Below are 552179 nucleotides of genomic sequence, written 5' to 3'. Positions count from 1 at the left end.
GGGAGCTGCTGAGACCACTGGGCGGCTGATAGGTCAGGAGGCTGCAGACTGGCTCCTCTCTGCTCCTGGGCCACCCCGTGCCCTTCTCCGCTCCGATGCACTGCCTGGAGCCTCTCAGGCTCTCACCAGTGTCTTTATTGTGAGCTAAGAAGAGGGCTGTCCCCTCTGCCTGAAACCTGTCCTCCAGCCTGCGGCTGGGCTCAGTAAACCTTTACCAAAGCACATGACACTAACCCGCTACTTCCGGTCATGTTTCTGTGTTTACATCTAGCCTACCTCTTCCAGCTCTTGGAAGACTTTCCTCAAGTTCAGGTCCATCCTTTTTCTGTTTTTCTGTTCAGCATCCTCCATGTTTCCTGGAATAGAGTAAGTTAAAATTGTATGTGTGTTCACCTGAGCCTAAGGGCATGTGCTCATCAAGACACCCTACGTGTTGTGGGAAATCACATGAAAGAAGGGGCTTGAGATTAGAGCACGGGACCTAAAAGGTTTAACTGTGTCTCGACTTTCCTGGTAGCTTAGTGGTAGAGGGTCCGCCTGCAGTGCCGGAAAGGCAGGAGACACAGGGTTCAGTCCCTGGGTCAGGAAGATCCCCTGGAGAAGGAAATAGCAATCCACTCCAGTATTCTTGCCTGGGAAATCCCACAGGCAGAGAAGCCTGGTAGGCTACAGTCCATGGGGTTGCGAGGAGAGTCAGATATGCCTGAGTGTGCACATGAACAAACATACACACACACACAAACACACACACACACACACTGCTTATTGAAATACAGACCCTTCAACGCCCAGGGTTGAAAGTAGGTACAAAGCTTTCTCCCTTTGTCCAACCAGAGGAGAGCTCATCTTTATTCTCTGGAAAGTTCTCCAGCCTTTACTCAGACCTTCACATGGTGCTGACACCTGTCAGTGGCCACCATCCTTGTGAACTGTTTGTCTCACATGCCAGATGATAACCATCCTAAGAGCGAGGTCACACACATTTGATTTTAATCTTCAACATGGATTCTTAGACCAAGTAGGGACTCAGCTAGTTGTGAAAACAAAAGGAAGGAGGGAGGGAGTGGCAGGAAGAGAGGGAGGAACTAATAAAAAGCACAGTGGCATCCCAGGTTGGAAGAAACCTCACAGGTCACCTAATGAGTCCCCTCTGTAACATCCTCGGATATGTCAATAAAAATCGTTTATGTATTCGTTTGCTTTCAAACTAGTTCAGCCCATGTTTTTGTTGTTCAGTCTCTCAACCATGTCCGACTCTGCGACCCCATGGAATGCAGAACCCCAGGTTTCTCTGTTCTTCACTATCTCCCAGAGTTTGCTCAGATTCATGTCCATTGAGTCAGTGGTGGCATTCAGCCATCTCATGCCCTGTTGCCCCCTTCTCCTCCTACCCTCAATCTTTCCCAGCATCAGGGTCTTTTCCAATGAGTTAGCTCTTTGTATCAGGTGACCAAAGTATTGGAGCTTCAACTTCAGCATCAGTCTTTCCAATGAATATTCAGGGTTGATTTCTTTTAGGATTGACTGGTTTGATCTCCTTGCAGAAGGGACTCTCAAGAGTCTTCTCCAGCACCACAGTTCAAAAGCATCAATTTTTCAGTGCTCAGCCCATGCGCAAATGGTTTTATTTTCCCTTTCTGGAAAAGAGGGGGGAATGATGAATAACATGGATAAGAAAGGAGGTTAAAATTTTGATAGGGTACAGAAATATAAAATACTATTTTTATAGGGGAGAGAAAATATTAAAAATTATCATGAGACAGTGAGCAATCATTTAACTCTACTGATTTTTTTTTTCCCCAAACGAGGCCACTGTTAATCATTTCTTGCTATTCTGAGCATGTATTTGTGCTGCTGCTGGCTCCCAGGCTCTCTTTGTCAGTTTGAGCCAGTCCTTGGTACAAAAGTGACAAGTGGTGATGGTGGAAGCTGACAGAATGAGGCACAGGCAGAAGTTCTGCTCATCTCTCAGACTGGCGTGGAGACAGCCTTCTTACAAGCATTTATGTTCCTTCTGCCATTTTCAGTGTGAATGAGTGGTTGCCATATCCAAAATGTATCTCAGACAATATATAATCTCTGCCACCTCTCACACTCCCTCCCTACCCAAAACAGCCCACGTGTCTTAGGGCAAGATCATGCAGATTTCCATGGCTGTTGACTTGAATCATAAAAGGCGAGAAAAATTTTGTTCCTGTGTTTTTGTGTCTCCTAGTTGTCCCAGTGAAAGGGAGTTCCCTGGTGATGGGAGCAGTGTTGAAGTGAGCTTCTGCTGTGGCTGCGTAATGGGTATGGTGTGCTTGGGCAAGCAAGCAACTGCTGTTTGTTTTTAGTTCCACACCTTTGACATCACAGTGCTCCCCTCCACACTCACTGCTTCAATACTCCCGTCTGTTCACTGGCTTCAGGGGGATGTTCGAGTCCTGATGTGAAATGTGGTTCTCAGTCCTTAACAACTGGCCTTGGCTAAATTGCTTAGCTCCTTCTGCAGGACTTGATGGGGTAGAAACTGAAGGATGGGCGTGGACAGGTGCCCAGGCAGGTAGATAGAGGCACATGCAGAAGGGAACACTCATGTCCTGCAAACAATTCTCCAGTGACTAAAATCTGTCCTGTTCTGTTCACTAGAAATGATACATGAGGAAAGAGCTGATGTCTCTTTGTAAAAATACAACTATTTTTTAAAAAATTTCATAGAAATGGTGGCCACTGAAGGGAATTAAGAGTTAACACTTTTGGGCTTCCCTGGTGGCTCAGTGGTGAAGAATCTGCCTGCTAATGCAGGAGGCACAGGTTCCTCACATGCCACAGAGCATCTAAGCCTGTGCACCACAACTACTGAGCCTGTGGTCTGGAGCCCATGAGCTAGAACTACTGAAGCCCATGCACCCGAGACTCCGTGCTCCGCAACAAGAGAAGGTACCACAATGAGAAGCTTGTGCACTGCTATTAGTGAGTAGCCCTTGCTTGCCGCAACTAGAGAAAAACCAGCAACGAAGACCCAGCACAGCCAAAAATAAATAAACACTAAAAAAAAGCTAACAGTTTTGGTGATTACAAGCATCTAAGAACCTAAACTTGGAGCCGGCTAAGGGAGTTATTTTTAGTAGGCATCTAATGCTCAGAGGTCTCTGTGGCTTTCAGAGTCAGAGTTTGTTTTCTATCTAAGAACTAACCAGGTCCGACCCTGCTTAGGTTCAGAGCTTGTTTTAGTCCAGTAGTTTCTGAAGGAAAAAAAAAAAAATCACAGTAGAGACTTCCCATAAGTGGACTGAACACAAGACTAGAGTATGATTTTTTAAAATGTTAATTGGTCAGTCAGTAAACTCAGGTTTGGTTGCAAGGATGAGAACTTCATTAAAGCTCATTTTAGAAATGGCAATTTTGAAGGTACCTTTCATGAAACCCAGAGGAAATAAAGCTGGACTTGGTAAGCTGAACAGTCAGCAGACAGCCAGTCATGCTCTTTGGATTGTCAAGGTGTCACTTCACTGAAAAACTGCTGTCTTGTCTCTGGAGATGAGCTGCTTCTGGAATGTTCTTCTCACCCATCTCTTTGGGTTGCAGCCAACTTGGGTTCCGGAGCACCAACTGGCCTTAACAGTACAGGCACCATGATGCCTCCTGGGGTGGCATTCTCAGATCACCATTTCTGTAACTCTCAGGTCAAAATATTTAGAGCGAATATCTGATTAACTAATCTTTCCTCCAATTGACTAGGATGAAAGGCAGGTTATTTGGTACAAACCTTGCTCTCCAAGGGTTGTTTCTTCTGAAAAGAGGGGCCTGGGTGGGAGAGGGCCATGGCCTGAATTACATTGGCTTCATCACCAGCTATGTACAAGGTACTGTATTTGGCAATGAGAGAGTATAATAGTATAATATACTTTAATAGTGTATATATGGTATAAGTATATATATTTATAATACAATGTATTATATATATATGTATAATGTATATAATGTATATATGTAATATGTATATATATGTAAAATATAATATATACATAATGTATAATATAATATATACAGTGCAAAACTTTTATGGGGCTTCTCAGGTGGCTCTAATGGTAAAGATCCCACCTACAAACACAAGAGATGGTAGGTTTGATTCCTGGGTTGGGGAGATCCCCTGGAGGAGAGCATGGCAACCCATTCCAGTGTTCTTGCCTGGAAAATTCCATGGGCAGAGGAGCCTGAAGGGCTACAGTCCATGGGGTAACAAAGAGTTGGACACCACTGAAGTTACTGAGCGAGTGCGTGAGTTCATTTAGTGTATATAATATATACTATAGTAGATATTATAATATAGCATATATAGTATAAGAATATAACAGTAACTGGCATTTACTGACCATTTATCACATGTTGGCACAAGTCAGATGGTAAATTTGAATATGTTTGTTTAATTCTGCATCCTTAATGATATAGGTACGATCATTATCTATAATTTACAAATGGAGAAACTGAGGCTTAGAGGTCAAGAACATGGTTAACCTGTTGGTGTGGGAGCCAGGCGGTCTGACTCCAGGTAGTATCCCAATGCACATGAAGCTGGCCTGGTCCTGGCCTTATGAAGGAAGCTGTGGAGACAGTCATCTGGCTGCAAAGGTGGATTCTCTCTGATGCTATGTATGCATGCTCGGTCATGTCCAACTCTTTGCAACCCCCGAGACTGTAGCCTCACCAGGCTCCTCTGTCCTTGGGATTCTCCAAGCAAGAATACTGGATGGATACATAAACCAAAACAAGAAAGATAGCAGAACTAAAGGCTCAATAAATTCGTAAAGTAAATGATATGTTGTTAGATTTTAGAGGAGGAAGAGAAAGAATGGTGTGAGCTGAGGGTCAGAAGGAAAGAGGCCTCTCCCTGCTTTTGAAGGTGCAGAGAGGAGCAGTGCTGACAGCTGGATAGCAGGTGTGTGCCCACAGGTCCCCTTCAGCCCCACCTGTTAGCATCTTCCAGTGATTTCAAGGCCACTCTGGTTGAGTCAGTCCCACAGCTTGGCCTCTGAGTTCCTTGGCATTCTCAGATCCAAGGACTCCCCGACCCCACCTCAGTGACCCCCACCCCCGTCCACCCCGCCGTGTCTTTCCCAGCAGTGCCCTGTGCCCAGCCCTGTGGCATCTGCTCTGTATGTCTCGGCCACTACTGCTCTCTCTCCCGGTGGTGTCCTCCCAACCTCTTGCTCTCCGTCAGGTGTCTGCTCACCGACCAACTGTCAGCCCAGTCAGCACTTCTTTGCTGAAAGGTTTTTGTTCTTCATTCTTTGTACTTGCCAATTCTGGCCACTCAGAGTCAGTCAGTCTCCCTTCCGGCTCCTGTAACACCTGTAAGCATCTCTCACATCACCTATGACTTTGCACAGTTACACCTTTGCACATTGGTTTCTTCTTTGACACTGGGAACTCCTTCAGCTCAGGTGCCCCATCTCTCCTGTCCTTCTTGTATCTGCAGCACTCAGCAAGGAGCCTGGCACACAGAAGACTCTTTCTGAGTGTCTGCTGCCTGGGAAGATGGATGGAAGGAGAGTGGCATAACTGGAACAGTGATTCTTACAGGATAATAGTAACGTTTATGTACCGCTTAGTAAGACATCAGTGTTTCCACCTCCCCACACCTCTGAGGCAGGTGATCTAGTCAAGGAAACTGAGCTCACAAGGCCAGGAAATGGTGAAACTGGGTCTCTGAGCCTAGCCTTCTTCTGCACAAACTTCTCCGAGTTTCTAACTCGGAGGCTGGGCTGGTTTAGAGGAACGTGGCCAGGACCAGCTGCTACTCCCCACAGGCACATTTCCCAAGGTGGGATATTAGCCCTGAATTTTAAGGTAATGTGATTCTTTTTGGAGATGCTGAGGGAAAACTACTAAAGGAAGCTACATGAAAGCAAGACAGAGGCCCACTCTCAGGATGTACTGAAATGGTGGCGCCTACCTTTCTGAGCCAGATTCCCTTGGACCACAGGGCGGCCACCCTCTGGCCCTGCCAGGCATCAGGCTCAGGGTTTGGGGCCACCTTTGGCCCGATCACAGCCCGTCCTTAGCAGTGACTGCAGGAGGCGGTGGGCAGGACGGAGCCGCAGGCCTAGTGGTGCTTCATTATTCAAGCCACAGGGATGGTGTCATTCCCCACGGGTATGAGTAAGTGGTAGATTGAACTGTGCTTGAGTTTATAAAAAGCTCTTTCTATAGTTACCTTTTAGCATTCAACATCAATGCAGAATCAAACTCATTGTAAACATAGAGAAAAAATAATAATTTTCTCTCCTTTCTGTTCTCTCTCTTTTCTTTCCCTCAGATGGCTTCCACTTATGTCGCAGGGCATAACCCATGAATAGGTCGACTTGGTCTTCGAGGTGAGGATCAATGACAGTGCAGTAGAAGAAAGTGTGAGCTGACTTTGGTACAGTGGGCATCAGGAACACTCCCAAGTGTCCCCAGAGCGCCCCCTTCCGCAGCTTACATCTCACGTCAGATTATGCACAGAAGAGTGTGTAAGGTGTGTCTGGGCAATGCCCAGGCCCTCCTGTAAGTTAACAATCAACCCAAGGATTTGCTTCCATTTAAGAGTTAAAGTCACACTTTTTTTTTTCTATCACTTATAATGTCATCAGACAGATCTATTATTAACTGCACTTCACTTTTATTTTGGCAGAAATGCAAATAAATCATCAACCTAAAATACAAGAAGCAAATGGCAAATGCTGTTGCCACTTTTTGTCTATTTAATCATCTGGAAATAATTTATTTCTGTTCCAAGATTACCTACCTCAAACAGTTTTTAGTATATTCTAACTGAGTTTAAACTATTGACTAAAAAACACTTAAAATGATTGTAGGAACAGGTATTAAATAATGGTCTGATTTATAAAGAAACTAACAAAAGCCACTTTAGCCACAGATGCTTTTTCCCTTCAATAATTTAAATGTATGGGAAAATAAATTATTTTTCAAAGGGTTAATTTCTATTAATTATACTCTTTCTTTTTTTTTACCACTAACTTTGAATATTGATTTCTCAGTTTTATTTTTAAGTCTTTTGAGTTTAGCTTTTTCTTTTTTTGTGTGTGTGTAATAGAGTTTATTAAAGTATAAAAGGGATAGAGAAAGCTTCTGACATAGGCCTCAGAAGAGGGCAGAAAGAGTACCCCCTTGTTAGTGTTAGCAGTGGAGTTATATATTCTAAGATAACAGGATTAGCCAGGTTTAATCCAGAGACTGTCCTCAGACAGTATATATTATTGTTGTATAATCTTTGTAAAGACAGACCTACTCCCATAATTTACATTTTAAGATAACAGAATTAGCCAGAAAGTTTAATCCAGAGACTGTCTTCAGGCAGGATACATTGTTGTTATATAATCCTAAGGAATGTAGAGAGAAAAGAAAAAAAAAGTTTGTACTTTCTTCCTCCTTGAGAATTCCAGACCCCTCTTTCCTTGGGGACCTCTAGACTTCTTATCAACCTGCCTAGGAAAGGACTCTCTCATTCCCCCCTTTTCTTTTAGGAGAATTATGTTGCCAAGGGAAAGGGGCGTCGTTTTCATTCCATAACTACTTTCTGCTGTTTAGGGGCATAGTCCCTAAATTGTTGAGGCAACATATTCTCCTAACCCTCATATTGAGGGTCTCTGATCCAGGGGCCCCAAGTAATAATTGGAGGAGGCTGTGGCACTCGTAAGAGCTTGGACAACCATTTGTAACTTAAAAGCTTTAGATGGTTAGAAAACCCCATTATACAGTTACAGATGTAAGGCAAAATAGTCATTTAACCAAGTTAAAATCAAAATGAAAAGTCACATTATGTCCATAGTTACATCAGTCCATCTTAAAGTTGTTAGATGTCATCAGTTGAAGAAGAGGCATCACACATAATTGTTGTTGAAGTTATTCGCAGACTTGGAGAAAGTCTTTTTCTTGAAGTGGAGATGTCCACCACGGGAAGCCTTCCACTGATGAAGAGGGGAGTGCTCCACAGACCCAGCAGTTAGACCGATTATGAAATGCTGCGTAGGAGTAAGCCCAAGATAGGAAGGTATTGTCTTGAGGATCAAACGGCAGACTCAGAATCTTTGGCGTCAGCAGAAGTAGGTTCACATAGATTATCAGGCCCATCTTGTCCTGAAGAATCCTGGACGAGCCCCCAAGATGAAAGGTTGTTTGCTGAATCACGAAAAGACACCGGATTTCTTGGCCTCCGGAGGAGAAGAATTCAATCCGCGGCCAGAGACGAGGCTTGATAGCTCAGAGCTTTTGTGTAATAGAGTTTATTAAAGTATAAAAGCGATAGAGAAAGCTTCTGACATAGGCATCAGAAGGGGGCAGAAAGAGTACCTTAGCTTTTTCTATTAGATCTTCTTCAAAGCAACCCGTGACTGTGTTATTAACATGTTTACATTTTAAAGCTGATCCAAGTGGGGTCGGTAAGTACAGATTCCTTAATATGCATGTCAAGTCATCAAACCTGTATGTTTTCAAAAGTGTTTGTACTGTGTATAATTTGAAACTAGACAGGGTTTAATGCTGACATTGTTGTATTCATGAAACCCTATATTGACCAGGATGGCCACTGAGATGAAGACATCACATTCAAGCTGATAATTAGCACTGGTCTTTATTAATATTAGAAACTGCATTTTGGCTTATATTTTACTTTTTGTTTTTTAGTTATTTATAGAGGAAAGGCTGTATGTGTATTAAAATAAACAAAATTTTACCAATGTACTGAAATCTCTTACTAATTTTAAGGAGTCTTAAAAGGTTTGTGTCTTACAATAAACCTTTAAGTAATAAAGCTTGAAATGGCATTCTAAGTGAAAGATTACACATTAATTCCAGAACTTGGCAAGGCATATAAGAATAATAAAAGCTAATAGTTTTAAGCTGAAGACCCCAATTAAGGATGAAAATGTTGGAATTCTTTTATTAATAATATTAGCCATGTAACCAATATTGTTGTTATTGTTCAGTTGCTAAATCATGTCTGACTCTTTGTGACCCCATGGATTGCAACATGCCAGACTCCTCTGTCCTCCACCATCTCCTGGAGTGTGCTCAAACTCATGTCCATTGAGTTGGTGATGCAGTCTAACCGTCTCATCCTCTGCTGCCTGCTTCTCCTCTTGCCCTCAATCTTTCCCAACATCAGTATCTTTTCCAATGCGTTGACTCTTCACATCAGGTGTCCAAAGTATCAATATAAGTGATACCAAATATAGTGAAGTTACATTATATAGTAGTGGTGGTTACCTGGGAGTTTGGTAGATAGAATTTATCAGTGTAATTTTGATTAAAGTAAACTATTGTAAGATTTTTATGGTTATTATTTCAGTGGTTTCAGTTTATTCTTATGGCCTCATTAAAATGTCTGTTTTTTTATAGCACAAATGTGGATTAATCACAGACCTTAGTTAATGAGACACCTCAATTATTTGTGAATGATCCTCTTTTATTTTATTTCATTTTTAAATTCTGAATAATATTAAAGAATTTGATCTTTAATATGTCTTGGGTTACCTAAAGTGGGGTCCCTGCTCCATTTCAATATAATTCTTAGAAATTCATTAATAGACTTAGAGTTATATGAATAAGCTAATTTATGGTGTGAAAAGACCTTGAGAAGTTAAGTAGCCTAATCTGACGAGGCAGGGCTACGTTGTGGTTAAGTGTTGAGGAGCAAACTCAACATTGAGTCTTAGATTTTGAAAGCATGTGAGGCACATGTATGTAATTCATGCGTTTTTATGCTGCTGCGATAGGAAGAAAGTAGGCCAAGAAGCTATTTCAGTGTGATGGTAGCAGGAAAGAAAAAGGAGGGATCAGCTGAGTTAACTTCATTTTGGGGTGATTAATAATAAATATGATGATGTACCATCACTAACTCTGTGCCACATTTAGTAAACTCCCACAATTACCTAAAGACATGTCTCCCAAGCCTAGACAGCTTATAAATGCAAATATTTATAATTCTATAGGTGAAATTGTTGCCATGGTAAAAGTGCATTTCTGAGTTAGGCTGGACTAGGTCATGAGACAATATCTTTAATGCACTTTGCTGGATTGAGTTTTCTAACTTGTCAATGCCTTCTGGATACCTCTTATAGCTAACCACTATACAAACCCGCTTGTTAATGCCAATAAATTTATATCTATTCTGTAATAATAAATACATTTGGTGGTGATGGTCTAGTCACTAAATTGTGTCTGACTCTTTGTGACCCCATGGGCTGTAGCCTGCCAGGCTCCTCTATCCAGGGGATTCTCCAGGCAAGAATACTGGAGTGGGTTGCCATTTCCTCTTCCAGGGGCTCTTCCCAACCCAGGGATCGAACCCGTGTCTCCTGCATTGCAGGCAGTGTCTTTACCGACTGAGCCACCAGGGAAGCTCATAAATATATTTAAATTATTAATAATTCTAGTTCTAATAAATCTTCTCAAGATACTATTTAATGATCTGAAAAAACAGCCATATCACATGTGAATAGTCATCACCTTTTCTTGCCCTAACATGCTATCTAGGTCTCTGGTACGATGTGGAGAAGCAGTAAAGGTAGCATTAGTAGTGAACATGTGTAGGATGTGCTGTGCTGGGGCTATGTGATTCAATCTACATTTATGTAATCCTCACAATAATGCGCGGGATCCATGGTATCACTGTTCCATTTTACAGGTGATGAAGCTAAAGGGTAGAGAAGTGTTTGTTTGTTTTTAACTTGCCTAAAGTCACACAAATGGCAAGTAGCAAATTTAGGATTTGAATCCAAATGATTTGACCCCATAGTCTATACTGTTCTTATTTAATGAAACTTCTTCTGACATCCCTTAGACACTAAGAATGTGTGTGTTTGTGTGTATATATATCATCTGTATCTTTGGATTTATTTTGTTGTATTATTTTTCTAACTTATTAGGCCATATTTTCAGATCTTTAGCTTTCAACCTTATTTCAGACCTAAGTGAAAGGATGTTTTTAACTGTCAGAGAAGATTATTATTTTTGCTGTTATTATCTGTAGTAATCTCTTTCCACCTAGAACTTTTGTAGAGACAAATTGTGTTTCTGCTGAGCTTCCTTTGCTGACGGTTATTTGCTGGCCAACATTTCACTGAGGGTGCAGCCCCTTTTCCCTCATTTCCAACAGTCTCAAGCCTAGCTCCCACCCCTTGGCAGCCCAACCCTTGGCCCAGGGGTGTTGGCACCCCCACAACAACTCAGCTGTCTTGAGCGTGACCGCTTAGCACTCAGTTTCTGCTGATGACTCCTTTTATTGTTACTATTATCTGGCATTAGGGAATTTTTTTTCTTAACTTTCTTGGGAATGAAATAAGGTACTAAAAAGTTTGGAGTTTTGAGCTTTTTGTGTATTCATTTTTGTCTTTGCAATTTATTTGGAATCTAGAGGTGTTAGGGTTCCCAGGTGGCTTAGTCGTAAAGAACCCACCTGCCATTGCAGGAGACGCAGGTTTGATCCCTGTGTTGGGAAGATACCCTGCAGAAAGGCATGGCAACCCACTCCAGTATTCTTGCCTGGGAAATCCCATGGACAGAGGAGCCTGTTCTGATGAGGCAGAAATGCCACTGATGAGAAGCTGGAATCCAGGCTGAGGTTGGTCACAAGAAACCTGGGCACCTGGCACGAGCATGCGTTTACCTGTGATGCCATCTTCTCTCCCAGTGACCCAGGTACGAAGTGGAGCTGAACACTCAGAGAGGACAGGGGACTCATGATCACCTGCACCAGAGAACAGTTGTCCTGCCTGAACAGGGACCTGTAACAGGTTCTGGCACACAGAGAAGCTGCTGAGCATCTCGGCTAATAGTGCAGATTCTACATCTTGATGACACCACTTACCTGCTGCATGGCTTGGGGAAATCAGTATATTTCTCTGTGCCTGGTTCTTTCTTATAAAATGGAGATGATAATAAAAACGATGGGGTCCTGTGAGGATTAGGTCAAATCATATCCATAAAACACCTACATAGACCCTGCTGCATCTTATGTACCCAGTAGATGCTGTTTTTTTTAATCATTCTTTTTTAAAATGGTTTTTATTTATTTGTGGCTGTGCTGGGTGTTTGTTTCTGTATGTGGGCTTTCTCTAGTTGCAGTGAGTAGGGGCTACTCCTTTGTTGCAGAGCTTGGGCTCTAGAGCGTTGGCTCAGTAGTTGTGGCCCCTGGACTTCATTGCCCCATGGCATGTGGAATCTTCCCAGACCAGGAATCAAAACTATGTCCCTTGTATTGGCAGGTGGATTATTAACCACTGGACCACCAGAGAAGTCCTAGATGCTCATTTTTAAACTCTCCTTTCCCTGGTGATGAGATGCATCACGGGTCTAGAGCATCTGGCAGCAGCCTCCCTGGACCAGCAGTGGGGCTGGAGCTGAAGTGGGCTGCACTGCGGTCCCCTGCCTCCAGGGCTGTGTGAACCGGGGTGCCCGTCACCACAGCAATACACAGCGAGCAGAAGGAGACAAATGACAAAAGGTACACACCAAACCAATATCAGTACGAAATGCATAATAGATTCCTTGCTGATAATGTTCTATGGTTGTTTTCCGGACTTAAAGTGGAGAAAACGAAGCATTGTTTGAAACCATTTTATTCTAGAAAGCATAACTGTTTCTAATTCAGAATCAAATTTATCTGAACTCCTGTGCTAGTCAGCACGGAATTTCTCCATTGCTCTACGTGTATAATAGGATTAATGATATTTGTCTCTTGGAAGAATAAAAATATTTGTAAAGTACTTAAAAATTTCAAAAAAACCCTCATGATCCTCTTATGAGGTTGTATTTTGAAGGATTTGTGAGCTTGTATGCACAGAATTATTTGGAGATAAAATTAATCAAAATTAGAATAAAGTAATACTTTGTCTTGTTTACAGTATCTCTGCCAATCTCATTGAAATATATTTACACACCCTTCAAAATTTGGGTCATACAAGGTCAGAATTGTTTCTATTATCTTTGTGCTAACAACAAGACCAATTATGAGGTAAATAACAATGTCCTTGTCCTTTGTACAAAAAACGACACTAATGACATATCATCAGAAGGACTTGTTCTTTGTTAATTGAGAAATATTATTATATTGTGCTGAAGCATTCTTAATAATACCTTGAATGTCCTTCCTCATCTATGAGGGCTTTACTTTTCAAAATACTTCTTAATGGATCCCCAAATATTGTATGAATCTTTCACTCTTTTTTTTTTTTTCTGAGAGGCTGATCTGTGCCACGTGTTGTACTAGACTTTGGGTACACAGGTCATTTAAGATAGGACTGTGCCCTTCAGGGGTCCAGAGGTCCAGAGAGGTGGCTTAATTTACACGTCTAAGGGCTGAAGTGTGCCCAGAGTCCAGGAGAGGCAGAGGGAGAAGGTTCATTCTAGTGACAGGCAAGGGCGTCTGGAAATGCCCCTTAGAGGGGGCAACCTCTGAGCTGAGCCCGGAGTCAAAGATGTTCACCAGGTAGGGGAGGAGAAAAGGTGAAGCAGGGACATCGTGCCCGAGCCTGGAGGTGGAAAGTGCCCTATGGACAGCTGCGGGGTGGAGCAAAGAGAAGTGGTCCTGTGAGAGGGGCCATGGAGGTCCGGAGCTGCTTTGCGGGGGTGCAGCAGGCCTGGGTGTCAGTGTCACGAACAGAGTTAAGTCAAGAATTTGACAGTCTGCTGATCTATAAAAGTAAGGTTAAAACACGGCCGTGGAAGTAAAGATGGAGAGAGTCTGATTTATTCTGGCTTCTCTGAAGGAGCCAAGGGATTGTGGGTGAAAGGAATTCTTGGATTCACCAACTCGAATCTGGGGGACCCTCCTGTGGGGGCTTTACGAGAGGGTAAATTTGGTTAACTTTAGGGCCTGCAGTTCCCTGTATCCCTCCTACTTGACGCCCGCCCTCCACCAGATAGCTCAGCACGCGTCTCCTACGTGGTAGCACCTGTCTTCCTAGACTGACCCGCCTTCCGCGGACCATAACCAGGCTCGTGGAGGTGCATCTGCGCAGGCCCACTGGGTTTTGTTCTGCTCACCGCATTTCCTGTGATGCTTGGGGACCAGTCAGGGGCATGTGCTGCTGTGTGTGTGTCATCAGGCCTAGCATGCAGGTCCCACAGTTTCTACTGTGCTTTGTGTGACTCTACAGCAGGCAGCTTGAAGAGTTTTTCTCTCAATATGTGAACAAACAAGTACTTGGTAAGAGCTTAATTTACATGCATCCTCCCCACCTTTCTCTGAGTATTCATTCAGTGAATAGTTGCCAAGTAACTGCTAACGTGTCTAGACAAAGATGTTTCTATATTCCACCACAGCGGCAATTTTCTGAGCCACAAAGTCAAGTGCATGAACCCCTGTAGCAGAATGCATAGAAGAAGGTAAAGATGAAAGGCTCAGATCTAAGGAGAGGCCTTGAACTCTACCAGCTCCAGGAGCTTTGTTCACCAAAATAACTCACTCATGCCTTCCTGAAAATACATCTCCAATTAGTAAGAAAATTTGGAAAGGAGAAAGTTAACAGCAGGCCTGCAATCTACTTTTTTTCCCCTTAACCTGGAAAATGAAAGAGATGCCCCAGTCAAACCCCTCGCCTCCATGCTAACAATTAGACTTCTTGGAAAAAAACACATAAAATCGTGTTTATAAGTATAAGCAGATAATCAAGAGCTCTTGTCTGTGAAATGCTCTCAATAGCTCTTCCAGGTTTCTGTGTGCAAGAAACCACCCTGAAGCTTAGTGGCTCAAAACAGAGATTTACTGTTACTTTTTACCTTTCAGTAGGTTCACATGGCTCAGCCAGGTGAACTTCTGAACCTCTCCTGAGACTGTAGTCTGAAAGTTCTGCAGGGCATGTGTCTGAAGGGGCAGCAAGCTGACTTCCCCAGTGACTCACCCATGCTGCCAACTCCTGGGACTGCGTGCTTACTTGGGGTTACCTACCTACCTGTGGCCTCGCTGTGTACCTCCTGAGGGCCCCGAAGGAGTGTTCTAATAGACCCAGGCTGTCTTAGACTCGGAAGTCCTAGAATGTCACTCTTGCTGCACTATATTGACCAAGGGGAACCCAGCCTCAAGCCTTCCCTGGTGGCTCAGTAGTAAAGAACCTCCCTGCCCATGCGGGAGATGCAGTTTCGATCCCTGGGTAGGGAAGATCCCCTGGAGAAGGGAATGGCAACCCACTCCAGTATTCTTGCCTGGGTAATCCCATGGACAGAGGAGTCTGGCAAGCTACAGTCCATGGGGTCCAAAGAGTCGGACACAACTTAGTGAATAAACAACAACAACAACCCAGACTCAAGGGGAGGGGGAGATAGACTTCACCTTTTTATAGAGCAGTACACAGTCACACTGCAAAAGAGCAAGTGTCAGGAGTCATCAGCGAGGACTTCTCTAACTAATGCAGCCTGATGCAGCAACACAGTCTGGTTTGTCCAGGCTGCCTATGGTAAGTACACCTGGGATTTTGGATCGGGGCATGATTCAAACTACTACTCAAGCTGAGAAATCAGTGGGGTGTAATAGCTCTGCATGCCTTGTTTATAACTTACCTGTTCAATCCGAACCAGCACACGTTCTAATGCAGTTGGAGAGGACATTTTTGGGTTGTATTGGTCATTTAGGCAGGGGCCAGCAAACTTCTATGATAAAGGGCCAAATAATATGCATCTTGGGTTTTTCAAATGGTGTGGTCTCCATGGCAACTACTCTACCATTGTAATACAAGAGCACCCAGTGGACAATCCATAAAGAAATGAGGTGCTGTGTTCCAGGGGCATGTTAATTACAAAAAACAGGTGTCAGCCTGGATCATAATTAGCAAATCCTGGTCTATGATCTCTCCAAAGGAAGAACACTTGGCTTGTGGTTTGCTGGTGAATCACGAGTACTCTGACATTAGATGAGATCTATAGAGGATGAGATGGTTGGATGGCATCATTGACTCAATGGATATGTCCTACTCTTTGCAACACCATGGACTGCAGCACACCAGGCTTCCCTGTCCATCACCAACTCCTGGAGCTTGCTCAAACTCATGTCTGTTGAGTCGGTGATGCCAACCAAACATCTCATCCTCTGTAGTCTGCTTCTCTTCCTGCCTTCAATCTTTCCCAGCATCAGGGTCTTTTCAAATGAGTCAGCTCTTCGCACCAGGTGGCCAAAGTATTGGAGGTTCAGCTTCAACATCAGTCCTACCAATGAATATTCATGATTGATTTCCTTTAGGATTGACTCGTTTGATCTCCTTGCAGTTCAAGGGACTCTCAAGAGTGTTCTCCAACACCACAGTTCAAAAAGCATCAATTCTGCAGCGCTCAATTTTCTTTATGGTCCAATGCTCATCCATACATGACTACTGGAAAAACAATAGATTTGATTAGGTGGACCTTTGTTGACAAAGTAATGTCTCTGCTTTTTAATATGCTGTCTAGGTTAGTCATAGCTTTTCTTCCAAGGAGCAAGTGTCTTTTAGTTTCATGGCTGCAGTCACCATCTGCAGTGATTTTGGAGCCCCCCAAAATAAAGTCTGTCACTGTTTCGATTGTTTCCCCATCTATTTGCCATGAAGTGATGGGACCAGATACCATCATGCCTTGGTCTTTTGAATGTTGAGTTTTAAGCCAGCCTTTTCACTTTCCTCTTTCATTTCATCAAGAGGCTCTTCAATTCCTCTTTTCTTTCTGCCATAAGGATGGTGCCATGTGAATATCTGAGGTGATTGATATTTCTCCTGGCAATCTTGATTCCAGCTTGTGCTTCATCCAGCCTAGTATTTCACATGGTGTACTCTGCATATAAGTTAGATAAGCAGGATGGCAATATACAGTATTGATGTACTTCTTTCCCAATTTGGAACCAGTCTGTTGTTCCAGCCCTGTCTAACTCAATGAAACTATGAGCCATGCCATGTAGGTGCCACCCAAGATGGATGGGTCATGGTGGAGAGTTCTGACAAAATGTGGTTCACTGGAGAAGGGAATTGCAAACCACTTCAGTATTCTTGCCTTGAGAACCCCATGAACAGTATGAAAAAGCAAAAAGATAGAACACTGAAGGATGAACTCCCCAGGTCAGTAGGTGCCCAATATGCTACTGAAGAAGAGTGGAGAAATAACTCCAGAAAGAATGGAGAGATATAGCCAAAGCAAGAATAGTGCCCAGTTGTGGATGTGACTGGTAATGGAAGTAAGACCCGATACTATAAGAACAATATTGAATAGGAACCTGAAATGTTAGGTCCATGAATCAAGGTAAATTGGAAGTAGCAAGTATTACTTAATTCCAGTTGTTGACATAGCATCCTATCCTGAAGTTCAAGATTTTCTAGTTCAGTCATATCTCTACTTGTTGCCTTTAGCTGCATAAGAATGGCAAACAACAGAGCATCTACTTCTCATTGTTAAAGTAAAAGATCCTTTTAAACTTTACATTCTTATTGACAACAAATCTAAGTTTATTGTGGGTGACTGAGAGATCATAGAGTATGTCTAGACCACTTTAAAAATTTATTTTTAATATTTTATTTATTTATTTATTTTTGGTTACGCTGAGTCTTCGTTGCTGCACAAGGGCTGTCTCTGCTTGCGGGGAGCTACTCTCCAGCTGTGGTAGGTGGGCTTCTCATCATGGTGACTTCTCCTGTTGCTAAATATTTTTAACATGAAAGAAAAATAAGCCTCCTAGGTTGTAGACTCTAAGAAAATTTTCTTTTTTTCTGTAGTAGGATTTTGTATCCTCCCAAATTTAAGGTTGAAAGCTAAGGGGAGAGAAAGAATAAAATGGGACAGTCTGAGGTAGATTATCAGCAATTGCATTTTTTAAAGCCTCTCATAACACTAGTAAATATAAGATAAATATTTAGATTTCAATTACATGAAAGTCTCTTTCTTTCTCTGAGTTGACAGAAATGATTTCTAAAGGGGCTAACGGATGATAGTATTTTATTGGTATGATTCCTTGGTTGAATAAATAGCAGCTATAAGGAAAAAAAAAAAGAGAAACTTGTATAAACAGAATATCTGAACTCATGTTATTTTGATTATTTTTTTTTTTTGGTGAAAAAAGTTTCACAAATTACAGAAAAGAAACTTGTAACTGTGACACATATTATAAGCAACACAAAAACTATAAACATTTTTTTAGATCTGGTAAAAATAAACTGTTTCTCAGGTTAGTGGAACATTTCAATATAGACTTAAAGTGTTCCTCTAAGTTGTTTTCTACGAAATTTCCAATTTTGTATTTTAGCTACTGAGACATTCTTAGAGAAGTTAAGCAATCATAGTTTAGAAGTATGCTATGGAAATATTGGAAAATACTTTTATCCAGTGGTAGAAAAGAAAATTAAGCCCAGGAAAACTTTGAAATCAATGAAAATCACCATATTAGACATTTCATTAGTAACTCTCCCTTTAAAGCTCCCATCCTGGAGACAGACTAATTCCAAAAAGGGAGAGCATAAGAGAATTATATAAATCTGTGGCTCTTTGTTGTTTATCTCTATTTTAGTAAACAAGATGTCCCAGCCGATGTGAACACCCATCCCTGACCTTCTCCCGTGAGCACGATGCTAAGACACAGGGCAGGTCTAGGAGGCAGAGAAGGAGATGAGAATGAGGTGGGAAAGATACAAAAACAGGGAAGAGTTTCTTTAACTTCAAAGCTCAAGTGGAAACCTTTCTATAACAATTGATATCAGGACTTCCTGGTGGTCCAGTGCTTAAGACTCTGCCTTCCAATGCACAAGGTGTGGGTTCGATCCCTGCTTGGAAAGCTAGGATCCCAATGCCTCGGGGCCAAGAAAGCAAAACATAAAACAGAAGCAATATAGTGACAAGTTTAATAAAAACTTCAAAAATAGCCCACATTAAAAAAATTAGAAAGAATTAATATTGTGATAGGATCCTCAATGGAATTACAGTTTGAAATGTGCGTATTTTCTGTTTTCCCACATGAAGTGCAGCTCCTCAGAGCCTACTTGCCACAGAAGAAATGGGGCCGAGGGCTCCTCTCTCACTTTTGCACTCCTTGGCATTTTGGCACCAAAGCTTAAGCTCTATCTTTGTCATCAAAGATAACAACAAAGATGTTGCTAATAACTCAGGTGTCCAGAATGGTGATGGCTCTTAATTCCATCTTGAAAATGTGAAAAATACCCACAAGGCAGGGTGTGTTTATGGAGCCTTTGGAGATAGCAGCAAAGACATCTTTAAATCGCCCCTGCGATGCTGGGATGGCTGTTGATGATCTGAGTTACAGACTCCCAGCCCACAGGACCTTATCCTCTGTTACGCTTGACTGCCTGGTGTGGGCTCGGCATCAGAGAGCTTCACTGCTGCAGGGTTGATGGTGCAGTTGTCCACAGTGCACAAAATGATCCAATAAACCATTTTGGTTTGTCTTTCCAACTAAGCAATCCCAGAACAAGCTGCAGATCTTTTAAAAAGTTGTTCTCTGTCATGCTCCGCTCGCTCAGCTCTCCTGTGCTCCCAGCATAAGGGCGGGGAGCTCACTCACCCACTCTGCTCACATGATGCGTTGTCTATTGCAAATGTACCTTCTTGTCATCTCCCTATCCCAAGCCCAGCTTCTTTTGCTAGGTCCTACAAATAACATTCCAACCCTTAGGGGACTCCAGGATTCTTTCTTGAAAACATTTTAGCTCTTTTGGCTTTGTTTTTCATCTTCTGCATTCTCACTATGATTCTGCTAGGATCTCCAAACTGTGTCACTAGTCCTGACTTGACAGGGTGACTCCTAGTGCAGAAAAGCCTTCAACTTGAGTTGTCAGTATGTCTGTCATCCATTCCCACCCAAAGATTTGATAATGATGCCTAACTATTTAGGCCCTCCTCAGTCTTCCAGCCAAGCACCTGGTATTAAGTCCCTCCAAAATATCTTTTGGCTTGAAAAGCCCACTGCATGTTTGCTTTGTTATTAAAATGCTATGCTGTGCTGTGCATGCTTGCTCAGTTGTGTCTGGCTGTTTGTGACCACATGGACTGTAGCCCGCCAGGCTCCTCTGTCCACGGCATTCTCCAGGCAAGAATACTGGAGTGGGTTGCCATGCCTCTTCCAGGGGATCTTCCCTACCCAGGGATTGAAGCTACATCTCTTGCATCTCCCACACTGGCAGGTAGATTTTTTACCGCTGAGCCACCTAGGAAGCTCATTAAAATGCTATAATTGTGCCAAAACTTTTCCATGCGCTACCTTCTAAAAAGGAGTCCATGATCAGTAATGATTTTAACACTTGATTTCACAAATGACTCATTTCAGAACTATTATGTAGAATTCCTCATTTCCTAACATCAGTATGGCCTTCCTCTACAATTTCATATGATTTCCTTTTTCCTTTGCAGAAGGAGATTTGAAGGTGACTGTTGTCACCAGGGATCTTGAGAATGCCGGTGCTAAGGCAATAGTATCCCTTTATGTCTTTGCAGAAACGAGATGCTCAGGCCCTATTATTTTGGGATCTGGGAAACACCAGCTGTTTAACCCCAACAGTGCAGATCAAGGTAAAATTGATAAAACTTTCTTACAAAGACACATTACAATATGCGTTCTCTAAGATGGATTAGAGAAGATTTTTGCTTGTTTTGGTGTTGCATTTGCATTTTATTTACTTGGTAAATGTGAAATATTTTATCTTGAGGGAGCTGTGAAGCAAGAATAATGACAGGAATATAAGATTTTTGTTTCTACCTGACTTTTATCTGTATAAAGCCAACAAAGTATAGCCTTCCAGTCCCCTTTATGCATGGAATTCTCCAGGCAAGAATACTGGAGTGGGTAGCCATTCCCTTCTCCAGGGAATCTTCCCAACTCAGGAATTCAACCTGAGTCTCCTGCATTTCAGGCAGATTCTTTACTGTCTGAGCCACCAGGGAAACCCATATGAACCTTCACTTCAGTTCAGTCGCTCAGTTGTGTCTGACTCTTTGCGACCCCATGGACTGCAGCACACCAGGCTTCCCTGTCCATAACCAACTCTTGTAGCTTGCTCAAACTCATGTCCATCGAGTGGGTGATGCCAACCAACCATCTCATCCTCTTTCATTCCCTTCTCCTGCCTTCAATCTTTCCCAGCATCAGGATCTTTTCTAATGAGTCAGTTCTTTGCATCAGGTGGCCAAAGTATTGGAGGTTCAGCTTCAGCATCAGTCCTTCCAATGAATATTCAGGACTGATTTCTTTTAGGATTGACTGGTTTGATCTAAGATATGAACCTTAGAAAGTTTAAATATTAGAGTGAAAAAATTTATTCCTTATCCTGCCATCAAGTTAGGTATTTCCATTTGGAATATCTTTTCCAGTCCTTGTCTGTATCCATGGAGATGATACTGTGCCGGAAAGGTAGTCCAGCCACATAGCTAGGACATGGTCTGAGGTGTTCTATGGCCAAGATTCAAATGCTGATATTCCTCTTACTAACATGGTGATGTCTACAAGTCTACAAGTTACTTAACTGCTATGTGTGTGAACATCCATTACCTCAAAAGATTACCATGAGGATTAAATGAATTAATCTATGAAAAGTGTTTAATACAATACCAGAAATACTGAATAAATGTTTGCTATTAATAGTGTAACACACTGGCAATTTTGTAGCCCCTTATTTAAATAAGGGGCCAGCTTTCTGAATTATAATTTTTATTGATTAAATACTATGTATATAAAATTTACCATTGCATTTACCATAGACAGATGAGGCACTTTGCTATTGTTAGACATTTAAATAGCTTCTAAGCTTTTACTATTATAAGGAATGCTGTAACAAACACATTTTTACCTTTGTTTCTTCTTTTTTCCAACCAAAGCTATCTTACATCCTTATGACAAATTCTGAGAAATGGGATTCTCTTGATCCATGCTGACAAAGGACTTTGTAAAACTGTCTAATTTATAGCTCAGTGCCCTGTAGGACATAGTAATCAGTAAATTTCAGTTGTTATCAAATCACTATTACACACCCCAAATCATGGATATCTATGTCTGCCATGTAGTGTTTAATATCTTTTAATTAAAATTTCTTAGCATCTTGTTGCAAGCTACTGTAGAGACTGTGGATCTATGTAAATTATCTTCACTTCCTTTTTGTTAAAAGAGCTCTTTGAAGATGAATTCACAGACTGTACAATTCACTTGTTGTAAGTATACAATTTGTGGTGTTCAGTGTATTCTCAGAGTTGTACAACCATCCCCACACTCTGATTTGAGAACAGTTTCATAACCCCAAGAGAAAACCCATAAGCAACCACAGTCACTCACCAGCTCGCTATTCTCCGGCCTCTGAAATTGAAAGCAATTGACTTTCTACCTCCACAGATTTTCCTGTTTTAGAGAATTCATAGAAATGCGATCATACATGAAGTCTTCTCATACAGATGGCTAACAAACACATGAAAAGATGCTCAACATCACTCATTATTAGAGAAATGCAAATCAAAACCACAATGAGGTACCATCTCACACCGGTCAGAATGGCTGCTATCAAGAAGTCTACAAACAATAAATGCTGGAGAGGGTGCGGAGAAAAGGGAACCCTCTTACACTGTTGGTGGAAATGCAAACTAGTACAGCCACTATGGAGAACAGTGTGGAGATTCCTTAAAAAACTGGGAATAGAACTGCCATATGACCCAGCAATCCCACTGCTGGGCATACACACCAAGGAAACCAGAATTGAAAGAGACACGTGTACCCCAATGTTCATCACAGCACTATTTACAATAGCCAGGACTTGGAAGCAACCTAGATGTCCATTGGCAGATCAATGGGTAAGAAAGCTGTGGTCAGCTATTAAAAAGAATGTATTTGAATCAGTTCTAATGTGGTGGATGAAACTGAAGCCTATTATACAGAGCGAAGTAAGTCAGAAAGAAAAACACCAATACAGTATATTAATGCATATATATGGAATTTAGAAAGATGGTAATGATGACCATATATGTGAGACAGCAAATGAGATACAGATGTAAAGAACAGACTTTTGGATTCTGTGGGAGATGGCGAGGGTAGGATGATTTGAGAGAATAGCATTGAAACATGTATATTATCATGTGTGAAATAGATTGCTAGTCCAGGTTCGATGCATGAGACAGGGTGCTCAGGACTGGTGCACTGGGACCCTACTGCTTTCTGATGATTTCTGATGGAAAGTCAGCTGCTAACTTTATTGAGGACCTCTTGTATGTGATGAGCTCTTTTCTTTTGTTGCTTTCAATGTTCTATCATTATTTTTGGTTTTCAGTAGTTTAATGGTGTTGTGCCTGTGTATGCACTGCCTTCCTGTTGGTTTTCTTAGCTTCTGTGGTTGCAGGGTTGCTAGTTTTTAAGTATATTGTGGAACTTGTGAGGGAGAAGTAGAAGTAGGTCAACTTACAGAGGCTGCATTGACAGAAGAATGGATAAAAAAGAGGAGGTAAGTGTATACAATGGAATATTACTCATCCATAAAAAGGAACGAATTTGAGTCAGTTCTAGTGAGGTGATGAACCTAGAGCCTGTTGTTCAGAGTGAAGTAAATCAGAAAGAGAAAGATATTGCATGTTAATGCATATATATAGAATCTAGAAAAATGGTACTGATGGACCTATTTGCAGGGAACGAATGGAGACACAGACATAGATAACCAACTTGTGGACCCAGTGGGGGAAGGAGAGAGTAGGACGAATAGAGAAAGTGGTATTAACATAGATACACCACTACGTGTAAAACAGATAGCTAGTGGGAAGTTGCTGTATAACACAGGGAGCCCAGCCTGGTGCTTGTGATGACCTTGAGGAGTGGAATGAGGGGAGGGGAAGGAGGCTCAAGAGGAAGGTGATCTGTGTATAATTATGGCTGATTTACTGGTTTCCCATGTGGCTCAGCAGTAAAGAATCCTCCTGCAATGCAGGAGACACAGGTTCGATCCCTGGGTCAGGAAAGTCTCCTGGAGAAGGGAATGGATATCCACTCCAGTATTCTTGCCTAGGAAATCCCACAGAGAGAGGAGCCTGGTGGGCTACAGTCCATGTGGTCGTAAGAGTCAGACACAACTTAGCAACTAAACTATCCCCAAGGTAGAAACCAACACAACATTGAAAATAATTATTCTCCCTTAAAAAAGTTTAAAAAAATTACAGTGGACAAACCTGTTCTTACTGAGGTTTAGAGTTTTAATTGAATAAGTCCTCCTTATTCAAGTTTGTTGAATCTTGGAATCAATAAGATTGTTGCAAGCCTTTTGTTAGTTTCCAGAGTTCTTGGAATTTTGAGTTCCAATCATTTTTGCTCTTGATTTATGGAGGAATGAATTTATGGAGGGCTTCAGGATGTCATTCCAGAAGTCACGCTCTTCCCTTTTAACCTCGATCATATTTTGTTCTGTTTTATTGAAACTTCTGTTCCTCTCTGAAATCTTCTATTTACAGCTGTGATTTCTATAATCTGCTGAATATCAGTAAGAATTGGCCCAATGTAAATGTGACTCTGTGCCTATAGTATGTCATGTGACCACATCTATGAAATTCAAAAGCTACCAGCCACGTGGTGTTGAAACACTATCTCATTATTATCAGGACAGTGAGAAATTTCCTTTGTATAACTGGTTCAGGTTGTAGGTAGCAGTTGGGCGACTGTAATGTTCTCCTGACCCAATCAGATTTCTTGAAGGGGAACTCGATTGTAAGGATGGTATAGACAGTAGAGAATGATTCTTCTTTCAAAAAAAGACTTGCACCGGGAGGGATGGGATGAGGAGGGAGGTGGGAGGGGGGTTCTGGAAGGGGAAAACATGTACACCCATGGTGGATTCATGTCAATGTATGGTGAAACAAATACAATATTGTAAAGTTAAAAAAAAATAAAAAATAAAAAAAAGAAATTGAACTTAAAAAAAAAAAAAGACTTGCAAAACCAGCAGGGATGGATCTAGAGATTGTCATACTGTGTAAAGTAATTCAGACAGAGAAGGAGAAATATCATATGACATCCCTTATATGTAGAATCTGAAAAGACATGATACAAATGAACTTACTTACAAAACAGAAAGAGACTCACAGACTTAAAGAACAAACTTATGGCTGCTGGGGGAAGGGACAGTTAGGGAGTTTGGGATGGACATGTACACTCGGCTGTATTTAAAATGGATAAGCAACAAGGTCCTGCTGTACAGCACATGGAACTCTGATCAATGTTATGTGGCAGTCTGGATGGGAGAGGAGTTTGGGGAAGAATGGATACATATGAATATGTATGGCTGAGTCTCTCTGCTGTTCACCTGAAATTATCACAACATTGTTAATCGGCTATACTCCTACAAAATAAAATGTTTTTTAAAAAGGCTTGCAAAATAACAAATGTCAGGCTTTGCAGCAGTCTTGACAGCCACCCTCTCTAGACTACAGAGTCAGTCCTATAGGAACACCTGAAATGTGAGAGAGCCAGGCTGGAAAAAATGAGACATCTTCAGAAAAATGACCAAGACAAAGTCAGAGCAAATTGTCCGTGAGGGCAGAAAGTTGAAAGGGAGCAGGCAGAGAGGTGTTCCTAGGCTGTAGGGACTGGACCTTATTTAGTTGCTACATCCTGAATCCTGTCAATTGACTGACACAGACAAGACCCTCATGAATATCTGTTGAAAGCATGAAAGTTTAATGAAAAGGACTTGGCTGAAATTTGTTTAATATTTGCTAGCTTCTCTTGGGGCATTCATTGTTAAATTTCTCTTGTGATCATTCTCACCTTGAGGGCATCGTAAAGGAATCTCATGTATCTTAAATGCTTATTATTTACTTATAAACCTGCCCAGAGATTTAGCAGAGCTTTTTATTGCATTTTTGCAAATTGAAACACTAAATAGTACTCTCTGTTGCTTGGGAAAAGTTAGTGGCTCCGTCATTCACTCCTAGAAAGCTGTTTCCTACTCTGGTTTACTACTGTGTCAGCACAATTAATTTTGTAGATGAATAGGTTTAATATTTATTATGAGCTCATGGGGCACTTGCACAATCATTTGAATATCCCTTATGTTCCCAGAATAGAGTGCGTAATACATTTTTGCCTTTTAAAAAACAATTTGTTGTTGCTTAGTCGCTAAGTTGTGTCCACCTCTTGCGACCCCATGGACTGTAGCCCACCAGGCTCTCCCGTCCATGGGATTTTCCAGGCAAAAATACTGAGGTGGGTTGCCATTTCCTTCTCCAGGGTATCTTCCCTACCTAGGGATCGAACTTGCATCTCCTTCATTGGCAGGCCGATTCTTTCCCACTGAGCTACCTAGAAAGCCCCAAAACAATTTAAACCAGCAAAAATTAGAAGGCCTGTATTTGAGTTCCAACTCTGACCTCTACTATCTAGGAAATGTGGACAAATACTTATGTTTCTAAGCTTTAATTTCCTCCTTTGTAAAAATAGGTACAATAATACCTTATAATGCTATTGTACAGATTGCGAGAGTTCGAATTAAAACTCTTCATATAAAGTATAAAACATCCTTGTCTTTGGCCAATTCTTAAAATCCTACCCACAAATTGGGGTAGTCTTCCTGATGGAGTGGGATTGAACATACTTTTTCAGATGAATGAGGGCAGGAAGGCAGCTTGGCAGATGGCTGGTAGGTGGCTCTGCTGGCACGGGGGTCTGTGCAGAAACACGAGTGGGGGCTGGAGTGGGAGGAAGCAGCAGACTGAGCCAAGACTCAGCTGGCCAGGCTGGCACGAGGCCGTGAGTGTGCAATAGAGCAGGAATGTTTATCTTGGGCCTTTTCAGTGTTTACAGGTTGGATGTCTATGTGGACCTACAAATTATCAGCCATCAGCTAAATGGATGCCAGCATGTCATTTTGATTTCAGGACAAGTTTGTATGACTTTCTTCTTTATATTTTTATCTTCTCTCTTCTTCTCCTACATCCTTCTTTATCTTCTTCTCCTCCTTGTGTTTGTGTATTTGTTTGTTGATCTATCTTTCGGTGGACTTGAAACTTGGAGTCTGGTGATATTTCACACTGACTCCATCGGGCATATGTAGGAATTGCAGTGCTAAGTGGCACCCCCGCTGACACACCTGACCCTCCAGGGGATGGTGGATCTTAGGGACCATTTAACTTGATCTTCTTTGTCAGTCACGAAAGTTGAAGTCTTTTTGAATGATATCCACATTTCAACTGCCAAATTTTCTTTTTTTATGATAAAAGTAATTTTATTTTTAAACTTAAATTGAAGTATAATTGGCATACAAAATTATATTAAGATGTACAACATAGTGATTAAATTTTTGTATACCTTGTGGAATGGTCACCAAAATAAGTCTAGTTTCCATTTATCATCTTAACAAAGTTAATACAATACCCCCTGACTTTATTTCCTATGCTGTACATTACATACCCATGGCTTATTTATTTTCTGACATTTTGTGCCCTTTGACTAACATACTAACATCTCTACATTTCCCCCACTCCCCTGCCTCTAATAACCATGAATCCATGTCCTTGGCAGTGAAAGTACCAACCACCAAATTTTCACGTGAATTCTCACGAGAAGAGCCAGCAGTGTCTCTCTGCTTAAGTACAGAATTAAGTTAGAAAACAAAACCCAGTACAGAATAAATTAGAGAAAGGAGTTAATCACTTTTCAAAGGAATACATTTTCTCCAAACGGCTACTTATTCAGCAAAAAGATTATTGGCTGCAGGTAGTAATCAATTTTTATATATTGGAGGAATGTCAGAAAAGAATGACATGGCCCTCTCCTTAAGAAGTCAGAAACTCTTCTGGGGAGAGAAGAAACAGGGTATTTGCTGAGGTCTGCTCTCAGACAGACATTATATGTTTGGTACAGTTGAGGTGTGAGAGAACAAAACCTTTCTCTAGCCCCTCTCTGTGACCTGGTGAAAAGATATCTTTTCAAAACCAGCACCTCTACTTGCGGTCCTCATCATGTTCTCCTCTGTCTTTTAAGAGAACACATGTAAACCCATGGCTGATTCATGTCAATGTATGGCAAAAACTATTACAATATTGTAAAGTAATTAGCCCCCAACTAAAATAAATAAATTTATAAAAAAAAAAGAGTGTGTCTCATCAGCCGTCCTTATCTTCTTGTCTCTCCAGGATGCTTCTATGTAACCCCTGCCTTCAACCTACCAACACGCTCGTGCCTTTCCTGTTCCCTCGTCCTACTCTTCAGTGACAGACCTTTCCCCTCCCCCTCTTGGCAAAACCTTTTGAAATGCTAACTTACCTTTGTTGCTTTAAATCTCTGTCCTAACTCTTTGCAGTTTGGGATTTTCTGTAATCACTTTATTGCAGCCATGTTTTCTAGGCTCAGCAGTGAATGTCCCCAGGACTTGTGCTCCTGAGTTGCTGGTCAAAGAATTGTGATAGATGTGGGTCCTGAGATCAGATCTCTTAGATTTCAGATTCGAGCTGCGTGACCAGCTGTGTATTTGTGAGCAGTTATTTAATATTTTATGCTGTAAAATGGGCAAAAATAATTGCAACTAAGTAAGTTATGAAGATTATGTGGAATATAGAAATTAATGTAAAATGTATAGAGGAGGGCTGAGTAAGCATGCAAAAATTTAAAAATATTTTTATTGCATTTGGAAAGCAAACGAACGAGAGAGTTTCAAGAAAGAATAGGTGATTGTTATGGTGATAACATCCCCTCCAAGATGTTGACATCTTGACCCTTGGTATCTGTGAATGTGACCTCATTGAGAAATAGAGCCTTTACAGATGTCATAAAGATGTAAATTAACAAGAGGTCACACTTGTTAGAACCTGTAGAGCAGGTGCTTGATCCAGTATGCCTGGTATCCTGGTGAGAGAGACGAGAGAGACACGTGGAGAGATGCCTGTGGTGACAGAAACTGGGGGGAGGCTGTGAGCCAAGGACACAGAGAGTAGTGGCTGCGACCAGAAGCTGGAAAGAGGCAGGATGACTCTATCCAGAGTGTGAGAGGGAGCACGCCTCTGCCAAAACCTGGATTCAGGCTTCCAGCCTCCACGAAGGCAAGTGAATGTATTTCTGCAGTTTTCAGCCCCCCAGTCTGTGGTGCTATGCTATGGGAGCCCCAGGAAAATGAAACAGCCATCAGCAGTCAGAGACTTTACAGAAATGGGGGATGAACGTGGAAAGACAGTGGATGAATCTGCCAACACTGAGGCTGTTGCCAAGAGAGCTGATGGGGAATTAAAGAGTCTGTCGGGGTGTGAAGAGAAATGGTGGCTCTAGACATGGAGCCTTCATCTTATGTTTATTAGTTGAAAGGAGAAACTGGAGATTAGACTCAGGACACAGTGGGGTAAAGAGTGGGACTTTGACAGAAAAAGAAAAATTGTCCATTTTTGAGCAGAAGGAGAAACTGTGAGATGAGAGACATTTTTTTCCCATCCAGTTGCTGAAGAGAGCAGGAGTAAGTGTTGGGGTCAGACCCCTTGAAAGACAGGGACCCACTGGCTTAACTACCATGAAAACACAGTTGGAATAATAAGTTCCATGTAGGAGGAGGGCACTTCTTAAGACTCAAAATTGGGAGAAGAAATAGATGTAATGACAAATGTTAAGATGGGAATAAAGTATAATTAGTTTGGCTACAACACTTGTTTTGAAAATGTGAATTTGTTCCAACATGATTGATATATTAGGGAACAATTTGAGCATAACTGGAATTTTCCATGTGCTTATTATGCACCAGACATTCACAGGAAATACTAGGTGAACACAGAAAAGTCCACCCAGGTGGCCTGGGTAACACACAAACACCTGCACTCATACACATGCATCTTGAACTGATACCATTGTATCAGTTCACTATTCATGTTTTAAGTCACATCTGTCCATGTCTGGTGTTAAAAATTTCCTTCCCATTTCTGATAACCCTCCTTCCACCACTTGACTGTAAATCACAAGCTGAAGTTCTTTCCACACAAGTAAATCTCATGTCGTCACAATATAAAATGAAATATTTGTTGTAGTACTTATGTGTTTCTTAAGCATTAACATGTATAACACTAAAATTTTGATTAGGTTCCTATCATTTCTTTTTTTTTTTTTTTGAAAAGGAAATGGCAACCCACTCCAATATTCTTGCCTGAGAAATCCCATGGACAGAGGAGCCTGGTAGGCTATAGTCCATAGGGTCATGAAAGAGTCGGACACAACTGACAACTAAACAACAACATATTTTGGGCTTCCCAGGTGGCTTAGTGGTAAAGAATCCTCCCACCAATGCAGGAGATGTGGGTTCTATCCCTGGGTCAGGAAGATCCCCTGGAGGAGGAACTGGCAATCCACTCCAATATTCTATTCTTGCCTGGAGAATCTCCTGGACAGTGGAGCCTGGTGGGCTACAGTCCATGGAGTTGCAAAGTCGGACACGATTGAGCATACATACATTTATGCTTCTTCTCTGACAATATTAAATGAGCTGGGGCATTTTTACTATGTCTTAATTTAGATGAAGCCAACATTTAAGTGTAAGACAATTTACTTTTAAACTTATAAACAGACTATTTAATCATAATGTCCCATGGGAAGTATTAGACATTTTAGAATATAGGCTTTTAAATGAGAAAAATAAACAAAATGAGAAATACCTTCACATACCAATTTGGAGTCAGGAGATGAGAAAAATCCCTATCAAACTTAGGAAAGATAGGACAAAACCCAAACAAAACGTTTCACACAGTTTCTTGAAAAGCATTTTAGGAAGACCAAATTGTTTCTTTTTTCTAAAGACAGGGTCTTCAAAGGATATTATATATGTAAATGGTTCAGCAAGTACTTATAGAGTTGCTATATATACATACATACACCGTGTATGGAGCTTCCCAGGTGGCGCTAGTGGTAAAGAACCCACTTTTCAATGCCGGAGACCTAAGAGACACGGGTTTGATCCCTGAGATGGGAAGATCCCCTGGAGGAGGAAATGGCAACTCATTCTAGTATTTTTGCCTGGGAAATCCCATGGTCAGAGGAGCCAGGTGGGCTGCAGTCCACAGGGTCACAAAGAGTTGGACATGGCTGATCGACTAAGCACACACATACACACCAGGTACATAACATATACAATTATATATACACAATCTTGTATTATATACATGATATTTTTGATACTGTGCTAAGGAACAGAACAGAACCTCTGAAAGGAACAGAACTATAAATAAGAAACATTCACATTGAAGAGAAAGGACGTTTACACATGAAGCAGGTAAGAAGCCAAAAATGTCATGACTTAGTGCCCCATTAAGCAGTATAGATAAAATGTGCTTTAGGTGCTCAGTGCAAGGATTCACAGCTCTCTCCTGGGACTGGCTAAAGCAAAATCTCTTACAGCTGCTGATCCATGGACCTTTCCGTGGGGATCAGGGTGGCTGGAAGTGTCTTCCTATAAGAGCAGGGAGCTTCCTGACCTCGGGGGATAAAAGAACTCTGCTTCTCTTTAGATTCACAGCTCAGTTTTCTCTGTGCTTCTTTGTGCTTCCAAAACATAAAGTTATCAACAACAGACTCAGCCACAGTTATCCTTTTGCTGAGCAGACCCTACATCTCCTGTAACATGCTAGACAGCCTGAACTACAAAACATTATTTTAAAAAAATCTCACTGAAAACTTCTACTTATTTTTTAGTATAATCAGAGTTCAGTTTTCAAATTAATTTTCATAGACCTTGAGGGTCTATTTAATACATGGATTAGACTCTACCTATTACGCTCCTATCTGTCTTATGAAGAGGATCAGAGAGACACGTGGACAAAATCTTGAAACTATTGGTAAGATGGTGAGATATGAGTGGACACAGGAAAAGTGATGACGTGTGTGTGTTGTGTGTATGCTCAGTCGGCTCAATTGTCTGACTCTTTGTGGCCCCATGGACCGTAGCCCACCAGGCCTCTCTGTCCATGGGATCCCCAGGCAAGAACACTGAAGTAGGTTGCCTTTTTCTACTCCAGGGGATCTTCCTGACCCAAGGATTGAAACCGCGTTTCCTATTAGGCAGGTGTGTTCTTTACCACTAGTGCCACCTGAGAAGCCCAAGATGATGAATGTTACCCAGTAATGCCGGGGTTTATGAGGGGTCTCCTAAGGACTGTGAATATTATTTCTGGCTCTAATAACAGCCAATGGATTTTGTATGATTATGAGGACTTGCTTAAGAAAACTAGGGTCTCAGAAAAAATGTGTGATAAATAATGGAATTACACAGTCTCATTCCCAAATGCTATTCAGGAAAGGATGTCGTTGAATAAGTTTTTAAAGAGATTTGCTTATTTTATTAAGGACTGAGGTATGTTTCCATACAACACTGTGAAATGATTTCCAGAATATATCATATAGTGAAAAAAGTGTGAAAAACATGCATTTTGCCATTTATTTCAGAAAAAGAATGTTTATATATATATATATATATATATATATATATATATATATATATATATATAGTGAAAGTTGCTCAGTCATGTCTGACTCTTTGTGACACCATGGACTGTAGCCTGCCAGGCTGTTCTGTCCATGGAATTCTCCAGGCAGGAATACTGGAGTGGGTTGACATGCCCTCCTCAGGGGATCTTCCCAAGCCAGGGATCGAACCCAGGTCTCCTGCATTGCAGGTGATTCTTTACCGTCTGAGCCACCAGGGAAGCCTACATATATATATATATATGCTATGCTGCTGCTGCTAAGTCGCTTCAGTCATGTCCGACTCTGTGCGACCCCATAGACGGCAGCCCACCAGGCTCCGCCGTCCCTGGGATTCTCCAGACAAGAATACTGGAGTGGGTTGCCATTTCCTTCTCCAGTGGACGAAAGGGAAAAGTGAAAGTGAAGTCGCTCAGCCATGTCCGACTCTTAGCGACCCCATGGACTGTAGCCTACCAGTCTCCTCCGTCCATGGGATTTTCCAGGCAAGAGTACTGGAGTGGGGTGCCATTGCCTTCTCTGATATATGCTATATATATATACATATAAATACACATACATATATCCCTGGAGTGGGAGATAGCAACCTACTCCAGTATTCTTGCCTGAAAAATCCTAAGGACAAAAGAGCCCATCGGGCTACAGTCTACAGGGCTGCAAAGAGCCGGACATGACTGAGTGACGATGCATGCACAGACATATATGCACACGTATACATATTCTTAAGTTAAAAGTAATCCTTTGAAGAATTCTCTGGTGACTTAGTAGTAAAGACCCTGCCTGCCAATGCAGGAGATGCAAGTTCCAACCCTGGGTTGGGAAAACCCCCTAGAGAAGGAAATAGCAACCTGTTCTAGTATTCTTGCCTGGAAATTCCCATGGACAGAGGAGCCTAGCGAGCTACTGTCCATAGAGTTGCAAAGAGTCAGACATGACTTAGTGACTAAACAGCAACAACAGCAATCTTTTGAAAGAGAAATTATATGATAATGACTACACATGTGGGATGGAGGACCTAGGTCAGAGGAGTCTAGAAAAGAAACTATACTTATATTTTATGTATTGACAACTAAAAGCAGTTAATTAAAAAATAATTCCTAAAAGTGAAGAAAAAAAATGAATGAACCTTTGTGTCTACATGGGTTTCCCAGGTGACTCTAGTGGTAAAGAACTCGCCCGCCAATGCAAGTAGACTTAAGAGATGCAGGTAGACATAAGAGATGCAGGTTCAATCCCTGGGTCAGGAAGATACCATGGAGGGAGACATGGCAACCCACTTCAGTATTCTTGCCTGGAGAACCCCATCGACAGAGGAGCCTCGGGCTACAGTCCATGGGGTCACAAAGAGTTAGACATGACTGAAGCAACTTAACACGCACATGTGTCTACACACTGTAACCACACAGTGAGCAACTATCCCAAGTGACTTTAAAGCCTAGAGGGGTATGAAATATTCCTCTAGTAGATGGTGGTTTCGATGCTGATCATCTGAGTCTGTGGTATGTGTCACATGGAGAGGTTGTATGTGATTGTGGGGGGTGTTCTGTATGTCACGTGAGGAGGTTGTATGTGATCATGGGGGAGGTTGTGTGTGTATGTGGGGGGGTCAGTAGGAGTATGGGAAATCTATGTTCTACCCCTCAATTTCTGTGAACCTTAAAATGCTTTGAAAAAGATGCAATCTTAAAAGAAAAAAAGGAAAACCAAGGAAAAAAAATCCGGTGACACTTTTCATGCTCATGAGTTGAGTCATCTTAAGCTGGATGGCTTTACCTGTGAATCTCCGTCAAGTCAACTGAACTTGTTTTGAAAGTCACTGAGTTTGTATAACTGGAAACCACAAGCAACCTGGTCAGACCCTCAGTGTAATGTCAGTACATTAGTTTTGACATCGTTGGTAATGATACCAGGTGCATGCTCATGTACTGGAAATGGTTTTCATTTCCCTAGATATGTCTGCAGGTACCACAGAAAGCAGATGAACACTGTCAGTGATTTCTAGACTGTTAGAAGACCCAGCTGTTATATAGGGCACCTGAAACTTTGTGTATAATGGATCCTATGGTCCCTCAAAAAGTGTTTCCCGGAAGCTCCAGGATACACAAGTGCTAAAAGGCAAACATGAATTCTTCTGAGTGGAGACCACCCTGCTCTTGTATAAATGGTTGTGTCTCATACTAAGATTGAAGAAGGTAGTGAATGTATTTTGTTTTATTTTTCTTAACATAGCATCAACTGGAGAGTTTAAAGATGGACATCTTCTTGATGTGAAATCATAGACATTTATCTTAGGTGTGGCTGGTTAAAAACTACTAAAACCCATCTCTCTTTACAAGATTTTCTTGGCTGATATGCAGAACTGGAAGTGGAACTGCCTTTTTGGCAAGCAGTATGGCTCTGGCTTTTAGGTTTAAAATTTCAAACATGGTTCTAATGTTTCACCCCCGTTGTTTGTTTCATGAACACAATCCCTAAATTTCTACATCTTGCTATATGTGAACATATGTGCTCTAAGAGCTCATGACTTATATAATCAGGCTGACACTTGATTGGCTAATAGTTTTGAAGATGTAGTTTGAATATGAGCCATCATAGATAGTTAAGGGCAGGCTCATATATTCTCCCTCCATTTCCCTCCTGTATTTATACTAAAAATATTCCTTGTTTTAAAAAATTGTTGCCAGTTATTGGTGAGGAAGGATATTTAGTTTCTCAAGGGGAGATGGAGAGTTCCCCCTCTCAGACTGTTTTAAGGCTACCGAATGCTGGTTATATGGACCCCCCCCAAAACTGGGATGTATCTTTATGTTACCTTTGTCTTTGAAATGTGCTTTGCCACAAAATTAGGTTTGTGAGAGAAAACTGAACCAAACAAGCAGGTTCTCAATGGCAGAGGTGTCTCATCCTTGTTTGCGTGATAGAGTCTCAAAATTAATACTTATTGACCACCTGAAAAGAGCTAGGTTTGTGTGAAATATTCTACATGTGACATTTAAATTTTCTCCACCAGCTAGGATGCAGGCTAAAAAATAACAGGTAACTTGGAGAGAGCAATCAGCACACACCTTTGTGAGTCTAGGTCTGCAAACTCTATCAGTCTTTCATTGTTTCACGTTGCCTGTAAGTTTAGAGACTGAGGTATTCCAACAGATCTCCAAGAACAGGGCAGGGAGTATCATTCATCCTTCAAAGAGAAAACTCTTCTAAAATGGGAATAATCTTGTCCTCCTTTTAGTTGGAAGTAATCATGGTAGTTACTGGTTAGAGATGCCCCTTGCTAAAACGTGCCATAACCTAGAGCATCATGTCACTAATCCATTCACTCCTTCCACTGCAGGAGTATAAACTATGATGTGTTTTAAGTCATGGAGATGTAGTATGCACTGTGGCGACCGTACGTGATAATAATGTATTGTGTATTTCAAAGTTGCTAAGTGAATAAATCTTACAAATTTTCAACACAGGTGAAAGGGTGAGCAGAAGGGATAGTTAGGGAGCTTGGGATGAACATGTACACACTGCTCTATTTAAAATGGATAACCAATAAGGACCTACTGTATAGCACAGGGAACTCTGCTTAATGTTTTGTGGCAGCCTGGATGAGAGAGGGGTATGGAGGAGGATGGATACTGAGTCCCTTCACTGTTCACCTGAAGTTCTCACAACATTGTTAATTGTCTATACCCCAATACAAAATAAAAAGTTAAAAAATATAAAAATAAAATAATCATTATGGTGTAACTTTGTAACAGCCTTGTTGTAAGTTAGAATAAAGGAAATCCATTTTATCTAAAAAAAAAATATATTGTTCTCTCTGCTCAGTGTTATATGGCAGCCTGGATGGGAGGGGAGTTTGGGAGAGAATGGATACATGTGTAGTTATGGCTCAGTCCCTTTGCTGTCCACCCGAAATTATCCCAACATTGTTAATCAGCTATACCTCAATACAAAATTAAAATTTTTTAAAAATATTTTCAATACAAGAAGAAAATCTGTAGTTATATATGGTGATAAATACTAGACTTATTATGTTGATCATTTTGCAATATATGCAAATATGAAATCATTATGTTGTACACCTGAAACATGTTATATGTTAATCATACCTCAGTTAAAAAAAAATTAACCATCACAGTCCTGTAACTTCATCAACCAAATGAAGAGGAGGTTATAGAATACGGAATTCACTGAGATACAATAAAACTCTCTTCTCCCAGAATCAGGAATAGCCAAAATTTGGCCACTTGGTGATCCCTCAGTAAACTGAGGTCCACTGTATGGAGATTACACTGTCCCACTAACTAGGCTGACCACCTCCCAAGCCACGGCTGTCCACAAGGTGGTCTTAGGATGCTTGGTGTGAATGGTCGGAGACAGTCTTGCTTCTAGGTCTTTCCCAGGATCCCTCAGCTGCATCCTCCACATCCTGCCCAGATTTGACATCAGCCTAACTTTTGGCTGGTTTCAGTTTAATACCGAAATCGATAACTTGAGTGAGGGTCAGAAACCTAATCTTCTGAGATCACTTGGTTATGTCACAGATTAAGATACCTGGTTGGCCATTATAGATCCTATTTCCAGCTTTAATAAATCTTAATAAATCAAGGAGATATGAGCAGGTCTCTCTTTTCTATTCTGTTTCTTACTGGGATTCATTCTTTTACCATTTCTTTCTTAAAACTCTTACTCCTGCATGGGTGTACCCCATGGGACTTGGGAGTGTCTGGTGCACAGACCCTGACATACATTTGTTCATCTCTCTGAAACTCCATCCTATGTGGTTTGGAGCTGGGCACACTGCGTTCAACCTAGATCAACTTCACAGAGTCCACCAAAGCTTCCAGTCTTTTCTGTGCCAGTATTATCTGTCCCATCGCATAAATAATTAATACTTCTCATTTTATAATGCTAATGAAGATGAGCTCGCCGGGAAGCCAAAGGCTCTAGTTCCAGCAAATATTTGAATAGTTTTTAATTTATCCAAGGGATTTCACTTGCCCCTTCAACCTTCTTTACTTAAGATCTTACCCATATCTTCCTGTCTTTATTTCTGAACTCTGGGCAATAACATTTTCCTCCTTCATGGCCTTTCCTAGGAAAGAATGTGGGTCTATATAAGGTCTAACTTGTTAACTTGGAGATCTTTCCCAGGTGGCACTTGCGGTAAAGAACCCGCCTGACAATGCATGAGACATAAGAGATGTGGATTTGATCCCTGGGTGGGGAAGATCCCCTGGAGGAGGGCATGGCAACCCACTCCAGTGTTCTTGCCTGGAAAATCCCATGGACAGAGGAGCCTGGAAGGCTATGGTCTATATGGTCACAAAGTGTTGAACACGACTGATGTGACTTTGAGCGTGCGCATGCACACACAAAGACACACACAGACACACACACACATGGCTTGCTAATACCTTATGCAATCATAAATAAACAACTCCTCTTCTTATGCATACATTCTCTTTCTTCATTCTGCAATGCAAAACTTGGATCACGATCAGTGGGAGTTATATAGATTCTTCCAAAAAGGACTAATTCTCACAAGACATCAACATAACCTGCTGAGATAGTTCCAGCAACAGGGGTTCAGGGGAAAAGATGAAGTCTGGGGCTGCATTTGAATGATGTCAAAGACAGATTCATGCAGTCTGTAAGTAGTTGCTGACTGTGTTGTTCATAAAAACCTTAAATTCAAGCATACTCTCTGTGTTTATTTCAACTTTAGGCCAGAAAGACATGCTGTATAGAAGATGACTGCTTCTTTCACAGCCATTGTGCTGTAAAATAAATAAAAATCTATTTTGTTTGTTGGCTATGCTGGGGGAAAAACAGCCCTCTCTCCTAGAGCAAATTGTGCAACCTGCTTTGATGCTGAGAACTGCATGCCTGACATTTGCAGTGACATTTGCGGTGGTTAGGTGGATGTTGGAATTAAGTAGCAGCTTCAGCTCGATTACTTCAGGTGGGAATAAGACAGTCACTCGTGATATGTGGTGAAAGTGAAAGCATTTCCCCCTACTTGAAGTGTGAAAGGGAATGATGAACCACACTTGACAGTGTTCCGAGTTGGCAAACGCTCACATTTTAATAAGTCCACACTGCTGTGAGCTTGATGTAACAGCTCATCTAAAAGTGAAATCAACTAGCAAAAACTCAGACCAGTGGCCACTATTGCCATCCTCAACACAGTGTGCAGGCGAATTTGGAGCACACGTATGAGTGACCTCTCAAAAGAACGCACATGTCTGGCCATATACTCTAGTGGCCATATACTTCTAGGCCATGGAAATCCCTCCCATGGTTTTCAGAGAGAAATAGACATAATTTATGTTTGGCACCAGCATGAACTTGTAATTATCCTGGGATAAAAAATATTCAGCCATATTTTAAAATTGCTGGCGTGCTGGGGGGATGCTGCTTTCCGTAAAGCACTCAGTGAGAGGAGATGGGAACTGAAGTGACTGTTTAGGGCTCAGTGGGAGAAGGAGAGGGTGGGATGATTTGAGAGAGTAGCATTGAAACATATACATCACCATATGTAAAATAGATAGCCAGTGGGAGTTTGATGTGTGACGCATGGCACGCAAAGCCAGTGCTCTGTGACAACCTGAAGGGATGAGTTGGGGAGGGAGGTAGGAGGGAGGGTTCAGGAGGGAAAGGACATACATATGCCTATGGCTGATTCATGTTGCTGTATGGCAGAAGCCATCACAATATTGTAAAGTACTTATCCTCCAGTTAAAAATGTTAAAAAGAACAAAATAAAAAAATAATAAATTAAAGATTTCTAGGAGGAATGTTTTCTGAACATTTGTGTTACTGAATCCTATTTGCTTATTTGAGGACAGTTTTGCCCTTAAATCTAGCCACTGATCACTTTTTAAATAGATTTCTAAAAGTTCCACCATTCTATCTTTTGCCTTTTGCCATTATTTATTATTATTATTATTAGGGCTTTCCAGGTAGCTCAGTGGTTAAGAATCTGCCTGCCAATGTAGGAGACACTAGTTCAATGCCTGGGTTGGGAAGATTTCCTGGAGGAGGAAATGGCAACCCACTCCAAGTATTCTTGCCTGGGAAATCTCATGGACAGAGGAGCCTGGTGGTCTACAGTCCATGGAGTCTCAAAGAGTCAGACATGACTGAGCAGCTGAGCACATTATTATTATTAAATTTGATTGTCCAAGTGTTGTTTCCAGGAAAATTCAAATCCCCTTCAAAGGCATGAAGCCTCTTAAAACTAACCATATATTGAATTATTTTTTTCCCTGTTGGAAAACAATTGGAAATAAATTGACTGTTAACTATTGTTCCCAAGTAAGTCCCACCAATATCCCTGTGTTCCTTTCTCAGAAAGATAAATTTTGCATTATTACAACAAATGACATGTGTAATGCCTGCACTGTTGCTGTGGAAATCCCTGTGCAGACACTGAGCTGGTTACTGCTTAATGTTGCTCCTGGAGAGAGAAGAGGGACCCGTCCAATGTGATGTGGAGGAGTCACTCTGTGTGTCAGCACTACCAGTCTCAGAGAAGGATCTGAAAGGTGCCCCCACCCCAGCTTTAAAGCAGGACCTGTTATCCACTTCCAGTGGCCAGTGTATTAAAAAGCAGGTCCATAGAGTCAAAGCTATGATTTTTTCCAATAGTCATGTACAGATGTGAGAGATGGACTATAAAGAAGGCTGAGTGCCAAGTATTGATTCTTTAGTACTGTGGTGCTGGAGAAGACTCTTGAGAGCCCCTTGGATAGCAAAAAGACCAAACCAGTCAATCCTAAAGGAAATCAACCCTGAATATCTATTAGAAGGACTGATGCTGCAGCTGAAGTTCCAGCACTTTGGCCACCTGATGCAAAGAGCTGACTCACTGGAAAAAACCCTGATGCTGGGGAAAGTTGAGGGCAGGAGGAGAAGGGGACGACAGAGGATGAGATGGTTGGATGGCATCATAGACTCAGTGGACATGAGTTTGAGCAAACTCTGGGAAATGGTGAAGGACAGGAAAGCCTGATGTGTTGCAGTCCATGGGGTCTCAAAGAGTTGGACATGACTGAGTGACTGAACAACAACAACCCAGTGGTAAGGGGTTCATATTTGTGCAGAAGCATGGAAAAAGGATAAAACGCACATGTGAAAGGCCAAACCCAGATGGTGGTCTGTCCACATGGACTGTTATAGCAAAGTACCCCAGACTGGGCGGCTTATGAACCACAGAAGTTACCATCTCACAGTTCTGAAGGTAGGAAGCCTGAGACAAGGGAGAGACAAGGGCACAAGTATGGCCAGCCTCTGCAGAGTCCTCTTCCAGGTTGCTGGCTGCCAGCTTCCCACTGTATCCTTGTGGCCCTAAAGAGGACGAGAGAGCTCTCTGGGGAGTTGTCTATAATGGCACTAATCCCACTCGTGATCCTCCACCCTCATGACCCTGTGACCTCCCACTGTCCTCTCAGTGACCTCACACTGGAGGGGTAGGGTTATAACACTCAAACTGGGGGATGTACAGTGCTTGTCTTTGAATGCTGCAAAATGTGATTTTGTGTGGAGGCTGAAGGAAGAGAAGAATAAGCCCTGCAGAATGGTCTAGGTCCCTTGCTACCATGAGATGCCCTCCTCCTTGCTTATTTATGTGTTTAAAAATTATTTTTGGCTATGCCAGTTCTTTGTTGTGGCAAGTGCTCTTTCTATAGTTGTGACATGTAGGACCTTAGTTCCCCAACTAGGGATGGAACCTGTGTCCCCTGCATTGCAAGGCGGATTCTTAACCACTGGACTACCAGGGAAGTCCCCTCTTTGCTTATTTTAAAAGAGCCACAGTGAAGCCAGACTAAGAGTGAGAGAAGCCCCTAAGTGTAACAGCCTGTCCTGTGAGGGTCAGGGCATTTTGCTTTGTGTGATGTGTGATGTGTAGCTTTTCTTATAACTCTTGCTTCTTCCACCTAAGCCAGCCTTGTCCTTATTATAGCGCCCCCTCCTCCACCCTACTCCCAACATCATTTCCAAACACACCTTCAGCATAGTCTCATTAACACTATCTGTAATTTTAATAATAAAACATGACATTCCTTAAACCCTAGACGTGCTTAAGTCAACACCTTGTGTTTCTCCACAGCCCCTCTTGCAGAGTCACTGAAGTCACGTCTGAGTTGTGCATTCCTTCGGAGATGGGGTGGCCTGTCTCACACATACTGTTGCTTCCTCGTCCTCAGCTCTTGCCAGATTCAAGTCCTCAAATATCTGTGACATGGGTACACTTGAGAGTGATAGTGAGTGTAAACACATAGTTCAAACTTTAGATTTATTTTTATTGGTAGAATCCACAGATTCAAAAGTTTGGGGTGGGGAACACTGAGGTTTCTGTTTTCATTGATTCCAGTTTATGGCTTGATCTTGCTGTCTATGAAAGAGACATAGACATACTCTATGAAGGAGCCCAGGATTGTATGTGCTTAGTCGCTCAGTCATGTCTGACTCTGCAATGCCATGGATTTAGCCTGCCAGGTTCCTCTCTCCCTGGGATTCTCCAGGCAAGAATACTGGAGTGGGTTGCCATGCCCTCTTCCAGGGGATCTTCCTAACCCAGGGATCAAACCCAGGTTTCCTGCATTGCAGGTGGATTCTTTACAGTCTGAGCCACCAGCAATTGTATAGGAAAGTCCAAAAGGGATACCCACTGACAATCTGTTTCCTTTCATCATGGTATCCAGTGAGGTTCCACTTCTGCTATTTCTCACCAAAGATCTGACCTGGAGCCTTGGGGAAGGAGCTCAGCTATAATCGAATCAAAGCATTTTATATGAAAAAATTACTTGCAGAGTCAGTTTCAGAAACAGTTTTTATCCTTTTTATCCTGTTCTCTAAAACTGGTCTGTAAATTACAGAGTGAGCACAATTACATGAGAGCAAGACCAAGAAACCTACAGACCTCATCAACCACAAGAAACATGGGAATTTACTAGATCCTTATTTCCTTATGAATTGCACATATTGGCTCCAGTCATATGATATCACACAGATTAATGTTCAAAACATCTCAGGTCTGGCTTCTCAGTAAACACCTACAAGGTTATTTAAGTCTTTACTTCCATTTGTTTTCCTTTGTTTCATAAATACATGTTAATTTTATGCTTTAAGCATAAGAGTAGATTGTAGAATATTTTACATGAGTCCAATTCTTTATCTCTCCTTCCCTTCCTCCTTCCCTCTGTCTCTTTCTTTTTTATATCTATCTACCTATTTAAATCCCCTGGAAGGGGAAATGAAAACCCACTCCAGTATTCTTGCCTGGAGAATTCCGTGGACAGAGGAGCCTGGTGGACTACAGTCCATAGGGTTGCCAAAAGTCGGACAAGACTGAGGGACTGAGCATGTATGCACATTTCTATCTGAAGCTCCAATACTTTGGCCACCTGATGTGAATAGCTGATTCATTAGAAAAGACCCTGATGCTGGGAAAGGTTGAAGACAGGAGGAGAAGGGGATGACAGAGGACAAGGTGGTTGGATGGCATCACTGACTCAATGGCCTTGAGTTCGAGCAAGCTCTGGGAGATGGTGAAGGACAGGGAAGCCTGGTGTGCTGCAGTCCATGGGGTCGCCAAGAGTCGGACATGACTGAGTGGCTGAACAACATCAACAATCAATCATCATCCATTTATCTATTTAAGTTTATCTTGAATTAGAAGGTCATGGGCGTAGGGACGATATTCTCAGTAATCCTCCAAACAGTCGGGCTATAGTTATTTCAGTTTCTTAAATGCCTGTGGTAACTCGTTCTTACTAATCCATCTGGTCAACAGATTTTATTGGTATCAACACTTCTGTGCCACAAGTCAAAATTTAGTTTTAGCTTTCATTTTCCATGAGAATCATTTTGTGGGTAACGGTGAGGAGGTGTTGAGGGAAACCCAGTCCAATTTGATAGCGCAAAGGCCAGGAAAATGAGTCACATTTCAAGCATTAAAGTGGCGCCTCAGGCCCTGAGCTCTAATTACTCCTAAATTGTCTCTAGCAGTGCCCCAAGTCTACGAACAGTGGGCATCAAACAAATATCTCATGGTTCCTGTAGAATATTCTTCATTGTCCTTTAACTAGACTCAGATGTGGAGTTCACTGCCAGCAACCTGTACCCCTCAGGGTTGTGACACTGTGGGAGGGACTGAGTTTCATGAACAGCCCTCCCAGACACCCTGATCTGCATCCACCAAGAGCATCCCCAGGCCCTTTACCTTGTAGACTTCTCTGCTGTCAGCTCCCCCACAAGCTGGTGCTCCCCCACAGGCTTTGTGCTTCCTTGGTTCATCTGTTCTGGGCTTGCTATTTAACTATGCCTCAGGGTAGTGCCAGCATTTACAACAATGGTTAACCTTTGCCCTGAAAGCGAACAGAAATAAACTAGCCTTGCACTCTCAGAGCACAGGAGAGGTAGACAGCCAGTTTATACTTTGAGCAAAATGGAAACCTTCCCCACTTGGCAGATACAAAGGCATTTTAACTGAATCAGCTTTAACAGTGTTTAAGCATTTGCTCTTGCAAACGAGCTAGCTATTCCTTAATCTCCTGGAGAATACCATGAACATGGGGAGCTGGTTGTCACCATGCAGTCATGCACACATACTCACTTCAGAGCACAGCTGTTGTCCACACAGGGGTGACTGTGTAGACAGGAAGGGTTGGGAAGGGAGAAGCATTTGATTTGAGGCATGAAACCTGAATTGAGATGGCTGTGACAGTTTTATTTTGTATTCCTCCTTGGACGGTTCACCTCTTGGGTTGGAATCTTCCAACTGTGTCTGTGTGCCCTGGAGTGGAAAGGCCTCGCACTGTGACATCCAGTCACTTTGAATTAAACCCCTGCTATGAAACTTAGAGGCCTGGGGCTTTGGGAAAATGACACAACTTCTCTGAAGCTCCATTTTTTCTTCTGCAAAATGGAGAGAATTTGTACCTTGAAGTTGCTGAAGGATTTAAAATAACATGTGAGTGTTTGGCAGCGAATCCCCTTCTCTCAGCAAAATACAGTCCTTGTCCTCGTCACTATTGTTCCTACACCAAAGAAACATCTAGGATCTTGACCTGATTTTTGCTGTGAGACTGGGTTAGTTCTCAGTGAAAAACCCCAAATTCTTACTGTAATTCTGAACATGAATGGACTTATGAAAGTCACCAAGATGCTCTTGGAACACAAGAGAGCCTTCAAGGGGTATTAGCTTGGGAGGAATGAGCCCACAAAGGAACTGAAGAGTGAAAACAAAACAGAATTTAAGTGAACAGAACTCAAAGTCACTCAGAGTCACAGCTCTGCCCCTGGAGTTGCTTCAGGGAGCACGGGGTGGACACGTTTTTTTTCTGCCTATCGAGAGCAAGGTGTATGACTGGTGATCATTATAACCTGCGGAACCTGGTGTATGTTCTCAGAGTTCACCCAGCAGGTCCTGCAGCGAACAGAACCTGCAGGCGGCCTCTGCATGTCGGTAGGTGGCACAGGACACGCAGTTTCATCTCCCAACTTGCCCCATGAAGCAAGGGCCCCCTGGGTGTCTTCATCTCTCTCTCTCACGTCTGCTGCTTCCTGAATGCTCTCTCATTTGGTAAAATTTTGACTTTGTTAAGCTGACATTTGATGCAGCTCAAAGTGCTTCAAGCTATTTTGTTTCTCTCTTTAGAGAGGGTTGGCCATTGGTCATTGATAATGACCATAACCTCTTGGAAAACCGGAAATTCTGCCTTAAAAAATAACCTCAGAATACAGTCTAGCATTTTTTTTAGCTTGGGTAATTTGACTGACACACACTGCTCTCCTCTCCTCTGGGTACTACCACAGAATTCTGTTCTGTGTGACTGAATTGTTCTTTTAAAAGTCAGACAGGTGGTTTGTGGAAGAGCTATTTTCAAAATACTTCATAACATGTTTGTTGAATGACCCTAAGGCTTAGAAAACTTGTCTAATTCTCCAGCTAAAACCAAGCATTAAAACTCTTTTCTTTAAGATGTGGTATATATATATATACAATGGAATACTACTCAGTTATATAAAAGAAAGAAGTAATGCCATTTTCAGTAACTTGAATGAACCTAGAGATGATCATACTAAGTGCAATAAGCCAGACAAAGACAAATATCTTATGATATCACTTACATGTGGAATCTAAAAAATGATACAAATGAACTTATTTACAAAAACAAAAACAGACTCATAAACATAAAAAAACAGTTTATAATTACCAAAGGGGAAAGTACATGGGGGAGGGATAAATTACGAGTTTGGGATTAGCAGATACAAACAACTGTATATAAAATGGATACACGACAAGGTCCTACTGTATAAAACAGGGAACTATAGTCAGTGTCTTGTAATACACTATAGTGGAAAAGAATATTTGTATCCACAATATATATTAAATATATTATTTATGCATATATAACTGAATCACTTTGCTGTACCCAAGAAACCAAAACAACATTGTAAATCAACTATACTTCAATAAAAGAAATTTAAAGAACCTCTCTTCTTCAAAGGGGAGCAGAGATACTTTTTAAGTTGATAGGCTTATTACCTCGATTTTGGTAATAGTTTCATGGGTATATGTGTGTGTCACTGAATTGTGTACATTAAATATGTACAGTTTTTGTGTATCAATTACATCTCAATAAAGCTGTCAAAAATAAATTAATTTGAAACTCTCTTCTTAAATTTCTATTATGTGAAATAAAGTAATAATCTGGTAACCATTACTTAATATTTTCCTCAACTTGAGGAAAAAGTTTAATTTTAATAGTCTAGCCTATTAGCATGTCCATTATTGATTTTTTATACTCCAGACAATGTAGTTTGATAATAATATTCCTAGCATGAGGTGTGAATATTGAGGCAGATTACCAAGGAAGTCTATAATTTTCTTCATAGTCCGAGATGGTTCATTTGTAGCTCAGAGAGGGAGATTCAATAGCATTGTAAACTACTTCTAGTCCTTTAATTCTTGGAGCACTTTTACAACAACAAAAACAGGTGTGTCTGTGTGTATGTGAGAGAGAGAAAGAAGAGGACCAGGTCTAATATTTTAAACGTAAAAAATAGTTGCCTGCCTTGAAGTTCTGTTTGCTAACGTTAACATTTTTCAGAGAGATAATTCATATTGTGTGCAGTTATAGCTGATTATGAAAGCGGAATGAACTTATGTCTAGACATGAACATTTTGCCTTTGTCTCTGCTTCTAGTGGTGCTATTTCTTCAGAAATTTTAATACAACGTGAATATAAGCCTGCAGCTTACTCGTGTATCCCAGTTTGACCATAACACTGTCTGACTGCTACTGTGTCCTGACTCCTAGCTCTGGAGTGACTGCTGGCTCTCAATTCTGTCTTTAACAGGTGTAAATGTGACTCTTTGGGGGGTTTGGCTTGCAAGGAAAGGTAGAGTCTGAAAGATGAAAACCAATCTGCCTGACAATGAGGGGGCACAGGAGCTGCTGGTTCAATCCCTGGTCAAGAAGATCCCCTGGAGTAGGAAAGGGCAACCCACTCCAGTATTCTTGCCTAGAGAATTCCATGGACAGAGGAGCTTGGTGAGCTACAGTCCATGGCGTCACAAACAGTTCACAAACAGTCAGACATGACTGAGCACTGCTTTCATTCCATTTAGATCACCACAGAGCACTGAATGGAGTTCCCTGAGATACACAGGAGGTTCTCATTGGTTATCTATTTTATACATACTGTCAATAGTATAGATGTGTCAATCCCAATCTCCCAATTCATCCCTTCCCCGAACATCCTCCTTGGTGTCCATACATTTGTTATTTACATCTGTTGTCTCTATTTCTGCTTTGCAAGTAAGATCATCTACACTATCTTTTAAAAACATAAACCAGATCCTGTTACCTTCTGCTGACCATCCCATCCTGCATGGACACTACCCCTCTGCTTCTCTGTCCTTCCATCCTGGCTTCTCCCAGTAAAACAGCTCAGGGTCTTCTTTTTGCTCTACACTTGAACCAACCAATCTCATTCAAAGATTACAGTAGCTGTTGCCTCTGCTGGCAGGGCTTTCTCCATGCACATCCTCCAGCTCAATATCTCTATCTCATTAAGATCTTGGCCTGAACATCACCTTCTCTGAGAGTCCCTTCCTGGACATCCCCTGTAGGATGGCAGCTTCAGTAGAGAGTTGAGCCCATCATTGCATCTCTCCTGTGTGTTTATCAGATGGTTGGATGACATCACTGACTCAATGGACATGAGTTTGAGTAAACTCTGGGAGTTGGTGATGGACAGGGAGGCCTAGCATACTGCAGTCTATGAGTCGCAAAAAGTCGGACACGACTGAGCAACTGAACTGAACTGGACTGAACTTACCCCATTAGGAACTTGTGCTTCATCTAGCCAGGCATTTCAAATGATGTGCTCTGCATATAAATTAAATAGCAGGATGACAATATACAGCCTTGACCTACTCCTTTCCCAGTTTGGAACCAGTCTGTTGTTCCATGTCTAGTTTAACTATTGCTTCTTGACCAGCATACAGATTTCTCAGGAGGCAGGTAAGGTGGTCTGGTATTCCCATCTCTTGAGGAATTTTCCATAGTTTGTTGTGGTCAACACAGTCAAAGGATTTGGCATACTCAATAAAGCAGAAGTAGATGTTTTTCTGAAACTCTCTTGCTTTTTTGATGATCCGACAGATGTTGGCAATTTGATCTCTGGTTCCTCTGCCTTTTCCAAATCCAGCTTGAATATCTGCAAGTTCTTAGTTCACATACTGTTGAAGCCTGGCTTGGGAATTTTGAGCATTACATTGCTAACGTGTGAGATGAGTACAATTGTGTGTTAGTTTGAACATTCTTTGGCATTGCCTTTCTTTGGGATTGGAATGAAAACTGACCTTTTCCAGTCCTTTGGCCACTGTTGAGTTTTCCAAATTTGCTGGAATATTGATTGCATCATCTTTTAAGATTTGAAATAGCTCAACTGGAATTCCGTCACCTCCACTAGCTTTGTTCGTAGTGATGCTTCCTAAGATCCACTTGACTTTGCCTTCCAGCATGCCTGGCTCTAGGTGAGTGATCACACCATCGTGGTTATCTGGTTCATTAACATCTTTTTTGTATAGTTCTTCTGTGTATTCTTGCCACCTCTTCTTAATATCTTCTGGTTCTGTTAGGTCCATACCATTTCTGTCCTTGATTGTGCCCATCTTTGCATGAAATCTTTCCTTGGTATCTCTAATTTTCTTGAAGAGATCTCTAGTCTTTCCCATTCTATTGTTTTCCTCTTTTTCTTTGCATTGATCATTTAGGAAGGCTTTTTTATCTCTCCTTGCTATTCTTTGGAACTCTGCATTCAGATGGATATATCTTTCCTTTTCTCCTTTGCCTTTAGCTTCTTTTCTTTTCTCAGCTATTTGTAAGGCCTCCTCAGACAACCATTTTGCCTTTTTGCATTTCTTCTTCTTGGGGATGGCTTTGATCACTGCCTCCTGTACAGTGTCACAAACCTCTGTCCTTCTTGAGGCACTCTGTCTATCAGATCTAATCCCTTGAATCTATTTGTCACTCCCACTGTATAATTGTAAGGAATTTGATTTAGGTCATACCTGAATGGTCTAGTGGTTTTCTCCACTTTCTTCAATTTAAGTCTGAATTTGGCAATAAGGAGTTCATGATATGAGCTACAGTCAGCTCCTGGTCTTATTTTTGCTGACTGAATAGAGCTTCTCCATCTTCAGCTGCAAAGAATATAATCAATCTGATTTCGGTGTTGACCATCTGGTGATGTCCATGTGTAGAGTCTTCTCTTCTGTTGTTCGAAGAGGATGTTTGCTATGACCAGTGCGTTCTCTTGGCAAAACTCTGTTAGCCTTTGCCCTGCTTCATTTTGTACCCCAAAGTCAAACTTGCCTGTTACTCCAGGTATCTCTTGACTTCCTACTTTTAGCATTCCAGTCGCCTATGGTGAAAACGACATCTTTTTTTTTTGGTGTTAGTTCTTAAAGATCTTGTAGGTCATCATAGAACCATTCAACTCAGCTTCTTCAACATTAGTGGTTGGGGCATAGATTTGGATTACCCTGATATTGAATTGTTTGCCTTCAAAATGAACAAAGATCATTCTTTTTTTTGTTGTTGTTAAATGACTCTAAAAAACACTTCATTATTCCATCAGTTAATTCTACTGATGTTTACACAGATACAAAGTAAAACCTTTTCTTTAAAAATAAAATACACTCTTCATTTTAATTTTTTAGACTTGGGTTGTAGCATTCCAAAATCCCACTTACAGAGAAAGCCATAATTAATATGTGGCCTATTCCATTTTGTTTTCACATAAGAACAGTGCAAGCCTTTTCATAATTGGGAAATGTGAGTGACATTTCCTTATAGAGCTTGTTTTTCCTATTATGAAGCTTGACTAACTTAAATGCTCATAACCACAGTTTGTCTATAAAATAAGAAGAAACCAAAAATGTACAAACAAACCTCTCAATCCTTTGTAACACTGCAAAGATGGGCTGTTAACAGCCACAGCTTAGCTCATGTTCTCACACCAAGGTCGTCTTCAGCTGCCTTGGTTAAGAATAAACTTGATTGACAGTTCTGAACCAAATACACTGGAGGCCCGTGTTCTGAATTTGCATATGCTTGCTGTGCAGCCTTGGACTAGCTGCTCTAGCTCAATTTCCTCAACTGTGAAATGGATTCAATAAACAGTGTCTTCACAAAGATAAAACTGTGGCTGAAATAATCCTTATGCTAATGATGGCCTGTCCTGACAGATTTCCTGTCCTCTAACTTCTACCAGCCCTAAGAAATGCTATTTTGTGGGAAAAAAAAAAAAATCCATCAGATTTATTTCAGTTCAGTTCAGTCGCTCAGTTGTGTCCGACTCTTTGTGACCCCACGGACTGCAGCACGCCAGGCCTCCCTGTCCATCACCAACCCCCGGAGTTTATTCAAACTCCTGTCCATTGAGTCGGTGATGCCATTCAACCATCTCATCCTCTGTCGTCCCCTTCTCCTCTGGCCTTCAGTCTTTCCCAGCATCAGGGTCTTTTCAAATGAGTCAGCTCTTCGCATCAGGTGGCCAAATTATTGGAGTTTCAGCTTCAGCATCTGTCTTTCCAGTGAGTATTCAGGACTGATTTCCTTTAGGATGGACTGGTTGGATCTCCTTGCAGTCCAAGGGACTCTCAAGAGTCTTCTCCAACACCACAGTTCAAATTTATTTAGGTTGAGACTTTTTGTTCAGAATAGCATCGATCCCAATGAACACATGAAGGTGCAGTAATGGTGAAAATCTCAACATGGAAAACCTAAGAGCTGCAGAAGGACATCTAAGTGGTGCTGAGGCAAAACCTGGGGCTCAGTTTTATGTAAGGAGGGCGCCTGCCTCAGGAAAGGTGGTGATGGACTTCCCTGATGCTACAGTAGTTAAGACTCCACGATTCCAATGCAGGGGGCACCAGTTCGATTCTTGGTTTGGGAAGATCCTACATGCTGATTGGTGTGGCCAAAATGTGAAGGAAAAAAAAAGAAAGAAGAGAAGGAAGAAAGTAAATGAAAAGTGGTGAGATGCCTGGGTAACATCCTTGCCTGTTCCTCTGAACTCCTCAGGGTCTGTGCCTGCTGGAAAAGCCGGCCTCCTGTCCTCACCTCTGTGGAACCACTGTTGGTGGATTACCATTTGCTTTGCTTTTTCTTCAAGCAGAAGGACCTTTATTGCCAAGATCTCAGAACAAGGCGGATACGGCAAATCTCAGAAACAAGTGACCCCAAAGTGGGAGGAAATAGGAGATGACAGAGTGCATTTGTGAGGTGGCATCTTTGTGAGCAAAGCACCAGAGATGGGGAAGAGGGAGCAGTGATGTTGAAGTGTATTACAGAGATGGGTTAGAGCAGGGATTCGAGGATGGGCCAGGTTGGCCACACCACTGCGGGACCCAGACACGTTCAGGACAGCGGCATCCTCACAGGAGAGCAAGAAGCCTTGTCCCCAGGACTCCACGAAGAAGACCTGTAAGGAGAGGTCCTGAGGCAACAGTGAGCTGAGGGATGAAGCTGGAGGTGGCTTGGAAACAACAATCCAACAGCATAACGAAAACTCATGCTTAAATCTGGGAGTGAGAAATAGTATGACCAAGATTGAATCAGGATGTGGGACATGCCAGAAATGATCTCCCCAGGGGGTGGAGGGAAAAAGAGAAAAATAGAGAAAGTAAGTAGGGCTTCCCAGGTGGCTCAGTGGAAAAGAACCCACCTGCCAATACAGGAGACACAAGAGATGCAGATTTGATCCTGGGGTCAGGAAGATCGAGGGAATGGCAACCCACTCCAGTATTCTTGCCTGGAGAATCCCATGAACAGAGGAGCCTGGTGGGCTGTGGTCCATGGGGTTGCAAAGAGTCAGACACGACTGAAGTGACTGAGCACGCAGCACGCAAGGCAGGGGTAGAGGATCAGGACAAAAAGTAAACCAAGGTGTTTTGGAAAGAGAAACAAGAGAATATAATAACAGACTTAAAAAACAGAGTGGAACAAAAGTTTTAGATTTATGGAAAGACCATCACATATAAACAAAAGGGACCACTATGTTCTACACAAAACCAGTGGAAGGAGACGCAGTGGTAGCTTTGGGGAATGCCAAGGGTAATCCTCTAGGTGCTTGTTAAAAAAACAAGGTCTTGCTAAACCACATGAATAATTTACTAAACACATTTACACCAATTTTAATAGGTTTATATTTTCGTAAAGAAATTATCGTATTTATGGGTTTGATTCCACTTTCTGCTTTTCTAACAACAATGGCCAATTCAGTACTTTCTAAAACTCTGCCTTCTGATCTGTAGTTGTTGTTCAGTTGCTCAGTTGTGTCTCTTTGTGACACGATAGACTGTAGCCCACCAGGCTCCTCTGTCCATGGGATTTCCCAGGCACGAATACTGGAGAGGGTTGCCATGCCCTCCTCCAGGGAACCTTTCCTTCCCAACCCAGGGATCAAAGCCTCATCTCTTGTACTGGCCAGCATATTCTTTACCTTTGAGCTACTAGAGAAGCCCTCCGATCTGTAGAAAGAGGTATGAATATTTACCTCTTGTGTTGGTTGTGAGCATCAAACCGTCAGCGTAGGTGGCCTCAGTGGTTGATGAAATCTCTACATTAGGAAAAGTATAAAAAGCAACTTAATGTGTTAAACTGGAAAAATTAGCATGAACTCATGATGTTAAAAAGATGAAGATTTTTTTTTTAATCTGTCACCTCTAATTGTCCCCACAGCAGCAACACTGTCACCCACCCACTCTCAGGCCCCTAGAGCCCATGTTTCGTACCTGATATTGCAGACCATGAAAAAGAATCTGGATTCCTGGGTAAGAAACTGCTTCCATGTTTTCCAGTGGGAAAAACCAGAATTGATCTGGAATATCCTTCTGTTGTCAAGGGCGGTGCTGAAGGACAGAAGGGAAAATTTAAAGTGGTTTACACTGTCTAAGCTGGAGGAACCGTCTTCATAACAGTGATGTTAATCATAATAGTTAATTGAAACAAGTGGAGATTGTGAAAAGCCATGAATTAGTGATTGTATTCAAAAGAGAAAAGTGAATATAAAATGTAAGAAATGTAATTGTAATACAAAGAAGGGTACATATAATAGTATATGTTTAATTATTTATTGATTTTAATAAATAAAGGAGTGTTAATAAATGGGATTCCTATAAAGCCTTATTCCACTTGAAATTTTAATAAATTCACTTCTATAAAGATGTAGACAATCTGCAAAATGCAATAGAAAAAACTACCCACAGAGTAGAATATTTGATTGCAGAGCATATCCACCATGATTTTGAACAATTTTGATATCATTCAGCATCACATAGTTTTTATTACTTGGGATGTGAAAGAAGGAAATTAGAAAAAATGAATTACTAGCAGTTTACTTTAAATGATGAGTAAATTCCATCTCTCCTACATTTTGTGAATTGTTTCTATCTTCTATAGATGCAAATGTATTAAAATTAAATACTTCACATTTATGGATATTTTGAATCTATAAGTACTTTGTTTCTTATTTTAATTATGTATATCTTTATAAGTACAAAAGTATATATTTTTTTCTATGTGTGTGGGAGGGAAAGAAGAAACACAGAGAATAGTGAGTAATTCAAGTAATCCAGGAAAAAGTACTAATAGTTGTTACACCAAGGCTACACCAAGATGAGGAAGGACTGCCTCAGCCCTGGACACCCAACAGCCAATTGAAGATGGGGGTCAGCTTGTGCTTTAAAAGGCTGAATTAGTTGGATGCCTAGATGAGAGCTCACAACACAGACAGAAATTGCTCATCTCTTCAGAGATGAGACCTCTGGTTGGCCTTGCCAGTCATAACAAAATGCTGGTTTGAAAGATGCTGCTTTTTTTTTTTTAACAAAAAACAAAAACCTTTTATTTTTAAATAATTGTAGGTTCATAGGAGGTTGCAAGAATATTATAGAGAGATCTGATATACCAGGGGTCCCCAACTTCCAGGATCTAATGCCTGATAATCTGAGGTGGAGCTGATGTAGTAATAATAGAAATTAAGTGCTCAATAAATGTAATGTGCTTGAATCATCCGAAACCATCCCCTCACCCCCAGTGGAAAAAATTGTCTTTAATGAATTCATGGACACTGAAATTGGAATTTCATATAACTTTGGTTTGTCAAGAAATAGTATTCTGACAGACTCACAGACATAGCGCTCAGACTTGTGTTTGCCAAGAGAGTTTGGGGGAGGGATGGACTGGGTTTAGCAGATGTAAACTATTACATATAGGATGGATACACAACAAAGTCCCACTGTAGAGCACAGGGAACTATATTCAATATCCTGGGATAAACCATAGTGGAAAAGAATATAAAAAAGAATGCATACAGTTAAAGAAAATAGCATTGTGCTTTGATTTTTTTTTTTTTTTTTTGAACCATTCAGAACAGTAACAGGTGTTTTTAGCTACTGGACTGTATGAACACAGGTGCTGGCAGATTTAGCCCAGAGGCCATAGTTTGCCTCCACCTAACTTAGAGCGTTAGGGCTTCGGGACTGACACTTGTCTGGCTGCTCAGAAGGAAATATTTCCCTAAATAGAGATGTGCATCAGTTCATCTCTCTATGAACTCTTTCGCTAGCCATTTAATCGTAACTTTCTTCTTGGTTATACTGTGCTAACAAATGTCAGCAAATGTGGACTTAGGGGCATTTGAATTCATTTACTGAGCTTTTGCTTTTATTTTTGACTGAAAGTGAGCTCACATGTTGCTGTAATTTTCTCTTTATCCATTTCTTATATCTCTGATAGTGAGTGAGTGAGTGAAGTCAGTCAGTCGTGTCCGACTCTTTGCGACCCCATGGACTGTAGCCTACCAGGCTTCTCTGTCCATGGGATTTTCCAGGCAAGAGTACTGGAGTGGGTTGCCATTTCCTTCTCCAGGGGATTTTCCTGACCCAAGGATCAAACCCAGCTCTCCTGCATTGCAAGCAGACACTTTACCCTCGGAGCCACCAGGGAAGAGTAAACTGCCTTGTTATTGTCACTGCATGCCTGCTAAGTCGCTTCAGTCTGACTCTTTGTGACTCCATGGACTCTAGTCCACCAGGCTCTTCTGTCCGTGGGATTTTCCAGGTAAGAATACTGGAGTGGGTTGCCATTTCCTCCTCCAGGGGATCTTCCTGACCCAGGGGGATTCAACCCGATTGTCTTATGTCTTCTGCATTGCCACTACTAAGGTAGTAAAAATACTCTCTCAGTGGATATCGATGACCTCTATTTCAAATTATATGTGTGTATGTGTGTGTGTGCACACACACACATTTTCTCAGTGTCCCGACCCCTCTACTGTGCCCAACACTGTCGACCCTTTATTGGAGGGGCAGAGGTTTCTGGAGGCAGGCACTCTGGGTGAGTCTGGACTCAGTGATGTGTCTATAGCTGCATCTCTCTGGACAAGCTTCTTAGCCTCCTTGGCCAACACTACCTCCTCTATAAAACAGGGGTAAAAATAGTGCCTGTGTCAGAGGATTGTTCTAAGCACATGAGCTAATGCACTTGGTCTTCAGCATAATATACTGAGGGTACTTAGTTCCTGGCACGTCGTAATCATGCAGTAAACACTCACTATTACCATCACTCCCATTAAATCTCTCCAGCTCTGACCTCTGTCACATGATACCAACCTAGTTCTTCAGTGTCTCCTCTGATTTTTTTTTTTTCGTGTTTTTATCACTGGCTCCACCTGGACTTATCTGTTGAGCATGTGGGTTGAGCCTCTCCCCTACTTCTGTGGTCCACCGTGCACAGAGGAAAACCAGCTTTATCTTTGGCCTCTCTTCTTTCCTTCCCAGAGTCCCAGGAATCCCGTTAGGCAACTCACCATCTCATCATTGATACCCACTCATGATCCATCCAACTACTCTACACGCAGAGGCAAACGCATATGCCAGCGTGTGCCTAGCGTGTGCCAGGGGTGATGAGCACCATACTCCCAGGGCTCCTGGTCCCCACAGTAGTTCAGTTTTCACGGCTCTTGTTAGCATCTTCAGTCTAACAACTCCCCTCCGCTCCCCTCTACCACCAGCGTCTTCTCTTCTCTTTCTCTCAGAAGGCTTGGCTCCAGGACTCACTGGTACTTGGAACCCATCACATCCTCGCCTGTCAGCCTGTTTCCTCCTCATGTACAAGGAGCATCTACCCTCCCCATGGGCTTCCTATGGTGTTGCTGCATCTTCCAGTGGGCCCTCTAGGTGTTAGAATGACGCGTGGGCTCTGTGCCATAGAAATACTTGGTTAATTCAGATACGGTGAGAAAGATTTAGGAAAAGACCAGGTTAATGAATGGAGAAATGTTTTATAATACCAATTCTTTATATTTGTATTGATGTTGACAGTTTGCAAAAGCACTTTTTCATATAAAATCTCATTCAATACATACAGCTCTGGATCCTAATGGTTATAGTTGTCCTACAGTCATGTGAGGGTGGAGGGGGTGTTCATGGATGTCCGGAAGATTGCACTGGAAAAGACAAAGGGGCCCTAAGAAATTTAGAATACTGGTTTTCACCCTTTGTCACTCTAAGACCTCTCTAAACTATTCACCCAGTTGCTAATATTTGTCAAGAACCCATTCTGCTTTTTAAAAATGATGTATAGAAGAATTTTAGAATCTATAGTACCAAAAAGAAAGAGAAGAAATCTTACTGGCTTGTTTTATTCATTATTTCTCAACCTGTAATGTTTTAAAAGGTTGCATTATTTTAAAATGAAATTTATTTAAACTTTATTAGGCACCTATTCTGTATTTCTCCCAGTTGCCTCCTAGCTGAAATATCTGCACAATTTGTTACCTGCAGAAAAATGTGGAAGGCAGTTGTATGGGTTGCCTTTTTTTTAAATCCAAGATACAAAAGAAATTCCATTGTGCTTTAAGTGAACTATTGATTTTGGATTCATTTAATTTGAGCAGCAATAAAGGCTCTGCAGGCCTTCCCTTTCATCTCTCCGCTCATCCTTTTACCAAACTAGCTAGTGAAACTTTACCATTAGCATCTCCTGCTTAGAGGGGTAATTTCTTAGCTGAAACACAACAACCACTTCTTAAGACATTTTCTGTTACAAAATAATATAATGTAATACACCACACCTGGAACTAATCTTATTCAGTCTTCTAATTTTTCTACGGTTCTGACAAGTAAATCCAGGTACTCCTTTTACAGACTATTTGCTCATCTAGGAGAAAATCATTAAAACAAGAAAGCTGAAAAATAATGACATCTCAGTGTTGAGGTGTTAAGTGAAGATCCAAATGTCCTAGTGAGCACGAAGCCATTTCCTCTTTGGAAAATCAATTTGTGTCATCGAGAGGCTCAGTTGTTCTTCCTGTGACATCACAGAAGCCATGGCCGATCTAAACTACCGAATTGATGCTTCTCTGGTTTGGGTTTGGAAGGAGGAGGAAGGAGGGAATGACCTTCAATATTTTAAGATTATCCGTCTGTCAAAACATCTTGAAGCCGGCTTAGGGAAGAACATAAAGAGGGATGTGGAGGAATTGTTTTTTTTAAAATTAAGCTATTAATATGTCAGGTTGCCAGGCTGCATAAAGTCCTAGGAACCCACTGGAGGTTTATATATATTTTTAATTTGATAGCACAAAAGGAGTGTTTTTCCTTGCAGTTGGCACTTACACTTTGAGCCAATTAATATTGTGACTTCACCTCTTCTTTTCAAAAGATTACTGGAATGTTTTCAAAAGAAAAGGATTCTGAAACGATTGGTCTCTAAGTCATCGGTGTTTGAAGCTGAACTGGATGGCTGCTGGGGTCAGAACCCTGTCCTCCTGGACACGAGTGAGGAAGGGGCCTGAGAGTTGCTGCTGGCCCTTGGCTGGTCACCCTGTGGCTCTGTAGTCGGTGGCCTGGAATGCCTAGAGCAGATAAAAAATGCCATCTCAGCTATCAGTGGCCTCTTCACATTCTGACTCCAGGCTTTCTGCTTGAGAGAGGGATGGTAACAGGAGGTGAAGTCTGGGGCCACCTCTAGGGGTGAATAAATGTTTGATGCTAGGTTTTGACAAGTGCACACAAGGTGTGCTCAGTGGTTTTCTTCAAATCAAGAAAAAACAGTGAAAAAATATAAGAAATTACCATCCTATTAATGTGTCTGCTTCCAAATATTTATGTCTATTAGATTTTAAATAGTGAGAAAATAAGTGTCTTTCTGAAAAGCTTACTGACAACTTATAGCAAGTTTTAGATGGGAGCAGCTGTGAATGTGCTGCATGCTAAGTCACTTCAGTCATGTCTGACTCTTTGAAACCCCATGGACTGTAACCCATCAGGCTTCTCTGTCCATGGATTTTCCAGGCAAGAATGCTATGGTGAGTTGCCATGCCCTTCTCCAGGGGTTCATCCTGATCCAGAAATCGAACTGGCATCTCTTACACCACCTGCATTGTCGGGAGGATTCTTTACCACTGGTGCTACCTGAGCTAAGCTTAAAAAATAAGCAAGGTTTCTTTGACGTTTTAGCCTTTACCCCAGTACCTATGTTCAAGGAGAGAATGTGGGCTTCAGAGTGAGTCAGATTCTTTCCTTGATGAGACAACTGAAGCTTAGAGAAGCAGAGTCTGTCCTCATATGCTGCTATCAACCACTGGCTTTGTGAAGAGGGGCAAATTATACAGGCTTTCTGAGCCTCAGTTGCTCTGTCTGTGCAATGGGGTGATGACACCTATACTAGAGTGATCTCTATGGCGTTGGCCATCCCAACCAGGTCATGCTTGCAAGAGCAGAAGGACTCCATTAATGGTTATGCCCGGGCAGCATATATCAGTTATGACCATTCCAGACAAACCAGGGAGTGGTCATCGCGAGGGCATCCATTGGAGGAGTGAGAGGGTGTGACCGCAGGGCTGGCACTGAGCACTGAGTCTATCCCCCCATGCTCTACTTAGATTTGTCTCCCCGTTTCACTTCCCTACCAGCACTTAGCTGAGCACATGATGGAGGGACAGATGCAGAGACTCCTCTCAGCCACACAGCCAGCGCCTCCCGCCTGCAATGTCAGTCAGATTCTGTCACTCCTGTGTTTGAAAGAAAAAGTCAAAGTGTTAGTCGCTCAGTCGTGTCTGACTCTTTGTGACACCATGGACTGTAGCCCATCAGGCTCCTCTGTCCATGGAATTCTCCAAGCAAGAATACTTGAGTGGGTAGCCATGCTCTTCTCCAGGAGATCTTCCTGACCCAAGGATTGAACCTGGGTCTCCCACATCGTGGGCAGATTCTTTATCATCTGAGCCACCAGGGAAGCCCGATTAGTAATACTTGCCTTTGAATATGTTCAGGTAAAATGGTCTTTTCCATTCCCTATAGTGTTATCTAGAGACCTATAGGGCTTCCCTGATAGCTCAGCTGGTAAAGAATGGCCTGCAATGTAGGAGACCCTGGTTTGATTCCTGGGTTGGGAAGATCCCCTGGAGAAGGGATAGGCTACCCACTTCAGTATTCTTGGGCTTCCCTGGTGGCTCAGCTGGTAAAGAATCTGCCTGCAGTGCGGGAGACCTGGGTTCCATCCCTGGGTCGGGAAGATTCTCTGAAGAAGGGAAAGCCTACCCACTCCTGTATTCTTGCCTGTATAGTCCATGGGGTCGCAAAGAGTTGGATAGACTGAGGGACTTTTACATTCTTTCATCCTTATTGTTTTTCAAGTAGTTGAACTAACTGTAAGTTCTCTTTTAACTCACAGTTTGGACTTATCACTAGGATCCCTCAGGAGTCCACTCTTGTGTGTAGGGTGTCCTTCTTTTAAAGTTAATTTGCCAGGGACATCCCTGGTAGTCCTGTGGTTAAGACTTTGCCTTCCAATGCAGGGAGTATGGGTTCATTCTCTGGTCAGAGAACTAAGATCCCAGATGCTTCATGGCCAAAAAACCAGAACATAAACAAAAAAAGCAATATTGTAACAAACTCAATAATGACTTTAAAAATGGTCCACATTAAAAAAAAATCTTAGAAAGATAATTTGCCAGCCTCAACATGTTTGTAAGAGAAGGTGTGTCTTTTAGCTAGAACGTACAGCTCTGCCTTTAAACCAACAATACTGTGCCCTGGCTTTCTTGCCCAAGGACAGACACTGAAAAAGGAATCCCTGTGGTCTTCACAGGCTGTTTTAGCGCAGGGTATTTTAAGCTGTGTCTAAGCAATGTAGTAACTTTAAATGTTCCCTTTCCATCGTTAGATAAGGAGGAATTTTCTACTGCCTTATGGATCATGAAAAAATCTGGAGTTTTTAGAATCTACTGTGATGCATTTAGCATGTTTAAAAAGAAATCTACACACTTTTGTTGCAGAAGCAAATGCTTGATGAATTATGTTATCTAATAGCTTCCCAGGTCGCTCAATGGCAAAGAATCTGCCCGCCAATGCAGGAGACACATTCAATCCCTGTGCTGGGAAGATCCCCTGGAGAAGGAAATGGCAATCCACTTCAGTACCCCTGTCTGGAATGGCCAGAGGAGCCTGATGGGCTGCAGTCCGTGGGGTCATAAAGAGTCAGCCACGACTTAGCGACTAAACAACAAAAACAAAACGGTAGAGGAGTTACTGTTATAGATTTCAGCAACTGTTTCTCCTATGTTTTTGTTTAACTTCCAGTTTAAACTAGGTGACTCTTCTTGATATAATTTGAGAATTAACTTTAGTGTTCATCTGTGATAATCACTTTTTATGAAATTTCTAGTATATGTATTAAATATTTCTCTTTCTTTGATGGTAGATGAGAAGTTAAGTTTTACCTTCTCTTTTTGGTGTATGTGTATTACATTTAATTTATAGCGGCTTCTAGAAATACAGTGTTGAGAAGTATTTGAGGTGTGTGCAGGTAGCAATCAAGGTACAGGATGTGCTCAAAGGCATATACAATGATTGAAGGATAGCTAAGCATTATTCTTGCTGTAAACATGTGTCTCTATTCTAAATAATTTTTGATATGTACTTTTAAACCGCTATTAATTCATTTTTGTTATGTACATTTTATTTATTGAAATGTCTTTTTTTTTTTTAATTTTATTGCGGCATGGTTGGTTTACAATGTATTACTTTCAGGTGTATAGCAAAGTGAATCAGTTATACATATACACATATCCACTCTTTTGTAGAATCTTTTCTCATATAGATTATTACAGAGTACTGAGCAGAGTTCCTTGTGCTATACAAGAGGTCTTTATTAGGTATCTCTCTTTTTTTAAAATTTATTTTAGTTGGGGGCTAATTACTTTACAATATTGTAATAGTTTTTGCCATACATTGACATGAATCAGCCATGGGTTTACATGTGTTCCCCTTCCTGGACCCCCCACCCACCTCCCTCCTCATCCCATCCCTCTGGGTCATCCCATTGCCCCGGCCCTGAGCCCTTGTCTCATGCATCGAACATGGAATGGTGTTCTGTTTCACATATGATAATATACATGTTTCAATGCTATTCTCCCAGAACGTCCCACCCTCACCTTCTCCCTCAGAGTCCATAAAATTGTTCTATGCATCTGTGTCTCTTATTCTGTCTCGCATATTGTTACCATCTTTCAAATTCCATATATATGCATTAGTATACTGTATTGTTGTTTTTCTTTCTGGCTTCATACTTATCAATAATTACCTTAAATGTAAATGGGTTGAATGCCCCAACCAAAAGACAAAGGCTTGCTGAATGGATACAAAAACAAGACCCCTATATATGCTGTCTACAAGAGACCCACCTCAAAACTAGGGACACACACAGGCTGAAAGTGAAGGGATGGAAAAACATATTTCATGCAAACAGAGACCAAAAGAAAGCAGGAGTCGCAATACTCATTTCAGATAAAATAGACTTTAAAATAAAGGATGTGAAAAGGGACAAAGAAGGACACTACATAAAGATCAAAGGATCAATCCAAGAAGAAGACGTAACAATCATAAATATATATGCACCCAACATAGGAGCACCACAATATATAAGGCAAATACTAACAAGTATGAAAGGGGAAATTAACAATAACACAATAATAGTGGGAGACTTTAATACTCCACTCACGCATATGGATAGATCAACTAAACAGAAAATTAACAAGGAAACACAAACTTTAAATGATACAATAGACAAATAGATTTAATTGATATTTACAGGACTTTCCACCCCAAAACAATCAATTTTACCTTTTTCTCAAGTGCACATGGAACTTTCTCCAGGATAGATCACATCCTGGGCCATAAATCTAGCCTTGGTGAATTCAAAAAAATTGAAATCATCCCAGCCATCTTCTCTGACCACAATGCAGTAAGATTAGACCTCAATTACAGGAAAAAAACTATTAAAAATTCCAACATATGGAGGCTAAACAACATGCTTCTGAATAACCAACAAATCACAGAAGAAATCAAAAAAGAAATAAAATTATGCATAGAAACGAATGAAAATGAAAACACAACAACCCAAAACCTATGGGACACTGTAAAAACAATACTAAGGGGAAGGTTCATAGCAATACAGGCGTACCTCAAGAAACAAGAAAAAAATCAAATAAATCAACTAACTCTACACCTAAAGCAACTAGAGAAGGAAGAAATGAAGAACCCCAGGGTCAGTAGAAGGAAAGAAATCTTAAAAATTAGGGCAGAAATAAATGCAAAAGAAACAAAAGAGACCATAGCAAAAATCAACAAAACTAAAAGCTGGTTTTTCAAGAAGATAAACAAAATTGACAAGCCATTAGCCAGACTCATCAAGAAACAAAGGGAGAAGAATCAGATCATCAAAATTAGAAATGAAAATGGAGAGATCACAACAGACTCCACAGAAATACAAAGGATCATAAGAGACTACTACCAACAGCTATATGCCAATAAAATGGACAACTTGGAAGAAATGGACAAATTCTTAGAAAAGTATAACTTTCCAAAACTGAACCAGGAAGAAATAGAAGATCTTAACAGACCCATCACAAGCACGGAAATCGAAACTGTAATCAGAAATCTTCCAGCAAACAAAAGCCCAGGACCAGACGGCTTCACAGCGGAATTCTACCAAAAATTTAGAGAAGAGCTAACACCTATCCTACTCAAACTCTTCCAGAAAATTGCAGAAGATGGTAAACTTCCAAACTCATTCTATGAGGCCACCATCACCCTAATTCCAAAACCAGACAAAGATGTCACAAAAAAGGAAAACTACAGGCCAATATCACTGATGAACATAGATGCAAAAATCCTTAATAAAAAATTCTAGCAAACAGAATCCAACATCATATTAAAAAGATCATACATCATGACCAAGTGGGCTTTATCCCAGGAATGCAAGGTTTTTTTAACATCCGCAAATCAATCAATGTAATACACCACATTAACAAATTGAAAGAAAAAAACCATATGGTTATCTCAGTAGATGCAGAAAAAGCCTTTGACAAAATTCAGCATCCATTTATGATAAAAACCCTCCAGAAAGCAGGAATAGAAGGAACATATCTCAACATAATAAAAGCTATATATGACAAACCCACAGCAAACATTATCCTCAATGGTGAAAAATTGAAAGCATTTCCCCTAAAGCCAGGAACAAGGCAAGGATGCCCACTTTCACCACTACTATTCAACATAGTTTTGGAAGTTTTGGCCACAGCAATCAGAGCGGAAAAAGAAATAAAAGGAATACAGATAGGAAAAGAAGAAGTAAAACTCTCACTGTTTGCAGATGACATGATCCTCTACATAGAAAACCCTAAAGACTCTACTAGAAAACTACTAGAGTTAATCAATGAATATAGTAAAGTTGCAGGATATAATATTAACACACAGAAATCCCTTGCATTCCTATACTCCAATAATGAGAAAACAGAAAGAGAAATTAAGGAAACAATACCATTCACCATTGCAACAAAAAGAATAAAATACTTAGGAATATATCTACCTCAAGAAACAAAAGACTTATATATAGAAAACTATAAAACACTGATGAAAGAAATCAAAGAGGACACAAACAGATGGAGAAATATACCGTGTTCATGGATTGGGTATCTCTTTTATATATAGTATCTTTTCTCTTTTTTTTTAGTTGTGAACAAATGCCCTCTTTGTCTGAAATGAAAACATTCTGACAAACAGAAACACTATTTTCTCTATAAAGACTTCTGTTCATGCCCATCTATACACTTGTCTTAATGAAGAGTTTTACCATAAATTTTGGCTTCCTTCAGTTTGTGCAGCTACACAGGTGGGAAAGCCAGGTTGTCTTAATAAGTAGTTTTTAAGATTTCTGTGGTTGTCCTAAATTCATCAGGGTTCTAATTTTCTGCTTAGACTCAGCTGAGTTTCACTGTGGGGCATTTTAGAATATGTAAGACAGCACAAAGAAACTGATTTATCTTCTCTGCTTACACCATTTCCCAGAATACCACATTTGTCTTTTTAAAGGTCAGGCATGATTGGACCAGGCACTGCTTCTCACTTACCTTGTTTTCTTACTTGTTGCATTTTCTTGTCTGAGTCCTTTGGAAAATGTTAATGTGAATTTCTATAAATGCAACTGTTCAGTGGCAGAGAGGATGGTTTAGAAAGAGTTCGAGGAACTTAGAATAAGAAGTATTCATTGTATCCAAGATATTATTCATATTAGTAGTATTAGCAAAAGCAATCTCTTTCCTAATTAGTGACTTCTACCAGTGTCTCAGAAATTACTTTAATCCTAAAGTCAAATATAATGGATTGAAATTTGCTGGTACCTCACTGAGCTCTTTTTAAAAAATTGTATTTAAATCTGCATCTCTCTAGGATCTTTGTATTTTCTTCCCTCTCAAGAGGGCTATTAAAAATCTCCATTACTGGAATGATAATCTCCATGAAGAAGGAGCATGAGTGACCAGCTGTGATTAGAACAGCCAAACTTCTGAGGAAAATTTGCCACTTCTATCTAATTAAGAGAGGGGAGAGTTGTTTTTTTTTTTTTTTAATACAGCTTCTCATAATAACTGTGAAAGTGCAGTGGTTGATGAAAGTGCATAATTGCTAATGAAAACTATTTTGAAACAGTAGTTCTAGGAATCACTGAGAGTCTGTATGAATGGGATAAACATGAAATAGCCAAGAGTGTGTTTGAGTAGGGGTGCATGTAAGGAAAAGGGCCAAGGCCAAGTACCATGGAAAAACTCACATTACCTAGATTCAAGAACATTCTGAGTCCTTTCCAGGTTATCTAACTACATTCAAAGAGAAAGTAAATATAAGAAAGATAATACCAGATTTCTGACATTTCAGTGGTGTTTTATGAGACCTCCATGCACACTGGCAGGAGGCCAGGTGCAGAGACAGTTTTGAACACATTCATCAACCTCATCAGCACCAGAGGAGATTCAGGGAATCGAAGCCTTCATTAATTCAAAAGTAACAAAGTCAAGTTTCGGTGTGGATAGGTAATAAAAAGATTCTTATAAATGTGTGCCCACAATTTTCCCTCTAATTTCTCTTAACTAAAAACACACACAAACAGAAAATGCCTGAGATGATCATTTGATATTAGTTATCATAGTATACTAGATACTCAGATGGTAAAGAATCTGCCTGTAATGCAGGAGACCCAGGTTCAGTCCCTGGATCAGGAAGATCCCCTGGAGAAGGGCATGGCTACTCACTCCAGTATTCTTGCCTGGAGAATCCCCATGGACAGAGGAGCCTGGTGGGCTACAGTCCACGGGGTCCCAAAGAGTCCGACATGACTGAGCGACTAATACTTTCACTTTCAAGAAGTACAGTAGGTGTGGTCGTTTCTTTGTGTGCATCTTGGCCTTCTGGAGTTGAGTCAAGATGGGATTTAGCCAGGAACAAGGCCACCATGAGTAAATCCCAGTATCTTCTTCTGTTAAAAACAAGAAACAATCCTCTCCTCCCCTCCAAAAGACAACCAGGATTCTACCTACAGGTTCAAATTGTGGTGTTGGAGAAGACTCTTGAGTGTCCCTTGGCCTGCAAGGAGATCAAACCAGTCAATCCTAAAGGAAATCAACCATGAATATTCATTGGAAGGACTGATGCTGAAGCTGAAGCTCCAGTAATTTGGCCACCTGATGCAAACAGTTGACTCATTGGAAAAGACCCCGACGCTGGGAAAGACTGAAGGCAAAAAGAGAAGCTGGCAGTAGATGATGACATGGTTAGAAAGTATCACCAACTCAATGGACATGAATTTGAGCAAACTCCTGGAGATAGTGAAGGACAAGGAAGCCTGGCCTGCTGCCGTCAATGAGGTTATGAAGAGTTGGGCATGACTTAGTAACTGAACAACAACAGGGCAGTCTAGCTCATAGCAAAATGATCATCCTGCTGACAGCTAAAAATGTTTCTTTTTAAGCTGGTTTTGAAGGCAATGGAGAGCTGCAGAGGCAGTTAGGGTTTGAGAGTACCAGGTCCTAGAGATGAAGGAAGTTGGAGGAAAACCTGATATTCAGCAGAGCTTTTTGTTCTGTCATTCGTAAGTGGAAGTTTAGATCAGAAGGTGAGATCAGAGAGTCTGAGATGCTGTGCAGAGATTTAGACCATTCAGGTATGACCTAAATCAAATCCCTTATCACTACACAGTGGAAGTGAGAAATAGATTTAAGGGACTAGATCTGATAGACAGAGTGCCTGATGAACTACGGATGGAGGTTCGTGACATTGTACAGGAGACAGGAATCAAGACGATCCCCAAGAAAAAGAAATGCAAAAAAGCAAAATGGCTGTCTGAGGAGGCCTTACCAATAGCTGTGAAAAGACGGGAAGCAAAAAGCAAAGGAGAAAAGGAAAGATATACCCATTTGAATGCAGAGTTCCAAAGAATAGCAAGGAGAGATAAGAAAGCCTTCCTCAGTGAGCAATGCAAAGAAATAGAGGAAAACAATAGAATGGGAAAGACTAGAGATCTCTTCCAGAAAATTAGAGATACCAAGGGAACATTTAATGCAAAGATGGGCTCAATAAAGGACAGAAATGGTAGGGACCTAACAGAAGCAGAAGATATTAAGAAGAGGTGGCAAGAATACACAGAAGAACTGTACAAAAAAGACCTTCACAACCCAGATAATCACAATGGTGTGATCACTCACCTAGAGCCAGACATCCTGGAATGTGAAGTCAAGTGAGCCTTAGGAAGCATCACTACGAACAAAGCTAGTGGAGGTGATGGAATTCCAGTTGAGCTATTTCAAATCCTGAAAGATGATGCTGTGAAAGTGCTGCACTCAATATGCCAGCAAATCTGGAAAACTCAGCAGTGGCCACAGGACTGGGAAAGGTCAGTTTTCATTCCAATCCCAAAGAAAGGCAATGCCAAAGAATGCTCGAACTCCTGCACAGTTGTACTCATCTCACACGCTAGTCAAGTAATGCCCAAAATTCTCCAAGCCAGGCTTCAGCAATACGTGAACCATCAACTTCCAGATGTCCAAGCTGGATTTAGAAAAGGCAGAGGAACCAGAGATCAAATTGCCAACATCTGCTAGATCATCGAAAAAGCAAGAGAGTTCCAGAAGGACATCTATTTCTGCTTTATTGACTATGCCAAAGCCTTTGACTGTGTGGATCACAACAAACTGTGGAAAATTCTGAAAGAGATGGGACTACCAGACCACCTGACCTGCCTCTTGAGAAACCTGTATGCAGGTCAGGAAGCAACAGTTAGAACTGGACATGGAACAACAGACTGGTTCCAAATAGAAAAAGGAGTACGTCAAGACTGTATATTGTCACCCTGCTTATTTAACTTCTATGCAGAGTACATCATGAGAAACCCTGGGCTGGAGGAAGCACAAGCTGGAATCAAGACTGTGGGGAGAAATATCAATAGCCTCACATATGCAGATGACACCACCCTTATGGCAGAAAGTGAAGAAGAACAAAAGAGCCTCTTGATGAAAGTGAAAGAGGAGAGTGAAAAAGTTGGCTTAAAGCTCAACATTCAGAAAACTAAGATCATGGCATCCGGTCCCGTCACTTCATGTCAGATAGATGGGCAAACAGTGGAAACAGTGGCTGACTTTATTTTTCTGGGCTCCAAAATCACTGCAGATGGTGATTGCAGCCATGAAATTAAAAGACGCTTACTCCTTGGAAGGAAAGTTATGACCAACTTAGACAGCATATTAAAAAGCAGAGATGTTACTTTGCCAACAAAGGTCCGTCTAGTCAAGGCTATGGTTTTTCCAGTAGTCATGTATGGATGTGAGAGCTGGATGGTGAAGAAAGCTGAGCGCTGAAGAATTGATGCTTTTGAACTGTGGTGTTGGAGAAGACTCTTGAGAGTCCCTTGGACTGCAAGGAGATCCAACCAGTCCATCCTAAGGGAGATCAGTCCTGGGTGTTCATTGGAAGGACTGATGTTGAAGCTGAAACTCCAATACTTTGGGCACCTGATGCGAAGAGCTGACTCATTGGAAAAGACTCTGATGCTGGGAAGGATTGGGGGCAGGAGGAGAAGGGGACGACAGAGGATGAGATGGCTGGATGGCATCACTGACTCGATGGACATGGGTTTGGGTGGACTCCGGGAGTTGGTGATGGACAAGGAGGCCTGGGGTGCTGCAATTCATGGGGTCGCAAAGAGTCGGACACGACTGAGCGACTGAACTGAACCGAGTTGAACTGGGGCTGGGGTGCAGCCCACTAGTGAAGACAGACCCCCATAAACCCCCACCTGAAAGGAGGCACCTTTGTGCAGTTCTCCCGGTGCAGAGCCCAGGCAGGCAGATCTGGCAGGTTGTTAATGGAGGAAGTGACCACAGGAAGCAGTATTGAAGGAACCTGGAAGAGAGAAGCAGAGAGGCAGAGGCAATACAAGTGTACATCCCAGAGGTCACTGCTGGAGGCAGCGGGCACTGGATCTCTGCTGACCTTGGCTGGCAGCCTGGGTGCCCACGTCCTTGTTGGGGGTGTCTGGGTCCTCAGGCGGCACACAGACACCTCCACCCTGCCATCAGGCTCACTCCATGCACAGACCATTCCACACAGGAGCTGTGGGGCCACAGCGAGACCTCAACATGGAAAAGGACAGAAAACTGTTGGAAAAATGAAAAAGACACAAATTAATAGAGATATACTATGTTCCTGGATTGGAAGACTCAGTGTTCTGGAGTTCTCACTTCTCTCCTATTGCAATTTCAGTGCAATGTCAATCAAAATTCTGGGAGTATTATTTTAATGTACACTGGCAATCTTATTCTGAAATTCACGTAGAAATTCAAAGTAAGTACACCCCAAATAATCTTGAAGATTATTAATCTTGAGGAAAACAAAGCTAGAGGGCTCAAACTGCCATATATCAAAATTTATTTTAAAATAGCATTAATTGGTACAAGATAAGACAAACGGAGCAAAGAGACAGGAAAAAGTCAGACAAATATCTATATATCCTTATGTGTGGCATCAAGGAAAAAATAGTCTTTTAATAAATTCTAAGAGCAAATTGGGTATCATTATAGAAAAAAATCATCAGTTTTATTTTATACTAAACCCAAAACCCAATTCCATACAACTTTAGATCTTTAAATGTGAAAGGTAAAGTGATAAAATATCTAGAAGAGAACATGAGAGAAAATCTTCATGACTTTGGGAGTATATTTGGATTTTAAAAAATTTTATATTGTGTTAAAGTATATATAACATGAAATTTACCATTTTAACCATTTGTGAAAGTACAGTTTAGTGGCAGCAAGCACATTCACATTGCTGTGCTACCATCCCCACCATCTATCTGCAGAACTCTTTCCTCTTACAAAACTGAAATTCTAGACCCACTAAACAATGATGCCCACTCTCTCTGTTCCCTAACCCTGGCTACACCACTCTACTTTCTGTCTTTATGAATATATCTCCCTTAGGTACCTCACCTAAGCAGAACCACACAGTATTTGTCTTTTAATGATGGCTTATTTCACTTAACCCCAGGTTCGATCCCTGGGTCAGAAAAGATCCTCTGGAGAAGGGAATGGCTACCCACCCCAGTATCCTTGCCTAGAAAATTTCATGGACAGAGGAGCCTGGCGGGCTACAGTTCAGAGAGTCGACAAGAGTCGGACACGACTGAGTGACTAACACGTTCACTAAACCCAATGTTTTCAAGCCTCATCTGTATTGTAGCAGGTGTGAGAATTTCCTTTTTATTTTTAAAGGCTGATTAGTATTCTGTTGTATGTATATATGCATTTTATTCATTCACCCATCAATGGATTAATGCAACTTCATTTGCTTCCAGGTTTGGCCACTGTAAATAGTGCTGCTATGAACATAGGTGTACAAAAACAGATTTTAAAGACAAAACAGAGAAGCACTACACATAAAGGGGGAAAAGGGTAAATTACACCATTTTAATATTAAAGACTTTTGTTCCTCAAGACACCATTAAGACGAATCACAAAGTGTGAGAAGATGTAAAATAAGTACAGGCTAAGGACTTGTTTCCAGACTATCTATATTAATAAAAGGCCCGCAAATCAACTAGAAAAAGAGAACCCAGTTTAAAACATGAGTGTGACACTTGAATGTGTCCTTTGTAAAAGAGGTTATCCAAAGGGCCAGATAAATGAGAAAAATATGTCCATCTTTATTAGTAACCATGAAAACACAATGAAAACCACACTGAGGTGTCTGTGCATGATCACATGGCTTAAATTTAAAAAGAATGGCAAGTCCAAGTATTGATCAGGCTCAGGAGTGCCTTGGCCTCTCATGCACTGAGCCCACAGAGTATGTGTCAGCATCAGCATTTTGGAAACTGGGTAGCTCCCCCACAGAACTGGACTCACATGCATAGGAAAAGACATGCGCAAGACCATTCTGAGCAGTGTTACTGGTAATACTACAAACCTAGAAATTATGTCCAAAATAATATAGATAAACACTTTGGAAGAATCTTTGGCGATAAAAATGAACGAAATGCTGTTAATCAAAACAGTATGGATGAATTTCTCAAAGGCTCAGTGAAATGAGGCAAGCAGAAAGAGAACACGCTGTATGCTTCTGCTTATAGTCCCAGACCTGGCAAAACTGATCAAAAGCGTCAAAAGGATAGTGATTCCATGGTTGGGGTTAAAGACTGGACAGGCCATGGCAAGAGGGGGTCTTAGGTACGGCTGACATTTAATTACTCGCAAGGATGTATGTGCATTGAACATGTCATGTATTTAGAATCTGTACACTTTATATCTAGTTAACAAATAGCTTAAAACTTTATATGTATATATGTGTGTGTGCTAAGTCGCTTCAGTCATGTCTGACCCTTGGTGACCCTATGGACTGTTTTTGGCCTGTCTTCTCCCCCTTTCACAGATGTTAACTAAATCTTGTCAGTTCTACTTCAGTAAAATCTTCTTTGTATTTATTAAGAGAGTTAAGAAAGTCCATGTCCCTGGGGAGGGCCTTCTCTTTTCCCCTGCTTCTCCTGCTCTGAGCAATTAGGTGGCTCACTCAGGCTTGCATTTCTCTGCTGGTATAATTCAGATGTGCATATTTTTGTACCCAAATTGCCTGACAAGTGCATTTTAAAAAGAAAATTTGGAGATCCTATGAATAAAATCTCAATACAAGTGTATTTTATGTGAAGAGTCAAAGTGATCGCCTCTGTCCATTGACACAGGAAATGGATGGTTTCTTGAGAGGATCGATGAAAAGTCTGAAGAGGAAGATGTCCATGGAGAGGCGCTGTGCCCCCGTGGCAGGTGTGCTGTCTCTGTGCACCGTGATGTGCCCTTTGTCACCAGCCCGGCCCCTCCATCCATCTGGCCGCCCCTTCTTTGAAACTAGAGAGGAAGCTCTTCTCTCTCCTGGAAGCTGCTCGTTATCCACACTCATAGTTCTCTCTGAATATGTCCACGTAATATTTTTCTCTTCTAAAGTAAGCTTGCTGAAATGGAAAGGGTGCTGAATTAGGACTTAGAAAACAGGTTTTTGATTCCATTTCTCAAACACTTGCTCTGTTCCCCACTAGTTCTGCAAACATGGGTCGTGCTCCTGACCTCTGTGAGGTCCAGTTTCCTTACAGGTAAAGTGGGAGTAATACCTGTTCCTCCCAGTTCATTTAAAATCAAATGAAGGTGCATGTATGAACTGTGAACTCCCAATCACTCTTTTAATATGGTGTAGATATAGTATAAATTCAGAGAATTAAGTCGTGGGACTTCCCTGGTGATCCAATGGTTAAGACTCCATGTTCCCAATGTAGAGGGTCCAGGTTCGATCCCTGGTCAAGGAATTAGATCCCACATGCTGCAACTAAGACCCAACACAGCCAGAGAGAGAGAGTTAAGCTGCAAGGGTGGCTCTGGATTCATTGACCATTTGTAAGTGTACCACTTAAACTCTCAGATTCTCAGTTTTAGAATTTTATGATAAAAATGGTTACGTAAGAAATATCTACTTCATGGGCTTCCCCTGGTGGCTCAGCAGTAAAGAATTTGCCTGAAGTGCAGGAGCTGCAGGAGACATGGATTCAATCCCTGGGTCAGAAAGATCCCCTGGAGGAGGGCATGGCAACCCACCCCAGTATTCTTGCCCAGAGAATCCCATGGACAGAGGAGCCTGATGGGCTACAGTGCATAGCATCCCAAAGAGTCAGACATGACTGAAGTGACTTGGCAGTACACACTCACAGCTACTTTATAGGGTCATTATGAATAGAATATCAAATACATCTTAAAACTAACTGATTTCTCATTGTTATTCATCTGTAGAAAATGCTGATGCATTCATCTAGTCATTGTACAAACAGCAGCTGACCATGAACCACTACAGGAAGTAGAGGAGACAAGGAGATTCAGGGATAAGGGGACACAGTCCATGCTTGCAAGGACTCAGCGGGCTTCCATGTGAGAACAGTGTTCCGTCCTCAGGGCCACAGCAGAGCTGGGTGAGAGCCCAGCGCCAAGGTGGACATCTGTGTGACTACATCTCCCCTGAGTCTAGAAAACACGTACACTGCATTGTGTTTACTCATTTATTCATCCGTTTCTTCAAGCACAAACTTTGCGCGCCTCCTAGGTGTCAGGTGCCACACCAAGTCTGGATATGTAGAGAAAAATATGAAGTATCCCCACCTTCAAGGAGTTCCTATTGATGATGAGATCAGGGAGGAAGGATAGGGTCCTAAATGAAGCCGGACAACTGGGTGTGCTCTGAGTTCAGCAGGTGTTAGGTCATCACTGATTCCTGAAATCTTGTGCATTCTTTTAGAAAAGTAGAGAAGCACTTCAACTGAGTGGGTTTTCCCTTACCATAGTTCTGATTCTAGGAAATAGCTATTCTTTTGAAACTTTATAAGGAGTTGCATTCTTATTTATATGGATACAATGTATAATATTTCTCTGTTCTTCCATGTGTGTTCTTACTGCATAGCCACTTGAAATGCACGTGCTTCATAGAGTCATTACCATTCTATAACCTCTGAGCTCTAGGGAGAGACCTTAAACTTTTAGTTTTTGCAAGAACTCTTTTTATTTCTTAATAGGGAATGATTGAAGTTTCTCAGGACTCACTTTGAATGATAACTTTTTCACTGACTACTTCTGGGAGCGTCTGCTTATTCTTAGGTAAAGTAGCAATTTTTTAGGGGGGGATTTTGACACCTATTTTGCAAAGTTGTTTGAGGATTTCACACAATATATAAAAATGATCTGAAAAAATGTCTTGTAGTGATTAGAAGCTCCATGATGATAAATGTTATTGCAATAGAAGCGGTTATAGATTAAGGGAATCTTTAGATATAATGCAGTACGTACAAAGAAGGTAGAAAGAATTTTATTTCTAGATTATATGTCAAGTATTTAGAACTCTCCAAGTAATGAACTAACCTTTATTTTTAAAAATCTAAATCTGTACAGTCCAATACAGTAGTGATTGCTACATGTGATTAGTACATGGAAATTAATGAAAATTGAATAAAACTAAAAATTCAGGGACTTCCCTGGTGGTCCAGTGGTTAAAAGCCCATTCTTCCAATGCACAGAGCACAGGTTCAATCCCTGGTTGGGGAACTAAGGTCCCACATGCCACAGGGCACAACCAAAAGTAGAAAAATTCAGTCCCTGGGTTGTACAAGTTACAGTTCAAGTGCTATGTAGTTGCAGGTGGTAGCAGTTATGAACTGGGCATTTTATATGCACATTTGGTTCTATATCATGTCTAGGTGTTTGGTATCATATGAAGCTATGCTTAATATTATCCAACATATTTTTATTGCTCTTAATATGATGATAACTATGGAATAATATAAAGAGTAAATAAAAGATTATTACTCTTATAAATGTATCACATTTTAAAACTCAAGAATCATTCAAAACAAGTGATAGCAGTCATATTGTCATCACAGCTAAAATTGATTTTATTGGCAATGCAAAAGAGTAGAAGTCAAGACGAAAGTGATTTATTTCTCCAGGGTCTGTCAACATTTTGGAGTGACTTCAGACCTTGGAGATTGGATTTGTGAGGAAAGAAATGATACAAATTAAGATATTCTTATGTTTGACTGTGCTGCTCTAGATCGTATTAAATCTCACATATAACACATCATTTCAGGACAATCATGAACTGAACTCTAGCACCATTGCCAGGGCTTGGCTGGCTCATTTTCTCTGAGGACTCAGGGTTACATAAGTAGAACAAGAGGGGGATTTTCTGGCTACTCCATTAGAGGTGGAAGAAACATAGTTAGCATTTAGTCTCATGCCTCTTTTGACAGATGAGAAAACTGACACCCAAAGAGATTAAACGACCTGTACAAAACTCAGACAAGCCAGTCAGCTCACAGCCTACTGGTCCCTTGCACATGCTGTGAAATTTTAATTCAGTCAGTCAGTTCAGTTGCTAGATCATGTCTGATTCTTTGCGACCCCATGGACTGCAGCATGCCAGGCTTACTTGTCCATCACCAACTCCAGGAGCTTGCTCAAATCCATGTCCATCGATTTGGTGATGCCATCCAACCATCCCATCCTCTGTCATCGCCTTCTCCTCCTGCCTTCAATCTTTCCCAGCATCAGGGTCTTTTCTAATGAGTCAACTCTTTGCATTAGGTGGCCAAAATATTGGAGCTTCAGCTTCAGCATCAGTTCTTAAAATGAATATTTAGGACTGATTACCTTTAGGATTGACTCATTTGATCTCCTTGCAGTCCAAGGGACTCTCAAGAGTCTTCTCCACCACAGTTCAAAAGCATCAATTATTTGGCCCTCAGTGTTCTTTATGGTCCAAATCTTACATCCATACATGACTACTGGAAAAACCATAGCTTTGACTAGATGGACATTTGTCGGAAAAATAATGTCTCTGCTTTTTAATATGCTGTCTAGGATGGTCATAGCTTTTCTTCCAAGGAGCAAGCATCTTTTAATTTCATGGCTGCACTCACCATCTGCAGTGATTTTGGAGCCCAAGAAAATAAATTGTCACTGTTTCCATTATTTCCCCATCTATTTGCCATGATCTTAGATTTTTGAATGTTGGGTTTTAAGCCAGCTTTTTCACTCTCCTTTTTCACTTTCATCAAGAGGCTCTCAGTTCCTCTTCACTTTATGCCATAAGGGTGGTATCCTCTGCATATCTGAGGTTATTGATATTTCTCCCGGCAATCTTGATTCCAGCTTGTGCTTCCTCCAGCCCAGGGTTTCTCATGATGTACTCTGCATATAAGTTAAATAAGCAGGGTGACAATATACAGCTTTGATGTACTCCTTTCCCAATTTGGAACCAGTCCATTGTTCCATGTCGGGTTCTAACTGTTTCTTCTTGACCTGCATACAGATTTCTCAGGAGGCAAGTAAGGTTGTCTGGTATTCCCATCTCTTAAAGAATTTTCCACAGTTTGTTGTTATCTACACAGTCAAAGGTTTTGGCATAATCAATAAAACAGAAGTAGATGTTTTTCTGGAACTCTCTTGCTTTTTCGATGATCCAGCAAATGTTGGCAATTTGATCTCTGGTTCCTCTGCCTTTTCTAAATCTAGCTTGAACATCTGCAAGTTCTCAGTTCACATACTGTTGAAGCCTGGCTTGGGAATTTTGAGCATTACTTTGCTAGCGTGTGAGATGAGTGCAATTGTGCAATAGTTTGAATTTTCTTTGGCATTGCCTTTCTTTGGTCTTGGAATGAAAACTGACCATTTCCAGTCCTGTGACCACTGCTGAGTTGTCCAAATTTGTTGGCATATTGAGTGAAGCTCTTTCACAGCCTCATCTTTTAGGATTTGAAATAGCTCAGCTGGAATTCTGTCACCTACACTAGCTTTGCTCGTAGTGATACTTTCTAAGGCCCACTTGACTTCAGACTCCAGGATGTCTGGCTCTAGGTATGTGATCACACCATCATGGTTATCTGGGTCATTAACATTTCTTTTTTTGTGTAGTTATTCTGTGTATTCTTGCCATTCTGTCCTTTATTGTGCTCATCTTTGCATGAAATGCTCCCTTGGCATCTCTAATTTTCTTGACGAGATCAATAGTCTTTCTCATTGTATTGTTTTCCTCTGTTTCTTTGCATTGATCACTGAGGAAGGCTTTCTTATCTCTCCTTGCTATTCTTTGGAACCCTGCATTCAGATGGGTCTATCTTTCCTTGTCTATCTCCTTTGCCTTTTGCTTTTCATCTTTTCTCAGCTATTTGTAAGGCCTCCTCAGACAACCATCTTACCTTTTTGCATTCTTTTTCTTGGGGGTGGTCTTGATCCCTGTCTCCTGTACAATGTCACAAACCTCTGTCCATAGTTCATCAGGCACTCTGTCTATTAGATCTAATCCCTTGAATCTATTTGTCACTTCCACTCTATAATCATAAGGAATTTGATTTAGGTCATACCTGAATGGTCTAGTGGTTTTCCTTACTTTCTTCAACTTAAGTCTGAATTTTGCAATAAGGAGTTTAATTCAGTGTTTATCAACCTACTGCTTGCATCCCACCACCAGAATTTTGTGAATTATCGTCTAAGGAAGATCCTTGCAAAAATTACTGAGTTCACTGTAAAACTGATTTGTCAAAAAATTCTGTTGAGAATTTGGAGAGTTTAGAATACAGGTTTTACTAGTTTCCTCAGCATAACTCACTAGCCGTTGAAACTCAAGTCCCTTTCAACTGTCTGAGCCACCAGGGAAGTTCATGGCTCAGAGGGTAAAGAATCTGCATGAAATGCAGGGCACCTGGGTTCAATCTCTGGGTCAGGAAGATCCTTTGAAGAAGGGAATGGCAACTCACTCCAGTATTCTTGCCTGGAGAATCCCATGGACAGAGGAGCCTGGTGGGCTACAGTCCCTGGCATGGCAAAGAGTTGGACATGACTGAGTGACTGAGCACACACAGCACACACAGCACACACAGTACACACAAAATGACATTGAATTAATTCTGGGAGACAGAGTTTTGGGTGAAGTAGCAAACTCCGGGAGGCAGTGAAAGACAGGGAAGCCTGGCATACTGAGCCCATGGGGTTGCAAAGACATGACTTAGTGACGGAACAGCAACAAAGGAAAGAATACCACCTGATAGGAGTTTTAGTATCTGCAAAACATTCAAAGATACTGTGATGTGTGTCCCTTAAGGGGGACCTGGACCTGCCTCAAGGCTGCACTACTGTTTCTTGGATGCTGCTTTCTAGTCTTTGCATTCCCTCTCTTCCCTGATTAGCAACCGTTCGAACCTGCCCTATGGAACTCAGGGAAGGTCTTGGAGTCTGAAGAGTATTTCCTGTGATCCAGAAATAGGGGACAAAGATTTTTGTGCCCAGGAGCCCACAGGTTCCTGTTTGGTTCAGAGCTGGTCCTTCATTTACGCTCCCTGGACTGTTGAAATCGTCAGCATCAGTCTGTCTTTTCTGCAACCCAACTGTTCTAACAAATTCAAGCTGTTCTCAGACAGACTTCACCCTCCCTTGCTTTTTTGTCTGCCTGGCCATCCATTTGGCCAGCTCCCACCGCCTCCCACCTCCCACCTGCCTTCTTCCCCCTGCTCCCACCCCACATCTTTAACTTCAGCCTGTAGTGAGTATAGGCTGGTATAGACATCCTTGTCCTGAAAGAAGCCCTTGAACAGTAGGAGTAATGGTGTTCTTTACTTTCATGCTTCTTTGATGATTATGTGCACATAAACATAGACCATCCTAATGAGAAAAGCAAAAGCTGTCTGCTCAGAGTTTGCTGCAGCAAGAGGTTCTCCACTCTCACATGCCCTGGATAGAGACTCAACAACCTGAAGAGCAATGAAAAGCTCGAGAGTGGACAAGAGTGTAGATTTCAGAGCTGAAAGCTGCTGTCTGCGGAAGCTGCAGAGGGTTTGAGTGCGAGCCGCATTCCCTGGTAGTGTTGGGGATGTATATTTGGCTGTTTCTGGTGGATCCTAAGTTGCAGGAAAGGACAAAACTCATGGAAGCTGGCAGTTATTGATCAAGTCCTGGCTACCTGGGGCCATTGGGACTGTCTTGTGGTTTGGCTTCCAGGGCTGGTGGCTGCAGAAGTTGTCACTTCTTGTGTCATTGTCACTATGCCCTCTGTCTGCTTATTCAGTCTCTCAATTAGCACTTGAGTTTGTGGTTTAGGTTTTATGTATATTTAAGACACATTCTCTTTGCTTTTATTACAACTCTAATGCAAAGGAAAAGAAATGCTAAGAAATAAAATTCTTTGCCCAAAGCCACCTCTTGAAACCCAGAAGTTCTAGCTTCCAAGTGCAGGGAATTCTTTGTTTTGATTTAATACATTTAATACATGAAGATTATCTTTTAGTTTCTCTTTGTAGTTTCTAAATGCAGGTGGTCAGGGCCTGCTTCTGAAGAGACCTTTAGACGTGTTTTAAATCACATTCTTTGGCCTCTAAATACATTAGAGTCTGTAAGGAAGCCTGAGTAAGAGTTTTCTTCCATGTTGCTCTGTTCAGGGTTGTTGTTGTTCTGTTGCTAAGTCGTGTCAGACTCTTTGTGACCCCATGGACTGCAGCACACCAGGCTTCCCTGTCCTTCACCATCTCCTAGAGCTTGCTCAAACTCATGTCCATTGTCGGTGATGCCATCCAACCATCTCATCCTCTGTCATCCCCTTCTCCTTCTGCCCTCAATCTTTCCCAGCATCGGGGTTTTTCCCAGTGAATGGACTCTTCACATCAGGTGACCAAAGTATTGGAGCTTCAGCTTCAGCATCAGTCCTTCCAATGAATATTCAGGACTGATTTCTTTTAGGATTGACTGGTTTGATCTCCTTGCAGTCCAAGGGACTCTCAAGAGTCTTCTCTGGCACCCTAGTTCAAAAGCATCAGTTCTTCAGTGCTCAGCTTTCTTTATGGTCCAACTCTCACATCCATACAAGACTATGGAAAAACCACAGCTTTGAAAAAGCCATATTTTTGGACAGTACCTGTTTAAGGTATTATTCCCAAATGCCACATACATCAGAACAAGCTGAGGATGTTATTGAAAATGCAGACCACTGGGTCCTCATAGGCTACATGTGCCAGACTGTTGGGAGGATGGTCCAGAGAGACTTTTTTTTTTTTTTGGTTCACTTGTTTGTACAAGAAGCATCCAGAGAAATTCTTCTGCTCTCTGGCTGGTGCTGGTCCTTGTGTTGGCAACTGTTGAATTAAGAATTCCATGGCTGCATGTTGGTAAGGCTAGCCCATCATTTATCCTTTTTATAAATCTTGCCTTTGACAGTATATTCACATTTACATTTGTGTTTCCTGATGCTTGGAAGTTATGTGGCCTGGGGATTTCCGATTTCTCTGTGTTATCTTTTTCACTCTGCAGGCAGTGGGAATGGGTTAAGGTAAACAGTGTGGAGTGGGCTGGGTTCCTTTTGACTTGAAACACTGCAAAATTTCCTGAACCCAGAACAATTGTGAACAGCCTTCCTAATGTTACAGAGTTCAAGAAAGAGCAGAGGTGTCGAAACTAAACAGGAATATATGTAACATTTCATGGGTCCTTTAAGGAAAGAGGCAGCCCTATGAATTTAGCCAAAGTGCCTAAAATAGCTTTTGCTTTAAATTCTTTGAAGCCTGGCCATTCAAAGAGACAGAAGAAGTTCCAACCTGTGTCAGACAGCAAGTCGCCTGCTTCTTTCAGACTCTTGACTGCATGTTAATGGGAATCCCTTCCAGCTAGTCCTGACACACTCCGAAGACTCAGAGCAGCTGGAACCCGGACAGGCAGGGTCTCTGGCTCCATGCAGGTTGGCCTCCAGTGCAGACCCTCCTGGATGGCCTGGACATTCCAAAGGATCACCATCCATGAAGAGAAGCACTGCTTGCCAGGATGTCAGTTCTTTGCAGCCTGCTGGGCTCTCGCAGGTTCCTGGAGAGACAGTCAGTCTCTGCAGGGCACCCATGAGGACCTCTCAGCATCCAGATGCTTGGGTACAGGGCCCAGAGGGGAGATGTCAGCAAAGGACACTCCCCAGCCATCCAGCCAGGTGATGCTGCTTTGGTGTGGCTTCATGTATGCACCTAGGCATTCATTCATGCATCAACACCACAAAGCACTATCTGAGCTTGATCCCAGGCTAGACCTGGATACCCAAAGGAGGACCAGTTCTGCCCCAGGGGCTCAGGGTGCTGCAGGGGGTCAGGATGCCTCCCTGGTGCCCTGACGGACAAGCTCTCAGGAGGCAACACCCAGTCTGGAAGAGCTTTGATCACAGGGCGTGGAGATGAGCAACCTTTTCTAGAGAGGCAGGATTCTTAGCCCCTGGTAATCTAGGCTCCGTCAGCCTGGCCTTTTTGCTATTCATAGACTCAAATAACAAATGTGGAAGTGGTCACTTGTTCTTTATAAATTGGGGCGGACTCAGTCGCCTATTAGCATTTAAATTATTATTAGCCAGGCCCTGAATGGCCTGATTTGTTTCTTTTAGGAGGTAATCTGAGAGACATGGACTGATGCCTACAGGAAAGACCTGGGCACTGAGGCAGAGAGAGTGAGTGAGTTCCAGGGTGAGTTCCAGGATCATACCCCCTGCCGGCCCCAGGGACAGGCATGTCTCCCATCCAGTCTCACCAGGTGTGAGGTTCCTGTTCTGATCTCCATTTGCTGCTTTCTTCCTCTCCATTCATCTGGAACCCTCCATTCATCTGTTACTTACTGATCCTAACAATCTCAATACACAGTTTGGAATATGTGCACTATAATGGAGTGTCTGCCTCACTCCCTCCCTTCCATCAATTCTCTAAATATTTACCAAGTACTTACCATGCTCCAGGAATTGAGACTTTAGAGGTTTTCAAGTTTATGAGCCTGACCTTGGGGGATTTAATTATCCTCAGATGGGGAAAAGGAAGGAAAAATGTATATTACCATTTCTTCAGAGCATCCTTCTTCCTCTGTGTCACATCTATTTCCCTTACTGTGCCTGGGAGTAAAAAGACGAAATTTGATTCCACCTTTCATCCCTCTAATGCCCAGTCTTTGCTGCTTCTCAAAATGTATTCTCCACAAAAAGCAACCAGAAGTATTGAATGTAGGAATAACTTTATCCAGAATATTTTACCAATGACACAGATTTATGTTTGCAAACGTTATCCCCATTAGCTTTTAAGGAGTTGTAGATGCCACCGTTTCCTGTGTGGTTGTCAGTAGGTAGCTCTTTACTGGCACCAAGGTCACGAATGTTGTGTAAACAACTGACTTTTGAATGATCTTCCACAGTCATAAATTAAAACTCAAATTAAATGCTTAAAAGACTCTGTTTTGAATTTGAAAAGTTAACTTGAAGTCTATTTAAATTTTTTATGTAGTATTTCTCACCTTCAAATTGTTTTCAAGTTTGTAATCCCTCTTAAAAATTAGAAGGATGATAAATCATTAAACCTCAACGCCCTTGATGTTGACAAATATTCAACAATATTTATACCTGGATTGGGAAGATCCCCTGGAGAAGGGAAAGGCTACCCACTCCAGTATTCTGGCCTGGAGAATTCCATGGATAGTATAGACCATGGGGTCGCAAAGAGTCGGACACGACTGAGTGACTTTCACTTTATACCTATCTGGCAGAGATGGATGGGAGGAGTTAAGAGATGTGAAGACTCTGCAGAAGCTCAGGACGGGAAGAGAACACAGGTGGTTAGTGGTTCAAGAGGAAAAAGCTGTAACCTCCCCCGTCTCACCAGTCATTCCAGGTCAGAGTATTCTTCTTTGGAAGGTGAATTCCTCGGTCACTAAAAGATACACTTTATAAATAGACTGAGGAAATCCAACAGAAAGACAGAGACCATCTGTAAAAAAGGATTTGCTGTGCCTTGGGTGCAGGCACTGGGTGTGTCTAATGTGGATTTTAAAGCTAAAACGTCTCAGCATTGTGCATATGTGTGTGTTTTAACTGCAACACATTTGAGGAGCTATTTATAGAGCAGATGGTCAGCAATGCAGCATGGATGCTCCAGGATCCAGGTGTTGTCCACTTGGACCTGCGGACCTTCCCAGGGGGGCCTCTTCTCTCTCATCAGACCTCAGCTCTGGTATCACCGGCACACGTGCCTCTGGCGGCCACTTGCAGGCACCCAGCTCCTCCCATCCCCCATCATGGGCACTTGTTGTCTCATTTCTCACCATATGTTCTTTGTCGAACCCACATCCTCCAAGAGCGTGTGTATTGGTGGTCTATTTGTTTATTCGTGCTCTCCTCCACAGACTCTAGAAGAGTGACATTTTGTTCTGTTGACCCCACAATCCTGGGGGCTTGGGGTGACTGACACAGCAGGACCCCACAAATATCTGATGAAGGATTGTATCCTAGGCTACTAGCCCTTGGAACTAATCACACCAGAGAGTTGCCCCTTTTCCAACTGGGATATCTTTATCTTTAAATGGTGGATATCTTTAAACTGAGCCTAAGATATTATCAAAAAAAGAGGAATGAGGCTCAATCTTTGCACAGCTACAGGCATGCATAGAGTGACAGACTCCTTAGGGCCATCATCCTAAAACCTCCGCCAGGCCATACCTGTCCTGCTGACCACCAATCGTCGCTGCAGCAAAGGGCCCATGACAGAACTGTCTGCATGTAGTACTTGGGTCTCCTCCATTATGGATAGGGAAAGCTGTCCTCTTATCAGGTGAGTGTCCATGGCTGAGAGGGGGCAGCGCCATGAGGGTGGCCTGAGCCCAGGGTGGTATACCAGCAAGAGAAGCTATTCCTGTCCAGCTGTTCCTGCACACCCTCCGCCTCCACTGCTGACCATTCAGACTCCAGAGAGTGACTGGGTGGGGACAGCACGAGTTCCCCACTCAGGGTGCTGAAACTCTCCTAAATGCCTGTGGCTGTTGCATGGCCTGTTTGTCACATGTGAAGCCTGAGAGTTTCATGAAACAAAATGGGCAGAAAGCGTGATTAGATTTCCCGGTCTCACAGCTCTCTGATCAAAAGTGTCTATTTCAGTTCCAACTCCTGAGCCATCCTTCAGGGAAACAGTTCCGCAGACTGAAATCATTTATTTTACTTTTGGCTTCTTGGGAGCATATTTACTTCTCATTTGTACTTGGGTAGATAACTCATTGGCCGCTTGGAAATAGAATTCTGTCCTTCTTGTTGGTCAGGATTCATCCTTGTTTATACATGATCTCGCCAGAGCATTAGTATTCTGGAAAGATCATTAGTCTTTAAATTTGAAGCTTTGCTTCCTGAGTGGATTGTGATGTTTTATCCATTTTTAAATATTATACAATAATTAGAACAGCAGGGTGTGGCATTAGAAAGTTGATGTTTCATGGAAAACATCCTAGTTAGAAAGAATTGACTGCATAGGCTATATTGTCGCTGGTCTTTTTTTGCTGACTTTATCAATAAAGACTTGATGGGAATTAGAACATTCATTTCTGTAGAAAGCCGGCAGCACTAAGCATATCACAGCTTTTAGTGTCATGATCAACAGTTCACTCTGTTGGGGAGTAAGTCAACAGAATATATAAGACAGTAGGGATTGGAAAAGGGGGTAAATTGGATAAAATTTCTGAATGCTCAATTATGAAATAAAAGTTCCATGTGTTCTGAATGGTAGAGAAGAAGAATAAAGCAAAGTAGGCTCAAGTGGTAAAGAATCTGCTTGCAATGCAGGAAACCTAGGTTTGATCCCTGAGTCTGGAAGATCTCCTGGAGAATGGCATGGCTACCCACTTCAGTATTCTTACCCGGAGAATTCCATGTGCAGAGGAGCCTGGCAAGCTAAAGTCCACTGAGTCGCAAAGAGTCAGACACAACTGAGCAACTAACACTTTCACTTTCAATGAAACAATCACTAGAGGCCAACATTCTGATAGATTTAACTAAAATACTAATAAGGATTGTAGATCTCTCTTTTTTCAAAGAACATCTTAGAGTTAGTGAGTAGGAGGGAAGTTTGGTTGCAAATGTATCTCCATTGTGTATGCATGCAGTGAAAATTACCAAGTAAGTGAAAACCAAGACTTTGTGAAGCCGAGTTTAATAAAAAGTCTTTTTGACAGTAATCCAAATCATTAACTACAGCAAAATGTATTTTTAAAGTGGCTTCTGGGTGTTTTTCTATGTTTGTGCACAATGCATGTAGCTAGGTTCCTTGGTGAACAAGGGGAATATATACCTATGCAGATATTGCTGTTAGCATCCCTTTTACTAGAAAGAACCAGAAGCCAGGGGGTGTTCCTTAGGGTGCACGATGTCCTCCCCAATGAGTAAGCTGATTTGCAAAACTCTTTATCTTCCTGAACCAAAATGAAATGAAATGAAAGTTGCTCAGTCATGTCCAACTCTTTGTGACATCATGGACTATACAGTCCATGGAATTCTCCAGGCAAGAATACTGTAGTGGGTAGCCTTTCCCTTCTCCAGGGGATCTTCCCAACCCAGGGATCAAACCCAGGTCTCCGGCATTGCAGGCAGACTCTTTACTGACTGAACCACCAGGGAAACCTCCTGAACCAAGAGACTTGTATAAAGTTTGTTCTGAAAGATCCATTTTGCTATTGAGACATAGGTTGAGAGATGAATCCAAGGCTGTGAGAAGCAGAGACTTTAATAGATCTGTGGAGGGGATGCTATTAACCCAGAGGAAGAATGTGTGGTTCCTGGAAAGCTATGTTTGCCTTGAAATAAGAACCGCATTCACAGGAAGGAAGACAGAGCCTTCACGCTTCAAATATCTTCCCAGTCTGCATTACTACATTTACAGCCCTGAATAGGCTTGCAAAGTCACTTTTTCTATTTGCAGTCTAGGTCAGAAAAGTCACTCAGTCACTTTTATGTTGTCTCCTTCAATTTCCAAAACTCTTGAGGTTTTTGAGTAATGGAATCTTTAATAAAGATTTTGTTAATAACAAAGCATATAATCTCCGATCACAGAAAAGTGATCAGCTGTCTGGTTAGGATTCTCTTTCTACTTCGCGAGCCCCAGAAACCCTCTCTCAACGTGTGCTGGTCCAGCCTTCTCAGTGCCTAGAGCAGATTGGCCAGGCAGAGGGAAGCTGGGCACAAACCCACCTCATTCTTTCATGGGTTGTTACTATTCTTCCTAAACCTTGCAAGGATGGTGATAAGAAGAATGACTTTTTTTTTTTTAGGCTGTGACGAGTCCTCATTGTGGCACTTGAGACCTTCATTGTGACATGTGAATTTTTAGTAGTGGTGTGTGGGATCTAGTTTCCTGACCTGGGATGAAACCATGGCCCCTTGCATTGGGAGCATAAAATCTTAACCACTGGATCAGCAGAGAAGTCCCAAGAATGACATTTTGATGTCAGCTCTCAACTTGTTGGCCAAGTGGGTTGGACAAACCGTTTTGTCTTTCCCAGACTGCTATTTTCCTCTATAAAATATAAATAATACTGTCTACCTCTCTGAACTTACGCAAGATGAAATATAACAGATGTAAAATTGCTCTTAAATTATGAAAATCATGCTCCTGATAGTAACGATAATGTGGTTCATTACAATTCTTGATCTTGCCATGCGAACAGGTGCATCTCTCCCTGGGCGTAACTAATGATGCCTTGGCTGACAACTAGAGGCTTCAGTAACTGTTTCCCTTTAGAATGCAAACTGTTCACATTTGTTTTTCTTTTAGCTTTGCTCTTGATTGCAAACACTTTTGTAACATCAAAGAGTAGAGATGTATCCCAGGTAGCCTAAGTTAAACAGGTTTACAGTGATGGGAAATCTGAGGACAAATTTTCTGAAGTCTTATGATCACTTTTATGTTAATGTTACAATTTCACTGGGGTCATCATGGGCAAGATGGAGTAAGATGAAGCTCCCTGTATCCCAGGGATGCCAAATTTTGATTTTTTAAAAATAATGAACTGAAAGGGAAACAATCCAACTGTATGTATATGTACATATAAACATTTTACTGGTCACGATGATATGATTCACAGTAGCCTGTTAATTATTCAATACATGGATTGTTGGTCAAAGTACAAAAGCAGACATTAATGTGTTTAATAAATATTTTTAGCAGCGCGACCCTAATAGTGTCTTCCCAGGTGGTTCAGTGGTAAAGAATCTGCCTGCCAATGCAGGAGACTCAAGTTTGATCCCTGGGCCAGGAAGATCCCCTGGAGGAGGAAATGGCAGCCCACTCCAGTATTCTTGCCTGGAGCATCCCATGGACACAGGAACCTGGCGGGCTACAGTCCATGGGGTCTCAAAGACTCCCACATGACTGAGCAACTAGACAATAGCAACAACCTTAAAAGGAGTTCTGGAAACTTTAGCAACATGGCTAGAACTTCTGGTCTTGAAATCATAGGCATTAGGGAGGGTTTTAGGGTATATTTCATGTGTGACTCCAAACCTACATCACCGATGACCCATTCAAGAGAGGATGCCTTCCTGGAGTGATTGTTACTAAAACTGTCTGGTCATAGCCACATGGCCAGCTCTCTAGGAGACATCTGGAATTAATGGACCCATCACTGCTGTCCTGGAGACCCTCTGTCTTCTTGGTGGGCGTGCTCTCCCTGAACCACCGGCTGGGTGAATGATGGTCATTCAGAAACACTGGGAGTCCGTGCTCCAGAGGCAGCAAAGGCAATTGAACCACTTACAAATATCTGTGAGCCTTCCTGGAAGGCATGACATCATCTCTGCTAACCAACTCTGCAATTTCTTGAAATCCACGAGTGCATCAGTACATTTATATAAAAGGGAACAAAGGTGACGTGTGTGGCAGTGTGCTTGGTGTGCGTCCCGCTGGAGTTTGAAGCCGTGGACTATCTCTGAGACCAGTTCAGCCCCACCTCAATTTCTTTGCTGCAAAGTAGGATTCAAAGTCCAGATGGTGAGAAACTTAAATCTTGTGAACCACTTAATGTCTGACAAATTGGCATTCTCTGAGTTTTAATTATGAGAAGTCTTTAATTGGATAAAATAGTTAAATACATCTCTTTAACAAGTTTCCACAATCTGTCTATAACAACAACAACATCAGCAACAATAGCAACCACCACAGCTGGGGATGGGTCACAGGAAGGGCACCACTGATGGAGTTTGCAAAGCGATTGGGAGGACCACATCCCTTAGGTGATCTCTGAGTTCCAGATGCTGTGTTCTCAGCCTGTCCCCACCCCTCCATCATACAGGTTTGTTGTTGTTGTTGAGTCACTAAGTGGTGTCTGACTCTTTTGTGACCCCAGGGACTGCAACCCACCAGGCTCCTCTGTCCATGGAATTTTCCAGGAAAGAATACTGGAGTGGCTTGGCATTTCCTTCTCCAGGGGATCTTTCCAACCCAGGTATCGAACCCGTGTCTCTTACGTCTCCTGCATTGGCAGGCAGATTCTTTACCACTAACACCACCTGGGAAGTCCCATGGCTTGGTGCTATTTAATGTTCTGTTAATAGTTTCAACTAATGACATATTTAATAGCATATTAACAATGTTTGCACCTACTCTTCTGCCAAAACTAGAAAAATGAAATTTGCTTTTAATACCAAAACTTTTCTTCTTTTTTATGGATTTTATTCACTTCACAACTCATAGAAAATAAGAACATTATTTTTCTAGTATGGATGTGCATCTTTCTGGGTACCACATCTCTTCAATAGGTGTGTTCAGCTCCAGATTTCACCTGCCCGCCTGCCAGGGATTATCTTTTTTTTATTCTAGCTCTGTCAAGATTATGCAAAATTTCCTTTTTTTCTCATTAACGTTATGCTCCTTTTGGCATTTTCAGAGTATTTTAAATAATGACTGCCTAAAATGTCATAATATTTGGAACTGAGCCTTTTCATTATATCATTCAATATGAAAAGCTTATGAACAGACCTGCAAGAAGAGATTTAAAAATAAATATCTTGGAGACATTTTTCATGTCAGCTGGTGGTCTTTGCTCCTCCCTCCCCATCAGGCTGAGTCCCTCAGCCTGCCACCGCGTCTCACAGGCAGCGCTCAAAGACAATTTAACACTTGTTTTGTTTTAAACCTTTGTTTTGACTACGTTGATTAAAAATCACTTTGTGATCTTTACTAATCTAAGAAGGAGAGGATGCAGTGCCTGGAATTAGGTACATGGTCGCATGATTCAAGAAGCTTTCTCTTAAAAGTACCAGATGACGGCCAGAAAAACACCTGCCGCAGAAAATAGGCTTGCTGCTGTTTTTTTCAATAATGAATTACTGGTGCTTTTTTTCCCTCAAAATTGTCCCCAGACGGGAAGATGACTGAATGTACTGTTCCTGAGCAATAGAATCACCTCAAGGCACAGAAAATAACAGGGTTTTTTTCCCCTACTGGCTCCCCTCAGTCCACCGCCTTTTTCTAGTTCTGAAGGCTGTGGCAACTTTGGAGTGTAAGAAATTAACATTTTGTCCACAGCATCAGCACCCAATCATCACCTCTGATACTTATTAAACAGATATTTATTCAGAAGCTTCTGAAGTAAATAGAAACAAAATGCACGGCTCCTATTTTCTCCGTGTGTCAATCTTTGGGGGAAGAAAAGACATGGGCTCCTTTGCGCATCAATATTATAATTTAAAAACAGTAATTTCTTAGTAAAAATATCTCCATGTAGTTTCGATATATATATATTTTTATCTTTCATTTGTTGTTCAGTCACTAAGCCATAGCCCACCAGGCTCCTTTGTCCATGAAATTCTCCAGGCAAGAATGCAGGAGTCAGTTGCCATTTTCTTTTCCAGGGGATCTTTCCCAACCAGGGATCGAATCCCTGTCTCCTGCATTAGCAGGGGGGTTCTTTAGCACTGAGCCCTCCGAAATTTGTTAAAAGCCTGAACAGCTTTTCATAGGGAGCCATTTCCATTTTTTTAAGCAGTTGTTTTCCAGCACATTTTTCTGTAACACTGTTGGGCTTTTTCTCCTCTATTTCTAGATACTTTATATGTTTAAAAGATATCAAATTTTTGTGATATAAGTTACAAAATTCTCCCCAATTTTCATTTACCATTTTTACAGTTATTTTTACAGCAACACTATATTTTATTGTTACTCAAATATTGTGAATTTGGTTATATATCCTTGGGACCACATGGATGGACATGTATCCTGTCAAGTGAAATGAGTCAGACAGAGAAAGACAAATACTATATGATCCCACTTATATGCAGAATCTAAAAAAACCAATTCATAGAAACAACAGATGGGTGGCTGCCAGGGGTGGGGGTGGGGCTGGGGAAATGGGGTAAGGGGTCAAAAGGTACAAAGTTTCATTGATGAAACAAGTATGTCCTGAGGATACAGTGTATAGCACTAGGACTACCTTGATAATACTATGTTTCATGTTTGAAAACTGGGTGTTAAGGAGCAGCTGTTAAGAGTTGTCCCCACAAGAAAGAATAATCATGTGAGGTGGTGGATATTAACTAAAGCTATTGTGGTCATTTCTCAATGTATACAAATAGTGAAGCATTATGTTGCACACCTGAAACTAACAGTGTCATACGCCAATTACAACAGAATAAACTTGGAGAAAAGCAATAACAACAAGTACTGTCTGGGCTATTGCTTCGCATGCAGAAGTAGGATTATTCTTGATTTTTTTTTTTTTTTTTAGTTCTCCCAGTTTATTGCTACCAACCCATCTCCCTCCACCCTCATGCACGCATGCTCAGTCATGTAACCCCATGGACTGCAGCCCACCAGGCTCCTCTGTCCATGGACTTTTCCAGGCAAGAATACTGGAGTGGGTTGCCATTTCCTTCTCCAGCATTCTTGATTTTAAACAACATTCAGGGACTTGTATTTTTAAAAATATGAACATTTGTTATTTCTGTTCTGTACTAACATTTCTTTTAAATTAAACTTAAAAAAAAAATAAAATTTGCCCTCAACCTGGGTAAGTCCCAAACTATGAGGTGAGCTGTCCTTAAAAACTTAAAGTTTGCTGTCACGAATGCAGAGACCTTGAAGACATGGCCCGAAGGGGATGACCTGATGAATGCATAGCTTTGGGGTGCAGGGCGGGCTGAATGGGACCCCAGCGGGGAGGCAGGTTGAGAACAAGTCTCCTCCTTCTGAGGAAGCAGGGAGCTCTGGCCCCTGGCAGGACATGGCCGCACCCTGGGCCCCAGTTCCTCTCAGGGGGTGGCACACAAGCTGAATTGTTGCTTCATCCAGAAAAGAAGCAGCTGAGCAGTTATTAGGAAGCTGCCTGGAGAAGGAGGGCTGTGGATGGAGGAGGCTCGGGAGCAAGTTCTGAACTGACTTGCCATCAGGGATGTGCGGAAGACCAGTTGTGTTCTTAACAGATGCATCGTCTTGGGAAGTCATGAAATCTGATTTTCTAAAAAATTTACAATATGGGATAATACTCTTTGCTATATCATTTGGCAGGACTGCTGCTGTCAAGCAAGGAGACGAATTGAAAAGCCCACGTGAATTCTATGGTGGTGTCCAAATGGGCATGACTCCATGGTGTGCAGCCGGGAGCCAGGTGATACCCATTGTCTCCCCTGACGCTCGGTGGCACCAAGGAAGTTAGGGAGTCACGCTCCTTAGTTAACGGCCAGGCTGGAATCATGGGGTTGCCTCCTGTTACTAATGAGAATGCATCACCTGGAAACTGAACTTTCAGAAGAAAATGATGAAATCTGGATAGTCTCCTATTTCTGTTATTTCTGTTCAAATAAACCTTAGCTGAGGTGCTAGTTCAGCGTCCTGTGGTTTGAAGTCCTAGGATTTTGAAGTCATCCTTGGAAACCGGCATAAGATCCAAGGCCAGATTCTGACCTGCAAAGGGAGAGAAGCCAAATGTTCAGATCCAAGAGTGATGACGACTTTAGAAGACATTTCTTCTTGATGAGGATTTATCGGCTGGAAATGGATACAGCTAAAGGAGAGCATGCAGCCTGTTGTGATGAGAAGTGGGGCTATTTTAGTCTGTGTCCACATTGTGGGTTGTCTCTCCGATGTGGGAATTTAGGCATTTTAAAAGAAGAAAAATTGACTACTAGTGCTAGAGATTGAGAAGAATTATAACTCCTCTCAAATAGTGTGACAACAGAACTCAGAAGAAATCTGGGTCTGATTCATTAAATTCTCTTTGGCCTTAAAACTCATTATACAAGTTAAAAACTGTCTGTGACATCCATTCCAATTAAAACAGCAGAAGCTTAAAAATAGCTCATAAAAAATTATTTATCCAAAATTCAAGAATGTTTCTACCCATAAAATTATCCCAGTCTTATTAGCTACAAAGATAAGCGTGATAATTAATCTATGTACTGATAGTTTTCTAACTATTTCTAGTAGGAATTGTCATTTATCTTGTTTGGGCAGAATAAATAAGATAAAAACATGCCTAAAATTTGTAATATTTCTTAAAACTAAAAATTTAATCTTCTTGAATGGAGGAGACCATTTATTGGATCTCAACTATTGTTCTTAAGTCAAACCCCCCAGGCTTCTTGGACATAAGCTTCTGGCTCCTGTTTCTTGCTTAAATTTTAGTAATGACCCTTTGAATTTAACCTTTGGCATACAGGACTAGTTGATGAATTTAACAACCCCCTTACAGGTTCAGATAAGAAGTTTGCATATGCAAACTCAGAGAGGCAGGAAGTAACTACATTTTCAAGAAACTTGAAGTACTGCGGAATTCCTGGGGTTTTAAAGAAAAACACAGTGATGCACAAGAGAGTAAAGCTGGAGGGCTGGTGAAAGGAGCCTCTTCCGTCTTGTTGGGCTGTGCTTGCTCAGTCTCTCAGTCATGTCCAACTCTTTGCGACCCCATGGACTGCAGCCCACCAGGCTCCTCTGTCCATGGGATTCTCCAGGCAAGAATACTGGAGTGGGTTGACATTTCCTTCTCCGGGGATCTTCCCAACCCAGGTCTCCTGCACTGCAGGTGGATTCTTTACCAACTGAGCCACCAGGGAAGCCCCTTGGTCTTGTTGAGGAGCTTGAATTTTCTCCTGGGTGGTAAGTCCTTGCAGCAGGAAGCTGAGTGTTGGAATTGAGTAATTCTTCCTGAGGCAGCGTGGAGCCCTGTCTGCAGGGGAAGAGGAATTAGAAGAGGGGGACCAGCCGGCTATGACGCACGCAGAGGAGACCAAGCAGGTGAGTGTTTGTACCTCAACAGGGAAGAGCGGGGAAGAAGGAGAAGATGAAGGCCAGGGCAGGGTGCCTGCTCAGCAGGGAGAAACTCAAGCTGAGGGAAAGAAACCAGAGGAACTGGGAAAAAGTTCTGTCTTGCAAGAGGCTGATGAGCGGATGTGTCCCTGCCTCAGTTACACATGTAGCCTCTTGGCAGGGGACTCTGGGCACAGAGCCTAGGTATGCACTGGGACAGGGGACTCCCCATGGCGTCACCCGGAGCAGGAGGGGCCCCTGTCTCAGCACATCCTGCCTGTTGGCCCGGGAGGGGGTACCAGAAAAGAAAAAGGAAAGTCTTGTCTTTGCTTGGGTCTCGTGGTGGCCAATAAATAAAAAAGCCTATCAGCACCGGTTACCTATGAGGTCTGTTTCCTCTCTCTGTCTGTCTCTCTCTCTTTCTGTCTTTCTGGTATAAGCACACTGATCCGAAGAGCTAATCTGAAAACAGCCTTCTGGAGAGAACGCAGTGCTAAGTTCCTGGAGGGAATGGTGTTCACAGCTCTGGGACAGGATTTCCCCGAGTCCAGCCTGTTGGATCCCACAGGGAACACACACGGCTCAGGGGAAGATGAACCCCCTTGGACACTGCAAACAGGAAGTGGGGCTTGACAGGAGGAAACATGTCTCCTAAACACCAGGATCACCTCTCCCAGAAATTAACACTCCAACATTGTAGAAAAATTGTGCTTGAAGTGAGTATAAAAGAAAGAATAAATACCTCAATGAAGAAATTGGGCAATATCTTGAAACCAGGCAGACTTGAGATAAGAGTAAACAGAATTCCAAAACTTGAAAATATGCATACTGAATCTTAGACAATGTTTCTGGAAGACAGAGCTGAAGAAATTGTGAGAACGCAGCAGAATGGTGATCACACATTCTTACCAAAATGCAGTAAAATTAGCCTACAAAAGCAAAAAGAATAAACCTAATGTATGGATATTTAAGAGCATGCATAAATAAGTCATAGATCCACATGATGTAAATTATGAAGTATTAAGAACTGAACAATAAAAAACATTACATATGTCAAATCTTTTTAGGGGCAGCAAAATTTCCTTTGAAGGAAATAAATTGTCCTAAGTCTATATATTCAAAAAGGAAAAAGATTCAATATGAATAACCTCATCATTCAATTCAAGAAGATGAAAACAACAACAACAACAAAAACAAAACCCAGATCAACATCGTAATCTTGAAGAAAGGTGAAGGAAAGGAAGGAAATAGTACAGGAGAAAGCAGAAAATAAATTTTTTAAACCTCAGAAGTAATAAATAGCATCAAAAAAACCAAAAGCTAGTTCTGTAAGGGAGTGGGTTGCTGTGCCCTCCTCCAGGGGAATCTTCCTAACCCAGAGATCAAACCTGCATCTCTTACATCTCCTGCACTGGAAGGTGGGTTCTTTACCTCTAGCGTCACCTAGAAAGCTCATAAAACATACATATATAAAACTCTAAATAGTTTAAATATATATACCATATATATTTATATCTCTCTCTATATATATGCATGTGTATATGTATAAAACATATAAATTTATATAAACATGATATAAAATCCTGAATTGAATATTTACCACCTGAGTTTAGTAATGGTGCCAATAATATGTGACAAAGAAGTTGTCTCTGCTCCAGGAGCCCTGGGTGACTTAGCGTTAGGAAACCTGTTGAGATATTACAGGATTCAATGTAAGGCCCTCTCTTTATACCTCCGGACCAAAACATGCTGATGTGAAGGCCAACACCTCTCGGCCACACTCCAACTGACTGTTCACCTCTGGCCCAGTTTTCAAATCCCTCTGCTGAGAAGCTGTAGGAAAAAGAAATGGATTTTATGACATCCTTTGAGGGGTATTTGACAAAGGGAGAACACGCATTTTAGGACAATCTGTTAGTGGTTCCTGACTCCTTCCACATAAATTATCTCCTAGCCTGGGAGAGGGGACTGAGGAGCTCCAAGTTCAAGGAGATATTTAATGCAGCTTCCTGTTGGGTGTTTGGAAATCTATAGAAGCTGTTTTCCACTATGAGTAGGTCATTGTGGAGCAGGACTAAAAGCCAGTGCTGACTTATTAGAATTTAGAACAATTCTGTCTCATTTAGTTCACAACGATGGCAGTTGAGGTTTACGAGTTGTTAGAAATCCCATGTCATACACAGCTTCTCAGCCTTCTCCACCTTTACAAAACCATCTCAACAGTATGGCAGATTCAATAAAATTAAGCATCTACTGATGTTAAAAAAAGAAAAATGTAGAAAACTGGGAACACGAGAGAACTTTCTCACTTTGATAAGGGTATCTACCAAAAATCTATAGTATACAATAATAAAAGAAAAGAAAAATTAAAAGAATGTGAATGAGAATAGAGTAAAAACTGTCTTTATTCACAGACAGCATGACTTTCTACATAAAAAGTCCAAGAAAATTATATAAGTACAAATAAGAAAGTTTAGAAATGATGTTGCATTTAAGATTAGTACATAAAGATCAACTACATTCCTATATGCCAGCACCACTAGTTAGAAAATACAATAAGCCAAAGGAAAATGTCATAAGATTATGGGGATAAATCCAACAAAAGACATGGAGAAGAAAGCAAAGCTATTGAAAAATGGAAAGTTGTGCTGAAGTATATGGAGAGCAGTATTGTTCACAGATGAGTACACTTCAGTGATGTCAGTCTAAGTAACAACTAGTCTATGAATCTCTTTTCCTCTTTCTCTTTTTCGTTTTTTCTTCCTTTTCTTCCTTCTTTCTTTTCACGAAAGTTTGATCAGCTAATTCCAGAATTTGTGCAAAATAACAGAAGATCAAGAATAGCCAATGCTGGAGAATATCTGGTAACAGCCCTCGGAGGTGCATTACCAAGTTTAGTAATTAAAATCGTGTAATATAGACACAAGCTTAATTAAATAGAACAAGGCAAAACAAAGGACTCAGAAATAAACCTGGGAGTATGACAAGGTGACATAACAAACCTGTGGTTGTGGGTGAACTTTTTATTAAAGAGTGGGGCGATTGATTATAAATACTGAACAAGGTAAAATCTGGTCTTTACCTACCTAACAACATACCCCCAAATAAATTCCAGTTCTGTGAAACTTCAGAATGTGAAAAATCAAGCTTCCAAAGTATTAAAAGAAAATATAAGTGAATACTTTGATTTTATGATAAAGAAATTTGATCTAGCACAAAGATTTTAAAATGAAACCATATTAAAATCTTAAATTTCTGTAAAATTAAATACAGTATATTTGAATTAAAATATAAACCCTGAGAGAACATACTTGCAATTTGTACAAATAAAATATTAATATGAAGAGTAAACTTACGCGATTCATAAGACAAATGAGATCTTAGCATCCAGATAAGACCACTTCCATTCCCGCAGGTAAATGGCCAAAGGGCATGAACAGGTAATTTTTAAAAAAGGAATTATGTTTTAGTTTTATAGAGAACTGATAAAACAGGTGGTGCAGAAGAAAAATGAGAGAGGAAAATGAGAGTGGGTGCTGGGAGAGAATTACTCAAGTAACTGCATTATGAACTAGGTTAGTTAGGAGATGGAGCGAGACCAGCAAAGCTGGTTACTGGTTAATGAGGGGTGGGCGGAGATCAAGATTACTGGTGTCAATGAGCAGATGCCTTGGGAAGAAATGAGCAGTTAGTCTTGAGGGAGACAGTGAGCTCTTACCATTAAGATTTCAAGGGTCTGAAAACTCTGATGATGACTAAGCCCAGAGTTTGTCTACGAAAGTGGTTAAGTGGAGGGTAGTAGGGATCCTCGGTATTGAGGAGGTCGAGGGGTTGTGGGTGTATCCACCTAACTCTGAAATTGGTAGAATTGGAGACAGATTTGGTACAGACAGTAGTGTTTCAAATTTTCTGTCTTATTTATTCCTGGACAGTGTAGTTAGACTGGTAAGTATAAAATATGAACTAGTAATGAAAACATAAGAACGTAAAATCTTTGCCTTTTGCAGATCAAACTTAACAAGTAAATCTTCCTGCGTGTATTGATCTCTAAGTTAATGTAACTAGGAAATTGAATCGAGACAAATTATTTTTCAGTTTGCCTCCGGAATGGGGGAAAATGTAAACATATCAGCTTCTTTATTAGAATGAGATAGAATATTGGTAGTAATTCAGCAGCTAAGATTAAGTGGGTCTCACACATTTTCTCTTCATCCTCTGCAAAATGCTTGATTACTAATTCATCTTCTACTATTTTCCATTTCTATAGCTTCTGAAGAAAATACCTCCTAGAAAAGCATCACTTTTCTTCCCCCTCACATATCCAGCTCAGAATAAAATTATATGGTTACCCAAGTTTTGGTTTCTTCTATCCCCTTTGCATGCTTGTTGTCAGCTACTGAGACTTGAAATCAATTGTAAATCGTTCTGCATGGCCCTATGAGCTCATGCAGGCTGCATGCTGAGTATTTACAGGCCACGGTAATTGATGGGACTTCCGGTCCTCCTGAAAGGTACACTGCCTGTCTTCCTCTACAAGTGATGATGTGTCATCCTATTTGGTTATGCGTGTCCCAGCTACTGACAAGCAATGATATGCCTAGTGGAACCTTAAACAGTGCATGGAAGCTTCTGAAAACACTGTATATCACCGACAGTGGCAGTGCCTAAAATTCCTAAGTCCTTCTCCTAGTAGAGGGGGTGATAGTCCCTACAGGAAACTCAGGGTCCCTGAGTTCCAGCCCTGTCTTGCCTCCAATCACATCTGCAACCGCAGGCAATTCACTCAGAAGCCGCATGCTTTAGTTTCATCACCTCTAAAAGTTTCTTAAAGGCCTCCAATATAATAGGATTATTTGAACTGTGCTGATGTTGTGTTTTTAAGAAGTTAAGGAAATCAATACATGTTAAATGCACACAAAAATATTCTCAAGCTGCCAAAAAAGGAATAAAAGACGTGTTTTAATCAATTGGTACACCACACAGCGTTACATCTTTCCTTCAGCATCTCCAATTCACTTAATTACAGGTGGATGTTTTCACAGTTGGAGCAGTGCTCTGTGGCAGCCTGGAGCAGGTGATGTAGAACTCCAGAGTTTGTAAAAAGCTACAGTGTTTTGAAATGTAAAATAGTTACCTCTAGGCTGACCATGGACTTCCCTGATAGCTCAGTTGGTAAAGAATCCACCTGCAATGCAGGAGACCCCTGGTTCAATTCCTGGGTCGGGAAGATCCACTGGAGAAGTGATAGGCTACCCACTCCAGTATTCTTGGGCTTCCCGTGTAGCTCAGCTGGTAAAGAATCTGCCTGCAATGTGGGAGACCTGGGTTTGATCCCTGGGTTGGAAAGATCCCCTGGAGAAGGGAAAGGCTACCCATTCCAGTATTCTGGCCTGGAGAATTCTATGGACTGTATAGTCCTTGGGGTCGCAAAGAGTTGGACACAACTGAGCGACTTTCACTTTCAGGCTGATCACAGCACTTGGTGATATGTTAAATATATTTGGAGACATTTACTAAGGAGTTGTTTTTGTAACTTCGTTCCTTATTTTAGATTAATTCTATTTTGTTCTCAAGTATTAATAATGACACATGTGATAATTTTTAAAGCAGATTTTAGTTTTTCTCTCTCTAATGAAATAAAAACATATTGAAATAGAGCTGTAGTCATTGCTGTATAATTTAATCCGTATCTAATGATTATTATTATTAACTTTCAATAAGTAATCTTAGCCCCTTCACTTTTGAGAAAACCCAAAAAGGGGTAGAGTTTTATGTAGCATTATTTCAGCTTATTACAATAAAGCTCTGTTTCTCACAGCAAACTGGGGGAATGGATTTCCTAAATCGGCACCAACTTCAGGGATTGTATAAATTAAAAGATTTGGGAGTTAATCTTAGTTAGTTAGTGATAGATCCCCAAACGTGGAAATCTCAGAGTTCTTCTTTATCAGAAAGTATCTGTGTTCACTGAAGAAAGAATAACATTCTTTGAATTCACTTTATTCAAAGCAGGAAGGGAGAAACCCTACACAGGAAGAGAGACATTGGCTACACTTTTCAAGCTGTTTGTTATACTTTCTAGAATGTTGCCCTTAAAGACTTGCCTGCATTTAAAATTTTGAGATATGAAGGAAGGAAGCCTCTCTGAAAAGTTTTTTCCATATATTTGTTTTTATTTCAATTTAAAAGTGGCTTAGAGCTCTGAGACTGAAGTCCAATTGTGGACTGGTTTATGATCTCAACACATGGCATTCATTTTGTGCAGCTTCTAGATACACATGGCCTCATCCTGCTTGAATATTATAAACATAATCAAAATATCTTTTGAACTTACATAATAGTATTTAGCAAAAATTTCATTTTATCTAGACTCCAAATCTCAACAGTTAATTAAATAATGTTTCAGGAAGAAAAAATAGATGACTGAGAAATTGAGTTTGTTTTCCAAATTTCATTTTCTCAGATGGGATATTCTAGACTGCGTAGAAAACCTTGAAGTATCTAGTTCATTAGAATATTAAGTTAAAATATAGCAAAACTATTAAGAATCACAAATTATTAAAAAAAAAAAAAACAGCAGTGATAATAACACACTGCGAGAGAAAAGCGTATATTGTATCCCCAACCTGCTCAGCACTCAAGAAGTTTGTCCTGTGAATGAATCTTCATCTGCTACTTCATTATGCATCTGTGGGTGAGAAATTCAGGGAAACTCAGGGAATTTAGGGAAAGCAGATTCTCACTGCCCCAGAGAATTACCTTTTGATCACCCCACACGTAAAAGCCAAGTAAATAACTATTTGTGGATGTGACATGTGACCTTCTCCGCCTTCTCCTATAATCATCTCCCGGGCAGATATTTTAATTCTGTTTTGCATATTAGTTATTAATGTAAGGAAGTGTTTGGACAAAGGATGGATTCAATAGTTGGAAGAACTCTAAGGCCTCACTGTGTCGATGCAAAGTTCCAGGAACACAGAAGAGGAAAGTGGTACACGGGGAGAGATTAGCAAATGATGCTTCTGTCATAATCCAAGCTCAGATTTTACATTGTTCATCATAGCAGAGCACTTTGGTCAGTTTTCCTGAGTGTGATTTCTTGTCAGTTAAACAGTAACCAGAAAGTCTGTTTGCATCCACTGGTTACCCCTGGGATGGGAGGAGAGTGCTGTGAGCAAAACTTATCACCTGAATCCAGGCTGAAGTGTTGAAAAGATCCCGCCTCTCTGCTTTTGGAAACTGGCTTTCTATTGCAGGTACTCTTGGTTTCAGTAACGTAGTCATGCTCCAGGATAGCAAACAGTAAGAGTACATCACAAGCATTTTTCAAAAAATGTGATTAATTTCAAAACTTGTGCATTTATTTTTGCCAGCAAACTTTTGACTCATCTAGTCCTTGGCATTCATCTTCAGAATTTTGGCAGATAAATGATATTTTCTATCAAAAGGAGAGATATTTCTTTTTTTGGCCAGCCATATTTTGGAAATCAAATGCCTAATTGTTTACCATCTAATGTGAAGAATAATTTTCCCCATTAGGATTTCCATTGAATGGCGACCATGATGGACATTGGCCATCATTTGACTCTGGCAAACTGCATAGAATTTTTAGTAGAGCTACATAAAGTCTGGCTTATTACATGCTTTCATTTTTATAAGTTGTGTTTCTTTTATCTGGATTCTGGCAAATATGTGAGGAAGCATATATTTGGGATGTAACACCATCTTATTGTTACATAAGATCCCCTGGAGAAGGAAAAGGCTACCCCCTCCAGTATTCTGGCTGGAGAATTCCATGGACTGTGTAGTCCATAGGGTCACAAACAGTCGGACATGACTGAGCGACTTTAAATGTAATGTAAATATCATCCTATCAAAAACATGAAAAGGCTTTAAAATCATGCTTTTAGCTTTTAATTTTCTAAAGGTAGCAATGTATCCAGTGTTGATTACAGAACTGATTATGACTTAACTGGAAAACCAGTCCTTTTCAGCTCACAAAGTGTCAGACCTGAGTTGGGTGACACAAGGGAGGTGTGGTGGCCCCGAGGGGTCCTTGGAAAAAGGTGTCAAGCTCTTGGGGTTCTTGGCTGCACCACTGGCTGGGTGAGAGCCACAGCTTCATGGGCAGAAGGAAAAGGCTGATGCTGGGCCACCTGTTTCAAGCAGGAAGGAAGCAACAGGAAAAGAGAAAAAGTGGCTTATGTCAGCTAGTCTGCTCCCATTCAAATCTTACCTCACGGTGACCCCTTCCTCCCTTCCTAGCTTGCATCTCTTTAGCCAGAACTGTGCCCCCACAGTCCCCAAACTGCAAAGGATATCAGGGAATACAAATATTTAGCTGGGCTTGTTGCTGTCACAACCAAAATCGGGGACTATGAGGAGAATTATAGCAGCAACAAGCAGCAGTCTCTGATACATCCAGAGATATGGAATAAATTTACAATAAGCGATCAACAGAGAACATCAGGCCATAGTCCATAGGGTCCCTAACAGTCGGACACGACTGAAGTGACTTAGTACGAACGCAGAGAGCATCAGTGGGTGCAGCTTCATACATCTTTTCTCTTTTGGAACAAAGAGGATCTAGGTTAAAAAAAAAAAGAGTGATGTTAACTGTACTGCAGTTATAAATGCCTTTGGTTGACTAAGAAATTAAATATCAAATGGGGAAATACACCAGTGTGTATCTGGTCACATCTTCCAGTCTGCACCCTGGTACCTTCCAATCCTGAAAGACGATGCTGTGAAAGTGCTGCACTCGATATGCCAGCAAATTTGGAAAACTCAGCAGTGGCCACAGGACTGGAAAAGGCCAGTTTTCGTTCCAATCCCAAAGAAAGGCAATGCCAAAGAATGCTCGAACTACCACACTATTGTACTCATCTCACATGCTAGTCAAGTAATGCCCAAAATTCTCCAAGCCAGGCTTCAGCAATACGTGAACTGTGAACTTCCAGATGTTCAAGCTGGTTTTAGAAAAGGCAGAGGAACTAGAGATCAAACTGCCAACATATGCTGGATCATCAAAAAAACAAGAGAGTTCCAGAAAAACATCTATTTCTGCTTTATTGACTATGCCAAAGCCCTTTGACTGTGTGGATCACAATAAACTGTGGAAAATTCTGAAAGAGATGGGAATAACAGATCATCTGACCTGTCTCTTGAGAAACCTGTATGCAGGTCAGGAGGCAACAGTTAGAACTGGACATGGAACAACGAGACTGCTTCCAAATAGGAAAAGGAGTACGTCAAGGCTGTATATTGTCACCCTGCTTATTTAACTTATATGCAGAGTACATCATGAGAAACGCTGGGCTGGAAAAAACACAAGCTGGAATCAAGATTGCCGGGAGAAATATCAATAACCTCAGATATGCAGATGACACCACCCTTATGGCAGAAAGTGAAGAAGAACTAAAGAGCCTCTTGATGAAAGTGAAAGACGAGAGTGAAAAAGTTGGCTTAAAGCTCAACATTCAGAAAACTAAGATTATGGCATCTGGTCCCATCACTTCATGGGAAATAGATGGGGAAACAGTGGAAACAGTGTCAGACTTTATTTTTTTGGGCTCCAAAATCACTGCTGATGGTGATTGCAGCCATGAAATTAAAAGATGCTTACTCCTTGGAAGGAAGGTTATGACCAACCTAGATAGCATATTGAAAAGGAGAGACATTACTCTGCCAACAAAGATCTGTCTAGTCAAGGCTATGGGTTTTCCAGTAGTCATGTATGGATGTAAGAGTTGGACAGTGAAGAAAGCTGAGTGCTGAAGAATTGATGCTTTTGAACTGTGGTGTTGAAGAAGACTCTTGAGATTCCCTTGGACTGCAAGGAGATCCAACCAGTCCATCCTAAAGGAGATCAGTCCTGGGTGTTCATTGGAAGGACTGATGTTGAAGCTGAAACTCCAGTACTTTGGCCACCTGATGTGAAGAGTTGACTCATTGGAAAAGACCCTAATGCTGGGAAGGATTGGGGGCGGGAGGAGAAGGCAACAACAGAGGATGAGATGGCTGGATGGCATCACTGACTCGATGGACATGGGTTTGGGAAGACTCCGGGAGTTGCTTGTGGACAGGGAGGCCTGATGTGCTGTGATTCATGGGATCGCAAATAGTCGGACACGACTGAGCGACTGAACTGAACTGAACCTTCCAATCAGCAATGCTAAAGTGCACACTGGGTGATGTGATCAAAACAGCCAATTGAAATGTGACAATTAGAGGTTATGTAGACCAACAGTGCTGATGAATTCATCACACTAAAACTCCCTGTATTTTTAGAAGAGTTTGTTGTTCATTTGTTTTGGTTCTCTTTGTAACTTATGTGACCTCTTTCTGTTAGGATGTTAAAGGTATGCTTTACACATTGAGCATCATAATGTTTTGAGGAAGTAAACATAGCCTCCTTCTTGTGTTTCAATGAGAAAATTGGCCACATTATTATAAATGAAAGACACACCTCTACTTGCTCTCATATATTTACTCTCAGGAAATTTGCATCAAATATTGTTATTTAGGTACTTTGATACCTGAAAGAAAAGCTATGAGCATCGAGTTCAGTTCAGTTCAGTCGCTCAGTCGTGTCCGACTCTTTGTGACCCCATGAACCGCAGCACTCCAGGCCTCCCAGTCCATCACCAACTCCCTGAATCCACCCAAACCTATGTCCATCGAGTTGATGATGTCATCCAGCCATCTCATCCTCCGTCATCCCCTTCTCCTCCTGCTCTCAATCTTTCCCAGCATCAGGATCTTTTCCAATGAGTCAGCTCCTCTCATCAGGTGGCCAAAGTATTGGGAGTTTCAGCTTCAACATCAGTCCTTCCAATGAACACCCAGGACTGATCTCCTTTAAGCATATTAAAAAGCAGAGACATTACTTTGCCAGCAAGGTTCATCTAGTCAAAGCCAGGGTTTTTCCAGTAGTCATGTATGGGTGTGAGAGTTGGACTATAAAGAAAGCTGAGTGCCGAAAAATTGATGCTTTTGAACTGTGGTGTTGGAGAAGACTCTTGAGAGTCCCTTGGACTGCAAGGAGATCCAACCAGTCAATCCTAAAGGAAATCAGTCCTGAATGTTCATTGGAAGGACTGATGCTGAAGCTGAAGCTCCAATACTTTGGCCACCTGATCAGAAGAACTGACTCATTAGAAAAGACCCTGATGCTGGGAAAGATCGAAGGCAGGAAGAGAAAGGGACAACAGAGGATGAGATGGCTGGATGGCATCACCGACTCGATGGACATGAGTTTGAGCAAGCTCCAGGAGTTGGTGATGGACAGGGAAGCCTGGCGTGCTATGGTCCATGGGGTCACAAAGAGTCAGACACGACTGAGCCACCGAACTGAACTGAGGTACTTTGTGTGTGCCTAATTTCTCAGTCTTGTCTGATGCTTTGTGACCCTATTGACTGTAGCCTGCCAGGCTCTTTTGTCTATCTGCGTCCTTCAGAGAGGAGCTAAAGCAGAGGATCCAAAGGACGGCCTGTCCTGGGAGGGCCCTATGGGGTCCTACTCAGTTATAAGACCAAGAAGCAAAAACAGAGAACTGCAGCTCAGCAGGGCTGAATTTCCACAGAAACCAGCACTGAGTGAACCCTATGTGAATGATGAACTTTGGGTGATCACGACGTGTCCATGTAGGTTCATCAGTTACAGCAAATACACCATCTGCTGAGTTGTTGATGATGGAGAGGGTCTGCCTGTGTAGGGGTAAGTGTTATGTGGGAAATCTCTTTAAAACCTTCCTCTCAGTGTTTCCAAGAACCTAAAACTGCTATTTAAAAGATAAAGTTGTTTAAGAAAAGACTCATATTTTGGTAAGTTTACTTTTAAATATTAATTTTAATCATATTCATTTTTCAAAGAAAATATGCGAGTTGACTGAAACAGAGTAAGGAAGCATGATGTTAGATCTGGTCCCTGGTTTGTCTGATTTGCTGTTCTAACCCAGGCAGATGAAAAAGCCACATCATCAAGAGATATGGAGGGAAGTGTGCAGTCAGAGGAACACTTGGGTATGTAGTGAAACCCAGAATTGTCTAAGAAAATTTATTTCGCAGCATCTTGCCAAATCCCAAATGCCAGAGAATCCTGGCAGACACCTTGATAATTCAGTCTAGCTGCTCTAAATCATCTTCCAGACACTGGGCTTTATGATGCTACATGCAACAGTGTCAAGAGGAAGCGAAACTGCTCAGATACCAACCTATTTTAGAAAATGCCGACAACCAAACATGCTTTGAACCCTTCTATGGAAAGGTTCTTGCTCAGAATGCCATTCTATTCAATTTCCTTTTCTTTTTTTGTCATTTATAGATGTGTGTTGAGGGCATGGTGCTATGATTAAAGTTTCTTGCCTAGTACCTGGCCTATGTTTGAAGAAGGAATTAAGCTATACACAGCATTGTTTCATATTGTGTATTTATTTGTATCCACTTGTTAAATAGATGCATGTGACATATACAGGCTTCCTTGGTGGCGTAAAGAATTTGCCTGCCAATGCAGGAGACACGGGTTCAGTTCCTAGATTGGGAAGATCCCCTGGAGGAGGAAATGGCAACCCACTCCAGGATTCTTACCTGGAGAATTCCATGGACAGAGGAGCCTGGCAGGAGTCCATGGGGTCACTAAAGAGTTGAGTGCAATTTAGCAACTAAAACAACCAACAAAGTGACATATAACGAACAGATCAAAGCTTTTGAGTAATGCTGTGCGCTTCTCTTTTATGATACTTCTTATGACAATGAAATTAAGGTAATTTCTCTAGTCCATGTAATAGATCTTCATGTAGATAAAACTTTTTATTTTCATAGGTAAGAGGTTAATAAAAAGTGATGCAGAAAGTTGCAAATTTTATGTTAGAACAAAATCTTTAGAAGATACAATTTAGTAATTTTAGAGCTAATTTGGAAATGTCATGTGAACTTGGGAGTTAATATTCTTTTTTCCTGAAAAAACATTTGTCTTCCTCAGGTAAGTGACTTAATTCATTGCCAGACAGCAGAACTCAGGTGACACCATCTACTTTGGCCACCTGATGCAAACAGCCGACTCATTGGAAAAGACCCTGATGCTGGGAAAGATTGAAGGTAGGAGGAAAAGGGTGCGGCATAAGATGAGATGCTTGGATGGCATCACCGACTCAATGGACATGAATTTGAGCAAACTCTGGGAGATGGTGAAGGACAGGGAAGCCTGGAGTGCTACAGTCCATGAGGTTGCAAAGAGTTGGACGTGACTTATTGACTAAACAACAACAACACCTTCCTTTAGAATTATTTTCCAGATAAAGGAATGTGGACTCCTTTGCGAGTAGCCCATTCTATTTTGAGAAACAGGGAGGAATCAAGAGGATCCAGGAATATTTTCTTGTTGCAAGTAAACAAAGACATTTTAAGAAATTGTCTAGGATAATGTTGAAAGGACAAAGAGCCACTGAAAAGTTGCTACTAGTAGCCATGATGCAAATACTTGCACATCAACAAGAAACATTCATTATTAATTATAAGAAAATTAAGTCTGTGTTTATGAAAAGCTGTGGATGCATAACGATATTCAAGGAGAGAAAAATTAAAAATAAAGCATATAAGAGCTACTTTTACTACAATTAAGGGACACATCAGAAGACATTTAGTTTAATAAACTTTGAGTGAGTACTTTTGCATCTGAGTATTTTGATTTTTTTCTATCAAGTATATATTGGCTTATAAAGTATTGGTCTGCATTCTTCTTTCTTTATAAGGAGAGGTGGCATCATATTGGAAATTTTGAGTAAGCTGAATAGGTCTAGGAAAAGCAGGGATTGTTCTGAGAATAAAGAACAAATGAGTACTGTTGGTCATTACCACGGCAGGGTCCCACTGGGAGTGGGAACTGTTAGATTAGCCACATGTTGATGCAAAAAATTATACAAATAGCCCACTGTAGAAACATCTCTTCCTCTCTGCCATGTCCTAGGAGATACAGCCTCAGAATAACTCTATTAATTATAACAAAATACTAATTAGACATATACAGTTTTGCAGAACTGCTAACAGATCAGGGTAATACAAGATATTGATGTACCAGTGGATGATAAAAGCACATCATTTTGGAAAAAGGCTGCATTTGACAGAAACCAAAACCTGTGGGAGAGATATGAGCTTTGAAATTTGCATGGAGGTGACTCCTGAAGCTTATCTATGAGCTGCGGATCCAGCTTGAAGACCAGAAGAAGCCGGAGGACTTGCAAACTCAGCTTGACTGCTAAGATTTCTGAAAACGGGGGAAAGTACAAAAACATTCTGGCCCGGAGATGGCCCAGGAATATTCAGGGGCAGGATATCATAGCAGACCCTCCAAGGAGTGGAGCATTGCAATTCCAAATCTGAAGTGAGGATGCCAGCTGGCCACTCACATCACCTCCAGGAGTCCCGGGTCCCCTTTCTTGTGTCCTTTGATCAAAAGCCTTTCTGAAGTCTTCAGGAGACATAGATTTTCCAATTGCTGCTCCCCAGACTGGGTTCTTGTAGAACAGCTATCTTAGACAGTTTTGGAATTTAAGAAAATAGGCAAGAGGGAGCTCCTTGTGTCTGAGTCCTGTGTAATAGCTTCCGACCTCCTAGCCCAGCTGGCTTGTCCCCCTTCCAGAAAGTTTAGGGTGAAAGGGCAGCTTATTATACAATTAGAGACCCCAAGGTGTACCATTTCCACCACTTCTGTAGGCACCAAAGGTCTCAGAGGCTTCCTTTCTTCATTGGCAAAATAGATCTGCTTACATTTTACGAAGCCACTGTCGTAAAACAAAAGAATAAACTTGTTATAGCGCATCACTCATAGTAATGTTTTATAAAACTTTTCTTCATTTGTAGCATGTGTGTGTGAGCAGGCCATGATATAAAGCCAATTCTCATTGCTGTCAAATTGAAAGGAGTTTGTAAGTTCCTGCTGTTGTATTTACCAGCAATACCAGTAAGTCTCTAAAGAAGAAGAAATACAACCAAAGGGTTGTAACTGATCAAATAGACTATTTGGGAAGGAAATATTAGAATCTCTATTTTTTCTATTTGTTTTTAGTGTAAAAAAGTAAGAAAAGAAATGGTGTTTTTGGCCATATTACAGATAAAAATAAATGGAAATTTGACAAGTCAAAAAAACCCCGAAAACTAAATGATCAAGAAGACTGTTAAGAAAATGGATTTACACTTACTATCTTTAACAAGAAACTTTTTCTTAAAGTCTATGTGGTACCTTTAGTTATGAGCACAAAGTAGAATGAAGCAATGGCACACAGATGTGCAAGGCATTTAAAAAGAGAACAAATAGATTATGGAAAACAAATGTCTACCTGTTTCTACCAAGTATAAATTATTTAATCCACAATCCATATTTTATAAAACTTCACCAACTTTATGCTAAATGTTTAAAAGTTTGAGATTTTCTTTTTTTTAGTAAGAACAGAAGAAAACAGAGCCACATACTGTTAGAGACATACTTATTCTTCCTGTTGTAGCAATAAATTTAGCTAAAGTCAAGAAGAGATCAAATCAGTCAATCCTAAAGGAAATCAAACCTGAATATTCGTTCAAAGGACTGATGCTGAAGCTGAAGCTCCAATACTTTGGCCACCTGATGCAAATAGTCAACTCATTGGAAAAGACCCTGATCCTGGGAAAGACTGAAGGCAAAAGGAGAACAGGGCGGCAGAGGATGAGATGGTTAGGTAACATCACTGGCTTAATGGACGTGAATTTGAGCAAATCTCTGGAGATAGTGGAGGACAGAGGAGGCTGATGTGCTGCAGGCAAGGGGGGATAAAGAGTTGGACACAGTTTTGTGACTGAACAAAGTCACAAATGGGTGACAACTTGCTGCTGCTGCTGCTAAGCCACGTCAGTTGTGTCCAACCCTGTGCGACCCCATAGACGGCAGCCCACCAGTCTCCCCCATCCCTGGGATTCTCCACGCAAGAACACTGGAGTGGGTTGCCATTTCCTTCTCCAGTGCACGAAAGTGAAAAGTGAAAGTGAAGTCGCTCAGTCATGTCCAACTCTTAGCGACCCCATGGACTGCAACCTACCAGGCTCCTCTGTCCATGGGAGTTTCCAGGCAAGAGTACTGGAGTGGGTTGCCATCGCCTTCTCCAGGGTAACAACTTGAAAACAATCTAAAGGGTATTCCTTTGTGAGCAAATGCTCATATAACTGGGATACACATAGATATATTGCTTTAAAGATGAAAAAGTACTTAGAATAAATTATGCAGTTTTGAACAAGTGCTAACTCTATAGTTAGTTGGAAGTAAACACATGCTTCTAATGTGTTAAGGTTGTGATACTCAATGAAACAGCTATGAAATGCAAGAAAAATCACTTTTTCGTGGATCACTAAAGGAAAGAAATGGCAACCCACTCCAGTACTCTTGCCTGGAAAATCCTGTGAACAGAGGAGCCTGGTAGGCTACAGTCCATAGGGTCACAAAGAGTCGGACACGACTGAGTGACTTGTCAGTGTCAATGTCAAAGGAAAGAAAGGGCATCCCAGGTGGTGCCAGTGGTTAAGAATCTGCCTACAATGGTGAGAGTTCATTCCTGGGTTGGGAAGATCCCCTGGAGGAGGAAATGGCAACCCACTCCGGTACCCTTGCTTGGAAAATGCCATGGACTGAGGAGACTGGAGGGCTACAGTGCATGGGGTCGCAAAGAGTTGGACATGACTGAGCACACATTCAAAAAGAAGAAGGAGATACCAGAGAAGATGTAAGAAGTGAATAATCTTTTTAATAAAAATTACATTTTATGGAAAAGATGTATGAGTGTAATCACTAATGAAGCGATTGCTCTGTGATCATAGAGAATCTTGGGTTAAGGTTACAGAGCTAAAGCCTCTTGTAATATTATTCACTAAATTTTTCATCAGCAGGTTATAGCAAAGAAGCCGAAAGGAATGTACAAAGTTCTACAGGACATCTATATCTGTACAGTTAAACTTTAACATATAGTAGGATACTTATAATATTTTGTAATGAAATGGGGAGTGATCATTAAATATTTGAAACACATGATTCATTTATTATTTCATGGCAAAACAATTAAAAGAATTATTGAGTTTTAAAATGCTAGCTTTTTTCTTTTATTAAAAAATGGCATTCCGTCAGTGTTATGTGGCAGCCTGGATGGGAGGAGAGTTTGAGGGAAAATGGATACATTTATATGTATGGCTGAGTCCCTTTGTTATTCACTTGAAGCTATCACAACTTTGGGTTAATCAGCTATATCCAAAAACAAAATAAAAAGTTTTTTAAAAAAAGGCATTCCAAATTTGCAGACATTTTCTACAATAAGTTTTATCCTACCAAGCACAATTGGTTTTTAAAAAATAAATGCAATATAGTCACCCTCTAAAGATTAAAGTGACTTTAAAAAAAAGAGTATTTTTACTAATTTTCAAAAGAAACTCATGCCACAGAAAGATAATTTTGAAAGCAGCTATCTGGAAATATTCCCTCCATTATGATATTAGTTGCTAGAAACAACATATGTGCTGCCTATAAAAATATTTGTGAATATAAACTTCAGAAACTTGGAAACAGACTTTTCTAATCTCTACAAAAACTCCAGTTGAATACTTTAATGAATATTCATCCTATTTGTTAAACTATAAACTGAACACCTTCCCTATTAGTTTTCAAGAACAACTGATTGACATAATTATAAGCTGATTTGCAACAACAACAAAAAACCTTTGTAGTGAATAAAAGGCACTTAAAAATTAGTAGCAAAATCGTACTAGTATAAACAATGATGCATGGTCTCCCTTTGGATTTCTATGTAATTTTGTGAAGTATCTTCCTCTGCTACAATGGCTATTAAACCGGAAGATCCAAATAAACCCAAATGAAAACCAGCACTTCAAAATGAAGTAAAAACAAATGTTGAACTAAGTACATTATTTATAGTAATTCTAGTTGCAATTTCAAACAGACCAAAAATGTGAGAGCCTTAGCGGTGTGGAGGTTTATTTCTTGTGTCTGGTCCCAATGCAGAAGTCATGAGTCACCAGTGACCTCCCTCCGCATTGTAATGTGGAGCAAGGAGATGAATCAACAACCAAAAAACAAACAAACAAAATAATGTATAAGTGTAAAAAATGATATGAATGAAAGAATTGGAAGACAAGGGCTTGGGTACAACCCATCAGCTAAGATCAATTATTTCTGCAGTTCTGCAGTGAATTCCACACATATTCAAATACATTGTATTTCACAACAAAGTCTTCAGTTTTATTCAATTTTCATTCCTCATGCTTCCCTATCTTTTTTCATATCCTCCCTTAATTTTCTGTTAGTTTATCTTTTATGGGCAAAGTTGCCTCATGGTCAACTAGTTACACAGCAAAAGTGTCTTTGGCAAAGATACTTACTGCGAAAATATCAGACACAGTTTGGAACAAATGAAAGAGATTTTGACCACATAATCTGCAGCAAGTCAGGTGAGACCATCTGTATACACACCCGTTTCTGCAGTGTAGACACAATGGAGTCTTTGTGGCCCACAGAGAATCTGGTTTTGAGTATCCACTTGGGAGAATGTTGATCAATAATCCTACAGAGAGCAGGCTGACACATGTGTTTCCGATTCAGGACTTTAGTGAAATTACACAGTGAGATGATTCAAGGTATTTAATTCTACACAGAGTTTATGCAACCCTTGTTCAAATATCTTGACAGGCTGCTTAAAGGATGATGTGTTAATTATCTATATATTGTCTTCTGGAAAATCTGCTAAAGGATCAGATCTCCAGAAATCGGATCTGCTAAACAATCATTACTATCCTGCATGAAAAATGCTAACATGTCCTGATGGGCCAGGGGAACCCCTTTCAAGACCATGTTAATTGGAGGTTACAGCGATTATCTCCCTAATCACCCATGCTTACTTACTACTCATCTGGAAGAAAGACTGGACATTTTTCATGGGGAAGTTTCCTCTTTTCATGCATAAAGTTCTAGAGCAGGTAATGTGATAATCACCCAGTCATGTCTGACTCTGCAACCCATGGACTGTAGCTTGCCAGACTCCTCTGTCCATGGAATTCTTCAGGCAAGAATACTGGAATGGGTTGTCATTTCCTTCTCCACTGGAGCAGGTAAGTAAAACTATAACTAGCTAGATTCAGGAAGTGCTGTTTGGTTTAAACAGAAACCTGATTAAGAAAAGGAATATGCTAATTGGCATCCTGGAAAGTGACCATCTCAGAATGGACAGTATATGATGTCATAAGAGATCCTTCAATAGAGTAACTCAGTCTATAAATCCTCTCATTAAAGATTCTCACATCTATGTGCAAATCTGGAGGGAAGCAGACACGACTGACTCATGATCATATTGGAAGGAAAAATAATCTTAAAATATTTCCCAATATTAATTCCAGATCCAGAAAACAACACACATCTGTTCATAAGGCTTCTTTCTTGGTGTATGCATCAGCAAAGACATTAAGGTTGTTTCTCATGCAGTTTATTCCACTAAGTTCTTTTGTGACAGCTGTGCTTTCCTTGGCCAGTCTCCATACAGAGGTGAGTCTACATCTGGAGGAGGGCACTGTTTATTTCAGGAAAATGATCATCCCTGTAAAATAAAACTCAGTTATTCCAGCACAGAGGCCTGTTTTAAGAAAGGAAAGCTTAGTAGAAAATGCAGAAGACAGTTTTCAATATTGTCAGTGTACATTCTCGTATCGCAGCGTCTTAGTGTACAATTTTTCTAACAAAGGTGACTGAAATAACTTTTTAATATGTCCACAAAAGTGATTCTTTGAAAATATTCTGTGAATGATGTTTTAAGTGGAGGTTTTAAAATTTGGTAAGGTTTTTCTTTTTTCTTCATTTCTTTGTTGATGCTTCCTGGATATTGATGTTGGGACTGACACTGTAGTCAACCTTGTAAAGTGTTTGTTGCTTTATGAAAACATCAGATTTTGAAAAATTACAAACTATGTAAAATACCTGTGAAGACACAGAAACTTCTCTTTGAACAGTTAAATCAACAGTTGAAAATACATAGACACTCTGTTCACAGTGGGAAAAGGAGTTAAAACAACTAGATCTGCTAACAAAAGTAAAACCAGGAGTTCATTGCATGTGTGTGTGTGTGTGTGTGTGAGCACATGCTGTCTTGTCTGACTCCATGGGACTCTCCAGGCAAGAATACTGGAGTGGGTTGTCATGCCCTCCTCTGGAGGATCTTCCAGACTCAGGGATTGAACCTGCATCTCTGGCATCCCCTTCACTGGCAGGCACATTCTTTACCAGCTGAGTCGCCAAGAAAGCCTAAAAAGTTCCTCGAAAAGCACACAGATTCCTCTAAATGTAGGAATATAGGAGAACTTTAATTGTTCAAGCAGATGGTTATTTCCTACTTCTGCTCTATATTGTACAAAATTCAGTCAGTCATTAAGAGGACTATATATGGACTTACTTAATATTGGTTAAAATAGTATATAAAGTATTACTGATACCATAGGAATGCAGACAGTGTTGGTTAAACATCAGTTTAGTATCTATAATTAAATAGTATGATATAAATTTGAATATAATAACTTTTATGTCAACAATGGAATAAACAAGTTTTTTGAATTTCTTAATAGCTACCTCTTTTGAAAATTAATCCTGAGAAATCTGTATGCAGGTCAAGAAGCAATAGTTAGAACCACACATGGAACCACAGACTGATTCCAAATTGGGAAAGGAGTACATCAAGGCTGTATATTGTCACCCTGCTTATTTAACTTCTATGCCGAGTACATCATGCAAAATGCCAGGCTGGATGAAGCACAAACTGTAATCAAGATTGCCGGGAGAAATATCAATAATGACATCACCCCTATGGCAGAAAGCAAAGAGGAACTAAAGAGCCTCTTGATGAAAGTGAAAGAGGAGAGTGAAAAAGCTGGCTTAAAACTCAGCATTCAAAAAGCAAAGATCAAAAAAAAAAAAGCAAAGATCATGGCATCCAGTCCCATCACTTAATGGCAAATAGATGGGAAACAGTGGAAACAGTGAAAGACTTTATTTTCTTGGGCTCCAAAATCACTGCAGATGGTGACTGCACCCATGAAATTAAAAGATGTTTACTCCTTGGAAGAAAAGCTATGACCATCCTAGACAGCATATTAAAAAGCAGAGACATTACTTTGCTGACAAAGCTCTGTCTAGTCAAAGCTATGGTTTTTCCAGTAGTCATGTATGGATGTGAGAGTTGGACTATAAATAAAGCAGAGCACCAAGGAACTGATGCTTTTGAACTGTGGTATTGGTGAAGACTCTTGAGAGTCTCTTGGACTGCAAAATCAAACAAGTCAATCCTAAAGGAAATCAGTGCTAAGTATTCATTGGAAGGACTGATGCTGAAGCTGAAGCTCCAATACTTTGGCCACCTGATGCGAAGAACTGACTCACTGGAAAAGACCCTGGTGCTGGGAAACATTGAAGGCAGGAGGAGAAGGGGACGATAGAGGTTGAGATGGTTGGATGGTATCACTGATTCAATGGACATGAGTTTGAGTAATCTCCGGGAGCTGGTGATGGACAATGAAGCCTGGCATGCTTCAGTCCAAGGAGTCACAAAGAGTCAGATACTACTGAGCAACTGAACTGATTTGGAAATTATGACACACCCCTTCTAACTCTCAAAACACTGTTTGATTGAAACAATGACCTTGTCGTAGGTTAGTAATATATTCTGCTTTAATGATTAATTTCAGAAATTTCAGAGTTTCATACTTCTTATTGTGAATCTTAGTATCAGAGTACAGATTTAATTGTTTTTATCTTTGGCCTATATTCTTGGATTACTGTGAGGGAGAATTTACTTAATAGTGCTTCATTTAAGGTAAGTTAACCATTTTAAGAGTATTCAGATTTGAAAATTTTATATGATCGCCAAATTATATTGAAGAAATCAGTCCCAGCCTGGTGAAAAATATTAAAAAAAAACCAAGAAGGTAAGCATGATGTGTATAAACTATGGCTTCATATTGATATAATGGAAAATACGACAAGAATTCACTCAAAACAATGACTGATTGTGTCCATTGGTGTCTAATTATTGTCTCAAATCTGGAGCTAATGATGAGTTTCCATCTGAATTGTGTTGTAGGCAAAAATGTGAACAGAAATCAGATATACTAGATTTTTCTAAGTGAAACATCATTAAGACTGATAAATCAGTTGTTCTTTATTGATTTTAAAAAAGAGAAAAGCAGGTCAGAGAGCACAACACTTTTTAGACTACTCTATTTATTATCTCTCTTTTCCAGGCTCACTTGGAGAAGCTGAAGTTATGCAGAGGAATCGACTGTGGTGAAAACTTCCTGTCTTCATTCCACATCTTCTCTTTCCGTGGGTTCTGTGACTAGCAAACTCCATCCTGGATAGCAGATCCAGGTGGTGGAGGGAAACTGGACAAGGTACCACTTCTACCTGTGTCACCTGGTCCTTGGCACTTCCTCTCCTGGAATTGTGCAGTGCTTGACAATAAAGGGTTGAACCTCATGCTTGACTCTTTTACCTGGTCTTTTTACTTCATTCATCCATGTGTCCAGCTACACATGAGCATGGGGGATAGACAGTTAGATCATCTGAAAAAAATAGCCTAAAACACTACAACAGAAACATCCAATTTTAATTAGAAAATTGAAAAAAATAGATTAAAAAGAGGGATAATGAGAATCTAATATACTACTTGCATTTTCTTTCAGAATTAAAAATTTTGTCGATATGATCACAGCAGAATAAGCCCAAGATTAAGAGATGGATTCTCCCTGTCATTTTACAGTTACCATATAAGAATTATGATCAGGTTTTCCACAGTGTTTCTGGAGCCTGATGAATCAGATTCAGCTAATCCAATAATTGTTGTTAAACATCCCACATCTTCTCTCCGCCTTAAAGTTCACCTATTTCATTAGCTTTGCTGTTTTTCTTATGTCCCAAGTGAAAAGAATGTATATGACATTTCTCACCAAATCTAATCTTTCTCTTCCCTCATGGCCTCTTTACTGATGTCAACTGTTGTACCAAAGATGGCCACAGGATGCTGAGTTGTGAGCTCCTCGTTGTCCAGGTAGCATGGGGCCAATGTCTTTCAGCTGGTGCTGAGCAGGTGTGAGCTGTGATGTGCATCTGTTCCCATGTGCTGTTGCACATATTCTGACCTGCTCTATATGGAAAGATTCAGGAAAGCACCATCCTAGACTTGTCCTCCTCCCCCGCCTCCTCTGGAACTTGGTCCATCAGATTCTCACTCCATCTCAAGTTCTCAGTGTCTGCTCTGTATCCTCCCTCTCTCTCCCATATCATCATGGTCAGGACCTTCTGTCTAGCGTTTTGTTTTCGGCTGTGCTGGCTCTTCATGGCTGCACAGGCTTTTTTCTAGTTGCAGCAAGCAGGGGCTACTCTCTAGTTGTGGTGTGCAGGCTTCTCATTGCTGTGGCTTCTCTTGTTGCAGAGCACAGGCTCCAAAGTGCACGGACTTCAGTAGTTGCAGCTTTTGGTCTCAGTAGTTGCGGTTCCTGGGCTGTAGAGCACAGGCTAAATAGTTGTGGCACACAGGCTTAGTTACTCCGTGACATGTGGGATCTTCCCAGAACAGGGATTGAACCCATATCTCCTGCAGATTCTTTAGCACTGAGTCACCAGGGAAGCCCCACACTGTTATTGATGACACGTTGTAAACCACCATGTAATATGCTGTGAAATCCCCATTGAGAAGCTCTGATCTACAGAATAAGACAATTCAGGTGGGAAGTGCTCTTTGTGAATTTGCATTAAAATTGTAAGTCAAGACACCTTAGGTATTTATTTTATACCAACACTTTCATATGTGTAAAATGTAGGTATGCAATAAATACTTACACAGATATTCATTAAGTATTATTTGTAATGGCAAAAGCTTCGAATCAATTTTTATTTATCTAGTAAACATATAAATATATTTTATATAATTTATGTTGTAAATTGTTAATTTGGCTTCCCTTGTGGCTCAGCTGGTAAAGAATCTGCCTGCAATGCTGGAGACCTGGGTTCGATCCCTGGGTTGGGAAGATCCCCTGGAGAAGGGAAAGGCTACTTACTCCAGTGTTCTCGCCTGGAATATTCCATGGACTGTATAGCCCATGGGGTCGCAAAGAGTCGGACACGACTGAGCAACTTTCACTTAAACTGTTAATTATCTATATAGTTATAATTTATATAATATTACTTGGTAATAACATATATTGTGTGCATACTCAGTCGTGTTCAACTCTTTGCAGCTGTCTCAGAGAGAGTTCAGTAGGAGGGCAGACCCATCCTGTGGTTTCTCCCTAGCCCCTCTGTATAGTGTGAATAGATGTTCTTGCAACAACTTTGTTTACAAAATAGTAAAGTGCCAAAGCACTACCATGTCCTAAGGAAACTAGAGAGTTTTTGTGCTGTCGACAAACTGAGAAATGCAGGAGTAGTTATCCCTACTGTGTCTCCATTTATTTTTTTAACTTTTTATTTTGTATTGGGGTGTAATTGATTCAGAATGTGATGGTTTCAGGTGAACAGCAAAGGGACTCAGCCATACATGTATATACATGTATCAACCCTCCCCCAGACTCCCCTCCCAACCAGGCTGCCACATAACATTGAGCAGTACTACACAGTAGGGCCTTGCTAGTTAGATATCCTTTATATGCAGAATTTATAAAGAAATGATGCAAATGAACTTATTTACAAAACAGAAACAGACTCACAGACTTAGGGAAAGAATTTATGGTTGCCAGGGTGGTGGAGGTGGGAAAGAATCGAGGGAAGGGATAGTCAGGGAGTTTGGTATCTCCATTTAATTTGTCTTTTCAGACAATACAAAGCCAGATGGAGGCGGGGAAAGAGTCTACGTTGTCGCCAAACTTATCAGGTGATGATACACTCACAGCTGTGGTTCCAGGTGTTGTGTCTTTATTGCAGAAATGATACAGCCCCTGACATCTATTTACTGCCAAACACGATATCAGCATAGATAACCAGAAACAATTTCTCTCCAGTAGCAGAGATGAGGGGAAGGTCTTCATCAAACCCTCTGCTGTTTATCACAACACAGCCTGAAGCTGTGCTGGCCGGTTTTGGTAGCCACCAGCCACACGTGGAGGCTGACCACTGGTCATATAGCTGATACAGACATTCTTCATGAAAATTTTCAGAGGATTGGTATAAAAAATGTCAAATATGTTAACATTTTGTGCTGATTGCATGTTGAAATGATAATGAGTTGAATGCATTGGGCTAAATAAAACACACTATTCAAGGAATTTTCTCTATTTCATTTTACTCTTTAATGGGGGTACTGCTGCTGCTGCTGCTGCTGCTAAGTCGCGTCAGTTGTGTCTGACTCTGTGCGACCCCACAGACGGCAGCCCACCAGGCTCCTGCATCCCTGGGATTCTCCAGGCAAGAATACTCGAGTGGGTTGCCATTTCCTTCTCCAGTGCATTAAAGTGAAAAGTGGAAGTGAAGTCGCTCAGTCGTGTCTGACTCTCAGCGACTCCATGGACTGCAGCTTACCCGGCTCCTCTGTCCATGGGATTTTCCAGGCAAGAGTACTGGAGTGGGATGCCATTGCCTTCTCCGAATGGGGGTACTAGAAAATTTAAAATGGCAAAGGTGGCTTGCATTTACAGTTCACATTAGATTTCTGTTGGACAACATTGGTCTTGAGGAAACTAAGTTGTATTGATAACCAATAGAACACCATAGGGGTTCATTAAATCAATAAAATTAAAATAACTGGACCCTGAAGGAAGGAAGTAGAGCTCATCCTAGCTGCCTTAGTAAGTTTATATATGCTGAGGAGTAGATGCTCCAGGGACCTGCCGTACCAGGAGAGAGATTCCAGACTCTGGAGAATCTCTGACATGTTGTGATATTTCTTCTTTTTTAATATTTATTTTGTATTTATTTGGTCACACAAGATCTTAGTTGAGGCACTCGGGATCTCTGATCTTCATTGCTACATACAAGATCATTAATTGTGGCATGTGGGGTCTAGTTCCCAGACCAGGGATTAAACCCGGGCTCCCCACATTGGGAGGACAAAATCTTAGCCACTGGACCACCAGGGAGGTCCCAAGATACCTCTTCTAAAATGAGAGATATATTGCTTTGCTTCCCCCTGTATTTCACACCATATATAAAGGAATACAATGTTTGGTGACCTATTTGGATTTTAGAGGCAACGTATTCTGACAAAATGATTTCTGTGTGTCACGATGTGGTCTTTTCTTTTTTAAAATCTTTGCTAACCAACAGACTCACTCCATTAATACCAGCAATTTCCCAATGAAAAACAACTTTTTATTCACCCACATAAAATACTAGGTTTTTGGAAACAACAGGAGAAAAACCTAAAGCCACAACAGTAGTTTCAAAGGCATCATTTGTAATGTTCCCTCAAATTACCTTGTCAGGCTCTTAGACTGATCTGCCTTTGAAATAACAGAAGTAAATACCTAGTATGGTTGGAAATGGAAACAGCCATAATTTCTTGCTTCTCCATATTTGGTGACTGTGTATCATGTTCTACTGCAAAACATGAGTCAAATGCTTGCAATAAAATACTATGTTTTTCTTGTGCAGGGCAGCATGCTGAAAGCCAACAGTCACCAAGCTTGGATCCTTGAGCTGTCATTTGAGGAGCTAAAGATGCCTGTCACAAAGGGTTTGCAAAATCTGGATCTGCCTGCCTCCTATGGATGGGATGGGCTGTGTGCAGCCCAGGGTCCAGGAGGTCTCCTTCCCCAGTTTGCCATTAAGCACACGTGTGAGCATGGGCAAGTCAACCAACTACACTGAACTTGACCTTCTTTACCTGCGGTGTAGGGATAAACATATCTGCCTTACTGGTAGGTGATGATCATATTCAGGGAACTACAAGCAATTCAGTATGAATAGATCGTCTGTGGGATTTGGGGAGTGAGGAGCAAGGAATTCAGAACAGAAGACAGAGTTCAGCTGACAAAAGGCACAGAAACCACAGTGGGGACCTGGGACTGTATCCTGCAAGGTTTGCGTTCTTCAGTTCTGTTCAGTTCAGTTCAGTTCAGTCGCTCAGTCGTGTCCGACTCTTTGCGACCCCATGAATTGCAGCACGCCAGGCCTCTCTGTCCATCACCAACTCCCGGAGTTTACCCAAACCCATGTCCATCGAGTCAGTGATGCCATCCAACCATCTCATCCTCTGTCGTCCCCTTCTCCTCCTGCCCCCAATCCTACCCAGCATTAGGGTCTTTTCCAATGAGTCAACCCTTCGCATGAGGTGGCCAAAGTATTGGAGTTTCAGCTTCAACATCAGTCCTTCCAATGAACACCCAGGATTGATCTCTTTTAGGATGGATTGATTGGATCTCCTTGCAGTCCAAGGGACTCTCAAGAGTCTTCTCCAACACCACAGTTCAAAAGCATCAATTCTTTGGAGCTCAGCTTTCTTCACCGTCCAACTCTCACATCCATACATGACTACTGGAAAAACCATAGCCTTGACTAGACGGAATTTGTTGGCAAAGTAATGTCTCTGCTTTTAAATATGCTATCTAGGTTGGTCATAACCTTCCGTCCAAGGAGTAAGCGTCTTTTAATTTCATGGCTGCAGTCACCATCAGCAGTGATTCTGGAGCCCAAAAAAATAAAGTCTGACACTGTTTCCACTGTTTCCCCATCTATTTCCCATGAAGTGATGGGACCAGATGCCATGATCTTAGTTTTCTGAACGTTGAGCTTTAAGCCAACTTTTTCACTCTCCTCTTTCACCTTCATCAAGAGGCTCTTTAGTTCTTCTTCACTTTCTGCCATAAGGGTGGTGTCATCCGCATATCTGAGGTTATTGATATTTCTCCTGGCAATCTTGATTCCAGCTTGTGTTTCTTCCAGCCCAGAGTTTCTCATGATGTACTCTGCATAGAAGTTAAATAAGCAGGGTGACAATATACAGCCTTGACATACTCCTTTTCCTATTTGGAACCAGTCTGTTGTTCCATGTCCAGTTCTAACTGTTGCTTCCTGACCTGCATAGAGGTTTCTCAAGAGACAGGTCAGATGGTCTGGTATTCCCATCTCTTTCAGAATTTTCCACAGTTTATTGTGATCCACACAGTCAAAGGCTTTGGCATAGTCAATAAAGCAGAAATAGATGTTTTTCAGATATTGTGTTCAGATATTCAGATATTCAGATATTGCATTCTTCAGATATTGGTAATCGAACTGTGTTTTTGTTTTCATACATTACTCTCAATTGATCTTTTGATTTTTTTTTATTGCATCCCCAAGCAGGCATTGTCTTTAGGGATCCTTAGGGAAAGTCACATCCTTTATTTCAAAGGGCCTATCTCAGTGAGTGTATGTCACCTCTTGTGAAGGCACCGCTGGATAACACTGAGACCAAGGAAAGAAATCACAGGGAAGCAAAAATTTAAACAAATGGAGTGAAAAATAAAAATAGGAACATCGGGTGAATAAAGCCTAAAATACATTTGGTCAAATTCATCACATGCATCACCAGAAGTCCAAAATTTATGTTTTGCTCAAGACCTGCCCTGCACCATATACAGGCCTCTAGTCTCACCCAACTATTGACCACTTGCTGTATGGTTAATCTCGATTGAGTATGCCAAAAGTGTAAAGTGTATGAAATTTAACTAATATGAACATAATGTAAAATCTTTAATATTTTTATACTGATAATAAATTTATACTCAGTATTATATATATAAATTACTAATTTATACTCAATATAAATTTTATACTGATTATAAAGTTGAATGATTAGAATAGTGTTCAATTTAGTGTATTTTTAGAATGAATTTCACTATTTTTCTCTACCCTTTCCAGTGAGGCTACTGGAAAATATGGAATCTTCAGTAGCTCAGACAGTAAAGAATCTACCTACAGTTCAGGAGACTGGGTTGGATCCCTGGATCAGGAAGATCCCTGGAGCAGGGAGTGACACCCCACTCCAGTATTCTTGCCTGGGAAATCCCATGAACAGAGGAGTCTGGCAGGCTACTGTCCGTGGAGTCACAAAGAGTTGGGCACGACTGAACGACTAACTCTGGAAAATATAAAACTGTACACGTGGGTCACGTCCATTCCATTTGCATCAGAGAGTGCTGTTCTGGATCATTCTAGAGCAGGACCAGAAACAAAGGTAGCCTCTCAGTCCTGTTATTTCCTTTTCAGGTACCTTCTGGAGAATGGCTAACGCTGCTTGGAAACAAGAGTTTCTGTTTATCCTTACAATTCCTGGAATGAGTGCAGTGCATTTCGAAGGCTGTGCATGTATCTTTTTGTGTTTTTCCTTTTTAAAAATAATTTACTATTGCAGTATAATTAGTATGTTAGTTTTTGCTGTGCAATGAAGTGAATCAGCCATATCTATACATATGTCCCCTTCCTCTTGGACCTCCTCCCACCTTCCTAGCTCTCTAGGTCATCACAGAGCCCCGAGCTGAGCTCCCTGTGCTATACGACAGCTTCCCACTAGCTATCCATTTCACACGTGATAGTGTGTATATGTTGATGCTACTTTCTCAATTTGTCCCTTCTTCCTCTTCCCCCACTGTGTCCACATGCTCATTCTCTATGCCTGTGTCTCTATTCCTCTCTGCAAATTATGCTTATTGATACCATTTTTCTAGATTCCACATCTATGTGTTAACATGCACTATTTGTTTTTCTCTTTTGTGCTTTAAAAAATAGAAAGCTGGGGAATCAGTGTGGAGGTTAGTGATGTTCTTGCAGATACCTGCTCCCTGGGATGGCCTTTGTCGTTGACTGTGGTCAGTCTTTGGGCTCCAAAAACCTGTCAGAGAGCCAAGTGTGAGGCAGTAGTGCAAAGAGGTGGGATGGCCCACATGGAGAAACCCATCACTGCCATCAAATAAAGGATTAAATCACTTGTTCTCTTGGGCGTGTGTTTTGCCTTTACTTATATATTCCTGGAGAATAGGAAGTGTTACCTGGGCCCAGCCTCCGGTTCCACATGGGCAGGAATTTGGCAGGTTGTTTTCAACCGTAAAACTGGTAGCCTGATTCGACTTGCTCTTCTAGAATTGTGCTAATGACCTGTGCTATCACACAAGGTTCTTCCTTTTAAAAAGCAGTTTATTGGCTAAGTCTCAGCGTTCAAGATTTTATATGTAATGGGAAAACCTACCTTTTGTGTATTTTTATTCAAAGATCTATGAATTGTAAAATTATTTCTAGTTGGAGAGCAGGTGATTACCTGTCTCAGTTCAATCCATTCTCACTTTTGTGAGCACGTGAGAGATTATTACCATAATTCCAAACTGGCTGTTATACGTTGTGCATATATAATCCCAAAGAGGAAATAAACTGAGCTTCTGGAATTGCCTTTGACAAAAATATCTGCCACTTTGACAAAAATATCTGCCACTTTGGTTGACGTGCTAAAAATGAAATGAATAGTTTAAGGGTCTGAGATGCTGCAGCTAATCCCCGGATCCTATCAAAATCGCTGTGCAAGTATCACCATCGTAAGCAGATTAGATCCTGATCCATTTGTCTTGGTGGTAAAGGGAAGAAAAAGGGCAAGGATGAAAACTCGCCTTGGAAGGTTGACAAGCCTGTATCTACGAGTATCTTGGTGTTTTTCTTTGTGAGACTAGGAAGAAAACCTCTTTATCAGTTGTTAAGCGTTGAAACCGGTAGCCTGATGATATAAATAGCAGACATTCATCTGCAAGCCCACCTGCCAATTTCATCTTCATCCTCTAGAGAAGGATGCTCATGTCAGGCCAGTTGGCAAATTTGAAAGTGATTTTCAAGACTGCTTACCGGCTGGCGATCTCAGTAGCGGGAGTAGTCTTGTGGCTGAACTTTGTAATTAACTGCTGGCATGGGACCCTCTGCTAAAGCTGGAGGATGATTCAAAGCCATGTTACAAAAAGAGCGGCTGCAGTAATAATAATAATTCAACCCTGAAGGTTTTCACAGCTGGCATGTCAATTTGGCATTTCTGTTCACTTGAGCTGTTAAAGATGTCAGATTTTCTTGTGACAAACACAGAGTGGGGGTCTCTCTACACAGCATGTTCGGGTCTGAAGAGCTTAATGATAATCACACCCTTTGGGTTCTGAGTCTGCCCTACAGGAGATATTAGCTAATTGTCTGGAAAGCCCTTTGTGATGAATACACTCAGGGTCACACAGGCTTCAATTAGATGGAATGTCAGGAGTATTCAGTATCAGCCTCATAATTCCAGGCATAAAATAATGTACATGATGCATTTAGATACATGAGCATCCTTCACACTCACAAAAGTAGGGTTTTTTTTTCAAATTTTTTCTCTTCCCCTAATTTACATAAGGGGTGCTTGTCTTCCAGATGTCATCAATATCTTCCTGTTGCCATTTCCAACAAAAACACGATTTTCAGGAGCCTTTACTTTGAATATATATTTGCTGACTTGACCCTCCTCTGACATTAAAAAGGAGGTGATCTGGGTGGGTTTTGGAGCATGTGTCCACCCCTATTCAGCTCGGCGTGGGAGAGGCTGTGTGAGGTGTTTGCAAGGAGGTCTTGGTTCCCAGGTGGCGGTATACCTCGTGGTGCAGTAGAGATGCAGTAAAAATGAAACAAGTGCACTTACTGAGGGTTGACATCCATGCGTCCACAGAGACAGGACTGATCAACCATAGACGTCAGAAAGCCCCCAGTGGTCTGGCCCAGTATTGACTTGCAGCCTGTCTGGGGACCATATCCTAACGGTCTGTGTCGCTCCGGTGACATTCTAGAATGGTGTGTGTGCTTAGGGCTGCATCGACTCCAGCATTTCATTGTCTCTAAAATAGAATGTGTCCATCTGGGAACACCTGGTGTTATGAGGAGCAGAGGACCAGGCACAGAATAACAATAAAGCCCCGGGGTTCTTGCCAGGGGCAGACCAGTGCTTCCAGGCTCACCATTTGTTTCTCATAAAAACAATTCACATCTTAGCCATTTAGCAGTGACTACATTGCCTTTTCCAGCTCTGTTCTTAATAAGAACAGAAGTCATCTAATTGAAATGGTGGGTGTTTTACCGCAGCCCTGGGTTCATACCTTGAAGACTAGCTCTTTACCTTTCAGGAGTTTTTCACCATCTCCTCTAGAGGGCCTTGGTTTCAGAGTGCAGAGGGATGGTGACAACGGATGTGGGAATGGATGATGCTGAAATTGAAACTGGTCCTCTTTGGTCCTGAGCCCCATGGTTTCCATTTCCATGGCTACTGTGGGGGGAGCACAGTTGTGGGGATCTGAGGCCTGGATTTGAGACCAGTGTTCACTGGCCATGTGTAGGACATAAACTCCCAGAGCATTGTGTCCACATCTGTGAATTAGAGTTGTGATATTTTCAGTTCTCTGACATGGGATACCAGGACAATATTTTTTTAATAATTTGATTTTTTCAATAAAGTGTTTTGACAAGTTTAAACTGCTTAAAGGGACAAGTGGTCAGCCTCCTGAGATGGAGGCAGACAGTTTTTGGTTAGAATTTAATAGGCATTTTGATATAAGCAAAGTCACCTCTATCTTTGGCCTCCCATATGAGAACTTGCGACTCTGTTTTTATATTTGTATTTGATATTTGCTTGCCAGTTTTTGCAAACTGGGATTTCGCTAGAGATTGTGTTAAATTTTTAGATCAGTTTGGAAGTATTGCCATCTTAACAAATTTAGCTGTTCTGATTAGTGAACATGGTTATCCTTTCATTTATTTAGATCTTTATAATTTTTTCAGCAATGTTTTCTACTTTCAAAGTTTAAGTTTTAGACTTATTTTGTCATATTTGCTCCTAAGTGTTTCATAATTTTTGATGCTGTTGTAACATGAATTGTCTTCTTAATTTCATTTTGCATTGCTCATTACAAGGGTACACAAATTGATTTTACATTGATATTGGATCCTGAAACTTTGCTAAACTTATTTATTAGTTCTAATAGTCTTTTACTGAGATGAAGTAAACATAAGATTAATCATTGTAAAGTATACAATTCAATGATATTTAGGACAGTCACTTTGTTATGCAGCCACTACCCCTTCTAGTTCAAGATATTTTCACTCAGCACAAATTAAGTCCTCTGCCCATAGCACCTTTGGCAACCACCAGTCAGTCTTCCATTCTTATGGATTTACCTATTCTGGATATATTTTTTTTAATATTGTTGTGAAGAGAGGGGCTTTTGAGCTATCTATTCTGCCATTTTCCCTGACATTACTCCTCTAAGGGTTCTTGAAATTTGAATTGTTATCATTTTCTATATAAATTCATGTCATATGCAAAAAAAATGGTTTTTACTTCTTCCTTTCCAATCTGGATAACGTTTTTTCCTTACCAAATTGCCCTAGCTAAACCCCTAACACAGTATTGACTAGAACTAGTGAGACTAGACATTCTTGTTCTGTTCTTGCTTTTAGGGGAAAGCTTTCGTTCTCACCATTAGTTATGCTGCCTGCTGGGAGTTTGTCGTAGATGTTTTTTATCAGGTTGAGGGAGTTTGTTGAGCTTTTGAGATTTGTTTTGCTTTAAACCAGAAAGAGTGCTGAATTTTGTCATGTGCCTTTCTTTTGATTATTGCACTTACCATGTGGTTTTGTCCTTTATTCTTCTGAAATTGTATATTGCATTAATAAGTGATTGTGGTGCTCTCACTCATGAATTGTACATTGAGATTTATAACTCTGGTGAGTGAACCATATTAGGTACTAAGACATACTTAGGATACAGTAAAAGGAGCTCTGGCAAAAGTGTGCAGAGGCAGCAGGGAATTACAGAAACCCTAAGAGGAATCAGTAGGACTTAGAGGTACAGTCAGGGGTGAACAGGGAATACTGTTAGAAGGAAATAAAAACTGGGCTAAAATTTAAAGGTATAAGTAAGTCCTAACCAGTTAAGAAGACTGGGAAAGGAGAGACTATCCCAGCAAGTGGGGGTGGAGGGAAGGGGAGGCCAGGATAAAGAAAGTTAAGGTGGGGAAAATTAACATCATCCCTACCAGGGCTTCCACGGTGGCTCAGACAGTAAAGAATCTGTCTGTCAATGCAGAAGACCTGGGCTCAATCCCTGGGTTGGGAAGATCCCCTGGAGAAGGAAATGGCTACCCACTCTACTATTCTTGCCTGGAGAATCCCATGGACAGAGGAGCCTGGCGGGCTACAGTCTGTGGGGTTGCAAAGAGCCAGACACAACTGAGCAATTAACACATGCCAGGAGCTACAGAAATCTTATAAGACTGGAGAGCCATGTGGCATCTCTGTGTAAATGACTTACTTACTTATATCTTTTTTCCTTCCCCCACTTTTCAAATTCTGATTCTGGCTTAGTGGGGCTGTCACTCTTTGAAGAAAGACTGTATGGGTTTAGATTTTAAATTTTCCTTTTTTTATTAGGTTATAATATCATCATCAGGGCACTGTCATTCTTGTAGGCTTTACCTCACCAAGGACCCCATTGGTTTATTAGCGCAGTGGACTTGGCCCATTGGTGAATTAGTTTTCAAGGCATGAGCACCCAGGTGGTGGTGATGATATTTAACTTGACATCTGTGCCAGTCAATTAATTAATGGCAAAAGCAAAAACAATTGCATTAAGATAAGAGACAGTATATTTTATGTCCTCTTAACCAGAAGAATATCACATGTCATGTGGATGGTAAATAGGAAATAGTAGAATTGACAATGACTGTACAAAGCCAAAAATTAAACAAAATATAAGAGATGCCATAATCCTTGGTTTGTGTATCAAAGACTGAAAGAAACTTCTGGTATGTATAAAATATTTTTCTAAAAATGTCTATATTTTATACATTTATATTTATAGAAGAAGTGTTTTTAAGCCAGATCTACTTGCTTTAGTATCCATCTTCTTGATTGCTCACTTAAAACTATCCCTCTTTTCCAGTCATGGAATATCTCCTCTGAAATTTCTGTTAGGTCTGTAGAATTCATGTGGAAGGAAGCCAGAATTATTAATTCAGCAAAATTTCCTATTATGTTTTCAGATCTCCAAGGAGACTTAAAATTCTTCCCTTCATTGGGTATGAAGTTTATTCTTAAGAGGAAAAGGTGGGGCAAGGGAAAGTTATTAGAAAAAAAATTGGTGTTGCAAAGCCAGGTTAAGCTCAGAGAAAAATGTTATTTTCCCTTTGAGCCATGGCAGACAGGATCTCTCCATGGAATGAGACTTGATTTCTGGACTCTCAGAGGCAGAGAAAATTCTTAACTGCCTTGTCAACCAACAAGAGGAAAAGAGGGTGATACTTTCTCAGATTTCCTGATTTCTACTTGTATTTCCTTTCTTCCGAATTGTGGTCATCTTTGGAATGAACATTTAAGTATATCATTTGGGGCAACTTATTTCTCAAGGAATCAGATAATTCTTCTGCCATTGATAACTTTTTTTCAGTATCTACCCTTTTTTTTTCCCCTCGGTGGCTGTAACATGGAAATGTGACCAGGTATCTGGCCTTAAAAGGACCATGCTCTTAGCATCTCTCCACAGGGTTTCCCAGGTGATATTAGTGGTAAAGAACATGGCTGTGAATGCAGGAGACATAAGGGATGTGGGTTCCATTCCTGGGTTGGCAAAATCCCCCGGAGAAGAGAATGGCAACCCGCTCCAGTATTCTTGTGGGGAGAATCCCATGGACAGAGGAGCCTGGTGGGCTACTGTCTATGGGGTCGCAAAGAGTCAGACACGACTGAAACGACTTAGCACACACAGATGCTTATTCTGTTTGGCTGAATGCGTCATCCTTCCTTCTCCCTCCCACTTGTCTGCCTTCTCCTCATATTTGTCTCCTCTCTCCCTCCCTGCCTGCTCACTAACTCAAGACTAGTTCTGCCTCTAGTCTCAATTCAAATCCAAGCCCCACCACATGAAACTATTCTGTACCATGTTTCTTTTTAAATTTATAAACACAGATGAAAGTAGCACCAAGCTCCTAGAGCTTTTGTGAAGACAAACTCTGTAAAACCCTCAGGACAGCATCTATCATCACCCAGGGCCAGTCATGTTGGTTGCATTGTCACTGTATGTGGCCACGTCTGTGCCCAGTGTCTCAGACACAGACAGACATGTTCCAGACCTGTGCAGAATCGGTGCAGTTTGGTGCCTCATTTTTCCCATTTGAGAAACAAGGCTGACAATTACCATCTCCATGAAGATCTGTTTTGACTGCATAAGCTGCACCGATCGACACTGCCTTCACCTTCTGGAGGTGAATGAGTTCTTCAAAGTTGTTGCCACTTTCTTTAGGAAATAGTTCACTGCTCCAGTAATCAAAGTAGAATTCCACTGCTTAAATGAGACCAAACCTTCAAAAGTAAGTGTCTTCCTCCCTGATTCCTGGGAGGATATTGGAAAATGACCTTGGGCTTCTGAGAAGCTTGTCAAAATCCCCAAAGGATGCCTCTCCTTGAGTTAAGCAGCCACTTTGTCTCGGGGACCAATGGTGCCTCTAAGTTAAAAAAGGAGCATCTCTCTTAAATATAACATGCTGCTCCCGAGAAGGATAGTTTGCACTCCTGAGCATAGGTCCTTTGTGGATGCTGTGGCTGATTAGAACTAGGGAACAGGGCTTCCCTGGCAGCTCAGTGGCAAAGAATCTGCCTGCCAGTGCAGTTCAGTCCCTGATCTGGGAAGATCCCACATGTCACAGAGCAACTGAGCCCACGTACCACAACTACCGAGCCTGTGCTCTAGAGCCAGGGAGCTGCAACTACTGAGCCCACATACCACAACTACTGAAGCCTGCTCACCCAGAGCCTGTGCCCCATAACAAGAGAAGCCCCTACAATGAGAAGCCTGCTCACTGCAACAAAAAGTAGCCTCCACTCACCACAACTAGAGAAAAGCCTGCACAGCAATGAAGACCCAGCATAGCCATAAATAATAAGAATCAGGGAACCAGCACAGCTAAGGGTGCATGATTGGGAGACTGACCAACTGTTACTAATTTATTGGCTGAAACTGTATAGGACACACAAATGTGGCTTTCTTCCCCTTTTCCTGCCTCGACAGACACTTTTGTCTGTCAAGAAGTTGTCTCCCTCCCTGGAAGCTCCTTGGTGTATTCCAGGGACCCTGGCCACAGCCTGAGAACCACAGATGTTGCTAATAGAGGTAAGCCATGACAAACCTTAGGAGGTTGATTCAAACAGCCATGAGAGGACCTAGCCACTCACCTAACCACTGACCCCCCCAGCCAGGAAAGTGAGTACAGAAACATTCCTATGGCCTTTCCTTCCTCCCTCTTTCCACCCTCCCTCCCTCTTTTCCTTCCTTCCTTTTCTTTTCCTTGTGTGTTTGTTTAGCTTTGGATTTCTCTAGGCTCTCTGGCTGATGGAGAGGATAGTCAGTGTATGGATGCTGGCCCCCAGCTTCTTACCTTTAGCCACATCATTAGGCTCTCAGTGGCTGCGGTACCCGTGGACTGCTTTCCAAACCCCTCTTCCATCAGTCACAACCACCTTGTTGGTGGTTCCTGATGAAACACATGCCTGGAACTTGAAGACAGGCTTTAGTTTGAAACCCGTGTCCTTGGAAGTGCGAGAGCCCAGAAGATCCTGCCTTCCCAGCTGTCTGAGCCCCTGGGCTTTAAGATGCTATTGATGGGTTTAAATCGTAATCCCCTGCTTCTGAACAGGACTCTCCACACTCTGAAGTGACCCTCCCGGGTAAGAGAGCTCCTCACCTTCTCTTCTCAGTCATTACAAAGACTTCACAACAAGTATTTATCTTAAAGAAACACTGACTAGTCCTAACATTGTCATAGAATTTACATTTGACAAAAACAAAACAAATTGAACGGAGTTCTTCCTTTGTGTCAGGTACTCGTCTAAGGATTTTATATGTATGAAGCATTTAACCTGTAAATTAATTACATAATTCGAGCACTGTTAATATTCCCTTTGTGTGATGTGGAAACTCATGTACAATTAAGTTAAATATCTTGCTCTTGACGGTAAAACACATCTAGAAAGTAAAAAAGCCAAAGTTTGAGCTCATTCATTAAAACTAAGTCTTACCCAAGCCTGACTCTAATCCTAAATTTAAACACAACCCTAGGGACTTCCCTGGTGTTCCAGTGGTTAAGACTCTGCACTGCCAATGCAGGAGGTGGGTGTTCGATCCCTGGTTAGGGAGCTAAGATCCTACATTCCATGCAGCACTGTCAAAAAATTTTAAAAAAATAAATTAAAAATAAATAAATAAACAAAACACCAACCCTAGCCCACTGTCTCCAAGAACTTCATTGTTAGTCACTATGCTTATAGTGAACTATTATTTGAACTCTAGTGAAATCACTCAATACCAAAAAACAATGCATAGGAATTACTATCTGGGGAACATAAAAATAAAATTCATTAAGTACAGTGATGGTTTCATGAGTAACTAAATATTATGGCTTTGGGCTAGTAACTTGAAGAAAACATTTAAAAGGTGTATTTTTTATTTGTGCCTACATTACTCATAGTTTTCAAGTGGAATAATGCTCCATTGGGACTAAAGATGATGTATTTGCGAGACTAACAGATATGGGATTTTAATTTTTAAGTTTGCGTTGCTATCTTTAAGAAAAATTATATTTTCTTATAAGACTTCATCTTGCCTCAAATATATGAGTAAAGAGTAACTATATTTTATCATTGAAATAATGTGCTGTCAAAATATTAAATTCATTCCATAGGAAGCCAGCTACTAAGCACACAAATACTAGGTCTGTTTTACCCTTAAGATTGACAAGGTCCAAAGGAGAGTGGAAAACATCAACATTCAAATGGATTGGCCATGAACTGAAAGCTCATTTAGAAACTGATAGATTCTTCCCCCTTGTGAGCCAAACACCAGCTGTAGGGTCAATGGAAATTAAATTTCACATTCAGTTTTATATTCAAACACAGTAACAAGGAGAATCAAATTCAGGAGCCACAGATAGGCCAGGTAAATAAGACAAAGGACACATCTCAGTGATGTCGTCCATCCCCAGGACTTTTGTCCCAACGATGATCAGAGGAGATCCTTACACATCAAATGTGTGCTTAGTATCTGCTTTTCAACTGAAGGAAGGAAGGAAATCCTCACAGCTGACCTCTGTGTTTAAAAAGATCGAGAGAAGAAGCCTTCAAGACGCTGATGAACCATGTCACAGAATTTTAGCTAAGCTGCATCTTTCAAGAGCATATGGAGAGGATAATATACTTTTAATGTGTTTGAGGTTTTTTCTCTCAACCGACAGAGACATAAGTTGCTTCCTCTCATTAAGGAGCCTAAACATGTTTTAAAAAATCACTCTTTTATAACAGGTTCTCTCCAAAGAAAGATTTATTTAAGAATAAGGATTAGACTCTAAACTTGGTAACTGTGATCATCTATGTAAGTTGATCAGATTGTTTGAGTTGGTAAAATGTCCAGTGGGGAGGGGAGAAGCAGTGCCAACAGCAGATAAAGTCTTCCAGCCTCTGCTCCCTGTAATTGAAGAGTCACCACCAAGCCTTCCTACCTAAGGTGCTTGGGGGCTCAATCCAATTACAGTTCCTCTGTTCCTTCTTTCACATGCACTAGGAAATAGACTTAACTGTGTGTTAAAGTGGGACTGGTTGTTTCATACTCATCTGTGACAGAAGATACAACCATCCACCCTACCCTCTTGCTTAAATTCTTTCACTGGATTGAAGCCGAGAGGCAGGCTCCCTTTTGGGACTCATGACAACATTCCAGGCCTGAGAGCTGACAGTAAACTAGAGAGAAAGGGACCAAGCAAAGTCAAATTTTGAAGGACAAAGGAATTTTTATGTGTAAACTAAAAATGACTCTATGGACTCAGCTATAAAGGAGAATGAAATAATGCCATTTGCAGCAATAAGAATGGACCTAGAGATGATCATACTAAGTGACTCTGAGTCAGACAGAGAAAGACAAATATCACATGATATCACTTATACGTGGTATCTAAAATATGACACAAATGAACTTATGAAACAAATAGACTCACAAACACAGAAAACAAACTATGGTTACCAAAGGGGAAAGGCAGGGGTAGGGGATAAATTAGGAGCTGAGGATGAGCAGATACAAACTACTATATATAAAATAGATACACAGCAAGTTCTTACTGTATAGCACAGGGAATTATATTTAATATTTTGCAAAAAAAATGTATAAAAGAATACAAAAAAGAATATACATATAAAGAAAATATATATATATAAAGCTGAATCACTTTGCTGTACACCAGAAGCTAACACAATGCTTTAAATCAACTATAGTTGATTTCAATTCCATTTTTAAAAATGGCAGTGTGGTAAGATAGGACATTTGATAAAAATGAGAATATTGCAAAGAGAGAGACTTAATGGGCAAAGATTAGGAGTTAGACTTTATGTTCACATGAGTTGAAGGTGAAGGTAAAACAGACAAGTAGAAAACTACCTAAGGCCTCAAAAATGTGAAACTAGAGAATATTGGACAGGCCAGGGCTGAAGTAATCTCGTGAGAATGCTGGATAAGAAAATAATTGCAGGTGCAAAACAGACAACAAGAAGAGATTCGGAAGAAGGATTTCTAAGAAAATTCACAGGAAAATCAAAGAGGCATGGTAGATTTCATTCATGATGCAGTAAATCATAAATCACAGGGGAAAAAATGGAGTTAAAGTGGGTGGTTTTTGAGACGTCCCCCAAAGTTCACTTTCAGTCTTCACCAAGTCCAGTGCTTGATTCTTCTTCTCTGACACACCTTTCCTCTGGCTGAAGGTGGTATGATTTTGCTCAGGCTTATGCTTATGTTATGGCCTGCTGCAGGGTTGGGGGTACTGAGTGTAGCAGTACATACATGGGATCTTTTGAAGGAGGTCAGCATTATGTTCATTACCTCCACCATAGTTTGGCCCCAGGTAAATAGCATAGAGGGAACACAGCTCCACCCACAATAGAAAATTGGATTAAAGATTTGCTGAGCATGGCCTGCCATCAGAACAAGACCTAGTTTCCCCCTCAGTCAGTCTCTCCCATCAGGAAGCTTCCATAAGCCTCTTTTCCTTCTCCATCAAAGGGTAGACAGACTGAAAACCACAATCACAGAACACTAATCAATCTGATCACATGGACCACAGCCTTGTCTAACTCAATGAAACTATGAGCCGTGCCGTGTAGGGACACCTAAGACGGAGGGGTCATGGTGGAGAGTTCTGACAAATTGTGGTCTGCTGGAGAAGGGAATCGGACATGACTAAGTGACTTTACTTTCACTTTTCCCTTTCATACACTGGAGAAGGAAATGGCAACCCACATCAGTATTCTTGCCTGGAGAATCGCAGGGATGGCAGAGCCTGGTGGGCTGCTGTCTATGGGGTCGCACAGAGTCGGACACGACTGAAGCGACTTAGCAGCAGCAGCAGCAGGAGAAGGGAATGGCAAACCACTTCAGTATTCTTGCCTTGAGAACCCCATGAACAGTATGAAAAGGCAAAAAGATAGGGCACTGAAAGATGAAATTCCCAGGTTGGTCGGTGCCCAATATGCTACTGGAGATCAGTGGAGAAATAACTCCAGAAAGAATGAAGAGACGGATCCAAAGCAAAAACAACACCCAGTTGTGGATGTGACTGGTGATAGAAGCAAAGTCTGATGCTGTAAAGAGCAATATTGCATAGGAACCTGGAATGTTAGGTCCATGAATCAAGACAAATTGGAAGTGGTCAAACAGGAGATGGCAAGAGTAAACACCGACATTTTAGGAATCAGCGAACTAAAATGGACTGGAATGGGTGAATTTAACTCAGATGACCATTATATCTACTACTGTGGGCAAGAATCCCTTAGGAAAAATGGAGTAGCCATCATAGTCAACAAAACGGTCTTAAATGCAGTACTTGGATGCAGTCTCAAAAACGACAGAATGATCCCTGTTCGTTTCCAAGACAAACCATTCAATATCATGGTAATCCAAGTCTATGCCTGAACCAGTAATGCTGAAAAAGCTGAAGTTGAACAGTTATATGAAGACCTATAAGACCTTCTAGGTCTTATGTCCTTTTCATTATAGGGGACTGGAATGCAAAAGTAGGAAGTCAAGAAACATCTGGAGTAACAGGCAAATTGGACATCACCAGATGGTCAACAATGAAATCAGATTGATTATATTCTTTGCAGACAAAGATGGAAAAGCTCTATACAGTCAGCAAAAACAAGACCAGGAGCTGACTGTGGCTCAGATCAAGAACTCCTTATTGCAAAATTCAGACTTAAATTGAAGAAAGTAGGGAAAACCACTAGACCATTCAGGTATGACCTAAATCAAATACCTTGCGATTATACAGGGGAAGTGAGAAATAGATTCAAGGGATTAGATCTGATAAACAGAGTGCCTGATGAACTATGGACGAAGGTTCATGACATTGTACAGGAGACAGGAATCAAGACCATCCCCAATAAAAAGAAATGCAAAAAAACAAAATGGCTGTCTTACAAATAGCCTTACGAATAGCTGTGAAAAGAAGAGAAGCAAAAAGCAAAGGAGAAAAGGATATACCCAATTGAATGCAGTTTCAAAAAACAGCAGGGAGAGATAAGAAAGCCTTCCTCAGCGATCAATGCAAAGAAATAGAGGGAAACAATAAAATGGGAAAGACTAAAGATCTCTTCAAGAAAATTAGAGATACCAAGGGAACATTTCATGCAAAGATGGGCTCAATAAAGGACAGAAATGATACGGACCTAACAGAAGCAGAAGATATTAAGAAGAGGTAGCAAGGATACACAGAAGAACTATATAAAAAAGATCTCCATCACCCAGATAATCACGATGGTATGATCACTCACCTAGAGCCAGACATCCTGGAATTTGAAGTCAAGTGGGCCTTAGGAAGCACCACTACAAACAAAGCTAGTGGAGGTGATGGAATTCCAGTTGCGCTATTTCAAATCCTGAAAGATGATGCTGTGAAAGTGCTGCACTCAATATGCCAGCAAATTTGGAAAACTCAACAGTGACCACAGGACTGGAAAAGGTCAGTTTTCATTCTAGTCCCAAAGGAAGGCAATGCCAAAAAATGCTCAAACTACTGCACAATTGCACTCATCTCACACGCTAGCAAAGTAATGCTCAAAATCCTCTAAGCCAGGCTTCAACAATACGTGAACCATGAACTTCCAGATGTTCAAGCTGGATTTAGAAAAGACAGAGGAACCAGAGATCAAGTTGCCAACATCTGTTGGATCATCGAAAAAGCAAGAGAGTTCCAGAAAAACATCTATTTCTGCTTTATTGACTATGCCAAAGCCTTTGACTGTGTGGAGAACAACAAACTGTGGAAAATACTTAAAGAGATGGGAATACCAGACCACCTGACCTGCCTCTTGAGAAATCTGTATGCAGGTCAGGAAGCAATAGTTAGAACTAGACATGGAAAAACAGACTGGTTCCAAATTGGGAAAGGAGTACATCAAGGCTGTATATTGTCACTCTGCTTATTTAACTTATATGCAGAGTACATCATGAGAAACGCTAGGCTGGAGGAAGCACAAGCTGGAATCAAGATTGCCAGGAGAAATATCAATAACCTCAGATATGCAGATGACACCACCCTCATGGAAGAAAGTGAGGAAGAACTGAAGAGCCTCTTGATGAAAGTGAAAGAGGAGAGTGAAAAAGTTGGCTTAGAGCTCAACATTCAGGAAACTAAGATCATGGCATCTGGTCCCATCACTTCATGGCAAATAGATGGGGAAACAGTGGAAACAGTGACAGACTTTATTTTGGGGGGCTCCAAAATCACTGCAAATGGTGAGTGCAGCCATGAAATTAAAAGATGCTTACTCTTTGGAAGAAAAGTTATGACCAACCTAGGCAGCATATTAAAAAGTAGAGACATTACTTTGCCAACAAATGTTTGTCTAGTCAAGGCTATGATTTTTCCAGTAGTCATGAATGGATGTGAGAGTTGGACTATATAGAAAGCTGAACACCAAAGAATTGATGCTTTTGAACTGTGGTGTTGGAGAAGACTCTTGAGAGTCCCTTGAACTGCAAAGAGATCCCACCTGTCCATCGTAAAGGAAATTAGTCCTGAATATTCATTCAGGACTGATGCTGAAGCTGAAGCTCCAATACTTTGGCCACTTGATGTGAAGAATGGACTCATTTGAAAAGACCCTGATGCTCGGAAAGATTGAAGGGGGGAGGAGAAGGGGACAACAGAAGATGAGATGGTTGGATGGCATCACTGACTCAATGGACATAAGTTTGATTAGACTCTGGGAGTTGGTGATGGACAGGGAGGCCCGGCGTGCTGCGGTCCATGGCGTCACAAAGAGTTGGACACGACTGAGCAACTGAACTGAACTGAACTGAATGCTGATGTTATAAGGTGTGGACATTTTGAGAGACAGCTAGACTGGGAATTAGCAATTTCAGTCTTTGAATTAAACATTATCCTATTTCTTCATTTATCTTTTCAAAAGTTAAAAAAAAACAACTCCTTGACCTTGAAACCTACTATATGATTAACATTCTAGTGGAAAATATTAATTTTTCAGATTTCTGGTTTTGATGGTGGAAAGAAATGTGGTTGCAGCCAAGGGTGCTGATCCTTTGGTTTGTGGAGAGATGGAGACAACCCAGTGGAGTCTGGAGTGAACAAAAAACGTGGCCCCTGTGAGCACTGTGCCCATAGTTCCCACCCCACCGAGGCACCACTTTGACGGGATACACCTGGAGGGTGGTCTTGACCCAAGCAGATCCTCCTCAGGACTTCTCTCACCCCTGCCCTGAGAGAGGGGACTGTTCCCAACCCATTCCCTACCTCTGACCTTGTGATTCCAATACTTTGGAGCTGGAATGCCCAGGACTTGCAGCCTTAGTAAACACTCCGCTGCAGGCAGGTTCGCTAGTGGTAGAGCACAGGCGATGCTGGGTCTTGTTCAAAACCCACATTACTGTCAGGACCACTGAAGGACCACTGTCTGGATGATAACAGAGGCCTATCCCTGTGCCAGGCATGGGGTGAGCCTGGGGGTATAGGATGGATTGGCAGACCCCACTACTACAGTCAGGCACCCCCGGGATTCTGACTCGAAGCCTGGGCTCTTGTGGAAACCACATCTCGGGAAAGGACTCTCCAGGCAAAGGGGTAACTTGGTTGGCACGCTATTCCAAGGGGCTGGTTTTAAAATACATTAATCTGTTTTGCATGAACAAAAAAGTACCAGGGACAAACCAATCCTTTTAGGACTTAATCCAGTACTTTTGCTTTCTGACTGCTTTACATTTTGTGAGTTCTCTCAGAGTTCAAGTTGCTGCTCAATATTCTGGAGAAGGGAAGGAACATGCCTTGTAAGATATTTAAGGGCCTTCTGATAGATACGGTCATTGTAAAGGATTGTCATGTTGGCTGCTCCTTCCTGAATTGTCCTGGGATACACAGATAGCTCTTCCGTGCCATGAATCAACACAGTGTCCTCTTTCTCCAGGTTATGACTTCAGATGACAAATCTCTCTCATCACCCCCTTAATATGTATTTTCTCCCTTCAGTCTAAAATTCTCTGAGCTCCCAGGTCATTTCCATGGATGTCATACCTACTTGAGAATTACTAAAATAACCATTCTAAAACAGAATTGTTTATGTTTCCCCCAACCTCCAAAAAAGCTCAGGATCTAAAAAAAGAAACCCCTTAATACAACAACAATATGATCATGCAGCAGATAACCTCTTAAATATAAATGAAAACTATACATCACTCTTTTCCTTACATCTGAAAAATAATAGATTGAAATGTATCCTTCTTCCTCAAAAAAAAAAAAAAAAAAGACACAGGAACATTTATTTTTCTTTGCTCCTCAAATTTGTCTTTTAGTAGTTGAGAGCAGATGAAATCTTTTATCACTATATTTAGACGTCAACCAGGCAGGTCGGTGCCATGGCAACCACTGCACAAAGAGATGTTAGCAGGACAGACACTGGCGGGCTGGGAGAGGTGCTTACTTAGTGCATCTTGAGTGGATTAAAGATATGGCCTGGCCACGGTAACGTGTCCAGCTGCTCCTGCGCCCCTACAACTGGGTCAGTGGGCCACCCGAGCGCCACTGTTGCCTGGTACCACTGAAGCCCAAGAAACAGCTGAAAAGTTGATGCAAATGAACCTCTGGGTTCTAGTTCTCCCACCTGGATTCAGGCTCCCCTGATCCCTAGTAATGCTGCCTTGGCCTTAATAAATCTTATTCACTTTGAGTCTCAGGATTATCCTAGATGCTCACATTATAATAAGATATGGGTATAATAAGTTCATGCTCCCGCATCTGATTCCATGGGATTTCCACACACTGATCTGATGGAGGAAGTCACCCAGTCAAATAATTGGGAGCTTGTCTTTTGCCTGACACTGTTTCAGGCACTAAAGATAGAAAAGGGAAAAAAGACAGCAGGGTACCACCCTCCCAGATTCAATTCACTGGGAGAAAGATGGATGATAAAATACAAGGGTAAACAACGATAGTAAATAGATAGGGCATGCATGCATACTTGCTCAGTTGTGTCTAACTCTGCGACCCTTTGGACTATAACCTGCCAGGCTCCTCAGTCCATGGGATTCTCCAAGCAAGCATACTGGAGTCGGTTGCCATGCCCTCCTCCTGCGGATCTTCCTGACTCAGGTGGCTTGTCATGCCCTCCTCCTGAGGATCTTTCTGACTCAGGGATAGAACCCATGTCCCCTGCATTGGCAGGCAGATTCTTTACCCACTGAGCCACTGGGAAATGCTGTGTGTGCAAGTGATGGAAACTACCCCTGGAGGCAGTGTTCACATGGCCGAGCTGGCTTGGGGCTGGAGGGAAGATTGACATGTCAAGAGCTGAGACTTGAGCAAAGGGGGGACGGGCCACCCAGCTGGCAGAGGACGGCTTTTCAGACAGGACAGCTGGGCACAGTCCCCCTTCCAGGAGCAGACATAGGTCCAATGTGGCAGAAGAGTAGCAAGGGCCAGGCCTGTGCTAGGTCAGCTGATCTAGTCCATCACCTGCACCCTCTTCAGCTCTCACATCTCTGAGCACTCCTCAAATGGGCCTGGGAACCCCCAGGAAGTGGTCTCTTCTGAGATGTAAAAAGAAGCATGCATTGTCTACCAGCAAAGAAAATGGCTTGTTCACCATTCCCTTCTTTCTAGAGAGCTTGGCTCACTACAGCTAGGTTAAAGCCCGGAGAGGTGCTGACACCCTCCGTGATCGCCAAAGGCTCAGGTCCAGTGTTGCGGCTCCTGCAGAGAACAGGAAGTTCTCTGGCCTTGAGCCCCTTCCCGTGACCACTGCTTCTTCCCCCAGGCCTTTATCTTTTGCTCACAGGCACCCAGAAGGTGCTAGACCTCGTCCTTGGGTTGCCACAGTGACTGCTATGCCAACCCCAGAGTGACTATGGAAAAGCTCCTCTTCATTCTCTGATGGCGCTCTTCTTTCCCAGGACACGGTCAGGGCCCTTGGCCGTCACCCCAGAAACACGCTGAGCACCAGGCAGATGACGCCAGCCTTAAAGCCACCTTTCCCCCTCGAGGACCCTCAGCTTCGAGCACCTCACCTTGCTCTTCCTTCGAGGTGAGTTTTCCTTTCTCTTCTAGGAGACTTTCTAGTTTCTCATGTGATGTCATCTCTGTTGGTCTTTAACAGGTGCAGACTAGCCTACACTTGAGATGGAACTCAGACTGGCTTCAAGGTGGTTCTTAGTTTAAAAATATTTAAGTGCTTGTCTTGGACGTCCCACTCCCCAGCTCTATTCAGAAGTGCGCAAAGTACGCGTTCAATGGGTGAGCTATGTGGATGTGGTCATGGGGATCCATAATGCTTCTCAAAAAAGAATAGAAAGTCACTGGTTTTCCTTTCACGGATGTGAGGACTTTATCTTCTTGTTTGATTCTAGAGGAATTTATAATGATCTGAGCAGCTCTGCATCATCACTCTCGGTAATTTTATAAAGAGAAACAAAAAAATCTTGGAAAATATGGTTTCACTGGCAAAAGAAAGGGTCTCTTTGACCCTTGATCTAAACTTCTAGCTAATCTGGTCACAAATATTTGAGGGGAAAAAAATATAGAAATCATAGGAATTCAGGAAATGGGAGCAGACATGCGGCTATCTTCTCCTTGTCCTACTGAGAAATATGAATTAAACACTAAAGAATTGTTGTTCAGTTGCTAAGTTGTGTCCGACTCTGCAAACCCATGGACTGCAGGACGCCAGGCTTCCCTGCCCTTCACCGTCTCCCGGAGTTTGCTCAAGCTCATGTCCATTGAGTCAGTGATGCCATCTAACCGTCTCATCCTCTTTTGGCCTCTTCTCCTTTTGCCTTCAATATTTCTCATCTTCAGGGTCTTTTCCAATGAGTCAGCTCTTCGCATCAGGTGGCCAAAGTATTGGAGCTTCAGCTTCAACATCAGTCTTTCCAATGAATACTCAGGGTTGATTTCCTTTAGGATGGACTGGTTTGACTGCCAAAGAATTAATTTATAAAAAGAGGATAGAGCATGTAGGCAGGAAATATGTTTTCCAGGTTAAAATATCATGTATTTTGTTTCATATAAACTTGCTATTAAAAAGGAGGAAACAGATCTTCTCTGAGATACTGATCCTTAAAATAGTGAGAAAATGTATATTTTTTTCACATTTATTAGGGAGTCAGGATGTTTGGCAACCTGCTCAAGAAATACAGTGAGATGCTTAATGCTTTCTTTTTGCATGTAGCTTTTCCTGATTTCTCCAACTGGAGTTGACAGTTTTGTGTTGTTTTTTTTTTTTTTTTTTGACTGTTAAATGCACTTACTTTACTTTATTAAAAATAATTTTACATATTCTCATAGTTATTTTCTGTATCTTTTAGCACATAGTACTATTCAGTCTATAAGCATTTTGAAAGAACAAAGATGTTTCTGAAGATATTTATTCTTCCTGTTGTTGTTATTGTTTAGCAGCTAAGTCATGTATAACTCTTTGCACTGCCATGGACTGTAGCCCCACAGGCTCCTCTGTCCATGGAATTCTCCAGGCAAGAATACTGGAGAGGGTTGCCATTTCCTTCTCTAGGGGATATTCCCAACCCAGGGGTTGAACCAGTGTCTCCTGAATTGACAGGTCATTCTTTACCACTGAACCACCTGGGAAGCCTTGTTTCTTCTTCCTAAGTATGCCATAAACTCAGAATAAGGGACCATGTTTATACTTATTTTTATAACAAATGTTTTAAACACAGATTCTTGTGTGTAGGGTGAATGAAGAAAGAAAATACTCAAAAGAGATAGAGGAGGCTCACTTGACAAAGACCCCACTCAGACTGGACCCCAAAAGACAACACTTCCTTAATAACCTTTTCATAGTACAGAAACTAGTTCTTAGTCTTGTTAGTTTTGAAAACTGATTCCAACAGCAAATGGGGAGGGGTTTCATCTTTAAGATAAACACATGCATGAGGTTGATGGATAAAATCAGAAGATCGATTTATTAATTCAAAGTGAGAGATGAACTCTCATAAATGTTGAAGGGCCAGGTCTCTTGGCAAGACCTCTGTGGGAAGCCAGATATAATCAGAAGTTTGCTGGGTGAGTGTGGAGTCAGATCAATGGAAAATCAATAAGTGATTTAAATATTCAAGGGTATCAGACTAAGATAGTTTGATGCGTTTATCTCCATAGTCATGATTATCTTGCCATTGGAATAACATTCTTGAATCTATTGGCTAAATAAACAGGCATGACCAGTATTTGAATCTTGGGCCATTCTTTCTCTGTGAAGACTGGTTATCTTGTTTTATAATCTTGGATCACACCTTTCTTTTAAAATCCAAATAAAATGCTTTATGGCTCTCGTATGGTATTGCTATAAAAAAATCCAGTCATTTCTCAAATATTTCTGAAAATTCCTTTCCTAGTTTCCTAGTTGTTATTTATCATCTCTCACTGCAAATTGCTGCTCCTAGGACCCCTTCCCACCAATTGCCATTTTACTACTTTCTCTACACGTTGTTTAATCTCTTACTGGTCTGTGTAGTCCAACCACTTGTGTATCATCTTCTCTTTATTCTTCAGAAAAAATCCTGCCAAGGAACACTTGATTGCACTGGTTAACCAATTTGCTACATTTTTTTCCAATTACTCTTTTGGTGTGTCTTGTAATCTTTTCTTTTTTATTATTTTAAAACTTTTTATTTTATATTGGATGTTCTCCATTTGTTTTCAACTAGTATGGAGAGACCCCTTGGCTTGCTTGGCAGCAGCCTTTGGGCAACCACAGACAAGCCCCTGGGATAGAAGTTACTAATGGACCCACACTTTATTTTGAAATTCTTTAAATGAAGTGTTAAATCATTACAGTAAAAATGTCTCAATTTGACAAAGTATCTTTGAGCTTCCCACCTGACGCATTCAGAACTTACTCAATAATCCTAGCTTTCCTTTCCATTATCCATCAGGCTTCCGTTTTTCATTTGATTTCATGTGTAATGACCTACTTAAAATTTTTTTTCAAGGTGATCAAAGTTTAGGAAAGATCTCAGCTTCTTCTTCTCTTTTTTTAAAGTGGTAAATTTATTAAGGGAAACTAAGGTTTCTACACATTTTATATCTCAGAGTGAAACCAGTTATAAATGGGTACAACAGTGATTTTGCTCCACTAGTTATTATAAATAACCTTTAAAATTCGGAAAGTCTTAGTTTTACTATTAAGTCAACTTTCATAACTTTGTAAGTGACAAAATCAGGCCCATTGAAATGAGGCTAGATCAGAGTTCAGGCTAAGCTTCTCCGAATCTGTATCTCCACCCTCTTTTCAGAACGACACACACAGACCCAGGCTCCCATTTCTCCAGCTTGTGTTTTACTAACAAACTTCTCAAACTCTTTCTGAAGAGACTGAGTTGGTTTCCAGAGCTCACGGTCTCTGCACTGGATGTCTTGATTATGAGTGTTTGCTGCCAGGAGGCACAGAGATGTAATGGCAATCAGTGTGCCTAGAAACCATGCAGACAGAAACCAGTGGGACCTGGTGGGATTACAGTAAACACTGCGGTCAGGCCGAGCATCTCTGAGAGTCCTGACTTGGTAGTCACAGACACAGGGCAAGTCACTTAACCCGTCTGGGGCTTAACTTTGTTGTTTAGTCACTAATTTACATCCAGCTCTTTTGTGACCCCATGGACTGTAGTCCACTAGGTTCCTCTGTCCAGGCAAGAATACTGGAGTGGGTTGCCATTTCCTTCTCCAGGGTATCTTCCCAACATGACTCCTGCATTGGCAGGTGGATTCTTTACCTCTGAGCCACCTGGAAAGCCCAAGGCTTAACTTACCCACCTGCCAAATAAGGAACAACTCAACTTAGGGTTGTGTAAGTACAATGTCTAGCATAGTGACAGATGCTTGACAATGAGAAACCTGTAGAGTTGTTTCTCTATTTTATCTGTCACTTATCAGATTTGTGAATTTGAGAAAATTACTTAACCTCCCTGAGTCTGTTTATGCTCAACGGCAGAATGGAGAAAACAATATCGACCTCACAGGGATGTTATGAGGATTAAATGATAAAATTATGTACAGTAACATTCAATACATTTTTGTTCTCTTCCTTTTTTTCTCCCGCCAATAATTTGTTTTGATTCCTCTGAATCAGTGAACAGCTTACATTGACCTTTCGATTGGAAGAACTTCATGCTAAGGGTGTCTGTGTCTTCATTTCAGGTGGCATGTCACCTGCCCGTACACTCCAAAAGTCAAAACAACGAGTGTATTGAGCTGTGATTTTTCTCGATTCTGAAGGACCCTCTTCCTTTCTGAGGAGGTCCCTGCATTTACAGTTTCTTGCATCATAGGGACTCTCTTCTTGGGGAGAGCTGGTCAAGGGTGCCCCTCTTGGAAAGGCTTACAGGCTCTCAAGTTTATTTCACAAAGAGAGGAGGTGGGGGCTTATAACTCAGCTTAACTCAGTCAGATGCTTTCCCTAGAATGAAAATTTTGTCATGTTTCTCTCAGGGTGCAGTGAGGACTCCATTCTCACCAACCACGGTGGAAATTCCGTCAGGTAGGCATGTTCTGAGTGGAAAGAAGTGTCTTTGTTCTTTTGCGAACACTGGTGTGGAAGCCTGCAAGGACTTGGCTGGCATTTGAAAGAGGCGTTGCAGGAAAAGCACCCATGGCTGCAAGGGAACTGCTCTTTCTGGCTCAGACCTGCTAGGAAGCAGAACAGAATACTCACTGGCTACATGAAAAATCACAGGTGAATTGCTTTTCCTTTTATTAAGATAAAATTATTCTTATTAAAATTATTATCTTAATAAAATTATTCTTATTAGCACATTACCAATGTGCTAATAATTTTGTAAAACAGTTTTTGAGAGAAGTGACAAAGCCGAGCCCCTTGTCCTCAGACAGCATCGTAATTGTCTCCAATTTACAGCAAACATAGACTCAGCGAAACAGGCAGAGCTGAAGTCAGCAGAACTTAATTTTATGTCCAGTTCTGGAGCTTGCTTATTGGAAGAATTTGGAAGAAGATAACAATACATATATTCCAACAAAAAAAAAACTTAAGATTCTCGGAGCTATGGTCCCTGAGAGGGAATGGGAGGTTTACTCAGATGGTCCATGCATATAAAACACATCACAAGACCCAACAGCATCCACATGACACAGCATCCCTGCATCTCATCTTGTTTAATTAGGAAATGCAATTGGAAGTTGAAGCCTGGGGATTTATTAGATCCATGTTCTCAAGAGGTCCCAGGGTGATCCAGTTGCAAACAGCAAAATGCTTTACCTCTTAACGATCTATGATTTATTTGCAAGAAAACAAAAGAAAGTATTTTGATACTTATTCTGCATTATTTCCACAGGGTGTTGAGGTGATCTGCTCATGTTTGTTGGTATGTGCTCTGTTATCTAATTTTTAATTATCTAGCCTTAATTTTATTACTTTTTTGAAAGGAAGTGAATCATTGTCATCTGCTTATAGCAAATTAAGTTATAGCCAATGTGCTATTAGAAATCTTGAATAAGCCTTGATAGTTTAACAAATAATACTTAAAGAGGATAGATATTGCAAATTTGGTCTGAAGTATTTCATGACCTACCAGAACAAAAAGGGCCTTTTATTGACTTTACCACCAAATTATAGAAGAGAAAGTTACATTTTATTGTATGCCATTGTATCTTGTTATGATTTAAGTAATTAGTTTGGTATTAGAAGTACTTGATTAATTCACGTATCTAAACCAGTGAGAGCAGTAATTATGTAAATGAAGCATGAATAATTAAAAGTGAAAAATAGTGAGTGTCTAGATCTAAAGCTTTTACAAGTATTGTGTGTGTTCTAGAACCAGCAAGTTGTGCAGAGCAGTGTCTAGGAGGGAGAAGCTAAGTAGAAAAATCAAATGGGAGACTTCTCAGTTTAATATTTTTTAAAATTGGAGTAGTTGCTTTACAGTATTGTATTAGTCTCTTTTGTGCAGTGTAGTGAATCAGCTGTATGTATACTTATATCCCCTCTCTTGAGCATTCCTTCCACCCACCCCCTCCCATCCCAACCCCCAGGTCACCACAGAGAATCAAGCTGAGAAACCTGACGCTCAATCGCCTAACCACAAATGAATACTGATTATTATGTAGATACTGTTTTGTCAAAACATTCATTTGGATTTCAATCTCCTTTTCGGTTAGAAACCCCTGACAGCAGAAATGTAGATACCTTGCCACTGAAACACCAATACTGGAAATCGGGTGGGACCTATACCACTGCCACGGATATGAGCCCAGTCAGTCTCAGTCTGGTCATATGTTAGCTGTTGATATGTGAGAACGGCCCTTTTCAGGAAAATCTTTTTACATTTTCTTTAGGCTACTCAAAAATGGAGCTATATTTAGACTACATTATCCTGTCAAAACACACGTTTTTATTTATTAGAGCAATTTCTTTTGGGTCTTTAAGCTACTATCTGGTGTAAGTTTCACACCAAAAGAAACATCAATTTTCTAAAACAGCTCATTTCTCCTAAAGGCCTGTCTTTCTGATTTAAAGTAGAAGCAACATAAGCAGTGGAAAGAACACTTGTTGTGAGTTCTGTTGCCTAGAAAAATGCTTGACTGAAACAAAGTAAAATATATTTCCTTCTCCTGAATTTTTTTTGTTATCTCTGTTTTTATAATGAAAATAATTTTATCTTAAATTTATTGTGCATGTGTGCATCCAAAGTCGTTTCAGTCTTGTCCAACTCTCTGTGACCCCAGGGACTCTAGCCTGCCAGGCTCCCCTGTCCATGGAATTCTCCAGGCAAGAATACTGAAGTGGGTTGCCATTTCCTCCTGCAGGGGATCTTCGCCACCCAGGGATGGAACCAGAATCTATTGTCTCCTGCATTGGCAGGCAGAGCTCTTTATCACTAGCGCCACCTGGGAAGCTTTATATAATCTGGTCAGAAATCGCATGGAAAATATGCCTAAAGATAGAAGAAAAATCAGTAAAAGAATGTGAAAGATTTTGGCTAATTACACCTGATTTGAGGGAATGTCTGCTTCCAGATGGAGCTTCCTTGGTGGCTCAGATGGTAAAGAATCTGCCTGCAATGCAGGAGACTTGAGTTCATCCCTGGGTCAGGAAGATTCCCTGGAGAAGGAAATGGCAACTCACTCCAGTACTCTTGCCTGGGAAATCCGGTGGATAGTGGAGCCTGGTGGGCTACCGTCCATGGGGTCACACAGACACAACTGAGTGAGTAACACTTTCATTATTTTTTCACTTACTGCTTCCACATAGATGGAGGAGAAATACTTTTCTATAGTCCTGCCACTAAATAGAACTAAAAACCCTGGAAACAGCACACTTCTACCTAAGCCATGGGTCAGTGAGGAAGTCTGAGGGAAAAAACTAAAATTACATTTACTAAAATGTACAATTAAAAACTAAAATTAAGTTTTTTTAAAAAACTTAAAATTACATTTAAGTGAATGAAAATAAAAACACAGAATGTTAGAATAGGTGGAACACAGGTAAAAACTGTTGCCGAGAGGGAAACTTACAGCATTATATACCTTACATTAGAAATGAGGAAAAATCTTAAATCAATCATCTAAGCTTTTACCTAAAGAATCTAGAAGTAAAAGATCAAAATCATCCCAAGCAAGCAAAAGGAAAGAAATAAAAAACACAAATCAATGATGTTGAAAATAGAAAAATAAAGTAGAAAAAATCAATGAAACAAAAACTGTCTCTTTAGGAAGTCAATACAATTATCAAGTAGGAGTGATAGAAAAATAAACAAGATAAAAGACACAAATTAATAATGCCAGGAATGAAGTGCAGTATCACCAGAGGTCCTGCCTCAAAGATGCAATAAGAAAATATTTTATACACAGCCATACATAAACAAATTCGATAACTTAGATGAAATGAACCAATTCCTCCAAAAGCATGAATACTACAGCTTACCCAACATGAACTAGATAATTCAAATAGCTCTGCCACTATTAAGGAAATTATATTTATAATTAAAAACCTTCCCCAAAAAATCTCCAGACCAGATGTTTTCACTAGAGAATTCTATGAAACACTTAAAGGAAAATTAGCTCCAATGTTACACTTTACCTCCTAGAAAATAAAAGAGGAAACACTTGCCAATTCATTTTATGAAGCTAATGTTATCCTGATGCCAAGACCAAAGACAGTACAAAACAAAACAACAAGAATTACAGGCCAATAGCACTCATGAACATAGACAAAAAAAGCAAAAACAAAAAACTAATAAAACTTACTAAATATAACTCAGAAATATATAGAAAGAATTTTATATCTTGATCAAATGAGATTTATTCCAGGAATTCAAGGCTCATTCAATATTTGGAAGTCAGTAAGGCAGTCCACCAGTATTAACACAAAAAATCATGTAATACTATCAATTGATGCAGGAAAATCATTTGTCAAAGTTCAATGCTAATTCATGATTAAAATCTCAGAGACATGGGTTCAATCCCTAGGTTGGGAAGATCCCCTGGAGAAAGAAATAGCAATCCACTCCAGAATTCTCACCTGGGAAATCCCATGGAGAGAGGAGCCTGGTGGGCTACAGTCCAGGGGTTGAAAGAGTCACAGATGACTTAGTGACTAAACAATATCAACATTCATGGATGATATGATTTTATATGTAGAAAATTCTAAGGAATCTGAAAAAAAGAAAAAGAAAAAAAAAGGAAAAAATCTTTGAGAACTAATAATTGAATTCAGCAAGGTCATAGGATACAAGATCAACAGATGAAAGACAATTGTATTCTATATAGTAGCCATGAACATCTGGACACTGAAATTAAAAAAATGATACCATTTACAATACCTCTCAAAACAGTGGGAACGTATTTAACTGTAAATCTAACAAAACATATTGCTTGTTGAAAACTACAAAAAGCTGATGAAAAAAAATCAAAGAAGTTACAAATAATTGAAGAGGAATATCAATTCAAACACTGGAAGACTTGACATAATAAAGAAATTAATTCTTCCTAAATTGATATACAGGTCTAGTGCAATTCCTATCAAATTCAGAGCAAGCTTTTTTTAGCAGACATAGAAAACATTATTTCAAAATAATATATGGAGAGAAAAAGGAACCAGAGTAGTTAAGTTAAAATAAGGGGGGGGGTAAAGTGAGAGGAATAAGTCTACCCAATTTTAAGACTTATTATGTAGTTACAGTAATCAAAACTGAATGCTTCTGGTGGAGGATAAACACATAGATCAATGAAAGAGATTAGAAGACAAGGAAATAGCCCCACACAAAGACACCCAACTGATTTTTAGTAAGTAAGAGTGCAAAAGTGATTCAGTGAAGGTAGGAAAGCTTTTTCAAACAACGGCATTGTAGCAATTAGACCACATAAGCAAAAATTTCATGACCTAGCTTTGCACTGAGTTCTCACACAAGAAAAACTGATCCATAAAAGAAAAAAAAGGTAAATCAAAGTCTAAAAATCTTGCTTTGCCAAAGACCCTATTAAGATGATGCAAAGGTAAGCTACAGACTGGAATGATACTTGCAAACTCTGTGTCTGTTAAAGGACTAATATTGAGACTCTATACAGAGCTCTCAAACCACTTTAAACAGTAAAAAACAAACAAATCAGAATAGAAAATGCAAATAATATGATGAGATATTTTATTGACGATGATATATAGAAAGCAAGTAAGGACATAAAAAGGGTTTAACATCACCAGCCATTAAGACTACAATAAGACAGCACTGCACGTCTGTTAGAATAACTAAAATTAAAAAACAGTGACAGTACCAAATGCTGGTGAGGATGCAGAGAAACTGGGTTTCTCATACATTGCCGGTGAGAATGTAAAATGGTCTGGTCATGTTGGAAATCAGTTTGACAGTTTGCTAAAAAACACTAGACATGCACTTACATATGACCCAGCAACTTCCCTTCTGGGCATTTATTGATGAGAAATTAAAACTGTGTCCATACAAAATCCCATATATGCTTGTTCATGGCAGCTTTATCTGAAATAGCTCCAAACTGGAAACAACAAAAATGTTCTATACTAGGTGAAGAGTTAAATGAACCCGTCCCAAGGAATACCAACCTGCAATATGAAGGAATGCACATGAATAAAAAGGAATGCAACAACTTGGAGAAAGTTAAAGGACATCATGGCAAATGAAGAAATCCAGTATGAAAAAGCCATTGTGTAATTTCCCATATGATTTCATTTGTATAGCATCCTCACAGTGGCAAAACTATAGAGATGGAGAACAAATTAATGCCAGGGCTTAGGAATGCTGGGGTGGAGGGAGATGAGAGAGACCACAAAGGTTATGGCAAGGGAGAAACTTGTGGTGATGGATTAGTTGTGTGTCTTGATTGTGGTGGTGATGACACGAATCTACACATGCAGTAACAGGGCAAGACCATCCCCACACTTCGTATCAATGTCAGCTTCCTAGTTCTGATACCACACTTCACCCAAGAGGTAACCTCCCCCCAGTGGTGGAGGAGGGGAGTGGGTGAAGGTACAGAGATGTTCTCTGTGATATCTTTGCAATTTCCTACAGATCTATGAATATTTAAAAAAAGTTTTTTTTTAAAAATCCTAATTCAGCCCTGGTATTCTAAGGAAGTTGCTGTATATTGGACACCCTGTGTCACAGAATTAAGAAGTCCTTCAAACTTAAGTACATGTGAACTTTTCCCTGAGAGGCTGGTCCCATCAGGTGGTGATTTGGGTCACTGCCTTCTAGGCTTTGATATCTTTGACTTACGTGCATGCTTGTGCTCAGGCCTGTCTCACTCTTTGTGATCCCATGGATTTGTAAGCCCTATGGATGGCAAAGAATACTGGAATGGGTTGCCATTTCCTCCTCCAAGGGATCTTCCTGACCCAGGGATCAAACCCTTGTCTCTTGTGTCTTCTGCATTGCAATCGGATTCTTTACCAACTGCGCCACCTGGGAAGCCTTAACTTAGGACTGATCGATAAAGTCTGCCTTGTGCTGAAGAGTTTGGGAAGCATCTTCTGTTTCTTCACCATTTTAAAACATAGAAGAAAGCAGCCATGGATACTTTTAGTCTTCTATAAATAAAACACTTCCTCTTTCTTTTAATGGAGACAGATGGATTGAGTCCCTGCTGAGTGACCATTAAGGGGAGCTCTGTCTGGTATATCTCTAACTGCTCAGAAGATGATAAATGATTCTGGAACTAATATCATCTAATAGACATTTTTTTCAAAGCACTCCATTTTTCTTTATATTTAAAAATTCCTGGAGTGACTTGCCTTAATCCTAGATTTAATATTAATTAAATTGAAATTAGTTTAGTTTTTGTTTTAGGATTAGTATAACTAAGCAAGCTTATTTTTTTTTACACGCTTAAGCTTTTCTTACAACTTATAGCTAAATGGTATTTGGCAAGTTGCTATGTTTCACATTCTTCAGTATCCTTTGGTGCTACATTCTGGTGCCAGGGGGCCCAAATCGTAAAGCTGGAAAAGACTTTACACATCACTTGGTCCAGAGGGCTTGAATTGATGGCCAACAAGTGTTCTCTCTTCGAACATGACTCTTTTTTATTGGAGTTCTAATGTCTTTCAGTTGAGCACAAGATAACCCGTTGGCCACAGCCCAAACCAGCCTCTCTGGGTCACCTCCATTTTCCCAAGATACATTCTTTGTTTGGATTTTGAGCATGAAACTCTTCATTCTTGTTTAGTGTTCATGTAGGCGAAGAAACAGAGAACAGACGTCAGAGGATGTGAAGTTATTTTATTAAAGTCATTTAGCTAATTAATCGCATAGCTGAACCTTGCCTCAGTCTTTCCATTCCTCACTTACTTCCACTGTCCTGTACACCCAGTAGGAATTGAAAAAGAACCAGGTGATGGGGGGAGATAGCCAGAAACACACATGGACAGAGGCATTTCTCTGTGTGTCCAGTAACTCTCAAAAGGACAGCCCAGTGGGAAATCCAGTCCAAGGTCAGAGAGATCTCCTGTCATATAACATGGGTCAGACTCTGCTGCTAGAAACAGCCTGCAACTCTGCCGTCTCTCCCACCCCCACCTCCAGTCTAAATTGATTTTGTGCTTCCTGTTTTTCTGAGCTTGACAAAGAAAGCAAAAGTAACATGCTGTCAGTGGAGAGTTGCCAAAAGAGGCGAGTGGCCTTTAAAAAAAATTGCTTGCTTCAAATTTCCAAGAGCAGTTCAAAGTCTCATTCCAAGCAGACACTGCGTTATGCTAATAATATGCTAAATCATTAAGGTCTTCAGATTTGTCTATTGATTGTTTAAGTAGAATGTTATGATAGGGAGGTATCGTGCTAGAAGCATCGACCAACCCATGGTATGTTCTTCAGCAGGCAACTCGGGTGTAGACATTACACTAACTCTGATTATTGCATGTCGTAAGCCATTTCCTCATGTGCCAAGATAATCTTTTGGGAACACTGACATTCTAGAAAAATTGAGAAAATATAAGCCATAGCAAAAATAATATTAATAACTATCTATTATTTATTTAGTGGTTTTCCTGAGCTGGAAATGGTGCTGGGAATTTTACCTGTGTCATCACACACTGCAGGAAAACAGGATTCAATCCCTGGGTTGAGACAATCCCCTGGAGAAGGGAATGGCAACCCACTCCAGTGTTCTTGCCTGGAAAACCTCATGGACAAAGGAGCCTGGGGGGCTTCAGTCCATGGGGTCGCAAAGAGTTGGCTATGACTGAGCAACTACACTTTCACTTATTTCACTTTCTTTCATATATACATATGTGTGATGTGTATACACATCACACATATATATGTGTGTACATCACATATATATATACACACACACATATATATACGCATAAATATCGTATATATGTGATATATATACATCACACTGCTATATTTAAAATGGATAACAAACAAGAGCCTACTGTATAGCACAGGGAACTCTGTTCAATATTATTTAACAACTTAAACGAGGAAACAATTTGAAAAAGAAAAGATACAAGTATACATATAACTGAACCTCTTTGTCATACACAGGAAACAATCACTATATTGTTAATCAACTATGTTCCAAGATAAAATAAAAAGTTAAAATGAAAACTGAGATTAAGGGGCTCAGTTGGTAAGCCCCTAGTAAATAGGCGCTTTACCTAGTAAATAGAATAGGGCTCATCTAGTAAACAGAATTTTCAGAAACAAGGATCACTTTAAAAAGGCCACCTAAATCACAGGATGGTTTTAAAGCTGAGATCTGTGGAGATGTCTTAACAGACAGGAGTCTGAAGAAAGGGGCAGATTGGAGACACAGCTTGGAAAGCACCCATGCTGGGTCCCTGAGCTCCACAAGCAGAGCCTGGCTGGTGGCTCTTTGCACAGTGGAGGCAAAGTACCAGCTTTGTCCTTTAAGGGGAGTGAGCCACGGGGGACAAGCTTGGAGTTGAATAGGCCTGAAATATTTGGAAACCGATCACAGATGATATAAAGGCCCATTTAGAATTTTCTGTTATTTGATTTGTATTCTTGAACCATTCAAATCTCCCTCTGTCTCTGTCTCCCCCTCTCTCTCCTGTTAATTTGATCCTATCATTCACCCGGGCTATGCACCTCCTTCTACATTTTGCCTTCTCGGCAGAGCCCAGCATGCTGCAACCATCACTCTGTCTCCATTCACATTTCCCATGGACCAGCTTCCATCAGACAAAGAGTGTACTTTTGTATTCCACCCAGTAATTAATAGCAACATTCTTTCTGTCATCGGGGACTAATAGTTTTCTTACTGCCTTTTCTAGAATATTGTGCTCTGAGCTTCAAAGAATCTCTCTCATTTTGATGATATTTTTCATCTTTAATGCTTCTTTCTCGTCCAGGTCTTCACCCACGAATCCTTCTTATGCAAGGCTCATTCTCTCTGCGTGTAAGCTTGCTCTCTCCCCTGCGTATACAAACTCCTCTGTTACTATGCTCTGGGCTCTGTTCAAAATCTTTTTAAAATATTGGTTTCCTCTTCTTTCCTTTTTCTTTCTTCATAACATTATTTACCTAAAGCATTTAGAAATAAAATTTCAAGACTTTTCACCAGAAATGACTCTCATGAATTATTTTCCCCAGAGAAGAACAAGGTGCTATTCAAATTAGATAGACAAATCTAGCATTGTTTTCATTTCAGTTCAAGAAACCTTTGGTCGTGTGCCTCAACTTCCATGGTACACAGAGCCACACAATGCAACTGAACTCAGTGCCACAAACTCTCCCATCGCACCTCTCCATGGTCACTCTCCACCATCTTCCTCCTGGTCCCCATCCCCCTCAACACATAAACGTCCTCTCTCACCTTAAAAAAAAATAAACAAACACATCTTGAATCACTCCCATGCCTAGATACAACTGATATGCTCAGCTTCACGGGTAACTTTTAAAAAAATTATATATTACATTTCCTGTCTCCATCCCTTCATCTCCTATCCAATGTCTTAATCCATTGCGACCTCACCCATCTGTTGCAGGACCACGGATTCGCTCCTACTTTAAAAGATACATACTGATATTCTTGCCCGGAGAATCCCATGGACAGAGGAGCCTAGCAGGCTGCAGTCCATAGAGTCACAAAGAGTCGGACACGACCGAGACATTAAAAACCCTCTCTAATTATTTACTCTGCATGTACACATATCTGTTTATAAGGCTGTTTTCCTTACCAGATTTTCCCCCATGAGAGCAAGGATTATGTTTTACTTATTAAGTTAAATCATGTTAAATTGCTGTTTAAATTGCCGTTAACTGTTTTAAACTTATAGAAAGAACTATATTGTTCTTATAGAACTTATGGTTCAATTTACTATCTCTGTATCCTTAGCACCAAGTACAACACGTGGAGCAAAGTTCAGGTTCAAAAGATGCTCAACTGAATTAATACATAAAATGTCCACACTTTTTGGACTTACTGAATCATTGCTGCAAACTTTTAACTGACATTGATTTCTCAGAATTTATCTCCTCTTAAATAATCTGTTCTCTAAAACTTCAAGAACCAAAACATATTTTAATGAGAGAAAAACATTATCTCTATGCTTACAGAATTTCATATATTATAAATATACATATATTCACAGACTATATGGAAAGTGTATATGAAGGCATGTTATAGAACTCTGAAATAAAACATTTACTTTGCAATTGCTACTACATTACAATCATTACACATTCAGTAAAAATTTAAAACTTACGTTACTTCTTCGCAAAAATTGTTTAACTTTCATTTGGGTGTGTTATTTTATTTGTATTTATCTGTTTTTGGCTATGCTAGGTCTTCATTGCTGGGAGAGCTTTTCTCTGGTTGCTGTGAGTGGGGGCTACTCTCTAGTTGCAGTGGGTCGGCTTCTCATGGTTGGTGGCTTCTCTGGTTGCAGAGCAGTAAGACACTAAAGGCAGAAATGTTTCCTGCATTATTAAGCTACAGGCTTAGCCTCGAGTTCCAACCTAGATGCTTATTCTCCTGACCCTGAGTGGTCTGAGCTGGACCAGGGAGGGCAATTTCATGGCCTCACTCCATGAGACACTCCGAGACCCCAACAGTCCATAATGACCCAGACGTGCTTCAGAATCTCTCTGGTACATCACGAGAGGACATCTGCTTACAGTCTTGGTTAAGAACAGACCTAAGCAGCCCACTCCTTGGTCTCCTTTTCCTCATCTTTGTGCCTTCTTATTCTAAGACGGGCAGGGGTCATAGTAAAGGAGATTTCTCCTTTCCTAACGACAGGCATGCTAAGCCCCTTTACAACCAAGGAAGAACATTACTAATTTTTTAAATAGGGATACAAAAGGTCTAGGGTTTCCCAGGTGGTGTTAGTGGTAAATAAGCCATCTGCCAATGCAGGAGATGCAAGAGAAGTTGGTTCGATTTCTGGCTCAGGAAGATCCCCAGGAGGAGTGTATGGCAACCCACTCCAGTATTCTTACCCAGAGACTCCCATGAACAGGTTGCAGTCCATAGGGTCATAAAGAGTCAGACACTACTGAAGCAACTACACACGCATGCACGCACGCGCAAAAGGTCTATGCTACCAAACAATACATCAAGTAGAAACAAGACTTTTACAGTATTTATCCCAAACTGTGACCTCACAGGTCTTGATCCACAATGGGGCAGAATTGAGGGGAAGGACTGTGGTGGGAGAGGGCAGGAATTGGAGCTTCCACTCATGTTAGAATGTGTAACTAATAGTGTGCATTTGCACTGCCATCATTGCCTTAAAACTTATGGTTGTTATCTTCATTTTATCACTTAGGAAATATAGGCTGAGAGAGACAAACTTACCATCCTGAGGTCACAGGGCCAGTGACAGTCAGAACTGAATTGGAAAATACACCTAACACCAGTCCCTTGCTTCACCCTAGTCCTAGATAATCTCCTGACAAGATGACTAGGAGTCAGCAGTGTCTGGATCCTTATAGAGCTGGGCTCAATTGTAGACTCAGGTGATATGGCATACGAGCTAATGGGAAACACCATAGTTTCACTACCCAACTCAACCCCAATACCCAGGGGTCTGGAACTCTACAATAAAAGATTTCGAACTTTGAGGCATGCATACATGCTAAGTCACTTCAGTCGGGTCTGACTCTGTGACCCTATGGACTATCCCACCAGGCTCCTCTGTCCCTGGGATTTCCCAGGCAAGAATGCTGGAGTGGGTTGCCATGCTCTCCTCTAGGGGTTCTTCCTGACCCAGGGACTGAATCCTCTACTGTGGGCTAATTCTTTACTGTCTGAGCCACCAGAGAAGCCCACTTACACTGCTAGTCAGTTACAAATCCTTCAAGATTTTCTCCTCTAATGAGAAATGTTGACTTCAACAACCACCGTTGCAGACTGTCTTCCAAAATAGATTTATGAAGAAGGAAGACAGAGAGACAAAGGCTAGTGAAGGGCTCCTTACCCTCCTAAAGATATTGTTAAATGTCAAAACATCAGTGGACCAACTCCTTGAGAGAACGTCCAGGAAGGAAAACAGGGAAAATGAGGGGGTCAGAGGGAGGTCATGGAGACTGCGAGGGATAGGGAAACGGGACTGGGGTCTCACATCCATGCAAGAAACGTGAGCTTCCCATTCTGACAATGCAGACAGCAGAATGTCTTACGTTAATTATCATCACAGGACAGACTTTAGGACCAGGCTTCATTTTCTTGTGGTGCATATTTGTAATACTCTAGAAGAAAGATTTTAATTTGAAATTTATTGCTTATCATTTTACTAATGGATCCTGAGAAATTACCTTACATTTCCAAAGTAAAAAAGAGGGAGGAGCCTTAGCAACATGACAAAATCCCAAGCACTTACCCTACTTTATGCTTTTCTACTTCTGTTGTTCTTCAGTGGTTAAGTGGGTGTCCATCTCTTTGAGACCCCATGGACTGCAGCATGCCAAGCTTCCCTGTCCTTCACTATCTCCTGGACTTTGCTCAGATTCAAGTCTATTGAGTTGGTGATGCTATCTAACCATCACATCCTTGGCCACCTCCTCCTTTTGCCTTCAGTCTTTCCCAGTACTAGGGTCTTTTCATGATATGGTAAATCAAATATACTTCAGTTTTTAAAAATTTGCTAATTCTTAAAGATCCATCTCCAAGTCACTTCTTGTTTCCTTCTCCTTGATGTAAACTCTCCCTTTTTCTGTCCCCTCAGCACATTTGCAAGTTTGTGTTTGTGTGTGTGTGCATGCGCACACTCTATTCATTCTGCCCTGTGCAATGAACCACATCACTCAGTGTCCTCCGCAGTCTCTAGAGCTGTAGTGTAGTGTCACACAGCTTTGGTGACTCTAAATACCTGTCTGCTGAGTCTTTTTGTCAAATGATAACTGGGTGGGGAACTTATCCCTCTTCAAAGTGAAGAATTCTCGGTTGATGACTTGGGAAGTACGTTTTTCACATTTAAAGAAGAGAATATGAACTCTGAACAAATCCAGAAAGCATCCTTCATCCATCTCTTCGGTTCAGTCACGAACCTGAACCAGCCAAGATCTCAATTTTTAATGTTCTGACTTCTCCATATTTTAATAACCCTCTCTTGCTATTTTAAAGGCTGAGACGCTTCACATTAAAACAGAATCTGGGACAGCTAGAGAGAATTGAACTGGGCATAATCAGAAAGGACTTGGTAAATTCTCCTTAAGGAAAATGCAACTGAATTGGAGTTACCCCAGATAACTATCAGTGTCTTTTATATTCAAAGAGACTGCCACTGACTGTTGCTAAATGTGTGCGGAGGATGGAGGACGGATGGCTGAAAAGACCAGTGTGACCAGCTGTCTCTTCTGCAGTGCATTTGAATGAAGCTTGTTCTTACTTAGCAGCTGTAGACGCTGTTTGCTGAGCGTGTTGCTATTTTTGATTTTGCCTTCCTCACAAAGAAGAAAAAGAAGAGAAAGAAAAAGTCAGGGCATCTATGGCAGCCCCCCTGCCCAGGGGCTCTCTGTCCACCTTTCCGGGCTTAGGATGATTGAACTGCTTAGGCTGTCTTTTGTTCCCTATTTCTATTCATCGATTGCATTCACTGCTTATTGAATCCACAGCTACATATTAACCTCACCTCTGCAGCAGCACAGAAGTTGCAAGCTAGTGCTCAGGAGAGTCAGTTCGCTCGCTGCATTCCAAAGTTTCATTTCTTTTTGGCTCCCATCTAGAGGCTTATTAGTGTCTCAGACGGAAAAGAATCTGTCTGCAATGTGAGAGACCTAGGTTTCATCCCTGGGTCAGGAAGATCCCCTGGAAAAGGGAATAGCAATCCACTCCAGTATTCTTGCCTGGAGAATCCCATGGACAGAGGAGCCTGGTGGCTATAGTCATGAGGTCACAAAAAGTTGGACATGACTTAGTACACAGCAGAGCTTTACTAAAGGGTATTGGCTCCTGGGTAGCAGTGGTTAAGACGCCCAGAAGGTTGAACGTGAAGGGTGAGGTAAACCCAACCCCACCATGGCTTTGGACTCCGAAGTCCATCCGCACTTAGACCAGAGCCCGACACCCCTCCAGCCCACCAAGAAGTGCTGGGTTCTGCTCTTTGGACATCTTGCCCCTGGAGCAGAGAGTGATGACTACTGCAGATTTTAATCGGTGAGGAAGCCTCTGGCCTCTGGCTTTATGCAGATGGACATGTAACATCTATTCCCCCACTCCCCCCCTACTCTTCTTCTTTGCGGTGATTGGCCACCTGAATACAATGTCTTGAATAATCCTCCAGGCTCTAGACTTTTATGCCTCTGGCCTACGTTCACTGACATTAAAGACCACCGCTCCTACCTTCCAGCATCCTTCTGTGTTGCTGGAAGACTTTGTCCCTTGAAGTCCACTCCCTTTTAGCTAGTCAGCTTACATGCCCCCTGCTGAGAGCTCACATACAGCTTCAACCTTTCCTCATCTATTAAAGATGTCCTCGGAGCAAATGACGACCTGCTAGAAATTCCCTTTAAACAACATTCAGTGGAAACCATCCTAAAGCATTCATACAGCTTCTAAACTGCACATGGTTTAACTGATGTAAACTTAACTGAAATACACAAGTTGCACCAAAGTTAATCCTCGTCCTTCTCCTCCTCCTGGTGGGAGGCACTGGTGGCAGGGTCACAACAAGTGGGACATTGGAGGTTTATGACCCAAGGTCATCACTGGGCTCTGTCCCTTGTGAGTGCAAGTCCTTTAGAAGCTATTCATCTTCTCTCTCCTTCAGTTAAATGATCCATACAACGAGTTATAGTAGTATCTACATCAAATCACTACCATGTACAACTTATACAAATAAATACAAATTAAGCTCTGAAAATTTTTCATTCATGTAAACAAGTTTGTAGATAGCTTATTTTTGTTGTTCAGTTGTTAAAATGTGTCCAACTCTTTTGGGACCCCATGGACTGTAGTCGGCCAGGCTCCTTTGTCCATGGGATTTTCCAGGCAAGAATGCTAGAGTGGGTTGTCATTTCCTTCTCCAGGGGATCTTCCTGACCTGGGATTGAACTTGCATCTCCTGCATTGGCAGGCAGATTCTTTACCACTGAGCCACCTGGGACGCCTGTACATAGCTCATAATAGTCTACAGAATCTACAAAATGCAGTTCTCAGGGTATTTTAACTGGTTAGGACTTTGCCAGCAATGGAGACTTGACTGATGAATTCCTTTTATTAGTTTTTAATAGTTCATCTTCCCCTTCCTGGTTGTGATCATAATGATTTGAAATTCTTATTTGAAATACTTAGCAGCTTAAGGTCATGGAAAAAAATATATAGAATATTTAGGTGTCCCTTTTGCCCATAATTTTAAAAAATTAGAGGCTCACTAACCTTGGGAACCAATTTCTATATATACAAATAGTCTTTCCTGGAATATTAGCATGCAGAAAGCCATGCATTTCAATCAAATTTCAGTGAACATTTATAAACGCACTTAAATATGCTTGAGTCTACTGTTTTCTTCATGTGTTTTGTCATAAGTCAAAGCAATGAATTACATGTCAGCATTTCTCCTTGGAATGGTGGTAAGAAAGTATATTTCTTATGTTTTATGAACACAAATCAACTAGACTGTCAGGATCACTTAGGTCAAGAAAACAACTGTTCATGTTTATTAAATGACAGAACTGTGCTTAAATGTTAATGTAGAATAGGCTGATTCTGTACAAGTGAGAGGAATACACAACGTTGTTCTTTGCGTATTGGTACTTGTATTAATAGAAAGCTTAGTGGGTCTTATAAATGAATTACAACAGTCTTATAATTTTATCAGTCAAGTAGCTAAAACTCCAAGAGGTGAGAATCACAAAGCTAGTTATCTTTTGACCAAGCTCATTGACCTTCCTACGGCTCTATCTAAATCAGAAAAGTAGGGTGAGATGGTTGAATGGCATCATCAACACAATGGACATGAGTTTGAGCAAACTCTGAAAGATAGTGAAGGACAGAGGAGCCTGGCATGCTGCAGTCCGTGGGGTTGCAAACAGTCGGACATGACTGAGTGGCTGAACAACAACAAATTAAAATAATATATGTAAAGCATATGGCATAACATGTGGTGACAAGTAATTTCTTAATAAGCAGGAGTTGCCATTATTATCGATAATATTATTTTACTATTTCCTGCTCTCTGCTTTTAAACTGGGGATGATGAATAGCTATTTGGGATGGTAGTACCCTCTTGAATTAAGAGCCTGATGTTACCATGATAGACACGTTGTTATATCTGTGCACAAAGCGCTCTCATACAATAGCTATATATTCTCCTATTTGGTCTTCAAAGCCCCCACTGAGTTGGATGTCATTAATATCCAGTTTTTAGGTGAGAAAGATGAAGCTCAGTGGGACTGTGATTTTATCAGTCACATAACAGGTAAGTCACAGAGACAGGATTCAAATATAAGTTCTCTGTCTCCTGATTCTGTTCTCTCTTAATTACATCACATTGCACAGACCTGTTTTTCTAGGATCCCAGCATGTGCCTGAATATGGCCTTGCTAATCAGATGGCATAATGGGGAATAACAATGGCCTGAGAAGACCCTGACAATTCTCATTAGGTCACCAAGGTTTTGAACATTTTTGCCAGGGATTGTCTCCAAAGGTGATAATAGCTGGCAGGCTGTGACCTGTTTGAGAGGAAAGAGGAGAGCAAAGTTAAGAATAAGGGAGAGAAGCTGAGTGAAAAGAAAAAAGATGAAGGTTGGGGTGACAAATATTAAAGTCTGTCTTTTTAGAACTAGTAGGAAGTCAAAGGTATCTTTTAAATGTATTGTATTTTTGATGAAAGAAATAACTTCCTTGCTCAAAGGCAGCAATTATTAGTTAGAGAGTCTAAAGAGAAAAAGAAACAATAATGCTCATTAAAGAATAAATTGAGCTGCTTTATCTTTGAATCTTTAAAATTTTTAATCTTTGGAAATTGATATCCTCAGAAATTTGTTTGAATGCAAACTTGTTTTGCTTATTAATTATTTAATTTATCCTCCTTCCCATACAAAGTCCCCAAATTTTAACTTGCTTGTTTTTGTGAAAGTCATTCAGTCATGTCGGACTCTTTGCGACCCCATGGACTGTACAGTCTATGGAATTCTCCAGGCCAGAATACTGGAGTGGGTAGCTGTTCCCTTCTCCAGGGGATCTTCCCAATCCAGGGATCAAATCCAGGTCTCCCACATTGCAGGCAGATTCTTTACCAGCTGAAATTTTAACATATATCTGATTACTCAAAATATCACCCTATAAAATACTCTTTATACAATAATGACACAGGGATTTAATTTTTAATTATTGTTCTAAACTCAATTTTCAGCTTCCTTCAGTTTTCTCTGATATTCCCACTTTCTTTTAGGAAAGAGTCTTGAAGCTCTCTTGAAGAGAGCAGCAAACACATGTAGATGAGACATGTCAACGCACTTGAGCATTGCAAAATGTCAGAGGATGCGTCCATGAGATGAATTAGAAATATCATCTTAGCTCTTAACATTTTTATTTTTTTACCTTTTGATTATCAGCCATTCTTTTCCCTACATACGCAGGAAAAAGAGCATATCAATTATCAGCAAAAGAAATGTTACGTAGATTTCACTCATTCATTCTACCAAACAACATTGTGCCAAGAAAAGGAATACAAGATTTCACATGTACAATCTTCAAAGGGCAATTCTACTCTAAAATGGGGTAGGTCAGATTGGGATACACAATTTTAAAGTAAATAGAAACTTGAGAATAAATGTCTCATTTTATTATCAAGGTAATACTGGCTTCAAAAAATAAGTTAGGAATTATTCTCCCTCTCCCTATATTTTGGAAGAATATGAGAAGTTTTAGCATTAACTCTTCTTTAAATGTTTGCTACAACTTACCCTTGAAGCCTTCAAGTCTGAGCTTTTTTGTTTGTTTGTTTAGTTTTTAGTGATTTTTTAAAATTACTGATTCAATCTATTTACTGTCCATTTCAACTCTCTCCCATCCACACAAAAGCAAAAAAAAAAGAAAAAGCTAAACAAACTGGAAATCAAGTACTTTCCTCAGATCCAGCAGAGAACTGAGGTCACAGGACATAATACTGCCCCCAGAATTGGAGAGACAGACAGAGTCATGACTTGGGAGCAAGAGCTCAGGGCAGAGACGTCCAGGGACCTAGTTCCAGGGCAGGAAATCTCAGCTGTAACTGAAAAAGTGCTCTGAGCTGGTGGCTCAATCCTAGCAGACCCCACACTCTTGTGAGTTTTATCTCAAGAAGCCATAAACCAGGTTATTACAGTAAAGATCAAAGAAGAATCTCCTGTGTTCCTAGCAAAGGGAAGAGAAAGGGAACAAATCTAAAACATGCTGGAGTCCTCTGTTCTTCTAAACAAGGTCTGCTCTCAGGAGAAACTCTTGAACCACAGCCTAAGCATCGGAGTTTCATCAGTGCCTAACCAACCTGGGGGATGAGAAATACCCAATGCCGGCCTCATCTAGCCTTCCTGTCTCATCTAAACAGATATCAACAAGAACAACCGAGAAGTACTTACAAAGGCCATGTCCCGGCGCATGGGCTCACTAACTGACGAAGACCTAATCACAGACTTTAGAAATTGAAACATGATAGAAGAAATATGCTTCCATAAAAGTTTCTTTTGTTTCAGAGACCTAAAATCCATTCAAACCTACTCAAATAAAGCAGGAAAGTCTTCTGTTTTTTGAAGGAGGCAAACAGATCTTACAAGAAAGTGAAAGTGAAGTCGCTCAGTCGTGTCCGACTCTTTGCAATCCCATGGACTGTAGTCTATCAGGCTTCTCTGTCCATGGGATTTTCCAGACAAGAGTACTGGAGTGGGTTGCCATTTCCTTCTCCAGGGGATCTTCCCGACCCAGGGATCGAACCCAGGTCTCCTGCATTGCAGGCAGACGCTTTTACCCTCTGAGCTACCAGGGAAGCCTGATCTTACAAGAACCCGGGGGAAAAAAAAATAAAAAATAAAAAAGCTGTGAAACTATAGGAAGGCTTTACCAGCAGATCCAACGTGGAGCATCACCTCCCTCTCCAATCTCCAACTCCAGTCCTCTCATTGACTCCTTCCTCCCCTCATTCCTGCCTTGTTGGCCCCCTGGCCTCCTCATTGTGATGCCAATGTGCTGAGAGCTTTTCATATCCAACACCAATGAAGGGATGCTCCACTCCAGATCTTAGCTCACCTGCTGCTTCTCCATCCTTAGCTGAGTGTTACCTGTCAGAGAGGCCCTCCTTGAAAATCTGATGTAAAGTGACACACATTCCTAGTTCTTATCCCCCTTACCCTGAGTTATCTTTCCTCAGAGCACTTAACTTGCATGTACCTTTATGTTCATTTGTTATCTCTTTCCCCCTAGACCGGTCCATGGTGGCTCTTGGTAAATATGTGGAATAATTGGATAAATAAACAGATGAGTGAAGAACAGATACCAAGTTGTCTTTAGGGACCACCTCTGTCTTACCTCCTGGTGTCTCTGCTTCTCTCCATAGGTTTGCTTCAATCTTCTCTTTCTCCCAACTAGACTCTTGACACTCTGCTCCCTCCTGACACCGGGGACACGTAACAAAATGACAGATGCCCATCTCTGCTGTCTTGAGAGCTCCACTCCAGTGCTTGTCTCTAACCTCTGCTCCCCTCTCTGACTCTTAGTTCAGAGACACTATTTGTCCAGTAGGAATTTTTCTTGTTTGTTTCATCTTTCTAGGTTTTTGGGTGGAGGAGGAAGAAATTAGGTATCACAGACACGGCTACTTGTCCCTTCCAGGTTGGTAGACTTGCTCAGCGCAGGGTTACTGCAAACCTTCAGTTTGTAAAAACAAAGCAAAATAAAGTGTTGTTGTTCAGTTGCCCTGTTGTGTCTGATTCTTTGCAACTCCATGGGCTGCAACACGTCAGTCTTCCCTCCCGGAGTTTGCTCAAACTCATGCCCTTTGAGTCAGTGAAGCCTTCCAACCATCTTTTCCTCCTTCTTGCCCTCAATAAAGTGAAGTGCGATGAAACAAGGAGGTGTTTCCTGCTGTGCCCTCTGCATATTCAAACCTGATAGGTTCCTGCTCAGCTGCTCTCCTTGCTTCAGTGTGCCCCTCAAAGCCTCACTGATCGCCCTTCCTGACTGTTGTCCAAGAGATTTATGAACCAGGAAGTAAGCTTATAGCTCAAGGACCATCCCATTTGTAGGAAACATAAAGTAGGGATTTTCTCTTGTCCTGAAATATCCAAATAATTCATCCACAAAAAGAATAAATAAATAAATCAACCAAACAGTAAATCTCTCACCTGGGCTCTTTGCTCTCCTTATGTCTTCAGCTTTATGTATCAATCCACTAATCCTGGGACAGCCAGTTCAAAATCAAAAAAGAATCTGTGTTTGGATGAAATGCAGGAGGAAATGGAAAAGAACTAGGGTTTTCCAAACATCTTTCCACCAGATATGGTGTCAGACACATTATACATATTTTATTGAAAAACTAAAAAACATTCCAGAGAGCATATTAATATTTTTACTGTACAGGTGAGGGAACTGAGGCTCAGAGAGATTAAATTATTTGAATTCTCTCACTGGTAAGTCAAGGAGAGAGATGAAAAACCAGGGTCTCATGTGTCCGCAGGATGCTCCTCAGAAATCTGTATCATTGAAATACACAGGATTTTAGTCACCTAAAATAGTTGAAATCATTTAACAAGCCTTAGAAAGGCTTTCGAATTCCTCTTAGGTCAGAGTATTGAAACACTGCTCATGAAATCTTCCTCCTGAGAGGTGGAATGAGATTGTTGTGGGGCTCCACCTGGACGCTCCCCAGATACCAGTTAGCATCAAGGTGTCCCCAGCAGTCATGAGCGTGTGAGGCTCCTCCAGGGACCCCAACCTTCTCCAGGTGAGAGCCATCTTCCCTCTCCTCGGCAGGATGCTCCTGCATCTGTGGCCAGCACTCAGCTGCCAAGCAGCTCAAGCCTAGCCTCCCCGCTTCATTGTGCTGAACCACATCTACAAAGGAAAGTATTTATGGTCCCTGCATTTTTAAAAAAAATTATGTATTTTTAATTGGAGGATAACTGTTTTATAATGTTGTGTTGGTTTCTGCCATACAACTACAGGTATATACATGTCCCTCCCTCTTGAAACTCCCTCCCACCTCCCACCCCATCCCACCCTTGTAGGTTGTCACAGAGCACCGGCTTTGAGCTCCTTATGTCATACAGCAAATTGCCATTGGCTATCTATTTACATATGCTAATTTATATGTTTCAATGCTGTTCACTCAAATTGTCCCACCTTCTCCTTTCCCCACTGTGTCCACAAGTCTGTTCTCTATGTCTGTTTCTCCATTGCTACGCTGTAAATAGGATACCATTTACATCAGTACCATCTCTCTAGATTCCATATATATATGTTAACATACAATATTTGTCTTTCTCTTTCTGAGAGAAAGGTCTGCTCTTTCTTCACTCTTTATAATAGGCTTTAGGTTCAGCCATCTCATTCAAACTGACTCAAGTGCATTCCTTGTTATGACTGAGTAATATTCCAGGGTATATATGTACCACAGCTTCTATACATAACACAGCTTCTTAATCCATTCATCTGTTCATTGTATCTGGATTTTAACAGTTACTTCCACATCCCTTAGTCAGTACTTACTATTAACCTACATAATGAGCCCAAGTGGTATATTTTTTTTCTGGCTTAAAACAATGAAAAATATATTCTTACAATTCTGGAGGTCAGAAGTCCAAAATCAGTCTCAGTTCAGTTCAGTTCAGTTCAGTCACTCAGTCATGTCTGACTCTTTGCAACCCCATGAATCGCAGCATGCCAGGCCTCTCTGTCCATCACCAACTCCGGGAGTCTACCCAAACCCATGTCCATCGAGTCGGTGATGCCATCCAACCATCTCATCCTCTGTCATCCCCTTCTCCTCCTGCCCCCAATCCTTCCCAGCATTAGTGTCTTTTCCAATGAGTCATCTCTTCCCATGAGGTGGCCAAAGTATTGGAGTTTCAACTTCAACATCAGTCCTTCCAATGAATACCTGGGACTGATCTCCTTTAGGATGGACTGGTTTGATCTTCTTGCAGTCCAACTATTTCCCATGAAGTGATGGGACCAGATGCCATAATCTTAGTTTTCTGAATGTTGAGCTTTTAGCCAACTTTTTCACTCTCCTCTTTCACTTTCATCAAGAGGCTCTTTAGTTCTTCTTCACTTTCTGCCATAAGGGTGGTGTCATCAGCATATCTGAGGTTATTGATATTTCTCCCAGCAATCTTGATTCCAGCTTGTGTTTCTTCCAGCCCAGCATTTCTCATGATGTACTCTGCATAGAAGTTAAATAAGCAGGGCGACAATATACAGGCTTGACGTACTCCTTTTCCTATTTGGAACCAGTCTGTTGTTTAATGTCCAGTTCTAACTGTTGCTTCCTGACCTGCATACAGCTTTCTCAAGAGACAGGTCACATGGTCTGATATTCCCATCTCTTTCAGAATTTTCCACAGTTTATTGTGATCCACACAGTCAAAGGCTTTGGCATAGTCAATAAAGCAGAAATAGATGTTTTTCTGGAACTCTCTTGCTTTTTCGATGATCCAGCGGATATTGGCAACTTGAGCTCTGGTTCCTCTGCCTTTTCTAAAACCAGTTTGAACATCTGGAAGTTCACGGTTCACGTATTGCTGAAGCCTGGCTTGGAGAATTTTGAGCATTACTTTACTAGCATGTGAGATGAGCGCAATTGTGCGGTAGTTTGAGCATTCTTTGGCATTGCCTTTCTTTGGGATTGGAATGAAAACTGACCTTTTCCAGTCCTGTGGCCACTGCTGAGTTTTCCAGATTTGCTGGCATATTGAGTGCAGCACTTTCACATCATCTTTCAGGATTTGAAATAGCTCAACTGGAATTCCATCACCTCCACTAGCTTTCTTCGTAGTGATGCTTTCTAAGGCCCACTTGACTTCACATTCCAAGATGTCTGGCTCTAGGTGAGTGATCACAACATCGTGGTTATCTGTATCATGAAGATCTTTTTTGTACAGTTCTTCTGTGTATTCTTGCCACCTCTTCTTAATATCTTCTGCTTCTGTTAGGTCCATACCATTTCTGTCCTTTATCAAGCCCACCTTTGCATGAAATATTCCCTTGGTATCTCTAATTTTCTTGAAGAGATCTCTAGTCTTTCCCATTCTGTTGTTTTCCTCTATGTCTTTGCATTGATCGCTGAGGAAGGCTTTCTTATCTCTCCTTGCTATTCTTTGGAACTCTGCATTCAGATGGGAATATCTTTCCTTTTCTCCTTTGCTTTTTGCTTCTCTTCTTTTCCCAGCTATTTGTAAGGCCTCCTCAGACAGCCATTTTGTTTTTTTGCATTTCTTTTCCATGGGAATGGTCTTGATCCCTGTCTCCTGTACAATGTCATGAACCTCTGTCCATAGTTCATCAGGCACTCTGTCTATCCGATCTAGTCCCTTAAATCTATTTGTCACTTCCACTGTATAATCATAAGGGATTTGATTTAGGTCATACCTGAATGGTCTAGTGGTTTTCCCTACTTTCTTCAATTTAAGTCTGAATTTGGCAATAAGCAGTTCATGATCTGAGCCACAGTCTGCTCCCGGTCTTGTTTTTGCTGACTGTATAGAGCTTCTCCATCTTTGGCTGCAAAGAATATAATCAATCTGATTTCGGTGTTGACCATCTGGTGATGTCCATGTGTAGAGTCTTCTCTTGTGTTGTTGGAAGATGGTGTTTGCTATGACCAGTGCATTCTCTTGGCAAAACTCTATTAGCCTAATCAGTCTCAGTGAGCCAAAATCAAGGTGTTGACAGGGCTACATTCCTTTTGGAGGTTTTAGGGAAAAATTCATTCCCTTTCTTTTTCTAGCTTCGGGGGGCTGCTCAGATTCTTATGGTCCTAGTGGTATCTTAAAAGAGCCAGCTATTTATTCCTGCAGCAGAAGTTCATACCAAACGAACAATATCTGTGAAAAAAAAGTTGTTCACAAAATCCCAAAACTTTCCCTTCTATTTTCTCATGGCACCTAAATAAAACTGAAAGCAAAAAGTAGATTTTAATTGGGTATCACTGCACACATGTAGTTTGGGGAAAGTCTTTGATGGTAATCAATTATTTTGTCCAACTTCAGGATGGAAATTCGAAGCAGCAATTAGTTCAGGTGCAGAGTGTCAGCCAGGCAGCTGAGTTTCAGATGAAGGGTGGGAGAGGGGTTGGTGAGTCCTTATGATTTTGTTGTTTAGTCACTAATTTGTATCTGACTCTTTGCAACATCATGGACTGCAGCACGCCAGGCTTCCCTGTCCTCCACTCTCTACCGGAGTTTGCTCAAACTCTTGTCCATTGAGTCAATGATGTCATCCAACTAGCTCATCCTCTGTTGCCCTCTTCTCCTCCTGCCCTCAATCTTTCCCAGAATCTATGTCTTTTCCAATGAGTCAGATCGTCCCGTCATGTGGTCAGAGGAACTGGTATTTGCTAACTGCCTCTCAGACTTATGCTGGCCTTGTGTTACTAAGGCAAGTGTGTTTTCTCCCTTCCTGCACACAAGTGGTTGGCCAACGGTGATAGCAATTGACTCCTTGTTACAAAGTTTTACCAGTGAACCTTCTTTTATTTTTTTTCCCAACATTTATTCTCCATGCACTTCTCTTTGTTCAAATAAATGCTAATTTGATTTCCCAGATCTCTTTATGGGAAATTATAGTGAAAGTGAAAGTCATTCAGTCGTGTCCAACTCTTTGAGACCCCATGGACTATACAGTCCATGGAATTCTCCAGGCCAGAATACTGGAGTGGGTAACCTTTCCCTTCTCCAGGGGATCTTCCCAACCCAGGGATTGAACCCAGGTCTCCCACACTGCAGGCCGATTCTTAATCAGCTGAGCCACAAGAGAAGCCCCAAAATACTGGAGTGGGTAGCCTATCCCTTCTCCAGCGGAATTTCCCAACCCAGGAACCAAACCGGGTCTTCGGCATGGCAGGTAGATTCTTTACCAACTGAGCTATCAGAGAAGCCCTAGGGAAATTATAAGGGCACCATAATTATTTATGAAGAATGTCAAAACAATGCATTCATTTCTTTGTAGAGTTTTAGACTCTTTAATATTTAATCCATTCACAGTGATGTTAAGTACTTTGCTAGAGCCATGTGTTAATAAAAACAGTAGAAACTAACACAGAATTATAAAGCAACTATATTCAAATAAAAATTAATTTAAAAAAATAATATGTCACATGTATGGTACTCAATTCACAAATCTAGTGGTAAGTATCTTACTACTTATTTTCTAATATGTTTTGCTTGAGAATTTATATATTAAAGTAAGTACATTTATTATTATAAAAATAAAATAAAAGTTTCCTTCAAGAAAAAAAGAACACATGACTTGAGCTGTGAGCCTGATGTCACTGTGCACTGATATTTTTGATATGCTCCAGCTAGCTCAGACTCTGCCCTTTGAACTAAGACCTGTCCTTTGATCTGATAGCTGATTGTCTTTGTGACTTTATATGAGATGATATGAGAGATAATGACCATATGTGGACATGCTCTTTTTCTCTAAAGAATTTTTTACTAGGGCTATTGGAGAATCATAGCAATGCATTAAATGAATTACCATCATAGCTGAAATGGACATTAATTGGAAAGCCTTCCCTCCTTCCCTTTTCATAAATTCCCAGCTGTGTACTTGGCACAGGATTGCCTGAGTGCCCCACTGAAAAGTGAGCCTTGACTTAGCTTGGTAAATGGGACCCATCCTTCTGGAATTTGTTATGAATGAACACATGTTGCATTTTGAGCCAATGAATTGAGATACTTACTGAGGTTGCCTCTGGAACAAAAGTTGCCTCTTTCTTCTTTGGGGGTGACCAGAAGATAAACTGTTTCTTTCTCTGCGAAGTGTGCTCTGGATTTGAGATCTGAACTTCTACAGTTAGGATGCCTCCAGGAGGGAAGTAAGTGAGCCTAGGGGTGATGACCACACACAGAGGAAGCCACAGCTGAACAACCTGGAAATCCCTGGATGCGGCCTCTCTTGAACCAGATCGACTATCTTTTATTTACTTGAATCAATAGATCACCAGTTTTGCTCAAACCAGTTTGCATCATGCTTTCTGTTTCCTGCAGCCAAAGCACACTAATGAATGCAGCCTTCCTGATATCTAAGAAAGAGCCACATGGCTACTTCCTGTTGGTAGTGGTCTTCCCAGGTCCTCTCACTTTTTCTTTGGAATTTTCTATGTCAGAGAGGCCTTGACTCTCTTTATTCAAAATTTCAAAAGTAACTTAGCCAAATGCTCTGTGGAGTTCATCATCTGCCTCTTGAAGGACTTTGAGAATCAGTTAACAAATATTGATAATATTTGCTGAACATGTACAATGTGACAACTGCCCTCTCTTCCAAAAGAGCAGCTCTATTTTTACCTTTATTATTTTCAAGCTGTGGTGCTTGAGAAGACTCTTGGGAGTCCCTTGGACAGCAAGGAGATCAAGCCAGTCAATCCTAAAGGAAATCAACCCTGAATATTCATTGGAAGGACTGATGCTGAAGCTGAAGCTCCAATACTTTGGCCACCTGATGCGAAGAACTGGATCACTGGAAAAGATTCTGATGCTGGGAAAGATCGAAGGCAAAAGGAGAAGGGGATGACAGAGGATGAGATAATTGGATGGCATCACTGACTCAATGGAAATGAGTTTGAGCAAGCTCCGGGAGATGGTGAAGGACAGGGAAGTCTGGCATGCTGCAGTCCATGAGGTCGCGGAGCTGGACACAACTTAGTGTCTGAACAGCAACAACAATCCACAATACACTTATTTTGAAGAAATTATTACACACTTAGTACAATATATGAATTGCTGACATAGTCTAACCTCCTCATCTTAAATAATTCCTGGTTCCTGATGCAAAGTCCAGTGGTCTTACGTTACAATCCACTCAAAATGATTGTCGCTACCTTTGGTAATTATTACGATTTTATTGTTTTTCCCAGGCTTTAATTATCCAAGTTAGTTTGGTCTGTAAAAATTGAATCAGAAAGCTAACAAGAACTGACTTTCCTATGAAATTTCTAGCACTTCCTATTTTCAGACAGACTAGAAATACCCTGTGAACAGCCTCTCTCAGAAGATTTGGCATCTGCCTCTTGCCGTGATCAGAAATAAAAGTGTAGAGGTTGGAGAAATTAACTAGAAAAATAAACCTGAACTTTCAAACATCAAATGCAGACCCAGCTCTTGCCTTAGCTCTCTTGATTTTTCCCTAGAGACCAAATGTTTGTCCTGACCCGTCCTATTTTCACAACCATCATTTGCCTAATATAAAGTCTATATGCTGTGATAACACTAATTCCAAATTTGAGATGAAAACTTTAGTTCTTAAAAATCAGATTCAGGATTGATTATTGACTGACCATCTCCCGTAGGCTGTAAGCTTTCTCCCCAACAGAAAACCACAGGATCTTCCTGGAAATTGATCTTTCTCTGCGTCCAAATAATTCAAGTGCTTTCTAAGAGACTGAGAAGACTCTTGAGAGTCCCTTGGACTGCAAGGAGATCAAATCAGTCAATCCTAAAGGAAGTCAACCCTGAATATTCATCGGAAAGACTGATGCTGAAGCTGAAGTTCCAGTACTTTGGCCACCTAATGTGAAGAGCTGACTTATTGGAAAAGACCCTGATGTTGGGAAAGATTGAGGGCAGGAGGAGAAGGGGGCAGCAGAGGATGAGATGGTTGGATGGCATCACTGACTCAATGGACATGAATTTGAGCAAACTCAGGAAGATAGTGAAGGAAAGGGAAGCCTGAAGTGCTGCAGTCCATGGGGTCACAAAGAGTCGGACACAGCTTAGCGACAGAACAACAACTGAGAGAATCTGAGTAGACAAATCATGACATGATGATAGCTCTTCATATACTTTCCCTTTGTGCTACTACAGTAGGGCCGGGAATGGATTTTAACTCCAGTCGCTGGAGTATAATCTGGTTACTTAATATCAGTTTTCATTATACTAAACTTCTTTGTTGTGACCTGTTATGTGATCTGTTTAATTAATGTCTTTCATTAACTGTGTGTCGTATTAATTCTCTTTGATTCAGGATTTGATTTTCAAGTGTAAATAAGCCCTGCTTAATCTATCTGTTTTCCATTACTAATAAACAATACTTTCCATCAGCGACTGATCGGATCCCTCTACCACAACTGCCTGATTGATCAGTGTGTCCATATCCATTATTGGTCAATAATGTGCGAAATGCGTTTTCACCTTAAAACCCACTCAAATATGATCAAGTTATAAGGGTGGCAAATTTGCTGTTTAATTTTAAAGATTGTCCTTGGGGATCATAACTTTTCAGAAAGGAGAGTAACTTCCAAGTTCCAACCCAGGTTCCCTGCATTGGCAGGCAGATTCTTTACCACTGAGCCACCTGGGAAGCCCAGCCTGCTCCTTTACCTACACTCAAAAGACAGGCACCTCTCTTACTGACCAGGATCAGATCACAAGGACCAAAAGTGGTGTGAATTGTTAAAATTGGTTATTGTATTTCATTAATCTGACAAACTTTGGTTGAACACTGTCTAAGTGTCCGAAATGGTGATCTGTGTATTGATCTGCAAGAAGTGAACACAGTGATGCCTTAAGTGAGCCTGGGCTTTGAAGTTCACTTGACCATGACTTCATGCTGGATTTATCACCTGTAAAAAAAGCTGTGGATGCTCCCTTGGCTTCATTCAGAGAAATCAGTTGACTTCCTTAAGTTCTGAAAAGCAGAAAACCTAATCCTACCTTTTGAAGAACAAAGTCAAACTGACCTTCATGCCCTTGGACTCCATGACGGCAGGGCTCAACCAGAACCAGACCATCTGTGAGTGAAGCACGTGGTGTGGTTTATAACTTGCCTCTTCAGAAACATACGTGAGTTGAATATGAGTTGTGACATTTGTTCAGTAATTAACCCCGGGGCTTTCAAGTTCTTGGGAGGTTGTAATGGTTGGGCAGCCCACACAGCCTTTATCAAGTGTACCTGGACCAAATTTCTTACTGGAATCTGCTTTCTGAGAGTTATTTCATGGGAGATCACAATTCTCTTTGTTCTTGTTATGTATGAATCAGAGAATGAGATCTAACGTTTTAAATTTAGAAAATAAAAACTGCGTTGGGCAGAGAGATTATTTGGTAAGCTTTTTATGCTATTTAATTTAATTATTTAGATTAATCTTCTGTACATTTCCAATATAGCTATGTAATTCCTTAGCATTTTCCCATTGTCCAGATAATATCTATGTATTTCGGTGGATGTTTTACTCACCAATGTCCGCTTATTATCACCTTTTAAAAACTGTCATGATTCAGTTTAATTCAGCTGAATTCAAATTCTCCTGAAATTGTTCATGTAAAAGATGATCACCTCTTCCTTCTTCCTGACAAGTGGTTTATTATATTCCCACAATTTATCTGTAACATACCCCCAAGCATTTTGGAAGCAGCAGAAACATTAAATACCTATTATAGTCCTGGACAAGTGTGTGGGTGGTTTTGTTTATTTGTGTGTTTGGTTTTATTTTTTTGTTTGTTTGGAAAGTGCAGTGTGAGAGAAAAGAGAGTTACTCCAACATTGCCCATTTTAATTTTTATGTTTAATCATATCTCTTTATTAGAAACATTAAAAAGAATTTAAATCTACATCTAATTTATGAAGAAGTTAAGCTGAAATGCAAGACCACTGGATTTTTCAATTACTCCCAGCTTTTAATGGGGCTGCCCTGATGGCTCAGATGGTAAAGAACCTGCTTGCAATACAGGAGACATGGATTTGATTCCTGGGTCGGGCAGATCCCCTGGAGAATGGAATGGCAATCCACTCCAGTATTCTTACCTAGAGAATCTCATGGACAGGAGAATTTCTGTTGACTAAACAACAACAAGGTTTCAGTTGACCCAAATTTCACCAGCCATCTTGAGTATATGCCATTTGGACTCACAGTTTTGAAGATTCTTCTGTCCCTATATGCCTCTCTTCTTGTGAAATATCATTACACACAGTTCAGCAAACATGCGCAACTGTTTCATGCTTCTCTCTTCCCAAATTCTTTTTGCTCTGTGCTGAATGCCTTCCTCACTCTGCTTGCCTGTTGAATTCCTACTAGACCGCTGGGGCTCCTCATCAAATACCATGTCCTCTAAAAATCATCCCGATTCCAGAGGGTTAATTATACGAAATCTTGAATCCTTATTCTATTGTGTCCATATTGCTAAGGTATTTTTCATACAGAACCACTGATATGTGTATCTATTTGCCACACTGGACTTTTTGAAAGAATCATTCACATCTTCTCTACCTTCATCTCCCTCTAATCAGTGTCATGTTTATTGTATTTATAGACAATATAAATAGACAGTTATAAACAATTATAAATACATAAATCAAGTTATTGTCCAAAACTGTTGATTCTGTGGCTAATTTTTACAGCAGTTTCACAGCCATCACCTGAAGAAGATATAATAGCTCCAATTTCTTTTCAGGTGAGGGAACTGATGTTCAAGAATGTTGTTCAGAGAAGCAACATTCCCAAGGGACATATTGGACATGCTGGACACCGAGAAGCCCAATTCAGCATAAAGTCACGGCCAAGCAGGCCCCAAAGTCCAAGCTCATGTATGGCACCACTGTGCTCACTTTCTGCTAATCAATACATGGATCTCTCTTTCAGACACTTAGACGGGGTTTTGCCAAAGTTTGTTGAATTAATGAAGTAATTGATTTTAACAGTACACATTCCTGGTCCTTGTGATCTTCTTATTGTCAATAAGAGAGAGGCCTCTCTCTAGAAATAATAGACCCTGGAAGGCAGATCTACTGCACCTAATCCCCTGGAGTAGGTGCTGTGTGAGTAGGAAGCATGGGGTCCACAGAACACAGACTGCACCTTCATGATGGTCACATAAGCAAAGACCCACAGGCTAAACGGCATGTTTGAGTTAACCCACTACCAGGTGGCAGAGGGACTAGTAGAGAGAGCTTAGCTTTGTGATGCGGAGCTGACAAATGCTTTGGTTACTACGTATTCCCTCTGCTCTTTTTCCCTGGGCATATTAGTCTTTCATTTTCCTGAATTTCCTTCTTTATGAAATAGGACCAACTGTTGATAACCTGTATCCCCTTTGTCATAAGTCACTGTGCCTTCACTTGTACATGTTTGGGTTCTGAGGCAGTATTCTTGCCTGGAAAATTTCATGGACAGAGGAGCCTAATGGGCTACAGTCCATGGGGTTGTCAAGAGCCAGACATGCTCACCATCATGGGGCTCAAGGGGTGAGATGTCTTGTGGAACTTCTCTCAGTTCCAAAGTGTGAAATGAGCCCAGATCCACTGCTAGCCTAAACAAGCTCTGGCGTGTGGTGATGAGAACTCAGGAAACTGTGGGATGAGGCACCCAAAGAAGGCAGCCCAAGTTACACTTGTGATCCTCCGAGAGTGCCCCAGCGGCTGGTTCTGAGATGTGGTGATGGGAGGGCCCCTGCAGAGAGCACAAAGAAAGAGGAAACCGAGGAAAGGATTTGGAAATACTGTTGGAGGATGTTTTTCTGGTATATAAGCTGGGGCCAAAACACTGGCTTGAGTGAGGTTGAAAGTGTTAGTTGTTTAGTCATGTCCAACTCTTTGTGATCCCACGGACTGCAGTCCACCAGGATACTCTGTCCATGGGATTTTCCAGGCAAGGATACTGGAGTGGTTTGCCATTTCCTTCTCCAGGGAATCTTCCCAACTCAGGGATCAAACCCAGGTCTCCTGCATTGCAGGCAGATTTTTTATCTAAGTGAGGTTGAAGACCATCTACATCTTGTCCTGGTAATGCTGGCTAGAAGAATCACATCACAGTATTTTTCTATTGTCTATGAGCCAGAAAGCGAAAGTAACAGTGTCAGCTGCTCAGTCACGTTTGACTCTTCGAGACCCCACGGACTGTAGCCTGCCAGGCTCCTCTGTCCATGGACTTGTCCAGACAAGAAAATTGGAGTGGGCTGCCATTCCCTTCTCCAGGAGATTTTTCCAACCAGAGATGGAACCCAGGAACACATATCCATTTTTCTCTATTAACCAGGAGCCTCAAATGCCACAACCACAGAGAGGAGGATCCTGGAACACAATGCACTTAGCACTCAGCTTTCCTGGCTACTGACACAGACACTTCAGTCTTACTACCCCATTTCTTGATTAGGACACTTAAGCTTCTGTATTCTCAGAACAATGAAGAACAGTGACAGACCTCAAAAACCATAAAAAATAATTTTAAGGAGATGATTTAGTTGAACTTGACATCAATTGATCTGTAGCTTTACTTAATCATAAATCAGAGATAAAGTCAACCTATTGGCTTATTTCAAAGCCAAAATCCTCATTAAAAACCCATGATGTTGCTTCTTTATTAAAAATGCACTTTTGTGCTTTTATTAAAAATACCCATTTATTTTAAAATAATGCTATTAATTTCCTCTTACTTTTGTGTTTTAAGAACTTCTCTACAAAAGAAAATATTGTTGGAGTTCAGTGATAATTTTACCTGGTATCTGGGACAATTAGAAAACAAAACTTCTAAACAAGATATTACTCCCACTGAATTAGGTAAACAGCATTGCAATCACTTCACTGGATTATGTGAAGGTGCAAAAAGAAAACAACAGAAAGGCAGAGAGAGAGAGAAAAGGGGGAAAGCATATTAAAATCATATCAGTTCAGTTGCTCAGTCATGTCCGACTCTTTGCGACCCCATGGACTGCAGCATGCCAGTCCTATATTCATAAAATCATATGAACAAAGTCTATAAATGTACTAAAGAAGAACTATAATTCTTCTCTTTAGTTGATCATCAAACTCTATTATATATGTTACTCTTTTACACAAAATTACTTCTAGTAAGAATGTGATTTCTTACCATTTGAGAAAATATAAGTAGGAATTACTTCATATAAAAACATTTTTTCTAACATTAAAAGACCTGGAAAACAGATTGGAAAGGTTATTATAATATAAAATAAAAATATTATATTATTATAGTAATAACATAATATATATAATAATAATATAGTATCTGACTCTGAAAGAATATCTTTCATCTATAAAGGTATGTAACAAGAAAATCAATTTATTTCCAATTTGTTTGTATGACCTATGATTTGGGTACAGTGGTATAAAAATGCAACACACACATGCATACACACACCCACTCACAACCCTCCTTTGATTAAATTAACAGTTTTCTTTCGATCTTTCATGTTTTTCTCCCTTTCTTTTTTCCAACTTGGCTCTTTCTTTCCTTTGCAAACATGCCAAAATATGTTTGGTCAAAAGAACACTGAAGAAACAATGGTGTGGGGGCAGTAAATATAAGAAGCTAAAAGAGAATTCCAGTTTTTGATGCATCACCAAAATGGTAAATGGAAACAAATCCACAGTGAGTCCAAATGGGCAGGCAGTCAGACGATTACATTGTTATGACCTCCTCCCTGCAATGTTCTGCTAACTGTGTATATTGCTTCCTAAGGGCTGCTGTAACAATTTACCACAAACTGGGTGGCTTAAAATAATAGAAAATTAATTCTCTTATAGTTCTGATGACAGAAGTCTGAAATCACAGTGTTGGCAGGGCTGTGCCCCCTCAGAAGATTTAGGAGAGGCAGGTTTTCCTGCCTCTTCCATTTTCTAGTGGCTCCTGGCAATCAGTGGCTTGTGGCCATGTCACTTTCTTCTGCCTTTGCTTTCACCAGACCCTCTCCTCTGTGCCTCCTTTCCTTCCCTGATAGGGATATTCTCATTGGATTGAGCATCCGCCTTAATCCAGGGTGATTTAATCCCAGTCTTAAAGACACCTACAAAGACCCTATTTCCAAATAAGGTCACATTCCAAGGTTCCAAGTGGATACTAATTTTGAGGGGATGCTATCCAAGCCACTACAGTGTAGGGGAGTTTCTCAAAAGGCATGGCTCACGGAAAGTCCTGTTCACATGAGAGGTGTGGTGCCTACCATTGCATTTTCAGCCCTAGCCTTCTCATCAGGCTGTCCTCAGTCTGTTCACTGCCAGCACACCTGAGCCGTGGGGTCAGTCCCCTGGACACCTGCGCTTAGCTGTATTCCCCACCAGGGTCTCCTCTGCACTGCCCTCCAGGTACCTGCACACACCTGGAACAATGCACTGCCAACTGGTACCATTGTCTCAGCTTGCAAAGGTACATCTGTCCTGGAAGGTTGGGGTGCAGCTTTTGCTGAGGTTCCACTGTATCTGTCTCACCCTCCGTACCAAGCTCATCCTGGACTGGCTGTGCCACAGTGGGCTGACTTCTTGTGAAGTTTGTAAGTTGATCTCTTCATTAGGACATTTTTGTTCTTTCTACTTCTCCTCCTCCTCCCTTTCCAAATTCCAGCTGATCTCTCACCAAAAGTTTGCCTCCCTTCTGCCTTATTTCCTCTCCCTTGTCTTACACGAACTTTATTACCCTCTACATCCCTGAAGCCCTAAATCTAAAAATGTCAGCAATATATCTGCATCAAAGAGAAGGAAGACTCCAAGTTTTGAAATAAAATTAGAATAAAGAACCCTTGCCTTCAGCTTCTAATATTCTTGAATATGGGAAGGTGTCCTGCAATATCTTTATAAAGCCCTCATTTGTTCTAAGTTGTTAAATTTATTGGCATAAAGTTGTTTATATTACCCCTCACCATCCACATGTATGTGTTCAGCTCTGTGAGGCTTATCACCTGGGTGGGTTCATGTAGCCACCACCACGGTCAAGATACAGAACAGTTTCATCACCAAAGGGTCTTTTTCTAGCCGCCACCGCCATCCTTAACCCCTGGCAACTACTCTTCTCACCTCCATTTTTAAATGTGGTCATTTGAAAATGTTATGTAAAGAAAAGTCCCATAGCGTGCATTCTCTTGGGACTGGTTTTTTCACTCAGCAGTAATTCTCTGGAGATTCACCCAAGTTGTTCCCTGCTTTACTGGTTTATGTCTTTTAATTGCTTACAGGCATTCTACTGTGCGGAAGTGCCCTGGTTTGGTTAGCCATCTACCTATTGAAAGATGTCTGGATTGTTTCCAGTTTGGGGCTATTATGAATAAAGCTTCCATGAAGATTGCTTTTTGTGTGAAGATAAATTTTCACTTCTCTGGGACAAATACCCAGGATGACAATTGCTGGGCCATATGTAGTTGCATGTCTTATTATCCTTTTAATGTCTGTAAACATTGAAGTGATGCTCCTCTTTCACACCTGATAGGTGTATTTTTTGTACACTCTTTTCCCCCCTCTTTTTATTGAACAGTTTTGCTTGTAAATTTATTGATTTTCTTAATCTTCCCAAAGTACTGATTTTTTTTTCAATTTTTCAATAAACTTAATTTTAGAATAGCTTCAGATTTACAGAAAAGTTAGAGCGGGCACTGAGAGTTCCTACATGTACCTCTCACTCTGTTTTCCTTCTTATTAACATCTTACATTAGTGAGTTTATGTTCATTGCAACTAAGAAACCAAAACTGATGTGTTATTATTAAGCAAACTCTGGATTTTCTTCCAATTACACTTGTGTATTCCTAATGTCTATTCCAGGGTCCCATTCAGGATTCCATATCACATTTATTTATTTTTATGGGAAACATTATTTTATTTTTTAATTGAAGTATAGCTGGTTTACAATGTGTTAATTTCTGCTGTCTAGCAAACTCACTCAATTATACATATATTCTTTCTCATTCTTTTCCACTATGGCTTATCCCAGGATATAGAATATAGTTCCTTGTGCTATACAGTAGGACCTTGTTGCTTACCCATCATATAGATAATAGTTTTCTACATCACATTCAGTTATTGAGTCTCCTTAGGCTCCTCTTGGCTGTGGCAGTTTCTCACTTTCCTTGTTTTTGATGACCTTGACAGTTTGGGGGAGAATTGGTCAGGTATTTTGTAGAATGCCTTTCAGTTGGGATTTATGTGATGTTTTCCTGAAAGGAAACCTCAGAGGTTTGGTGGGAAGAAGACAACAGAGACGTCCTCCTCCCATCTTATCAGGAGTATCTGCTATGGCCATGACGTTTCTGCTGATGTTGACTTAGATCACCCAGCCACAGGATGTTTCTAGGCTTTTCTGCTACAAAAAACTCTTCTTCTCTTCCCGTTCTCTATTATTTGACAGCAAGTCACTAAGGGCAGGGCTTCCCTGATGGTTCAGCGGGTAAAGAATCCGCCTGCAACGTAGGAGACATGGGAAACACAGGTTCGATCCCTGGGTCAGGAAGATCCCCTGGAAGATGAAATGGCAACCCACTCCAGTATTCTTGCCTGAAAAATCCCAAGGATAGAGGAGCCTAGTGGACTACAGTCTAAAGGGTTGCAAAGAGTCAGACAGGACTAAGCAAGCACTAAGTACAGATCACAATCAAGGGAGGGGGAGGGGAGGAGTTGAAGTCCTTCTTATGAAGGGGCTTCTATACTTTTACATTCTCCTGCTTTCCCCTCGAGCACCAGCATGTAATACAAATAAAACTTTTTCTTATTAAATAGTATTGTGCTGGTTTTTGTTTGTTTGTTTGTTTTTTAAATTTCGTTTAAGTGGTAGTAAGGAAATGATGTGTTTTCTGCTTTTTTGTTGCAAATGTACATTCCAACTATGTCAGGGTCAAACAGGTTTTTATTCCTTGGCTTGGGGACTTAATCACCATTTACCATTTTGTTCTTATGGGAAAATGTGTTTTAAGACCTAAATGACTCACTAACATACTTCAGAAACAAAACACACTTCCCCGTCAGAGGCTATTGTAAAATATAGAAAGAAACCCAGGGCCCCTCTTTCCTTCTGTATCAGATCTAAGCCTGTGTCCTAAGCTTTGGAGATACTTCATTCCAAACACTAAATTGCATCCCATTCTATTTCTTTTACTCAGCCTGGGTTGCTATGCCAATCTGAAAATTAAAATATTTAGGCAATTCAACCCTCTAAATTCCTCTCACCATTCTTGGTAATTGCATCCCTCAGCACTTATCTGATCCTTCCTCAATTGACTTCTAATATTTAAATTTCTTAGTGTTGCTCTAAATTTTGTATAAAAGTCCTTTTTTGTTGATTTTTTTTTTCGCATTTCAGAAGTCTCTATGCTTTTGCAGCTCTAGCCTTTTGAAAGCCACTCTTGTAGTTCTAATGTCTGAACAGGTGCAGACAGCTTGTTTGGGAAACTTGTCCCAGAAGTGAAATGAGTGAAGTGTCCCAGAGTATTTATCAAATTCCTGCTAATATGTCAGAAACGTTTGGCTCTGGTCACAGAGTATATGTGGTGTGCTGGTGGACCATCACAAATCACCAAGAGTCTTGTACAAAATTCCTTACCTCTCTGCTCTGTTACCAGAATGGTCACTCTAAAATGGAAAATCGACCATGTCTTTTATTTTAAGGACCTACTGTATAGCACAGGGGACTCTTCTCAAGACTCTATAATGACCTATATGGGAAAAGAATCTCCATCCTGGAGAAATAAATATGAGAGTCATTGGCATATGGGTGGCATTTTAAAACATAAGATTTCATGAAGTGATTGAGGGAGCAAGAGTAGATAGCGGAAGATGTGAGAACTGAAACTATATAAAGACAGAAGAAAAGATAAAGAATTAGCAAAGGACCCAGAATTAGCTGAGCCTGCTTGGAGAGAGCAGAAAGAAGAGTGTATGGTGTAGTGAAAGCCAAGAGAAGGACACATTTCAATGAGCAGGGAGTGATCAACTAGGGCAAATGCTGCTGAAGTGTTCAGGTTAAGATGCAGGCTGAGATGCTTAGTGAAGTGGGAAGAGGTGGCCTCCGACTTGGTGAGAGCAGTTTCAGTGGTTGTTGGTTTATTTGAGTGCATTCAAGAGGACAGGTGAACAGGAATTGAAGAAAGCCAGGTTAGGCAACTCGAGAAGAAGTTTGTCGTAAAAGGTTTCAGAGACATGCAGTGGTAGCTAGAAAGGGAACTGGAATCAAAGGAAATGTTTTTGTTCTGTTTTAGTGTTTTTGGCTGGCTTTGTTTCTTAACTAGTGAAATAAGAGTGTGTTTGAATGGAATGGTGGTAATCCAGAAGAGAGGGAAAACTGATGATCATGGAAATTAGTGTTGAATAGTGCTCTTGAGCAGGGAGGGGACGGAAGCTGGAGAACAAGTGAGGGGATCCCCTTGGGGAGGCAAGAGCATATGGGTACAGATGCTGGCCGGAGGTCAGGGGAGGTGCTGGGAGCTTTGGGGGTTCTGTTCTGTTGTGGTCACCTCATTGTTCTCAGTGATGTGGGAAGCAGAGTCATTAGCTGAGAGTAAGGATGCAGGAGGTGTTAAAAGTTGGAGAAGGAAAAAGAAGAAAAGAAACAATAATTTGAAAGTGTAGGACAGGGACTTCCCTGGTGGCCCTGTGGTTAAGAATCTGCCTTCCAACGCAGGGGATGTGGGTTTGATACCTGGTCAGGGAACTAAGATCCCACATGCCAAGGAGCAACTAAGCCCGCATGCCACTGTTAGAAAAGCTCTTGTGTCGCAACAAAGACCCAGTGCAGCCAAAAAACAGAGTGTAGGACACCAGTGGACTGAGAGGACCCCATGTGATCGCTGAGCAGCCCTAGGCTTCCTTCAGGTTCACAGGCTCACATCTATGGGAGCTGGTCACCATGGCCACCCTTTCTCCAGACACAGCCAGTTGCACAGGCTCAGACATGAAGTCAGAGGAGGGCTGAAGCCACGTTGATGTTGAGCGACCACAGAAATGGGGATGTGTTCCAGAAACTGCTAATGGGGATTGACCATGGGATTTAAGCTGGGCAAGGAGAAAGGTGAGGGCGTGAAGGGGTTAAGGGACATGAAAGCCTGGCAGAATTGAGTCCATGGGCACTGAAGGGACTGACCTGACCATTTACGAGAAATCAGTCAGAGCAGAATGCTTGAAACTGAGTTTATGAAGCTGTTGAGTGATGGCGTGGTTTAGGTTATAAAAACAAGGAAGGGCCTCTTAGGTAGGATGGAAGACAAGACCACTGAAGGAGAGGGGATCACAGCATTGACAGGCCAGGAATTCGTATTAAGAATCATCTGATTCTGATGCAGGGGGTCCAACAGCTGTGCTCTGAAGAAAGCTTATTTGAGGGAGAGTTGACTAGCTCAATGTAAAGTTTTGGAGTTAAACCAGAAAACATGAAGGGGTAGAAGAAACATGAAAAATATTAACTGAACTTTGTGGATTGTGAGTGCAGGATATGGTGTCAAAGAGTTTGCCTGCATCATTTTATTTATTCCTGGCAACAACACTGGAGGCTAGAGATTGTCATCATCCCTAGTTTACAAATGATGAACCTGAGGGCCGGGGTGGTGGGGGGAGTTAAATAATATGACTCAGGACACCTCTGAGTCTAAATTCTGAGCTTCTGACCTATATATCCATGTGCCTTGGCAGATGCAGTGATGACAATACAGCAGGTGATTCTAGAACCCTAATTCTGAGATGTGAGTAATATGCTTAGGAGGTAAGAGATTCTTAAGAACACTATTGTACGCAAAGCACAGTAATATGCATTATTTCATCTAGTCCTCATATTAATCCTGTGTATTGAGTGATTTGCCCAGATTGTGAGGCCAGTAAGAGGCAAAGCCTCCTACTCTGACCTCCAACTCATGTACTCTTACCATTGACTTCCACCACTTTCCAGAGATTGTTCTGACAGAAGGTTAAAAAAAAACTAAACGATTTTGAATAAATGTACTAATAAGGAAAGTATTACTAGTTATTTCTTTTTTAGAACCTAACAGGATAAGTCTCCTAATTCCTGTTTCCATGGGAACATTAGTACAGAATGCAGCATTCTTTCTGTTGTGGAAAGTTTTTTTTTTTCCTATAAATCCATGCATTCATTCAGCGAATGTTTATTGAGTGAATCGTCTGTGCAGACGCTATGCTAGAGGCAGAGAATACAACTGAATAAGAAACATCCCTTCTCTAGAGGACACTTGAGGCAGGTCCAGACCTTCAAACATCAGCTCCTCTGCTGGTTTTTCATACCTGGTGCAATGTAAGGCCTTGCACTTGACTTAGAATATACCTTATCCCTCAGGACCCAGTTACCTAAGAGATCATTCCTCTCCCCAGTGCTTTGGCACAAGGATCAGCTGTAGTGCCCTAGAGATGCACTCTTAAGATTTGGACCTTGGGGAAAAAGAACTGGGGTGTTTTAAAAAAATAAATAAATAAAAGGGATGGTCCTACTTCAAGAGGGTCTAATTTTTTAAAAAAATATTTATTTATTTGGCTGCACTGGATCTTAGTTGCCACAGGCAGGTTCTTCTTCGTGGTGTAGGGTCTTTTATTTTTTAATTGTTTTAGTTGCAGCATGCAAACTCTTAGTTGAGGCAGGTGGGATCTGGTTCCCTGAACCCTGAATTGGGAGCATGGAGTCTTAGCTACGGGACCACCAGGAAGTCTCCGAGAGGGACCAGTTTTAAAGTTAAAACATACCCTTTGCTTGGCCATCTAAATGGCTCCGTGGTCCTGCATTGACCCTCATTCCCCATTTGGCCATGCCTTGTGATAGAAATACTGGATTTGTACATGCCAGGTAATGTTTATGGGCTCTTGGGCCCAACACCCTCCTGCCAGACTGTCAGGCAAAGTTCACCATAAGGGGACCCGGGGCAGGCACCAGTCTATAAGAACAAAGGGCGAGGGTGGGCAAATCCCACTTTGATCAGGTTGGTGCTCAAATAGCAGATAACTGTAGCAGGAGACGTCTGGGGCGGCTGTTTCTACTTGCAGAGCAATGTGTGCACATCTCCTTCATAATGTTACCAATTAAGAACGGCGCACATACTAGTTCAGACTGAGCCTGGTGTCTGCAAGTTAGCGCGAGGGTGTGAGGTTTTGCCTCCAGATTTAGAAGACCACGCTGGTGCTCTTCGTGGCGGGGTAACACGTGTTGCCTCACTTCCCTCTGGGCTTAAAACATGTGAGTCACCGTATAATTTAAGAATTACAGTCCCCTTCTCTTACGTTTGCAAAAGTTAAGTGAGACGAATCAGACTAAGTTTTCTTATCAAAAAAGGGGCGCGGAACCCTACATCGACTGCATTTCCAAGAGTCTTTTCAATTTTCCTATTCTCTATATCTGTTAATGTAATAACATGGTGATCACAGATTTAATTTATTCCAGTCGTTTCTGGAGTGGCGGGACTACACAAGCCTGAAACTCCTGTCGCTTTAAGAGCAGGTAATTCTCCTCTGGACCGGGGAGGTGGCGTCAGCTCCGGGCTCCGCCACTCCTCTCCCGCGGGCAGGGCCCCGTTACCCACGGCTGCCGCCCCGCCCCTCCGCCCGCGGAGCCTGGAGCCGCCTCCAGGGGTGCGGCGCTTCCCACCTGCAGGAGGACGCGGCCAGGGACCGCCGCCTGGCCCGCCAGTCCACCGCTCCTCCCGGCTTGTTCGCTTCCCGGCTGCGGAGGGCGCGGAGGTACCGGCCGGGCGGCGCGGGCCTGGGCGGAGGAGGGCATCCGAGCCGCCTCCGCCTCTTCCCGAGCCTGGGCGCCCGGCCTCCCCGGAGAAGCCGGAGCCATCGGGCCGCGCGCTCCTTCCCCGAGGGGCTCCCTGCGGACCCGTCGGTCCTCCGCGCCTTCGCCGGCTCTCCCCGGCCGGGCACACCCACTGCCGCTGTCGGCTTTCGGGGCCTTGGTGTCCGAATCGAGCCCAGTCTCCCAACACTCGTCGTCCCCGGCTGCACACCCAGCCCTTCTCCAGATCTCCGTAGCTCAGAACAGAACACAAAGAGCCCCGCGCCGTGCCACACCCGCCGTCCCCACTCTCCGCCGACCTCCGCGCAGGCTGTACGCGGGGACCGCTCCTCTCTCCGCGACCTCCCGCCCCTCCCCGGGGTCGGTCAAATCCACCCCGCGGTCTCCGCAATCCCGTGAGCCGGGACCCTCGACCGTCTCTCTCCATCAATCCTCCGGGCCCCGGGGACTCGCCGCCCCCACCCCCATCCCCATCCCCATCCCGCCGCGCTTCCCGGCCGCGGCCCCTCCTCCGGGGCCCTCCTCCTCCCTCGCCCCTCCCGAGCAGCCGGGGCGGGAGCGGCGGCAGCTGGAAGAGAAGGATGAGGTCATCCTCTCGCTCGGAGTCAGCTGGTGGAGGCGAGGAAGCGGGAGGAGGGAGCGCGCGCGAGGGGAGGAGAGGAATGTGCAGGTCCGAGGAGCGCCGCGGCGGCCGCTGCTGCTCCTGCTGCTGGCGGCGGCGGCGGCTCGGGCGGCAGCCGCGGGGCCGGGACGGCGAGGGGCGCGGGCGGCGGGCCGGGGCGCGCGCCGGGCGCCGCGAGCAGCTTGGCTCCGCGCAGGCAGCCAGGCGGCGCTCCTGCCGGCTCCGGGCGCGCCGCTAGCCCGGCCCAGCGCCCAGCCCGGCGGGCGAGCCGGCGCAGGGGCAGGAGGAGGGGAGCCGCGCCGGGAGGGAAGCCGGGGCGCGGCGAGGAGGTGGCGGGAGGAGGAGACAGCGCGGAAAGGTGCCACATAAAGGAGGGCGCTCCTCCGCGCTGGAGGCATCATGGCCGCTAAGTCAGACGGGAGGCTGAAGATGAAGAAGGGCAGCGACGTGGCGTTCACCCCGCTGCAGAACTCGGACCACTCGGGCTCGGTGCAGGGACTGGCGCCCGGCCTGCCGTCGGGGTCGGGGGCCGAGGACGAGGAGGCAGCCGGGGGCGCCTGCTGCCCGGACGGCTCGCGCTGCTGCTGCTGCTGCTGCTGCGCCGGGAGCGGCGGTTCGGGCGGCGGCTCCGGGGGCCCGGGTGGCCCGGGCGGCGGCTCCGGGCCGGGCTCGGCGGCGCTGTGCCTGCGCCTGGGGCCGGAGCAGCGGCGCTACTCGCTGTGGGACTGCCTCTGGATCCTGGCGGCCGTGGCCGTGTACTTCGCGGACGTGGGCACGGACATCTGGCTCGCCGTGGACTACTACTTGCGCGGCCAGCGCTGGTGGTTCGGGCTCACGCTCTTCTTCGTGGTGCTCGGCTCGCTCTCGGTGCAGGTGTTCAGCTTCCGCTGGTTCGTGCACGATTTCAGCACCGAGGACAGCGCCGCGGCCGCCGCCGGCTGCGCGCAGCCGGGGGCTGAGGGCAAGACCGCGGTGGGCGGCGGGGCCGCGGCCGCGGAAGGCGAGGCTCGCCCCTCCACGCCGCAGAGGCAGGCGTCCAGCGCCGGCAAGGGCCACGTCGCCGCCACCAACAGCGGCAGCAACAGCAGTGGGGCCGCCCGGGCCGGTGGCAAACCCAGGTCTGCGTCCTGTTCCTTCTGCATCTGGCTCCTGCAGTCACTCACCCACATCTTGCAGCTTGGGCAGTTCTGGAGGTACCGTACCAGGGGTGGGGGGACGGGGACTGGCTGCCGCTACCACATGCCCACCGCTTTGCTTTTGACGAGACCCGTTTAGGGTTGCCTTGGTGGTAACCGTAGTTACACTCTTGCTGGGTTTTTTTGTTTTGTTTGTTTGTTTGTTTTTAAAACTGGGTTTTGCATTTTAAAATTTGCAATCAGAACCTAGGGTGGAGGGAAGTGGGAAGCAAGGGAAGGGCAACTAAGTGGCTTGAGCACCCCATCCCTTCCGTCTTCCCTCTGCTTCACTAGCTTCTCTCTCTATACACTACCACCCTCCCTCAACACCCCTCACACATTTTTAGAGATACTGTTTCATACTGTTTCAGTGAGGAGGAGAGGATTCCGACTACATCTTCTAAAAAAAAATTCCTGTTTAATTCTGTTGGATTTGAGATGTATGTTGCAATTTGGATGGCTTCTTTTGTTCCCTGAGAAGAATCTGCTGGTTCTAGTTAGATGGGAGTTGTTGCTGTTCAAAAGTAGCCACATTTTAATGATCACCGCTAGAGAAGTACTTCAAGTAGAGAGCTTAGTAGGGACACACTTGTCTCTTCTGGAGACTGTCTATATCTATATCTGTATTTATAACCATCTCCACATAGGAGCAAGTACACTTTATTGGACTGAGACTTATTCTAATGGTGCACTTCCTGATTATCTTGCAACATCTCCATATCTGATTTCTTGGAGAACTAAGAACCCTTGGAAATGGATGGTGCACCTTGTAAACTTTGATCAAACTTGGCATCTTCACTGACTTGCTTTTCTGCTTATCATCTGATATGCCAACTCTTTACACTTTACCCCTTCCACTTACAAACTGGAGTACAAATTAGAATATGGTTCCTTTGGGCAGAGGGAATCATCATTGGAGATGTCACTGCCTGGATTTAGGAATATAATGAAACAATCTGCTCAGGAACACGTTTCTCTGAAATTTGTATGTTTTTGATGGCTTTTTGAAGTGTTATTTTACAGCTACAAAAATTCTTGGTGTTGAAGAATTTAAATGCTAACATCCTAGTGTTTTGCTTTGGGGGCTTTTTCTCCCCTCCCCCCCTTTAAAAAAATTAAACAGCTTAGTAAGTATAAGTAAAATGAGGAAACTTCCTCACAAGTGCACTGGTATGGGGCTACATTCTGCTATGCTAGTGTCCTTTACGATTTCATTTGTAGTTATTTTTGTGAGTAAAGAAAAAAAAACCTACAAGTCATTAACTATGCTAAGTTATCCTGTGTGGAAACAACTCAGAGAATTTGTGGAACAGAACTGAAAATATCCCTTTTTTTATGGTGAACTGTATAGTGTTTTCATTGAGAAGAGCATGTATGATAATTTTTCAACCTTTTCCAGGACAATTGCTTTGTAAAGCAGGCTAAGCATTGCATAGATAGTGACCTTTCAAATTGAGAAACTTTTTCTTTTTCCAAGCAGATACTACCTGGAACAGTGCTATATGATTTGCAGTCAGACAAATTCGTGTTGGAAACCTCCATACTTTGGATTTAAAGGACTTTTTAGAAAGTCACTGAAATGTGATAACTGTTATTTCCCATGGTTGACTACTGCAAAGATAGCTTGGTGCCTTCAAGTCTGATGAAGAACTCAAATTCTTGATATAATTACTGAAATTGTTTAGTGGCTGGGATTCATAAGATTAGCAGTTTTAATCTGATAATGTGGTATTTGAAGCTTAACGTTCCGTTTGTTAACTTCTGCAAACTTCACGCAGGATTTGAAAATCACTCTCTTTTACCTTTAAAATTTCTAGATTTATGTAAAGAATACAAACACTTCTCAGTTCCATTAACTGAAGAACTATCTATGTTTCTTACCAACTGATACTTTATGAAAAATCAAGTATCAAATTCTAGTTGTTTTTACTGGACCTTCTGGACCAAACATTTTCCCAATTGAAAAATGATGTTGAATATCTCAGCACATAAAATGCAGAGAGTGAGAAATAATTAGGAAAAGAAAAGGGCCTCCCAGACACATCTCAGTGAGACCATAGCTACTCGGTCAACTGGCCATAAGCAAAGCTATGGGGAGTGGGGCAGAATGGGTAAGGTTCAATTCAGAAGGAAAATCACCGACTGTAAGACAAATGCATTAACCACCCCAACCCTTAGAGAAACTATGGGCACATAGGGTTCATTTTTGCTAAACATTTCTACAATGTTTTCTACAAAGGCTCAGAAGTTTATTCTGCTAACATGTGGTCATTTGGGAAGAAGTATACTGGAAATGTTTTTAGATATTTGTCTACTTATTCAGAATAATCATTTAATAATTCATATGTGAGTTGTCTAATCTTAACTGTTCTTGGATTCCGGTTAAAATATTTGGAGGACGGTAACTTGGGGTAACTTGGTGGAAGCATGATCTCAGACTCAACCTCATTTTCTCCTGATAATGTTAAAAGCAAAGCAAAAAAACAAAAAAAAAACAGAATCACAAACTTTAGCTTAATGTAGGAAATTAAAATAGGGTCAGAGAGTTCATGGAATTTAACACTCAGATGCATTCTGAATTGTTTCAACTTCTCTGGGTGTAGAATATTTGCATAGAACTTGATGGTATGGATGCATAACTGCTGAAGTGCAGTTCATCTCAGGTTGTTATATTAGACAATTATCTTTAATTGCCATGGTTCCTTAAATTAGGAGCATCTCTATGTTCTTTCTAGCTTCTATTTTCAGTGCATTTTACACAAAAGTTGCAGAAACACCAAGGTGTGAATGGTTCAAAGCTAAGAGGTCATTACTCCTATTTTAAACCTGCTACTTTCTAAGATCAATAAAATAGATTTTAGCTAGGTTGGTAACTGTCCATTGTATTTGCATGGAATTCAAGTTATTTTAGGTAAGGGCCAGATTCTAAAAGCTCTCTGTAGACAAAATCCTTTGAAAAACCATCAAAGTGTTTGCTTGTTCAGAAATAGCTATTTGAAACATTTTGGACAAGATTTGCATGTACTCATACATTTATTACAAATGCAACTGCTGAAAGCAATGATACATGTTCATTTTAATTAAAGTTTGCTAATGAGAAATTAATGGCAGCTTTTAAAGTCGCAGGAGTTGATACTGGGAAAGAACCATTGAAATAATGAAGTGAATTTTTGCTACCATGTGAAGAGAGCAATTGTGACTTTAAAGGACTGTGCCTGTGAATGAATGAGGAAGTACTTTTCTTTTGTGTTCATGTCATATGATCCCAGAAGCTACTAAGAGTGCAGCTCAACCTGTGGGAATCAGAAATGCCCAATCAGAACAGCTTTTAGTCCTCATGAGACCTGTGATCAGTTATATTGAGAAGTCTTCCTCCTTTAGAATTTATGACTTACTCTTAAAATTTGACCTGAATTTCTCCTACACATGTACATGTGTAGCTGCGTATGTATTTCATTGTTTTCTAGCAAATAGGCACGTTCCAAATGATAACTCAGTGGATGGTAGAATGGGGAATATTTTTACCATTTTGGTTTTTGTTTCTGAGTATCTCATCGTGCGGGTCACCTGATGGAAGAACAGCTTTCTTGGGTTTCTCATGCTTGATCCCCACCAGGTGTTGGCATGAGTTCCATGTTCAAGTTCATGGGAAAATGGTGGGTTAAACAGAATTAAGCAGATCTCTTCACAGTAGAACTTCTCTGAGCCTTTGCTTACTAAGCTGTTGTGAAATTGTCAATAACTTTTTAAAGGCACATCTATTAAATCCTTGTAATCATGTGGCGTACAGAGCTCTTTGTGAAACATTGTTCTGGCCAAACAAGAATCATATTAACAAGAGTTTTTACATGGTACTTTTTTCTTTTAAAATCTACAAATATTTTTGTACTCATCTTGTCTAATCATTAGTACCTCTATATATATTGGAGAAAACTGGCTCAGAGAGATTAACTAACTGGCACAAGATGACCCAGCTATTATGTGATGTATCTTGAAGTCAAAATCAGCCCTGTCTTACCCTAAAGTCTGTTCACTTCATGGTTCAGTTAGCTACCGCCAAATGCCAATTTGGATAATAAGGACAACAGTGTATAAAAATGACAGTCTGCCTTCACTAAGGTTGGCAAGGGCTTCCCAAGTGGCTTGGTGGGAAAGAATCTGCTTGCCAATGCAGAAGACGCAGGTTGTTCGATCCCTGGATCGGAAAGATCCCCCAAAGAAGGAAATGGCCACATATTCCAGTATTCTTGCCTGGAGAATCCCAAGGACAGAGGAGCCTGGTGGGCTACAGTCCATGGGGTTGCAAAGAGTTGAACACAACTTTGTGACTGAGCATGCGTGCACATGCGCGCACACACACACACACAAGGTTGGCAAAGTTCAAGAGAGAGTTAAGTTTAGACAAGTTGGGGTGTTTCCCTAATAACACACAGTGGTTCAATGGCAGAATAGAGGCTGGAGTGCAGAGTGTCTGCCCAGTGTTTCTCTTCTCACACCACTTGGACATGCTGAGGCTGTTGCACTAAAACCCAGCTGAGAAACATGATCTTGTAGTGGCATTCATGACTAAAAGGCATAATGTCTGTGAACAAGCGCAAAGTGCTTTGTCAATGATGAAAAGTTCTAGAGATAAGGAATGGGTAAGAAAGTAGCATATTGGGTACAGCTTCGACTACTGAAAAAGTACTTTATTGATTCTGAGTTAGTTCTGAATTCTGATGTAGGTCATGCAAGATTGGTGCCCTTTCCCGAGTTAATGGAATGGTCATTTCCCTTATGTCTGTGTTCTGTCTACTGCATATTAATTTCTCAATCTGTGTTGAGTACTTGCTGTATGCAAGGCACTATGCTAGTTACTTATCTCTCCAAAATGAACAAAATACACATCTTCTTTCAAGAAATCTACTGTCTGACTGAGGAAGATGGAATAGTAAACAGACAATTTCAATACAGGAAAATAAGCACTGATAGAAATAGGAAGCTCAATCCACTTTAGTGGTTCAAGTAAGACTCTGGTGCAGATGCTTGAGCAGAGGTTTTGGTGGGAAGATCTACTATCTGAATAAAGTGGGCTGTTGGCTGTGGAGTCTTGGATATAATTCTGTGTAAGGGCAGAGAGGCAAGAAATAACACGGCAGGTTAAGTGTGTTTTGAACAGAGAGTAATTGTGAGATAGTAGCTGGAGGTGAAGATAGTAGCTGGAGGCAAATATGGGCCAGACAATGAAATAAATTTAGTTTTTATTCTGAAGGCATTGAGAAACCATTGAAGGATTATAAGGGTGAGGACTGTTGAAAACTGTTCAAACCTTGTTTTATTCAAGGAGGGGCAAACAGTTGAAATGTTCAGAGGATATGTCATCAATTCCTCTGTAACTGGATTGTATCTCTTTCATTCATAAAAGTTCATTGATTTTAAAGGATTCAGTGTGGATGTAATTGGAGCAAGAGTTGTAATTTTCATGCAAGAGTTGTTTTTTCAGAAAAAAGGCTTGGCTGAAATTAACTGTATTTATACTAAAGTAAGTTCTTGGCAAAAGTTTGTTGTGTGTTACTTTTTAAATAGATTTTTCCTTAAGATACAGTGGGCTTCACCTTATTGAAATCCATAGAACATTGTTCATTATATTTGGAGAACACTTCAATTTTCAGGGAGTTTCCATGTTTTCTTTCTTATGTAATCCTCAGATTCATCTTTGAGGTAATACTTTCATTTTGCTTTCATTTTGCAATTTCAATGTAAAAATTGAGACAGAGTTTTGAATGTTCCCTCTTTAGGTCATGTAGCTCTGCACAGATCCTAGGCTAGAATTCAATATTGAGGTGGGAGAGATACAGAAAAATAAAAGACTACACAGATATAAATATCTTTGTAATAAATGCAAAAGTTGTAATTTTTCCATTCACTTGAGCTATACACTTACAAGGGTAAAAAAACATTATACTTATGAAATTGCAGTCTATTTTCACAGAGCAGTTGAAAGTAATATCTATACAAATGGGTGCTATCATTTTTGAACAGTGTCCACAATTCTTGGGTCAGTAACTTTGAAGGTCTTTCTTCAGTCATTTACAAAAAAATTCCTTAATGTTCGAATACCCAAACACATGACTTCTATTAAATATGTTCTTTATTTTTTACAGTTTGAATGGAACAGTGTACCTATGAGGTTAAATAGCACCAGCCACTGAATAACAGATAAATAGAATAATTTCCCTTTCTATGGAATCACGGGCTAACGTGATGAGCACATTTCTTTGACTTGGTTTAGAATTTGAACACATTCTAAGCTGATGGAAGCAAGACAAGGAATTAGAATTGGGTTTATTACTCTAACGCACTATCAAATAAAAGGTGCATTGTGGTACTAGTCATAAGAAAGTGCTTATCAGGTATAATCTTATAAAACAGTTGAAATATGTTGATAAATTTCAAGGGAAAAAACATTCAATAATTCTCAACAGGAAACGTTCTCTTGAATGGCATGTGTAATTCTGACCACCATACCATGTGACTCCCTTCCAGTTAGCATGTCTGGTCAGGAAGGCGAATGGTACAGTTACTCTAGTCACTGTGGGACTTAACTTGTATAGGAATACACGTCCAGCAAATATTTGCTCATCTGTGAATGAAGCCGAGGGGTTGTTATTTCTTCTTTGTAAGAGTGTAGCTGCACTTCCTGCCTTCTTGCTTCTGGGTTTCTAATGCTACAGTGAATCAGAAAAGGTGCAATGTAACAAATTGCCCAGCCCTTTTGTAGATTACCAGTGCTAGGGAAGTGGGGTTGAATTTGACAAAATGCTGGCTATCCTCTGATAAAGATGCAGCTAGAAGCCCATCTTCACTGTCCTGTTCTTGCTGATAGAAAAGTCAGACTGCGGACACTTTGGGATGGATATTTTTCACTTAATTCTTACCTACACTTGACCTTCTGAGGGTATGCTTTATACAGAATGATGTTTGGTATTTTTGGTGTCCCTGTTTGTCTACTCCAAGAAAGACTGTAGCTTCTACTATTATAGCCTCCACCACCATCATCACCGTAATTCTTACAACCATGAAATGTTGCTTCCATGTCCAGTATATGTACAGAACTCACATGATTACTGATTGCAAGGGGAAGAAAAGTTGGATTAAAATGGAAATGAATCAGTCCACGGATCCCCTAGAGGCAAGAGGTGGTCTGAGGACACCGTTAGATCTTTTCTAACCCTAAGATGAAGATGAAGGGAGAGGGCATAGTTAGAATATCAGTGATGGATCTTATTTGGAAGGGCAAGCTGCCTTTGGGGAATTGGACTAAATGGGCAGTCGGAAGAGATGATGGGGCCACTCAGTAGCTCAGACCCCAGGTGGTCACCTACTGTCCTGGGTTACATGGGACAGCACCTGCCAATGGCACCACTAGTTTACATCTTCCTTTGGTTTCCTCCTTCTGGGTCTTAGTTTTCTACTTGTATGATATGATTGGTCAAAAATAATATGGAGGGGAGAGGGGAGGGACACTCACGGGTGAGGGGATATACATACATAATATTGCTGATTCACTTTGCTGCACAGGAGAAATTAACACCGCATTGTAAAGCAATTATATTACAATAAAAGTAATATCTAAGATTCTTTTCATGTTTAAAACTCTGTCACTTTAAGTAACTTAAATGTGCATTAATTTTTTTAAACCCCATCCTTGAAAAGTAGAGAAGGAGGACAAAAAAGAAGCAAATGTAGAAAAAAGAATGGAAAGCCTATTGAGAATCCGTATCTTTGCCGTCCCCCTTGACTTCACACTCCTGCAGCACAAGAAAGTACAATATGGCTCACATTTTCATCAAAGTTCCATTAAACATACACTGAGCCTCAAAAACAGTGTTTTGGAAGTCTCCAAATGTGGTCCATATGCAGAAGTCTACTTTTTGTAGATATTAAACAGAAGTCTTTAAAAATTGGCCTTTATATTCTTTTGAAATATAGATCTTGCTCTATTATGGGCTTCCCAGATGATGCTAGTGGTAAAGAATCCACCTGCCAATGCAGGAGATGCAAGAGAAGCAGGTTCAATCCAGGGTTGCGAAGATCCCCTGGGGGAGAAAATGACACCTCACTCCAGTGTTCTTGCCAGAAAAATCCCACAGACAGAGGAGCCTAGTGGGCTACAGTCCATGGGGTCGCAAAGAGTCAGACATGACTGAATATACACCCTCTTATTATAAATTCTTTTTTGCTTATCCAGTCCCAGAGTATATGCACCAGAACATGTGTTCTCAGGTCATCACTATGGTGTTGTTTAAGTGGGTCAAAGGGGACCTGCAAGGGGCTTTCCACAGTTGACAATATTCACATCCGAAACCCAGGAACTGGTATTACTTAGCACATGGAGAGAGAATCTTAAGCTTAATTGTATAATGCAACTTATTTTGTATCATTTCCAACTTTTCTAATGAAATTAAACCATTTTCATTAAAGCCCATATCTAAGTATTTGAAGCTGACGTTCAAAGTGTTCCATATCACCGATTCTAAGAGATGTGCCATATAGACTTGGGAAGCCAGAATTCCTTCTGTGTTTCATGCGGTGAGGTCCACACAGCTGGAGGGCTGCGATTAGCAAATAGGAACAATGCTTCACAGGCTTAAAAAGAACTGTCCATTATATCAACGAGAAGGCTGTTGTCAGAACTAGATTTGCTTTTAAATTAAAAGCTTGTCCTGGGTTACACTGTCACTGATTTAATATGCTGGAAATTGAATTAAACTTTATACAAAGAGACTGTATCCAGGCCCGCAGCTGATGAAAAACAGGCCTGTATTCCATTCTGCTCAAAGCAGAGATCCACCCTTTAACCCTTCCCAGCTGGGGATCACCTGGATCTTTAGGATGCTACAGATCTGTCATGACACTGCAGTTTTCAACCTCACGACATTTCAGATTTTTACATTAAAAAATTTTTTTCTTAAGCATCTGTTTAAAAATTTTCTGAAGTATGTCAAACTGTTTTCTCCTTTTCATGATTCATAAGTAGACTGAATCAGTTCTACTTCTTTTGCTTAATTTATGTACATGCCCTGTTTTCGTGTCAGGGGAAGCTTTCTACATAAACAGAGCAGTGGGCAGTGTGTGGGTGGGTGAGGATTAGTCAATCAAAAGCAAGCATATATAGAAAAAGTAGGCTCTACAGTGAATATGAGTCTAAAAAGCCTTAAGATGACTTTGATTTGACTTCCCATCAAGTATATTATTTAAGAAGGATAAAGTCACCTTTCTGAACCCCTAGCTTCGGAGATTTCATCCGTGTAAATAGCACTCTGATTTTTCTTTCTGCTGCTCAGATAATGATTATGAATAAAGATTTCAGTTTTGAACTGAATTCTCTACTTTTCTGGTCTTTTTTCAGTAGCAGAGAGTCAATACTCAACACAAAGGCAGCCATTGTGGCAGTAACAGTAACAAAATGGTCCCTCATCACTTCCATCACTAGTTCATGGCATAATCACTGCATCAATGTAACAGTAACAAGGAAGAAATGATCCTTTATGAAAGCAAGGGAAAGGATTTGGAAAGGCTTCTTTCCTCTTGATAGAGTCTTCAGCTCATTACTGTTTTACTAAAGTAAAATGAATAACAATCATTTTTTAAAATGTAGGTTAATTCTCGAAGACTCTCCAAAGTGAGCTTTAGTACTTGAGTCTGTTATTATCACATAAATTAGGAAGGATATCCCATAGGTTTCAGATTTCCAGGGGATGTTCTACCATTAAGAATGACAGTCACAGATATCCTATGGGATTTTCCTGATTTGATTGGTGATGATTGGGTTTGAAAATTTTGAGTTCTAAGTGATATAACAACATCCCAGTGAAAGCCTAAGTGTTAGTTGTGTTCCTACTTCTGAAAAGTAAATCATTACAATAACTTAAGGATATACTAATATCTGGGCTTCCCAGGTGGCACAGTGGTAAAGAATCCACCTGCCAATGCAGGAGGCACAAGAGACACAGATTCGATCCCTGGATTGGGAAGATCCTCTGGAGAAGGAAATGGCAACCCACTCCAGTATTCTTGCCTGGAAAATTCCATGGACAGAGGCACCCGGCGGTTATAGTCCATGGGGTCACAAAGAGTCAGACAATACTGAGCTACTGAGCACACACATGCTAATACCTATCTTTATCATTTATATGTGGAATCTAAAATATGAAATGAATAAACTTATTTACAAAACAGAAACAAACATAGAAAGCAAACTTATAGTTACCAAAGGGGAAAGGGGAGAGGCATAAATTAGGGATTTGGCATTAGAAGATGCAAACGACTACATATAAAAAAGATAAACAACAAAGTCCTCCTGTATAGCACAGGAAACTATATTAAATGTCCTGTAATAAACCATAAATATATTTATATGTATAACTGAATTGTTTTGCTGTATACCAAAACTAACACAGCATTGTAAATCAACTGTTTCAATAAAAACTGGATAAATAAAATACCAGAATAAAATGAATAAGAGGGAGGAAACTTTAAGTTTTTATTAAGGAAGTACGTTCAAATTCTCTGGAAACTGTTATTCACCCCTTTCTCTGATCTGCTAATAGAAGTAGGGGAATGTTTTCAGTAGAGTATGCATTGATTAGTTACAGGAAGAAAAATATAGCTATGAGAGAAATGAATGAAAATGGAGAATTTTATTCTCCATTAAAAATTCATCCTCAGATTGTAGGAGTGGGAAAATTTCACTGACCCAATATACAATATCACAGCAATACAATATACAAAATACAATATACAATATCACAGCAAAGCTTCACCAGCCAGGCCAAGCTTCCTTTAAATGAATTTGTTCTAGGAGCCAAGAAGGCAAAAGCTCCAGCTGGGATATGCTTAGGTTTATGAGATCAACTTGAGACTGAGAGCACCAACAGGGTCTGCAGTCTGAGCGACTTTGACCTGAGTCCTGGATTATCACACAGGTCAGAAGTTGGCTAGAAGTGAGCTCACAGAGGGCCAAGGCCTGGGCAGGTCCTCACAACAGGGAACATATTAGCAACCTGAGAATCTAAGGACCAAAACATACTTGATAATAGTAAAGGGAGGTGAGACTCTGAGGTCAAGGTCATCACACAAGCTAACCATGACAGCTGGGCTTCAAAGAATAAAACTGAAGGACATCCCATCAGTGGGTATCAGGGATAGTGGATTGGGATGTCAGGTTCTGGGCATCTCTCCTCAGCTTTTAGTCTGATGGAGCCTCTTCATCCACACAGGAAAGAGGAATCAAGGGAGGGAAAAAGGAGATGAATTGGGAACCCAGCCAGACAAGACCAGATCCTAGCTAGAAGTTAGAAGGGTATATTATATTCAGCAAATGATGTGGAAAGGCTTCTGAGGACCAAGCTCACTACGACCCATGAGGCCCCCAGGCAGGCTATATCATGGGAAGAAATGTGATGATGGTCAGCCTGATATCCTGCCTTACTATTTGTCTTCCTAAGTGAACACTATAGCATCAACAATATGACAAAATATGTCAGTGCCTGTGTTGTGGGATAAGCAATGAGAATGGCACCTTATAAAATGTACATTTGTGTAGATGTGTGATCAGTTTCCTTATTGCCCTTTAAACAAAATAGTAAAAGATGACCTTCCCAGAAAGTCTTCTTTTCCAAGCAATGGTTTTCTGATTTCCCTTTCGAACAACAACTGGTGTTGCTAGGCTGTCATTTCTGTTGCCAGTGTTCCCTCCCCATCTCTATGCCAGGATGTGATTGTTTCGTTCAGTGTTCTTAAGTGTTTCTGTGGAGAGTTACTAAGTTAATTTCTCTCAGTCTGCTTTATCAGTAGGCATGGTCACCCTGCCAGGCTCTAGACCTGCATGTCTTTCCAACATAGTAGCCATTACCTACTATTGCCTACACATGACCGTCAATATGTAGTTATTCCCAAAAGAGGTATGCTGTCAGTGTTAAATATACAGGAAGTTTTGAGCACTTAGTGTGAAAAAAAAGGATGATAACTATCTCATTAATAACTTTCATATGGATTACATATTGAGCTGATAACATTTTGGATATGTTGGGTTAAATAAAATATATCGCTAAAATTAACTTCACCTGTGGCCTTTTTTATTTTTTAAATGTGACTACAAGAAAATTAAAATTACAGACCTGACCTGCATTGTGTTTCTATTGGATAGAGCTGCTGTAGATGATGCGAGAGCTCATTCTTGCAGAGTGAGAAGAGAATAAATCCAAAATACGAAGATAAGAATTTGCTAGAAGTCACCAGGGAAATTATTAGAATTTACAGAAGTTGCCACCTGATGCAAAGACCTGAGTCATTGGAAAAGACCCTGATGCTGGGAAAGATTGAGGGCAGGAGGAGAAGGGAGTGACAGAGGATGAGGTGGTTGGATGGCATCATCAACTCAATGGACATGGGTTTGAGCAAACTCTAGGAGATAGTGGAGGACAGAGGAGCCTGGCAGGCTGCAGTCCATGGGGTCACAAAGAGTGGGACATGACTTAGTGACTGAACAACAACAACAACAACCAGGGAAAAGACAGTGACTATTTCACCGGTAAGGCAGGTTGACTTAATGGGTTTTGCAAATAAGCTTGCCTGCTGGTGAAAACTGGCTCTTTAGGAGATAAAGCCATAATGTAGGTTCAGCCCCATGGTTTTCCCTGCTTTCTGCCTTGTTTAAATCCCAGCAACCTGCTGTTCTTCTTTGATATTTTAATAAATAGTATTTGATGATGACAATAAGGACTAAATCTTTGTAAGTGCCATGGTAGTTGGATTGCCCAGAAAATTCATTCAGGTTTTTCATGACATCATATGGGAAAACTTGAATGAACTCTTTGGCCAACTCAACACCTTGCCAAGCACATCCATGCCTATTTACCACCCAGTCTTCTCACCAGCTTCTCAAGGCAGGAATTATGATCGTTTCCATGTGAACATGAACCCACTAAGGTTCAGAGAAGCAAGGGATTTGCCCGAGGTCACACAGTTCCCCAGCAGCAAGTGCCTGTGCTCACGTTCTCAACTTCAGCTTCTGAATGCTTGTCCCACTATATCTTATAAGATCAATCCAAGAGAATTGCTTGGAGAAGCATTTCCTGACCTTTCAGACTAGCAACTGTGCTGAAAACTGCAGTGAACTCAACTGTACTGTGACATCAGTGGGAATTAGTTCAGGTCAACAGTGGGATTTTCCTCTGAGGTCAGATTTGAGTCTTGACTTGACTGAGAACTCCTCAACTACAAAGCAGTGGGTTGGGGATTACATCAGGTCATTTCCAAAATCCCTCCCAGCTCTATAGTTCTATGAAATATGGTATCTAAATGAAGCATCTCAATGCTTTATACACCTTATTAAATATCCACATGGGGAACAATATGCATGTTTTATTAACATGGGCTAGGTTTCTGATAAACTACTCCTAGGATTAGTATTTCACACCAAACTGCAAACACAGAGACTGAGGATCTGTTTTATCCAAGATGGGTCACTTTCATTTGATATCTACTGGTAAGAAACACATTGTTTCCATTGGGAAATGAGTGACACTAAAGAAGACTAAGCAGGCTGCAGTCCCATGTGAATAGTCTGCAATTAACCTGTATTTTTATCCTCATTGTGCATGCAGTCATGCTTTGCATATGCCAGCATTCTACCCCACATATGTTCATAAATTATGAATTCAACTACAACCGCACAAGGCAAGCCTCGCTATCAGTCACGTCTCTCTCTCTGAGACCAGCAGGATTTACATCTGTGTGACACAATTTCAAAATCGGCTCCTAAGACCTGTCTCAGAGGACCAACTCTGGCATATGCAAGTGCTCAAAAATTCACTCTCAAATGCACACAATTCAAAATTTTCAGAATCAGACACAGCTAGTCTTTGAAAAAGCAATTCCAAATATTCATTTCTAAGTATCAAAAACATTCTCAAAAGATGCCCCCCGCCCAAGTGGATATGACTTGCTTTGGAAGGGCTTGCCAACTGCAATCTGCTCGCTATTATTTGTATTATTTGGTGACATTCCATGAAAAATACACAATGTCATGCTTCTTTTTAGTTCAATGGCATCTTTGGAAAGCATAGTTTTTCCACAGAGAATAATTTTCAAGTATGCTTCTAATATTCATGACATTAAGTGAGTTCTGACTTACTTTTTTATTTCTTTAATCCCAAGCAGTATGTTCTAAGAATCATGCGTATCTATTGTTGTTCAGTTGCTAACTCATGTCTGACTCTTTGCAGCCCCATGGACTGCAACACATCAGGCTCCTCCCGTATCTCCCAGAGTTTGCTAAAACTCATGTCCATTGTGTCAGTGATGCCATCCAACCATATCATTCTCTGCTTCCCCCTTCTCCTCTTGCCCTCAGGATTTCCCAGCCTCAGGGTTTTTTCCACATCTATATATATGTGTATAGATACATATCTATGCTATACTTATTTTCCCTATGATTTTCCCCCTCATATACTCCTAATCAAGAAAACAAAGTCTGTCACTGTTTCCATTGTTTCCACATCTATTTGCCATGAAGTGATAGGACCAGATGCCATGATCTTAGTTTTTTGAAGGTTGAGTTTTAAGCCAGGTTTTCATTCTTCTCTTTCACTTTCATCAAGAGACTCTTTAGGTCCTCTTTGCTTTCTGCCATAAGGGTGGTGTCATCTGCATATCTGGGGTTAATGATATTTCTCCCGGCAATCTTGATTCTAGCTTGTGCTTCATCCAGCCCAGCATTTTGCATGATGTACTCTGCATATAAGCTAAATAAGCAGGATGACAATATACAGCCTTGACGTACTCCTTTCCCAGTTTGGAACCAGTCCATTGTTCCATGTCCAGTTTTAACTGCTGCTTCTTGACCTGCACACAGATTTCTCAGGAGGCAGGTAAGGTGGTCTAGTATTCCCCTCTCTTTACAAATTTTCCGCAGTTTGTTGTGATTCACACAGTCAAAGGCTTTAATGTAGTCAATGAAGCAGAAGTAGATGTTTTTCTAGAATTCTCTTGCCTTTTCTATGATCAAATGGATGTTGGCAATTTGATCTCTGGTTCCTCTGCCTTTTCTAAATCCAGCTTCAACATCTGGAAGTTCACAGTTCATGTACTGTTGAAGCATGGCTTGGAGAATTTTGAGCAATACTTTGCTAGCGTGTGAGATGAGTGCAATTATGTGGTAGTTTTAACATTCTTTGGCATTGCCTTCCTTTGAGATTGGAATAAACTGACCTTTTCCAGTCCTGTGGCCACTGCTGAGCTGTCCAAATTTGCTGGCATATTGAGTGCAGCAGTTTCACAGCATCATCTTAGGATTTGAAATGGCTCAGCTGGAATTCCATCACCCCCACTACCTTTGTTCGTAGTGATGTTTTCTAAGGCCCACTTGACTTCACACTCCAGGATGTCTGGCTCTAGGTGAGTGATTATACTATTGTGGTTATCTGGGTCATTAAGATCTTTTTTGTATAGTTCTTCTGTTTCTGCTTGCCACCTCTTCTTAATATCTTCTGCTTCTGTTAGATCCATACTCTTTCTGTCCTTTATTGTACCCATCTATGCATGAAATGTTCCCTTGGTGTCTCTAATGTTCCTGAAGAGACCTCTAGTCTTTCCCATTCTATTGTTTTCCTCTATTTCTTTGCATTGATCACTTAGGAAGGCTTTCTTATCTCTCCTTGCTATCCTTTGGAACTCTGCATTCAGATGAATATATCTTTCCTTTTCTCCTTTGCTTTTCGCTTTAGTTTCTTGGGCTCCAAAATCACTGCAGATGGTGACTGCACCCATGAAATTAAAAGACATTTGCTCCTTGGAAGAAAAGCTATGACCAACCTAGAGAGCACATTAAAAAGCAGAGACATTACTTTGCCAACAAAGGTCTGTCTAGTCAAAGCTGTGGTTTTTCCAGTAGTCATGTATGAATGTGAGTTGGATCATAAAGAAAGCTGAGTGCTGAAGAATTGAGGCTTTTGAACTGTGTGTTGAAGAATACTCTTGTGAGTCCCTTGGACTGCAAGATCAAACCAGTCAATCCTAAATTAAATCAGTCCTGAATATTCATTGGAAGGACTGATGCTGAAGCTGAAGCTCCAATACGTTGGCCACCTGATGGGAAGAGCTGACTCATTAGAAAAGACCCTGATGCTGGGAAAGACTGAAGACAGGAGAAGGGGACGATAGAGAATGAGATGGTTGGATGGCATCACCGACTTGATGAACATGAGTTTGTACAAACTCTGGGAGATGGTGAAGGCCAGGGAATCCTGGTATGCTGCAGTCCATGCAGTCGCCAAAAGTTGGACACGACTGGGCAATGGAACTGAACTGGTACTCCTAGTCATGCTGTTATGTAGGTGAAGATATGCTGGAAAGAACAGACATGATGTAATTAAACTGAGATAGTCTGGAGTGAAACTCCTTCATTTAATCATTCAGTAAACATTTCTTAACCATTCACCCTGGGTAGGCTCTGGGCACCCCAAGATGAATGGAACACACTCCCTGATCTCAAGGAGTTCACTGTCTGGCAAGAGACTGTCTCATTTATACCTGTTTACACTTCAGAGAGTCATGCAGCATTGACAATGGTAGGAACAGGATTGTTGGGGAGAACTGTGTGGTGGGGAGATGAGGGACCTGTCCAGAAGATTCCATGAAGGAGTAACATTTGAATGGAACCGTTGACTGAAAAACAATACATGCAACTTTTTCAGTGGGAACTTTTAGAACTTAATTCCAGGAGGCATCATCTCAAGTAACCTTGAGAGTACTACTCTGACGAGGCGAGGGGAGGAGCCAGTACATATAGAAGTTATGTTAATAAAGGACAACTAATCTGAACATCAAGAGATTTTTGTTAATTAAAACCAGACGTGTCAAATTAAGGAATTTAATGCTTGTCTACGTATGGGAAGATGCAAGGGTCTGGGCTCACTGAAATCATTCCTTTGATATGCACCTCAGTTATTTGGGGCCAGTATCCTGTTTTCACGTCCTGAGCGTCCCTCGCGGGGAATGGCTGCCGTCTGATGGCTGCTAGATGGCAGCTGTTCTTCTGCTTCCTGGGTTCCCACAGGGCTCTCTGGCTGCATTTGCTGATGGCTGTGACATCCTTCTTTACTGACATGGCAGGAAGTGTTCCATTTCTCAGAACCTGGGAGAGTTCCAGGCAGAAACCAAAGAAGGGACAAAGGCATTTCATGCCCTGTTTGTAAAGAACTGAAATGGAAAGCAGGAGGGAAAGAAAGTTAGTGGATGAGTTGTGAGCTTGGGGCTGATCGAGCTAGGGCCTTGGGTACGTTCCTAAGGAATCCGGACTCTATTCTATTGGTGAACAGAGGCTCCAGGGACACATTTAGATATTAATACGTATTTTCAAACAGGTACCTTTCAGCAGTGGGAAATATTGAATTGCAGTCTGAAAATAGTGGAGAAGGAAGTTGCCTGCACCCTTCAGAGGCAGAGAAAAGAAAATGTGAGCAAGGGGTGGACTTGAAAAATATACAGAACTTTAAGATGCAATGGAATGAGTGAGTGAAATGAATGCACAGAAGGGCGTGTCAAATCTCACTGAAGATTCCGATAGTACTTAATGAGCTATCGGAAAAGGCATAAACATAAACAGAGTTAAATAAAGATGCTCTGTAATGTATGCTAGGCAATTAAAAAAGATTTACCAGAGTAAAGCTAAATACAGTATCCTGGATAATTAATGGGCTAGTGACAACTCAGTAATGACTACCCTGAACGTCTACAATAGTGCATTAACATATGTGCATGTCAGGAGGATGGTTTGCTTTTACAGTCAACACCCAACCCCTCAATTGGGCGATTTCTCCACAGACATTAATTAGGGATTCCCGGTAATAGAGCCAGCTTGTAACCAAGAAGAGTTAATTTTAAATTTACACTGGATCTACTTCTGTGAATTTAACCCTTGTTTGTTATCACGAACATACATAATGGCCGGCTTCAGGGCGATAACCTAAACCACTCACCTGTGAAGGACTCTAAGGAAATGAATCTTACACATCCCCAGCCTGAGGCTCGCCATTCTGGGGGACATCTGCAAGGACTGAATTGTCTTTTTACTTTGTTTCCTCACCCCTCGCCATTCTGGGGGACATCTGCAATGTCTTTACTTTCTTTCCTCACCCCTCCACCCCTGATCCGTGAAAGAACCTGGCATTCAGACCCTGATAAGATGATTATTTTGAGGCACTAGCCTGCCGTCTTCTCGGTCAGCTAGTTCCCTGATTAAAGTCTCTTCCTTGCCTCAAAACCTCATCTCTCGTTTTCATTGGCCTGTGGTGTGGCAGTAAGAGTGAGCTTGGACTCGATAACATGCTGACTAACCCCCAACTAAGGTTAGTCATGATCAAAAACCCAAGATCACAGCATCCAGTCCCATGAATTCATGACAAACAGGTACAGAAACAATGGAAACAGTGAGAGCCTTTATTTTCTTGGGCTCCAAAATCACTGCAGATGGTGACTGCAGCCATGAAATTAAAAGACACTTGCTCCTTGGAAGGAAAGCTATGACAAACCTAGATAGCACATTAAAAAGCAGAGACATTACTTTGCCAACAAATGTCCATCTAGTCAAAGCTATGGTTTTTCCAGTACAGATGTGAGAATAGGGCCATAAAGAAGGCTGAGCACCAAATATTTGGTGCTTTCCAACTGTGGTATTGGAGAAGACTCTTGAGAGTCCCTTGGACAGCAAGGAGATCAAACCAGTCCATCCTAAAGTAAATCAACCCTAAATATTCAATCGAAGGACTAATGCTGAAGCTGAAGCTCTAATACTTTGGCCACCTGATGAAGAGCCAACTCACTGGAAAAGGCTCTGATGTTGGGAAAGACTGAAGGCAGGAGGAGAAGGATGAGGATGAGATGGTTGGATGGCATCACTGACTCCATGGTCATGAATTTGAGCAAACTCAAGGAGATAGTGAAGGATGGGGAAGACTGCCATGTGGCAGTCCATGGGGTCACAAAGAGTCAAACACCACTGAGCGACTGAAGAACAACCTCCAAGTAGCGGTGAGTGGCTGCTAGTCGTTCTTGGGCTTCTGGTTGAGCCTAAAAGAAGTTTGATTGTAAATGTAAATTCATTTCTCCCTCTCCTTGACTCTCTCGGCTCTGGGAGCTATGTTAGCTTTTAGTGTGATTTCCCTTTCTTACTCTAGGAAATGAACTTCTATTCTATTTGTGGGTAGGTGTGCCATACCTGAGACAGACCTCCATAGGTGATGGAGCCTTCCCTGAATGGGCCAGGCCATTCAAGCCATTAGGATGTGGTGGATATTCCACCTGGATACTTAGCTCAGTAAAGATTCCTCAGAGGATGGTTCTTTTGAGACCCAGTTGACCTCTTTTATTTCAATAAATCCTCATTTATCACCCGTTAAAAATTTCTTAAATTTTAGTTTTTAATTCATAGTCTTTTTTTCCAAGCAGTTTTAGGTTTACAGAAAAAAATTGGAATTAACATATTCTCCCTTCACCTTCAGGTTCCTCTGTGACCAACATCTTCTGTTAGTGTGGTACATTTATACAATTGATGGACCAACATTGATAGATTAGCCGACTGAAAAAAAAAAAAAGCACAATATGAGAGTTCTGTTTTACTTCGCAGGAGTTTTTAGGACTTCAAGCCCAGGAGGCTGCATCTTGAGTAACTCTGAGGAAACTGCTCCAATCATGCAAGGGGAGATTTAAGATATATAGGAGTTTTGCAACAGAGGGCATGTAGAAGGAACAAAAGATTACTGTTAATAAAAGGAAGCTAGATATCTGAAGTTAAAGAATTTAGCACTTTTCTTTGTATGGGAGGATGCAAGAATTTGGGCTCACTGAAATCATTCCTTTGATATGCACCTTAGCTATCTGAGGCCAGTGTATTGTGTTTTCACATCCTGAGTTCCCTCAGGGCTCACCAGCTTACCATCATCGCTGATGACTGTGACATCCTTTGCTTACTGGTACAGCAGGAAATACTCCACTTCTCATTATTGTTAACTAAAATCCATAGTTTAGAATTTACTCTTTGTGTTGTAAATTTTATCAATTCTGACAACTGTATAATGACTTCTATGCAATATGATACAGAATAGTTTTGTTAGGTAGTTAGAATAGGAAAAAGGAGTCCAGAATGGTGGTGGCTAAAAGACAAGAAAGGGAAAAGCCCGCGAAAATAGAACAAAGGAAGGTCCAAGGACTGGAGTGAGGACCTCAGGTAGAACAAACAGCACTCCTGGCTGACCTAATTTACATAGAGCAGGCCCAGGGGGAGGAGAAAAAACACATAAAAAGAGGAGCCAAATGGCCAGGATCTCTCTCTCTCTCTCTCTCTCTCTCTCTCTCTCCCCCCCTCCCTCTTCCTCTTCTCTTCGAGTCTTTTGGGTCGTCATGCCCTCACACCCTCATGCTTGAAGGATTCAAGGATGTATTTTCCTTTATTTTCTAAATAAAGCTGAGCTGTAACATGGAGCTGAGACACTGGTCTGTCCAAGAGCTGTAACACTGGTCAGTCGCTTCAAATTTTTGTTGTGATGAGACAGAACTGACGAAATTACACACTCCCCTGACAATTTACTGCCCTAAAAATCCCATGTTCCACCTATTTCTCCTTGCCTCCCCCCGAACCCCAGCAACCACTGATCTTTTTACCATCGCCATAGTTTTGCCTTTCCCAGAATGTCACGTTGTTGGAATCATAGGGTATGCTGCCTGTTCAGATTGGCTTCTTACACTTAGTGATGTGCATTTAGGGTTTCTCTGTATGCATTTGTGGCTTGATAACTCATTTCTTCTTAGTGCTGAATAGTATTCCAGTGTATGGGTTCACCACAGTTTATTCATCCTTTCACCTACTGAAGGACATCGTGGTTGCTTCCAAGTTTTGACAATTATGAATGAAGCTTCCATAAACATTTGTATTCAGGTTTTGTGTAGATACAATAGTTTTCAACTCATTTGGGTTAATACCAAGGGGCACCATTGCTTTGTCTTATAGGAAGAATGGGCTTCTTTGGTGGCTCAGGCGGTAAAGAATCTGCCTGCAATGTGGAAAACCTGGGTTTGATCCTTGGATTGGGAAGATCCCCTGGAGGAGGGCATGGCAACCCAGTCCAGTATTCTTGCCTAAAGAAACCCATAGACAGAGAAGCCTGGCGAGTTACAGCCCATGGGGTCACAAAGAGTTGGACATGGCTGAGTGACTAAGCACATAGGAAGAATATGTTTAGTTTTATAAGAAACTATCAAACTGCCTTCTAAAGTGTCTGTACCATTTTACATTCCCACACTTAATGACTTCTGAATGTGCCAAATGCCCCTTGTTTGCTGTTGTTGTTTGGTCACTAAGTCGTGTCTGGCTCTTTGCGACCCCATGGACTGCAGCATGCCAGGCTTCCCTGTTCTTCACTATTGCCCAGGGTTTGCTCAAACTCATGTCCATTGAGTCAGTGATGCCACTCCACCGTCTTGTCCTCTGTCACCCCCTTCTCCTCCTGCCCTCAATCTTTCCCAGGGGCAGGGTCTTTTCCAGTAAGTCATCTCTTTGCATCAGGTGGCCAAAGTGTTGGAGCTTCAGCATCAGTCCTTCCAATGAATATTCAGGGTTGATTTCCCTTAGCCTTTTTTGAGAGTACAAAATTAGTGAGTCAGGGCACAAGATGCTTTTCTCAAAAGAGTTTCAATACCATGAACTTATTCAAGTTACAAGTTCTAAATTTAAAATTTTGGAGTGACTTTGCTGGTTGAGATCTAGGCTTTATAGTATAGATCATATAATTATTCTTAAATCAAAAATGGGTAAAATAATAAAAATTTAAATTACTATAAAATATTAGTTGTTCCAGTGATGTATTTGAGTAGTTGTACGAAATTATTATGCTAGCTACCTAGACATTGAGTTCTGGTACTAACTCTGGTTTCATATGGATGTAAGAAAAACTATTGGAGCAAAATCAGTCTTTTTAAAATGTAAATTTGAGATTAGTGATCTTCATGGATTTATAAAGTTGCTTGGTAATTTTTCCTTTAAAAATGTAATCATGGGATAAATAATGTCTATTCTTCAGAAAAAATGCGCAGCACACATACACAGCCTCACACACACATGCACGCACACACAGCACTCCCCCCTGCCCCCCCCCACACAGCCCCTGTCTGTCCTACACACCTCTGAAATACTTTGGAGTTTTGCCAGAGACTTGAATCATTGCCCTGGGTAGTGGCAGCCTGATTGACTCATGCCAGCTCAGCTTGGGCTTTGCTTCCAATGGACTTGAATGGAAATCATACACAGGTGAATAGCAATAAAGGCCTTGTCCAAACCTTTGTTTGGATTGTGATAGTGTTAGTGAAGATTGAACTGAATTATGTTTATAATTCTTGAAAACAGATAATGAATTAAAAATTTTGTTCTCATCTGTTGGACTAAAGGAACAAAAAAAGATGAGTGTGTTAATCCTTTTTAGCCTAAATTATATAATCAGGTAATTTTGTTTCCTTTGTTCTATATAGAAATGATTTGAGTATCCATGTCAAATATCTTTGTTTTCTGCATATGTATGCATTTCAATCCAAGCCCCACATGTATCTCCATATTTCCAACTTTTTTGGTTTTAAAAGTGTATGCAAATATTTGTGAAGCTGAAATTTTTACATGGTGTGAGACAACATTTCTAGTAAGGCTCTCTGGCTGAGAAGGCCAGTAAAACTTTACTAATTTCATGAAACAGAATCTGTCATTCTCTCTAAGACCCCAGCTTTGAAAGGAATTGAGATGTTTGCTTCTCTATCATGAAGATAAATGTATGTCTGTTGATTGCAATGGGAGGATTTGTGAATGGGCAGTTTGTGGGCACTTCATTGCAGGATGGGGGAGATTAGCAAAGAAATGCTGAAGAATCACTTTTTCATGTGCTTGAAAGGAAGAACAAAGTTTTATCTGGTGAAGACACAAAAGCTCTAAAATTTACCAAATTATGATCAAGAAGGAGATACATTAACAATAGGAAAAAAAATACAATTGACACGAACTCTGGTCTACATGCTATGACTGGTAGCAAAGTGCTCTTTCTTCCCTATGGTGTGTGTGTGTGTGTGAGAGAGAGAGAGAGAGAGAGAGAGTGTGTGTGTGTGTGTGGTTTAGTTGCTCAGATGTGTCCAACTCTTTGCAACTCCATGGACTGTAGCCCACCAGGCTCCTCTGTCTATGGGATTTCCCAGGCAAGAATACTGGAGTGGGTTGTCATTTCCTTCTCCAAGGGATCTTCCTGACTCAGGGATTGAACCTGGGTCTCCTGAGTGTCTCCTGCATCGCAGGCAGGTTCTTTTACCACTGAGCCACTGGAGATGCATTAAATGCAAATTAACAAGTCACCATTCCAATAAAATACTTGGGTACATTGCTAATTTCTATATGGTTTGTTTTACTTGTGAATTTAACCCATGGATTAAAAAAGCCTGATTCCAGGGCATCCTCTTGTTGTGTGCCTGGCGACCTCCCCATTGAATTTTACAGTTGGCATCAGCCCAGTGGATGGAAGGGCTGGACTTCTGCTGGGTCAGGACTGAGTCAGACCCCAGAGCATCTGCACCAGGTCTTCAGAACCCCAGTCTGAAAAGACATGGCATTAGATAAGTGTGCTCCCTTTGAGAATTTCCCGGGAGCAGTTACCCTCAAAGACAACCTGTGCCTTCTATCCTGGACCCAGGATGGGCCTGGCCCTTCACAAAGACACACTTTGGTCCTGCTGGCTATGCTGCCAGTTCCCAGAAGCAGCCTCAAAAACCTGTCTTTGCATAATGCTCTCCTGCACTGTGAGTCCCACCAGGAAGGCCCCCTGGGGCTCCCTAGTGACAGCCAAGATTTACTACTCCAGGTGGTCCCCTTCTCATTTTGTATTGTGGAGTAGGGCATGAGCACAGGAGATACAATTTGCACCATTTTCTTAGACACTAAGCCTATATCTTATACCTAACAGTTCTGACTGGACAAAAACACATGACAATAGTAATCATAGCGTCTCATCATTTTTATCTGCTTGCACATCACCATAAAGGCTTTCCGGGTGGCTCAGTGGATAAAGAATCTGGGTACAATGCAGGAGATGGAGTTTCGACCCCTGGGTCAAGAAGATCCCCTGGAGGAGGACATGGCAACCTACTCCAATATTCTTGTCTGGAAAATCCCATGGACAGAGGAGCCTGGCGGCTACAGTCTGCAGGGGTAGAAAAGAGTCGGACATGACTGAAACAACTGAGTATGCATACGAGTCACCATAAAGTCCATTCATTTAGAGCGAACCCTCCAAGTCTGCTTTCTTGACTTTGCTGCCATTTATGAAACCAGAAGTCTCATATTTTAATTGTGCCCCACCTTCCTCCCCTCTCCTTCTCCCCAGTACGATAATCTTAACTTCAGACGGTCCCTCTGACTGAGCCCTGCCTGCCTTGGAATGCAGGGTCCACCCTTCCCTTCCTGGTCACTGTCCTCTCTCTAGATGTCCCGTCTCCTATGCTCCTCAGTTACTCATCTGCTGCTATCACTGCGTGTCCCATCCCTGTCCCATCTCCTCCACTCTTCCTGGGAAGGGAGCAGGGTCTGCATCTCAGTTCCTTCTCCTCAGATGCCGGGTCCCACAGAGCTGATTGTATCCCTCCCAAAGGTAGGGCACGAGGGGTTTTGATTGGTCTGATTACCCAAGTTCCTTTCAGTTTTTTTGTGAACACCAGGACTGCTGTAAGATATGAAGCCCATGACTGTTAACAACAGTAGTAGTAATAGTGGTAGTGCTATTGTATGAGTACGGTTTAACTTTCATCTTCACAGAATTTTTACAGCTAGTTGTATTTGTATTATGGTTTTTCCACAGCATCAGAGTAACTGCTGACATCCAGGTGAGTTTTCAGCATCTGCGTAACTTGGAAATTTGACTGCCATTTTACTGTTTTTCTCCTCTGATTCATAGACACCATCTGAACCATTTTAAATATCCTTATTTTTAACTGGAAAGCCAGATCGAGGTTTCCACATATTATACAAGATCCCTGTCATTTTCTTCGATAATAATTCATCTATCCATATTTGAAATATTGTACTCAGTAATTTATTAGACAAGGAATCTTTCTCCTAACATAAAAATTCTCATCAATCATTACCATAAAGTGGCCAATAACCACTTTAAAAATGGGCAAAGAACATGTGTAGACAGTAGATAGGGGAAAAAATGTTTTTAGCACAGAAAAGTTGAACAATTTTACTTCCGGTAGAGGAAATTCACTTTTGTTTTCAAGCTCTGTTTGCATCTGCTTGATATCAAGGATCTGCCTGTGGTCTCTTGAAAGCAAATGTGAGGCCTTGAAAACAGCCCAGGTTGTACATGTGTAAAGCAGACCATTCTGTAGTCCTCATATAGAAAAGTGAGATGTTTTTTCATCCCTTTGTGTATGTAGCTGATATTTCAGTTTGGCTCATCAAACACCCAGGGCCTTCCCTGGTGGCTCAGTGGTAAAGAATCCACTTGCACTGCAGGAGACACAGCTTCTATCCCTGGGTCAGGAAGATCCCCTGGAAGAGGGCATGGCAACCCACTCCACTATTCTTGCCTGGAAAAATCCCATGGACAAGAGGAGCCTGGCAGTCCATAAGGTCACAAAGAGTCAGACACAGCTTAGGGACTAAACAACAACAATATCAAATACATGCTCTAGCTCCCTTTTAGTGAGTCTTATGTGAAAGAAACTAGAAAGCTTAAAAGAAAGTGAGGAGATGGGCAGGGACCAAGGAAGGGAACATTTTCAGTCCTCTCATGTGGCTGGAGAACCTGATTCTGCCAAAAAGTTGCATCTGTGATAACTTGGAATGATGATGTGAGCAAGGGAAGGCAATGGCTGTGTGCCAAGAAGTGTTTTGTTTTTCTAGGAAACTATAGAGATTGTGGTGCTCGGTCTTGTGGTCCTAACTGCTGAGCAGTGGGTGATGGCGATTCAAAGATGCTGGAAGTGATGTCTCATATGTGGACAGTTGTCTTCCAGCTGATGCTCCTGACCGTGGGGCATCCTGACCCTTCCTTGATGACTACAGACATTCTTCACGTTGTCTAACACCTTGTAATAAATCTTTCTCGTCTTAAACTGGCTGGAGTGCAGTCAACAGATACATTTCAAAAGTAAAATTGTGTTTTGGGAACTAGATGGTAGAGGTGGAGGATGAAGCAGAGAACACAGGCATATATTAATAAATAAATAAACCAGCCCATCAAAATCAATAGGAGTTCTGTAAAAAGATTCCATTACATTTTTCAGTTCAAGCTATTTCACTGCTGAAACATACTGTAAATTAAAGCTAAATTTGCTTTTGGTTATCCTCATTGGAATCTCATAAAATGTTATTTTCTAGACACTTATTTATTTAGTGAAATAACGTATATCAATTAAGTGCTTCATCAAATTAACCTGCAATTACAGAATTCAGGCATACTTTGATGTTGATGATATGTCTTTTCCTTGAATGTATATACCCAAATAACAGTTTTTATTTTCAAAAAACCGTAACGGGAATCCTTTAAAAAATATAAAAGAAGATTCAGAGGTGAATAGGATGCAGTTTCTCAGGCTCAAGGAAATTTGATCCAGTTGGATAAACAGGTTAGAAAACCAATCATAACAATGCAGCATGAATTCCCCAGTGGCAGGTTGCATGGAGTGTGAAGGGAACACAGAAGAATGCAAGCAACGGGTTGACAGACTCAGGATTTCTTTTCAACCATTCTGTAATGAGGCAAGAAGGATACCCTGAAAAGAAGTGTTAAAACCTATGGATGCCCATCACTTCAGCTTAGGTGTCTGAGCCTTAAAGCAGAGTTATTGTTCCTCTGGAGTGTCCCTCCTTACAGTTTTGCACATGGAAGCCTAAGCATTCTCTGTAAGTGGAACCCGAAGACACAGAGGCTATGAAGCCAGCCTTGACTTTGCTTTGGCCAAGAATATTCATTCCCACTTCTTTGGAAAAAGATTTGGTCCAGTCTCTCTTTGAGGCAAGCTTTAGCAGTGGGGATTAACTAGCTTCATTTTAAGAAGGTAACTTGCTCACTGTAAGCAAATCAGAGCAACTGACTTTTGAGTCTGATCTCGATAACTGTACATACTTTCAGCTCACTGAAAGCTTATCAAATTGAAGAGAAAAGAAAAAAGCTAGTAATATGGTCCAGGACCATACTGACAAACCAAACATACAACAATCCCTGATATTTTTGTTCTTTATGTTTGAACTGTGTGAAAAAGAGATTACCAATTTCCCTTTTGGGAGAAGATTTATGGTAAAAAAAAAAAGTCTCTCCATAAAAGGAATGGCACCATGGATCCAAATGGCCCCACGCAGGATTCACACAGTGACATGATTGTTCAGGATGTTGAAACACAGATGATTGGCCATGAGGGTGGTTTAAGAATTGGGATTTGGGGGCAATGTACTCCAAATTTTTGTTTATAGGATCATCTCACACGTCATGATGGATGAGGAACCCTTCATGAACCAACCCCAGGCATACTGGAAGCTTCTACAAGCATCCTATATTCCAGTCACCTCAGGAGATTATTGAATCAAAATAGGGAAATAATGACCTTGCAGCAAGAAAAAATATTTCTCAGCAAAATCTTAAGAAAAAATGAATATCTGTTTTGAAACTGGAAATGTAACTCAAAGATCGCTTTTAAAGGAAAAAATATATATATATATTTTCTTCCTAGTTACAAGGCTGGTTACTCATGTTATATTCTGAGAGCCCATATTGTGAGTCAAGAAAAGAATTTTCCCGGATAAAGAAGTGATGGCCTCAAGGGACTTCTCCCCTCTGGGCAAATTCCTATAAAATAATTCTCACAAACCCTCTGGCAAGTCTGGTGCCAGGAGGCATAATGGCTGCTCCCTAGGGCTGCATGTCCACTTGATGTGAGACGGAGTTAAAGGATGGTGTTACTTTATGAACCCTTCTCTTCACAGACTACAATGATGTGGGCTTGACTATGTGGAGCTTGGGGCTTCCCTGGTGGCTCAGATGGTAAAGAATCTGCCTGTAATGCAGGAGATCCAGGTTAGATCCCTGGGTTGGGAAGATCCCCTGAAGAAGGGAATGCACTCCAGTATTCTTTCCTGGAGAATTCCATGGACTGAGGAGCCTGGTGGGCTATATAGTCCATGGAGTCACAAAAATTCAGATATGACTGAGCGATTAACACTTTGACTTTCACTTTCATGTGGGTCTTAATCTGCTACTTGACTCCAAAATGTTCCTTAGATTGAGGACAAAGTGCTTGATCACTGGTCATCTGAGTAAGACTGGTTTTACTGGACTTCCCTGATGATCTGATGGTTGGGAGTCCACATGCCAGTGCTGGGAATGCAGGTTCCGTTCCTACTCTGGGAAGACCCCACGTGTCATAGGGCAACTGAGCCCATGAGCCACAGCTATGAACCCCAGCGCTGCAACTACAGGGAACTGAAACGGCCTGGGGCTCCCCCATCTCATGAACCTGGGGGACAACTGCATTGTGGGTGTTTGAGGAAGCCCCCTGGGAGTGCGGGAGGCTGGGGTCAGTGATGTAAGACAGTGTGAAGGGGGTCACTCTGGTCCTGCACACACTGTGCATGCTCTCTGGTGTCAGCATCCTGCTGGGTGGGGGTCACTGGTACAGGTGACCAACCCACACACTGACACGGGGCCCTGTGCCAGGAGGGACACAGCCCCACACAGAGGCCGAGTTACCTGGAGTGGCACAAATGGGAGTGGACACCTAGGCCGGGAGTCCCCCAATTTCTTTCTAGTTGCCTCACATGAGCCAGTTGTACTGAGCCGCGGTTGGCCATGTCTGTGTATATTGCCTCTGGTCTTGCCCTGGGTGGTGTTTCTAGACTTTAGTCCCTCTAGGCATGAATGCCCAGATGACCAGACTCCCATCATCTGTGAGAATTTATGCAACTTGTGTGTGTGTGTGTGTGTGTATGTGTGTGTGAGCATGTGCAGAATATACAGGCTGCATGGCAGGGGCAGTTGAGGTTGTTTAGTTGCTAAGTCGTGTCTGACTATGCCACCCCATGGACTGTAGCACGCCAGGCCCCCGTGTCCCTCACTGTCTCTCGGAGTTTGCCCAAGTTAAAGTTAACCCCTTAACAGTCTAGATGTGGTGGGCTGATGTGCAGTTTCCTTTTGTTGCCCCTATCAGTACCCTGGACCTTGATCCTCACATTTCAGTCCTCACCTGCTTGTTAGAGAAAGATAGATTCTCGGGCCGCAAACCTAAAGGATTAGACTCAGAATTCACAGTTTAACAAGTTCCCAAGTGATGTGTATGCATATTAAACTCCAGAAGCACTGCTTTTTAGATCCTCAAAAATGAAATAAAAGAAAACAAACAAAAACTGAAGGGCATCTATTTTTCCTGTTTAAAATCATTTCCCCAACATCCTTCCTGTTCTGAGCACATTCTAACAGGCCTTCTCTAAGTTCTTTGAACATAGTAGTAACATTTGTATAATCACCTTGCTACAAAGTGGATCACACATCTCCTAATTACTTGTGTAACAGGAAATCCTTCCTTTTTCATCTTATCTTTTCTTTCAAGATCCAGCTCCTTTCGTCTTTCAAGATGAGAGTCTTCTTGCCTTGAAGCCTGGACCACTTCAGCTGCATCAGATGTCTCATTTCTGCTTCCCATGAACATGGTTGAGTTAAATAACTCATATGCTTGATTAGTATGCTTTTCAAAAGGATGTTTGTAAAAACTTCCCAGCATTTTCCCAATATTAGTTGCAGACTGAGTGCTGTTAATGCTTGGCTTCTGTGTGGCTTCAGAAAAGTCATTCTAGAGAGAAAGTGATCCTGTTTCTGCTTTGGCAGAACACGGCAGAGCAGGTTCATCCAGGAGCTAAAGCACGGGAACTAAGTGTATGACTCTGCCATGTCATGAGTCAGTGGTATGACTGTCCAAGCAGCTGGCCATCCTCAGGGACGGGCAGAGCATGGTGGCAGGGACTGAGAACACGGCTTTAACAAGTGCTGGTGACTGTGCTTTGCATAAATGATCTTTGATTCTCATCACCCCTATGATATAAGCTGTCACTTGCTCATTTTATAAAGAGATAAGTTGAAGGCTTGTCCAAGGTCATTTCATCAATAAGCAAAGTGAAACTTCTGATCCAGGAGTACCTGACTCTAGGGACATGTTATTAACCTCTGTGCAAGAACCAGCTGTCAGAAACTGGGGGTTCAGGCCATTCACTTCAAGGGGGTTAATGGTAGTGGACAGCGCCTGCCACAAGAGGAGCCCTTGAGTGGGAAGATTCAGGGGTAAGATGAGAGGGCATACGCAGGGTGTTATCAGAACAGAAGTGTAGTAAGAGGAACGGGGAAGAGACGGAGGTCCAGGAAAAAGCCAGGTGTCCAATCCCCCAAACTGGGGTGCCCAGGTGTACGACTTGAACTAGAGCTGTCGAAGATGGGTGAGGATGGCCGGACGTATCTGATCATCGGTCAGGCTTGGTCCTGCCTGGGTGGGGTTCAGCCTGTGGATGAGAAGTGACTCTGTGACCAGCCTGGTCCTTGGAAGGTACTCATGTTTGGACACATTTGGGAGGTGGAGCACATTTGGGAGGGATGGAAGAGAGAAGTTCGTGTTGCCTGAACAGAAAAAAAAAGAGCTTCTCTGCTTTGTTCCTTCCATTTCTTCAAATACATAGTCATAATAGCAAGAATAGTTATCAGAAAATAGCCACAGATTTACGGAGAAGGAGAGGATGGGGTAGGCAAGAGATCCTTTAAAAGAATTGTTTTTATTTATTTTTGGTTGTACTGGGTTTCCATTGCTCTGCATGGGTTTTCTCTAGTTGCAGTGAACTGGAGGCTGCTCTCTTGGTATGAGTTTCTCATTGCAGTGGCTTCTATTGTTGAGGAGCACAGGCTCTAGGCACTCAGGCTTCAGTCTTTGGGCCACATGGGCTTAGTTGCTCCTTGGCATGTGGAATCTTCCCAGACCAGGGATTGAACTGGTGTCCCTGCATTGGCAAACAGATCCTTGCCCACTGCACCACCAGGGAAGTCCAGGATTTTTTTTAAAGGGTGAAGGGTAAGTGCTAGGGTGAAGGTACAACTTACTGAACTCCCACGTGGAGACCTGGGGGCATGTGTTTTACCTTCACAGAAGCAAGTGGATAAACAGACTTCCGGACATAAGGCAGGAACCTGCTCATGACCCATACATGCAGCTCCCATCCAATTCACCAAATTCCCTTCTATAGGACCTGAATGTATTATCCGTGGTGATATGGTTCAGTGGCTAGTGTAATGAGGGTGAAAGAACAGTTCATGAGTAGAGACCACGCACTGAGGTACCTAGGTCTGTGACTAAGCAGACTGACTGATTCTTGTAGCAGCTGATGCTGAAGATGACTGTATAATAAGTGAACACCCCAGGGCATAGGGAAACTGAGAATGTACTTAACTCACCCAAGTTGTCAGAGTCTTGAATGAGGTATTTTGATACATAATGGATGGTGTTTGCTTACCCAGCAACTGTCATCAATTAACAAGAAGAGATGGATCGAGGGAATTATGGTGCTCTTAATTTTGTCTGAATATTTAAGCACAAATAATGGAGATGAAGATTTATAAGAGATATTTTGACATTCTGGGAGAGACAGCCACGTTAAAATTGTTGGAGCCTGTTCAGTTGTGGATTGCTTGGAAAGTGAGAAAGTCCACAATATCTGTCGAGACTTGAGACTCAGAAATTCAACTTTTTAGATGTTTTAGTAAAATTTTCCTCCCAGATGGATTTTCTTCTCTTAAAATCAATGTAGAAAATAGATTTATTCAATTACTAAATCTGAAAAGTGAAAAGTGAAAGACTGTTGAAAACAACTGATTAGGGAAAAAATACTTTCCCCACACTGTTAAAATGTATCGGTATCTATCATACATTAAAAATTCTGCCCAAATAAGAGCTGCCTCGATGAGCTGAACTGCCCAGATCAGTTTACCCAAATTCTAGCAGAGAAAGTTGGTGAACATTAGCTTGGTGGATGGCTATTTTTGGAATGGGACATTTCTTTGCCTTTTTTAAAATTAGTTGTATTTATTCAAAGATATTTCTGGAATTATGCAAAGCTATTTGTGTACATTTAGATAGATGACAATAGCCAGTTTGCACTCTGTGAAAGTAAAGTAAGATTTTGAAAGGTCAATACATTCACATGCAAATACTCTTTTCAAGTAAAGCCTATGAAAGGACTAAAAGGAAGACAAAGACAGTCAAACTAATGTTATCTACACTTGTTCATTCATTCATTCAGTGTTCAAACCTCCAGCAGAATAGTCTTCTTGGTGGCAAAGAGGCAGTGGGGTGTAATGGAACATCACAGACCTGCATTATGCAATCTCATGGCTCTTCATCAGCCAGGGCCTGACTTGGAGGAAATTACAGCCTCTGAGCCTTGCTTTCTTCATTTGTAAGTTGGGTTATTACATCTGTAACCCTGTCTCAGCAGGCTCTTGTAACAAATGAAGAAGCTCTGTGAAATCATCTCACTCCCTTTGTTAAAAGAGCATATATATATGTACTGCATCGAGCACTGCAGGTAGTTTATCGGAATTCTCACAAGCCAAGCCCTAATTAGCAGATGGAGAATACCAGGTACACAGAACTTTGAAGGCACGGAGCGAAACTGCTATTTGGACCCTAGTGGCAGGGATCTAGAATGGTCTTTCTTTCTTTCAATGTTTGCAATGTGCATAGTAAAAAAATACATTTTAGATTGTGACTCAGTACAGATAGCCATGATAAATACAGATATATATCTAATATATCTCTCGCTATATATACATGTGTATCGACATGTATCTATATATGTATTCATGTAAATTAGAAATAAAAATTTTGTGAAATGATGGTCACATTTACTTTGTGTGATGCAAACCATATACACACATATTCATGGAATAGGATATATTATGTGTGTATGTGTTAATTGCTCAGTTGTGTCCAACTCTTTGTGACCCCATGGACTGTAGCTCTCCAGGCTCCTCTGTCCATAGGATTTCCCAGGCAAGAATACTGAAGTGGGTTGCCATTCCCTTCTCCAGGGGATCTTCCCGATCCAGGTATTAAATCCGAGTCTACTTCATTGCCAGTGCATTCTTTACTGTCTGAGCCACCAGGAAAGCCTCATTATAAATATATGTGGAATATGATATATTCTTTTTTATGATGATAATGATGTATTTAATTGATTATGCAAACAGTTATGATGCACAGTTTCAAAAACACTGATCTAAATCTCATGCTCTCTAACCCTTACGTTATAATGCTTTTGTATTTGATAAAAGTTCTTGGTATCTACTGCTAGCAATAAATATTTGTTCAGTATTTTGTGAATAATGAGTAGGAATAATGAAATTTGCAAATCCTCCAAAAACCTTATCTGAACCAACAGCTTCAGTCTTGTTGCTTCAGTCTCTACCTGTAATGTTAACTGTTCTCCTTCAGCCGAGAACAAGCAGCACTATCTAATGACAGCATGACTTTCTGTGGCCGCCATGTGTAAATGAGCTGATGAGGGGAAGCCAACGGCAGTTAATGGGAGTGAAGCCACAGCTGAGGTTTGCCATGGATCCCATTATGCTCATAGCACCAGCTTTAGATTTCTTGGGGACTCTTTTGCAACCTTAGAGTCAAGGTGAAGGAAATGGGCTGGTTGAGCCAGAGAAGGGATCTGGGCACACTCTTCTTGGACACCTCTCTGATGCCAGGCCTGCTGGGCAGGGCTACTCACGCACTTTCTGTCTGTTGTCTGCTCAGTCCCACCTGTCTGAAGAGATGGGAACCTCCTCAAAGAAGAGATTGGAAATAAACATTTTTTTTGGTCTAGATTTTTCTCTCAACATGCTCAAGAGTTTGCTTTTACTGCAAACAAGTCACAGTACAATTACATACTTATTTTAGAGTTGGGGCATAATTATTGGATATGCCTGGAGTGGGTAGATAATTGGTTTGGGAGTGGAAAACGTTCCTTCCTTCCTTCAGCCACAACAGTCTAAAATTTCTAAATATTCACTGGCCCATCTCTTACAGATTGGAGATGAATGACTTACCTGTCCAGGATTTCCTCTGGTTAACTACTGGTCTAAGGCTTTCTGTAAACATGTGCCTTTAAAATAAAGGCCATAAGTTTTAATTTTCTTTCCCACAGGAGCAAAGTGTTATGTGTTGAAGCATTTTGAGCAAGTGGTAGTATGTTTAATATAAAATTCATGCTTCTAAGAATAGTCTAAAAGCCTATGCTGGGCATGTTATCAGAAAGTTTGCTATTTAATAATAACTGGAATAATTCACATCCATAGGTCTTGATGATTTTTGTTCTCTGATATTAAATGGATTGCAGTTTTTCCTTTTAGTGGGTAAATCCAGTGTGTTTTAACAAATTGATCATGTTTCTTTAATTAGAGATGAAGACTTTACAATGGTTGTTATATGAAGAAATGAGAAAGCCTATTAAATCCTTTCAGCTAAAGTTTAAACAATTCAAGCTCCTAAAATAGTTTTAAACAATACTCTTGGGCTTCTCCTGTGTGTTACAGTTTTAAGTGGCCTTAAACACAGAAGAAAAGATGAAGCTAGCCATTTCTGAGAACTATGATGTTTAAATCCTGGAGCTGAAATTACCATGAGAACATTTTATTTAGAGATCTTTAACACTAAATTCTCATGTCAATTCCTGAAAAGATATCCAGAGAATCTGCTAGAAAAAGGTCAGATTTATCTAATGTCAAAAGAAATGTGGTAACACTGGATGGTGAATAGGTAGAGAGAGAAAGGAGAAGAAGATAAGAGAATTTCTGGAATTCCTTCCACGCTTCTTAACCTCTGTCAAAGCATCTTAAATTTTACCTTTAAGGTGATGATGTTAATCGTCCATTGTTATCCAATCAAATTATATTTTGAGCACCTACTCCAATGAAGGTGTTCAATTAAGTTAAAGAGAAATCAGAAAAATAACAGGTTTTCTCAAGTCCTCTAATGGATTATGATGTAATTAGAAGCCAAAAATATAAAAAACCCACCAATCTGAGTAAATAATAATCCAAAACTAAAAATGGTGACAGGCACAGACACTTCACAGAAAATTGTAGAAAAGTGAAGACTCAACCTTAGAATGAAAGAATAGTTTGGAGACAGTGTTAATAATGTCTAGTGTAGAGGGCACACATAATGGTATTATTTGTATTAAGAAGTAGTGGCTGATTTTGCATGTTTAATATATAATTGGGTCTTCCCTGGTGGTTCAGATGGTAAATAATCTGCCTGCAATGTGGGAGACCTGGGTTCCATCCCTGGGTCGAGAAGATCCCCTGCAGGAGGGAATGGCTACCCACTCTGTTCTCAACCTCAGAGTTGGACACGACTGAGCAACTGAGCATATGCTGCAGCCAAGAATTCATGTGCTGCAGCTTAGACTGGTGTGGCAAAACAATAAATAATAATAATAATATTTCACCCATTCCTGCGACTGTTTTTGAAATTGACCCCTCATGCTCTCTACCTCCAGCCCTCTCACTTCCTTCTTCCCTTTAAGGCTCAAAGACACCCCATTTTGTCCACGAAGCTGCTCTTCATACTTCAGGCGAAATACACTGATTCCTCATTTTTCTGAACAGATCATATTTAAAGTCGCTGGTACCAAAATTACCATAACATTTTCACAATGTAATTTCCCTAAAAGGATTATTAGCTCTTGTGTTTGAGATCTATCTGAGAGACGTGCCCCTCCACCCAGCAATATTTGGCACAGTTTGGGGCTTGTAGAGAGCGTTCAGGCTTCCCGGGTGGCTCAGTGGTAAAGAATCTGCCTTCAGTGCAGGAGACTCGGGTTCTATCCATGGGTCAGGATCCCCTGGAGTAGCAAGTGGCAACCCACTCTAGTATTCTTGCCTGGGAAATCCCACGGACGGAGGAGCCTGGAGGGGCTACAGTCAAGGGTATCACAAAGAAATTGGACACAATTTAGAGACTAAACAGCAGCAAGACAGTGTTCAGTAACTGTTTCGTTGGCTGATGGATTATGTAAAATGTGAGGTGGCATCTGCAGCTCTTTAAAATGATCATGATATTTTAGCAACTGTTCAGTTAGTTGTGATAGATAGGTACTTTGACTTAAGATGTTGTGTTTGCTGTTTAAGAACCTGGAATACATTTAGTCTGGATTTTAAAACAAACACTTTTAATTACATGTATGCTCATGAAAGTACATTTACCTTGTGAAGTCCTTAAGAACAGGGTCATCTATCTATATCTTTTCATCCCATAAACCTTGTAAGCCGTAGATGCAGGATGCCTTCAGTTTGGCTGATGGGTCCACTCCAGTGGTCTGGTGGAGTCATGTTTATAGTTTCATCATTGGAAGCAGGTCTATTTGTGAAACAAAGGCATTGTCACTAATTTAGATTTTCGGGGGGGGCGGAGTTTTAGGCTCAGTTGGTAATGTATAAATATTATCTTGGGTTTATTTTTATTCTCTGGGTAAGCTGTGAAATAAAGCTGATGTTCTGGAAATGTGAACAACGGAAGGACATCGTAACCTGAGTCACCACAAGCATGAAATGTGATCGAAGGTGACACTGTTTTTGATCTACCTCTTATGTTCTGCAAAGTGATTTGATTTCGAGTGATCTAGGAGTCTGGAATATGCATTCCTCACCTGTTCTGAAAATTTGACTGAAATTCCCGAGGAAAAGCCAGACTTCCCCTGGGAGCCCTCCTAAACCACCGCTATAACTTAGCAAAGTTCCCCGGTGGCTCAACTGGTTCACTTTGTTAGCAGAAACTAACACAACCTCGTAAAGCAATTATACTCCAATAATAAAATAAAAATTTAAAAGATAATAATAAAGCAGGCTTAAAGTAATTTTTCTCTCTTGTTTGGGTTGAGAACCTCAAATATCCTCAGTGATGGTCTTTGCTTTTTAGTTTCTAAAGGAAAAGACTTTAGGGATAGATAGATATGGGCAGTGTGATGCTGACCAGGGGAAGAAGGCCAACACTTTCCATGTGCCTCTGGGTTAGGAGTCATCCCACGTTTAGAGAGAATCATCACATAGAAGGAAAAGCTGCTATATTCCACACAACAAAATGCCATCTTGGAAAATAACCCCAAGCACTTTCCCAAAGTCAAGGGCAAGACAATTTGATAGGTGCCAGCATTAAATATATTCACGAATATCATTAAAGTGGGTTCTAGGCATCTTTAAATCCAAACATCTATTTTTTAGTGTATGTCCCAGTGAATGTGGGACAGATATATAAGAAAATCAATTTACATCTGTTTCATTTTATATCTTACAGCTTCAATTAACATCTGTTTTCATTAGAAGAGACAAGCTTTATTTGAAAAAAAAAAAATCTCTGATCATAAAATAACCAAACAAAGTACCCCATCCGATCGCTTAAAATCCCGTAAGAAGGAGTTTGGAGAAGTTGGCTAGACCAGTCTCAAGCATGAGCAGAGAACATTGAAAGGGAAGCATTTCTTCGATTTTTAAAGACCTGGAGGGAAGAAATCTAATACCCTCTTTTTTCTTTTAATTATGAGGAACATCCTGTTTTATGCCGAAGCTCATGATTCAGATTTAATTTTCATGCTTTAGAAGTCTCTACGCTCTTCAATGACAAACTGAATTATTTCCAGAACATCAAGAGCATGATGCGTGACTTGGGCAAATCCTGGATGCGGTGATGCAGGATGGAAGGGCTTTGCCTATCGTTGTGAAACTTCTGTTCTGAAGAGGCGGGAGGCAGGAGACTGCTTGCCCCTTCTTTATTCTTCTCAACCTGTGCACTTGGCTAGAACTGTAGTCTTTCCTAGAGCATTGACCTCTAGACTTTGGAGGAATCTCTGGAACATGCGATAGCAGGTCGATAGATGACCAATGGTGGGCAAGAAGTAAAACCACAAATTCTTCAGTCTTTGGTACTTTGCTCCTATCTTGTTTATTCTATAATTCCATAATTATGAAGTTGTGGCATAAATATGAAGCTGTGCCCAAAGAGGGGACTATAACCAGATGAATGACATAAACCAGGAAAACTAAAGCCACTATATCTGTGAACCAAGACTTTTGACCTTTGTGGAGTCCTAGCTGAGATTGACTCTGGAGGACAGGGCTGTAGGGGAAAAGCACAAGGGTTGGGACTTCTGGTGGCCTTGGGTTCTCATTCCTCATTTCTCTAACCTACTGAAAAGGGGAGAGGGACGTTACAGGCGCACTGGTCCACGTAACATTAGTTATGTGCATTAGGGCACAAACACTGAATGTTCGTGGTTTCTTAAGAGCTCAGACGTCTGTATTTTAAAAGGTTTGGGCTTGAGAAGGAAACATTTCACAGAGGTACATAGCTTCTTTTTCTTAAGAATGACCATAGCTTAGCTTGACCAGAGACTGAGGATCTCTGTCTCCTTGGTGAGAAGAGTGTCTCATGTCTAGTCCTGAAATGTGATGTGATGCTTTCTCATTTAAGTCATAGTTAAATCACCAGGTCAAATAATGTAAAATATACGACAGAGTGAAATTCTTAAATTCTGTCTTGTACCACCCCTAACCCTGCCCCAATAAACCATGCTGAATTCTATCCAATTTAATTATCTAGAGGATTATATATATAAGGGCTTCCCTCATAGCTCAGTTGGTAAAGAATCCACCTGCAATGCAAGGGACTCCAGTTCAATTCCTGGGTCAGGAATATCTGCTGGAGAAGGGATAGGCTACACACTCCAATATTCTTGGGCTTCCCTGGTGGCGCAGCTGGTAAAGAATCCATCTGCAATGCGGGAGACCTGGGCTCAATCCCTGGGTTGGGAAGATCCCCTGGAGAAGGGATAGGCTACCCACTCCAGTATTCTGGCCTGGAGAATTCCATGGACTGTATAGTCCATGATGTCGCAAACAGTCAGACACGACTGAGTGACTTTCACTTTCAGAAGATTATAATTTATAATCTGTCTTTGAAATAATGACATTTTTTTCTTTATTTCTTTTCACAATCAAAACCCAAACCTAGACCCATGAAGTGGCCAATTAGCTTAAGGGAAAATTAAAATTATGTGCAGCTACATTAAAGTTGGTGATTTAGTTCTCAAAGCCGAGTTATGCATCGCCTTGGCTTTGACCTAGAAAAGAGTCCTTAGCAGTGAATGGGCTTTCCTGCTCAGAGATTTTTCTTTCCTATTATTAACACTTAAATTCTTGAGAATGCAGGTAATGTTGGAGACACAAATACAAATAAGATGAATACTCCTGTGGCTTAACTAGATGGCAGTCAAAAAACACTGGCCAGGAATCTCTTTTAACTTTCTTCCCCCCTAAGACAGAGTCCTATTTAGTATTTGCTGAGAACAAGTTCATAATTAAATTAGTTGGATAATAGGCAGTGTCCCTTGTCTTGGATCTCAGGCAGACTGTTTTCTGGCTGTGTCTACACCATCCAAGTTTCTGTGATGTCATGCTGACCCATCCGAATATTCTTAATTGTCCACTGGATTGTCTCACTAATTTGTCACCTTTGCTTACTTCAGTCAGCTAGTTCTCATTTTCAATTGAACTCCTTAGATGAAGGGCTAGTGAGGGAGGAAATTATAGTCCTGTTATAAAGAGCTGCCCTGAGCATGTGAAGCAGGAGGAAAGGCAGGGAGGCCAGAGTCCAGGACAGGGTCACAAAGATGATGCATTTGACCAGCTTCATACACACAAAAAGGGAGAAGGGAGAAAGGAAGAAAAGAAGTGGGTCTGGAAGGGGCGGTGGGGAGCCTTTGGAATGGAGGCAGAGTTTAAATTTAGACATTACGTAATGTTGCTCAGGGTTTCTCTCGGCGACGTGGGGATCGGTTTTGATAACTAACAGGATGATCATTCTCATCTTGGTCACCAGCTGAAAAGAGCATTTCAGAAGCTGCCACAGGCTCTGCCTTTTGGAGTATTTTTAGCTTAGCTGAGGCCATTGTGGGGCAGAAGCCAGCACCCTGGAACTAGGAAAGAGCTGGCTGTTGTATTTGAGCCTAGTTCTTTGCAACCTGCTGCAGAAGCAGGGCTGTCTGATGGGGCAATTCATAAGCACCTTGCATAGCAGCATGCGGTGCTGGGTCCAAGGAGGCTTGCTTATCAAAACCCATGTTGGCTATTTATTGGCAATAATCCCACACAAGGGGAAACCACATTGATCTGCTATCTGTCAAGGAAATGCCTGCCTTCCAACTGTGCATCATGGTGTACCAGTCAGACCCTGCCCCGTGAACTTGGAGATTTAGACCTATCACTGACCATTCCACTTCTGGCTGTATATTCCTGGATTGCCCACATAAAGCCTCCGTCTTTTCGATATGACCTCAATTATTCTGTACAGCTCTAAGATGATTGAAACACTCATGGGTTACTCACTAATTATCATTGATTGATATACTTGAGTCTTAAAATTAATCAGAACAGTAGTTTTATCATAAAGCACATTTTGTAACTGTGTCTCAAGTACTTTGGGTAACTGGAACTGCGAGCCACGTTTTTCTGCCATTTCCTTCCCTTCTTGTTTTGGTTCAGTTTACATGCAAATCTGTGCTTATAAGTTAAACACAGCAGATTTATTGCAGAGTGATGCTGGTATGTTTTCGTATACTGTACGAGTTGCTGAAGGAGGAAGTGGGAGGGAGGAAGTTGTTAATAGAGGGTTAGATTTAGCTATTCCAGACTACGTAGATAAAATAGGACTGTAGCATCCAGCAGTGATGGGGTGCACTTTGTGAAGATATCAGTCATATTTAGCAAGGCATATGGGATCCTTCCTAACTCTCCCATTCCTCAAATCAAAGCCCCCAACCCCTACCAGGGCCCCCATCCCATGCCTACCCAACCATCTCCATTCTCATCAGCAGACCTTGTGTCTTCACAGCGCTGAGGCTGAGCCCTCTGTCCACACCCACTCTGTGCTCTGTCCCTCTCTCCTTTGCCTGCTCAGCAAACTCCTCTTTAGCCAGGAAACCTTAGCTACCAGACAACTAAGTGTTTTTTTCTTCTGGATTTGCACAGCTCATTGTAAGTACCTCTCATGTAAGTGTATCACATGTCACAGCTGCCTGTGTGGTTGCTACTCCCATAAACTGTGAGGTCCATGGCAAGAGGATGGTGTCTTTTTCAGAGACACCTCCCCACCCTCCTTCAGTGTTTGGTGCACAATAGGTGCCAAAGGACATCATTTGAAAGAACGAAGGAGCAGACAGATGAAGAGAGAATGAATAAATGCACTTGTCTGAGTTTGTGTCAGTGAGTGAGATAGTTAACATTTCCCTCTCCATTCCATTTCAGCTCTCTAAGGAACAAGTGCTTGGCCAAGGTATAACTGCTTGAAAATAACAGTGTTTGATTAGTAATTACCAGACTTGCATTCAGTATTTAAAGAAAGTTTAATAATAGTAATGCAGTGCTTTTTGTCTGTTCGAGACTCTTTTCTTTCCTTATCATCTCTCAAGTTCTGGAAGTACATACCCAAATCTAATCAAATTGCCTGTGAAGACCCACCTCAGCCAGCAGCATATTCATATTTGATGACCCAGAACAGCACTATCTTTGTGTATCTAGAATTGATACCTACATTTCTGTTGCAAAGTAAAATTCACAAGTATATTGAGAAGACAATGTCTGGCTTTAAAAATTATCTGGACTGATACTAGATTGAACTGAAAAAGAAGCTGAGATTGAGGGAAAAATGAGAGGATGTGAGGTGAATTTCTACATCTGCTTCCTCCAAAGCAAAAGACCCACTGCCAATTATGCCGCAAACCCCAGTCCCTCTTTTTTGTATGCATGGCAGCACCACACAGCGATCAGGGAGTAAGCCTCACAAAAATGCAGGCATTCTACTATCTTTTCGAGCACAGACATCTAGCCTATGGCAAAGATAAGTAGTTATCATTTAGAGTGCACTTAAAAACCATATCGATAGTTTCTCATAAGTACAAAAATAATATGTTTCTTATAAAAATTTAGACAGGTATAAAAAAGGAAAATTTAAATCACTCTATGCCCTCCACTCACTCTCAGTATTTCTGTGTATTTTTGAACTGCAAAGACAGTTTGATCCACCTGTAGAACTGGAAAAAGTGAAAGTGTTAGTCACTCAGTCACGTCGTGACTTTGTGACCCCATGGACTGTAGCCCACCAGACTCCTTTGTCCATAGGATTCTCCAGACATGAATACTGGAGAGGGCTGCTGTGCCCTCCTCCAGGGGATCTTCTCAACCCAGGGATGGAACCCAGGTATCCCACATTGCAGGCAGTTTCTTTACGGTCTGAGCCACCAGGGAAGACCCTAGAATTGGAATCGAGCTGTAAATGTTTTTGTGTCTTATTTTTATTTACCATTTCATGATGAGTATTTTCTTATATCATTAAATAGTTCTCAAAACCATGATTTTTATGCCATATTAATATTCATGATTGAATATATTATAATTTATTTGACCCTCACAGTTTCACTATAGTTACTGTCAAAATAGAACAAAGAATCTTGTAATTTTTTTTGTGTGTGTATCTCTTTCTTTAAATTCCCAGAAGCATAATTGCTGGGTCAAAATATGAAGGTGTATAAGCCTCCTGATAGTGTTTCTCAGGTGGCTCAGATGGTAAAGCGCCTGTCTGCAATGCAAGAGACATGGGTTCAATCTCTGGGTCAGGAAGATCCCCTGGAGAAAGAAATCGCTGCCCACTCCAATAGTCTTGCCTAGGAAATCCCATGGACAGAGGAGCCTGGTGGGCTACAGTCCACGGGGTCACAGAGTTGGACAAGACTGAGTGACTGAGCGCGTGCACGCGCACACACACACACACACACACTTCCTGATTGAATACCACCTTGTCCATCTTCTATCCCATGTCTTTTTACAACAGCAAAATCTACTTAAATGAAAATAATTTCCACTCTAGCAACAGGGAAAAAAAGTAGTTTCAAATTAGCCTTAGCTAGAAAATTGCCCAGTTAAAGGAATATTAACAGAATAAGATACTTTCAACATGAACTATATTTATGAAAGAGGACCCTAGATGTCAGATTTTTCAGAGGTTAATGAGGTAGTAGGTTTGATAGTTTAAACTCTGCTTAAAGCTAGATGACAGATATTGTATAATTTTAGAGGGATCTCCAGAGAGTTTTAAGACCTGATTCGAAATCTGGTAAGATGTTCATTACATACCATTTATCTTTTCTTCACAGAAAAATGGCAGGTTTTATATAGAACCTGTATTGAGGGGAAAATGAAGAAAATATTACATAAGCTGTGTATCAAGTTTAGCATTAAAGTTTTTTCTGATTTTTTTTCTATTTAACATAGCTTTTCCACTTTTGAAAAACTCTTCAAAAAAGTGTTATTGAATAGATCTATATAAGATGCATCAATGTAATTATTGGGGACATCCCAGGCAGTCCAGTGGTTAAGACTCCATGCTTCCAATACAAGGGGTGTGGGTTTGATCCCTGAATTGGGAAGATCCCCTGGAGAAGGAAATGGATACCCACTCCAGTATTCTTGCCTGGGAAATCCCATAGACAGAGGAGCCTGGTGGGCTACAGTCCACAGGATTGCAAAGAGTCAGATACACGTGAGTGACTAACACACACAGGGGAACTAAGATCCCACATGCCATGTGACATAGCCAAAACAATTAAAATAAAATTGGGTCTTTAAACAAAAATAAAAACAACAATAATAACGTAATTATTGAACATTTAAATGGTTTTCAATTTTTCATTACTGTGGTTAATGATTCAATGGAATTCATATATATGATTCTTTCCATGAATGGTTATTCCCTTAAAGTATATTTCAAAAGTTAGAAATATTTAAAAAAAAGAAATATTACATAGGCTGTGAAAATTCTGTTTTGCCTTCAAGTAATGATAAATGGTCAGTCATTTAGATTCTTAACTTCTTAATACATATGAAGTGTAGAGCACTTTTTAATTGATCTTTTCCAACTTTCATGTGAGTTAAATCTTATACCAAATCGCAATGGTAGTCATCCAAAGAAAGCATGAAAAAAGTTATTAATGCTGATGACTTGTGAAATTGGAAACATCCAGGCCATTGATTAAAAAGTGAAGGGGAAAGTCAACTGACTTATCTTGCTGAGAGTTCAGTCTGTTCAGCAATCAGATCCAAATGAAAAGTAATATTTATCAGAGAACTGGACAGATCACATGAGGTAGTAGACTAGACACTGGAGTCAAATCCCAGCTCCTCTCTTAACTAGACTTGACCCCAGGTAAGTGATGTCATGGTTATGAGACTCAATTACTCCCCTGTGAAGAGTGAGGATTGAATACTGTAGCTGGAGAGCATGACTTAAAAGGTTCTGTTTTGTTTTGTTCTTTGCCATGCCATGCTCAGTCATGTTTGACTCTCTACAACCCCATGGACTGTATGTAGCCCACCAGGCTCCTCTGTTCATGGGGATTCTCCAGGCAAGAATACTGGAGTGGGTTGCCATGCCCTTCTCCAGGAGATCTTCCTGACCCAGAGATCAAACCCACGTCTCCTCCGTCTCCTGCACTGCAGGCAGATTCTTTACCCACTGAGCCATAGAGGAAGTCCTACAGAGTGGTACCTGTTCTTTATAAGTATGATCCCTAGGCCTTAGGATGTACAAGGGGAAAAACTGGGGCGTTCTATTCCTGGGGATGCCTTTTGAGCAGTATTTTTCTGGTGCTTCCTTGAGAGAGTCTAAGCTGGTGTTGGGTTGAGCTGAGTGAGCTTCCTTGATTTAGAATGATCACAACTCCAAGTCCACACTAGAGTTAACCTTAATCACCTTAATTTCCACATCATTTGGCATCATATTGGCCTTTCAAGGATCGCCTACTTTTTAAATGGGTTAGGCTCTTTGTGTTGACTTACTCTATTCCACTGTGCTGTGCTCAGTCATGTCCAACTCTTTGCAGCCTCATGGACTGTAGCCCGCCAGGCTCCTCTGTCCATGGGATTTTCTCAGGCAACAATACTGGAGTGGGTTGCCATTTCCTCCTCCAGGGGATCTTCCTGTCCCAGGGATCAAACCTGCATCTTTTGTATCTCCTGCATTGGCAGGCAGATTCTTTACCACTACTGCCACCACTTACATATAATTCTTGGTCCAGGTATAGAAAAACTTTCATTGGAACCAGTATTAAAAATTTGGCATTTTCAGTGCTTTCACCTTCTAGTCTTTCTCTCAAGAGAAGATATAAGGGATAGAGAGCCAGTTATTTCTTAAAGCTTTGGACTCCTAGTGGGAGAAAATATTCAAAGACTATTCTATGACCTGTGGGCCTTCAAAGAACACATACACCAACACTCACATTCCAGGATGAAGACCAGGAGGCATTTAGCACCCCTATTGCTAGGAGAAGAACAGTCTTCATAGATGTGTATCTACTTTCATGATAAAAATAAAGCACATGGGATGTGGGTCAGTTGAATCACTTGTTTTTTCATATTTTACTGCATACAGTGAGCCCTGAGAGTATTCCATGAGTCCCAGGACAAAGACAGTAAGTTCAGATTAATAACAATTTTCCTTTCTTTGAAAAGCTTGTTTTGATGTCAAATCTTAACAAACTCTAAATACCCAGTTCTGTTACCCTTCTAATCATGGAAGAAGAGATTAAGTCCTTGGTGCAGGTGGATCAAATATTTTCTCTGCCAGTGATAGGTACAGTGCTGTCTTGAGTCTATGTAAATCCATTTGAAACAAGGAAAGGCAGCCTTCTTAATCCATGAAGATATTAGATGTACAAACAATTCAGAGATACTGGGAAATGACAAAGTATGTTGGCTTAGAGTGTACTTTTGATGAGAGTGTATTCCCAGGAAGGGTAAATACATTGATAAACTCATTGCCTTGATCTTCCAACACAGTTTCTATCGACATTTCTCACAGCTCCAGGCACAGATTAGAGAGTATATGGTCCATTGATTGCGTTTAGGGCTCTTAATGACAGGAAAGAAGATTGAATCCCTCCCTGTGTATACACAAAGAAGACCATAGCGTTTCCATCCTGACCTTCATACACTTTTGAATCTGAGAATCTATTTTCTGACTCTGTTTACTAATTCAGCTATTATGTTTCAAGAGATGTTCTTAATATCATTCTTAAGAGATTTTAATAATATATTTTAAATGTGGCAATATGAGTCATTGTTTTTGAGTGTCTATAAAAATAAAAATTTGCGAAAGTTGTACAAAAATGATTTGGGCTTCCTTGTGGCTCAGTGGTAAAGAATCTGCCTGGCAATGCGAAAGATGTGGGTTCAATCTTTGAGTTGGGCAGATCCCCTGGAGAAAGAAATGGCAACTCACTCCAGTATTCTTGCCTGGGAAATCCTATGGACAGAAGAGCCTGGTGGGCTATAGTCCAAGAGGTCACAAAAGAGTCAGAAACTACTTAGTGGCTAAATAGCGATAACAATGAGAAAGGTTTACATCATTCTTGTGATGTTTTCCAGGTATAATATTAATTGCTGTCATTATGTATTGCCACCTTAGAACCTAGCAAAAGTTGATATTTCTAAATATTGGGGAGAACTTCTTCTATTTTAATTTGTCTTTGGCCATGCTCTGTGGCTTGTGGAATCTTAGTTTCCCAACCAAGGATTGAACCCATGTCCTTGGCAGTGAAAGCACAGAGTCCTAACCATTGGACTTCCAAGGAATTCCAAAACTGTTTGTATTTTAAAAGGTTAAAGGTTCCCAAGAAAAATGTCCTTATGCCAGTGACATCAGTTATTAGATTCCACCAAGCCTTGTATGGAGCTGGATAGGAAATGGTTAATAAATTTCCTTTGGTTCAACTCAGACCTCACAGCATCCTCTTTGGGTTCATGGTGCCAGGAAAAATCCTCCAAAAAGCTTTTACTGGAGATACACGAGGTCAAAGTCCTATTCATCAGGACACTGAACTTTAATCAAGACAAGAAATTATTCTCATCTTTAGGTTATTAGCAACTGCAAATAACCTAAAGTCACTTAAAATGCTTTAGTAGAAAGTAGTTATAATTAAAGCAGCTTATTTATTGAGGAAGGAAATAGGTTAATTAAATGGAGATTTGGGGGTACATGTTGGCTGGAAAGGATCACTATGAAATTTATATTCTCACAGTCAGAAAATGTCACTAGCGCCCAGTGGAAGGACTAAGGAGGAGACTGGTGTTCACACACATGGCTGAGAAAACACGTGGGTGTCCTAGGCAGTTGAGGGAGCCCCCTCTTCTTCCTGGATGGACAGATGGCTTTTCTTCCTCACCCTCTCTGTATACTAGAAAGTTGACTCTCTAGAGGAGTCAATCTGGAGAGCTTCAACTTGGTCAACAGGTGCAGAGAAGGGGAGAATAGAGACGGAAGAGTGAAAAAAGATGGAGCACAAATGCTGCCTGCTGATCTGCGAGTTTCTGGAACCCAGAGAGCCTGCAACTAGCTGGATGTGCCTCTGTGTTCTCAGAAGAAGGTGAACAACCCCAGAGAAAGCAGAATCACAGATACCCTTAATGTGAACAGACAGCAAAAACACCTGGCTTTAGAATATTCCCATTGTGAAAAAGTGGAACCAAAAATTTTTTTAATGAGAAAGTCCTTTTTTTCAGTTTTATTGAGATGTAATTAATGCACAGCACTGTATAAGTTTAAGGTGTACAGCATAATCATGTGACTTCCACATATACTGCAAAATGATTACCATAAAAGTTTAACACTCATCACCTCATGGAGTTATAAAAAATATTTTATTCCATATGAGAACTTTTACTATTTTCCCTTTTAGCAACTATCAAATATACCACACAGCAATTTTAACTATAGTCATCAAGCTGTATATGACATCCCCAATACTTACTTATTTTATAACCCTAAGTATATATACCTAGGCTTCACAGGTGGCTCAGTGTTAAAGAATCCACCCGCCAATGTAGGAGACTCAGGTTCGATCCCTAGGTTGGGAAGATCCCTTGGGGGAGGAAATGACAACCCACTCCAGTATTCTAGCCTGGATAATCCCGTGGCCAGAGGAGCCTGGTGGGCTATAGTCCAAGAATGGGAGACGATTTAGCGACTAAACAACATATGTGTGTGTGTGTGTGTGTACCTTAATAGTATGTACATATAAGTGAACACAGTTTAAAAATATAGTAACCCAAAGTATTAATATTATGAAATACATATTATACAAAGATGTAATATTATATGATGTTTTACATTTTAGTGTCACGATAAAGAGCTAGAATTGATATAGACTTCTAGTCCTGGCTTTCCCTGTAACCAGGCAAGAACATTTATGTTATAATTTCATTGCTCAGAGAATGCCCTTCCCAAATATAAACCCACACCCACACTTGGTAGTACCTGCTGAAATAACTAAAGCTTGATTCTTTAAATTTAAGGCTCCGATCTCTGTTAACATTCAGATAACCCTGGGAAGAAAAGACCAACTGACTGTAGCTATTTGCATCGAAGTGTGAATGACTCTCAGTTTCTTCCCTTAAAATAGAATATTTAAGTTGGGGCTGCAGGAAGAGACAGCAGAGACCCTGTGGGTCTGAGAGTGAAAATGGGGGAGCATAATGGCAAAAAGGGAAATTTCTGGTTTCAAAGGTGACCTGTGTGGTTCTGAACAGAACTTCACTTCAACATGAACTTCCAAATATTCTTAACATATCTCTATGGATGCTGTGACCTTTGACCCCATACCTCATGAAACCACGTTAAGTAATTAACATTATTATAAATAATTGTGAATATGATATAAACGCTCTTTAAAATAGAATGAGGAAGCCAGCTGGTAGAGAAGCCTCAGCTCACTAAGTCCACATGAACATTCTCAGGTGAATGTGAGTTTGCACACATATACATCTCACAAACACACAACTGCTTCAAAGGTGCCTTCACCATTTCCTGTGACCCCTGAAAGGTGAAGGTGTTAGTCACGCAGTCATGTCTGACTCTGCAACTCCATGGACTGTAACTTGCCAGGCTCCTCTGTCCATGGGATTACCCAGGCAGGAATACTGGAGTGGGCTATCATTTCCCTCTCCAGGGGATCTTCCTAGCCCAGGGATCAGACCCAGCTCTCCTGCATTGCAGGCAGATTCTTTACTGTCTGAGTCATCAGGGAAGACCCCCCTGAGACTCCTGTCCTCTCTGCTGTCCAGTGAATCAGCTCATTGCATCAGGAGGGCAAAGAATTGGAGCTTCAGCTTCAGCATCAGTTCTTCCACTTCAGGGTTGTTTTTCTTTAGGATCGATTGGTTTGATATCCTTGATCAGGCTGATAATGAAGACCATTTTTCTCACCCAGAAGTGGGGTATTTTCCTTTTCATATCGCCAGAGATGATTTCCTAACTCACCACCGCCCCTCCAGTGTCCTTCAGCGCTGGTGCTCAGGGTCAGTCCTTTGAATTCACCCAGAGCCTGGGTGTTCATTTCTTGTCAGAGGCAAAACTCTGTGAAATTATGGCACAGAGGAAGTGGGGCAGCCCTGGCCAGTGGGATGGTCCGGTTGCATAGAAGGTGAGACAATGAAAATGCACTCTGCTTATTTTCCCCATAGTTCCTTCCTGGATGAAGACACAACATTGCTTAACTGGTCTTTGTTTGAAATTAGAGTGCCAATGTATAAGAACCTTTCAGTGTGAGACTAATGACATATTAGAGGTGTATTCATGAATCGGTGTACAGGAGGACAAAAGAGGACTGGGGCTCATCATCAAGATACCAGCTATATTAAGATCTTTGCTTGACCATGTAATGACCTTCATCCATATCACGCATCATTAGTATTCATGACAATTATATATTTTTAATTTTCTCAATGTTATAAAACATAAATCATCGGTACCAGCAAATGAGGTATTTTTGTCTGAGTTTATATAAAAGTTTGGCAGTATGAAACTTGCAGATATCTTGATGTATGTTTCAAAAAGAAAGGAAAGTCAAAAACTGAAAATAATCTACCAAACATTTGCTAAATTCTAGATGTCGACAGTTACTTTTGGTGTCACATCAGGGTCAGTGAAGAGGCATTTTGAAATGACCTAAATCTTCATCTCTTCATCTGAAAGCTTATAAAATATGGTAGTGGAGAATCAGATAGATTTGTGAGAAAATAGGATATCAGTGCCTATATGTCTAAGAAAAAGTAACTACTGTGTTTTTTGGATGTTGTGTTAGTTTCTGCTGTACAACCGTGTGAATCAACCGTAAGTATACGCATATCCCCTCCCTCTTGAACCTCCTTTCCACCCACCCATCCCACCTCTCTAGGTCATCAAAGAGCACTAGTTGAGCTCCCCGTGCTATACCACAGCTTCCCACTGGCTGTTTTATATATGGTAATGTATATATTCATCAACTATGCTAAAGCCTTTGACTGTGTGGATCACAACAAACTGGAAAATTCTTCAAGAGATGAGAATACCAAACCACCTTACCTGCCTCCTGAGAAATCTGTATGCAGGTCAAGAAACAACAGTTAGAACTGGACATGGAACAACGAACTGGTTCCAAATTGGGAAAGGAGTATGTCAAGGCTGTATATTGTCACCCTGCTTATTTAACTTCTATGCAGAGTATATCATGCTAATTGCTGGGCTTGATGTAGCACAAACTGGAATAAAGATTGCTGAGAGACATGTCAATAACCTCAGATATGTAGATGACACCACCCTTATGGCAAAAAGTGAAGAACTAAAGAGCCTCTTGATGAAAGTGAAAGAGGAGAGTGAAAAAGCTGGCTTAAAACTCAACATTCAAAAAACTAAAATCATGGCATCCAGTCCCATCACTTCATGGCAAATAGATGGGGAAACAATGGAAACAGTGACAGACTTTATTTTGGGGGGCTCCAAAATCACTGTAGATGATGACTGCAGCCATGAAATTAGAAGACACTTGCTCCTTGGAAGAAAAGTTATGACAAACCTAGACAGCATATCAAAAGGCAGAGACATTACTTTGCCAACAAAGATCTGTCTAGTCAAAGCTATGGTTTTTCCAGTAGTCATGTATGGATATGAGAGTTGGACCATAACAAAAGTTGAGTGCCAAAGAATTGATGCTTTTGAACTGTGGTGTTGGAGAAGACTCTTGAGAGTCCTTTGGACTGCAAGGAGATCAAACCAGTCAATCCTAAAGGAAATCAGTCCTGAATATTCATTGGAAGGACAGATGCTGAAGCTGAAGCTCCAATACTTTGGCCACCTGATTTGAAGAACTGACTCATGAAAGACCCTGATGCTGGGAAAGATTGAAGGCAGGAGGAGAAGGGTATGACAGAGGATGAGATGGTTGGATGGCCTCACTGACTCAATGGACATGAGCAAGCTCTAGGAGTTGGTGATGGACAGGGAAGCCTGGCATGCTGCAGTCAATGGGTGCAAAGAGTTGGACCCAACTGAGCAACTGAACTGAACTGAATGTATATATGTTAATGCTACTCTCACAATTCATCCCCCACCACTTCTTCCCCCACTGTGTCCATAAGTTTATTCTCTACATTAGTGTGTCTATTCCTGCCCTGCAAATAGGTTTATCAGCAACATTTTTCTAGATTCTATATGTATGCATTAGTATACAATGTTCATTTTTCTCTCTATGACTTAACTTCACTCTATATGACAGACTCTAGGTCCATTCATGTCACTGCAAATGACTGAGTTCTGTTCCTTTTTACTAAATACAAATAAAATGAGTTGGGACACTTTTTACCTTTGCTCTTTGTCTATCTGTCCCACTCAGGATCAAGAAGGATGCATTCAGAAGTGACTTTGGGCATCACTTTGAGCAAAATGAACGGGCGGCTGGGAAAATGTGTACGTGTCTCAAAGTGTGGACTTGGCTGTGTCTGTCAAGTAGATGAGTTGGAGCTGGGATGAAGGATGGTTCCAGTGATGCCCCAATCAATGTCATCTTGTCAATAAATAATCATCCTATCTACTGTCTCTGCTGTGTTTGGCCCCAGCAGAGGGCGAGGCTCAGCTCATAGCTTTCCTGTCAGACCTCAGAAGGTCAGAGTCTCTCAACCTTTTCTTCTTGAGCAGTGAACTCTGCTTTCTGGCAGGGCTACCTAATAATCTTCCATCAAGTCTTCTGTGGTGCGTTTGGCACAAGATGCCTTCTAGAAATTAATATTAACTGAAAATGGCTAATATATTTACTTCATAGATTATATTTCTTCAGTTAGGTGCAAAAAAATGAATCAAAATACATACATGTATAATACACCATACAATGAAAAAAACAGCTCAGGAAATAGTGAAGGTGGATTTCAGTAGTTGTATAAAATAAAACTATATTTCTGAAGAATTAAAGAATATTTTTGAATTGCTAATGCTCAATGTTGGCTTCCCTGGTAGCTCAATGGTAAAGAATCCACCTGCCAATGCAGGAGACATGAGTTTGATCCCTGGGTTGGGAAGATCCCCTGGAGGAGGAAATGGCAACCCACTCCAGTATTCTTGCCTGGAGAATCCCATGGTCAGAGGAGCCTGGTGGGCTACAGTTCATGGGGTCACAAAGAGTCAGACATGACTGAGCGACTAAACAAGAACAATAATGCTGAAGTTTATTTGTGAGGCGTTTGATGGAACACAAATGCAGCATCTGTTCCAGCATCTGATGGAAGGCAATGAGGGCAGAGGGAAGAGAAAATGGGGCTGGGGTCCAGGAGAGCCTAGGCTGGAATCCCATCTGATATTTATCTAGACCCTCTGAAAGTCTCTCAGGCGCTCAGGGTCTCCATAGGTCCATGTGCAAAATGGGACAACAGTCTTACTCCCTAGGTTTGCTGCATCGTTTCACCTGGTGATCAGGGTGCTGTGTCATTTTACCTGGTCATCACTGAGGCCACCCCATTCTTTATTTCCAGCCCTGACTTGTATTCCTGCATAGCTGGCTGGTGGGACCAAGCTCTTCATCAGATCATTGCTTTGTTTTCCCTCTCTCTGGGACACTACAATTCACTCACACTACAGTCCAGACACAAGAATTCCCATCACTCTTCCTTCCCATCACCTGCTCATCAGGTAACAAGGTCAACTATGTTGCCTTCTGTCAGCCTTACCTACATGCCCTGTTCTCCCTCTGTTCTCCTGAGTTCAGGTCTTCACTCCCCCTCATCTGAACCACTATCATTGCTTCCTGGTTGGCCTCCTGGTCTCCATTTGCAGCCCATCCACTCCATTCTTCCCTCTGTCCCTACCCAGATCTTTATAGCATACATATGCCCAGTTCTTAAAATCCTTCAGAAGTTCCCTTCTCTTATAGGATCAGGGTCTTGGGTGGTGACTTGCTTTTTCTCTGCCTCGGGTTCCTCATCTGTAAAATGAAGATAATAGTAGACAACTTTAAAGGCTTTAAAACATTTGTTTTAAAATAAGTAATGTATTTCCATTGTTCAAAACTCAGACTAATGCAATAAGTCTGAATCACATACCAGCCCCACTCAAACAGTTGCTTCTCTGCTCCAAATGGGGAGTATATATGTATATTGAATGTCAGTTTTACTTTTTCATATCAGAAAAATGTCTGAAAAAAATGGCCTATAGATTTCTTGTGTAAACCCATCATCCTAAGATATCGAGCCACCTGACTTTTTAGGTCAGTTTCTATTTCCAGTACAGGCAACAGTATATATGGCTCTTACATCCACCTAAGAGAAGTATAAAGCAGGTTTCTTTGTATCCTACATTGAACTCCTTCCAAAGAATACAAGGGTGTTGCTTGCGTTAGAGCAGAATCGTGGAGACCACCTGTATATCTCTGAGTGTCCAGTGCTTCCCTCTGCTCTGAATACTATGATACATAGGGGCTTCCCTAGTGGCGCTAATGGTAAAGAACCCTCTGTCAATGCAGAAGACATAAGAGACTTGAGTTTGATCCCTGGGTCTGGAAGATCACCTGGAGGAGGGCATGACAACCCATTCCAATATTCTTGCCTGGAGAATCCCACGGACAGAGGAGCCTGAAAAGCTACAGTCCATAGTGTCGCAAAGAGTTGGATCCGACTGAAGTGACTTAGCACAGCACATTAAATGTCTAACTGAACACTGTATTCAAGAAAAAAACTATGAAGTGACCATCCAGTGACTTTAGGGTCATTCCTATTACCCTCCATCCATCCTCATCATTAGGTACTGGACAGTACAAGGTAAAGATTTGAAGACTAAGGTTGATCACTTTGTGTATTGTCTGGATGGAGTAGTGACTGTCACGAATCTTCCCCAGTTGACAGGATAATCATACACTACTTAAGATAATTCAGGAATTGCTTGTCATTCAGGAGGTTTGTGATGGGGCTGATGCAACAGTGCCAGAAGGCTCTCGCACAGAGGGACCAGAGGCAGGCATGGTGTCTCCACCTGTGTGTGTGTCTCTGACTGTCCTCCAGGATCTACTGGGAGCCTTTGGTTCCTACTCAGATGAGAAGACAATCAGCGAGATGTGACCAAGTCCATGTTCCTTTCAGTGGCGACTTGGAAGAAAGTGATTTCATTAGGAAACTTTGGGGATCAAACCCAGGTCTCCTGAATTGCAGGCAGATTCTTTACTGTCTGAGCCACCAGGGAAGCCCAATTATATACACATGTATGCATTAATGTCTAACTGTGTAACTCAAGTGTTGTTCAGTCATGTCCTACTTTTTGTGACCCCATGGACTGTAGCTGGCCAGGCTTCTCTGTCCGTGGGGTTCTCCAGGCAAGAATACTGTAGAGGATTGCCATTTCCTTCTCCAGGGGATCTTCACAAACCAGATAACGAACCTGTGTCTCCTGCATGGCAGGCAGATTCTTCACCATCTGAGCCACCAGGGAAGCCCATATAATTCAAAACAACAAGTAGTAAAACACATTGCCTTCAGCTCGGAATACACCCATAGATAGCATTTTGAACATGATTGTGATCTATCTCAGAAAACCTAGGCCACGGTGGTCTGCTGTGAACGATTAGAGATTTAAAGCCAAAATTTTACCTGATGGTTGAAGAGGCTTTTTAAGATGCTTTAATGAGCAGCTTAGGCTTATAACTCAAAGCTATAATAGAAATTGGCTTTGTCAGAAGGCAGTTTTGTATCCAGTATTGTGGTTGCTATGGAGTCAGTTTGGGCAGATTATGAATAGTATAAGCAGAATATAAGCTCTAGCTTCCAAAGGCTGGGAAATATGGGTAAGAGATGAAGCTACTAGATCAAAGAAAGCTGACTAATTTTTTAAATGTCCAGTTTTATTATTAAAAAATCCTAAAAAAAAAAAAAAATTAAAAAAAAATCCTGCTGAAATAATCAGGATTTATGCTTGGCCATTCAGTGATTCAAGAGGTCTTTTGTGTGTGTGTGTGGGGGGTGGGGATGATGAGTGGAGGGGAGGAAGAATAAAGAGGGAGATTGGAATTGACACATACCCACTACTACATATAAAACAGGTAAATAATAAGAACCTACTGTATAGCCCAGGAAGGTCTGTAATGACCTATGCCTGCCTGCCAAGTCGCTTCAGTCGTGTCTGAGTCTGTGTGACCCTATGGACTGTAGCCCACCAGGCTCCTCTGTCTACAGGATACTCCAGGCAAGAATACTGGAGTGGGGGTTTCCATGCCCTCCTCCAGGGGATCTTCCTGATCCAGGGGTCAAACCTGCATCTCTAACGTCTCTTGCATTGGCAGACAAGCCCCTATGACCCATATGGGAACAGAATCTAAAAAAGAGTGCATAATATGGGAACAGAATCTAAAAAAGAGTGCATATATGTATAACTGATTCACTTTGCTGTACACCTGAAGCTAACACAATGTTGTAAATCAACTATACTCCAAAAAAATTTTTTTGAAAGAAAGAAATCTTTTTAAAGCACTTTATGTTCAGGGTTATGTCTGAATGCTTGATCCATGAAGAAAGCATTGTATTCAGCATTTCAGCTTTCTTAATGGCTAAGCCTTTGTCCTGGAAATAGAGACATCAAAGAGCATCAGTGGTGTCAGAACAGAAATACAGCATTATGCTTGATTGAGCTTTCTTTGAGGTTCTATTTATACAAAGTGATCTGCCTTTGAGTCACCCCCTTGAAATAAGAAATCACATACCAGTACATACAAATATTCAAAACAAATAATAAAATAAGCATGTATCAATTATGAGAGTGGTTCATAAGTTTAGGGAAAGTACACATTTAGTTTGGAAGTTTGGAAGCTTGGAAGTCTTCCCTGGTGGTTCAGCGGTAAAGAATCCGCCTGCAATGCTGGAAGTGCAGGTTCGATCCCTAGGTCGGGAAGATCTCCTGGAGAAGCGTATGGCAACTCACTCCAATATTCTTTCATGGACAGAGGAGCCTGGTGGGCTACAGTGCATAGGGTTCAAAAGAGTTGGACACAACTGAAGTGACTAAGCACTCTATGCTGCTGCTGCTGCTAAGTCACTTCGGTTGTGTCCGACTCTGTGCGACCCCATAGATGGCAGCCCACCAGACTCCCCCGTTCCTGGGAATCCCCAGGCAAGAACACTGGAGTAGGTTGCCATTTCCTTCTCCAATGCATGAAAGTGAAAAGTGAAAGTGAAAAGTGAAATTGAAGTCGCTCAGTCGTGTCCGACTCTTGGCGACCCCATGGACTGCAGCCTACCAGGCTCCTCTGTCCATGGGATTCTCCAGGCAAGAGTACTGGAGTGGGTTGCCATTGCCTTCTCCGAAGCACTCTATGAGTTACTATAATTGGGGCAAAGAGATTAAATCTCTTAACAGGCCCTTCATATGCTAGAGAATGAAATCCTTAACATCGAAAAAACGGGAGATGTTTTTCTCTCCTTACTCCACATATGTGTTGAGACTCCCTTGTAAACTTGAGATAGGCACACATCCTCTAATTCACCTAATTAGGTAAATCATAGAGATGCAGGTGTCCTGTGACAAAGCACAGGTCTATGTTGTCAAAACGAAAGGGCACATTGTGCACTGCCACTAACGTTGATCCCTGGCTTACATTACTTACATTGTGTCAGTTTTCAAGGAGCTCGGAAGTATGCCTTTTTTAAATGTAACATCCTGAGTTGGGAATTAGTGTCTCCACCTACACAGATCACATCTCTCATGACCAAAAGGGCTCATGCTGGATCAGGCTTTCCCACCTCTGCATCCTGTGCTCAGTCCCTGGATCACTGCCTCTGGAGGACACACTTAAATGCAGAGTCTCCGCTGTGGTTAAGATGGGGAACTGGCGTGTGAGTATGTGTGTGCACATGTAGGAAAGCCTCCTAATTCATTCTGATTGTCTGCCAAGTCTGGAAACACTGCATGAAACCATTATTTCTGAAAGAAATCTATTATTTTGATGGATACTGGCGTTCAGAAGGGTCTTCTCCTTAGACCTTTGTAAACACCTAAATTTCCCATAAGGGTGGACTTTGATCTGAGTTTATTTCCACTGAGAATCCTGTGTTTCCTGTTCACAGCACACCTTACTATATTTTTGGCATCTATTGAAATTTTCTCCTACTGGATGGCCATTTTCTTTCCTTTCCTTTCCTTTCACAAGTAAATAATGATGTGCTGTTGTCATGGGACTCACGAGCCAGGATGATGGTAGTGGCTTAGTCAGTTATCTCACTCTTTGACTCTCTTACATTTGCATGCCAACATCCATCTCAGGGTCCACAAGGCAAGTTTGTGCTCAGCCAAAATTACAAAATGACAGATGTAACTGCCTAATAATTTTCAAACAACCACAGCAGAAACGTAAATCCATCAGTGTCAATGGTCTACCCTTCATAAACGTAATTCAGCATACTTCTCCTTGACTCTCTTACATTTGAAAGGATGCCTAATGATCCAGTACTCCCACCCCTGAGCATGTATCTGCACAAAATGATAATTCAAAAAGATACATGCACCCTTATGTTTATAGCAGCACTATTCACAATGGCCAAGACAAGGAGATAACCTAAATGTCCATCAACAGATAAATTGATAAAGAAGATGGGGTACGTATATACAATGGAATACTATTCAGCCATAAACAGGAATGAAATAATGCCATTTGCATCAACATGGATGCAACTCCAGACTACAATACTAAGTAAAGTAAGTTAGAAAGAGAGAGACAAATACCGTATATTATCACTTACATGTGAAATCTAAAATATGACATGAGAGAACCTAACTATGAAACAGAAACAGAATTAGGGACATAGAGAACAGACTAAGGGGGAGTGGTTGGGGGATGGACAGAGGGGGAGCTTGAGGTTAGCAATGTAAGGTTTTATATAGAGAATGGATAAACAACAAGGTCCTGCTGTACAGCACAGAGAACTATATTCAGTATCCTAAGAGAAATCATAGTGGAGAAGAGTATTTTTAAAAGAATGCATGTGTGTGTGTATATATATGTGTGTGTGAATCACTTTGCTATACAGCAGTAACTAACACAACATTGTAAATTAACTTTGTTCAGTTGCTAAGTCATGTTCAATTCTTTGTGACCACATGGATTGCTGCATGCTAGGTTTCCCTGTCCTTCACTATTTCCTGGAGTTTGCTTAAACTCATGTCCATTGAGTCCATGATGCCATCCAACCGTCTCATCCTCTGTCGCCCTTTTCTCCTCCTGCTCTCAATCTTTCCAAGCATCAGGGTCTTTTTCAATGAGTTGGCTCTTTGGATCAGGTGGCCAAAGTATTGGAGCTTCAACTTTAGCATCAGTCCTTCCAATGAATATTCAGGGAATATTTAGGATCGACTGGTTTGATTTCCTTGCAGTCCAAGGGACTTTCAAGAATGTTCTCCAGCACCACAGTTTGAAAGCATCAATTCTTTGATGCTCAGCCTTCTTTATGTTCCAACACTCACATTGGTACATGACTACTGGAAAAGCCATAGCTTTGACGATATGGACACAACACAGTAAATCAACAATACTTCAATAAAAGAAAAATATGCCTAACGACACAGTTAAGTAAGGCACCCACTCAGGGGTCATGACCAGCACAGTGGATGCAGTCAGGCCCTGAGCATGGAGAAGCAGACAATCAGCAGGAAAAGGATCTTGTACCCACCCCTGAATCTCTTTCCTCCCAGACACACTCCTCCAAAAGCTGACTCTGCCTGATCTCCTGTGGCTTTGAACTTGCCTTGAGTTAGCTCTGGGGTCACCACCAGCAGGCGGGTGAGTCCCAGCCCATTCCTCCCACTGAGAAAAGACGTGTTCTCTTTGTCATCCCTTGTAGGCAGTTTTCACTGACACTGACCCAGGAGATGTCATTGTTCTGAAGTCAGAAATGTCACCCTGCTTCTTTCCCAGAGGATTTGGTGTTGCAGCACAGCTACTGTAGGCTTCCAGTTTGTTCTGGTTTGCTTTGCATTTCTCATTATGTTCTTCATCCCTTGAAAGCAGATTTTTAACAGATATGATGTCCACATAGCTTTCCTGTTCAGCTCCAGTCCCTCCCCTCAAATCCCACTGGCCAGAGGCACATAGGCAGTCAAGAGCCAATGCCCTATGGAGCTGCTCAAGGATCAAAACAAAACCCTTTGAGGGTTTTGCTTTCTCAGGGAGAGGGACCACTGTCAACAGTGTTCACAGAGTCCTCTGGCTTCCCCAAGGTTGCAGAGACTATGCCCGTGGACACAAAGCCACAGAGTGTAAGGGGCACTAGGGGTTTCCTCCTCCAGGGGATCTTCCTGACCCAGGGATTGAATTCAAATCTCTTACATCTGCATTGGCTGGAGGGTTCTTTACCATGAGCTCCACCCAGGAAGCCCACAGAGATGGCAGGTCTTCCCCTTCCTGCCTCTTGGGATTGTGATGGGGACAAAGTCATATTATAGAACATCAGAAAAGTGAGAGTATCATAGACAAACAAGTTATTATTTTCATTACTATTATAATCATTTTTTGTGTAGCCCTCCTTCTTCCTAACACAAACTTCTACTTGGACAGAAGCAGAGAGAAATCAGAAATCTGAGGCTACAGTTTGTTTTGGAACCTCCTGGGCCCTTTCATAATGTACAGCCATCTGCTGAAACATCAGACGTGGCCCTGCCCATCTCCTGCTCCCACTCCCTCTGGCTCCCCATTACCATTGCTGACAAAGTTCCAGCTCCTGAGTTTATACCAGTCCTCTGAGAATACACCTGCCCCAGGCATCCTGGGTGCCAGCTACACTCCAGACCTAGGAGGCACTTTCCCAACTCCTAGCTGAATTCTAAGACTAAAACAACTATAAGCATCATTGCTAACACATCTCCCAACTCCAGTGGGCAGAGGGTTTGTTCTGTCAGATGCTGACGTGTCGTCCTGGTGAAATATCCTGCCAGGGTCTGTGTCCTGTGGTGGAAGACAGCCCTGCAAACCACTGGAGAACTTGTGTTCTAGCCCCGGCTGCACTCTCATTTGCCAATGTGACCTTAGAAAATTAATCGTGTTTCTTTGGACCTTTGTTTCCTCATATACAACATATAGACTATGCATACTAGTATCTCTAAAATAGATAACTGACAAGGATGTACCATGCAGCACAGGAAACTCTGCTCAATACTCTTTAATAACCTAAATGGAAAATAATTTGAAAAAGAATAGATACATGTATATGTAGAAGTAAACTGCTTTGCTGTACACCTGAAAATGACATAACATTGTTAATTAACTATAATCCAATATTAATTAAAAAATACTAGGACATAGAAGAAACTTTTTAGAACTCTGTCATTTCTAACAGTTCTGGTCTACAAATATGAAAATAGCCATCCTATTGGTTCAGGCTACTGGTTCTTACCATGGTCCCAGGGGTCTCAGCCTCCTCCACAGGATAATCCAGTCCTATTCTTCTAAGCAGGGCTTCCCAGGCGGCTCAGTGGTAAAGAATCCACCGCAATGCAGGAAGTGCGGGTTCAATCCCTGGGTTGGGAAGATCCCCTGGAGGAGGGCATGGCAACCCACTCCAGTATTCTTGACTGGAAAATCCAATGGACAGAGGGGCCTGGCGGGCTACAGTCCATGGGGTCACACAGAGTCGGACATGAGTTAGTAACTAAACAACAACAATGATTCTTCTACGTAATGAAGAATTCAGAATATTCACTTTTTTGCTTCTTGTGAATGGAATATGGTGAGGAAAGTGGATTTGTCTGAGTTGCAGGGAACTGTGAAGAATAGTGAGAACAAATTCTTCATTTTCTTTGAAAAATTAGACGAGAGCAAGCAAGTTCAGCACAGCAGGCTGAGCTAGAAATCATGGGACCAAAGGCTGTTATACAGGAGTAAAATATTGGAGCTTGTCAGTAGAAAAATTCCTGGCCATATTAATTGCAAATTCCATTATCAAGCAATGTTTGGAATGTCTACCTTAGAAACTTAAAAATAAAAGAGATTCATTTTCCTGATGGCTTAAGTACAGTCCCGTCCAATGACAGAAGCCTGAGGAACCCTACCAATTCTTCGACTCGCTTACCCTACACTGAGTGAGTGCCTGCTATATGCCAGTGACACGCAAGACTTCTCAAAAATCTCTTTCAGTCCTGAGGTTCACCAGTTTTCGCAAGATGGGTAGTGTTTTGCCCCTGAAACAAGTCATCTCTCTCATTTTCAGATTGCTATCCATCCGTAGATTTCTACCTGTTAATTGCTTTTGAGCTGTGCTGCTGATCATTAGAAAGATGTGGTACATGTATACAATGGAATATTACTCAGCTATTAAAAATAATGAAATAATGCCATTTGCAGCAACATGGATTGACCTAGAGAGTGTCATACTGAGTGAAGTAAGTCAGACAGAGAAGGAGAAATATCACATAACATCCCTTTTATGTGGAATCTAAAAAGAAATGATACAAATGAACTTACAAAACAAAAAAGACTCACAGATTAGGAAAACAAAGTTCCGAGGGGGAAGGGATAGTTAGGGACTTTGGGAAGGTCATGTACATTCTGCTATATTTAAAATGGATAACCAACAAGGCCCTATTGTATAGCCCATGGAACTCTGCTCAGTGTTATGTGGCAGCCTGGAGGGGAGGGGAATTTGGGGGAGAATAGATACATGTAAATGTATGGCTGAGTCCCTTCACTGTTCACCTGACACTGTCACAACATTGTTAACTGTGTCTACCTTGATACAAAATTAGAAGTTTAAAGTTTAAAAAACTGAGGAAGTAAGTTTCAGGTTTGCATGCAGATCTACAAATGTCAAAGTCCCAGATAACTTGAGGTAGGGTATTTATTCTCTGCATTTTTCACTAGAAAATCTGTGAGTCTATTTTTTTTGCCTAGGTAATTGCACAGCTTTTCTTTGGCTTCCTAGACACAGGGCGGTGATACAGGACAGACTGTAATAAACAACAAATTGTGTCTGCTGTAATGCTTTGCTGAAGGAAGTCTCCCCACTTCACCCTTTTTTATTTCTTTTGTGCTCTTTCCATTAATACCATCTGATAATAAAAATTACTTGTAACTTACTTAAGTATGATCATATTTTAACCTGGAAATTTCCAAGAAGCATTTATAAGAGAGTTTCTTCCTCTTCTAGAGGAACTAGAATTATCCAGTGTTATCCCAGAAGGCCTTGATTATAGTCATTCTTCTTGTGCAGGGATGTTTGAACACAATATTATTATAATTATGTGCATAATGAGCTATATCTTGATGCCAACACATGGATTATAAACGTTTCTATTTGAATTAAATACTAGTTCAAATGAACTAAATCATCTTAGATGGGATAGTTGGAAAGATTCATGACTCAGAAGTTGCTTTATGAAGGCCACCAACGACGACACACGTATTAGTATGTGTTGACCGTTAATCCATCAGAGATTATCCTTGCAGACTCGACGGGGTGCAGTGGTGTGTGATTGCACCTGTATGTGAGTGAGCATGAATTAGATGGATGTGCAGCTGGTATACTGAAGTCTTTCATAAGGAAAATGAATATGCAAATTTCAGAGCTCTAAAGGATGCTAACTGCCTACTTTAAGAGGAAATTCATTCCCCATGCATTTCGTGTGGTGTGATACCTCACAGTTGTCAATGTGGCCAAAGGAATTTCGGAGTCATTTTAAAAGTATGACTGTGCATATTTGTACAAAAATATCGTGTACTTTTGTATAATTGTTTCTCCCTTTTCAGGCTTTCCTGTCTATAAAAGAGAGATTCGATTTGCTCTCAAATAATGAGAAGCTGCCTGACATGATCACAACAAACTTACTAAAGAGTAATATCGATGAAGGATGTTGTCTTTTGACGATATCAATGCAAGTTGATCAATGAACCCTTTGAACACAAACCTTAAAGTGGATTTGGACTTAGAGCCCTATTGGCAGGTCTTCTATGAATAGACCCACATTCTTACTTTGTCTCAGTGGAATCAATTTGCATTTCCAAGGAAAAGGACCGCATCTTGTTCATCATCCCTACTCTGGCTTCCCATGGTCTTCTTCTAGTACTTAGGTTTGATTGTCAAATAAGCACATATAGTCTTCAGATTATTCTTTGTGGGGATTCAATGGTTGGGTTTAAAATTGTTGTTTCATTCTCTCTACATATTTCATTCTGGTCCTAGACTCTTCAGCAGCAGCATCTCCTGCCCACCCCCCCACCATGTCCTATATGTGGGTCACTCTGATGACTTTTCCATGAGCTCTTTCTCTGATCCTTAGCTTTTCTTTCTCCTTCACTTCCTTTACTCTTTTCTGTCTTCCTTCCATTCCATTCATTTACTGGGGATTTTTATTGAAATATTTTAAGCTAGCTGAAGGCCCACTCCCTGACAGGTAGTAAACACCTGATACACATTTTTGGAATGAATGAGGATCCTGTCCCTTCCAGAGGGTCACCTTGTGTGAAGGTTGAGAGGCAGAGAAACCTATTAGAAACCCAGTGCATCCATGCCAGTGGGAGATGATAAGGACCTAGACTTTTGGGAGAAAGGGAAGGAGAAAGAAGCGGAATGAATAGCAGGATGAAGCGGACTTGGGGGGTATTGATCTGTTGGAGAAGGAGAGGTGTACATTAAAGAAATGAGGGCAGAGAGGAGAGGAAGATTTCTGCACTCAGCAGACAATTTTAGGCCCAACCAGCTTAAAAATTCTCCCCTCTCCTCCATGAATCTTTTGTGAACTCCTCCAGATAGGATTAACTGCTCTGCTCTCTTGATTTCCATCACATTATATTGAATTAAAATTGCTTGTTTCTGTTGATGTAAACATCAAAGATGTGATGTATTTGTTCGTGTTGATCATAAATAGTAAAGATTTATGATCTTCTCAAGCCCAAGGCTGTACATGAATCAGTATTGCAGTGCAGTTTCTTCTGCACACAGCCTGGTGGCCTACAGGTCACAAGTCCTTGCAGACACCAGGGACTGAATCCCTGTTTAGTGCTGAATGCACTTATTACTCTTCTTTTCAATTTTCTTACATCTGAATACCCTCCAATTCTGTGACTGTTTCAAGCTGCTATATAACAGCTTGAAAGGGGTAAGAAATCTCTGAGTAACTTACAAATACATTTTAAAGTTTTTGCTTAAAAAATCATTTTAGACATACACAAGAGTTGCAAAGGTAGTAAAGTGCATCCTGGTATATACCCTCCACCTGGAATTCCCCACCGCTAACACCTTACATTATCATGGTCTAATTATAAAAATTGATATTAATATAGTATAATTAGTACAATATATTCATGTGTATCTTTTCTGTGTACAATTACACTGGTGCTTTGAAAAAACAAATACTGCTTTTGAATCTCTGAGCCATGTTAGACACCACTGTTGAGTATGTGTTAAACAAAGGTAATGATGATCTCAGTGAGTGGTAAACATCACTCATTTTTATAGTCTCCAAAGCAATATTTCTTCAGCATTAACCTTAGCTCTTCTGTCTTCTAATCAGATGTCTGTTGTGTTAAGATAATAGAAATCTTCTCAGGAATACTTCTATTTTTCCTTTTTTAGGGATAAATCATTATTAGAAACAATGTAGGAATATAAAACTGAAGGATTTCTTAACTCCCCAAAGGTGAAATTAACACTATTACTTGAATATCAGTATTATCAAATGTTAATATTCAGAAATGAATGCCAATCATTAGTTATAGTTCATCTAATCTTGTATCACTTGAGATTCAATTTAAAATTGTAAAAAGAAGACATAAACAATAGTTTTGCACATAAGCTGATCTGAGATATTGTATTGGTAAGCAGTGACACAAAACAGATTTATTTATTTTGAAATAGCTTAGCTTGATGAAAAGGGGTCAGAGTAATATGGGAATCCTGTTTTTACACCTTGAAGCAGTCTCATTTGCAAAACCCATCTATCACTATGTAAATGACCTAGAGTCATGTTTTCAGTATTGATACATTTGAATTTAGAAATCCCACTTCTACCTAGTGACAGTGAGACAATAATTCCTGTTGAAAGGTTACTTTCTACTGTTTTGTTCTTCCTTTGACTTCTTTTACATCCAGTGTACACAAGCTTCCTTTCAAGAAGTTATTTTTCATATCCTGAGTTTTCTGTTGGCATACAAACAGAAAATAACCACAATTTGAATTACCTTTTAATAATTGTATGGTGATTTAGCAGCTAATAAAATTCCTTGCTAGCATACTCATCAGGATAATATTTAGAGTAATAGGAATGGACCTGGGTGAGTTTTTTTTTGTGAAAAGCAGTTGTAACTATTTAAGCATTATCTGAAATTTTGGAACTCTGGATTCTTAAGGATCTGCCATCACTTTCTGTGGTTAGATGAAAAGTGGCCAGTTAAAACATGTAGTTCTGGTTACGGAACTGCATGCATCATGTCTGTAGCTGAAATAACAGATTATCAGCTTATTAATGGATGGTAGCAGTTTCCCAGAAGAGAGAATAAGAGTTTGATTCCACCTAGGGAGGCTGACTGACAGTTAACTCTCTGCCGTCTTTGCCCACCCAAAGTTTTCGTGCAGTCAAGTCATTTTTGAGTCCTTCAGTTCAGTTCAGTTCAGTCACTCAGTCGTGTCTGACTCTTTGCGACCCCATGAACCGCAGCACGCCGGGCCTCCCTGTCCATCACCGACTCCCGGAGTCCACCCAAACCCATGTCCGTCGAGTCGGTGATGCCATCCAGCCATCTCATCCGGTCGTCCCTTTCTCCTCCTGCCCTCAATCTTTCCCAGCATCACGGTCTTTTCCAATGAGTCAGCTCTTCACATCAGGTGGCCAAAGTATTGGAGTTTCAGCTTCAACAGCAGTCCTTCCAATGAACACCCAGGACTGATCTCCTTTAGGATGGACTTGTTGGATCTCCTTGCAGTCCAATGGACTCTGAAGAGTCTTCTCCAGCACCACAGTTCAAAAATATCAGTTCTTCGGCACTCAGCTTTCTTTAGAGTCCAACTCTCACATCCATACATGACCACTGGAAAAACCATAGCCTTGACTAGACGGATCTTTGTTGGCCTTACGAACTTCTTTTTTATAATTATAATTTTATTTCTTTATTTTAGCTGTGCTGGGTCTTTGTTGCTGCAAGGGCTTTCTTTAGCTGTGGGGCGCAGGGGTTTCTCTTGTTGCAGAGCTGGGACTCTAAGCACACAGGCTTCAGTAATTGCAGCTTGCAGGCTCAGTAGCTGTGGCCCAAGGGCTTAGTTGCTCCACAGCCATGTGGGATCTTCCTGGATCAGGGATCAAACCCATGTCCCCTGCATTGGCAGGTGGATTCTTTACCATCTAGCCACAGGGAAGCCCTCTTGTGAAATTCTTAAGCTCAAAAAAGCCAATGAGGTTGTTAACGGAAACAAATCATGAAGCTAATCATCAAAAAATGGTTAGTAATTACTACATTCTTTTTCTTTTTTTTGAGAAATGCTTCATATTTACATCAAAAGGGTCTCTCTCTCAAAGGTTCTAGACATCCAGTTTATCCCAAAGAGTCTGATAAAAACAAACTACAAACTCAATGCAGTTGGTCCTTGAACAACACGGGTTTAAACTGGGGAGGATCCACTTATATACAGAGTTTTTTTTTAGTAATAGATACTACACTACACGGTCTGCACTTGTTTGAGTCCCTGGTTGCAGGATTCTGTGTCCAGAGGAACTGTGGCTATGTATGGGGGTGCAGGGTTGACTGTAATCTACACTTGGGATTTCCCACTCCTCTGAAGGTCAGTGCCTGCTAACCCCCACATTGTTCACAAGTCAACTGTATTCCAGTGTTCTCATCCTGGCGGGCCATGGACTGTTTCACCTCTCTGAATAATGCAAAAGATCAGTATAAGCACACATTCGACCCTCATAACAAAACTGCTAATTTTATTTATGTGGACCCTCATTTACCTTAACAAGTACTTAATTAAGCCAAAGCAATGACAATGTCTTTAAGAATCTAAAAACAAGATTTGCCTTTAAAAATTGAAATGGGGTGATCCATCTGAGATAAACAACTGTGAATTCTTTTATACAGAGTGTAGACTTTTTTCACCCTCCAATGTGCTCCAAGATATATCCTGCTTTTCTTAAAGGAAATTATGTTCCCTAGATTAAGATAATAATAGTAATGGAATAATAGACCGTTATATTTGTAATCAGTAATTATGTAGTCATAAGTGGCTAGTATCTAGGGAGCAAGCAATTATATGAGCTATGATTACTAAAGAAGTAATTAGGATAAAAGATAAACCCTCTTAGTTGTGCTTTTTTTTCCCCTCTTAAGACTGGCATTTATATAACACAGTTCCTAATCCATAGAGAATGTTTGGTTAGGTCTGAGAGAATGTGTGTGTGTCATGCCCAGTGTAGTACAGAAAACCTTGGCATTGACGAATTTGATATTCTCAGTTTCAACCCAGAGGCTCATGGTTTATAGGACAGTGGCTTGCCTGTAACTACTCTACAGCAAGGATGTGAATCACTCACTAGCTGCAGTGTTTTCAACGCAGGGATGTAGACACCGCAGCATCTTACCCCCAAGTCCTGACATTCAGGGTCTCTTATCTAGTGGGAGAAGCCCTGCGTCAAGGACAGAAAGATAAAAATATCCCATATTGATGGTGATGGGAGCTAAGGAAACATAGTTGCTATGGCCTGAAAGTCTGTCTCCCTGCAAATTCATTCATATGTTAAAATGTTAAATTCAAATGTGAACATGTTAAATTCATATGTTAAATATGTTGCAATACTGACCCCTAAAGGTGCTGGTATTTGTAGGTGGGACCTTTTGCATTGCATTCTTTAGTCACTGCTGCTGCTGCTGCTGCGTCGCTTCAGTCGTGTCCAACTCTGTGCGACCCCATAGACGGAAGCCCACCAGGCTCCGCTGTCCCTGGGATTCTCCAGGCAAGAACACTGGAGTGGGTTGCCATTTTCTTCTCCAATGCATGAAAGTGAAAAGTGAAAGTGAAGTCACTAACTCATGTCCAACTCTTTTGTGACCCTATGGACTATATAGCCTGCCAGGCTCCTCTGTCCATGGGATTTCCCAGGGAAGAATACTGGAGCGGGTTGCCATTCGCTTTTCTCGAGGATATTCCCTACTCAGGGATTGAACCCAGGTCTCCTGCATTGGCATGCAGATTCTTTACCACTGAACCACCAGGGAAGCGCCAGGTGGGACCTTTGGGAGATTCTTAAGTAGTGAGGGTGGAGCCCTCATGAATGGGATTAGTGCCTTAAAAAACAAAAATCCTTCACTTCAGCAAACTTGTTAGCCCCTTGGACTGAGTGGGGACACCAGGTGAAGTCTGCTTGCAATCTATCCAACTGTGCTGTCACCCTGATCTTGGACTTCCAGCTTGCAGAACTGTGAGAAATAAACTTCTGCTCTTTATAAGCTTCCCAGGTGGTGCTAGTGGTTAAGAACCTGCCTGCCAATGCAGGAGATGTAAGAGACACCAGATGCATGCACACTGTTGTAGTATTTTTGTTATAGAAGCTGGAATGGACTAGGGCAATAGTAAGCACATGGAAAAACTGAACATTGGAGGGAAATATACACTGAAGTTGTTTAGCTGAATTTGGGAATTCTCAGAGCTCAGAACATGAGCTTGTGAATGTGAAGTAGCTTTGGAGACCTTCTTAGACATGTGAATGGGGATGAGCAGTCCTCTCCCCACCGCCCCCCGCCCCAGGAATCTAGGCTATCAAAATCTTGTTTTCACTGCTAAAATGTGACATAAGTATTCTACTTTAGAGATAATAACATTTAAAAATAATTCTATTCAGCAAAAACACATTTCAGATAGACCTCAAGGCTGTTATTTTCCATACTTCTCTGGGGATGTTGTATGTTTTTCAGATCCCAGGTAATTCAGTGTGTTTATTCATTCCATGGCTGGCACAGAGACATGGAAAGAGTAAGACCAGATCTCCAGTGAGAAGATCCTGTGATGGATCGTGAGTTGTAAGGGAGGCCCTGTGGAACATTTCCAGGAGCTTCATTTCCCATTAGCTGTAAACATGCCCTTGCTTTTTAAATTCAAATTAATTATAAAAGCCATCTCTTTCACAGACACAGATTGAATTTTTCTGTGTCTGCTTGGAAATTTAAGAGCTTTCTGCAGTGTGTGTGTGTGTGTGTATCTGGTTTTTGCCTTTTACAATGAAGATAAAAATCACAACTTTTTCCTGGTGCTGGCAGAGTTTTTTGAAAGTGTAGAAATAATCTGTTAAAGGAATGCTATTAATTTTGTTTCAGAAATGCAGATATTGAAATAGACACTTGGGTGTGGATTCACTCATAGGACTGTATGTACTTAAATTACAACTGGAATTGAATCCATGGAACTTGCAACTAACCTCCTTTTAAAGTTGTTGAATAGTGTTTAATGAGAAATAGTCACACTTATTGTCTTAGACTTCTAGCCTTTAACCACAAAATCAGTTTGATTTGATTTATTCATGATTTTACTTTATAATGATGGGGATTGAATTTATCAAGAAAGTATCTACTGATTTCCCTTAAAAAAAAAAAAGCAACTTACAACTCTTTAAGACTTTTTAATCAGCCATAATTTGTCCAAAGTTATCCTCAATGATTAAAAGAAGCCAAAAGGTATTCATCTTTCACTAATCCTCAGTGATTGCGTGCATGCATGCTAAGTTGCTTCAGTCATGGCCAGCTCTGTAACCCTATAGACTGTAGCTCACTAGGCTTCTCTGTCCATGGAATTCTCCAGGCAAGAATACTGGAGTGGGTTGCCAAGCCCTCCTCCAGGGGATCTTCCTGACTCAGGGATCAAACCTTGTCTACTGTGGCTCCTGCATTGCTTGTGGATTCTTTGCCACCAGGGAAGCCTATCCTCAGCGATTAAAAGAAACCAACAGTAAGAATAAGACCCCAAGTTGGAAGTGTACACTTTCCCAAGACAACCCACTAGCTCAACAGACCTGTCCTCATCAATCCTCTAAGTTTTAAATGAGGTCATTTTTTTTTTTTTTGAGTTTTTAAAAATGGGGAAATTAAATTCCTTGTGTTGCCCAAGTGAGTTGTTATACAGAAGGAGGAGACAGAAATGATCAGGAGTTTGGAGTCTAGGGTCAAGTTCCTGGGGCTTGAAACCTTGTTCCGCCACTTCCTGGGTAGGTGACAAGTAAGTGACAATGTTTTTTAACTGCGTGACTAAGTTACTCAACTTTGCTAAGCCTCAGTTTTCCCATCTATAAAATGGAAATAATAAAAATAATAGTATCTGTTTATAGAGTTGTTGGGAGGGCTAAATGAAATAATGTAACTTAGAATCCTTTACACAGAATCTAGCTCCTAGCAAATATTCAATTAATGTCAGTTATTATATATTTGACTTACATATGGGGAGTACCAGATTTATGCTAGGTGACAAGATACACAAATCTGTTTCTTGATCTTCACTGGGAACCAGAAATCTAAACACTCAGTTATGATTCCATGTACAAGTTTAGAGACATAGGATCAAAACCTTGAACTACTCTCTGCTCCACCAGGTCCCTGACTCCTAAGCTGATGAGTTAATTGTACTTTCAATGGAATTGTGACCCCTGTTCAACTTAGTTTATTTCAGTTTTTTTTTTTTTCAAGAATGAGCATATCTAGATATCCACCTAAAAAAAGAGGCTAGCGTCATCTGGAAAAGGTAGCGCTTTGCTTTATGTTAACTGACAATCTTTTAAAAAAAATTTTTTTTTCAATTGGAGGATAATTGTTTTACAATATTGTGTTAGTTTCTGCTATACATCAACATGAATCAGCCACAGGTATATATGTCCCCTCCCTCTTGAACTTTCCTCCCACCTCCCACCCCATCCCACCCGTCTAGGTTGTCACAGAGCATCAGATTTGAGTTCCCTGTATCACATACTAAATTTTCACTGGCTATCTGTTTTGCATATGGTAATGTATGTTTGCATACTACTCTCTCACATTTTCTTTCAAAGATGCAAATGTTCTGAAATTTCTTAAGAAATGTTTGCCAAGGCACAGCTAATGTATATTTGTATTTGTTTGCAATTCCTTCATTTGTGTTTCCAATTCCTTACAAACTCTCCCTTCTGCCACCATTTTGATTGTGATACAATCTATGCCGTTTTTTATTAGTTGGAATCTCTTACTAGGAGAAGAAGAGAGAGTTAGAAATGTGAAACAGCCTGAAAATCCATATGGCAGGCTCTCTGTCTTGGTGTGATTAATTAAAACTGAATTTCTTATTCTTTGGTTTTGCTATCAGAAAGGTATTCATGAACCGCAGTGCCAACTCTGAAAAGAACTACCTAGTCCCTTGTCCAGAGAGGTGAAGAGAGTATATCACTAGACCTAATAAAGCCCAAATCCACCTGACACTTACTGGTTTTGATCTGTATCTATACTGGGATCTCGTGAAACAGCTTTTTTGGGAGCACATTTATGAGGGGAGCCTGGGAAAGTTTTGCTCTCTGCGTCTGTGCATTCTCCTCTTCCCAAGAGCACAGGAGCAGGAGACTGGAATGGCTGAGCTCACAGCAAGAATTGCTGTCAAGCATCTTTCTTACCAAGCAGAATTTTCTAGGCCCAGTGATATAGGGGAAATAATTACTGGGTTTCCAAGACTTACAGTAAAGAAAGAGCACATCCTTGCCAGTGGCCGTAGCTTTGTGATGAAGAAAATATATGTTTCTTTTCCAAAAGGATGAGGTAGAAAAAGCATCCTTTGTTTCATTCAACAATGACTATCACAATGCTCCTCCAATTCTGCCTAAATTCACCCAGGGAACTCTCTACAAATCTCACTCCTGGACCTGCTAGTGGACTAGAGAATAAGAACATCTGGGAGATGGACCTCTGGATTTGTGCCTTTAAGAAGAACTCAGGGAATTCTTGGGGCTTCCCTTGTGGCTGGGATGGTAAAGAATCTGCCTACAATGCAGAAGATGAGGGTTCGATCCCTGGGTTGGGAAGATCCCTTGGAGAAGTAATTGGCAACCCACTCCAGTATTCTTGCCTGGAGAATCCCATGGACAGAGGAACCTGGCAGGCTACAGTCCATGGGGTGACAAAGAGTTGAACATGACTGAGCAACTAACACTTTCAGGAGATTCTTACGATTACTTGAGTTTAGGAGACATTGCTATGTAGATTTGGATAAAAGTAAGAGAACAGAAGTGTATGTGAAAAGGAACAATAATTTTTGAAAGATAACATGTATGCTAAGACAGGACAGGCCTTCAAATGTTTCTCAAGTGACTTATGTTCTGGATCAACGGTAAAAAGAATCAAACGCCAGAATCCAGAATGACTCTGCTTTATGGAAAAACGTGTGATGTACAGTCTTGATAAATCTGAGAACTGTGATTTTTGAAGATACTGAAAAAGGAGTTTTTCAATCTTTGAAACAACACAAAACAAGACCCATCTTTTCTCTCTCTCTCTACCAATGCTTCATTTTATACAGACTTACCCATAGTATCGACCTTCTCTGTTTGTCAGCAGAATGCTTCTGCTGGTCACTGAAATTGACGTGATAGGCTTGGGAGGGAAAGCCGCTGTTATGTGAACGTCTGGCCCTTCAGAAGCCCCTTGGAACTAACAAGAGGAGGATTTCTCTGGTCTTTCCTAAGATTTGCAATTGAGTCTGCCTCACTCAATAGCTCTATGGGAAAATCTCTTTCCATCCTTTAAAGCCTTGTGGAGAGGGGGAGTCTGTGTCCTGTTTCATGAGTTCTCAGGAGCCTTCTGCGCTCTGAGCCTTTGTGCAGACCCTCGACCACTGACTCTGGCCACCCCAGGCCCTGTTGGCTTTTCCACCTGCTGGGACTGCCCCTCCCCTCCCCCAAGTCCTGCAACTGTCCTGGATCGCAGCTCAGGGCACAGTTGGTACAGTGGCCAACTTTCTGTAGCTGACAATATTTGCTCAGGTTATACTTCATCACTTAGGTTTTATTTGAAACCAGATCTCTGCCATTAGACTTTACACTTTCAACTGCCCAGAACCTGCTTTTCACTGAAAACCATGACCTTCTCTCTATGGCTCTGCCTCTTCCCAGGAGCATCCGTTAAAACACTTAGTGTCCAAATAAATCGAGAACAATAAGTCATTCAACTGTATGTAAACATACACTGTGACACTTAGGATCAGACTATGCTTCCATTGCCAGTTTTTTTGCTTTCTTTTTTTAAATATATTTTTTGCAGAGCTCCTTAACTTCTTTGATGAAATCCCTATGCTATCCTCGGGCTTCCCAGATGGCACCAGTGGTAAAGAACCGGCCTGCCAATGCAGGAGACATAATAGACAAGGATTAGATCCCTGGATCCAGAAGATCCCCTGGAGGAGGTCATGGCGACCCACTCCAGTATTCTTGCCTGGAGAATCCCATGGACAGAGGAGCCTGGCAGGCTACAGTCCATGGGATTGCAGACAGCTGTACACAGCTGAAGCGACTCAGCATGCACACATGCTATCCATTCCACAAAGAATTATGCTTAGAAGTTCTAACTTAAACCCACTAAGTTAAATTTAGGACTTTTTTTTAATCAAACTGTTAAAAATGGTGACTTTCATGCTTAGGTACTAAAATTTAAGCAATTTCAAATGGTAGTTTTGTCAATTATTTACAATAAATGTATATGCTTTATTTACCTATATTATATTGATCTGTATCTATATTTATTAAACAAATTTTTATGTATTTGTTTTTGTGCATTTAGGTATAAAAAGGAAAATCCAGTGGTCTCCTCACTGGATCAAAATTGATCTGAAATATAGAGCCATGTAAATATTAATAGTTTGAGATGGGGAGCTTCCCTGGTGGCTCAGTGGTAAAGAATCCACCTGCCAATGCAGGAAAAAACACAGGTACGATCCCTGGAACCCTGGGTCAGGAATATTCCCTGAAGATGGAAATGACAACTTACTCCAGTATTCTTGCCCAGAGAATCCCATGGACAGGGGAGCCTGGCGAGCTACAGTCCATTGGGTCACAAAGAGTTGGACACAACTTAGAGACAACAACAAATAACAGGAGACTCTTGGGTTATTGAGGTAAACCATGGAGGGGAGGGGTGGGCAGGATGGGGAATTCTAGATTTTTCAGTTACCAGCTATGTAACAACATAAAAGCTGGTATTATGCAAGTATATTGTACAAAAGTGAACATGTAGTAATTACTTCATTCATCTTAATGGAGCCTTTGTTCTAGTTAGAGTCATGGGGGCTGGTAGGGGCAGAGGCAGGAGGGTGAGAGCAAGTGAGGGTAACCCTCCTCCACTGAAGAAAGTCTGCTCCACAGCTGGGTTGGGCCTCAGGAGTGGTGGGGTTGGAGTGGGGCTGTGGGGTGGTGCTGGGGGAGCCAGATCCCAATTTCATGGATGAAAGTCCCCGCATGGCAGATGGAGGGCAGCATGGAGCAACATCAGGGCCCCCACCCCATCTTGCAGGTGCTCCTAGACTCTCCTCCCTCCATCCTTCCTCTCCTGCCCCCTTTGCAGGTCAGAGTGATGCAGGGCTGTTTGAGCTGCCCATCCAAGGAGACAGTGCATGGGTCTTGGGATGACAAGACTGGAAGGTCTGGGTTGGTTTATGACTCCCCTCCTGTTCTCCATCATCCATCACACTGCTGCCTGAGACAGATACCCTGATTTATTTATGGCTCTCATTCTCTATTTAACTCCAACCATCCTATGGTAATTAATCTCATGGCGTTTTAAACTTCTGTCTTCTTTCCCCTTTGTGGCCGATTCCCATCCTGGCCCCCCTGGGTTCCTCCTATGATCACAAGTGCATTTCCTCACTTTGTGCACTCCCAGAACTGCTGGAAGATCCCCAGGCATCTGTCCCTCTGTGTCCTCACCTCTGGCCCCTTCCCCTCACCAAGTCCCCCTGTGGGAGCCTCTGCCACCTCCTGGGGTCCCACAGCCCTCAGTCCCCTTCTTGACCCCCCCTCTTCTCCAGGAACATTTTGCTGGGGTTCCCTCCTGCAGTGACTACTGGTCTGCAGAAACCGGAATCTCTGGGCTGGAAAAGGTGGAGCCCAAGGAGCCCCAGGAGAAGACGGAGTGCCCATGTTGTTTGCCCAGAGGCCCCCTCAGACCACCAGGACTGGTGTGGACAGAGCCTCTGCCTGCTGGCGTCGGGGAGCTCTGGGGATGAGACAGCCAAGAGACAGATACTGTGCTTCTGAAGGTCAAGAAAGCACCACCTCCATGACGGGCCAGTCTCCTAACTCACACACCAAGGCTGAGAACGCAGACCTCCACTGGCTCCTCACTGACTTGAATCCTCTTCCCGTGGGGCCGCATCTCTGGTGTTTTGCCCAGGTCCCAGGGCTCCCTTTCAGGAGCCCCTCCTAGCTGCCTTTCAACCTGTGCCCTGGACACCTTGCACCTCACCTGCATTCAGGATCAGCAGAGGAACTCAGTGCCAGGTTGGATTTCCTCATGTCTCAGAGAAGAACTGTTTCCTTAATCCGGATTGAGTGATCTGGCCGTCCTGGAGTCTGACAGTTTGGTGCCCCCAGCAGCCATGGAATTGACTGTCATTCAGCCCTGCAGAGGCTGTGGACCATTTTTGTCAGCTCCCCAGAACCCCCTGATGTCCCTGAGGTGCCAGTCCAGTCTCTCTGGAGGCTTCAAGGAAATCCTTTCTTCCTTGAGGAAGTCTTGGGTGCTGTGTAGCATCTCAGGGCTGACCCACTTAGGGGACCTTACAACTGAGGCAGGCAGGTAGGTAGGCAGGCACCACTTCTACCCAGTGAGGGTTCACACTGGCAGTGCCTGAGACCCATTCATCACAATTACCTGACACCATTCTTGCCTTAGCAGCCCCCGGGCACCAGGCTGCTGTAGGGAGCCATCAGCACACCTCAAAATAGCTGTCCATAATATGGCAGAAACATGCTTTTGGAGAAACATGGTGGCTTTCTCCAGAGTTTGTGGACTTGGAGAGTTTTCAGATCATCGGCTTCCCTCTGCACTGACCCCCAGGTTAATCTACACACCTCTCCCTTTCCTACTACAGCCAAGCTTTTCCACCGTTGTGAGAGACAGACACACCCACTGGGAACCCTGGTGTGATTCATAGCCATGGGTCTCAGCCGCCTCCCAGGTGTCAGAGTGATAACTCAAATAGTGATGTGGAAAGAAACCAGTGATACTGATGAATGGGGAACGATTACGGCTCACAAACCCCTAGACAAGCTAGCTGGCTTCCAGTTCTTTGTTGTCAGGTGACAGATGATTAAAAATTATATTTCATGACTGATGACCATATGATTTGGGACATACAACTTGGAAAGAATATAATGAATTCAGTAGGTCATGACAAGGGAACTCCTTCCATTCTCATCCTATTTATGTGGCCATTGAAAGTACTGGATTCTGAAAAGAACAGTTGCTTTGGTTCTGTTACTCTTTTAATAGGGTGTATCTACACACCCTTGTAGTAAGTAATGTGTTGTGTGTGTGCTCAGTTGCTCAGTTGTGTCCGACTCTTTGTGACCCCATGACTGAAGCCTGCCAGGCTCCTCTCTCCATGGGATTTTCCAGGCAAGAATACTGGAGTGGATCACCATTTCGCCATTTCCTACTCCAGGGGCTCTTCCTGACCCAGGGATTGAACCAGACAGAGTCTCTTGCATTTCCTGCATTGGCAGCCTGATTCTTTACCACAAACACAACTCAGGAAGCCCACGAAATGCATTGCTAGTGTATTAATAATATTTAGTGAGAAATAGGCCAAGCCACTGGCTTCCCTGGTATCTCAGACGGTAAAGAATCCGCCTGCAACGCAGGAGAACAGGTATGAGCCCTGGATCAGGAAAATGACCTGGAGAACGAAATGGCAATCCACTCCAGTGTTCTTGCCTGGAGAATCCCATGAACAGAGAAGCCTAGCGGACTACAGTCCATGGGGTCACAAAGAATCAGACACAATTGAGCGACTAACATTTTCACATTCACTTTCAGGCCTAGCTACAGCAACCATTAATGAGCTTGGAAAAATTGGATTTTTGTTACTTTATGGACAAAAATCATTCACTTTGTGATAATTTTAATGTAATAAAATGGATAGAGACTGTAAGCTCCTTATGAGCTTTATATTTTAAACTTCAAAATGGAATCAGTCCAACACAGAAGCACAGGCTTCAGCCAGATTTTTATAAGTGAAGTTTTATGACTAAGATCCCTGACCAAAAGTACAGTATGAAATTTCACTCTGCCTAATTTTATGGTGGTCCTAAGAATCCTGAGACTTTCAGAAAAAATAAATACCAAGCTAAAAGTCTCTGTTGTTGTTTAGTCACTGAGTCATGTCCAACTCTTTTGCAACCCCATGGACTGCAGCCCACCAAGCTTCTCTGTCCATGGAATTTTCCAGGCAAGAATAGTAGAGTGGGTTGCCATTTCCTTCTCCAGGGGATCATCCCGACCCAGGGATAGAGCCTGTGTCTCCTACACTGGCATGTGGATTTTTTATCACTGAGCAACCACTGGCCAAATAAAGTGTTTTCCTAGAAATCAAAGATCTTGCCTAATCGACAATATCAGACTTTGGTTTTCCTTACATGTTTTTCATGAAGTTTTTGTACATCTCTCTCATGGTTGTCATTGATTTTTGAGATAGCAGCTATAAAATGAAAAGTAAAAATTCTCTGCCCAGATGTATCAACTAGATTGGGTCTCCACGGGCTGAGATATCAGAGCTATCCTGATGGTGATTTTTATCAGAGTAATGACTGATCATGATAGTGATGTTAACTCTCATCTCCTCTGCCTGGTTAACTTGTAATTAGATGTCAAATCTGAAACACAGCTTCTTGACCTTCAATAGTCTTTTTTATGGAATATAGAAGAGCTGATCAAAAATCCATAACAATAGTAAAAGAACAGTTTAAAATTGATAATGAGGATTACATTATTGAGGGTTTAAGTTGAGAATAGTTATGAATATAACTTTATAATATACTTACAGACATCTTATTTAGGTTATATATAAATATATGATCTATAAATATACATATTTATAGAGATACAACCCATAAAGGTGCATTTGTGTAAAAGAAGTGGATTCCACTTTTGAATTCACTTGTCATTAAATAGAAAATTATAATAAAATGCTGATTATGTTAGTTGTTGTTTACTCACTAAGTCATGTCTGACTCTTTGTGACCCTAGCCCATCAGGCTTCCCTGTCCTTCACTATCTACCAGAGTTTGCCCAAGTTCATATTCATTGAATCGGTGATGCCATCCAGTCATCTCCTCCTCTGTTGTCCCTTTCTCCTCTGGCCCTCGATCATCAGGGTCTTTTCCAGTGAGTTGGTTCTTCACATCAGGTGACCAAAATAGTGGAGCTTCAGCTTCAGCATCAGTCCTTCCAATGGATATTCAGGGTTTATTTCTTTTAGGATTGACTGGTTTGGTCTCCTTGCTGTCGCAGGGACTCTCAAAAGTCTTCTCCAACACAATTCTAAAGCATCAATACTTTGGCACTCAGCCTTCTTTATGGTCCAGCTCTCACATCCGTACATGACTGCTGGGCAAACCATAGCTTTGACTATATAGACCTTTGTCGGCAAAGTAATGTCTCTGCTTTTTAATATGCTGTCTAAGTTTTTGATAACTTTCCTTCCAAGGACCAAGCATTTTTTAATTTCATGGCTGCAGTCACCATCTTCAGTGATTTTGGAGCCCAAGAAAATAAAGAAAATTTTGTTAGAAAAATATACTAATATCTCTCATAATAAATAATCATTACAATGTGAATGGCACTTCTATAGTTGTACAAAATAAAGCTCGTAAATGTAGGAGACAGCCCTTCCAGAACATTAGGGCAAATATAACAAATATACCTCAACTCTCTCTGTCTTATGATGAGTTATTATGTATTCCGATGTCTACAAAACATATAATTTGACCTTAAATTTAGCAAATTGATAGTCTAACCTTTGAACCATCTATAAACACCTCAGCTTCCTGTGGCTGGAAAGGGTATGCAAAGTAATTTTAAAAAGCAAAGAGAGTATTCAATTCACATACAAAGAAGCTGTTAAAAACTTATCTCAATGTAGGCAACAAGATTAAAGCAATAAATGCATTTGTAGTACCACTTGTTACATACTAATGTACATTGTAAAATGGTCCATTATGGAGCTGGAGGTAATAGCATGGTGACAGAAGGTCAGAGGCATTTCCCAAAACTCCAGTGGAATGGATCAGACCTTGATTTAAAACAATAATAATAAGGTAAAAGAAGAGAGAGTCAAATAAGCAATTCAGCTATTCATGGATTGTGAAACTGTGAAATACCCTTTATATATGATCTCAGATTACACTTAGGGGCACAAGTGATGATGCATGTGAAGTCCTTAGCACAGTGTCAGCCTCACGGGAAGCACTAAATAATTAATTATCTTCACCAATTCATCATTTCATTTTATCGAAAGCATTCATTAATAATAACTTATATCTCTTAGGTGTTGTGAAGTTTCTAAAAGACTTCTGCATATGGTTGCTTTATTGCATCTTCATCACAAACTTTTCTATGAATTATGTCCCTCATTGTGTAGGTGAGGGGACAGATGCCCAGGGCTACACAGAATTTGAGTTAATAAGTAATAGGATCAGTTCATAAAGCCTTTGAACTCCATTGATGGCCTCTATAGTATGCCAGTTTTCCTAATCATTACTCTGTACCATTAACATTGGAGAAAATAGACAAATCCTCTAATTTGATCAATTAGTGTTGGACTGGGCTTCCCTGGTGGTTCAGTTGGTTAAGAATCTGCCTGCAATGCCAGAGACCTGAGTTTGATCCCTGGGTTGGAAGGATCCCCTGGAGAAGGGAATGGCAACCCACTCCAGTATTCTTGCCTGGAGAATTCCATAGACGGAGGAGCCTGGTGGGCTAAAGTCCATGGGGTTGCAAAGAGTTGGACATGACTAAGCAACTAACACATACATAAATTAGTTTGCTTCTTATTAACTGCTCATGTTTATCCCAGGCTTACTATTGACAAGCATTGGAGTAAGAATTTTACCTGCACTATCTTTCAACCTTCTTGTTATCCTTTTGAAGTAGTACTATCATTTTCTCCACTTTCTCGATGAAGATGTTGAGATTGAAGGAGGTTAAGTTACTTGCCTGACATCATGTAGCTGACAAGTTTAGAACTTTAGAATCAAACATACTGCAATAGGTTTATCAGTACTATTTGCAGGGCAGGAATAAAGATGTAGATGTAGAGAACAAACTTATGGACATGGAGAGAAGGAAAAGGTGGGACGAATCGAGAGAGTAGCATTGACATATATACACTACCTCGTGTAAAATAGATTTCTAGTGGGAAGCTGCTGTATAGCTCAGGGAGCTCAGCTTGGTGCTCTGTGATGACCTAGAGAGACAGGATGGTGGCAGGATGGTGGCAGGGGAGTGGGGAAGAGGAAAGTCCCCAAGGGAGGGACATGTAGCTGATTCGCTTTGCTGTACAGCAGAAACTAAGACAACATTATATGCCAATAGAAAAAGAATCAAACTTCCTAATTGATTCCAGAACCCTCAGCTCCCTACCATCTCACTGCATCACTTATATGATACCCAGTGGATAAGTTTGTATCCTATTTATCTCCCTAATGAGAGATAGTAAGAATAAAGGTAGCCAGAAAAATTTTTACAATCACAGTGAAACATTCAGAACTTCTGTTAAGTATTTTTGGCAATCCTAAATGTATGTTTGATCTATTTGCCAGAAAAGTTAAGTGTAAAAATGATATCAGTACAATGATTTTTGAAAGAGAAGTGATCATGATTTTTTTCAAGCATTTTAGGAGTGAGTTAAAAATCACTTTATCCAACAAATCAGGTCATTCTCTAATCAGACTTTCTATAATATGTTGACACAATAGTGTGAGGTAGCACTTTTTTACTGTTGGAAAAAAAAAGGTGAACCTTTCTTATGAAAGTTATAGTGGAGGGAATCTCTTATAGTATGGCTGAGGGTGAAACCTCAACCAGGGTATACAGCTTCTTGATTTCTGGAACATTTGCCAGCAGAAATAGTAGTGTTTTTATGTGTTAGTGATGCCTAAACAGGTTAAACAGAAAGTAACAAACTAAGACAGACTAAATATTTGCAAGCAGTTGCTCTAAGCTGTACCAATACTGAAACCTTGTTAATAGCAGACCAGATGAATCTAACTCAAACATGCTTTCAGTTTGTAGTAACTAGTAATGAGGTACTACTGATTTAAGTAGCATTTCCTTTCAGCAGAATTTTGCAAGATACTCTTTAGTGATCTCATTTGCTGTTATTGTTGCTCACTTGTGTTTTTAAGGGTAGATATTGGCTCCAGCACAGACAATGAAATAAACAAGAATCTAAAAGCGAATCCAGTGAATAAGGTTGGCTTTATATTTACTAGTTGAAAATCAGGAAGAAATAAAAATTAATCAATACTTTTTCTTTTCAGTGTCTATCTGAAGAGCCTAGGGCAGTGCAGGCAAATCAAAGGCGCTCAGAAATATTTGTGGCTTCAGTTGAATTGAGAAGACAACACATCTGAAACATTGTCACGTCACTGAGATGCTTCTGTGCCCACAACTGGTGTGTGACAGAGCTCATGCTGGTATAATGCAAACTTAGCTTAAACTGAACAGTCAGGAGAATGCTATGTTACAGTTATATATCCCTGTCCTCTCTGGACTCCAGGGTAATTTAAAATATATCATTTTTCTCATAGCATTTCTGGGAAAATTGAGATGCGAAGAATTTGTTATAATTCACAGGGAAGGACACAGCTGCTGTGCAGCAGACAGCCACCTCCTGCCTCCATCTTCCCCTCTCACCCCTTCTGTAAGAGAGCTCTGTGAGAGGGAGCCATGAGGGGAGCTTTGTAATCAGGAGAGAGAAGGAGTGAGGCTTTAGATCCGATTCTGGAATTTTCCATCACTTTGTGAAATGAAGGATGACTGCATGGCCAAACCGAATGCCAACATTCCGATGGCTCTGGAGAGGCACTGATGTTGTCCATTGAGTTTGCATGGCCTTTTGTTGTCCACTCAATTGCACATTTATAGGAAGAGACTTTCCAGTCAATATCTCATTCTCCAAATAGGGCCTCTCTTTATGTGATTTGGGAAATGTGGTATTAAATCAGATGCCCTATTTTTATTTATTAATTTTTTCTTGCACTGGGTCTTTGTTGCTGAGCTCAGGCTTTCTCTAGTTGTAGTGAGGAGGGGCCACTCTCTGGTTGTGGTACACGGGCTTCTCATTGTGGTGGCTCCTCATGTTGCAGAGCATGGGCTCTAGAGCCCACGGGCTTCAGTAGTTGCAGCACGTGGGCTCAGTAGCTGTGGCACACAGGCTTAGTTGCTCTGAGGCACATAGAATCTTCCTGGACCAGGGGTCAAACTCATGTCCCCTGCATTGGCAAGATTCTTGTTCACTGTGCCATCAGGGAAATCCATTAATTTATTTTATTATTAGTATTATTATTTTCGGTCTTTCAGCTGTCTCGCACAGCGTGTGGGATCCTAGTTCCCTGACCATGGATTAAATCTGAACCCTGCTTGGGAAGCACAGAGTCTTAACCACTGGATCCTCAGGGAGGTCCCAGATGTCCTCGTGACATTAAAAAGGAGCATCACTCTTTGGAGACCTAATTTCTTTCTTTACCTAATGGAGGCTTTGGTATGGGTTTGCTGTATGTTACCTGCATTAAAGCATAATAACTGCTCAAGAATTTTCTCATTTAGGCCAACAGTGTGGGAAGGAAGACACAGTGCCAACAGCCATTCAAATTCTAATAAGGATGAAACCCTAGCAAGGGAATTGGCCCCAAATTTGAAGAGTACTCAATAGCTTGGACTCGCCTCTTAAAAGCTAGTGAATATATAATCTGCCAGGGGCACAAGTGAAGAAAAGTTCCATATGTCATTATGCCAGTTGGCTTGGGGCCTTAGAAGAAGAGAAATGATTTATAGGACCTGAGTGGGGCGGCTGCTGACGGGGGTGGGGAGTTGCCTTAGGAGGCTTATAGGAAAGGGCTGCACGATGTGCTTTCCAGACTGAGCGGTACCCTGGAAGGATGTCCTCACCAAGGGCCCCTTCACAGACTTGGTGTTCATCTCCAGCACCATCCAAAGGATTCCAGACAACAAGGGACATTTCAAGGTTTCCTGGTGGTACAATCCTTATGTCTCCCATGCATGCTGCATTCATGGCTCAGCATTTTCCTCAATGGGAAGCCTCCTAAGTCAGCACTTCCAAAGTGTTGTCATCACAGACATCCTGGAAATGACCAGCATTGATGGTTGGGGATGAGGGTCCTGGGCTTTCCTATGACTCCAAGGTCCTGTCTGTTACCCAGTCCAAGCTTGTACTGCTTGATGGGCTATTAATCAAGAGATGACTTGTTAGGACAAGGAAAAGTGACTTTATTTGAAAAGCTATCACACTGAGAAGATGGTGGATTAGTGTGTCAAAGAAAGTGTGTCATTTACCAGAATTAGAATTCAGGCTTCTTTTTATACTGAAAGGGGATAGCTGTTTGTTGCAAACTTCTCCATGCTGGAATTCTTTCTTTTTGTTGTTCAGTCGCTAAGTCATGTCTGACTCTTTGCGACCCCATGGATTGAAGCATGCCAGGCTATCCTGTCCTCCACTATATCCTGGAGTTTGCTCAAATTCATGTCTATTGAATCCATGATGCCATCCAGCTGTCTCATCCTCTGTCACCCCCTTCACTTCTTGCTCTCACTTTTTCCAAGCATCAGGATCTTTTCCAATAAGTGAGCTCCTCTCATCAGGTGACCAAAGTATTGGAGCTTCAGCTTCAGCATCAGTCCTTCCAATGAATATTCAGGGTTGATTTCCTTTAGGATTGACTGGTTTGATCTCCTTGATGTCCAAGGAACTCTCAAGAGTCCTCCAGCACCACAGTTAGGAAGCATCAATTCTTTGGCACTCAGCCTTCTTTATGGTCCAACTCTCACATCTGTACATGACCACTAGAAAAACCATAGCTTTGATTGTATGGACCTTTGTTGGCAAAGTGATGTCTCTGCTTTTTAGATAGATAGCTATCTTAGATAGATATCTTACACAGTTAGCTATCTAGGTAGGTCTGGTCACAATGTTCCTGTAAATCTCCAATAAGACAAATATTTTTCTCTGTTATCTCTCTATGAATGGTAAAGTGTTGTAATGTTAAAGTCAAAGCCTTGAGAATGGGCTGTCTTGTGTATTTCAGGCTACAAGCAACATTCCTTTACAAAAGGTGCAGAGCCCACGTGACTCAGCACAGGTAACTAGAGCACAAGGGTTAGAGCTAAAAGAGTGGATTCAACATGGAGTCAGGTTTGTCCTTCTCTGTTACATGTCCAGTGATCTTAGCACACCTGTAATCCCTTGGAAACATCAATGTCTCCGTTTGGGTAAGATTTGATTCTGCTTCTAAGAAAAGGACAGACTAACATGTATCATCATTGATGAAGATTTCAAGAAAAAAATGAGACCATTTCTAAACATGAATACAAACACTCTTTTCACAAGGCCAAATAGAGCAGCCGTTAGCGATGGCAGTTCCCAAAGTCACCACAGAATCTGTAGAGCAGCTCTGCCTGCTCACCCATCTGGACCTTTGGGGAGAGCTTTGGGATCCAGCCATGGCTGGAGGGGAGCCCAAAGGAGCAGGTGGCTGAGATAACTGACAAGACCACATCACTGAGGGCTCGTTCCATCTGTGCAGGTGTGCATGCTAAGTCACTTCAGTCACATGCAACTCTTTGCCACGCTATGGACCATAGCCCACCAGACTCTTCTGTCCATGGGATTCTTCAGGCAAAAATACTGGAGTGGGTTGCCATTCCTCCTCCAGGGGATCTTCCCAACCCAGGGATTGAACCCTTGTCTCTTACATCTCCTGCATTGCTAGGTGGGTTCTTTATTGCTAGTACCACATGGGAAGCCTGTTCCATGGGTAGCAAAGTGCAAACAGTTGCAGACTTAGCAAAATGTGCAGCAAGAAGCTTGGCGCAGAAAAGATACCAGGGCGTTTGCTGAAACAGCAGTCATGTAGTGTGCACGTCAGTTGGCTGACATCAACTGTGACATTGTCTGTAACAGTAAAGCAGACGTGAATACCTGCCAGCCATTGTCCCTGCTTCCAAAAGCTGTGGCTTGGCTTTGTACTACTAACATACTGTCCTCCCCTTCCACTCCCCATTCCCTACCTGGCCTGCTGCCCAAGTGGCATCTTAGCATACCTCATGTCTGATTCACTGGGCACTGATGAGTGAGAGTTGGCAATGGTGCACCTCATCACTTTCAGGGGAGCCGTGAGTCATCTTCTTTCCTCTTCAGATTCCCTGATGATGAAGATTCCTGGAGGGAGGTGGCTAGACTGTATGTGGGGCGACTGTGTCTCAGACCCACAAAATGAAGCTGTTAGAATGGCCTTGGTCATCTGTATGGTTAATAAGCTTCCAGGTTATTCTTTGGGGGAAGTTTGGGGAAGATGGCAGCTGGAGCAATGCTTCTCAACCTTGGCTGGAGATGAAACACCTGGGGGACCAGAAAAGTCCCCGGGTCCAGGCCAGACCCAGACCAGTTAACTCATGGTCTTTGGATCGGACCCAGGCACAGGTGTCTTTCAAAGTCCCCAGGGAACTTGAATGTGTAGTCAAAATTAAGAACCCCTGGACTGAAGGGAATGACTCCGAGAGGAGTTTCCAGCTGTTGGGAAAACCCACATCCCAACAAGCACTCATTTGACGTTTGTGTACAGAGAACTTCACGAGGCATCACCTCTCTGAAGCTGTGTGGCCTTATTTTAAGTGACAGCAATATCCCTGCCTTTCCAGAGTCTTTGGTTTGGTTTGCTGGAGGAGATTTGACCAGGAAATGAATTCAGTTCTTGAGCAACAAACAGAATATGCAGTGGTGCAAGAAGTGAAGAGAATCCATCCGAGAGCACAGCAGAAGTGAAAGTGTTAGTTGTTCAGTCGTGTCCGACTCTTTGCGTCCCCATGGAATGTAACCCACCAGCCTCTTCTGTCCATGGAATTCTCCAGGGAAGAATACTGGAGTGGGTAGCCGTGCCCTCCTCCAGGGGATCTTCCCAACCCAGAGATCTAACCCAGGTCTCTTGCATTGCAGGCAGATTCTTTACCATCTGAGCCACCAGGGAGGGCACAGAGGATGGAGAAAGAATAGAATTTAGAGCAAGTAAAGAGGGAATGATTCCTGAAAAGTATATTTTGACCTGGAATATCGGGTGTACAACTTTTCATCCCTGGGGATACTGGATAAAAACATAGAAGTGTATTTTCTATACTTAGTTTCTAATAGTAACAGAGATGACCAAATGAAAGATACAAGGAATGATCTTGTGATACATTTTTTTTGTTTCCATAGGTAAATAAAAAATGCCAAGACAACTTTTCACAGGGCCACCTAGTTGGAAGTCTGGTTGGGTCTGTCCTGTGGGCTTCGTTAGAAATTCACTGGAACCAGTTAAGCATTCACTGGGACCAAGGGTGTCAGGTGTAACCCGTTTTCCTAATTGTTGCCCTGACTAGCTGTGAAGGGAGCTGTCTAGAAGTCTGTCCAGAAGTGTTCTGATGTATGCCAGCATGAATGGAAAAGTAAAGAATGTTCATTTGATTCTATGTTTTCTTATGTTTACTAAAACAGAAACATCCCCCCATATTTATTTTGAATAAAGGAGATGACTATTAGTCCAGTCTCTTTTCTTATATTTCTTTCTTTTTTTATTAAGGAGCAAAATGCTTTCCCTGCTTAATGGGTCACATTTCAAGATTTTCATGTCATACAACATATATATTGCACTTTGAGATGTTTTAGTATGTTTTGTACCTAGCTTGTTTGACATGCACTTGTTGTGATACAATTAGATTCAAATTCAGAGGGGGGGAATGTTCCTTCTCTTCTATTTTAATGCTGTAAGATTCAATGAAGACTCATGTAATAAATGAATCAATGTACATAGGATATCAGCAAATCAGAAATAGCAAATGCAGAAAGAAGAAGAAGAAGCTCAGGATTTTCTCCAAGGGGACGCGTGTGTGATAAATGAGATCAGTTGTATCCGACTCTTTATGACCCCATAGACTGTAGGCTGCCAGGATCCTCTGTCCATGGGATTCTCTAGGCAAGAATACTGGAGTGGGTAACCATTCCCTTCTCCAGGGGATCTTCCCAACCCTGGGTTTGAACCTGTGTCTCCTGCAGCTTGTGCACTGCAGGCAGAATCTTTACTGCTGAGCTACTAGGGAAGCCCACCTATCTCTTAGGGGATACTAGACAAAGAATGTGTCCTCCAGCTTCTTTTGAAAAAATTAATTCTTAGTGAAAAGTTAGACCATGAGAAGTCAACACTGCTTAATTTTCATTCTTTTGTAAAACAGTTTATTCAATAATTTTATGTCGGGGTAAATCTGCAATAAAGTTTCTATGTTTGACAAAACATCAGATGTGTGATTAAGTGATTGGTCTCTGGAGCATCTCATGATGAAGACTTTATGTGGTACATCTTCTTATGAAACATAAAAGTAGCATAGGAGGCCTGGGAAATTCTCTGTCCACAACACACAAAAACAATTTGGGGGGTTTTATTCATGTATGTTTCCTGAGTGACTCTGTGAGCCAGGGATGTGAGAAAGAACAAGCTGACCACAGTGATAGAGAAAACCTTAGCTTCTGAGAAAGAGATGCTGCCAAGGTAAACCTCAAAGATTGTCACAAAAGAAGCTGGATCAATCATCTTGGAAGGCATTTGACTTTTGTCATATTTGTGATTTTGGATAAAGGTCAATTTCTAATGAAAAATATAATTTTGGAGGTTGGTTTTTCATGGTCAAGGAGTAAAGATTTAGATGGGAATCAATGAAGAAAATTCCATGTAATGCTCACAGAGAGAAGGTAAATGATCCTACAGAAACTTCTCAGGTAGCACCAGTGGGAAAGAATCTACCTGCCAATGTGGAAGACGCAAGAGATGAGGGTTCGATTCCTGGTTTGGGAAGATCCCCTGGAGGAGGGCATGACCACACCCTCCAGTATTCTTGCCTGGAGAATCCTTGTGACCATGCACACTCCAGATTTCACAGGCTCCAATCTCTTACTTCCTCATGTGACTGTTTTTGATTTTGAGAAGGTACAATGTAGGTACAATGTTTCAAGTCAAAACTTTCTACAAGTTAAATGGTTATTTCCAGATAAACATATGTGTTGTGCTGCACAAATGTAATACTGAAAGGTTGCACTTTCAGCGGTGTAGACCACATAATGAACTACATGGTGCTCTTTACCTGTTTGCTGTGCTGCACTTCCTTCAGCCTAGATGGGCAGTATCATTGGCTCATTGCTGTCATGGACCCCACCACGGTCATACGAATACTACTCCATGCCTGGAAAGAGCCTGTGGGAGCATTCCTTTTCTACAGAAACAAATTATGGGGGTCTGGCAGTAACCTCCAAAGCTAGCTCCTAGACCTCTGTTTTCTTTCTAGACATATTCTTCCAGCACCAAAAGCCAAATGGTACTGGAAACCGTCACATCTTAACAAAAGCCCACATGCACGTGGGCCCATCAACTGTTCCAGGGCAATAATTGATCATTTGGAATAAATGGCATTGCACAGTGTGGTGCTGACAATTGTCATTGTTTTCCAGAGACTATTAGATACAGACACCAACCAGGAAGTGAAACGAGACACTCCACATGCAATGTATTGTTATGAGTCTCAACTGTCTTAGTTTATTTGTCTCAAGTATTTTAGTTTATCTGTCTCAAGCATTTTAGTTTATTTGTCTCAAGTGTTTTAGTTTATTTGCTTTTTTTAAAAAATAAGGAAGTTTGCTTTGCTGTGTAAGAGGTGAAGCAACACAGGAGGCATTTAGTGATCAGAGCTGCCAAGAGTGGAGGAGGCCGACGTCTTAGGATCCCCGCCTCTGTGTGAACTCATGGAATTCAGACAACTCAGCCCTCTGCCATAGCTCCCCACTCTGTGTCCGCTGGTGACCATGGTCCACATGGGCAGCTGGGTCACAGCAACCAATGAAGCAGTATTTTTAAAACTCCTTCAAAGTATAACCAAGAACTGTACCACATCTCATGAGGAAGGTCAATATCATCTTCATATACAAAGATTACCAACATATCATTGATAAAGATTCATGAAACAAGACAGAAGCCTGTTTTAAGAAACTTCAAAATTAAGGCAAGAATATAAATCTTTTCTCAGATCTACAGGGATTATGCATTAATTCATGGAAGAGAGAAAATGCACACCCAGTGACTGAGCATATAAATTAAACTGAAGGAGATATTTTCTTGGGTGTGAAATTAAAAGAATGATGAAGGAGGGCTTTCACACAGTCTGTGACCTGGGACATGATTGTCTACTCACAGAATGAAATGCTTTTACACTGATGTCAAGAGAAATATACTCTTGACAGTGCTGGAGGTGGGAGTGGGTGTCTCCCCAACTCATGTTTCAAAGATTCCTCCTGGAATTTCTCCTCTTCCCCAGCACTCCTGATGTCCAGTCCATCATCCAGTGTGACCTGTCCTACTTCCTCAGTTCCTCCCTGTCTGCCTTCCTCTCCAGCCTCACCGCTCCCCTCATTCCTGCCTGGACCACCAAAACCACCTTCTAACAGGTGACCCTCCCACCTTCCTCTCTCAATGCATTTTAATAGAAGAATCCTATGTTGGTCTTCCTGGTAGCGCAGACATTAAAGGATCTGCCTTCAAGGCAGGACTCCTGGGTTCGATCCCTGGGTCAGGAAGTTCCCTTGGAGAAAGGAATAGCTGCCTGCTCCAGTATTCTTGCCTGGGTAATCCCCGTGGACAGAAGAGCATGGGGAACTATAGTCCATAGTGTCACACAGAGTCGGACACGACTGAAGCGACTTAGCACACATGCATGCAAGCACCCACTCCAGTATTCTTGCCTGAAGAATTCCACAGACAGAGGAGCCTGGCAGGCTACAGTACATAGGGTCACAAAAAATCTGACAGACGGTAACTAACACTTTCACTTTTACTGTTGACGGAGTGATCTTTTTAAAATGTGAGTGTGATTATGTCATCCTAGAACTCAGAATCCTTTCCTGGCTACCCATCACCTGCAAGATGAAACTCAAGAACCTGAGCAAGACATGTGGAGATCTCTACTACCTTGCCTCTCCTACCCAGCTGCTTCCTAAAAAGCACCCCATATATATGGCCCTCTTTTACTAATCTGTGCATATTCTTGGGCACCAGCTCATTTGAGAAGCCCTCCTAGGACACCCCAATGCTTCCAGGGCTTCTGCCAGGGTGCCCTGGGCATAGCTTTCTCATGACCTTTATCACATGCATTGTGACTGTCTTCTTGTCTGTGACCTTCCCTAGATCATGGGAAATTCTGCCGTTTGATGGACCGCAACCAGTTCCTGATACTTTTGATTATCATTATTGTGCATTAGCGATGGAATGGTCCCACTGCAGTGTGTACAAAGACATGAGAATTTTCACTTATTCAACATCTGCAATTTCCAGACACTGATTTCATTCAGTAAATAGCCAGTGAGGGGCCAAGGCAAGCCCAGCACTGAGGGTGCGGCTCCATGGGCTGACATCTGCAGGGACACTATGTGGTCAGACTCGCTGTCCCTCCCTCAGATGAGGAGAAGCAGGGTCTTCATCTGGCCTGAGTCCAAACCCAGCTCTGTCCACTTTTGATCTATTCTCTTTCTTGAAATGTGGGGACCACATTAGTTGCCTGAACCCATCAGCCTTGGAAGGCCTCAGGTTGGGGCTGCCTGACTCATGGTCACTGTGGGAGAGTTTGGTGGCAATTCAGCACAAACAGGCAGAGGACCCTGAGTACAGACGGGAGGAGTTGGGGTGGAGGGCAGGGTGATGGCCCATGGATTCTCCTGGTGCAGTTCTGGGCCCCTCCATGATCCTCCGTGACCTAGAATGTGAAGCTTAAGCTTGTCTTTGTGTTGGTGGAATACCACGTCCTGCCATTACTGACATAGGGCAACTGAGGTAGTCAGAGACAGAAGACTGAGATGATCAGAGAGAGGAAGCCAAGGGGGTCAGAGAAAAGAGACCATAGGCATCCGTATCTTTCAATATAGCAAATTTTACAACACAGTCTTTAAGAATAATTTGCTAAAAATATCAGATGCCAGAAAGAAGAAAAAGGAACTGCTCTTTATCAAAAGAGGATGAACCTACAGGAAATGGCAACTTTTGAGAACAGTCAAATTTTAGTGTAAAGATATCTGAGAATGTGTTTTATTTATTTGACTTATTCCCAGTGCTGTCATTTCTCAGGAGCCTGGAGCACATGTGTGAAATGTGAACAGAATAATTAAAGCAATAGTTAGAATCTCTACAAGGGAAAAAAATCAAAGCAATGTTATTGTTTACAATTTAATTGAAGAAATCACTTAAAAGATGTAACAACAGAAAGAATTTAATAAGACTTTCACCCTTGCTTCCACAATGAGGCGACTGAATCTAACTTAATGTAGACCCCCTCCTGTTACTCCTAATATAGTAGAACCATGTATATATTCCTCATAGCTGATTGCAGTTGTAATTATTTGTTCATTTCATGTGTTTTATTAAATATTTGTTGAAATGTATGTACACATCTTGTGCATGCTAAGTCGCTTCAGTCATGTTCGACTCTCTGTGAACCCATGACTGTAGCCCACCAGGCTCCTCTGTCCATGGAATTCTCAGGAAAAAGTACTGGAGTGGGTTGCCATTCCCTTCTCCGGGGATCTTCCCGACCCAGGGATCAGACCTGAATCTCCTGGACTGCAGGCAGATACTTTACCATTTGAGACACCAGGAAAGCTCTATATATGTGTATGTGTGTATGTGTATATGTAGACACACACACACACACACACACACACACACACACACACACACACTTCTATTTCTGTACCTAAACTGTGGTTCTGGATCCAGGAATTTTTGAAAAGGTTGTCTCTAAACAACACTGATCATGGTGCTTTCTTCCATTTGACTGATGTTTAGTTAAAAAGGAATCCTTTCACTTCAGTCAGAAATTTCTATATCTTGCCTCTAAGGCATTTATTTTTTCTGTCTAAAGAAATAAGTGAAGCCTTTGCAGAGGTGCTGTCCCTGACTGGACACGTGCTGTCAGATGTCTGTGGCCAGGTTCCCGAGTTGAATCCACCTACCTTGGGTAGAGATCCTGATGGTCCTTGCTTAAATTTATTCTGCCTGTAATGTAGGCTGTGATAGAAGCCTACCCTATGCTCTAAATGGGTTGACAGTTGGCATTGCTGTCCACATTTTGTGAATTTCCACTCAGAACTCTGATTGCTGCTTCTGGGCATGACCAGAGGTTGTGAGCAAAAAAAAAAAAAACCCCAGTGAGGCAAAGAGGGAGCTGGGGAACTCTGGACTGACGAAACCTGTACCCCACCCTTCCTTGAAATCTGATCCTGTGGTTGTTTCAGACTTCTATATAACTAGACTGTTGTTTCTGGTTTATCTAGAGCCAAGTTCAGGGTCTGGAATATATTAAGTGCTCAATAAATAGTTGGATGGATGGATGATTGGATGGATTAAAAAGAAGAAGTAAGGAGAGAGAGAAGGAGAGCGGTAGAAAAGAATTGAACACTAGTTCTTCCCTTTTAAAACTTCTTGCCTCCTGGGTCTCCTCTCCCTTGGGCTGATCTCTCCGTCTTCATCACTATCTTCTGTGAAGGACATATTACCTTCTCCAGCCCTTGGTCCTTGGCATGTCTCTTTTCTCCCCATTCTTGTGACTGTCACATTTGTGGGTGGGGGTCCCCCAGGATTCCCTCGGTCTTCCTACAGCATCAACCAAACTCCATTTGTATGGTCTCCATCATGCATCTACCATTTCCCCAAACCAAATACAGCTATCACCAAATTAATCAGGTGTTTCTTTCTTCAAAGTTCTCCAGGTTTTCCCAGTCCCCATGTGAGTCATTATCATTGGGTAGCTGGGGTTGAAATCCCATAGTCATCTTTGTCTCTTTGCCTCCCCTCTGCCTGGTTCTGTCTCAGCCCCTACACCTCCTCCCCCAACCCCAGCTCATTCTTCTCACTCTGTGCTGACTGTGCTGCAATTTTGTGAACAGGCTTCCTGACTCCATTTTCTTCCCACTAAAGTTGATACTATGCACTGAAGAACAATTAATTTTCCCAAATTACTTCTCTGTTCATGTTACTCTCTGATTTAAAAATCTCCAGTGACTCATTCTAGCTGAAGGCAAGTGACTTCCTAGAGTTTTAGATATGATAGAGCAGTAAATAAAGCAATTAGAAAAAAAATCAAACCTATAAAAATATCAAAACTAGAAAAAAAAACCAGGGAGGGAAGTCACGTATTTCTCCTAGTAAAGACACTTTTTAAATCACTGTCAGTGGAATCCATTGTTACATTTTAACTGTAAGTGGTAGGCAGGACAATCTCAGAAGACAGCCTCTCACACTGGAAGCAATGCTTTTGTGAAGACCTTCAACTGCTGGCCACCATATGTCCTTGTTCCCTGGACTGGTGACGCCGCCCCTGCAGCAGTCACTTCTGTGCCCTGTGGAGCCCCAAGGAGCCCTGGCATCTCTTTGTCCCTCATTTCTCTTCCCACCAGCAACTGCCCGCTCTGATCACACCAGAGCATCAACCATTTTGCTTAAGAGATGTAGGACAAGTCACTTGGCCTCAGTTTTCTCCTTTTTGAAATGAAGACTTTGCCACTGATGATACTGACAGTGAGATTTCTTCCAGTCCTCAAGACTATATTGTTGATTGATTGACCTAATCAGGGTGATAGCTCTATTCCTATAATTTGGCTTACTGTTGCATAAGCTCAAATTAAAATATTGAGGATTAAAGGCAAGGATTTTTCCCGACAGAAGATGAGGTATAAATCAAAGTATGAAATGGAAACTGTTCATTACTCTCCCCTGGGTAGCTTGGTATCTGAAAATTGAGGAAGGAGATAACATCCTGAGTGAATGGGACAAGATGACGAAAATATCCATTTTATGCAAATCCTTTTCATCTGGGGGAAAAAAAATAAAAGCATCACTGACATCCTCAGAGAATATTTGCCCTCCCACCTCTTTTAGTTTCAAAGGACCCATTGATTTAACTTACACTGTGGTTTTTAATTCCTTTGATTTGCTGGGTTCTCCTACAGTCCACCCTGTCTTTTCCACTCAGATGGAGGCAGAGTTCAAATTGAGACAGCAAAGGAAAGCAGGAGGGTAGGGGGACGATCCGTCAATCATGCCAATTCTTTTCCAGCAAAGGAATGATGAGGCTTGGGACCCCAATCTTGAAAGGTGGATGTGATCTCAGGGGTTTGCTTTGCAGACTTCCAGTGTTACCTGGAAAGAACAGAGGGACACAGCTACAGGATTCCTGTGGGCACCCCACCTGGAGAGCAGGAGGAAGATCAACCCTGTAAACTCTGCCCAGTCGATCTCATTTGAAAGAGTTCTTACCATTCTGTGTGTGTGAGGAGCTGAGAGAGTGTGAGATGGTTCATTCCGATCAATCCACCTGCAGAATTCCAGCCCTGAGCCTTTATTACCATTTCAGATCCATTCAGTGTAACTGGGGGCTCCACAAATACTTGATATCGACATCCTGATCAACCTGATGGATGGATTCCTAACGGAAAGGCGATCTGTCCTTTCCAATTGGATGTCTTCCTGACAAGGCATTGTTGGTTCAGAATTGAATCCCTTCCCAAGAGCCTGTCATTCCTGATCACCGAGCACACCTCGCCTTTCAAAGTCATTCCCTCTCAGGCTGTGCATCCAAGTTCTCCGGCTCCCGTGGCCTGAGAGAGAGACCTCTGGCTAGCTCTTAAATATGGAAGTGGACTCTCAGTTTGGCTGTGGGCAGAGGACTTGCTGGGCATTAGCAATACTTGACCAAGTGCCAGGCAGAGGCCATTAGCCAGGCGCACAGCTGGGAAGAGCCCATTAACACCCAGCTGCTAGCCATGGTCTGGAATGTGGAGCATGTTGTATGTGTAAGGCCCAGAAACTGGGCTTCTCTCCGGGAAAGCATGTAAAGGTCAATTAGACCCCACCATCACTTTGTCCTTAAGACATCAAAAAGACAGAAGAGAAATGAAGACTGTGGTCAGCACCCCATGCATTCAGTGTGAACAAAGCTTGTTTGAAAAGATCGACTGAATGACACGGTGTTTTTATCCTTATGAACATATAGAGAATCATGGAGAAATCTGCCTTTTTCCCATCATAGATTTTGTTAAATGCAAAACCCATGCTTTAAAAATGATTGATGAGCTAAGTGAAAAAACGAACAGTAACAATGACGTATCAAAATCTTAGGATGGTGGCTCTCCATGGTCTTAAAGCGTCTGTTTTGTTCTCCATGCCTCTTGTCTCATTTGCAGGCATTTCCAAAGAAGCGATAAGGGATTTTATTAGTCAGGGTTTCCAGAGAAAGATAACCAATAGGGCGTATATAGCAATCGATTTATTATTAGGAATTTGCTCATGTAATCATGTAGGCTGAGGAGTTCCACAATCTGGAGACCCAGGAAAGACCATGGTGTAGTTCCAGTCTGAGTCCAGAGGTCTTCCAAGTTCAAAGACCTCCCCTGAGTCTAAGGCAGCCAACGGTGTAAATCTCCACCCAAGAGCAGGAGAAACTCAAGTAGACAATGAAAAGGCTTCCAGGTGGCCCCTGCCAATGCAGGAGATTCCAGAGACGCAGGTTCAATCCTCTGGAGGAGGAAAGACAACTCACTCCAGTATTCTTGCCTGGAAAATCCCATAGACAGAGGAAATCTGGTGGGCCACAGTCCATGGGATCACAGAGAGTCAGAAATGACTGAGTGACTGAGACTAGCGAATGAAAAACGCAAATTTCTCCTTGCGTGTGTTAGTTGCTCAGTTGGGTCTGACTCTTTGCGATCCCATGGATTATAGCACACTAGGCTTCTATGTCCATGGAATTCTCCAGGCAAGAATACTGGAGTGGGTTTCCATTCCCTTCTCCAGGGGATCTTCCTGACACAGGGATCATACCTGGGTCCCCTGCATTGCAGGCAGATTCTTTACCATCTGAGCCACCAGAGAAGCCAAATTTCTCCTTCCTCCATCTTTTTTGTTTCATTCAGGTCTTCAGTGGATTAGGTGGTGCCCACCCACACTGGGAAGGGAAAACCAACTTTGCCGAATACACTGAATCACATGCTAAGCTCAGAACACCCTCACACTCACACCCAGAAATCACATTCCCCTTTGGCCCAGTCAAATTAGCCATGACAAGATCAGCCTGTGGGCATCCATGAGCTATCCACAGCCTGGTTCACCTTCACCCCCCTGGTTCTCTCCACTCTGTGCATCTTCATACCGCACTCCCGCTCCCTGCTCTCTGCTTTCTGCCTATGTGCAGTCCTCTGTCTCTCACAGCCACCTCTGAGCCTGCTTCCTTTTCAGACTGTGTCCATCTCCACTGTTTCTGCCCCCTGCCCCCGGTAGGGCATGGGCAGGAAAGAGGGACGGTGCTTCTGTGGGAGAGGACGTAGGCGGATGCAGGGCTGGCCAGACTGGTTTGCGGGAAGTTCTGTTCAGGGATCACTTTTCACTCTGGGTTTTGATCTAGGAAATTGATTGTAAATTAAAACCGTGCAGTTGGAAAGGGGAATTCATTATAGGGACCCAGACACGTCTCACAGAACTGCCTCAGAAAGAACAGGAAGCAGAGATGGAATTTCAGTCCAGTGCTCCTCAGAGAATAAAATTCATCCGCATTCCTTCCCGTCCAAGGGTCCCAGTCCTGCTACTGACTTGGTCTCTAATCCCACTCCCCATCTCCCAGAGGAGGGGCCAATCCAGCCCACCCTCTTTTCCTCAGGATGGACGGTCCATGGATGGTTCCCCTTCACGTCAGGAACAGTGCTGAGATCGATCAGCTCTTCTGGGAGTCCACAGGCTGTGGGAAGAAAGCAGATTCTCTGAGAAGGTGTGGACATGCCTCGTGTGAGGGCACATGTGATCACATGGCCTAGAGTCGTGACATTTGCCACGTAAGTCAGACCCAGCTTCCTAGTCATAGAGCTCACTTGTGGAGGAAATGCCCTCAGTGTGTACAAATGACTGAACTGGGAATTTGAAGGAACCTGCAGATGCGGTCTGACACGTTGTCACAGCTTTCCCTGCATTTGCTTTTGCCCCTTGTCTCCTTAACCGCATTGAAACATCCCCTTTTTTATGTTTTAAAGAAATATATTGGCTTTTCTTTTTAAAAATTTTAATTAGAGGATAATTAATTGTTTTACAATATTGGTTTGGTTTCTGCCACATATCAACATGCATCAGCCATAAGTATACATATTTCCCCTCCCTTTAGAATTTCTCTCCCACCTCCCACCCCATCCCACCCCTCTAGCTTGTCACAAAGCATCGAATTTGAACTGCATCATACAGCAAATTCCCACTAGCTACCTATTTTATATATGATAATGTATTTGTTTCAGTGCTACTGTCTCAATTCATTGCACTCTCTCCTTCCCCCACTGTGTCCACAAGTCTGCTCTCTATGTCTGCGTTTCCATTGCTTCCCTGCAAATAGGTTCATTAGTACCATCTTCCTAGATTCCATATATATGCTTTAATATACAATTTTTTTTAGTCTTTCTGACTTACTGCACTCTGTATAATAGGTTCTAGGTCATCTACATCATTAGAACTGACTCAGATGCATTCCTTTTTATGGCTGAGTAGTACTCCATTGTAAATATGTACAACTTCTTTATCCATTTATCTGTCAGTGAACATCTAGGTTGCTTCCATGTCCTAGTTATTGTAAACAGTGCTGCAATGAATACTGGGGTACAGAACCATCTTGTCTTAATACTGGGCAAAAAATGCAACATGTTCATACTTACTGAAAACAGTCTAAATAAACTGAAAAAAAAATTCAGAAGCAGAAGACAGTATTTCACAGGTTGTGATTACTACCTTATTGGACTCAGAGATGAAAGACAAAAATTGGCTAAGAAAAATTGCCCTAAATAGGAAACCCAGAAAACTGAATCAGAGCCAGGGGAGCTTGTGGGCCAGTACCAGAGTCAATGTCATTATCAGTCCCCTGATGTCCAAATGAACATTGCATGGAATTTAGGAAACAGTGGTCAAAAAAGATGTTTAGCAAGATGCAGTTCCGATGGTCCAGGAATGGAGAAGCTTTCATTACCCACATAGATGCAACTTTCAATTTCACACTGGTGTAATTTTAACAGCCTGGAGCTCCTCAGATGTAAAACTGCTATTAGGCTTGTATTCAACCTATAGGCTTCTATATTCTTCTCAAAGAAAAAAAATTCCTAATTGTATGTAGAGCATGCAACATCAGATTTTTGGAAAAATACTTTGTTTTCCATCCTTGTCCATTGGCAGCTACTTGAAAATACTTTTCACTGAAACGAAACATGAATTTTGAACGAAAATAGTTGGTGAAAACAGAAGAGGCACAAATTTTTAGGTCACCGCAAATTAAAGACCTCTGGAAACTGAGCGTGAAGACTGCCTCTGAACTTAACTGTCTTCAGTCTGAACCCGACATTTCTAAATGTCTTCTACTGAAATGACTCTACATTACACATATCACAAACCTTATTACTTCCAAATTCAAACTCTTGTTAAAATTTGTATCACTCCAGTAGTTTTATATCAGTGGGAACACTGGTGATGTTGAGTGATTTTAGGGTAATTGAAGCATATTTATTTTAACAGGCATTATAATCTGGCAGCCAGTGAAGTGAACACAGGACTATTGCAGCAAATGGGAATATTGAATGACTTATCACCAAGAATACAATAATCAAATGCATTAAAGACACAGTGAGAACCAGGTATGATGGCCCTAGGGACCCTCGCAGAGCATCCACAGGCTTCCCTCATGGCTCAGCAGTAAAGAATCCACCTGCCAATGCAGGAGATGTGGATTTGATCCCTGGGTCGGGAAGATCCTCTGGAGAAGGAAATGACAACCCACTCCAGTATTCTTGCCTGGGAAATCCATGGACAAAGGAGCCTGGCTTCCTGCAGTGCATGGGGTCACAAGAGTTGGACACGACTTCGCGACTAAACCACCATTACCAGGGCATCCACAGACCTCAGTAGCTAAAGAGGCATCTCAGGAGAGTGACAGGAACACGGACTCTGGATCAGGACCACTCAGCATCTACTGATGCCCGTGTGTCCTTGGACAAGGGCTTCAGTTGCTATGTGAAGTTTCCTGTGGCTGCCATAAAAAAATTATATAACCTGGGGGGCTTAAAGCAACAGAGATGTATTCTGTTACAATTCAGGCCAGAAGTCTGAAATCCAGGTGTTGGCAGGATGTTTTGGTCCATTCTGGAGGCCCTGAAAGAGAATCACACGTTTCCCGTCTGTCTCCTGGTTTCTGGAGGTGGCCAGCAGTCTGTGGGGCTCCTTGGTTTGTAGATGCATTACTTTGCTCTCTATCTCCGTCTTCTCATGGCCTCTCCTCTGTGTCTCTGTGTGCCCTCTCCTGATAATGTTGCCTGTCATCGCATTTAGGGCCACCCTAACCCAGTATGCTCTCACCGCCACCTTATTCTAATGGCATCTGCAAAGATCCCATTTCCAAATGTGGTTACATTCTGAGGTTCCCGGTGGACATGAGTTTGGGGAGCAGGGGGGGATCACTGTTCAACCCACTGCAGGTGCCTCAACTGTACCTGAGGCATGGATGGTGGATGCTGAAAAATCCTCTTCATAGGTTGTTTTGATGGAGAAAGAGTGCTTAAAAGAGCACTTGGGAAAAAAAAAACACAACAGCATTTAGTGGCAAGCAGTGTGTGTATTTCAGGTATTAATTATAGTGGGGAGTAAAAAGATCACACTTACTCAATAAACCTAAGTTCATTTTTAGTTGTCATAGATTCATTTGCAGGTACATTTATAAGAACATCACCTTTCCGCTCAACACCCACTCTTTCCCTACATCCCTTTTCCTTTACCTGTAAATTGCCCATGTGAAAAAAAAAAAAAAAAGCCCAGCTCTGAAAGCAAACCTTGGCAGGATGCTGCCACTGTGATGGGAAGGGGAAGGAAAGCCAGACCGACCCACAGCTCCTCCTGGGTGACAGAGGACAAAAAGTCCGTCAAAACCAGGCATGGCTGCTGGTTGCCAAGTTACAAATTGGCGAGCCTTTTTGGGCCTGGATAACCAACTCACTTTAATTAAATCGCCTCTGATTGAGCCACAGGCTAGGATTTTTCATACTGAGTTTGGCTCCGTGGTGAGCCGGTTTCAGCCTCTTGGCATAAAATTGTGGCCATCTGACTCGGTTTCAAACCCCAGACCTTGGCCAGTGCAGGGATCATACCTGGTCCCCTGATCGTAAAGTACAGGGGCTCCAGTCTGCATACCCTGGGCTTTGCCTGCAGGACATGGGAGCTGGGTGTGTGGGGGGCATGGAGACACCAGTGCATAACCACTGAGGTGCAGGCTGGGGGTAGTGCAAACTAAACAGGAGGAGTGGGCTACCCGTTTTTCTGTCTTCCTGTCTCCTTCCCACTGTGCAGGGGATGTCATGAAAAGAGGCACTAGAGGCCTACATTTATCTGCCATTCCTGGATTTCTAGTGCCCTTTGCCCCTGAGGACATCATACGAACCCTACAATGGTTTATCCCACCTGACTCCAGCACAGCCCAGACTCAAGATCCATCTTAATGCAAGCATGGAAGGAGTACCTGCTTGTCCAGAGCATGCCTCTTATCCCCACTCCTTTCCTTCCAAAAAACAATCTGAAAATAGGTTGGCCACCCAGTCAGATGTACAGCTGAGCAGTGTGGTACTATTCTCGAAAAGTGGCTCTTGTCTCTGGGTCCAAGCCTGCTTGTTCAGCCACAGCATCTTCTAGCCAGCAGGGAGCAGGGAGCTGAATTCAGGGCAAGCCTGTCTCAGGGAATGATTTGAAGTTACACATAGTGTTTCTTCTTACTCCCTTTGCCCTGAACTAAATACAGCCACAGGGAGCTGCAAGACTAGGGTCAGGAGACAGGTCAGGAGCTGGCGTCACAAGCCCAGCTGAAACCCCCAATGGGAGGGGTGGTTCTGTTATTAAAAGGAGAAGGAGAGAGGTCATACCCAGTGCTCACCAGTGGCTGTCTCTCACTAGGAAAACTGAAACAACATAAGCTGAAACCTCAAATATTGTCCAATTATATTGACAACAAGGCCATTCCATTTTAAGGGTGAATAAATTAGGTTTGAGGACATGAATCATTTATCTGGGTTCATAAGATAGCAAATCAGTAAATGATGGAGTTAAGATTCAGTCTTAAATGTAAAATCTTAAATCAAAATCTGTAACTTTCCCCTTTATTCTACTAGATTTTTATGCCTTTTAATGCATTTATGCACGTTAAGATTAACTTTCAGTTTCCATGATTAACCACATTTTATTTTTTTCATGTTGACCCGTATGAAAATAACTAGTCCCTGTTCTAATGTTGTTCTTTGTGTGAGTGCTCAGTCATGTCCAACTCTGAAACCCCAGGAACTGTAGCCCACCAGGCTTCTCTGTCCATGGGTTTCCCAGGCAAGAATACTGGAATGGGTAGCCATTTCCTCCTCCAGGGGATCTTCCTGACCCAGGGATCGAACCTGTGTCTCCTGCACTGGCAGAGGGATTCTTTACCACTGTTCCACCTTGAATTATATAAGTTACTGCTACAGTGTTAGCTGCTCAGTTGTGTCTGACGCTTTGTAACCCCATGGACTATAGCCCTCCAGGCTCCTCTGTCCATGAGATTTCCCAGGCAAGAATACTGCAGAGATTGAACCCAGATACCAGGCAGATTCTTTACCGTCTGAGCCACCAGGGAAGCCCTGTTGTTATAGAGGCATTTGAAATACATGTTAACAGAGTCTTAGGCTACCAGAAGAGCTCTATTAGCATCCCTGCTAGGCGTAGGTAGAGATGGCATGGATTTGTGTCACTTTGTACATGAAGTGTCTTGTTGTTTGGCCATGGGCAGTAGCTCAAATTGTGTTCAGATAGAAAAGGGTGCAGACAGATCAATAGCATAAGCACTGGGCCCTACATATGATTCTTTTTTATATGCAAAAGACATACTGCCCATGGCCAGAGCAATTTAGAAATGCCTCCTGCTTGTTGAAAATCGAGCAGTATCTTTACACTGCCCCCACTCCCCCCAAGAATTGGAGCACATTTCTGTGCCCTGGGCTTCTGGGCATCTCTGCTCCTTCTCCAGGTCCCCATGTCCATCACTGTGTTCTTCCTCCTTCCTGGTCTCTGCATCCTTTAACTCTTCTCATGCTGTGTGTTCTCTTTTAGAAACCCACCCATTCTCACATTTCTTCAATCATTTGGAAATTTACTAAATGTATATATCTAGCCATGACCCCATCTGCAGTAGTGTAATCATTTCCTAACATCCTCCGTCCAGCTTTTCTACCCAAGTTCCTGTTCCCTCCTGCTACTTTCACAAGTGGCCTCTTTCACATAGGTTGCTTGGCAGTTGACACTTCAGAGCAGCTCCCAAGAGCATAAACTCTTGCACAGCGTCTCCCCAAAGTGCTTCCTATTCACACTTGACCTACTGCTGTCTTCCTAGATCTCACCCCCTCTGACACCCTCAGGCTAATTTAAGTGCCTTGCTTCTGTGAGCCCATAGATCTTGCTTGCATTCTATCGTTGCACTTAGAACGTCTCACTGAGCTAGAAATGTTTCTGTCTCCTCTCCAAATTGTAAAGTCTAAGGTAGGGGCGTGCTTCTGTTCCTAGCATCTGGTATAGTGCCCAGATCATAGTCTTTGTGCACAAACTTTGATCTGAAGAAACCATATCCTTCTCTTTCTGAGATTTCTCATGAGTGAGCCAGTAAGGTCAGATTTATTAAATAATCCCAGTAGTAAGGATCATGAGGATTTAAAATATATACATAGACACAACTCAAAGTATACAAAGAACTCTTAAATCTCAAAAATAAGAAAGCAGACAATCCAACAATAAGAAATGGGCTGAAGACCTGAACAGTCCACTCACTAAACAAGACACACAGATGGCAAATAAGCATAAAGATGTTCTATAGAATGTGTCATTTGAGAAATGCAAATTAAAACAACAACGAGATGTCACTACACATCTAGCAGAAAGGCCGAAATCCAGAACACTAACAACAGCAAAGGCTGGTGAGTAACTGTCATTCTTTGCTGGTGGGGACACAAAATGGTCCAGCCACTTTAGGAGGCAGTTTGGTGGTTATTTTACAAAACTAAAAACATACCATATGACCCAGCAATGGAGCTTCTCGGTATATATCCCAAACAACTGGAAGCTTAGGACCACACAAAAACTTGCACAGGGATGTTTACTGTGACTTTATTCATAATTTTCAAAACTTGGAAGCAATCAAGATGCCCTTCAGCAGGTGAACAGATAAATAAATACATCCAGACAGTGGATTGTTATTTAGTGCCAAGAAGAAATGAGCTTTCAAGTCATGAAGAGACATGGAAGAAACCTAATTGCAAATCACTGAGTGAAAGATGCCATGAAAAAGGCTACATAGTGTATGATTTCAACTACATGACATTCCAGAAAAGGCAAAACTATGGAAACAGTAAAAAGATAAGTGGTTGCCAGGGGTTTGTGTGAAGGGAGGCGTGAATAAGCAGATCATAGAGGATTTTTAGGGCAGTGAAAATACTCTGTATGATATCATACAATGGATACTTGTCATTATACATTTGTGGAAAAGATTGAAGGCAAAAGGAGAGGAGGGCAACAAAAGATGAGATGGTTAGCATCACCAACTCAATGGACATGAATCTGAGCAAACTCCGGGAGAGAGTGAGGGACAAGGAAGCCTGGCATGCTGCAGTCCCTGGGGTCGCAAAGAGTCTGACTTGACTTAGCAACTGAACAACAACAAACTCAGACAATGCATAACACCAAGCCTGAGTAAACTATGGACCTTAGGTAATCATAATATGTCCACGTAGATTTATCACTTTAACAAATTGCACTGTTTGGTGCGGAATGCTGATGATGGGAGAGATAATGGATGTGTGGGGCCAGGGGTATATGCGAATTTCTGCTGTGAACCTAAAACTCTCTAAAAAATACAAAGTCTTCATAAAATGAAAGATACTGGACACCAAGGTTAACATTCATTCGGGTACTAAGCAATTTTGAGAGTCCCATGGATTGCAAAGAGATCAAACCAGTCAGTCCTAAAGGAAATCAACCCTGAGTGTTCATTGGAAGGACTGATGCTGAAACTGAAGCTCCAATACTTCGATCACCTGATGTGAAGAGCTGACTCATTGGAAAAGAGCCCGATGTTTGGAAAGATTGAAGGCAGGAGAAGAGGATGACAGAGGATGAGATGGATGGATGGCATCACCATCCATTCAACTCAGTGGACACAGGTTTGAGATGGTGAAGGACAGGTAAGCCTGGCATCCTACAGTCCAGGGGGTTTCAAAGAGTCAGACACAACTTAGCGACTGTACCACAAGAGCAATCTACAGGTTCTTGGATACATGAAAGAAAAATTATTGAAAGACAAGAGCTGAAAGGCTTTATCACTTATGTGGGTGAATCTTGAGGCAATTTGATCAGAATCAAAGGAGGACAGCAAGGCAAAGAGATAAAAAAAAAAAGGCCCAAGAATTTGGGGGGCTGTTTGATTTGGGGCTTGAAGTCTGCCAAGGGTGTATCTGAAAGTCACTTAGTCATATCAGACTCTTGAAACCCCATGGACTGTACAGTCCATGGAATTCTCCAGGCAAGAATATTGGAGTGGGTAGCCTTTCCCTTCTCCAGGGGATCTTCCCAACCCAGGGATTGAACCCAGGTCTCCCGCATTGCAGACAGATTCTTTACCAGCTGAGCCACAAGGGAAGCCCAAGAATACTGGAGTGGGTAGCCTATCCCTTCTCCAGTGTATTTTCCAGACCCAGGGATCAAATCGGGGTCTCCTGCATTACAGACAGATTCTTTACCAACTGGGCTATCAGGGAAGACCTCAGGGTGTATATAGGGTATAGGAAATAAAAAAAAATAGGGGTTAAAGAGGAAGAGAGAACATAATTGAATGGAATGGAATAGTAAAACTTTAGGTGGCCTAGAATTTTCTGCATCTCTTCCTATTAAAAAGGGTACTAAGGGAAAAATAAACCCTCATTTTACCCTTGGGGAAATTGAGCCCAGGAGGCTGATTAGATTCCAGCACACACAGGCAAGGGGATATCTTCCAGTCTCTAGAAGCCAAGTGTTTGAAAAAAAATCTTTTTCCAAATAAATTGTCATTTCATAACACGGTCGTTTCAGTTCAGGACCACAACATTCCCAAAGACCCACATGACTCAAAAGCAAAACAGTGACTGAATTACACTTGGGGAAGAAACACTTGCAATCAGAGGACTCCCTGACTTTCACTGCTATTCTCTGGTGCAGTGGGAAAGTAAGCCATCCTAAAAACCCTGCAGAGGACCACCAGGCCCTCTTTTGTAACAGATGGTTTTACCTTCTGACCAGAATGATTCATTGGCCAGCAGGGACCTAGCATCCAGCTCATTTTAAGGATAAAGACTTTCTGCACTTAAAGAAACAGAATTTATTCTGAAACTGCTGCATTTGCCTTTGGTTTAACAGCATACGTTCATTGAGTATATGGCAGATTTGGGCTCTTAGCCCCTCATGTTTTTGTTATTGGAACTTCAAACCTAATGATTCCCTTATGCAATCATTCATTCTTCACACAACACTGTGTTGTCTATCCGTGTTTGTATTTTCTACGTCTGTACTTTGCATGTTCCCATGTGTGTCCCTGCCCTCATGGGGTGTATGTGCAAGCCCCTTCTCCTTCGTTGGGGTCTTGAGCCAGATCGTGAAATTGGTCCTCAATGGAGGTTTTCCATGCCCTACAGCAGCCTTGTTGTCTCCTCATTGCTACTGTGCTCACATCTCTCCAAGTTGCACACAAATTTTAGCTGGGAGTGGAGAGTTTTTTACCCTTGAGCCCTGAACAGCCAACCTGTCTCCATCTTCACGGAGGTCCCTTTCGCCCGAGAACGCGTTCCTTCCGGGACTCGCCTGGAGGCTCCCGGGAGACCCTGAGTGTCTGTTTGGTTTCCCAGGCAGGGAGCTCCTGACTGTCTCGGGGCTTGCCTCGGCTTCCTACCCTCTTCTTTCCAAAATCTTCGTAATGGAATGTCAGTGTTTTGATCATTCAGCTGAGATACTTTCATTATTTTTCGTATTTGGCTTAAGGAACTTGAGGTAAAACACCTCCACTTCTGGCCTACCTTGATATTTCAGAGTTCCAGAGCTGGATTTTAATCAAATGAGATGCTTATAAGTGTTTAACATCTGACATGTACACAGTAAATGATAGCTATTATAGTTAATATATAATTACTATGATTAGTACCTAGATTAAACTCTAAACGTGATTCTAACATCCTAGTTACGTGTAACAGCAACAATAGCATTGATGAAAATAATAATAATAAATTGTGATTATATATGTCTACAAATCTGAAAATCTTTTTAGTTATGATCTCTTCTAGAAAACGTTCTCTTCTAGAGTGTGGAATCTGCCACTGTTTCCACTTTTTGCTGTGAAGTGACGGGACTGGGTGCCATGGTCTTAGTTTTTTGAATGAGCCACAGAGGCTTCCGTGGTGGCTTAGATGGTAAAGAATCCACCTGCAATGCAGGAAACCTGGGTTCGATCCCTAGGTTGGGAAGATCCTCTGCAGAAGGGAATGGCAAGCCACTCCAGTATTCTTGCCTGGAGAATCCTATGGACAGAGGAGCCTGGTGGGCTACAGTCCACAGGATCTCAAAGAGTTGGACACGACTGAGTGACTAACACTTTCACTATCCCTATAGTTGGACATTTTCAAGAAGATCATGTTGCTAAAATCATACAGTATGTAGACTTTTCAGACTGGCTTCTTCCACTAGTAACATACGTTTAAGTTTCTTCTACGTCTTTTCATCATTTACTTCCAAGCTTTGGCAATTATGAATAGAGCTGCTATAAACATCTGTGAACAGGTTTTTGCATGGATTTAAGTTTCTCTGTTCATCTGGGTGAATACCAAGGAGCTTGAGTGCTAGATCGTATGGTAAGAGTATACTTAGCCAGAAACTACCAGACTGTCTTGCAAAGTGGCTGCATAACTTTGCATTCCCACCAGCAATGAAGAGGCGTTCCTGCTGCTTGATCCACACATTTTAATTGCAATTCTAGGAGGCTCAAGGGTGCAGTAGGCAAAGTCCAGGATCTGGAATCAGAAAACCTGAGTTCCAGACATAGCTCTGCCAAGCTGAGGACTCTAGGATGAGGGTGATTCATGGGGTCTCCCTCACCGTGGTGAGGATTAAAGGAGATGATGCCCAAAAGTGCAGGCACAGAGCCTGCTGTTCACGTGATAAGCACTCAATAAACATAGTAATAATTACTATTCATCCACATACATAAGTGTTCATTTAGGAAAAACAGCAATGGCTAGAAACGAAATACTAAATATTCTGATGCTTTTTTTTCTTTGTTGGATATTTTATATTTCCCCCCAATAAATCCTTATGTTTTGTCTAAGTAAACAAAGGTCAATCCTAAAGGAAACCAACTCTGACTATTCATTGGAAGGACTGATGCTCAAGCTGAAGCTCCAATAATTTGCCCACCTGATGCGAAGAGCTGACTCAATGGAAAAGACCACAATGTTGGGAAAGATTAAGGGCAGGAGGAGAAGGGGGTGACAGAGGATGAGATGGTTAGACAGCATCACTGATTCAATGGACATGAATTGCAGCAAACTCCGAGAGATAATGAAGGACAGGAATCCTGGTGTGCTGCAGTCCATGGGGTCACAAAGAGTTGGACGTGATTTATCGACTGAACAACAAAATTCTACAGTGTGGACCAAAAACTTTGGCCCTCATGTCTCCCAGCTTATCATTCCCAGCCCTTGCTTGTTCTTTAGTTTACCAACTGTTCCCCCAGTTTGGGGGGATTTTTGCTGGCCTGTTTTTCTTTCTCTTCATGTCAAGATGGTGTCTTTATGTGAATGCTGAGCAGGCACATGAAACTTACCAAACCGAAAACAGAACTCTGGAATTGTCCACAGACACCTGCTGCTCAAGGGTCGCCCTGTTTGGGGAGGGGCTGAAGATCCCCATTGGATCAGACCATGAGTTTCATGTCTTCCTTCACCCGCATCTCCCCCACACTCCACGCACATCTGTCCTCAACTCCAGTTACCTCTGTCTCTGAAATGCCCACAGTCACTTCCCACCATGTCAACTTCAAAGCACCCCACCCTGAGTCACTGTTACCTCTTGCCTGGACTCTGCACTGAGATGGGTCTCCTTCCACACCTGCAGTGACAGCTTTCCCATTCTAGGCAAATCATTTCACTTCTCTGCTAGAAACAATCCAGTGGGAGAGAAAACTAAAACCACCTTCCTGTGCTTCCCATCTGAAATTTGAATTTCTGAAATGAAATTCGAAGTCTATACCAAGGCTTGTATTAATAAGACCTTCAACACCTTGTCCCACCCTCCCTGCCATCAGTGCTCTGACCCTTCCCCACTCCCCTCTTCCTTGTTCTCCAGCCTCCCAGTCCATCCCATTGCTCTAGTCACCAGCATGCTTGGACCACAGGACTTTTACCTTTACTGCTCCCTCCCCTAGAATGCTCTTAGCCCACCTATCCACACGCTTCCTCCATCACTGTTTCTGGTGTCTACTCAGCTCTCATCTTTCCAGATCACTCTAGCTGAGATAATGCACATGAGACTTGAACACACAGGTGTACGCACTGGCATTCATACCCCCAGACTCCAATTGTCCCTTTGCTTTGCCCATACAGAAGCCTCTATCTTTCATATTTTTATTCCGGGAGTATATCTACTTGGTTTACTGCAGTACCCCCAAGACCTACCAGTGTCTGGCAAACAGCCCCAAACTGAAGAAGTGGATGAGGGCCTTAAAGAGGGTCAGCAAGGTGGGAGTGGAGGAGAAACTCTAGTTGCTCGATGCGCAGTGACAGGGCACACAATCTGAGGCAAGCCCTTAGTGCAACACACAGGGCAAGCAGGAGCAGGGGGAAAGTTCATCACAAGAGAACGTGGCTGAGGTTTCCCCAGCATGTCAGCAGCCAGAACATAATTTGGGGAAAGAAGTGAATGAAAGTCCCTCATCTTGTGTATTCATGGCCAGTTGGACGGGCAGACAAATCAGATGGACTGATCAGTCCTTGAATCCGTGGCTTATGGACAAGAAGTTTTCCTCATTCTAATCTAATTCTAATTGAAAGGAATTCCTCTACCCACCAAGTGTATTGTTGATGTTGGGCATGTAAACGTTTCTTTGTTCCTCAAGCTGGGATTTATTGCAAAGCAAATTGATCCAAAAAGCATTGAGTAATGAATATTCTGGGCAGTTTCTGGGCTTTCAGAAGAAAGACCTCATTGAATTTTGAGTCCAGATTGAGGCGATTCAGATTCCATTTTCAGCTTCTTCAGTGACTCAGAGCCATTCTTTCAATCAATCCCTCAGCCTTTTAGCCCCCAACCTAACCTTCCTCACTAGTAATAGGAAAATTATCAGAGCTGTCACAATCCACCTCCCAGAGTGACATGGAGGTTCCTCTTGGTTCACTGTGCCTTAGGCTTCCGGGGGCAGATCCCCAGGGGTGAGCTGAGTGCAGAGCTGCAGAGGGAAAGATAAGACCTGTTAGTGTCTGGAGAAGAGTCATAGAAAATCCACACCAGGAGGAGGACGGAAAGGCAGCGGCATTTGTGGGGAATCTGTCTAAGGAAAATTGTCCCCAAATTTGCTTTTCTTCCTCTTCTCCCTCCTCTCCAATATGTTAAAGCCAAAGAGAAAAATTGTGTTAATGTGAAAAGCAGGGCTTCACTGGTAGCTCAGTGGTAAAGAATCCACTTGTCAATGAAGGAGACACAAGTTCGATCCCTGGGTCAGGAAGATCCCCTGGAGAAGGAAATGACAACCCAGTATTACAACCCAGTACAACCCAACTCCAGTATTCTTGCCTGAAGAATTCCATGGACAGAGGAGCCTGACAGGTTACAGTCTATGGGGTTGCAAGAGTCAGACATGACTTAGCCACTAAACAATAACCGCAGTGAACAGCAAGGGGAATTCTGAAAGTTTTGGGAGAGAAACCCTTTTCCCTGCCAATTAAGCTGCTCCTCAAACTGTCTGACCCCAGCCTTGCCCTAGAACTCTCCCAAGGAAATTTTGTAATGATGGAGTTTTTATGACAGCAATTTTGAAAATCCTTTTACAAACATTAGCCCACTGATGTGGGCTTTTTACTTGGGGGAAAAGTCTTCCTAGCATCATTTTATTGATGAAGATGCAAGTCCAGTGAAAGTAAATGACCTTCCTGAGCCCAGCTGGTGAAGAAATGATACAGTTGGGTGGAAACCTAAGCCCTCTAAGTCCCTTATTCACTTAGCGTAGAAACATTACTAAGCACTTGAGGAGATGGTGCTGGAATGCCCCTGACCTGCCAGCCTCCATCCCCTTTGCATTTTCTGCCAGACTAAAGATCTGGATTCTTCTCTTCCATTCAGTGTTTTCCCCTTTCTCTTATGAGCTCGACAGGTCTCCTCTGAGCAGCCACAATGGAACGACCTTTTCTCCGTTCCCAGACCGAAGCCTATGGAAAGCTCTCCTGGAACACTTAGCATCCTCCCCATGAAGCCCAGTTTCCAAAATTTTTAATCTTCTCTCTTCATAGGCACGCAAGATTAGATCTGCTTTCCAAATAGCTGATTCACCCCACTGAAGAGCATTCTTCCTCTGTTCTGTAATTTAATTCCTGTCGCATGACATTCCCACAGGCATGTGATTGTTTTCACAATCATCATAGTTCAGAAGTAGCAGACATGTCAGCCAAGTCTGAAAACTCAGACTGTGTTACATGCAGATTTTCCCTCCACATCCCTCATTCTGTGATTAATATTTAATTGTATATCAAAATAATATATAACAGTAAAAGTGCATTGTGTTTATAGAGAGACTTTCTACTTCTCAAAGTACTCAGACAATCACTCTGCTTCTTTTATCTCCTGTGTTGTTGTGTGTTTCATAGGGGCATCTGCATGTAAATAATTTAAATGTTTTCACTTGAGTAGATATGTGTATCAGCCTATTTTCAAACTTAATATTCCTTCACATAAGCTAAGATTTCTATTCCTTTTTTTTTTTTCCTCTGCTTTTCCTAGACTCTCCTCTGTCCCTATAAATTTGAAAAATATACAAAGTACCTCGATGGCCAAGGTAGGCAGGCTGGAGTCTCAGCCTAGGTGGCCTAGAGCAATGAGGCTACATAAGACACTCCTTTGCTGCTCGTCCTCACTGTCAGGTCTCAGTGGGGATGTAAAGAAAGGAATGTTGGATTTTTAGGGTGTGGTTAAGTCACTGAGACATAACATCAAAGTGAAGTCCTCTGTTCGTTACCTCTGGAAATTCCTGCATTGTAGGCACACACCAATGTTGGTTAGATCCAGACACACTTTTACTGGTGCCCCATCTGCCTACCACTTGCCTTTGCTTCTCAGTGAAGTTCCTCCCAGTATTCAAGGCCTTGTTTCATGTCTATCCTCATCATTTCGCCTTCCCACATTCTTACACTTATTATTCTGAGAATTAATGTGTCATCTCTTGTGATTCTTACTTTATATCCATACTGACTACCTTTGTTTGCATATAGAATTGAACACTATTAAATAGTGTCACTTGACTTGCTGTATTCTCACACATAAGAATATGAATGGGAAGCTAAACACTTCAACACCAAGGAACTACTTACTAATGTTTTTTACACCTTCTGGATCAGGGAAATTATCAGAAAGTTAAGTAGGTCTTTTTCTCCAGCATTAGCAAGTTGCATGAGCCTTTTCTCATCCACCAAAATCTTAATGACATTTAAGTTAATATACATTTTTCAAGGTCATTGTAAAATTTCATAATTCTGTCAGAGAAAGTGTCTTCCACTTCTGATGGTTTAATTAGAAAGTTACTATGGATATTGAAGACATGTGAACTTTGGAGACAGCTCAACGATAGCATTGAAGAACTGATGGCTTTTGAACTATGGTGCTGGAGAAGACTCTTGAGAGTCCCTTGAACTGCAAGGAGATCAAATCAGTCAATCCTAAAGGAAATCAGCCCTGAATATTCATTGGAAAGACTGATGCTGAAGCTGAATGTAAAGCTCCAATACTTTGGCCACCTGATGCAAAGCACCAGCTCATTGGAAAAGACCCTGATGCTGGGAAAGATTGAAGGCAAAAGGAAAAAGAGGCAGGAGAGGATGAAATGGCTGGATGGCATCACTGACTCAATGGACATGAATTTGAGCAAACTCAGGGAGATAGTGAAGGACAAGGAAGCCTGGCCTGCTGCAGTCCATGGGGTTTCGAAGAGGTGGACATGCCTTAGAGACTGAACAACAAGGATAGCTGCAAATGAATCAGAGAACACATTTCTTTTTTCAGTAGGGATGCAGAAGGTTGGTTTCCACACATAAAAACAGAATTATCTCTCTTCCAACAATAACACTACAGAATGACTCACATTTACTGTTAAAAAAATAAAAAGCCATAGAGCCTGAGGAATGAGTACAAAAATGGATCATCTGACTCTCCTGTTTATTTGGTTTGTTTTTTTTTCACATTCTGGCTTTGGATGCCCTAATTCCATATCTTTGGATGTCTAATTTATTGCTTCAGAAGAAACCGTTCTAAGAGTGTTGGGTGTGTACCCTAATTCCCATGAGGGCATGGAATCACCTTGTATGAACCCAACATCTATGCTCATCTAGTCCATCCTACCCATCACAACTGGCTACAGACAGACATAAATGAAGAAGATTTTTAGTACCTGCCATCTCACCATTTTCACTTTCTAATATCTAATTCATTTTCTGACTTATGGTCATCTTTGTTTGAAATGGAATAAAACTATAATATCAACAGTGAATGTCACTTTTAGGATGTCTGATTAATATAGAAATGAAGCCAGGACTCAGGGCATACTGACCAGCCTTTCAGTCAGTATTTTTTGAATACTTCAATGAATGATCCTTTACCTTCAAATGATGCAGACCCTGCTATCAAGTACTTTGACAGCAAATTGGTATCATGCCACTTTCAGTGGTCATCATAATTCATTCCTGTTTCCGGGAGAACAAAGTACTCATAGATTTCATGGTATTTATTACACATACTGTGGCAGCACTAAGGATCCAACAGGGACTAGATATGCCCTCCAAAAGCTAAACCTATAGGAACAGAAGTAAGTGCAGCTAAAGCGATTGATAAGGTCTTTTTCTGTTACCTGCTCCAACCAATGACTGAACTTTTCTGGCAACATCCAGACCTCTGAAAATCACCCTCAATCATTTAAGGTCAAGATGAATGGAGTCAGAGACAGCTTTCAGTTGCTGGATCCTAAAGGGGTGTTGAATTTCAAATTGCATTTAAGTGGAACTGGTTTTTGTGCAAGGTTTATACAGAATATTGTCTTTGTTTGCCACTGTTAACCTGTTGACTTTGCTTGGCACTAGTGGTAAAGAACCTGCCTGCCAATGCAGGTGACGTAAAAGAGACCTGGGTTCCATCCCTGGGTTGGGAAGATCCCCAGGAAGAGGGCATGACACCCCACTCTAGCATTCTTGTCTGGAGAATCCCATGGACAGAGGAGCCTTGCGGGCTACAGTTCATAGGGTTGCAAAGAGTCAGACAAGACTGAAGAGACTTAGCCACAGCGCACACAGACCATAAATATCATTGAGTGAGACAACTGGCTATGGAGCTAGAAAAGAAGGGGTCTTAGGGACCCACATAGCTTTGGGAGACAGTGAGTGCTGTTCATCAGTGATTTGCAGGCTTGATGAGTAAAAAAAAAAAAAAATCCACAAATTTTTTCAAAGTCAAGATCTAAACCGCTAAGCCATGAAGGAAGTACATCATCCTCTATTTAAAGTTAACAGAGTAGCCCAGGAGGATCCGAATAAGCATGAAGTCATTGTTCTAACACTTTCACTTCTTATATCTCTTCTCAGATACAGCAATAATGGAACATTTATTTTGTCCTTAGGGACTTCACAGATGTTTGGCCTGAACCACTAGTAAGAAAATATTCCAGCATAGTTTATCAGTCTCTAAAACAAAGGCATCAGGTTTCTCAAGTCCATCTTGCTACAATATCTGGCCAATTTTTGTATCATGTACTTGTTCTGTTTGTCATTATTAGTTATTTTTCCCCAGCATATTATACTAACTGGCAATCCCATGAGTGCCAGGGGCTTGTATTTCTATAGACAGGTCAGTTTCCTCTCAGATGGAAAATCTATATTTGTCCCACATTGGGTTTGAATGGATAAAACTGTATAAAAATGGGACTCCCTAGTGGTCCAGTGGTTAAGACTCTGTGCTTCCAATGCAGGGGGTGCAGGTTTGATACCTGGTTGAGGAACTAGGATCCCACATGCTATGTGGTATGACCAAAAAAATATTAATTTTTATTGAAGTATAGTTGCTTTACAATGTTGTATTAGTTTCTGCTGTACAGCAAAGTGAATCAGCTATACCTATACATATATCTCCTCTTTTTTGGATTTCCTTCCCATTTAGGTTACCACAGAGCACTGTGCTATTCATCAGGTTCTCATTAGTTATCTATTTTATATATAGTATCAGTAGTATATATATATATGTCAATCCCAATCTCCCAATTCACCCTCCACCCCACCTTTCCCCTTTGGTGCTCATATGTCTGATCCCTACATCTGTATCCCTTATTTCTGTTTTGCAATAAAGTAATTCTACTCCAGTAAAAATTAATTTAAAAATAAAATTCTCTCCTAAAGAATTAATTAAATAAATATCTATGTCATAGATATTTTAAAAAAATTTTTTGTTAAACTTTTTAAAATGTCATTCCTCTTCCAACAGATTAAAATTGTTCGCCTGTGTAGGAATTGTCCCCAGCTAGATTCAGTACGTCCCAAAGGTTTAAGAAAGTGAGCCATTCGGAGCAGCAGCAACTGCACACAGGATGAGAACAACAAATTAGTCCATGATGTCTTCTTTTTGGTTAGATTCTTGGCATCAAGTTGGAGAAGTCTGCTCAGATTTCCTCGTCACAAAAAAGCAGGTGTAGAACAGGATAAACTATTTGCCTTGATTCTCCTGTTTTTCCCCACACTGAAGGATCTCAACCATGCACCCTGACAGGCAGGGACTATTTTTGTTTTATTGTTGTATTTTGGCTGCTGAAACTTGGAACAATGCAGACATTTAAGTGTTTGCTGAATCCTTGGTCATTGGCCAGGGCGGAGGGCTACAGAATGAGTGACTGCACAGTGTGGACTAGTTTTCCATAGATGGGACATCAAGTGTTGCTGCAGATAATAATCAGAAAACTCTGAGATTCTCAGTTCATTCTTGTGCATAAACTGCTGAGGGCTGCCCGCACCACATGGGTCACCCCAGGGCCGTGGGGGAGGGGGACATGTGTTGTACTCATTACTGATCATTTGGTTTATGGGGAACATCCTTGGAAGGAAAAGCTCCCTCCTGAAGTCTCTGGGGTGATATGAAAGGTGAGGAGCTGGGACTTAGCCCATGTCTGTGTCCAGGTGGATTGTCTGGGGCAGAAGCAAACACAGAGAATAGCTGGTAATCAAATCAGAAGGAGCAGAGACCAGGCGAGATGGCAGAGGCCATTCCTGGAGCTCACACCCGCAGCCTTCCTTGTCTCGTTCAACTTTGTGCAGGCAGGGGATGGAAAGTGATTAACCTGGTCTCCAGGCTTCCTGAAACCAGAGCCAATGGGTTATGATACAGGAAAGGATGGAACAGTGGCAAAAACACAAGTCAAATGAATCTGCCTGATTTTAACTGCTTTGCTGAAGAACTTTTTGTGCAGAAACAATTTGCAAAAATGGAGTATCTGGGTGATCTCAAATTTTTATTTGCTATGCCTTGCTTTTCCTTTTCTATGTAAATATACTACTTCTTTCTCAGCTCAAAGGTGGTAAAAAAGTTATCTCTAAACTTTTATCCACCAGGGAAGCCAAGTGCAAAGCAGTGGCAACTTGCTGCCATGTTTTATTCACTGGGATGCTTCTTTACAAAGATGATGGAGTTATTCCATTTATCACTCAAATGAGAGGGAAAACCAATTCTATAGTAACTTTCATGTAGAAGTGTTTTGTTTTTTTTTTACCAGCTTTATTTTTCAGCAATAGTTAAACTACTGGTATAATAATAGTCAACCTCATAGCTTTTTTTTCAGACTGCTCATGACGCAGAATGAAAAGCCAGCCCAGTTCTAGAACGTTGGTTCTCATTTGTTCACTGCATAAATGGCATCTCATTCCAAGAGTCTTATTTCAAGGATTGATGATGAGCTTCAGTGCAGGCAGCAAGTCACTTTTTATTCAGAAAAGATCACAGCCAGGAGGGACGGTGTCATTGTCTTTGGGACACATGGCATTGTTTGGTGGTGTTGTTCAGTTGCTCAGTCATGTCCGACTGTTTGAGACCCCATGGACTGCAACACACCAGGCTTGCCTGTCCTTCATTATCTCCTGGAGTTTGTTCAAACTCATGAGCATCTCTCAAAGGTCATCTCAGGTTCTCTTGTACATAATGTCCTTCCTCTTCCACTCATGTTTAGTCTTTTTCTCTCCATCACCTGAAAGTGCTTCCTGCAGAGTTGTTAAATTGATACAGGTTCCATTTTTCACTTGAGTCTTTCTTCCTCCTGTCTGTGTTGTTTGTGCCAAAAAAAGAAAGAAAGAATAAATAGTGATGAGATAGGCTTTTTCTGCTCTCCCAGCTCACCTCTCATTCTCCAAATATAAAAAGTTATCAACTTGTGTGGTGTGCATGAGGATGGACCTGAACAGATCTTAAACACACTGGAACTGCTTCTCCCCATGGAACAATCGGTGTGTGTAATCCCATCACAATTGGCCTGTGTGTCTCCATTACACACGGTTGTCATGGATGAGCTCATGTCATGCTTTAGCAGCTCAGAGTACAGGGTGAAATACAGACTTTAAGTGTTTTTCATCTTTAGAGAAAAATCTGTAAATGGCTCTTTTTCAATGCCTTGCTAAAGAATCTCACGGAACAAGCGATCCTTTTTAAAATGGAAAGAGATGTTCATGCTTTAATAACAACAGAGAGTCAGACCAGAAACACCCCTGGACCACCTCGTCCCTGGCTCTGGGAGGCTCTGGAGGTGCTGGAGGCTGGGGAGGGGGTGCTGACCTGTCTCCGTGACTCTGAGAATTACATGCTGTCTACAGTAAGTCCCCATGCGTGGCCCTTGCCCCCCGGAATGGAATCCAGGCTCCAGTGACTTGCTCTGCCTGTCAACAGCCTTACTTGCTGGTGACAAATATCCTGACAACCAAGGGCTCCTCTTGCTGCTTCTTCCCACAGATCCCCAATGTCAATTATCCACCAAAAAATTACACTGCTGAAGTAGGAATAAGGGTTCTCTGCTAGCCAGTGTCATACCTGACAGCCAAGTTGAGCTTTGGGCTGTTGTGCGAGAACATACACTTTCAATTTGTGGAATTTAAGTGAAATTGAGCACAATAAGTAGGTTTTAAATTATTCTGCACAACTCTCTGGAATGCAAATGCACTCTTTCTGTTAGCTAACTCCATGTCTCCACTAGTTTTTAGAGAAAACGCTGATTTACACATGTATTTTCTGGTACTGGGTAGTGAAGTGTGTGTGCTTTGACTCTAGCAGACCTGGTTTTAAATTTGACCAGCTGTGTCAATAACCTTAGGCGAGTTATCTTACTTCTTAAAGCCTATGAAGTGAAGTGAAGTGCAAGTCACTCTGTCGTATTTGACTCTTTGTGACCCCATGGACTATACAGTCCATGGAATTCTCTAGGCCAGAATACTGGAGTGGGTAGCCTTTCCCTTCTCCAGGGGATCTTCCCTACCCAGGGATTAGAATCCAGGTGTTCCGCATTGCAGGTGGATTCTTTACCAGCTGAGCCACAAGGGAAGCCCAAGAATACTGGAGTGGGTAGCTTATCCCTTCTCCAGGGGATCTTCCTAGTAAGAACAAAAGAGAAAGTAGGTGAAGTGCCTACAACAATGCCTGGTAAATAATGAGTTCAATGGATGTAGCATTTTTCAAATTAGCTACTCATTATTAATATTAGTGATCATGATTATTTGCACCACATTTTCTGGCATATATCCTAACAACTTTTTATTTTCACCAAATGACCCAATTAATAAATGGATATTTTATTGTAAATGTTACAAAGCAGAGACTAGATCTTTTGTGTTTGGATTCTCAACATTAACAGTGCTGTTTATGCAGAGAAAGAGCACTTGGTACTTGCTTAGTGATGAATGAATAATGAAATTTAAAGTGATGCTTGGAAAAACTGAAGGCAAAACAAGAAGGGAGAGACAGAGAATGAGATGGTTAGATAGCATCACCGACTCAATGCACATGAATTTGAGCAAATGCCGGGAGATAGTGGAGGACAGAGGAGGCTGGTATGCTGCAGGCCATGAGGTCGCAAAGATTCAGACATGACTTAGTGACTGAACAAAAACAGCAACAAAGTGTAATGTCAAATAATAATGATAATAATAATAAACAGCTGTGTATGTATAAGATTCGGGCTTTCCTTGTGGCTCAGCGGTTAAGAATCCACCTGCAATTCGGGAACCACAGGAGACATGGGTTTGATCCCTGGGTCATAAGATGCCCTGGAAGAGGAAATGGCAACCCACTTTAGTATTCTTGCCTGGGAAATCCCATGGATAGAGGAGCCTGATGGGATGCAGTCCATGGGGTTGCAAAGAGTCAGACATGGCTGAAGCAACTTAGCATGCACACATGTATAAGATTCATAGTCAAACATTAGACACCTAGACAAAGACTGCACAAGTAGGAGATACTGAAGAAGTTAAGCAGGGACTCTTTTCCAATTTAGGAAGTAACGACTTACATGAGCTTGAACAGTCCCTACAGACCTTTCTAGTCTTTTATATTTTTTAAGATTTTTTTTATGTGGACCACTTTAAAAGTCTTTATTGAATTTATTACAATACTGCTCCTGTTTTATGTTTCAGTATTTTTTGGTGGAAAGGCATGTGGGATCTTATCTTCCCGACCATGGATCAAACCCTCTGCTCTGAAGGGTGAAGTCTTAATCACTGGAACACCAGGGAAGTCCCAAATATTATTTATTTATTTACTTGGCTGCCTTTGGTCTTTAGAGGTGGCAAGGAAACTCTTAGTTGAGCATGTGGGATCTAGTTCCCTGATCAGGGGTCAAACCCAGGCCCCCTGCATTGCAAGTGAAGAGTCTTAGCCACTGGACCACTAGGGAAGTACCTCTGGTCTTTACTTCTTGTATTTTTCTAGATCACAGAGAGAAGTGTCCTAAACATTGAACAAATAAGGCACTGATTCGCACACTTAGCCCAAACACTATTTTATGGGCATACACTGTATTTGTAGGCCAGTGGGGGTTGGGGGGCTCATCTGATGCGAATGGCTGGGCTAGTTCCCTTTTCAATGGCAGGTGCTGTCAGCCTCTGAGAGAGAGTTGGTTCAGCCAGAACATTAGAGTCTGCTCACAGGGACATTACCACATTGGAAAAACTCCTGAGATTCTTTAAGCTCACAGATCTTAAACTCAATGCATGAGTACAAGAAAGATGGAGTCAGTGCAGTCAAGCCCCTACACCCACAGAGGTACCCCAGGCAGGGGATGCAGCCCAGTGGTGAGCTCACCTGGGGCTTCAGACCCGTGATTCTAGGCTCAGATCCTTCTTGAGAAAATTCTTTAACCTTCTAATGCTTGGTTTCCAGGTTTGTAAGATGGTGATGATAAGACCTGCTTTATCATGAACATTAAACTAGATAATATAGGGAAGGGATTTAACCTTGGGTCTGGCATTTAAAGGGCTTCCCAGGTGGCTCAGTGGTAACGAATCCACCTGACAATGCAGGAGACTCAGGATATGTGGATTCAATCCCTGAGTTTGGGAAGATCCCCTGGAGGAAGAAATGATAACCCACTCCAGTATTCTTACCTGGAAAATCCCATGGACAAAGGAGCCTGGAGGGCTGCAGTCTATGGGGTTGAAAAGAGTCGGACATGACTGAGCACGCACGCAGGCATGCACTGGCATTTAATAAACACTATATGAATGTTGATAAAGAATCTGCCTGCCAATGCAGGAGATGTGAGTTTGATTCTTTGGTTGGGAAGATCCCCTGGAGGAGGAAATGACCACCCACTCCAGTATTCTTGCCTGGAAAATCCTATGGACAGAGGAGCTTGGTGGGCTACAGTCCGTGCAGTCGAAAGAGTCAGACACGACTGAGTGGCTGAGCACGCATGCACACATGCCTTGTCTCCCCTATAACTGGTCACTCTTCATCCTGCCTCTTCCACAGTATTTATGTTCTCCAGCGTATCAGGATACCTCCTTTTACAATTTGTTCCTAAAATTCCTTGTGGTGTTTTACGTCTGTTCCATCTCCTGTTGTGACCTCAATTAAACTAGTAAGTAAGTAATATGAGCCTGCTTTGCCGTAGAAGTATTACATTTAGTTTTCCAAAAGGTATGACAAAATTGTTTAGTATTTCTATCATTATACTCAGGGAGATGAGACTTCAGGGAAATCATATTTTATCCAAAGTAAATAAGGTAGGGAAAGAAAAGACACTGTGGAAAGGATGGTAGACTAGGAGTCAGGAACTTGAGTTTTAATGCTGGCAGTTACTTCGTGTGACTTTGGGAAAGCATTGGAACTAACTCTCCCTCCCTGGAGGATAGGTGGTCAGTCCAGATGATCTCAAATGTCTCCAAAAGTCTATTGTTCTAGGTCTTGCTTGCACACTCAGTCGCTCAGTTGTATCTGACTTTTTGCAACACCATGGACTGTAGCCTGCCGGGCTCCTCTGTCCATGGGATTTCCTAGGCAAAAATACAGGAGTGGGTTGCCATTTCCTCCTGCAGGGAATCTTCCTGACCCAGGAACTGAACCTGCATCTCCTGCATTGCAGGAAGATTTTTTACCGCTGAGCTACCGGGGAAGCCCCATTCTAGGTCTAAAAATGGACAAGGAGGTCTAACCAGCCCTAACTGCTCCATGCTGCAAGCTAACTTAAAATATATTTTATAATGTCATGAACATTTTACAGGTTTTACTTCTTTCTTTGATGCTGAGGAAATTGTTTTGCTTTCACAGGTATAAGTATTACTCCAACACGGTTGGAGCAGTAAAGACTTCTGTTCTGAATTCCTTTGCACTGAAGCCGACTCTTCATTTTCTGAAAAGTAATAGAAGCAAAGCTGTCAGGATTTTCCAAACTGATGGAAGGTGGCCTTTGGCAACCTTTTAAATGTGTTGTCTAAGCTCATGCAAAACATTCAAAACAAAACTAGAAGGTTTCTTTGAAAATAACATTGATTTGAGACAAATGGACATTTGGAAACACACAGCCAAGCAGATTTCCTTCTGTAAATGTCACATTGACTCTCCATAGGGGGTGGGAAATGCCAGGAATTTAAAAATAAGCTTTGATCATTAATAGGCTACCAGGTCACTCTTATGGAATATGAGACTTGGCTGGTAATATTAAGTATTCTCCACTGAAGTATAGAAGACTTGGCTTACAAAATATATAGTCATACAAAGGATTTCCTGTTAGATTGTAATCAATCTTTATCCATTTCCTGGAAGAGAGAGAGTTTATTAGTTTTAATAAAATGAGAGATCATGAGAGCATTAAGTTGGGGAAATTTGTTGAACAAGGTCCAAACCAACATTTCCTGGTTATCATCTGAAAACCACCTTAGATAAGTTTTAAAATGAGTCTAACTTTGTGTAGGATTCATGGAGATTGTCCATGCAAATATTTTTTGGACATTAATAAATAGGCAGGATGTTGATAAATAAATTGGTTCATTAATGAAACATGTTAAGTAGAATGGCACTGATATTTATTAAGCACCTTCTCAGAACAAGCCTTTCCTATACATTGCCTAAATTAATCCATGTAACAAATATGTGAGGGAGGTGTTATTTTCCCATGAAATGCTTGGGAAAACAGGCACCAAGAGGCTTAATAACTTGCCTAAGATCAAAGTTAATGAGTTGTTATGGACTGAATGTTTACGTCCCCCCAGATTCATATGTTGAAGCACTAACTCCTAGTGTGATGGTGTTGGGAGGTGGTTGGGTTTAGGTGAGGTCATGAGGGTTGAACTGTTACAGTGGGATTAGTTTCCTTACAAAAGGAAAGAGCGATCAGAGCTCGCTCTCTTTCTAAGAGCACACATAACCATCTGAGCACACAGCCAGGAGGAGAGTCTTACCAGGAGCCGTATCAGCTGGCCCTTTGATGTTGGATTTCCCAGACTCCAGAACACTGAGAAATACATGTCTGTTTTTTAAGCTGCCCAATCTGTGGTACTTGTTATAGCACTCGAGCTAAGACAGTTGTGTTAGAAGCCAGCTCCGTCCAATTTCAAAATCCATGCTGACAAGGATATGGGATCTAGGAAGCTGCAAGGGGTTATTGATTGGGTTTGGTGGAGGCACACAGGATTTGGGATTGCTGTGGCCTAAGCAGCTAGAGCGTAACAAGATTAACTGCTTTCTCACCAATGAATTGATGCTTTTGAACTGCAGTGTTGGAAAAGACTATTGAGAGTCCCTCGGACAGCAAGGAGATCAAACCAATCAATCCTGAAGGATATTAACCCTGAATATTCACTGGAATAACTGATGTTGAAGCTGAAGCGCCAATACTTTGGCCACCTGATGTAAACAGCTGACTCAATGGAAAAGACCCTGATGCTGGGAAAGACTGAAGGCAAGAGGAGAAGGGAGGGACAGAGGATGAGATGGTTGGATGGCATCATCGACTCAATGGACATGAGTTTTAGCAAACTCAGGGAGATAGTGAAGGACAGGGAAGCCTGGCATGCTGCAGTCCATGGGGTTGCAAAGAATTGGACATGACTGAGTGACTGAACAACACCACCAAAGTAGAAACCCAGAAAGTTGGAGCTCCTTTCTAGATTTCTCTTTCCCACACATAATCCGTCCCTCAACCTCAAATCAGCCTCTAAGTCATATGGCATCTACCTCTTCATCTTCGGTCAATTCCATCTTTCCAGCCACCTCTGTTCTTCCTGCTTTAGTTCATCAGCACCTTCTCTCCCCATTGGTCTTCCTGCCTTCAGTGTTATTCCTTTCACCCATCCTAACCCTGAAATGATCTCTTTAAACTAAAAATTAGTTGTGTTATTTTCCTGCTTGAAATCCTTCAGTGGTGCATGCTACAAGGTGGGGGAAGGGAGTGTCATTGAGCCACTGTAAGCAGAAAGTGTTGGGTGGGTGGAATTGTAGTCCTTGTGTTTGAAGGAAATACAGCCCATCACCAGGTGATGCTGAGGGCTATGCCCTGTGCCTTGTCTCCTCTGCCTAACCTGATGCTATTCTTCTAAATCCCTCCCCTGCTATTCTCTGTGGGATCAGTCAGACCCAGTAAGCAAGTCTGTTCTGCTTTGCCAGGGATATAGGCAGAAACAAATACGAAAATAGACCATTATGATTTTGAAGCAGGAATTGTATGCAAATGTAAATGATGCATATTTATAGTAATCACTGTAACGCTATTTATATAGCACCTTCTCACCCAGAGACGGCAAAGCAGTCTACAGAGATGCTCGAATCCTTGCCATTCTCCATTAAATTGTGCTATAAATGCTATTTCAAGTCATGAGCATCTCTCTCCCTTCCACCTTCCAAACCACCCCTGGATGTTCTGTTGAGTTACTTAGCATAGGCTGCCAGTTACTTAACACAGACGTCACATGTGTCAATGCGTGTCTGTTCTCATACACACTGAAATATAAATTTCAGCTGAGTGACTGCCAATCAGCAACCACACTCAGGTGTGCACAACTGTGCCCAAGATCCATGAGGGCCATTTCTCATGTCCTTGATTGAAGTTAAGTAAATAAGTTCGTCTGTACCCTTTTTTTAAGATTCCACATATAAGTGATATCATATGATATTTGCCTTTCTCTGTCTCACTTTACTCAGTAATAGAGTCACAGATGTAGAAAAGAAACCGATGGTTATGAGCGGGGAAGAGGGAGGGATAAACTGGGAGATTGGTATTGGGACGTATACACACTACTATATATAAAATATGGGCTTCCCAGGTGGTGCAGTGGTAAAGAATCCACCTGCCAATGCAGGAGGCATAAGAGACACAGGTTCGATCCCTGAGTCAGGAAGATCCCCTGGAGGAGGGCATGGCGACCCACTCCAGTATTCTTGCCTGGAGTATCTCATGGACAGAAGAGCCTGACAGGCTACAGTCCATGGGGTTGCACAGATCGGACGTGACTGAGTGACTGATCACAGCTCATAGGACATGTATAGCTTTGTTTGCTTCTAAAAACACAGTTTTAAGACCCAATGATATACGTAAAGAATCTCAAACTCTTTTCAAAACAAAATCTCTTCTGCTGCTGCCAGATGGTGCTATCTGCGGCAGTTGTTTCCCAGAATCCTGCCGCCATCTGTATTGTCTTAACTTAGGACTTGGAGCCTTTCTGTGGCTGCCCTGTCTTAGCTCCCCATGGACATCTGCTGTTCCTCCTATTGTCGGCTGGTTCCACCCTCTCCCACCACACAGCGGGCACCAACCAGCAGAGTTGCGGTGAGGGTGGCAATTCTCTTCCACAACTTCAGTCTTGGCAAGCCAGGCAGTTCTGGGAACCAAATAGAAACCTGCTCAGAACCAAGAGACCTAGCGTCACACAGACGCCTGTCAGACAGTCATCTCTGCTGAGTGTCCTCACTGGACTGGCCAGTGAGATCTACAATTGTTTCAAACATGAATGAGATGGGCTCCTGCTTCAGGGCCAAGCTAGTGTTAAATGGACACTGTTTGGAGGCCATAGGACTTCCCAGGTGGTGCTAGTGGTGTAGAAACCACCTGCACATGCAGGAGATGAAAGAGACTTGTGTTTGACCCCTGGGTTGGGAAGATCCCTGGAGAAGGGCATGGCAACCCACTCCAGTATTCTTGCCTGGGGAATCTCATGGACAGAGGAGCCTGGTGACCTACAGTCCATGGCGTCACAAAGAGTTGGACACGACTGAAGTGATTTCGCACGCACGTGACCTATGCAGAGGTTCAGTTCTCTTACATGACCCAGTCACACCATCTGCACAGCTGGTGCTGCAGCAATGGGATCTTGAAGGCCAGAACTGGACTGAGAATGGGATGAGTCATTCAGAGAAGGAAAGAGGGAACACATGGAGAGAGGGTCAGAACCACCTCCAGTCTGAGAGTGAGGTGTGGAAACGGACGAGTCTGGTGGCTGGTCAGATGGAGCTGCAGCCCTGGGGGTTGTCTCGAGGCAAAGCTAACCGGGAGCTGGGTGTGTCAGGAGTGGAGGAGGACAGAGGGACAGGGTGTCGTCTCCAGGGGCCTGTATCCTGGAGCGCCTTTCCACCCTCCAGTGGATCCCAAACTCTGGACCGGCCTGACTTAAAGGTCCACAAGTGGAGCGGCCACTCCTATCCCCACGAGCAGGATTACAAAGCAGAAAGAGCGTCCGTGAGATTTACTAACGATAGCTCACCGAGAAAGGAGGAGTGTGCAGCCCTTTCAAGGGAAAATAGAAATTCAATACACCTTTGGAAAAGCTGAAGCCCACAGTCAGCTTCAACCAGTGACAAGTAAGGGAGTATATAGAGAAGGAAAGCCATTTGCTCAAATGCAGGATCAGAAAGGAAAGGTTTTGTGACTTCCTAAATGGCACCCCACATCTTACTGCTAAAGGATCAGGAAACTGAGAGTCTCTGTCAAAGCAATCATCAGAACACCCCAATGTCTCAGTGGGTCCTCACACTCGGGACCCCCACACTCCACCCTCCCCTGCCAGCCCCCTCCCTGCCCCAGGTTGATTCCATCCACTTAGAGAGACAGGGTCTCTTTCTCTGAGGTGATATTCAAACCAGGCAGAAAGCACAGATAAAAGTTAACCTCAGGTCTGAGCATCATTAATATCATGTTCCTGTGGGATTAATTGGTGTGTGTGTGCAGTTGTTGTTATTGTTATTTAGTCCTTATGTTGTGTCTTTTGTGACCCCAGGGACTGCAGAATACCAAGCTTCCTCTGTCCATGGGATTCTCCAGGCAAGAACACTGGAGTGGGTTACCATTTCCTCTTCCAGGGGATATTTCCAACCCGGGGATCAGACCTGCATCCCTTGCATCTCCTGCATTGGCAGGTGAACTCTTTACCACTGAGCCACCTGGGAAGCTGGTGACTGAGAGAGAGGAATGACTGGATTTGCACTAGCCCTGGATCAACATGCATTTGCCACCTCTTCTCCTATTAGCTGGGAAGATGTCAAAGAGGAGGTGATATTTCAATCCCTACTGAAACAAAGATTTTGGAGAACTTGGGTGAGGATGGGAGGGGAGCGTTTTGCAGATGTCAGTACAACCGGAGTCTGAGGATGGTCAGGGTTGGAGAAGGGAGAGGAGCTGGGGGGCAGTGGGATTGTTGCAGAGGCTCAGGCAGGAATACAGTGTAAGCAGACATTTCAACTAGAGAATAAAGGCTTGTGGGTTTCTAGATAGCAGGCATTTGTGGTCTCTCAGGTATTATAAGTAAAATAGAGAAAATTTGAGCACACAAGGGGACTAAAGAAATAAGTAACATTTGTGTGACACTGTATAGGTTACAGAGCACATCTGCATATGATGTAGTCTTTTCTCATCCCAGCAAACCTAGAGAACAGGTGTGGTGTGATTGCTCTCTCTCTATTCAGTTGAAGTGGAAAGCTTAAAAGACTCTCTGGGATATAGAACCTGTCTTGGTTAGGGGAATGCATGCTGGCTGCTGAAACAGGCGATTCCCAAAGTGAGTTGACTTAGTAAGCAGAACCTACTTCTTGTTATAGATAGATAGATAGACAGACAGATAGACAGATAGAAGTGGTTAAAATGGCAAATCTTATGTATGTTTTACCACAACAAAAAAGCTAGCTACAGCATAACTAAGAGATTCAGGGATTAAATTGTAACCAGCATGTTAACACGGGTTGTGATACTGTGATGGGCATATGAATTTTACTTTTATTTATTGTTTCCTGTTCTTCTAATATAATTTCACTATTTTTATAATGACTATAATGTTAATAACTGACAAAAGACAATCCTTTTTATCATTTTCTGAACTTAGGAGGACAGGCTCATTTAAGTAAGTCTGTGCTTCACGTGGCATGATTTCCCCCCCTTTTCAGAGAGTACGAATCCTGCAGGAAGAAGAGTGGTCTCAGAGAACGTGTGTGAAATAGTTTGTAGCTATGTATAAACTGACGCTTATTTCTCTTTTGAATGATGTTGATTTACAGAGAAAAATCTAGGCTGAGGAATAAAAGAAGAGGTAAAGAAATACATGGAAATGAGAAAAAAAAACAGTGCCATTGGCCGTGCCCTATCTGAGGTGTTCATCACATCAACATGGATAATGTATAATTACGAGAATTCATTGTTAGAACAGTACACAAGGCTATTGATTTTACCATCATGAGTACATTATCCTCTTACCGTCTGGAGATTAAAATGAATAGGCAGAGTAACAAGATTCTCCATAAATTAGAGTCATTCATTTTCATCTTGAGAAGGGAAAGGATGTCATACTTTCAGCCCTTTAATTGAGATCTAGCAGAGGAGAACTTTACAAGATAATAATTTTCAAAGGACCGTATTTCTATCTTCGCAGTAAATAAGTCTAATGACAGCCATGGTAGCCTCCAGGTAAAATGTTGAAGACATTTAGCACATAAAGGAAAGACAGATGTAAATGACACTGGTACTTTTAACGATGCTATCAACAGTACTTTAATACGTGGTATGTAAATTACTGTATTACAAAATCAGATTTCTTCATTCAACAGATATTTATTACCTATGTACCAAAAGCAAGACTCTAGCCAAAGAGCTAGAGCAACTAAAAAGGATTTTCGTATATGGTCCCTGCCTTCAAAAAGGAGATGATCTAATTAAGGAGGTGATATTCACCCTTGCAACAATCAATAATAATAACAACTACAGGGATGCCAACCATTGCTGAGTGTCTACCATGTCCCAAGACTGTGCTAATTGCTTCTACCTGTAGAAAGTCCTGAACCTGACATTGACCTTGTCAGTGGCATGGATTTCTATCCCCATTTTATAGACAAGGAAATGGAGGTTCAGACAGCTCATCCAGCTGTCAGAGAACAAGTAGTTCCCCACAGATAAATTTCCAGATACATGAAGAAATATCCAGAATCCATACATTGGTCTTGGTCACTTTGGATGAACTTTGCTAAATGCTGTGGCACAGGTTGTGTGGAACATGATTCTGGAAACCTTTTTTGGAGGAAGGACCTAGGAGGGTGTGCACCCAATGTTTCATTTTGTTTTCACGTGGTGATTTAATGGCTCTGGGCCCCATTCTGAGTGGTGTCAGACAGTCAGGAATCAAAATAGTTAGAACTATATGTCAGATAAGAGTAAATGATCTCTGAGTGAAGTTTAGGTGAACTTGCTCTGAATAGAGTAATGCATGTTTGAAAAAAATGTTGTGTGGCCACTCTCTGGCTTTTAGTCATTTGTTTGCTTGGTTCTGGTCTTTCTTCTGGTTCTGATCTGTGAGCTGTGAATGGCCTCCATGCTTCTGATCCACTTGGCTAGGGTGTTGATTGTGTTGTGCTGCTTGTCTGTCTGATCAACCCACCATGAGCACCGTGTTATCCAGGTTTATACTCTGGGGGGCCTCATATAAAGCCCAGAGAATTACAAGTACTCAAATAATGTGCTTTCAGTTTAAGTATAGTCCTCTGGGAATATATGATTCAAACTTACCTGCATTAAAAAAATATAGGTTAAGCTGCTTTAACAAGATGTCCCAAATTATTCTGAGTGTTGGAGTCTGGAATGGGTAATCAACCAGGACAGCTGCTCCGTTTTGCTCATGGCTCTGTTCCCAAGGTCGTTGATTCCATTTTCAACACATGGCTTCCAGGCCACTCTGCCCTTGGCCATCTTGGCCAGGAGAAGGCAGTGAAGAGGAAGTAGACTTTGATCTTAAAGGCTCTGGCCCATAGTGGCATTTCTGCTCAACCACATTGGCCAGAACAATAACCTCTGGGCACACCTAAGAGCAACAGGGCTGCAACAGGGGTTCTGTTTTGTGCTCAAAAGGAGTGGAGAGCATGCATTCCAGTGGACTGCTAGCATTCTCTGCTACAAGGCCCTTTGCTCAGTCTGCCACTTCTGCTTTTATAAGCATGACCATAGTCCCACCATTGGTTTTCAAAATATCACGGTCATCGTTGACTTCTAACTCTCCTTTCTGTCCTCTCCCACCTAGAAAGGCATCAGGTCATGAAGCTCTTGTTCTTTCTCCACTGCTTCCTTCCAAGTTCAATAAAGCATAATATATCTCAACGTTAATTGTTAATTAACATAACAAGGAAATCAGTCCTGAATATTCATTGGAAGGACTATTGTCTCAGTGGTAAAGAATCCACCTGCCAATGCGGGAGATGGAGAAGATGTGGGTTTGGTCCCTGAGTTAGGAAGATCCCCTAGAGGAAGAAATGGTGACCTGCTCTAGTATTCTTGTCTGGGAAATCCCATGGACAGAGGAGCCTTGTGGGCTACAGTCTATGGGATCGCAAAGAGTCAGACACGACTGAGCAGACATGCAAGGGAATTAGTGTGTTGGCTTGCCGAATAACAGTAGCAACTGTTGCTAAATGAAGTAAATGTGGAGCCTACAGTGAAATGAAATCGTGAAAGGCGAGGCTAAGGACACACATATCTTTCATGTCTTGTTTTTGTTTTACTCCAAAAAGTATTAACAACAATAAAGAGAGAAGACAGAGAAGGAAAATGTTGTAGAAATAAGTGAAGGAAACCAAATGAGAAAACCAAAGAATTTTCTGAGCTTGAGATAACAAGAAGATCACTGACATTCTGGGAGAGACCCAAATTCAGGGAGGGGTGGGAGAGATTTATTGTGCAAAATAGGGCATGCTTTCAGGACCATGTGCCCTGAGTGGAGGCTGTTGGCCTGGGGAAGCTTATCGCTCATAGAAGCAGGGGATTCAGAATCAGTAGGGGAGCATATTTGGCTGATTCATCCTAAATTGGAAGCAGGGACACACATTAGGGAAGCTGTCAGCTATTAATCATGCTCTTGCCATTTTGGGATAATTGTTACAGGAGTTAATAGTCTAGCCTCCTGGATTGTCACTGGAGACAGTGGCCTGACTTCCTATAAGTCTGACATAGAGATGATGGCATCCTGGGCTGTTTATGGTAGACAAGGGGTTGGTTTCCTGGGCGGGTTGCTGCAGGTCGTGAGCCAAAGTTCTATTTTTATACATATCCTCTGGCCACTGTCCATTTGTATATCTAGTTTCTCAAGCTAGAGATGGAAACTGAGAGTTTGCTGTCTTATGTGTAAGCGTAGTGGCAGCAGCGTACATGGGAGAGAGTTGGTCACGGTTGTGGAGATAGACCTTAAGAGAAGGAATTGTTAACAGAGCAAGCTACAATAAATGATGTCATTCTCCGTTAGACCAGCTGCACCAAGGCAACAGACACATCTTCCTACAAGAACAAGTTCAGTGCTGCCACTATTAGAGAAGGTACGAAATTGAAGACTTTGACCCTAAAAAAAAAGATTCAGAGTAGATTAGTAACCCAATGGAAGAACTAATTGGATAGAAAATAAACTTAAGATTTGTGGGTGCAATGCCTTAAAGATGCTGCCAGGTGAAGCCGTGGGGTAATGGAGTAGCCCAATACAGACAGTGGTGGCAAAGGGGAACTATTCAACCATTTGGCACGGGGTTCATGACAGCCCCTGGGTTTACATGGAAGCTGGCTTCCTGGATTGCTGCTTTAGAACATCCTGTGAACGGGGTCTTTGCACTTCACACCAGATTTCTGTTAATGGTCCATCTGCCAGCCTCAGCTCTGCCCCCGGGATCTCTCATGAAATCTGTCTCTGGCACCTGCCTCTCCCCTGGTTTCTGTCTCTGCTGCCCCCAAGTGATGCTAAATCAGCAAACACAAGCACCACGTTCCACTTCAACACTCTCATTCCCTTAAAACCTGCTGCAGATGACACCTCTGTGTTTAGCTATCGTCATGGCAGATAGTTAATTACTCCACTCTGGCCCTTAAAGAAGAACTCGAAGAATGATGTTTTGGACTAAATTTTAATTAGCTGTAGAGTGACTTACTTTTCTCTATTAATTAATCACGTCCTGAGGTACCTAAACTGTTGGACATAGACTCCTCAGATATCTAATACCCACTTGAGGCCAGCTAACAGTATTTCAACAAAAATGCCTGGAATGCTTCAGTGTGTCTCTGTTGGATGTGATGAGGTGACATAGTCTCACTGAACAGGAGAAATCATTACAACATCTGTTTGCTTAATTTTTTTTCCGCAAGCATAATAGGAACAGAGTATAATGAAGGCAATAAAGTATCTGGAAAAGAGGAGTGTGTATCTGTATCTCTGTGTGCATGTGTGTGTGTATGTCTGTGTGTCTGTGTCTGTATGTGTGTGTGTTGCCATGCCTTCACCAACTACAAAGGCATTGACTATGCCTTTTTTATGTCTTTTCATACCATAAAGAGATACCACAGGGCTTTTTATACCACAGGGCTTTCCTGTGGCTCAGATGGTAAAGAGTCTGCCTGCAATGTGGGAGACCCGGGTTCGATCCCTGGGTCGGGAAGATACCCTGGAGAAGGAAATGGCAACCCACTCCAGTACTCTTGCCTGAAAAACTCCATGGACTGTCGCCTGAGGAGCCTGGTAGCCAACAGTCCATGGAGTCGCAAAGAGTCGGACATGACTGAGCAACTTCACTTTCACTATACCGTAAAGAAAGCTGACTGCCCAAGAATTGTTGCTTTTGAACTGTGGTGTTGGAAAAGACTCTTGAGAGTCCCTTGAACTGCAAGGAGATCAAACCAGTCAATCCTAAAGGAAATCAATCCTGAATATTTATTGGAAGGACTATTGTTGAAGCTGAAGCTCCAATAATTTGGCCACCTGATGCAAAGAACTGACTCATTAGAAAAGACCCTGATGATAGGAAAGATTAAAGGCAGCAGGAGGAGGGGATGACAGAAGATGAGATGGTTGGATGGCATCACCAAATCGATGGACATGAGTTTGAGCAAACACCAGGAGTTGGTGATGAACAGGGAAGCCTGGCGTGCTGCAGTCCATAGGATCACAAACAGTCGGGCGTGACTGAGCAACTGCACTGACTGACTGATGCCTTTTTTAGTAGATGTGTCAGAAGTCAGTACCAACTAGTAAAGTTCAAAACAGATGGTACAAGCAATGCTCTCTAATTCCGAATTCTTGCCCCTAAAGATGAGGAATCTAGAAATAAAGCTTGTTAGCCTAGAGTCCTTTCTTCCACTGTGTTCCTGCACAAGAATTTCAGCAAACTAAAATGAGGGCATTGAACAAGTTCAAGTTCAGGTTCATAGATATAGATAAAATAAAAAGATGATGAATATTGGAGTCATCAATCCAGCAATGTGAAAAATAAAATGATAACAATGTCACTGTGGCTCACAGTATACTTAGTGCTGTATTAGTCTGCTTGGACTGTGATAACAAACCACTGTTGACTGGGGGCTTCAACAACAGAAATTTATTTTCTCAGAGTTCTGGAAGCTGAAAGTCAGAGATCAAGGTGTCAGCAAGGCCAGTTCCTTTGGAGGCCTCTCTCCTTGGCTGGCAGACCACCGCCTTCTCCCTGTGTCCTCACTGGATGTCCCCTCTGTGGGTGTCTCTGTCCTAGTTTCCTCTTCTTATAAAGATATTAGTCATTTTGGATTAGTTGTTGTTCAGTCACTAAGTCATGTCCAACTCTTTGTGATCCTATGGACTGCAGCTTGCCAAGCTCGCCTGTCCTTCGTTATTTCCCAGAGTTTGTTCAGATTCATGTCCATTGAGTCAGTGATGTTATCCAACCATCTCATCCTCTGTGGCCCTCTTCTCCTTTTGCCTTCAACCTTTTCTAGCATCAGGGTCTTTTCCAATGAGTCAGATCTTCGCATCGGGTGGCCAAAGTACTGGAGCATCAGCTTCATCATTAGTCCTTCCAATGAATATTCAGGGTTGATTTCCTTTAGGATTGACTGATTTGATCTGCTTGCAGTCCAAGGGACTCTCAAGAGTCTTCTCCAACACCGCAGTTCAAAAGCAACAATTCTTCAGTGCTTAGCCTGGATTAGGACTTCAACCTATGAATTAGAAAGGGACATGATTCAGTTAGCAACTTAGCTGTCATGCAAGTTTATCTACTTCATACTAATTAGTCTAAATCACCTGGTGTGTAGGGTTGAACCTGAGTACAACCATGTGCTTTTCTTTTGTCTAATTCCTCATGAAACGCTTGTGGCTCAGCTGGTTAAGAATCCGCCTGCAATGTGGGAGATCTGGGATCTATTCCCTGGGTTGGGAAGATCCCCTGGAGAAGGGAAAGAAGGCTACCCACTCCAGTATTCTGGCCTGGAGAATTCCATGGACTGTATAGTCCATGGGGTTGCAAAGAGTTGGACACGACTGAGAGACTTTCACTTTCACTTTTTTCATGAAACACCCCTTGATGGGAGACCTTGGCCAGAACCAGCCCATCTGACCCAGCTTGGCTAACAGGTCTCCTTCTCCAGGTCCTCCCTCACCCTGTTAGAAGGAAAAGGTGGTTCATATTAACATTTTGATGGCTCATTTACATGTTAATTCTTCCAAACCTCGCCTTACTGTGCTGCTAAGTGTAGGATTTTTAAGGCCTCTGGCAGACTGGCAAAAACAATTTCCTTTTCTAGAAAGTCCAAAATGACTCAATGGGCAAGTGCACTCTTGGCAATTGAACTACACTTCACAGGGCACTTAAATGCAAATATTTTCCTGGGTATCTTAGGTTGTATTTAACAGAATACCTTGTAGTATCTTTGAAGACTCTTAGTTTGGTGATTAATAGTGGGAAACCAAAGGTTCTTTCACCTGGAAAAAAACAAGCTTCTCAGCAATGAACTTTTCTCACTCCAGAAGGGTAGATTCAGGACAGTTCTGAGCAGCGGTCCAACAAGTGCACAAGAAGGTCACTTGCCTTTCTAATTCTCTTTGCTTAAGTAGTCCCGGCACAGATAGCAAACAGGACAATATTAAGACTAACAACCAGTGAATGATTTCATGTGGAAACATCACCACCCTTATCTTTTACCATTTTTCCGAAGATGCCTTGAACATCAGGAAACCATAGTGCAACTCTTCATATTGATTTGTAGACAGAGATGCAAAGATAAAATCTACTGTAATTTCTCTTTTCTATTGATTCCTTAGAACCCCACAATTTCTAAGAGTCCTGCTGTGAAATAGTCAACCATTTTTCTTAACTGTTTTCCAAATAAGTGGTTGCAGACCAATTTGATTTATACTACTTCAGTAAAGATTGGACACATTAATTGTTTTTGAAATGTCAAGATAGAAACAAATCATTGACTGTTATTCAATCTTGCAATAATTTTTAAAAGCAATTTTATTTTTCTTGCTAATTCCAAAGATACATCAATATTCAGGAAGGGAAAGAATGAAATTAATCCAGTCAGACAATAGAAAAAACAAATCATATTTTAGACAAAGCTATGTAAACTGGAGTATTGCCATGGAACATTTGTTTTGTATAACTATGGATTTATACCAAAGGACTAGATTTCATTGGCTTCTTCTGAGTAACAGAGGCTGGCAGCACTTGGAGATGGCAGTTAAAAGTCAAGCTGAATTACTAGCAATGCTGGATGAAAAGACTGTCTCCCAGGTCTGATGTCCAGATCCTGCCCTTGCAAACACTCACTTGGCTTCCATGGAGGTCAGTGTGAGCTGTGGACTTACAATCTTTCCAATGATGGTGGTTCAATTAAGTGCTTCTCTAAGACATCTGCTCTACATCATTGATTAATCCATGATGCTAATGGACCAGAGTGATGATCCCCTGATACACTATGTGATGACTGTTCTGTGAGGGTATATACATTCTTACACATGCACATCTCCTGAAACATTCCTGGGTATGGCACAAGATGACAGATAGAGGCCCATTACCATGTCTAGATATTTTAAAGTCATAAATCAATCTTACAAATGTTCAATGAACTATATTCTATTGTGTTTATCCTCCTACCTGATAAATATACCTTCAAAGTATCAAACTCTGGTAAATATTGCTTATAGTGTTAATATCAAATATGGTTTATATTGCTCTTATGTGTCATCAAAATAACAATGATGACTGAGCTGGATTATTAATGCACAAGTCTAAGTATTAGGCTGTGAATCAGCAGCATTTACTAAGCAATAAAGCATCTATAACTCACAAATTTTTATATATTTATTCAAAAATATTATTTTTCACTATTTCAATAAAATACTAACATGTTGCTATAATCTATACCTTCACAGAATTTTTATTCTAAAGTTAGTATATCTAATTAATGATTTTTCTTGAATTATTATAATTTTTAGTTTTTATAATTTCTTTCTGTTTGTATATCTTCATTCTAATTAAGAAGTAACAACTGGGATTATTAATGAAAATTTTAAAGCAACACTTAGATTCAGAAATCATGCTTATATTCAAATGTTATAATGGGTCATGTATGAAAACTATCATTATTTTATGAAATTTACAAAATATTCTAATTTTATTAATAAATAACCATCACAACATACTGTTTTCACCACTGCTGTAAACCATAGCTGAATCCATATAGTTAATTAAGAATTGTCCTGGCACTTCTCTCGTGTTAACAGCTACACTTAAATATATCTTCCCGACCCAGGGATCGAACCTGGGTTTCCCACCTTGCAGGCATGTTCTTTACTGTCTGTCCTACAAGGGAAAGCCATATACAAATATACATATATGCAAAATATAGATAATATATACAAATTTAATTATACAGTGATACTTAACATTTCAAAATGTTCTCCGGGGCAACCTTTGAGATACTATGCTATTTTATGAGTGTCTCAGGAACCACAAAATTGGGACATGAAGAAATGGACATTTAGTATTTATTGGAAAAAAATTCTCTATTATTCAAGAAGATATTGTGTACACATCTTCTGCAACAACAGCTTGAAGATTAATTCATTTTTTTTTCTCTTACCTGTGCTCTCCCATTGTTTTAGTAGTCACCATACACCAAAGATTATGGGCTTCCCTGGTGGCTCAGATGGTAAAGAATCTGTCTGCAATGCAGAAGACCTGGGTTTGATCCCTGGGTCTGGAAGATGCCCTGGAGAAGGGAATGGCAACACCCCAGTATTCTTGCCTGGAAAATTCCATGGGCAGAGGAGTCTGGCGGGCTATAGTCCATGGGGTCCCAAAGAGTCAGACATGACTGAATGACACACATACACCAGAGAACATCAATTCTAGCAGCAAATAAATCTTGATTTGTGGTTGTTGTTGAGTTGCTAAGTTATGTCCGACTCTTTGCGACCCCATGGACTGTGGCATGCGAGGCTTCCCTGTCCTTCACTATCACCTGGAGTTTGCTCCAATTCATGTCCATTGAGTCGGTGATGCTATCTAATCATCTCATCCTCTGTCACCCACTTCTCATCCTGCCCTCAATCTTTCCCAGCATCAGGGTTCTTTCCAGTGAGTCAGATCTTCGAATCAGGTGGCAAAGTACTGGAGCTTCAGCTTCAACATCCGTCCTCCCAATGAACATTCAGGGTTGATTTCCTTTAGGATTGACTGGTTTGATCTCCTTGCAGTCTAAGGGACTCTCAAGAGTCTTCTCCAGCACCACAGTTCAAAAGCATCATTTCTTTGGTGCTCAGCCTTTTTTATCGTCCAACTCTCACATCCGTACATGAAAACTGGAGTTTGAACATTCTTTGTCATTGCCCTTCTTTGGGATTGGAATGAAAACTGATCTTTTCCAGTTCTGTGGCCACTGCTGAGTTTTCAAAATTCGCTGGCATATTGAGTGCAACACTTTACCAGCATCATTTTTTAGTATTTGAGATAGTTCAGCTGGAATTCCAACATGTCCACTAGCTTTGTTCATAGTAATGCTTCTTCAGTCTTGGTCACTGATCCCTTTTACAGTGAGTCAGCTGCTCTTGAGGTGAACCTGTCATCCTGTTTTCTGCTACATTTTGATACATCAGAAATGATAAAGTAGCAAATGATATCGTTAGTAGACCACATCTAGTTTCAATCCAGCTGTCACGTGTCACCAGTTTAAGTGTCACTGGTTTGGAAGCTGCCAGTCTCTGAGAAGAGCCTTTATGTTCTGATTGGGTCACCTATTCAAATGCTGGCAGAGGGAGCCAGGGCAGGGCACTGGGGGCAGCCCTTCTTCTCAACCTCATCACCTACTGTGACCAAGCCTTCATCACGAAGTCACACTTGCTCCCTCCGGAGTGTTGCCAGTTGCTTGAGATGCTGTTCCCCCGGGGACTTATCCTTTGGAGGCCGACACACAAATGACTAGACATGGGTGGGTTAGATGCAAGCAGTTGTGCTTTTTTGCATAATTAAGTCATGCATTTGCTCTTCTATCAAATGAGAGCCAACAGTAATGAGAGCATAGGGTGAACAAAGAGTAGGCTGAGCTTTCTCATTGTTTTTGGAAAAGATGCATCATATTTCTAAAAGTAACAAGAGTGTTTCTCTTCGGCTTTGTAATATATTTGTGTTTCATTCAAATGTAAGCTACCTGATTAGAGGAAGGCCCACTTTTGAAATAAAAATAAAGCCATTTTGTTAGGGTTTGAGTTAGGAGAGGGAGGAAAAACGTTTCAGTGTTCCTGATCCAGTGGTGTATTTCAAGCCTAAGAATTAGTTGGAGTGTTTTTGTTTGTCAGAGTCAGTCTTTCCATCTGGCACAAAGGAGAGTTACTCTCTGAGTACTGAGTCATCACACATGGAGTTGAGAGTGTAGTCAGGATTTAGTAAACGTACAAACGGGCAAACCCGGTAGGTGAGCTTCTGTTGACTCGGAGTGTCCTATTACTTGAACACAAACATTTGGCAGTGAACTCTTTGCCATTAATCAGCTTATAAATAACCGCAAGATTTTTGAAATCTTTTAAATTTAAATTTGTTTCTAATTGGAGGGTAATTGCTTTATAATATTGTGTTAGTCTCTGACATATATCAACATAAATCAGCCATAGGTATACACATTCCTCCACCCTCTTGAACTTCCCTCCCACCTCCCACCCCATCCCACACTCTCTAGGTTGTCACAGAGCACTGGTTTGAGCTTCTTTGAGCTCCCTGCATCATACAGCAAATTTCCACTGGCTATCTATTTTACATATGTGTGTTACTCACTCAGTCATGTCTGACTCTTTGTGACCCCATAGCCTCCCAGGTTCCTCTGTCCGTGGGATTTTCCCAACAAGAATACTGGAGTGAGTTGCCGTTTCCTTCTCCAGGGGATCTTCTCAAACCAGGACTCAAACCCAGATCTACCTGCATTGTCAGATGTTTCTTTACCTTCTGTCTGAGCCACCAGGAAAGCCCACTCAGCAACATACTTTATCCCTTATCGTCTCATCTTATCTTCTCATAAACGAACATATATGAGTAGGGAGAGAGAGAAGAGGGATTCTTGAAGTCTAAAATAGGAGGGGAAATTTCTAAAGTTAAAACTTACATTTCTTTAATAATCAGCAACATTGAGCGTCTGCACACTAGAAGACTTGCTTGTGAATAGCAGCTCTGCCACCAGCTGCTCTGTGTGGGGGGCTCACAGGAATTCTGCAGGTGTTATTGATTTTTCATCCATTGCATGTATGAGTCTACCTTCTGAAGAGGCTGCACAGAGACCTCCAGAATCTAGCTTGGGGATAACAGTTACATTCATTTCCTGCATGAGGAGGGAATTGTCATAGGTCTCATCAGAGTCCCCCAGTGCAACACAAAGGGGATTTCTCATGGTCTCCTAACTCAGGAGGACAATTGTGAGATCAGTGGTTCTGGTTCTGAAAATAAACAGGATAGAGGAAGAGAAAGAAGTCACACCACAATGAGAATATCTGGGAATGTCAGAGAACGAGGAGGTACCGGCCTGTGAAGGAAGCTGGGGAATTTATGAAAATGGGAAGAGAGACGCCAACCCAGAGAAAGAATGAGTCTTCAGGGCTACCATTGGACACCGGGCAGCATCTCTGCTCCCAAGTCCCTATTGTGAATGCACAGAACTGCAGCTTTCAAAGGCATGGTGCCAAGTGCAGCCACTCTGCTCTGGAGCACTGGGTGAGAGACCATGTGTTCTGGCTTCACAGGGATACGGGATGTGAGGATGGTGTTCTGGGTGGCGAGCTCACAGGAAGGCAGAAGCGAGCATCCCTGAGCAGGGAGAGCCCCCAACAGCAGGGCTGGCACAGGGCCCCGGGCACCAGGCCAGCAGCCATGTTGTCCAGGAAAGAATCTGCTCGCCTCTCTGGCAGGGTGCCTAGAGCCGAAAACAGATGACATTCAGGGGGATGGGCTCCTTTCCTCCTTTCAAAGGATCACAGAGCCTTCAAGCTTGCTCCTTCATGTACATGATGGGGAATATCCTTAGATGTGATTAGACCCATGTTTTGTCAAATAAGGGCTTCCCAGGTGGCTCAATGGATAAAGAATCTGCCTGCAATGCGGGAGACTTGAGTTCAATCCCTGGGTTGGGAAGATCCCCTGGAGAAGGAAATGGCAACCCGTTCTATATTCTTGTCTGGGAAATCCCCTGGACAGAAGAGCCTGGCAGGATACAGCCTGTGGGGTCCCAAAGTGGCGGTCACAACTGAGCGACTAACACTTTCACTTTCTTGTCAAACAGGAGGGCCCTTCCTCAAAAGATCGAGATTTTAAAATATTTAGAGCCAAATGTTAAAGGGTCTGTGGCGTAAGAAAAGACACATGAAGTGACCTGGCATAGATTTCTGCTCAGGATCAAACTAGTGTTCTCCAAAAATTGTCCTTAAGCTCTTAGTCAATAAAATTATTTGGTCTAGAGGTTATTAACTTCAAAAAATGCAGCATAGGTTTGTGATACTTCTTAGTTTATATTGTCTTTCATTTTCAGGGTTTCCTTTTTTCTCTTCATGCTTTAAAGATTCTCTTAAAAAAATCAATCCGAGTTCACCTCATACCTGCACTCTGTGAAAACTAGGCAAACAAAATCTAGTTGGTTAGAGTCTCTCTGTTTTGGTTTTCTGTAAACCACAGAGTATAGAAAAGAAAAGTTATATTCTGAAGTTGGAAATATAATTGTCAAAACAAGGCATTTCAAGTGTGTCTTGGAAAAACAACTTCCACAACTCAGGAAGCATTTTAAATTAAAATATGAGAGTAAATTACCAAACATTTTCAAATTTCAATTTATCATATCAAATTGTTTCTATTTATATCTTCAAAAAATAAAAATATAAATAAGCAAATTAGAGATGCCAAAAGTTGGAATACAATCCATATACCCATTGACCACTGGAGACTGCAAAAGGAGAATCTTGTGTAGGGCTTCTAAGTTCAAGGACATATTTAGAAAATCAGTTGAGATCTAAGTATATTTGCAAATTAGAGACTTCAGGTGCACCTGCTAAGCCTGAAGTGCTGATAAGAATAGACTTTAAGAACACCTAGGTACTATCTCTCAACATCCAAGATGTGTCAACTTCTCCTAAGAGACATTAGGATTCCAGGCAGGAACCCAGAGCATAGAGAATCTTTTACTTAAAGAGAGTGGGGCAATCTTGGGAAATTAATGCTGAAAGAGGCTGTGTGCTCACCAAACCCTGTGGTCCTAACAAGGCTAGGCATGGCAGCCTCTCCAGAGGCTTCCTTTGCAGACTAACAGGCTGCCCACCCTCCTGGAGGAAGAAGAACATCCACTCTGCCCTCTTCTCCTGTCCCCATTCTCTCTAAGGGCCTTACACAGAATGCCATTCCTGGAGGGCTTTGCTTGTGGGAATTGAAAGCCCTGTTGAACAGAAGTGTATCATTCCTAAAAACTTGCAAACATTTTAAAAGAGGCTTTCTACTGAGGTGGATGAACCTAGAGCCTGTTACAGAGAATGAAGTAAGTCAGAAAGAGAAAAACAAATATTGTATATATTAATGCATATGTATGGAATCTAAAAAAATGGTACTGATTAATCTATTCACAGGGCAGCAATGGAGATGCAGACATAGAGAGCAGACTGATAGACACAATGAGGGAAGGAGACGGTGGGACAAATTGAGAGAGAAACATGAAAACATATACACTACCATATGCAAACGAGATCCATTCAGGTCACTTCAGTCACTCAGTCATGTCCAAACTTTGCAACCCCATGGGCTGCAGCACGCCAGGCTTCCCTGTCCATCACCAACTCCTGAAACTTGCTCAAACTCATGTCCATTGAGTCGGTGATGCCATCCAACCATCTCATCCTCTGTCGACCCCTTCTTCTCCTGCCTTCAATCTTGTCCAGCATCAGGGTCTTTTCCAATGAGTCAGTTCTTCACATCAGGTGGCCAACGTATTGGAGCTTCAGCTTCAGCATCAGTCCTTCCAATGAGTATTCAGCACTGATTTCCTTTAGGATGGACTGGTTGGATCTCCTCACAGTCCAAGGGACTCTCAAGAGTCTTCTCCAACATCACAATTCAAAAGCATCAGTTCTTCAGTGCTCAGCTTTATGGTCCAACTCTCACATCCATACATGACCACTGGAAAAACCATAACTTTGATTAGATGGACTTCTGTCGGCAAAGTAATGTCTCTGCTTTTTAATATGCTGTCTAAGTTTGTCATAGCTTTTCTTCCAAGGAGCAAGCATCTTTTAATTTCTTGTCTGCAGTCACCATCTGCAGTGATTTTGGAGCCCAAGAAAATAAAGTTTGTCACTGTTTCCATTGTTTCCCCATCTATTTGCCATGAAGGGATGAAACCAGACTCCATGACCTTAGTTTTTTGAATGTTAAGTTTTAAGCTAACTTTTTCACTCTCTTCTTTCACTTTCATCAATAGGCTGTTTAGTTCTTCTTCGCTTTTTGCCATTAGGGTGGTGTCATCTGCGTATCTGAGGTTATTGACAATTCTGGCAATCTTGATTCTAGCTTGTGCTTCATTCAGCCTGGCATTTTGCATGATGTACTCTGCATATAAGTTAAATAAGCAGGGTGACAATATACAGCCTTGACATATTCCTTTTCCAATTTGGAACCAGTCCGTTGTTCCATGTCCAGTTCTAACTGTTGCTTCTTGACCTGCATACAGATTTCTCAGGAGGCAGGTAAGGTGGTCTGGTATTCCCATCTCTTTAAGATTTTCCACAGTTTGTTGTGATCCACACAGTCAAAGGCTTTGGTGTAGTCAATAAAGCAGAAGTAGATGTCTTTCTGGAACTCTCTTGCTTTTTCAATGATCCAACGGATATTGGCAATTTGATCTCTGGTTCCTCTGCCTTTTCTCACCAGTGGGAATTTGCTCTATAACATAGGTAGCTCAAACTTGGTACTCTGTGACAACCTAGCCAAATGGGATGGGGTGGGAGGTGGGAGGGAGGTTCAAGAGAGAGGGGACATATGTGTACCTATGGCTCATTCATGTTGATCTATGGCAGAAACCAACATAAAAATAAAATAATTGTAAAATAATTGTCCTCCAATTGAAAATTAATAAATTTTTAATCTTCCTAGTGTACCAAATAATAATGAATTTCATTCTCAGAGAATATTTGAGTTCAGTACTGAGCAAACATTTTTTTTAAAGCAAATGCCCAGTATCCTCAAACTGTTGTTTTTCTGTTTTATTCTTTAATATGATATTTATTTCGAGAAAATTATAGACTGACATGAAGTTGTAAGAAATAATTTGGGGAGATATATCCTTGAACCCTTTGTCCAGATTCCCCCAAGGGTAACATCTTGCAAAACTTGAGTTCAAGGTCATAATCAGGATATTAACATTGACACAGTCAAGAACTGTTCCATCACCTCAAGGAGCATTGTGTGACCCTTTTATAAACACTCACTTCTTTTCACTGATTCTTCTTCCCTGGTGGCTCAGATGGTAAAGACTCTGCCTGCAATGCAGGAGACCCAGGTTCAATTCACGGATCGGGAAGATCCCCTGGAGAAGGAAATAGCAACTCACTCCAGTATTCTTGCCTGAAGAACCCCATGGACAGAAGAGCCTGGCAGGCTACAGTCCATGGGGTCACGAGTGAGCAGTCAACACTTTAATTTAAACTCTGACAATACCGATCTGTTCTCTTTTCAGGAATGTTGTAAAGGTGGAATCATACAATATGTAACCTCTTGGATTAGCTTTTTCTTCACTGAGTGTAGTTACTTGGAGATTCATCCAAACTGCTCCATGCATCAGTTGTTTGTTCTTTCTCGCTGATGAGTTGTATTCCGTAGTAAGGGTATTCCCCACTGTTTATCTACCATTTACTGTTGAAAGACACTTGGGTAGTTTGACAGTTTTTACTATTATGAATAAAGTTACTATAAACATTTATATACATTTGTATGAACATAAATTTTAATTTCTCAGAAATAAGTCTCTAAGAGGGCAATTACTGGATCATAAGTTTGCATGTTTAGTTTTATAAAAAACTGCCAAATTATTTTTGAGCATGGTCGAGCAATTTTACATTCCCACCTGTAATGAATAACTGATCATGTTTCTTTCCATCCTCACCAGCATTTGGCAACATCGCTATTTTTCACTTTAGTTATTCTGATAGGTGTTTAGTGATATCTCCTTGTGGTTTTAATTTGCATTTCCCTAATGGCTAATGATAATGAACACCTTTTCGTGTGCTTATTTGCCATCTGTGTATCATGTTTTTGCCCAACTTCTAATTGGATTGTTTATTTTTATATATATATACTGTTGAGTATGGAAGGTTTTTTATATCAATATATCAAGGCTATGGTTTTTCCAGTGGTCATGTATGGATGTGAGATTTGGACGGTGAAGAAAGCTGAGCGCCGAGGAATTGATGCTTTTGAACTGTGGTGTTAGGGAAGACCTTTGAGAGTCCCTTGGACTGCAAGGAGATCCAATCAGTCCATCCTAAAGGAGATCAGTTCTGGGTGTTCATTGGAAGGACTGATGTTGAAGCTTAAACTCCAATACTTTGGCCACCTGATGCGAAGAGCTGACTCATTGGAAAAGACCGTGATGCTGGGAAAGATTGAGGGCAGGAGGAGAAGGGGACAACAGAAGATGATATGGCTGGATGGCATCACCGACTCAATGGACATGGGTTTGGGTGGACTCAGGGAGTTGGTGATGGACAAGGAGGCCTGGCGTGCTTTGGTTCATGGGGTCGCAAAGAGTCAGACACGATTGAGCGACTGAACTGATACTGACTGATACTGATTCTAGATATTAGATTTTTATATCAATATATTAGATACTAGATTCTAGATACTAGATACTAGATTTTTTGTCAGATATGTGGTTTATAAATACTTCCTCCCAGATTGTAGCTTTTCTTTGCATCACCTTAACAGTCCTTTTTGGAACAAAAGTTTTTAATTGTGATGTAATATAATCATCTTTATGGATAATGATTTTGGTGTCAAATCACACTTTTGGTGTCAAATCTAAGAACCTTTTGTCTAGCCTTATATCTTGAAGCGTTCCCATGTTTCTCTGACTATTTCCTATGTTTATTCTAAAAGTCTTATCATTTTACATTTAAGAATGGAATCCTTTTTGCGTTAATTTGTATATAAAGTATAAAATCTCACACAGGGCTTTTTTGTCTATAAAGCGTCCAATTGTTCCAACACCTTTGTTAAAAAGACTATCTTTCCTCCATGAATTGCTTTTGTACTTTTTTCAAAAATTAGCTGGACATGTTTGTGTGGATCTATTTCTAGGATTTGTATTCTGTTTCGTTGATCTATGTTTACCCCTTGCCAATGCCCCAGTTTTGATTAGTAGAGCTATATAACAGTCCTGAAATTGGGTAGGCTGATTCCTGTCACTTTATTTTCTTATCAAAAATGTTTTAGCTATTTTTGTTTCTTTACTTTTCCATATGAATTTTAGGATTATCTTGTCTATGTCTACAAATAATCTTGCTGGGATTTTTTTTTATAGACATTACGTTAAAACTATATGCTTATTTTGAAAGAACTGACATCTTCACTTACTATACTGAGTCCCGTCCAAGGGCATTTGTACATTTCTTGATTTATTTAGATCTTTGTTTCTCTCACCAGCACTTTGTGGCTTTCAGCACACAATTCTAAATATTGTGTTAGCTTTATACCTAAGTATTTCATTTCTTTTGAGTGATTGTGAAAAGTAATGTTGTTTTATCCAGCTGTGTATTTCTAGAACACAGAATTACAGTCAAGTTTTATATGCTATCTTCTATCTTGTGTCCTTGCTGAATCCAAATTATTAGTTCTAGGAGTGGTTTTGCTTGTTTTGTTTTTTTGGTATATTCTTAAAGATTTTCCATGCAGATGATCATCTCATCTACAAATAGGAACAGACAGATTTTGGTAGATACCCCTTATCAAACTGAAGATGTTCTCCATTCCTGTTTTTCTGAGGGATTTTTAAAAATCATGAGTGGATGTTGAGTTTTGTCAAATGTTTTCTGTGCATCATTGATACCATTATGAATTATATTGATTGATTTTCAAATTAGTTCCCTATAATGCTACCTTAATGGTAAATTTCAAAAGAACTGTTTCTGTGTTGGTTAAGTGCATGTTTTCCTTCAAGCCATTGTTACTCCAAGATAACCATACCCCTCCCTAACACACACATGATCCCTCCATCTTGGCTCATGAGTGGTGGTCTTCCTTGAACCTACTGTGGCATGGACATAGAATCAGCATGGACAAAGAATTGGCAACAGTATATTAAGCGATTTGTGCAACAAACTGTAAATAAGTCAGTTGAGCTAGAGCAAAGAGTTGTGTGAATGGGTGGTTGAAAATAAGGGGTAAAGGCTATATATGTGCAAAACAGGATCATTGAGATCAGAACAAGCACTTGTTCACTTACAAGGAATGTTTGCTTGTCACTCACTGGATTTCAAACTTCTTAGAATTTTGTCTTCTAAGCTAATTTTCAAAAAAAGATAATTAAAATGCTCGATAGACTAAATATTAATTATCTGCCTATTCCTGGTAGCTTGTAGATGGGGTAGATTTATGGATCATATGCATTCACTTTATGTTCAAGTGGTTTTAGTTAATGTTTTATTCCATTTTTATGATTTCATACTCCACAAACTTATTAAGCCTTTGATTGAAGAGCATTAAATGAAGATCGTATTTTATAAGCTATCAGTTTGCTTGCGGTAACAGACAAATTCAAAATAGTAGTGACATAGATAAGACAGAGGTTTATTTCTCTCTCATACAAAAGAAAGATAAGTGGTCAAGGGCTACTGTTGGGGTTGGGCATCATCAGGGATCCAGGCTTCTTACACCTGTGATTTTGATGTCCTTGTCCCACATCCTCTGTCTAGTGTGAATATGAAGGCTCCATCCTCCACCAGCGTACCAGGATTCCAGCTAGAACAAGGGGAAAGAGAGAAAGGCGGGAGCATATTCTTTTCACTTAGGAGAATGAAGCAGATATTGTATCAAGTTAGTCATAGGGTCACCCTCAACTGCTGCTGCTAAGGATACTGCAAAATGGAGCTTTTGACTGACCATCCATGTGACCTAGGCTTCCCTTGTAACTCATTTGGTAAAGAGTCTGTCTGCAATGCAGGAGACCCGGGTTCAATTCCTGAGTCAGGAAGATCCCCTGGAGAAGGCAATGGCAACCCACTCCAGTATTCTTGCCTAGAGAATCCTATGGACAGAGGAGCCTGGCAGGCTACAGCCCTTGGGGTCTCAAGAGTCGGACACGACTTTGCAACTAAATCACCACCATCCATGTGACCAGCTAAAAGTGGCACTTTATGATTAAAAGTATAGATTGGATATTGGGCTGCAGCTAATGGTTTCTGTCATAATTACCTGTTAAAATTATAAGCTAGTCATTTCATTGATGAAGACCTTTTGTTCCTTCATTCTTCTGCCTAATTTGCCACTACAATTTTTTTCCCGTATGTTGAAAAGAAATGCTTATACCACACAGAACCTCATCATTGGAATCCAATTCCAATGAGCATTTAGAGAGTTAATGAGCAATAATGAACCAGTCATGTCTATGAAAGGTCATAGTTGAGCTCCTGTTGAGATCAGAAGAGGGAAGTAACAGTTTTAGGTATGAAGAAATTGCCTAAGATGAGGCAAGATCAGAGAAGACCAGAAGATGGGGAAAATAATATAGGACTGCTGAGATAAAGTCAGCAATTTTCACACTCATGACAGCTCTTGTTTTGTATCAAAACATTTACATCTTTATGAACATATGTTGTTGTTGTTTATTCACTAAGTAGCGTCCAACTCTTTGAGACCCTAGAGATTGTAGCTCCAGCTCCTCTGTCCATGGGATTTCCCAAGCAAGAATACTGGAGTGGGCTGCCATTTCCTTCTTTAGGGGATCTTCCTGATCCAGGGATTGAACCCGACTCTCCTGCATTAGCAGGTGGGTCTTTACTGCTGAGCCATCAGGGAAGCCCCTTGTGAACATATGTAAACATTCAAAAGAAAATAATATGATTTTAAAAAAGAACATTAGCTCATAAAAAATCACATTACAAAAGAAAGAGCAGCAGCTTGTAATTAGAACTCTGAGTTCTTATTACTGTCTGAGGATATCTAGTTGTGTGGTCCTAAACAAGGCATTTCACCACCAGGTCTGCATTTCTTCTTAAAATAAGGATGTCAAATCAGATTTGTCAACAACAGATAATGCTCTGTGAAAACCTATTCTGTGTCACACATCATTCTAGACAGGCGAATAAATGCTTCAAGGAATTTATGTTCTCTTGGGTTGGGCCTGGGGGGTTGGTGCAGACCAGTACATGGGCCAAAGTTGTTTTATCATTTTCTCCTCTCTCCTTCTCTGTCTGTGTGCATTTACTCTGGAGAAATGAAAACTTATGTTTGCACAAAACTCTGTTCATGGGAGCTCTACTTAAATAACCAAAAACTGGACTCAGTCCAAATACAATTCAATAGGTGATGGATAAACAAACTGTGGTGTATGCATATTGCATTGGGCAGAAAAATGACTTCTCAAAGATGTCCATGTCTTAATATCTAGAAGCTGAGACTATGTTATGTTACATAGCAAACATGAATTAAGGTTGCACCTAGAAAAGGCAAGGGAATGGATTCTTCCTGGAGCCTCCAGAAACTAACACAACCATGCCAGCACCTTAATTTTCACCTAGTGACACCCATGCATGACTTCTGACCTACACATCCATGAGATAACATATTTGTGTTGGTTTAAGCCACCAAGTTTGTGGTACTTTGTCACAGCAGTAATAGAAAACTAGTGTGCACACGAGTGCTGCTCGGTAACAAAGAGTGAATAATTGACTTTGCCCCTACCTTCTGAGTTTTAACAAAGACTATTCAGTCATGGCTATACTAGGATAAGAATTATCTACAATATTTTTCTTGAAAATTTATTGAGAGAATTGTAGATTCACGGGAAGTTACAATAATACACAGAAACCTAAGTATACTTCATTTTGCAAAATGTTTTCCCCCATAATAACATTTTGCAAAATGATAGTATAAGATCTCAGACAGAATATTGACATCTACCAATCTTACTCATATTTCCCAGTTTCACTTGGACTTATTTGTGTATGTATTTAGTCCTGTACAATTTTATCACCTGCAGAGGTGTGTGTATATACCACTGCAGTCAAGATGGCAAACAACTCCATCGCTACAAATACACAAAGAGAAAACTTTTATTTTGACTTTCAAGCCACTACATTTGTGGTACTTTGTTATAGCAGTGATAGAAAGCTAATACATGCACGTGAGTTCTGCTCAGTAAGAAAGAATGAACCATTGATACCTGTAGCTACTTGGACGAAACTCCAGAAAATGCTACTGCATGAAGAACCCAGTCCCAAAGCCTCAGAGACTGAGGTTTAGATTCCATTTAGATGATATTGATGGTGTGACAGCATGTTGGAAGAGGAGGAGATTTAATGGTTGCCTGGAGTTGAGAATGAGGAGTTTGGAGGAAAAGTGGTAGGGGAAGTTGGTATTGTTATGAAGGAGCAACATGGTATGTATTTGTAGCGATGAAGTTGTTTGGGATCTTGACTGTAGTGCATCTTAGCATAGCAATGACTCAGTTGTCTTTGTTAACACTGAGAAGGTTGGGGCAAAGCTACCTCATGACCTTTGTACACTAGATCCCTCAGTGTTATATATCTTTAATCATTTAGATGTTCTTTTTTAAGTTAATGGTGATATGTCTGAATGTACATTAGAGCAAATGCTAACTTATTTCTGTGGATTCAGGAGGTCTTTAACTCACCTGGAGATTGTTTTCAATATTACATGTGTATGTGTGTGCCTCTCTCAAAGGACCTATGATTTTTCAAAAGCTTCTGTTCCTCCTCTAAGAAAAGGTCAAGAGTTATTGCCTCAGAAATTGGCAGTCCTATAATTTAGAAACAAGGTCCCTAGAAACACATTTAATATAAACTTTAAACATATGTCTTTGGAGCTATTTAAAGTAATATTGTGCACAATTGCATCAACTTTTTAATATAAATTTATTTATTTTAATTGGAGGCTAATTACTTTACAATATTGTAGTGGTTTTGCCATACATTTTTTGAATGTGAGAAAGTGTAAATGGGTTTTAGTAGAATGGGCTCTGGAGTCAGATTTTGAAGTTTCAAATCCCAGATCTATCATACACTAGATGTGTGACCTATGGCAAGGTTATTATCCTTTTCAAATCTCAGTTTTGTCATCTGTAAAATGGGGAAAATGATACCTCCTATTTCATAGGTTATTGCCAGTTTCAAATGAAACAATGTATATAAAGCATCTAGCATAGTGCCTTACACAAGGTAAGAACTCTAAATTTCAGCTCTTATAAGTGCTCTTGCTATTATGGTTAAAATGGAAAGAAATAAAAGTTCTGATTGTTCTTTTCAAAGGAACTTTTCAAAATAACAGAATAGAGTAAGAATAATTTAGTGGCAGGAACACTGGGATTGTAGATGTGCTCTGTCACTGGCTCACTGAATAAATTTTGACACATCACGTGATCCTCCATCTATAAGGTAAGAGATTTAAAGCTTTGTGATTTGGAGTAATTTTCTGTACCAGTTATCAAGATGCCTTAATTCACTCAACAAGCATTTAAGAGAAGTCCCTTAGGCTCTTAGGCTAAAGTCCCCAGAAGATCTCATGAATCCTGAGCAGGGATTCATGAGAAAGAATTTATTCTGAAGTATCCAGGAGAACTAGAGCAAATGGAGAAGTGGTGCAAAGAAGAGGGAAAACTCAAGCCAAGACCCACAGAATGTGGCTTAGGGTCAGTCCTTCAGAGAGTGCTAGAGGTGGTGTGTATTACTCCGGCATCATCCCCACCAGAGGCCAGGGAGCTTGGATATTTGTACCCTGTACCAAGTGGTCATTGTTCGTGGTAGTTCAGTTCAGTTCAGTTGAGTCACTCAGTCGTGTCCGACTCTTTGCAACCCTATGAATCACAGCACGCCAGACCTCCCTGTCCATCACCAACTCCTGGAGTTTACCCAAACCCATGTCCATCGAGTCAGTGATGCCATCCAACCATCTCATCCTCTGTCGTCCCCTTCTCCTCCTGCCCCCAATCCTTCCCAGCACTAAGGTCTTTTCCAATGAGTCAACTCTTCGCATGAGGTGGCCAAAGTATTGGAGTTTCAACTTCACCATCAGTCCTTCCAATGAACACCCAGGATTGATCTCCTTTAGGATGGACTGGTTGGATCTCCTTGCAGTCCAAGGGACTCTCAAGAGTCTTCTCCAACACCACAGCTCAAAAGCATCAATTCTTTGGGCTCAGCTTTCTTCACCGTCCAACTCTCACATCCATACATAACCACTGGAAAAACCATAGCCTTGACTAGACGGACCTTTGTTGGCAAAGTAATGTCTCTGCTTTTAAGTATGCTATCTAGGTTGGTCATAACCTTCCTTCCAAGGAGTAAGCGTCTTTTAATTTCATGGCTGCAATCACCATCAGCAGTGATTTTGGAGCGCAATAAAATAAAGTCTGACACTGTTTCCACTGTTTCCCATCTATTTCCCATGGAGTGATGGGACCAGATGCCATGATCTTAGTTTTCTGAATGTTGAGCTTTAAGCCAACTTTTTCACTCTCCTCTTTCACTTTCATCAAGAGGCTCTTCAGTTCTTCTTCACTTTCTGCCAGAAGGGTGATGTCATCTGCATATCTGAGGTTATTGGTATTTCTCCCGGCAATCTGGATTCCAGCTTGTGTTTCTTCCAGTCCAGCGTTTCTCATGATGTACTCTGCATATAAGTTAAATAAGCAGGGTGACAATATATAGCCTTGACGTACTCCTTTTCCTATTTGGAACCAGTCTGTTGTTCCATGTCCAGTTCTAACTGTTGCTTCCTGACCTGCATACAGGATTCTCAAGAGACAGGTCAGATGGTAGTTCACATTTATGTAAATTCCCAGGCACCACCTCTTCCGTACAGGAGCCAGCAAAGCAAATTCTGCCTGCCTGAGGGAAGCCCGTTGGCAAAAGGAGGCAAGCGTTGGCTTGTAGAGGAGTGAAAGCGCATGGTGAGCTCTGTGCCTGAAATTGAAATGGGATCCAAAGGGGACAGGACAGAGTATCAGCAGCATCTGCAAGGTGGAACTTTACTCTCTGTTGATGACACTTATAAGGTAATGGGGGAGAGACTTCCCTGGAGACCAGTGGTTAAGACTTCACCTTTCAATGCAGGATTTGTGGTCTTGATCTCTGGTCGGGGAGCTAAGGACTTCCCAGGTGGTATAGTGACAAGAATCCACCTGCCAATGCAGGAGATGCAAGATACTGGGGTTCTATTCTTGGGTTTGGACGATCCCCTGGAGAAGGAAATGGCTACCCACTCCAGTATTCTTGCCTGGGAAATCTAATGGACAGAGAAGCCTGGTGGGCTACAGTCCATGGAGTCACAAAGACTCAAACATGACTGAGCGACACAGCATGCATGCATGGGGAGCTAAGATCTCACACATGCCTCAAGGCCAAAAAACCAGAACATAAAACAGAAGCAGTATTATAACAAATTCAATAAAGACTTTAAAAGTGGTCCACATTAAAAAGAAAAAATACCTTGAAAAAAGTAAGGTAGTAGGGGAAAGTGACAAGTAGCTAGACACAGGCAGATACACACATGGTCCCAAAGAATACAGACCGATGACTTTAATTCACCTAGCTGGTAGGGAGGGGCCAGGAGCACTCTTAGGAGCAAATGAAGAGAGAGAAGGAATTAGGCAAGGAAAATCAGGAGGTGCTGAAGGGTGAGTGTGGCTCAACCAATTAGAGGATGTGTGTGCATGCCTGCTCAGTCGCTTCAGTCCTATCTGACTCTTTGCAACCCCACGGACTGTAGCACACCAGGCTCCTCTGTCTGTGGGATTCTCTAGGCAAGAATACTGGAGTGGGTTGCTATGCCCTCCTCCAGGTAGTCTTCCCGACCCAGGGATTGAACTTGGGTTGCCTGCATTGTAGGCAGATGCTTTACCACTGAGCCATCAGTGAAGTCCTAGAAAATGTGACATTCAGGGAATTAAAAGAAGCCCAGTCTAACCAGATCGAAAGAGAAGGAGTGGCTGGAGATGGGCTGGAAGGCGAGGAGGAGCTGGCTCAGGAAGGGAATGATGAGGGTTGACTTGAAGGGTCTCGGGGTCACACACAAGTCAAGCAGAGGCCGGTATCAGCTGAGAAGAGGATGCAAATTTCTTCATTTACAAAGAGACAATAACCTATAGCCTGGATCCTATTTTCCCCTTAACATCCATGAACTACAGAGAAGGGACTCACTGAGGACACACCATCATTTTGAAGGAATTGAAACTGGGTAGGTTTAAATTTCTCTTTATATTGTTCGTATGCTGGAAGGTAAAAGAAAATTTATAGAGAGTCTAAAACAACTGAAAATGTATCTGTGACTTAGCTTAGGAAAAAAGAAAAAAGTCCACACAAGAAGAGCTTCTATGGTTGATTATGTTAATAATGTTATGGATTTTCCTCATTTTGTGGTCCAGAGTAGTCTACCATCTACTGAATTAAATTTGTAGATTTTCGTTTAGATTTGCTCTGAGACAGCCTGTTCTAGCACAATTTAATTTCATGGTCAAATGAGGATAATTATTCCAAAAAGCTTTTAGCCTTGAGCCTCTTGTGATTTTCAGCCGCAAATGTAGCCTCTTCTAAACCCGTTCTGTGGCTTTTTAGGTGGGTATACAGTAAAATGCTTGCTGGTGACCTCTGGACAAAGTTTTTTTTAAAGAAAAATCAGAGATTTCTGTCTGAAAACAGGAGATTGCCTTTGGATATTTCTATTGATAAAGATTACTGAACTATTTCCTCAAATTAGTTAAAGGCAATAGCAATAATTTATACCTAGTCAACCTACAATAAAAATCTTTGTCTTTTTCTAAGTTCATTGCATGAGACTTTTTAAGCAGTAAATTTGATATTTGTTTCATTTATTTACATAATTGGTTACAACAGATTACAATTGCTTTGCACATTGAACAAGCTGATAGAAACCCCCAAATTATGATTGTCTCTGCCACCACTGAGATCTCTGTCTTAGGGTCACAGTTTAGCACTTTTGGTGGAGTTTGAACAGTTGGAAGTCTTTAAATACAAAACTGTAGTCGCTTGAGCTTTGATCACTGCCATTTAACAGTGATACCAACATTTATTTCTTCTGTTGAAATATTGGTAGAACAAATAGTCTGTCATCGATGTCATTCATGCCCATTAGAATCTAGCTTAGAAGTATTCTCTTCTTATGAAATCCATGAGTATCTTTTTTTATAATGAAGGTGATTTTTGTATTCTTCTGGAATTAATGCAGATCTTTCTGATAAAGCTCTAGTCCCTAGACTCCAAAGGCCAGATACAGTGTAAGACCCTCTGATCTTAGAGGCTGAATCAAGACCAGGAGAAAGAACCAAGTCTCAGATTGTGTGGTTGTCAGACAGGAATCTTTCAGTCTCACTGCTTAGGATAGGTTTGCATTTAGATTCCTCAAACAAGACAGAGCATTTGATTAGTTTTTCTTAAAGAACTTCACATGACACAGTTGTTTGGTTACATTTTTCTTCTTCCTTTCTCTGGGCTTATAGCATTTTAATTGCTGTTTTAATCTTGTGCTTTATAGAAAGCATACATAATTCCCCTGGTGGAAGGAATCCATGGAAGTAAAAAGTGTTATTATTATGCATTTCCCAGTCTGTTAGTGCTTTGATAGATTCTCTAATTCACTCTTTGAAATAAAATTGCTATATACTTTGTGTGCTTTTTACAACATTCCTATCGTGAGTAGGAGGAATATTTCAGGGTAGGATAAACAGTAATTGGCAAAGAACTATAACAGATTTGCACAAGCTTAGTATCTGACCCATTCTGAGGACGCTATTAGAGGAATGGTTGAAATGAAAGGAGTGCTAGTTTGCTAAACAAATTTTTTTGGAGTACAGTTGCTTTGCAATGTTGTGTTAGTTTCTGCTGTATAGAGAAGTGAATCTGCTATACCCTCTGAATTCCTTTCCCATTTAGAAAGGAACCCTTGAATTCCTTTACCATTTAGGTTACCACGGAGCATTAAGGAGAGTTCCCTGGGCTGTACATCAGGTTCTCATTAGTCATCTTATGCATAATAGTGTATATATGGGCTTCCCAGGTGGGGCTAGTGGTAAAGAACCCACCAACAGAAGAGATGAAGGTTCAGTCCCTGGGTCAGGAAGATCCCCTGGAGGAGGGCATGGCAACCCACTCCAGTATTCTTGCTTGGAGAATCCCCATGGACATAGGAGCCTAGGGGGTTACAGTCCATGGGGTCACAAAGAGTTGGCCCCAGCTGAATTGACTTCGCATCAGCAGCAGCGGATATGAAATAGATAACAAACAAGAACCTACTGTATAGCACAGGGAACTCTACTCAGTACTTTATAATAGCCTATATGGGAAAAGAATATAAAAGAGTGCATACATAAATAATATAAAATAGTGTATATATATATATATATATATATATACACATAACTGTTCACTTTGCTGTACACCTGAACAACACTGTAAACCTACTGTACTCCAATAAAAAGATTTTTTTAAAGGAAGGAAGGAAGAAAAGAGTAACTCAGGGCTGCCGGGGCCACCTGCTGCCTTCCACACTTTGAGTAGGGAAGGATCGCCATTTAGATCTGCTGAGCGTTGGGGCTCCTGATTGACGATGGCATTCCTCTAGAAAACTGATCAGTACAGAATGACTAATTAGCATAGAGGTTAGGAGTTTTGCTCAGTTTTTCTCCTGAGTTATGAGCAATTCTGTCCTAGTTATGTAAACCCTGAATGTCTATAGCTTTCTATCCTTCCAGTAGCAGCCACCAATAATGACATTAACTTATGTTTTATGTTAATCACTCAGTCATGTCTGACTTTTTGTGACCCTATGGACTATAGCCTACCAGCCTCCTCTGTCCATGAGATTCCCAGGCAAAAATACTGGAGTGGTTTGCCATTTCTTTCTCTGGGGGATCTTCCCGACCCAGGGATTGAAGCAGGGTCTATCACATTGTGGGCAGATTCTTTACCATCTGAGCCACCAGGGAAGCCCCGTTGCTTTCTAAATGAACTCCAAATGGACTCAGTCCCTCAGTCAGTGAAGGAGGAGGAGCAGCAGCAGAGTGGCAGTGGTTTGAGGATTCAGCCAACAGCAGATGGAAATTCCATCCTATGGTTAAAATCTTTTTAAGACCTTGGCCGACTGGTGAACTCGGCAAACCCAATTATAATAGCAATTAAGATTTTAAAATGTTGAGTCGACTTCAAAGCCAAATTTGTGCCAAAAGCTGGCAACCAGACACCCTGAATTTAGGTCAGGGATGTTATTCCCTTTATTGTGGGGTTAATTCAATGACATCCCAGCTCCAGGCAAGCAGGTTCTGACCCCAGGAAACCTAATAGTTGTAATAGGTCTTCTTGGGCTAAGGATATCCTGGGATGCCCTTCCTGCCCCATGCCCACATCTCCAGGGCACTGACCTTGGAGAACAGCAGGTGAACACCATTTGTTCTGACATTCACCTCCTTGGGAAACTACCTTGCTGATGGCCATAGTTTCTTTTCCTATGTTTATTACAAAAAGATTCCAGGAGGATTGCTTAGTATTTCTGACAAGATCTTGAAGTGGAAGTGATTTTCTTTAAGGAGTAGAATTTTTGACCATAAAATATAAATATAAATAAATATATAAAAATAAAATATAAATATGTAAATATATTTTTAGCATTAAATATATATCCACCTGCCAAGCAGGAGACTCTGTCTCGACCCCTGGGTTGGGAAGATCCCCTGGAGAAGGAAATGGCAACCCACTCCAGTATCCTTGCCTGGAAGATCCCATGGATGGAGGAGCCTGGAAAGCTATAGTCCATGGGGTTGCAAAAGAGCTAGACATGCCTTAGTGACTAAACAACAACATTTTGCCTTTAAATTATTGTTATTAGTACTAAATATTATTATTATTTAGATACTATGAGCATGGTAAAAAAAATCATATATAGTCAAACATCTCCATGTCAATATGTCAAAGAAAGATATTTTTATATGACAACAAGTATGCAGCCACAATGGTATTTATGAAGTGATATTAAGGCACAGTTAAAAATAAAATAAGGTCAAGCTTCCACTTTTTTTCAGAATCTTTAAGTTAATTTGCTCTCATATTGCTCATGATAATAGAAGAAAATAAACAAGAAAACGTATACTTTTGCAAAGTTTGCCTTTTCTTATGTTCCTACTCTTTTCCACAAAAACAGCAACAAGAAAAAAAATTTGACAGATGGAGAAAGAGAGAGAGAGAGACAGTGATTAACAGCCCTCTGAAGTCAGGGAGCTAATCCTCTCTCCCCTTACCCAACCATTGGGAGAGATATCTCATATTCTGAACCACAGTTTTGCTTCCATAAAAACGGGAGGATAAGCTAACTATTAACAGGTCAAGGAGGGAAGGTGGGTTCTTCTGCAGTGCAGATCCACATGGACAAGTTAGGTTGACTGCAGGGATGGGAGAAGAGAGGGAAGGCAGAGAGGCCAGCAAATGCCATTCCTGAACAAGGTGATTTTACAGCCCTGTTTTCATTACCAACAAACTTTGAGACAAAAATTTCATTTCCTGAGTGTTCTACTGAAAAAGCAATTCCATGTTAGAGCAATGTGTCCACTTGATACCTGAATGGAATGGGATGGGGAGACCTATTTTAAGTGACAGGTATTAATTTTATTAGCAATTAGCTTAGTACTCATCTATGGACCAGCTGTCGTGTACCCAACTCTGTGCTGGGCTCCAAGGACACAGAGATGAGCAAGCCAGGTGCTAAACGCTGGGAGTTTATGGTTCAATGGCACCAATGGGATTTTTGAAAAATCCTGTCCAACTTTGGTCAGTGAAGGCAAGGAACATTTTCTGAGCAATGTTTCCAAATAAACAGACTTTTTCCAAGGACAACTTACCTGCTCCCTGAGGGACACCTCTGGGTAGTCTGCTTTGGTGACCACAGCCTTGGGCTGAGTCATTCCCCGAAGGTCATAGAACCCATTCAAGCAGAAAGAACTGTTGATTCTACAAAACCACCTCATTATGCCTCTTCAGTCCAGAAAATCCCCATAATGTGTTTAACTAATATTCTGGGAAGAAAGTGGCTACCCATGATTTTAGTAATGTAAAGAAACACTGGAGCTGTTTGCGTGTTTTCCATATTTCAATGCTCCCCTCTGAGTAAAAATCTCAGCATGCATGCTTGCCAGGTCACTTCCGTCATGTCCAACTTTGTGACCCTAGGGACTGTAGCCTACCAGTCTCCTCTGTCCATGGGATTCTCCAGGCAAGAATATTGGATTGGTTTGCCATTCCCTTCTCCAGGGGATCTTCCTAACCCAAGGATAGAATCTACATCTCTTATGTCTCCTGCACTGGCAGACAGGTTCTTTACAACTAGCACCAAAAACCTCAGCCAAGGTACACTATAGCATCTCAGAAAAATCCTAAAAAGTGGGTGGACCCTCATGGTTTACTGCGATTTGAATTAAAAGCAAGAAACTCGTTAATGAGCCTCATGAAGTCCCTGCCATCCTGGAATGTTAAACCTTGGCTCGTGGCTGCATGAAACTAAAACGAACAGCTCAAAAGTAAAGAAGTTGTTCAAACTGATTATTTGAATTGACGGAGGCTTTAAATCACAAGTTCAGTTCAGTTCAGTTGAGTCGCTCAGTTGTGTCTGACTGTTTGTGACCCCATGAATCGCAGCACGCCAGGCCTCCCTGTCCATCACCAACTCTGGGAGTTTACCCAAACCCATGTCCATCAAGTCGGTGATGCCATCCAACCATCTCATCCTCTGTTGTCCTCTTCTCCTCCTGACCCCAATCCTTCCCAGCATTAGGGTCTTTTCCAATGAGTCAACTCTTTGCATGAGGTGGCCAAAGTATTGGAGTTTCAGCTTTAACATCAGTCTTTCCAATGAACACCTAGGACTGATCTCCTTTAGGATGGACTGGTTGGATCTCCTTGCAGTCCAAGGGACTCTCAAGAGTCTTCTCCAACACCACAGTTCAAAAGCATCAATTCCTCGGCGCTCAACTTTCTTCACCGTCCAAATCTCACATCCATACATGACCACTGGAAAAACCATAACCTTGACTAGACAGACATTTGCTGGCAAAGTAATGTCTCTGCTTTTAAATATGCTATCTAGTTTGGTCATAACCTTCCTTCCAAGGAGTAAGCGTCTTTTAATTTCATGGCTGCAATCACCATCAGCAGTGATTTTGGAGCCCCCAAAAGTAAAGTCTGACACTGTTTCCACTGTTTCCCCATCTATTACCCATGAAGTGATGAGACCAGATGCCATGATCTTAGTTTTCTGAACGTTGAGCTTTAAACCACAAGGATCTGCCCAATTTCAGAGTAACCATTTCATGCATACTCCTTCCAAAAGAGCAATGCTACCGCTGACTAAACTTTTGCAATGTCTAAAGTACATTCTCATGTATTTTCTCTTCGTTTTGAGAACATACGGAAAGAAGTTCCTCACCCAAACATTGAACCTTTCCTGTCTTGACTTTTGTGACCAACAGCATGGAATCCCAGGTTATGAAGAAGGCGACAGTCACACGCAAGCTCTGGCTGCTTCAGGTCCATCCCACAGCCCTTGGCCCACAGTTTCTGACATGTGTCTACAACATGACACAGATTTAGGTTTAAAGTCATGACTTGCCTAGATCAACTCCTTGTTCAAAGTTGATTATAGCACAAATCTATTTAAAACAGAAACATTGCTAAGGAGTTTTATCGTTTAGATGGTGTTGAAAGAAAATCACATTGCCTTTGGCTTGGAAAGATGGTTTACAAGGCTCAGCTGCCCTGCTGCAAGCTAACCAGCTTGAATTCCCCCCAACCCCCTTTTCTCCGTCCCCTGCCCTGGTCCTGTGCCACCTGGCCCCAGCCATGCATCTGCCCTCACCTGCACTTACCTGTCTCCATGCCCAGGTCCTCCTCCTCTGTTCTTTCCTTTGGTCCTGCTCCCCACCACCCATGCCTCACCTCAAGCCTCTAGCATGTTCGAGGTGACTCAGAGGCACAGTGGTTTGGACTGAATTAAAAGGATGGAAGCAGAAAGAATTCTTATGCTCTTTGTAGCTAATGAATTTCTCTGGTGCAAATTCAATATTAAGTGCAGATTGCAGCTAAAATGGTTCTTCTGGGAATAACAGAAGGATATCAGATCTTAAGGGGACTGCTAATTGAAAGGAATTGCTGGCTGAGAAGCTTTTAATAAACATTTACTTTCTATGGCTTAAAAATAAGGCTGCCAGAGAGGGGAGGGGAGAACTGGAGATGACTCTATAACCTTTGTTAAAAATAGCCAGAGATTGATTAAATTTGCTTGTAATTGTTAAGGACTTATCTTTCTCTTCCTGACGCACGAGAGGTACCTGGTCAATTAAATCCATAGCCAGCATCTCAGATGAAATGATTGTTTTAGGAAGATCTGAGTCAGTGGTGGATGGTGCTCTGTGCTTAACTCATCAGCATTCTTCAAAACTGAGTTTGTTTAAAGCACCAGCTTGAGGCTTCCTCGGTGGCTCTGCAGTAAAGATTCTGCCTGCAATGCAGAAGACGCAAGTTCGATCTCTGGGTCTGGAAGATCCCCTGGAGGAGGGCATGGCAACCCACTCCAGCATTCTTGCCTGGGGAATCCCAAAGACAGAGGAGCCTGGCAGGCTATAGTCCATGGGGTCACAAAGAGTCGGGCATGACTGAAGTGACTGAGTACATATGCATGCAAAGCTCTAGCTTACATACAGCTGATTCACATCATTGTACAGCAGAAGCTAACACAACATTATGAAGCAATTATACTCCAATTAAAATAAAATAGAACACTAGCTTATTACATTGTAAAGTTTTCAACTGTAAGCATCTCTTGCCTTCTATTCTCGGTCATATCATTTTACCTTTCTGTGTCCTCTCTTTTCTGGGCCATTCTCCCGTAAGACAAATTGTTCCTGAAATTTCACTCACAGAGCCTGACCCACATAGAGACTAGACAGTAAACGTGATTTACCAGAAGTGCAGTGTTTAGCCAACAAACCTTGATGTGATTCCGCAGAGAGAGAGGGATCCCAACACACAAGTGTGTGTGTATGTGTGTGTGTTAGTCACTCAGTCATGTCCCGAGTGTGAAGATACCTAAATGACCCGGTGGGCAGGGAAGCTGCAGGCAGAGACCCAAACTCTGTTTCTGGTGCCTCTTGTCTCACTTATCGCACTGGTCTTGTTTCCTAATGGACAGAGTAAGGAGGTTGCCCCTAGGAACTTCTAAGGTCGTCCTTAGAAAAATATCTGTGGCCTTGTTGTGCCAGGTTTGTATAGCTTAAAAGAGCTACTGTTCCTATGTTATTGAGGACAGAAAGGTGCAATACTTGAGAATAAACACAACTCAATTTATTGCGTTTTAACAATTTTTATTTTTTTCTCCCACTATTCCCCTCCCCCCATCCACAGCATCCCCACCACCCTACCTCCTCCACTACCCTCTAAAATAACAAAAATCTCATTTATGTCACAATACATGGAGACATCTGTTCTGGAAATTTGCAAACAGGAGAAATTCAAAATTGAGATCATCTTTAGCTTATTCACTTCTGAGGGATTTAATAGACACTCATTTCAAATATTTATCTGAATTACTTAGCATGCTAGGACTTTCCTGGTAGCTCAGTGGTAAAGAATCTGCCTGCCAATGCAGGAAATTTGGGTTTGATCCTTGGATAGGGAAGATTCCCTGGAGAAGGAAATGGCAACCCACTCCAGTATTCTTGTCTGGGAAATCTCATGGACAGAGGAGCCTGGTGAGTCATAAAGAGTCAGACGCAACTGAGCAACTAAACAACAACAAGCTTGGCGTGCTATCATAGGAGATGAGTGGCCAAAATAATTACTTACATCTAAGGTATGCTATGCTATGCTATGCTATGCTATGCTATGCTAAGTCGCTTCAGTCGTGTCCGACTCTGTGCGACCCCATAGACGGCAGCTCACCAGGCTCCACCGTCCCTAGGATTCTCCAGGCAAGAATACTGGAGTGGGTTGCCATTTCTTTCTCCAGTGCATGAAAGGGAAAAGTGAAAGTGAAGTCGCTCAGTCATGTCCGACTCTTCGTGACCCCATGGACTGTAGCCTACCAGGCTCCTCCATCCATGGGATCCTCCAGGCAAGAGTACTGGAGTGGGGTGCCATTGCCTTCTCTCTACATCTAAGGTAGCTTGTAATTAGTCTGTTTCACATCTAAAATGTCTCTGAAAGACTGATCATGAATAAATAAATTTCAAAAACCCAACCCTCTCCCCACAGGTAGTCATAATTTTTTCAACCTTGGATTTATTGTGTGTCTTTGGGTCTTGGGTTTTAAGTTTTTTGAGCAAGCCTTTGGTAAAATGAAATATCCCCTTATTATTTCATTTTTTTTAGAAAACATAATTCATACCATATCCAAGAAAGCAGAATTTACATTATGTAGCATTTCCATGTTGACTATTAATATTGACTCTGATATCTTTATGGACAGGAGCTGGTGCTGTGGAGTTTTCAGCTCAGAGTTCATTGAGAGTCTGTCCTGGGCTTTCAGCTGCCGGTGATCATGACAGACCATGGTGTGGTCCATGCTGGGCCCAGGCAGTGCTGGGAGGCTCAGTGTCTAGAGATCTCTGCACTGCTGTGGGTAACACAGACCACAGTGGACAACCTGGGCAGCAGGTGGTCGGGAAAAGCATAATGTCAGGAAAACATTAGCAGTACAGAGTTGATTGGGGCTTCCCTGGTGGCTCAGATGATAAAGAATCTGCTTGCAATGCAGGAGACCTGGATTCGATTCCTGGGTTGGAAAGATCCCCTGGAGAAGGGAAAGGCTACCCATTCCAGTATTCTTGCCTGGAGAATCCCCATGGACAGAGGAACCTGGTGGGCTACAGTCCATGGGGTCACAAAGAGTCAGACATGACTGAAGCAACTGAGCACAGTACAGAGTTGATTGGCTGCAAAGAGGTCTGTGGGAGGAAGCTCAACCCAGGGGGATTGATCTCCAGAGCAGGACCTGAGCCCAAGGGTGATGGCTACAATTCAGATAGAGTTAGAGCCCAGAAAAAAAAGGTAGGAAGCCATGTCCTGAGAATGTAGTGCTAGGTTGCTTCAGTGCTTCAGCACTGATGGCATAAACCAGTGTTGACTAAAGTGCCTCAACCTGTTTGTCCAACCTCAAACAGAAACCGAAGGATCTCTCTCCATGGCCTGGCCCCAAACCAGGCTGTAGACCACAGGCAATTCTGACTTTCTGTGAAATGAGCTATCTCAGAAATGTGGGCTTATGCTTGTCATATGGAAATATTTATTGAGAACCTATGAAGTATCAATTGTGGTCCTGTGCTCTTGAGACACAAAGATGAGCACAAGATGGTCACCGACTTGAAATGGTCGGAGAGACAAGACACACTCACAGGATATTTTCCTGGGAGTGAACATGTCTTCTCCCACCAGACACCTAAGCTCAACACTGGTGCCCCATACAAGACAGTGCTTACCCCTTTTCAGGAAGAGTTGTTACAAGCTTCTCTATCATCATTGGAAAAGACCCTAATGCTGGGAAGGATTGGGGGAAGGAGGAGAAGGGGACAACAGAGGATGAGATAGTTGGATGGCATCACCGACTCAATGGACATGGGTTTGGGTAAACTCCGGGAGTTGATGATGGACAGGGAGGCCTGGCGTGCTGCGATTCATGGGGTCACAGAGTCGGACATGACTGAGTGACTGAACTGAACTGATCATCATTCGTGCTATATCACTTCAGTTGTGTCCAACTCTTTATAATCCCATGGACTGTAGCCCTCCAGGCTCCTCTATCCATGGACTTTCCCAGGCAAGAATACTGGAGTCGGTGACCATTTCCTCCTCCAGGGATTGAACCTAGGTTTTGACATAGGGATTGAACCTGCTTCTCTTACATCTGCTGCATTGCCAGGTGGGTTCTTTACCAGTATCACCACCTGGGATGCCCTCTCTATTATCAGTTGTGACAAATTAACAAACAGGACAAAATAGCTCCACAATAAGAAGGAACAGCTAAGGATAATAAAATTTGGTTTCAAGATTGAAATTGTATGATAAGAATGTTCCAGCACAGTACATATTGTCAAAACAGAAGAGCAATGTCTCCTAAGAAACTGTAAATTATCTGACTTTTGTTCATTTTTGTCTTTGTGGCAGCTTGCTCTCTCTGCATCTAATTTTTTTCCATGGGAAACTGTTAAGGCCATTGTGACATTCTATGTTTCTGAGTGAGAGAAAAAAGAGAAAAACACTGAGAAAACTTTGTAATCAAGTCAGATCAAAGGCATTTTTACATTACCTATTTTTTCTGAGAAAAATTTGGGGTTTTTTCCCTAAGAAAATTTCAAAAGAAAAGTAAAACCTAGACTAATACATTTTTACCTGATACTCAGAAGAACCTTTTTTGATCTATGATTCTTTGGTGAATTTTAAGTAGTTTTACCACAAAAAAGCAAAAGCATTATTACCTAACTATTAACATGTTATGAAATATAAGCACCTATATCACGGTAATCCAAGCCTATGCCCCAACCAGTAATGCTGAAGCAGCTAAAGTTGAACGGTTCTATGAAGACCCACAAGGTCTTTTAGAACTAACACCCCAAAAAGATGTCCTTTTCATTATAGGGGACTGGAATGCAAAAGTAGGAAGTCAAGAAACACCTGGAGTAACAGGCAAATTTGACCTTGGAGTACAGAATGAAGTAGGGCAAAGGCTAATAGAGTTTTGCCAAGGGAAGACACTGGTCATAGCAAACACCCTCTTCCAACAACACAAGAGAAGACTCTACACATGGACATCACCAGATGGTCAACACCAAAATCAGATTGATTATATTCTTTGCAGCCAAAGATGGAGAAGCTCTATACAGTCAGCAAAAACAAGACCAGGAGCTGACTGTGGCTCAGATCATGAACTCCTTATTGCCAAATTCAGACTTAAATTGAAGAAAGTAGGGAAAACCACTAGACCATTCAGGCATGACCTAAATCAAATCCCTTATGATCATACAGTGGAAGTGAGAAATTGATTTAAGGGGCTAGATCTGATAGAGTGCCTGATGAACTATGGATGGAAGTTCATGACATTGTACAGCAGACAGGGATCAAGACCATCCCCATGGAAAAGAAATGCAAAAAAGCAAAATGGCTGTCTGAGGAGGCCTTACAAATAGCTGTGAAAAGAAGAGAAGTGAAAAGCAAAGGAGAAAAGGAAAGATATTCCCATTTGAATGCAGAGTTCCAAAGAATAGCAAGGAGAGATAAGAAAGCCTTCCTCAGCAATCAGTGCAAAGAAATAGAGGAAAATAACAGAATGGGCAAGCGAACATTTCATGCAAAGATGGGCTTGATAAAGGACAGAAATGGTATGGACCTGACAGAAGCAGAAGATATTAAGAAGAGATGGCAAGAATACACAGAAGAACTGTACAAAAATGATCTTCATGACCCAGATAATCATGATGGTGTGATCACTCACCTAGAGCCAGACATCCTGGAAAGTGAAGTCAGTGGGCCTTAGAAAGCATCACTACGGACAAAGCTAGTGGAGATGATGGAATTCCAGTTGAGCTATTTCTAATCCTGAAAGATGATGCTGTGAAAGTGCACTCAATATGCCAGCAAATTTGGAAAACTCAGCAGTGGCCACAGGACTGGAAAAGGTCAGTTTTCATTCCAATCCCAAAGAAAGGCAATGCCAAAGAATGCTCAAACTACCGCACGATTGCACTCATCTTACACACTAGTAAAGTAATGCTCAAAATTTTCCAAGCCAGGCTTCAGCAATACATGAACCATTAACTTCCAGCTGGTTTTAGAAAAGGCAGAGGAACCAGAAATCAAATTGCCAACATCTGCTGGATCATCGAAAAAGCAAGAGAGTTCCAAAAAAACATCTACTTATGTTTTATTGACTACGCCAAAGCCTTTGACTGTGTGGATCACAATAAACTGTGGAAAATTCTGAAAGAGATGGGAATACCAGACCACCTGACCTGCTTTTTGAGAAACCTGTATGCAGGTCAGGAAGCAACAGTTAGAACTGGACATGGAACAACAGACTGGTTCCAAATAGGAAAAGGAGTATGTCAAGGCTGTATATTGTCACCTTGCATATTTAACTTATATGCGGAGTACATCATGAGAAACGCTGGGCTGAAAGAAGCACAAGCTGGAATCAAGATTGCTGGAAGAAATATCAATAACCTCAGATATGCAGGTGACACCACCCTTATGGCAGAAAGTGAAGGACTAAAAAGCCTCATGATGAAAGTGAGAGAGAAGAGTGAAAAAGTTGGCTTAAAAGCTCAACATTCAGAAAACTAAGATCATGGCATCTGGTTCCATCACTTCATGGGAAATAAATGGGGAAACAGTGGAAACAGTATCAGACTTTATTTTTTTGGGCTCCCAAATCACTGCTGATGGTGATTGCAGCCATGAAATTAAAAGACGCTTACTCCTTGGAAGGAAAGTTGTGACCAATCTAGACAGCATATTAAAAAGCAGAGACATTACTTTGCCAACAAAGGTCCGTCTAGCCAAGGCTATGATTTTTCCAGTAGTCATGTATGGATGTGAGAGTTGGACGGTGAAGAAAGCTGAGCCCAAAGAATTGATGCTTTTGAACTGTGGTGTTGGAGAAGACTCCTGAGAGTCCCTTGGACTGCAAGGAGATCCAACCAGTCCGTCCTAAAGGAGATCAGCCCTTGGTGTTCATTGGAAGGACTGATGTTAAAGCTGAAACTCCAATACTTTGGCCACCTCATGCAAAGAGTTGACTCATTTGAAAAGACCCTGATGCTGGGAAGGATTGGGGGCAGGAGAAGAAGGGGATGACAGAGGATGAGATGGCTGGATGGCATCACCGACTCGATGGACATGAGTTTGGGTAAACTCCTGGAGTTGGTGATGGACAGGGAGGCCTGGTGTGCTGCGATTCATGGGGTCGCAAAGAGTCAGACACAACTGAGCGACTGAACTGACTGAAATTCTTTTCCCATATCAAATACATCACTCTTTTGGTGCTTGCAGGTTAGTACACTGAAGTCATTTGTGATGCTCCTAAGGACTGTTCTATTGTAAGAATAAAAATATGAAAATAATCATTTTCCAATTTACATTAATTCGTGGACAAGAAGCTGTAATAGTCAATGGTGGCCTACAGAGATGAGTAAGTCATGATCCCTTCTCTTAAGGAGCTTGCAGTCTACTGGAGAAAACTACATAGCACACTTATCTGTGAACCTCAAGGGATTTGTGGAAAGTGCTGTGAAATACTCATGATATAATGCAATGGGCTTTCCAGGTGGCTCAGCAGTAAAGAATCTGCCTGCAATGCAGGAGACGCTCAAGATGAGGGTTCAATCCCTGGGCTGAGAAGATTCCCTGGAGAAGGAAATGGCAGTCTGCTCCAGTATTCTTGCCTGGAAAATCCCATGGACAGAGGAGCCTGGTGGGCTACAGTCTGAGGAGTTGCAGAGTCAGACACAACTGAGTGACTGAACATACACACACACACACAATACATAATACAGTGACGCATTAAGGACTCACACTAGGCTAAAGTTATTTTCATCTCTTACTCTTTACAATCTTAGAAAGTCAGTAATTAATTCTTATCTTAGAGATAATGAAAAGTTACTTGGAAAGATGCAGTGGTCTCCTGAGTGTTCCCAGTTAGGCAGTTGTAGAGATGAAATTCATGTCTATTTGATTGCATGACCCATAATTGATATCTCTCAGCAAAGAAGTGTGATCACAAAGGAGGCAGCAATGGTTGAAGAATAAAATAAAGATGAGCCTTAACAGCACTTACTATGAAGTGAAACTGGTTTCTCCCTCTGCCCACTCTCATTTCTGTATCTAATCTTGTGCAGTCTTTGCAGAACAAGAGGGCTTCAGAAGCCTGCAGCCAGTGCACTGCCATGGGTTATAGCAGGCTAAGCAGTCCAAGTTATTCTATATTGATCTGACAAACAGGCTTTGAAAAAGAGTGCCTTAACGATGCAAAGCAACAGAGCTAACTGGTTGGCTCAAACAATGACTATTTTTAGTGAGGAAAATAAAAGCAAAATCAGTTACTTGACTTTTGTATAACCTCAGCACTTCACCTTTGGACTCAGAAGTTGCCCTGGTAATTTGCAAGAATGGATGTTCTTACCTAGCCCTTAGCTAACTATCCAGGATGAGGAAAGAGACTGGAGTTCAGTATAAATTAGGTCACTCACTGTAACCTCAAAAAACAGCCAAGGGTTCCCCAACCAACATGCTGCTCTGATCAGTGGAGGCCGGTTGTTTTGGGAAAGGAGAGAGGAAAGAGGATTGCTCTGCTTTTTTGCACAAGTGCTATGAAAACTCACAGTGGGTGGGCTTCTTTTCACGGAAGTAGAAGGGCTTTATTTGGATTTTAAATTCAAGTATATTAATTATGTTGAGCTTCCCTGGTGGCTCCGCCTGCCAATGCAGGAGATGTGGGTTCGATTCCTGGGTCGGGAAGATCCCCCAGAGAAGGAAATTGCTACCCACTCCAGAATTCTTGTCTGGGAAATCCCATAGACAGAGGAGTCTGGCAGGCTACAGTCCATGGGGTCAACCAAGCGACTTAGCACACATGCATGCAAGGTATATAGGAAGCACATCAGATCATTTCTAGATGAAAGGGTTTGACTGCCTTGTGCAGAAACCACAGAATGAAGTCAGCTGGCACCAATGTAGGGGTACAGGGCAACAACAAAAGCCCTGATATACATCACAGTTTGGTCAATTTGGCCTTTGGGTCAGGGCCCTTTTATTGAAAGTGCTGGATTTCTCCCCAGTTATAAAAATTAAATGTTTTCAATGTATGCTTGAAATCCATTTCTTGCTTAGAAGACCACATTATATTCTCACCAGATCAAGATGATGAGGGAAAATCAGTGCCTTTAAAGTACACAAACTGGGGACTTCCCTGGTAGTCCAGTGGCTAAGAATCCACCTGCCAATTCAGGAGACACAGGTTCAACCCCTGGTCCAGGAAGATCCCACATGCAGTGGAGCAACCAAAGCCCACGAGCCACCCACACTCTAGGGCCCTTGAGATACAATGACTGAGCCCATGCACTGCAACTACTGAGGTCCAGGTGCCCTAGAGCTCCTGTTCTGCAACAAGAGAAGCCACTGAGATGAGAAGCCTTCCCATTGCTACTAGAGAGTAACTCCTGCTTGCCTCAACTAGAGAAAAAGCCTGCTCAGCAACAAAGACTCAGTGCAGCCAAAAATAAACAATTAAATAAAGTATACAAACTGCTCAAGCACTATGTTTAAGGGAGTGTTCTCTTTAATTTCTAACTAACAATATTATTAATTCATTGCTGGAGATGACACAGAAGTTAAACTAGAGTTAAAGCAAGCCCCTCAACCACATGATAATTACAATCTTTATAAGTTTATATTGCTTCTAGGGTGTACTTTGCCAAAGTCATTCTCGAATGAGACCTTGCGGTCAAATAGTATTTGTGTCCTTTAGTCAATAGAAGTGTAGCACCATATTTTTTTAGTGATTGACTCAAACTTTATTAACATTCTTTAGTCATTAAAAACAATATTTGACATAGAACTCAGCAAAATATCATAGTAAAAACAAATGTTCTCTACAATAACCTCGACTTTTATGACATTTTACACGAGGGAAAGTAGTCTGCCTGACCTTTCAGCCAGAACAAATAAGATGTCAATCGCCAGATTCTCATGATAATTCTAGTCTCAGAAAATGGGATACAGCTTTGCAATCAAAATGCTGGTATTATGTGATGACTGTTGCTATTGTTGTTTAGTCACTAAGTTGTGTCTGACTCTTTGCGACTCCCTGGACTGCCGACAGCCAGGCTCCTCTGTCCATGGGATTTTCCAGGCAAGAATACTGGAGTGGATTGCCATTCCCTTCTCCAAGGGATCTTCTCAATCCAGGAATCAAACCTGCATCTCCTGCATTGCAGGCCACTTCTCTACTGTGTGAGTCACTGGGGAAGCCACACAAAACTGGGCCCATAGAGTCCACGTATTCTTCGTGGACCAAATTTAAGCAATGAAATAGTACACTAAATGAAAGAAAATATGATTGCACTTAACATATCTGAACTTAATGATTAGGGATTCTAAAGATTTAATTTCTGTTTCCTAGTATGCTTTTTAGACTTTTTACACTCTCCCTAGCTCTTTCTCTGAGATGCATTAAAGGTTCCCAAAGTTCCCTGTAAAAGGTGACTATAAAATGATAAGGCTTTCATCAGTCCACTCATAAAAATAAATCATCTTATTTTATCATTCAGACTGTAGCTTTGTATTGACATGTCTGACCCACTTTCAACTATCAAAAGACATTCCATGAGGCAACGTGATGTAATGACAGATACTAGCCATAGAGTACAGAAGTTTGGTTTAAATGTGAGCTCTGCCGCTTCCTGGTTTTCATTTAACCCCGCCAAGCCTCAGGCTCAATCTGGAAAATGGGAAAAATAACTAATACCCAGAGTTCATTTCAGGATGGAGTGAAAGAATATATGCAAAAGAGCTTTATGAATTGGGTATGGTTATAAATCATATATAATTACCATCATCACCATCATTATTATCTTTGACCCAGAGCAGACATTATTGGTGGCTTTTTAATTGGCATATAATATGTCTCTTTTCCTAGGACCTGTCACAAAGATAAATGAGGCTGTGTAGCTAGGCAATGTCCAGACTATGCTAATGTAGAGCCGCGCCACTTAGTAGTTGTATTACTTCTCTCCAGTTACCAATCTCACTAAGATCCAGTTTCCTCACCTGAAAAATGAGGGAAATCATTGCCTTTACCTCAGAGGCAAAAAACGAGGATTAAATAAGAAAATGCCCATAGGGTATCTGGCACATGATAAGCACTCAATTATCATTTTCATTAGTACTGAATTCTCTCAGGGTAGAAACTTGGGAGAGATGTACTGTTCTATAAAAATAAATATTAGGGTCCACAGTGCATTAAAAGCTATTTAAATCCTCTTAACGTGATACATTTGAAGGGTTGCTTTTTCTATCCAAAGTGACTAAATCCAGCAGTAATGAGGGTATACTCCCTTAAAGCTTTCTACCAAGATCCTAAACTTCCTGAACTCTTTACCTCCACATCCTTGAGCTGTGGGTACCCAGGCATCTTCTGAACATAGACAGCTGCTGTTAGTACCTGATGACGTGTAAAAACATGAAGCAAATCCAAAAGCACCAAAGCTACACATTATACTAGAAAACCTAAAAGGTAGAAACCTAAATCCATTAAACAAACTCTTTGTGGGATAGACACATTTCCAAAGAATTACTTGCTTTACAAAATGACTAATTGTAGGATTCTTTGAAATAAAGAGTTCCTTGCAATACTATGCAGGAATTAAGGGACTATATGTGAATTAGATGTACATATGACAATACCTATGGATCTTAAAATGGGGCTTCCCAGGTGGTGCAGTGATAAAGAATATGCCTGCCAATGGAGGAGATGCAAGAGATGTGAGTTCGATTCCTAGGTCGGGAAGATCCCCTTGAGAAGGGCATGGCAACCTACTCCAGTATTCTTGCCTGGAAAATTCCATTGACAGGGGAGCCTGGTGGGCTACAGTCCATGGGGTGACGAAGAATTTGGACACAACTGAGTGACTGAGCACATGCACATGCACACTTGGATCTTAAAAACATGGCACTGGATGAAAAAAAAAGTAAAATATTTTTAATACAATGCCATTTAATAAACAAATGCATGCTAATAGATCAAAGATAAAACGAATATCAGTTTCTTAGAATGTCACATATACATTCACCATGCAACCCAGCAATCACACTTATAGCTATTTATTCTAGAAAAAGGAAGCATACATTCACACAAAATTGTGCATTTGAATATTCACAACAGTTATATTTATAATCATCAAAACATAGAGACAACCCAAATGTCCTTCAAAGGGTAAAATGATAAACAAGCTGTGTGAGATGAACATGATAACCGCTACACTACAGAAACTGGCCCAAACTATGGTACATCCATCCATACAATGGAATAGTACTCAGCAATAAAGAGAAATGATTAACACAGGCAACAACTTAGATGAGTCTCAAGTCGAGTGAAGAAAACCTAATCTCCAAATATTAAACACTGTATAAATCTGTTTGTATAATATTTTCGATATGTCAAAAGTACAGTGATGGAGAACAGACTGATAATGGCCAGGGTTAGGGTGAGGGTTGAGTTTAACTATAAATGGAAACCACAAGGAGTTTATTTAGCATAACTTCATCTTGACCCCTGGTGACTCAGACGGTAAAGCATCTGTCTGCAATGCGGGAGACCCAAGTTCGATCCCTGGGTTAGGATGATCCCCTGGAGAAGGGAATGGCAACCCACTCCAGTACTCTTGGCTGGAAAATTCCATGGACTGAGGAGCCTGGTAGGCTACAGTCCGTGGGGTCGCAAAGAATCGGACATGACTGAGCGACTTCACTTCACTATCTAGATTATGGTGACAGTTTAATGAATCTACCTGTGTGATAAAATGTAATGGAGCTACACACCAAAAAAACAAAAATAATGTGCTTGTTAAAACCGGTGACATTCAAAATAAAGTGTGTAGCTTGGTTAACAGTATTGCTCCCGGGTCAATGTCATTATTTTGATTGATAATTTTAATACTATTATGTAAGATGTTATCATTGGGGGAATCTGGGGGAAGTTCCCTTGGGAACTATGTACGATTTTTTTTCAACTTCTACGTGAGTCTAAAATTATTTCTAAGTGAAAAGTTTTTTTTAAGAACAACTACCAATTGAAGGAATGCATATTAAACACATTTTCATGGTTGCCTATGTGAAGAAAGACACAGGGACCTGTAGGTGAGGGAGAAAGATATTTCAGAGTATATATAAATATTTGACTTATAATTTTAAGGGGTGACATTACAGTTCTCTGTTACTAGATTATACACACCATGAAGTCAAGAACTATTTATGAGTCATTTCTGGATCTCTCAGGGACTAGCATAGTGACATGTATATAGGTTCACAATGAACCATTCATTCTATTATTAAACAAGTAAACTTGTGAGCATATCTATTTCATAGCCGAACTCTATAAAGCAAACAGTCCTAAATTTGCAACTCTATTCTGGTAGAAATGTTGATATTTCATGAATACATACTTTAACCATTATGCTTTATAAATAAGTGAAAGTATTAGTCAGTCAGTCATGTCTGACTCTGCAACCCCATGGACAGTAACCCAACAGGCTCCTCTGTCCATGGAATTCTCCAGGCAAAAAATACTAAAGTGGGTTGCCATTTCCTTCTCCAGGGACTCTTCCTGACACAAGGATAGAACCTGGGTCTCCTGCATTGCAGACAGATTCTTTACCATCTGAGCCACCAGGGGCTTTATATTCAGGTCTAAAATATTTCTGTATGAAGTTAAAGATGAAGTTATATCTTACCTAGCTCTTCCCCCAAAGTGGAATCAACTGCCATCAGTAGGCAGTGGAAATAACAGATGGGGGGGCCAGTACAGTCTTGAAAGAGCCTTAATGTCTCTTCCCACCAGGGTGCATCTTTCAATAGAAAAGAAATGATAGTTCCTAGAAATGTCCACATGGAGATTTCTGGAACCCAAACTGGGCTCTTGAGTTAAGATGCTCTGTTAATCAAATCACATTTTTTATTTCACTAGTTTCTGTATTTTATTCATGCTCCTCTTTCACCTAAAGTGAGCTTACATGTAATTTAATATTCCTTTATGATATTTTATGAATCAAGGCCACATCTCGACCAGTGATTGCAGCCCTTAAAGGTGTAATGAAGGTTGCTCAGAAATAATCAGACCGTATTTTCTCACTCTTTGTTCAAAACATCTAGGAAGAACACTTCGTATAAAATGATGACATGGAGAAAAGACAAAAACTAGGGAAAGCAAGAGAGGGAGTTAGGGAAGGAGTGGGAGAGACAATTTGTATGTGGTGAGAAGGGTGATGTTAAAATAATGGGTTTTTAAATAGCTAGGTGGACATGAAGAGAGAGACTCTGAAAGTTCACATGGTCTAGAAACAACACTGAAATACCTGGGAGGGAATTTTTCTAAAACAAGACTCTCTGCTAGCTTTTCTCATCTCCAAATGTTGTGATCCTTCTGAGAATAGGATAAGTAGCATTCTTATTCTTGACAGGAAAGGCAGGACTTTCCTCACTGTGTTATAAGAAAGTCAACCATGTGACACTTGGTTACCCTGCTGCCATATTCAATAGGAAGTGTCTTCCTTTCGTTACAAACAGCATGTCTTCCGTTTTGTCTCTTGCCTGAGCTGGCTGGAAACAAAAACCGATTACACAAACAGGCTGGTTTGGCATGCCCTGTATGACAAACTTAATGGAGCAATAAGTTAAAAATGTAAGAACTTTGTTAGGCACCATGAAAATAGCAAGTCATGTGAACCTTAGAGAGAGCTGCTCTTAAAAATGCAAAAAAAAAAAAAAAAGAAAGAAAGCTAATTTTAAAAAAATGCTAGCATTTTTAAAAATGCTAATTGCTCTCCCAAATTTTGTTTTTGAATATGCATCTTGAATTTGGACAACTTTCATCTACCTAGTTCCTCCTCCTGCACAATCCTTGAGGAGATAAATAAAGCTCTATGTTCCCTGATGGCATCTTAATATAAAGGCAACATCTCTGCCTGGATTCACCAGAAAGCATAGTCTGAGACAAGAGCCAGGGGGCATGTGGTTTACTGGGGAGATGGTTCCAGGGAAGAGAAGACAAGAAAGGAGGGACCATAGCCCAAGGTGCACTGTTGAGATGATCTCCATAATGGGTGATGGGCTGGACACCCCTGGGGGAGGCGAGAGGGGAGTTCTGATCCAGTGACCCCTCTGATCCTTGTGGTTAAGGGTGGTCCCAAGAATGGGAGGTCCTGGGGCAAAAATTAGGAGAAATGACTGCAGCTCCAATAAGGCTGCATCCTGTTAGCCCTATATTAGGTCAACGAACAGCAACAGCTTGAATAAAGTTAGACAGAGGCTGGGAGCCAGGGCACATGGCAGCCGTGGAGTGTCAAGGGAATCCCTCTTCAACACTTTCAAGCACTTTCATGCTTGTGACAAAGTTAAATGATAATTGAACTATCTCATGCAGCTGTTGACAAGCAGATGGCTCCATGTTAGGACCCAGAATGGGTTTCTCAAGTGGTCTAGTGGTAAAGAACCCACCTGCCAATGTAGGAGACGTAAGAGACATAGGTTCAGTCCCTGGATTGGGAAGATCCCCTGAATGAGAGCAGGGCAACCCACTCCAGTATTCTTGCCTGGAGAATTCCATGGATAGAGGTACAGTCCATGGGGTTGCAAAGAGTCAGACATGACTGAGTGGCTAACACTTTCACTTCCTAGGGCACCATCCCTGTAGTTACTAGCTTGGTAGATGGTCATGGAAGCTTTGACTGGGGTTTTCCCAGATGGGACTTTTTCCAACACTATGGACTGTACCTCTCCAAGCTTCTTTGTCCATGGGATTCTCCAGGCAAGAATACTGGAGTGGATTGCCACTTCCTTCTCCAGGGGATCTTTCAGACCCAGGGATCGGACCAATGTTTCTTATGTCTTGTGCATTGGTGGACAGGTTCCTTGCCACTAGCACCACCTGGAAACCCCAAATAGGACTCTATATATTATTGACTCCCTAGATGGAGGACCAGCCCCTGTTATCTTTAGCACACTGTTTGTTTACATCCTATTCACTAAATTTTTGCAGTCAATTGTGGTATGACAATTTTCTCTGGGTTATTAAACACAGTTGAGAACACTGATGGCTGAGCAAATAGCATAAGGAAATAACCATCTCTGTGATGATGGAGAAGGCTCTTCTCCTGTCCTCACTCATCTCCATGAGCCTCTTGGAGGGAACATTCCAGGCTCAGAACAAACGCTCACTGTCAGCACAGGAAACCTCCCTGCTCTCCTCCTGCTGAGCTCATGTCACAGACTACAACACTCTGGCCCGAGGAGACTTCTAGCTCTCTGCTATCAGAAATCAGGTGCTCAGGGTGAAACTGGGATAAACTCTAGACTCAATCAGCCAATGTAGGCTTGGAACGTGAGAACATTCAGTGTTCTCTTCTCAGCATCTGCCTGTATAAGATACAGCTGATGGCTCCATGGAGAGTGAGGCTGCCTGACAAAGGGAAGGGTATGCCGCTCACCATGAGGTTCTCCTATATACAGGAATGAAGTATTTTATACCCAATGTATGCAGACCTACAGCCCTTCGGTCCCCCATCTTTCTACAGAACTGTTTTGTCGTTACTGTTGTTCAGTCATTAAGTTGTGTCCAACTCTTTGCAAGCCCATGGACTGCAGCATGCCAGGTGTCCCTGTCCTTCACTATCTCCCTGAGTATGATCAGACTCATGTTCATTGAGGTGATGATGCCATCCAACCATCTCATCCTCTGTTGCCCCCTTCTCCTCCTACCCTCAATCTTTCCCAGTACCAGGGTCTTTTTAGTGAGTTGGCTTTTCCTATCAGTTCAGTTCAGTCATTCAGTCATGTCTGACTCTTTGCAGCCCCATGTACCGCAGCACACCAGGCTTCCCTGTCCATCACCAACTCCCAGAGCCTGCTCAAACTCATGTCCATTGAGTCAGTGATGCCATCCAACCATCTCATCCTCTGTCGTCCCCTTCTCCTACTGCCTTCAATCTTTCCCAGCATCAGGGTCTTATCCAATGAGTCAGTTCTTTGCATCAGGTGGCCAAAGTATTGGAGTTTCAGCTTCAACATCAGTCCTTCCAATGAACACCCAGGACTGATCTCCTTTAGGATTGACTGGTTGGATCTCCTTGTAGTCCACAGGACTCTCAAAAGTCTTCTCAACACCATAATCCAAAAGCATCAATTCTTCGGTGCTCAGCTTTCTTTATGGTCCAACTCTCACATCCATACATGACTACTGGAAAAACCATAGTTTTGGCTAGATGGACCTTTGTGGGCAAAGTAATGTCTCTGCTTTTTAATATGCTCTCTAGGTTTGTCATAGCTTTTCTTCCAAGGGGCAAGTGTCTTTTAATTTCATGGCTGCAGCTACCATCTGCAGTGATTTTGGAGCCCAAGAAAATAAAGCCTGTCACCACTTCACATCAGTTCAGTTCAGTCGCTCAGTCGTGTCCGACTCTTTGTGACCCCATGAATTGCAGCACACCAGGCCTCCCTGTCCATCACCAACTCCCAGGGTCTACCCAAACCCATGTTCATCGAGTCGGTGATGCCATCCAACCATCTCATCCTCTGTCGTCCCCTTCTCCTCCCGCCCCCAATCCTACCCAGCATTAGGGTCTTTTCCAATGAGTCAACCCTTCGCATGAGGTGGCCAAAGTATTGGAGTTTCAGCTTCAACATAAGACCTTCCAATGAACACCCAGGATTGATCTCTTTTAGGATGGATTGATTGGATCTCCTTGCAGTCCAAGGGACTCTCAAGAGTCTTCTCCAACACCACAGTTCAAAAGCATCAATTCTGCAGCACTCAGCTTTCTTCACCGTCCAACTCTCACATCCATACATAACCACTGGAAAAACCATAGCCTTGACTAGACGGGTCTTTGTTGGCAAAGTAATGTCTCTGCTTTTAAATATGCTATCTAGGTTGGCCATAACCTTCCTTCCAAGGAGTAAGCGTCTTTTAATTTCATGGCTGCAGTCACCACCAGCAGTGATTCTGGAGCCCAAAAAAATAAAGTCTGACACTGTTTCCACTGTTTCCCATCTATTTCCCATGGAGTGATGGTACCAGAGGCCATGATCTTAGTTTTCTGAACGTTGAGCTTTAAGCCAACTTTTTCACTCTCCTCCTTCACCTTTATCAAGAGGCTCTTTAGTTCTTCTTCACTCTCTGCCATAAGGGTGGTGTCATCCGCATATCTGAGGTTATTGATATTTCTCCCGGCAATCTTGATTCCAGCTTGTGTTTCTTCCAGCCCAGCGTTTCTCATGATGTACTCTGCATAGAAGTTAAATAAGCAGGGTCACAATATACAGCCTTGACATACTCCTTTTCCTATTTGGAACCGGTCTGTTGTTCCATGTCCAGTTCTAACTGTTGCTTCCTGACCTGCATACAGGTTTCTCAAGAGACAGGTCAGATGGTCTGGTATTCCCATCTCTTTCAGAATTTTCCACAGTTTATTGTGATCCACACAGTCAAAGGCTTTGGCATAGTCAATAAAGCAGAAATAGACGTTTTTCTGGAACTCTCTTGCTTTTTCGATGATCCAGCGGATATTGGCAATTTGATCTCTGGTTCCTCTGCCTTTTCTAAATCCAGCTTGAACATCTGGAAGTTCACGGTTCACGTGTTGCTGAAGCCTGGCTTGGAGAATTTTGAGCATTATTTTATTAGCATGTGAGATGAGTGCAATTGTGCGGTAGTTTGAGCATTCTTTGGCATTGCCTTTCTTTGGGATTGGAACGAAAACTGACCTTTTCCAGTCCTGTGGCCACTGCTGAGTTTTCCAAATTTGCTGGCATATAGAGTGCAGCACTTTCACAGCATCACCTCTGAGGATTTGAAATAGCTCAACTGGAATTCCATCACCTCCACTAGCTTTGTTCTTAGTGATGCTTTCTAAGGCCCACTTGACTTCACATTCCAGGATGTCTGGCTCTAGGTGAGTGATCACACCATCATGATTATCTGGGTCATGAAGATCTTTTTTGTACAGTTCTTCTGTGTATTCTTGCCCCCTCTTCTTAATATCTTCTGCCTCTGTTAGGTCCATACCATTTCTGTCCTTTATCGAGCCTATCTTTGCATGAAATGTTCCTTTGGTATCTCTAATTTTCTTGAAGAGATCTCTAGTCTTTCCCAATCTGTTGTTTTCCTCTATTTCTTTGCACTGATCGCTGAGGAAGGCTTTCTTATCTCTCCTTGCTATTCTTTGAAACTCTGCATTGAGATGGGAATATCTTTCCATTTCTCCTTTGCTTTTCGCTTCTCTTCTCTTCCCAGCTATCTGTAAGGCCTCCTCAGACAGCCATTTTGCTTTTTTGCATTTCTTTTCCTTGGGGATTTTCTTGATCCCTGTCTCCTGTACAATGTCACGAACCTCTGTCCATAGTTCATCAGGCACTCTGTCTATCAGGTCTAGTCCCTTAAATCTATTTGTCACTTCCACTGTATACTCATAAGGGATTTGATCTAGGTCATACCTGAATGGTCTAGTGGTTTTCCCTACTTTCTTCAATTTAAGTCTGAATTTGGCAATAAGCAGTTCGTGATCTGAGCCACAGTCTGCTCCCGGTCTTGTTTTTGCTGACTGTATAGAGCTTCTCCATCTTTGGCTGCAAAGAATATAATCAATCTGATTTCGGTGTTGACCATCTGGTGATGTCCACGTGTAGAGTCTTCTCTTGTGTTGTTGGAATAGGGTGTTTGCTATTACCAGTGCGTTCTCTTGGCAAAACTCTATTAGCCTTTGCCCTGCTTCATTCTGTACTCCAAGGCCAAACTTGCCTGTTACGCCAGGTGTTTCTTGACTTCCTACTTTTGCATTCCAGCACTTCACATCAGTCAGCTAATTTTGCCAGGATTCTGGAGAGATACAAACTTGAATCTCTTCTTCCCCTAGAATGAATGAATAAATAAATAATTAAATTATAATAAGGTGATAATATGAACAGTAATAAGGTTTCTTAAAGAGAAGGCAAAATGATTGTGTCTGGACCAGAAAAACTCTAAGAATCGAATTGTGCTGGTGAAAGCTAGCCCTGCAATGCGCATCAGCTTGGAGATCCCACAGGCAGGCCCCCAGCCCACTGGGACTGTAACACTGTGCCCCTGGACCACTGCTCCTTCTCTCTTCCTTCCCCACTTGATCCCCCAATGGATGTGATGGGTCAGATGCCCCAGGCCTATGGAGTTTTCAGCCAACTTTTAAAATTGTAAACGGCCGGAAGTCTGTTCCAGTGAAGGGATTACAAAGCTACAAGGCAGTATCTCGTCTTTTTAAAAGAATAAAACATTACACTCAGGCATACACTTTCCTCATTTGTCATAAAATCAGTCAGTTCAACAGGGCTGAGGATAAAGGTTCTGATTCTATCACAATTGCTATTTCCTGGGTAATAAGAACAAGCATGCTATTAATCTGTTTTTTTAAACATAGTTAATAATTTCTTTAATGTATTCCAACTGTTTGTATGTAAGGCTTCCCTGGTGGCTCAGAAGTAAAGAATCCTCCTGAAATGCAGGCGACAAGGGTTTGATTCCTGGGTTGGCAAGATCCCTGGAGAAGGAAATGGCAACCCACTCTAGTATTCTTGCCTGGAGAATCCCATGGACAGAGGAGCACGGCAGGCTACAGTCCACAGGGTCACAAAGAGTTGGACATAACATAACAAGTAAATAGCAACAACAATTTTTGCTAGTAGTTTCTTAATCTTTTGATGACATGAATTTAAGTTGTACCACGTCAGTATCGTGTCAAATAGTAGTCACTGCTATATTTGCTCCAAGCCACTCTTCTCCATTTTAATACATATTTACCATTAAAATATAAGAACACTGATTTTGCTATGAAGAATTAGTATATTGGGACTCTAAAGAGGGTAATTGGGGGAGAAATGCTCCTTTTGTTATCTCTGAGGGCTGAGAACCAGTTGCTGCTGCTGCTGCTGCTAAGTCGCTTTAGTCATGTCTGACTCTGTGCGACCCTATGGACAGCAGCCCACCAGGCTCCTGTGTCCACACAATTCTCTAGGCAAGAATACTGGAGTGGGTTGCCATTTCCTTCTCCAGAACCAGTTGCTATGAGGGTGAAAAGAATAAGGGACCTTCCTTTCAAGGTCAGTAACTTTCCTATCTATTTCTCCTGAACTTACCAGTAGCCCAAGGGGCCTTGGCTGCACTGCCCATTTCAAGGACAATTATTTGGTGGAGAACAAGGTTCTATTACTTCCTATTCCAGGTTTGAGGAAATACGTGAAGACATTTTCATGTAATATGTATCCTTACGAGAGGTTTGCATGAAAATTAAATGAAACAAAAATAACCATATCTCATAGGTAAATTTTATTTGCAGAGAAGACTAAAAATAAAATCAACAAAAGGGACTTTTTACCAAACACAAGATGCCAACCAGGTGTGATTTTACGTTGTGTGAGCTAATACTGTATAAAAATGCTCTGTACCATGATATGAAGCTCTTAGTATCTTAATAGCACTAGAGCACTAGACTCCTCTGAGAACCCAAATTAATTCTAATTATCTGAGAAAGAGAGGTGATGGAAATACAGCTCTTGGGTCAGATACATGCAGAGAAAGCCAAAGACTTGTTAGTCTGAGAGGCAGTGCTACCTAGGGGAGAGAAATAAAACTCTGATGAATGAGAGAAAGGTGTCAAGGTTCTTGTCCCACTGGAGGACTTCTGGGAGGATATTCTCCATCTCTTTCCTTATTGCAAATTCCCATGAAGAGCCTTCAAGATGCACAATGTGCACTGGAGCTCTTAGTGGTTCCTGGTGAAAGGTGGTCCCCAGGGCACTGTGGTCCCTGGAGGTGTGACCACAGACCATGTGAGGGGGCGGCTCTGCAGGTGACAGTTCAGCCCACTCCCCTTGAGGGAGGGTGGCTTAGGCTGGCCTCTTTGGGCTTGGGTCAAATGCATTCTTTCAAAACAAAAAACAAACAAACAAAAAACCAAATGCATTCTTTCCCTCCTAATGCATATTTTCCCCCCTTGGGATGATTAATGGGAAACAGAATCTAATTTTAAAAGAATTTCCACTAGGCAACTTTCCACCATAGAAATATAGGACAGAATACTGTCATTTTTATTAATACTATTATTGGCATAATGGAGGCAGAAGAAACTTGATGTTCTGGTGTTAAAAAAAAAAAAGGTTTTGTGGTTGTAGCTGTTGTTTAACATATTCAATACAGAAATTTTAAAATGACAAACCATGCAATTTTGCTCCTTATCAGTGACTAATGAGGAGAGACAGATAGATAGATAGATGTGTGTATTATGGTACATATATACTGTGAATGCAGATACATATATATATGTATATAATAATGTAAAGCTTTGTGTGTAGCCAGACAACAGAAGAAAATACAAGTTGCTAGAATCACTCTTTATTAATGTTGTTTCTTTATAACTCTTATGCACAGATTTTACTCTGCATTTTTCAGGTAGTAAAAATAACAGTGGTAACAGCTAAACTGTTTAATATGCTATAAGCTAGAGAAAGAAAATGAAACATTAGAAAATATATGTATAGCATCCTCATAGCTAGTAATGATTTCCTGTTCAGCTATATCAGTAGTTAACATTTGATCAAATATTGTTTAAGGACTGAAGTGTTTCTTATAAATATGAACCATTTGAAACATGTTCTATACATCTCATTTCCCCACAAGTAACATAAATGCTGTCTCCATCACATTGAACGGTGGGTTAAACTAGCTATATAATGCTTGATATATATAATTTAACATACTAGCTGTATAAGGCTTGATACACTGGACATTTGGAATTTTCCTCCCAAGCTTATTACTTTTGCCATGTTTTGTTTAGGTCTGAAGTTGGTAATGTAAGGGTCTGCAACTTTGGTCCAGGTTGCTCATTACACCTGGAAAATACTGATGAAAAGAGTCGAAAATTTAAATGCTATTTACATCTTCAGAAAGTCATTAGATCAGATTTTGTGTCATTGGATTAGATAGTGTGTGGAGGGTGTGGGTGATGCATGGGTGTCTGTGTGCAAGGCATGGTAGGGAATTCTATAGGTATGTTTGTGTGCTTGTATCATCTGTAACAGAAGAAATTACAAAATTAAGATATTGCTAGGACTGCGATTATGTTGATAAAATTGGTGAATTCCTGGTGTCCTTTTGTGATGTAAGGAAAACTCTATCTTCTACTAGCATGCTCCCCAAGATACTAATTAATAAGAATGACCCTATCAGAAAAATTAGTCATACAACAAAGATGGCAAACATCTTCCAAATGTGTCCACCTTGGAGGAACAGATGGACACACTGACATTTCTGAGTGGGCTTTATAGGAAACATCTCTTAGCAAGAATGAGAGCTGTGTGTTTAAGCCACTACCCTCTCATGTTCACTGCATGAACTTCATCCTCAGTGACCAAGACTAGAAATTTGTTTTCTTCTTAAATGTTGCTTTTTGGTAATTATGCTAAAATTTTAACCATGAATATGGCTTTCTCTAAATCTTACCTATATAAATATCTTTTTATTACCATGAACTTCCTTGGTCATCTATGTCTCTTGGGCAATATTTGTCTTTTCATTAATATAGCAAAGCAGAATCCTAAGAAGAACCTTAGTGAGCCCCTTCCAGTCCCCACTTTTGACACTCAGGAGGTCTAGAAACTGCTTTGCTTCCCAGCAGAGTGTTGACCTTCCTCATATGCCCTCAATCAGGCAAAGGCCAAGTTCAGTGTGATGGGAACACCTGCCAGAGTAAAATGCTTAAAGTAAATGAGAAGGACTAAAGACATAAAGCCACTTGAATGACAAATATCAAAGAGATGACATTGCAAATGAGCCCAGGATGCGGGTAACCTTGGTGAGCAGCGACACGCCCGTACGTCATGAACCCAGCTCGCACACAGGACACAGCTTCTCGTCTAGCACTCACCCAGCCATGAAGGAGGATGGTTCTCTCCACCTTCAGATAAAGAAGTCTGGTTCAGAAGCTAAGTGGCTCTGAAACTCAGAGGGGAGAAAATCCTTCCCAGTTAAATTATGACAGCCCATATACCAAGAGGACAAGACTGCTCAGTCTGTGTCTTCAAGCAGGCAAAGGGGCATTTTCCAGGAACAGGCTGTGAGCCATGTGTTTGTAAAGTAATATGAAGGCTCTAGATTCCACTAGGATAGTAGCTTACAGTCACAAACTTCTCAACTCTGTCAACTCAGTAGACTGCTGCCAAGAACCACTCAAAAGCTAACTTATGGAGATTTCCCTGGTGATCCAGTGACGTCGACTCTGCACTTCCAATGCAGGGGACCAGGGTTCAATTCTTGGTCAGGGAACTAAATCGCATATGCTGCAACTGAGAGTTCACCTGCCACAACTAAAGATTCCTTGTGCTACAACCAAGACCCAGTGCAGCCAAATAAATAAATTAGTTAAAAAAAAAAAAAGCTAACTTGTGGAGTCACATGGATCAAGGCGACACTTCTATGTCTCTGACCAGCATCATAAATTCCCAGACTTCACTGGTAGGTTCACTGGTAGGTTCCACTGGTAGTACAGTGGAAGCAACTGTGAGATCCACTGAGAGAAGGTGCCAAGGCAGCCATGAGGGCACTTCTGGAAGGGTAGACAATGTAGGCTAATGTCACCATTGTGTTTGTCTCTGACCAAGGGTGCAATTCAGCACCTTTCAAGTTTCTTCTGTCCCAATTGTTATGCCAAGTGATCTTACACAGCTGTCCCCAGTTTCCTGGGATTCAGTTCCAGATGTGAAGCCTCAAGTCTACTGCATCACTGTTGTTTTTAGTCGCTGAGTTTGCAACCCCATGAACTGTAGCCCACCAGGCTCCTCTGTTCACAGGATTTCCCAGGCAAGAATACTGCAGTGGGTTGCCTTCCTTCTCCAGGAGATCTTCCTGACCCAGGGATTGAACCCACAACTCCTGCACTGGCAGGCAGATTCTCTACCACTGAGCCACCAGAGAAGCCCATTGCATCATTAGTTCTTACAAAGGGATTATAATTCCTTACAGAATATTTCTGTTTTAAAACATCTTCCCTTTTTGGAGCCCAAGTAAAACCTCAAGGTGTTTAACACAGGAAGTGACTCTAAGGCTGTTGGCCTGGTAGCTATTTAAAAGACAAACAAGCCCAAACACCTGCACAGACGAGTCAACTTGACAGTTTTGCTCCTGTTTCTGGAACACAGTGACTTTTCTCGGAACACAAGTCCTTCTTTGTGTCATTCTGAGTTTCTATGGATAAGAACTTATGAGCCTATTCTTTTGTATTTATTTCTCAATTCCCTAAGCAGTTTACTTGATTAAAAAATACAATGGAATGCCAGTTCAGCTTCTTTGCCCAACCCAACATCTGTCTCCATTTGTTAGAATTGAATGACAAACATGGCCCATCTTCCTCTGCTTTCTGTGCTGATGTTTCGTCTCTAGAGCAGATGTTATTACCTGTTAGTAGAGAGTCCATGGGGGTCTCTTTAGATAGATGTGGGGGGCTCTGTGTTAACATATACAGAATTTCCTGCCCTAAGAGAGTAAATTATTATGAAACCAGCTCTTTCTGGAATCAAACCGCTGGCCATACGCTCCACGCAGTGCAATGTGGAATTGCATGATCCGGGTCAAACATGACGACCTCTCTTGAGGTGGGTGTCAGCACAGCCCACACAGGAGGTGGCAGAGGCAGAGGGGAAGAACGTGACACTGAAATTCAAATGTTTTCATCCCCCACTCACCTGTGGCAATTTTTTCTTACACTTGGCATGAGGAACAGGTGGGAACAGATGTGAGCATGGTCTACATTTCTGCTCACATTCACTGGGCCTCTTGTCTTCCAACCTTCCCTTCTGGCAGCTGATAAAGAATATTAACACATAGATGTGAAATTTAGAAGGATGGTACCAATGAGCCTATGTGCAGGGCAGCAAAGGAGACACAGATGTAAAGAACAGACTTTTGAATTCAGTGGGAGAGGGAAAGGGTGGGATGGTTTGAGAGAACAGCATTGAAACATATACATTACCATATGCAAAATAGATAGCCAATGTGAGTTTGATGTATGACGCAGGACACCCAAAGCTGGTGCTCTGTGACGACCTGGAGGGATAGGGTGGAGAGGGAAGTAGGAGGGGGATTCAGGAGGGAAGGGACACAAGTATACTTATAGCTAATTCATGATGATGTATCGCATAAAACCATCACACTTTTGTAATTATGCTACAATTAAGATAAAGAAAAAATTAAATAACATAATCAAATGTCGTAAACCACTTACATACAGAGAAGATGGACGAGAACCAGTTGTGATCACAAAGCCTCTCTATTGTCATCATTTTTCAGAGCACAAACTAGAGAAAAGGTCCAGGCTGACATTTTCCTCATGACTATGTTGTGAATGTAAGACTCCTGATGTCCATCACTGCTGATTTAGAGAAAGTGGAAAACTCTCCTGAGATTGCACGCTAATGTCCGTTACATACCAACTGTTCTGCACTTCCAACTGGAAGCAAAAAGTGATATGATCTCATGCAAATAACTAATTGTTAAGGAATAGAATTTGAGGGACCGCCCCGGTGGTCCAGTGGCTAAGACTCCATGCTCCAAATGCAGGGGGCCCGGGTTCAACCCTTGGTCAGGGAGCTAGATCCCACATGTCTCAACCAAGAGTTCCCACGCCACAACTAAAGATCCTGCAGGCCTCAACTAAATCCCGGCACAGCCAAATAAATAATTTTTTTTTAAAAGAAATAGAATTTGAGACTTCCCCCAGTTCAATGTAATATACATTGGTACCTCCCAGAATGAACAGAAAACAGGGCTCAATGGTACAGCTTCAGTGATGTGGGGGGCATGCCCCAGCCTTGGGGGGCTAGGACAGAAACCAACATGGAAGCAGTCAAGTTCATACAGTGAGGTGGCTTCCATGCTGGTGGTCTGCACAAGTCAGGAGCAGGGATCAAAAAAGAAGGTCTTCTTAGCAGTTTTAAACCACAACTGTAAGTTTCCATAATGGAGAAAAGAGAGAAGATCACTCTAAGAAAACATAATGTGAATGTGCAAAATACATTTCAGGCCAATGCATTGCTTATCAGAACTCAGGGCATTTTCCTCATCTTTGTGTCTTTACATATGTAGTTCCCATGGGCATTTTTGGAACTTTTCGCATGTTCTGAATTTTTAAAATTCTGAAATCTTTTGCACATTCATGTTATCTGTATATATAATGTGTGTATAAGTACATATATTATATACATATAAAGTATATGTTTAGTGTAAGCTCTTTTTTCATGCTATCAAAGAACAAATACAAGTTTGTCAGAATAAAATGTGATGACTGTTCACAGACAGCATCTCTCACACCTAACAGGAAGTGGCGCCGGCTTTTAGGATTGCCAAGTTTGTTCTCATTTTCTCACTTTCCCAAACACATTGGAAAATTAACATGTAATGCTTACCATTATCACATTGGTGATTCTACTCAAGATATTTTTAAAGCAGTGGGGTAATTTTATTGTGGATTCAATACACTGGTTTTCTTTCTTCTTTTGTATTGGCTTGAAATTTTCAGTAGTCAATATTTTTTTAAAAGGTATCAGAAAGGGCTCCCCTGGTGGTCCAGTGGTGAAGACCCCATGCTTCCACTGTAGGGGGTCCAGGTTTGATCTTTGGTAGGGGAACTAAGATCCTGCATGCTACACAGCTTGGCCAAAAATAATAAATAAATAAATAATTTTTAATTTAATAAAAAAAGCTATCAGGAGAGCTTACAAGCATATACACCCTGGAACTTGACATGCATTCTGTCCTTGGAGACATGTCTCTTGAATATTGTGCAGCACATAGAGGCACTGACCAGAAAGGGTATTTGTAGATTTTCAAAGCAGCACATCCTTTCTATACCTCAATTTCACCTCCCTCTTCAATACTGCAGGGCAGTGGGATGCTTTCAGGCCTCTCAGGTGGCACTAGCGGTAAAGAACCTGCTCACCAGTGCCAGAGGAGACACAGGTTTGATCCCTGGGTTGGGAACATCTCCTGGAGGAGGAAATGGCAACCCACTCCAGTATTCTTGCCTGGAGAATCCCATGGACAGAGAAGCCTGGCAGGATATGGTCTTTGGGGTTGCAAAGAGATGGACATGATTGAAGTGACTTAGCACTCACAGGATGCCTTCAATGAGAATGAAAATTGCAATGACTCCTCAAAGTGAACCTTTAAGAATAAGGGTTAACTTGGGGCCTTAAGTGATAAGCAGGGAAAGGCTACCCCATCCAGTATTCTAGCCTGGAGAATTCCATGGGCTATATAGTCCATGGGGTCGCAAAGAGTCGGACACCACGAATAACTTTCCCTTTCCCTTTCACTTTTAAGTGATAAGCCACTAAGGCAGTTGTTTCCTGTGTGTGCTTGCACAGATACTGTGGTTTGCAGAAGAGCAGACAGGATCAGTCATCACTCCAGTCTCTTATCCTCCTTGTTTCCTTTCTAGGTATTTCCACACGATATACCTAGGTATTCGAAGTCGGCAGAGCGGGGAGAACGACCGGTGGAGGTTCTACTGGAAGATGGTGTATGAGTACGCGGACGTGAGCATGCTGCACCTACTGGCCACCTTCCTGGAGAGCGCCCCCCAGCTGGTGCTGCAGCTCTGCATTATCGTGCAGACGCACAGCCTGCAGGCCCTGCAAGGTAAGGGCTCCAGTTGGCTCCCTGCACCTGGGGAAGGATTGTCTGGCTTCTTTGTCACAACCCAAGGACCGTTCCAATAGCCTTTGTTGATGCTGGTCACGGTGCTCCTGGTTAATGTCGACTGCTTGACACCTGCATTTGTGAACAAGGCTTATTTTCTTCCTCGCCTTCACTTATCATGGGTAATTTACGGAAAGACAATTCTTTTTTGCTCTCAAGCTGACCTCTGAGTAGGAAAAAAAATCCTTATGATTTTACACTTGGTCAATATGAAAATAGAATCAGCTGAAGTTTTCTGGCTTGTATGATAATATCCAAATATTTGAAGAAAGACATATAGTCCTCTCTCTCTTGAATATTGTATGTATATTAGATATCATGCACATTATATATGTAAATTTATATATATATTTGAAAATGAGGGTAATCTCTACCATTTCCTTTTGACATTAAGAGACAAAGGGAGAGAGAGAGATTAAAAGGAAATGATAAAGATTACCTTAATATTTTTAAAAAGAAGGTCACAATGGGAAAATGTCAATATTGAACAATGTATTGTTTGTGTAGTACAAAGTTTTATGAAACAAATATTACCATCAGATTAATATTTTTGTGTTTCACTATCTTGTTTTATCATCTTGTCAGTAAGATGATTTGATTAATAACAGATCTGCCCTGCCATTTCCTTAGGGCCTGCTGCTCCAATCTTTTCAGAAGCAAGAAGATTAGACAGGCCAGTGGGTAGACAGGTGAATATATGTGGAGGATGATGGATACATAGCCATGTTCTAAATAGTTTCCTGGTAATGTGTCCATCCTGTAATTGATAGAAGTTGTTAAGGTAACGTTCTATAATGTGCACATCTTGTTTCAATCTCAGCAGAGCCTGGCTGTGACTTTCCCTGTGTACTAGGCCATCCTCTAATCTGAGACTTGATCGGGGGAATCCCTACAATGTCCTTATAATTCTTTATTGCAAGGAGCACACTAGCCTAGTAACTGCAGGGAGGGGTGGGAGACATACGACAGGAAAAGACAAGTGGAGAGGGTGCTGGTAGCCGGTGAGCCATGGACTTACGAGTTCTTGGCCCAACCCTGGCTCCACACGAGAATAGCGGCAGTGCAAGAAGTCTGAGAAAAGAATCAAAGAGAACCGTGGGGTGTGAGCCTCACAGGCTAGAAAGCAAATTGGAAGAAAGAGAAGATGGGTGTTAGCACAGAAACAGAAGAGATAAGCTTGGAGAACACAAGACATATGAATTGTCTGTGGAGGAGCATGTCTAGAGATGAAAGACCATGAGCTGCACAGGGAGGCTCTGGCTTTGCTTGTCTCACTTACTTGCTGTGATGTCTGGTGCAAGTCACTTAACCTCTCTGGATCCCCGTTTCTCAAATGTAAAGGACACAAACTAAAAGAGATGGTCTACAAACTTCTTGACAGCACTGTTGTACTGTTGCATCCTTACAGGGCCAGGCACGGGCATCAGGAGGGGGTCTGTATATGAAGATACAAATGCAGAGGCAACATGAAGCTGAGCCTCTGTCAGATTGCTCTTCTCCAAAACAACCCACAACCTCCTCTTGGTATAGTTACACACCTGAAAACTCTCTAGAAGAGAAAACCCCAACCACAAGTGAAGGGGGGCTTGCAAGCCACCGTCCAGTGGCCCAAGATTACTGGGCATCTCTACTAGTTTCCTGAAAGATTTGAAAAATCACAGTAAAGTTTTTACCCCAGAGATGATGGAGATGGAGGAGGAAAGGGAAGGTGGGGTATAAGATAGGAGTTCATCCTTTCCATTTGAGAGTTTGATGAAAAGTTTTATAGAAAAAAAAAAAAACAGAGAAAAGGCAATTCGTTGTCTTCATCAGATTGTTCATCCTAAATATAGTAATCAAACCACGTGTTTCTTGGAGTTGTGGCTCTTCCCTTATGTTATTCCCAGCTTAGCTGCTAAGCTCACTATTGCATCAGGTCTGCTACAGACTTTGGGATTGGGACTTCATCCTTGGCCAAGGCAAGCCTTGCTATGAAAATCAGAGAAACATAGAGGAAACATGCTCTGTGTCTACCCCAAGAGGGCTAAGAGACAGTTGGATCCAAAGATCACTAGGATCAACCAAGTTGTTGAGCACAAGATGAGGGATAAGACCACTGAGCTGCTTAGCCGCTCGTATGGTAGCTATTTTCTAAGCAGGGAAGTGGGCAGGAAGTTGTGCTTAAAAAAAAAAACAGAGTAAATTGTTATTTAGTCAAGAAGTTGTGTCAGATTCTTTTGCAACTCTGGAATTTTCCAGGCAAGAATACTGGAGTGGCTTGCCATTTCCTTCTCCAAAGGATCTTCCTGAGCCAGGGAACGAACCGCGCGTCTCTTACGTGTTCTGTGTCAGCAAGCGGGTTCTTTACCTCTAGCGCCACCTGGGAAGCCCAGAAGCTAAGAGTTTTCCCTAAACAGACACTGTTCCTAGCCAACCAGGAAGAGAGATGACTTGGGTGTGACAACTGCCTCCTTTGTCACATCCTGATGAGGACTTTCTAGACCCAAATCCCTGGGTTTCCAGTTGGTCCACTTTACAGTGCTTCCCAGGTAGCTCAGATGGTAAAGAATTTGTCTGCAATGTAAAGTAGGTAGAACCACACCGGGCTGCCTTCCCAAGGGCGGACTGTGCCCCATCCCTTCAGATCTGTCTACTTTTCCATTGTTATTCTCATTCATTCATTAACACATTTATTGATTGTCTTTTGAGTGCATAATAGTGGATGGTGTGTGAAGTGTTATAAAATTTGTCCTAAAACTTTACCTTTAATTAAAAGTTTGTAATGCGACATTGTAAACAATGCAACAAAACATATTTAGAAATGCCTAACTTATCTGGGTATTTTCCAGAATGAGCTGTTCCACCTTTTAGGTGGGATGATAAAAAACTAGGGGAATCCCAGAGTATGTCTAGTTCCCCCTCCCCAGAGAGGGGGCCACCCAGCCCCTGCTCAATCCAGTTGTTCATTAGGGAACAGATCCCACTGCGTCACAGACTCTATGTGGAAGGCAAGTCATGGGCATCGAGCCCACCACTACCTGATACATGGGTCTCTGATCAATTATGTCTCCACTTACCCTGCAACCTGAGGGTCCACCATCCCACCAGAAGGCTGCTTATCACCCCAGCACCGATGTAGCAAAAGCTGTCCTCCCCAGCACTAGGCAGGCTGTTCCCCATCCCCTCTGCAGAACACTCTTCCCAGGGCCCTTAATGCACTAAGTTCATGCCAAACAGGTGAGCTCCAGCCCACAGGTACAGTTGTCTCCTCAAGTTGAGCTGAACACTTAACAAGAGTGAAGTCTGGGTTTCTGAAGCTGTTTATTTTAAGGTCCTTGTTCTTGTAGTCATTTAGTTCAATTAGGACTTATGAGATGCAAGTGTGAAATTTGTTTCTATGCAATCTATGCTCATAACTTTGGGAAGAGTGAAGCAGACCAGAGAGGGCAGTGCATTTCCAAGTTTTGTGGCATCAGGACCCCTCTCCTGGTGTCTGGTCTGAGGATACTGCGGGCCAGGAAGCCTGCACCTGCCACTCAGCTCGCCTGCATCTTGGTGGGGGCACCGGCCCACTGGCCCTTCCTACACAACACCCGCCAAGAGCTTGTGTACATACTTTAATGCCCCATACTACCGTGGGGTTTGCTGTTGTCTCTCTGGTCCTTAACTGCTGTGTGTTTTGCTTTTTTGTGTCCATTAGAATATCAGCCCCCACCAGGAAGACAAAAAAAATTAGTGTCAACTTAAAAATTAGTCACAATCTAAAAGTTGAGAGTTATGTCTAATCGGTGGGAATTTTTAGAACTTCAAGCCCAGGAGGCAGCATGGAAAGTGACCCTGAGAGAACTGCTCCAAGGAGGTGAGGAAAGGAGCCGGATTATATAGAAGTTTTGCAACAAAGAGCAGGTAATCTGAACATCAAAAGATTATTGTGAATTAAGGAAAACCAGATACCCCAAGTTAAAGAATTTAGTGCTTTTCTATGTAAGGGAAGATGCAAGAGTCTGGGCTCACTGAAATCATTCCTTTCATATGCAGCTCAGCTCTCTGGGGCCAGTATCTTGTGCTTTCTCAATCTGAGCTTTCAAGGGGCTCACTGGAGGGAGTGGCTGTGGTCTGATGGCTGTTAGATCACAGGTATTCTTCTCTTTCCTGAGTTCCCTTAAGGCTCACTAGCTCACAAAGGAGGGTTGCAATTGCTGATGGCTGTGACATCCTTATTTACTGATAAGGCAGGAAATACTCCATTTCTCTTTAGGTATCTCAAAAAGCAGGGATTTAAATCAGGGAATCTACACAGGAAGCTGAGAGGGCAAAAAGAGGATGCTCAAACAAGCCAGAGATTCTTAATTAAAGGAAGCAGCTCTCAGCACCCGGGTGAGACGAATGAGGAAGAGGAGCACGGTCTCTGTGGAGGGGTCCAGCCTGACGAGTGCTGGGTGACCAGAGGGGCCAGCCTACCTGCTGCAGAGATGCCCAAGGAAGTACACCAGGCAGGGATGGAGCAAGGCTCATAGGAATATTCTTACTTCTGAGGGCCTGTCCCAGTGGCTGCTCCCCCTGCCACGGTGGGGCTATGCCCCCCGGCATGCCAAGGGCTGGAGACCAGACAGGTCCAAGGATGAGAGTAGGCTGATCTGAGCTGGAAGCCAGAAAAATGTCTTCTTACCTGGCCCCCCACCTTCCAAGCTCTTGCCAGGGCCCCCTCTTGGCCAAGCCTAGCAGGAAGCTGGTGTCAACAGTCTGGGGAACCCCACCTGCCAGGCCCCCACTCAACGGGGCTCCTTTTGCCTGATTCCACCTAAGAGATTTGCTAATCAAGCTAGTTAAAGCTATTTGTGTGTGAGAGCCAGAAAGACTATCGTATGAGACAAATGCACGCACTTTAGACATTGGAGACGGCATCACGTTAAACACATCCACGTAGCTGAATCTGGCAAGTGACACATCTTTCCTGAGATGTCCAACCAGAGTTCAGTGGTCACTCAGCACTGTCAGCATCGGGCATGATTTCTCCTTGAAACTCACCTTCCCGCTCCAAAACAGACTGCTTCCTACCTTCTTCTGTGTACTCACACTTCCAATTGTCTGCCTCCATCACTCCAAACTGCTGGTCTCACTTCCTATTTCAGTGAGAAAAGAGAAGCAATTAATTAAATTAGAGTCGCTGTATTTTCCCACTATTAAGTCCACCTGCTTCTGTACCTGTCACCTGGCTTCCTTCCGTTTATTATGGATAAGCCCTCCTCTTCTGTGCTGGAGTCCACACCCTCTCACCTACACAAGCATCTTGTTCAGGAAATCACCCTTTCTCTCTCCTGTGTTGCGGAGAAGGCAATAGCACCCCGCTCCAGTACTCTTGTCTGGAAAATCCCATGGATGGAGGAGCCTGGAGGAACCTGGTGGTCCATGGGGTCGCTAAGAGTCGGACATGACTGAGCGACTTCACCTTCACTTTTCACTTTCATGCATTGGAGAAGGAAATGGAAACCCACTCCAGTGTTCTTGCCTGGAGAATCCCATGGACAGAGGAGCCTGGTGGGCTACAGTCCATGAAGTCACAAGAAGTTGGACACGCCTGAGCGAGACTAACACTTCACTTTCTCCTGCATTATCATTTCTCCTTTCTACTGGATCATTGCCCTCACACATACACAAACACACTATAATAACTCTCATCTTTATTAAAGAAAAAATGGCCCATGTCATCTACTACGATATTACCATAACTAATTGTTATATTTTATTGCTTATCGAGCTCTTTCATGTTTAGTATGTATTACATTAAAATAGAATTAAAATATGGATACTATTTTGTAGCTTTTTTTCACAATACATCGTGAATGGTGCCAGTTGGAATAGGAAGGGTTTAATTCCAACAAGTGTCCTAACGTCTTCCCTTGTTACTTCATGGTGCCCATTGTGTAAACTTTATTAAATCTGTTCTATTCAGCAGCAGCAACTCGTTATTGATGAAACAGAATTTTAAGAACACCTTCATTGGAGACTTTTGATTTGAACCAAACTTGTTAGTAGACACAGTTTCCTCAAAACACATACAAAAATCCAGCCCAGGAAAACTTGTAAAGGGCTAAACCATACAAAAATGATAAAACAGCAGTCTCTAAACTGCACAGTTGTGATGTTTCATTTGGCTTTGCTGTTACTGTTTAGTCAGTAAGTCGTGTCCGACTCTTTTGCGATCCCAGCCCACCAGGTTGCTCTGTCCATGGGATTTTCCAGGCAAGAATACTGGAGTGGGTTGCCATTTCCTTCTCCATCTTTTGGCTTTATGAATATATTAAATATACTCAATAGTGTTTAGTGAGAAATCCCACTGGGTATTTTCAAAAGATAACACGTCCTCCCTCCCAGGTGCTGACAGATTCCAAAGAGGCTGATGCTGGTGATGATGTTACATCAGAGACTTTTACACATTCCTTCCCGGCTGCATGGACCCTGTCTGCACACGGGGCCCACTGTAAACCGCCGGTGGGTACTTCTTGAATAAAAGGAAGAATGATTATCTGCTGGGTGACAAAGCCCTATGCTAGGTGTACTTGACCCCAAATCGAATGGCACAGTCCTGCTCTCAGAGAATTCAACCTAAGAAAAAGAAAAACCAAAAAATTGTTATGGCTCAGAAAGCTGTGTTCTGTCAGTGGGCATGATAAGGTCACATAGAATGACCTCTTATAGAAAATACAGAGCAAGCAGAAAAGTTGCACTGTCTATGACGTCAGGGCACATTGGAAGAATCAGGGAAGCTTCCATGAAAAGAGCGACCTTTGAGCTGGGTCACAAACGTGTGGAGTATTTTGTCACATTCAATAAAGAAAAGATAGTAACATGAACAAAACCAGGAGAGGTCCGTGGGTTTGTCTCCACCTGTCTGTTCAGACATGCTGGCAGATAACCATCTCCTCAAAGCAATGAGATTGTTGGTGTTACTTACAGCACATAATAGATTTATCCCTCTACATGAAAGATATTTCTAGTAGCAGGATATATCCTGCATATATACTTTACAAAAATACACCTATTTTTCTTTCTGTCTTACTTTGCAGCCTATGTTTTTACATTGTTCAATACTTGGGGTTAGCAATAAATTAATCATTTAAGTAGTAAATTGCCCACCTGCATAATCACTACATATATGGAGTTGAGTTTTTAAGTTTTTTTAATTTTTATTTATTTATTTTTAGCTGCACTGGGTCTTCATTGCTGTGTGGGCTTTTCTCTAGTTGTGGCGAGCGGGGGCTACTCTCTAGCGTCTGTGAATGGGCCTCTTCTCGTTGCAGTGGCTTCTCTTGTGGAGCACAGGCTCTAGGCACACTGGCTTCAGTTACTGACATGCAGGCTTAGTTGCTCCATGGCATGTGGGATCTTCCCAGACCAGGGATCAAACCCTGCATTGGCAGGCAGATTCTTAACCCCTGGACCACCAGGGGGCTCCTTTAAAGATCTATTATCATCAATAACCTTGTAAGGAGAGGCTCACACACCTAACAGGGCTTGTTGGCCACACCGCTCCACTCTGTTGAAAAGTATTGGCAGAATAAACGATGGATGCCATGAGGATAATGATATTATTGATCCCTGTATTTCACATTCAATCGCCTCTGAGTCATGGTACCATTCCAAGTTAGAAGAACAGGGAGAAGCTGCATTTGCTGATCACTGATTCAAGTGCTTGAAATCAACTCTGTGGTAGAAGCCCCCAGCACAGCTGTGAACAGTTTTGAATTTGAATCATTTTGAACATAATATGAAATGAGAGCCTGACTATTTTTAGGTTCTACTTAATTATCTCCAATAATCAAGCACAAATCTTGGTATTTTTCCACTCAGTATTCCTTCTCTCTCTCTCTCTCTCCTCGGTGAGGTGGGAGTCAGCATGCATGCGTGTCCAGGCTGTGGGTGACAGACTGGGTGCTGTGGGGGTGGGGTGACAGACCAAACAATTGCACACGCATGGCTCACAAGACCAGAGACCTGGTGGAAAGTTGTGGCGTGGTCGGTGCAACAGAGAAGCAAACGGAAATAACGGCTGTCTGCAGTGAATAGGGGTCCCCAAATACCCACTGTTCCTTTGTCTTCTTGTGGATTCCTGGTTTTTCAACCTCCAGCTTTTGAAGTGCAGTGCTGGAGAAGACTCTTGAGAGTCAAACCAGTCAATCCTAAAAGAAATCAACCCTGAATATTCATTGGAAGGGCTGATGCTAAAGCTGAAGCTCCAAGACTTTGGCCACCTGATGCAAAGAGCCAACTCATTGGAAAAGACCCTGATGCTGGGAAAGATTGAGGGCAGGAGAAGGGGCAACAGAAGATGAGGTGGTTGGATGGCATCACTGACTCAATGGACATGAGTTTGAGCAAACTCAGGGAGATAGTGAAGGACAGGGAAGCCTGGCATGTTGCAGTCCATGGAGTCGCAAAGAGTCAGACACAACTGAGCGACTGAACAACGACAACTTCCAGTCTCCCCTAATATTTCAGTAATGTTTCAGCACTTCATACCTTCAAGGCATAAACTCACGGGAAAATATACAACCTAAGAGATGTGAGTCTCAATTTTATTCAAGGACTTTACTGAGGGTGATAACCAAGGAGAGGGCCTCTCAGCAACTCTGAGGAAACTGTTCCAAAGGGGTAAAGGAGGAACTAGTTTGGATATGATTTCTGACTGGGAATGCATGCAATCTAGCATGCATGCATGCTTGCTCAGTCTCTTCAATTGTGTCCAATTCTTTGTGACCCCATGGACTGTAGCCGGCCAGGCTCCTTTTTCCATGGAGAGTCTCCAGGCAACAATATTGGAGTGGGTTGCCATGCCCTCCTTCAGGGGATCTTCATGGCCCAGGGATTGAACCCATGTCTCTTAGGGCTCCTGCATTGGCAGGTGGGAGCATGCAATCCAGCATGCACCCTGCTAAAATGTTACTGCTGCTCCCAAAGAACAGATACCTCAAGTTAATGATTTTAGTGCTTTCTATGTATGGAAGACGCCAGAATCAGGGTTTGTTAAAATTCTTACTGGAACCTCCCTAGTGGTTCAGTGGTTAAAACATTGCCTTCCCCAATACAGAGGACATGGGTTCGATTTCTATTCAGGGAGCTAAGATGCCACATGCCTTGGGGCCAAAAAACCAAAATCAGAAGTGGAAACGATTTTTTAACAAATTCAATAAAGACTTTTAACAAATTGTCTACATAAAAAAAATCTAAAATAAAAAATAAAATTATTCCTGAGATATACATCTACCTTTCTGTGAGGCCTGATTTTCCAAAGCACAGAGTGCTTCATCCTGACTTTATCTTGAATCCTTCTAGTGTCCATTGTTCATCAGCTCTCAGAAGACTGATGACTTAACTTTTGCAGAACTGGGTGGGAAGCAACACTCTTTGGGTTTTTTCTTTCTTTTTTTTTTGCTGTTTGTTTACAAAGCAAACAGCAGCCCACTCATCTGACCTTTACAGCACACTCAGCACAGGTATTTACTTTGAATATCAACATACTATAATTGTTATTTCTAAAAACTAAAAAATAGCTACATGAATAGTAACCCAAATGCTTTCTGAGCAGGGTTGAAGTGAGATCAACTTCATAAAAAATTCAAAAGTGGCTTACTCTGGTATTTTCCCAATTTTTTTTCTAGGAAGCCACAGACAAAGTGGCACGCTCAGGGTTTTCTGACCCAATTCTGGTTGGGGGTGTGGATTAAGGGAGGCACCCAAGACCATAAATTGTTTTCATCATGAAACCCATTCTCAATGACAAACTTTTGCCACCACAAAATGTACATTTGAGTCTAGAAATATTTTACATCCATTGGGCAGCTTGAAAGTTAGACCGAGTTTTAAAGCATTCCTTAGACACATAAGCTAATATTTTCTTGATGACTCAGCAGGAATAAAGACATGGGATCATTTCCTGTTGACTGATTTAAGAAAGGCCTTTTTTCCGCTGAACCGCTCAGGCATGCACGGGAGCCCATATGTATGCAATCAATCGGTAGAGATGAGATCCCATCTCAGTGAGCCAGATGCAAGCAGGAGGAAAAAGGAGCAATGTTCAATTGGTCTGTAAATGCTCCTTAGCATAAAAGCACGTGGAGATTCAGTCCCGAGGCGCACAATGAGCTTCTGATTGCAGGAGGACAGGCCTGCTGAGAGCTGCCTCAGAAGGGTTTGTCAGCACTTCCATTGTGATTCTTCATTTCCGCAGCTTTCCACTCAGCTGAAGAAAAAGTCCAAGAGTCTGTGAGACTACGGAGGCTCCAAACCTCCAAAACTTTTAAAACATCCACAGTATCATCACTTCACACTTGGGCGTGAAGTTCTCCAGTGTAGGGTTGAAATGTAGGATTTTCCAGTGTGTAGGTTCCTGTAAGGGCTTCACTTTGTTGACAAAGGTCTGTATAGTCAAAGCTATGGTTTTTCCAGTAGCCATGTACGGATGTGAGAGTTGGACCACAAAGAAGGTTGAGTGCTGAAGAATTAATGCTTTCTAATTGCGGTGCTGGAGAAGATTCTTGAGCCTCTCTTGGGCAGCAAGGAGATCAAACCAGTTAATCCTAAAGGAAACCAACCCTAAATATTCGTTGGAAGGACTGTTGCTGAAGCTGAAACTCTAATACTTTGGCCACCTGAGGTGAAGAGCTGACTCATCGGAAAAGGCCCTGATGCTGGGAAAGATTGAGGGTAGGAGAAGGAGGCAGCAGAGGGTAGGAGAAGGAGACAGAGCACTCCAGGAGAAAGTGGAGGACAGAGGAGCCTGGCATGTTGCAGTCCACGGGGTCGCAAAGAGTTGGACACAACTTAAGGACTGAACAATGACAACAAACCAACCTTACCACCAAGACTATGCTACTAATCCAGGGAATTAGGAATGCTACATCACTGCTTCTTCCAGGAAGGAAAGAAGGATGAAAAATTCAACAAACTGAAATATCAGAGGTCAAAGAAAAGCACCAGAGCTTCATAAATTCTGCATGCCCCAGTGGTGCCCCAATTCTCCACTTACTTGATGCTTGTCAGGATATCTAACGCTCTCCTATACATCGAGGGCACGGGGGGAATAAAGTGAGACAGTAATCTGATATTATCAGACCCCAGAAGGTACTTCTGGAAACACTAATTGGATTTTCCTTCAGCCTTTTTTAATTTAGTGAGTTCTAGGAGAAGATCACACCTCTCCTAACACTTATAAAGAGAATTTGTGAGCAAGAGTGTGCGCGAGTAATACCTACTTGATGCTCGAGGCAACACGTTGCCATGGTACCAATCAGATTTCGTCTTCTTTGGGGGAATAGAAATTAAAACTGACAACGTTTGAGTGTCACTGTTTTCGTTGGTCCCCGTAAGCAGTGTGAGTGCTGGAAAGGGGAGGAGGTCTAGTTTTGTTGTTGTTTTCTGGTTTTGAAACAGTACATTAAAATGAATAGGACACAAATAGTCTAACGAGTTTAGAGAAACAAAGAATACCCCAAAGGAGCTCATTATTCTTATAAATTTGTGTTATCAAAGGATGCTGAAATGCCAAAAAGCGAGTTCTTAATGGTCAGAAGCAGCGGTGTCATGTCCCAGCCAGAGAGAGTGAGCTGGAGACAAATGGGGTTCAAACACAGGATTGATCTGCAAGCATAATTGGCTATTTTTATGGCTTTAAAATTCTGATCTTATATGAGAGCTGTAAAATATCCATTGTGCTTCGGGAAACATCTGTGCATTTGGCTCTCATAATAAAACAAATATTGCACATCGAGAGAGGTTGCCTGCTATGGAGAAAAACAAGAGAATGATTAACTTGAAATTCAGGAAAGTGGTTGCCCATGGGAATGAGGTGGAGGGAGGAAGGGGTTTCAAAGACATTGGTTATATTTCATTTCTTCTTTTTTTAAATTTTATTTATTTATTTTACTTGTTTTTATTTTGGGCTGCGTTTGTTCCTCATTGCTGCACAGGTTTCTCTCCAGTTACAGTGAGCAGGGGCCACTCTCTAGCTGGGGTGTGCAGGCTGTTGCAGGGAGAAGTCAATTCTGACTCTGTGTTGGAACTGTTTCTTTGACTGGCTTTCCATTCCTTTTGTTATCATGCACACGGTGCACGCTCAGTCACTTTAGTTGTGTCCGACTCTGTGACCCCATGGACTGCAGCCCACCAGGCTTCCCTGTCCTTCACTATCTCCCAGAGTTTGCTCAAAATCATGTCCATTGAGTCAGTGATGCCATCCAACTATCTCATCCTCTGTTGCCTCCTCCTTTTGCCTTCAGTCTTTCTCAGTATCAGAGTTTTTTCCAGTGAGTCAGCTCCTTGCATCAGGTGGCCAAGGTATTGAAGCTTCAGCTTCAGCATCAGTCCTTCCAATGAATATTCAGGATTAATTTCCTTTAGATTTGACTGGTTTGATCTCCTTAGCATCCAAGGGACTCTCAAGAGTCTTCTCCAGCACCACAGTGCTGGCTGCTGTTCCCCACTTAATTTATCAGAGCACAGATAGGAGGTATGACTATTACAATGAAAATTCCCCAGGCATTTCTATTCACTTGCACACATTTAGATCCTAATATCAGAGAAGCATAGGTAAATTTGGGCTGCTGTCTCTCACTCCTGGTTTTGTTTGAGGCTCTAGGGTCAAAGAGTCAGGATGCCCTTCTGTTGCCCAGCCACTCTGCTCACATCCTGGGGTGGTTTTCCAAGCAGAACCAGGTTGGGGTGGGAGGCTGCAGCAGAACCCATGGCTGGGCCTCTGAAAACTGGGGTAACTCTCAGAGGCTCGATTTCTTTCCTCTGAGGTGGGGAACTACCTCAAGTGTTACAATGAACACTCATTATGGCATAACACACGTAAAACCCTGAGCTCAAGGCCTGGCACTTAATATTAACTCAGAAAACATTTCGTGTGCTTCCTCTTACCGTTCTAATGAAATTAAATTCACAGTCACGTCTCAAAGGGAAAGCTTCTGTCCTCAGAAGAACTGCCTGCGTCTGTGCTGCTTCATTGCTTCTGATGAAAGACAGGCTGAGGGAATCTGGCAGCATCCAATTCTCCCAAATCTGTCCAAGCATCCTGAGGAATAATCAAATTGAAGCCCACGCTGAAGTTCAGGGCGGCAGGGATGAACACCAAATGTGATGTGGCATCCTGGGAAGCAAAAACGAAAGACGGATGTCATCGACAGACTAGTTTGGAGGTGACCTGGCCACTGTCCTTACTCCAACCTCCTTCAATAGGAGTTCAGTGTGGGATGAATAAGAAATGTGCGCAAAACTTCTGTGATAACATGTAAAAGGGTAAAAGCCATTTCTACAATAATCAACACAATTGAGAAAAGACATGTTCCTTTCTAAATGGAAATGGAAAAGGGAAACCCTCCAAGAAATTAAATCTGAGCCCTATGACATTGTTCTGCTTCTGCAAACATCCAGATAGTACAAAAACATACAATTTAGATGAATTCTCAGCTGCTGTTTTTCTCTCATTTTCTTCATTCCCAGTTATTTTTAATAGTTTCGATCTGTTTCGAGAACCAACAAGTGATTTCTTGTGGGGCAGGACGTGCAAGCACAGGCTGGGCTTTGCCCACCAAGTCATCACCCAGAAGAGAACCCAGGCCCCAAACCCCCACCCTGGGGCTCCCAGAACATCCCTCTGCTGCTTCTGCAGAGGGATCCTTGGTGTCTCTAGTGTCTGCTCTGCACATGGTACCTACTATTTATTAACATAATTACTCTCAACAGAATAGAGGTGATTTATGCCTTCGATGAAATGGCCCAACTTGATCATCTCTAAATCTAAGGCTCAAAATACATAAAAATGTATTTGTTGTTAGTTGCTCAGTCGTGTTCAATTCTTTGTGACCCCATGGACTTTAGACCGCCAGGATCCTCTGTCCATGGGGATTCTCCAGGCAAGAATACTCAAGTGAGTTGCCATGCCCTCCTCTAGGAGATCTTTCAGACCCAGTGGTTGAACCTGTGTTTCCTGCATTAGCAGGCAGATTCTTTACTGCTGAGCCACCAGGGAAGCCCCATAAACATTTTACATGGCATTATTTCATCAAAGCACTTCCACCCCCATCACATCTCTTCCTCTCCCCACAGTGAAATTTTTCTTCTTATTCTTATTTTCCAAATGGGGAGCAAAGATCCAAGAGGTCAAACTCTAGGACTAAGAAAAGATATCAGATCTGAGTCAGAAAGAGACTTGTGTCTTGTCTTCCATTTATATTGTGTTTCATCCAAAAAAATTAAATATTATGCAAATTCTAAATATTGATACTAAAGAAGAGATTTTTTTTCTTTAAATATTTGTAACATTTCAACTGGAGATGCCTTTCTCAACTTTTCTCATCCTAAATGGCCAAGAAAGGCAATAATTATTTTTCTGATGCTGAGGTTTGATATTCTAGTAGAAGAATGCAAAATGTGACTTGTATTTACCTCTATTACAACAAGAATATGCAGTCATGAATGGAAGTGATCACTGACCTGGAACGAGATTACTCTGAACATGACACGATTACACAAAGTGGAAGCATTTATTTTTAGTGAACTGCTTTTTAAAAGCTGCTGTGAATATATGCCAAAGAATAAAATGCTAGCTACTAGGTTTTGAGAAGCAGAATAAAATACAATACTGAGTTACTGAGAGATGATATATTTAGGCTGAGGTGGCTGAGGTGGTGTGTTTTAGAGTTTGTAGCAATAAAGGTAATCAGGTGGTGCTTAATGTTGCCAAGAGACTGCAGTGAAGCTATTAAAGGGAGGAGAACGGGAGGGCATTGGGAAGGTCAGAGCTTCGATTCTGGAAGATTTCTATTAGGTATTGATTGCATTGACACTTACAGCAGCCTAAAGGTGGAAAATTTATTTGTAAAAAAAAAAAAAAATTTTTTTCTGTTACAGAAGGTTGGGTGGGTAACCTGCTAATATACCGAGATTCCTCAGTTGGTTTTCTGGAGGGAAATGCCATTAACTGATGCTTGCTGTTTTTGTAGCATCTCTTCTTTTATCACTCAGGACATTAGGAACCTGGGCTCATTAATTCCCAAAATACTGAGGAGGGTGGCCTGGGTGATGGTGGGGAGAGTCAGATGTGTAGATGTTAGACACCACTTTTATTGAGGGGGTAAGTGAATGTCAGATGCTCAAACTTAAGCGGACTGAAAGAAACTGCTTTCCCCCAGCTCTGATCTGCCTAATTGCACTTCTGATCTCAAGAGGTTCTTACATATCTCAAAATACATCTCTCATACTTTTTGATCTTCAGTACACTCAGAAAAAGCTACAGGAACTGCTTAAGAGCCAAGGAGGAGAGTAAACCACTTAGTCAAGTGTAAAGGAAACCACTGAAACACCTTAGTTGAGGCATTTGATTGAGAAGGAATTTTTGGTTGGAATTTTTTTTGTTTTTTGGTGTGACTTATTATTATTTTGCTGGATGAAGCACAAGCTAGAATCAAGTTTGCCGGGAGAAATATCAATAACCTCAGATATGCAGATGACACCACCCTTATGGCAGAAAGCGAAGAAGAGCTGAAGAGCTTCTTGATGAAAGTAAAAGAGGAGAGTGAAAAAGTTGGCTTAAAGCTCAACATTCAGAAAACTAAGATCATGGCATCTGGTCCCATCACTTCATGGCAAATAGATGGGGAAACAGTGGAAACAGTGGCTGACTTTATTTTTAGGGGCTCCAAAATCACTGCAGATGGTGACTGCAGCCATGAAAGTAAAAGATGCTTACTCCTTGGAAGGAAAGTTATGACCAACCTAGACAGCATATTAAAATGCAGAGACATTACTTTGCCCACAAAGATCTGTCTAGCCAAAGCTATGGTTTTTCTAGTAGTCATGTATGGATGTGAGAATAAAGCCATGTATGGATGTGACCATAAAGAAAGCTGAGTGCCGAAGAATTGATGCTTTTGAACTGTGGTGTTGGAGAATACTCTTGAGAATCCCTTGGACTGCAAGAAGATCCAACCAGTCCATCCTAAAGGAGATCAGTCCTGAGTGTTCACTGGAAGGACTGATGTTGAAGCTGAAACTCCAACATTTTGGCCACCTGATGCAAAGAGCTGACTCATTTGAAAAGACTCTGATGTTGGGAAAGATTGAAGGCAGGAGGAGAAGGGGATGACAGAGGATGAGATGGTTAGATGGCATCACTGATTCAATGGATATGAGTTTGGGTAAACTCTGGGAGTTGGTGATGGACAGGGAGGCCTGGCGTGCTGTGGTTCATGGAGTTGCAAAGAGTCAGACACGACTGAGCTACTGAACTGAACTGATTATTATTTTAGGTGAATTGGTATCATGATTTAGAATTTGCTAAGATGAGAAGTATTAAGTAGTTCACATTTCTGAAATGATTCCCATTTTCCTGCTAATTAGAACAAAGTCTTCATTGTTTAGGCATGAATTTCACTTAACCCCTCCCTCAGTGGTCTTTAAAAGTTCTAGTATTATCCCCATTTTACCTAAGAGTGTGATGAGAAGATTGGGGAGGAACTTTATTATCCCAAAGTCACTCAAAAGGAAATAGAGCTGCAGAAAAATAACTTGTCTGAGGTCATAGGAAAAAAAGGGCAGAACCATGATTGAAACACAGGCAATCTGACTGCAGAAATAGCACACATATCTGCTCCTCTATATTACAAACTGTATTCACCATTGTCACTCATCTGTCTCATATTTTGATGTATATTTAGAGAGGGGAGAAGTCAAGTTAGAATCCTGAGTCTTATTCCACAAGTCTCTCTTGCAAATCGTCATTAGTGTTCCCATATCATTTGAGCACATAGAATGCGGTTGCAGAAAGTGTAACTTGGGAAAGGGAAGACTTTCAAGAGAAGAAACTGCTTATGGCAGAGTACAGGGCAGGGTAGGAGGGCATGTTCTGGGAGCATCAACTTGTTATGTGTGCCTGGTGGTGACCAGCAGAGCTGTTGATGGGAAATTGTGGGCTGAGCTTGGAAGCACCACTAGAAGTCAGATGTTAGGCAGAAAAACCATTTAGGGAAAATATTTCTTCATTTCTCTGGGGAAAGAAGAAACACACTCAGGGAAAACTGGGTAAGATGTCAAATGTGTTATTTTACATTATTTCATTGGCTTGGTTTACCTTGTCGGGTCATGGTTAGAGCAAGAAGGGCCGCAGGGTCAGAGCAAACAAGTCCTAGAAATAGCAGCCTTGTAACTTACAATTTGACTGCAGAATTATCTTTACCAAGGGAGAAAATAATAACTAAAAGATAGGATAAGAAACGGCAACTCCAGGTGAGGACTCTGGATATTTTACTTTGTTTTTAACTGAACCATTGCATAGAATGGTTGCATTTATTCCAACTGGAGGAAAATGATCCTTGAAAACATGGAGGCGGCAGAACACCTTGGAGACATTTACCTACAAATTAGTAAACAGGGAATTAGGTGTAATGACAGTAAATACAGGCTGTCAAGAAACTCGGTTGAAGCCAATAACAGAGTGACTGCAAGGAGCCTCTGAAAGCATCCTCAGCCCGCACAAGATGTGTTCATAAGGTAGGAAGCCTGATTCTTTGGCAAATTCGCCTGCTGTACGAATTCCAAATAATTATTGTCACCTCCAAAACAGATTCTGCGGGTAAGTGTGGTGAATTAGCGTCATGGCTAAAAATACACCAGGAACTCCTTGGGGATTGCCATTGTGGTATCCAGTCCCAGAGGATGAGATGGTTAGATAGCATCACTGACTTAGGGGGTATGAATCTGAGCAAACTCCAGGAGATAGTGAGTGACTGGGGGGTCTGGTGGGCTTCAGTTCATGTGGTCACAGAGAGTCAGACATGACTTAGTGACTGAACAACAACAATAAAACAAATAGTACTTTTTTTCTTTGAGAGTAGGAGTGATTTTTGGAAAATGTTTTTTAAAAAACTACAGAATTCAGTGTACTAAAGAAGGGTAATCTATATTTGCAATATGCTGTAGGGTCAAGCAAAAAGTGATTATTATAAACAGACAGATGTTACTGATAAAAGCCCTTCAGTCCAAAGCCCTGCTAATGACCAATATGAAAAGAATCTTAAAAAGAATGGATATATGTATGTGTATAACTGATTCACTTTGCTGTACACCTCAAACTAACACACCAGTGCAGTCAACTATATTGCAATAAAAATTAATTTTAAAAAAATAAAATAAGGAGCTATAGAAGAAGATTTCATAGTAGCTAATGACGTCTGTCTCCTAGAATCCAAGAGAAAATGTGTTGGACGAAATGCCTTTTCATATGAAGCTTCCAAGGGAAAAAATGCAAAAAACCAACTGGCAAGTAGTAAAGAAAGAACATGAATGCACCATACAAGTGAGAAACAGAAATTCAGTGCTAGATTTTATCTCCTGTGGCATCTGCTCCAGGGTTTCACAATCATTTATTCATTTAACAAATATTTATTGAGCACCTCTAGTTTGCCAGGCTCTTCTCCTCCCAGTACTTAATGTTAAATATCTTTTGAAGCAAAGTGAAGCCACGAGCCTATCTTTGAGTCCTTGGCAACCTGCGTAGTTACTGCTCCTTCCAGTTACCTGGAAACACATCCTTGCCCTCAGGTTGCCGGAGACTGCTTGAAACCTTACATCTAATATCTCTCTTTCTCCCCATCTGCCTAAGGCTCCCTGTCAGAGTCCCTGCCAGGGGCTGGCTTCCATGCTCTAATTATTATGTTCAAGTTGAACCAGGCCTCTGCAGTAACCCCTGAACCCAGGGTAAAATGCTAAGGAAAAGAACCAAATTCTGACAAATGGAAACTGTCCTGTGGTTATCTCAATCTCCAGTGAGGTTGCCCACAGGTCAGGAGATAAATTTAACCATTCATTTGTGAGCCTGTTGAAGTTTCTGGCTAAGGCATATTTAAAAACAAAGAGAAAAATCTTTTTACCTCTAGTTAACTCCTTGAACTTGGACTTCTACTGTTTTTGTGAATCACACGGAAAAACTGAGGGAGTTAGCTAAGTAGTATCGTGTCAATTTCAACATAAAGTTTATGACTAGCAATATACGCCTTAATAATAAATTTAATTTTCATATCAAAAAGAAATTAGTCTTTGTCATCTCTCATGTGCTGCCTAGTTAGAAAATTCTGAAAAGGGTTCTTATCAAAGAAAGCACTGCATTTTTGTTCCATTGAAATAGATTATGCATGCATGTTCAGTCGTGTCAGACTCTGCAACCCCACGGAGCCCACCAGGCTTCTCTGTCCATGGGATTTCCCAGGCGAGAATACTGGAGTGGGTTGCCATGTCCTACTCCAGGGGATCTTCCTGACACAGGAATCAAATCTGCATCTCCTCTGTCTCCTGCATCGGCAGGTGGATTCTTTACCACTGAACCACATGGGAAACCCAACATACATTAAAGTTTGCATCAGGTGGTTATTTTCCTCCATATATAGGAGAGCCTGATGTCATAAAATTGAATCTTTGGAACTTTCTCCTATTTGAATAAGTCTAGAGTATGGGGGTGGGGAGGAAACTCCATTTTCACTAAGCCTATGTGCCCTGCACACAAGTTATTGCTTAAATCACCTGCCCACATACTGATTTTCAACACACTGTTTTGCTTTCTCCTGCTGATCTTCTCCACACACCAATTTCTGGCCCTAAGTCACCTGAAGGTGACTGCTTCTCCAGGGCCATAGCATTGACCTTGACAAAGAGTTGGCTCCCGTGTGTTGCCAGGTGCACTGAGGAATTTAATTATCCATGGAGCCCCCCAGTAGATTATGGAGAAAAAGGAACTCGGAAGTCTTTCTCATCTTTTTCTTTTCCTGCTACCAAATTTTTAAATCTAAAAATACATTTGAGTTCCCAAATTGGCAGGTTACATGGTGAATTTGATTAAGTGCTTTACTCTAAAACACCCCAAAGTTTGACAACACTCTCTGCTGGCATATGAAACATGCAAAAATGGCTTGTCTCCCTTACAGTAAGAGTAACAACACTGAGACATTCTTTCCTATGATACTGACAAGAATCCAAATATTTGACAATGTTTCCTGTTGGGGAAGCTGTGGAGAAGAGTCAGGAGCCCTCATGTGTCAATTATGGGCGTACAATGATTGAACAATATGTAAGTTTATTCTGTTCTCAACCCAGCAAATCCACTTCTTAGAATTATCTTGGAGATATGCTTTCAAAATATAAAACAGGAACTTCACTGCTGGTCCAGTGGTTAAGACTTCACTCCCAATGTGGGGGGTGTGGGTTCACTTCCAACGTGAGGGGTGTGGGTTCGATCCTTGGTTGGGGAATTAAGATCCCACATGCTTTATGGCCAAAGTAACAAAACATAAATGCAAGTAATATTGTAGCAAGTCCAATAAAGACTTTAAAAATGGTTCACATCAAAAAAATCTTTAAAAGAGTATGAAAAAATGTTTAATGGTTCATTCATTACAGCATTACTTATAATAATAAACATTGGAATCATCCCAAATGTCTATTAATAAGGACCAGTTGAAAATAAATGTTTTTTTAAAAAATCAAACAAAAAATGAATAAACAAATTATAGCATAGTCTATGGTAATAAGAATCAGAGCAGTGGTTGCCTAAAGGAGGTAGGGATTGTCTGGAGAGAAGGAGAAAGGATACTTCTAGAGTAATGGAAGTGTTCTTTATCTTGATTAGGCTGTTAGTTACCTTGATGTATTGGTTAGAAAAGCATTTACATTTATCAAAACTCATTGAATTGTACATTTAAGAGAAATTTCCCTGTAGGTAAATTTTACCTCCAAATAAGAAATAAAAAATCTTATATAATTAAAAAAAAATGAAATAGCTACACAATGGGTTCTTTTTTTTAATTAGTTTATTTTCTATTTTTTAACTTTACAATATTGTATTTGTTTTGCCATATATTGACATGAATCCACCATGGGTGTATATGTGGGGAAAACACAATGGGTTCTTATTCAAAAAGAATTTCAGTTAATAACTCTGGAAAGAATGATAGAGAGAGGTCATAATTTTGAAACTCCAAAGGAAATCATGGATTCAGTAAGGATTGTTAATGGATGAAGCCATGTGAGAATAGGTCAATAGAGAAAGTCACAACATAGAAACCAGACTGTTTGAGCTTCATAGGAAGTACACACCAAGACCTTGTGTATCCTCCTAAATGGAGCAACGTGAAGGACTCAGCACCACTTCCTCTCCAGAATGTAAGAAAAATCTCACCAAGTTAAATAACACCACAAGGAATCAAGCAGAGAATTCTAAAGCATCACTGGCTTCCCAGGTGGAACTAGTGGCTGCCAATCCAGGAGACATAAGAGATACGGGTTCAATCCCTAGGTCAGGAAGATCCCCTGGGGGAGGAAGCAACCCACTCCAGTATTCTTGCCTGGAGAATCCCATGGACAGAGGGCCTGGCAGGTCACAGACCTTGGGGTCTCAAAAGAGTCAGACATGCCTAAGCAACTGAGCACACACGCAGTATTTGAAGAAAATTGAAATCAGAAAAGATCAAGTTAAAATAGCTCTCATAAATAAAGGTCGAAACTTCACTGAAAGAAATGAGGTCTAAAAAACATTTATTGAATCTTTATCTTTAAAATGTGAAGCTAAACATAGTGAAAATAGATTTGCATTATTGTATTTAATAAGACATAGTTTATACTACACCATGCACAGATTCATAAAACAGAGTTACACATGTTGATGGAGGGTATGGGCGTAATCTTACCAACAAATTGTATAATTGTATAATATAATACCTTCATTCCTTGTTTGACTCTGACAGCAGGATAATAAAGAGAATTATTTAAGCATACACACACACATTTTATCAGCTTACCCATAAGCAGCTCTTAATCAGTTCTCTTCAAGTTGTTCTCTTCAGAAGCACCTATCGCGTCAGCAACTATCATTTTTTTAATTTCTCTTCTTCAACTATCTAGTCTTTCTTGGCCAATACCCATTTATTTTGCTTGTGATTTAGGGTTCCCCAGCATCAGTTTCAGGCTTCCCTGGTGGCTCAGACGGTAAAGAATCTGCCTGCCAATGCAGGAGATGCAGGTTCAATCCCAGAAAGATCCCCCTGGAGAAGGGAATGGCTACCCACTCCAATATTCTTGCCTGGAGAATCCCATGGACAGAGGAGTCTGGCAGGTTACATTCTGTGGGGTGGCAAAGAGTCAGACACGACTGAGCAACTAACTCTAACTAGCATCAGGTTCATGAACTTGATGAAATTCTGTGTATTTTCCTTTTTATTTATGTACTTTTCCCATTTTTTCCCTTCCTTTTTTTCCCTTTTTTGACTGTGCCCCACAGCATGTGGGATCTTAGTTCCCCAACCAGGCATTGAACCTTCAACCCCTACATAAAAAGTGGGGAGTCTTAGCCACTGGACCATCAAGGAAGTCCTAATTCCATATATCTTCACCTTTACTTCATTATCACTTCGCATTTTGTCAGCCAAACCCAGCAAGACTGACAAAGAGAGACAAGCAAAAATAGTTGCCAGTCACTCTGGGAGGCATGATGGAGGGCGCTAATTGTGGAAGTAGTCAGTTTATTAGAACTTTTTCCTTCTTGGTGAAGTGGAAGAGTTCAAGCCAGCACTCAGCTGATGAGCCCTCCTCTATGCGTCAGAGCTGTCACGGGCAGCGCCCCCTCCTCTAGCAGGTATCGTATAACTGGAGGAGCTTTATGAAATGATCCAGGATAGGAATCATTTGAGACGTTTCCTCCAATAACTATGACAAGTCTTCCACTCCATGGAGAACCTGAGGAAGAGTGTGGTACATTGAGCCTTTAAGGCTGGGTTTCCATGGAGACAGAGCAAGTGAGTAAACCAAGTAAACCTGGAAATGAGGATTTGGTAGTTCCCAAGTGGAGGCTAAAGAAGGAGACAATCCCTCTAGTGGAGGCCAGGCATGACCATGAAGTAGGAAACTGGAGGTGCTGAGAAGTGGAAAGCAGGGTGATGCCTTGAGGGGCAGGGATTCCTGCTGGAGTTCATCAAACAAGAGGCACAATGGGCAGAACGTCCCACAGGACGTCTAGAAAACAGGACTCCTTTGGTCAGTGATGGGGAACCAGGCAAGGTGGCTGAGGGCACAGTGGCCTCAGTGCAATGGGCAGGATGAATAGGCTGAAGAAGTGAAAAGTGAGGGTTTTTACATGGTTGGGTCCACACTGCCCCCTGAGGTCTGGGGTTGCAGCACCCAGGAGAGATGGTCTGAGGGCAGTGGAGAAAACTGCTCTTCCCAAAACATTGTCCCCCTGACCCTGAAATAATGCTGCTGATTTTTATGTCACTCAATCCTTCTGGGACTCGGGCCCCCTTTGAAATGCAAGTTGTTGTTTGGCTGGAGAACATTCAACACAGTAAACCTGCATGGTGTTTTTAGTGGTTTGCCACTCAGGCTTGGCAGGTTCCCACAAAAGTTCTGTTGGGATGAAGGGCGTGGGGAAGATCTATGGTAAGGGATAAAATTGATGTCGTGGAAAATTCAGGGCTTCTGGGGGGCCAGATGGAGAGCATCTGCAGTGGAAGGAAGGATAGTAATGTCACTGGAGTCCCCGAGGCTGGCAGAGACTGAACCGTAGAAGAACTTGGGAAAGCCTGCACCCTCCTTCCTGCCCCACAGAAGGTGGCCTCTCCTCTGAATCTCTTCACTGCTCACTCTTGGATGCTGACTTCAGGGTGAACAAGAGAAGCAGAACTGCAAATGTTATCTCGTGATGTCTTGGAAGAATCTCTCCTATAGGCACATATGTGTGTTCACATCCCATTCCAGCCCAGACTTTTTGGAATAAATTAGTGAGGTTTACCCGCACTCCAAGAACGAAAATTTCGCTCAAAAGAAACATACGTGGATTCCCTTTGATTTTCCAACTGTCGCAGTTGGCTGAGTCGTATTCGTGTCATTTACAATAAAGCCTAAAATCTGCTGAGAAACCCCTCTGAGAGTATTTTCCAGCATCTGAAAAGATATTCAGTCACTAAGTTGTTTCTGACTCTTTGCAATCCCATAGACTGCAGCATGCCAGGCTTCCCTGTCCTTCACCATCTCTTAGAGTTTGCTCAAACTCATGTCCACTGAGTCAGTGATGCCATCTGAAAAGATGCGGCATTAGGCAAAACCTTTCACTTCCTTGGGTCTTCATCTTTAAAATGAAGACATTGAAAAAACACCATCCAGCATCAGATTCATAACCATCAGGAGACAAGAAGGAGTTAGAAAGGACTGAAAAGACAAGGTTGAAAGGAAATGAGGTTGATGGCACCCTGAGGATGTGCATATTTAAAAATTTACAGCCAAATAAAACATGTTGGCAAATTCATTACAAAAGCAGCCAGGTGACCTTCTCACACCCTTTAAAATTCTTGTTGCCTTCAGGATATTAAGATCTGAAAAAGTACTGTTTTGCTTAAACATTTATTTTATTCAGAAAAAAATTAATTATTTGAGGCTTTGTAGCGACAGCAACAGTTTTCCACAAAGTTCATATGCCTGTTGAATTCCATAATGTCTGAAATGTAAGGTTTTATTATGCATCAAGGCAGTGGCTCAGATGGTAAAGAATCTGCCTGAAATGCAGGAGACCCACGTTCAGTCCCTAAGTTGGGAAGATCCCCTGGAGAAGAAAATGGCTACCCACATCCAGTATTCTTGCCTGTAGAATCCCATGGACAGAGGAGCCTGGTGGGCTACAGTCCACGGGGTCTCAAAGATTCAGACACGACTGACCATCACCAGACAGTGACAGCTCGTAAGTTACCTGTTCTCTGTGTGAGTAGAATGACCCTTGTAATATTTGATTTTATTAAACCATTCTTGCTAGTGTTTAAAATGCATGGTTCTATCCCCATCCCCGCCCTTAAAGTATGTAGAAATGCCCAAGAGACTTTGAGATCTTAGACTAAGGGCACAGACAGGAGTCTCAATAGGTAATCTTGAGAAGGAGACCGTTCACACAGTTCTCAACATGACCTGGTGCTCCTGCTGGTCAGGTGGCCAGGAAGGGTGGAGCTGGCTGGTCAACAGCCTCAGGCCAGACAGAAGAACCCACGGTGCCGTACCTTCTTCCTGGGCGGAAGGTCGGGGTGAGCAGAGCAAACTCAAGAACAGAAGAGAGAGGGTGAGCCTGATGCAGTCATGGTGAGGCTGGGATGATGGAGCAGACACAGAAGCAGGGAGTTAGGGCACTGCAGGGGAGGGGGCTTCAAGAGGCCTGGAGGCCTCCCAGTCCACTCCTAACCTGTTGGATTTTCCCCATTGTCCTCAGCATGCCAAGTGTATGCTGCTCTCTCATAAAAGCTCACATCTTGACCTCGAGTGCCACATGCAGTCCCCCAGAGAAAGACACTGAAGGAAAATGAAGAGAAAACCACCAGCCAACACAGATGCCAGCTTCCCAAATCATAGATCCTTTGCAAGTTTCAAATCCTGAGGAAACCACCAGGAGGAGCAGAGAGGCTTCCTACATCTAAAATTCTCCAGCCTAGGACAGGCTGCCTCCGATTCCCCTCCCTGGATTCCACCAACATCATCTTACTTCTTTCCTACCGTAGTGATCTACCTCTCCAAGAAAGGCCAAAAATATCTAATTCAGACTGAGACTTTCTCTCCACCGTCACTCAGAGAAAGACCTTGAGGTCAGAGCCTTAAAGACAGGCAGTGCAAGGAACACAGGTGGGCTGTGCATCAACTCAGCCTCCCTCACGCAGCTCCCACCTGGCAGGTCCAGGCTGCCTGTCTTCCATAGGACAGGTCACTTGATTAGCACCTGCCCAGGGATAGCACGGTGTCTGTATGGAGCAGCCGAGGGTCAGTGGCAGACGGAGAGGCAGAGGAAGAGTGATTTGCTGTGGACACCCTGCTTCAGTGTTGAGTGGATGCCAGTCAGGTGCTTTGCGCTCCACTTGGTCCACCTGTAACCAAAAAGGATGCCCCAGCCGAGCTGACGGTTCCTAGCACTGTCCTGAGGGCGGCTCCCTTCGTGAGTGAAATGGTCCAGCTCCTGCCATCTGGAGCACAGAGAGACCAGGAGGCGTTTTAATTATCCTGAATCTTCAGGAGATGACGGATGAAGAGGAGAGGAGTCTACAGGAGTGATGCAGGTCCTTCAAGTTCACCAAAAGCAGCCTCCTCCTCAAGCCAGGCCAAGGACCGAGGGGCAGATACAGTCAGTCTCCTGCCAGCCAGTAGCTGAGGGACCTGAGGGCTGGCTGCAGGCACCACTGCTTCATATGCTTTTCGTGGGTAGGACACTTTACTCTCTCAAAGGTTGTTAAGGACCCCTCCAAAGACCTTTGCTTGTGTTGATGAACTATATCAATATTTACTATCTAAGATATTAAAACTGAGAAAAACTGGAAATATGCATTTACTAACTCATTGAATTTATTTATTTTTGGCCGCGCTAGGTCTTAGTTGCTGTGCCAGGCTTTCTCTAGTTACTGCAACTGGGGGCTACTCTCTAGTTGCAATGTGCATGCTCCTCTGTGTGGTGGTTTCTCTTGTCACCGAGCTGGAGCCCTAGAGAGCCCCCACTTCAGTAGTGGTGCTGCATGGGCTCAGTTGCACTGTGGCATGTGAGATCTTCCCAGATCAGGGATTGAACTCATGTCCCTGGCATTGGCGGGTGGCTTCTTAACCACTGGACCACCAGCGAAGTCCTGATCATTGGCTTTAAATGCACAGTAATAAAATTAAAATGACATATTAAAAATATCCCATCTTATGAAAAATGACTGTTCAAAACAAAATTACTGAGCACAGTGTTGTTTTACATCTTTGCATATCTTCTTAATGTATAGATAAAAGAAGATTCTTGTATCTTCTGCATTCAATCTGTTGAAGTATCATCATACAGCCTTTACAAATTTCGCTGGATAACTCATGAGTAAAAAAGGTCATAGTATGATTTTGAAAAGAATTTTTACCCCAGAGACCCCCAAGAAGAGTGTCAGAGACCCTGAGGGTCTCCAGATCCCACTTTGAGTTCACCGCTCTGGGGCCCACAAACCTGTGTCAGTGGAGGTTGGGTCTGCCCTGTGCGGGTCCCCTGGCTGTGTTTGCTTGGAAACCTCCTCACCAAAGCAGGGGCCCCAACCAGGAACTGCTGTGCAAGTTAGTCTTAGAAACACTACTGTGAGGGTCTCAGGGTTGAGGCTTCCTATGAGGATAAGAGGGTTTCTCATTTACCAATGTGGGCCCCAAAGAGTAACTTTGTCCTTCTTATGGTGCCTGCAAGGTCGGATGTCAGGAATGGGGGTTGCCACAACCCAGGAAGTCACACACTCTCTTCCCCTACCACACATAGTTGGCCATGAGTGGCGTATCGACTTCCACAGCATGTGTTCAGAAGGTGAGAGGCGTGTTTACTACCAAGTGCTGTTTCTTATTTTCAGTGTGAACACGTGGACCTTTGTATGTCCTGGAGCAGAGTGTGGGCACCGCCTGATTTTCCCCTTCAATGGGGTTGAGCAGTCAGGGTAGCATTCCAGATAATGATCGTCAAACTGAATCTGCGAGCAAGGGAATCAGACTGAAGCCAAGGTCAGGTTAACAAGCTAGAGTGAGATGAACAGAGATGAGAACCTGGTGGGGAAAGGCAGCGCCACATCCACCCACCAGAGCCTGACTACTGAACTGCTGTCAGGAAAATAGACTCCCGTCAGCTCAGCTCAAGGTCAGCAACACCGTAGACCAGAGCCAGGAAGGACAAGTGTAGGCCAGGGTTTGGCTCTCATTCTAAAACAAGCAGCTTCTCGGATGTTGGGGTTCTGCTTTGCTGATCGCCCCACCTGATGCCATATGGTGTCCCTACAGAATGCATCTAACACCATTTCTGTAACAAGATATTATGTATTTAGGGTCAACTTTATCAGCAGCACAATGTTATTGATTTTTTTAAAAATAATAGTTCATGTCAGCTTTGAGCCTTTGAAGGTTTCTATGTACATCTTTTTTGAACTACGGTTTCCATTAACTTCGCAAATTTTGCCTGTAGGGACCAAAGTGATCTCTTATCTATTACTTCAGCTTTTAATAGTTTTCCCAATTTTTTTTTTAACATTTTCTCCCTTTACAGCTAGACTACTTGTGTGGGAATAATTGATAGTTTAAGTAAGATAAGTAAATTTTCGTTTGTTGTCATTTAATCACTAAGTGGTGTCCAACTCTTTTGTGAAACTATGGACTGTAGCCCGCCAGGTTCTGCTGTCCATGGGATTTCCCAGGCAAGAATACTGGAGTGGATTGCCATTTCCTCCTCCAGGGGATCTTCCCAACCTAGGGATCGAACCACGGAACATACATTTCCTGCATTGGCAGGCAGATTCTTTACCACTGAGCCTCCAAGGAAGCCCAAAATACGTAAATTAGAAGTAACTTATTCACACTATGAACAACTGCCCATGAAGGACAGATACATAGACTTTAGAAAAATGTCACTTGCTGGCAGACAAGCGTTAGCCTTTTGGCAGTCAGCTTTCACTTGATGTGTAGCAGTTAAGTAATTACAATGTCGTGTTTCCACTGATCTCATCACCATGTATTCATCAGGATAGTCTGTACTGAGTGTCTCATAAACAAAACTGTGGAAACCAAATTGTTTGTTGAGACAGTTGAACATGATCGGCCTTCTGAGGGCTCCAAGCAGACTCTGTCTGCCTCTCCCCTTCATCCTCTATCTGTTTTTCTTCCACTGCTGTGCTCCCTCCTTCATTTAATAAACATGTAGTAAGAACCCATACATAGTTAGGAATTCTGGTTTTTCCCCGATGAAGAGCTTTAAGGTGTTCATGGCTGAGACCAGGCCGGTGTCACACCTCAAAAGTTCATAGAGTGCCCTGAGCACAGCTGCTGTCCCCTCATGGTTTGACAACATCAGCCTGTTCCGTTTACTCTTCCAGGACCCATTTATCCCCTCAACCAGCCAGCTACCACCTTGGAGAAAGAGAAAAGCAGAGAGCAGTCCCAGGAGTCATTTCTGAAATTGAGAGAGAGAGTGTGTGTGTGTGTGTACGCACATATGCATGGCAGGCGGGTTCTTTACTGTCTGAGCCACCAGGGAAGCCCATACATATAATAGCTAGCTAGCTATATATATGAAAAGTGAAAGTGTTAGTAGCTCTAACAGTGAAAGTTGTTAGTGTCAGTCATATACCACTCTTTGTGACCCCATGATTGTAGCCCGCCAGGTTCCTCTGTCCATGCAATTCTCCATGCAAGAATACTGGAGTGGGTTGCCATTTTCTTCTGCAGGAGATCTTCCCAATCCAGGGATTGAACCTAGGTCTCCTGCATTGCAGGCAGATTTCTTTACCGTCTGAGCCACCAGGGAAATCCATATATATATATATCTGTCTGTATGTGTGTGTTCTGTCTATAAGTATATACATATTTGATTACCTTAAACTCTGTTTTATAGTATCCTTATATTATTTCAAAATATTGACTCTGCTTCTATTTGTATCTGTTAACATTAGGAAAGTTAAACTGTGTGTGTGTAGAAATGATGATTAATAGATAGATAGATAGAAGCAATAGATAGGTATTTAGAATACAATACCTTCCTTCCATGGTTGTGTAGTGTGTGTGTGGTGAGCTGTTCAGTCGTTTCCGACTCTTTGTGACCCTATGGACTGCAGCCCACAAGGCTCCTCTGTCCATGGAATTTTCAAGACAAGAATACTTGAGCCGGTTGCCATTTCCTCCACCAGAGGATCTTCCAGACCGAGGGATGGAACTCACATCTTCTGCATTGCAGGTGGATTAGGGACCAGAAAATCTAACCTGAGGTCATATGCAGCTATCGTGATGAGCAGCAAGCCTGTTGTCTTGTGTCTTACGTGTTTAGAGGCTAGGGGAGAATCCTTTCCGCAGAGTTCTCTGTCTGAAGAAAGATCAGGTAAACAAACATCCCCTTCCATGCTAACAACAGAAATGCCCTCATGTCCACTCATCTTCCTGGCCCTATTGATACTTTAACGTTCATGATCAGTACATGACCAGAACGACACTTGTACAAACCTGCATGGCTTGTGCTCAGCACACCGGTCTCTCACAGCCTTAATGCATACAGCTCTTATTTTCTGCCCGTCTTGCCGATTGCCTTTTAAATGAAAAGAAGAAAATAGATATCTAGGGGCAGAGAGAATGGTAACTCTTGCAAGGCGTTCACCTGGCCATCACAGCAGCAGTGTAAACTTTGTTTGGATACACTTCATTCAAGGGTGGGTGAATGCCTGCTTGGCTTCCTGCCTCACAAGGTGACAGCAGAGATGATGTCTTTGAGGCTGTGCTGTGCTGTGCCTTATGTGATTTGACATCTTTGCAAAATCTGTCTCTCCACAACGAAAAAAATGTCTGTTACAATTTGTGCAAGAATTTGATGCCTTAATACATCAGGTGATTTAGACATTTGTTTTAAAGTGTTTCTCTGCTGCGTGAAGAGTGAAGACCTGTTCAGCTGAAATACCAGTGATGGTCTGGTTCTCCTAAGACTCTTCCGACCAGAGCTCACATCTTTTGAAGTCAAGCAGTCAGAGGTGTAATGGTCAGATTAGACAGGTGAAGCAAAGAATTAGGTGTGACAGCCTGGATGGGCATGCAGAAAGTGGGCAGGAGAAAGGACAAGGAACTCTTAATAACAGCCGAGTGCAAAGCTACTGTCCACATTTGGGGATTTGCTCCCTAAAAAACCTTAAACTATGGCCCTGATGCAAGCTGTCATCTAGAGAGCAGAGCTAGCTGATTTTATTGCTGGCTTTGTGAAACTTCAAAAATCCCATCACCTTGTTTGTGGTGAGGAGAGCGGAGCGATGCCAGCCTGTTATCACCTCTGAGCTTCCAAGATGCTCTCGGTTATAAAGCAACAAGTTGAGAGGGAAAAACATTACAAGTCACGATCGGAATGGCACTTGACTCTGAGGAAACCTCAGTAGCCCTGATGAGCCAGTGTGTAATCCACATGATGTACATACATTCTTGATGCTTTTCACTTCCTCTAATCTTTTAATCTTGGAATCTGGTTCCCTCCAGAGTTTCTGGACAAGGAGTTTCCTTCAGAAGCACACTCTGAGTCCATAAAGGTTATGACTTACCCCAAAGTAGTTTTATAATAATAATTTCACTGCGGCCACTTACAGAGTGTGTGCTGAGGGCCTCTGCTGTCCAGTGGAAGCTAGCCTCCATGACTAAGTACCTGGGTCCTTCTTTCTAAGTCCTTCTGTTTACATGCAGGACGAAGCAACATCTGGACACCACAGTAATGAATATCATCAAGGCTGTATGATGCTAAACCATCCTAAAAATATATGTAGATTTTATATTGTTGTTGTTGTTTAGTAGCTAAGTCGTGTCTGACTCTTTGCGACCCCATGGACTGTAGCCCACAAGCCTCCTCTGTCCATGGGATTCTCCAGGCAAGAATATGGAGTGGGTTGCCATGCCCTCCTTCAGGGGATCTTTCCAACTCAGGGATCCAATCTGCATCTCTTATTGTCACCTGCATTGGCAGGCAGGTACTTTACCACAAGCACCACCTGGGAAGCCCAGGTCAAATGCACCTGAGCTTAAAACCCAGCTCCATCACTCCCTTCCTGTGTCACCAGGGAAGTTAATCAGTTTTTCTGAAACTAAGCTTCCCTTTTTTGCAAATTGAGTTTTAAAGTGTCCTCCTCCAGGGCTTTTGCCAGGAATAGATAAGAAGGCCATGTTCCAGTGGATGCTCAAGAAGCTCCGAAGAAGTGTCAGTGGACACCAAGCCCTACACAGGCTCTTCCTTCTTGTCATCTATTTCAGCTAAGAAATGTCAGTCCATTATGTTCCATGTGGTGTTTTTGCACAGGGAGAAAGCAGGTGATATGCTGAAGAATATGAATGGTTAAAAAAAAAAAGAGTCTTCAGTTGGGACAAAACATTTCTTGATGCTGCCTAACCTACAGTGATTAATTTTAGGAAAACCTTTAACATTGATTTGTTGCTGTTCAGTCTCTAAGTCATGTCCCACTCTTTGCGACTCCATGGACTACAGCATGCAAGCTGTGTTCCTCTGTCCTTTACCATCTCCCAGAGTTTGCTCAGATTCATGCCCACTGAGTCAGTGATGCCATCCAACCATCTCATCCTCCTCCACCCCCTTCTCCTCCTGCCATCAACCTTTCCCAGCATCAGGGTTTTTCAAAGAGTGTCTCTTCCTATCAGGTGGCCAAAGTATTGGAGCTTCAGCTTCAGCATCAGTCCTTCCACTGAATATTCAGGGTTTATTTCCTTCAGGATTGACTGGTTTGATCTCCTTGCTGTCCAAGGGACTCTCAAGATTCTTCTCTAACACCACAGTTTGAAAGCATCAATTTTTCAGTGCTCAGCCATCTTTCTGGTCCAATAGTGATTTGCTCAGCTACAAACTGGGGATACAGGCAATGAGTCCTTTAGGCATCTAAGGTAATTTAGACCAAATAAAGCCCTCCTACGCTTAGACCATATACATAACATAAATACCGAAAATACATAAATGCTGGAAATCCGTGACCCTAGGGCCACTTGAAAAAACCTGTAATAGAAAAAGAAGCATCTTCCATTCAGTTCCAACATCCAGGAAGAGCACTGGGTGAGGGAATTCTTCTGATCGCCGAGAAGCAGAGAAAACACAGCTGTACAAGAACTAAAACTTAAATACTTTTGCCGCAGAAGCGTTCCTGCCTTTAATCCCTCTAATTGACTGCTCCCGGCTACGCTGACGCACATCTTCACCTGTTTGAAATAAATTGTGTGGAACAGTCTGACTGGAGCTGGGAGATGATGGCGAATTGCTCTATGTCTGTTTACCACAGGAAGTCGATTCCTCTCTATCATTTGCCTTGGGAAAAAAAATAAGTAGGGCCTTTTGAAATGGAGAAAAAAGTTCTTTCTCTTCCTTGAAGGCTTCTCTTCCATCGCTGGACTCACCCTCCTTCTCACTGCATCTTTCAGAGGTTGTCTCCCCCAGTCCTCTTCTGCTGCTTGCCAGGGTAGGCGCTCAACCCTCTCCTCCTCCACCTTCCTCGACCATCCACCCACCGTGGGATGTTTCCAGGCACATCTATACCAGTCACTGCAGCCCTGTTCTCTTCCTGGGCTCTGAGAGTCCACTCTGGGCTCTGCAGAGGCATCCTGCAGGGTTCTTATGGGGTCACAGAAATGGGGCCTGTCTCAGGGGTTAGAATCCTCAGCTTTGTAGTACCTCGCATGGTCTCTTTGCCTGGGTCACCCTCTCTTGCTCCAGCCTCTCCGCCATCCAGACTGGTAACCAGGGCTCTTCCCCTGCACAGGTGAACTGTCACCAGCTTCTGGCTCCACGTCTCTACTCCTCCTGCCCATCCTCACTTGTCCCTGCTTTACTTGGACATCTTCCACCTCCACCTGGACCCTGACAGGCTTCCATCTTTCCTGCATGAATCCACCTAACAACCTCAAAGTGATCTCCCTAAATCACAGAGCAGCTCACAGCATCCATGTCTAAGATCTGAAGTTGGTGACTTTTGCCTACAGAAGAAAATCCACACCATTGATTTGGACTCACTCATGACTGTTCCAAACTGCATTCCAAGCTGTTCTCCTATACGAGTCCTCCTCAGGGCACGGGCTCCCAGCTGGCCGAGCCCCGTGGACCTGAGATGCAGCTCCCCCTACCCCCGTCCTCTTTTCTCATTTATCCTTTGCCGAGGCCTTAGCCAGCAGCGCCTGAGCTAAAAACCACTTTTTCTTCCATGTGCTCCCATATCATACTGCTCTCAGCACTCTCTAATGACTGTTTAAATTTGTCTCTTACTAAAGTTGGTTGTTTGCATCCCTCATGATTCTGAAATTTGTGGAGTGCCGTCCCCAAGAATGCTGTACAGTTCCTGATTCCTAGGTGTTGGTTAAGGGGCCAGGCCCTGGAAAAGGACACCGGGGCCTGAAATCTGAGGCCAGCACTATGAGCTCTGGGTTGCTGGGAGGTGACCCACTCGCTCTCACTTCCCTGTCCTGATGGTGCGCAGTGAGGCTCATAACTGACCTTCTGTCATCAGAGTCTCATGAGGACTGAATAGCATCACATATGCCAAGTGCTTAGCACAGAGCCTGGTCTATAACACAGGCTCGTAAGTGTGAGCTTTGATTCTTCATTATTATTATTATTTGGTTTTGTACCTGGAGTGGGCTTCCCAGGTGGCTCTAGTGGTAAAGAATCCGCCTGCCAATGCAAGAGATGTAAGAGATTGAGGTTCGATCCTTGGGTTGAGAAGATTCCCTGGAGGAGGGCGTGGCAACCCACTGCAGTGTTCTTGACTGCGAAATCCCCATGGACAGAGGAGCCTGGTGGGCTATAATGCATGGAATTGCAAAGAGTCAGACACGACTGAAGCGACTTAGCATACGTGCCCCTGGAGCACTGGAAAACACACATGATTTTTTTAACAAGTTGAATTCTTCCAAGGAAGCATTCTTAAAACCTGGGTCTTAAATGTTGCTGTGGAGAATTCTAAAAATATAAACAAAAAATATATCCTACTCAAAAGTGATATTTTTTAAAGCCACAAGTCCCAATCCCCACCAAAATAAAGAAAGGCATCTGTTCCTCCATTGAGAAACAGAATTTTTAAAAACCTACAGGCTCTTGTTTTATTAACAGAACAGAGATAAGACATGACTCCGTGTCACATACAGACTATCTGGGAACAGCGTGGGGTTAGAACGTGTCTGCTAGTTCTTGGTCAATTGACTGCTCGCCTATCCACCACTGATGCTCAAAACCCAAAACGGAAAAGCAGGCTAGAAATGGGAGACCAAGCCCTTCGGTGCTGTGGGCCTGAGGCCAGCTTGGAGAAGTGGGTCAGCTCCCTCCTTGTCACTGACAATCAGCGTCTGTCTTCCAGCCGAGTGAAATGGAGTTGGATAAAGGGGACAGCCACCCAGTGTAGGGAAGTGGCCCAGGTGCAGTCGTGATCAGTCACAGTGGGGATCCAGGTCCGCAGGCTCAGAACTGCCTGGCGACTCCCAGGCTGCACTCAGCCATGAAGGACGGCAGCAGTTCACAGACACGGAAGTGGCTTCCCTGACAAGCCTGCTTCCCTGGAAGATGCTCAGTTTAGGAGATTCAAATTTATCTCCCCAGATCAGGCAGTGAAACTACTCAGAGAAATATGGCATCACATTTCAACTCCTTAAAAAATGTCACAGGGCTCCAGACATAGGGTACTCTCAAACCTGTGGCTGGCAGCTGGGTAGGTGCTGACTAACTTGGAGTTGTACATGGATTCTGTGACCAGTCACCAAGAGAAAGTAAGAAAGAAGTGAAGCAAAGGCTGCTGGTTTGTGGGCTGTGTCCTGGACAAGCTCTGTCTCAAGCTCTGGCATCCACTGATAAACCATGGAAATGAGAACCCACCCCTCTACAAATGTGAGGAAGGAGGAGGGGATTAGACGACTAAGTTGTCTTTCTGTAAACTGTGAACAAAATAAGTCCCTAGTTCTCAGATAAGTAGAAAAGAAAGTAACAACCTCTCTTATTCCAAAAAGTGGAAAATCCGGGAAGTTATAACGGCGGTGCTCAGTCGTGTCCGACTCTTTGCGACGCCATGGACTGTAGCCCGTCAAGCTCCTCTGTCTGTGGGATTTCCCAAGCAAGAATACTGGAGTGGGTTGCCACTTCCTTCTCCAGGGGATCTTCCTGACCCAGGGTTAATGGCAGAGCCAAGCATAACTATGCAGGGCCCTGATCCCTGATCCAATACTCATCTGTCTATCACTTTTATACCAGGTGCCTTTGGCTCACCCAATGCACACTGTCTCTTTCCTTCAGTCACAAGAGGTTATATGACACCGAGGAAACTGAGACATTTTAAGCCCTCAAAAAACTCACTTATATAAAGATAATATGAAACAATTGAGACAAAGAGTCATCAAGTTCCTTCTTGTCAGTCAGCCTGATTTGAATCAGAGACTCTTGGCTCAGGAAGAGCCAATCAGGTAGAGTTCAGGATGTGAGAAGACGTGGGGAATGCCTCCATACACCCCCTTCCCACCCCCCACCGTGCACTCACTGCTCCTGAAGAACCTGATGGAAGGTGTAGAAATCAAATGATTTTCTGCCATTCTGACGAGCAACTGAGGGAGAAAATGACTTGTCTTTTAAGGTTCCCTAGGAGGCAAAGAAGAAATTTCTGAGACTGTCCCAAGTGGCTTTGATGAGAAAATAATTAATGTCAGCAGCAGAACCACCCTCACATTTGAGTCAGATGACAAAATCTTTGACAGTGATGGTCAATCCAGAGATGGAAATCAGAAGACAAACTAAACCAGATTCACCCTGGGTAATTCTATCGACACCTCCTGCTCCTTTCGTTAGTAGTATTTAGTCCAAAATCATATGTATATAAGCCTATGTAAAATCGTATATATATACATACACATGTATATAATCATATATATGGCAGCGTTTTACAGATTTTTTTCTTTATGTAAGACAAAACAGGGATGAAAAAGCCAGATGCTATATTGATCCTAGGACAATAATGTATCTTCACTTTCTCTTGACAATCTTCCCCTAAAGTTTCTTTCCCTTGTTATTTCCTTTTGTGATGCCAGCAGAACAGCACCCTTTAAATGTCCTTATTAATATAAACAACTTTTTGAAAACTCTGTTCAGATCCTTCAAAACTCAGTCTGATTTCTATCAATTTGCATAATCACCAGAGCAGCGTGCTCTGTTACACAAGTGACATCTGTGTATCCCAGCCCCACAGTTTCCGCTTCTCTCATCAGTCTCAGTGACCCTCTTCTCCTTCCTCTACCAGTTATGTTTTGTATGAAAAGATAATAGTAACAAACTAATACAGAATGAGAATATAAGAATATATTTTAGGTGAAAGTATTACTTTGCTGCTAATTAGTAATGGCTGTATGCATTGCTGATGAACACAAGCTAATTCCCTACGTACCTTCAAATGATTACTCATCTCTACATACACTGTGGCTTTCTGAAAGTAGAAATAGAGATTATGCCTTGATTTATCATTGCATGTTACAGTTCCCCTACATCATAAAGTAATAATGATACCACGTCATTTACTCAAGGCTTAATTGTGTTTTCTACAGTAGAAAGAGAAACCTCAGCAGAGATCATGCATGAAAGTCAGCTATTAATATATTAAGATGTGTGAAGAATCAGGAAATGATTAGCAGGTCAAATGGAAGCCTTGTCTAACATCCAGTTACCCAGCTGGTCCTTAAAGGCAGGACTTTTTCCCACATATTTACTAGTCAGATATTCATTCAGCATTTGCTGTGTGTGATGCTCATTTCTGCGACCCAGAAGAATTCAAAACTCAATAGCAATGAGTTTCTATTCTCTAGAAATTTATAGACAAACAGGAGAAAATGACATGTACCTATAATAAAGATTTTAAAAGGTAATTGTCACAAGTGAATGTGTTAGCATTTTGTCACAAAGGACAAGAGGCAGAAAACACAACTGGAGTTTAGTAGAAGAAAAACTTTTGCATCTTTCGTTTTATATTATTTATTTATTGTTGCTCCATAAATTATCCCAAAACTTAGAGGCTTAAAACAACATGTTTGTTATCTCATAGTTACTACTGTACAGGAATCTGGGTGTGGCTGAGCTCAGTTCCTGGGTCTCAAGGTCTCTTCTGAGCTTACAGTCAGATGTCACCTTTGGCCACAGTGTCACCTGAAGTCTCAGCTGAGGTGAGGTGGGGAGGGAGTCTCTGTTTCCAAACTCACTGATGTGGTTGTTGCCCAGCCTCAGTCCCTGCCCCCTGGGCCTCTCTGTGGTGCCGCCATGTGATATGAAAACTGGCTTCCTCTGTGAAAAATGGTCTAAGAAACAGCACCCAAGATGGTAGCCATAGCTTTTCTATAAGCTAATCTCAATGTGAAGTATCCTATTCACTAAGTCCAGCCCACCTCCAAGGATAGGGCATTACACAAGCATGTGAAGGTGATGATCATTGGGACCACCTCAGAGGCTGCCAACCACAAATGCTCTTCTTTCCTATTAAATATTGTTGTGTCTGGAGTTACCCAGTCAATTTTCAAACCCCATCTTGAATCAGAAGCCTAATAAGAATGTTGGAAAGAGGAAAAACCTTCTATGTGTCTTATTGTCTTTTCTATATGTTATTAAGAAATCATAAGGTTTGTTTGTTCCAGTCATCTTGAGGTAGGTGCTGGAAAGTAATGTGGTGTTTAAGTGCCCCCAAGACAGGGAGCCAAGGTGTGCAGGAGAACTTGACCCATCTCTTCTCCTTGTTTCTTGTTCAGAATGTTTTGTCCTGTCAAAACACACAGAGTGAATCTTGCATAGCTAAGAATAGTCTGTGACCACAAGAAAAAGAACTGAAATCTTAAAGACAGATTAACAAAGAAATACCAGAAGACCATGTGTACTGCCTTTTCAAAGTCACGACTTTATCTCAGATTACTCAGATCAGGAACAAGGGGAGTTTTACCCTTTCTGATCGCCCTGTTACGTTTGTGTGAATGTGGAGGGCAGGGGATGGGGGAGGGCCAGGTCTGCACATGATGCAGGAGAAGGAGTTAGAAAAAAGGACATATTAACAGGTCAGAAAACACACGGTTGTAAAAAGTCATGAAAACATCAGAAATTAAATGCATGACATCTAGGTTATCTGCATGTAATGTGAGAAAAGAAATAGATTCTTAGCCCTTGCTTTGGATTCAGCAAGCATTATATTAGATTGAGTTCCTATTACAGGTCAGGTTCTGAATCCAGGAATGAAGCAGAAGGAAAAAAGTCTGAATATACATCAACAACTGATTGCTATAGAAAACCGATATCCTCTTTTGTGTTTGGAAACCATCAGACTCCTTTGAAGGGTCCTATTACAGAAGAATTCCTGGTCCACTACATTTTAATTTTCCAATTTTCAAACAATTAAAACCTCATTAGAAAACTTTTGTAAGGACAGAGTGATAATGAGGAGATAACACAGATTATGGAGTCAGAGAGACCTAGGTTTAACCTTGGCCTTTCAAGTTATAAACTGACCTCAGACATAGACTTCAATGCACAGAGTTGTAATACTTAACTAATGTGACACTTGAAAATCCTGTTGAGCTCTACTTGGAATAGAGTAGCTGTGCAGTAAGTAGAAGTCAACATTATTACAATAATAATCCCATATAAAGAGAATTATAACCTGGTGGCTTAGAATGATGTGGAAACAGAGCTAATGTAACAGAAAAAACTTGATATTGTCTGAGGGGCAAGCACAGCACAAGCAATATGAGGTCGTGTTTCCACTTCCGCCATCATTTTAAAATTTGTAATTAAAGGTCTGGCTGGAACTCTGCAGGTAAAAGGAACATGTGGAACTAGGAGAGCTCTCTGGAGGCGTCCCCTGCAAGTGATTAAACGGCTGGAGAACCGGGCCAATGAGAACAGCCCAAAAGAAATAGAGCTACGTCTGCTGCATACTAAGTCACTTCAGTCACGTCTGACTCTTTGTGACCCCATGGACTATAGCCTGCCAGGCTCCTCAATCCATGGGATTCTTCATGCAAGAATACTGGAGTGGGTTGCCATGTCCTCCTCCAGGGGATCTTCTCAACCCAGGGATCAAATAGAACCAAAGAGTATGGAAAAGAAAAGCTGTGAAGGACTCTAAGGATGTAGAAAGGATGGGTTCTTACTCATTTCCATTAGATTATGTATACAAGAAGCTTCTGAATTAACATCAGCTTCTTTCAAAGACATTTTTGTTGTGGGTTTGAATTACATGCTATTAATAATTCCATGACCTGCATGGACCATAGCTTCACAGCTTTCATTGCTGGAATCAACTGCGGAGCACTCAAGGATCCTACTGTAAATGACCTAACTGAGATCAATTTTGAAGATAGAAAGTCATTAACAGTAAAATGCTGGAAGTGACCTGGCTCAGATTGTACAGGGCAGCAGTAGGACCTGGTTTATTCCTCCGGCTCGTAATCAAGACTGGAAGACAATGAACAGGGGGTAACAGGAGGGGCTGTCATCATGGGAGCAGCCAGTCAGGGCAATCACCTTGCTTGCATCAACTGCTTTTAGCCATATTGTATCTGGCCTGATGCTCACCATTCAATTGTTGCTGTTGTTGTTCAGTTGCTAAGTCACATCTAACTTTTTGTGACCCCATGGACTGCAGCACGCCAGGCCCCTCTATCCTTCACCATCTCCCACTTTGCTCAAATTCATGTCCATTGAGTAGGTGACGCTATCTAACCATCTCATCCTCTGTCATCCCCTTCTCCTTTTTGCCTTCAGTCTTTCCCAGCATCAGGGTCTTTTCCAATGAGTTATCTCTTCAAATCAGGTGGCCAAAGTATTGGAGCTTCAGCTTCAGCAACAGCCCTTCTCCTGTAAGACTCATAAAATCACTGTTGTAGACCTATGGGCAGGGTGCCAAGTTGAACATCATAATCATTAATACAGCCAGCTTTTGCTTGGCTAATAGGAGACAGAACATGGACTGACCACGTCATGGGCACCATCTCACTTCATTCTCACAGTAATTCTGTACACTGGCTGTATCATTATGCACATTTACAGGCAAGAAAACAAGCACAGAAAATTCAAGAACCTTTCCAGGGTCTGTTTCTAATAGCTGCAGAGCTACATCCATGGCATCTGATAAGGTAAATAGGAACCCAGCTGATACCAGCAGCTGAGTACATCATAAGCACTGGGGTTTGTTTCAACCATGTGTCAATATCACAAAGAGAATAAATAACCACAGAGGGGGGAAAAATCTCCTTATATGTAATTCGCTTTTCAGGACTTTTGACTCTTATTACTACTAAATCCCCTGAACCTGGCCCAGATCAGGCATGAAGGGAGTGAGCACTTACTGATGGAATTCAGTCTCATGGATGAGACGTCACCACTTCCTAATCCTTGGAATCACCCTCGGTCATTCCAGCTTAAGTCGCCAACTGCAGAGAGCTTGATGTGGCAGACCACAGACACTGTTATCCTCCCCTTGGCCCTTGCATAGAGTTTTAGATTTTAATTAGCTGTGAAGACTTTAAAAGTGGAATATTTTACACAAATTTCTAGATTTCTTCATTCTTACTCTACTCCTCTCCAGTCTCCATGTATTGGTGGCATCCTCTTAGTCACCCTCGCCAGAAATCGGGGTATCCACGACTTCCTCCACTCATCTTATCACGTTCACTGGGACCGGATGACTAGTTCTTAAATGTTTCCCACTCCCGTTTCTCTCCTCCATCCAGTCCGCCACGTACTAGTTTGACCTTCATAGCTCTTAACTGATCATCTGTAATAGCTGTTCTCCTGCCCAAGGCTTCTCCAAGGCCACCCAGCACAGAAACATCAGTGATCAAGCTAAAAATTAAATGTAATTAAGTAACCCCAGCTCTTAACACTCATACCTGACTTACCTTTCCCCTTCGAGCCAGCAGAGAGGCCTCAGTGTTCAGTGCCCTCCGCCCCCACCCCATCTCCCGAGTGAATCTCCACCCCATTTTTCTTCCCTCTTGGTTCCTCAGCAACACCAAATGGCTTCAAGTTCCCTGGATAACCAGGAGGTGAATGGCTGGAGTGATTGCTGGGAGAATGGGAACATAAATAGGTACAGACATTTGTAAGTAAGAGGATTTTTTTTTAAGTTGAGGTATAGTTGATTTACAATGATTCAAGTATACAGCAGAGTGATTCATATACTTCAGTTATACATATACATATATATGTGTGTGTGTGTGTGTGTGTGTGTGTGTGTGTGTGTGTATACATACATAAATGGGCTTCCCTGGTGGCTCAGATGGTAAAGAATCTGTTTGCAATGCAGAAGACCTGGGTTTGATCCCTGGGCTGGGAAGATCCCCTGGAGGAGGAAATGGCAACTCACCCCAATATTCTCACCTGGGAAATCCCATGCACAGAGGAGGGCTACAGTCCATTGGGTTGCAAAGAGTCAGACATGACTGAGCAACGAACAAATTTTTATACATATATGTATTCCTTTTCAGATTCTTTTCCATTATATGTCATCACAAGAAACTGAGTAGAATTCCCTGTGCTATCCAGTAGGTCCTGTTGTTTGTCTATTTTATATATAGTAGTATGTATCTGTCCATCCCATATTCCTAATTTATCCCTCCCCCATTTCCTATTTGGTGACCATAAGTTTGTTTTCTATGCCTGTGAGTCTATTTTTGTTTTGTACAGAAGTTCATTTGTACCATTTTTTTAGATTCTATATACAATTGATATCATATGATATCTGTCTTTCTCTGACTTCTTTCACTAAGTATGATAATCTCTAGTCCATCCATGTTGCTGCAAATGGCATTATGTCATTCTTTTTTATGGCTGAGTAAAGAGGTTTGTTTTTCAACATGAAAATGGAAGTCTACTATTTAGTCAAAAAGAACTTGATTTTTTAAGGTTTAATATGGACAACTTGGAGAGCTTCTTTTGCTTCTGTAAAGACAACTCAATTGCTTTTCCTGGCTAATTGCTTCTCAATATTTAAGATTTTACCCATGAAACTTCTCCCAGAAACCTTTCCTAAAACTCATAGCATCCTTCACCCCCATCTCTCTCTCTCTCTCTCTCTCTTTCAAACATATAGTCACAATACACAGGCTAGATTTGGTACCCTTCATGTCTGTTCCCCTAAGGATCTATCAATACATTTACTATGGAACTTAATGTCATATTTTAATTATCTTTCTACATTTACATTTCCCTATACATGCTTAAAGGAAAAGATTGTGTATTTTTCTTCTTTGAGTCCCAGAACCATGCACAAAGTGGTTGAAAACTCCTAAATGAATGAATGAATGAGCAAACCAATGATGATGCCAGAAAATGTAAATATGTATCAGATACTAAAAAGCTATTTATGATAAACTAAGCTGAAAGAAACTCAAACTACTAGTTTGAAATCCAATGACATTTGTAACCACTTCCACCATCAGCCCAAACTGTGCTACCAGGTTAAGCATTTACATACATTTTCTTTGTGTCCACATGTCTGTAGGCAAAGGAATAGTGTCCTCTATCAAAGAGATACATTAATTTTTTAAATATTGCCTGATTTTCTGCAAATTCATAGATGATGTAATAGTATTTCTTACCAGTGCCAACAGACAATATTCACAGCCAATTATTTATCAAAATCTCCAGATAGTAAAAGTAAATTAGGTCAGCATGCCATATAAAATATTTTATATTTTAAATTATTACTGTAAAATTTATTTTGCATTCACATGAACATACATTTGGGGAATAGCAGCATTATTGAATTTCATCTTTCAATGGTTATCTTAAAACAGTTATAAACAATGTTCCATCATGTATAAAATAGACATTCAATAAGTGGAAGCTGTTGTTGCTTAGTCACTAAGTCATGTCTGACCCTTTGCAACTCCATGAACTGGTGTGATCACTCACCTAGAGCCAGACATCCTGGAATGCGAAGTCATGTGGGCCTTAAGAAGCATCACTACGAACAAAGCTAGTGGAGGTGATGGAATTCCAGCTGAGCTATTTCAAATCCTAAAAGATGATGCTGTGAAAGTGCTGCACTCAACATGCCAGCAAATTTGGAAAACTCAGCAGTGGCCACAGGACTGCAAAAGGTCAGTTTTCATTCCAATCCCAAAGAAAGGCTTTGCCAAAAACTGTTCAAACTACCGCACAATTGCACTCATCTCACATGTTAGCAAAATAATGTTCAAAATTCTCCAAGTCAGGCTTCAACTGTACATGAACCATGAAATTCCAGATGTTCAAGTTGTATTCAGAAAAGGCAGAGGAACCAGAGATCATATTGCCAACATCCCTTGGATCATTGAAAAAGCAAGAGAGTTCCAGAAAAACATCTACTTCTGCTTTATTGACTATGCCAAAGCCTTTGACTGTGTGGATCACAACAAACTGTGGAAAATTCTTCAAGAGATGGGAATACCAGACTACCTTACCTGCCTCCTGAGAAATCTGTATGAAGGTCAAGAAGCAACAGTTAGAACTGGACATGAAACAACAGACTGGTTCCAAATAGGAAAAGGAGTACGTCAAGGCTGTATATTGTCACCCTGCTTATTAAACCTATACGCAGAGTAAATCATGAGAAATGTCGGGATGGATGAAGCACTAGCTGGAATCAAGATTGCTGGGAGAAATATCAATAACCTCAGATACGCAGATGACACCACCCTTATGACAGAAAGTGAAGAAGAACTAAAGAGCCTCTTGATGAAAGTGAAAGAGGAGAGTGAAAAAGTTGGCTTAAAACTCAACATTCAGAAAACAAAGATCACAGCATCCAGTCCCATCACTTCATGGCACATAGATGGGGAAATAGTGGAAACAATGAGAAACTTTACTTTCTTGGGCTCCCAAATCACTCCAGATGGTAACTGTAGCCATGAAATTAAAAGATGCTTGCTCGTTGGAAGAAAAGCTATGACCAACCTAGACAGCATATTAAAAAGCAGAGACATTACTTTGCCCACAAAGATCCATCTAGTCAAAGCTATGGTTTTTCCAGTAGTCCTGTATGGATGTGCGAGTTGGACATAAAGAAAGCTGAGCACCGAAGAATTGATGCTTTTGAACTGTGGTGTTGGAGAAGATTCTTGAGAGGCCCCTGGACTGCAAGGAGATCCAACCAGTCAATCCTAAAGGAAGTCAGTCCTGAATATTCATTGGAAGGACTGATGCTGAAGCTGAAACCCCAATACTTTGGCCACCTGATGCGCAGAACTGACTCATTAGAAAAGACCCTGATGCTGGCAAAGCTTGAAGGCGGGAGGAAAAGGGGCCGACAGAGGATGAGATGGTTGGATGGCATCACCAACTTGATGGACATGAGTTTGAGCAAGCTTCAAGAGACAGTGATGGACAGGAATGCCTGGAGTGCTGCAGTCCATGGGGTCCCAAAGAGTCGGACATGACTGAGCGACTGAACTGAACTGAACTGTAGCCCACCAGGCTCCTCTGTCCATGGGATTTCCCAGGCAAGAGTACTGGAATGGATTGCCTTGCCCTCCTCCAGGGGATCTTCCCAAGACAGAGATCAAACCTGCCTTTCCTGTCTCCTACATTAGTAGGCAGGTTCTTTATCACTAGCACCACCTGGGAAGTCCTTAAAGAACTAATTATGTAAATCTCAAATGACCCAGCAATTGCACATCTAGGTATTCATCCTAGAGAAAAGAAAAATCATGTTCACATAAAAAGCTATAGAAAAATGTTCACAGTAGCTTTATTCATAATACTTAGACACTGGAAACAACTCAGGTTTCTTCCAACCTGTGAATGGCTAAATAAATGTATGTTTCAATTTATTTAACACCCTTGAAATAACAAGATGGTACTAGTGAAGGACAGGGTGAAGGAGGGGACAGAGACAGAGGGAAGTGAGCATAACTCTAAAATGGAAATTCAAGAGGACCCAATGTTGATGGAATTGTTCTGCATCTTCATGGTGTCAACATCTTGGTTGCAATTTTGTGCTTAAATTGATGTTACCATTGGGGGAAATCAGAGTAAAGATGCCATGGGATCTTTGTGTGTTGTCTCTTCCAACTGCATATCAACTTATAATTATCTCAAAATGAGAAGTAAGCATAGAAATGTTTGATGAAAGAGCAAGTCAAAGACAGTGGAAGTAACTGGACGTTGATTAAGTGGAGAAGCAATTAGGGCTGCTCACACTGAAGTTTTGTCTTCCTGCAATAAAGCAAAGTTTATCAGAAGAGGGAAAGGATATCTAAGTATCTCTGTTTGCTTTATCTAGAGAGAGAAGCCTTTTCATGATTTTAATCGACAGAATTTCTTTAATCCTGAAACATCATTAGAAGGGTAATGCTACATATAGATTGAATGTGAATTCACTTCAAGTTAAAAGGAACGCAGAATCAAAGTTCAAAATACTCTAAAGTTTTGGTATTTAATAATATCAGTAACTATAACTGAAGATCAATTACCTTGGCCTGCTGAGATTTCAGGAATGTAGGCTCTTTATTAGCTTGAGAACACCTCCAGTTGCTCTTATTATTTTGAGCATAAAGTATGCATGTTTTTGCCTACATCATAAAAGTGAATTCTTTGTTGGTATTTATCAAAAGCCTCTGATCTATACATGGTGTTTGCAGATCCTTAACCCTATGAATAAATAATTGCAAACACTGTTACCACATACAGCTAATCTGAAATTGTATATTTCAGTTCCTGGCATCAACACTTTTTGTACTAAATTTTCTTCATCATTGTTTGTTCATCTGCTTAGTCACTTCATTCCTATCCAACACTTAGCGACTCTATGGACTCTAGCCCACCAGGCTCCTTTGTCCGTGGAATTCTCCAGGCAAGCATACTGGAGTGGGTTGCCATTTCCTCCTCTAGGGGATCTTCCCAACCTAGGGACCAAAGCCACATCTCTTGAGTCTTCTGCATTGGCTGGCGGATTCTTTACCACAGAGCCACCGGGGGAGCATTCAGCATCATATACTTACTTCCTTCTATATCTTTTCCTTAACTGTCTTCTTAGAAAAGCTGATGAACTACTCAAGGAAAATTCACTCTTATCAGATAAGTACTTCAGTTCAACTGAACTATGCTGACATCTGATTCTTGGTGGACGGGGACGGTTAACCCAATCATGCCCACATAATACTATAGATTGTAGCATTTGGGTCTTTCTGTGTTTTAAAATGCCATCTCCTGTGGTTGTAATTCTGCATATTATCCAGGAAGAGGCTTACTGCAATCTAAACATGGACATGAGTGTGGTGGGTGCCAGGGGCAGGATTGTCTTTGCAAAGGTTAGTAATCACAAGCTTGAGCTCCGGAGCCTGCCTAAGTGCTTGAACTGTCTCCACCATCTCTTTGCTGTGTGACTCAGGGTAACTAGTCTAACCTCTCTGAACCACAGTTTCTTCATTTGTAAAATCAAGATAATCATAGTACCTACTTCCTAGGAGGTTGGTGAAGATTACACATTTGTAAACATTTTAAAGCAGTGCTTGCACTAAGAAAGCAACATAAGTACATTTTCTTTCATCCTTAATCTGTTGTAAATGACCTACTCCTTGTATCGTCCTGGTACTCAGTCTGGCTTTTTCTCCAATTAGAAAAGGGCAGGGACTTCCCTGGTCGTCCAGTGGTTAAGAATCCTATTTGCAATGCAGGGGACATAGGTTCAGTCTTTGGTCAGGGAACTAAGATCTCACATGCCTTGGCAGCCCACATGCCACAACTAAGACCCAACACAGCCGAATAAATAAATAAAATAAATATATTTTTAAAAAGACAGACAACGGTGGCAGCAGTTGGGGCAGGGTATGGAGGCTACACTGGTCCTGGCAGTGATTTTTAAGTAAATTAAGTGACAGGTCATTTGATACCTATATATATTTATATAGTTTAAAGACATGAAAACATTTGTGGAGGGAAATCTGAAGTTCTCAGAAAATTCTGCATATCAGAGAAATTATGTTACTTTCATCCTTACTATTACTCTTTCTTCTGGAAAGTCTTCTTATCTAACTGCCTCCCTTGACCTTATTTTTATCAGCTTTTCCATGAAAAGTCCATACTTGGCCCACTTAGGTCTAAGCTCCTTCTCTCCTTGACTTAATCTCCCTCTTATCATCAGAGGAAGGCAAAGAAAAGGAAGGTCAGGGGACATGTTTCAGTCTGGATCATCCCATGGTTTCCCCCGTGGCCCCTCTCAGCTGGCACCCACTTTTCCTTTTCCTGGTTTCCATTCAACCACTGGTCACCCCCAGCCCTCTGTGTCCAGTCTTCAAGGAGAAAACCTGGCTCTTAAAGAAGCATTGCTTTTCAGTTTACTTAAAATATTCACAATTTAAATTTAAAATACAGATATATTTTTCTAAGTATATATGGCACTTTTGTTGCAGTAGTGAAAGTGTCAGTCACCCAATCATGTCTGACTCTGTGACACCATGGGCTGGAGCCCGCCAGGCTCCTATGTCCATGGAATTCTTCAGGCAAGCATACTGGAGTGGGTTACCATTGCCTACTTCAGGGGATCTTCCCAACTCAGGGAATGAACCCAGGTCTCCTGCATTGTGGGCACATTCTTTACCATCTAAGCCACCAAATAATTGTTTTTTTCTATTCAAAATATTGAGACAAAGCTATATGACAAAGGAAAAGAGCTAAAAAACTATAAATGCAATTGGCTTATAATTTCTTAAAAATTAGTTCACAAACTTTGCCTTGGAATTATAACATCATAGAGGGGATTTTTTTCATTAATGTCATAGATAATAGTGAATCTGTCTGCCCTCTGATGGAGAAAGATAAAAGGCTTATGGAAGCTTCCTGATGGGAGAGACTGACTGAGGGGGAAACTCACATGGACCACAGCCTTGTCTAACTCAATGAAACTATGAGCCATGCTGTGTAGGGACACCCAAGACAGACGGGTCATGGTGGACTTTTCTGACAAAATGTGGTCCACTGGAGAAGGGCATGGCAAACCACTTCAGTATTCTTGCCTTGAGAACCCCACGAACAGTATGAAAAGGCAAAAAGATAGGACACTGAAAGATGAACTCCCCAGATCAGTAGGTGCCCAATATGCTACTGGAGATCAGTGGAGAAATAACTCCAGAAAGAATGAAGAGATGGAGCCGAAGCAAAAACAACACCGAGTTGTGGACTGACTGGTGGTGGAAGTAAAGCCCGATGCTGTAAAGAGCAATATTTCATAGGAACCTGGAATGTTAGGTCCATGAATCAAGGCAAATTGGAAGTGGCCAAACAGGAGATGGCAAGAGTGAACATTGACATTTTAGGAATCAGTGAACTAAAACGGACTGGAATGGGTGAATTTAACGCAGATGACCATTATATCTACTACTGTGGGCAAGAATCCCTTAGAAGAAATGGAGTAGCCATCATGGTCAACAAAAGAGTCCACAATGCAGTACTTGGATGCAATCTCAAAAATGACAGAATGATCTCTGCTTGTTTCCAAGGCAAATCATTCAGTATCACAGTAATCCAAGTCTATGCGCTGACCAGTAATGCTGACGAAGCTGAAGTTGAACAGTTCTATGAAGACCTACAAGACCTTCTAGAACTAACACCCAAAAAAGATGTCCTTTTCATTAAAGGATACTGGAATGCAAAAGTAGGAAGTCAAGAAATACCTGGAGTAACAGACAAATTTGACCTTGGTGTACAGAATGAAGGAGGGTATAGGTTAATAGAGTTGTGCCAAGAAAATGACTGGTCACAGCAAACACCTTCTTCCAACAACACAAGAGAAGACTCTACACATAGACATCACCAGATGGTGAATACTGAAATCAGATTGATTATATTCTTTGCAGCCAAAGATGGAGAAGCTCTATACAGTCAGCAAAAACAAGACTGGGAGCTGACTGTGGCTCAGATCATGAGCTCCTTATTGCCAAATTCAGACTTAAACTGAAGAAAGTAGGGAAAACCACTAGACCATTTGGATATGACCTAAATCAAATCCCTTACGATTATACAGTGGAAGTGACAAATAGATTCAAGGGAGAGAGGGCACCCCCTACCAAACTGCAAACAGGCTCCCAGTTTCTAAGCAAAGACTGCCTGAGATCCCGGAGGGTCGACAGCCGCCGGGAGGGTCGCAGCCAGAGACCAGCTCCCCAGAACCGACACAAAGCACACCGGAGCCGGGCGCGCCCGTAAACCGAGGCGGGGACCAGGGAGGTGATAAGCCGCACCGCCCCAACAGGGGACAGCGCCCTCGCCAAACTCCTGGCCGCCTGGGCAGCTCCGACCGGGAACGGCACAAGCCGCGGGCGAAACCGAGTCTGCGCCTTTGTGGAGTAACCGGGAGCCTGAACCTGAGCGGCTTAGACCTGGGAAGTGCACGCAGCTCAGGGCCCGCTCCCCGGCCGAGTAACCTGAAGCCTGAGCAGGGTAGACGGGGAAAGCACACACGCCGTGAGCGGGGGCGAACCCAGTGCGGCCGAGACACTGCGAGCTTACCACACGCACGCCAGAATTGCAGTGTTCCTTCCTCCCCACAGCACGATTGAACAAGCGAACCTAAAGAGATCACCTCCACCGCTTTGTTGCAGGGCGGAAATTAGATACTGAAGAGATCTCCAAACAGAAGCCAAATAAACAGAGGGAAGCGCTTTGGAAGGGACAGGCCAACAGATTAAGATCCCTGTAGTTAACACCGACTGCATTGAAAAGGACCTATAGATCTTGAAAAGTATAAGCAGGAATAAGGATCTATCTAAAACTGAGCAGATCCCACACTGCTCACAACAGCTCCAGAGAAAGTCCGGGATATATATATTTTTTACTATTTTTTTTTTTAATTTCTTTTTTTTTTTAATTAAAAAAAAATTTTTTTTTTCTCTTCTTTCCTTTTTCTTCAAGTCCTCTATTACACCTTTAACTTTCATTTTTATAACCCACTATTAACTTGCAAAAAAAAAAAACCCTATTTTTGAAGCAAACTACATACATACATATATCTTATACCTTTTGTGTTTTCTTTTTTTAATGTTTTTTTCCTGTTCTACATTTTTTTACTGTTTCTTTTTTTACTGTTTTACTGTTTTTTTTTCTTTTTACACTGTTTCCTTTTTTCTTTTCTTTTTTTTTTTTTAGATTGTAAGTTTAATAAGAGTCTAACCTCTACTCTAGATTTTTAATCTTTGTTTTACATATTTGATATCAACTTTGTACATTTAAGAACCCAATCTTTAGGACCCACTTTTACTCAGGAGTGTGATCACTGGCCTGATCACTCTCTCCACCTATTGATGCTCTTTCTTCTCCCTCAGGGAACCTCTATCTCCCACCCTCCTCCTTCTCTTCTCAACCCAATTCTGTGAATCTCTGAGGGTGTTCTGGGTACCGGAGAACACTTCAGGAACAGGATACTGCCCAGATCTCTCTCTCCTCTCTTAATTCCTCCCTTTCTACTCATGCTCACAAATAGATTCAAGGGATTAGATCCGATAGATAGAGTGCCTGAAGAACTATGGACATTGTACAGGAGGCAGTGATCAAGACCATCCCCAAGAAAAAGAAATGCAAAAGCGCAAAATGATTGTCTGAGGAATCCTTACAAATAGCTGTGAAAAGAAGAGAAGTGAAAGGCAAAGGAGAAAAGGAAAGCTATACCTATTTGAATGCAGAGTTCCAAAGAATAGCAAAGAGAATTAAGAAAGCCTTCTTCAGCAATCAGTGCAAAGAAATAGAGGAAAGCAATAGAATGGGAAACACTAAAGATCTCTTCAAGAAACTTAGAGATGCCAAGGGAACATTTCATACAAAAATGGGCACGATAAAGGACAGAAATTGTATGGACCTAACAGAAGCAGAAGGTATTAAGAGGTGGCAAGAATACACAGAAGAACTGTACAAAAAAGCTCTTCATGACCCATATAATCATGACGGTATGATCACTCACCTAGAGCCAGACATCCTGGAATGCAAAGTCAAGTGGGCCTTAGGAAGCATCACTACGGACAAAGCCAGTTGAGGTGATGGAATTCTAGCTGAACTATTACAAATCCTAAAAGATGTTGCTGTGAAAGTGCTGCACTCAATATGCCAGCAAATTTGGAAAACTCAGCAGTGGCCATAGGACTGCAAAAGGCCAGTTTTCATTCCAATCCCAAGGAAGGCAATGCCAAAGAATGCTCAAACTACTGCAAAATTGCACTCATCTCACATGCTAGTAAAGTAATGCTCAAAATTCTTCAAGCTAGGCTTCAACTGTACACGAACCATGAAATTCCAGATGTTCAAGCTGGATTTAGAAAAGTCAGAGGAACCAGAGATCAAACTGCCAACATCCACTGGATCATTGAAAAAGCAAGAGAGCTCCAGAAAAACATCTATTTCTGCTTTATTGACTATGCCAAAGCCTTTGACTGTGTGGATCACAACAAACTGTGGAAAATTCTTCAAGAGATGGGAATCGCAGACCACCTTACCTGCCTCATGAGAAATCTGTATGAAGGTCAAGAAGCAACAGTTAGAACTGGACATGGAACAACAGACTGGTTCCAAATCGGGAAAGGAGTATGTCAAGGCTGTATATTGTCACTCTGCTTATTTAACTTATATGCAGAGGACATCATGAGAAGTGCTGGGCTGGATGAAGCACTAGCTGGAATCAAGATTGCTGGGAGAAATATCAATAACTTCATATATGCTGATGACACCACACTTTATGGCAGAACGTGAGGAGGAACTAAAGAGCCTCTTGATGAAAGGGAAAGAGGAGAGTAACAAATTTGGCCTAAAACTCAACATTCAGAAAACTAAGATCATGGCATCTGGTCCCATCACTTCATGGCAAATAGATGGGGAAACAATGCAAACAATGACAGACTTTATTTTGGGGGGCTCCAAAATCACTACAGATGGGTACTGCAGCCATGAGTTAAAAGATGCTTGCTCCTTGGAAGAAAAGTCATGACCAAACTAGACAGCATATTAAAAAGCAGAAACATAACTTTGCCAACAAAGGTCTGTCTAGTCAAAGCTTTTCCAGTAGTCATGTATGGATTGAGAGTTGGACTATAAAAAAAACTGAGCACTGAAGAATTGATGCTTTTGAACTGTTGTGTTGGAGAAGATTCTTGGGAGGCCCTTGGACTGCAAGGAGATCCAACTAGTCCATCCTAAAGGAAATCAGTCTGAATATTCATTGGAAGGACTGATGCTGAAGCTGAAACTCCAATACTTTGGCCACCTGATGTGAAAAACTGACTCATTTGAAAAGATCCTGATGCTGGGAAAGATTGAAGGTGAGAGGAGAAGGGGACGACAGAGCATGAGATGGTTGGATGGCATCACTGACTCAACGGACATGAGTTTGAGTAAGCTCCAGGAGTTAATGATGGACAGGGAGGCCTGGCGTGCTGCTGTCCACAGGGTCGCAAAGAGTTGGACACAACTGAGCAACTGAACTGAACTGAATTGAATAGCAAATCTATACAGAATTCACTAAATGATGGTATTTCAAAGGATCCAGGAGTGGCTTGTACCATAACTGTGACTGAAGGACAGCTAACATAGGAACAGACAATAATAGGAAACCCATTAACTCAAGCTTTATTTAAATTTTTTACTCTTTTTTCAAGACTACAGATTTGAGTGAAGTTCTCCCTTTTTATGGGTCTATTGATGATCATTCATAAATGAAAAGAAGTTTGAGTTTCTGTGAGTCAGTATTTCAACCCAGAAAAAAAAGGCATTGTCTTCTCTACAAAAGGAAAATACTTCCTTAAATGAATAAAATCCCATAAAGGTTTTTTAAATGACAAATGGAATGGAGCAAGGGCCCACTTCTTTTTTTCAAGCATAGTTAATTTATAAAGTATTAATTTCAGGTGTGCAGCAAAGTGATTCAGTTATGTATATGTACATATATATTCTTTTCCATTATGGGTTGCTACAAGGTATGGAATAGATTTCCCTGTGCTCTACAGTAGGGCCTTGTTGATTATTCCTTCTATATATAGTAGTATGTATATGTTAATCCCAAACTCCTAATTTATCCCTTTGTCTTTTCCCTTTTGGTAACCATAGTTTATTTTCTATGTTTGTGAATTCATTTGAATTCTGTTTTGTCAGTTCATTTGTATCATTTTGAGTACTATTTAACTCTATATACATACCACATCATTTTTATCCATTCATCTGTTAGTGGACAGTGTCCAGTTCTTAAAATAACCAGCTACCACCAGAGAAAAATCTAACTTTTTCTTTAGTTTACTTACTTTCTTATGTATATATATATAAACATACCATGAAGTTGCAAAGAGTTGGACACAACTGAGCAACTGAACAACAACAACAAGATGAAATAACATAATGTGTATTTGAAGACCTTTATTTGGGGTATTTTGCTTGATACTAAGTTTTGTCAGAATATTTATGGACAAATGGCCTTGAAGCCTGTTTAAGTATTAGTTAACTGAATAAAATCCAAGCACAGTGTGGGAGCCAGAATGAAAATGAGATTTCACTCTGAGATTGGTGATATGAAAACTGAAGCTACTTCCCATTAATATGCACAGAATATTCAGTCCTAAGACTTTACTTTAATCATTATTATTCATCATACAAAGTTTGCAAACAGTTCCCTGTGGATAAGTCGAACTTACATGTGTAAATCTGTTCATGGTAATGGGATTTCCACCCACTCAGTGTGGTGAAGGTAAATCCCACTGTGCTTCGACTTGACCACTTTTTTATTTGTTCAATCAAAAGACAGTTGAATTCGGAAAGTCTTCGTGAAGTTACACTGTGCCTGCATACTTAAGCCCCAGGGCTGTCCCTTGCCTGGCTTTTAAGACTATCTGGGGGGCCACCTGGCCATTTCTTTCTTGACATGAAAAGTGGAGTTAAACCAGATGCCCATCACACAACTCCTCATCCCACAAAAAACCCATGTGTTTGCTATACACACACCTAAGCATGCATACAGGTGCTTCTAAGTCTAAAGAATAGTCATGCTTTTGAAAACAGGGCCCCTCACATGTTCGTAGTGAGACCAGAAGTCTTAGCTGCTCAAACAACCAGAGGATGTGCCCATCCCAACATCAGCGCCACTTGCTCGGGGTTTTCAGAAGATGCACGCATTTTATCTGGGATAAAACATTCAGTCCATTCACAGGGTTAACATATTGGTTCAACGACACACTAACCATGATCAGTTTGAAGACTGACTCAATGCTACCCGTTGTACTGATACAAATGAACTTACTTACAAAACAGAAGGAGAATCACAGACTTGGAGAACTAACATGTGGTTGCTGGGGATGGAGGGGAAGGATGAGGGGGAAGGGATAGTTAGGGAGTTTGGGATGGACATGTATACACTGCTATGTTTAAAATGGATAACCAACAAGGACCTACTGTATAGCACAGGGAAATCTGCTTGATATTATGTGGCAGCCTGGATGGTGAGGAGGGAGTTGGGGGAGAAGAGATAAATGTATATGTATGGCTGAGTCCCTTCACTGTTCACCTGCAACTATCACAACATTGTTAATCAGCTATACCCTAATACAAAATAAAAGTTCAAAAGAAAACAACAAAAATATTACCCATTGTGTCAGAGGAGTGGTCTCCTTCCTTAGAATGGAATACAGTGGAGGGAAGGAGACAAACTGGAAGCTTAGGGCATTTCAGGGGCCCTCTGAGGCCCCCAGGGAGTGGGCAAAGAGCAGCATTCAGCCGCTGCATATGATGGCAGTGGGAGGAAAGGAATTTATAGGCAAATTTGGTCCATTTCATAGCCATGCCCATGGCTAGAACTAACAGGCATTCTAACTTTTCAATCCACTTAAAATACAAACTTAGAAATAAGTTAGCTGCCCCTGAAAGGTTCTAGCTGATCCTCAAAGGGCTGCTTGTGCTCTGTCTGAAGCAAAAAGACAAACGCTCTGCAAATTTTTTTGCACATTGAACTGCTTTTCCGTTTGTCCCGTGGAAGGACAGCTTAATTCCAACAAGCTGCCCTCTTACAAATCACCTTTCAGGACAGTATATTTTTCTCAGAAGTTATGTATTTATCACTGGAAAAGACCCTGATGCTGGGAAGGATGGCAGGCAGGAGAAGGGGACGACAGAGGACAAGATGGTTGGATGGCATCACCAACTCAATGGACCTGAGTTTGAGCAAACTTTAGGAGATGGTGAAGGACCAGGAAGCCTGGGGTGCTGCAGTCCATGGGGTTGCAAAGAGTCGGACACCACTGAGCAACTGAACAACAATGTATTTATGAAGTACACCACTTTCCTTACTCATGCAAATGCATTATCTGCCTTTAATATACAAGCTGTTTTACAGATTGGGTTTTAAAAGGAGCCACAGAATATGTTTGATCATAAACATTTTTCTTATTAAGACAAAAGGGCAGGTTCCTGATGCCCATGGAGGCCGAGGCACTTTACTGTGCAGAGTTTCTATTTTCAATGACACAATTTAGCCAGCCAAAATTTAACCCCTGAGAGCCCTTCATTGTCGCAGTCGGTTAGAAATGAGCGTCACTGATGTTACTGCTCTGCTAAGAATAGTCTGCAGATGTGCTTTTAAGTAAAGAGGGATTTAAAAATAAATGTATTTGACAAGTTGCTGATCAGAAGCCTATATTTACCACAACCAAATTAGAATGGTGTTGCATAGAAGTTGAAGTGTATCCTGGAAAATTCCTGAGATGAGTTCGGATTTGACCTCCGAAGTCTTTGTCCATGACTTTGGAAAGCTATCTGAAATTCTCTGGGCCACACTGTTTCTTTGAGTTATAACTCAAAGAAGACTTTTCTCCTTATGGTCTTTGACCTCTAACCTTCCACATGGCCAAGTTGTTGTCAAGTTCATGTTGTCAGAAATGGCCATTCCTTAGCATAACTCATATTCTTACTACGGCTGCACATGTGGAAAGGAAACTTTTTCTTTTCAAGATATTTTAGCCAAGCTGTGTACCATGTGGGATCTTAGCCCCCAAACAGGGACTGAACCCATGCCCCCTACAGTGGCAGCACAGAGTCTAAACCACTGGACCACCAGGGAAGTCCCAAAACTTTTTTTTTTTTTCCCTAAATGCCAAATAGGTAATTCTGCATAGTTATAACAATTGTTTTCATATAAGATTAGGTAATAAACTGGGACTTCCCTCATGGCTCAGATGGTAAAGAATCCACCTGCAATGCAGGAGACCCGGGTTTGATCATTGGATTGGGAAGATTCCCTGGAGAAGGAAATGGCTACCCACTCCAGTATTCTTGCCTGGAGAATCCCGTGAACAGAGGAGCCTGGTGGGCTACAGTCCATGAGGTTGCAAAGACTTGGACAAGACTGAGTGACTAACATTTTCACTTCCACTAAGTAATAAACTACAGCACTGTTAAGAGTTAGACACATATAATGGGTCAAATTTTTGGTTTTAGATTTCAGCAGCTATTCCAGACCTCTGTAACAGGGAACACTGCTAAAGCACCAGCATGAAGCAGAATGCCTGGGATGACTCAGTATCAGAAAACACCCATGTTTCTGGCCCCCACTGACTCTCCTCCTGAGCTTTCTGAACTGCAGGCAAGTGGGCAGTTCATCTTGTAACTTGTCATTCATAAATTCATAATCACAGAATCTGAAAACTGGCCAAACTGAGTCTCCACTTGTAGGGCTAAACCCTCCATCTCTTGTGGGCCTTCATCCTGCAGGAGAATAGAAAAGTATGTGCAGACTTAACAAAACAAATAGAAATAACAGACAGTTTGTGATGCTGTCACATTCAGTTGCAAAACTATTGGTAAGAAACAATTAAGCCAAATAAAGTTCCTCTGTTCTGAACCACAGAAAGAGAGAGAGAAATGGTTCAGACCCACGCTTCTGTGATGGCACACAACTTTTCTTCTCTGAGCTTCACTTCCCCCTGCAAAGTAAAGTTGTTGGACTTAACTGTCTTCAAGGGCCTTTCAAGGTACAGGAGCTGATAGATCCAGATACCCTGGTCCCACTGTAGCGCACCTGAGACCAGGGTCTGTGCCCCACAGAGAGCTCTCAGAAACACAGAGGCTCTCATTACTTTCACTGCTCTTTCTGCCATACCTAGGTTTCTAAACAAAGAAAAAAAAATCTGTATTTCAAAAATTATGGAATTCGCTGCTTCTGCTCAGAGTTCAACACAGAGATTAACTATTAAATACGTGTTCTTCATGGTAAAAAAAAATTCTATAAAGGAAGTAAGTTGTGCATAGCAGTAATGATAGCAGGATTCTGATATCCAACCTGAATCAAGATATGGTTTTAGCAAGCGGGTTATTCAGTTTGCTATATTAAAAAGGGAGGTTTCTAGCCCCAATCAGATTTGGAAGTTTACATGTGGTTTTGGAATCAGTATTAAGTAGCCATAAGGAGGATGGTCTAAGGATTCTGATCTAATTTCAAGAGTTTATAACATAAGCCCAAAGTTTCTCTTATTGTAATTAGGTTTCCAGCTACTACATGGTCAATTTTCAGTTCAGTTCAGTCACTCAGTTGTGTCCGACTCTTTGCAACCCCGTGGACTGTAGCACACCAGGCTTCCCTGTCCTTCACCAACTCACTGAGCTTGCTCAAACTCATGTCCATTGAGTCAGTGATGCCACCCAACCATCTCATCCTCTGTCATCCCCTTCTCCTCCTGCCTTCAATCTTTCCCAGCATCAGGGTCTTTTCCTATCAGTTGATGCTTCACATCAGGTGGCCAAAGTACTGGAGTTTCAGCTCAGGATCAGTCCTTCCAATGAATATTCAGGAATGATTTCCTTTAGGATTGACTGGTTGGATCTTCTTGCTATCCAAGAGACTCTCAAGAATCTTCTCCAGCACCACAGTTCAAAAGCATCAATTCTACAGTGCTCAGTTTTCTTTATGGTCCAACTCTCACATCCACACGTGACTACTGGAAAAAGCATAGCTTTGACTAAATGGACCTTTGTTGGTAAAGTAATTTCTCTGCTTTTTAATATGCGTCTAAGCTTATAATAGCTTTTCTTCCAAGGAGCAAATGTCTTTTAATTTCATGGCTGCAGTTATCATCTGAAGTGCTTTTGGAGCCCAAGAAAGTAAAGTCTCTCACTGTTTCCGTTGTTTCTCCAACTATTTGCCATGAAGTGATAGGACCAGCTGCCATGATCTTTGTTTTTTGAATGTTGAGTTTTAAGCCAGCTTTTTCACTCTCCTCTTTTACTTTCATCAAGAGGCTTTTTAGTTCCTCTTCACTTTCTGCCATAAGGGTGGTGTCATCTGCATATCTGAGGTTATTGATATTTCTCCCTGTAATCTTGATTCCAGCTTTTACTTCATCCAGTCCATTTTTTTTTTTTTTTTTGCTATAAAGAGATCTCATGGGCATGTGTGCTAAGTCACTTCAGTCGTGTCCAACTCTTTGCAACCCTATGGACTGTAACCCACAAGGCTCCTCTGTCCTTGGGATTCTTCAGGCAAGAATACTGAAGCCAGTTGCCATGCCCTCCTCCAGGGTATCTTCCCAATGCAGGGATCAAACCCACATCTCTTATTCTCTTGCGGTGTCAGGTGGGTTCTTTACCACTAGAACCACCTGGGACTCTCCCAGAAATCGCACAAGTCCCCCTAAATCATACATATCTGAGGATATGAACAACGTATTATGTGACACAGACTGGGCTAGTTACTATACATACATTGTTTTATTTATTGAAATACAGTGTCATACAGGTAAAGATGTGGGCTCTGAAATCAGCTGTCTAGGTCAAATCTGTTATTCACTATCAAGAAAATGTAGGCATGATAGTTAATCTGTGTATGCTTCAACTTCCTCTTCTATAAAATGGGGATTTTAAATAATACCTGCTTCTTAGGAGAGGATTGAGAGGATTAAATGAGAGACAGTTAAGTCCTTTACATAAGAACGAGCTGTATTCTGAGAGTCCAATTTCTTAGTAAGTCCAACAAAGTTAGCCTAAGTACCCAACTAACACAATCTGCTATATAGTACCATGCTGTAATAGGCTTATAATACTTCTTACACAAATAATACATAAAAAGCAAACAAAAGTAAAGGAAGCATTTTTAATCTCTCAGTATTGTACCTTGGAAAGTACAGTAGTACAGTACAACAGCTGGCATACGAGGGCTGGGACCGAGTGAACAGGCAAGAAGAGTTACTGACTAGAGGAGGGAGAGGAGGTGGGAGATGGTAGAGCTGAAGGATCGTCAGCAATAAGAGATGGAGGGTAAGCTGTGATGCCACTCACACCTGAGTTTGATGGCTCGGTTTCTGGTTCCTTGCTGGATTCAATTTTAACTATCTCTTACTTCCAGACATCCTGGGCTTGCAATAAACATACTGTGCTGTATACAGTACTGTACAGTAAAGTATACAAAAGCACAGCCACTTGTAGAGGATGTACACACATGACAGTGTACGCCAGACATGTGAACTAACTTACATGATTGGACATGTGAACACACGTTCGTATCTTTGAAAGTTCACAACTTGAATGTTCATATGTAGGGGAGTTACTACAAACTCTACAGTGATTAAAGCAAGATTCAAAGAAGATACTCAAGTAAAGTTAGCAAACAAGATGTCTGTGTTTAGTAAAATTCATGACTGAGCAAGAATTGTTTTGCATGTGGTTTACAAATAGGCCCAACTGGCAATTTAGATTGAACTACACGAGTGAGAAATTTTAGAAAGGAAATGTTAAGTGAGTTACAAAGAGCAAGACACATAAATGTGAAGAATCATGGGACCTCCTTTAAAGAAACTAGGACGGGGCAGAAACAAGATGAATGGATTCAAACTGGAAAAGTTCAGAGTATACTCATGAGAGAAGATGTGATAACTAGAGCAGCTGAAGAGTAGAGAGAGGCTGGATCCAGCATGGCTCGGTGAGTGGACACCAGGGGCACATTACCTGATGAAGAAAGTTAACTTAGGTCTGAACACAATTCAAAGGGGAACACCTAAAGCAATGTACTAAAATAGCCTTGCGTGTTCAGTGAGCGGTGACTCAGAATGGCCTCCTTCCTGGCCTGAAGGTGAATAAAATATGGAAATAGGAAGCAAAACCCAAAGAGAGGGTAAAAAAAGACAGAGGCTAATAAAAGAAGAAGCTGAGAAATAAGTTTGCCCAAATTAATTTAAAGAAGGAATCAGTGGTCTTCTATGCCAGGCAGTGTGGCCTAGTACCTTGATAAAGAAAACCCTCTGGAACAAAAACTCATAAAATGTTTGATATAATAAATTTTAAAATATTGAGCATGGCTGAGTTGGCAAAAAGGTAAGGACAGGAGAATTTACAGGAACAAGAAAGCATAACCCAGGAGAGTGAGTTTGAAGCCAGCCGACTGAAAGTGTCTACTCATCCCCAGGTTTTAATGAGCCCAAGCACTGAAGAGGGCCAAGCAGAGACCCCCCATGCAAACCAGAGCCTCCAAATATGGGGAAACCAGCTCAAAGAAGTGGTGGGAGGTGGAAGGAATTACTCTGCATGGGGGAACTTGAATGGCTCATCCTAGACTCTGAGCAGAGAAGCAAATATGATTAAAATGTCCTGGACATGTGCCTTAAATTCACATTACCTGTGGGGCTGGAAAATCCTAAAAATTTAATTGAAAGTGCCATGGATTGATTTTTCCCCCAAGCACTTGTCAGAAGGATACACAAATGCACACTGAATCTGTGCCGCACATAATGCCCACATACAAAATCTCAAGGGACATGAACTCTCTCCCAGCCATAATTCTCTAAACACGCAAGGGAACAAGCCACCAAGAGGGAGAGTCAGAAGACCCCAGAAACAGATCTGCTAAGTCAGAGGATATTAGAACAACAAGTCAAAATATAAAATATGTTTAGTATTTCAGAAACTTAAAGTGTGGTGCAAAAATAAGAGGCAATCAGGTGGAATCAGACCAAATAAAATGTCTAGAAGTGAAACATTAAGAATTCAAAATTAAAAGCTCAATGGATGGATTAAACAGCAGGTGAGATACAACCAAAGATAATTGTTGAATTGGAAGAGAAATCTGAAGAAATGTAATACAAGAAAACAAAGACACAGAAAGTGTTTTTTAAATGTTAAAATGTATAGAAGATGGAATTTAAAGGGGCTACCATATACTTAATTGTAGTTCCAAAGAAATCAGCTAAAGGGTAAGAATTATTTGGGTTTAGAGATAGCAATATTTGAAGATGCAATGGCTGAGAATTTTCCAGATTTGATTAAATAGGCATATCTTCATAGTCAAGAAGCCTAAAAATAAATCATGAACAGAAAAAATAAAAGCAAACTCCTAATTCAACACAGAGACATAGTGAAGCTCTATGACACCAAAGAAACAAAGATGAATAGAGAATATAAGAAGACTCATGGAGTGGGAGGAAGGAGAACAAAGACAGATTATTAGTTTTAGACTAACAGCCCAGCTCTCAAGAACAGAAATGGAAGTCAGACAATGTTAGAATAACATGTTCAAACTGTGGAGAGAGAAAAAAAAAAATCAACCTAGAAGTATATATCAAATAAAATTATGTTTTAACAGAAGGGCTAGATTTGGAGCAACATGGATGGATCTAGAGAGTATCACACTGAGTGAAGTAAGTCAGAGAAGGTGAAATATCGTTCGACATCCCTTATATGTGGAATCTAAAAACAAATGATACAAATGAACTTACTTATAAAACAGAAAGAGACTCTCAGAAAACAAACTTATGGTTGCTGGGGGGTAGGTAAAGTTAGAGACTTTGGGATGGACATGTACACACTGCTATATTTAAAACAGATATCCGACAAGGACCTACTCTATAGCACAGGAAACTCTGCTCAATGTTATGTTCCAGCCTGGATGGGAGTGGGATTTGGAGGAGAATCAGTCAGTCAGTTCAGTTGCTCAGTCATGTCTGACTCTTTGCAATCCCATGGACTGCAGCATGCCAGGCTTCCCTGTCCATCACCAACTCCTGGAGCTTGCTCAAAATCATGTCCATCAAGTCGGTGATACCATTCAGCCATCTCATTCTCTGCCGTCCCCTTCTCCTCCTGCTCTCAATCTTTCCTAGCACCAGGGTCGTTTCTAAGGAGTCAGCTCTTCACGCCAGATGGCCAAAGTATTGGAGTTTCAGCTTCAACATCAGTCCTTCCAATGAATATTCAGGACTGATTTCCTTTAGGATTGACTGGCTGGATCTCCTTGCAGTCCAAGGGACTCTCAAGAATCTTCTCCAACACCACAGTTCAAGAGCATCAATTCTACAGTGCTCAGTTTTCTTTATGGTCCAACTCTCACATCCATACATGACCACTGGAAAAACCATAGCTTTGACTAAACGGACCTTTGTTGGCAAAGTAATGTCTCTGCTTTTCAATGTACTGTCTAGGTTTGTGGTAGATTTTCTTCCAAGGAGCAAGAGTCTTTTAATTTCATGGCTACAGACACCATCTGCAATGATTTTGGAGCCCATGACAGTAAAGTCTCTCACTGTCTCCCCGTCTATTTGCCATGAAGTGATGGGACCAGCTGCCATGATCTTAGTTTTTTGAATGTTGAGTTTTAAGCCAGCTTTTTCACTCTCCTCTTTCACTGTCATCAAGAGGCTCTTTAGTTCCTCTTCACTTTCTGCCATAAAGGTGGTGTCATCTGCATAACTGAGGTTATTGATATTTCTCCCTGTAATCTTGATTCCAGCTTGTGCTTCATCCAGCCTGACATTTCACATGATGCACTCTGCATAGAAGTTAAATAAGCAAGGTGACAATATACAGGCTTGACATACTCCTTTACCATTTTGGAACCAGTCCATTGTTTCATGTCCAGTTATAATTGACCTGCACACAGATTTCTCTGGTATTCCCATCTCTTGAAGAATTTTTCACAGTTTGTTGTGATCCACACAGTAAAAGGCTTTGGCATAGTCAATAAAGCAGAAGTCGATGTTTTCCTGGAACTCTCTTGCTTTTTCAGTGATCCAACTGGATTCCAGTTTGTGCTTCATCCAGCCCAGCATTTCACATGATGTACTCTGCAAATAAGTTAAATAAGCAGGATGACAATATATAGCCTTGATGTACTCCTTGGCAATTTGATCTCTGGTTCCTCTGTCTTTTCTAAACTCAGCTTGAACATCTGGAATTTCATGGTTCATGTACTATTGATACCTGACTTGGAGAATTTTGAGCATTACTTTGCTAGCGTGTGAGATGAATGCAATTTTGCTGTAGTTTGAGCTTTCTTTGGCATTGCCTTCTTTGGGACTGGATTGAAAACTGACCTTTTGCAGTCCTGTGGCTGCTGCTGAGTTTTCCAAATTTGCTGGCATATTGAGTGCAGCACTTTCACAGCAACATCTTTTAGGGTTTGAAATAGCTGAACTGGAATTCCATCACCTCCACCAGCTTTTGCCTGGAAAATCCTATGGACGGAGGAGCCTGGTAGGCTGCAGTCCATGGGGTCACAAAGAGTCAGACACGACTGAGCGACTTCACTTTCACTTTTCACCTTCGTGCATTGGAGAAGGAAATGGCAACCCACTCCAGTATTCTTGCCTGGAGAATCCCAGGGACGGAGGAGCCTGGTGGGCTGCCATCTATGGGGTCGCACAGAGTCGGACACGACTGAAGCGACTTAGTGGCGGCAGCAGCAGCAGTCACCAACTTTGTAGTGATGCTTCCTAAGGCCCACTTGACTTTGCATTCCAGGATGTCTGGCTCTAGGTGAGTGATCACACTATCATGGTTATCTGGCTCATGAAGATCTTTTTTGTATAGTTCTTCTGTGTATTCTTGCCACCTCTTCTTAATACCTTCTGCTTCTGTTAAGTCCATACCATTTCTGTTCTTTATTGTGCCCATCTTTGCATGAAATGTTCCCTTGGTATCTCTAATTTTCTTGAAGAGTTCTCTAGTCTTCCCATTCTATTGTTTTCTTCTATTTCTTTGCATTGATCACTGAGGAAGACTTTATTATCTTTCCTTGCTCGTCTTTGGAACTCTGCTCAAATGGCAAAATTTAGGGGAAACTATAAAGCATAAGTTACATGATAAATATAAATATATTGAAAATAACAATCATTATAAATGGAGTATAATCACCATGGAAACCTATACTGCCATGAATACAATGAGTACACTACAGCTATATTAACATAAGTAAATTTTATTTAACTTTTTATTTTGTATTGGGATATAGCCAATTAACAGTGTTGTGATAGTTTCAGGTGAACAGTGAAGGGGCTCAGCCATACATATACATGTATCCATTCTCCCCCAAACCCCTCTTCCATCCAGGATGGCACATATTTCATTTTTTGCATAAAGTGACTATGAAAGTGAAAGTGAAAGTCACTCAGTCATGTCAGATTCTTTGCCACCCCCATGGATATACAGTCCATGGAATTCTCTAGGCCAGAATACTGGAGTGGGTAGCCTTTCCCTTCTCCAGGAGATCTTTCCAACCCAGAGATCAAATCCAGGTCTCCTGCATTGCAGATGGATTCTTTACCAGCTGGGCCACAACGGAAGCCCAAATGGCATTTTTTGTCCCTTGGGTTAGTTGGTTAAAGAGCCTGTCTAGTAAACAGGGGATCCTGGGTTCGAATCCCAGTGGTGCCTTTCAAAAGGTGACCATAAGAACATATAAATACTTTGCCCCATGAATTGAGACCCTCACTCAACTAAAGAAGACTTGCCAAATATGTCTTCCCTGAAAGAAAAGAGCACAGAAATCATGGATTCAACTGTCTGGCCTGAAATTATATCATCTAGGGTGTGTTTTTGGACCATGGAACAGAATTAAAGTTGTTCCTCAGAGCATGTACTGTTTGGGGAGGAAGCTGTGATTGGGTGGCTTCCCGCCGAGCCTGCTGACTAGGCATGAGTGCCCCAATCAAATCAGAAGATGTGGTCTGTTGCACCCCCAGCATCCTCCTGACAAGTAAGAAAAACAATTACCAAAGCTAACTGTCCCTACAGTAACTGCAGCAGTGCTATTCCAGGCATTCTTCTGGGTGCATAGATGTTCTGTATAGAGCCTTGCTAAACAGGCTGCCGTTCTGTGTGCACAGTGCTAGCTGCAGAAGCTCAGATCCTCTCACAGAAGATGCCCCACCTGAATGCCCATGAAAATCTTCTAGAGGAAAGTCTCCTTCGGCTGCCTGGGGTTCTGAACCATTTCTGTGTGAAGGATTGACTGATCCAGTCAAACAGCAAACTACTGTCCTTGACCTGTAGCCCCTGTGCTCCTGGACTGTGTCCCCCTGAATCTCCCTACCCCAACACCAGGCTCGGCCCCCATCCCACATCTGCAGCTTTATCCTCAGGATGGCATAGGTCAGGTACGCTGCAGGTCCAACTCACCCATCACAGGAGATACCTGTGTCACTGTAAACTACCCTGGGGACCCAGGTCTGCACGGTCTAGTGGGGTGGTGGGGCCCAATCTTAGCAGGCTTGGTAGCTCCTCCAGGATTTTGGCACTGAGAGGTTATCCAAGAAGTAGACTGAAACAGGTCTGCTTTAACTCACAAACTTCAGCAAGAATCAGTAATAGTATACTTCCATTGCAATGAACTTGCCCCCAAAAGCTGTATCCACCATCAAACCAGCATCTGTTCAGTGAAAACCAAGCTCATGTCCAGATAGTCCTTCTGGAAGGGAGTCCTCCAACCAGCCAACAAAATGCCCCCATGCTTGGATGGAAGGACACCTACAAAGTCAGAGACAGTGAGTCTCCAGGGAGCAGACCCTCCCAGAAAAGGATACTGTGATTCCCATTTGCATGTTATTGTCAAAAACCTCAGCCCCTGTTATGTGAAAAATCAGGGGGGGAAATCTAATTTCCATTTACCTCAGAGAAGAAACTGAGCCTTCTCTATCACCCAATTTTTTGAAATAATGGTATAGACAATCTGGTTGGAAAAATAAAACCCACAAAGTGAGGGCTGAAGTGGGGAATAAAGTCCCTAATGAAAATACAGAGATGGAGAACTATATTTACCTGGACAGGATCTATATTTACTTACTTGTAAATTTACTTGGACAGAATCTGTATGACCTGCCAGTTAGGAGACAATCAAAGCTAATCTATTAATAGGAACGTGTTAGTAGTTGAAAGGCCAGAGAGCATGGGAGATTAGAAAGCATTTCATGTGGCAGGAGTGTAAAAGGGGCATAACTTAAGGCAGATACACAGTGAAAACCAACTCTGTGTATTATTCCAAGGTTGAAATTGTGGAAAATAAATGGTGTATTCTTACCACCAGTGCTCTCGTTATGCATTGAGAGGGAAAGAAGCATAAATAGCAAATATAAACCAGTTTTCCAAGAAGATTGGCCAAGAAAGAAAGGAAAGAGCAAGGGTAATAGCAGGGCTGGAAGAAAAGACTCTGCTCGACAAGACTCATGGCATCATTGCTTACACTTAGGTTAGTATCACTATCTACCATGGTCATTATTCTCTCATTGCAAGTTTGTTAAATGCTGAGAAACAGCATCTGTCCTCTACTGTCTAAAAGACAACCTCATAGTCTTCCCTTCACAGAAGAGAAACTGCTCATCACCAGCAATCATTGTGCAGTTCACTTCAGTTCAGTCGCTCAGTCATGTCCAACTCTTTGCGACCCCATGAATTGCAGCACGCCAGGCCTCACTGTCCATCACCAACTCCCGGAGTTTACCCAAACACATGTCCATCGAGCCGGTGATGCCATCCAACCATCTCATCCTCTGTCGTCCATCCCCTTCTCCTCCTGCCCCGAATCCTTCCCAGCATTAGGATCTTTTCCAGTGAGTCAACTCTTCGCATGAAGTGGCCAAAGTATTGGAGTTTCAGCTTCAACATCAGTCCTTCCAATGAACACCCAGGACTGATCTCCTTTAGGATGGACTGGTTGGATCTCCTTGCAGTCCAAGGGACTCTCAAGAGTCTTCTCCAACACCACATTGTGCAGCATGCAATAAAATTCAGGCAAGATTTTTTAAAATTGATTTTTATTGAAGTATAGTTGCTTTACAATGTGGTGTTAGTTTCTGCTGTACAGCAAAGTTAATCAGCCATACATATATGTATATTGCCCCCTTTAGGACTTCCCTCCCATTCAGGTCATCACAGTACACTAAATAGAATTCCCTGTGCTACACAGTAGGTTCTTGTTAGCTATCTGTTTTATACATACTGGACTTCCTGGTGGCTCAGATGGTAAAGAATCAGCCTGCAATGTCAGAGACAGGTTTGATCTCTGAGTCAGAAGGATTCCCTGGAGAAGGAACTGGCAACCCACCCAAATATTCTTGCCTAGAGAATCCCATGGACAGAGGAGCTGGTGGGCTACAGCCCATGGGGTCACAAAGAGTTGGCCACGACTGAGTGACTAAGCACTCACACACACATCAATAGTATATATGTGTCAATCCTAATCTCCCAATTCTTCCCACCCCGTCCCTTCCCTGTTGGTATCCCCATACATTTATTCTCTGTCTGTGTTTCTATTTCTCCCATGCAAATAAGATGTCCCTCAACAAAGGAACGGATAAAGAAGATGTGGTTCATATATACAATGGAATATAACTCGGCCATAAAAAGGAACAAAATAGGATCATTTGTAGACACTTTGACGGACCTTGAGCCTGTCATACAGAGTGAAGTAAGTCAGAAAGAGGAAAACTAATATCATTAATGTGTATATGAAGAATCAAGATTTTTTTCCTTAAGACTTTTTTTTAACCTGTAGGATTTTAAGAAATAGCCAATACTCTCCTTAAATTTCCATCTGTGTTTTTCTCTCTAGTGGAAAAATTGGAGTTTGAGACTGGAGGATTTGAGTCTTCCTAAACACCATTTGGATGCTAGTTTATTAAACTATTTATTTGGAAGGAGGGTAACATTAGCCCCTCGCAGTAAACAGTGCCTGTCTGTCAAATCCCCTTGATAGGATATCAGAGCATCAGGAAGAGAACCCCACTGAGCTGCCACCCTCACTTCTGAGACTGAGTTGGCTGCTGGGACAAAGCTCCCTGATGGGTGAGGTGCCTGTCAATTTTGCTAAAAAGAACAGTAAAAGTAGGAACAGCCAAGCTTGTACAATCTTGCAGTTCCTTTCTTTTTTCAGTGTATTTTTAGGTTGGCAGGAATCAGTTTTCTTTTCTATGCTTTATATATTCCTATTCATAAGCCTGGCATTACCAGATGATGTATTAAACTTCATTTTATTCATAGAAAATAGACATGGCTCGGGAGAAGGGTGACTCAGTGAAGGGCTCTTGTTCGCAAACACCTGGACTCCTAGCCAGAGAAGAAGATACAGTGCATACAATGAACAATCAATGAAACATAAACCATCTCAGGCAAAATAAAACTTAAGCTGGAAGATCTAAACATTTCTTTTGTAAGTTTCTGATTGAATGGATCTTTGCAATCCACATAAATCTGGGCAAACATGCTACTGGAGTTTGATTAATTAAACCAAAATCTACTCATCCAAGTATCCTCTAACTCATATGTGAGATGCTTTTAATCAGCAGGGAGATAATGGTTTTAGGGAACAGGCTCCAGGTGGGGCTTACTAACTAGCACACTTTATTTATTTTTCCCTTGTTGGGAATCTTCTTTTTAATGAAATGAGTTTAATTCTTGGTTTTCTGGTTACTTGCCCACCATCCTTCTCCACCACTGAAGATCTTTCATATGAACTATACAATGACAGTCAGCTGGAATGCAAGGCAGTCAGTCTAGTCAGCCAGAACTTAGCTTCCTAGAACAGGGATGAGCTGGAGACCAAACATGAATGTTATATATTCCTCATGACATTATAAGGGACCACAGTGAACCAGCCAGGACAGTCTTGTACACAGAAAATCAGAAAAATCAAGAAATCAGAGAGTGGCCATGCAAGGATACACCATCACATGTGACTCTGAGCAAGGGTCTTACAGACCTGAAACTTTATATTAGGCCTTACATTAAGCTCTTCCAACAGCCCTAAAATCTCTTTTTATGATTTGTGTATTATATAAATAAGAGATGACTTGAACTTCCAGCCATGGTGAGGTTAAGAGCTCAGCAAATCCACTCAAGGAAACAGAAAGTATAAAGCTGTAAAAACACTTTAGGATTCTGGAAACTGACTAAAGGCAGACAGCAAATTGAAATGAATTTATACTTGAAAATTTTCTGAGCTCCAGGCAAGGGCAGTGGGCGTCTGTGACCTCCTTCACACCAACTGTCCCCATCCTTCCTCCCAGTTCAGAAAGTGAGAACATGGGTGTTATCAGCCTTCGGCTGGAAATGGAAACCATCTGCTTTGGTACCAGAGGGGGCTGACTCAACTGTGGGGGAGAGGGGGAGAAAAAAGTGAGTCCAAATCCCGTAGCTCTGTCCACTGTTGCTGGATTTTTAGGTTGTTTGTCTTTCACCAATAGATAGTGCTAAAACAAACATCCTTATATGTATGCTTTTGTTTGAATATCTGATTACTATCTCAGGATAAATCCCCAAAGTCAGACTTAGTTTCTCAAAGTATCTATTACTCTTCTATTTCTGTATAACTCTTCTGTTACTGTGGAATCATTAACTCTGTAGCTTCAAAAAACGCATGTATTATCTCACAGTTTCTGTAGGCCGAGGGTCTGAGCAACTGGATTCTCTGCTCAGGGTTTGCAGACTTCCTTGGTAAAGAATCTGCCTACCAAGAGGGAGACCAGAGTTCGAACCCTGACTCTGGAAGATCCCCTGGAGAAGGGAATGGCTACCCACTCCAGTCTTCTTGCCTGGAGAATTCCATGAGAGCCTGGTGGGCTACAGTCCATGGGATCACAAAGAGTCAGACACGACTAAGCGACTATCACTATCACAACAATTTTCAAGGTGTCAACCAAGACTACAATCTCATCTGGGGTGCAGGGTCCTTTCCAAGTTCAAGGCTGCTGGTGGAGTCCAGTTCCTTGTGGTTGTAAGACTGACTTGCAGCAACTAGAGGCCAGCCGCCATTCTCTGTCATGTGGTGGGTGACACAGTATGACAGTTTGCTTCCTCAAGGCCAGCAGGAGGGCATCTGCAGTTGCTTCTCACCACTTACCTCTGGACCTTTAAACAAATGGCTCACCTGACTAGGTCAGGCCCATTGAGAATAATCTCCCTTTGGTTAATTCAAAGCCAACTGACTGGCAACCTTCATTACCTCTGCAAAATCTTTTCACCTTTGTCAACTACCATAACCTAATCCCAAGTGTGCTCGCATATCATACTGACAGCCCCACCCTCACTCAAGGGGTGGGACTGTACAGATCTGTACCCCAGGCAGACAGAAAATGGGGGGGGGGTGCTGTTAGAAATTCGCCTGTCACAAAGAGATTTCACATTTGTTAAGATTGTGACTCAAGGGCTTCCCTGGTGGCTCAGTGGTAAAGAATCTACCTGCCAATGCAGGAGACACAGGTTTGATCCCTGGGTCAGGAAGATTCCCTGAAGAAGAGCATGGCAACCCACTCCAGTATTCTTGCCTGGAGAATCCCATGGATAGAGGAGCCTGGTGGGCTATAGTCTATGGGGTCACAAAGAGTCATACATGACTTAGCAACTAAACAACACAAGGATATTTGCTTGTAAAATATGAAAATGGAAACCAGTTAATAAAGGCTATAGTGTGCCTAAAAAAAAAAGATTATGATTTAAATTGCTAAATTTTCTGAAGAATGCTTATTCTCACCCCATCCCCACTTCACAACATGCCTGTTTCCCCAACCTTGGATATTATAATTATTCTTCATCTTTACCAGATATTACTAGCTCAGACCCTTGGACAGGATGCAGCAATAAGAGAACAAATCTTGCATTTTTGATTCATATTAAGATTATTATGGTCTTTGGTAGTTTTTACTCTGTCTTTGCAGTCTATCTATCTATATGCTTCATTGTTTTTCTCTAGGGCTAATTTTCTGTTATTGATCCCTTTGTCATCCCATTTTGAATGTCAAGAACATTAACTACTAACAGCCCACATAGCAAGTATTTTCTCCTGATGTATTTTCTTTTCAACTTGAATACAGTGCTTTGCTTCATGCCAAAAAAAAAAAAAAAAAAAAAAAGCTTCACTTTCATAATCAGACCCACAAACCACTAATTGTTCATGGTTTCTTCCTGTGTTATTTTATTCTCTAACATGTTTTCTTGTGTTTTAATTTCTAAGAATAGAGATGTAAAGGAATCCGTTGGAATTTCCAGTTTCTATCTCAGATGACACTTAAGCACTCTAGACTGAATGAATTGTGCACAAAGCTGAAGTTGCCAATAACGCACTGCCTATCAGACTTCTGCTGCTGCTGCTGCTGCTGCTACTAAGTCACTTCAGTCGTGCCCGACTCTGTGCGACCCCATAGAGGAGCCCACCAGGCTCCTCTGTCCCTGGGATTCTCCAGGCAAGAATACTGGAGTGGGTTGCCGTTTCCTTCTCCAATACATGCATGCATGCTAAGTTGCTTCAGTCATGTCTGACTCTGTGCGACCCCATGGACAGCAGCCCACCAGGCTCCTCTGTCCACGGAATTCTCTAGGCAAGAGTACTGGAGTGGGTTGCCATTTCCTTCTAGTTGTACATAAACCAATTCTTAACCTAAGGTGCCCAGCCAGACCCGTGATGCATCTTTCTCCCAAATGTTGGCCCAGGGGAGTAGACCACATTGTTCCGCTAACAGTTCAGGACACCGGGTGTCGGTTTTTGTTTTTGTTTTTTTCATTTCTAGTCTTTGGGCTACTAAATCATAGCTCTGAGTATTTGAAAAGAAACTGAGGATGAGATCAGATTTTTTCCAAAGTGTTTAGTCTTGGTCTTGAGTTTTAGCCCATCCCTAAGCACTAATTTCATGTTACAGTCATTAGTTTCACTTTAACCTGGGACCTAAAAATAGTCTTATTAAAAGAAAAAAGAAGAAGAAAAAGAAATCACTTTAAATAACCAAGAAAGTATGCCTTTTAGGTGAAATCACCTATCCTTGTTGAATTAAAAAGATAATGATGAAATGTTTCCTTGGCAGAAACAAAATCACTTTATGATTTATCTGCTAAAAAAGAAGCCTCAAGACCCTCCTCCATTTATAGATGAGTAAATCATAATATAAGGATCTAAGTAAGTTCCTTAAGCCTTCCTTGAAGTCTGGGTATTAAATTTCCTTGTCTAGAAAATGAGAAAGTTAATCTAGCTGATCTCTGAAAGTGAAAGCATTAGCCGTTCAGTCGTGTCCAACTCTTTGTGACCCCACGGACTATAGCCTGCCAGGCTCCTGTATCCATGGAATTCTCCAGGCAGGAATACTGGAGTGGGTAGCCATTCCCTTCTCCAGGAGATCTTCCTGACCCAGGGATCTAACCCAGGTGTCCCGTGTTGAAGGCAGAGTCTATATAGTCTGCTGATCTCTGAGGTCCTACTCAAATCTAACACTTGGATTCTACTTGGTGTTCAACTCAAGGTTTTCTCTTTACATCTTTTATTTGGCCCTTTCAAACTCTCAGTCAAAAGTCTTGCCTTCAGCTGCTTCCCTCTTTTAATTTCCAGAAACCTACTATGCATTCTTGCAAAACATCTTATTATTATTTCAAAGTCCCTGTCAAACTTTGTGGCTTTCACATTCCTGGAATTGGTACCACTCTCCTTCTCAGTTTGCAAACTTGAAATAAAGCTCTTTTTTCATCATCTTTCTCTCCCCTCCATATTTAATCAGTATCCCAGGCCAGAATATTTGTCTGTTGCAATATTTGTCTTCTCAACCTTCTTTTAATTCTTTCCATGGGGCTTCCCTGGTGGCTCAGTGGTAAAGAATCCGCCTGACAATCAATTCTTTCCAGAGAGAGGTGGGAGGGGGATTCAGAATGGGGAACACATGTACACCCATGGCTGATTCATGTCAATGTATGGCAAAAACCACCGCAATATTGTAAAGTAATTAGCCTCCAATTAAAATAAATAAATTTTAAAAAATTAAAGCAGGTAAATGATAAAATATATTCAAAAATAGATAATAAAAAAGTAAAAAAAAAATTCCTTCCAATATATCAGTTCAGTCTCCTGGCATGTCATTTCAGGATCTAATGTTGAAAAATATTTCTCTTCTTTATTTGTTCTGAAGTGAGTAATCCAAAACACTGCAGCCACAGTGACGTTCCTGTAGCTTCATATTGTCTAATGAATTAAGAACAGACTATACAGTCTGGCAGTGTAGCCCTACTACACATACTATGGCCAGCCTGGGTTCCCAAGCCTTTCCTCTGCTCGTGCCCAGGACCTTGCAATTTCCTGAGTACTTCCTGAATATTTTGCTATGTCCTTGCCTTTTTGGTTTAATTTTGAATTCTTATTTTCAGTGTTTAAAATTTCTGTAAACGTCTGAGGTATCCACTTGAGCTAAAACAAGGGGCAAAAGTCATCATTTTTAATCTTTATCCTCATTCCAAAAAAGCTCAGTATTTCTTTCTTGGGGCCAAAAAACAAAAAATAGATTTCGTATCGGTGGTGCTCATAGTAAAGAATCACTGCCAGTGCAGAAGACACAAGAGCCAAGGGTTTGATCCCTGGGACAGGAAGATCCCCTGGAGAAGGAAATGGCAACCCACTCCAGTGTTCTTTCCTGGAAAATCCCATGGACAGAGGAGCCTGGCGGGCTACAGTCCATGGGGTCACAAAGAGTTGGACACAACTGAGCAACTAACACACACACACATATCAGTGAAATGCAGCAGAATTTTAAGATAAAACATAGGTACAGAAGACCCTGGAGGTTGGGTGTGTTAGAGATGTAGGATTCCAACCTTTGGGACTCCAGTCTCCCACTTAAAAAGATCAGAAAAGTGACACATCTCACTAAGGTAACACAGCTGCTCAGGACTGAATTTTTAGTGCCTTCAGTGGGTGATTTGCCAGGTCCCGGGAATGTGGAAATGAAATGCTTTCTAGAAACACAGCAGAGGAGGAGGAGATATGTGGGGACAGATCTGTGTACTCAAGCTGACAGGTGCTGTGATAGAAGCTATGCATTGTTCAGACACAAAAGAAGGGGTAGTCAGCACACCCTGATGTGACAGGGCAAAGTGGAAGGATTTCAGAGATAAGATAACCCCTGAGGCTTAAGAGAAAAAGAAAAGTTGTGTACACCAACGTAGGCTAGCAAGGAACCAATGCAAGCAAAGGCACAAAAGCATGGATTAGATAAAAGCATTTGGGAAAATGAAAACAATTTAGAGAGTCTGGAAGTTAAAGTAAAAGATAAGGCACATCAAAATTAAAATTAAAAGCAAGCAAGCTCTAAATTGTAAAGGGACTTGTAATACCTTATAAAGGAGTTTGGGACAATGGTGTTTGTTACTACCATTTTTTATTAATGATTATCAATTTCTCATTATAATTAATTGGTTCTATTTATTGATCACTTGCTATGATCGCTAGAATCAAAGGTTAACTCACTTGCCTGAAGTAATATAGCTATTAAGTATTGGAGTCAATGTTTGAATCAGGTCCTCTTGGTTTCAGAGCTGAACATGGTTGGATTACACTATAATCTGTCTTTAGTCTGTGGACAATATGGACCATCCAAGTATTTGAAGAAGAATTATGATTGGATTCTTGTCTTGGAAGAGTATAAAGTTGCAACAGTATAAAGTTGCAGTGTCCAATCCAGTAACTGCTACACACATTGAAAATTAATAATAATTTAATAATTAAAAACTCTGTCCCTCAGTTGCAGTAGGCACCTCTCAAGTGCTCAGAAGCCACATGTGACTAATGACTACTGTAGGGATGACACAGGGTGAAGTTCCTGTCCTTACAGAAAGTCTTACTGGACAGCACGGGTACAGAGGATACCCTGGAGCTTTGTGAGATGGGAAATGAAGAGCAGGGGATCACCACCCAGGATGGGTAAGAAAGGATCAGAGAAGACGAACGCACAAATTAGCAGAGATGTAAGCCAGAGATTCTCCAAGTGTGACTTGCACACTCCCAGTCCATCCCACATCAACACTGGATCTCTGGGAACTTGCTAAAAATGTAGATGCTCAGCACATCCCGGACACACTGAATCAGAAATTCTGAGAGTGACACCCAGCCATCTACTCTGTGACAAGCCCTGAAGGGGATTTTGATACTCACCAAAGGGTGACAATCATTGATTTAGAGGAAGGGACAGATCTCTAAAATGTGTATAGAAATACAAGCAACTCTGGCTGAGCGTGGAGTATACAGAGGGAGAACAAATCTAGGCCAACTCAGATGGGTGGGGGAGGATGGAAGAAGAAGCATATTCACAGGGAAAAAAGGTAAGCAGCCTGAGTTTGAGTTCTGGAGGGATATTCAATCATTATGATCTGGTTGGGAGTACCAGTCTAGAACTCAGGAGAAAGTACTGGAATGGCGATGCAGATTGAGAGTCATCAAAATTTCAGTGGTATGTTAGCCAGGAATGGATAACTGGATAGGTCTACAAAAATGGTACTTCTATATGTGTTTGTAAATGCTGAGGGGAGTATCTAGATTTGGGTGCAATGCTCCACACGCTAGGTGCTTTTTTCTCTATTGACTGAGGCATCTCAAAGTGAAAATTTGGTCTATTAGATATGAGTATATTCTATTTTTAAAAAATAAAGAATTAACCTACTTTGTTATTCCGAATCACCATGTGTAGAACGTGTCAAACAGGATACACACAATCCTAACTAGTGTTCCGTGGAAAGGAGACAGGTTTCAGGGCTGACTCCCTTTCTCTCTGATCCTGGAGTGTGGGCTTCATCAGGGGAACCAGAAAGAAGGGAGGAGAGATGGTCGGAGGGGTACAGAATGGTGTCCCCGGAAGTTGACAGGGAGAATTTCTAAGAGGAAGTCAAGAGCACTGTCATATCCCAGAGGCCAGAAAGAGAAGACTATGGACTTGGCTTGTAGGAGGCCATCATGGAACTTAGCAAAGTATTTCTGTAGAGCAGCAACCAGGGACAATCTGGCAAATCAACAAAAGAGAGTGAGCTGGCTGAAACAGAAATAGGAGATGATGAAATGGGGCAGTGAGGGTAGATTTATGTTTTGCACTGCTCCTTGGATACAAAAGGGTCCCTTATATTCTCTGTATCTTACAGAGATTTTGGTGAAAACCGTTCTTGTACTTTCTCTCCCCAGGGTACTGCCATAAGGATGGCATGAAAGGGCTAGCATACATAAATGAGATCATCCCACCAGCTGATGGGGAGCCACTGATCCCAGACAACAACTGAGCTCACCTTAATCCTCCCATCACTGAGGATGGCTTCTTTTCTGATCTTCTTCTTATCCTGCTCATCCTCTTGTCCTGTCCCACATACCCTAATGACATGCCTGAATTCTCAAAGCAAATACAGCTCAGGCTTTAAAGTTTGGACCTTCTCTACAAAAATACCACAAGTATTGTTCCCTACAGTTGAGTTGCCCTAAATCAATCTGCAATGCCCTCCTGGGAAGTAGGTAGGAAAATATTATGGTGCTTATCCTGCAGATGAAAATTGAGGTCCTATGATTTGTTCAATATCTTCTTGTTCTTCATGACAATGCAACTATCCTATTTTATTTGTGTCATTAATGTATTCATTCCACATTTTTCCATGAAGGACTCCAGGTAGGGGAGTCTGAAAAAATAAGAGAAGAATGTCAAGACTAGGTGATAAAAGAACACAGATATTCAGCTGTTAAGTCTCCACATAATTGGAACAGCTCAGCTGTAAATTTAGCTCTGAGTTTTTGGCAACCAAACAAAGAGGCAGACACCGTCAATTATGCAGTTCCTATTTTCATGGAGGAATAAGAGTGCCAGTTTCTCAGAGAAGCCAGAATCCCCTCCTTGCCTAAGTTCTAAATGAAACTGCATACCCACATCTTCAGAGAGGGCATTTCTGTAAACAAAGGTAGTGCAAGATCTCATATGGCAGCTTCCAATGCTTTCCTTCAGCAAAACTTCATATTAAACATTTTGTGAAAAACTAACTTCAACACAAGCAAACATACTAATTTACTGATCACTGACAGGCAGTTACCATAAAGATATAAAACCTTACGTCTTGAACAGGATTTCAGTTTTCATCATTGTAGCTAAACGCTATGCACTAATTAGCACATAATAATGGACTATGCTCCCCCTTCATTAGTGCTAAAAATCTGGTAGCCTTGCTAAGGTCCACACACTTGTATACACACTAAACACACAACACACACACACACACATACACACACACACATACACACACACACACATGCATTCTACCATCTTAAGAAAAAAGAATATAATATTTTTAAGCAGATAAAACTAAAGCATCCTTGGATTTTTAGGAAAGAAATGCTAATTGGCTTGAGCAAAATGTCATCTATTATTCTAAGATGTTCCTGAAATAACCATACATTGAGGTGATTGGAATATAGGCAAATTGGGGGGGGGTGCATTTCAGTTATAATTAGAGAAGCTGCTGAGTAACCATCTCCCCTGACTCGCAGGCACTGATGATCACTAACATTTTTAATTAATCACAGTCTCCTCTGGATGCTAATAAGGTCCCACCAGCATGGCCCCTTCCCTGCAAAAGGGCTGGCTGAGCTGTGCATTCAGTGCTGTGTCCACATGTTTCGTTAGGTAATCTATACAGGGACATCCAGTCCCTGCATTACCGCAGAGCTCCCAGGGCATTCTCGCTCTTCCAAAACTGGGTATGTGAATGAGGAAACCAGTCTGTTAAAATGCACTTAATGACACCTACTGGCCTCAGAGCTCTGAACAAGGCACTGGTTCAGAATATTAAAGAAACAAGCCATTCGCTCTATCTTCAAAGAATTTAAAATCTGGTAAGGGAAGCAAAACATACTCACACAAGTTCTGCAAGTCAAAACAATAACCTAAGAACCTGTGAAAAAGTGAAAAGTGTGAAAGTGTAAGTCTCTCAGTCATGTCCGACTCTTGCAACTCCATGGACTACAGCCCTCCAGACTCCTCTGTCCATGGAATTCTCCAGGCAAGAATATTGGAGTGGGTTGCCATGCCCTCCTCCAGGGGATCTTCCCAACCCAAGGGTCGAACCTGAGTCTTCTGCAATGCAGGCAGGTTCCTTACCACTGAGCCACAGAGAAGTCCTCTGAGACACCAGATAAGCAATCATACACAACAGTACACAGATACACAGTAGGAAAAGAGGATGACTTCTGATAAGAGGAAGACATAAATACTTTCCTGTGTCTGCAGTAGCTGTAGGGCACCCAGACACAGAGAGTGACATTAATAGAATTATAGCCATGCTGCTTTCAATACCCCAGGGATAGCGGCAGGTGAACCAAATCATGCCAGGCACACAGAAATCACATCCTTGAGAATACGGATTGTCAGACCAATGATTCATGAATTTTAATAAGCTCTGATTTTACTTAGAGTGGTTTTCTCAAGAAGAGATTTCAGAATCACTCTGGTATATTCTGCTTCTGTGGCTGGGGGTGGGGGCGGGGGAGTAGAGCCCAGAAAAATGCATTTTCACAAGTCTCCCAAGGACAGAGGGAGTTCAATGACCCCAGTGTGAGGCCCACCACCAAGGGCTTTCACCAGACACTAGCTGCCTGCGGACTAAGAGGGAAGTCAGCAACAGGTCTTCCCAAACACCATGAGTAAGCGGTACAGACATCTATGCAGTTTTCTAGTGCTTCCTGTTTGCCAAGCACTGTGCTAAGAAATTTGCCATAATCATCTTATTTAAAATACCTTTTGATCCCACTTTGCAGGTGAATAAACTGTGGCATAAAACTTAAAAAAAAAGTGGTACAGAGAAAGGGACTGGAATTCTGGAATGATCCCTCCAAAGGTCAAAATGCCCTCAAAGCAAGAAATAGGTAGCATTTTAACTGGTGAAATTTCATGTTACAAATTATGAACACATATACAAACCTAATAAAGATAAGTATTATTCTATGATTCATTTATTAGGTGGGTACAAAAGTAATTGTGGATTTGGACCATGAATTTTAAATCAATATAACTAGGCTCAAACACATTTTTATTAATCAAAACAGAAACCATTACAATCAACACATTTTCACCAACAAAATAAGTTTTTTTCCCTGTAGCATAAAAATTCAGGCTTCAGGATTCAGTGAACTCTTGGAAAACGTTTTATGCATCCTGCTGGTTGTGGGAGCATTTTCCCTGCAGAAAATTGTCAAGATGCTTGAAGAAGTGGTAGTTGATTGGTGAAAGGTCAGGTGAATATGGCAGATGAGGCAAAACCTCATAGCCCAATTTGTTCAACTTTTGAAGCGTTGGTTGTGTGACGTGTGGTCGGGCGTTGTCATAAGAAGAATTGAGCCCTTTCTGTTGACCAGCACCGGCTGCAGGCATTGCAATTTTCAGTACATCTCATCAATTTGCTGAGCATACTTCTCAGATGTAATGGTTTTGCCAGGATTCAGAAAGCTATAGTGGATCAGACCAGCAGCTGATCATGACTCTTTTTTGGTGCAAGTCTGGCTTTGGGAAGTGCTTTGGAATTTCTTCTCAACCACTGAGCTTGTCAGTTGTCATATAAAATCCACTTTTCATCACACATCACAATCTGATGGAGAAATGGCTTGTTGTTGTTACATAGAATAAGAGAAGACGACATTTCAAAACAACGATTTTTTTTTTCCGGTCAGCTCATGAGGCATCCACTTACCGAGCTTTTTCACCTTTCCAATTTGCTTCAAGTGCCAAATGACCATAGAATGGTCAACATTGAGTTCTTCAGCAATTTCTCAGGTAGTTGAAAGAGGATCAGCTTCAGTGATGGCTCTCAGTTGGTCGTTGTCAACATCCAACGGCCAGCCACTTCACTCCTCACCTACAAGGCTCTCCTCTCCTTTGCAAAACTTCTCGAACCACCACTGCACTGTACATTCGTTAGCAATTCCTGGGCCAAATGTGTTGTTGATGTTGTGAGTTGTCTGCACTGCTTTACAACCCATTTTGAACCTGAATAAAAAGATCGCTCAAATTTGTTTTTTGTCTAACATCATTTCTATAGTCTAAAATAAATATAAAATAAACAAGTAGTGTCTTGTCATTAGCAAAAAAAAAAAAGCAACAAATGTGCATTAAAATGATGCACTACATAACCACATTTATTTAAGAATGTATTCCAATATCAAATGGCAAAGTTCAACAACAGAAAACCACAATTACTTTTGCACCAACCTAAAACTAACCAGTAGATTTTACTGGATGATTATATGTTGGTTCTGTAAAAAACAAATCAATTAAATTCTATGAATTTAGAAAGGAGTACAATGTAAATTCAAAGGGCTATAATAAAATGGAATTGTTTGCATTAAATTTGCAACCTAATAATTTTCATTGAATGTATTTTGGTTTCCAAAAAAAAGAAGTTTTTGTTCTTCTGTATTTAATAAGCCTCAATTAGATGTATTTGTTCTCTCAGATTAAATACTGTAATAATATTCTGTGAAACCTCATGCCAGGCTGTTATTAATTATCTTTCTTAAAAACAAAAAAGAAAAAAGAAAAACCTTTGCAGATATGAGATCTTCTTTCCACAGGCATTTTGCAATTGAATCATTATTAGCCCTGTTCAAAAGAAACTCAGAAAACATGAAAAAAATTTACTCACATTCTCAAAGCAAATGAACATGAGTGAGAACTGACCATGGTGTCATTCACTGAGACCACCACAGACATTTATCACATATTCTCCAGGTGTGGCTGCGGACCACTTGGGTCCGTGGTCAGAAACCCAAACTGTGGACACCAACCTCATCATTCTTTTTATTTTTGTCTGTATTTTTTCTCTTGGAATCATCACTCTTTATTAAATTTCCATAACTTCAAATACAATTTTATTCAAATAAATTTTATTCTAAGAAATATAATAGCCTTAAAATGAATTTGCAACCATTATTTGGGAAACCTAAAAACAAAACAAACAAAACAACTCTTTGTCAAAGAATTCTAAATATAAGCAAACATTACAAAGCCAGCAAGACCCAAGGTATTATTCAGAGAGTGGTGTGGGACATTAACTTAGACTGGAAATAGGGTTTCTATTGCAAGCAGTAACAGGAAAGGGGGCTGTAAAAGAGACTGAGCCAAACTGAAGGACTTTAAAAAATGATTAAACAGGGTCCTACTCTAGAGCATAAGGAACTATATTCGATATCCTGTGATAAACCATAACAGAAAAGAACATGAAAAAATGTATATGGCATCACCAGTTCGATGGACATGGGTTTGGGTAGACTCTGGGAGTTGGTGATGGAAAGGGAGGGCTGGCGTGCTGCGATTCATGGGGTCGCAAAGAGTCGGACACGACTGAGCGACTGAACTGAACTGACAGTATATATAACACAGTCTCTTTGCTGTACAGCAGTAATTAACACAACATTGTAATTCAAGTACACTTCAATAGAAAAATAAATTTAAATTTAAAAATTGGGGTTTCTCTGGTGGTTCAGTAAAGCATCCTCGTGCCAGTGCAGGAGACACAGTTTCTATCCCTGGTCCAGGAATATCCAGCATATCACGGAGCAACTGAGTCTGTGCACCACAACTACTGAGCCAATGCTCTAGAGCTGGGGAGTCACATCTGCTGAAGCCCGGGGGCCTAGAACCTGTGCTCCACAACAAGAGAAGCCACCACAATGAGAAACCCACGCACACAACTAGAGAGTAGCCCCCACTCACCGCAACTAGAGAAAACCCACATAGCAGCAAGGACCCAACACATCCAAAAATAAACAAATAAATAAAGATTATTAAAAAATAAAAGCTGAGCTGATCCCTTCTCTCCTACATCAGTGGAGGCCAGCTGGAAACTAAACAACAACACACTTCAAAATGGGTCAAAGATGAAGGCTCAAGGGAAGGTTTTAAAAATACATTAGCTGAACTTCTCAACAACAGGCAGACTTTCAGAGTGAGTTAGAAATCCCCAGTTGAAGGAGAGCTCCGAGATCATGCAGAGGTTTGATACAGTTCTTGGAAAGAGAGGCAGCCTGCATGCCCTGGGAACACAGCGCCTGGAGGAGCAGGAAGGCGAGACGGATGGTCGGATGGTCGGCACCTGAAAAGAAGGAAATCTCGAGAATGTCAATCAATACACTTTAGGGAATGGACAATGTGGATAAACTCTAGAAAGAAGTGTAAGTGTGGATCACTGCAGACCGGGGATAGAAGATGAAATACTGGGAGAAACGAGACACACTGGAATTGATACACAAAGCTAGAGAAGGGGAACAGCATGTACATTGATGAGACAGTGAGAGCAAGTGAGAAAACTTTTAATTAAAATTTTCAGGAACGAGTTGCAGGATAACATGGAGTCGGACAAGATGGCACCTCCCAAGAATGCTCCGAGAGATGCCTTGGTGATGGCACAGATTTAAGTTTTTTATTTAAAAAAAAAATTCAAACACACAAGTAAGAGAGACCTGGCAAGTTTGTTGGCAGAAAGAAAGGCATCTGGAAAGAAAGATACTGAAGATGGTTGTGGAAAAGAGGATGAAATTAAAAATGTGGGGGGAAAAAAAAACAGCATTTGTGGAAATGAATAAACTAACCTTACAAACAAGGAAATATTTTCCCAAACAGGAGAAAGAAAAGATAGGAGGGAGGTTAGACCTTTGGCGGGCTTCCCAGGTGGTACTAGTGGGAAAGAACTTGCCTCCCAATGCAGGAGACCTAAGAGATGAGGGTTCAGGAAGATCCCCTGGAGAAGGAAATAGCAACCTACTAGAGTATTCTTGCCTAGGGACTCCCATGAAGAGAGGAGCCTGGACGGCTACAGTCCATGGGGTTGCAAAGAGCTGGACATGACTGAAGTGGCCACGGTGAGTGGAGATTTAACAAGTCAAGGACTCTTAGGTTAAAGGCAGGCACAAGAGGCCAGCACAGATACTGAAATGCCTTGAAACGACTAGAGATGCTGTCAGGGAACAAGCTCAGCAGACCCTTACTAGGGGCTGGGGTTGGACTGGCTGTCATAGCAGCAAAGCTAGGGAAGGATGGATAAAGTTAGGAAAGGATGCTGTGATTAAACAGTATGGACCCCAAGAAAGTCCAAAGAAAGAGTGGCATGTTCCAGCAGTGACTCAGGGACCTGTATAGAAGATGCAAACTCTCACACACCACATCAGTTTGCAGAAACAGAACTTTGTTTTCTGAGTCTTAATTTGCCCTGGAGCAGTGATTTACATTAAGGACTAGGGAAGAGAGAAATAAGAAATCTTTACCCCAGTCTTTATGGTAACTCAGTTCTTCTTGTTTTATGACTTGGTCTCTTTGGGATAAATGTTAGGGCAAACTCAAGAGACCCAGCAACAACAACAACAAGAGACACGGATTCGATCCCTGGGTTGGGAAGATCCCTTGGGACAGGGAATGGCAACCCACTCCAGTATTCTTGCCTGGAAATTTCCATGGACAGAAGAGCCTGGCAGGCCACAGTCGCAAAGAATCAGATATGACTGAGCATGCACAGGCACACAGGCTCCTCCCAGGAGGGAATCTCAGCTTCTAGGGTCAATACCTAGCTTTGCGCAGGTACTGGGGAAAACGCTTTTGTTCAGGTGGTTAATTACAGAGTCTCTTTCCACTTCACCTCTAAGCATTAGCGATGCATTGATCCAAGACTACAGCCTGAGTGGCATTGCTACTGACAGTTTCTGAGATTCAGACAAACCCCCATCCAGAGGCCAGAGAACTGATAACACAAACTGGGCCTAGCCACTGCATGGCCAGGCATACTCCGTGTGACTGGAGTGGGACACCACCTCTTCCCCTAGTTCTAGGCAGAAAGACAAACGTTATCCTCTTGTGGGTGTCCTGGGGGGCTAAAGTCCTTCATTATGTCCTCCTGCCTTATCACGTGCTGCCATCTCCCCTTTTTCTGGTTGAAAATCCATAGGCACCTCTGAGCCCCAGTCCCTTGAAAATCCAAATTAAACCATTCCCTCTCATGTGCCATCTTGCAGCTGAAAATCAGATTTCCCAGACCTTATTCAGGAATCCACAGCCCAGAATCTCCTGGTGTGAGGCCAAGATCTCCCCTGAGAAGAGTGCATAGAGAAAGCCTTGCTGCCTGATGGCAGACTGAAAACTGGCCTGTGAGAGACACGGTTCGTGAGCTATAGCACGCTTGGGAGGAATGAGCTTGACCCAGGTGTGTGAGTGCTGGGGAGGAGAACAAGGGGAAGCAGGGTCCCAATGAACTGGCCAAGCTCTTCCTCCTGAATGCAGAGGCCCCCAAGGGGGCCTCCTCACAAACATCCAAAGGGCACATGGTCTAACAAGCACAGAATTGAATTTATCGTTCTCTCAAAACTGTGTCTTCAACACCAAAAGTAGGCCCTAGGAAGAAATAATTGATAAGCTGGACTTCATTAAAATTTAAAACTTCTGCTCTGTGAAAAACAATGTCAAGAGAGAAGACAAGCCATGGACTAAGAGAAAATATCCAGAAAGGATATATCTGATAAAGGACTGTAAAATATGTAAAGAAATTTCAAAACTCAAAAATAGGACAACAAACAACCATACTAAAAGTAGACAAAACATTTTAGAGGACACTTCACCAAAGAAGATATGTGCTGTGTGCTGTGCTCAGTCGCTTCAGTTGTGTCTGACTCTTTGCGACCCTATGGACCGCTATCCTTGGGATTCTTCAGTCAAGAATACTGGAGTGGGTTGTCTGCAGTACTCCTATTAGAATGGCCAGAATCCTAGACACTGAGAGCCCCAAATGCTGGTGAGGGTGTGAAGCAACAAGGACTCTCATTCACTGCTGGTGAGAATGCAACATGGTGCAGGCACTTTGGAAGACAGTTTGCCAGCTTCTCTTAAAACTACGCACTCTTGCCATACAGTCTAGAAACCAAACTCTTTGACACTTACACTACCATATGCAAAATAGACAGCTCATGGGAAGTTGCTGTATAGCACAGGGAGGTCAACCCAGTGCTCTGTGACAACCTAGAGGGGAGAGATGGGAGGGAGGTTCAAGAGGGAGGGGATACATGTGTACATATAGCTGATTCCTGTTTGATGTTATTGTACAGCAGAAACCAACACAACATTGTAAAGCAATTGTCCTCCAAGCAAAAATAGATATTTTAGAAAGGGTGGGGGAAAGAAGCTGCAAAGAGGAGAAAGGGAAATGGCCTATTTTCCAAGGAGATCAAACCAGTCAATCCTAAAGGAAATCAGTCCTGAATATTCATTGGAAGGACTGATGCTGAAGCCAAAGCTCCAATACTTTGACCACCTGATGTGAAGAGCTGACTGATAGGGAAAGACCCTGATGCTGGGAAAGATCGAAGGCAGGAGGAGAAGGGAGCAACAGAGGATGAGATGGTTGGATGACAAGAGTGTGAGCAAACTCAGGGAGATAGAGGACAGGGAAGCCTGGAGTGCTGAAGGCCCTGGGGTTGCAGAGCTGGACATGACTGAGTGACTGAACAACAAATGCAAACCCATCTGGCCCAGGATTCTGTGCCAGTGGGCCTGAACAGACAGAAGAGGGACTTTCAGGGGATTTTCTCACTGTCTTCTCACACCCCTTTCTCCAAGACCAAGAGACCTTCACTCTCACTAAGCACAACCCTGCCAGCACAAGGTGCTTGGCCCTTTCCTTTGAATTTCCATTATTCTTCTGCAGCAATCCTGCCTCTGGGACGTGAGGTAAGAGCTATTAACCTGCAGTAACAACTCAGGAATATGATCCTGTTGCACAGTTTATAACATATAAGTGAATAACAGGCTTCCCAGGTTGTGCTAGTGATAAAGAATCCACCTGTCAATGCAGGAAATGCAAGAGACACAAGTTTGATCCCTGGGTTGGAAAGATTCCCTAGAGAAGGGAATGGCAATCTATTCCAGTATTCTTGCCTGGAAAAGCCCATGGACAGAGGAGCCTGGCGGGCTATAATCCATGGGGTCACAGAGTCAGACACGACTGAGCACCAAAAAAAAAAAAAAGGAAAGTAAATAACATTTAAAAGACTACATAAAATGAGTTAGCCTGACATGTTTATTAGAACTGTCAAAATCCAGAAGAACAATGATGCCAAAGGCTGACAAGAACATGGAGCAGCAAGAAGTCCCATTTATCATTGCTGGGAATGCAAAATGGTCCCGCCACCTTGGAAGATGGTTTGCCAGTTATTACAAAGCTAAACACAGTCTCATCAAAGGTTCCAACAATCAGGCTTCTAGGTATTTTACCCACATTGACTGAAAATTTATGTCTGCACAAAGACCTGTTTATACACAAATGTTTATAGCAGTTTTATTCATAATTGCCAAAACTTGGCAGTAACCTTCAGTAGGTGAAAGGATAAATAACTGTGGTACATCCAGACAATAGAATATTATTCAGCGCTAAAAATAAATGAGCCATCAAACCATGAAAAGATATGCAGGAAGCTTAAATGAATATTACTATGTGAAAGAAGCCAATCTGAAAAGGCTGCAAACTGTTTGATTCCAACTATATGACAACTCAAAAAGGCAAAACTATGAAGACAATGGAAAGATCAGTGACTATGGATGGGGGCAGTGGGGGACAAAGAGAGGTGGAGATGAATAGGCAGAGTAAAGATTTTTAGAGCAGTGGAACTATTACATTTGATGCTGCAATAGTGGATACATGCCCATGTACATTTGCTACAATTCATAGAATATACAAAACCAAGGGTGAATCATAATGTAAACTATGGACTTAAGTTAATAATAATGTATCAATATTGGCTTATCCATTGTAACAAATGTCCATACTTCTACAAGATGTTAATATTAATAACAAGGGAAACATGTAAAGGCCAGAGTTGTTGGTGATGGGAACTCCCTATACTTTCCACTCAATTTTTCTATAAACCTAAAACTGCTCTAGAAAATAATATATATCTGTTAATTTTTTAAAAAGTATAACTTAATTTTAACTACAACCCTCTCAAAGGCTACTTACTGATTTTTCCACAAAAGAGGGGTTCAAATACTGATTATCTATTAAGAATAACATTTATAATAAAGGCATGGAGACATTTTTGCAATAAAAAGGCCTGGAGAGTTAGTTATGTTTAAAAATAAAACAAGAAGTGAAAAGATGAAGTCTTGGTTCTTCATTTTGTATAAATTTAGGTAAGTGAATCAACTTCACTAAACCTCCGTCTAACACTTTTTTTAAAAGAAAAGAAAAAATAAGAGAGTGGGTGATGCATCAAATACTTTAAACTAGATCTGTGCATTTAATATATTCGATTTCTTTGTTAAGTATATCACGGATCCAACATATTCAGAATTTTTCAAATAATTCCTAGAAGTATATCTTTTATAAATACAATGATCTATGGTTTTTTTAACTGCATAAACTTCTGTTCTCTGCATAAAAAGCAAGTCAAAATGAATTACACATTAAACTGGTTACAGAGGCATCTTTAACTTACCATAACCTGCCTTCAGATTATACCACTCTATGTGCAAAATTCTCACAAGAGTGTACTTTCATCTGCCACCCCCACTCTCTGTGCTATCGTCATAATACATTTACTTCCACATGCACTATAAATTCCACAATACACTGTAATCATTTTGCCTAAACAGTTGGTTATCTTTAAACAAATTTTGAATGAGATTATTTACTCAACCTTTGACCATTTCTAGCACTCTTCATTATTTTGTGTAGATCAAAATTTGCATCTGATATAATTTCTCTACAATTTAAACTTTCTTTAACATTTCTTGTAGTGCCGCTCTACTGGTGACAGAGTCTCTCTCAGTCTCCTTTGTTTGAAATGTTTCTATTTTGCCTTCATTTTGGAAGAACATTTGTTCTGGGTATAGAATTCCAGTTCATCAGGTGCTTTGTTTCTTTTAGGACTTTAGAGGTGTTATTACATTTTCTCCTGACTTGTGTTTCCAGTTTCTGTTCTGGGGCCTGTAACAAGTCTTTTATCTCCGACAGCTTTCAGTAATTTGGCCATGAAGTGCTTTGGTGAATGTGTATGGTGTGTGTGTGTGTGTGTCTGTGTGTGTGTTTCCTGCCTGTAGTTTGTTGAGGTCTTATTAAGAGTTTATAGTTTAATCAAACTTGGACATTTTTCAGCCATTGTACTTTCTAATATTTTTCTGCTTCCTGATCTCCTCTAACACTCCAATTACACATATGACAGCTTTCTATTGTTTCATAGGTAACTGCAGCTCAAAGCTTTTTTTTTCCAATCTTTTTTATCTTTATGCTTCAGTTTGCTGCTGCTGCTGCTAAGTCGCTTCAGTCGTGTCCAACTCTGTGCGACCCCATAGACGGCAGCCCACCAGGCTCTGCCATCCCTGGGATTCTCCAGGCAAGAACACTGGAGTGGGTTGCCATGTCCTTCTCCAATGCATGGAAGTGAAAAGTGAAAGTTTAGATGATTTCTATTGCTAAGAACTCAAGTTCTCTAATTTTTATACATTCTCAAGAGAATTTATAATAGCAATTTTTACAAATTTATAGCAGGCAATTTTTGCCTGCTAATTCCATCATCTCTGTCTTCTCAGCTTCTGCTTCTGTTGGATGTTTTTCCTCTTGGTTATGGGCCGCATTCTTTTGTATCTTTCCATGGCCAGTGGTTTTTTATTGGTATCATGAATCTGAATTTTCTTGTTTTCTGTAGAAGAGAGTTGAATTTTTCCCTGGCAGGCAATTAATTTACTTCAGATGAACTTGTTTTTAAGCAGTAAGCCAGGTCTGGAGTACCAGATACTCTGAGGCTAGCTTGGGCCTATTTTTTAAGGTGTGTTCTTTCCAGGTTCTTTTCTGAGTGCTGCAGGTGTTCCATCCAGTTCTGTACACCTGACTGATCAGAATTTACAGTCTTCCAGCCCCATGTGAGCTCTGGGAATTGTTCAGCACCAGTAGTTTTTTTTGTGTGTGGTTTTTTTTTTGTTTTTTTTTTTTTGCCTGGCTTATGCACATACAGCTTGGTAGTCAGCAAAAAATTCAAAGGGATGCTAATACAGATTTCTAGAGCTCTTTCCCTGCATCATTCCTTCTCTCTTGTCCTTTCCCCACAAATTTCATTCATCCAAGCTTTCCTGAATACCAATGTCTGTCTTTCAGAGCAGCCCTTCACTTGAATTTCCCTTCCTGTACCATATTAATAGCTTAGAAAATGTTCCCAGGCAAAAAGGCACATTAACCGTCCATCTCACCTGATTTGTTTCCTTTCTATCTAGAATGCAGGTTTGTGCTACCTGTTGTCCATCATCTGAATCAGTCATCTGATATACTTTGTCCAGACTTCTAGCTGTTAATGGAAAGAGGGAAAACTGAGTACTCAGTAATCTGTCGAAGTTTTGTAAACTTGCTCAAGTGGTAAAACTGTCTTAGTGAGGTGAATGAACCTAGAGCCTGTTATACAAAGTGAAGTAAGATAGAGATAAACAAATATCATGTATTAACATATATATATATATGGAACCTATAAAAATGGCACTGATTAACTTATTTGGAGGGTAGGAATAGAGAAGCAGATGTAGAGAACAGACTAAGGGTGGGATGAACTGAGAGAGTAGCAGTGACATGTATACGCACTGTGCGTGCTAACTTGCTTCAGTCGTGACTCTTTGCGACCCTACAAACTGTAGCCCGCCAGGCTCCTATGTCCATGGGATTCTCCAGGCAAGAATACTGGAGTGGGTTGCCATTTCCTCCTCCAGGGGATCTTCCTGACCCAGGGATCGAACCTGTGTCTCCTGCACTGGCAGAGGGATTCTTTACCACTGAGCCACCTAGGAAGCCAAGGTTCAGTCTGCCTATCCATAAAATCGTGATAACAGTAAGTACTTCATAGGGTTGTTGCAAGAATTAAAGGAGCTATAGTTGATAAAGCTCTTAGAAAAGTGTCTGGCATATAAGAAATTCACAGGAGTTTGGTCATTATTTAGTTAAGTTCAGTCGCTCACTTGTGTCCAACACTTTGCAACCCCATGGACTGCAGCACACCTGGCCTCTTGTCCATCACCAACTCCTGGAGTTTACCCAAACTCATGTCCATTGAGTCAGTGATGCCATCCAACCATCTCATCCTCTGTCGTCCACTTTTCCTCCTGCCTTCAACCTTTCCCAGCATCAGAATCTTTTCAAATGAGTCAGCTCTTCGCATCAGGTGGTCATTATTAGTTAGTAAATAATTGAATGAAATGAAAACAATAGAATGAAAATCTGGTTGACCTACAGAGAAAAAGGTGACTCTGCCTTTTACCCCGTAACTCTCCCCACCCACACAGTTCTCATTCTCCCATTCAGGGTCAGATAAAACAAAGATTGTATTGATTTCCTGCTCACTGTGATATTAATTGCTTGTGGTCCCCGAACACTGTGTAAGTTAATAACCTTTGTATCTGTCCATTCACAGTAAAGGAAGTTCTTTACCAAATGCATATATCCACACACCTCAAAAGCACCATATCAGAACTATTTTAGAAAAATGGCCTCAGGCATAACAAAGAGGTCAAACTAACTTGAGAACACAAACTCAAGAATGTTTGCTTACAAATTAATTCAGTTTGTCATAGACTCACAGATAGAAATATCGGACTTGGGGCTGCCAAGGGGGAGGGGGGAAGGACAGGGATGGACCCTCCAATTTGGGGTTGGTAGATGCAAGCTATTACATTTATAATGTATAAACAACAAAGTCCTACTCTATAGCACAGGGAACTGTATCCAGTCTCTGGGGCTAAACCATAATGGAAAAGAATATTTTTTAACAAAGAATGCATGTATGTGTAAAACTGTGTCACTTTGTTGCACAGAAGAGATTGGCACATCATTCCAAGTCAACTATACTTCAATTAAAAAATTAATTCATCTTCTCAAGGAAGGCTCTCCTGCTGACCCTCTGAGAGCCTGAGTGGCACTGGTGGTGGTGGTGGTGGTTTAGTCGCTAAGCTGTGTCTGACTCTTGCGACCCCATGGACTATAGTCCACCAGGCTCCTCTGTCCACGGGATTCTCCAGGCAAGAATACTGGAGTGGGTTGCCAGTTCCTTCTCCAGACTGGCACGGGGGGCCTTTGAAATAACATCTGTAAGGAAACCAGGGCATTGGTAGACATTTGATATATGATAATTAATAGCAATGAGGGCAGGAAGGACTTGCTGTCCTGAGTGGATGGAGCTGTTCAAGTTAAAGAGAACTTTTCTAAGAAATAACGCTTAATGGATAGAGATTAAGACTCTGGAAACTTTTCCACAACCAAGAGAATCACTATGTCTTATTCGGCATCTCAGCCAATTCCTGGACCAGGAACTGATGACATGAATATCTTTTTAAAGGGAAGCCCCTCCCACCCAAATAAAATACTATTGTCATTATAAAAGCCTTGGGACTTCCCTGGTGGCTCAGACAGTAAAGAATCTGCCTGCAATGCAGGAGACCCCGGATTTGATCCCTGGGTTGGATAGTCCTCTGGAGAAGGAATGGCAACCCACTCCAGTATTCTTGCTTGGAGAATCCCATGGACAGAGAAGCCTGGTGGGCTGAAGTTCATGGGGTCGCAAAAAGTCAACAGGACTGAGCGACTAACACTCTTGCTTTCACCTTTGAGCCAGCCAAAAATCTGGGTTCAAATTCTGATCCTGTGCCTTAGACAATGGATGTTAAAACAGTTTCTCAAGCTTCAGGTGGCTCTTCTAAAAATTCAGGACATTGACAATAATGTTTCAAGTTTGCAGAGTATTCACGTCAGTAATGTATATTATTATATTATTATAAAACCAACCCAAAAATACAGGCAACTCCGGATCAATTATTCTCTTTAAAAACTAAAACTGAAAGCTAGACTCCCAAAAGTAGTCAATTTGGCTTTTGAATGTGATTTTGAATTTGAATATCTATGTGTCATCCATAGGACAAATACACCTCAAACAAAAACTAAATACATAATTCTGGATGAAGTGAGACATTAGTTTCCCTCATGTGATGTGTCTCAAATGTTTGAAATATTTTCATAAATTATGATCCCATCATCATAAAGTAGTATTTGATACATCAGGATTTATTCAGTAGATCTGAATAGTTGAAACACAAAAAATTAAATCAAAATTTCATGCCAGTCTACCCAATCTTCCTTCAGCAGTAACCTCCACCTAAAAAATGAAGCCTGTAAGAGCTTGTCCAACCCCACACCTAAAAGTTAAATAAACACTTTTGCATGGAATCAGGATAAGGAGTTTGACTTATCAGTGCAGTTTTGTCCATGAAGTCATCTCCCTTCTCTTCAGTGATCAGTAAAAAAATATTTTTGAGCTCGAAAATCACAGTGCTGAGCAGTATCTCCCAGATGCCCATTTATCACATTTTCCTTTCCTTATTATTTTTAGGACTATATCTGAACACTGAAAGTCACATAAAAGATTAACTATAAGTGTGTATGTGCCAATCAAAATATAATTATGAGAATGGCCCTGATGCTAGCTTTACAAAACTGCTGTGGGCGGATTGTTTGCTTATTCGTTTTTATCATATTAATATTTTTAAAATATACCCTAGTAACAGAAATGGAGTTTATCTAACCTTCTGGGTTTTTTAAAATGTGGTTTTGCTTTGGGGAGAAAAGGAACTAATATTTATGGAACATTTATTATATGTCAGCTTCCTAGTGGCTCAGATAGTAAAGAATCCGCCTGCCAATGCTGGGGACCCGAGTTCCATCCTGAGTCAGGAAGATCCCCTGGAGAAGGAAAGGACAACCCACTCCAGTATCCTTGCCTGGAGAATCTCATGGACAGAGGAGACTGGTGGGCTACAGTCCATGGGGTCGCAGAGAGTCAGGCACCACTGAGCAACTAACACTTTTACTTTCCACCCTCAAAACAATCCAGTGAAGTAGGTCCCATCACTATCTTTATTTCCATCCCAAGAAGACCCCATTTCAGAAAACATGAACTCCATCATTCTAGGTCTTCAGCCTCAAACTTTAGCATCATCCCCGATTCTTCTCAGGACTTCCCTGGTGGCTCAGATGGCGAAGAATCTGCCTACAATGCAGGAGACCTGGGTTCAATCCCTGGGTCGGGAAGATACCCTGGAGGAGGGCATGGCAACCCACTCCAGTACTCTTGCCTGGAGAATCCCATGGACAGAGGATCCTGGTGGGCTGCAGTCCATGGGGCTACAGTCCGTGGGATCCCAAAGGGTTGGACACTACTGAATGACTAACACTTTTCACTGATTCTTCAGGCTCATTCCCACACCACATCCAAACTATTAACAAGTTGAAAATGAGGAATTTTACGTTTCTATGCAGGACACCTGGCTTGTTCTGGTGGCGCCCTTCTCCGACGCGGCTCAGGCTTCCTCCTCCTCCGGCAGGGACCACACATTTTTACAAACAAGCAGGACAGACCGTGTCACCATCTGCTCGAGACCCTCCCATACCTTCCCGCCCCACGCATACTGAACCCCGAAGTTCCATGCTGGCCCGCAAGCCCCGCCAGGCCGAGGCCGAGGCCGAGGCCGGGGTCCCCTCCTCCCGACCCCTCGCGCGTGCCCCCACAACTCACTCCTCCAGCCACTCCCCCTCCCGGGCCGCCCCGCCCACCAAGCCCGGGAGCCGGCGGGCTCCGAAGGGCCCCAGCTTGGGGTTTAACGCTCGGGGCGCTGCTGTTCACGATTTTATCTCGGAATGGGTGGGTGTCGGGTAAGCGAAGACCTGTGACACCGCAGCCCGCTGGATCCTCCGAAAGACCGCGCTCCCCCGCCGCCCGGATCCCGGCGGGGACCTGGCTGAGGCAAGGGGAGCCCCGAGTGGCCAAGCGCCCCCAGCACTTCCAGGCTCTGGCACCAGCACGCGCCCAGCCCAGCGCGCTCCCGGCGACGGGAGTCCGCAGCCTCAGGCTCTCAGGCCTTCGGCGGGGTGGTGAAGACCCCTGGGTGACGCTCCCCACTCCCGTTTTCACTTTGCGCGGGGCCCCGTCGCCCTGCCGGCCTCCTTGCTGTTCCTCTGACAGGCAGGCAGTTTGAGTTTCCGTCTCAGCCCTCTGCAAAGACCGTTTCCTCCCCGGCACAGTTGCCCCTAGACTCGGCAGGGCTCGTCCCGACATCTCGAAGCGTGCTAAGTCGGATTCTCCAAGCAAGAATACTGGAATGGGTTGCCATTTCCTCCTCCAGGGGATCGCCCAGACCCAGGGATGGAACCCTTGTCTCTTTTGTCTCCTGCATTGACAGGCGGATTCTTTACCACTAGCGCCAACTGGGAAGCCCAGATGTCTCCAGGGGCTCTGCCAAATGTCATTCTGGGGGCAGGATGTGGGGGGCGTGGATGGGGCTTCCCACTCACGACGGAGAACCAGCCTCCCCATCCATCCTTCCCCATCCCTCTTCCCCGGCTTACTTTTCTTCAGAACACGTTCACCGTCGTGATTCTGTATGTGTGGCATCCTCCCCCCATAAATCCTAAGTTCTAGGAAAGCAGAGTATGCTCCGTTTGCTCACTGCTCCATCCCAACACTAGGAAACTTGCAAGTAGATATTTGTGAAAATGTGCTGAATAACTGAATGCCCATTTTGTAGACGAGAAAATAGAGGCTCAGAGATGGGAGGTGACTTGCTAAGGTCTCAGCACCAGGATTCAGTCCAGGCAGAGTGCCTACGAGACCTTGCTCAGAACCGCCTTCCCAGGTGGCAAAACTTAGCCTGAGAAAGACTTCACTGGCCATGAATAAGCCTCCGCAAATTTATCTGCTGATATTTGAATCAAACATAAGATAAAATACCATCTTTTTTTTTTCATTTGGTCATCTTCTGTTTAGATAGGAAAACTTTAGTATCTTCAGAACCCAGAGAGGTGTTGATTGATTTCTAGATAGTCATCTTATAGAAACTACAGGCACAAAGGTTAAACACCACATGTAAAAAATATCAAACCACAGTCTGCACTAACATATTAAAAAAAAAAAAAAAACACTGAAAATACTATTACTTGAGATCAAGGAGTCATTATCATTATTTCAAATGCCTGGAGTGTAGAGGTTCATTAAAGAAATGAGTTATTAGCATGTTCCTTAAATTAAGGCAACCTTCTCTCAATTATGGTCCTTCTTGCTCTCTGAAAAGCATTTCCTGCCTAGCAGGAGTCGTGCACTGGTTAGTCCTTTGCACTCTAGGAGCAGAGTTTTTCAGCTCCAGAGGGCTTCATCTTTGAAAAAATGTGGTAGTTTAGTCACTAAGTCTTGTCCAACTCTTGCAACCCCACAGACTGTAGCCTGCCAGGCTCCTCTGTCCATGGGATTCTCCAGGTAAGAATATAATGGTAAAATAACTTTGTTCAGTTTTTGTTTTGTTTTGTTTTGTTTTTTTACAAATTTACAAGAACTTGGAAAGTGTTCTAGACAGGTGGTCAGTTAACAAGTAGAGAGAGCTCACCCTCTGTGTTTGCAGTGACCTATTGTAGGATGAGCCCCCCAGGACCCAGCAGGCCAGATGCTGAGACCTGCGAAGGTGATGGGGCTCATTCGAAATGACTGATGGCAGTGGTGGCAGAGAGAGCCATCCTGCACTAATGGCACTAATTTAGACTCTAATTACGTATTGACACAGTGATTGGCTGAATATCCAGCTGTTCTCCATCTCCAGAGTACAGGTCTTCCTTCTGAGTTTGTTTTCTTTGGACTACCGCTAGAATCCAGATGGAGCCCAGAGACCTTCCTCCAGTTTTTTAGTTTATCCATGCCTGTGCCTTCTTCACCTCTATAGGAAATAGAGCGTGCGTATCTCTTGAAAGGAAGAAGGAAGAAAAAAAAATTATAATAGCCAGCATCAAATATTTGATAGCATTCATTTTCTTTTTTCAGTTCTTCCATCTAGAATTTGAGATTCAAGGTGAGAAGAAAAGCTGTGACCACTCAAAATGTAAGCCCTGAAGGCTCCGAGGTCCAGGGAGGAAGGGACCACTTCGGAGCAAGTTGGTCAGAGGCTCTGGGAAAAGCATCTGCTCCTGAAAATTGGGCCAAAGCACTAGAAGAAATGGAAACATTGCAGCAAGAGGGAAAAAATGAATAAGTTCTTAATCCTTGAGCTCCCTTTTTTCCTAGCTTTAATTTTTCTCCAGATTTCTGCAAGCCTAAAGCCTTATCTTCCCCAGTACTGAAAGTCATATTCTATTCCTAAGGGTCCAGATGACCTATTTTTTTCTCCCTGTCATCAAAGCTTGGTGAATACCATTTTGATGCTTATTTCTGCCACGTTGACAAAATCCACGCATTATCCTCTAAGTGTGTACTAAGCAGCATGTCTTAGATGAAAGACAAAGACAGCCAGTCCTTGTCATCCAGGACTGTACAGTTTAGCTAACCATAGGACACCATTATGCAAACCACCAAAACCACTCTCCTGTCTTCTTCCACTACTAACCTGTGCAAATTGTGTGGCAGGGGCATCATTCCCTCACATGGGAAGATTCATCACTTATGAAACAGAAGAAGGACACAAACGTTTGCTGCACCCTCTGGTGCCCACAGGCACCAGCTGCATTTGTATTTACAACCTCATCTAACCCGCCCAAGTTGTTGCTGCTGTCGTTCAGTCTGATTCTTTGAGACCTCGTGGACTGTAGCCCACTAGGCTCCTCTTTCCGTGGGATTTTCAGAGCAAGAACACTAGAGTGGGTAGCCATTTCCTTCTCCAGGGATCTTCCCGACTCTGGGATTGAACCTGTATCTCCATGTCTTCTGCATTGCAGGCAGATTCTTTACCTATGGGCCACAGGGAAGGCCCCAACCTGCCCAAAGCCCTATGAAATTAGTTGTTAACCCTATTTTTAAGAAAACTGAAGCTTCACATGCTGTAGGGTTCATGAGGACTGATCTAGCATTCAATTTTTAGTCTAAACAGAGGTCCCAAACCCAATTCTTTGCCATTCTACTGCACATTCCTACAGGTAGCCAGGAACAGCTATTCACCCCACAGGCTGTGCTGGCAAGGTGGAATTACATGAGTCTCCAACCCAGTTAACTCTTAGGTCCTGACAGGTAATGAGTTAAGTGAAACAGACAAGGTGTAACACTCAGGGTATTCCATGCAACTTCTGCTTTAACTATTAAGTTTAGCTTAGAACAGCACCTGATTGTTTTTATTGTGATAAAAGCCACAAAACATGAAATGTACCATGGTAACCACTTTTAAGTGTTTGTTTCAATGGTATTAAGTCCATTCACACTGTTGTGCAACCATCCCCACCTTCCTTCCCCAGAACTTTCTCATCTTCCCAAATGGAAACTCTGTACAATAACTCAGCAACCCTCCTGCCCTTTTCAGGTGATACATTGTTAGTGTAGAGAAAGGCAACTGAGTTTTACCTGTTGATTTTGTATCCTCCAACTTTGTTCAATTAGCTCTCACAGGATTGTTTTGTGTCAGAATCTTTTTAAGCAACTGTTTCCAAGGCTATCATATTATTTGGTCATGAAGAGTGTACACTATCCAATATGGATTTGTCCAACTGATATTTGCTTTCAACAGACCAGCAGGCCCTTTCATAACCCTGGGACAATATAAGGGCAAAATACAATTGGCTTCCCAAAGCATAGCTGTATCCTAATAAGAGTTTTCATGTTCCCCCTGCTATGAATACATAAAATGCAGATGCAATTCTGCCAAACCACAGGGCATCCTGGGGGCTTAGGAAAGTAGGTAATGCAGAGGAAGGACTGCTGAGCTGGTGTGGGGTCTCTGCTGTCTGAAGACCAAATAGATAGGCCTGAAGGGCTCACAGTGGAAATCACATACCAGCTGCAAGTGTCCTCACTCGGGACCTCAGTCGGAAGGAACAGCTAAGAGTCACACATGCACAGTAGGTCTGTTCTGCAAGGCCTTGTTCAATCACTACCCTCAGCAGCTGCAGCAGGCTCTTCTTGTCTGCCTGCCTTCTGTCAGTGTCCGATCAATAACCCTGTTCCAACCTCAGAAAGGCCAACCCCCTGTCTTCCACCTTGCAGAGAACACTGATTTTGTTTAAAAATCCCATCTTTTTGGCAAAGTAGAGACCATATTCCATACACACTGCTTCATTATCAGTCAATGATTTCCATCCCCTTTCCCTACTAATGTCTGATAAAAGCTGGCTTCATGCCCCTCTTGATTCAGATCTTAGATCCATTCTGCCCTTTCTCCTTTCCTAAGGGGAGAAATCCATGCAGAAGAGGCCTACTGTGTATTTAAGCTGTCTTAGATGTCTGCAAAGCTTGTAATGGAAACCCATGAAAAGGGCAGTGGTTCCCCACTTTTAGAATATTTTACCAGGACAAATACTACTTCCTTTTCTCCAGCAGTGAGAATTCTTTAACTATTAATTAATATTATCGAGTATATTTTATAATTAATATTATAATTAATTGATAATTAATTATAACTCATATTTTAAATTATTTAACTCACTTTTTTTACTTTGGCATCTTGGAGGCTCAGAGATAAATTTAAGTGCTCTATTATAATAATAATATTAGCCTAGGGTTGTGGTGTCACTCTTTTCTCTTATTCACTATTAGTCATTTACTTAGTTATGTTTATTTTATAACTATCTGTTTCAAGTCTTTTTTACGAGTTTATCACTCAAACCAAAATTGGTTTTTTCAGAGTGATCTTGTAAATGTCATGAATATCAGACCACTTACATATCAGTATCTCCAAATTGCATGGTTCTTTGTATTGTACTAGTTGACAAATTCTGAGACATGTATAATCCCAGAGTTTTTGCTGAGAACTCAGACTTAAGTATCTTCAATACAATCAAAATCACCCCTCTAAGTGTTTTAGAAAGTTTAAAATTATTTCTTCTGGCCAATTTTAGAAGATTTAGAGAAAGCCTTGAATCTGGAATTGGCCATTTCTATTTAAAAGTCTCTGTCTAGGGAAATTGTTCTTTTCTTGCTTGCTAGCATACAAAATCCTAATTGAAAAACTTTTACACCTGGTTATAGCATGCATTTAATTTACTTCTGCTCTATTAGGGATCTGCCTTGTTTAGGGAGGGAATGCACACTGCAATCTCAATGATTCTGTGCCTTAGTCTGTGCCTCAGGGTAAGTTCAGCCCCAGAACGCTAAGAAACAGCCCCAGATCCAGGTCATTTGTGTCTCTTCCTTACAGTCAAGAACGGCAACCACGCCATACCCCAATTTAGAGCATCTCCAGGTTCAGTTCAATTCAATTCAGTGCAATTTATCAAGTAATTTTCAAGTGTGCTAGGCATTTTCAAAGTCTCTGGGAGTATAACAAGGAATAGGACTCAGTCTCTACCTTCACCGATCTCACAAAAAGATAAAGATTAGTAAACAACTCAAAAATCAAAATCAAGCTGTATGCTAGGCAGAAATGGAGCACAGAAGTGGAGCTTGTAACCCGTGGGGAGAGGCAGGACGGGCTTTCCAAAGCAAGTAGTTTAGGGAGGCATCGCAGAGCAGTCCATGGGGGAATCCTGATGGAGGTCCGGGCCCAGACGTGGGTCAGAAACTCAAAGGATTCAAGACAGGTGGACTGGGATCTCCCTGAGGGTTCTCAACTTGAGCCTAGTGGGTGGCTCAGTGGTAAAGAATCCACTTGCCAATGCAGGAGATATGGGTTCCATCTCTGAGAAGGGAAGAGCCCCTGGAGAAGGAAATGGCAACCCACTCCAGTATTCTTGCCTGGAGAATTCCATGGACAGAGGAGCCTGGCGGGCTACAGTTCTTGGGGTGTAAAAAGTCCGACACGGTTTAGGGACTGAACACAGATACACACATACGCAGAAGCACGGAGAGTCCCACCGCTGGCCAGCAGGGAGGACCGTGATCCCCGAGAGGCTGAGCGATACTGAGACTGTGAGGTGTGGGCTCCCAGGCTTTGCACTCCTCTGAGCCCCTCGGGTCCCAGTGGGTGGGCTTTCTCCCAGTCAGTCCAGCCATGAGAATAGATAATGGATAATGCTGCACATCGGTGTCCTCGGAGTATTGAGGCATTTTTTTTGTAAATCACCCAGAAAGGCCTCATCCAGCTTGCATTTATTGCTGCATTATCAAACGGTTCCAGCACAAGGTGTGGCCTTTGCAGTGACAGAGAAAAACTGAGGCAACCCAAAGGGCAGGGCACCGGGAAGTGAGGGCAGAAGCTGGGGGTTCCAGCCCCCACCCCCACCTGCCGAAAAGGCAGCCCTTTTCCTTGAAGCCTGCGGGAACCCCACAAATGGATGCTGGTGATCTTTAGAGAAATCTACAGCTTACAGTAAAAGGCCTTTTATTTTAAAGGGCATTCGTTTCTGCCAGAAATTGTTAGGGGAATGAAGGCAGGGGATAAAAGCAATCAGCAATCGAAAGCAGATAAATGAAGTGTTGGGTGTCCTTCTGAGGGCCTCGGCTGGGTCTGGGGGCTGCGATGTGCCCCCCTCCTAGTCCTGGTCTTTCTCAGGAAGCCCAGCATCTTTCCCTCCCCCACCTCCTCTCCATCCTTGGGAGGGCCTGCCTGGCTCAGGGCCGAGCCCTCCCTCCTTCAGGAAGGCTCCTTTCTTGTACACATTTCAGGGAAATGCTCTGACCAGCCCTGTCCCTGTCACCTGGGTTTTTCCAAGACTCGGCCACAGAAACCTGATCCTGCCCCAGACATTCCTTCATCCCTGACACCATATTTCCACCTCCCCTCCTTCCTTCAACTGAGTAGCTTTTATTTTATCGGCTTTTTTTTTAATGTATCAAAATTTTATTTTTTTTATTTTTAATTAGTTTATTTATCTATTTTTTAACTTTACAATATTGTATTTGTTTTGCCATACATTGACGTGAATCCACTATGGCTGTACATATTTTCCCCTTCCAGAACCCCCCTCCCACCTCCCTCCCCATCCCATCCCTCCGGGTCATCCTGGTGCACCAGCCCTGAGCACCCTGTATCATTATCGGCTTTTAATCTGAATAAAATGGAGTACATATTCCATCTATGTAAATAATGCCAACTATTTTTCCTCCTATTCTCAAGTGACTTTTAGAAATAATATCCTATCAAAAGAATTGCTTTCATATCTGTAAAGAGAAAAAAAAAGTCTTTATCATATAGATCGTACCTCTTATTCTCCTTCCTCCAGGGAGATCTCCTTTGAGTCCAGGGTGTGAAAGAGCTCCTGGGGAGGAGGCAAAAGGGAGAAAAATTAAGAGGAAAGCTAAGCCTTGGAACAGCTAATCATATTTATATAGAATGTTTTCTGTTCTCAAAATATTTGAAGGAACTCCAGTTCACTGACTCTCACTCAAACCTGTGAAGAACAGGTGTAATGAGCAACTGGCCCAGAGATCCAGGGCCAACGGGTGGAGAATTTCCCCCATTTTCACCACCGCCCCTCCAGGATAGTGTTGCCAAGTCACCCACCTCAGCCGGGTATGTCACCCCACCACTCAAGGCCCGCAGGTACCTGGCCACGAGGGTACTGAAGGTGTCCCTGACTCCCAGTGAGGCCCACGTCCTCCTGTCTGGTATGTCATGTCCACAGTCTGCTGACTTCCCTGGCCAGCTCTGCACTCCCCAGACACCCCAACTTCAGCCTCAGCTGCACCTTCCCCTCTGGTTTGTGGCTGGGCTGCCTCCCCCAGGGCACAAGCTGTTTCTCCTCCACGCTCCACTCACAGGTTGGAGCAGCGTCTGCTTCCCACACTGACCTGCCATCCCTTAGGGACCTGCATTTGTGTCCTCAGCACCTGGCACTTGATAAGTGTCAATGCTTGTATGAGGAGGGAGTGGAGGGAGACACAGGAGGGAAGCAGGGGAGCTCCTGGCTCTGGGATGCAGGTTGCAAACCTGTTATCCTTTTATCTTTGGACGATGGCACCAAGCACATGTGTTCACACCCAGGCTGACTGATGTGTCCTCCCAGGTCTCCCCTTGGGACCCTCTTCCATCAGGGGCATTCTTTTCATCTCCTTCTACCCCATACAGGCAGAGTCTCCTACCAGAAAAGAGCTTGGCTCTTAGGGTCCATCAGCACAAATATTAATGCCAACTTATGTCATCGTGAACATCACATGCCAGTGCCCCTCCCCTGATAGATCCTTGGCTGTGCTGCAACCACGCCACCCACCCAACACGGCCACCTGCCACCCCCAGGCACACCTCATTCTTCTTCATTTTATTTACCCTGGGTTAGTGTCACCATTTTTGCATCCTCTGGGCCCCCTTCCAAGTCCTCTAAGCATGAATAACTCGGAATGCGGGTGAGTAGACAGTAGCCTTCATTAGAATTAACACTTGATTATAAACCCCAGGGACCCAGACTCTGTCACTCTCCCACAGATGCCCTGATCACAGATCCTTCTAAATAGGCCAGTGACTGTCAATACTGGTGACACTGGCAGGTGATTTGTGGCTATCACATTTACACGCTTGGCAGGCTGCAGAAGTACCTTGAGACACAAGGGAAGAGAAACCGCCACAGACTCTGTCTCAGATGCTTCAGATGGTGTGGCCGAGGCCTGGCCAGGTGCAGGAGCTGGCGTTTTCATGGGTGGGGGCCAGCCTGGACCACGGTGCCATCTTGCCCTTGTGAATGGCTGCTTGCTTAAGACCCTGATGCTGGGAAAGATTGAAGACAAAGGGAGAAGGGGGCTGCATAGGTGAGAGAGCATCACCACCTCAATGGACATGAGTTTGAGCAAACTCCAGGAGATGGTGGAGGACAGAGGAGCCTGGCATGATGCAGTCCATGGGGTCTCAAACAGTCGGACATGGCTTAGCAGCTGAATAGCAGCCTGCTTCCCTGAAAATGAGCAAGCCTGTGGAGGCGTGGCACTTGTGCTCCTTCTTGGATGACTTCACAGCCGACCTTCAGTGGGTGTGTTCATGCACAGATGTCATCCTGTGCACAGGACAGGCCACAATCACACTTACCTGTGGGTTTGTTTCTTTCAGCTTCCCTTGTGGCTCAGCTGGTAAAGAATCCACCTGCAATGCAGGAGACCTTGGTTCAATCCCTGGGTTGGGAAGATCCCCTGGAGAAGGGATAGGCTACCCACTCTAGTATTCTGGCCTGGAGAATTCCATGGACTGTATAGTCCGTGGGGTCGCAAAGAGTTGGACACGACTGAGCGACTTTTGCTTGTTTCTTTGCTTGGGTGGATGGTGACAGGGCCTCCGGCTTTCATTCAGACAGTGAGCACCCTCAGAAAGGGTCCCCAAAGGGACCAGCTTTCATCAGTGGCCCATAATGTTTCAGTGAGTGTAGGGAAGAGTGTGAGGAGTTTAAGGTCAGAAAAAATGTGGGTATAAATCCTAACCTTGCTCCTTGTTCAAAATGTGTCCCCAGGTCAGCTGAGGGGTTGGAAAATGAAGGCCCCTGGACCAAATTCAGCCCACCGCCTGCTTTTTCTTCCATGGCTGTTTTCTCCCTACAAGGGCAAAGCTGAATGCTTCTGACAGAGAGCCAGGGCCTGCAAAACCCGAAGTATTTTTTATGTTTACAGAAATGTTTGCTGCCCCTTGGTGAGAAGATTTCACTCTCTGAGCCTCAGTTTCCTCATCTGTAAAATGGGCAATGATATTTACATTGAGGAAGTGCTGCTGAGGAATAAATGCAGTAATGAGTGTGGAAGGCCAGCCACAGAGCAGTGTTTGGTACATATCAGGATTTTTTAAATTATTATTTTCATTTTGCTCTTGTCCATCCGTATCTCTTTTTGCAGGTAAGAGAAGGTCACCTGGTGCTGTCCCTGTCTCCTCCTCTTTATTTCTCTTCATTTTGCTCCCACTAAGCCCCCTACCATCCAACAGAGAAAATTGTCAAGGAAAAAAAGAGAGTGATGGTGAAAAAATAAATGGTGTGGAAAATAAACTGACTCTAAAGGAAAATTTAACTCTACTGGGGATCTCAGATTACTTATTTTATGTCTTTTTTAAACATCTGCATTGGATATTTCTTTTTTATTAATATTCATTTATTTATTTTTGGCTGCGCTGGGTCTTCATTGCTGCTCAGACTTTTTTCTAGTTGTGACGAGAGGGGGCTACTCTCTAGTTGTATTTGTGGGCTTCTCATTTCCGTGGTTTCTTTGGTTGCAGAGCATGGGCTCTAGGCATCTGGGCTTCAGTTGTTGCCACACATGGACTTAGTAGTTGTGGCACATGGGCTTAGCTGCTCTGCCACATGTGGGATCCTCCTAGACCAGGGATCGAACCCGTGTCTCCTGCTTTGGCAAGCAGATTCTTTACCACTGAGTCACCAGGGAAGCCCTATTTTATGTCTTTTGAGTAGTCATTTCTATCATCTCTTTATGTTCAATATAAATATAGGTTGAAGTTCATAATACTGTACAGAGAAGGGTGACGCCTCACTTTCTCCAAAGTATGGAATGTTTTTTCCCTAGAGAAACAGCATTAGATGTTTTCAAATTCTTACACACAGAATATTTGCCTTCTTGGGAATTTTTTTTTTAATCTAAAGATAATTTAAAAATTGAAATGGGCTGCAGCTACGTGAGATCACCTAACTTGTGTTTTTTCCATTCAGAAGGAAATCCCAGTTGAGAGAGTAGCATGGATACATGTACGTTACCATATGTAAAACAGATAGTGGGAGTTTGCTGTGTGATACAGGGCACTCAACCCAGTGCTCTGTGACAACCTAGAGAGGTGGGATGGGGTGGGAGGTGGGAGGGAGTTTCAAGACAGAGGGGACTATATATATACACACACACACACATACATATATATGGCTGGTTCATGTTGACGTATGGCTGAAACAACATGATATTGTAAAGCAATTATCTCCCAATTAAATATTTTAAAAGGGAAAGAAAATTCCTTTTCACATGTCTTAAAGAGAAGAACACACTTTGCTTCTTCCCACAACTTTCTTCAACTGCTTTCATAGTAAAATATTTTTTTAAATTTCCATTCAATATTTCTCTTATCACCTCCTTAGCAGCCTTACAATTTGCCTTGCAAAGAAGCTGAACTCCTTGGGATGGATTACAAGGAGAATGTGTATCCCTACCAAAATTAAACATATTAAAGCATTTAAATATTTTTAATCAGAACTATTACAAGGTTTAAAAAAGAGATAAAATGGTTTCTATGCAAGGAGATTTCGAACATCTTAGACCCAGTGGAGCTCATATGACTTTTCTTTGCTTCACCTCATTCCACAAAGATCACAGCATAGGCGGTTTTATGTTTTTTTTTAATTATTATACTCTTTCAACTAGGTGAATTCGATAGAGTCCAGCCAAGTGGATCTCCGGCTTTTATATCTGTAACTAAGAGACAAGCTCTAAGCATGCTGAAGAAATGGAGAACCATTCTAGTTTCATGACCTGCTACTCTTTGCTTCATAATCAGCTTGAATTGGGCAACATTTTTCCACAGATAAAAAATCCAGGTCCAGTGGTTAGAAATCCATGCTTTCACTGCCCAGTGCCTGAGTTCGATCCCTGGGAGAGGAACTAATATCCCACAAGCCCCACAGTACAGCCAAAAAAAAAAAAAATCAGGAAAACTAGGAGGACTGTTTTAGTCCAGGAAATGAGATGATGAAAAAGGCCTGGTTTTCCTTCTAGGAGCTTGTGCTTCTGGTCAGTTTTGTGAAAAAAAAACAGAATGGGATTGTTCCCTTGACCTGGGAACAAGCATGTTCAAGGCGAGCCTGAAGGAGCAGGTGTGATAGGAGCCCTCAGAGTCAGAACCTGGGAGGCGGCATCGCTCCGCGGTCACCTTCATCCCTCAGGGTTGTTAGCCCTGGAGCTCTACACCTCACACACTAGTCTGTACCTCTCCTCACCTGTCGTGGATCCCAGTCCGATCCCAGTCCGATCCCAGTCTGTGGTCGTGGTGCACAGTTGGGAATCTATGAATTTGGATGTCTGCTCTACTTTGTTAGTCACATCAGCTTAGCAAGTTATTTAGCCTCCCTTTGGGTCTCTGTTTCCCTGAGTGCTTCAAAGTCTGCAGAGTGCAGGGTGTGGTGTGCACTTGGCGGGCGGGGGAGCGGGGAGGAAGCGGCTAGACTCAGATTAGGGGTGGGGACTGGCTTCCCTAGGGAAAGGAATGATGCTTAAATTCTCACTGAGAGGTGGCTTTTTCAAGTTTGAGCAGCACAGCGTTTTCTGTCTTCCTGGGAGAGGGGAACCTGGAAGGGTGGTTGGGGGACCGAGTTAACCAGAGGAAGTCGGGCCGAGAGCCGCCAGGCCGTGCTTCCCGGGAAGAATGGAGAAAACATCAGGTCCCAGCACAGGTCTTCTGTCTCCCAGTAAAGGGAGACAAAGCATCAGGAAGATTCAGGCAGGCGCCCGTCGAGGCGCTGTCAAGAGGCGCCCCCTGCCGGCCAAAACTCACGCTTCCCTAGGGAAGAATTTTAGAACTCGGGCCCTTGAGTTGACTGCATGCAGGGTTTATCTGTTCTGTTATTCTTTCTACTATTGTATATGCTTGGAATTTTACACAATAACAACTTTTTAAAAAAGCCCTTTCTCACTAGCTGCAGTTTGGTTGTGAACATGCGTCCTAACCCTGAGACCAGCCCTTGGCTGGCCTGTGGTGGGGTTGAGGGGGCGAGGAGAGCTGCCGTTCGTTCTGTACTCCTTAAGGAGAGGGAAAGAGTCTCACTCTGTTTAGAGTGCATGGTTCAATTCCATGAATGTCCTGCATCTAGGGAATTAGGCTATAAATCCACATAAAGCATTCTCTGGGTTTTTCCAAGAATTCTTGTTTATGCCCAGGCCACAAACCACACAACGGGAGAACAGATTTTATTTCACAATGTTTTGTCATTTGCAGCTCAGACTAAAATTGCAAAAGCAGAAGAGGAAAGCAATGAAGAATGCTGCAAAATTTTTGCGTATCTCTTTCTGTGGTTCTGACTGTATTTAGAAGCCTTCCTTCCTTCCTTCCTTTCGTCTCTCTTTCTTTTCTTTAGGTAATGTACTCTTCAAAAACTGTCCAGTGATAAAAGACAAAGAAAGCCTGTGGAAACATTCTAGATTAGAGAAAATTAAATGGACAAGCCCAAGTGGTCAAACCTGGTTTTCCACTGTTTGGGCTTCTCAGGTGGCTTGGATGGTAAAGAATCTGCCTGCAATGCAAGAGACCTGGATTCAGTCTCTGGGTCAGGAAGATCCCCTGGAGAAGGGCATGGCAACCCACTCTAGTATGTTTGCCTGGAGAAGCCCATGGACAGAGGAGCCTGTCGGACTGCAGTCCATGGGGTCACAAAGAGTCGGATAAGACTGGGCACACACATATACATAAGTGTTGTTACAACTCGTGCTACAGCTCATTATTAATAAACCAGCTGCAGGGCAGACTGATCTGACCTTTCAGTGACAAACTGGAATTTAGAAGAGCCTTCTCCACATCAGGACCACAAAGGTGATGTTTCAGGTGTAGTAGGTGGAGCAGGAGTGGAGGGAAGCAGTAAGAATATTTATTTTTTTATCTGGAAACATATTTTAGGGGGAATACTAACTAAACAAGCTCACTGCCTGATAAGAAGCGGTTGGTAAGTGATTTCTGTACAATGTTTAATCTGTGAAAGATTACAAGATGAGTGACAGTGAGCAGACGTTTCTTCTTTGAAGCAGAAAGAAGCTGTAGAAAGAGTCTCAGATCACATGAGGGCAGAGAGCACACCAGGTGCCACAAGAAACATGGCCAGGGAGAGCCCACGGACTCCTTGCCTTATTTTCAAGAAATAATTAACTTTCTTTGGGGACTGAGCTACATTTATTCCTGTTTAGAACCAGAAAGGTAACCAACTAGCCCCTCGCCTTTCTTGTGATTATTAGTTCCCTTCAATCACAGCATCCCAGAGCTGACAAGGAGCCTTGGAGATCATCCACCTTCTAAATGAGGATGCAGAGTTAAATCATTGTCCAAAGTCATGGAGGTCATCAGTGGCAAAGTTGAAACAGCCACCCAGTTCTATCAAGATGCAGTCCGTGGTTATATTCCCACCAAACAAAATGACCTCCAGAATCTATTTTTGCTGAATATACGGAAAGCTAACACCTCTCCCCGTTTTCAGCCCCCACACCCCACTCTCATCCTGAGTAGCATTCTCATCAGCTCCATGTCTTCTCCATATGGTGGGGGCCCGTGGAGGATAGATCCTAGGAGTCCCATCTACAGTCCAGCTAAAACTCAGAGAAATGAAGAGCTTTGCTGCGGTGGAAGCTAGCCTGTCCCAAGCCCCCAGCCCCACCTGACTCCTTTCCAGTGTATTGCACCTTTGACAGCTTGTCTTCCTGCTTGCCTTTGTAGGTTTCACAGCGGCAGCCTCCTTGGTATCCCTGGCTTGGGCCTTGGCCTCCTACCAGAAGGCCCTCCGGGACTCTCGTGATGACAAGAAGCCCATCAGCTACATGGCCGTGGTCATCCAGTTCTGCTGGCACTTCTTCACCATCGCGGCCAGGGTCATCACCTTCGCCCTCTTCGCCTCGGTTTTCCAGCTCTACTTCGGGATCTTCATCGTCCTTCACTGGTGCATCATGACCTTCTGGATCGTCCACTGTGAGACGGAGTTCTGCATCACCAAGTGGGAGGAGATTGTGTTTGACATGGTGGTGGGGATTATCTACATCTTCAGCTGGTTTAATGTCAAGGAAGGCAGGACACGCTGCAGGCTCTTCATTTACTATTTCGTGATCCTTCTGGAAAACACAGCCTTGAGTGCCCTCTGGTACCTCTACAAGGCTCCCCAGATCGCGGATGCGTTTGCCATCCCGGCGCTGTGCGTGGTCTTCAGCAGCTTCTTAACCGGCGTGGTTTTTATGCTGATGTATTATGCCTTCTTTCACCCCAACGGACCCCGATTTGGGCAGTCACCAAGCTGTGCTTGCGAGGACCCCTCTGCTGCCTTCACTCTGCCTCCAGACGTGGCCACGAGCACCTTGCGGTCCATCTCCAACAACCGCAGTGTCGCCGGCGACCGCGACCAGAAGTTCGCAGAGCGAGATGGGTGTGTCCCTGTCTTTCAGGTGAGGCCCATGGCCCCCTCCACCCCATCCTCTCGCCCACCACGGATTGAAGAATCCGTCATTAAGATTGACCTGTTCAGGAATAGGTACCCAGCGTGGGAGAGACACGTTTTGGACCGAAGCCTCCGAAAGGCCATCTTAGCCTTTGAATGTTCGCCGTCTCCTCCGAGGCTGCAGTACAAAGACGATGCTCTCATTCAGGAGCGGCTGGAGTATGAGACCACTTTATAAAACGAGAGGACTTGGAGGCGCCACGACCTCCAGACAAAGGGGTGACAGCAGGGCTGTGGCAATAAGGAAACTCTCCCCTAGAGCAGGGCGGTGGGCTGCGAGGCTCCCAGTTTGACCCTCATCGGATACGTGTCTGACCCTCCATCAGCGGAGTGCCTGCTGCTGGCCTCTTTTCAAAGAGCAGCCCCAAGACCCTCCTACTCCATCTGAAGGGAACAGGCCAGCTCAGAGGGACTCCTTGTTGCCGCCAATCCCTCCAGCCCAATCTTCAGCACATCCATCCAAGGGTACTGTTGTGATGGGAAATACTGCCTCCAATCAGTAGGGTGTTTGGAGGGAGTTAACTGATCTTTGCATAAAAATATACTGAATCACACATACACACATGAATACACACACACTAACACACACACCAATCCTCCATCAAAATAGTTTAGATGATTTCTCTTGATGCAAAGCTGTGATTCCTGCAGGAATATGAAAACAAAGAGAGAGAAAACATCCCTCAAGACTCCAGAAAAACAAAAAACAAACAAACAAACAAATCTAGTGAAGCTTAGAAAGAATTCATAAACCATCCTCATGTGAAAACCCTACCCAATGGACAGAAAACCCAAGTGTGTTTACACATGTATTAGAATTGATGAAATGGTTCGTTTTCAACACACGTCAGGATTTTTTTTTTTCATTTTAAATTTTCAGTTGAGAACATCTCCTATTACAGAAATCCTATGCAGCCCATGGATGGCTTCTGACAAAACCAAGGAGCTTGATACCTTAGTGATGTAAGTTCAGTGATAATCAGGATGCAGTATTCAGTTGCCAAAAAATGTAATAAAACCATGGAGAGGAAGCGGGAGCAAAAGGCAGAATGAGTGTCTGATTTCCTGGCCTGTGCAGCTCACACAGGAAGGTCAGGACGGAGCGACGGGAGAAATGGCCAGAGCTCAGTGCAGGAATGGAGGTCCTATGTGATGGCGGGCAGGCAGGATTTCAGAATACGTCATGCCACACCCTTCTAGTGCCAAAGTCTGTCCAACAGAGGACTGACGGGAAAGCCCTGAACGGCTGAGCGTGGGTGGCGTGAGCCCCACCAAAGCAGAAGAGTGCTCGAACAGTCAAGTCCTCCCTGTGTAAAGGACCCCCTCCCCCACCCAAGGTCAAAATGATGTGTCTTTTAGAGGCTTTGGGACACAGTTTTGTAAGTATGAGCCCACAGGTGCAATGAATATGCTGTGAGAAAACCCTTCTGAACTGGTTGAGGGCTTATCACTAGATCCAGCTAAGATCTGTATTTCAGTCATTTTGTAAAGTCCCACTCTTACAACAAGCTTCTGGGTTTTAAATACCTCTGTCCAGCAAGTAAACATTCCCCACTTTCTGTTCCCCCGTGTCCCCCCACCCCCAGTCATGGTGCTTTTTGTTGCATTAAAAGTGCCGGTCAAAATTTGATAGTATTTTTTTATAGTTGGTGCAGAGTGGAATAACTCATGGATTATTTCAATATTTTTGTAATAAAAAATATAGGGTATACATATAGGCATCATCACTTTTTTTATAGACCTGGGATCGTTTAAAATACTTTAAGCATCGTAATTACTTGGGATGTAGAAACTGGTCCACAGATCCCATCTGCCTGCCTCAGCAGATCAAGAACACATGTCACTTGCAAGATCATCCTCCTTTGCCATGTCGGTGCCCCCAGGAACCTGGCCAGGGGTGCTATCAGAATATCAGGGGACGAGAGAATCAGCTTAACTAGAAAGGGCTTGTCAAGACTGGCCAATGTTTCCCAGGAAACCAAAGATGGAAGTGATGACTCTTCCATCTCTTATGGCAAACCTGACCACAGTGGGCAATGTCTTGGACGTCCTTTCCCGGTTTTCTATCTACCCAACTGATGCACTAAATATTAGTCAAGTCACTTTAAAAAAAAAAAAAATGTCAGTTTAACTTAATTATTCAGTTATTTGGACTGTCCAATTCACTTAAACAGTCAAGTTCTAGAGCCACTACCTGTCATGACTGTGTCGTTCAGAGGTGGCCATCCCTATGACGACACCCACAGCAAGTGACAGAGGGCTCGAACTAGGACTTCTTTTGGTACTAAGTCCAAAGGCAGTGTTTAAAAAGTAGATGATTTTTATCAGTAGGCATATTTTCCTAGTACTCCATGATGGATCCTCCAAGCAGCAGTCCGCTAAAAAATAATAACCTCTGGTTTGGATGTGAAAACATTATGTAGTCACCAGGAAAGGCCCAGAAAGATGCTCTTCCTGCCAGCAATTGGTGGAAACATTCCACTCCCCACCCTAGAAGGGAAAAATGATTATTGGCAAATTCTTCACTTTGGTGCCGGCCCGTGGGTCATTAGGTTCGTTAACTAATGATCTTTTGGAAACAGAATCGCTCAGTTGAACTATCCTTTTGATTCCATGAGTAAATCGCAGATGATAATGTCAGTCAACAAACACAACAGGTCCCATCACTCTTTGATCATGTAAATCCTAAGTTATTTCTCAACTTGATCCTTCGTTTAACAGGTGAAGAATCGGAATGAGTGCTGTGTGACTAAAAAAATGCTCTACTGTGCTTTGTCTTCAAAGTGAGAATGCAGTCAGGAGAGTGCAAGAAGTTTGAAATTTTCAGTGATTTTACCAAATACTGTAAATACTCTGTTATCCAACATACTTAAAAGATGAGGGTTTAGTCAAAAATGCTTGTTAAGGAAATGACATCTCCACCATGTTATAAATAACAAGACTTCTCAAGATTACAGACAAGAACAACAACATGGCAACAAACGTTAGTCCAAGGAGAATCATGGCTTAATCTTGCTTCCATGATTCAGGAGGCACTACGCGGCCATCAAGCATGTATTTGTTTCAGATACACTGATAACAGAGCATTTCCAGTATTAGGATTTAAAGAGACATTGTCAACGTACAAAGGAACAAAGTTTGATTTTCATATTTATACTTTAGCATAAACCCTAAGATTTTATTTTCAGTTGACCACTAAATTCTCCACAGAGAGTAGCTCAAGAATCCAAGAGGAACAAGCCTTACAAATTGGAACCTACAAATTTGTTAGCATACAAATCGGAAACACTGGATTCTTTATCCGTAGCTCCAACCTCCTGTGCTGGGTCTGTTGGGTCACTTGGGGGGTGGGTGAAGGGTCTGTCCTTAGTACTTAATTTTGCATAGGACCATGAGTTTTCTAAAAGAAAATATTATAAATTTTCTTGACTTTTAAATGAACATTTCTCAATGAAACTTAACTTAAGATGAGGACTCTATGTATCCTAACCACACTGAGACTTTAAGTATTTGTGTGGAAGAAAAAAAAATATTTTTCAATGTAAGTCAAAGTTTGGTCCCTCAAAATGACTATGTCCTTTAAATCTTCTCCCATTCCTATTGTCCTTATTAACTATGTACTATCTAGTTCAGTAACGTGGACTTTGTAGACACTTTGTTACTCTTCTTTTATGATATTGCTGTGAACCCAACAAATGAAATAAATTCTCCTACCGACATGGCAAGAATATGCAATTCAAGTATTAGCAACAGAAAAATACAGAGATGATCTGAAGATGTATTTATACTTAATTTCTAAATGGCCCATTTCTTTGGCTCTGTGAATAAATGAAGTAATAGCACTGACCAATTAAAAGTGAATAGGAATAATTGAAATCTCAATGACTTTTTAAAAATGATATTGTATAGACGTGTGTTTAGTGTGGATAACACACATATTACATATAATATATGCACACACACAACTCATGGAGGAAAAGAGTAAAATATATACTGTTGTTAATGCATGTAAATGTATGTTATTGACACATAAACTTTTAGATAAAAAGTTTTTTCCACTCCTTTTCAGTATCAGCTCAAGTGTAGAGTCCATGTCTGTAAGACATCAACACACTTGAACTTGGGTTGGAAATGTTGCTGTTCGGTTGCTAAGTGATGTCTGACTTTTTATGACCCCATGAAATGCAGCCCACCAGACTTCCCTGTCCTTCACCATCTCCTATGGTTTGCTCAAACTCATGTCCATTGAGTCAGTGATGCTATCTAACCATCTCATCCTCTGCCACCCTCTTCTCCTTTTGCCTTCAATCTTTCCCAGCATCAGGGTCTTTCCAATGAATCAGCTTTGCATCAGGTGGCCAAAGTATTGGAGCTTCAGCTTCAGCATCAGTCCTTTCAATGAATATTCAGGGTTGATTTCCTTTAGGATTGTCTGGTTTGATCTCTTTGCAGTCCAAGGAACTCTCAAGAATCTTCTTCAGTTGGAAATATCTAGATATAATTTAGCATTTTTAGCTTGTATGAGTTTTCCCACTCCTCAAGGAGCTCATCTTTAGAGAGATGAGAATAATTTTGAGTCATTTCAAAGATTCTTTCTCTGAACATATTGAAAGGAGTAAAGAAAACATCTGGTGTCCTTAGCAGGATTATGTAAGGTTACATATTTGCCTTTCAGTGTACCAAATACCATTGAGGGAAACAAGTTCTGACACAATGTTTGGACAAGAATCAGAGATTTTTTTAATCTGATGAACCATTTCCGAGATTACATATATATTCCCCGGCATTCTCTTGAGTCTTTGCCCTTAGCAGTTGCTGTTTCCATATAAAGCTTGGATGAGGTGCCTGCATTTTGATGTTTTTAAAGCCTTTTAAAAAAATAGCTCAGGCTGTCTTTCAGAAAAACAACTCAGAGAATGGTTGACGTGTGCGGTGCAAACACAGCAGGACTGAGGTGGTCATTTCTCTAATTTCAGTGATGGGCGCAAATCAACTCATGTTCGTTTATCTTCAGCAACCCAGAGTCACATTTGAAAACAATCAAATTGCTGGCTTCTGCCAGCTTGTGACTCATAACCAACCCCCCTTCCCCGCTTCTACCCATCTGAAGCAGGAGACTTTTAAACTGGCTAAGGATGGGCCATTCCTCTCCATCACCCCCAACCCACCCCTCCGTTTCTAAGTTTCTGGTCCCCACTGGTATCCGACCATCTGGACATTGAGGAAGCACCTCCTCTCCTCCACTGGGCAGGCTGCACTGTCTCCCACAAAGCACTCTCTGTGGACATGTGTCTTGTCCAGGGGCTATCCTAAAAATGAGCTCGTGGAAAGATGCAGTAAGTGTCTGTGATCAACAGCTTCCAAAGTGAAACTCTGTGGCATGTGGGTGGAATTGTGTAAAAACACAATGAGCCATTTAATTTTGCTAATTGTAGCAATTAGGCAAGCTCTCACACAGCAGAAAGCCAAATGGAAGACGTGGCAAACAGCCGTTTACCCACAGAAATGAGGGGTTCGGAAGTTCTCCCTTGAGAGTTTGAGGCATCATGTTGTTTCACCATCCATCTGAAGCTCTTTCTCTAGATTCCATAAGGAAAAAGAATCAAAACTTCTGTAATATTGCATGTAATGATCTAGCCAAGAAATCAAACCTTTAACTTTTTCTGGATATGTTGTTGTTGTTGCTCAGTTGCTAAGTTGTGCCCGACTCTTTGTGACCCTATAGCCAGCCAGACTCCTCTGTCCATGGGATTTTTCAGGCAAGAATACTGGAGTGGGCTGCCATTTCCCTCTCCGGGAGATCTTTCCAACCCAGGGATCGAACCTGTGTCTCTTGCATTGGCAGGTGGATTCTTTACCACTGAGCCACCTGGGAAGCCCCCTTTCTGGGTCTATATTCTGCTAAATAAGGGTCAGTTAATGTCCCTGAAATATCTAGCTGCTTTGCTAATATCATTTCCATAATATACCAATGTAAGTCAGAAACGCTGACTGAATCAAATTTTTGCTTTGATTATTCCCCTGCCCCACCCCTCTAAGACTTACACTGTTCATTTCCCTGTATAAATGGAAATGGAATGAGCCCAAGACCATCAAGTGTTAGCCAGCTTTATCTCCATGATCTCATTCCATCCTCTCTGCCATCTATGTGTTAAGTTCCATTTACAGACAAAACTTAAGCTCACAGACACTAAATTAGGCAAGGGTCCCATAGCTGGAAACACTGGAGCTGAGAGATGAACACAACTTGTCATGACTTCTCACAACCACAAATCCTTCTAGAAAACCAAGGAATGTTTTCCCATCAAAATCACTTCCATTCTTGGCAAGATCTCAGGAGAAACAGAAACATGGTCTGACGATCCAATTTTTCGAGCGAATTTCATTTAAAAGTCAAAGAGGTCCTTCAAGATGAGAAGTTAAAAATAAAAAAGTCAGTGATGAGAAACAGAAGTTTTTATCGCTTGTCATTGAATTTTACTGAGACCTCCTAATGCAGAGTAGGCAGATAAATGCTTGTATTTCATTCCAAACAACTGTCTCTCCCTCTTTCCACGGCTCTACTTTGCACTAAAATAAGTGATAAATATAAATTAGGCTGATGTTTCTTTTCTTGTATTCTCTACATGTATGCTACTGTCTTCCAGTTGGGTAAACAGAAAGACAGCCACACCCAACTACTTGCCTTGACCTTCAGACTGGGGAAAAAAAGAGAGATGGGGGTGGGGAAAGGAAGAAGGAAAGATGAATCTAACAAATTTTTGAGTGACATTGTGTGTGTGTGTGTGTGTGTGTATGTTTTAGTCACTCCATTGTGTCTGGCTCTTTGTGACCCCCATGGACTGTAGCTCACCAAGCTCCTCTGTTCATGGGATTCCCCAGACAAGAATACTACATTGGCTTGCCATTCTCTTTTCCTGGGGATCTTCCCGACCCAGGGATCGAACCCAGGTTTTCTGCTTTGCAGGCTGATCCTTTACTGTCTGCTGCTGCCCCTGCTAAGTCGCTTCAGTTGTGTCCAACTCTGTGCGACCCCATAGACAGCAGCCCACCAGGCTCCACCATCCCTGGGATTCTCTAGGCAAGAATACTGGCGTGTCTGAGCCACCATTTTTTTCTTATTATAAAATAGCTCTATTCCACTGCCATAATTTGCCCTAAATTTCATTTAATATCTTGCAGGTCACAAACTTTAATATGTACACAGATTACTATACCACCAGTTGAACCATCATATAAATCTGGAAATTTCCTCTTAAATGGAAAGTTTACACATAAAGAATATAGCATTTACCAAATATTTGTGGAGTTGGATTATAAAATAACATATGTGTCTTCTCCATCCTCAACTCAGACATAATGTGTCTGGGATCCACAGGATGACAGAGTAGTGACCCATTCAATGATTCTGTTGTATAGAAAGTAGTGAGTGGGGGCTGCATTCATGCTAAAAAGGTGGCCACAGCAATAAACCAAAAATGTTCTCAATCCTGGTGTTTATTTTAAAAAATAGATGCAGCCATCAGTCTGAATGTAACGTGTTAAATATACAAGCAATCTGACTTCTGACTTTGATATGATTTAAACAGATCTTTATGAAGTTAGGTTAAATTAGGCGTCATGAATTTTCATAGAGAATAGCATCTAAACGAGATCTCAACATTACTTGAGAACACTTCTTTTAGAAATGAGCACGGCTGGGATCCAAAGGGATCAGGCATTTTTCATTATCAGAATTCCTTCAGCCATCCATCTATCAAGCGTGATCTATATGCCTGGCATTGCCAGGCAATACACAGTCACACACGGAAGGAATTCCATATTCCAGCAGCTCACACTTTGGTCTTTGGTAGCAGATGAGTCTTCTGACTTCAGCTATAGTTCTTTCTATCCTATCACACTGCTTCTCTTCTTAATGTTTACATTTAATTCCATACCAGAGCAATAAAGAAACATAAGTTTTTCCAAGATTGTGTTACATAAGCCTGGCAATACACAGTTAGCCTGCAGAGTGGCAAACATAAGGTTACAGTATAAATATAAAGATAAATCAAAAATAGATGACTGCTGATAAAGAGAAAAGTAGTTTTGTAATTTGCTCTATGTCTCTCCAACACTAGATATTTTTAAGTCAAGACCACAAAGCAAAAATAAATTTTGAGACACTCTTTGGCATCAAGTATTTGACTCAAAGTTTTCTCAGGTGGTGCTAGTGGTAAAGATCCTACCTGCAAGGCGGGAGACACAAGAGACGCAGGTTTGATCCTTGGGTCGGGAAGATGCCCTGGAGAAGGGCATGGCAACCCACTCCAGTATTCTTGCCTGGAGAATTCCATGGACAGAGGAGCCTGGCAGGCTAGAGTCCATAGGGTCACACAGAGTTGGACACGACTGAAGTGACTTAGCATGCACACATGGACATTTGACTCAAACCAATCATCTTCGAATCAGCTTTGAAGATATTCCTAAGAATTTAGTTTTAAGAAAAGATGTGAAATCAGGATGCTTCTGAGACAGCACTTCTCTGATCTTTAGGAAGCATCTTTGATGAGCACTTATGATACCTTTTTGTCCCAGTCACCATTCTGGGGATTTTTTGGTTTTCTTTTTTTGGCCACATCATGCTGCATGTGGGATCTTAGTTCCCTGACCAGGGATCACACCAGCACCCCATGCAGTGGAAGCTCAGAGTCTTAACTACTGGACTACCAGGGAAGCCCCCAATTCTGGTTTTTAATGGGGTTCTGGCTGGCCACAGAGGAATGGAAGAGGGACCATCAGTTAAGACAGAATGAGGGGTATGTTGTGAGGGAGTCAGAAACCCCCTCTGGACAAGGGGCACATGTGTTTATAAAAGTGAACATGGGACATGCAAGCTTGTCAAAGATCTCCCTTTCCCATCATCAGTAGAACTTCATTGCAAAAAAATATCTCTCTGTACACAAAAGTTAGATGTCCCAGTAGGTTTCCCCAGAATACATTCTGCAGCATACATGTTATTTAGGAAGAACAAATTTCCAGACATAAACCTCAGTTATTGCAACCTGAGAGGATGTTCTGAAACCCCGTGCCCAGATGAGAAGCAGTGACCTGCATCACATTTCAGGAGTGAAGACTGCCAGCCCCACCCTGTGTGGACACATGCTGGCATGGTACCCATTCCAAGCCTCTCCTTCAATATGGCCTGCAGTGATTGGCTTCCCACAGATGTAAAGAGCGTCTTATTTAAAGATAACTATTAATGTACATAACTAATTTCCTCTCAGTTAAATAATTCTGGTTAGGGAAGGCTATAAACTCATAGATCCTCTGTGGAATAAAAGGGAAGAGAAAAGAAAGCATAGTCATTTTTATGAGCCCAGAACAACACCAAGAATCCCTTCAGCAAAACAGCTGACCTAATAATAGTGCTAAGTCAGAGTCCCAGTGTTTCGGGTCCTGCCACCATGAGTGGTTCATTACAACGAATGCCTGTGTCTCAGGGGTGGTACCAGACAAGGCGAGTACACTCACTGATGTTTGCAGAGAAACATCACATTTAACACTACAGATCAACGTCAGAACTAATAATCAACTTGATAAGCAAATACTACCAGCACAGTACCAACACAAAATTTTCTCTCATGCTAATATTGAAGCCTGTCACCTACTCTGTTATTAGAATTTCAGAAAATGTTAGGTTTATTGTTTTTATTTTACTTCCATCTACCAAATTCAGCTGGTGGCCATCCGCTCTCTATGTTGATTGATTTGCATTCAAATGGAACTAATCAAATTCTTACTTCATTTGAGAGCTACAAATATTAATAAATGAAGATGTTATGTTTAAGCTAACTTAATTGAGCTGTTCTAGTGGCAGTCTGTATCAAGTTGTATCAAATCAACACTCTTAATTGTTTCAAATTAATTCATCTATCAGGAAGTTCTAAAACACCCTTAAGTGTGTTGGAAATACATGTTGGGTTTCTATCACTGTAAGAAATTCCTGTTTTGATTGCAAGCCAGTAGAATGGGTTGTAATCAACACTGGCATTTCCGTCCATTGTGGTTCTGGCAGTTGGGTACCACTATGATAAGTCGGCAATTAACCTTCCACCTGTGGCTTTCCATCTGTGTTGCTGAGAGTTCTTCTATTCAAATTGGGAGCAATATCACATCATCCTATAATCAACGGAGATCTGTCGGTTAGTCAAGAATTGTCATTTCATATCCTTCTTTCAAAGAACTAAGATATTCAACTCCCCTTATTAACCTTTCTAAGGTATTGTACCTAGAAAAAGAAAGACATCTCTCAAGTGTGTCTTGAAAGCCTGGGGTGAAATGTCTTCTTTGGTCTGAACCAGAGTTTTGGAGCTCTATGAAAAGACAGCAGTCTCTCCTGCCTGGAGGAAGGGGAAGGGAGCTGAAGATGAACTAGCCACACCAGAAACACAAGCTTCCACTGCACAAAGCCTCACACTGCTGATGCTATTGATTCCCTTTTCTTTTTTTACAGAAACACCTTGGAACTTGTCAAGATTTACTGAAGGTGATTTGCGTTAATTAATTCAACAGACCCTTTAATCTTGCGAATTCTTGACTTGTGAGATTGCAATCAAGCTACTGCAAGGGGAAATGAGTCAGTTAGTAGGAAGGAGCGCTCATTCAGCATGGTGAGGTCTGCAGGCCTGGAGAGAAAGACCTCTGTGAAGTAGGGTGCTCCAGAATCCCTGCTCCCTGCTTCTCACTCAGGCAATGAACTTCCACCTTCTTCATTTGTTTTTGCCTTCATTTGCACAGCTTTGAAAGGCTTTCCCCTAGCCGCTCAGTGGTAAAGAATCTGCCTGCCAATGCAGGAGACACAGGAGACCTGGGTTTGATCCCTGGGTTGGGAAGATCCCCTGGAGAAGGAAATGGCAATCCACTCCAGTATTCTTGCCTGAAGAATCCCATGGACAGAGGAACCTGGTGGGTTGCAGTCCATGGGGTCTCAAAGAGTTGGACACAACATAGTGACTAAACAATAACGACTTTGAAAAAAGAGAAAAAAGTGAATGGATTCCTGGGGGCTTACATAGCTCAGTGCACTGGTTTATGAAGACTCACTTTAAAAGGATACAAATCTATTTGTGTTTGGAAATGAGGGGAAAAAGTCATTGTCATCTGTTTAATGATTGATCTGAGTACAGTTGCTGTTCTTCATTTCTTGAGAGTTCTGTTGTCAGCATTGTAATAACCAATTTATAAAATTGAATTTATAATTCAGTTTTGGAGGTAAAATCCGCATGGCTGTAGCTATGGAATCATTTGATTCCTGCCTTCCTAAGTGGTGACATTGCCAGTTTCAAACTGAAATACTTTTGTGTGTGGACTTGGCTCTCCCATTGCTTCTCCAACCCTGTGTAACCTTGGTTACCAGCTCTGAGATCACCAACCTGACATTCTGAGTGCTTGAGTGTTCACTGAAAAATAAACAGGTGATCTCTTAATTGAAAATCATGGTTGGTTCCCACCTGCTTCCCTTTTTAAGGAAAGGTTTGAGCTGCAAGATAAGGATAAATGTACTTCAGATCAAAGTTTGCAAGAGAGTCAGACAGCCATATGTTGTTACATAGTTTTCTATCTAACCTCTCAGTAGAACAGCTTCAGACATTAACACTAGAAGAATGAGTTAAAGTCTTCAGATATATCTGATAAACAATCTAACAGAAAAAGTAGACGATGCTGTGGTCCTTTTTGTACCTCTTCCAAAGGTGTTTCTCCCTCCTCAATGACCATCTTGGTGACGGTCTCCAAGATGTACCAAGAGGTACCAAGTGAGAGTCCCAGTTCTAGACTCCAGGGTTGTCCTGTACTTCGGCAAATCTAGGTCTGAGCACAAGTGCTGAAGTGAAATGGTGAAACGGTAGCCTGCCACCATTCAACTTTCAATTGCAAGGCAATGAAAACTAAGAAGTTGAAGAAAATGTCAATTTTCTCAATCTCTAAAGCCAAAAAGGGCACAAATATCCTCTATCTTGCCCAATAAGTTGGTTGGCTGTTGTCACATAGTAACAAGAAATGATCCTCTAAAACAAGGCTTTTGAGTAGGAGTGACTACAACAGATGTTGGGATATAAGTTTCCTACTACTATAAATGTGCAGGTGTGGAGACCGAGGAGGAAACTTGTCAGTGGTTCATCAGGAATATTTGCCTTTTGTAGAGCAGAGGTCGCTGTGGACCCTGCTACTCTGTGGTGATGACAATAGACGCATCTGCTTATGAAAGGCCAGGGCATGGCTGGACAAGGAGGACAGAGATGACCTTGGTGGCTCTGTGTCTGAGACTAACTCTGTCCTTAAGGGGACTCTCCCGCTTGACAGTTTCCCTTGGTCATTGGCCTGTTTCCTCCTAGCTAACTCTGTGCTGAGGGCTTCTGATGGGTTATAAACTGAGATATTTGAAGGTATAGTAAGTACTCTTGCTTGTAAAACATGACCATTGAATTATCCTTTGTTTTAACAACAGTGAAATTCAGGGTGACCACGACCCTATTCGATCATCCCATTATAAATACATCATGACATCCCAAGAACTTCTGTGTTCAAATCCACTAAACCAGGTCAACAAGCTTATTACATGAACCATTTCAACATATTTTGGACCTTGATTCTGTCATCACCTAGGCTGCATCTTTGTCCCCGGATAGCAAAAACAATTCTTGGGAGAATTTCAGAATAATAGAAGTGAAGAAAGGTGGACAATGAAGAAATTTTTCAAAGGAGACAAAACCTCTGGACCACCAGCAGCCCTAAAAGCTTGATTTTTCCTCATGACTATGTTTCTTTTCATTTGAGGCCTTTCAGCATCTGAATTTTCCAAATGATTGCCAACTCATCTTCAAAAACAGAAGTAGACAGCATGGTATTATTAAAAAAATTAAAAGATTGTCCTACAAGAATGTAAATATCCCAAGAAACAGTAATGAAGTGAGTCACTCCAGGAGCGAATTTGGCATTTGTGATGTCAAACATCTGGAGCGTTGGGAAAATCCAGATGTTTGAATCCTTGTGTTCTTTCTGCTTGTCTGGTGTTATCTAGATAGACAGAAAATGCTCAGGTGTTGTAGGTAATAGAACTAAACTTTCTTGTGCATTAATCTATTGCTGGCGATATTCTGCTGCTAAAGATCTCTTTGTTGTGCAAAGAGAAATAAGTAATGCAGAGTCAACGCTATCTGATTTTTATTTACTTTCAGCAAACATGAATGGGAGAAATGTGGGAGGCGGTCCTGGGGTCCTGGGAGGTGATTGTGGAACAGACTTCCTGCAGGGTGACAGTTCCAGAGGCTTGCCTCTGGGGCCTTGCCTGGCAAGGAAACTTACTATTCAGCTGTTTCCCATCTTTTAGAATTTTCTAGTTGCTACTCTGCTGCTCACACACTTTTAATCCTTCACAGAGTCTACTTGACAGAATCGTTCAAGGGAAATACAAATGTGTGAGTGTTTTATTCTTCAAATAGGAAGTTTTGCTTTCAAGGATTTCTTAGATCTTTGAAGCATAAAAATAGTTAAACTATTTCCCTTTTGGGAACAAGGACGTGGAGGGGCTGGTCCAGTGATGGCGACACAAGGTGAGGGAACGTGAATGCCCATGGTCCCCATCCTTGACCACATTTTTCGCACACATGAAAGAGAGAATATTCATCTACCTACCTCACAGGGGTGTTGGGAAGATTAACGTGAGTTGGAAAAGTGCTTTGACACCGGGTGACTAGTGTTTGCACAGAGAAGAACTCGGGGTTGGGAGGGAGCAGGCTAGGGAAGAAGGTTAGGGATGGAAAAGCAGTCACTCAGCCAGCCAAGACTCTGATGATTCTTGATCAAAGCGTAACTTGTTCTTCAAAGGTCTATGGAGAAATTCTTTTAAATTATCAACATTTTAATGAGAAATTTAACTCCTTTCATTCAAACACTGAGAATGACAATTTTCCTCTTAGCGAAACTGAATGTTACTAAATATTTATTAAATGTACCCAGAAAAGGTGGCTTCTTTTGATGCCTGAAAAGTTTTCATGCCTGATCCCAAGCTACGTTTTCCAGAATACTTGCATGATACCCGATTCAGTACTAATGCTGGCAGGTGGTACTCTGAAACCCACTACTGGGAGGGAGAATTTGTTACTGAGGTTAGATTTCTTCTTGTTTACAATGAGATTCTTTCTCACCCCTACATGGACACATGTCTCCTTTATGATCCAATAAAAGAAACCAGAGCCTTATTTCTTCCCCAATTCCTGAGTTGATTTATTTTCAGAGTATAAATATATTTTAAATATTTCAGAGAAGTGTTTGTTTACGCAAGGGCTTCAGCCGTACATGGATCCACATCTGTACTTACACAGATCTGAGTTCTGCTCCAGGACAGAGGAGGTGGTGGGGGAGGCCTCGCCAAGAAGAGCAGCTTGTGTGACTTACTTCCTGCCAAAGCAACATGTTGCCTCTCAAATATTTAGTCCTGAGAAGAGCTAGTGCTAAGTAATATGATTTGTCATTTTTGAGTCAGGGAGGTGATATGGTATTCATAGAATATTATTCATGGGAATATACCCGTGAAACTATACTAACAATGCAGAGAATGTTTTCATGATGTGACTTCATGAGGCGAAGTTGTTGTACATAAATATTATCATTGTGCCCTTATTTAATAACTATATCCTTTGCAAAAAAAGATTGCATGCTCTTAAAACTATGAAATAGGGCTTCAGAATGTTTACTAGATAAGTGGGTCTGCAGCTGGCATAACGTACATATTCAACAGAGTCTCTTCTGGATTCTAAAAATCTTGTTGCTAGTGATACAACCAAGGCTTAAAACTTCAGACTGGATAAACATGTCTAATGCATGGTATTAAGTTTCCAGAAGCATGAATTTAACCTAGGTGATTATCTGACCCATCAAAAAAAAATTATGTTGCCACATCAGACTTAAGTATCATTTTACTGTTGTTTTGGATTGGGTTTTGTAGGATTTTGAGACTCAAAATATGATTGTAGTAATAAGTGAGTCAAAATAATTTGAACTTCTCTGGGTTTTTTTCCCCAGTTCCTAGCATCAAGACTTTTTCAACCCAAAGTGCAGCAGACTATCCTTGTTGCTGTGAAGGGAAATACCTGTATCTTTGTTTTTGCACAAGAAAACTGAGGTTGAGTGGCCTTGGTGCAAGGACCTGGAGATGCGAGGGCTGAAGCAACTTCTCAGGCGGATTTGCTGGGAGGAGAGAAGGAGGTCAGTGGGCAGAATATGTCCTTGGGAGATTTCTCCCCAAGGGTACAAAACGGAATCCGAAGGGGTAAGAGCTAGACCGTTCTTCAAAATGCTAGAATCTAAATTCTAAACTTGAAAAAAGTGGAGTCAAAGTGTTATCACATGTAGGCTGTAAATCTGATCAGTGGGAAAAGGTGGATTTGAACGCCCCAAACATTTCAGTCTTTTTAAGACTTTTCAGCCCATGTAAAACTTTCCAATATCCTTCCTGAAAATAAGATACTCTTTCAGAAAAGCAGGTTTTTAACAAAGATAAATCTGATCATATGATTGTGGACCAGTCATGTCCTCATCACACGTGACACTTTTTAAATGCAGTCTTCAACTTCCATGGCTATTTCTGGTTAACATTCTATCCTGTAAGAGTAGAAAACACATGGAAAATTCTGTTTTGCTCAAAAAGAATGTCTCCCACCTTGTTTATATCCCTTCCTATCCCTAGCATGTTATTATCACAAAACTCCTTTCATATCTAGGTGGTATGAGATCACTGAAAAATGAAACTTTCAGTCAACTACTTTTTGAAGGGCCCACCTGAACCCCTCTTTAGGCAGGATGTTGAGCGAGAACCTTGCTCCTACAGAATACTCTCTGCTCTTCTCAGCTAGCGGACAGCTCACCAGCTTGGAGAGAGGATAAAGGTACAAAGTAGGATTTCCCATTCTCAGAACAAGTTGAGCAGCAGATAAGCCAGGAGGTTCCTCCCCCTATGTATACCTATGGCTGATTCATCATGAGGTTTGACAGAAAACAGCAAAATTCTGTAAAGCAAATATCCTTCAATACAAAATAAATTAATTTAAAAAAATGGTACTTTGAATTCAGGGCTAAAGACAAAAATGTCCTCCAAGTAAGAGTGAAAACATCCTTCCTACTGATTTGTCTCTCTGTCTTTACTAAACTCTTTTTACAGTTTAGTTCAAAATTTCTAGGAATGATAACTAGTGCCATTTTATGTTATAGCTTCAGTGCAGAAATTGGGAAAGCATGAATTATAAAATTTGCTGGGGCTATAGACTTCTGTACTGACATCCTACCAAGCAGACTACTAATATTCCAGTTTAATTAATAATATGTGAAAGGAAAATAGAAGCATTTTGCTCAGCATTAAACCACTGCATAATTGAAACCGGCTTCCTCACAGCAAGGATTTTTGCTGCTGACATTTGTTCTTCATCCTCCAATTATTTTAAGTAAATAATTTTCACATCAAACTACCTCAGCTACTGTTTTATTTCAAAACGTGAAACCATGCACTTTGTAACCAACCAGTTTTTCATTTAAAATTCCAAAAGGATACACTTGGTGCAAAGCAATTTTCAAAAAAATTTGTACATGATATAAGCAACCCAACCTCAAGAGGTTGTCCTACATTTTGTTTCTAAGTTCCATTGGGAGTGAAATCCTCATTTCCACTCAACACCAAGAGAAGCTGCTCTATATTTGCTTGATTTGCCTTAAACATTCTGTGCTCCTTTCCCAGTTCGATCTTTTGTTGTTGCTGTTGTTCTTTTAAATTTATCTTTAAGAAGAACATATACCAGGTGGGAGGGGAACAGCCAGCGATGAGAATGGACCATCATTTCTCAGTTCTCTGTTGTCAACTCTCTCTGCATGACCTTCCAAGTGTGAGGAATGCCCATTCCCGTGTTTCCCTCTCCCCTGCCCACCCTGTGAATAACACTGAAATTAGGTCTGAGAGACCCCGTGTGTGTGTGTGTGTGTGTGTGTGTGTGTGTGTGTGTGTGTGTGTGTTTAGGGAATGGAGTTGACATTCCCCAGCCCCATCGCCACCCCCAGTACAAGCACAGTGCCTGGACCCGAGTGATAACCTTGGCAGTTCTTGTGCTTTACTTTGTAAACACTGTACAAATGTATTTGGGATTTTATTTGAAATGAAGAAGTAAACTACTTATTAAATTTTTTTTCTTCCTGTAAATATATATATTCAAATTCCAGGTATACAAACATTCCTTTAGCGTTTGGATTGTAAGAGTGTCTTTATTGGTTGGATGCTGTTGCTTCCCAGCACGGTCTCCACCTGCTGTAGTTGAAAGCACAGTGTGTGGAATATTTGCTGTACTGCAGTACCATCGTCATTTCGGTTTGTTGAGTAAGTTGCAATTTGTGATGAAATGAAGTGGAAAGTAGTGCTTCATAATGAACAGATTTCCTTGGTTACATGATTTTTCTTGTAAAACTTTAAAAGAAAACTTGAAATTTTCTATATTTGGATTTTGTAGATTTTTTTTTTTATTTTATTGCAACACAAGGTACCAAAATCATTAAATAAAGTACACTGTGGTCATTTTAACAGAAGTCTGAGTTCCTGATTCTTTCTAAGTCTATGAAGAGAGCAGGACATTGTGGATCAAAGATGAGAAGGTAAGAGAAAGCTGTATTCACGGGCAGAGTCTCCCAACAATGTGACTGACACTTGCAGAGTTGAGTTCTGTTGAATCTGAAATAAATTTAAAATTAAATTATGTCAATTTCTAAGATACGTTTCATTTACACATTCTAGTCGTAAAAAGTGATGTTTCTCTAAAACCACTACAAAAGCAAAGAGATGTTTCAGTTCACAAAGAGGCTTAAAAATGTGAATAATTGGTTTAAACATTAATAAAAGGAAACATTGTCAATGAACAAGAGTACTTTTTAAAAGGACAATGTTTCTAAGTGCCTGATTTTTCTATGAAATTAGGGTTTATGCTCTACATAATTGTTTTTCTTAAAATATTTTAATTTTTTAAAGAAATGTTCCAGTTTCTACACAGTTAGGTAAGTGTTCTACTGGTTCATTGTAGCCTTTCTTTGTAGAATATTTAAAAGGTGCTGAAGCATCAGCTCTATGTAGAGAAACTGCTATACATAACAGATGGAACAAATTTTAAAACTAGTAGAAGGAACAAAGAATTGAAATATCAAGAATTCACTTGTTTCTCTTTTAGAGAAATTTATCAGAGCTTTCTTTTTTCCTAATAGTAACACATGTTAAATGTAAAAATACTGGAAGCCCATCCAGTATTTTAAAAATACTGGAAAGGCTCTTTCCAGTCATTTTGGAAGCATTTATATATTTTTTACATTGTGATTTTTAAAAGTGGTTTTGAACATCACAACCACTTGACATGCACCATATGCAGTCATAAATATGAATAAAACACAAAGAGTGCAGATATGTTAGTAGTTGTATTATCTGGTGGTAAAAGCAAGAGACGGGCACGGGCTCTTAATGGGAGTTTCTAATACGCCCTGTAGGAGTGGAGGTGGGGGAGCCACACCATGAAAGGAATCTGAGGCTCTGAATGAGTGGATGGAGCAGAGGCCCCACTGCACCCCCACCCCCAGCTGAACCACATTGGACACCAGCAAAAGATACACTTCCACTGGGTTAAGCGACTGATATTTGGGGTTGTTTGTTACTTTCTGCTTTTATGGAGCGTTCCATGGTCCAGTGATGTACAAGTAGTTGTACATCATTGTACAAAGTGAAAAAGTGAAAGTGTTAGTCGCTCAGTCATGTCTGACTCTTTGTGACCCCAAGGATGGTAGCCCACCAGGTTCCTCTGTCCATGGGATTCTCCAGGCAAGAATATTGAAGTGGGTTGCCATTTCCTTCTCCAGGGGATCTTCCCAACCCAGGAATCAAACCCAGGTCTCCTGCATTGCAGGCGAGTTCTTTACTGTCTGAACCAACAAGGAAGCCCTCACCATTAGTACAATTAATTCAACTCTCCCTACCTGTGGCCCAAAATCAAGGAGAAAAAGAAATAGTTATGTATCTGTTTTTTTTCATATTCTCTACAATGAACGAGTGCTGTTACTATAATCTGCAAACAAATGAAATTTATATTTAAGGGGAGATTTAAAAAAAAAGAAAGAAAAGTACACCATACTCCTGAGTTAGAAAACTTAATTTGGTAAGGAATGCAATTTGCCTCTAATTAACCCAGAAACATTATGCAACAAAGCCCAAAAGATATTTTATAAAACTTGACAAAATGACTATAAAGTTTATGTGGAGGAATAAAAACACTAGAATAACCTAAAAGCTTGTTTTTAAATGAATATGGATGAAGGTTTTCCCACCCAATCTATCAGAAGTTGCAATAACCGTAAGAGTTTACTACAAATGAAAAATGAGAAGGAAATGGCAACGCATCCCAGTATACTTGCCTGGAAAATCCCATGGTCAGAGGAGTCTGGCAGGCTACAGTCCATGGGATTACAAAAGAGTCAGACATGACTTAGTGACTAAACAACCACCACCAATGAAAGAACACACTTTTAAGTCCAAAAACAGAATCTGTACATATAATATAAATAAATTGAATGCATAATCAAAAATGAGAAAAAGGATGGTCTTTTCAATAGATGGTCTTAAGATAACCAGCTCACCACTAGGGACATCTCCTACCCAAAAATCAGACCGTACAGATTAAAGATACAGTTGTAGAAAACCACAATGACAAAACTACTATATTAGTATCACTTGAGGTGGGAAATATTTTCTAAGTTTTATTCCAACTGAGATAGAGAGATAGAGTTTATAATTAATATGAAAGTAGGCTACAGAGATACAGATAAATAGGTGATAGACTGATCTCCATTATTTCCCTTGAAGGAGAAATACAAATGTCCAAAAATCAACTGAAGTCTTGAACCTAGAAGATTGGACAAATAACCTACAATGTATATGCAATGATATTCATAAGAGGGAAAATTGGAAATAACTGAAAAGCAAACAACAAGAAATAAACTACAGTACATTCTTATAATGTGACACCCTCTCATAACTAAAAATAATAAATACTCTGAAAGTAAATTTACTGTATTAACTAGCTATATTGGGAAACTGAGGAAGGGATAAATTAAGAGTTTTGGATTAATATGTATATACTACTATATATAAAATAGATAACCAACAAGCATCTATTGTGTAGCACAGGAAAGTATACCCAATATTTTGTAAGAACCTATAAGGGAAAAGAAGGCCCTGCATAGTCTAGATGTGGGTAACTCTGTCAGGTTCATCTCTTGTGACTCTCTTTCCTGGCTGTGTTCTAGCCACAAAGAAATGCTTTCAGTTGTTTCCAACAGTTCTGACACCTTCTCCAGTTCAGAAAGCTTGGAGCTGAGAGTGACCTCGAAGATGCTCCCTGTGGGTGAGTATTTGCATCTTGGTCAGCTCAGTCTGCTAGAAGAGAATCCTGTAGACCAGGTGGCTTGAACAACAGACCATTATTCCTCTCAGTTCTGGCAGCTGGCAGTTGGGTTCCTGGTAAGAACCCATTTCCCGCTCCTCGATGGCTGCCCACTTGCCGGGGGCTCTCAAGGCTTTCCTCGGTCAAAGAGAGAAAGAGGGGAGGCTCACTGTCTCTTCTTCCAAGGGCTCTGATCCCGTCTTGAGGACCCCACCCTCATGAGCTTACCTAAAACCAATTAACTCCCAAAGGTCTCACCACATTCAGGATTAGGGCTTCACCATATAAATTTTGAGGGACCCATAATTCAGTCCATAGCAATCTGTAACAGCCTTCCATCCCCAAATCTGAAATTTTATTCTTTTAACTGAACTTCTTAAATACATAACATTTTTACAGATTTCTTTGAATGAATGCTTCCTCAGGAGCACTGTGGTGATGGGCAGTTGCTAAAAAACTACAGTCTTTGTTAATTTCTGCGATAATGAATTCAACTTTTAAACTTGCCTTTAACAAGAAAAGAGATTTAGGGCAATTAGGATGTAATTAAGTCTTTGCCAAATGCAGCAAATGATTTTTTTTTAAGCAGGTAAGAGTGCCCTGGAAATGTCATAACAAGTACAGGTTCTGTGTTTTGGAGTTACTGATCCACATAGGTGTTTTTCTCTAGTTTTTTCCACCCCCAGAACATGTGAGTTTCAGTGTCTTAGTGTATGCAGCCACACGAGGCAAAGAGCAGTTCTTTCACACTGTGTATAAGTTGACTCTCATGATTGTTTTCAGCAGAACCAGATAGTCAAGGATATTTTGGAAAATATATTCAAATTGGACTTAGAGAAGATGGCTGCTGATTCCTGCCATTCTTCACATGAAGCAAAATTGGAAGAAGTGCCTGGGAGGCGAGGAGCAGGAGCCAAGGCTGAAAACTGAGTGGGTGCTATGGTTTGCAATAACAATTGTGTGTGTGTGTGTGTGATGATTTCTAATGATGAAATTGCACAGGAGAGTTTCCCAGCATTCCATGGGAGGAGCCCCAAGGTATTAGTACAACACCTTTGGGAAGACACCTGATCTCTATCCAAATAAAGCACCTGCCAGCCTCCTCCCAGTCTTACCAAACATCCTCCTCTTGAGGGTGGACAGACCTGTCCTGTTAATGCTGCTGCTCAACTGAGAATTCTGTGCTTCTTGGAACTTTTATGCCTATCTCTCCAGGCACCACACCACTTGGTGTGGTGAGGGTAGTCCAAACAAATTGAAGGTGGGGACAGTGGGGTGGGGGTTGGGGGAAGATTGATAGTGAAAAGACAAGAAAGACAAGAAATACCCAGTATCTGGTTCAATCTTGTCTCTCTCTCGTCTTCCTTCATCCTCCAGCTCCCACTGCCAACTCTGTTTCGTTGATATATGTTATTGGCTGAATCATTGTTATGTAGTCAATAAGTCATGTCCAACTCATTTGCAACCCCATGGACTGTAGCCCACCAGGCTCTTCTGTCTGTGGGATTTCCCAGGCAAGAATACTGGAGTGGGGTGCCATTTCCTTCCCAAGGGATCGAACCTGTGTCTCCTTCATTGGCAGATGGATTCTTTATCACTGAGCCCCAGGGAAGTGAGCCCCAACTAGATAAGTCATGTCCCCTCCAATTCCTATGTTGAAGTCCCAACCATAGAGCCTCAGAATGTGTCTGTACTCAGAGAGAAAGCCTTTACAGAGGCGATAAGCTAAAATGAAGTCTTCAGGATAGATGGGAATCCAATATATAAGAAGAAGAAGTTTGGACTCAAAGAGACCCTGGGGACACACGCACACAAAAGACACAGTGAGGACACCCTGTGAGGACATGGTGCGAAAGTAGCCACCAGCAGGCCAAGCAGAGCAGCCTCGGAGAAACCACACCTGCCAACACCTTGGACTTGTAGCCTCCAAAACTGAGGCAGTAAGTTTCTTTTGTTTAAGTCACATAGTGGTGCATTGTTATAGGAGTTTCAGCAAGCTAGCACAGTATGTTTATTCTAATTCCACGGCAATACTGAACACTTTGTCCTATTTTTTTCTATTGAAAAGCTTTCAAGTAGTTTGTTTTCAACCAGTTCTCATGGATCCACTTCACTACAAGCAGAGGTGGCAGGGTGTGCACAGGCACCAGGGTGTAAGGACCAGCAGGCTCAGGGATCTTCAGGTAACACTGCGATAAAGGGAGCAAGGGGAACCCCAAAGCTTTTTGATGTAAAAGAGAGGCTGTAGAAGACCTGAGAGAGAGAGAGGAAGGGAGGAAGGGAAGAAAAAGCACTCTGTCGATTTTTGTTCCCCTGCTGTGGACTTCCTAGACAGTTTTAAGCAGTTTTAATAAGGTTTCGGGGCTTCCCAGGTGGCTCAGTGGTAAAGAATCTGCCTGCCAATGGCAGGAGACGCAAGAGACATGGGTTCCATCTCAGGGCTAGGAAGATCACCTGGAGGAGGAAATGGCAACCCACTGCAGTATTCTTGCCTGGAAAATTCCATGGACAGAGGAGCCTGGCAGGCTACGATTCATGGGGTTGCAGAGTCGGACTTAGCAACTAAAAAGCAAACAACAAATAAGGTTTCCAGGTTGCAGATTTTCCTCCCCCAGGTAAGCTTCAGGTCCTAGGACTTGCTCCTAGAACCCGAGACACATCTGCTGATAAGCAAAGAAAAGACTAGGAGGGAGGATGAATGCGAAATTACGCATCTGAGAGTCCCCTGGGCATGATTTTGGGGCAACTCTAAATGTAAGCAGACTTACATTTGTTCTCTTTATAAGAGAGGGCTTGCCGTGAAGTTCCCTCAGGCTGGGGCACTGAGAACATTTGCATCTCCTTAGGTCACAGCAGGGTGGGGTCCCTGTCAAACTCTGTACTTTCAAATGTCAACTATATGAATTAATTCAGTGTTAACACAATTTTGTGTGCCTGAAGCAGAGTGAGGCCAAACAAAAGTTTGGAGCAGAGAAAGGTTCATTGCAGGGCCCCGCAAGGAGACGGTGACTTGTCCTAAAAAGCCTTAAGCTCCTTAAAGGGTTTCTGCAAAGCATTTTTAAAAGGCAGGTGGAGAGGATGGGGTGGGGGGATGAGGGGTGGGTGGCAGTGTGTTTGATAAGCTCCTGCACAATTCTCTGATTGGCCAATGCTGAGGTCACAGGGTAGTGTCACTGGGGTTCACATTGTCAGTCCTTAGGCTTCATGAGGCCTGGGCCCGTGTGCTCACAGTCCTCAAGTAGTTAACATCTTCCATTTGCTGGGGGGTTTTTACATCTGCAAAACAACTCAGGAAATGTGCTTAAATACTATTATATAGATCCTTCAGAGAGGAGCTGAAGCGAAGAAGGGCTTCCTTGGTGGCTCAGACGGTAAAGAAGCCACCTGCAATGTGGGAGACCTGCGTTCAGTCTCTGGATTGGGAAGATCCCCTGGAGAAGCAAATGGCAACCCACTCCAGTATTCTTGCCTAGAGAATCCCATGGACAGAGGAGCCCAGCAGGCTACTGTCCACGGGGTTGCAAAGTCGAACACGACTGAGTGACTTAACACTTCATTTCACTTCAGAGTGAAGGAAACTGGGGAAGGCCTGTCTCGGGAGGGCCCTGTAGGCTCCAGCTTGGTTACAACAGGTGAGTCATACTAGGTGCAGGAAGACTCAGAATATGACCATAACCACTTCTGCATAATCTAGTCTGAGTTGATTTCTGCTACTTACTCACAAGAAGATTCTGATTAATACACCAAGATTCATACCTGTAAGCCAAAAGGCCAAAATTATGAGTTTACAATGACAATGCAACTGGCAAGATATTATATGTTTCCTAATAATTTTTTTTCCTCTGCTCTGGGGAAAATATTTCTTCCTAAGTCCCCTGAAACTGTACTGTACTCAAGAAATATTGAAAAAGTCTTACTCTTCCTTATTTCTTTTCCAACCAATCTCCATGCAGAATATCACCCTCCTGTCTTGACAATAATAAATGTCATCATTAATTAGACCAAGTTTATTAAATTATATTCATATTACTTCCTTGAGAATTTTTTCAGATGATTTAAAAGGCTTTCTTTCTAGTCTCATCAGTAACAAATTATCTTTGAAGGTGATTTTCCCATTTTCATTTCACTCTCAAATCCTGAGGGTACATCCTATTTGTGGTTGATGTCGCTCTTGCCCAAATTATGGTTTCTGCTAAAATTTCATATTTAGGAAATTGTGATTGGAAGGAACTTCCTCACCCATAGTTCATCCCTTCAGGGATAACTGCTTGAATCAAAAAAAGGAAAATATTGGGCTGAGGTTATTCATCAATACAAACTTACAATATTAAGAGGCAAATTCTGCAGTAAGGCAAAGGGGATTTTTCCCTGTTCCCTATCCAAGGGAACAGCCTTATTGACTATTTAATAATTATCCTTCATGCCTTATTTCCATTTTTAAGATGGATTTCTAGACTGCTGAAATCAATATGTCCCCTTCAAATTTATAAGGGAGTTCAATATTGCTGACCCTGAATCTTACTGGTCCTGTGGTACATGCGTACTAAGTTACTTCAGTTGTATCCAACTCTGTGATCCTATAGACTGAAGCCCACCAAGCTCCTCTGTCCATGGGATTCTCCAGGCAAGAATACTGGAGTGTGTTGTCATTTCCTCCTTCAGGGGAACTTCCCGATCCAGGGATCGAATCCGAGTCTCATTTCTCCTAAATTGGCAGGAGGGTTTTTTACCTCGAGCACCACCTGCAATGCCCCACTGGTCCCGTGGTAATAATGACAAGAAAGGGAGATTGGGGTGTGTAGAAAGAGCAGGAGCTCTCTACTTCCATGATTTAATTCCCTGGGGCCTGAGGACTGCAACTGAAATAATAAGAAAATAATGTCATGAGTTCAGAAAATTAATAACCTGTCTCCAACAAATTTTATAGCTCTATTTTTAAGATTAACAAAATTTGTGAATAACAGGAAAACAACAGATGTTCCCGTTTGGAAGTTTTTTAGTGTATCAAATATAATAATTTTTTAAAATTTACATGCAAAATTATGACATTAATTAACAATACTTTCAATTATAGAAAGATACTGAAATGATCATGGCTATAATCCCCAAAAAGGGGATGATTCATTAATTCTAAGAAAAAAAATACTGTGTTTTTTTGATATGCCATTTCTGGATCATTGTTCAGTTTTTTTCCAGAGAAGTTCACACCACCCACGTCATCATCCTTCTCAAATGTTCACCGGGGTGTGTTATCCCCCTGCTCCCCTTTCTGCCTGACTGGACAGCTTCATTAACTGACTAACATCTTCCCCTGTTTTTCAGCTGCACTTCAAGTATCAGGAAGGGTTAACAAAGAGCTGAGCCAATCCAGGTTTCCTTTAAAAGAAGAGAAAGCCTGTGTCTTAACCAGCTGCAGTAACAAAATATCATAGACTACATGGCTTACCCAACAGACATGTATTTCTCAGTTTTGGAGGCTGGGAATTCCAAGATCCATGTGGACTGATTCAATTCCTGGTAAGAGCCTCTTTCTGGTTGTAGAAACCACCTTCTCATTGTGTCCTTATATGGTGGTAGAAGGCGGGTGCCCATCTCTTCCTCTTCTTACAAGGACACCAACCCCATCATGGCATCCCACCCTCATGACCTCATCTAACCCAGATCACTTCCCAAAGGTTCTAGCTCCCAATACCGTCACAGTGGGGGTTAAAGTTTCAACTTAATAAATTTGTAAAAGACCCAAACATTCAAGCCATAACAATCTGCAAACTGGAATAAGACAGTAAGTAAAATGTGCGGGCATAATTCACAATTCAGGTGAAATAAATAATTTTTAATCAATCAATGTACATGGAATTCATTAATATTAATGCATCACATTAAAAAATACTAAGTACTGTACCGAATAAGGCAGGTTATATAATAGAAAACCAATGACTCGGATATGTGAGAAACAAAGATATGAGCTTCAGGCACATCATGAGATTCCTCCTTCCCTAAATTTTCTAAAATATTTTTGATTAGATACTCTCCTTTCATTTTGAGTTTCAGCTGTTCACAACATAACCCCATATATAGTTTAGTGATTGTTTAATTAGGAACCACTCCAGTTTGAAAAAAAATCAGTGATGAGAAAAACATATACTCTCAAAAGGAGTTCAGGAAAATACAAGTCTAAATGTGAAGAAGAAACTAACTCTGTAACAGTTAGAGTTCTTAAATCTACCCAAGCAGTAATAGAGTGGAATATATGCAAGATACAGGGTTGCCTGACTACACAGTTCTAGGAGAACCTGGACAAACCACTTTATAGAAGTGGTCCCTCCAAAATAACTCTTCATTTCAAGCAGTCATACTAATGTATGTCTACTATGTCTCTTGGATCTTGAACACCCTTTGCATTATCCAATTATCAGCTTCAAAAGAAGATTGAGCATAAAATCTTACCAGTTTATTCTTCAGTAAAAACTAAAATAAAATCTAAATTGACCATTGTGCTGTTTTCCATACCAAAATAAGTCTTTTCTTTCACATGAGTGGTTCTTGGATATCCTTCCAATTTTAACTTACTTGCCAACGATTTATAAGAAAGGCACAGAGTACTTAATGTAGGGGAATACTTAATCATCCCAAATCAGCACATATAAGCTTTGAAGACACATTATTTTCATTTTGTGTTTTTGCACTTTTAATTTGTTAATAGAGAACGCTGTTCTTGGCTTGACTGAGATTCTAACAATAAGCTGTTTTTAAAATTCTTTTTCCCCTCTAAGATTAAAACTGTTTTAACCAGAATTCGCAGATGCTTCATGCTCGCTGTCCACACTTTGATAGCATGATATGTCTTCTCAAAACCTGCATTTGCTTTCCTAGAATTCTTAATACTGTTGGCCCAAGTCTGTGTGCCCAACGCACAGTGAGGCCAAACAAGCTGAAATGTCTGAGTTCGGAGCAGAGAAAGTTTTATTCCAGGGCCTTGCAAAGAGATAGGTGGTTCACACTTTAAAAACCCTGAGCTGGGTCGCAGTGTCTGTGATCAGTTTGGACACAATTCTCTGATGGGCTGGTGGTGAGGTCACAGGGTGGTGTCACAGGGGTTCACATTGTCAGTCCTTAAGCTCCAGGAGGCCTGGGGCTGTGTGCCTATGGTCCTCAAGTAGTTAACATCTTCCATTTGCTGAGGGTTTTTACATCTACAAAACTCAGGAAATGTACATCCAATACTATTATCTAGGTCCTTCAGGGAGGAGCTAAAGTGGAGGATAACTGGGAAGGCCTGTCCCAGGAAGGTCCCTGGGTCCTGCTCAGCTACAGTACCAGTCAGTGAGTGACAAGCTGAGAGGGAAAGGAAGGCAGTGGGGAGAGGGTAGGAGGGCAGGAAGGTGGTTCTATTTATGCCATTTCATTTACTTTACATTAAAACCCTAAAGGGAAGATACTGTTAAAAACATTTTCAAACGGTGAACCACAGACCCATGGAGGTTCAGCAGCTTGACCAAGACCAGACAGATAAGCAATAGCAGAATTCAAGAACTCAACATCAAGTCGGGGTTGTCGGACTGTAAAGCATACACTCAGATTACTCCTCCTTGGTTCTTCCCACGCATCCACCATTGGTCAAAAATATTGGAGAGTTGATTATATCAACTGATCCATTTTGTTGTTCAGTCCCTCAGTCATGTTCAACTCTTTGAGACCCCATGGACTGAAGCACACCAGGCTTCCCTGTGCTTCACCATCTCCCAGAGTTTCCTCAAATTTATGTCCACTGAGTTGGTGATGCCATCCAACCATCTCATCCTCTGTCACCCCCTTCTCTTGCCCTCAATCTTTCCCAGCATCAGGGTCTTTTTCACTGAGTCGCCTCTTCGAATCAGGTGGCCAAAGTATTGGAGTTTCAGCTTCAGCATCAGTCCTTCCAATGAATATTCAGGGTTGATTTCCTTTAGGATTGATTGGTTTGCTCTCCTTGCTGTGCAAGAGACTCTCAAGAGTCTTCTCCAACACCACATTTCAAAAGAATCAATTCTTCAGCACTCAGCCTTCTTTATGGTCCAACTCTCACATTCATACATGACTACTGGAAAAACTATAACTTTGACTATACAGACCTTTGTTGGCAAAGTGATGTCTCTGCTTTTTACTATGCTGTCTAGGTTGGTCACAGCTTTTCTTAGGACACTGATTTGGGGGAGGGAAAGCACATATTACTTGACAAAGAGAGAAGTCTCTCTTTCACTTGGGAGCCTATTGGGGAGCCAGGTGAATATCCCCAGCATGGCCAAAATAAATAAATAATACAAATAAAATAAAAATATGTTTAAAAAACTATTCATTTCCTTTCATTCCAGCCTTGTGGAATGAATTCATACTGGCCACACTCAACAGTCAACTTCCACTTACAATAAATGTCTAATTCTATGCACTAACTTGATTAAATCTGGAATCTGTGTTCATTGTGTCCTCAGTCTAAATAAAATGCAGTCCCTGCAGAAAATGTCAGACTGCCCCCATCTGATCCTGCGATGATGTCAACCATTCTAACCAAGAAGTTTATAATTATTTCAGGAGGAAAGCTTCTAATTAGCACCAAACAGTTTTCCAGCAATGGCTGGAGCATCCACATCCAGGACACAGGAAGCCAAATGGAAGGAGGGATCCAGACAAGGATGCACACAGAGGTGCAGACAAGGATGCACACAGAGGGATCCAGACAAGGATGGACACAAGAGGCACAGGCAAGGATGCACACAGAGGCTCTCTTCTCACTCGCTCAGCGTCTCTACTTCCTGTGTGCCTCTGGGCTTTGAAAGGAAGATGAAACTTCCTGTATTCGCATGCTTCCATTTTCCTAGGCTTTTCCCTAAGAGCTTACTTTAGGGAAAAGTGATGGGGAATTCTATATACATTCAGGCACACCTCGGAGAAATTGTGGGTTCTTTCCAGTCCACCTCCATGAAGCAAATACCAAAAGAAATTGAGTCACATGAATTTTTAACTTCCTAATGCGTATGAAGGTTGTGTTTACATTATATCATGCTCTATGAAGAGTGTATCACATTATGTCTAAAAATCAACACACATATCTTAATTAAAAAATACTTCATTGAGCTTCCCTGGTGGCTCAGTGGTAAAGACTCTGCCTGCCAATATTTGAGGTGCGGGTTCCATCCTGATCCAGGAAGATCCCACACACAGAGAAACAAAGCCCATGCACCACAACTATTGAGCCTGTGCTCTAGATCCCAGGAGCCACAACCACTAAAGCCTGGGTGCCCTAGAGCCCCTGCTCTGCAACAAGAGAAGCCACTGCAATGAGAAGCCTGAGCACCACTACTAGAGAGTAGCCCCTGCTGACCGCAACTAGAGAAAAGCCCACATAGCAATGAAGATACAGTTCAGCCAAAAATAAACAAATAGATAAATAACAATTATATAAAAAATACTTTATTGCTAAAAGAACAGTAACCATCATTCTGAGCCTTCACTGAGTCCTAATCTTTTTCCTGGTGGAGCATCTTGCCTCAATGTGGACTGCTGCTGATGGATCAGGGTGGTAGTTGCTGAAGGCTGGGGTGGCTATGGCAATTTCTTAAAATAAGACAATAATGGACTTTGCCCCATCAGTCAATTTCTCCTTTCATGAAAGACTTTTCTAGGCATGCAATGTTATAATGGGACTCTTCCTCTCATCTGGCCTGATTTCAATATTTTTGTGCCTCAGAGAGTAAGGAGGCCAGAGGACATGTATGGAGATGGAAGAGTGGCCCATGAGTGGAGCAGTTAGAACACACATAACATTTATCAATTAAATTTGCCATGTTTTGTGGGAGCACTAGTCTTCCGAGGTGGCTCAGTAGTAAAGAATCCACCTGCCAATGCAGGAGACACAGGTTTGATCCCTGGATCAGGAAGATGCTCTGGAGAAGGAAACAGCAACCTACTCCAGTATTCTTGCCTGTGAAATCCCATGGACGGAGGAGCCTGGCAGGCTACCGTCCATGGGGTCACAAAGAGTCAGACATGATTGAGTGACTAAACAATGTCAACAACCAATGGGAGCACTGGCATCCAAAACAATTACAATAGTAACATCAAAATCATTGATCACAGATCACCGTAACAGATATAACAATAATGAAAAGTTCTGAAATAATGTGAAAATTATGACTTTTGAGAATTCAGGGGAACACACATTTATTTAAGATTTTCTCTCTACTAATTTCCATCCTTACACAGGTGCAAGGAGGGCTGTGCAGATGAACAAGAGCCCTGCAGGAGGGTCAGAGTCCTGGGAAAGAGAAACACAGACTCTGAAAGCTGAATGCAGGGCTCACTGTGACCTGCAAGCAATGCAGATATTAACAAAGGCTTCAGAAGGACTGGGAAGGAAGAGATTAATGTCTTGAGGATCTGGGATGCTCTGTTGGAAGAGAAAAGTTGCAACGAGGACTTAGGTGTAAAAATTATCTTTTAAAAAGAGTAGGATTCTATGTATAAAATAGACAATTGACAAGAACTTACTGTATAGCCCAGGAACTCTACTTAGTGCGTTGTGGTGACCTGAATGAGAAGGAAGTCCAAAAGGGAGGGATGTATGTATATGTCCACAGGCTCCTCTGTCCACAGGATTTCCCATTCAAGAATACTGGAGTGGGTAGCCATTCCTTTCTCCAGGCAATCTTCCCCATCAAGGGATCCAACTCAGGTCTCATGCATTGCAGCTGGATTCTTTACCATATGGAAGCACATATGTATATGTATAACAAGGCAGCCACCAATTAAGAAAGTGTTAAAGCTCAACATTAAAACTACATAAATTTCAACAATAAATATAAAAGCTAACACAATATTGTGAAGCAACTATACTCCAATAAAAATTAATGAATTTTTTTAAAGAAGCTTCCAGAAGGACCAGTCGCAAAGGAACTTGCCAACCCATTTTCAACTTCTAACTCCTGAACTGTAAGAAAATAAATTTGTGTTGTTTTAAACCAAAACAAACAAACAAGAAAAAGGGTAGGATTTTGACAGATGGAAAAGAATTGGCTTTGAGTAGTTCAGTAAGGTTTTAAACTTTAAGAATAAAGCCATTTATTCTTAATTTAGCATTGACATTAATTTATTGCTGATGGTTCTTATTTATAGACCAGGATCCCTTCCCTTTCCAAAAACTCTGCTTGCTTAATTGCCAATAATGTGCTTGGTTATAGGCTTTGGTTGATTTAAAGCAGTATTTTCCTTTCTTTTTTTTCCCTTGGAACTTTTCAATCAAAGAAAATTCTATTCAGATGCCAAAAACTTGCCTCATGCTCCTAAACCCTCCACCATTGCATGGTATGAAAACCACAGATATAAATAAAAAGTTACTGCACTGCTAGAAGCTCACACACCAACACTAATGTTGCGTTAGATGGAGACAGAAACATGCCAACAGCTGATGTCTAACACATTTCTAAACACAGAGGTGTCACAGAAGGTGCCCCCGGTGGTATCACTTGTCCCAACAAAAAGAAGCTTTTCCTTGAATGTACCATACTCTGCTGCTTGGTTCTGATTAGATTATGTGCTATGTGCCCCACTGGAGAAGGGGAAGGAATTAGAGGACTGGTTTCCTTGCTCAACGTTCCAAGACTAAGCCAAGAGCTCCAAGACAATGTATCTCCTTGACTTGAAAGGAGGTACATTCTGCAGAAGACTAAGCACTACATCCCGTGAGGTACAAAGCACAGTGGTAACTAATTTTCTACTTTGGGCACAACTTTGGTTCGAGATGTCTGAACAACTCTTGGTAAGATGACTGACAGGCTCCAAATTTACAGCTAGAAAGGACAGATGCTCAACCAGAAGGCAGTGAAGCCTTGAAACCAGAGTAAAAACATCCCGAACAGAATCATTTGGGGGTGCTGGCCCACTAATGCACTATGACCTGTCAGCTGGCCATGGTCAGCCTTCTTGTCCACTTCTTGTTCATATATTCTCCTCCCAGGACTCCTGACCTGACCGGGGTCTGCCCTCTGACACATTGGTGACTTAATGTGCTCATTCCTGGGGAGACCTTCACTCTTCTTTCAATATCTCTGCTCTGCCTGGTTGAACACTTCAGATTTCTCCTTCAGGACAGGCTCCACCTATGCAAACACTTCCTCAGCCCTCCCATGACTTTTCTTCTGAATTCAAATAATTTGAATGACGGCGCATAACTGCACATGAGTCCATCTCACCAGGGAGCCGAGGAGCCTCACTGGCAAGGCTTATCCATTCTCACCAAGCATCTCAGTCTGTGCAGACTTCAGGAGAAAGTCTAAAGGCTTGCCCTGGTCTCTGCAATCCTGCAATTGGGATTTACAGCCCAACCACAAGACCATCACGTCAACCCCAAATTACCGGTACACTGCAGTGTTTTGTGTCTGGAGCTCATTTTTGTAAAGTTATCCTGTTCTCTGGAGAACCCCAACCTACCTGAGGTTTTTGTATCCCTAAAGACATCATTTTCCGAACATAAAAAATGACTTCTTTTCTGTAGAAGTTTCTACACAGGCAGGTATGTGTTTGCTCTTCAAATTCTTTTTGGGAAGAAGTGTGCTGGCATTTCTCACTAATCAGCTGCAATTGTTTGTAAGTATTCACTCACTAGATTTACAAGTTTGCAGCTGCAGTAAAGCCTGCATGCTTTGGGATTTTTCAGATTGCTTCCCATACTTAATTATGGCATAGGGTCTAAAAGCTGCACCTGGTTTAGCTGTGTAACTATTATAGTGAATGTGGTTTTAGAAACAAGGGAAAATATATTTGGGTTTAATAAAAATACCTAGATGAGATAACTATTGTTATTGTTTAGTAGTTAAGTCATGTCCAACTCTTTGAGACCTCATGGAGTGTAGACCACTAGGCTCCTCTGTCTATGGAATGTTCCAGGCAAGATTACTGGAGAGTAAGTTTCTATTTTCTCCTCCAGGGGATCTTCCTGACCCAGGGATTGAACCCGGATCTCCTGCAATGTCAGGCGGGTTCTTTATTGCTAAGTCACCAGGGAAGCCAATGATATCATTACCTTTAATAAAACTGTCCTTAGTAAAAGGATCATAATTTCTCTAAGGTTAAAAAGGCTGAGTGCCAAAGAATTGATGCTTTCGAGTCATGGTGCTAAAGAAGACTCTTGAGAGTCCCTTGGACAGCAAAGAGATCAAACCAGTCAGTCCTAAAGGAAATCAACCCTGAATATTCACTGGAAGGATTGATGCTGAAGCTGAAGCTCCAATACTTTGGCCATCTGATTTGAAAAGAAGAGCCAACTCTTTGGAAAAGACCCTGATGCTGGGAAAGATTGAGGACAGGAGAAAAGGGGGACGACAGAGGATGAGATGGTTGAATGGCATCAACTCAATGGCCATGAATTTGAGTAAACTCCAGGAGATAGTGAAGGACAGGGAAGCCTGACGTGCTGTAGTCCGTGGGGTCGCAAAGAGGTGGACACGACTTGGCGACTGAACAACAACAACAAAGACCCTATAAGGTTCTCAATGTCGGGGAAAGTTTTCCAGTATCATCTTTCCATAAAGACAAGGGTGGCTATAAGGTTGACAAGGAGTCTGGAGACCTGGATTTTAGTCCTGGCTCCAGCATATAGCATCAGCTTCATGATTTAAACAGATGACACTTGTCTGGATCTAAAATTCCTCATAAACAAATCAGAAATTTGACTCTTTTCTCCTTAAGGTTATGCGATAGTGTCTGTTTGAAGGTACTGAGGCGGCTTTCAAAGAACCAGAAGCCAACCACTGAGAGCCACAGAGAAAAAGAGATTACAACTAATTGTTCTAGATCTTAGTCATTAACACTGAGACAGACACTGCATTTACTCATGCTCAGCTTTATTTTAGAAACACAGTTATTACTGAGTCTCTTAGCATCTGTTCTACTGTCATGGGGTTTTCCCATAACAAAGGCTCACATTTTATTTTGTGATGTTGCAGTTAGTGGTTGAAGTTGGGAGGTAAAGGGATTAAAATTTTAATGCACAGATAAATGCATTTGCTTATTGATTCACTGAGAGATTTGATATTTAAGACTGAAAAATACTTTAATATTATATGAACTTTCTGCTGTTGCTGTGTAAATTCGTGCACACGATTTCATCTTGTTCCAAACACAAGAGTTAAGCAGAAGTTAAATTTCAGACCCTCCTTTCACTGAGAAAAAGACCTGGGTTCTTCCTTCTGAGTGTTTCACTGGTGCTGACAGGGACCATGAAAATTTTATAACAGCAGAGCCTGGGCAGCTCATTTTTCCCTTAGAAGATCTATGGAAGTGAGGACAGCTATTTTTGTCCTCAATGTGTTAAAGTTACAATTAAGAAGAGAGTTGACAGGCTTACTGCTACATTAGACCACAGGATGACCAGAAATGATGATGAACTTACAACTTCCAAGATAGAAAATCATTCTTTCCTAGATGTTCACCTCTTTGGTTGTGTTATTGAATTTCCTTGGGAAATTTCCTCCAGATTGTAGGACTATTACAGAAGCATTTCCATTTCTTATAATACATAGACTATAGCAAAATTCTATCAAATGGACCTGAAAAAGTCATGGCAAATGAACAAAAACTGCCCTTTCTAATAATAATAAAAAAAAATCTTTATTTAGTGCAAATTATTCAAGGAAGATTTTTAACATTATAATAGTGTCATTATGAAACATTTCTAAGCAGGACTCTGAGCTCCAAGCAACTTTCTCAGCAGATTTTCTGAGGCTGGAGTGTGTTCACATCCTGTGTGTGTGTGTATGTGAGTCACTCAGTCGTATCCCACTCTTTGTGATCCTGTGGACTGTAGCCCTTCAGGCTCCTCTGACCATGGAATTCTCCAGGCAAGAATACTGGAGTGGGTTGCCATTTCCTTCTCCAGGAGATCTTCCTGACTCAGGGATGAAACCCAGGTCTCCTGCATTGCAGGCAGATTCTTTATAGTCTGAGCCACCAGGGAACCTGGCTCTACCATTTATTTATTTGCTGAGCAACCTTGGGCAAGTCATTTAACATCTCTGTGTTATTCTTCCATCATCAGTTAATGGGGATATTAATAATCCTGACCTCACATGTTGTTTTGGGATAAACTGTTCCCCTCAAAATTCATGTGTTGAAACCTTAATCTCAGGCACCTCAGTTCAGTTCAGTTCAGTCGCTCAGTCATGTTCAACTCTGTGCAACCCCATGGACTGCAGCACACCAGGCTTCCCTGTACATCAACAGCTCCTGGACCTTGCTCAAACTCATGTCCATCGAGTTGGTGATGCCATCCAATCATCTCATCCTCTGTCGTCCCCTCTCCTCCTGCCTTCAATCTTTCCCAGCATGAGGGTCTTTTCCAGTGAGTCGGTTCTTTGCATCACGTGGCCAAAGTGTTGGAATTTCAGCTTTAGCATCAGTCCTTTCAATGAATATTCAGGACTGATTTTCTTTAGGATTGACTGGTTTGATCTCCTTGCAATCTAAGCGACTCTCAAGAGTCTTCTTCAACACCACAGTTCAAAAGCATCAATTCTTCAGTGCTCAGCTTTCTTTATGGTCCAGTTCTCACATCCATACATAACTACTGGAAAAACCACAGCTTTAACTAGACAGGCCTTTGTTGGCAAAGTAACGTCTCTGCTTTTTAATATGCTATCTAGGTTGGTCATAGCTTTTCTTCCAAGGAGCGTCTTTTAATTTCATGACTCCAGTCACCATCTGCAGTGATTTTGGAGCCCAAAATAAAAAGTCTGTCACTGTTTCCATTGCTTCCCCTTCTATTTGCCATGAAGTGATGGGGCCAGATGCCATGATCTTAGTTTTATGAATTGTTCAGTTTTAAGCCAGCTTTTTCACTCTCCTCTTTCACTTTCATCAAGAGGCTCTTTAGTTCCTCTTCTCTTTCTGCCATAAAGGTGATGTCATCTGCATATGTGAAGTTATTGATATTTCTCCCGGCAATCTTGATTCTAGCTTGTGCTTCATCCAGCCAGCTGGGCATTTCACATGATATACTCTGTATATAAGTTAAATAAGCAGAGTGATAAAATACAGCCTTGACTTACTCAGCCTGTTACTATACTTGGAACAGGACCTTTTAAGAGATCATTAAGTCAAAATGAGCCATTAAGGTGGGCCCCAGGAAGGTTCAGTGGTTAAGAATCTGCCCTGCCATGCAAGGGACTCAGGTTTGAGCCCTGCTCCAGGAAGATCCCACATGCCTTGGAACAACTAAGCCTGTGTTCCACAACTACTGAGCCTAGAGAGTCCATGCACTGCAATGAAAGATCCTGTGTGCTACAACTAAGACCCGATGCGGCCAAATTAATTAATTTAAATGTAGGTGTGCCCTGAATCCAATCTGACTGGTGTCCTTATAAAATAAAAAGAAGAAATTTGGACATATGAGGGACACCAGGGAAAAGCACACAGCGGAGAGGCCATATGAGGACACAGGAAGAAGATGGCCATCTTCAGGCCAAGGAGAAAGACCTCAGGAGGAACCAGCTCTGCCCACACCTTCATGCTGGACCTCTAGCCTCTAGGACTGTGAGATTATAAAGCTCTGTTGTTAAAGGCACCCGGTCTGCAGCATTCTGTTGTGACACCCCCAGCTAACTGGTATACAAGGTTGTCATGAGAGCTCAAAAGGGTTTGTGGGTTTGACAGTACTATTTCATTTGTAGGATTTGTTAATTTTGCTTCTTACTTATGTGTTCTAAATCTGTCATAAACATGGGTAACACTCTACTAATGAAATTATTCTCCTCTACCAACACTCATGGACCCTTCTGCAAGCCACTTGCTGCTCTGAGTTTCAGTTTCCACATCCACAAAAAGGGGAGACTAAATTTGAAATTTCTAAGAAAATCATGGTCATCTAAGATCTGTGTTTTAAAGTCACAGACAATGAATGCTGGAGAGGGTGTGGAGGGAAAGGAAGCCTTTTATATTGTTGGTGCTGTGTGCTGTGCTTAGTTGCTCAGGCATGTCTGATTCTTTGCGACCCCATAGACTGTAGCCCTCCCAGCTCCTCTGTCCATGGGGATTCTCCAGGCAAGAATACTGGAGTGGGTTGGCATGTCCTCCTCCAGGGGATCTCTTGAACCCAGGGATCAAACCCTGGTCTCCCACATTGCAGGCAGATTCTTTGACGTCTGAGCCACCAGGGAAGCCCAATATTGTTGGTTGGAATGGTAATTGGTGCAGTCATTTTGAAGAATAGCACAGAGGTTCCTTAAGAAACTGAAAGTAGAGCTTCCATATTACCCAGCAATCCCATTCCTAGGTGTATACATGGAGAAAGACATGATTCGAAAGCACACATGCACCCCAGAGTTCACTGCAGGGCTGTTAACAATAGCCAAGACACGGAAGCAATCTGTATGTCCATCAACAGAGGAAGGATAAAGAAAATGTGGTACTTATATACAATGGAATGTTACTCAGTCATTTGCAACAACATGGCTGGACCTACAGATTGTCGTACTAAGTGAAGTAAGTCAGACCAAGACAAATAACATATGATATTGCTTATACTACTACTACACTACTACTACTAAGTCGCTTCAGTCGTGTCCGACTCTGTGCGACCCCATAGACAGCAGCCCACCAGGCTCCGCCATCCCTGGGATTCTCCAGGCAGTAACACTGGAGTGGGTTGCCATTTCCTTCTCCAATGCATGAAAGTGAAAAGTGAAAGTGAAGTCGCTCAGTCGTGTCCGACTCAGTGACCCCATGGACTACAGCCTACCAGGCTCCTCCGTCCATGGGATTTTCCAGGCAAGAGTACTGGAGTGGGGTGCCATTGCCTTCTCCGGATATTGCTTATATGTGAAATCTAAAAAAAAAAAAAAATGATACAAATGAACTTATTTAAAAAAACGTAAACAGACACACAGACTTAGAGAACAAATTTATGGTTACCAGAAGCAGGGAGGGTTGGGAAGAGGGATAGATTGGGAGTTTGGGATTAACATATACACTTGCTGGGAAAGACTGAAGGCAAGAGGAGAAGGGGATGACAGAGGATGAGCGTTTGGATGGCATCACCAACTCAATGGACATGAGTCTGAGCAAACTCCAAGATACAGTGAAGGACAGGGAAGCCTGGCATGCTGCATGCAGTCCATGGGGTCGAACAGAGTCAGACACAACTTAGTGGCTCAACAACAACAATCAACAAGGACACATTGCATAGCACAGGGAACTCTGCTCAATACTCTAATAACCTAAATGGGAAACGAATTTGAAAAAGAATAGCACTGTGTATATGTATAACTGAATCACTCTGCTGTACATCTGAAACTAACACAACACTGTTAATCAACTATACTCCAATATAAAATAAAAACTAAAAAAATAAAATGCAGTGATTTAAAAATGGATTCAGGTCTGATGAAAGAAGCTATTCTGAGGAGCAGCATTTGGCTGCAGCAAGAAGCAGTGAGGCCCAAGCTGGGGCCAGGAACAGGAGGACTACCTGTCCTCAGGGCTCACCAGCTGTGCGAGGGACCTCTTGTGCCCTCCAGAGTCTCCCGTCCACCCTGGGCCTAAGGGACACAAAGAGAGGATGCTGCACAACTTTCTGAGCAGAAGGAAGGACAAAAACACCATACAAAATCTGGGGTTGAGCAGAATGAAGGACATTTCATTAGAAAAATTCTGAATAATATTGAATAATATCAAATATTAAAAAGGAATCCTAGACTCCAAAAAAAGACTTGGAAATTAATTTAGAAGCCATAGCTAACATTTTTAGGAAAAGAAGGACATAAAGAGACCAGGGAATATGAACAGATGGCAAAAATAGAGCATTTTATAAATAGCCACGTGCAACCCACAGACTGTTAATATCCAATATTCTTAATTCCGGCCAAGAGTCTCCGTTTCTTCCTGGAATAAGATGTATTATTGGAAAATGGGACATTAGAAAAAAAAAAAAAACAGCTCAGACAAGGGAAAGCTGGATGCATCCAGTCTACATCTTAGCACATTTTAAACTGCTTTTCATATAAATAGAAAATAATTAACACAAATATATAGCACCCAAGTCATCGGCATGACATGACATGTAGAGATCAACCTTCTTATCCACATTTAACCCTAGAAGATAAACCAAGGAAGATGAACTGCACACGGAATCACACTTTGTCAATGTTAATTTAGAAAGTACCTGCTTCCTGTGAGCTGTCTGAAGACATCATTCAAATTTTTTTTCCTGTAAAGTGAGTATGCATTTGAGAGGTCTTCTCCCCAAGCAAATATTTGCAAACTCCAGCTCCACCACTGCAGGGGAAAATATCAAGCTATCTCTAGACCTGGCAGCGGCTGGCTGGGGACACAATTACTCCAGGGGTGGTGTTTCACTCCCCTCCCCTCACTGCCCAGATTGCTACTAAACAGAAATGAAGCCAAACTCCAGCTCTCTCCAGATGGCTTAGGGTATTTTATCAACAGGAAAATGAAAAGCAGCAGTAAAGATGTGTTCCCTTCATATCAAAAGTATGCAGTACCCTTACTAATGTGGGCAAAGAGAAAAACATTCTACAGTCTCAATTCTATGCTTCAACTCTTGCTAACTCAACTAAGCAGTCTATAAATGGCAATATCGTGGACTTTTCGGAACTAGTACATTTTCTTTTCATGTGTACCTTCCGTGGAAAGTTTAAAAGGCAGGGACTAGGAAGAACTGAAGTCGCCCACACTTTCATTTCAAAAACAAAAACCCTCTTATAGCTCAGGGCAGGGAAAGAAGGTACGATCTGTTTGTAGGACATATATTAAGTTAACCTTAAAAAATACATTGGAATACACATTACATGTAGACAAATACTTTTGTATTCCACTTGAACCAGGTACCCACGTGGCTCAGTGGTAAAGAATTTGCCTGCCAATGCAGGAGATGCAGGTTCGATCCCTGGGTCAGGAAGATGCTCTGGAGGAGGAAATGGTAACCCATTCCAGTATTCTTGCCTAGAAAATCCTATGGACAGAGGAGCCTGGCAGGCTACAGTCCATGGGAACAACAGAGAGTTGGATGCAACTAAGCACATTCAAGACAAACAAAAAAACATACTAGGTGCAGAACTTTTTGATTCCACTTACAGCAGGTACCTAGAATAATCAAATTCATAGATTCAGAAAGTTCACTGGTAGATGCCATGGGCTAGGGGTTGCAGTGACAAGTTGGGGAGGGGGAATGGGGAGTTAGTGTGTAATGGGGACAGAGTTTCAGTTTAGGAAGGTGAAAAGTTCGGGAGCTGGATGATGGTGAGAGTTACACAACAATGTGAATGTAGTTAGTGCCACTGAACACACAGTTAAACACGATTAAGATAGTTTTGTATTATGTGACTTTTACCACAATAAAAAAAAATTTTTAATCCTCTGCTTATGATTCTAGAAGGGATAAGCAGAAAGAATATTCAGTAGACTGATGGTATCCTGGGCCACCCTAGCCTGGATTTTGCCACCAACTAATTGTATGATCTTAGCCAAGTCACTTAAATTAAAAAACAAACAAACAAACAAACAAAAACAGTTGCCTCATCTATGAAGCTTGCAATGCAGGAGACCCCGTTTCGATTCCTGGGTCAGGAAGATCCACTGGAGAAGGGATAGGCTACTCACTCCAGTATGACTAGGCTTCCCTGGTGGCTCAGATGGTTAAGAATCCACCTGCAATGCCTGAGACCTGGGTTCAATTCCTGGGTTGGGAAGATCCCCTGGAGAAAGGAAAGGCTACCCACTCCAGTATTCTTGCCTGGAGAATTGCATGGACAGAGGAGCCTGGCAGGCTATAGTCCATGGGGTCGCAAAGAGTCGGACACGACTGAGCGATTTTCACTTTTTTTCCACTTCAGTTGCTCATGAATCGCAGCATGCCAGCCCTCCCTGTCCATCACCAACTCCCGGAGTCTACCCAAACCCATGTCCATCGAGTCGGTGATGCCATCCAGCCATCTCATCCTCTGTCATCCCTTTCTCCTCCTGCCCCCAATCCTTCCCAGCATTAGAGTCTTTTCCAATGAGTCAACTCTTCACATGAGGTGGCCAAAGTATTGGAGTTTCAGCTTCAACATCAGTCCTTCCAATGAACACCCAGGACTGATCTCCTTTAGGATGGACTGGTTGGATCTCCTTGCAGTCCAAGGGACTCTCAAGAGTCTTCTCCAACACCACAGTTCAAAAGCATCAATTCTTCAGTGCTCAGCTTTCTTCACCGTCCAACTCTCACATCCATATATGACCACTGGAAAAACCATAGCCTTGACTAGACGGACCTTTGTTGGCAGAGTAATGTCTCTGCTTTTCAATATGCTATCTCGGTTGGTCATAACCTTCCTTCCAAGGAATAAGCGTCTTTTTATTTCGTGGCTGCAATCACCATCAGCAGTGATTTTGGAGCCCAAAAAAATAAAGTCTGACACTGTTTCCACTGTTTCCCCATATATTTCCCATGAGGTGATGAGACCAGATGCCATGATCTTAGTTTTCTGAATGTTGAGCTTTAAGCCAACTTCCACACCTAATATTCTTGAATCTCTGGCAATTGTAGGTTACCCTCTAACTCTGTATCTCTCCTTCTAATTTCTCCTTCTTTGGTTAACTGCTCTGTGCTCTGCACCAGACAGTACAAAGCACAGCATCATTTCTACCTACCATCAGGTTACAGTCTGAAGGCAGTTCACAGGTCTTTGGGTCCAGAAGCCCAAAGTGAAGTTATCAATTAGTTTAATGTATACACATCAATGTCGCTGGTATAAAATTAAGTTTTAAGAAGTAACTGCAGAATGAACAAACAAAAACAATGGGGAAAACTCCTCTAAAAACAAGAATAGGGAAATCTAGTCTTCCAAAAAGTTTTAGTATGTTATAAAGCTATAATAATTAACAGAACAGGACTGGTATTGTAGATAAATGAGGCAATTGGAATAGAAAAGAGAGTCGAGAAACAAATCCACATACAGATGTGCATATAGTTACAAATAATGCGTGCTCAGTCACTTCAATCGTGCCCAACTCTTTGTGACCCTACGGACGATAGCCTGCCAGGCTCCTCTGTCTATGCTATTCTCCAGGCAAGAATACTGGAGAGGGTTGCCATTTCTTCCTCCAGGGTATCTTCCTGACTCAGGGATCCAACCCATGTCTCCTATGTCTCCTGAACTGGCAGACAGATTCTTTACCACTAGCACTACCTGGGAAGCCGCACACCCATGTATCTACAAGTGACCCAGTTTTGTTCCTCTTTAGAGGTGAGTAATATTCCATTATATTGGGAAGCCTGAACTATACAGTAGGTTCTCATTAATTATCTATGTTATAAATGGTATCAACGTGTGTATGTGTCAATCCCAATCTCCCAGTTCATCCCACCACTCCCCCAAGCCTGATAATATTTTCCTACCAGATGAAGTAAAGGAACGTTCCCTCCACATTAACTGGAACTCTCCGTTTCTCAGGAAGCACCCTGCACTTAGCCTTCACTGCAGCCCACAGTAGGGCAGGGCTGCCAGGCAGCAGGCACCAGACTCTCACCCCAGCTCTGTGCCGGCTGACACATGTTAACTGATGTATTCACCTCTCTGAGTCTCAGTTTACACTGTCTTCTAAGTGAGGAATGAGAACTAAAACAGCCTCTCCCATCAGTACAGGCACCATGCAGCCAGCACACAATGGGGGCCTCAGAAATGCTTGCAGAAGAAAGCAAACAATCTCAACAGGTAGGCTTAAAACAATGAGACACCGAGCAGAATGTTTATCCAAGATCAAGGACCTCTCCAGTAACAAGGCCAGAACTAAAATTCATGAGCCAACATTTAGTTTCATACCTAGCCCTATCTGTAAAGAACTCACCAATTCTTTGCTCTCAGACCCACAGTCAGAAGAAAATGGAAACAGGACAATGTGCTTCCTTTCGCATCAGTGGCTTTGTTATCTCTGAACATTGCTTAGTTCTGTTTTCATAGATGCTGGAAAACAGTAAGGTTTTGATCTGAGGTCCATCTTCATTCTCTGTCCTTTTTCTCAAACAAATGCAAAGGAACCATCGCATTGCTGTAGTTGCATGATTGCATTGCTTTATCATCTGAAATAAGCCCTTGAAAACCACTCTTGTGAAGACATGCTACTTTTTATCTATCTGTGTTCAGTGATTTGAAAATTCCTTATGGAGACAGTTTTTGCAATATTCATGCTTTGTTTCTCTGAGCTCTAACTCATTCTCTCTCAGGCTTCCTTCTGCACCGTTCTTTTGTCTTTCATAAGCATCCCATGTGTGTCTCAAGTTGTTCTTCATGTCCATTCTTGACCAGATGGACTTCCTTCACACCATGGTTATAAACACTCACAGTTTTTTTTCTGTAACTGCAGTCTCTCTAACTCTCTTTGATGCTTAGGCAGACGTGGTTTCACTCTGTTGCCTTCAAGTGATGAATGGACTAAGGCAAGATGATATTTCCCTAAGAAGACAACCTATTTTTTTTTCCTGGATTAGTTTGGAAATCCATGAACCATGTCTACGAGGCAATAAGAGGGAAATTGAATTAACCACTTCCCCTATTAGGGCAATTTTCTCCCCTTCATCCTATTTATTCTCATCTCCAAAAAGCTAAGAATGAGCTGTTAACCTTTTACTGAAACTAAATTATTTTCCTGGTTACCATATTTCTTTTCCTGTGTAATTCCTTTGTTATGAATCTCAGGATCTCTCCTGAAATAAACAGGTAGTGAGGTCCATGCTTGTACCTACTCATAGCTACAGCTGCATAAGCCAGTGGACCAGGGGCTCCATGCCCCACCTGCCCCCTGGACCCTCCATGAGCACAGGCATGCCCAGTCCTTATGGAGCTCTGATGGAGGCCAGCAACCCCTCTGGGGGACCATCTCTGGGGGAGTGGATGAGTCAAGGGTGATCCCTGGCTTTTTGGGATAAGGAAAAAACAAGAGGACTAGCAAGTTTCATGTGCATTTTGTGTCTAAGAAATATTTGTCTACCACAACGAATATTTTTTCCTACTTTTTTCTGCTTTTTATCATCTACCTTTAGGGTAATGATACATGTCAAATTAGTTTTTCCAATTCTTTATCAAAGTATAGTTTGGGGGGATTTCCCCAATGGCTCAGCAGGTAAAGAATCTGCCTGCCAATGCAGGAGACACAGGAGATACAGTTTCCATCCTTGAGTCAGGGAGATCCCCTGCAGAAGGGCATGGCAACCCGCTCCAGTATTCTTGCTTGGGAAATCCCATAGACAGAGGAACTTGGTGGGCTACAATCCATGGGGTCTCGAAGAGTCAGACACTAGTGAGCGTGCATGTACACGTGGTTGATTTACAGTGTTGTACTAGTTTCTGGGGTACAGCAAAGTGATTCATATACACAATCACTTTGCTGTAATTATATATGTATATATGTGTGAATGTATGGATATATATAGTATTCTTCATATTCTTTTCCATTATGATTTATTACAGAATGTTGAATGTAGCTCCCTGTGCTATAGAGTAGGACTTCGCTGTGTATCCATTTTATAATAGCTTGCATCTGCTACACCCAAGCTCCCACTCCATCCCTTCCCCATCCTGCACACCCCCACCCCTTTGGCAACAAATCAATTTTTACACATAGTGTGAGGTATAGGTTACAGTGCATTTTTTCATCCAGTTACACCACCTTCAACTGTTGAGAATATTATCTTATCCCCACTGAATTACTTTGAAACTCTTGTTGAAAATCAGTGCGCTCTTTCTGTGCTCTATTCTACACGTGTATCCAACAGCTCACTGTCTTGAAGGAAGTCCTGAAACCAAGTAGTTTAGGTCCTTCAATTTTGTTTTCCTTTCTCAAAAATCATTTTGCATCCCCATGTAGATTTTAAAATCAATTTGTGAATTTCTACTCACCTCACTCGCCAAAGAAAGCCTCCTGGAATTTTTAAAAATTGAAACTGTGTTGAATCTATGAATCGATGTGGAGAGATTTGATATCTCATCAATAATGAATTTTCAAAAAAATGAACATGGTGTATCTCTTTGTTTATGTCAGCCTGTTTAAATTACTCCCAGCAATGCTTTATAATTTCACTGTAGAGGCCTTGCACATGTAACGTACATTTATCTTGAAAATATTCAATTTTATTATAAAAGATGAAAATGTCTGTAGTTTGTAAAACACTGGCAAAAACTTTTAAGTGTTTTAAGTACAGATAACTTCATAAGCAAAATCTTCGTGCAAATAAGCAATTCACAAAATGTTAACATTTGTAAAATGTGTTAAGCAAAGATAAGATTTACAAAGTAGAGCATGTGTGTGCTAAACATAGATAAAAAGGGTAGAAGGAGCAAAAATACCTAATATTTATGCAGCATCCAGATTCTAAATATTCATGATACACTAGATACCTGGAGGTACTAAATATTCAGGATTAATTAACATTTATGAGGCATGTATGGTACTAAATATATAAGAAGCTCAAAATATTCAGGTTACAGTACATATTCATGGGCACTCAATATTCACCATCATTGGTGACATTCATTTTGGCCTCAAGAGAAACAAAACCCAAGCCTGTTGAACAAGCAAATAACAATCAACAGCTGTGGCCACGTTTTACCACAGCTACATCACTCCAGTGAGCCCCCTGGCTCAAACCTCAACTCTTGTCCTCGTAACCACATCATCAACGGGGCCAGCAGATGAGGCAGATGGACAGCAGGACAGAGGAACACAGCAGAGCCCAGGATTCAGCTCTTCTACCTGCCTGCCTGCTCTCCAAAGTGTGCCGAATACCCTATGGCTCTTTTCTCTGCTTTTTCTTGCCTTGTGTTTGTTAATTGATTAAATAAACCATGTGACCTGTTTTTCTTTCTTTTTTTTTTATTAAGACAATTATTTTGGGCAGTTTTAGGTCCCAGCAAAACTGAGGAGGGTATGAAGTGAAAGTCGTTCAGTCGTGTCCAACTCTGTGACCCCATGGACTATACAGTCCATGGAATTCTCCAGGTCAGAATACTGGAGTGGGTAGTCTTTCTCTTCTCCAGATCTTCCCAACCCAGGGATTGAACCCAGGTCTCCCACATTGCAGAGCCACACATTCTTTACCAGCAGAGCCACACGGGAAGCCCAAGTTTACTGGAGTGGGTAGCCTATCCCTTCTCCAGCAGATCTTCCCCACCCATGAATCAAACCGGGGTCTGCGGCATTGCAGACGGATTCTTTACCAACTGAGCTATCAGGGAAGTCTATAGGTATAGGGAAGTCTATAGGTATAGGAGGGGGGTATGGATTTCCCATAAATCCCCTGCTCCCACACGTGCATGGCTTTCCCACGCCTGTGAACATCTCCCATCAGATGGTACATGTGTTACAACTGACAAACCTATATTGAAACATAATTATCACCAAGGGTCCATAGTTTACATAAGGGTTCACTCTTGGTGTTATGCATTCTATGGCCTTGGACAAATGTATAATGACATGTACCCATCACTATGGTACCAGAGTATTTTCACTGCCTTAAAACTCTTCTGTGTACAACCAATTCACCCCTCCCTCTGCACCCACTCCTGCAACTACTGATCTTTTTACTGTCATCACAGTTTTGTCTTTGCCAGAAGTGGGAATCCTACAGCATGTGGCCTTTTCACAATGGTTCCTTTCACTTGACCTTTTATTTGATCTATTTGTCTTTATATTTAAAGTCCACCTCTCATGGACAGCATATAATTGGATTTTTGTCATAGGTTAGATTCTCCAAAAGCAGATGCTAAGCTGGAGTTTGCTGTGCAGAGTTAGTGTTGGGGTCAGCAACTGTGGGATGAGGGGAGGGATGGGTGGTGAGTAAGCAGGGTGGGGCAGAAGAAGTCAAACAGCACTGAAGTCTTAACTGTGCCTCAGCCAACCCTGCAGGAAACTCTGGTGCATACGGGGCTTGTCTGAGTCATGAGACCCTGGGCTGAAAAGGTCGGGTCCTTGCGCTCTTGCCTCAGCCAGTGATTGGATGTGACCACACTGGGCAGGCGAGCAACAAGCCCTCCGTGAAGAGGATCTGGTAGAGCAGCTTTGTGTAAATCATAATCTTCATTTCATCCAGTCTGTCTTTAAGTGGAATGTTTGTGATTAGTAATTACACTTAGGACTTCCCTGGTGGTACAGTGGTTAGGAATCCACCTGCCAACGCAGGGGACATGGGTTTGATCCCTGGTCCAGGAAGATTCCACATGCCACAGAGCAACTAAGCCCAGGAGCCACAGCTACTTAAGCCCACGCATCTAGAGTCCATGCTCTGCAGCAAGAGAAGCCACCACAATGAGAAGCCCACGCACCGCAATGATGACCCAGCACAGTCAAAAATAAATTTAAAACAAGAAAAAAAATAACATTTAATCTAATTATTAATATGGTTGGGTGTTAGCCTACCATCTCTTGGTTTGTTTTCTACTTTTTTCATGTTTTTGGTTCCTCTGTCTGTATCAAATAATTTTTAATATTCTTTAATATTTAATATTGTGCTGGCTTTTTAGCTATGCTTCTTATTATTACTCTTCTAGTGAAAAAAGTGAAAGTGAAAGTCACTCAGTCATGCCTGATTCTTTGTGACCCTATGGACTACACAGTTCATGGAATTCTCCAGGCCACAATAATGGAGTGGCTAGCCTTTCCTGTCTCCAGGGGATCTTCCCAACCCAGGGATCAAACCCAGGTTTCCTGCATTGCAGACGGATTCTTTACCAGCTGAGCCACAAAGGAAACCCAAGAATACTGGAGCCTATCCCTTTTCCAGTGTATCTTCCTCTCCCAGGAGTTGAACCAGGGTCTCCTGGTTCAATTGTAGGTGGATTCTTTACCAACTGAGCTAACAGTATCTTTAACACATTACAGACCACTGGCAGTCCTCCACGTCCAGCCACAATGGAGTAACATGGACTGAATTTATCAACTCAGCTGAAATAATTAAAGGCCAAGCATTAATATATGACTTAAGTATTCAGACATTGACACCAGGCAGTTTAGCCCATTGTCCAGAATCTGAAAAGACTTGCCTTGTATGTTGTATCCAGTTTGAAACATTTTAGTGGGAAAGAAAGGCTCTTGATTATTAAATTTTGCTATTAATAATAATGAATACTGGCAGAGTGCTTTCACTTTGTTTTTCATTACTCAGTATTTATTGATTGTGTTGAGTAATAAGATTTGCATCGGTTGATCTGAGACTTATAGAAGGAATAGGGTTTCTTCAGACGGAAGCTCCAATACTTGGGCCACCTGATGCAAAGAGCTGACTCATTGAAAAGACGCTGATGCTGGGAAAGATTGAAGGCAGTAGGAAAAGGGGATGACAGAGGGTGAGATGGTTGGAAGGCATCTCGGACTCAACAGACATGAGTTTGAGCAAACTGCGGGAGGTAGTGAAAGACAGGGTAGCCTGGCAGGCTGCAATTTATGGGGTCACAAAGAGTCGGACACGACTGAGCGACTGAACAACAGGCTTATTAGGAGACTGAACAGCCTGTACACCTGAGGAACGTCTGATATATTCCAGGTGTTTAACTTGGAATATCTTCATCTGATTCCTCACAGCAGTCCTGTGAGGAGTACATTGTTATCCATTAAATGAAGAAACGGGATCTCCCTGGTGGGTGGTTCAAGCTGTAAAGAATCTGCCTGCAATGCAGAGACCAGGGTTTGATCCCTGGGTCAGGAAGATCCCCTGGAGAAGGGAATGGCAGCCCACTCCAGTATTCTTGCCTGGAGAATCCCATGGACAGAGGAACCTGGCGGGAACACTTTCGCTTTTAAATGAGGAAATAGAACTCAGAAAAGGTAGGCAGCTGGACCAATGTAACTCAGGTGCTGAGAAGTGAAGCTTGGTGGTCAGAACCCAAGGCCTGTGTCCTTCAGGGACACCCTTCCTCTGCAGCCTTCTCCTCCCAACAGCCCTTGAGTCAGGTTTCAAGGTTTAGGGGGATTAAGAACCTGACCAAAGTACCCTGGCAGCAGGTGTTTGATCCAGGTCCTTGTATCTTCACAGGTAGATGATCTAAAAAGGAGCCATCATCAAATGAAACCCCTTACACTGTATACCCTCTATCAAAAGAATTACTGTTACACTTAAATTCATAAATCCACGTCCACATATGGTTCTTGAGTGAGATATCAGAAATTCTCTGTAGTTATTGCCACCAATACATTCTTAAGGAAAAAATGTGTTCCAGGAGCATTTTATTAAGCCACATGGTTAATATTGTTCAGTTCAGTTCAGTCACTCAGTCATGTCCGACTCTTTGTAACCTCATGGACTGCAGCACACCTGGCCTCACTGTCCATCACCAACTCCCGAAGTTTACTCAAACTCATATCCACTAAGACAGTGATGCCATCCAACCATCTCAACCTCTGTCATTCCCTTCTCCTCCTGCCTTCAATCTTTCTCAGCATCAGGGTCTTTTCAAATGAGTCAGTTCTTCGCATCAGGTGGCCCAAGTATTGGAGCTTCAGCTTCAGCATCAGTCCTTCCAATAAATATTCAGGACTGATTTCCTTTAGGATTGACTGATTGGATCTCCTTGCAGTCCAAGGGACTCTCAAGAATCTTCTCCAACACCACAGTTCAAAAGCATCAATTCTTCGGCACTCAGCTTTCTTTATAGTCTAACCCTCACATTCATACATGACTATTGGAAAAACCATAGCTTACACTAGACGGACCTTTGTTGGCAAAGTAATATCTCTGCTTTTTAATACGCTATCTAGGTTGGTCATAACTTTTCTTCCAAGGAGCAAGCGTCTTTTAATTTCATGGCTGCAGTAACCATCTGCAGTGATTTTGGAGCCCCCAAAAATACTCTCTCCCTGTTTCTATTGCTTCCCCATCTATTTGCCATGAAGTGATGGGACCAGATGCCATGATCTTCGTTTTCTGAATGTTGAGTTTTAAGCCAACTTTTTCACTCTCCTCTTTCACTTTCATCAAGAGGCTCTTTAGTTCTTCATTTTCTGCCATAAAGGTGGTGTCATCTGCATATCTGAAGTTATTGATACTTCTGGCAATCTTGATTCCAGCTTGTGCTTCTTCCAGCCCAGCATTTCTCATGATGTACTCTGTATATAAGTTAAATAAGCAGGGTGACAATATCAGCCTTGATGTACTTCTTTTCCTATTTGGAACCAGTCTGTTGTTCCTTGTCCAGTTCTAACTGTTGCTTCCTGACCTGCATACAGATTTCTCAGGCGACAGGTCAGGTGGTCTGATATTCCCATCTCTTGAAGAATTTTCCACAGTTTGTTGTGATCCACACAGTCAAAGGCTTTGGCATAGTCAATAAAGCAGAAATAGATGTTTTTCTGGAACTCTCTTGCTTTTTCGATGATCCAGTGGATGTTGGCAATTTGACACCTGGTTCGTCTGCCTTTTATAAATCCAACTTGAACATCTGGAAGTTCACGGTTCATGTACTGCTGAAGCCTAGCTTGAAGAATTTTGAGCATTACTTTGCTAGGGTGTGAGATGAGTGCAATTGTGCAGTAGTTTGAGCATTCTTTGGCATTGCCTTTCTTTGGGATTGGAATGAAAACTGACCTTTTCCAGTCCTGTGGCCACTGTTGAGTTTTCCAAATTTGCTGGCATATTGAGTGCAGCACTTTCACAGCATCATCTTTTAGGATTTGAAATAGTTCAGCTGGAATTCCATCACCTCTACTAGCTTTGTTCGTGGAGATGCTTCCTAAGGCCCACTTGACTTTGCATTCCAGGATGTCTGGCTCTAGGTTAGTGATCACACCATCATGATATTCTGGATCGTGAAGATCTTTTTTGTATAGTTCTTCTGTGTATTCTTGCCACCTCTTCTTAATATCTTCTGCTTCTGTTAGGTCCATATCATTTCTGTCCTTTATTGTTCTCATCTTCGCATGAAATTTTCCCTTGGTATCTCTAATTTTCTTAAAGAGATCTCTAGTCTTTCCCATTCCATTGTTTTCCTCTATATCTTTGCATTGATCACTGAGGAAGGGTTTCTTACCTCTACTTGCTATTCTTTAGAACTCTGCATCCAAATGGGTATATCTTTCCTTTTCTCCTTTGCCTTTCGCTTCTCTTCTTTTCACAATGATTCATCTGATGTCATTTCATTTTTTCCCCTTGATTATTTGTGATCATCCTGATGGTTTAGTAATAGAGAGTATAGTCTAGACAGCAGCTGCAAACCACATACACACACACACACACACACACACACCCTCAGGGCTTGATTGAGGAAGCAGTCAGTGCTCGTCAGCATTCATCACCCACTTATCACTGTGACATATTCAAGGAAGGCAGAAATTATACATCCTGCTTTCTCCATATCCATTTTTTTCCAGAGACTTCTTACTAAGCACACCAACGGAAGAAATATTACAGTAGTGTGCAAGGTCATGCTCTGTCTACTCATAGCATCAAGCTAGAAGCTTCCCTGATGGGGGTAAAAGAAAAATAAATAAAGATGAGAGGTTTATGAATTGTCTCTCTTCTGGTATGTGAGTGCAACTGTCACTTGGTGATGAATCTGACTTCTCTGCTGCTGGGACGCTCCAAACAAAGAATGATTACTGGGTGTCACTTGGCACTAAGCTTGAAACAGACAGTAAACCTTGATTAACCAGAGACATAAACCCATCCGAATTTTTTATAGCTTATGACTTTGGAAAGAAACGTATGGGTCATAAGGAAACCAGATTATTTCCAGATTTATTCAAAAATTTACTGTGCCAGTCATGCCCTGGGGTCAGTGAAGACTTGGCTGTATTTCCTGTACATTTTCCAGAAGAAACCAAGGCAGGGGTCTGGATGTTATGACAGCCTCAGGGCATTACAACAGCTTCAACCTGCAAAGAAAGATTCCATTTTGCTCAGAAGCTAGCACTTACTAGGTTACTAAGACAGAGGCTGAAACACATCTTGGCAGACTGGCCAGCAACAAAAATAGGGCCCAGGCCAACCCATTAAGTAATGAGATGATTTCATCAAAACATCTCAGTCCTCCATCTTCTGCCCACTATTTTCCAGAGCAGTGGCAAAGCAGATGTCTACATGGATGAAAAAAGGGCAATCCTAACTGGGTGATGGTGCCTATTTCACAAGGAGGGGGCTTCTGCTGTGGAAGAATCCCTCTTCCTCCAGTTTTCACAGTGTGCAGGGCTCTGCAACAGGTTTGCAGCAGACATTTCTGATATCGCTTCGGTATAGCTGTACGTATTACATATCATGCACTTACTGACTTATTCACAAAAAACATCTTTGGAGTAGGCACTCTGGAGTGAGCTAAATGAACAAAATACCTACCAGCTCACAGTCCAAATAGGGATCAAGGTTTACAGCAAGATATACTCTGATTCAGGTTTCCCAGTTGGCTCAGTGGTAAAGTATCTGCCTACCAATTCAGGAGACGCAGGAGATAAGGTTTGATCCCTGGGTCAGGAAGATCCCCTGCAGGAGGATATGGCAACCCACTGAAGTATTCTTGAATGGAGAATCCCATGATAGAGGGTCACAAGGAGTCAGACCCTGATTCACTGGGATGAGCAAATACAAAGATTTCTGGGTGCAGAGAGACCATGCAGAGTAATGGTGACCTCCAGGCTGGGAATAGGAGTGATCAGGCAAAATTTCAGAGTCATCTGGGCTGGTCTTGTACAATGGCAGGAATTCTTTAGGCTCCTAGAAGGGTATCATCAGCCCTTACCCTAGCCCCTCCCAGCAAGCAAAGCTGTCCCATCTCTGTGTTCTGCTTCTTAACCCCAGGCAGGTGGCAACAGCTCGTCCAGTGGCACTGTCACCCTTGGTGCTTATCTTATCTGTCCTCGGTGGAAATATCCTCTGGGAGCAGGAAAGACCAACAATGTGATGACTTCAGATGACATCACTGGGAGATGCTGGGGGCCCCCACAGCCCGGGAATGCCTGATGGCCACAGGTGGGGCAAAGCCATCAGTGCTGGCCGGGTCTGCCTGGTTCAGACACCTGTACCTAAAAAGAATCCCAAGGGAGAGCAAGCTTTCAGAGACAGAACAAGCAAAATAGCAACTCCTCATCTCTGTCCAGAAGTTATGGGTAAGTAGACTTCACCGAATGTTAGAACAGGGTCTGTAAGTTTCCCTGATAAAACACACAGCCACCCTCCACAAAACTGTCTGCTAGTATATACACGGCTGAGGCCCTTCGCTGTTCACCTGGAACTATCACAACGTTGTTAATTGGCTATACCCCAACACAAAATGAAGAGTTCAAAAGAAAAACTATCTTTTAGGAAAGCTCTATGTTTTTTGCTTTCACGGTTTTAAATATTAGTTCCTATAATTTATTAAGACCCCTGCCTTCTGGGTATTAGGTATGGCTGGCTTTGGGGGGGTCACCAAAACCTTTGGCCCCATGCAGGGCATCTATCAGATGGAATCTTTGGTCCGTTGACATATATGAAACAAAGCATGGGGTGCTGGTGGGAGGCCGGGAAGAGGATGGGGAGGAGGGACAGGGACTCGATGACCCAGTCCTCAGGGGTCTACACTTATGCTCCCTAGACCTGCGATGGCCTTTCCCCAGGGTCTCTTCAAGGCCAATTCCCTCTCATCCTTGGCTTCATCTTAGATGCTGCCTCCTCTCAAGACCCTCCTCTGAGCACCAGCACTCCCCTTGTATCTAGAAATTATTCCCTTCCCACCACCCAATCATCCATATTATCATTCTATTCTGATCTTGCTGTTTATGGGTTCTGTTGCTTTCAGTCTGTCTCCTATTAGACTGTAAACTCCTGGAGGCAGACAGATTGTCTCTCTTCACTGCTGGACATGCAGCACCCACGAGAGTATCCATGGTGGGATCCAGTGGATCCTGGAATCACACATCACTTCAAGGAAACAGGCGAGGGCTTGGAGAGGAGGAGTTTCAGGACCCCGCATCAGCACATGGAGCTGGCCTAGTGGGTCCTCACCTTACGTTCTCCATCGGTGAATTTCTACCCCAAACATGGCTCAGTCACTCCTTGCTGCTCACACTCGGAATAAAGCTTCTGTAAATATTAACCAAGAGGAGCAAAGTGAGACTTCATTCTAATGGTCGGACTTTGTGAGTTGGAAGTGAAGCCATTTCTTATCTCTCATTTCACCTCCATGGGGTGGCTACAGTTCTGGGAGCTGATAGTCATATTTTTGTAGAACACTCGAAGATAACTTGAGTTGCCTAAGGACAATATAAATATGAAATTGCTTTATATCAAGTTGAAGAGGTGGGGGATTACTATAATTTAAGAACCGTGATAAAGTAAAATGAACATGGCCTTCAAGGGCTGTGATAGAAGTTATTTTAGTGAAAATACCTCTGGGACTAATGAAGGTTAGTTTTTAATTCCACGAGAAGTCCAACTTCTGAAGACCTGAAGCCAATATTTATCTATCAATACACACGTTGCCACAGGGAATGGAATGTGAATTAAAGGGGTTTTCCTGTAAGAAAATGCAAGCTTCATTCTACTCTTGGAAATAAGAGCTTCGGCAATGTTTCTTTTCATCCGATTCCTCTGCGGTGTGAGTGCTCAGCTCCTATTTATATTAATGAGAGCTACATACATGCGTCCAAAGGAGGTTTGCATCTCCGGGCAATGCCATTCCAGACAACCTGCTTTTAAATGGGCTTTTTTGAATGTTCACTTATGGATGAAATCTGGCATGTGGAGGGGAGGGAGAAATGCTGTAATATATCAGCTGATTCTTAAGCTTGGCAGTGATGAAGCGAACTGAGACTAATTCAGGGTTCTGCTTTACATTTTTGGCAAATGAGCAAATATGCAGATTTGTCCCAAACAGATGTGTCTGCCAGTTTCCCCAGGAGCAGTTCCAGAAGCTGAGGTTCACTGAGCTGGTGCTCCAATTAGTGAGAACATCATAACAAGTATATAATTATTCTGGAACCTGTTGAGCTTTCATCTGCTATCAATTTCATTTCATTTAAGCCCAATTCAGGCTGAACTTGCAGTAAACTCTATGGTTTAAAACGGAGATCTAGGATGTCACAACTTTTGTGTTTGACGTGTACTTTGAGGGGGTAATCAGGAAATTACCTTTGAAGTGGTCACACTCAGTATGCCAGTGGTCTCTCTGATTGATTATAAAGCTTTATTGGCACTGTAATCATGATTATTCACAGTCCTCTCCAGCAGCGCCACAGTAAATTGCTTCCAATGAAAAATGTGAATCCTGAAGGAGACGTGGCGGTAGCTTGATAGATGTCTTGCATTATCCTTCAGTCCATCCAGACGGCTAGCCAGTCACTCACAACACACAGGGCACCAGGTTTGGGACACGGAGGTGCTAAGACGTGGTTTCTGTGATTGTGGAACTGAGATTGGGAGAAGCCAAGTAATCCAGGCAAACTACAGCCCAGTGACCTTCTGTGGGCACTGGAATGGAAGGATGGACCGGATGTTGTGAAATCCCTGAAGATTTAGCAACCAGTTACGCCTGGAGAAGTCCAGGAACGCTTCCCAAAGGAGAGGGTATTTGAACTGAGTCTTGAAGTATAAAAACAAAAGAAATTTTTTACAGGGAAAGGAAGAATGGAAAGAAGGCAGGAACAACAAGTTAAAGAGACACATGAACTTGTGAAAGAGCAGGATATATTTTTAAAATAATAAGAATTCAACATAATAAAGATTAGAAATTAAGGGGAAAAAGACTAGACCAAAGATTCCCAAACTTCTTCTTGTATTAAAACCTGTGTTTTTCAGTAATTTTTCCATGGCACACCTGAAGCCAAAAGAAATTTTTAAACGTTTTATTTATTAAGCAGTTGAGTTCACATAACATTAAGATGCAATAAAGGAAAGGCATATTTTTATCTCAGTCTTAAATAACTGCAATTACTTATTTGGGAGATGTGTACATCAGTTGGTTACTGAATAACTTATCAGATTTTGAAACCAGATTGGACATCACCACCCTGCTTCCTGTTGCACAATGATTTTCATGCAGTGCTTTCTTTTTATCAAGCTACCACCAAAATCCCAGCTCCACAAAGATATTACTCCAACAGAATGTGCCACTGTTTGATGTTGAAACTGTAACCTATCCTTAGCTTTTAATAGTAGTACCGAGTTTTGAGCATCCTGAACATGAACATTTCAGAAATTCCTGCAGTACCTCCACAATTTTCTTGTGGTACATAAAGGCACCTCAGCACTGTTTGGGAGACGCTGGGCTGGTGAATAGGGTGAACTCAAACCATGAAACACATAGGATACCTTTCTGAAATACAAATGTGACAAAGCCATGAAAATGAAGATACAACCAACCAAAACCTTTGAACTAAATTTCTAAAGGAGACTTGAAAATATTCAACAGGTAGATGAGACAAGCAAATAACATTTTCTCTTCACATCTTGGGTGCATAGTGAAGTAAATAGAGATGATTTCCTTTCTTTCTCTTAATTTGAAATGTAACAGGACCCTATGGTCCATCCCCCCAGGTCCTCAGCCTGCCTTTGCGGAAAACCTCTAGCCAAAAAATAAATTTAATCACAGAAGTGAGAAAATACAGAAGCAAAGGAAAACAGTCAAACAGAACAAAATAGTAAGTTTAGTCACTAAACAAAGTCAAAGACTTTTTGTTCCTTCTCAAGGGCTGTAAACTGTATTCTAGGCCATATCCTGTGAGCTGTCTTGTATATACTGAAACCCCCGCCAGGTGATGAAGTTGGCTATGTGATGACCAGACTATAACCATGACATAAGCTGCCATAATTCTGAGAATTGGCCTCAAGGAAATGGCAATAAATGGACCCTGGAACTGAATATTAACTGTACTTAAAACAGTCAAGATGATGCTGGTAAGACCACCGAATGACAAAATTCAAGGTGACTGTCAGAGCTGACCATGTTGTTTCTGCGTGTAGCCCCCTCCCTCAGCCTTTAAAAGCTCCTACCCACTGATTGTCACTGTGGGGGAGGGGGTGGTCTTTGGAAAAAGACCACTGCACCTCCTCTGGTTGCCAACATCCAAAATAAAGCAAACTTTCATTTCCACCAACCTTGCCTCTTTATTGGCTTTTGAGCAGCGAGCAGCCAGATCCCACTTTTGGTAATAAATTCACAATGGCTTCTGGATCAGCCAAATGTAAAGTCTAGTGGAAATGAATCCTGACGAGTCTATCAGCATTGTTCAACTAAAATGAGCTCTCAGTAACATGCACTTTAAAAATATTAAACTTATACGAAGAACTGACTCACTGGAAAAGACCCTGATGCTGGGAAAGATTGAAGGCAAGAGGAAATGGGGATGACAGAGGATAAGATGGTTGGATGGCATCACTGACTCAATGGACATGAGTTTGAGCAAGCTCCAGGAGTTGGAGATGGACAGGGAAGTCTGGCATGCTGCAGTCCATGGGGTTGCAAAGAGTCAAGCTTGACTGAGCGACTGAACTGAACTGAACAGATGTTCATAGCAGCATGATCTGGGATAGCCAAAAAGTGGAAAAAACCCAAATGCCCATCACTTGATGAGCAGATGAACAGATGGTACTAGATCCATTCAGTGAAATATTATTCTGCCATTAAAAGGCCTGATGGACTGAGACATGGAAGAACCTTGAGCTGAGTGAAAGAAGCCAAACCCAAAGCTCATACAGTGTGTGATTCTACTTATATAAAATGTCCATTAGAAACACACAAATTAAGAGATAGAAATGGTTGCCTGGGGCTGATGGGGGGGGGGGAATGAGGGAGCAGATAGGATAGGGAGTTATAGCCAATGGGCTTGAAGCTTGTTTTTGAGCTGTGAAATATTCCAGAATGGGACAATGGTGATGGTTGCACAGCTCTGAAGATACTAAAATCCACTGAATTGTATACTTTAAAAGAGGGAATTTTCTGGTATCTGAATTGCATTTCAAGGGGAAAAAAAATCAGAGATGGCATCACTTGCCAAGCCCCATCCCACTCCAGCCCCTCAGAATCACAGATTCCTTCCTGTCTGGGTGGGGCCACATGGGTGTGCCCTTAACTGTCCCTCTTGGGGAGGACAGAGGCTGCCCCCAAATTTCCATGGGCTCCGTGCCCTGGGAACCATCGCATCATCTGAATCAGCAAAGGTGTCTCCCCAACAGTTCCCTCCCCCTCCTGGCATATCCCTCCCCTCACCCCACCCACCTTCCCGAACTTCCTCCGTGGTGTCCTCACCTTCACCTTACCTGAGCTCCAAGAGGTGAAGGAGTAGCCAGACAACCCAGGAGAATCTCTTCTGCTATTTAGCCGCCCGTGTCCTGACTTGGATATTGCTCTGTAGTTACCTGAGATGTTACCACCAGAGGAACTGGGTGCAGGAGACCCCGCAGGAACAAGCTTGATCGGTCCTGATTCAAAAGGCAATTTCAGGAAATGTCAAAGGAAAGAGCTTGGTATGCAGCAGAGTTTTAACAAATCACTCTAAACCATGATGTGAAATTCCCCCAGCCATGTGACTTCCCTCACACCTAAGGTCACAAATCACCGTCTAATAACCCGGGAATGAGGACCCGAGAATCAGGATGCTTCCCCTTTCTTCCACTTAGTTGTAACATTTCAGAAAATTCCTAGATATTTTTAGGTTTTTATTGCACCATCTGGGAGAAAGAGATAAGATGGTTTTTACTAGGTAGTATTTGTAAAGCCTTTTGTTTTTCAGTGCAGAGTAAGTATACTGAAAACAGAAAAACAAAGTAGTAACTACAAGGTCAAGAGCACAGAGAACACCCAGCCCACGGCGCTGACTCTGCAGAAGAATCATGAATCAGCCCCACAGGCCCGCCACACACAATACCCCCACCCTGCCCCTCACGCGTGCGCAGAAGGTGCGTCCACTGGTCACCCCTCCCACCCACCCACCATCACCTCCACGTGGTTTGGGAACCTTTACACTAAGTCCTGTGTGAGTTACTGGGGGGAAAAAAAACACTAGGACACTATTTATTTATTTTCACACTTCTGTTTATCTTATTCGTTGTTAATGTTTATTTTACCCTTAAATATGGATCCCCATTCCATTACTATCATAGGATTTTATTCAAATTTAATGTATTTTTATATTTGAAAGCTTTTTTATTGTTTACCCTAAATGAATGAAACTTACAATTTGAAGTTGGTTGTTTATTTCCCATGAGTCTAAAGTTTGAAATGTTGTAAAATGTGTGGATCGAATTATCAGTCAAATGATCAGTACACCACTGAGGAGAATGATCAAATATGTGAAAAGTAAAAGAAAAGTTGGAAGTCTTCATCTGAACAGATTTTGCACAGTCCTTTTTTCCTGATGCTTTCCTATCTTCTTAGATGATGACGACTTATTGCTAAAATGACACAGGGAACAGCATTTAATTTCATCCTGACTTTTCTTTTTTTTTAATGAAAATGCTGAAAATTCCTTAATCATCTAAACAAGTAGATGGGAATGGGCTACAACATCACTCAACAGCTGAATTCTCTCAGAGTTCTGTTTCCCCAAATCAGCACAATTTTGTATCCTCAAAATGTATTTTTCAATGGTCTGTCAACTGACAACTCCGTCAAGTTCTCCTTCAATTTTGTTGGAAGCCAAGAATTGGAAACCATCTGATTCAGAAAGGAATAGCTACCCGCCCACTAGGGTTATCTCTTTCTTAGACCCACATCAGTATTTCAAAGGATCCCTTTGCATGGAAGTTTTAACATTCCAGAGCAATGCTATAACAAGATTTGGGAATGGGGGAGAGTGGCACCTTCCTTCAGTGAGCAGGACAGGGGTTATTATGAAAGGGGAGTGGGGAAGGAAGCAGATCACCTGGACCACAGGGGGCCTCCTCCGGCACAGCAGTTGCCCTACACATTTATGGTCTTAAAGTGGATGACCTTAAAGCTCTCCATCCTCACGCCACATCTCCAACGCCCAATTTTCAGTTATGTAACCCCTGGGTGGGGAGCAGGGCAAGGAGCTGAGACATGAGCCTGGCCCCTGGCCATCGAGCAGCGTCCTGAGCAGGGCAGCCTGAGGACCTGTAGGGACAGGAGCGCCCAATGATCAGCACTAAGTGGTTTGAGATTCTTCCTCTAAAGAGTCTCTGTCTCCCCAAACCCTCCTAAAACCTCCCACACACAAGAGGCAACTGTGTTACACTTTGGGTCAGCACAGCCCAAAGAGAAAAGAACAGCCCAAGAGGAGAGATGGTAGGTGTTCCAGAACCCACAAAGTAGGAACTTTGGGCCAGGAATCCAAGGAGAAGTCAGGGAGGATGTTGGGTTTCACGGGGATGTGAGATGAGTCTGTTTTCATCTTGTCTTGAGCTCGGAGAACAGGGCCACCTCAGCTGAAAGCTGAGTTAGACTGGGCAGATGAACACCTGGAGCAGAGCAGAGAGAGCCAAGCCAAATCCCGTATCCTTTGGGCTCTCTTCTATACCTGAACCAAGGATCTGAGTATAAGATGTGCTCCACTTTCTGCTTTTTTTTTAGTTGCAGCATGTGAGATCTCGTTCCCTGACCAGGGATTGAACCTGGGCCCCCAGGATTGGGATTGAAGTCTTAACCACTGGACCTCCAGGGAAGTCCTGGAAAACATTATTCATGGCATTTTACAGACTTCTCACCTTTGCCATAAAAATTACCCTCAAACATGCACCCATCAAATAATTAATTTTAAACAGTGTCCTGGAAAACCTCCAGGGCAAAATGAGTTGGAAAAAATACTCCTGAGCATCTGAGTTGATCCAACTACACAAAATTGTTAACAATTAGATTTTGAGGGCATTTCCCAAATGTTGATCTAAAAGATTTTAGAGCAGTTGGTTTTAAACCATTCTTGCAGTTGGTTTTAAACCATTCTTTCTGATAGTACTTATACAGCCAAATCACTCCTGAGACTACTTCTGCTTGTGACTATAAACCCATATCTTTGGCAAATAGGACCAGAGGGGTACCATCCTAATGAGTCTGAAAGCGGCTCAAATCATGAATCTATATGTTCTACAAAGGGTGTAAAAGGAAAGCTAAATATATTCCTCTCTTAAACTATGTATACTCACCTAACCTCTGAGGAGACTATCTCTCCAGCTGATTTTGAATCTCACAATAGTATTAAATACAAGTTACGTGTGCACATCAGTGACCAAGATACAGGGTCAGTCCTCGTGACCTATTCTGACTAGTGTCTGTCCAAAATCAAAGGGAGCAAAAATGGTGAACAATCTAGGCCCTCACCTATTTCTCCATAACAGCAATCAATAATAAAATAAGTTCTCAAAGGTCACTTACTAGCTTGAGAAAATCTAGCAGTTGTCAGGAACTACTGCTATCATTAGGTGAAATGTTCGAAGTGAGTCAGTAGTTTAGCGGAATAAAGACTTTTCCTGCTTAAATATAGGACAGACCAATGTGTTCTAAAGTGGAATCACGTGAAAGAGAAGAGCCAGAAAGTTGGGGTCCCAGATTCAACCCAACACTCCTGCCACAGTAGCTCTTATTTTATCTGTTTTCTTTGCCTAGGAAAAAAGTTGCAAAAGTTTTAAAGAGAATATAGAAGAATTCTCCTGAGTCCATCCAGAGAAAACCCTCCAATGGATTTATTATGAATAAACAAAATAGCCATCAATTATAATAGACCTTGAGGAATTCAGGTGGCAGGAAGTATTCATCAGGCTTTTAAATAAGTTTAGTGTTTAATTAACTATGATAATGAGGAAAGCATTATCAGACAAATAAAGGTGGTGTGTCCAAAGTTCCCAGGTGATGCAGTGGTAAAGAATTCCACCTGCCAAAGCAGAAAATGTAAGAGATGCAGGTTCGATCCCTGGGTCAGGAAGATCCCCTGGGGGAGGAATGGCAACTCACTCTAGTATTCTTACTGGGAAAATCCCATGAACAGGGGAGCCTGGTGGGCTACAGTCCTTGGGGTCGCAAAAGTGTCAGACTACTTAGCGAACTAAGCAGCAAAGTAGCAGAGGCTTTGATTGAAGGTCTTCAAACAGAAAAAGTCAGCAGTAAAATTGGAAAGCCTTATTCTACCTCCTTCTCTTCAACCCCTATTCTCACTGCTCACATTTACAAAACAGAGAGCCCGCTGATGGGATGAAACTGACCACTGAGGCCAAGCCAGATGTCCCAAGGCTGGGAATAAGTAGCAAGAAGCTGACCATTCCGTATTTGACACTAGCATCAGGGTGGAAATCTGATTTACCCTGTGCAATCATACAGATTCTTGCTCCTCTTTCCAAAGAAACAGTATCATCATGATTGAAGAAAAAGAATCTAGTCACTTGAAATAGTCTTATATTTTTATAATAAAAAGAATCTTTATATATCAATAAAACTCTATGAAGTGTATACTATCTTACTTATGAGAAAATTACTGTCCCACAAAGGATTAAAAATTGGCTTTGAATTTTAGAATGAGGAAATATCTTTGAAGTGAGTTTGAATGTCTTCTTAATTTAGAAATTTCATCTACGACATCTCCAACTTGTGTTATTTATTCTGTTTGAATACTTTCTGTGATTCAAGAAAATTCACTCCATTTATGAACAACACTCATTATTAGAAAGAGCTTCCTCATATAAAGGGAAAATCCACTTCTCCATGAACTTCCCAGTGGGTTTGAGTTCTATGCCTTGTGTCTGTACAGAATAAATCCAACTCCTTTGCTGCAGAACGCTGAACATTTTGGAGGTGTTGATTTCAGCTGATGGTTTCTACCCCATTCTAATTCTGGTCATCCTTTTAATGATGGACTTCAATTCATAAAGAGCTCTCTCAAAAAGTAATAACCACACTGGACATGTAAGTGTTGTTGTTGTTGTTCAGTCACTAAGTCATGTCAGATTCTTTGCAACCCCATGGACTGCAGCACGCCAGGCTTCCCTGCCCTTTACTATCTTCCAGGGTACATGTAAAAAGTACACAGTATGGAACTGCCAGATCCTCTGACTTGTATACTAACACCACTTGTCCTGAACCCTGTATTTATATTGTATTTTTCAGAGCCATCAAGAGGTTACAATCTTTTTTAAAAAAAAACATTAACCAGATTCGATCCCTAGGTCGGAAAGATCCCCTGGAAAAGGGAATGGCAACCCACTTTAATAGTCTTGCCTGGGAAGTTCCATGGACAGACAACCTGGCAGGCTACAGTCGCAAAGAATCAGACACAACTGAGCTACTAATACAACCATAATAGAGCTACCAACAAACAATTGATTTCTTAATAGAGTTCATCACATTTATTCTCTTCAACTTTCTCTTGTTTATATTAGTGTAAATGTAGTGTCAAGATATTTAAAATATGATGTTGCCATCAAACATGTGTGACCTATCTATACCATGCCTGTGGCATTCCCTTAGCCATGCATCTGAAATTTTCCACCTTGTCAAAGAGGCAGATTTCTACGACAGGCTCTAGATCTTCTGAGGCTCAGAACCTGCAGGGAAGCAGGGAGGGGAGATCATGTGGGCAGGAGGCAAGCCGACCTCCCACAAGAACCCTGAGCACAAGAACAGACAGGGACCACAGACACATTGGGAGCCCCAGGCCACCAGGGCAGCCCTTGCAGGAACATCCCCCTGGAACAGACTTTGTGGTTCCTTGGAGGAAAGAATTTGACTTCAATTGCCTGAGTTTTCTTATCAAGATCTTTCCTGAGAACTGGAACATCATGTTTTCAAACCACAGCACTGGGGTGAGTTTTCCAGATTTCCCGGCAGGAGCATGAACGAAGAGAGGTACCAACACTCTGAATATCCATCTGTTCTCTCAAGACAGTGGAACTGCTAACATGAGGGTTACAGCTGGGATCTTCCTACCTGAGGGAACCTGACCAGAGGAGACCTGTGAGACCCCTGCTGAGACTCTTCAACCTCTCTTCTCATTGACCCTCCCAGCTCTGTGCACATCTCTGCAAAGCCCAGACACAGGCAATAAAGGGTGGACTTCAAATTGTCTCCTTTTCTGTCTCTTCTGAGGTGTTGTTGTTTGTTGTTCAGTTGCTCAGTCATGTCTGACTCTCTGCAACCCCATGGACTGGGGCACACCAGGCTTCCCTGTCCTTAATTCTCTCCCCAAGTTTGCTCGAACTCATGTCCATTGAGTCTTCTGAGTTGTTGAGTCTTAGCTACTTAGGTGGCGCTAGTGGTAAACAACCCTCCTGCCAAGAGACGCAGGTTTGATCCCTGGGTTGCGAAGATCCCCTGGAGAAGGAAATGGCAACCCACTCCAGTATTCTTGCCTGGAGAATCCCATGGACAGAGGAGCCTGGGGGGCTATAGTCCGAGGGGTTGCAAAGAGTCAGACATGATTGAAGCGACTTAGCATGCACGCATGTCCGTTGAGTCTTTTAAGTAACTTCCCTAAAATCTGGAAAAGCAGAACACAATAGCCAGAATAATCAACTTGATCATCCTCCCTTGTGGCTTACTTTAGACCCCACCCCTGGAGTTATTAATTATCATCAGAGACATGTA

At 41.9% G+C, this 552179-nt stretch overlaps 1 protein-coding gene and 1 long non-coding RNA gene across 2 annotated transcripts; both read left to right on the top strand.

Annotated features, from left to right (window-relative positions):
- The first annotated feature begins 51270 nt into the window (after window positions 1–51270).
- LOC145511562 (uncharacterized) lies at window positions 51271–58692 on the top strand. The gene is made up of 4 exons (XR_014057946.1): window positions 51271–51434; window positions 52668–52759; window positions 54858–55049; window positions 57137–58692. It is a non-coding gene; the product is annotated as an uncharacterized LOC145511562 (long non-coding RNA).
- A 128929-nt stretch (window positions 58693–187621) lies between these two features.
- Window positions 187622–487364, top strand: XKR4 (XK related 4). Its single transcript, XM_081505109.1, has 3 exons — window positions 187622–188415; window positions 377348–377547; window positions 486418–487364. Exons 1-3 carry the CDS (start codon window positions 187622–187624, stop codon window positions 487362–487364), a joined length of 1941 nt encoding a protein of 646 aa, XP_081361235.1.
- Window positions 487365–552179: the final 64815 nt, after the last annotated feature.

The sequence above is a fragment of the Giraffa tippelskirchi genome, chromosome 6 (genome assembly GCF_054371585.1).
Source record: "Giraffa tippelskirchi isolate mGirTip1 chromosome 6, T2T-mGirTip1v1.2.pri, whole genome shotgun sequence".
NCBI classification, from domain to species: Eukaryota; Metazoa; Chordata; class Mammalia; order Artiodactyla; family Giraffidae; genus Giraffa; species Giraffa tippelskirchi.
This window is presented reverse-complemented; position numbering and strand designations above follow the sequence as displayed.

Excerpts from the sequence above, each read along its gene's own strand:
- XKR4 (XM_081505109.1), top strand. The coding sequence starts at position 187,622 with ATGGCCGCTAAGTCAGACGGGAGGCTGAAGATGAAGAAGGGCAGCGAC. Across the intron at positions 188,416-377,347 it reads CAGCTTGGGCAGTTCTGGAG|GTATTTCCACACGATATACC; the intron begins GTACCGTACCAG and ends TTTCCTTTCTAG. Across the intron at positions 377,548-486,417 it reads CAGCCTGCAGGCCCTGCAAG|GTTTCACAGCGGCAGCCTCC; the intron begins GTAAGGGCTCCA and ends TTGCCTTTGTAG.